The sequence below is a fragment of the Mycena indigotica genome, assembly GCF_014461135.1.
Source record: "Mycena indigotica strain 171206Taipei chromosome Unknown Mind.scaff0007, whole genome shotgun sequence".
NCBI lineage: Eukaryota > Fungi > Basidiomycota > Agaricomycetes > Agaricales > Mycenaceae > Mycena > Mycena indigotica.
The window spans coordinates 2,606,511-3,082,393 of record NW_023503006.1 but is presented as its reverse complement, the minus strand read 5'-3'; the positions used below and the strand labels follow the sequence as shown (position 1 = coordinate 3,082,393).

Below are 475,883 nucleotides of genomic sequence, written 5' to 3'. Positions count from 1 at the left end.
ATCATCCGTAGCATACAGGAATTTCGCTAGGAGAATTCTTCGTTGGAAGAAGTCGGTAGGTAGCTCTTCTTCGTGGCCCTTCTGACGGAAGAACATCGACTCGAAACGGCTTATTTCTTCACGCTCCCAGCGAGAGGACATGAACTGCGAGGTAATAGCTCTGAGCATATGAACCCATGAAGACTGGTGCACATCCTTCACGACGTCCGGGAGAACGTCCCACCATCCTTTCGCGGGCGCCTTCCCAGCGCTGCGGGGCAACTTGCGCCATTTGGTATTGAATCAGTGGCCCTTTTCTAGCCAGGTCCTTCATGCCGACCAAGTATTTGATCAATGAGTCTCCCTTTCCGTCCCAGGCGGGTACTTCGGACTGCTTCATCCGAGTGTCGATTTGAAACGGATGATAAGCCCCCCATCCGGCATCCGGTGGGTTGAAAGGCGGCCCCGTTCCCGGCGGTGGAGGCGGACCACCAGGTGGGCCCCCCGGGGTTAGGCGGCTGAGCTCCTCCGAACGGGAATCCGCCAGAGTAGCCGCCATACGGGGGCCCGCCACCGGGTGGGCCACCTGATCCTCCTCCCGGTCCGGGTGGACCGGGTGGACCGGGCGGTCCCGGCGGCCCGCCTCCTCCCGTCGGCCCGCGATATCCCCGCCCATTGTCTGAACGCTCTTTGCTTGACTCGTCCGAGGACGAATCCGAGGGCTGAGGGGCGCCGCGCGAGGGCGTAGGAGCCTGGAAGGGTTGAGTCTGAGGATACTGGAAGCCAGACGTAGAGGGTAAATGAGGCTGTTGCCCGGAAGCGAAAGTAGGATAGGGATTGTAGGCCCCCCCGTTCCGTGTACGTGCGAGTGTTCGACTCGCGCCCTGTCAGCGGCACATATGGCCCCCCAATCTCGTTGTCTCCTAGAGAAGCTATGTTGCCGAACACGTTCTGGATTCCAGCACGTGCAGCGGCCGAAGGAGCGGGGAAAGGTCGATGAGAAATGGGAGACGGTGCGCTGGCCAGATTAGCAAAACGGACCCCGGCTTGAGGGAGAATCGGGCGCAGTCGTAGGTATGATGGGTTTCATAGGTAGAAGCGGAGCTTGTGGATGCGTAGGCCAAGAGTCAGTGCGGTACGGTTGAGAGTAGACATCTTGAGCAGCTTGGTAGTGCGCTTTCACTCGCTGCCATACAGTAGGGTTTGCCTGCTCGAGGTATTCTTGGTAGTCCGGTCTGGAGACGTACAATCTCAAAGCTGGCTCTGGATCCAATGCCGCTGTGCGCGTTCGCAGCTCCGATCGAGTGGAAGCTAGTGAAGAAATCGAAGCTTCCGATTCCTGCCTTGCGACATTACCCCAGTGGGTCAGAGTACGGCGCACTCGGGTTTTGGCTCCAGCCAGGCGTAGCTGCACCGTTCCGAAAGCCAAAAGAACCTTGTCGGCTTCGCTAGCTCGATTCAGGACGGACAGAAGTTTGAACCCGTAGTCGACTTGGAAGTTGGATCTGCTGGTTTGCTTTTCCAACTGTTCCAGCCCTTCAAGGATCTGATGAAAAGCGAAGACGACATGGGCCACTCGTGCGAACGTTTTGACTTCAAGGCGGAAGTATCGCGGCTCCGTCTGAGGGAATACGGGCGCAACCAAGTTGTCCGCTGCTGGCAGAGAAGAAATGGCATCCACTTCTTCCTCCAGCGAGTCCCAAGTCATGTCCCGACGTGGCGAGTGGTAGCGTCTGAGTATCAGCCGTAGCAGATCCAATTTCTGTATGTCCAATATTTGCTCGACTCCTTCCAATCCGTACGTGATTAACGGATCGTAACGTTCTGTCTCCGGGTCCTCTTGATGATGTCTGAGAACGGCATCCTCCAAGGACTCATAGTACAAGCCCAGACTTTCCCCGAGGTATTCGAAGATTTGAGGTATGGCCAGTTGCAGGGATCCAGCAACGGTCCGAAGCGCCCGTAGTAATGGATTCGTCTCTGAAGTGGGGAGGGGGAGGTCGAAAGCTAACGGCAATAGGGCTAGCTGGTCGACGCTTAGGAGGAGACAACTCTTGCCAGCTTGAGGATTGGCCCGCGGATCGGCCTGAAGCTCGGGAAGATTCTTCCCCAGAGGAGTTTTGTCGTTCTGAATCTCGCTCTTCGTCAGAGGCGCGGACGGTTTTGACGGAAGCTCCGCTAGCGGCTCGGCCCCTGCCTTCCTCGTTTCTTATGGCGGCATCTGAAGCTGGACGGAAGACCGGAGCTTTTGCGCTCAACATTGGCGACGGAGACACAGGAGGGGCTGGCGCCGTTGGAGCCCGGTAGCCGGGGGCTGCCGGTGTTTGTAGCGGCGTCCAAGGGGAGTTGGAGTCAAAAGCACTGGATGTGGAGCCTCTAGTATCCGTTTCCTCGTCAAGCCCCAAGACCGGCGGCTGGAATCCAGCCGCCTCTGCAGAGTCCAAGCTAACCGGTGGACGAGACGTCTTGGGAGGGAGCTTGGGGGCTGACGTTGAGCTCGATACTTTTCGCAACACGATCTTTGGGGCGTTGGAGGACGACATACGGGACGAGAGGTCGAATTCGAGTCGAAAGACGACTTGGAAGTGGAAGGAAAAGAGTTTTCTTGCAGTCACAAGTGACGGCTTCGAATTTTAAGCGATGTCGGCAAGGAATTTCGTTAGGGAATCAGTCGGGTAGTCAGCCCAGTCAAGATGAAACGAGTAAGTCTGGCTGACCTCTCACGGCAGGAATCCGGCCGTGGGAAGAGCCACGTAGCAGCAACGAATCCTCTTCGTTTCGTAGAAAAACAACTCTTCGCCCCCCAGCCCATGTAGTAAGCCCTCGCGGTGGGCTCCATTTGTGACGCTGTCATTCGGGGAGCTTACGCGGGGTGGAAGCGAGGAGTTGTCGTGTCGATAAGGGGGTCGGACAGCCATTGGAATCCAATGGCTGCCCGACGGTTGACCCGTAACCTACGGCGGGAGGGAGCAGGGAAGCGTACTCAGGCAGTCGGGACGGGTCCACGAGAAGGAGGAAAGACGAGGCACAAGAGAGAAGAGGAACTTGGTTAAGATTGCTGCTGGCGTGACTTTGGTCACGCTTACTGTTACAATACTCGTGACTACTGTATGATCATATGACTACCCGTATCTGATAAGACTGATCTTCTAGCGTTTGAACGGTACTGAGTCGTCCAGGTTGAGGTCGTACCCGTCACACCCCTGACATCACCCCCCCCTTTGAATGCGGCGTCCCGACGCATAGTTCGGAAGGGCAAGGAGTCGAAGGTCGCTGAGGCGATGTGCCGTGGTTTACCTGGGTACCTCCGATAGAAGTCCGCAATTTTGTCTGGCGCGAAGACACGGTCGAACCGAACCCACGAGTCGTGCGAAGCATCGTAGCCTTTCCACCTGACGAAGTAGTTAAGACGCTTATACCTTATCCTGGCATCCAAGATTTCCTCGACTTCCCATTCGGGGACTCCGTCCTCTAGTTCGGGGCGGTTCGTCGTAGCCGGGTCGTCCATTGAAGGGGTCGTCCTGAGCGAGCTCGAGTTTAACAACGGGGAAGACGGGGTGGAGCTTGGAGTAACGCGGGGGAGGTCGAGCTTGTAGGCACCTTTGCTAACCTCTGCGAGCACCTTGAACGGTCCGAGGCGCTTGTGGGAGAACTTCTCGGAGGGCCGAGTTGTTCTGATGTCAGAGGCGTCTAACCAAACCTTATCACCAACTTGAATATTCGAGCGTCCGATCGTCTCCGATCGTAGTACCGTTTATACTCGTCTTTGGCTTTGACGAGCGCGGCCTTCGCCTCGGAGACGCCCGTTCGCTATCCGATCGCGAAACTCGTTCACTGACTCCAACTCTGAGCGGGTGCCCGGCTCGAAACCCATTCGGGGAGCCGGCCAGTGTCCGTCATAAAGGGTACCTGTTGAGTGGAGGAGTGAACGTGGTTGTTATAGGCGAACTCAGCGGCAGGGATAAGCTCGTCCCAGTCGTCTTGTTGGTAATGGTGAAGATTCGGATGTACTGCTCGAGCTCCTGGTTAACGCGTTCGGTTTGTCCGTCGGTCTGCGGGTGGTAAGCCGTAGAGGTAGCCGGCTTGACGCCAATTAAGCGCCAGAGTTCGCGCGTGAAGTCAGCGATGAACTGCGAACCACGGTCCGAAATGTACTTCTCGGGGTTCCGTGGTGTCTCCAGACGTTCCGATAGTACAAGCGGGCAGCTCCGACCGCGTCTATTGTCGTATGGCATTCGGTGAAGTGAGCGCGTTTCCCGAGGGCGTCAACCACTACCATAACCGCGTCATACCCATGGGCCTCGGGGAGCTCGACGATGAAGTCCACAGTGACAGTGTGCCAGCGCTCGGGGGACTTCGGTTGGATGTAGCTCCCCGTGCGGAAGCCTTCGGAGGGCCTTCGTGACGACAGCATAAGTCGCAGGTCGCGACGTAGGCGTCCGATATGGCGGGACATCTGTGGCCACCAGTAGTTGCGCCAAAACCAACTCCAGGGTCTTGAACCGCCCGGCGTGTCCGGCGACACGCGTGTCGTGGCAGAGCTCTATAATGCGCCTCCTCAGGTCTTTGTCTTTGGGGACTACGACCTTGCCGCGGAAGTACAGGAGGTCGCCTGAGACGGCCCACTCGTCCGAACGCGATGAGCGGGGGCCCCGAGCTTGACCTCGGACCTTCAAGAGTTGCCGAGCCGCAAGTGCGACGGGTTCCTCTAGGTCAGGCTCACCGGATAGCGCTTCCTTGATGTCGCGGACAAGTTCGGAGCCAGGCCCAGAGACAGTGACGGCCTCAAGCGCGAACGTGGAACAGTTCGGGCGTAAGAGGGTGACATCCGAGTTGTCGTCGGAGATACCGTGGTCAGGCCGGGCGGGAGAGAGCATCGGGACGGCCCATCTGGCGACCTGGGACGTGGTGCAGCGTAAAGTCAAACCTGGAAAGGTACAACGACCATCGGGCTTGCCGACGATTAAGGTGTTGCGCCTTTCGGAAGTATTCCAAGTTCTTATGGTCAGTCCAGATCTCAACCGGATGCGCGGCGCCCTCGAGGAAATGCCGATACTCCTCGAGTGCGCGGATGATCGCGAGCATCTCCTTGTCGTGAATCTCGTAGTTGCGCTGGACATCATTTAAGCTTTTGGAATAGAACGCTACAGGGTGCCACTTCCCGTCCGGGGCGGATTGTTGTGAAAGAACCGCCCCGTCGCATAATCTGAGCTGTCTGCTTCAAGTCGGAAAGGCCGAGAGTCGTCCGGGATCGCTAAGACAGGTTCTGATACGACCGCGTCCTTGATGGCTTGAAAGGCAGCGGCCAAGGCGTCTCCCCAGGTCCATTTCTGGTCTTTCTTGGTGAGCGCAGAAGAGAGGTTGCGCTAGGGCCGAGAAATCCCGAATGAACCTGCGGTAGAAATTAGCAAACTCCAGGAACTGCTGAACGTCCTTCTTGTTTTCGGGCGGAGGCCATGCGGAGACTCCGGCGACCTTAACGGGGTCCATTTCGACATGGCTGTGCGAGATAATGACCCCCAAGTACTCGATTGACGATTTCTCAAGTCGCACTTTTCCTTGCGAAGGTACAACTTGTGCATTCGGAGCCGCCGAAGGACCTCCCGGACGATCTCGCGGTGCTTGCGGAGGTCCGAATGTGCGATAAGGATGTCGTCGAGGTAGATCATAACGTCGCCTGAAAGAATGAGATCCTGGAAAATGTCATTCATCATCGTTTGGAACGTCGCGGGGAGTTTGTCAGGCCGAAATACATCACCAAAGGTTCGAACAACCCTCGGTTAGTCCGAAAGGCCGCCTTCCACTCGTCTCCTTCTTTAATCCGGACGTTATTAAAACCCCAGCGAACGTCGAGTTTGGTGAAGTAACGAGCGCCCTTGAGCCTGTTGATAAGGTCGTTAATCAACGGAAGGGGGTACCGGTTCTTAATCGTCATTGCGTTGAGGGCGCGGTAGTCCTGGACAAACCGAAGCCCTCCGTCCTTCTTCTTAACGAAGAAGACGGGGAGGCCATCGGAGATTTCGAAGGGCGAATACGGCCTGTGGCAAGTCCTTCCTCGATGAACTCGTCAAGTTCGCGCTGTTCGAGGGGGGGGATCGGATACACCTTGCAGTTAGCGGGCTTCACGTCGGGGACGAGTTCGATAGCGTGGTCCCAAGCCCTTCGTTCTGGTAACGTGTCAAAGGACTCCTTGTCGAAGACGTCTTGGAACTCCTTGGCCCAGTCCGGGATCTCCAAGGCGGAGGGGCCGAGTTACGGGCGCGAAGGCCTCTGCAAGGCGTTGGGACACTGTACTGCCAGCGCGGATCTCCTCAACTGGGCGAAAGGAGGTGTAGAAGATGCGGTCGCCGTCTTCAAGATGCTCGTCGCCGTCGAGATCTGGTGAGGGCTCCGGAGGGTCCGGAGCAGCTCCGAGCTCGTCGTCAGCATCATCTGGGCCAGCGATATCGATAGCGCAAACAGTGGGGAAGGCGCCCGCAAGTAGTCGTGATTTAAGGAGTCGGAGCCGCCGAACCTCGGCGCGTTCGGTCCGCTCTTCGTCACGGCAGGTAGAGCAGCTGCGGGGGGCAACGACTCATTTTCACCTCCTTTGTTTCCCAGTTGATCTCGGGGTTATGCTTTTTGAGCCAGGAGTATCCGAGTATCAGGTCCTGTTTCCCAAGGTGGGTTACAGCCAGCTGAACGCGTTCGGAGTGTCCGTTGTACCGTAGAACGAGGTCCGCGATTTGGCGAATAGACCCAGCATCATTGGGGGTGCCGTCGACGTTGTAGACCGGGATGGGTACTGAGAGATTTCGGACTGGCACATTATTCCGGTTGACATATTCTGTGTCGATAAAGTCCGGGTAGCTCCGCAGTCGACCAGACCCGAGAGGGAGAGCTTGAGCGCGTTCGCAGTGGACTCAAGTTCAAGGGGGAGGTGCAGCGAGTTAACGCCAGGAGCGGCAGAGATGGTATAACTGCCGGGTAGCTTTTTCTCCCAGGCAAGTCGGCGAATCCGAACGGGGGCTTCGGAGGGGGCAGAGGGTGCGTCTTTCGTTTCGGGCTCGTTGTAGGGCAAGGGAGTTGATTCATCATACAAACAAGTGAAACGATTTATGGACGTGAACGAGGGCACACCAGTCACTTGTCGCGGGGACAAAATCCTCTGCCGGAGCCTCCGAATGCGCCTCCGCTAAGGCCGCAGTATCGGACAACCGCGCAAGCAGCGCTCTCCCAGCATCTCATCGCCAAGTTGCTGGATTACCTCGTCGAGGATGTCCACATGGCGGACGTCGGCGGGGAGCGGACAGTCCCGAGCCAAATGGTTGGGGTCGCCGCATCTGAAGCAGGCTCGACGAGGGGCACCCCGAGCCCTAGTACGATCCAGCTCCATAGGGACGGGAGCCGGAGGTATCGGGACGGGGCGCGGGCCGCGGGTGGCACAGGCGGGGCCACCGGGCGGATGGGGAACGGAGTTGCCGAACGAGTGATGGGGAAGGCGCCGCGGGGGCTCCCGGCGGTCCAGGGGTAGCCGTTCCCTTAATGAGCTTCGCCGCACCAGGGCTTCATATTGTCGGAAAGCCCGAGTGCGCCAGCCCAGATAGTCACGGAGGTCTGGGGGGTCGTTCAAGAGGTGATGCCGTTGTTGATCAAGGGGTCAAGTCCGTGGCGGTACTTGGTTACCTTAACCAACGCGTCTTGAAGCCAGCGAGGTCCATCAAGTCCTCGAAGTCGTCGGTGTATCCGTGAGGCATCCCGCGTTCCCATGTGATAACCCGCGCTTTCCAACTTAGCGAGCGAGGTCCTGTTCGTTCTCCTCGACGAACCGGCGGCGAAACTCGGAGAGGAAACTGGCTCCACCAAGGGAAGGGGAAGGGGTTTTTGCTCCCATGACGCTCTGCCCATTGCTGAGCCGGTCCCTCCGCCATATAGGACATGGCGTAGCGGACGGCCTTTTCTTCGCTCGGCTCTCCGTTAACTACGAAGGCCTCCGGGCAAGCCGAGCGTAGGTTTTGACCGCGTATAGGAAGGCGCGGCCGCGTTTGCGATCTCCGTTAAACGCAAACGGGGGGTTTGGTCGTAAGACCAGTTTTGAGGCGACAGTAATGTCACCAAATAACGCATCCGCGTCGGGGGCATTCGGAGATGCCGGCGGGCGGTTCGGGAGCTGCCGGAGGTGGTGCGGCAGCGGAAGCCTGGGAAGCAAGGTGGGTGAGGAGATTGGTGAGGTTGTCTAGTTTCGCCTCAAGTGCGTCCATCTGCGCGTCAGCGTCCCGGAGCAGCTCCGGTAGACATAGCGGGCGTAAAGACGACAAGAGCAGAGGAGGAGGGGTCAAGTGGCAGGGGCGGTGACGAGGGGGGTACGGACTCGTACTCCGAGCCTGAGTCAGCACCAAACCTGGCAATTTTGACCGGTTAATCCCGTAGAGAGTTTCTTCTGCTGTAAGGGCAACCCTGGAGACCCCGACGAAAGCCTAGCAGGGGAGGATCCAAAGCGTGAATAAGACTACAGGAAATACACGGAGGGACCGACCTAGCAGGGAGAGGATCCAAAGAGAAGAAACTCTAAGGGTCCGCCTGCTAGGGCGCCAACTATATACTGGTCGTCCGTAACTGCCGACGTAGAGCGCAGAAGGCCTGAGCGGCGTCGCAGGCTCTGTCCCAAGGTGATCGTTGGGAGGGTCTTGACGGATCGGTGATTGTGCGGGCGAAGGAGGCCGTGGACGATGGTTGGGGTGGGTCGGAGCGTCCGAGGGGGCGCCGGTCGGATGCGCCTCGGATGCGTTCGGAGGGTCCGAAGGAGGCCGAAGCGGGGGTTCCCCTGACACCCGTCCAAGTTTTTGCAAGACTGTATACGCTTCGACGTGGTGTTCTTCCCATCTATGAGATATCCCTCTATTGTCGCAGTAAGTTGGCAGAACTGGCTTGATAATTTTCTACGATTGACTACGCTCAAGGCTGCAATACACGCTATCATCACGCCTATTCGGTGAAGAATGCAGAACGACCTGATGCACAGCGAGAGTATTATACCCCCTACCCAAACTATATCCAAGCCCAAGCGACAACATTTCTTGAGGACCGTCTCTGTCAATACTTTGAGTTTCATCTTTGCATGTCTCAGTACGTTTTTTCTATATAAATTTCATGTCTTATGAATATTATCAGCACATCCACCACAAATCTTGCACGGCTCTATAATGCCAATTTAGGGCTTACTGAGATCATGAATACCGACTCTATGCTGCAAGTTGAACTGGCGCAGAGTGCTATCTTGGATGGGTTTTTTATGTATAGTCTCTTGCAACGTCACACATGGCAAACTAAATGGACGTTGTTTTTACCACACGGTGGGCTTCAAGAGCATCGGTTTGACAATGCGTTGGACCAATGCAACGCTGAAATGGCGGGAACAGGCCAGCCTCAACGTCTACATGCCTGTCATAACTGCTTGAAGTTTTGCGTTCATGAGGACCAGCTACGTGAGTCATATGAGGCATTGCTACAAATAACTCACCCAAGTATTTAGGCTGCCTTCGTGCTGGAGTAACAGATGGAGTGACTTTGGGTCATCCGTGTTGCTCGCAAAGCCAACTGCCAAAACCGTCTAGCATCGATGAAGGATCGTTACTGTCATGAACACCGTCTACAGGCATCACAATGTCATGTTGTGGGATGCTCTGCGCCTATCTCTGGCGAATTTATTACCTGCGAGCAGGACACTCATCGTCAATTGGAGAATGACATGCTGAAACGTGCTGAGTCTGCATTTTCTGACCTAAGCCGACGTCTCGAAAAGGATAATATGCCGCGCACAAGTACGGGTAAACGACGTAAGAAAGCAACACTGGCCGCATTCATGGCGAGTCCAAACTTTGACCCCAGTCGTATCGACGATGAGGGGTTGGCGAACAGCTCTAAAAAGCCCAGGTTACGTCTTACGCGCCGGTGGACCCATAACGAGCAGTTATTTGTTCTGTGTTGTGGTGTTGTCGTAGCTCGTGCTACGTTTTTTTCAGCGGAAGGCCCTCAATCCGTTGCGGTGAGATAATTATCTTTGGGTTACTTGATTAATGATCAATATTCCCAGACCTTCCTACATCGCATCTTTCCTGAGCCCTGGCTTCTCCCGACTCATATTTTTTTACGACAAGGCGTGCCAACTGCTTCGACATCTACAAACTCAATTTGACAACTTCTTCAAGAATGTACGGCTGGTCGTTGATGTTTTTCACGCGCACAATCACCACGATGAAGAGTTCTGTAACCAGAATAATAATCCGGGGATTTTCTCTGAGCTACGCACCTCAAATGCCGATGGCAAGGCTGTATGGACTTTTAATTCCTCGGTAGCTGAACAAACAAACGTTTGGTTTGGCGCATTTCAGGCTATAACACGGGAAATGTCCGTGCCACGGTATGCAAGTCCAATTCTCAATTATTTGTCACTGAGTAAATTGCCAGATATAATTTTTTCCTTGACGAAATGATTGTTTTGCGGAACGAGTGGCTGGTAGGGGAGTTGGAGAAGAACAAAAAGCAACCCTTCTTACAAAATGAAGTCGCAATGAAAAAACAATGGCAAGAAATGCGTGTTCAAGAGTAGCATAAATTATATTATTATTCATCTTCCGACTCGGCACTTTGTTTTTCGTAAGCACTTGCCTCATCTGAGTCTGAATCTTCATCAGCACTAGCAGGCTCTTCATCTCCAACATCTTTACTAGAGGCGTCACTGTCGAAGTACATTGACTGTGTGCCGGATGGAATGGGCCAATAATGGCGTTTAATAGCTCTTGCAAATTTGCAGAGAGAATGTTCGACCATAACGAGGTCAAAGCCCATCTCGGCTTTCTCTTCCTCGCTAAAAGTGGAGGTCAATTGCTTGGTAGACAATTTGCAAACCCTTGACACAGTCGGAGGCTCGGGGGGCAACTGGCCTCTTCTTCGTCTTGCCTTTGCGCTGCCGAAATGGAATAAGACCGAGAAGTTCAAGGCCACGTGCCGCTCCCTTGTGCATGGTAGCCACAGCCGCTCCCATCTCCTCGAATGTTGGCGGTTCGACAAGCCGAGGAGTTGTGTAAGTATAGTCTGCAGCCACCAAATAGCTTGTTAGCAATCCCAAACCAGGAAACATTTTTTGACGACGGCCGCCATCACGACTTCTTCGTGTTTCTTGGAGCCAATCCCAGAAAGATTGGAACGATAAACTCTGTCCTCCCTTTCGCTCCACATTACGCAACTCTGCATCGATATTGAAAAGAGGGACATTCTTCCAATACACTTCAGCAAGCTCAATATTCCGGCGCCAGTTATGCACTCCATACGCCGAGCTGTTGCAATAAAACTTCTTGTCGGGCTCGTTTCCCGTTATGGCCAGCTGCTGTAGGCGAACTTCATTCTTGGCATTTTGAAAGTCGGTATGGCTAGTATGCAACAGCCGTCCATAATGGCCAAAACCACAGTTGAACAGCACTCCGCGAAAGTTAAGTGCGCTATAGAACCCGGTATTCGTTCGGGCATGGGCTGGGGCATAGGGCCCATCGTGCTGATATGCACGCGAGAGTGATGGTCCAAGGTGCCGGAATGGATATAGGGAATCAGGGAACCTTGGGAGTGCTGACTTCCACTTGCTTTTCTTGCCATCGTCGCGGGAAAAGATGACTTGCGCTGCTTCCTCGAGAAACCGTAGAAAACCTTGCAAATCTATGAGCTCGTGAATGTTGAGATGACGGGTAGATATATCTGTGAGACGGGGATGAAGGTTCACTCCGCCCACAGTATTGGCCAATGATGATGTAGTATCTACGTCTTCCGAGTCTTGTTCCATGTCGACGTTGAGATTGTCTATCGCTAGCTGACTTTGCGAAAAGCGTGAGGGGTCAACTGACATAGCAAGCCGGAGCAGAGCCGCCCGCTCCTCTGAGGCAGGGTCAGCAAGAGGATGCTGCTTCAATTGTTCCTCCAGCAGTCGGAAACAATGTCGGACATGCTCTTGTTCTCGAGATGGACCTAGTACTAGTCCCTGAACTTGCCGATAGCCACGCCAAACAACATCGAGTAGGAGACCCTCACTTCCAATCGTCGAGAGTATTGAAGCGACAAATGCGGCTTGGAATCGTGACGTGGGGTTGGTTGGATATTGGAACCAATGTGCAATAATACGCAATGTCCAGTATGAAACACCGTCGGTCAACTCTTGTCCCGGCAAATAGATCCTTCGTTTGAGATTACTATACTCAAAGGTGCGTTCGACCATTTCGAGTTGATAGGTGTCCGTGGCAAAGGATGCTTGTGGCTTTGTCTGCTCGAGAGTTGTTTTAACATCTGCCGCCAAGCGAAGAATCCATGTATCTCGAGGGCCATCTGTTGTCAGCCAATTGATGATTTGACCGTGACAAAAGTCGTAGAGCCAATTCCAAGCAAGAAAGTTGGAAGTCATAAGACATTCACGATCTAGCGTCACGGTCAGGGTATCGACCGTTGTAACCAATTCTAGCTGCTCGATCGTCGGCCATATACTCTCCAGTGCATTTGTGGTGCTGACGGAGCCAGGAGCGTTGTCGATGGTAGAGAATGTTTGTGTCACTCGGTCAAATAGGTCAATTGGGCGACCTTTGGGCATTGATTGGATCGACAGGGCTGCTCGAGCCTGCTGTGCATCAGCCACATCCTTGTTGACTTCACTTGTGGTAAGGAGTTTGAGAAATGGGATAGTATCTAATATGTATGTTAATATACAATTCGAATATGTCGAGATCTAAGAATTTTCCAACCTGTGATCTTCGATGACTGGTTTTTGCCTCGTTGCTTCGCCGTGGATTTTGTTCTCCTATCTACTACCCCAACATTTACGAGCTCTCCAGTCCATTGATTTGCTGTGCGCACTCGACGGTTTGCTGCCGCGGTCAGATTTGCACCGGTGAACGCATCGGTAGACCATGTTCGATTATCTATATGATACTATAAGTTATCTGGGGAACACATTGGGAAAGGCTATACCATATAAAGCAACGCGAGATTCTTTACGTGGACGTTTAGGATATCGATGTTGCTTAGACGGCCCTGGTTACCTTTGGATCAGCAAATCTCCGGATTCTATAGCGTGGAGACATACCGGCTTCTCCTGTGAGTTCATCTAAGCTTAAATCATAACTGCCATTATGCATATCCTCCCAGTCTGGATCGGCATCATCATTGGTGATTCGTGCTCGTTTTTTGCCCTTGGAAGCCGTTGTGGTATGTTGCGCTTGTGGGGACTGTTGGCGAGTTCGAGCCTTTCCCTGTTTCTCTGGTCTCTTCTCTTGCCGTTTATTGGACTTAGCTGGGCTTGAAGCCCTCCGACGGGACTTGCTTTGTTGCTTGCGTGGACGTTTGGATCCATTATCCTCTGCGTCTGCTGCATCATCGCTGTCAGCTGCAATCAATTAGTCAAAGCCTTTTTATATAGAGCCCAGCTACTGACCATCGTTCTGTGTCTTGCGTTTTGGTGGCCGTTTTGCTTTGGGCTTACTAAGCTTTGCGCCACGGATGGGCATTGGGCCAGCGCTACCAAGTAGAGGCGTGACATTCCACATCTGCTCTGCATGCTCCTCCCATGCCTTGGCTGCTGCAGACCGACGTTCATCCATATCGATCATTTTCCCTCGTACTTCTGGATCAATTAGAGAAAACAGAGGCAAGTCGAAGTCGGCAGGGTTGCGAAAGCCTGGAGCATATTCCCAACGGTCGACAGTGCGTCGAACACCATCATCGAGCTCAAAGCTGATACATTGTTCAAAAACCGTTGGATAGAATTCGACTTTGCAGTCAAGTTGTAGGAGGAAGTAGTAGACCAGGAGCATAAGGCAACGAATGAAGAAGGTGATTGTCGATATTGTCGTCATAAGATAAAGTCCCTCCCGAGAGAAGGATGCTCGATTGGTTTCTGCCTGTTGTGGGACGCCGCGTTTGTTATAATACGATATTCTAGAGAGAAATTGAACAACAAGGAAATGTGTAAAGTTATCGTACTTACCCAGCATTTATGGCCTCTGGAGGAATATAAAAGGGTTCACCATTGGGCCAAGCTGCCAGACGCAGCCTCCCAAGCCCATTCATCAGCGCAAAAGGAGGATAGTAGATTAAGCCCAAGCGAACAGCATCTTCAGCCACAGAGACACCTGCCGGTGCCAAGGGCGGAGTTCCGGCATGTCGACGAAGTCCAGAGAAGTAAACAGCTGAGCCAGGAATAGTTGCCACAAAGACGCCAATACCTAAAAGGAAAAAATACCCAGGGTCGTAGCTAGCCGGAATATCTGATGAGACGAGCATGCACGATAGGTGTCCGACACTGTCTTTGTCATCGACATGACCACCTCCAAAGAATAAAAGTTCATTGAGTAGAGTATCTGTTCGGTAGATGTCATTTTACAGCTGGATGGTGTGAACAGAATGCATACTAATCTGGGTTCCGGAGGCTGGTGACTGAGGAGAAGCCAAATTGACCTGACTTGTGCCGAATGCATAGTTGCCGTCGATTCCATACGAAGGGACATTGCGTAAAGAGGCTCCCAACTTCAGCATTTCTCGGAACTTGGGCGGAGCATAGCGCATGCCATCAAGTACAATTTCAGCTCCGGCCTAGAGAATACAGCATTTTAACAGATACAACAACAAAGGACATTATATAACACCTCATTCAAGCGCCCAGCAGCCCTCTACGCTTCCCTCTCCCAATATCCCGCCTCAGTCCAACGCATTCAACTTGAGTGATATCGTGGCGCTCCATCAACAACCGCATACCGCCAGTGCCAAAGCGTCAACACCGGACCTCAGTGCGTTGGTTTACATATATGTGCATATCAATATGCTCAACTATGACTCAGTTACAGACAACTTTGGTGGCTCCTGTAGTGTCTGTCTTCAAGAAGGCATTCCGACCACTAACCCTTGGTCTGCGTACAGTCTAAACTTTCAACACGCTTACTTATCCTTCTATATAGTGGGTCTTGCACTGGCTCACCGATTTGCATTGACTGCATGGTCGCCATACTACAAACCCAAAAGACGCAACTTTTCCAGATGCTACATCCGTCCCACAGTATTCCATGTAGCCACTGCCGCACTCCGTTAGATGCCCGTGGTGGTTACGAGTTCTCGAACTTACACTATCATCTTTGGGCTAAGGCCGCTGGCAAGACACCATCTACCGCACAATTTGAAGAGTTACGAAAGCCTCTTGTGCGGGCTCGAAAAGAATTTATTGAAGCGGTGGATGCATTGTCTCTCGACACATGGGTGTATCCGACAGCATTTTGAGTATTTAATAACTATTGTGCTAAAGAATAGTAATGTTGTTTTCGGTTTCGTTGTACAAAACGCATAAATGCTTGAGCAGAGTCTTGGGACTCACCTGCGGATGGAGAGGTTTACCCTGAGGCGAATAGCCGTCCATATGCATTTGGAGAGAATGACTATGCACGTTCCAGACGGTATCCAGTCCACCTTTGTGGTGGAAAATCCAGCCGCATTTCATCAGCGGAAGGATCCAGCCGTCGCCTTGAAAGCCAATGGCGTCGTGCCATGCACTTCGTCCAAGTGGTTTGCCTATTGCTAGTTATGAGTTTATAGACTTTTGACGGTGGAGCATGTTACTACCGTCAGCGCCAGTAGTGGTGCGATTGGCGTTGTAAATCCAGACAGCCCACTCACAAACGGTATACAAGCGATAGTCGACTGTCTTGTCATTGCGAGCAGCACGCATATCGTTGAAGATGGTGTCCTCGGCCCACTTAGCGATAATCAAACCCGATTTGTCCAACCGTCTCTGCTTCACTTTCTCCGATTGAGGTTGATCACTACGCTTGCGCGGTACGCTTTTCTTTTGGTGCGGGAACTGAATCCACAGGGGAATCCATAATCGGAGCCTCAGGCTGGGTCAAATTGGGAATTTGGTGATTGACACGGCGAATGAGTGTGAGTTTTAGTTCGACGGTGTTGTTGTCGACAACCTGGACAATAAATTGTCCAAGGTCCGGTGACGTATACCAAGGCTGCTGGATCTCGTCTCCCGCAGGACTCAAGTCCAACAGAGTAAACTCCATGCCGTCAAAATTGTTGATTCGATGATGATGATGCCGAGGACAGTTAGGCCCACAGCGCTCGAGAGGCCCAGATAGAATAGAAAAGGGCAGTGGTTGGAGTGCGCTATAGTCCTGCTCATTGCTGAGCACACACACAGTATGGGAGGTATCTTATAAGATCGGTAATCTCAGATTGAAGAACCGGTAATAGTAAAAATGCGCACCAGTAAAGAGCAGAGAATTATTTTTAATGACTCTCTCCACCGCATACGCCACGATTTCTGGCATGAGAACAGCCACATTGGCTGGTCCTGCCTTCACATTTGGGATCACTAGCTGTGCGGCAAGCATAACTCCTAGCACATAGTTGTTTTGTTCGTCACGGAGAAGTGCTCGCACCGATACTATGCGAATGAGTTCGGATTTCAGACGGTAAAAGACAACTCACATTGTGCCACAAGTGGTGGCTCTGCGCCTTCATCCTCACTCTTCTTGTCAAGTTTCTCGCCCCCCTTCTTTTGGCCTCCAGGTTCAACATCGCTTTCGCTTTCGCTGTCGCTGTTGCTGTCGCTTTTACTTTCATTTGCATTTGCGTTTGTGTTGATATTTGTGCTGTGGTTTTCTGGGCTGCTATCTGAGCTTGAGTCGCTGTCTGAGGTGCTGTCGGAGTTGCTGTCAGAGCTGTTGTCCGACCTGCTGTCAGAGTCGCCATCAGAGTCGCCGTCGGAGTCACGGTCGGAATCACTGTCGGAGTCGCTGTCAGAGCTGTGCTTCTGCGAGAAGCTCTCAATGTCGCTTTTTCTCTGGCCCTCGCTGCCCACTAACTCTGAGTCGCTCTCGATGTCATCCTTTTTGTTTTGCTGCTTGTCCTCCAACTCGTAGCTATCGATCTCGCTCTCGTTGTGGTCCCGGCCGTTCTCTGCCCTAGGTGTTTTCTTCTGTTTGCTTCTGTTTTGAGTAGCCTTCGCTTTTTTGTTGACCTTCTGTGTGCCGGCACCGGTCTTCTATAAGATTTCGTCAGCATCGGCAAGAAATTTAAAGTTTAACGTTTATGACATTGACAGCTACTAAGCCTGTGAGTTGTCAATCTATATATGCGAATTCATCACGTACGAGCTGCGGGGACTGCCCAGTACTGGTGCTGAATAAGTTTGAAGAGAATACGTTCGGTGTCGGTGAAATTGCTGTCCCAAGTTCCTGGTGCCAAACGCTTATAGTTGTACAAAACTCCCTTGGACTTCACAATAACACCAATCATTGCAGGTGGGGGCAAGCCGACAAGAGCCAGATCACGTCCCACGCCGCTGGGCTGAGCCATCTTCTTCTTCGCGGACTCGCATATTTGCGAGAGTTTTAATATCATTGGCGGTAATAGCCCCGTTGCTGAGGGCATTCTCCAGGGTGGCTGCATCTAGTGCGGCGAGCTTGTCTGAAGTCATCGTTAGACCAAAGAGTTGGGTAGTTGTGACAGTCCATTGTGCCGCAGTGTTTTTTTTTCAATGACCACTGAGGTAACACTTAGAAAGATCCCCCAGTGACTTATATGATCGACATTCTGAAGCATACTATAAGATTTTATTATACAGTGCTCCACGCCTTATAGTTACGCTTCCAGGTATTTTTATGAGGCGAAAAACCTGCCGCTTGGGTACGAGCGTCACCCTTTTTGACTCCCATTGCAACTAACCGGTCATACTCCCGGAATATAGCGTCAGTTAGCGGAGGATTGCGTGAAGCAACAGAGTTCTGAGCTTTTGGAGGTTCAGCCTTGCTACTAGTATGAGTTTAGTTATATACCGTCAATGAATAGAGCCATACCTGGTAGCCTCTGGCGACAATGTCAGATCGATAATGCTCTCGCTGATTGAGATCAATACGTGAGACGAGAGGTATGGGAGTTGACTTACACGATCTTGTGTTTTTTTAGTTGGCGATGAATTGACAGAATCTGGGGTAATTGCTCGTTTTTCTGCTCGAGCGACAGAGGCGATACGAGAAAATGGCTTGCCCGCAAGTTCAAATGGCGCCAAGTAGAGTACTTGTTCCACCTTCACATTTGTCAGAGGAACAGCACGCGCGCCATCCAGATATCGTCTTCAGCAATGCAGAACTGCTCAAGAAAAGCAGCCGATAATCCAGACAACCGGTGTAAAGCCGCACAAGACGCTGGCTCGAAATGTGGAAGGTTCGGCGCTGGAACAAGAATTGGTGGCTTTGACGTATTGACAGTCTAATATAGAGTTGAGATATCGAGACAAGTGAGTAATTGATGCCATACCTCGTACCAGACCACGGTCACAACAAGCGAAGTAACTCGTGCCATAGTTGAACGCGTGGGTGAAGCCCGTACTGGAACACCTTGGAGCGCAGCATCGACAAAGTTAGCCGGAAGTGTGTTAAGGTAGTATTGAGAAACGTTCTGCCCATGACTATGGCTCACATGTGGCTGAAAAGTGCCCGGAGGTGCCCAATTTGAGCCAACAAGTGATGTTTCCGCAACAACTTTTTTGGGGCCGGTCGGCGCTTTTGATTTGGTGGCTAAATAACTGAATAAGCACAGAGATAACGCTTCCGGACAAAAAATATACGGCTGGTCTCCGATATAACCTTCTGTACGGTGTTCGTTGTTTTAGTGTTTGATTTTGTGGCTGAAAGATGTTTTTGTTGGTCGAGAAAAATGTGTGAGGCAAGGAACATACGCGTTTTATTTGACCCAGACACCATATGTGGCCCAAGCTTGCAGACGTGAGACGCGTCATCGAGAAAAGCCGCATAGCAGCAAGATTGGCATTTGAAATGAGTGCAACCAGAGTTTCGCTTGTTCACACCGCCACATGTCGCCTCTTTCGCACAGAGAAACTGAGAGTTTCTAGGCTATGCAAGAGTATTCAACCTGTGTAGACCGAGAGTGGAGTATAGCCAGCTCACCTTGAGATTAATAGACTGGGTATCAAGCCAAAGCCCATCGCAAATGTCTTCGAGTGCCGCATCCGTCATCCAGTTGTTCTTCGAGCGTCGATCATAAGCGCGAGAACACTATAGCGATGAAGGGCAAAGTATACAGTAGGCGGAATAAAAAATAACCTTGGTTATGTATTGGCCCTTGAACTCGTTTGAATAGGTCCCATGAACAAGAAAGGAGAAGAGGATTGTGCCTGGCTGCTTGCGTTGCTTGAGAAGACACCGGGGGCATTGTGTTAATGCCTTTGGAACGTCGCCACCTCGGAAGAGGCTCATGATGACAGAAGGAAGGAAATGGTCGTGTCACAGACCTGAGTAGTTTTCTCGAGAGAAAATGACTGAAGGAGCATAGTGGGTCCTCGAGGAACAAGTTGAGTCGCGTTGTGATGGCTGATCATAAAGATCCCCGGAGGCGACCGGCATATGTGCCTGCAGTCTCATCGCTTTATAACCTGAAGGTACAACTATACTCACCTTCGGGCAAGTATGCATAGTGCCCTCAGGGATCATATAATGACCCCGGAGGCAAAATCATATTTTGTTCCCGAAGTGAGGATAATTATTGCCCGAGGGCACGAATATCTCACTCAAGGTACTTAAAATTAGTTGCCTGGAGGTACACCCCAAACATACCTGAGGGCAAATTTCTTTATGCCTTTAGGCACTTTTTGCAATGGCCTTCAGGCGCAATTATAGGTCCCTGAGGGTGTAAAATTTAATTGCCTTCAGTCACAGATCTCATGTTCCCGCAGGCACAAGTGCGGATTGCCTGCGGGTACAAATTTTGCGCCTTCAGGTGCGAATATAGGTCCCTTCAGTGACAAATCAAATGTCCCTTCAGGCAAAATCAAAAAAAGGGGCCGTTTTGGGGCCATTCGCCCGATTTGGACGGCCGTTTGTACAGGACTGGGTTTGGTCTCTATACGGAGTTCAAACCACATAGATTGTCCAAATTCAACTCAAGTACTGGCAAAACTGCGTAGTAATGCTCATGTTGTTGAGATCAGCATTCCTTCATTCATCAAATCGTCAGACAACACTGGCAATCAAGACATCGACGACCAAGACTACTCGAAGAAACTTTGAGCAACCTTCGCATCGACAACTAGCGACAACTTGTATAATGCAAGGAATAATGTCTTATTCAAACCACACTGTGCCTTATCTTCACGGTCCTCCATCCCGTTTGTCCCAGCCGCCTTAAGCTTGCTCATGACTTTCTATCAGTTACTCCCTCAATTGCCAGCGCAATGCCACTGACACTGCGGTCAAAGAGGCGTCTTTGAATCTTCTTTGGCGCTGGGCGTTGAAAGCACATATTGAAGTTGGATGAGAAAATGTTCACTACAACGCGCCAATGAACGAAAACGAGTTGCTGTGTTCTCGTTTCTTTGGCCTGCGATCTGCCTTGTGGATCTCAGCCAAACGCCGCTACATCAATCTCGAGTCAGTGTTGCAACAGATTCTCCGAATTCGAATTCCTCCGGGAAAGCTTCAACGAGCCGGGGTCCCGGCTTTCCTTGTTCTCAACGACTACTCCGCTGCCCTTCTCCCCGTCGGCACAGATACGAGAGGTTTCGGCAGACATCGGCAATGGGTCCTCACATGGACAGATAGCAGCCGCTGGTTTGACCACTGAGCGATACTTAGCAGGCATGTCGTATGAGTAAAGGACTTGTCTTGGGGGTCGAAAGTTCATTGGCCATCCGCTTTTGTAGGTCTAGCCTTCAGACTCGATTCAACGCGCCATTTTTCGTGGTTTCGCTTTTAGGTGTTGTCTGCGCAGAAGAAGTAAGCAACCTGGACAATAAACACGTAAGTATATTGTGATAATACAAGGGTAAGTGAGTGTGAAGAGATCCGTGAGTCCAGAGACAAGGTACGAGGTGGAAAGAGCGCTGTGGGATATGGTGACCATGGGCTATGAGTTTAACGAATAACAAGAGACGGTAGGGAGAAGCTATGAGATACAGTTGTCCGCTGGAGTTGTTGGTGGAGTGGAGAAAGTTGCCTATGTTGGGACGGAGACTGTTTCTGGGGGTGGGTGTGGTACAGGAACGAGAGTTTCTTGAGAGACTGTTACAATATCAGCGACAGGCAACGGCGGAGTTGTTGCTCGTGTCGTTTCGGAGTGGGTGCCGTCGTTGGCAGTGAACGGCTTCTCGGCGACATTTTGAGGCTCGTCGTCAAAAGGGGCGCCATGCTCTGCAAACCACTTTCTTAGCCAAGCGTTGGCTATCTTGTACGCGTCTTTCGTCCCGTCCAACAAACCCCGAATGACATCCTTGTCAGCATCCTCCTCTTCTGCGGCCTGTTTGATTTGGGTGCATGCCTGAGCGACACGAGAAATGCCAATTGTGGCGGAGGATCCGGCAATAAAGTGTGCCCTGTCAGCGACAGTCTTCAGGTCAGAATTTGACCTATAATTATTTTGGTTAGCCATGATTTACGGCGAGAACGTCATCGACGACGCACAATGCAGCGCTCATTAGCTCAAATGCCTCCGGGCCTTGTATGAAGTAGAGTGCGACCATGTCTTTCGAAAAGCTTCGAGTCTCATCGTCCTCGTCCAACTCTAGAATCTGTGTAAAGGCCTCGGGGTCAATGGGTGCATCTGGCTCCAAGTCCAGAAGCTGTGAAATAAGCATTAGGAGGGTCAGAAGTGGAAGGACAAAGTCTTGCCATCAGGTCGTGGGGGGATGAGAACAAGAAGGTAAGCCGTGACTCGCGCCGACAAGGTCGATGCCAATGGCAACTTTATATCTCTGATTGCCAGCCGCGTTATCATGCCGTAAGGACTCCCTACTAGTTTTCAAACCGACGAAAACACCCTCGTTTTGCTTCGCCAGTGTGCGACTTGCCTTCCGTCGACGCCACCAAATTGCTCTATTCAACAAGATCGATTTCATCGATGCTCAGGGTTTCTATGTTCAAAACGTGTGTTAAATGCAGGAAACGAGAGGGAAACAGGTTAGAGATCCATGGAAAGCTTTTACAACAGGTATTGACCGGTCAAACAACACTGGGCTCCTTGTCGAGGTATAGTAGAGTGTGTTACAGCGCAATCAGCACAACGGCTAGATGCAGGCTCGGAGTCGGAATGACGGACCGGCGGGACATATCTTGAGAAAGTAGAGGGAGATTACGAAGCGGTGGCAGCAGTTGGGGGTGGGTCTCCACCGTCGTCATCAAACGGGGCCTTCTTCTCTTTGTAGAATTTCTTCAACCACCGCTCCGCCTCCGCGTATTCTGACTTGGTCTCGGGAAGTAACACTTGCATCCGCGAAAGCGCCTCCGCCTTATCAATAGCGGCGACCCCATCGTCGTCTCGGAGGTTGCCGTAGTGTTGCATCTTCTCGCATGCGTTCTGGACTCGACTAATTCCCAACGCGGCAGACGAGCCCTTCAGAAAATGTCCGAGTGATGAGAGTTCGGGAAGGTCCTTCGCTGCTCTGCATTAAGTGAGTGCAGATCGACTCAAGGGAATGCCTTTAACCCACAAGGCTTTGTCCATATTCTTGAATGTGGACGACGCCTGCGAGAAATAGGCTGTCACCATCTCCTTCGAAAACTCGTGTGAGTCCTCGTCGTCCAACTCCAGAATTTGCTCGAAGATTTCCATATTGACCGCCTTCACGACCAGCAAAGCAGGATGAGCTCCCGATCTCAACTACTCATGGAAACGGACCTCGGATTCAGTCGAGGACGATGATTCGCCGGGAACAGCGACAAGGGACTCAGAGGTGTTTGCGTTTGTGGATTTGCCATTGGTTTCTGTGACAGAAGTTGAAGTACGCTCAGGCGAGGGCGATTTGGCCTTGGTCTTTGCAGTAGTGGTCTCGACCATTCTTATGGCAGGAAACCAAAGACGAGTTCCGTGATGATGTCATCCCGCCATCACTACCTCGGGCCGGCCAGATTGGAGAGCTGATTTGAGTTGGGTTCAAGTCACTTTTTTAACATCTCAGAGTTCGGATACACTTCTTTCTGGACCCTCGAAAATACAGCATGCGTGATGAGGTCAAAATCAATGACCTTCTAATAATGCCGCCAATCGTTCCCTCGCCTTTTCGGTGTCCACGCGTCCTTTGCTCTCCCGTATGACCCATCCAAGAATTTTATTCAACACATTCTTGTTTGCTCCAGTTTGGAAGGCGGTAGCCTCAGAGGGAAGCGCTGTAATGGCTGCCAGACAGAGTTTATCGAGGTCGAGCGTGGGATCAGAGAGGAGTGAGAGTGACCGTGCGCGCTCAGCCACACTTATTGATGCAGACGGAGAAGCAAGCATGTCGCGAAGGAGCAACTTCCCTGAAGCACCTGAGAGAAGTTTCAGCAACCATCAACCCATAGAAAGGTATGCTCACCAGTAATCATTCCGCTTTGCACAAGATCGACCACCTCCCCGAGTTGACGCGACGTGATTGGGTTGTCTGAAAAGGCCAAGTTCGCCGAATGAAGTCGTCCAAGCAGTTCGTGAATCATCCTATCGCCAAAATCTCAGCATGAGAAAGCGCATCGCAGGAAACATACCAATTAAACACTAGCCGCGGGTTTCTCCCATCTACACAGACTTGATTAAAATATGCAAGAGCCATCTCTTCGGCGAGCAACACGTCCGCATCCTTCTCGGACAACCCATGAACCTCAATCAAACGGGCTCGTGTAGCCCAGGGCAGTTCCGGAAGGGTTCTGCGAATACGCTCGATTCGTTGCTAGAAAGCTCTTCAACGAAATATACTCGGCAAACGTGACCTTACAGGTGGTAGTAGAAGTACTCCGAGATTTGGATCAGGCATGTACCTGTAGTCTGGCGCGTCCTCTTTGGAGCGCATCGGGAATGTTTCAAACGTATCTTGATTGAATCCACGCGTTTCTTGTTGAACTGTCGCTCCTTGCACATATAGAGCACGATGGCGCTCGATTTCGTAGACTATAACTGGTAAGACTCGCCTCAAGAGTCATTTGCACTCACGAATTGCGGACTGCATGAATTTAACACTGTTAAGATTCTTAATCTCGCAGCGGGTGCCTAGTGGCTCTCCAGCGCGGTTGATCGAGACATTCACATCGCAGCGTAGAGAGCCCTGCCGAGGTTTAGTTAGTAGAAAGCCGAAGGAAGTAGAGGACTTACCGTCTCCATATTTCCATCGCTAGCTCCAACGGCACGAAGGATGGACTGTAGAGTGCGGACATACATCCCAGCTTCTTCTGGGGACCGTATATCGGGTTCCGTGACGATTTCCATGAGCGCGCTACCAGCTCTATTGAGATCTATACTGGAAGTACGCGTCCGCGGGTCAAAAGTTGTCTTCGCGGTATCCTAATGGGCTTATTGGATTGTACAATTGCATCGAGAAAAAAAGTAATCTCACCTGCTCTAGTTGAATTTGGTTGATTCGAATAGCAGAGTTTCGGTTTGTCAAAGCAACAGTCCCGCCTACTGCTATGGGTTCTATAGCGAAGGTGAAGAGCAATCGATGATAAGAACACAAAACCTACCATAGTGCTGCGTTATTTGATAACCCGCAGGCAGGTCGGGATAGAAATAGTGTTTTCTGTCGAACGAGGACCGCGGCTGGATGTCGGCATTGAGGGCTACGGCAGTTCTCAGCGCCAGGTCAACGCATTCTTGATTCAAACTCTGCATGAATCGTAAGAAAAGGGAGAAAGTTGGTATTGTTGGCGACAGACTGGGAGCGTGCCCGGAAAAGCGACATCGAAAGGAGTAACACTAGTGTTGGGCGCATCTTTCAATGCAGGCGTTGGAGAGTCTTTGAGCACCCGTCGACAATTTTTCCACGCGACTCGGGGAAGAACGCACTTACTGGAGAATAACTTGTGTTGTGATTTGATTTGCGCGTGGGTTTCGATGCCAATGACAACCTCCCAGCCAGGCCAACGTTCATCGTGAATTCCTCGGAGGAGGAGACGAACGGTGTTGTTTGTCCTCTGCGGCCATGACCGCAAGAGCATAGACTCGATTGCGGCGTGACATTTTTGTAACCTTGCTCCCACCACGGGATATCTTTTGCTTTCTGGACCAGGAGCGGCGCAATCTTATCGTGTCAGCGCAGCGTTAATGGAACTCCACCCTTCAACCGCTGCTTCAGGCGCTTAAGCCACAATGACTTGGTTAAAGAGGCTCAAGCTTCGAATCCTGCCCTTGGCCTCGTGTCGGAACCTGCGCTACTCCTCCCACCATGAACGAGATCCTCCCATTGAAGAATAAAGCTCTCCGCAACCTGAACATCCTAAGATATAAGGTGAGCAATCACTCAGTTTGAGGAGACATCGCCGGCATTTAATTTCGCCTAAAGAACCTCCAGTCTCCTGCTGAAGAGGCCCATCTTGATTTCCAGCGTCGACAAGCTGACTCGCAGGATCCAGTGCTGCAGAAAGCCTGGTTTCACTCTATGAACAACGCTTTTGAAGAAATCGACGACGTGCTCAAGGTCGTCCCACAGACATCCCGTATTCACTTCCTTGATCTCGGGTAAGCGCAAATCTCGACTCTCTACGAGCACTGAAGCTAGCTCAACTTCAAGCTGCTGTCCTGGCGGATTTACTTCTTATATCTTGAGTAAAAACTCAAAGGCCTACGGGACTGGGATCTCTTTACCAGTCGAAAACGGAGGCCATGCATGCTTACTCAATGAAGACCATCTCAAGCGGTTTAAACTCTACTGGGCTGATCTGACACGCTTTCAACTTGGCGCGGTACTTATCAACGATCCCAGCCTCCAGTCCCTCCCCATTGTGCCACAGTCATTCGATTTAGTCCTCATTGACGGACACCCATTACGCCCAAGCACGAACGGATCACACCATCACCTCCCGGCCTCCTTCTATCTCCTCAGCGACCGTCTCCTCATATCTCAGCTCATCATTGGCCTCGCTGCTGCGGCTTCTGGTAGTACCATCATCGTCAAAGCCTCCAAACCCGAACGAATCATCACATCACAACTGATGTTTCTATTTGACCTCCTCTGCGTGGATGTCCGTACTTGGAAGCCTGTTTGCATCCACGGCACGCGCTCAACATTTTACATTGTTGGCAAGGGGTTTGGATATGGCCGATTCGCTTATCGCAAGGAACAAATCTTGGCGGACTTGATGGATCTGTGGGTCCAGCTATCTTACTACGGCGGGAAAGGACGACGTCTATTCCCTGATGACCTTGACTTCATTGCTGATCGTGCTGTTCTTAAGGGGCCATATGCCCCACGACTCCAGCAATTGAGCCAGCATATATGGACAGCGCAGTCGCAATGTCTTGAGGGTTGGCAGAATGCGAAAGCGGAGGGATTTTAGCCCCAGGTCTCTGCCTTTGTTGATTGTAGTATTGGTTTTGTCATTTGTCGATCACTTTATCGTTGCCTACCCCGCGTATACCGTGTCATCTCCGTGAACACTACGCTGTGTACTGTACCCTTGGCGCATCTGGAGCCATTTATAAAGCGCTGCTGAATTTCCAGACTTTATTGTGTTTCGCCTCTTCTGATTCTTTATGACTATACCTCTCAAATCGTGTTTATTTTTGCTGCTATCAGCAGTTTCCACTGCCTCGGCAAAGACATTGCTCACAAACGTAACGGACAACAAGATCGTTTCCAGCGGGGACTTTAAAACACTCGGTGCGCTGAAATGGCAATCGAGCGGTAAATACACATTCTCCCGATAGTTTCCGGCTCACTTGTGCAATAGGGATCTTGTTCGACGGCTGCTCCGATTCCGTGACATTCCCAATTGCAATCGACAAGTGCTTCAGTCTCCAACTCTCGGCCTCCCCTAAAGAGAACCTTCAAGCACCAAACGCCGACTCGCCTCGCCAACGCATCGAATTCCTCACGGAGGGTGCTGCCGATGGAGCCACCTTCCGGTATTCGTGGAAATATTACCTTTCCTCGAAGACAGGCACCACCAAGAACTTCTTCCACCTCATGCAATTGCTCATGCGAGACGGCGGTCCCGTGATCGCGTTGGATGCAGTGAACGACAAGGTTGCGTTACGAGACTTTGTTCGCGACTGCCCAGCGAAGGGATGTCCGAGTATTGATCTGGACGACTTTACGGACCGGACGACTGCACACGACATGCTCGTCACCTTTGGGCCAAACGGAGCGGTCCAATACACAGTCAAAGACAGTGTGGGAGGGAAGACACTGCTAAGTTACTCGGCCACTGGCGAGATGGGGAAGTCCTCTACATCGTAAACTTGCGTCATCACTTGAGAGCAATGGTCTGATCTGTTCTAGGTTGAAGTTCGGAATGTATAGGCTTGCGGTGGATGGGATGACGGCCGCTCGGTGAGTATCGATTTGTTTCAGAATCCTTGAATTCATCTCAGTTCAGTGCGGCATTGGGAGACTTTACGGTGAAGAAACTCTGAGTCTTGCGTTGTAGTCCATTATATTAGGCAGTCCTGCTTCGCATCACCTTCAGCACCTAATTTGAAAGATAATATGAGTCGTCCTTCTACAAACGAGAGCGTATTCTCTGAGCCAAGATCAAAGCGTCGTCATCATCGAGCTCTGAGCGTGATTCGAATTCAAGTCGGTGCATTGCTCGCTGAGATGGTGGTTCAGTGTCTGTTTTGGTATGCGCCGCCTCTTTTGAGGAGAACGTCGGAGCAGGAATGACGTGGTAGTGTACCTGCATGCTCTAAGTAATACACGCTGAAGGCGGACAGATTACGAACATGGGGAACAGCTTGTGCGTATTCTTGGTTGCAGACGACATTCAAACCGGTGTTGTCGAGGGCTGAAAAGAGGGTAGTCTATCTATGTTTCCTTGCGGACGAATTAGAAGACACACCTTGAGTCAGAGCTTTGGCCACCACACCAACTGCCTCACCCACCGCTCTCGAATACTCGCTCGGCAGCTCAGATACGCGAGAATAGTGGGTTTTCGGAATGACGAGTGTGTGCCCCCGTCTCAGAGGAAGGATATCAAGAATTGCTATCACGAGCGGAGTTTCGTAGACGATTGTGGCTGGTAAAGAACGGTCGATAATCTGGCAGAATGTGCAATTCGGGTCGTGTGCTGTTTCAGTTGATTGTGACGAGGGTGTATCCCATGGGGACGTCGGCCGGTTCACGTGGGCATTGATGAGGAAGGAAGTCATTTACGGCTTGGAAGAGAGTGGTGGTTCTGACCAAGGTGTGTGTCGACAGGATGATGTTACGGTCACGCGATCTGTCAAAGACGCGCGTCGTCACGTTTAGTATGTCACCCTGGAAAAAAGTTTCAGACATTCTCAAGGCAGGGTAAGAATTAGATGTAAGTAGGTATGTAGATATAAAGCGTGTTTCCGAGATAAGAGCACACAACACGAGGCCTCTGCTCTAAATAGCCACTGCCGCCCACTAACACGAGGCTAATTAGTGTCTCGAGCCCTTGATTCTGAGTGACTGCAGCGGAGAAGCGGACGGAACAAGGGAAGTTCCATAGATATGAAGCTGTAGAGATGAATGAACTGAGCCATGAGCACGAATATATACCACCGAAACATGTCGTATATTTTCTGGCAGTGTCAGAGGCACACTAAAAAGGGTAGAGGATAGAGAGGTACGGAGGACCTTGAATAGGACTGGTCCCGAGTGCCGGAAACTCGTAGGGTTGTCGTGATGAAGACCCTCCTTTCGCAACCGTCGGTCACGACGGAATTTAGAATGGATTTCTATGCCGGTTGCATGACCTTCCCGCAGCGAAGACTTGCTTGCATCGTGAAGCCCCGCAAACATGGATGTTGATTGCACACTCTTCGTAAGGCGTTGTTGATGTCGCTTTAATACACACCAGCAACGGCGCGACGGGAAAAGAGGCCCTCGAACTCGTCCCAGGGTCAACACAGTAGCCCTCGCTCACTTGACCCACCTCAAGCCAAGTGCTGATACCCTCACGTTCGAATGAACGCTCGAGTCCCAAAAGAACGGCGTGTCCGTCTGGAGCATATTCTTTTGGAAGCTTGGCTAGAGTTGAACGAAGAACAGAGAAGGAAGCTAATTTGTCACCATCTAGACAAGGTGAGAGTTCTGTTGTGTTTAGTTGCGAGAACTTGCCGAATTCAAGAGACCAAGATTTATCGCCTTGAAAAATGTTGTATGTGATCTGAAAACACAAAACAGTCTGACCAAGAGTGCTGATGAGAGGCTCTTCTACCATCCACATTTTGTATGCGCGCATGCCGGTAGGAAAGCCAGGAAATAGGGTCAGAAGCTGATCCAATGGCCAGTCACGGTAGATTCCAAGTGTGCGAAGGATCTTTGTGAAGTTTTGCGAGGATGACATAAAGGTAGGTCGATGAAGAGACTCTTCTTTATATGTTGTTGCATCGCCGTATAGCTTTTTAAGGCATATCAGACGATCAATTCCGGATGGAACAAGACATATGAGATATGCCTCGGTTGACGATCAATTCCGGACATATGAGATATGCCAACTGAGAAAAATATGAATGCTGCTTGACTAATTATAGCGACCATCACAGCGCAGAGATTAGACATTCGGTTATTAGAGAAAGAGTACGTGCCCAAATAGGGAAATATCAGAACAATTGCCGCGCATTTGCTGCCAAACCATCAAGCTAGGCCATCCTGGGTGTCCAGCGTGTTTACCAGTAGCCATGCATGTGTGGCTCCGAGCATCAAGGAGCGGGGAGAAATCAGCTGCTGGCGAGATTGAAGAGTTCAACAGCCATGGATCACGCATAACGCTGCAGATCTAAAAATGTACCCAAAGGGATGCGGAACTAGCCTTGACGAGGTTGTCCAGCCAGTCGTATGTAGCGGTCCAAGTGACAGAACACGGTGTGACAACACGTGGGCTGTCACGTGCACGCCTTCCTAAACCTGAACCGCGAATTAACGGCCATGGACTCTCAAGAAATGCGTTCCGAACCAATTGATATCGATATTATTGGTAGCGGACCGTCAACACCTGCCTCCGCGGGCCCACTCACGATTCAAGACGCGTCCTTACCCATTGCTGGTTCCTCTGGCACCCCTGCAGCTTCAGAGCCAACTATCGATATCTTCGCTGGGCCTCCAATACCCACTTCCGACAAAACTGCTGGTGAACAGGAACTCAAGAAGAAACGTGAAAGAAAGGAGGCCGCTCCGAAACCTGTCGTGCGTCCACCGGGAAAAAGTCTACTGCCCATCTCAAAGGTGCAAAATATCATCAAAGCGGACAAGGTGTGTGTGTGCTGTAATGCAAAACTACCTGTGTTATACTCATTGACGAGCATAGGAAATTACGCTGGTCGCGAGAGAGGCCACATTCTTGATCGCTTGCGCAACAGAAGAGTTCATGAAGCGCTTTGCGGAAGCTGCAATGGCTCAAGCAGAAAAGGACAAGAGGACCACACTGCAGTATAAGGATATGGGTGCGTCTATGTCAGGAATTGGACGCTCACTAATCTCGTCCGCTAGCGACTGTTGTGCGCAAGGCAGACGAGTTCTTATTTCTGGAAGGTCGTAAATCGCGATGTCCGACGCTCTTACTGATCTCGAATTCTTAGAAATAATACCATGGACACTGCCCGATGCACCAGTGAAGCGTAAAGTGAAGCCATCGAATTTGGGCACAGGCAGCACCACTTCCACCATGCTGGATCAATTCGTCGTACGGCCGAACGTAAGCGGTATCGGAGACGGAGAAGAGTCTGAGTCGCAGATTGTTTTGAATGAAGATGGGACGATGGGTGGGGAGTAGAAATCTCGTAGTAATCTCCTGTACTAATCTTGTACTTTTACCATCACGTGAGCCTGTGAGGGCAGCCTTTGGTCAGCCTCGTTCACTTCCTCTTTGCGATCCAGTGGACCAGAGGACAAAGCCTGGACTGTGATGAAGCTTGTCTCCACGTTTCATCAGCCAACATCTGTTGTCTATTCTCTGAAGTGCAATCTCTCAAGCGAACCGGTGGAATACCTCGTCCAAGCCAAACTCAATTCGCTCGAAGTTGCTTCAATCCAGCCTCATGGACTACAACGCGAATGTAGATGGGAGAGTTCAGGGGGGAATATTTTGTCTGTGAAATCGGTGTCGACGAGGGTGCGTCTCGTTACTTGGCTTCCGGATGATAATGCTGAAACATCTCTCAAAGGATGGCTCCAGAAGTAATCTCATTGTTCTTATCGACCACCCAGAGCCAGAGTTGGTATTCCTCGAGCTCAAACCTACCGGACTGGCAGTCACTAAGCGCCTCGACCTCGCAGAGCAGAAGCCGCATGCCGAATTTTGTGACCACAACAACCTTGTTGTCCACCCCGACGGCAAATTAGCTGTGGTCCATTGCTACACCGGAAAATTGCGTTTAGTTCGATTGAAGCGAGGTCGCTATGATCGCGACTCGGACTCCAAGTGAGTTCATTTTATTCTCCCGCACGATGTGATCTAAACGACGAAGTATCATGGAGTATGTTGTTTTTGCGCTCACCTTCCTGCCACCTCGACCACGTGAGGATTACCCCCTTGCAATTCTCCATCTCGACCACGAAAAACGCAGACAGTTGCTCGTTCACGCTGTAGACATCAACGACTTGGATATTTCCCGCGATGTGTCTGACGTTCTTCACCCAACGTGTATCCCTTCGAAACTCCTACCATTCCCTGCTGTCGGCGCTCCACCACCTATACTGATCCCTGTACCACGTCCAAGCTCTTTCGAGAACATATCTGATGATAAAGAGGGAGATACGACCACATTCATTGGCGGGGTGTTGGTTGTGGGCGGTTCCAAGATAATGCTTTACGAGCTCGCGGGAGAAAATGGGCGGGTCAAGCAGAGTAATAAGAGGCGGAGACTTGATCAAGCTAAACAGTCTGAATATCGACGAGAGCAAGCAGAAGCGAAAGAGGCGGAACGACAGAAGCGAAAGAGGAAGCCTAAAGCTACGGTTGACTGGCCATGGAGCGAGGTCACTTGGTAAGTCTTGTGTTTTTGTGTTTCTGCGCGACTGACTTCAATGCAGTTTTTGTCCAATTGGAGAGGAACCTCTGAGATACCTACTCGGCGATGCGTTTGGCCGGGTCGCAATGCTGTCCTTGCATGATGTCCCCAACCACGGTCTCATTCTGATACCGCTCGGAGAGGCAAGCTGATACTTTAATATGTTTCCACGTCTCCATCTCAATCTTATAGACCTCTCCACCAAGCTCTCTGACCTATTTGACAAATGGTGTTATCTTCGTGGGCTCACATGCGGGCGATTCGCAACTGATTCGGATTCACGATGAACCCTTGCCGTCTTCCTCAAAGGCACCTGCTCTTCCCACACTTCCAATCCCGCATGATATTGAGACATTTCCTCCTGCACGACTGGTTCCCCCTGTGTCTAACAAGGACTCCGACATAGAAGCAGATGTGGAAGTGCGTGACTGCATCCTAGAAGAACAGGGCTCGTATCTCCAAGTAATTCAAACCTTCAAGAACATCGCACCAATCCGGGACGCTGTTATTGTGGACACCGACGAGAGTGGGCATGTCAGTATCATTTCAACGCCCCCACTTCGACTTGATCTGATCTATTCTTGTTGTAACTTAGTCGGAAATTGTCACCTGTTCTGGTGGACAAAACACAGGGTCAATCAACATCATTCGGAAAGGCGCAGACTTGCAGCAACTCGGTATGATTGCGGGAATGCCACATCTAGTGAACGTTTTCGCTTTGAAGAGGGTGCAAAGTGATCCGTATGTTCCTCTTGACCCCTCATATATGAGTTTGACAATCGCCCAGGAAGCAGTCTCACATCCTCTTGTCAACAATCAACACAGCGCAATTATTAGAGATTGAGAGTATTGATAACTTTGTTCGTGTGGATGTGCTCAATGGAGGCTTCGTCGCCGAACGCACGCTGGCGGCGAAGAATGTCCTCCAGAAAAACATCGGCAGTGCAATACGGCGTGGTGGGAAGGAAATCCAGGCCGCCACGGCAACATACGAGGCTACATCTTTTGTAGTCCAGGTCACCCCTAATGGTGTATACCTGCTGGACTTTGAGATCGACTCGACTTGGGAAAGGAAACATGAAGTTAAAGCCGACTCTCTTGGCGGTGGAGTCGCTACCGCATTAGAGATCGTCGCTGCTGACATCAACGCATCACAAATTGTGCTTGCGACTGGCAATGGCGTATTGACGTGCCTCGAAGTTTCTGGGAACACTTTGCAAACAAGTGCTCAAAAGCACTTGTCAGTTGAAATATCTGCCATTTGTTGCGCACCATTCGACCCGAAAGCGAATTCTTCAAACATTGCCGCGGTTGCTTATTGGCGGACCAATCAAATACAGCTTTTCGATCTCAGCAATCAGCGGCCATTCAACGAGATATGCATAACCCAGTCATTACCCAGTGTCGTCCGCAGCCTCCTTTTGTTCGATTTCCAAGCCAGTGGGGGCGCTCAGCCGCATCTTTTTGCCGGATTGGGCAACGGGTCGCTCGCGATCTTCACATGGGACTCGACATTACAAGTTCTCGGCAAACTGAAACTCGCATCTCTAGGTGCCCTTCCAGTTGCGCTGACGCCGTATACTCTACCAGACGGAAGGCGTGCTGTTCTTGCCACTGGAAGTCGCGCAGCGGTTTTGACTTGGGAGCACGAGCGACTGCAAGTCTCCCCGGTCATGTTGAAAGACGCAGTTGCGACCACTCAACTGCACGCTGAAGGCTACGAGTCCTCGCTCTTGATAGCTAATGATTCAGCTCTTTTCATCTCACAAGTGCGGGATGTTGACAGTATGCATATACGATCGGTTCCTTCTGGACCGGATGTTCCCCAGAAAATTGTCTATGCTCCATCATTGAAGGTCTTCGGGGTGACATATTCACGCAGTGCACCCACCAGAGTTGGAAGCGAGGAGCCCGCTGTCCAATCGTTCTTCCGCTTACTTGATGATTCGAGTCTTACCCGTTCGTTATCTACATTCCTTTGGCTACAACTAACATTTCGTAGAACTGAGTGAATTTGAACCCAAGGCGTCGGAAGAAATTACCTCTGTCGCCACCCTGATCAGCGGCGAGGATGAGACAGTGCTCTTCTGTGTTGGGTCATATAATGTTGATCTCCACGAAAGCGAGCCAAAATCAGGCTGTCTGCGAGTCTTTTCTGCACATCCCCTCGGTTCAGACGCACGTTCAAGTCTGGATCTTCAACTACTCGCCTCTTCCGACATTCCTGGCTGTGTCTATGATGTCAAGACGGTAAACGGACTCATCGCAGTTGGCGTAAATTCTTCCGTGCGTAGTTGCTGTTACTATTACTCTTCTAACCGCTCCCAGGTCCTTCTTTTCCGCCCAGACATTAATTCCGTCGCAAGCACTTTCTCGCTTCAACAGGTCTCGCGAATGAATTCAAACTACTTTGTAACATGTCTCTCCAGTTACGACAACCGACTTGTCTTGGGAGACCAAATTGCGTCCATCTCTCTTGTCGAAACAATGGAAGATCTGCGGCTGCGGACTCTCGGCAGGGATTTGGCTCCATTGTCGCCTGTTTGTGTCCAGGCAGTCAATGAAAGACACATTCTGGCTGCCAACGTCAGCTCACATACTGTATACGCTCTTGATCACTACTGACGCCAACGCAGGATACTCTCAATTTACTTTCCTTTTCGTTTGACGAGAAGACGAAGAAGCTCGACCGAGATGGGTACTATCAGCAGTCGGATTTAGTCAATAAGCTTGTGCCAGGTACTTTCATCTTACTTGGTGTATTCTCTACCAACTCCTTGCAAAGGGTCAATCGCTTCTGCAGAGACTGGGAGCCCACTCAATCCTATCCAGATGTTCTTCACATCGTCTGGCCGGATTGGAGTGATAGTTGATGTTCAGGACGATCAGCTCGCCCTTCACTTGACTGATCTGCAGCGAAATATGTATCGCGTGGTAGAGGACGGTGACCGACACAAGAGGTGCGCGCGCGCGTTATTTCCTAATTCATTACATCAGCTCATCAATCTAGGTTGCGAACACCACAATCCGGGGCGCGTCGTCGCGTTGGGGAGGAAGCTTACGGATTCCTCGATGGTGACTTCCTAGAGCGTTTGCTATCTATTCCAGACAGCCAGCTAGCAGAAATCGAAAAGGGATCGAATGAGCACGAACGGCTCAAGCGACCGATTGCTGACTTTGTGCAGCTGCTGAAAAATCTTCAATCTTTACACTGATCCTTTTTTCTGTAAACAAACATTCTGTCGCTTGCTTAGAAAGTTATCTGTGCATTGTATCATTGACATAAGTAGCATGTACTAAGACTTTTCACTTCCATTGACAGTGCGAATCACGTGATAAACACGGATCATTTAAAAAATTGACTACTTACAGTAGCTCCTCCGATGGCCCCGTCTTCCCTTCCTCCTCCTGCAAAAAAGCGCAAGATCCAGAAGCACTCAGACTTTGTCGAGTCTGTTAAAGCCATTGAAGATCAAATCGTAGCGGCAGCGACGGCAAACGGCTCGCTCAACCCACTAGCGGATTTGTTGGAACTAGCCCTCGAGGCAAAGGACGCTCAAGATGTTTCAAAAGCCATATACTCGTTATATCGAGTATTTGTGGTCGTTGTTTCTGGAGGGAAGCTCAACAGTGGAGGGGATGAAGCGGCGAAGATAGTCAGGGCATGGATATGGGAGCGTTTGAATGTCTATGTTGATTTCTTGTGTGGGTTGCTCAAAGACGAGGAGAAAACATTACGGGTGCGTTCTCCTTGCTCCCAGGCTGGTTGCTTCTCATCGAGACAGATATCTGCGCTCCAAATCTTGTTCTCCCTCCAAAAACATCTTTCAACAGCAGCCACCGCTTCTGAGGGCCAGCCTCAATTCCACATCAACCATTTCCGAAAAATTGTTTCCGCCGTGCTCCTCTGCCCACCATCTTCTCGGTTGGCTCAGAGTAGCACTGGGTTTTTGGATGCGGATGTTCTCCACTCGTTCCACGAAACATGGTTCAGTGTCCACGATGATGTAAGGTGGTTTTTCCTGCGTGAGGCAGGGTGAGCCTTATCTTTTGTTCTACGTCTCTATGCTGAAGACAACTCAGGACGATGTTGAGCTCATTAACAGCCGAGTTCGCACCGCAAAATTTACTCTCTGTTCTTGAAGGCTTGGCGACATTTCCTACTGAAAAGGCCGAAATCAATGCTTGGTGGGTAACCGAACTCGCAGCCAAGCCGCCCAAGCCAAAATCTTCAAAGAACGCCGAGTCTGATGATGACGACGAGGACGAGCCACTAGAACAGGATGATGACTGGCGCAAATTTTTCGATGAAGATTCTTCGGCGAAAGAAAAATTGTCTACTAAGAAGTCGGCAACCAGGTTACATAAACTGAGCACCCACCAGTCTCTTCATTCACTCCAGTCACACCGCGCCGTATTCACCCGCGCCTGGTTAACGCTCCTGCCCAGGCTTTCTGCGATACACGACAAAATGGCAAAGAAGGGGCTCTTACAAAGAGCACTGAATGTGATGCATCGGGGCGTTATGCCCCACCTCTCACGGCCGGTCTTGATCATGGACTGGGTCGGTGGAAGTGTTGACTACGGCGGCACTGTTGGGCTGCTTGCCCTCAATGCCCTATTCATGTTGATGAAAGACTACAATCTGTGTGTACCTTGCGTGCTGCATCAACAAACATTGACGTTCATCTCAGCGATTATCCTTCATTTTACACTAAACTTTATGCATTTTTGGATAGAGATGTCCTGCATTCAAAACATCGGGCACGATTCTTCCGCTTGACGGAACTGTTCCTCAGCTCAACGTAAGTTTACTCGACTGGTAGGTTGTTGTCTTTCTGACCCAGTGCTTAGACACCTTCCCGCAGCTCTTGTAGCATCTTTTATCAAACGACTCGCTCGCCTCTCGCTTGCTGCCCCGCCTGCAGCTATCGTTCTGATCCTCCCCTTCACATATAACGCCCTGAAGCGACACCCTGCCCTTATGCCTATGATCCATCGTCACGCCGATGCTGACTCAACCACGGACGTATTCGATGCAGCGGAACCCAATCCAAATCTCACTCATGCCATCGACAGCTCGCTTTGGGAGCTCTCATCTCACCGCTCACACTGGCTCGCTGGCGTATCGACTATGAGCAGGATCCTCGAAGAGGCATTCACAAAGCAAAGTTATGCCATGGAGGACTTTCTCGATCACACCTATGGCACAGTAAGCTAATAACATCTGGTGTCCTCAGAATCTACTCAACCTTGACCAGTTATTCGATGCCGACGCAAATAGGAAAATCAAGAAAGAGCCACCAGTGGCTATGGACATGACAAAGGGTTTATTTGGGAATGAGGGTGTAGAGGGTGACGTTGTGTCTGAGCTGTGGTCGTTCTAACAGGCTGAAGCTTGTAATTGCTGATCAGCCTGACAAACCTAATGGTACCTGATCACTGGCGCAGCTCCCGCGCCACCTTTTCCACCAATATGAATCCCATTCCCCCCAACACCCCCGACGCCTCCCATGATGACGTTGGCTTGCATCGTTCTCAGATCAACATTTGGTCCTTCTCCATCCCCTCCCTCTCCGCCGATATATCCGTGGCCACCGGCGCCGCCTACCCCACCTGTGATGACAATCCGTCTTTCTATATCCGTCTTTCAATATTGAGCAGAGTGAATCCGATTGAACCTACCGAATGCGACAGCGTCAACTTGCGAGGTCTGCCCAGTCTGCTGGAGAGAGGAGACTTGACTGACCCTGAGATTGTGGACCGTTTCCGAAAGCTGACTAACGTTTTCAAACTGGCACACGAGTTAAGATCAGGTCTACACTGAGCCGAAAACGCACCGTCGAGTCGATTATTATGGTGGTGAGAACGTCGTTGTGGCGTGAAATAGCTGAGGCATCATCGTTGCTATTGAAAAACTGGGCCACCTTGCCTTGAGCCATAGCTTGCTCAAGATCACGTTGGATGGAAGCGAGTTCACTGGGAAGAGGATGAATAGGGCGTGTGTGTGTGACGGCTTCAACACTCACCGCTGGAGGCGCTCAATAACGACTTGCCCGTTACTGGCCTCACTTCTCGCCACGATCATCCTGAGCGAATCAATGCGAGCGGCCAAGTCGGCGAGAGCCCGCTGGTTCCACATACTTTGCTAGGACGATGTTAGATACGCAGAAATATCAGTAGGTGGGAGTCATACATCCAGTCTATTTAATACATCGAGCAATGGCTCAATGACGCCGTTGAGTGCCGTACAGAAAGGGATGTTTCTCGAGACGGAGCCTAGCGTCTGCAGCGAAACAACAAAGATGTTTTTGGCTATCGACGGTGGTGTTGGTAGCGCTAATGCTGTTTCTTTTTTCCCAGCATCGTCGCTGGTGGCGTCATCACTGGTCGGGCTGCTGACAAGTGTCGTCTCCGAAATTTGTGAACTGTTTGTTCTTGACCTCCGCATGCGAGGAAGGGAGAGGGAGGGCATGCGGAACCGGCTTGGTGTGGACATGGCGTCTCTTGGAAGAAGACATCTACACAGCTGAAGCTGTTTTTAAGGCTGTCAGTTAGGCGCCGGTGACTGTGGGCGAACATTTGAGGTTGATCAGCGCTCAGCTGCCATCTCACAGCTTTACAGCTGATAAGATAGCCCCACGATTCCGATATTGCAATCGATGTGAACAAGACATCCTTCGACCTTCTGGACGGACTTAACCGGGTTATTCTGTGCCATATTTAGGATCTACTCGGAACTGCCAGTGGGAGTATATCCGCTGGCGCTGTTGGCACTGTGGTAATAGTAGGGTACCTCCGATTTTTGTTGTCACTGCCTCAGTCACAAAGCCGTATTACAGGACCTGATTTATGAGGGTTTGTCTATAAGGTGTACTACCTGAAAATATTTTGGTCATTGCTTATCTATGATAGTGTGTGAACTAGCTCCAGAGACTGATAACTCAGGTCTGGCAATTTGGGAATTTGAGATAGTAATAATATTAGAATCACCTGCTAAGCCCAATTATCTACTCTAATTAGAATGAAGACCCCACTGCTTAGCAGGTGGGATACCACTACTCGATGGGGACTTCATTCCACTACTTTTTCAGGGCGACGAGGGAACGTAAAATGGGCAAACGAGTAAGTTACACAACTATAATCCTGCCATTCAGGATATTCACGATGTATCTCGTTGTCTAAGGCATAATCTCGGCGGCGGCTGGTCGTACATGGGCTTTCCACACTCTGGGCAATCCCAATGATGCTCGAGATGCATGAAAATGCAAACGTAGCAAGTGCTGTGCTTACAGTTGGGGAACCTGCGGCGGCTTGTCAGGACAGGAACAACTTCACGTAGGCATTGGGCTCGTACCACACTGGCTGCGACTTCACAAGTTGGCAGCACGCACACTTGAAGATAGGACGAACTTCCGGCAGTGGAGGCGGGCGAGCTTGTGAGGAGTAGAGACTTTCGCGGGTCGGGAAGCCTTGTGGGAAATCACGCTGTCCCACAAGCTCCTCGGGCTTTGGTCGCTCCCTGCCTGATGGTCGCTCTTTCCCTTTGACAGCCTGGTCGAGGCGATATGCCAAGTCGTACAGGTCAGCCGCTACATTTAGTGGTGAGCGAATGACTCTCTGCTGATAATAACTCACCGTCAGGCTTGCGTCCTGGTGCAATCCATCAGGTCGGCATACCAAAGTGCAGGAGGGATGGACACTTACGCATTTTAATCGTATACGCGTCAAGCGTTGATTGCTTGCTTTTGGGCGCACGCGCGGTTCCGACTGGGTTGGCCATTGACGAGCGTGTGTAAGGGCAACCCTGGAGGCCTGAGGTCAAGGTCCTAGCAGGGGAGGATCCAAAGGAGTGAATAACAGTAAGCAAATACAAAGGAAGCTGACCTAGCAGGGGAGGATCCAAAGAGAAGAAACTCTAAGGGTCCGCCTGCTAGGTAGCTGAACTATATACTGCGCTCTTGACGCGCCAAGATTGATCGTTGCTCCATGCAGTATGCCTGCGCCATGTCGCAGGCCAGGTCCCAGGGGGATCGCCAGGCGGAGGCGGTGATGCGATTGATGGCGGTGATGCGATCACCGGAGTCGGAATCAGGGCGATTCCGGGCTGAAAGGGAGGTTCCCCTGACATCACCCCCCCCTTTGAATGCGGCGTCCCGACGCATAGATCGGAAAGGGATTGTGTCGAAGGTCGCAGAGGCGATGTGCCGTGGTTTGCCGGGATACCTACGATAGAACTCCGCGATTTTGTCTGGGGCGAAGACGCGGTCGAAGCGGACCCACTGGTCGTGCGAGGCGTCGTAGCCTTTCCACCTAACAAAGTAGTTCAGCCGCCTATACCTGATCCTAGCGTCCAAGATCTCCTCTACTTCCCATTCCGGGACTCCATCCTCAAGGTCTGGAGGGGGCTGGTCGTAGCCGGGGCGTCCATCGAAGGGGTCATCTTGAGCGAGCTCGAGCTTGACAACGGGGAAGACGGGGTGGAGCTTCGAGTAGCGGGGAGGGAGGTTGAGCTTGTAGGCACCTTTGCTGATCTCCGCGACTATCTTGAATGGTCCCAGACGGCGGTGGGAGAACTTTTCCGAAGGGCGAGTCGTCCTGATGTCAGAGGCATCCAGCCAAACACGGTCGCCAACCTTAAACTCCGGAGACGGAGTGCGTCTCCGGTCGTAGTAGCGCTTGTACTCCTCTTTGGCTTTGGTGAGCGCGGCCTTGGCTTCGGCGACACCAGTGGCGATCCGGTCGCGGAACTCGTTCACCGACTCCATGGCGGAACGGACTCCAGGTTCGAAGCCCATGCGCGGGAGCCGTCCCGTGTCCGTCATAAAGGGGACTTGTTGCGTGGAGGAGTGAACGTGGTTGTTGTAGGCAAACTCCGCGGCCGGAATCAGCTCGTCCCCAGTCGTCCTGCTGATAGTTGGTGAAGATCCGCAGATACTGCTCTAACTCCTGGTTGACGCGCTCTGTCTGACCGTCCGTCTGTGGATGATACGCGGTGGACGTGGCAGGCTTGATGCCGATTAGACGCCAAAGTTCTCGGGTGAAGTCCGCGATGAACTGTGAGCCGCGGTCGGAGATGTACTTTTCCGGAGTCCCATGATGGCGCCAGACGTTCCGGTAGTAGAGGCGGGCTGCTCCTACTGCGTCGACCGTGGTGTGGCACTCTGAGAAGTGGGCTCGCTTTCCAAGGGTGTCCACAACGACCATGATCGCGTCGTGTACCCATGCGCCTCAGGGAGCTCAACGATGAAGTCAACGGAGACGGTATGCCAGCGCTCCGGGGGTGTTTCCGTCGGGTGCAACTCTCCGTGGGGCAGTCTCCAGAGTGCCTTGGTGCGACAGCACAGGTCACAGGTTGCGACGTACCGGCCAATGTGGCGAGACATCTGAGGCCACCAGTAGTTCCGGGAGACCAACTCCAAGGTCTTGAAGCGACCAGCGTGTCCAGCGACTCGGGTGTCGTGGCAGAGCTCGATGATGCGTCTCCGCAGGTCTTTGTCCTTTGGTACGACAATCTTCCCACGAAAGTGGAGAAGGCCGCCGGAGACGGCCCACTCGTCGGAACGTGAGGAGCGGGGGCCTCGAGCTTGACCTTGGACCTTAAGGAGTTGCCGGGCCGCTAGTGCGACGGGCTCTTCCAGATCAGGCTCACCAGATAGGGCGTCACGAATGTCGCGAAGGAGTTCGGAACCGGGGCCAGAGACGGAGACGCCTTCGAGTGCGCGGACGTGGAAGAGTTCGGGTCGCAGGAGGACGACATCGGAGTTGTCGGAGTTGATTCCATGGTCAGGTCTCCGGGAGAGAGCGTCAGGTCGGCCCATGTCACGACCGGGTTTGTGGTGCAGCCTGAAGTCGAACCAGGAGAGGTAAAGGGACCAACGGGCTTGTCTCCGGTTGAGGTGCTGCGTCTTCCTGAAGTACTCCAAATTCTTATGGTCAGTCCAAATCTCGACAGGGTGCGCAGCGCCCTCGAGGAAGTGTCTATACTCCTCGAGTGCGCGGATGATCGCCAGCATCTCCTTGTCGTGGATTTCGTAGTTGCGCTGGACATCATTTAAGCTTTTGGAATAGAACGCTACAGGGTGCCACTTCCCGTCCGGGGCGGATTGTGAAAGAACCGCCCCCGTCGCATAATCAGAGCTGTCCGCCTCGAGTCGGAAAGGCCGTGTGTCGTCTGGAATCGCCAGAACCGGTTCCGAGGTGACCGCGTCCTTGATCGCCTGGAACGCGGAGGCCTCTGCGTCGCCCCAAGTCCACTTCTGGTCCTTCTTGGTAAGCGCAAAGAGCGGTCGCGCGAGGGCTGAGAAGTCCCGAATGAACCTGCGGTAGAAATTAGCAAACCCAAGGAACTGCTGAACATCCTTCTTGTTTTCTGGAGTCGGCCAGGCGGAAACGCCTGCAACCTTGACGGGGTCCATTTCGACGTGGTTGTGGGAGATGATGACTCCAAGGTACTCGATTGACGATTTTTCGGAAGTCGCACTTCTCCGCTCGGAGGTACAACTTGTGCTCTCGGAGTCGCCGTAAGACCTCCTGAACGATCTGCCGGTGTTTCCGAAGGTCCGAATGGGCGATTAAGATGTCGTCAAGGTAGATCGTGACGTCTCCGGAGAGGATGAGGTCCTGAAAAATGTCATTCATCATCGTTTGGAACGTCGCAGGGGAGTTTGTCAGGCCAAAATACATCACCAAGGGCTCGAACAGGCCTCGGTTAGTCCGGAAAGCCGCTTTCCACTCGTCACCTTCTTTGATCCGGACGTTGTTAAAGCCCCAACGAACGTCAAGTTTAGTAAAGTAACGAGCGCCTTTGAGCCGGTTGATGAGGTCGTTGATCAGCGGAAGGGGGTACCGGTTTTTGACGGTCATCGCGTTAAGGGCCCGGTAGTCCTGGACAAAGCGGAGTCCGCCATCCTTTTTTTTGACGAAGAAGACTGGAGACGCCATCGGAGACTTGGAGGGGCGAATCTGGCCCGTCGAAAGCCCTTCCTCAATGAACGCGTCGAGCTCGCGTTGCTCGAGGGGCGAGATGGGGTACACCTTGCAGTTGGTAGGCTTGGCGTCAGGGACGAGTTCGATGGCGTGGTCCCAGGCTCTCCGTTCCGGTAATGTGTCGAAGGACTCCTTGTTGAAGACATCTTCGAACTCCCTAGCCCAGTCTGGGATCTCAGAGGGCGGAGGCGCGGAGTTCCTGGCGAAGGCTTCGGCTAGGCGCTGCGAGACGGTGCTGCCAGCACGTATCTCCTCCGAGGGACGGAACGAGGTGTAGAAGATGCGGTCACCATCTTCGAGTTGGTCATCGTCGTCGTCGTCATCGGAGTCTGGCGTCAGATCAGGCAGACCGGAATCACCATCGGAAACAGATTCGCCTTCGTCGTCAGGACCAGACAGGTCCATGGCGCAGATCGAGGGGAACGGGCCGGAGCGGAGGCGCTTCTGGAGTAGCCGGAGTCGCCGTAACTCGGCCCGTTCAACACGTTCTTCCTCGCGGCAAGTGGAGCAGCCGCGGGGGCACCGTGTCATCTTGACCTCCTTGGTTTCCCAATTGATTTCCGGGTTATGCTTCTGCAGCCAGGAGTACCCCAGGATGAGGTCTTGTTTGCCAAGATGAGTGACAGCAAGTTGAACACGCTCGGAATGGCCTTTGTAGCGTAGGACCAAGTCCGCGATCTGATTGATGGAGCCAGCATCATTCGGAGTGCCGTTGACATTGAAGACCGGAATTGGTTGCGCCAGAGTGCGGACTGGAATGCCATTTCTAGTGACATAGTTTGTGTCGATGAAATCAGAGGTGGCACCACAGTCAACCAGACCAGAAAGCGAGAGCTTGAGTGTGCTGGTAGTGGATTCTAGCTCCAGCGGGAGGTGGAGGGAGTTCACTCCAGGGGCGGCAGCAACAGTATACTGCTTGGGTAATTTCTTTTCCCAGGCAGTGAGGCGACGGAGGTGGGTGACAGGCCTTATCGGAAATTGATGGGCCTTATCGGAAATTGATGCAGCCTTATCGGAAATTGATGGGGCCTTATCGGAAATTGATGGGGAGGGTATGTCTTTCGTTTCAGGCTCGTTGTAGGGCAAATGGTTGCATTCATCATACAAGGGGGCGAAACGATTTATGGACGCAAACGAGGGCACACCAGTCACTCGTCGCGGGGGACAAAATCCTCCCCAGCCATCAACTCCGCTGTTGATTCCGGCAGGGCAGCTGTGTCGGAGTAGCGGGCGATCAACTCCGCTAACATCTCATCACCGAGTTGTTGGATCACCTCGTCGAGGATGTCCATTGAGCGAACATCCGCGGGGAGGGGGCAATCCCGGGCGAGATGGTTTGGGTCACCGCACCTGAAGCAGGCGCGACGAGGGGCACCCCGAGCCCTGGTGCGGTCCAACTCCATAGGGACGGGAGCTGGAGGCGCCGGAGCGGGGGCGCGGGCCGCGGGTGGCACGACCGGAGCCACCGGGCGGAAAGGGGCCGGGGCCGGGACGCGGTTGACTGGGAACGGAGTCCGAATCATACCGCCTGACGTCTTGGGGGCGGCTGATTTAATCAGCTTGGCCCGGACCAGGGCCTCGTATTGACGGAAGGCCCGGGTGCGCCAGCTAAGGTAGTCCCGGAGGTCCGGGGGGTCGTTTGAAGACGATGATGAGTGCGGAGTGGGGACAAAGCAAATGAGCCTCTAACTAACCAAACTAACAAAAACAACCAAAACTCCACTTGAGATAGAGAGAAAGTTGTATAATGTCGAGTAGGGAAAGTCACAAAACCCAAAATATCGTCGACTCCTTGTGCGAGAACAGACCCCTGTGAACAGAGCCTTGGCACAAATGTGTAAGGTTGTAGGGGTTGATACGAGTTTCTTGCGAAAAACGTTGATTTGTTGTGCCCCAAAGCGTACTATCGACGAAACTCAGCAATAGAGAAGCGCCAATACGATGCCCGGAGAGTTTATACTCGTTGGATCAGGACTAACTGCCTTAAACCCTCTGAGTTGTCTCGAGTCAGGAACTAACTGCCTTAAACTCTCGAACAGCAACCGAAACCCAATAAACAGCAACCGGAACTCTCTTTTAAACGGCAACCGAAACCCTCAACCAATAATCCTTCTACGCGATGATACTATTTCGAAAGAGCTAGCAAGATAAATTGACGAGCTAGATCCCCAGATGCACCTAGTAGAGCGGGGCAATCCGTGAACCTGCCAAATACAAAACAGAGGTATAAATACTAAACAGAAATTGATAGAATCAGGGAAAATCTCGAGTAAGAAAAGTCGTCCATGTGCATAATTGTATAGGTATCGTTTCGCCATACGACCCGGAGTCGAAAATCCAGGTCCAGATGACTGGTATCGCGTGTGTTGGAGTCAATGACCTGTGTAAATCTTCCGTGTTCGCGACCATCTAGTTTTGCTTGTGAAGAATCCCTCGATCTTGAGTAGGATAAGTGGATAGCTCTGCTTCCCAGCTTTCGATTGACACCCATAACTCGTATCTTGTGCGTATGGCCTCAGCGGTAGTTGTCCCAACTCTCCTGGCGCATTTCCAATGTTCAGATGATCAGTTCCTCGACAGTGTTTTAGAGTCGCCGTTGATCACAGGTCCAGGCCCCAATCAATTGAGTAGGTTTTTCACCGTTTAACCGTCCCTTGGCACTCCCGATCCTCCAGCATGATCCGAAACCACGTTCCAATGATGTCAGTCGTCGATACCAACAGAGATAGGGGTGGCCCTAGTCTAGGAGTTGTCGATTTCGAGTCTCCACTGAGCGCCAAACCGAATATGCCTTTTAGAATACACTCCCTTTGGGTATTTTGCATAGAATTGGATGGATTCTAGCGAGAAGCGGGCTCTGCGAACTTTTCCTAGTCAAGACTTTGGAATCACTATGAGCGATTTGATAGGATTTGACTGGATTTTGATATGTTCTTGTGCAGGTAACTCCCTAGTTGACCATTCGGGACTCATGTCAACTCTGAGACGTGCGCTGAGCAACAAAATCGACAAAAATAGTCGTTTCCTGGTCTGTCCCAGACTGCGGCTTATCATCTCCCCCATTTTTAAATCTCGACTGTCCCCAGTCGTCTTTGGCAATACTCGAATTCAACAACATCAATGAATTCTCTCCATCTTTCACTTTTTGCCGTCAGCGAAGATCAAGGATCGACACTTCGGACTCAAATTTTTGACATTCTCTGTCGGATCTTTGGTTCTGCCAAGCAAAGGCGTTGCCGTGATCACTGATTTGCCCTCGGACAAAGGAATGCTTCCGTTCAGGCGCCCGGTCGGCCCTTTCCGTCTCGCAAGCTTCCCTTAATTCTACCGGGGTTTCCAGATTCACCCAATACACTTAAGCTGCTAACCAAATAGAGCGGTTCCGCGACTGCGCGAAGAGAAAGTTAATTCCCCGGAGCCGGTGCATGTGGTTTAAGCTTCAGAAGCGTCCTTGCTGTCACGTTTTGTTCTTCACTCTTCTTCACAGCCCTACGCTCGCGTATATAAAAGCTTGTCCGCCCCCTTTTTTCGTCCCATTCTTTCTTTCTTTCTTCCACCATGTCCACCAAAAGAGACCTCCCCTGTCGAAGAAACAGGCTCGGGCAGCCTCGCCCTCTCTGTCAGACGACTCTCTAACTCCTATCATCCCCTTGACCTCCAACCCCTGCTGGTCTTGCTTCGTTAACAAGGCCGGCCAATCCTTCTTCAACACCCTCCGTCGCGTCACCGCCGAAGACCCGTCTACTCCTGCCCTCAAGCCACACTGGAAAACTCCTCCTCTCGTGTCGCACCTCAACGGAGTACTCCCGTATTTCGTGAGTCTTCTCGTTTTCTTCTCGCACTTCCCCTTTCTGATCACCTCTTTCCAGCGCTATATCTTCCAATACACCGAATCCCTCTCGCGAGCCTCCACCGAATATGCATCCCTCGATATCGTGCTCCTCGTCGACTTGACCATCAAATTGCGGGACCTGCTCCCTTCCAAAGAGTTGGACAAGGACTGGGCGTTCCTGACTTGTAAATTTGCGCTCTTCACCGTGCGTATCTCCTTTTATTTCCTCCTTTCGATTGTCTGACTCGGTTTTTCAGGACCTTGGTTCATATTACTTGGACATTTCCGACGAAGCCTTCCCTAGCAATATGCCGGCGACGCTGAAGCTCAAGGAGCTCGAACTGCCCAGCCTCCACGCTCGTTGGCCAAACACCAAGCCGACGACAAGAAGCCAAAACCTCGGCCCAAACCCAAGGCCAAGCAACCCTCCCCGGTTGTCATTCCAGTCGAGTCCGAGGAAGAGAACGGTGAAGATGACGACAATGGTACGTCTTATTCATCTCCCTTTCCCCCAAACCGGATTGTACTGACACTCTTTTTCTTCAGAGTCCGTTGTTGCTGTCAAGAAAGAGAAGGGCAAGGCTCCCGTCCCATAAGCGTGTTCGTGAAGATTCTTCTGGAGAAGAGACTGTCTCTCCAGAGAAAGTCTCCAAGTCCACCCGTACGTTCTCAAGCCTTCCTTCACTTCTTGCTTCCACTAACTCTTCGTTCTTCAGGCAAGCCACCCGCCAAAAAGTCGAAATATGCCAAGGAGAAGGGCACGGTGCTGGAGTTTGACGATGCTGAGGAGCTAAACGATGAGTTGGTGCCAGGCGCTGATGGGTATTTCCGCTATCGTCCGGCAGACGAGACGCCCCCTTCGACGCGTCTGACCCCGCACACACCCATAAGCTCAACCAGCTTTTGGTTCGTCTCTTTCCAGCCGCGGGCTTCATGCGCGACATCCTTTCCTTCACCCCCAACAATCGCGTCCGGCTGGTCTTGTCCCGCATTACCCAAGCGTTGCCTCTCTCTTGACGGCCCTCGTGAAGACCTTCGACTCGCCCGTCTCAACTAACCCCGGCAAATCGACGATCCAGTCGAAGGGTTTCGAGCCCTACTACGTCGAGTCCGCACCCGTCCCAATTGCTTTCCTCAAGAGAGCGTTCCCGGACCAGCCCCCTCTTCCCGCTTGGCCATGCCTGATGTGCATGATGTTCCGCCGAGACTGCACCCCTTTGGGATACGGTGTTCCTTGCGACAACTGCAACCACGACAGCAAAAAGGGTCACCTCTGCGACCACCAACGCTCCTCAGACGAGATGCTCAAAGTCATCGAGCATCTCACGCCTCTCATCGCGTCTTCTAACCGCGAGACTCATCTGGAGTTGATCCACCTCAAGGAGGTCTTCGAGCTGGCAGCGCAGACTCGTGAAGCCCATCGCCTGGCGATGTCCTCGGTCAAACGGGCACTCGAATCCTTCCAGTGGCACCTGGAGTCGGTTGTCGAGATCCATTCTTCCGAAGGCCTCGAGCGACGCTTCCTTCTCGAGACTGGCGACGAGTCCGCGACCGCGGTCCTCAACCAGCTGCTCCTTGCCAATGCTCGCAAAGGTACTTCCACATCTCTCTCCTCAGCTTCCCATCGCTAACACTCTTTTCCTCTGTAGGATCCAACTATCCCAACGGTCCCAAGGACGAGAAGGACAAGAAGGACGAGGAGACGGAGGAGAACGACGAGTTGCTGGGCGACACGGAGATGCCCATCGCTCCACCCGATTCCAACGAGGCGGGTCCATCCACATCTGGGTGAGATCCCCTTGGTCTGGTTTCCGGTTGCATCTCGATGGTTGGGAGCTCGTCGGGGGGTCGAAAGTCTACGGACTATAAAATTTTTGTATATTTCACAGTGCGGCGGCGGCGTAAAGTACTTTGCTTGTACTTTACGACCGGCAAAATAATCAGTATTTTCACATTGCCTTCCTTTCTCGTCCGAACTTAAGTAAAATTCATCTGAGAAAAGTCCCCAATGCAAAGTCCTGAGTATTTTGACTCGATCTTGGACTTGGGTTCCCTCCCAATTCATCAACTCGACAATCTTTGTTCGAGATCTGCGGATTTCCCATCAATCCACAACTCCCCACATGTCTTCTTCTCAGCAATCCACCAGTAGCAACTCCGATCGGTCGCCTAGATAACGTCCTTGATGTTGTGTGGTCGAATTTGTAATGGTTTCGTCGAATAAAAGCTTTTCCATCTCTAAGAAAACAGCTCATATGGCTGCATCTATGCAAAAGATGTGGGTAGCATCCTAGGGGGGTAATGCAAAAGATGAGGGCAACTGCTTGGAAATTAAATTAAATAACACTGTTTTCTTGTTTGTGGCTGCTATATCAAGGTATCAGTGATGGGATCAATGGCAGCCAGGTATGTTGATCAATGTGGAACGATTTTTGATTGCCATCAGAGCTTTTGATGACTGCATCTTGCTACATCAACCTTACTTAATCGATTATTAATTTTTTTGGTCCCTGGGCTTATAGGTCCCAAATATAATATTACGAATATTCGGCCCAAAGAAAAGGTGATTTATCTTCCTATATGTATTTTTATATTAGTCATATCTCTTGATTCCAGTGAGAAATTCATGAAATACATCTGTCATAACATCTTTTGCATTACCCCCTTGGGATGGTACCCACATCTTTTGCATAGATGCAGCTATATGTACTGAAGAAAAGTCTGTCTTGACCCTCTACCATGACCGACAACGGTATTCCCAAGTACGTCAACGAGCCCATGATCCCTATCCTCTATAGCGGCATCTTCGTGGACGAAGTCTATCGATCCATCTTCAAAATGTGTGTGAGTCTTGAAGTATGTCACTTTTCCCACTCGAAATCTTGCAATTTCTTGACGGGAAACAGCTCATCGGCCCATGTAACTGTTGCAAAGTCCTCAATCGCGACTGTGTCCACCTCATGGCTGGTCTTCCTTGCATCCCCTGTGGTCTGAATCGCGACGACACCTGCGATTTCTCCATTCTCGAAGGTTTCCATGTCATTTATAGTCTCAATCGTGACTCTCATTTGGCATTTCTTGGTGCGTTTGGTATTTTCCTGACAGGAAAAAGGCATTTCTGACTTTCTCTTGTCAACAAAGATCATAAGAAGACGACCAACGAGCAGGAAGAGATGGCCAAGACCCTCGTCCTACTTCGCAAGTGGGAGGAACTCCGCACCAACGGCCATCTCAAAACGTTCCTCGACGCTATGCGGTGAAAACCCAAAAACTCCTCGAATGTGGCGTCCAAAGCTTGTTCTCCACACTCGGCCACGACGAACTCCATCAGGCCGAAGCCATTTTCGACAGGAACCCCAGTACCATGCGTCTCTCGAAGCTCGCTCATTACTCCCGCATCCAACTCGAAGACAAGGCCGAGATTCGTCGCGAGCAAATTCGTAAAAGGTCGAATCCCTCAAGAACGAGTACAAATACGCTTCAGAGCTACTCGCTCGACTCGAATCTGCTCACTCCAAGGTCATTTCCCTCTGCGAATCGTCCATTCTTGTCGATCTGACCTATTTCCCTCAGGCATCGCTCTGTGGTTATACCCAAGATAACGATTTCATGAACGAATATGGCCACACCATGATCATGAACGTCCCAATCGACTCTCCCCGTCCTCTGCATCCTCTCTCACTGATATGCCCGCACTGGAAACGATCCCTGAACATGGAGAACATTCCCCGGTGATCCATTCCGTCCCAATGGGCATTCCTGACGCTCCTGCTTGCTCCACCTGCCCATCCGCACAGGCTCACTCCTTCCACCCTTGCCCTGCTGATCATGTCGTTTGACAATCTCAACGGCGCAAACCCTTAATCCAACTTCTTATCTGTCGTTACCGTCGTTTACAATCATTCCTGTCGTTACAGTAGCGTTTTGAATCACAAAGGGCGTGTTGTTCCTTGATTTCCTCTGTTTCGGCACTTTTCCTACTTGAAGATTTGGTTGATACCGAAGATCTCGTTTCCAGAAACTGCGATCAGGCTGCCTTGGCAGTCCTGCATAAGATCCAGGTCCGGGTATATCCTTCTCCATGCTTGCATTTCATAAGAAAGTGGCAATCTCGACGGTAATAGCATATCTTTGAGGGTGGAAACATGATCCAGATCGCCAAAGTGTTTCGCTCTTTCGAGAGAACCATGCTTTGCGGTCCACAACCATGCTGCGCTCCATGTTCTCCATGTTATGCCAAAACGTGCACCACGTTGAGCCCATCTCCCCATTTTTAAGATCTTGCTGTCCCAGCAATAAGCCATCGCCTATAAAAGATGTCCTGGTTCGATAACCCATTCCAGTTTCTCTCGCATCTCTATCCAAAGACATTCGCTCCCTTCCAATCTCGACCAGTACGAGCACTTCCTCCACAGTCTCCTCCAAGCCTGAGTACTGACGATATGAACCCTCAGACGTCTCCAGTTGAACACAAAATGGCAGACTCGATGTATGCCCCTCGCGAACCTGAGGAAGGAGTTCCAGAAGAACTCGAAGCCGACGTTCACGAGTTCATAACCACCGTTTCCGACTTGCGATTCGTACCAACGACGAGAATGTCCGTAAAATTCACTTGTTGTATCGGTATTTGGTGCGTCGTCACTTTTCCTAGTCGGAATAATGGTACTCATCATCGTTCTTAGCTTCCTCAGCTCAAGGAGGAAGAGGTCCGCGACCGTTTGGCTGCAAGCCAGTTGATCTATCAAGACCTTCCCCATGCGCTTCAAAAACTCCATGCGATTCAGAACAATATTCGCAACGACGGCAAGTGGACCGCCAAAGTCGATCAACATCTTCGCGACACCAACACTTGTATCGCCCATATGCAGCATATCGACGCGTCTGCACGCACATTCGCGGCTCATCGCAACAAAGCGGATGAATCCAAGAAAAAGACCCCTGAGACCAAAAAGGTAATATCATTTCCCAAAACGGAAGCGACACTATCTTATCAGTGACAGACGTCTTCGTCCAAGAACACTCCGGTTTCACTTTTCTCCGTCGAAGATTTCCTCCGCAACTCATCATCGCGTCAGAATACTCGTTCTTCGACCGTTAACCAGTCGCACAAGGTATTTTCCCTGTTGAATATTCATTCGAACGTTGATTTACTCCAGCGACAGCGTTCCCCTGAACCCGAAGATGAAGAAGAAGAGGTTCGTTCTCTCTTCTTCGACTCTGAGTCGAACGTTTTCATCGTCAATCTCCCTGACTCGGTGCGTTCTTATCTAGGAAGGCTCTGGCGATACCGACAAGAGTCCTTCTAAGAAGAAACGCAACAAAGCCAGTTCTCCCGAGCTCATAGACGAGTCTGGCAAAACCCCTGCGCCGATCTCTTCTTTATCCTTCAAGAAGAAAGACCCCAAGGACCTCCCAACTGTCTGTAGACTCTATCCGATGTCCCTTCTATCGCTGATTCGCATATTCGCAGATCCCCGGCTGCCGTAGCCGGAATTGTAACTTTTCCTTGACCAGATTTGAAGTTTCTGACTTGAATTTCCCAGATTTTGACCAATCCTTATCCGGTTGACAATTCCGCTCCTGCTGATCTCGAGTACAAGACCATTCAAGAACTTCTCGATCACTCGCATAAGGAACCGAAGTCCGAATCACCAATAAGCAGCTGACCGCCTGCCTCGAACTCGCTCAGCAGCAAGTGCTCATCGCTGTCCAGCGTATGGCATATGCCCGTGACTCGTACGAAGTAGTCGCTCGTCGCTACCAAACACTCTTCGACCTCGCGAAGGACCGCAACATGAAAGTTGATAGTAAACTCCCGTCCGTCCCTCTCAGTCTCGTCATAGTGCTCGATTTCTGACTTCTCCTCGTCAGCGATCCGTCCCAGTACTTGGCTATCATCCGCGGAAATGCTCGTCTCGCAACTCCCAACGGTCCTTCCCATGGCCGCAAGTAAATCCCTTACTGCTCCATCGAAATCCCTTCTCCCATAGTACTATATACCCCCACACTCGTTTCCAAGGCTTTCCAGATCAGCCGTTCCGGTCGTTACTTGAACTGTACTATGTCTTCACACCTCGAACGAATGTATTCTTGCGTTGTGACACTTTTTCTCTTCGATTTTGAAGCAGTCTTCCTCCTTAAGCGTCGTCATCTGACTTTTCGCTCTCGGAATCTGACTCTTCCTCGTCAAGATCTATGTCTCCAAACTGCAAATCCGTTCCTTCCACATCCTCTCGGCCTTCTGCGAGCTCATCCAGTTCCTCCTTTGTCATGTCGATCATCTTTTCGATGTCCTTTGAGAAAGAAATCTTCTCCCTGGCTTCATAGGGTATTACTCGGAATGCGCCAATCTTTCCTGGTACCATGGCTCCATTTAGCTCACATACTAGATAAGATCCACCCATTGTCCGTCTCACAACCACCATTGGTCCCAGGTAACGAAGTTTTGCCTTCTTGTCCAGACTCTTCTCGATGCGAGTGTTACGAATCAAGACGATATCTCCAGGTTTGAAGTCATAATCCTTGATAGTAGCAGCGTGGATGCGCTCATATCGACGAACAGCTTCTAACTTCTCCTTTGAGACTCGATCTCTCATCTCCTGAATATGATTTCGATGTTTCACCAATGCTCTCGCTCGATATCCGACCAACTCAGCGGTACTGATGATTTTCCCTGGATATTCGACCAACCACGTCGATTCCACGATGTCGAATGGCAAAATCGGATGACAACCAGTCGCAGCGTAATAGGGTGAGCAGCCTAATCCTCTCCGAATGGTAATTCTATCCGCCCAAGTAACTTGAGGCAAGAAATAAAACCATTTGTTAGGGTTACCAGCGCACGCTTTTACAATCGACTGTCGAACATCTCGATGTCCACTCTCCACAGGTCCATTTGCCTTCGAATTATAGGGTGAAATCTTGATTCCAGTAATGCCATACTTGTTTCCGAGCCACTCAAGAGCCGCGAGAAACTGGGGCGCATTATCCGTCACCAATTCAGCAGGACAACCCCAACGACAGATAATATTCTCGAGTAAGAACATCCCACCGCCGACGCCGTGTCTGATCTCAAGCCCTTAGCTTCCAGCCATCTACTCAATGAATCCTCGCCGCAATGACCAACTTGTGTCCGTTTGAAGTCGCTCCCATGACCATCACATCGGTATGGATTTTCTGGAACAAGCTCGGAGTCTTCGTAGGTATAGGCGGTATTCGAATCATCGTACTCTGACGAACTTGACACATATGGCACGTTTTCACATACCAAGATACGTCTCGATCCATCTGAGGCCACCATAATCTGACTTCAATCAAGGATTTCGTTGCATACGCTCCTCGATGACCCAAACTATCGTGCGCAGAACGCATCGCATACATCCTATGCTCCTTCTTAACAACGATCTTGTGCATTCCATCCTTATCTCGACGGAAAAGCCTTCCTTTCTCACTCAGAAAGAACTTCCGAGCGTATTTTATCAACGCTTTCGAAGGCCCTATCTGTGAATCCAGTCGGTCTCTTCTTGGTATTTCGAAGCCACTTCTCAACCAACTCGAGCTTTTCATCCGCGCGTACTCCTTCTGTCGTCCGATGCTCTTCAGGATATGGTTCCCTCTTCTTAGCATCCCATTTGAACGCTGAATTCGGTAGGAGTTTCTCAGGCTCTCGCACGAACGATGAAATGTACTGTGGCATCTCAATTCCTTCTCTGCGATAAGTATCCCTGATAATTTCTGCCTCATCCATTGATTCCACATAGGTATCCAAGCAAAGTTGACCATGCTCCCTCCAGGCTTCGTTCTCCATTGTGTCGTGCTCATCGAGATCCAACGCTCCGAAGTAGAATCCACCTCTCGTGTCAATTTCCGACTTGAAATCATCATACTCCTTCGGTTGAGGAATCGAATAATCCCAATCTTTATGCACTCCTGGCTTCACCAACTCGGGTCCATCATCGGTATTCTCATACTCTTCATCTCCCGGTACTTTGTCTCGTCTCGAGAGTCCATCTGGCGTAAAGGTCTTGCTGATTACATGTTTCAACTCGAAATGGAACATGAGAATCTGTTCAATCCACCGATTTATCGTTGCATTCGGGCCCATGCCAGGATTATCCAGCATTCCCTTAATATACGACGCATCTGTTTCAAGTACCAGATTTCTACAGCCCAAAATCCAATATTGCATGTGCTCCAAGCCTCGCTTTATGCCAAACAACTCTCGTTTCGCCTGAGAAAAGTTCGCCTGTCTCTCGTCGAGCGGTATTGATGAAAATCTTGAGTAGTATCGTTTCTTTGGGTTGTTCTCATGATACTGGTAGATCACGATTCCGATTCCCTTGTACGAACTATCGATCTGAATCACTGTCGTCCATCCTTCTGAGTAGTTCAACGGTCGAATCGCTGGACACTCCGCCACTGCCTTCTTGATCAATGCCATAGAAGCCTCTTGAAGCTCTCCCCACTCGAATTCCACTCCTTTCTTCAGCATATCCGTCATCGGCTTGCTCATAATATGGAAATCTTGAATGAAGTGCTTGATATACGTCAAGACTCCTAAGAATTGTCTTATCTCAGAGACATTCTTCAAAGGAGGCCATCGTGTAATGACTCCTACTCGATCCGTCGACGGCCTTCTTCCTTCGTACGAGCACGTATGGCCTACGACCACAAATTCATCCGCACACAACACCGCTTTCATGCCAGAAACCGTCAAACCTGAGTATTTCAGCCTTTGAACTACTCGATTCACGTTCTGCATATGCTCCCAGAAGAATCTACGAATCCCCTTATTCTCAGGTATCGTTTCCTCTTCTCCGTTCTCATCCTCGTACCGCGTTGCTGGTCCTCGAATAGGTACATCATCGATATATGGCATCGAAACGTGGGGAACCTCTTCTCGCAAGACGAAATTGACATCGTCATGGAAAATTGGTACGGAATTCGTCCATCCTTGAGGAAGTTTCACTAATCTCAACGCTCCGAAGGGCGACTGAAACGTTGTGTAGTCCCGCGAGGTCTCCGCAAGGTCTCTATGATCATATCCCGAGTACAGATCCAAAACTCCTCCACACGCTCGACCCGAAAAGTGGTCTGCCAACTCTTCCGTCGCAGGTGGAATTCCTGAATGCGCAATCGTAACCGCGTTTAACGGCTCCAAGGCATGAACGAGTCGAATACTCTTTCCATCCTTCTTGAGAACGCCAAAGAACTTTGAGCGATATGAAGCGTTCGACGGTTCGTACACGCCCGCGTCGATTTTCTTCTTAATCACTTTACAAAACTCCTCTAGTTGTCCTCTCGGGATCGGAATACTCTTCTCTATCCACACTTTGTGCTCGACCGTCGGTATTTCGACAGGCGGAAAGAAATCATGTCGCAAAGTTCCTCGCTCCTCGTCATTCCAAGCGAACGCAGGCCAATGAAGCATCATGAAATTATGAATAACCTTCATTTCCTCGCTCCTCAAGAACCCAGTGTTGTGAACTTTATCGATAATTTTCATCCTCTCTTGTGTATATCTCTCGGTAGGTACGAATTCACTCGGATTTGGTGATAACTTAGGCATTTCAGCCAAAGGATCCCCGATGATTTCCCTCTTTATGCGATATTTCTCTGGAAGCTCACCATAAACTGGCCTCGTTTTCAACGCAACCGGTTTATACTTCTTTCCAGCGAATGTATCCATAATCTCGACTCCAGCCTCCACAGGTGAACCATTTCTCTCTCGATCGAACCCAAGGTCGGCACATTTCAGACACGGAATCGATGATTCATGCTGATGTACGTTCCCCAGATAAGATGCTTCTACCGCCGCTCTAACTTCCTCGTCTGGTCCTTGACGGACACCCAATTCAGACTCGAATTTTACCACTAGCCCACTTTTCCTACTCTGTGAAGAGTGGTCGACTCGCTGTTGGACAAACTCCTCGAGCAACTCTTTTGCCTTTCGGTCCTTGGACATGGTTTTCGACTCTTTACTGGCTGTTAGGTACGCCAATTGCAGTTCTTCATCCTCAAATCGACACCCGTCCTCAGGTTCGATGTATCCCTCCACTCGCAACTCGCCCTTTTCATCAATTCCCATACACACACACAGCTCTTCGCCTCCCCAGTCTCCCACTAGTTCCTCGACGAGTTCTGAAAATCCGATTCCACCTCGACTTTGGCCCTATGCTCTCGATTCTCCTTCTGAACAGGCGGATCTTTCCCAGGTTCTTCGACCCGTTTCGAGTTCGACACCACAGAATAAGTTCCCCTTGCCTGAGTCGGTATCACACACCTTCGCTCCCGGTTAGGATCGCGAATCGTGAGCATTTGGTTCCCATTCCCGAAGTTTTCTAACTTGGATTCCGTTACTAGATCGAAAGGTCGGTCGAGCAAAACTTCATAAGCCACTTGGTCGATGATATGCACTTGCAGATAGACGGGTATGTCTCCAAACAAGAAGCATACATTTCTTGCTAACCCAGCAGACTTCTTCAGTTGCCCATTCGCACTTTGCATGTAGATTTGCAAGTCAGGATCCCAAGGAATTCCCAATCTTTCCGCTACCGACAATGCCATCGACACAATTTGCAATCCACTGTCAATAACACACTCCACACGCTCTCGCGCAGCGATTAACGGCCACACAACCCTCAACGACGCCGAATCTTTCCCTGAGAAGACTTGCTTGGGCGGTTCTCCCGGTGGGAGAGAAGCCACATACTGGAGATATGGGTCGGTACTCACGTATGAGCCTTCCCTTATTCCGTATTGCTTATCCTCTTCAGTAGAAATGTAGAACGAGTCCACCATTGGCAATTCGTCGATGTCTACCGCGTCATTTTGGAGTCGAACTTCAACGTTCTCATCTTCCATGAACGGGTATTCCGATCCTTCATCCAATTTCCCATGTAACAAGACTGGCTTTATAGGTTGTCGAGTCCGATTCGTCGATTTCCGCATCGCGCTTTCGCGTACTCTGGAGAAAGAGAGATCAAATCGCCCACAGTAACATCGTGCACGACTGTATTTTCTGTCTTTTCCACAATTCGCTTAATTATATGCGGGTCGTCGAACTTCGTCGCCAACTTATACGCCCTCTCTTCTACATCTCGCTTCTTATTCGTCTCGCGCTTGGGCGATTCCAACTGGGTACCATCCTGGCAGCATATTCCAACTTTTCGTCCTCAGAATCTTCTCCTCTGAATCGAGCTTTGCGTTTCTTCTTCGGCACATCCTCTTTCTCCAGCACCTCCGGCTCAGATTCTTCCTCCTCACTTGAAGACTCGACAGGATCATCCTTTTTCCTTCGATCTTCCTTCTTTTCGACGATTCCTTTTCCTTATTCGCAACTTTCGATCGGTTCTCAGGAGATTTCGTTGCCTCAGGAGCTTTCTTTCGCCAGCTCCCTGTCTCCTTCCTCGAACTATCTAAAAATTTCGTCCCTCCCCAGCGTTAGAGTCTTTTCCCGAACGCGTATTCGCAAATTGGGACTCCATCGACTGATTCGCGGACTGCGAACTAGATCCAGATTAGTTCTGCATGGCCTGAACCATATTGTACATCGTCATGAACTGTTGAAAGTTCGGATCGACCGGGGGCAAGCCTGGTTGAACAGGCCCTTGAAGGTACACAGGGTACGCTTCACTCTTTTGCCCCGTCTCCCCCATTCTCTGCTGTTGTCTACCTCCTATCCCTTGCTGCGACGCTGAATCTCGTTGTAGGATTTGTGGAAACGATTGGATCGCCCCCGGCTGGTTCGAGAATCTTGTTGGTTCATGAGCTGAGACATTATTCGATTGATATTGCCTAATCATAGCAGCCATTTGCGCCCTCAATGAACGGATTTCGTCCCTCATTCGTGTCATACAGCAAATTATACTGCTCGCTGGGAGTATATTCGTTGTAGAACGACGACTGAAGGTTCGTCTGCGCATTTCCTGACACAATATTCCCTCCGCCTTTGCCATACCAGTCGAGAATTCGTTGATACCTCGAGACATTCTCAGGATACTTAGGAATATATTGACCTCCTGGTAGGCGCAAGCCTCCATTCTCCATAACGATCTTCCCTTGGTCCAACAACATCCTCTTCTTTGGGCAATCTCGCACCATGTGTCCAGTTTCTTCACAGAAATGACACTGGTCCCCTCCACTCTGTTGTCCTCCATACCCACGACTTCCTCCTTGTTGATAATCGCGTTGCGGCGGTCCCGATTGAGGGTGCGCATGCTCCTTGGACTTATTTTCTGTAGCCTGATGGAACTGCTTCATCGTCTCGATGAGTTGCTTATCCCTAACGGCCATAACGTCCTTCAACGCGTTTATCTCTAAGGCGAAACTCTCCATTTGATCACGAAACTCGTTTTTCACTCTAATATCGTTCGTAGAGTTTTCCGCTTTTCGAGCTCGAGAGCAAATTCGAGGGTTTCGAGTCGTTTCTCATCATCGCATCTGCCTCCCGTCCAGACCAATTGTTCGCCAACCATTCCACCACCTTCAAGACGTCCTTGTAGTTCCACTTATCGCCTCTTCGAGTATTTCCCGCGTTTTGGTTTCCCGCATTCGCGTTCGGACCCAAGATATTTGCCACATTCGGTTGGTTCAACACAACTTCGACTGCCGAAGCAAAATCATCGCTGAGCGTACCAAGAATCGACGATACCAACTCTTTGTTGGTGATTTGCGATGGTGGTCTGAGGAGTTTTTCGGATTCTGCCAAAAAGAATGCACAAAATCGAATCACTAGACCCAGATCTTCACGACTAGCACCCCGTGCCTCGGCGCAAATTTCCTTCAAGTGTCTCCTCGATCCTTCGTTGACCTCCTCCAACTCTGGATACATCTTCAGTATCTCCGCCTTCCACCCATCGAAGTCTCCTCCAGCAAACGCTGTCAGATTCCGCCACGCTTCCTTCACATGCTTAGTATCGAGATACCTCAGCACCGTCTCCTTCTTTTCCGCGTCGTTGTCGATGCCTCCCTGCACGATGATTCGCTCGCACTCCTCTAGGAACTTCTCCAACTTGGCAGGAGTCTTTCCATCGAAGCTAGGACGACCAGAATCCCATGTTTCAGGCACCTTGAACCGCACCGCTGCTCCTCCTTGAGCGTTTCTTCCTCCACCACCTCCGTTTCCACCTGCGCCACCCGCGCCACCTCCGTTCCCGCCATTTCCACCATTTCCATCGTCCATGTTTTCGTTGTTTTGTTGAATCGGAGGTTCGTTAAGCCGATTCGTGTTGATTTCGCTCTCTGATAAGTCGGTTAGAGGCGAAGATGGTGTCGGAGATTGTTGTTCTTCTTCGACAGTCGCTGAGTTTGTGTTGGTTTTGCGCTTTGTTGTAGATTTCGATTGAACGCGCTTTTGTGTTGATGCTTGAGTCGGTCTTTTCGACGAAGATGCTTGAGATTTTGTCGATTTTGTCGGGATTGTCCGATTTCGATCGCCTTGCGAGTTACGGGTAGTCCTCGGTTTCGCGTTCGCAGATAGTTTTGGTACGAATAACGGTGCCGGTCTCAGTTCTCCAACTCCGGTAGTAGATTCGGAAAATCGTTCGGTTGGGAATCAGTTAGATCTCGCTGTTTCCCTTTTGGTGGTATTTTGACGTTCGATCCAAGCGTGTGGGCGCTTGCTTTTCTTCTTGCTTGTCACAAATTGCACGAAACCAAGTTTCAGCAATACTCGATCACCCCTCGCGGTGGGCTCCAGATGATGAGTGCGGAGTGGGGACAAAGCAAATGAGCCTCTAACTAACCAAACTAACAAAAACAACCAAAACTCCACTTGAGATAGAGAGAAAGTTGTATAATGTCGAGTAGGGAAAGTCACAAAACCAAAAATATCGTCGACTCCTTGTGCGAGAACAGACCCCTGTGAACAGAGCCTTGGCACAAATGTGTAAGGTTGTAGGGTTGATACGAGTTTCTTGCGAAAAACGTTGATTTGTTGTGCCCCAAAGCGTACTATCGACGAAAACTCAGCAATAGAGAAGCGCCAATACGATGCCCGGAGAGTTTATACTCGTTGGATCAGGACTAACTGCCTTAAACCCTCTGAGTTGTCTCGAGTCAGGAACTAACTGCCTTAAACTCTCGACCAGCAACCGAAACCCAATAAACAGCAACCGGAACTCTCTTTTAAACGGCAACCGAAACCCTCAACCAATAATCCTTCGACGCGATGATACTATTTCGAAAGAGCTAGCAAGATAAATTGACGAGCTAGATCCCCAGATGCACCTAGTAGAGCGGGGCAATCCGTGAACCTGCCAAATACAAAACAGAGGTATAAATACTAAACAGAAATTGATAGAATCAGGGAAAATCTCGAGTAAGAAAAGTCGTCCATGTGCATAATTGTATAGGTATCGTTTCGCCATACGACCCGGAGTCGAAAATCCAGGTCCAGATGACTGGTATCGCGTGTGTTGGAGTCAATGACCTGTGTAAATCTTCCGTGTTCGCGACCATCTAGTTTTGCTTGTGAAGAATCCCTCGATCTTGAGTAGGATAAGTGGATAGCTCTGCTTCCCAGCTTTCGATTGACACCCATAACTCGTATCTTGTGCGTATGGCCTCAGCGGTAGTTGTCCCAACTCTCCTGGCGCATTTCCAATGTTCAGATGATCAGTTCCTCGACAGTGTTTTAGAGTCGCCGTTGATCACAGGTCCAGGCCCCAATCAATTGAGTAGGTTTTTCACCGTTTAACCGTCCCTTGGCACTCCCGATCCTCCAGCATGATCCGAAACCACGTTCCAATGATGTCAGTCGTCGATACCAACAGAGATAGGGGTGGCCCTAGTCTAGGAGTTGTCGATTTCGAGTCTCCACTGAGCGCCAAACCGAATATGCCTTTTAGAATACACTCCCTTTGGGTATTTTGCATAGAATTGGATGGATTCTAGCGAGAAGCGGGCTCTGCGAACTTTTCCTAGTCAAGACTTTGGAATCACTATGAGCGATTTGATAGGATTTGACTGGATTTTGATATGTTCTTGTGCAGGTAACTCCCTAGTTGACCATTCGGGACTCATGTCAACTCTGAGACGTGCGCTGAGCAACAAAATCGACAAAAATAGTCGTTTCCTGGTCTGTCCCAGACTGCGGCTTATCAACGTGATTCCATTGTTGATCAAGGGGTCAAGTCCGTGGCGGAACTTGGTCACCTTGACCAGTGCGTCTTCAAATCCGGCAAGGTCCATCAGGTCCTCGAAGTCGTCAGTGTACTGGTAGACGTCCCGCGTACCCATGTGATAGGCGGAAGTCTCCAGTTTGGAGAGGGCATGGTCTTGCTCGTTCTCCTCGACGAACCGGAGTCGAAACTCGGAGACAAACGAGCCCCAGGACGGAAACGGAAACGGGACTTTGTTTCCGTGGCGCTCTGCCCATTGCTGAGCAGGTCCTTCTGCCATGTACGACATGGCGTACCGGACGGCCTTTTTCCTCGCGCCTCTCTCCGACCACGAAGGCCTCGGGGGCGAGTCGCGTAGGGTTTTGACCGCGTATAGGAACGCGCGGCCGCGTTTCCGGTCGCCGTTGAAGACAAACGGTGGGTTTGGTCGCAGGACCAATTTTGAGGCGAGGTCGACGTCGCCAAAGAGGGCTTCGGAGTCGCCCTGGACCGGAGTCGAAGTCGGAATCGACGTCTCCGGAGGTGGTGTTGTTTGGGGTCCGCCAGCAGTATTAGCGGCGGCAGCGGCAGCGGAAGCCTGGGTGGTAAGAAGAGCAAGAGCCTCAGTTAGGCGGTCGATTTTCGCCTCAAGTGCATCCAGCCGAGTGCCAGCGTCAGGAGTAGCTCCGGAAGGCATGACAGGTGCGGGGATGACAGGGGTGACAGAGGAGGAGGGGACAAGTGGCAGGGGCGGTGGCGAGGGCGGAGTGGGCTCGGACTCTGAGCCTGAGTCAGCGCCGAACCTGGCAATCTTGTCCGGTTGATCCCGTAGAGAGTTTCTTCTGCTGTAAGGGCAACCCTGGAGGCCTGAGGTCAAGGTCCTAGCAGGGGAGGATCCAAAGAGAAGAAACTCTAAGGGTCCGCCTGCTAGGTAGCTGAACTATATACTGCGCTCTTGACGCGCCAAGATTGATCGTTGCTCCATGCAGTATGCCTGCGCCATGTCGCAGGCCAGGTCCCAGGGGGATCGCCAGGCGGAGGCGGTGATGCGATTGATGGCGGTGATGCGATCACCGGAGTCGGAATCAGGGCGATTCCGGGCTGAAAGGGAGGTTCCCCTGACAGCGTGCTTGTTTTTCGGAGGGTGCAGCTGGTGGGGAATCACGTCGCGTGAAAGCAGTAATCAGGTGCGCACCTTTATGCTCCACAAACTCTATCTCATCGTCTGACTCGTAAGACCTCTTCGGCGCTGGCAGAGAGAGATGTGTGAGTACAAACTAATCCCAACGAATGGATTCTACTCACCACGAGATAGGAGCTGCTCGATGTGGGCTTCCGTGAATGGCTTTTCCGCCGTTCGTCCCTTGGACAGCGACAAAGTGGGGGTTGACATGAGGGCTCAAAATCAATCAAGCTGGCTACGCGCTTGATAAAAGCATGCGGTGACCACACGCGTCACACCAGCAAGCATTTCTTCATGGACTCATGTTCGTTCCAGTCTTATCTTATGTCAAACTTGGTCTAACTGATGCCACAAGCAGCACCCCCGCCTCTTCTTCCTCCCTGGCCGCGGGCAACCACAGGCAACCCAAAATCCACGGCGGCCTATCGTCCAAAGACGCAACGTCCACCAACCCAACCAACATTCGTCCTAAACCGCGAGGGCATCGAAATCAGATGGACCTTCCATGTAGGCCGGAAAGGCCGAACTTTCGCGGCCATCCGCGCCAAGTTGTAGATCATCCGGTGTTGAGTATTGTAGATCATCCGGTGTTGAGTACCGACCCATGACAATTTGTAAATGTTATCGGATACTTCCACTGAACCATTAAAAGCAGCGGGTTTTGCCTCCCACTGGAACTGGAAGCCTTTTGACACCGATGAATTCGCAAGACGAAACTCGTGAACGCGGTCAACAAGACGACAGTCGCGAACACGGTACGCAACGTAGTCCTGGTGCTTTTTCAGCGTTCTTGAGCGAGCGAATAGGAGAAGTCGGGCTGGCATGCGGGGAGATCTACAGTAATATAGATTACGCAGTGATCCTCCAGTTAGGCGGTCGTATCCCTGTTTCATATGACATAGCTTGCCAATGGACTAGGAAGTACAGTTGCTCACCTAGCTACTGTAGAGGGCCTCTGACCACTCATAGTTCTTCTGGGCCAAAGACCCCAACACAGTCGGAGGAGAAGGGGCTGGGGGCTGCTGTTGCAACGAATGACACCGAGAATTAGCCAAGAATTATGTCGTTAGTGATATTGATCGTTGCCTGACACGTTTCGCCTCTTGGCAACCACGCTCAGCCAGCAATGTGCCAGCGAACAACACTGAGCGAGCCACAGTCGCTTGTTAGTCGCTTGCGTTCCAGGAGTAGTCTGGTCGGAGTGAGTTGCCATATTCTTTTTCTTCTGTCGTCTCATGGGCCGCAAAAAAAGGAACCCAGCGACCTTTGTCTACCACGACGCGGGGCCCAATCCGTCCGCCGACTTTAACTACCATCTCGCCCCCCGATGCTACCCTTGTCACCATCTCCAATGTCGCTCCCCAAAAGCGCGCGCGCCTTGAAGACGCTTGCTGCGATATGGACGAATATGCCCAGTTCCTTCCCCCAGAGCCGCTTGCCGGGGAGGAATTGACGGCTGTAGCCAACACGATTACCTCCTCCGAGGACTTCGAAGAGCAGGTCGTCCACGAGCACATCATTGGGGAGGATGAAGTGGCGGGCCACAAACGGGCACGATATGAGAGCTCGGTAAGACGACTCGTTTTCTTCTTCCAGGCGAGATCTGACTGTTGACCAGGACGAGCCTATGAAGGTCTGGCGCCGCGTTTCGCACTTATTCCTCGACAATCTGCTGCGGCATGACGGTCTTGGGCCAGAGCTCATCGCACCAGCCTGCCATTTCTGTGAAACACCTCTCAATAACGACTGTCCATCGACACGCTTCTTTCGATGTCGAGAATGTGGTCTTTTTTTGCAATGCCACTCATGTTTGACGGAGCAGGAGGTGCTCCACCCCTTGCATGTCGTCAAGGTGAGTAACCAGCTCCTCTTATTGTTCTTTCTTATTGAAGAGTCTTGTTTAGGAATGGAATGGCAGCCTTTTTGAAGCAGTCGCGTTGCATGGACTCCATTTGAAGGACGAGTCGCCACAGAGTTTACGAATGACCTACCAGCTCGGCCATCAAGGGGGCCCCTGCTCACTTCCCTGACCGCCTCAAGCTCTTGTGGTCATCGACACCACCGGGGTTTTTACATTGGATGTCAGGCAAGACTTTTCGTTCGATTACTTGCACAGGGTCTAACACACAATAACTTTCAGATTGTATGGATGCTCAAACTCGTTGCAGTACGACTTGGTCGCGCAAACTTATGGCCAATCGCTGGTATCCCGCCACCGTCAGCGAGCTCGGCACCTGTGCAACCTTTCGAGCGCTAGATCTTTTCCGAACGCTCAATGTCGTTGGCAACGTCAGCGCCAACGACTTTGTGGGAACACTGGAGCGGCTGACTGATCCCACCAAGCTAGGCAAGGTTCCAGTGGGTCCTTACGCTCTCGCACTCCAAACCGTGCTGACCTGATATAGGATCGATACAGATCTTTCAGTCGAATGGCCAGACAGTATGCCTTTCTTTTCTGTCTGAAGCGGGCGGGTGTCGGCCACGAAAAGAAACCATGGAACTCCCAGGCCGGGGGGGTCGTAGAACCAATGGAGCCTGGCCGACTGGCTGTTTGCTGCTGGGCTTGTCCTCGCCCTGGTGTCAATCTTCCTGAAGGATGGGAGAATTGTGGGCCAAACGACGAGTATGTGAATCACTCAACTGTGGAACAATCTTATTAACACGATGGCTAGATTTCTCTACAGTTTGATGCTGGCACTGGACACAAATTTTCGCTTAAAAAACCGCATTCGAGCAAACGAACGGCAGGATCCTTCTCTTGGATCGGGTTGGGGCTACTTTGTAGACGACGAACCTTACCGAGAACATCTCCGAGATTATGTCGCCGAAGAAGATGTGAGTCGTCTGCCGATTGCCTTCATCGTTGTCTCATTCCTTCTGAGATCAGTACCTGTATTGCTTTCGCGGCCTTGATGCAAAAAGAAACTCGTTTGACGACAGGCCTTTGAGTATCTGGCGTGGGCGGATGTGTATGCGCCAGGCACGGTGTTCTTCGCGCTGGGGGCTGGGCGATCTGCAGAAGGGTGAACGGTAAGCAGGTCCACGCTAGAATTGATGATATATGGCCTAATTAAGATGATAGTTATGCGAATATGGATTACATCTTTATGCATGCCCTGAACGACACTCGAGTCAAGTGTTTGGTAGTGTCGTACGACATCGCGTGTCAATGGAAGCAACGATTGCGTGAGCGAAGTTGTCAACATCCTTGCAAATTCCAATATCCCGCCTGACCTAGATGCCTTCAACATCGATTTCGCCCTTCCGGTCTGGCATGCAGCAGCACACGAAGAGAGTTGCCAAGTCACAAATTCGCTGTCCTACACGGTGGGCGTCGGTCGTACAGATGGCGAAGCTATCGAGCGGACTTGGTCCATCTTGAACCCGAGCAGTTTTGTGACGAAGGAGATGGGTCAAGGCAATCGACCAGCTCATTCACTCAGAATTGCTAGCAAAATCTGGGCTACTGGTCAAGGGTGTTACTCACAAAACCTGGGGGACTGCCCAAGGGTCACAAATGTCACACTTTTTGAAAACTTATTTTATTCATATTTAGGTGTTAGATCATGATATTAATGATGGAATGGATGGCATCTAGATAAAGTAATTGATGTGGAACGATTTTTGATTGACATCAGTGCTTTTGATGGCTCTGTCAAGATACATCAATTTCAACCCAATTAGGATGTATACCTTTGCCCTGCATCACAAGCCTACCTAGATGTTTATCCGGGTCTTCGGCCTGAAGAAATGGTGATTTGCCTTTCCATATCTGGTAATAGCTTAGTCATAGCTATCAAACTCATTGAGATATTCACAATTGATTGAATGTCACATTTTCCTGTCACAGCATCCCGTTTGGGCTTGCCCAGTTTTGCGGAGTAACACCCTTGACCAGTAGCCCAGGTTTTGCTAGCAAAACTGACTGCCTATCCTGAATCGACACGACAGCATTGAAGATCGAGTGGACCACATGAACTTTGAGAAGAACGTGGGGCAGGGTGAGTTTCTTTTGGGCACTTGATAGTCGCAAGATTGACGCCAATATAGCTCAAATTTTAGCGCGCAAGCTTATTGTCACGGATAAGACCCGGCCCGTCCGCTCCGGCGCTGGTGTCGGGCTATCGCGGGCCCGTAGCACGCAGCACGTGACGACGGGGAACATGCGCCCCAGTAGGAGGAACGCACACGTGGGAAGCACGTGACCGAGAACGACGCGTCGAGCCGTCGCCGAGCCCAACTCGACACAAGGGGACTGGGGAGGAGTGCTAGGAGGTTAGGAGTAGCGCCTGGCCCGCAAGGGACGTACGATCGTCCCCTCTGCGGCCAGGAACGGGAGCGAGGAGGAGGAGTAGAGGTCAGGGTGTCCGATCACCCCCTTTGCGGGCCCGCGTATATAAGGCGCGATAGTGTACCCTGTACTCTATCGCTTAGATCGTCTGAAGAACTACCTTACTCCGTGCAAGAAGGCGTTATCGACTCATCGGGCCTGACACGACCCGATTCGAACCTTCGACCACCGACCTCGGCAAGGGACCGAGTTCATGGGCCCTTTCGGTTTCGATCTACCCCGCCCGCCGTACTCGCGGGCCCGACTATCCGTCTGTTCTGTTCCGGGCGCGCATTCTTAGGAGAGGTTCTTGTACGGCCCGACCCGCAGTCTGACACTTATCATCTCAGTTGCTGAGCGTGACCAACAAATTTCGCAGTTTATGGAGGTCGATAGCAGCCTGGAACCCCATGTTCGACACGAGTGGATGCAGCTAGTGAAGGACTGGCAAGCTGATAAGACGAAACCAAACCCGTATATCGTCGCTGAAGGAAAGAATGGTACGATATCGCTTCAAATTCTTATGCTCAACTAACTATGCGTAGCTGGACCATCCGAAGCTCAGGTTGCGGCCAAGTTAAAGCGAGCAGAGCTGAAGGAAGCCCGGGAAGGTCGTGGTGATTTTCTGGAGGGGGCAACGACTGCGACGGCCTTCGTCAAGGCATTACTACATCTGGAGGATCTTAAGTATGTGCTTATTCCTTTGTTCCTTGCCAGTACTGACATCTTGTCAGACGACGCATTAAAAACGAAGTCCGTGGGACGACGAGCCCTAGTGCCGAACGCGAGGTTCAAATCGAAGAGCTTCGAGTATCCTTCTTCAAGAAATTGAAGACGCTGCGCAACCAACAGGAGGTCTTTATGCCTGGCGTCTCAGGGCTGCAACAAGCCGAAGAAGAATGTCGGGACACTGATCGTCCTCCCACCAAGGCTGAGGATGTCAAGCTATGGCTACCATCCGATTTGACCGAGGCCCAACGAGGGAGGGCAAGCCGGGCCGCTCTATCGACCTTGGAGGCTAAACTGCGGGAAGCTCAGTGTGGAGATGCGTTATCTCAGATGCGCGACCTGCTCTACACCAAGACACATATAATTCACTATCGGAATTCCACTTCAGTCGGCCAACGGGCATCAACTCGATCAAGCACACTGATATCGCGCGTAACGGACCAAATACGAAGGGAAGCGACCAAATACCGACAGGCGAGGGCGGCTCTGACGCGGCTTATGGGGGCTCAATATCGCCCAGACTTGGCGGAGCTCGAGGACCGCGATAATGTGCGAGGCGAGGGAGGAAAGCGATGCGGCGTCCAGACTGCAATTAGGACGAGTGGGTGCTTCCCGGCGAGGTGGGAACGAGCCTTCTACCTCTGCAAGCGGGGCTGTGTCATGGATATGGAAAACGGTTGGAGGGGCGGACGAACCAACACGGCTACATGCAGGTATTTCATCGAATAACAAATCAGAACAAGCTACTGATAAGCTCTTAGCTGTGCGAGTAAGGTGGGCCAAGTCAATGGCGCGACGCCGACCGTTGGGTTGAAGAAGTACGATTACTTCGGGAGGAGATGAAGCGCGTTCTGCGAAGCTTGCGGGCGGCACAGCGGACGTGGCAAGAACGCGTCGAGTGTGGTCGGGAGGTGGTACCGGAAGTAGCGGCTGGGTTGGCTGCTTATGCGAGGCGACAGGTGGCTTTGCACAAATGGATAGCAGAACGTTTCGTGGCCGAGTGGACGAAACCAGGAAAGGCTGCAGTGGAGACGGTACTGCAGCTTGATTTGGATACATACCGACAGCTGCTCATGGTAGAGGAGCGTGAATTGGGGCTGGAAGAACTGGAGCAAAGGGTTAGTCTACTTGGAGATAGTCGCTGAATAAAAATCCGAATCCTTTTTTGGCAATCTTGGTAGTGGCTGAATAAGCTTGCCTGAAATGGTTGCGCTGGCGGCTGGCGTTAATTGATCTAGGTGATGCTTGGATGATGCATCAGTTTTATTTATTTAGCATCAGGTTGCCGTCTGGCCGGGGGGCTCAGGCAACGGCAGGCAATGGAGAGGTGAGCAACCTAGGGCAGCAACTGCTAGCAGTTGCTAGGCCAGGAGTTCCTAGGATTGTAGGCTACATCTATTCTAGCAGTTGCTAGCAGATTAGCCTAAATGTTACACCTACGGGTGACCGACTTACCTGGGAGAAAAAGCTACCTGGCAGTTATACCATCTCCGCCGCCCCTGGGGTTAACTTGCTCCACCTCCCCCTCGAACTTGAGTCCACTGCGAATGCGCTCAAACTCTCCCTCTCAGGCCTGGTCGACTGCGGAGCGACTTCGGACTTCATTGACACAGAATACGTCAACCGAAACAATGTGCTAGTCTGAAATCTCTCAGTACCCATTCCGGTCTACAACGTTGACGGTACCCCCAATGACGCTGGATCTATTCCTCAAATCGCGGACCTCGTCCCTACGGTACAACGGGCATTCTGAACGCGTTCAGCTGGCTGTAACCCACCTTGGGAAACAGGATTTGATACTCGGATACTCCTGGCTCAAGAAACACAACCCCAAGATCAACTGGGAAACGAAAGAGGTGAAAATAAGTCGCTGCCCCCGAAGCTGCTCCACTTGCCGCGACGAGGAACGGACCGAGCACGCTGAGGTTCGGCGCCTCCGACTCCTCAAATTGTGCTTGCTCTCGGGCGCCTTCCCCACTGTTTGCGCTATCAATATCGCCGGCCCAGACGATGTTGACGACGAACTCGGAGCTACTTCGGACCCTCCGAGTCCCTCACCAGATCTCGACGACGACGAGCATCTTGAAGACGGCGACCGCATCTTCTACACCTCTTTTCGCCCAGCCGAGGAGATCCGCGCTGGGAGTACAGTGTCCCAACGCCTCGCAGAAGCCTTCGCCCGTAACTCGGCCCCCCCGCCTTCAGAGATTCCGGACTGGGCCAAGGAGTTCTAAGACGTCTTTGACAAGGAGTCCTTCGATACACTACCAGAACGAAGGGCTTGGGACCACGCTATCGAACTTGTCCCCGACGCAAAACCCGCTAACTGCAAGGTGTATCCGATCTCTCCCCTTGAACAGCGCGAACTCGACGCGTTCATCGAGGAAGGACTTGCCACAGGCCGTATTCGCCCTTCGAAATCCCCGATGGCTTCCCCCGTCTTCTGCGTCAAGAAAAAGGACGGAGGACTTCGGTTTGTCCAGGACTACCGCGCCCTCAACGCAATGATGATTAAGAACTGGTACCCCCTCCTATTGATTAATGACCTTATCAACAGGCTCAAGGGTGCCTGTTATTTCACTAAACTCGTTGTTCGTTGGGGCTTCAATAACGTCCGGATTAAAGAAGGAGACGAGTGGAAGGCGGCCTTTCGGACTAACCGAGGGTTGTTCGAACCTTTGGTGATGTATTTTGGCCTGACGAACTCCCCCATGACTTTCCAAACGATGATGAATGACATTTTCCAGGACCTCATCCTCTCAGGAGACATTATGATCTACCTTGACGACATCCTTATTACGCATTCGGACCTCCGTAAGCACCGTGAGATCGTCAGGGAGGTCCTTCGGCGACTCCGAATGCACAAGTTGTACCTTCGCAAGGAGAAGTGCGACTTCGAGAAATCGTCAATCGAGTACCTGGGGGTCATTATCTCTCACAACCACGTCGAAATGGACCCCGTTAAAGTCGCCGGAGTCTCCGCTTGGCCTCCGCCCGAAAATAAAAAGGACGTCCAGCAGTTCCTGGGGTTTGCTAACTTCTACCGCAGGTTCATTCAGGATTTCTCGGCCCTTGCGCAGCCTCTCTTTGCGCTCACCAAGAAAGACCAGAAGTGGACCTGGGGGGACGCCGAAGCCGCCGCCTTTCAAGCCATCAAGGACACGGTCTTCTCAGAACCCGTCCTAGCGATCCCGCACGACTCTCGGCCTTTCCGACTTGAAGCAGACAGCTCGGATTATGCAACGGGGGCGGTTCTTTTACAACAATCCGCCCTGGACAGGAAGTGGCACCCTGTAGCGTTCTATTCCAAGAGCTTAAATGATGTCCAGCGCAACTACGAGATTCACGACAAGGAGATGCTCGCGATAATCCGCGCCCTCAAGGAGTATCGGCATTTCCTTGAGGGTGCCGCGCACCCAGTTGAGATTTGGACTGACCATAAGAACTTGGAGTACTTCCGAAAGGCGCAGCACCTCAACCGCCCGGCAAGCCCGATGGTCGTTGTACCTCTCTCGGTTCGACTTCACGCTACACCACGTCCCCCGGTCGCCAGATGGGCCGCCCTGATGCCCTCTCCCGTCGGCCTGACCACGGCATCTCCGAAGACAACTCGGACGTCACCCTCTTGCACCCTGAGCTTTTCCACGTTCGCGCGCTTGAGACCGTCACTGTCTCTGGGCCTGGGTTCAAACTTGTCCGCGACATCAAGGAAGCGCTATCCGGTGAGCCTGACCTAGAAGAGCCCGTCGCGCTTGTGTCCCGGCAACTCTTGAAGGTCCGAGGTCAAGTTCGGGGCCCCCGCTCATCATGTTCGGACGAGTGGGTCGTCTCGGGCGATCTCTTGTACTTCCATGGCAAGGTCATAGTCCCCAAAGACAGGGACCTAAGGAGGCGCATCATCGAGCTCTGCCACGATACGCGAGTCGCCGGACATGCCGGGTGGTTCAAGACCCTAGAGCTGGTTTCGCGCAACTACTGGTGGCCACAGATGTCCCGCCATATCGGACGCTACATTGTGACCTGCGACTTGTGCCTGCCGCACGAAGGCCCTCTGAAGGCTCCCGCACGGAGAGCTACATCCGACTGAAGTCCCCCCGAACGCTGGCACACCATCACACCCTATATAGCCCTTTCTATGGAAAAGATGTGGGCTGAGGCCCAGGGCACCATTGCAAAAGATGTGGGCACCAGCCTAGGCATAATGTATTTCTTCAATTAAAGAGTCAATTTAAGAGATATGACTAATATTACATAATATATGAGAAGCTGAGTCACCTTTTCTTCAGGCCGATGATTCGTTATATAGTACTAGGGATTAAATAACACAGGGAAAGGAAATTGATGATTATTAATATTCCATTGATGCCAGATCACTGAAACATCAGATTCAGTGATCTCTATCAAAAATGGTTCCACATTGGTTCTTATATATAGAATGCATTGATCCCATCACCTATACCCTCCTAGGAAGCTTTAAAATAATTAAACAATGAATTAAAGAGTGTGACATAAGTGACTCTCAAGGCCTTGCCCACATCTTTTGCAATGGTGCCCTGGGCCTCAGCCCACATCTTTTGCATATAAGTAACTATATGAGCTGACCATCACGGTGGACTTCATCATCGAGCTCCCCGAGGCTCATGGGTACGACGCGGTCATGGTAGTTGTCGACACTCTTGGCAAACGCGCTCACTTCACTGAGTGCCATACGACGGTAGACGCAGTCGGAGCCGCCCGGTTGTACTATCGGAATGTCTGGAGGCACCACGGAACCCCCGAGAAGTACATCTCGGATCGTGGTTTGCAGTTCATCGCTGACTTCACGCGCGAACTCTGGCGCTTAATTGGTATCAAGCCTGCCACATCCACGGCTTACCACCCGCAGACCGACGGACAGACTGAACACGTTAACCAGGAGCTTGAGCAGTACATCCGGATCTTCACCAACTACCAACAAGACGACTGGGACAAGCTTATCCCTGCCGCTGAGTTTGCCTATAACAACCACGCTCACTCCTCCACTCAACAGGTACCTTTCATTATGGACACTGGTCGGCTCCCCCGAATGGGTTTCGAACCGGGTGCCCGCTCAGAGTTGGAGTCAGTGAACGAGTTTCGCGATCAGATAGCGAACAGTGTCTCCGAAGCAAAGGCCGCGCTCGTTAAAGCCAAGAACGAGTATAAACGGTACTATGATTGGAGACGTTCAGACGCTCCGAAAATCCAAGTTGGTGACAAGGTTTGGCTGGACGCCTCTGACATTAGGACGACTCAGCCATCCGAGAAGTTCTCCCACAAGTGCCTCGGACCGTTCAAGGTGCTCACAGAGGTCAGCAAGGGCGCCTACAAGCTAGACCTCCCCCCGCGCTACTCCAAGCTCTACCCGGTCTTCCCCGTTGTTAAGCTCGAACCTGCTAAGGACGACCCCTTCGATGGACGACCCAGTTACGACGAACCGCCCACCGAACTAAAGGACGGAGTCCCCGAATGGGAGGTCAAGGAAATCTTGGATGCCAGGATAAGGTATAAGCGTCTTAACTACTTCGTCAGGTGGAAAGGCTAAGGTAGTTGACATCCATGCTCGACGAACGCCACATGCCGTCAAACGCCACTGCCTAATTGGGAGGGTGCGCGTCGAAATGGTGGATTGAGGGAACGTGTCGATTGTTTGGGCCTAGATTTTTCAGACGTGTAGCCTCATATTCAAGCTGACTGTTTACCAAAGATCATAATATAATAATGTCTACAAGCAGAGATATTTGAGTTACAGCTTAGCCTTGAGTAGCAGGTCAAGAACTTCAGTCGGGAATGTCCTATGGCCATGATATTTCCGTGCAGCCCATGCAGCTTCAGGTCCCGAGAGATGTTTATTGAAATACCCATCCGCGAAGCGATGAGACCGGTTAACGAAGCTAAAAGAAGTCAGCATTCATAAATATGCAAATGACTAGGAAGCAACTTACCGGCGCATAAACAACAGTGGGACACCGTCAATAGCTTCAATTCCGTTCAAGGTCCTCCTGCTTACCTGACTCGGGATTCAACCGGTAAAGACGTTTAGCATACCCCCAAACCATCTCAATGGGGTTCAGCTCGCAATGGAATCGTGGTGTGAAGAGAACTTGAATCCCTCGTGCCTCGCACTCTACTTTGAGCATGGATTTGACATTGACAAAGTCGGGTTGGTTGAATAAAATACGACGACAGCAGCATGCCGCGCTGTCAGAGGTATCAGCACACTTGAATTTGGGGCATTGGGTGGGTAGCTTTGCAGCTGCGATCCCTCTCTCCTCCAAGACAATTTGCATGCCCTTGAATTTGCCTGCTTTTGCGTGTCCCACAGGGAAATACAGGTCTTGAGGCTCACCGCTTGGCAGCTTTGCTCCGATCATGGGAACGTCCTCGAGAATGACTTTTCCCTCGGAATTATAGACCAGCTTTCCATCGACATCACGCTTCTTGCGCTTACCCACGATATTGGCGTCGGGATGGCGAGCGCTGGAGCCGGACGGCGCTTTGGGCATCTTCAAGGCACTGAGGGCATCATCGGGACGTTTGCGATGGGTTGTCGCGTTGTCATACACAAAAATGTGTTCGTATTGCGGCCAGAGTTCGTTGACTATATCGACAGCAGTCTGGGCCTGCTCGCGGACATTGATGTTGGTAAAATAAGAGCCATAGCTGTAATATATATCAAACATGACCCGGCAGCTGTCAGGCCATTCAATTACAAAGCTTCTGCGAGCAGCCAGGCTCTGGCAGCTGCCAAATAGGTGATATATCACTCCGTCACCAGCGCAATCACACGGACCACGGGTGCCAGTCAGGCGATCACAGTTAATCAAATTGTGTTTGTTGGTCCCAATCTCTTACCCTTTAGGTCACTTCTGATGTTACAAACAATAGTCGAGCATGCCCAACGACTGCCATGATCATTCTTATTCTTCGTCTAAAAAATTGACTACCTTTGATTTGAATCGCGAATTCGACAGAGCAGAAACAATTTAAATCAGTCCCAGTAAAACATGACGAATTCTTTCAAAACAAACAAACTCGACATTCTTACTATTTACACACAACTACAGTTTACGACAGAGCAGAAACAATTTAAATCAGTCCCAGTAAAAAAAACAAGTTTGACGAATTCTTTCACAACTTGACTCGACATTCTCACTATTTACACAACCCTGACTACACTACAGTTTACGTTTTCCCTTCTTGCCTTGTCCATTAGCTTCCTGCTGCTGCCAGTCAGCACGGAGTCGGATAATCTCTGTTGGAGCATCTTTGACAAGATTTTCCAGCACCCAGGTCACCTCCGCAGTTGCCTCCTCCCACAACCGACAAGGGCAGCTTAGCTAAACTAAGCTCATGTCCCCACCACCCAAGGGTTGCAACGATGACTGACATTCCGCTCTTGCCTGGCAACGCAAGATCTCCCCCAACTTCGACCATCCGATGCCACCCGCAAAAAGTTCTCCGGCGGGTCCCTTGCGCCAGGTGGGCTGGCGTCGAGTCCACCACGCCGCCATTGGGTCGCAAAAGCAGCCACATCCTTAATACGAATGTCATCGTTGGCCGCCGTCCACTTCCGAGCTCGTTTGAACCAAGCCGCAACCTGGCTAGGTCGATCAACATTAGACAGTGATGCTTGTTTGTCTATCCAGCCATAGGCCCTTTCTAGTTGCCCCAGCAGTCGCAACATGTGGTGATATTGCGGGCCCGCTTCCATCCTAATCAACTCGTTGTGTAGATCGTGGAACCATGCCGGCGCATCAGTTGGGGGAAGAGGTTGATTTCCAACGGGAGGATGCGGTTGCGAGCCGACAGGAGGAATTGGAGGCGGCGGTTGCATGCCAATAGGAGGAGGAACAACAACGGGAGGAATTGGGGGCGGTTGCGAGCCGACAGGAGGACTTGGAGGCGGCGGTTGCATGCCAATAGGAGGAGGAACAACAACGGGAGGAATTGGAGGCGGTTGCGAGCCGACAGGAGGAATTGGAGGCGGCGGTTGCATGCCAATAGGAGGAGGAACAACAACGGGAGGAATTGGAGGCGGTTGCGAATCCGGCATCATAGATTTCCCCTTTTTCTTCTCCCTCCGAGCTCTATTAGCAGCCAACGATTGCGACGACTCGATGTCTGAACCTTCAGAGGTCTCGATATCACTACCTGACTGCTGTCGTTTCCTTTTCTTGGAAGTAGTGGCTGATTTGACCTGGGCCTCGCCCAGCGATGCCGCGCTTTTGTTGGCTTTCTTGACAGTTGGCGCCTTCCTCGAGGTTGAAGCTTTGGCTTTTGTCGAGGGTGTTGGCTTCTCTTGAGCCTTCTCCTTTGCCTTCTCCTTTGCCTTCTCCTTCCCCTTCCCCTCCTTTGCCTTCTCCTTCCCCTTCCCCTTCTCCTTTGCCTTGACATCACGCTTTTTACGAAGGCTGGACGTGACTTCGTCATCACCACTGTCAACGCTGCCCTCATCATCGCTGCTGCTACCGTCGCTGTCGCTGTCGGACCCGTCCAAGTCCGACTCGGTAACTTGGAGGAAGTCGACATGCTGGGTTTCGTCATTCATAGAGATCAACCCATCTAATCCGTCTGTCTTCTTCGGCAGAGCGGCATCGGCCTTTTGCTCTTCAGCTGCATTACAATTTTAACACTAACTCAACCACGATGAAGCCAAACTCACTGAAGGCTGTCTCCAGATACTCCATCCAAAAGTCGATCATTTTTTGGAATCGCTCCTTGTCCCAAGCAGGCCACGGCACTGGGGAAGGTGCCTGGTTCGCACCGGGTAGGTCCTGGTATAATCAGTCATAATTTTATCAGACCGATCACACAACTCACGACTTCGTCCATATACGGCCCCCGAGCGAGGGCCTGGGTCCACCGATCATGCAAAAGACATGACATCCAGTGAACTCGGCAAGTCGCATAGCAATCCCCCAAAAGAAGTTTTGGAATTCCTCAATACACCTGTCCTTCATTAGAACTAATAGACTCGCACGTATGAAAGGCTCACCGCTCGCGAACTCGGGCGTCGTGGGCACTCCGTCCTTCTTAAACTTGGCGAATTCTTTTTTCTTCTCTGCGACGTCTGCCTGGGCTCGATCCTTCAATGCTTGTATTGCTTCTTCAACCATTTCGGCAAGAATGGGTTTCACCACTTTCGCTCGAAACGGCGCGTCGATGGTCACCTTACGGCCAGTTGCCGCCTCTTCTTTGGCTTTCTCTTCTTCATATTTGGGCCGCAACTCTTCTTTGTTTTCGTGCATGTATTGCTGAGCAGCTGAGCGCTTTCGCTGGTTTCGGGGCGCAGTCCATCTTGTAAAAGAGCCGGGTATAAGGGCTATCAATGTCGGGATGTGAGTATTTGCCACGGAGATTCCTCGCGTGGTATTTTAGATACCGCGAGATACGCTATACAACAGCATCAACTAGACTGGACAAGCTGATAGAACGACGCGGCAAAACCTTGTTGTCAGATTTAATCTTCTCCTGCATTAACTGGGTGTCTTCGGTTGACAATTTCTCGACAGGATGTGGAGCAAGAGGATTGAAAGGCGGTAAGGGATCCGGAAGGTCAGGCTCTTCGTGGTCCTCCAGCCGCCAGTGGATGCGGGCGTGATACTCGTTGCAGACTTGCTGAATGAAGTCGCGATTTTTCCTCCAGTCTAGTGACAGTGCCAGCGCATAGCGCTGAACGTGAGGTTGTAGAATACGCGCTCGGACGCCCTCCGCCCAAAATTTCTTGTTTTTGCGGTCTTTCTTGTTCATGCGCTTAAACTTATTATTCGTCTTTGTGACGGTCATCTAACAAGCAGGTTAGGATACTCTCGTGAGCAAGTTGTTGGCATACCGCTCGCGCAGACAAGGACTGGAAGAAGCAAGCAAGGTTGTTGTTTTTTGCAAGATGCCGATTTCTGGCACCTGCCACTAGCAAACATCAACAAACATCTGCAAATAATGCAATCGTCGTCAAGATGACCAACTGGCTGCCGCTTGTTGTGAAAAGCGAATCAATCCTTGAGCCCTACGACTACTTCTCGGTATGTATTTGCGCAGTAGCTAGGGACGGTCGCCAGGAAAGCACGTCGTAAAGAATAAGAGCAAACGTTGATCAAGAACCTCGCCACGGCTGCCGGTAGAACGGCTGACCGAAACAGACGCGAACTAACAGTCAGAACACAAAGTAGTTGCGGGAAACCAACGACCAACTAGGGACGGTCGCCGGTAAACCTCGCCAAAGCTGCCGGTAGAACGGCTGGCCACCGCCGGTATCTATTTGCGACCACCGTCTAGCTGAGTCAACCTCGCCAGAGTCAACCTCGCTACGGCTGCCGGTACAACGGCTAGCCACTCATTGTGTAACGAATGCAAGAGGTGGTAACAGAATCGAATCGAAAGATCGAATCTGTGACCATGTTACAGTGTGACCATGTACCTCTGAGCAACCTTAAGTCGCTTTTGGGCCGTGGCAGCACCCACTGTCTGGCAGCTCCCACACCGTCCACCAAGTCAGCTGTTGCAACAGTGAAAACCCTGACAGCACCCACTGTATGGCAGCTCCCACACCGTCCAAGTCAGCTGTTGCAACAGCGACCGGCTAACCGTGACGGCACCCATAGCAGCTCCAACCTGACAGCACCCACAGTCTGGCAGCTCCCACGGCCTTGACAAAGTCAGCTGTAGCAACGGCGACAACCGTGAAAGCCCTGACAGCACCCACGGTCTGGCAGCTCCCACAGCCTTGACAAAGTCAGCTGTTGCAACAGTAGCGACAACCGTGGAAGTCCTGGCAGCCAATCAGCTGGAGGTGACAGCAGCCAGTCTCTGGCTCTGGTCATTGCACCAACGAACCAACGACGTTGCTCGTCTCTGTGATCCACAGCTATAACAGCGATCAAACATACGCTGACTCATGCCCTCCAAAACTTCCATCCCGCGTCCTCTTTCGACGATTCTGGCTCGCCGTCGAGCTAGCGCCAGGTACAGAACCAGGTGCGTAGGGCAACAAACATCTCCGCTTCAACTTAATGTCGAAAAGGAATCCTGAACTTGTTCGGCAGAGGACACGGGAGAGGATGGCTCGGTGGGTTCCTATCTCTAACCTTTTCGTGCACTCAGCATATGCAGTCGACGATCAGAGCGCACTGCTAGCGAACGTAGCAGACCGCGAAAGGGCCAAGCTCACTGGCCAAAATTACCGAGCCTTGTCCGTCTGACTCCGTCAAAAGCATCCAAGCGTGCAAATTCCTAACTATTCTAGACACCGAGAGAATATCACTAAAAAGCAGCGGGCTGCCAGGCTAAGGTGAACAACGAATCACAGATTGCTCCACACCAATACCTCTTCAGACGAGACGAGGCCAGATGCGGAGCGACATCGTGGAAAACCGAGCTGCGACTGAGACGGAGAATATCGCTTACAAGCAACAGACTGCAACTCTTCTTCAGACAACTCAGATAATGTATTTGTTTCTATCGATAGACTCTTTTTATAGGAACATATATTTGTATCGTATAATTGGCTAAACTCAATAGCTACTCTGCCAATGCCTCGATGGCCATGCTCAAAAACATCAACTCGAAGCCCTTCATTCCGTTGTCCCCGCCCAACAACCGCTTCAATGCATTATCGAGGCGCTTTGCGTCCTTCCAGCCCGCCATAACTCGGAAACCTTCCATGTTAGTGAGTCCCACCGCCCGGAGAAGCGGAATATGGTGGGTGAGATCGTAACCAACAATGTCAGCGACGAAGGATCGGACTTGAGCATCGACAGTGTCGGAACCGGATGTAGTATCGTTGCCTCGTGAAGCTGCCGGGGGTTGGGATGATGCAGACGGTGGCGAAACATGATTCGCTAATGGGTTGAACCGCTGAATGACATTCGGGAAATTCTGTTGACGTCTGACGTCTCTTTGCGTGTTGTCAGAACTGGTAGTATCGTTGCCTTGTGAAGCTGCCGGGGTTTGGGATAATGCAGACGGTGGCGAAACATGATTCGCTAATGGGTGGAACCGCTCAATGACATTCGGGAAATTCTGTTGATCTCTTTGCGTGTTGTCGGAACTGGTGGTCGCGAGAGCTTTCTCAGTGGTGACAACGTTGGCATCTCCGCGACTCTGCAGATCCCCCTGAGAGTTTTTCTGTTGGAATGGTTTGTTCTATTCTTTCAATTTCCTATGGCACTTACTGTTGGCGGAAATGCTGCCCTCCATGCGTCGCTGTTGTCCAAGCATCCATAATCTTCGTTCAGGTCATCAGCCGGCTTGTACTGATTCCTAACCGCCATGAGAATCTGAATGGGGTTCACACCCATGATGTGCGCAAGTCTGCGGTAAGGGTATGACCCGCGATCGCTGCCGTGAGACGATGCGGACGATTGCGCGGTTTTGGCGATCCAGCCATGGTAAGCTTTTAAGGACTTCAACGCGGTTTTTGTGTAGGCCCTCACTACTCACATCTTGCCGGTTTCACTTTTGCCATTTGGTCTGAGTAGCTTGCCCGTTTTGCGGGTTTGAACGTGGTTGACTGTCGGATGCCAGTCTGCTGGTGCCAATTTATTTTCTGGAATCTTCTGGCGGTGTGATTCCCTTTCCCGCCGTTCTCGCGTAGACTTTCCCCTCCCAGTCCCCTTGTCTTCGGCGTTGTCGTCCTTTCCTTCGTGCTTCACCTTAGCGGACTTATTCATCTGACGAATGGCGAACTCGATGAACTGTGCATACACGTGACTTTCGCAAAGAATTATACTCGTCGTATTTATACTTCAATATACATATTAAGCAAACTACGCACAATGATTTTCTTTCGCAAAAGAATGACATGACAGATGTTTATTGCGATGCATTTTGGTCTATTGGGCTGGTCGGGGTCCAGTTGTCCTCGTAATTGGCCCATTCGTCAATGTCGTTCGGCTGTGTCTCGCAATGAACGGTCTTGGCATCGGAATCGCCCACTCCGCGGCCGATGCTCCGATTTGGGCTGGGAGAACTGGTGCAGCATCTTCAAGTTTTACAGGGGTATGGCGCGTTGTCTCGGTGTCAGAATGGTCGTGAATGAGGTCAACGACAGCCTGCGTCGTTGGAGATTCGACAGTTTGGCCTTCCTGTTGCGGCTCGAGTGATAATTCTCGTGTGAGGTCAATGATCGGCGAAGATTGCACAGGACCATCGGGAATCAGAATGGCGGACGAGGAACTAGTGCCCGGCGCTGGCTAAAAAAACGTTGAGAATCCGGAACTACCTGTCCACAGAAATTGACCTTGCAGACTTGACAGAACCAGCGGAGGACATGATGACGATCTGACCGTTGTGCTTTTTATCCCAAGCCCTTAATAATTCACGGAATTCCGCCAGGTGTAACAGCTGGAACCGCACATACTAAGGCAGTCAATAAGTATTAAGTCGCGGAGAAGACGATGAACTTACGAGCATGACAGCGTCTAATGCAACCGTTGCATTGGAAAAGGAAATTGGTCATGAGAAAGTTGCTGCTCCCACAAACGTAGCACGACATGGTGCGAATGAGAAAGAAATGTCACGCCGTGACCGTTTGACCGTCGATCAATTCTGGCAACGACCTGGAGGCTCAAATAAGACTCCGAAGAGGAACTATTGCGGCCGTGTGGGCGCTGAAAACTCTTATGATTATTTTGTAGTCTATGTAAACGAAGAAACAAAAAAAAGACATCACGTGTCCCTTCTACCTCGTCAACATGCAGCCACTGTCAAGGAACGTCTGCCACCCACATTTCTTTGCTCCTCAAGAGCTCCAGCATCTCACGCGTAATCGCCAGACCTCTGTCCAATTCTGGGTAGTTTTGGATGGACAATGGTCTGGCGCATACGCCTCTCGGTATGTGAGCATCCTTGGATGGGTCCACTCTAACCCATTGCTTCCAGTGCACTTGTCAGCGACCGACACGAAGGACAGCCAATATTCTACCATCAGTTAACTGCAGGAGATAGGACTTTCCGCCTACCCCACGAGTGAGTCAACTTGCATCAAAGGTATTCGAGCTCACTCGACTTCAGAACACCTATTGCTTTGGGAATGACAACGCCGTATATCCCCTGCTACGAAATAGTCAGCTGGCAGGAGGTCCTGCGCCTATGGGCTGCCAATTGCGTCTTTCACCACGAACATCGAGACAACAATCAGCACTGGGCCGACAGTTTCATGCAGATAACGATTCGCAAACCAATTCCACACCCATTGCATGCAGCGGAAGACTGTCCGGGCTGCAATACACCCTCTAGTCCAATGGAAGGCGATTATGGGCCATCGATTGAGCGATTCTACCATTCCCTACCTCCAAAATCGTCTTCTAATCAACCACCATCCCTGTGTAACTTAGAAACTGCATCCTTTGAAGCACTGTCCCACACCACATTCTCTCCGTTACCATCTCCCTTACCCCAGCTCATATGGCTGCATCTATGCAAAAGATGTGGATACCATCCTAGGGGGGGTAATGCAAAAGATGGGGGCAACTGCTTGTAAACTAAATAACACTGTTTTCTTGTTTGTAGCTGCAATTTCAAGGTATCCATGATGGGATCAATGGCATATAGGTATGTTGATCAATGTGGAACGATTTTTGATTGCCATCAGAGCTTTTGATGACTGCATCTTGCTACATCAACCTTACTTAATCGATTATTAATTTTTTGGTCCCTGGGCTTATAAGTCCCAAATATAATATTACGAATATTCGGCCCAAAGAAAAGGTGATTTCTCTTCCTATATGTATTTTTATATTAGTCATATCTCTTGATTCCAGTGAGAAATTCATGAAATACATCTGTCACAACATCTTTTGCATTACCCCCTTGGGATGGTACCCACATCTTTTGCATAGATGCAGCTATATGTACTGCTTACCCTCTCCGCGCTCGCCACCAATATGGGAGGACTTGTCACCTATCGTTCAGATGGACAGAACGACGACAGCAGGGGCAACTACTTCGTCGTCTCACGCCTTTCCTAACGCTTCAACGACGTTTATTGATGGGCCGAGAGCAATGGATTCACCGTGCAATACGCCTGAAGAGACTGTGTACGAAGTGAAAACACGCCAGATGTTGGGTACATGGTATGTCTCCCAGTTCTATTTGATTTGATATTGAAGGAAGCACCAGGGACGCCGTTGTAGAATATCTCGGCGCGATGAAGAACTTGGCCCAGGAAATAACTCTACGAAAGATTGTAGTAGATGAACGATGAATGCTCGTCTAAAGTGAAATTTCCTAAGTATGCCAAGCGCTGCAGGAAAACTCGCGCTTTAACAACACCGACTGATATCTTCGCCTCGAATACGACAATCAGGATGAACAATTCTGCCCTCAAGACATGCAGAATCTGAGAACGGCAAGGGCTTGGAGGGCACAACACCAGACGGAGCAATAAAATTTTCGAGACGCCGGTGAAACGGCTGCCTGCGACATCCAGAGCCTAAAACGCTTTGGGCACGGCGACGCTCGCTGGTTCCTGTTGAGGCATTGACTTCGAGCTCGAAGGGGGAAAACTATGTCAGGCAGGTGCTTCAACGAAGAGGAATCACCGATTTAATTAGCTGAATTCAGGGAGCTGGGAGACCGAGAAGCGGCTGGCTGGCCTAGCTTTTGCTGTTGCGTCGACTTCAGGCGCTGGTGTAACGGCTGGCTGAATTCAGGGAGCTGGGAGACCGAGAAGCGGCTGGCCTGGCTTTTGCTGTTGCGTCGACTTCAGGCGCTGGTGTAACGGCTGCCTTCTCATAAGAGTCAAGGTTCCTGTGGAGGCATTGACTTTGAGCGGGGCAAAAACTATGTCAGGCAGGTGGTACTTTGCTTCAACAAAAGGAATCACCGATTCAATTAGCTGAATTCAGAAAGCTGGCTTTTGCTGTTGCGTTGAATTCAGGCGCTGGTGTGACGGCTACCTGCTAATAAGAGTCAAGGACATCTTTTTGGGACGAACTTCAAGAGAAGGAGCACGAATGATGTGTGACGTCGACGAGTGACTGGCTGTTGCTGCAGACTGTTCATCGAACCGGCCATAAAGCTTGTATTTTTTCCCTCACATACACACCAAAGTAAAAAAAAACGTGCAAATCGCACTTTCTAAGTTTTTTGTAGACTACTCTGACTCAGTCATAGGGTATAATACATCATGTCTCCAATTTTCGATGACTTTGATCTTGACTTCGCTGAGATACTTTCCAGACAGTATGGGATGTCTATTCCATCGCTCCATGTCGCGAGTCGTTGGCGGTGTCCCTGTAATCCATACATTGTTCAATACCCAGACCCGCATTTGACCATATTGTACTGGAGAAACTGAAAGTTCTCCGAGCTTTGCCCACTGCTGCTGCTGCTGTGTCGTGAGTGGTGCAACACCCGGGGGAAATCGGCTGAACGCTCTCATTAGGTCGTCCATAACGTTCGGGGTAAAGAATTTAGCCCAGTGAGCTCGGGATGAGGCTTTGAAGTTACGCCAGCGACGCCGCCACCCTATAGCTGCACAGGTCGTCAGTAAGCATACAACCAGCGACAAGAACCATCCTACTCTTCTGCGATGACAGTTCTGTGCACAGGAACAATATCCAAGCCAACCCCGTCTCCGCAGCAACGACCATACTCCACACGCATCCCCAGCCCACCAAAAAGACTCAATCGTCGTTGCCGATTGATTCGACTCGGACGCGAGTCTGTCTTTGAGTGTTTCCTATTCGACTTGAAGATAGTAACATCATCATAACATTCAGAATCGGCAAAGGGCACGACCTCCTGGTAACTGAAAATCGAAACAGTGCGATATCCCAGTCTGCAAAACATTAGTACACGTCCAGCAGGATCATCAGGTCTTGGTACCGCGGCTTGCTAGTGGGATTTTGACTCGGATGGTCCACTGAAGGTAGAAGTTGAACTGGTTGCGACTCGGAGTCTGAGATACTAGTAGGAGTCGATTGAGGTGCATTGTATGCTACAGATTTTCGTGCAGCCAGTGGTAATGTGTGAGAGGCACTCGCCGGGGCTTCCGATATCGGAGGTAATGGGTCTAGCAAATCAGACATGTTGTCCGCTAGTTGTGAGGGATCGAAGTTGTTTGCAGCTTTTAGACTCGGAGCAACAGGAAGTTGAACTTGAAGTTCAAAATGCGGGGCACTGGGATTATGCAACTTGAACGTCCTGAGCTACTAGTCGGCCACAATCGGCCTCCGATGTAGTAGGTTCAACCGATGAGTCTGGCAGGTCAGAGATTGGCGAGTCGGGAAGCAACTCGCTAGGCCATGTCGCTGCCAGTGGGACGGTCTCCGTCGAAGTCGTAGTTTGAAGAATTTGTGGCGGGCATTGACTCGGACGTCGGCCCAGCGGAAGTTTGCGCTCGTTACGCAGTGCCTTTGCCTTCGCTGATGGGAGTGAGTGAACAGTGGTCGCTTTATTTCCAAGCAATATTACCGGGCATTTGCCTTGCGAATTCTATCCCGTTCACGAATCGCATCCCCGTGACTAGAGGCCGTCGTTAGTTGTCAGGTTTGCAGCGTTAGTTGGATCCGTACATCAAAAACGATAGTTTTTGTGTTTACTACTAGGACTACTTGTCTTCACTGGTGGTGGTTCCCACTCCAAATCGTCAGACGCTAATAAAGTCAAGTGGTTGGAGGCATAACATGGAAGCCCACCGTCACGCTGTTTAGCTCGTTTCTTCAAGTTCCTGCCAGTGGCCAATGGGTGTGACATGGAAGTCAAAACGAACGTTGGTTCAGTCATCATGATCAGTAGTATGCTTGTTCGAGTCAGCAATAAGGAAACGCAGTAATTAACACGGTTCTGTTGCGCTTGGAAATCACAGTCTGTCGTCGTGTTCCCGGAGGCTTGTGAAGCTGTTAGACGATCCGGGTGAGGAATTCATTTTGTCCGCGACCCACAGAACCGTCCTCCCTACCGCTTTTTAAACAATTGTTATTTACCCAAGGGCATGCTGCGCTTGGAAATCCAAACCTGTCTTCGTGTTCCCGGCGGCTTGTGAAGCTGTTAGACGATCCGAGTAAGGAATTTGTTTTGTCCGCGACCCACGAGATCGTCCTCCCTACCGCCTTTTGAACAGTTGTTATTTACCCAAGGGCATGTCGGTACCCAGTAAATGTCCCCCCGGTATTCTCTCTGGTAGGGACGCCCGACCCTCTAAAGTTAGTACACCCAGATAGGCAATTTCTCATTAGTGCCTTCGCGCCATTTTGGTTATCGTCGTAAAATTTGACTACACATCCACACACTAGTCTTTATTAGACAAAGGCCGTATGCCGCCGAGATCCTTAAAGACGAAATTCGGTTTCTGCAGCCTTAGTAGATAAGTAACAACCTTCAAATTTGCATAGATATTCAAGGTCATCGCTGGTGAATGAACAGCTGGTGACCGCATGCTAGCTACAGAGAGTTCGTGCAGGTTTTGATATAATGATATTCGAGGTCATCGCCGGGTGAACAGCCTGAGCTGGTGACCACATGCTAGCTAGACAGAATGGCCTTCGGGTATAGTAGGTTTCGATATTTGAGGTCATCGCTGGTGAACAGCTGGTGAAATAGCTTTCAGGTAGGTTTCGATATTCATCGCTGGTGAACAGCTGGTGAAATAGCCTTTGGGTAGGTTTAGATATGACAAAGTGAGTCATCGCTGTAATCACACGAAAGTAATGTGACTGTCACGGCCGTCCCTTTCATCTGTCCAACATGCCGGATCCTCAAGGGAAAAGAGTGCAAAGGTAAGCTGTTTTTGCCTATTCCAACATCGCTCACAGCTGCTAGTGGCATTGAGCCTGAGGCGTTATTGGACCCAACGGACATCTACCGCGCTGATATCCTTTCGCCAGCTACAGCACCAAGGCGACGAAGCAACACGGACTCGCTCTACAGTGGCAATCGTGGACCAATGTAAACCGTATTCCCCATGTTCCCGAAATAGAATCGCTCACAGCAAGTAGCATCAGTAAACCGTCCAGTCGTAGCGAGAGTCCAACCAAGGCCCAGAGGCTCATGCACAACCTGGAACCGAGCACTAGTGGGGGGCAAAAGAGGTCCCGTTCTCAGAGTACTGACTCTATGCCTCCTCCCGCAGTTCCCCAGATCGCGACTAGCGGCAGGTGCGCGAGGTTTTTTCCCCTTCCTCAGCCATTGACTCCATTTACAAGTGCAACGGGGAGTAGTACGGTTGCGGCTAATAGTCCTTGGACCTCAATGACGACCGTCGTGTCGGGACACAACCAGTGCACCTCCACATAAACGTCAAAAGGTCGTACCCCAAGTCCCTCAGGTGCACACAAGCAATGCTCCAGGAACGCCATGGTCAGTCGGTGGGCCTGCCGAAGATTCTAAGTCGCAACCTGTCGGCGAATCCCGCGCACCAGAAAACACAGGACACCCTTCGAAGCGTGCAGCCTGGAAGGTCCCCAATTATACCCACTCTCCGGCTTCTCCATCTCCATCTGCGGAATCCGGGCAAATCAATTTTGCAGTATCAGCAACTGACCCTTCCGAAGCCGAATCGAGTCTCACCCAGCAACCACCAATCGGCATCGAGTCAATGCGCTTCGATAATCTCGCCACGGCTCGGGATGTGCTTTCGGCTCCGGGGGTCTGCAATCTCTGCATGGGCCCTGCTCATCATAGAGTTGCCAATCCGTCTGGACAAATGGCCCATTGTCTTCCTGCCGCTGCCAAGGTCGCATACAAACTTGAGCCGTGCTGTCAGCGATCGTCTTATTGAGAGTGATAGCGAACTGTGCATAAAGGATGCCACGAAGAACGGCATGTGGTGTAGGTTTCACTTACTTAGGACGAATTCAATGTTGCTGAACTCAATCTTACAGTTTGTGGCACCTGTCATAACTCCTTCGACCAAGGCGATATGTCGCTCATACCCGCGGAGCCGGTTCTTTGGCTTTTATATCAATATTGGGACCCGGAAACAGACACAGCGAAGGAGTTCATGGAGAGGGTCTTTGTCACCTCCCCTTTCCTCCGACACCTGTACCAACTCATTCACATTGGTCCAAAGCCCATCTCCCTTTCTGTCCGTGCCGGACGTGTTGTGAAAGTGGACCATTCAATTTTAACCTTCCCCGCTTGTCGATACATCGTGCACAGTTACCGCGATCGTATTTGTGCACTTCCAACCTCGGAGCATACAAAGGACGTTCCAGCTGTGGAGATAATGGCCAAGCAGGATCGGATGGTGACCGACTACAATTTCGAAACCGCCTTTCACACGAGCACAATCCAGGTCCTCCATTTTCAAGGGACTGAATCCAACCTGCAGAAGCACGCCTGGTACTTAGACTATGTGCAGCCCATCAATGCGCTCACTTATGCTCTCTATTCTACCGACTTCGACCGCACGGTCGGCGATTTCTCCTACGAGATGTTGTTCCTCCTTCAGGGCATTCGCCAGAAGATCGTGTGCTCCTTGCAATTTGCTCGCGCGAAGCAGTATTTCGACGAGATATATAGCGATCGGCTGGCCCAAAAAAGTCGCACGCGATTATACGTATCCGATGGAACGGCTGGTTTGGCAGAAAGAAGAAGATGAGAGGGCAAGGGCAAACCAGTCTCGTTAGTGGCATCATCCGTTCAAATGTACAATTTACATACTAGTTGATATGCAGACTTTTCGTCGACGAATGACTCTCTGGACTGCGACAGCGAAATGCGACAAAGAATCCACCAGTGGCGGGCAGACATTGTCTGAATTACGAATAACGGCATTTTTTTATTTGGGACATTTACAATTAGGTAAAATTAACGCAACTCTTAAGAGTTGAAAACAAGTCGTGGTCACAATAAATATTTCTTGGAATTTTATGACAACTTTTTGGGCGACAATCTGCTGACTAAGTACTGCGATGATAGTCTACACTACACTGCGCGTCGTGCGCGTATGTCACCGGGCCATCCAACGTTTGTACAACAATTCGATTATGAGCGTTGATCCTAGTGTTGGCTTTGTCCAACGTGTGTGCCAATCGACCCTCGTGGATGTATCGCGTACCCTCGTCGTCGACCAGAGTGTACAACTCCTCAAAAACCGAGCGACGAAGTAGGGATGAGGCATTTTGTGATCCGAGGTAATAATACTCGAGATGGGCCAGAGAAGGGTTCGAGGGCATGTTGAGAGTCCGCAGTTGGCGACGGCCGCGAGATGCAGGGCTTGAAGCCCATGCTGTCTCGATAGCTTCCCCTTCGACAAGGCGTTGACGCTCGGATTGCATGTGAGGCACGAGTTCAGCCGGTACATTCGGGACAAAACGATCCACGTTGAAACGAGGAGGGCCACTGCGAGTAGGGGAAATGGCTGGCGGGCCGTGGCGAGGGAGACGGCCAGCAGCCCGAGCCCGTTGCTCGGCGAGCTCAACCTCGGCGTCTACTGCAATAAGTTGTCGATAATGTCGGAATCGCGAAGGGCGTAGTAAGCACCGCCAGCTTTGAAACGATTTAGCCAGCTTCGAGGGACAAAACGAGGCCTTACACTGGTGGGCATTGTCCTCAGACGCACGGCTTGAATCGTCTTCAAGTTCATCGTCCATACAGTCGTCTGTGCCTCAATTTAGTCAATTTAAGGACTTGAAGTAGTAGGAGATAGACCTGAATCGAAACTTATGGGAGAAGAGGAGGATGGCGGGGGGTTGGAGGTGTGGAGGAACGGTGTTAGTCTCGAAGGAGAGACGAGAATCGTCCAAGTTTTCAGCAGGGGGATCCGAGTCCATGGTGGTGGAACGAAATTTTTTTTTTGTGACTGGGAAAGTTACGGGCCCAATTCTCATTTGGAATAGCGGGGGGTTTGGATCTATCAGCGTAGCCGGTGTCGGTCGCGTCAGCATCAAATGTTATGCTTCACTCATTTCAAGTCCGTCTTTTTTTCACTTCCTCAACCTATTTCTTCCATGCGAGAGCAGTCCTACGACGCGCCCCCGTGGAGAAGATGAGGGACATATAACCGTTCCTTCGACTCCTCGCAAGATATCCTCACACTTCCAGCCTCCATCAAAACCGCAAAAGCCTCCGTCGTCTGGTCGTAAGGACATCCAGCAGTCGTCTTAAAAGTCTTGGTCGTTGACTTGTCTAGGCTTCGCTTCTCCAGCAATCATTCGAAGTAAAAAAACCTACGCACGGCCAAGTCCCAGACCTTTGACTGGTCAAGGTACGCTCTGCTTGACGTCGACGCATCTCTGACTCTCTTTCAGACAAAGCGGAGATTCGCCAAAGGCAGCGAGAGCGACGAGAACGATTGAATACTCGACGCAAAGCACTTCAAACCCTTATTAGCCAGATACAAGCCTTAGCTGGAGATTTTGACCTCGTCAAACAGAAACGAGATTTGAGTGGTCAATATCATGGCATGGTTATTCGAGCCAACCAAAGCGTGGCGGACTGGTGCGAAGAAGTCGGGCATCATGTGAAGGCGAATCAACACCATCGAGAAATCGCGTACCACCTAGCTCGAGCTAAGATGGCCAAGAAGGAGGAGAAGGATGCGTTCAATGCATACTGGGCCTTGTTTCACGTTGAAGTTCGCATGCGCCGCGAAAGCGACATTCTCAAAGACGAAATTGAGTCCTTGTTGCCTTGGTAGATAGTATATATTGCCATGAATGATGAGCACAATCGACGAGACCTATTCAAGATCATCGCTGGTGAACAGCTGGTGATATTCATGAAAGAGCAAGAGTAGGAAACGAGGTCATCGCTGGCGAGCAGCACAATCGACGAGACCTATTCAAGATCATCGCTGGTGAACAGCTGGTGATATTCATGAAAGAGCAAGAGTAGGAAACGAGGTCATCGCTGGCGAGCAGCTGGTGACAGTGCATCAGACAAGTCATCGTTGTGACACTCATGACTTGTCACATTGTTGGCTGCGCGAGAGGCACGAGCGGGTCAGTAGGAAATAAGTCGGCGACCGAGTGGGTAGCACTGGCAGCTCTGTAGTACTGCATTACACATTTCTGCTTTCGATGTATTAATTACTGAATAAGGCGTTGTCCATCAATATCTGAATCGAAATCGGAACCAAATTCGCCAGCTGCAGCTATCTTTGCTTCTAGTTGCGGATTGCACCAGAGCCAATCATGCACGACTTCCAGCATATCGTCCAAGTCCCCTGCTTCGCCCCAGCCGTAGTGTACGCTCCATTGAGACTCCGCCAACCCGACCGCACGGAGGTGTCCCCATCCCTCGTTAACAGCCCTGCTTCGGGCATGAGATTGTGAGATCATCGCATTCCAGCATGCTTTCTCCCATGGCAGGCTATCCCGATCTTCGGAAGGATTAAACCAGGACGGGGGGAGGATTTTTGCGCAATCTGCTTCGCTTTTCTCATTGATATTTTCTTGTCGGATATAGTCCTACCCATTATTCGAATCCGCTGTTGGTCCGCGCCGGAGAAAACTTGCTCGGCTTTTACTATCGCATTGCGAGCAAAGTGCTCGTCGATCCCATAATTAGTCGGCTCGAACCACATCAGCGTATGCGGAGGAGGAGGGTGCGAGGACAATTCCTCTATCGCGACTGCCATAGATTCGCTGGCAACCACCAAATTCTGCAAACGGCCATAGACGATATGATGGAAGAGCGATCGGATGTTTTCAGGCTCTGAGCAGCAGCATAAGAGGAACAGTGTGTCGAGAGCGGGCAAATGAACCTGGGTGGCTTCAAGGTCGGATTGACTGCGGCACACAGCCCATTTCAGGTGCCGAAGGTTTGGTAGAAAATTCAACATCGCGACAAGGTCGGCCTCAAGCTCGTTGGGACGATGAGTATCGTTGATGCACAGCACCGTAAGATTGGAAGGAGCCAGTGTTGGTTGATGAGCGAAAAAACGGGAGTGAGTCAGTTGGCTGGGCGAGTCGAGATTAAGGACGCCTTCCCCAGAACAGTCAACTCCTTCAACCTTGGGGCGGGTCCGTCGAATCGAGAGAGCAGCTCGGCAGGCAATTCCAAGCAGAGAGATTTCCATCGCATTCGGACGGCGCAAATTGCGTTTATTGCATCGATGAAGTGGTCGTGAATTGGAACGAGAGGCCGAGGGCGGATAACGTATGTGAGGAGTTGTTGGCCAGAACGGTCGGCCCAAAGCCTAACTAGCTGAGGTAAACCTGGGTTATCCACCCGCTGGAAGCGCAAGGAGGCCCATAGCCGAGAGTTGTGGAGGACAATTTCCCTCCAACGTCTACAGACCGACGCTAAGAGCGTAGGTGTTCCTTCTCCTTCGAAACCCGCAGGGTTGGTAACGTAGTGCTCAAAAATGATATTGAGAACTTCCACGGGAGCAGAGTTTGTGTCGAATACGATACCACCCAATCGGTCGCTGACTCCTTTGTTGGTCGCAACCTGGAATTGCAGTAGACGTCTCCATTTATTGGCGTGGGCTTCAATTGCTTGCAACTTGGAGCGGATTATGGCTTCGGTAGCTTGCCCACTGGAGAACTCAGCGCGCAGGGCCTGGTTTGCGATGGAGGCGTGCATCAAGAGTCAAATACATAAGCGCTTATTCTCTTCCTTTGTGACCAATGTTGCTTTTTTGTTTTCTTTACTTGTAATCAATGACTGTGGCTTGTGGGAGAATGTCGGCATATGAGAGACAAACGGTAGCTAGCTGGGCATCGATCTTGGAAGAAACAGAGAAGAAACAAAGGACAAAAAAATATATTAAGATGAATTGCTGCCGTTGAATACAGCGGACACTAGCCAGGACAACGAATAGGCAAGGGCGCCCATCACTACTGCCGGTGAATACGGCGGGCAGTCGCAAACCAGCTGGCAGACTCTCGTTCGTGACTCACAACCAATCTGGAAGCGGGTCAGAGCAGGACAACGATTACTGAGATAAGACTGACCCATCGTCCCTGACAAGTCGTTTTACGGCCATTCGGGAAGCGGGTCAGAACCGGCAGGACAAGGCATAGGACAAGGCGCCCATCGCTGCTGCCGGTGAATACGGCGGACAGTCGCAAACCAGCTGGCACAGACTCTCACAACCAATCTGGAAGCGGGTCAGAGCAGGACAACGATTACTGAAATAAGACTGACCCATCGTCCCTGTCGTTTTACGGCCATTCGGGAAGCGGGTCAGAACCGGCAGGACAAGGCGCCCATCGCTGCTGCCGGTGAATATGGCGGACAGTCGCAAACCAAAGCTGGCAAGTCATCAAGTCCCATCGACCACTGCTGCCGGTGAACACGGCGGACAGTCGCAAACCAAAGCTGGCAAGTCATCAAGTCCCATCGACCACTGCTGCCGGTGAACACGGCGGACAGTCGCAAACCAAAGCCCCAACGCGCCGCAGAAGCGTGGGTCATTGGTTGAAAGGAGGATGAGAGTGACGTGACCCGTGACATCAGAATCATCAGCATCATCAGAATAACGCTGTTTGAATGATTGGAAGAATTCTTAAGATTTATAAGCCTGTACATACAAAGCAGTGGTTTACAATCGAGATGAAAGGTATTCTTGGCATAACAGATCCTGATGTTCGTAAATGTGGTGGGCCTTCTGAAAGTATTTAATATTTCGTCGCCATTTTGGTGAGTCCACATCCGGCCACCACCCGACTCCATCTCATTCAATATCTTCCGGAAGAAGTGCTCGCAATTAGGCGTCCACCATCCAACATTAAGACCTGATTTGAAGAATGCTGCGGGCTGAGGCCACCATGATAATCTGGCTGTGGATGTTTGCTGACCGCCCACTCGGACGTGACGACTATGTTCCAGGTGGTCTAATAACATACTGAATGGATGATAGTCATGGAAATAATCTGGATACACCCACTTATTTCGACCAAGTACACACCACAAATGAGGTCCTCTTCCTGCGGGGTGAGGCGATGGTAATAGTACGCGTGGTCGGCGAACTTTGGATCCACAATCTCCGCGTCAGCCCGCAAGATGTCGACTGAGTTCCAACGTATTCTGTGTAGAGGATCATCGAGAACATGACGTGCGATACGGCTGATGATGCCACCGGAATATAGCGCAAGCACACCTCGTGGAGAGTGAAGGAATCGGTCTCGGTGGGCCACATAGGACAAGAAATCGAGTCGAGATGGCCGATAACCCTCTTGACGAACCCCAAGACCAACCCATCTCATGTATCTAGGAGCATATGAGATTCTGGAATTCGCCAGTATGATATGGAATGGGCAACCGAGATGAACAAGTTCCGACAATAGATCTTCCCAGTCTTGAAATCTCAGTCGAATGAGGTGCAAAACAGTGGTCGCACTGAAAAGCAGAATCTTTTCGCCATGGTCGCTGTTCCTTCCACGGGGGGTTATCACGAAAACGCGGCTCTTTCGTGGACCGGAGCGTCTTGTTGTCGGAAATAAACAACGTTAATCCCCCGATCTTTCCAGAGGTGCGTCTCTTCTTCCGCCTGGGCCAAATCAAGCAACACTGCTGGGATTTCGGCTAGGGGTTTTGCATTTGCAATCTCCTGGAATAGAACTCGAGTCGAATTTGACACTAGGTACGATGAACGGAGGTCTCCGAGCACATTTAAACAGTTCTCGGATGAGATAACCTCAGGTCCTGGAGCGTCGAAGGATTGATTTTCTATATGACCAAAGCGCTCTGCTAAGACGACACCGCAATCATCCCAATTTGTCAGAGACTCCAGTTGCGTTGTCTCAAAGTCCATTCTTTCAGACTCGTAGAAAGCGACGACATTGGCGGAGGCTCCACCTCCATCGTTCAGCAACAACGACATGTTATCCGGAAGATTTACGGGAAGATTTGGGAAGGCAGGTCGACCACTGGCATCCGAGTCGTCGGCAACATCACTGACACTGGCTATCCCAACCGTGTTCGACTCGAAGTCGCTCACTTGAGACTCGATGTCGTCAGGCTCCAGCTTGTCGTCAGGCTCCAGCTTGTCGTCAGGCTCCAGCTGAACATCATCCCCGACACCATTCGCTACAGACTCGCTGTCGAAAGTCACCGGATGGGATTCAAGTTGAGAGTTTGGAATTTCCAGCTGGCCCGAATTAGACTCGAGTCATCGGACTGATCATCAGAACTTTGACCCGATTCGAGAGTTTTTGCTTGGCCCGGAGCAGAGTTCTGACTGGTTCTCGTCCTCGCCGGATCATCTGCGATTGTCGTCAAAGCCGTGCTCTCTTCCCAAGTCCTGATTCCAGGACAGAGGTCCCATTGATTCGAGCCCACATCATAGACACGTTGATAGGGCTCATAATCTTTCCACACACTGACAGCAAATGAATGTGTTATCGGTCTGCGTATCAAAAAGCCGTCATAAGCATTCCACATGAAAACCTGTGTGTTCTTCGAACTCGGACCCAGTCCTTGCATCTTCGTGACACGCTCTTGTCGTTTTTTAAGCTGTGCCTTCTCCTCCGCGGAATTGATCGCCGTGTTGTGTCTGGTGCGCCGCAGGAAAAAATCTTGATAACTCTCGCCGAATCTTTGGCCGCTATTCGGATCAACCGGCGGCATTTCCCGGCGCGGCGGCTTCTTTGGCAGTTCCTCAGCTTGAGCGCACGTTGCATAGAAATCAGCATTGCGGAATACTCCAAATCGGCGCCTAGCGTTGTCGATGAATGTCCATTCCATGATTGCATCTTGGCCACTAAGATTGCGAACTTTCTGTATGTGCTCTGATTGGACAGAAAGGTGGTAACATCGCATGGAGGGAAGAGCATTGAACAACGGGGATCGGTGCTGTTCAAGAAGAAATACAAGGGTACACGAATGTCATTCTTCAATATCATGGAGAATAGCCAATCCAGAGACCGAGCTTTCTCGATTGCTGCTGGGCTTGAAAAGTCTAAGATACCTCCAATGGGTCCCGGGCAATCTGGAAAACGACTTCTTCTAGTTCGTCCCACAGTGCCGCATCCACTTGACTCTCCTTGATATAGCGTTCGCGCCATCCTGGCATTTTAATGTCATCGAGAACTAGAGTCAATAATGTGATAGCCCCAAGCAGCGGGCGAAAAGCATGGAGAGATTGCAAGACAGCTTTGTGTAGATCTTGTGGGGATTCAAGGTCAAAGTGTTGTGTATACCCGAATGTTGATGGTAGAGAGTGCCACGGACGAACGTTAGATTTGAGTTCCGTCGGAGCCTTTGGCGCTTTCATAACATTTTGATCTAACCAAGTCAAGGTCGTTCGCAAAAAAACCCTCGAGTCGGAGCCATTGATCACGCAAGTCACCTTTCATACCCCCTAACTCGAACGTGCTGCGCACCACGAAAATGCGGGACAACAAGCTCCTCTTGCGGGGTTGCACCGATCTGAAAGTCCAGCGGCTTCAATAGAGTATTGTGCAAGATGTGGAAACGAGGCATAAATAACAAGTGAGGTAGGTCCATATTAAGCCAGGCCGTTTTGGCCATCTCGCCGTTAAGCGTTTTGTTCGAGGAAGTGGGAGGGGCTTGCCGCTGACTGGGGATGGAGTAAATGACAGCCCGATCGCCGTTGAACACGAAAAAAATTGCGGGCTTATTTCGCACAAGACCAGTATAATGTTTGGGGAGGTCTTGATAACAGAGGTTAACGTCGAGTACCGGTTTGGTGGGAGCTAAGTTACCTTTGGTCGCTCCTCCTCATCAAGCGCTGAGAGGTAGCAGCCGCACAAATGAATTTCCGGACGTCGACATTTCGCATGACGCCATGAATGGTTGTTACCCGACGTCTTAGCGTCTGAGCTAGTCTTGAGATCTGAGAAACGGCCCGACCCGGCGTCTTAGCGTCTAAGCCAGCAACAAGAGAGGAAGGAAGAGAGTATCCAGCAACAAGGAAGAGAGTGTTCAATGTCGTCGTCGCCGCCGCTCGCACAACTTGAGCACGGTGAGAATGTGCTTGCAGCCAACTGTCAGACATGAGAAACGAACAGTGTTCAGCGTGTACCTTCGCAACACGATCCAGACTGAGAAAATGGCAGAATCGTGACCTTGGTGCGATGAAGTCTGATGAGGTGTGACGATAGGTGACGATGTGACGACTCGGAAGCGGTCCCTTCCGATTGTTAGTTCGTTCCTTGACACTGCGAGCTGTTGGCGAGCTGTATCCACCAGCCGTGACGGTTTACACACTTTAAAGCCCTTTCGCGAAACTTTCGGACGTTGCGAGCTGTATCCACCAGCCGTGACGGTTTACACAGTACTTTAAAGCCCTTTCGCGAAACTCTCGGACGTTGCGAGCTGTATCCACCAGCCGTGACGGTTTACACTGTACTTCAGACGCCGCGAGGTGCCCCCTTCCGACCAACTTCTTTGAAACGATGCGAATCTACCAGCCGCAGTCGCATGTCCTGCACAAGATCCACGAAACACCAAGAAACCTTCAACTTGGAGAGCGGCAAGTTCTTGGCTTATGGGAGCAATGCGATCCTCATTTTTGGACAGTTATGAAAATGTGGATTGGACTGGGGATGGGCCTTGTCCGATGAGACGGGCAGTCTCTATGACTGCCATTATCTTCACATAGCGCCCGACGGGAGGTCAAGGAATCAACCCGACCTGAACTTCCCCCAACTTCGCCAGCCAAGGTTGACGCAGAGTAGCCTGTAATTACTTATGGACCAAAAGAAATAATTGTCGTGAAATAAATGGACAGCGCATCAAGTTGATGCCTCCATCTTTTCGCATGCCTCGACTCCCCAACGTTGTGCGACACACATATTTTGACGACGCCGCTGAGGGAGGAATTCAACCACCTACAAGTTCATTATTCTCTGGATGGACAGCGCGTGCTGAGCCAGCAGACAAATCCATCGCCTAAAAAAAAGGCTCGCCTTAATCAAGAGGTCATTGAAACTCAACCTGAACTCGCTGACTGGATGCCATTCCCAGATGCGCAACTGGAGGACGTAAGAGAGCTGGTGGATACTGTGTCGTCGTTGGAGATTCAACTGGAAGAAGAATCGACATTGAAGAGAAAACGTTATGCATCGGTCGGTTGATACTACGACTTTATACAGAAGCTCATTCCCTTAGGACGATCCTATGGCAATGTGGCAACCACTGACGGCTCTCTTTCTGGAGGAAATGCTACGAAGAGACGGTCTCGGAAACCCTAACGCATGCCAAGAATGTGTGAATTGTCAAGCCAATCATATGGAGGAGACGGGGCTCCGTTTTTTTCGCTGCAAGCAATGTGGGGACGGACTCCATTGTGAGACCTGTGTGGAAGCCGCTCATCAGAAATTGCCGCTCCATGAATTGCAGGTATTTATTTCTTCACCGATTTTGTTACTTGTTTACCTAGCTTGTTTAGGAATGGACGGGTCACTTCTGGACGAAGGCCTCCTTGTTTTATGCCGGACCCATCCAGCATGGAGCTCGTGGTTTGGCGGGCTGTTATCAACTTGGTCATGACGGTGCCCCATGCCCATTCCCCAGTAACCGTCGACCGTTGGTGGTCATCGATGTCAATGGCATTTTTACTTTGGACGTGCAGTACTGTGGCTGCGTGAATCCGTTCGGATTCGACCCCGTCAGACAATTGCTTCAAATGCGTGGTATCCGGCCACGACAACAAACCCTGCGACCTGTGCAACCTTCAACGTTTTGGAGACATTTCGCTTCCTGCGCTCCATCGCAAAAATCAATGTCCAAGACTATGTGCGCACGTTGGAGAAGTTGACGGATTCAACCGGACTGGAAAAGGTCCCAGATCGTCGCGTTGCTTTCGGTCGAATGGCTCGACAATACAGCTATCTTAAAATGATGAAGCGTGGAGGTCGCGGGGCATGAAGCCAATGGAATTGTAACTACGCCGCCAGGGGCGTTGGCTGTGCGTTGCTGGGCATGCCCAGATGCTTCTCGTAACTTGCCTTCCGGATGGGACAAGGTTCCGGAGTCGAAGGCGTGAGTAGCTATTTAATCAAACTATTCTTGACCAACAAATGTGCAGATACTTGTATAAGCTCATGTTGGCATTCGATGCCAATTTCCGCCTGAAGAACAAGCTTCGTGCTGGAGAACGCATGGATCCGGCGTTGACCGATGGCTTGGGATACTTCATGCGATCTGGACCATATAAAGAACATATCAAAACGCTCGTTGACGAAAAAGATGTCAGTGCGCTCTAGTCGAATCTATTCCATGTTAATGCGATACTTCAGGTCCAGGCTTGTGCTGCGTTTGCTGCTCTTTTGCAGAAGGAGACCAAATTGACCACTGGCCTGAGAGTTTCTGGCGTAGTTGGTTGTGTCTGTGCACGGCACGGCCTCGTGCGTCGTCGAGGGATGGGAGACCTTCAACGTGGAGAACGGCAAGTTGCTTGATGCCAGGAACAACTTGGATACTAACTCTTTGTGCCAGCTATGGAAACGTGGATTGGACCGTGCTATCAACTCTGTCAGACGAGGAAGTTCTGTGGGTCTTGCTTGCATACGACATCGTATGTCACTGGCAAGTATACTTTCCTGAGCGCGTCGCACGAATGAAGACAACGGGCGTGGATATCGAAGAGATATTCACCGAATTGGACCGTATTCGCCTGCAATACGGACTGCCGGTCTGGCATGCTGAAGCTCATGACCCCAAATGTCGAATTCAGTTTGCGCTTAGGTACTTGTTGGGTGTTGGAAAGACGGATGGGGAAAGCACCGAGCGTTTGTGGAGCCTACTCAATCCCGCAAGTTGGTCGACAAAGGAAATGGGAGAAGGCGCCCGTCATGATGTCCTGGAGGACAAGATCAACCTGATTAATTTTGAGAAAAACAGGAGCATGGGTCAGTTAAGGTTTCTTTGAGAGTTTAAGCTCACTATTTGCAAGGGCGGACACTTGCAAGACGTTTGATTGTCGCTGTAGCAGAGCGTCAAAGGCAGGGCATTGAATTCCAGGAGCTGGACGACAGCGTTCCTAAAAAAAAGACGTGAATGGGCCAAGATGATGGATGCCTGGTATAAGGATAACACCCAGACGAATCCATTTGAAGTCCAGGGTGGGAAGCTCGGTATGCATGACGTTGAATACCTGTTGTAGCATTGATGACCTGTCTCGACAGCCGGTGATGAGTGCGGAGTGGGGACAAAGCAAATGAGCCTCTAACTAACCAAACTAACAAAAACAACCAAAACTCCACTTGAGATAGAGAGAAAGTTGTATAATGTCGAGTAGGGAAAGTCACAAAACCCAAAATATCGTCGACTCCTTGTGCGAGAACAGACCCCTGTGAACAGAGCCTTGGCACAAATGTGTAAGGTTGTAGGGTTGATACGAGTTTCTTGCGAAAAACGTTGATTTGTTGTGCCCCAAAGCGTACTATCGACGAAACTCAGCAATAGAGAAGCGCCAATACGATGCCCGGAGAGTTTATACTCGTTGGATCAGGACTAACTGCCTTAAACCCTCTGAGTTGTCTCGAGTCAGGAACTAACTGCCTTAAACTCTCGACCAGCAACCGAAACCCAATAAACAGCAACCAGAACTCTCTTTTAAACGGCAACCGAAACCCTCAACCAATAATCCTTCGACGCTGATGATACTATTTCGAAAGAGCTAGCAAGATAAATTGACGAGCTAGATCCCCAGATGCACCTAGTAGAGCGGGGCAATCCGTGAACCTGCCAAATACAAAACAGAGGTATAAATACTAAACAGAAATTGATAGAATCAGGGAAAATCTCGAGTAAGAAAAGTCGTCCATGTGCATAATTGTATAGGTATCGTTTCGCCATACGACCCGGAGTCGAAAATCCAGGTCCAGATGACTGGTATCGCGTGTGTTGGAGTCAATGACCTGTGTAAATCTTCCGTGTTCGCGACCATCTAGTTTTGCTTGTGAAGAATCCCTCGATCTTGAGTAGGATAAGTGGATAGCTCTGCTTCCCAGCTTTCGATTGACACCCATAACTCGTATCTTGTGCGTATGGCCTCAGCGGTAGTTGTCCCAACTCTCCTGGCGCATTTCCAATGTTCAGATGATCAGTTCCTCGACAGTGTTTTAGAGTCGCCGTTGATCACAGGTCCAGGCCCCAATCAATTGAGTAGGTTTTTCACCGTTTAACCGTCCCTTGGCACTCCCGATCCTCCAGCATGATCCGAAACCACGTTCCAATGATGTCAGTCGTCGATACCAACAGAGATAGGGGTGGCCCTAGTCTAGGAGTTGTCGATTTCGAGTCTCCACTGAGCGCCAAACCGAATATGCCTTTTAGAATACACTCCCTTTGGGTATTTTGCATAGAATTGGATGGATTCTAGCGAGAAGCGGGCTCTGCGAACTTTTCCTAGTCAAGACTTTGGAATCACTATGAGCGATTTGATAGGATTTGACTGGATTTTGATATGTTCTTGTGCAGGTAACTCCCTAGTTGACCATTCGGGACTCATGTCAACTCTGAGACGTGCGCTGAGCAACAAAATCGACAAAAATAGTCGTTTCCTGGTCTGTCCCAGACTGCGGCTTATCATCTCCCCATTTTTAAATCTCGACTGTCCCCAGTCGTCTTTTGGCAATACTCGAATTCAACAACATCAATGAATTCTCTCCATCTTTCACTTTTTGCCGTCAGCGAAGATCAAGGATCGACACTTCGGACTCAAATTTTTGACATTCTCTGTCGGATCTTTGGTTCTGCCAAGCAAAGGCGTTGCCGTGATCACTGATTTGCCCTCGGACAAAGGAATGCTTCCGTTCAGGCGCCCGGTCGGCCCTTTCCGTCTCGCAAGCTTCCCTTAATTCTACCGCGGGTTTCCAGATTCACCCAATACACTTAAGCTGCTAACCAAATAGAGCGGTTCCGCGACTGCGCGCAAGAGAAAGTTAATTCCCCGGAGCCGGTGCATGTGGTTTAAGCTTCAGAAGCGTCCTTGCTGTCACGTTTTGTTCTTCACTCTTCTTCACAGCCCTACGCTCGCGTATAAAGCTTGTCCGCCCCCCTTTTTTCGTCCCATTCTTTCTTTCTTTCTTCCACCATATCCACCAAAAAGACCTCCCCGTCGAAGAAACAGGCTCGGGCAGCCTCGCCCTCTCTGTCAGACGACTCTCTAACTCCTATCATCCCCTTGACCTCCAACCCCTGCTGGTCTTGCTTCGTTAACAAGGCCGGCCAATCCTTCTTCAACACCCTCCGTCGCGTCACCGCCGAAGACCCGTCTACTCCTGCCCTCAAGCCACACTGGAAAACTCCTCCTCTCGTGTCGCACCTCAACGGAGTACTCCCGTATTTCGTGAGTCTTCTCGTTTTCTTCTCTGCACTTCCCCTTTCTGATCACCCCTTTCCAGCGCTATATCTTCCAATACACCGAATCCCTCTCGAGCCTCCACCGAATATGCATCCCTCGATATCGTGCTCCTCGTCGACTTGACCATCAAATTGCGGGACCTGCTCCCTTCCAAAGAGTTGGACAAGGACTGGGCGTTCCTGACTTGTAAATTTGCGCTCTTCACCGTGCGTATCTCCTTTTATTTCCTCCTTTCGATTATCTGACTCGGTTTTTCAGGACCTTGGTTCATATTACTTGGACATTTCCGGCGAAGCCTTCCCTAGCAATATGCCGGCGACGCTGAAGCTCAAGGAGCTCGAACTGCCCAGCCTCCACGCTCGTTGGCCAAACACCAAGCCGACGACAAGAAGCCAAAACCTCGGCCCAAACCCAAGGCCAAGCAACCCTCCCCGGTTGTCATTCCAGTCGAGTCCGAGGAAGAGAACGGTGAAGATGACGACAATGGTACGTCTTATTCATCTCCCTTTCCCCCAAACCGGATTGTACTGACACTCTTTTTCTTCAGAGTCCGTTGTTGCTGTCAAGAAAGAGAAGGGCAAGGCTCCCGTCCATAAGCGTGTTCGTGAAGATTCTTCTGGAGAAGAGACTGTCTCTCCAGAGAAAGTCTCCAAGTCCACCCGTGACGTTCTCAAGCCTTCCTTCACTTCTTGCTTCCACTAACTCTTCGTTCTTCAGGCAAGCCACCCGCCAAAAAGTCGAAATATGCCAAGGAGAAGGGCACGGTGCTGGAGTTTGACGATGCTGAGGAGCTAAACGATGAGTTGGTGCCAGGCGCTGATGGGTATTTCCGCTATCGTCCGGCAGACGAACGCCCCCCTCGACGCGTCTGACCCCGCACACACCCATAAGCTCAACCAGCTTTTGGTTCGTCTCTTCCAACCGCGCGGCTTCATCTGCGACATCCCTTTCCTTCACCCCCAACAATCGCGTCCGGCTGGTCTTGTCCCCGCATTACCCAAGCGTTGCCTCTCTCTTGACGGCCCTCGTGAAGACCTTCGACTCGCCCGTCTCAACTAACCCCGGCAAATCGACGATCCAGTCGAAGGGTTTCGAGCCCTACTACGTCGAGTCCGCACCCGTCCCAATTGCTTTCCTCAAGAGAGCGTTCCCGGACCAGCCCCCTCTTCCCGCTTGGCCATGCCTGATGTGCATGATGTTCCGCCGAGACTGCACTCCTTTGGGATACGGTGTTCCTTGCGACAACTGCAACCACGACAGCAAAAAGGGTCACCTCTGCGACCACCAACGCTCCTCAGACGAGATGCTCAAAGTCATCGAGCATCTCACGCCTCTCATCGCGTCTTCTAACCGCGAGACTCATCTGGAGTTGATCCACCTCAAGGAGGTCTTCGAGCTGGCAGCGCAGACTCGTGAAGCCCATCGCCTGGCGATGTCCTCGGTCAAACGACACTCGAATCCTTCCAGTGGCACCTGGAGTCGGTTGTCGAGATCCATTCTTCCGAAGGCCTCGAGCGACGCTTCCTTCTCGAGACTGGCGACGAGTCCGCGACCGCGGTCCTCAACCAGCTGCTCCTTGCCAATGCTCGCAAAGGTACTTCCACATCTCTCTCCTCAGCTTCCCATCGCTAACACTCTTTTCCTCTGTAGGATCCAACTATCCCAACGGTCCCAAGGACGAGAAGGACAAGAAGGACGAGGAGACGGAGGAGAACGACGAGTTGCTGGGCGACACGGAGATGCCCATCGCTCCACCCGATTCCAACGAGGCGGGCCCATCCACATCTGGGTGAGATCCCCTTGGTCTGGTTTCCGGTTGCATCTCGATGGTTGGGAGCTCGTCGGCGGGTCGAAAGTCTACGGACTATAAAATTTTTGTATATTTCACAGTGCGCGGCCGGCGTAAAAGTACTTTGCTTGTACTTTACGACCGGCAAAATAATCAGTATTTTCACATTGCCTTCCTTTCTCGTCCGAACTTAAGTAAAATTCATCTGAGAAAAGTCCCCAATGCAAAGTCCTGAGTATTTTGACTCGATCTTGGACTTGGGTTCCCTCCCAATTCATCAACTCGACAATCTTTGTTCGAGATCTGCGGATTTCCCATCAATCCACAACTCCCCACATGTCTTCTTCTCAGCAATCCACCAGTAGCAACTCCGATCGGTCGCCTAGATAACGTCCTTGATGTTGTGTGGTCGAATTTGTAATGGTTTCGTCGAATAAAAGCTTTTCCATCTCTAAGAAAAGTCTGTCTTGACCCTCTACCATGACCGACAACGGTATTCCCAAATCGTCAACGAGCCCATGATCCCTATCCTCTATAGCGGCATCTTCGTGGGACGAAGTCTATCGATCCATCTTCAAAATGTGTGCGAGTCTTGAAGTATGTCACTTTTCCCACTCGAAATCTTGCAATTTCTTGACGGGAAACAGCTCATCGGCCCATGTAACTGTTGCAAAGTCCTCAATCGCGACTGTGTCCACCTCATGGCTGGTCTTCCTTGCATCCCCTGTGGTCTGAATCGCGACGACACCTGCGATTTCTCCACTCTCGAAGGTTTCCATGTCATTTATAGTCTCAATCGTGACTCTCATTTGGCATTTCTTGGTGCGTTTGGTATTTTCCTGACAGGAAAAAGGCATTTCTGACTTTCTCTTGTCAACAAAGATCATAAGAAGACGACCAACGAGCAGGAAGAGATGGCCAAGACCCTCGTCCTACTTCGCAAGTGGGAGGAACTCCGCACCAACGGCCATCTCAAAACGTTCCTCGACGCTATGCGCGTGAAAACCCAAAAACTCCTCGAATGTGGCGCCCAAAGCTTGTTCTCCACACTCGGCCACGACGAACTCCATCAGGCCGAAGCCATTTTCGACGGGAACCCCAGTACCATGCGTCTCTCGAAGCTCGCTCATTACTCCCGCATCCAACTCGAAGACAAGGCCGAGATTCGTCGCGAGCAAATTCGTAAAAAAGGTCGAATCCCTCAAGAACGAGTACAAATACGCTTCAGAGCTACTCGCTCGACTCGAATCTGCTCACTCCAAGGTCATTTCCCTCTGCGAATCGTCCATTCTTGTCGATCTGACCTATTTCCCTCAGGCATCGCTCTTTGGTTATACCCAAGATAACGATTTCATGAACGAATATGGCCACACCATGATCATGAACGTCCCCAATCGACTCTCCCGTGTCCTCTGCATCCTCTCTCACTGATATGCCCGCACTGGAAACGATCCCTGAACATGGAGAACATTCCCCGGTGATCCATTCCGTCCCAATGGGCATTCCTGACGCTCCTGCTTGCTCCACCTGCCCATCCGCACAGGCTCACTCCTTCCACCCTTGCCCTGCTGATCATGTCGTTTGACAATCTCAACGGCGCAAACCCTTAATCCAACTTCTTATCTGTCGTTACCGTCGTTTACAATCATTCCTGTCGTTACAGTAGCGTTTTGAATCACAAAGGGCGTGTTGTTCCTTGATTTCCTCTGTTTCGGCACTTTTCCTACTCGAAGATTTGGTTGATACCGAAGATCTCGTTTCCAGAAACTGCGATCAGGCTGCCTTGGCAGTCCTGCATAAGATCCAGGTCCGGGTATATCCTTCTCCATGCTTGCATTTCATAAGAAAGTGGCAATCTCGACGGTAATAGCATATCTTTGAGGGTGGAAACATGATCCAGATCGCCAAAGTGTTTCGCTCTTTCGAGAGAACCATGCTTTGCGGTCCACAACCATGCTGCGCTCCATGTTCTCCATGTTATGCCAAAACGTGCACCACGTTGAGCCCATCTCCCCATTTTCAAGATCTTGCTGTCCCAGCAATAAGCCATCGCCTATAAAAGATGTCCTGGTTCGATAACCCATTCCAGTTTCTCTCGCATCTCTATCCAAAGACATTCGCTCCCTTCCAATCTCGACCAGTACGAGCACTTCCTCCACAGTCTCCTCCAAGCCTGAGTACTGACGATATGAACCCTCAGACGTCTCCAGTTGAACACAAAATGGCAGACTCGATGTATGCCCCTCGCGAACCCGAGGAAGGAGTTCCAGAAGAACTCGAAGCCGACGTTCACGAGTTCATAACCACCGTTTCCGACTTGCGCATTCGTACCAACGACCAGTACATATAGCTGCATCTATGCAAAAGATGTGGGTACCATCCCAAGGGGGTAATGCAAAAGATGTTGTGACAGATGTATTTCATGAATTTCTCACTGGAATCAAGAGATATGACTAATATAAAAATGCATATAGGAAGATAAATCACCTTTTCTTTGGGCCGAATATTCGTAATATTATATTTGGGACTTATAAGCCCAGGGACCAAAAAATTAATAATCGATTAAGTAAGGTTGATGTAGCAAGATGCAGTCATCAAAAGCTCTGATGGCAATCAAAAATCGTTCCACATTGATCAACATACCTATATGTCATTGATCCCATCACTGATACCTTGATATAGCAGCCACAAACAAGAAAACAGTGTTATTTAATTTAATTTTCAAGCAGTTGCCCTCATCTTTTGCATTACCCCCCTAGGATGCCACCCACATCTTTTGCATAGATGCAGCCATATGAGCTGCAACGACGAGAATGTCCGTAAAATTCACTTGTTGTATCGGTATTTGGTGCGTCGTCACTTTTCCTAGTCGGAATAATGGTACTCATCATCGTTCTTAGCTTCCTCAGCTCAAGGAGGAAGAGGTCCGCGACCGTTTGGCTGCAAGCCAGTTGATCTATCAAGACCTTCCCCATGCGCTTCAAAAACTCCATGCGATTCAGAACAATATTCGCAACGACGGCAAGTGGACCGCCAAAGTCGATCAACATCTTCGCGACACCAACACTTGTATCGCCCATATGCAGCATATCGACGCGTCTGCACGCACATTCGCGGCTCATCGCAACAAAGCGGATGAATCCAAGAAAAAGACCCCTGAGACCAAAAAGGTAATATCATTTCCCAAAACGGAAGCGACACTATCTTATCAGTGACAGACGTCTTCGTCCAAGAACACTCCGGTTTCACTTTTCTCCGTCGAAGATTTCCTCCGCAACTCATCATCGCGTCAGAATACTCGTTCTTCGACCGTTAACCAGTCGCACAAGGTATTTTCCCTGTTGAATATTCATTCGAACGTTGATTTACTCCAGCGACAGCGTTCCCCTGAACCCGAAGATGAAGAAGAAGAGGTTCGTTCTCTCTTCTTCGACTCTGAGTCGAACGTTTTCATCGTCAATCTCCCTGACTCGGTCGGTTCTTATCTAGGAAGGCTCTGGCGATACCGACAAGAGTCCTTCTAAGAAGAAAGCAACAAAGCCAGTTCTCCCGAGCTCATAGACGAGTCTGGCAAAACCCCTGCGCCGATCTCTTCTTTATCCTTCAAGAAGAAAGACCCCAAGGACCTCCCAACTGTCTGTAGACTCTATCCGATGTCCCTTCTATCGCTGATTCGCATATTCGCAGATCCCCGGCGGCTGCCGTAGCCGGAATTGTAACTTTTCCTTGACCAGATTTGAAGTTTCTGACTTGAATTTCCCAGATTTTGACCAATCCTTATCCGGTTGACGATTCCGCTCCTGCTGATCTCGAGTACAAGACCATTCAAGAACTTCTCGATCAATTCGCACAAGGAACCAGTCCGAATCACCAATAAGCAGCTGACCGCCTGCCTCGAACTCGCTCAGCAGCAAGTGCTCATCGCTGTCCAGTGTATGGCATATGCCCGTGACTCGTGACGAGTAGTCGCTCGTCGCTACCAAACACTCTTCGACCTCGCAAGGACCGCAACATGAAAGTTGATAGTAAACTCCCGTCCGTCCCTCTCAGTCTCGTCATAGTGCTCGATTTCTGACTTCTCCTCGTCAGCGATCCGTCCCAGTACTTGGCTATCATCCGCGGAAATGCTCGTCTCGCAACTCCCAACGGTCCTTCCCATGGCCGCAAGTAAATCCCTTACTGCTCCATCGAAATCCCTTCTCCCATAGTACTATATACCCCCACACTCGTTTCCAAGGCTTTCCAGATCAGCCGTTCCGGTCGTTACTTGAACTGTACTATGTCTTCACACCTCGAACGAATGTATTCTTGCGTTGTGACACTTTTTCTCTTCGATTTTGAAGCAGTCTTCCTCCTTAAGCGTCGTCATCTGACTTTTCGCTCTCGGAATCTGACTCTTCCTCGTCAAGATCTATGTCTCCAAACTGCAAATCCGTTCCTTCCACATCCTCTCGGCCTTCTGCGAGCTCATCCAGTTCCTCTTTTGTCATGTCGATCATCTTTTCGATGTCCTTTGAGAAAGAAATCTTCTCCCTGGCTTCATAGGGTATTACTCGGAATGCGCCAATCTTTCCTGGTACCATGGCTCCATTTAGCTCACATACTAGATAAGATCCACCCATTGTCCGTCTCACAACCACCATTGGTCCCAGGTAACGAAGTTTTGCCTTCTTGTCCAGACTCTTCTCGATGCGAGTGTTACGAATCAAGACGATATCTCCAGGTTTGAAGTCATAATCCTTGATAGTAGCAGCGTGGATGCGCTCATATCGACGAACAGCTTCTAACTTCTCCTTTGAGACTCGATCTCTCATCTCCTGAATATGATTTCGATGTTTCACCAATGCTCTCGCTCGATATCCGACCAACTCAGCGTACTGATGATTTTCCCTGGATATTCGACCAACCACGTCGATTCCACGATGTCGAATGGCAAAATCGGATGACAACCAGTCGCAGCGTAATAGGGTGAGCAGCCTAATCCTCTCCGAATGGTAATTCTATCCGCCCAAGTAACTTGAGGCAAGAAATAAAACCATTTGTTAGGGTTACCAGCGCACGCTTTTACAATCGACTGTCGAACATCTCGATGTCCACTCTCCACAGGTCCATTTGCCTTGAATTATAGGGTGAAATCTTGATTCCAGTAATGCCATACTTGTTTCCGAGCCACTCAAGAGCCGAGAGAAACTGGGGCGCATTATCCGTCACCAATTCAGCAGGACAACCCCAACGACAGATAATATTCTCGAGTAAGAACATCCCACCGCCGACGCCGTGTCTGATCTCAAGCCCTTAGCTTCCAGCCATCTACTCAATGAATCCTCGCCGCAATGACCAACCTTGTGTCCGTTTGAAGTCGCTCCCATGACCATCACATCGGTATGGATTTTCTGGAACAAGCTCGGAGTCTTCGTAGGTATAGGCGGTATTCGAATCATCGTACTCTGACAAACTTGACACATATGGCACGTTTTCACATACCAAGATACGTCTCGATCCATCTGAGGCCACCATAATCTGACTTCAATCAAGGATTTCGTTGCATACGCTCCTCGATGACCCAAACTATCGTGCGCAGAACGCATCGCATACATCCTATGCTCCTTCTTAACAACGATCTTGTGCATTCCATCCTTATCTCGACGGAAAAGCCTTCCTTTCTCACTCAGAAAGAACTTCCGAGCGTATTTTATCAACGCTTCGAAGGCCCTATCTGTGAATCCAGTCGGTCTCTTCTTGGTATTTGAAGCCACTTCTCAACCAACTCGAGCTTTTCATCCTGGCGTACTCCTTCTGTCGTCCGATGCTCTTCAGGATATGGTTCCCTCTTCTTAGCATCCCATTTGAACGCTGAATTCGGTAGGAGTTTCTCAGGCTCTCACCCGAACGATGAAGTGTACTGTGGCATCTCAATTCCTTCTCTGCGATAAGTATCCCTGATAATTTCTGCCTCATCCATTGATTCCACATAGGTATCCAAGCAAAGTTGACCATGCTCCCTCCAGGCTTCGTTCTCCATTGTGTCGTGCTCATCGAGATCCAACGCTCCGAAGTAGAATCCACCTCTCGTGTCAATTTCCGACTTGAAATCATCATACTCCTTCGGTTGAGGAATCGAATAATCCCAATCTTTATGCACTCCTGGCTTCACCAACTCGGGTCCATCATCGGTATTCTCATACTCTTCATCTCCCGGTACTTTGTCTCGTCTCGAGAGTCCATCTGGCGTAAAGGTCTTGCCGATTACATGTTTCAACTCGAAATGGAACATGAGAATCTGTTCAATCCACCGATTTATCGTTGCATTCGGGCCCATGCCAGGATTATCCAGCATTCCCTTAATATACGACGCATCTGTTTCAAGTACCAGATTTCTACAGCCCAAAATCCAATATTGCATGTGCTCCAAGCCTCGCTTTATGCCAAACAACTCTCGTTTCGCCTGAGAAAAGTTCGCCTGTCTCTCGTCGAGCGGTATTGATGAAAATCTTGAGTAGTATCGTTTCTTTGGGTTGTTCTCCATGATACTGGTAGATCACGATTCCGATTCCCTTGTACGAACTATCGATCTGAATCACTGTCGTCCATCCTTCTGAGTAGTTCAACGGTCGAATCGCTGGACACTCCGCCACTGCCTTCTTGATCAATGCCATAGAAGCCTCTTGAAGCTCTCCCCACTCGAATTCCACTCCTTTCTTCAGCATATCCGTCATCGGCTTGCTCATAATATGGAAATCTTGAATGAAGTGCTTGATATACGTCAAGACTCCTAAGAATTGTCTTATCTCAGAGACATTCTTCAAAGGAGGCCATCGTGTAATGACTCCTACTCGATCCGTCGACGGCCTTCTTCCTTCGTGATGAGCACGTATGGCCTACGACCACAAATTCATCCGCACACAACACCGCTTTCATGCCAGAAACCGTCAAACCTGAGTATTTCAGCCTTTGAACTACTCGATTCACGTTCTGCATATGCTCCCAGAAGAATCTACGAATCCCCTTATTCTCAGGTATCGTTTCCTCTTCTCCGTTCTCATCCTCGTACCGCGTTGCTGGTCCTCGAATAGGTACATCATCGATATATGGCATCGAAACGTGGGGAACCTCTTCTCGCAAGACGAAATTGACATCGTCATGGAAAATTGGTACGGAATTCGTCCATCCTTGAGGAAGTTTCACTAATCTCAACGCTCCGAAGGGCGACTGAAACGTTGTGTAGTCCCTGGAGGTCTCCGCAAGGTCTCTATGATCATATCCCAGTACAGATCCAAAACTCCTCCACACGCTCGACCCGAAAAGTGGTCTGCCAACTCTTCCGTCGCAGGTGGAATTCCTGAATGCTTGAATCGTAACCGCGTTTAACGGCTCCAAGGCATGAACGAGTCGAATACTCTTTCCATCCTTCTTGAGAACGCCAAAGAACTTTGAGCGATATGAAGCGTTCGACGGTTCATGCACGCCCGCGTCGATTTTCTTCTTAATCACTTTACAAAACTCCTCTAGTTGTCCTCTCGGGATCGGAATACTCTTCTCTATCCACACTTTGTGCTCGACCGTCGGTATTTCGACAGGCGGAAAGAAATCATGTCGCAAAGTTCCTCGCTCCCCGTCATTCCAAGCGAACGCAGGCCAATGAAGCATCATGAAATTATGAATAACCTTCATTTCCTCGCTCCTCAAGAACCCAGTGTTGTGAACTTTATCGATAATTTCCATCCTCTCTTGTGTATATCTCTCGGTAGGTACGAATTCACTCGGTTTGGTGATAACTTAGGCATTTCAGCCAAAGGATCCCCGATGATTTCCCTCTTTATGCGATATTTCTCTGGAAGCTCACCATAAACTGGCCTCGTTTTCAACGCAACCGGTTTATACTTCTTTCCAGCGAATGTATCCATAATCTCGACTCCAGCCTCCACAGGTGAACCATTTCTCTCTCGATCGAACCCAAGGTCGGCACATTTCAGACACGGAATCGATGATTCATGCTGATGTACGTTCCCCAGATAAGATGCTTCTACCGCCGCTCTAACTTCCTCGTCTGGTCCTTGACGGACACCCAATTCAGACTCGAATTTTACCACTAGCCCACTTTTCCTCTACTCTGTGAAGAGTGGTCGACTCGCTGTTGGACAAACTCCTCGAGCAACTCTTTTGCCTTTCGGTCCTTGGACATGGTTTTCGACTCTTTACTGGCTGTTAGGTACGCCAATTGCAGTTCTTCATCCTCAAATCGACACCCGTCCTCAGGTTCGATGTATCCCTCCACTCGCAACTCGCCCTTTTCATCAATTCCCATACACACACACAGCTCTTCGCCTCCCCAGTCTCCCACTAGTTCCTCGACGAGTTCTGAAAATCCGATTCCACCTCGACTTTGGCCCTATGCTCTCGATTCTCCTTCTGAACAGGCGGATCTTTCCCAGGTTCTTCGACCCGTTTCGAGTTCGACACCACAGAATAAGTTCCCCTTGCCTGAGTCGGTATCACACACCTTCGCTCCCGGTTAGGATCGCGAATCGTGAGCATTTGGTTCCCATTCCCGAAGTTTTCTAACTTGGATTCCGTTACTAGATCGAAAGGTCGTCCGAGCAAAACTTCATAAGCCACTTGGTCGATGATATGCACTTGCAGATAGACGGGTATGTCTCCAAACAAGAAGCATACATTTCTTGCTAACCCAGCAGACTTCTTCAGTTGCCCATTCGCACTTTGCATGTAGATTTGCAAGTCAGGATCCCAAGGAATTCCCAATCTTTCCGCTACCGACAATGCCATCGACACAATTTGCAATCCACTGTCAATAACACACTCCACACGCTCTCGCGCAGCGATTAACGGCCACACAACCCTCAACGACGCCGAATCTTTCCCTGAGAAGACTTGCTTGGGCGGTTCTCCCGGTGGGAGAGAAGCCACATACTGGAGATATGGGTCGGTACTCACGTATGAGCCTTCCCTTATTCCGTATTGCTTATCCTCTTCAGTAGAAATGTAGAACGAGTCCACCATTGGCAATTCGTCGATGTCTACCCGCGTCATTTTGGAGTCGAACTTCAACGTTCTCATCTTCCATGAACGGGTATTCCGATCCTTCATCCAATTTCCCATGTAACAAGACTGGCTTTATAGGTTGTCGAGTCCGATTCGTCGATTTCCGATCGCTTTCGCGTACTCTGGAGAAAGAGAGATCAAATCGCCCACAGTAACATCGTGCACGACTGTATTTTCTGTCTTTTCCACAATTCGCTTAATTATATGCGGGTCGTCGAACTTCGTCGCCAACTTATACGCCCTCTCTTCTACATCTCGCTTCTCATTCGTCTCGCGCTTGGGCGATTCCGAACTGGGTACCATCCTGGCAGCATATTCCAACTTTTCGTCCTCAGAATCTTCTCCTCTGAATCGAGCTTTGCGTTTCTTCTTCGGCACATCCTCTTTCTCCAGCACCTCCGGCTCAGATTCTTCCTCCTCACTTGAAGACTCGACAGGATCATCCTTTTTCCTTCGATCTTCCTTCTTTTTCGACGATTCCTTTTCCTTATTCGCAACTTTCGATCGGTTCTCAGGAGATTTCGTTGCCTCAGGAGCTTTCTTTCGCCAGCTCCCTGTCTCCTTCCTCGAACTATCTAAAAATTTCGTCCCTCCCCAGCGTTAGAGTCTTTTCCCGAACGCGTATTCGCAAATTGGGACTCCATCGACTGATTCGCGGACTGCGAACTGGATCCAGATTGGTTCTGCATGGCCTGAACCATATTGTACATCGTCATGAACTGTTGAAAGTTCGGATCGACCGGGGGCAAGCCTGGTTGAACAGGCCCTTGAAGGTACACAGGGTACGCTTCACTCTTTTGCCCCGTCTCCCCCATTCTCTGCTGTTGTCTACCTCCTATCCCCTTGCTGCGACGCTGAATCTCGTTGTAGGATTTGTGGAAACGATTGGATCGCCCCGGCTGGTTCGAGAATCTTGCTGGTTCATGAGCTGAGACATTATTCGATTGATATTGCCTAGTCATAGCAGCCATTTGCGCCCTCAATGAACGGATTTCGTCCTCATTCGTGTCATACAGCAAATTATACTGCTCGCTGGGAGTATATTCGTTGTAGAACGACGACTGAAGGTTCGTCTGCGCATTTCCTGACACAATATTCCCTCCGCCTTTGCCATACCAGTCGAGAATTCGTTGATACCTCGAGACATTCTCAGGATACTTAGGAATATATTGACCTCCTGGTAGGCGCAAGCCTCCATTCTCCATAACGATCTTCCCTTGGTCCAACAACATCCTCTTCTTTGGGCAATCTCGCACCATGTGTCCAGTTTCTTCACAGAAATGACACTGGTCCCCTCCACTCTGTTGTCCTCCATACCCACGACTTCCTCCTTGTTGATAATCGCGTTGCGGCGGTCCCGATTGAGGGTGCGCATGCTCCTTGGACTTATTTTCTGTAGCCTGATGGAACTGCTTCATCGTCTCGATGAGTTGCTTATCCCTAACGGCCATAACGTCCTTCAACGCGTTTATCTCTAAGGCGAACCTCTCCATTTGATCACGAAACTCGTTTTTCACTCTAATATCGTTCGTAGAGTTTCCGCTTTTCGAGCTCGAGAGCAAATTCGAGGGTTTCGAGTCGTTTCTCATCATCGCATCTGCCTCCCGTCCAGACCAATTGTTCGCCAACCATTCCACCACCTTCAAGACGTCCTTGTAGTTCCACTTATCGCCTCTTCGAGTATTTCCCGCGTTTTGGTTTCCCGCATTCGCGTTCGGACCCAAGATATTTGCCACATTCGGTTGGTTCAACACAACTTCGACTGCCGAAGCAAAATCATCGCTGAGCGTACCAAGAATCGACGATACCAACTCTTTGTTGGTGATTTGCGATGGTGGTCTGAGGAGTTTTTCGGATTCTGCCAAAAAGAATGCACAAAATCGAATCACTAGACCCAGATCTTCACGACTAGCACCCCGTGCCTCGGCGCAAAATTTCCTTCAAGCGTCTCCTCGATCCTTCGTTGACCTCCTCCAACTCTGGATACATCTTCAGTATCTCCGCCTTCCACCCATCGAAGTCTCCTCCAGCAAACGCTGTCAGATTCCGCCACGCTTCCTTCACATGCTTAGTATCGAGATACCTCAGCACCGTCTCCTTCTTTTCCGCGTCGTTGTCGATGCCTCCCTGCACGATGATTCGCTCGCACTCCTCTAGGAACTTCTCCAACTTGGCAGGAGTCTTTCCATCGAAGCTAGGACGACCAGAATCCCATGTTTCAGGCACCTTGAACCGCACCGCTGCTCCTCCTTGAGCGTTTCTTCCTCCACCACCTCCGTTTCCACCTGCGCCACCCGCGCCACCTCCGTTCCCGCCATTTCCACCATTTCCATCGTCCATGTTTTCGTTGTTTTGTTGAATCGGAGGTTCGTTAAGCCGATTCGTGTTGATTTCGCTCTCTGATAAGTCGGTTAGAGGCGAAGATGGTGTCGGAGATTGTTGTTCTTCTTCGACAGTCGCTGAGTTTGTGTTGGTTTTGCGCTTTGTTGTAGATTTCGATTGAACGCGCTTTTGTGTTGATGCTTGAGTCGGTCTTTTCGACGAAGACGCTTGAGATTTTGTCGATTTTGTCGGGATTGTCCGATTTCGATCGCCTTGCGAGTTACGGGTAGTCCTCGGTTTCGGCGTTCGCAGATAGTTTTGGTACTAATAACGGTGTCGGTCTCAGTTCTCCAACTCCGTAGTAGATTCGGAAAATCGTTCGGTTGGGAATCAGTTAGATCTCGCTGTTTCCCTTTTGGTGGTATTTTGACGTTCGATCCAAGCGTGTGGGCGCTTGCTTTTCTTCTTGCTTGTCACAAATTGCACGAAACCAAGTTTCAGCAATACTCGATCACCCCTCGCGGTGGGCTCCAGATGATGAGTGCGGAGTGGGGACAAAGCAAATGAGCCTCTAACTAACCAAACTAACAAAAACAACCAAAACTCCACTTGAGATAGAGAGAAAGTTGTATAATGTCGAGTAGGGAAAGTCACAAAACCCAAAATATCGTCGACTCCTTGTGCGAGAACAGACCCCTGTGAACAGAGCCTTGGCACAAATGTGTAAGGTTGTAGGGTTGATACGAGTTTCTTGCGAAAAACGTTGATTTGTTGTGCCCCAAAGCGTACTATCGACGAAACTCAGCAATAGAGAAGCGCCAATACGATGCCCGGAGAGTTTATACTCGTTGGATCAGGACTAACTGCCTTAAACCCTCTGAGTTGTCTCGAGTCAGGAACTAACTGCCTTAAACTCTCGACCAGCAACCGAAACCCAATAAACAGCAACCAGAACTCTCTTTTAAACGGCAACCGAAACCCTCAACCAATAATCCTTCGACGATGATACTATTTCGAAAGAGCTAGCAAGATAAATTGACGAGCTAGATCCCCAGATGCACCTAGTAGAGCGGGGCAATCCGTGAACCTGCCAAATACAAAACAGAGGTATAAATACTAAACAGAAATTGATAGAATCAGGGAAAATCTCGAGTAAGAAAAGTCGTCCATGTGCATAATTGTATAGGTATCGTTTCGCCATACGACCCGGAGTCGAAAATCCAGGTCCAGATGACTGGTATCGCGTGTGTTGGAGTCAATGACCTGTGTAAATCTTCCGTGTTCGCGACCATCTAGTTTTGCTTGTGAAGAATCCCTCGATCTTGAGTAGGATAAGTGGATAGCTCTGCTTCCCAGCTTTCGATTGACACCCATAACTCGTATCTTGTGCGTATGGCCTCAGCGGTAGTTGTCCCAACTCTCCTGGCGCATTTCCAATGTTCAGATGATCAGTTCCTCGACAGTGTTTTAGAGTCGCCGTTGATCACAGGTCCAGGCCCCAATCAATTGAGTAGGTTTTTCACCGTTTAACCGTCCCTTGGCACTCCCGATCCTCCAGCATGATCCGAAACCACGTTCCAATGATGTCAGTCGTCGATACCAACAGAGATAGGGGTGGCCCTAGTCTAGGAGTTGTCGATTTCGAGTCTCCACTGAGCGCCAAACCGAATATGCCTTTTAGAATACACTCCCTTTGGGTATTTTGCATAGAATTGGATGGATTCTAGCGAGAAGCGGGCTCTGCGAACTTTTCCTAGTCAAGACTTTGGAATCACTATGAGCGATTTGATAGGATTTGACTGGATTTTGATATGTTCTTGTGCAGGTAACTCCCTAGTTGACCATTCGGGACTCATGTCAACTCTGAGACGTGCGCTGAGCAACAAAATCGACAAAAATAGTCGTTTCCTGGTCTGTCCCAGACTGCGGCTTATCACCGGGCCTAGTGAACGCGAAATAAGTGAAGAGTTGAAACGAGCTGAGGTGGAAGATGCACGAGCCGGAATCAAACCTTTGCTGGAAGGTAAAATGACCATAACAGCGTTCATCAGAGCGGGTATGCAGCTTCAGGCCATCCAGTATGTCAAAGTCTTCATTCCACACACTCTATTCACTATCCCCAGGCGTCGTATACGGACTGCTCTGAAGGCAAAAAAGTCAGCAGATCAAGCGAGCCAGATACAAGAATTACGTCTATCTCTGATCAAACAAATGCGCACCTTCAAAAAACTTCAACTAACTTACATGCCTGGGGTTCAGGGTCTTCGCGACGCAGCGGTATAAATTGGACGCGGAGGACGCGCAACCGGAAAACGCAAAAAGCTTTATCTTCCGTCACAGTTAACCGCGGAAGAGTGTCGACAAGTCAGCATGGCGGACTTGATTGAGACCAGCGAAATTGCGTCGGGGACAGTGTGCAGATGCACTGGCTGCCTTATACGGGAGGCTTCATTCAGGGCAACACATGATTTGGTTTCGCGGGGAAAACATGGTGGGGCAACGTGCAAGAAGCGCTCCGTCACTCTAATGGCTCGGATGGAAGAAGGTGTAACGAAGGCCGCTGCCAAATATACTGAAGGCTACGAGGCTCTCGTTCACCTCAAAGGCAAACGTTACGCTCCCGAAGTTTCAAAAATTGGACAAGGCCCATTTGAACACTCGTATCGAAATCGAGAGTGACGAAGATGCAGCAAGAAGCTTACGAACAGCAGACGGATCGCGACCTACGAGAGAGGAGACTGCTGCAAAAAAGAGGGAAAACCAAGACGGCACCAATTTCCTGGATTTGGGCAGCAGGCGGGCAGGCCGACGGGGTTGAACTTCATGACTGTGAGTAACTATGGCTTGTTGACCATTTGCTTTCGGTTGAACGTGGTATCATAGCTATGCGTGTCGAGTGGGCAAAAGCACGTGCACGGAAGGAACGCTGGAACGAGGAGGTTGAATTGTTGCGAGAGGAGATGAAGCGGGTCATGCGATCATTGAAGTGGGAGGCTTCAGAATGGCAAAAACGAGCCGACGAAGTTCGTTCAGACGTTGATGGAACGACGGCGGCTGGAATCCGAGCTTATGCGCTGCGTAACGTGTACCTGCATACTGAATTTATAGTGCGCTTTCGAGAGGAGTGGGACAAAACAATGGGAGCTGCTGTCCGTCATTGGGCAGCAGAGGAGGAGCGGGAAATATTAGAGGGAACATTTATGGCAGAGGGAATGTAGAGAACAATGTTAAAATTGTATGATTCGGACCAAATCAGTCATAATGATGATATCAAAGCTGCAGGATAAAGCGGAGTTCGGAGATCAGCGGCAAGGAAGCACGGAAACGGGTGGGGTTCGAGTGTTGTCAGAGACCTGGCAACACACAGGGATGATGGAATCGGATTTTCTGGCAGTTCCCGGGGATGATTGAAACAGGCTACAGCCACGGGTGAAAATAACCATCTCTATTGACACCCGGCTTGATGCAGATGCGTGCAGACTTGCCGGTCCATGGATTTCGCAGCCACCCGAAGTCAGCCGAGAAGAAGTCAGCGGCCATGTAAGAGTAGCCCTCCCCCTTCTTGTATGGCTTGGCACTACTGTTTTTATGAATCCAGGTTTTGCGGCGTCGATCATGAGCATAGAATATACTCTCGTCATGGTACCAAAAGATAACACGGCGTCCCTCGGGAGTTGGCTGTACCTGTTCTCTATCGTTGTTATAGACCCAAACACGTTCTTGCAGCTTGAAATACATTGGCAGATACACTTTCTCGCGGTAGTCAACAACGTCAGGCCGTTCGTGCCCGTCCCACATACTGCCCAGTCTTTGGTGATGAAAATCTGCCATTGATTAGTCCGCTCATGGTTTCTGGATTGAAAACATGTTGTACCGATATCCAAGTTCCTTCAGATAACGACATACAGTCTTGAGACTGATATCGCGCTCGATGCCGTGTTTGCGCTTGACCTCGGGATCGTGAAGATATTTTTGCAGTTTGTAAGCATTGATTTCGTCTCCAAGCGATTGTAGAAATAGCTTGACGTCGCTGGCAAGATCTTCATCAACAAGCACGCTTTCAGTCCATTTTCCATATGGATTCAGTTCCAGGAGCTCGCGGTTGAGAATGTATTGCCGTGTGAGCAGGATGTGCACTCAGTTTTACTAATAAAACTGTGGCTACTGGTGAAGGGCTGTACTCATAAAACCTGGGGGAGCTCATGCCAGCCATGGCCGGAGTACTGTGACAAAAAATGTGACATTCAATCAATTGTGAATATCTCAATGAGTTTGACAGCTATGACTAAGATATTACCAGATATGGAAAGGCAAATCACCATTTTTTCAGGCCGAAGACCCGGATAAACATCTAGGTAGGACTGTGATCTAGGGCAAAGGTATACACCCTAATTAGGCTAAAATTGATGTATCCTGACATAGCCATCAATGATACTGATGTCCATCAAAAATCGTTCCACATTGATCACTTTATCTTGATGTCATCAATCCCATCATCAATACTATGATCTAACACCCAAAAATGAATAAAATAGTTTTTTAAAAAGTGTGACATTTGTGACCCTTGAGACCTTCCCCAGGTCTTATGAGTACAGCCCTTCACCAGTAGCCACGTTTTTATTAGTATTCCTGAGTGAATGAGCTGGTGTGAGTGAAGCCAGGATTCGTGCACAGTGTTTTCCTTGATGCATCGAGATGGCAGCTTGTAGCATGGAATCACCCCAGTGGTTGTAGGTAATTGATTCCTCGTCCGTATATAAACTCAATAGAGCCCGTATACCCCAGAGCCATGAACGTGTGAATGCATCAAGTGTTGGTGGCTCATACCCAACGCCATTGCGGCCAAAAACACCATCCTTGTTTCCCCCGAAGCTTTCCTCGAAGTGTCTCGTCAACAGCTTTTAATGCCTCACGAGCGTCTGTAAGGGCAACCCTGGAGACTCCGACGAAAGCCTAGCAGGGGAGGATCCAAAGAGAAGAAACTCTAAGGGTCCGCCTGCTAGGGCGCCAACTATATACTGGTCGTCCGTAACTGCCGACGTAGAGCGCAGAAGGCCTGAGCGGCGTTGCAGGCTCTGTCCCAAGGTGATCGTTGGGAGGGTCTTGACGGATCGGTGATTGTGCGGGCGAAGGAGGCCGTGGACGATGGTCGGGGTGGGTCGGAGCGTCCGAGGGGGCGCCGGTCGGATGCGCCTCGGATGCGTTCGGAGGGTCCGAAGGAGGCCGAAGCGGGGGTTCCCCTGACAGCGTCTGCGATCTGAGGGGCCCGTTGATGTATGCCATCAGCATCAGCACCGAATTGCTGCCTGTCGAGGATGGTCGTGTCTGTACAATTGGGCCGTTGATAGTGGTCAATCGGTTCAGCTTGCCGAGCCCGAAGTTCTGCCTCAAATTCTGCCAGGTCATACCAGTCCATCTCCTCATCCACATAGTCTAGCTCTTCGGATGGAGCTGGACTAGGACTATGACTAGTGGGTGGGCTTTCTTCTCCGAAAGAGCTGTAGTCAGAGTCACCAGCTTCAGAGCCGTAAACACGAGGGTCAAAGTCAATCTCTTCATGAGAAAATGGGCCAAAAGAGCGGCGTGACGTGAGAAGGTCTTGGCGAAGAGGATCGTCGAACGGAAATGTTGCTGTGGAAAGTGCATCGTCGTTGTCCTCCAGGCCCTCTGTATCAACAACATTCCATTGAAAGGAAGTGGATAGAGTGGCTGCTGTTGCCTTCATGCTATCGACACGAAAGACCCCACTTGTATCTAAGAATGGGTCGGAGGCATGCCATTCGAAGGTGACATGTTCAGGGGCTTCTGTCGGTTCTTCGGATGCGGGGTTATCGAGGGCGAATGAGGTTGTGTAGGGGCTTAATAGCACTTCTTCGGACGCGTCTGACGCGTCATTATTACTTGATGGACTAGACGTGTTACTTGAGATTGCCTCTGGTGACTGAATGATCTTTAGTCTCACTAGGCCAGATAGCAGCAAGCACGCACTGTATTCCCCTCTTCAATCTGCCGATGACGCGTCTTCTTTCTTGGCGGACTTCCCTGTGTGAAGGCTCGAATCAGCTTCTTTGGGCTGTCGCGTACAGCATCGTAAGTCCGTTTGACAGCGGTGGATATGTTTCTTTGGAGGTTTACAGCTCGTCGCCTGCGTGCCTCAGTCTTTGAGTTTGCCATTGAAGTCGAAGAGGAGCAAAAAAACAGCGCTGATCCGCTAAAAAGGACAAAAATGTATATTTTGCCACATTCTAATGAAATTTATCGGATTCTTTTACATACCCGTTCTTTTGCTACGATGAGCTATATATGTGCAAAATCTGGGCCCAAACAATCGACACGTTCCCTCAATCCACCATTTCGACGCCGCACCCTCCCAATTAGGCAGTGGTGTTTGATGGCATGTGGCGTTCGTCGAGCATGGATGTCAACTACCTTACGATGCTTCACACGACTCGTGGGTTCGGTTCGACCGTATCTTTGCGCCAGACAAGATTGCGGACTTCTATCAGAGATACCCAGGTAAACCACGGCATATCGCCTCAGCAACCTTCGACTCGCTGCCCTTTCGGACTATGCGTCGGGACGCCACATTCAAAGGGGGGGTGATGTCAGGGGAACCCCTGCTTCGGCCTCCTTCGGACCGTCGGAGCGCATCCGAGGCACATCCGACCGGCGCCCCCTCGGACGCTCCGGCCCACCCCGACCATCGTCCACGGCCTCCTTCACCTGCACAATCACCGATCCGTCAAGACCCTCCCAACGATCACCTTGGGACAGAGCCTGCGACACTGCTCAGGCCTTCTGCGCTCTACGTCGGCAGTTACGGACGACCAGTATATAGTTGGCGCCCTAGCAGGCGGACCCTTAGAGTTTCTTCTCTTTGGATCCTCCCCTGCTAGGTCGGTCCCTCCGTGTATTTCCGTAGCTTTTATTCACGCTTTGGATCCTCCCCTGCCAGGCTTTTGTCGGAGTCTCCAGGGTTGCCCTTACAACAACTTTGTAAATCACTGTCAGGGGAAATCCTGATGCCATCACTTGATCCCATCAAGTTACATCTCCGCCACGTCTCCGTGTCTCCACTCGTGTCTTCATGTCTCCACCTGTATCTCTGTATCTCTGGGCCCTGGTGGTCCCCTCTACTGCCCCCACTACATCCCACATCCAGTAGTTCCCAGTCTCTGACTCCTATGGCTACCCCTTTCCAGGAGTCTCTCCAGAGTTACCATCAGGAATCACTAAAACTATCAGACCTCTCTAGATGTGGATGCACCACTTTCCTCCAAGACCTCGAGCCTATGGCTTTATAGCTTCTCCGGGCCATCACTCATCGAGGTCTCCCTGCAAACTCTACCTGTGGGACCTCTTGGGTGTCTCCAATCTCCATCAGCATTCAAGTTTATATTCAGATGGCCGAGCCTTGCCATGGCTCTGCTCTCCACTCCGCTACCATGGCCCTGTCATTAGGTCTTTGTAAGGGCAACCCCGGAGGCCTGAGATCAAGGTCCTAGCAGGGGAGGATCCGAAGAGTGAACATTGGTAAGCGAATACAAATGAAGCTGACCTAGCAGGGGAGGATCCGAAGAGAAGAAACTCTAAGGGTCCGCCTGCTAGGTAGCTGACTATATACTGCTTGTCCGTAGCTGCCGCTGTCGGGCACAGAAGGCTTGGGCGGCGTCGCAGGCGAGGTCCCAGGGCGACCGTCGGGAGGGCGTTGACGGATCGGTGATTGTGCGGGCGAGATGGAGGGCCGGACCGGAGACGGAACCGGAGTCGGACCGGAATCGGAGGCGTCTCCGAGGGGCCGAAAGGGAGGTTCCCCTGACATCACCCCCCCCTTTGAATGCGGCGTCCCGACGCATAGACCGGAACGGAATTGTGTCGAAGGTCGCGGAGGCGATGTGCCGTGGTTTGCCGGGGTACCTACGATAGAACTCCGCGATTTTGTCTGGGGCGAAGACGCGGTCGAAGCGGACCCACTGGTCGTACGACGCGTCGTAGCCTTTCCATCTGACAAGGTAGTTCAGCCGCTTATACCTCACCCTTGCGTCCAGGATTTCCTCTACTTCCCACTCCGGGACTCCGTCCTCGAGGTCCGGAGGGGGCTGGTCGTAGCCGGGGCGTCCGTCGAAGGGGTCGTCCTGAGCGAGCTCGAGCTTGACGACGGGGAAGACCGGGTGGAGCTTCGAGTAGCGCGGAGGGAGGTCGAGCTTGTAGGCACCTTTGCTGATCTCCGCGACTATCTTGAACGGTCCAAGGCGGCGATGGGAGAACTTTTCCGAGGGGCGAGTCGTCCTGATGTCAGAGGCATCCAGCCAAACACGGTCGCCAACCTTAAACTCCGGAGACGGAGTCCGTCTCCGGTCGTAGTAGCGCTTGTACTCCTCTTTGGCCTTAGTGAGCGCGGCCTTGGCTTCAGCAACACCAGTGGCGATCCGGTCGCGGAACTCGTTCACTGACTCCATGGCGGAACGGACTCCGGGTTCGAAGCCCATGCGGGAGCCGTCCCGTGTCCGTCATGAAGGGGACCTGCTGCGTGGAGGAGTGAACGTGGTTGTTGTAGGCGAACTCCGCGGCCGGAATCAGCTCATCCCAGTCGTCCTGCTGGTAGTTGGTGAAGATCCGCAAGTACTGCTCCAGCTCCTGGTTGACGCGCTCTGTCTGACCGTCTGTCTGCGGGTGGTACGCGGTGGACGTGGCGGGCTTGATGCCGATTAGACGCCAAAGTTCTCGGGTGAAGTCCGCGATGAACTGCGAGCCGCGGTCGGAGACGTACTTCTCCGGAGTCCCATGGTGCCGCCAGACATTCCGGTAGTAGAGGCGGGCTGCCCCTACTGCATCGACCGTCGTATGACACTCCGAGAAGTGGGCGCGCTTTCCGAGGGTGTCAACGACGACCACCATGATCGCGTCGTACCCATGGGCTTCGGGAAGCTCTACGATGAAGTCGACGGAGACGGTATGCCAGCGTTCCGGAGGCGTTTCCGTGGGGTGCAGTTCTCCGTGGGGCAGTCTCCGGAGTGCCTTGGTGCGACAGCACAAGTCACAGGTCGCAACATACCGGCCGATATGGCGAGACATCTGAGGCCACCAGTAGTTCCGGGAGACCAACTCCAGGGTCTTGAAACGACCTGCGTGTCCGGCGACTCGGGTGTCATGGCAGAGCTCGATGATGCGTCTCCGGAGGTCCTTGTCTTTTGGTACGACGATCTTTCCTCGGAAATGGAGAAGACCGCCGGAGACGGCCCACTCGTCAGAACGTGAGGAGCGGGGGCCTCGAGCTTGACTTTGAACCTTAAGAAGTTGCCGGGCCGCTAGTGCGACGGGCTCCTCCAGGTCAGGCTCACCGGAGAGGGCATCACGGATGTCACGGAGGAGTTCAGAGCCGGGACCGGAAACGGAAACACCCTCGAGTGCGCGGACGTGGAAGAGTTCAGGCCGCAGAAGGACGACGTCGGAGTTGTCGGAATCGACTCCGTGGTCGGGTCTCCGGGAGAGGGCGTCAGGCCGACCCATATCGCGGCCAGGCTTGTGGTGCAGCGTGAAGTCGAACCGGGAGAGGTAGAGGGACCAGCGGGCCTGTCTCCGGTTGAGGTGCTGCGTCTTCCTGAAGTACTCCAGATTCTTATGGTCAGTCCAAATCTCGACGGGATGCGGCGCCCTCGAGGAAGTGTCTATACTCCTCGAGTGCGGGATGATCGCCAGCATCTCCTTGTCGTGGATTTCGTAGTTGCGCTGGACATCATTTAAGCTTTTGGAATAGAATGCTACAGGGTGCCACTTCCCGTCCGGGGCGGATTGTGAAAGAACCGCCCCCGTCGCATAATCAGAGCTGTCCGCCTCGAGTCGGAAAGGCCGTGGCGTCGTCCGGAATCGCCAGGACCGGTTCCGAGGTGACCGCGTCCTTGATCGCTTGGAACGCGGAGGCCTCCGCGTCGCCCCAAGTCCATTGCTGGTCCTTCTTGGTGAGCACGAAAAGAGGGCGCGCAAGGGTCGAGAAGTCCCGAATGAACCTGCGGTAGAAGTTAGCGAACCCGAGGAACTGCTGAATGTCCTTCTTGTTTTCCGGAGTCGGCCAAGCGGAGACGCCTGCGACCTTGACGGGGTCCATTTCGACGTGGTTGTGGGAGATGATGACTCCGAGGTACTCGATTGACGATTTTTCAAAGTCGCACTTCTCCGCTCGAAGGTACAACTTGTGCTCCCGGAGTCGCCGTAAGACCTCCTGGACAATCTGCCGGTGTTTCCGGAGGTCGGAATGGGCGATCAAGATGTCGTCAAGGTAGATCATGACGTCTCCGGAGAGGATGAGGTCCTGAAAAATGTCATTCATCATCGTTTGGAACGTCGCGGGAGAGTTTGTCAGGCCGAAATACATCACCAAGGGCTCGAACAGGCCTCGGTTAGTCCGGAAAGCCGCTTTCCACTCGTCACCTTCCTTGATCCGGACATTGTTGAAGCCCCAACGGACGTCGAGTTTGGTGAAGTAACGAGCGCCTTTGAGCCGGTTGATGAGGTCGTTGATCAGCGGAAGGGGGTACCGGTTTTTGACAGTCATTGCGTTGAGAGCACGGTAGTCCTGGACGAAGCGGAGTCCGCCGTCCTTCTTCTTGACAAAGAAGACCGGAGACGCCATCGGAGACTTGGAGGGGCGAATCCGGCCCGTCGAAAGCCCTTCCTCGATAAACGCGTCGAGCTCGCGTTGCTCGAGGGGCGAGATGGGGTACACCTTGCAGTTGGTGGGCTTAGCGTCGGGGACGAGTTCAATGGCGTGGTCCCAGGCTCTCCGCTCCGGTAGCGTGTCGAAGGACTCCTTGTTGAAGACGTCCTGGAACTCCTTAGCCCAGTCCGGGATCTCGGAGGGCGGAGGGGCGGAGTTCCTGGCGAAGGCTTCGGCCAGGCGTTGCGAGACAGTACTGCCAGCGTATCTCTCCTCCGAGGGGCGGAACGAGGTGTAGAAGATGCGGTCACCATCTTCAAGCTGACCATCGTCATCGTCGTCGTCGGAGTCCGGCGTCCAGATCAGGCAGGCCGGAGTCGTCACCGGAGACGGAATCGTCTCCGTCATCAGACCCAGAAAGGTCCATGGCGCAGACCGAGGGGAACGGGCCGGAGCGGAGACGCTTCTGAAGCGACCGGAGTCGCCGCAACTCGGTCCGTTCGACCCGCTCTTCCTCACGGCAGGTTGAGCAATTGCGGGGGGCACCGTGTCATCTTGACCTCCTTGGTTTCCCAATTGATCTCTGGGTTATGTTTCCGCAACCAGGAATACCCCAGGATGAGGTCTTGCTTGCCAAGATGGGTGACGGCCAGCTGAACTCGTTCGGCATGGCCCTTGTAGCGCAGGACCAAGTCCGATCTCTGTTTGATGGAGCCAGCGTCATTGGGGGTGCCATCGACATTGAAAACCGGAATCGGCTGATCGAGGGTGCGGACCGGAATGCCATTCCGAGCAACATAGTTCGTGTCAATGAAGTCGGAGGTGGCACCACAGTCGACAAGCCCAGAGAGTGAGAGCTTCAACGCCTGGTGGTGGACTCGAGCTCTAACGGGAGGTGGAGGGAGTTCGCCCCAGGGGCAGCGGCAACGGTGTACTGCTTGGGCAGTTTCTTTTCCCAGGCAGTGAGGCGGCGGAGGACGATGACCGGAGTCGCGGGCGGAGTCGGAGACGGAGTCGAGGCGGGGGCAGGAGAGGGTGTGTCTTTCGTTTCGGGCTCATTGTAGGGCAAGGAACTGCATTCATCATACAAAGAGGCAAAACGATTTATAGACGCGAACGAGGGCACACCAGTCACTCGTCGCGGGGACAAAATCCTCTCCGGCCATCGACTCTGCTGCCGTCTCCGGCAGGGCAGCTGTGTCCGTGTAGCGGGCGATCAACTCCGCTAACATCTCATCACCGAGTTGTTGGATCACCTCGTCGAGGATGTCCATTGAGCGGACATCGGCGGGGAGGGGGCAATCCCGGCGAGATGGTTTGGGTCGCCGCACCTGAAGCAGGCGCGACGAGGGGCACCCCGAGCCCTGGTGCGATCCAACTCCATAGGGACGGGAGCTGGAGGCGCCGGAGCGGGGCGCGGGCCGCGGGTGGCACGACCGGAGCCGCCGGGCGGAAAGGGGCCGGAGCCGGGATGCGGTTGACCGGAAACGGAGTCCGAATCAAACCGCCAGGCGTCTTGGGGGCGGCTGACTTGATCAGCTTGGCCCGGACCAGGGCCTCGTATTGACGGAAGGCCCGGGTGCGCCAGCTAAGGTAATCCCGGAGGTCCGGGGGTCGTTCGAGGACGTGATTCCGTTGTTGATCAGGGGATCAAGTCCGTGGCGGAACTTGGTCACCTTGACCAGCGCGTCTTCAATCCGGCGAGGTCCATCAGGTCCTCGAAGTCGTCGGTGTACTGGTAGACATCCTTTGTACCCATGTGATAGGCGGAAGTCTCCAGCTTGGAGAGAGCGTGATCTTGCTCATTCTCCTCGACGAACCGGAGTCGAAACTCGAAACGAACGAGCCCCAGGACGGAAACGGAAACGGGGCTTTGCTTCCGTGGCGCTCCGCCCATTGCTGAGCGGGTCCTTCTGCCATAAACGACATGGCATAGCGGACAGCCTTTTCCTCGCCGCCTCTCCGTTGACCACGAAGGCCTCAGGGGCAAGGCGGGCGTAGGTGCGGACCGCGTAGAGGAAAGGCGGCCGGCGTTTCCGGGTCGCCGTTGAAGGTGAACGGGGGGTTTGGTCGCAAGACCAATTTTGAGGCGAGGTTGATGTCGCCAAAAAGGGCTTCGAGTCGCCCTGGACCGGAGTCGGAGTCGGAATCGACGTCTCCGGCGATGGTGTTTGGGGTCCGCCAGCATTATTAGCGGCGGCAGCGGCAGCGGAAGCCTGGTTGGTGAGTAAAGCAAGGGCCTCAGTTAGGCTATCGATTTTCGCCTCGAGTGAGTCCAGCCGGGCGTCTGCGGTAGGAGTGACTCCGGACGGCATGACGGGTGCGGGGACCACAGGAGTAGAGGAGGAGGGGACAAGTGGCAGGGGCGGTGACGAGGGCGGAACGGACTCGTACTCGAGCCTGAGTCAGCGCCGAACCTGGCAATCTTGTCCGGTTGATCCCGTAGAGAGTTTCTTCTGCTGTAAGGGCAACCCCGGAGGCCTGAGATCAAGGTCCTAGCAGGGGAGGATCCGAAGAGTGAACATTGGTAAGCGAATACAAATGAAGCTGACCTAGCAGGGGAGGATCCGAAGAGAAGAAACTCTAAGGGTCCGCCTGCTAGGTAGCTGACTATATACTGCTTGTCCGTAGCTGCCGCTGTCGGGCACAGAAGGCTTGGGCGGCGTCGCAGGCGAGGTCCCAGGGCGACCGTCGGGAGGGCGTTGACGGATCGGTGATTGTGCGGGCGAGATGGAGGGCCGGACCGGAGACGGAACCGGAGTCGGACCGGAATCGGAGGCGTCTCCGAGGGGCCGAAAGGGAGGTTCCCCTGACAGTCTTCCCTTGGGTGAGGCCTACTGCCGTTAAGGCTTGTGCCTACTGCAGCACCCCAGGCTGCACACCCTCACACCTCCACCTCTCCGTAGACATCCGGGGACATCTCCGACCCTCTGTCGCTACCCTCCAGTGGTCATGGCTGGCCGCCATTCCCATTGGTCCTCTCCGAGACTCCCCGGCCCTTGGACCAGACCAGACTCCTTCTCTCTCCGCTCCATGCCTCTCCCTCTCTGTTTCCAGCTGTCACGTCATGGTCCCAAGCAGAGATGCCCAGAGGCAGTCTGGACCCCAAAGCCCTTTCTGGGCCTTCTAAGGATGCCTGGGCTTCTCCCTTGGCATCACGGTCCCAGACCTGCTTCTCCAGAGCTTCGAGGGCTACTCAGCATTCACTAAGGGTCTATTAGCAATACCTGACCTCTTGTCAAAACCTGGGTTCAAAAACCCTTTTTCTTTACCCTTTAAACCTTTTATTTTGGCCCTGGTTGATAAGATAAGACAAGGAGGAGATAAGATGGACGATAAGATGGTGATTGGATCATCAGATGTCGATGTTGATATTGATTGACAGCGTGGAGTTGGACATGAGGCAAACAGTATATAAAGGCATGACTAAAGTATAATGTCATTGCCTCTCGTATTAGACATAGTAAACATATGGTAGTAGTGTATATAAGTAGAGTAGATTTTGTCTTGTACCCCAGTCTTCGAATTGCATCATCTTTACGATATCTTTTCACAGTGCTTCTTGCTTGCCTTCACTGGCCAACTGGCATCCTCTGATTTGATGTTGTTTGTGACATGTACTCATTGAATACATCTGAGTCCTTCCTTGTATCTCCCGCCCCAGCAGCCCCACCCCTGCATCAATATCTGTCCCGAGCGACTCCCAGACTGACCCGTGTTGATTTCCAACACATTTATTATTAACAAACCATGGTCATAAAAAGCTAGTCTTAATATATTCTAAATGTTATGCTCTAATACAGAACTTTATTTCTCCTTGACCGGATTATGTGTTCTTTTCTTGATTATCAATTAAAGCTACTAAATATTAGAATTATGTTTTGCTTTGGGAACAATCTTTAGCAGAAGCCCTGGTGTGATTTAATACTTTGAAGGAATATTACTCTCACCAGTCTCAGACCCAATTGCTACTACAATGCTGTATATGTAGGACACTTTTTATTTACAGCTAATCAGTTTGTGCTATACTGCTTATTGGCCCTACCTTAAATCATACTGACCCATTTCATTTAATTCTGTCAGTCACAATCACATTAGACTTCTTGGCTGAAAAGGACCTGTGAAAGTCCCTACTGAGGTAGGATACTGAAATCCGGACAAAATTTTGAATTTTTTTTGACAGAGGTTTGACCAGAATTCAGACAGAAATCGAGCCCGAAGCAGACATCTTTGATCTGAAATCTGGACAAGAGAATCAGGGCTTGGACAGGTCGAATCTGAGTCTAGATAAAACTGCCAGGCTGGGCAGGAAAATCATCTGAAAGTAGGCAAAAATGTGATATTTACTGCAAAATCAGGCTCAGAAGAGGGGCAATTGGAGGCTTGTGAAAATATTGTCCTTTCCATCAAATTTCAATAGAAATAGCTTTTTCAGCAATTTTTCAGCTACTTTTTGTACTGTGAGACTTTTTGGAGGTTAGAATGGAATCTGGACAAAAAATTAGCATTTTGGCTATGTCTGATCCAAATCCGGACAAACTGAGTCAAGTACATATGATGTCTAAAAAATCCGGACAAATTTCAGCCGCAATCATTTTCAGAATCCTACCTTAGTAGGGACTTTTACTGGTCCTGGGCAAAATATTTCAGTAGGGCACAGGTCACAGTCAAATTTTTCAGTCCCAAAGCATCCCAATTGGGAAGATTTTCAAATTTTCCATGCCTGTGGCACACGAAATTTCCTAATCGGATAATAGGTCATACCAAATTCAGCAATTAAACATTTCAGCCAAATGGTCATGGGTCACAGGCCCTGCTGAATTGATTGAAATGGGTCAGTAACATAGTTTAGCAAAAACAAGTAAATTTACATCAGGATAAACAGACGATATGACAGAATTTGAACAAGGAGCTGGCAGAGAGTGTGACATGACAACCACTTAATTATCTCCTTGTCGCTCAGTCATAATACCTAACAACCAGCTACACCGACGCCCGCAAGCTCCCATGAAAGCGGCTGCTGGTCTAGAGGTATGATTCCTGCTTTGGGCTTTATCCGCTCTTGCAGGAGGTCGCCGGTTCAATCCCGGCGTAGCCCCTTTTTGGTGATCTTCCCTGTTCTATATTTATTCGCTAGAATCATTTGAACTGCGAACCATCTGTCATAAGTTGCGGGTGGTGAACTCACTTCTCCCCCCATTAAGCCCAGTTAATCTGCTTATCAGCCTTTTTCTATTTTGTTGCCTGCTCATTGAACATTCTCAATGCTTCATTCTGCTTCATTAAAGTTGGAGACACAAAAATATGCTGACAGTAGTCGTCTAAGCAAACTGCTTTCCTTTTCATCCATATATATTTTGGCAGCTGTCATTTCATGCCTCCAATGTTTTTCTTTACACTATGTACTGTATCAAATTTTTCGGAATGGTGAAATCAAAAATGACGTAGTATCTCCTGGGTCCGTCTATTTTCCCACCATAACCTTCATGCGATAATCCAAAGCAAATGCCGAACACACAAGGGTCATCGAGCTCACCTCCCTCCGCATACGTGTACCCGGCCAGGTCGTTGCTAAGCAGCTCTATCCAACCTGCTTCGCAACCAACGACTGATGATGTAGCGACTCGGACGATGGTGGATATCCGATCTCGCCAGACCTCAGCCCCAACTGACAGTCGCCCACCCCATAAGCGAACTTCCACCACCCTCACAGCAGCCGCCATAACACCTCGCCGTCCTCGATCCGTTTCTGACTCGTCAGTTTCACCAACACCTGCTGAATCGCCAAAAAAGAACCGCAGGAAACGTCGGCAGGGCTCAAACAACACTCCCAACTTTCGCCACTTCCCAGGTGAAGCTGGACCCTCCACTCTCCCCCGAAAATTTTCAGCCACCAACTCCGCCGGTCCCGCAGAACTTACCCCTGACAGTCTCGCGGTTTTATCGACGTCGACATCTATTGCATATGTTGCTTCTCCGTCTGAAAGCCCCTCAACAACCATAACAACTCCACCTGAACCACGCGCACGTCCAAAACAGGTTCCTGTGAGCGACGACCCACTCCCTCCAGAAGAAGTCCCCGACGCGCCTGACGCTTCCTTCTTGGCCCCATGGAATACCGATATCGTTCATTTACCCCCTCTCCCCACTTCCTCCGGCGCGGCGTCTCACAGCGAACGCTCTGTGGCTATCTATCCTCGCCTACCAAGTAGTTTGGGCAGTCGAGAACGTTCTGCCAGTCGATCCTCAACATCACAGCTGCGACAAGATAGCGAGCCTCCGGAGAACCAAGGGAACAAACAGAACAAACTCTCTAACTCTTCCCAAACATCTCTTTCAAACGGTATATCAGGCTCCGTTTCTGGTTCAGCTTCTGGCTCAGACGCTAGCGACTTATTCCAATTCATGACTGTCCGTTTTCAACACTCTCAAGACGATCACGGTCACCATGTTATCATTGGACGGGAGGGGAAACTGTCGCGCTGTGAAGACGAGGCGAGTTTCGTTTGTCCGTTGCATTTCCCCTTATCTGAATGCTATTGTAGCCAATACGCACGCCTGGCGCGGTACAGGGGTTCGGCGTTTTGATAGCTGTGGAAGAGTTGGATGATACGCTATTAGTCCGTCAAGTCTCTGAAGTGCGTCAACCTTTAGTTGTACGACCCCTTGCTAAAGCTAGACACGCAGAATGCCGAAGAACTCCTCGGACTTCCTCCGCACTTCCTTTTCTCTCTCGAATGCTTCACAGACACGCTACCAGAGTCTCAAATAGGTGTTATCTGGGACAACCTTCAGTTCTTATCAGAAACTGACCTCAACGCTCAAGACGAAGAAGGTTCGCCGCACGTGTTTCTCCTGACTGGCTGGGGTGCACCAGGAAGCGCCAAAAATGGCGACCTCACTGCAAACGGCGATCGCCGTGTTTGGACCTGTTGGTGTGCAGTTCATAGACCCTCAGATCCTAGTGGCAATGCCGACACAAGTATCATCATTATGGAATTTGAGCTGGAGCGAGACACATTAAACCCACTTTACCCGCCAATATCAGAAGACACAGGTGCAACTCTAGGCACCCCGGGATCTGTTGGAAGTGGAAGTGGAGGTGGAACAGATGGAACGGGCACTGAGAGAGGCGCTTCTACGGATGGTTCAGCGACATTAATGCCATCCCGGAATGGATCATCGAACGACCTGGGCCCAACATTGTTCGTTCCCAGCGCTGAAGATATTCTTGAAAGTACAACCTCTCGGGCGAAACCGTTACCTGCCCTTGAACGACTCCGACGAATCGCTCGAGGGGAACGACCGCCGACGTCACCCTCAAGTACTCCTTCGGATCCATTAGGAGCACCACAGGGCCTGCCTTTGCGGTCACGTCGTACACGTCGTGGGACTGGCCCTAGTATGAGCGGTGGGGTTGGAATGATGGATGTTTTTGCGGTCATGGCGCAAATCAACGAACAATTGGGAGACGCTCCGGACCTGAACGCGTTCTTGCAGGTCGTGGTTGGGGTGATTAAAGACTTGTCCCAGTTTCATCGCGTTCTGGTTTACCAATTCGACGAAAGTTGGAATGGCCAAGTTGTTGCGGAGTTGATGGAGTGGTCAAAGACACACGATCTGTATCGAGGGTTGCATTTTCCCGCCGCGGATATTCCGGCGCAAGCGAGGCAGCTTTATGGAATCAGTGCGTGCAACACTTATACTTTTACTCTCTAACCATCGCGAAGATAAGGTTCGGTTGTTATACGATCGGTCACAGGCTACTGCTCGAATCGTCGTAAGAAATCGAGAGGACCTCAAGACACCATTAGTGCGTTCAGTCTTCTCCTTTACATCGACAACAACTCTCAATCATTCTAGAACATGACTCATTGCTATCTTCGAGCCATGAGTCCCATACATGTCAAGTGTGCGCATACTTTTAGTAAGTTTTACAACTTAAATGTTGAACCTTCTCTAGATCTAGAAAATATGGGCGTGAGAGCGTCCATGTCTGTGGTGGGTTGTTCGAGTTTTCTATTCGACGCCCAGTTATCAACACTCTTCGCAGTCAATAATGGCGTTTGGGGCCCTCTGGGGCCTTGTTTCTTGTCATTCATATGGCTCTCATGGCATGCGTGTCTCATTTCCTGTTCGGCAAATGCTACGTTTATTGAGTCAATCGATATCAAGAAATATTGAGAGGCTCAGTTACGCGCAACGGCTGACGACACGAAAGTTGGTAAGTGTTTTCTGGTATTTTTGCTCCTTCCAATGACTCTATGGTGGTTAGATCAACACAATGGCAACAGATAACCATCCGGTATGTCAAGACTCTACCGCAGAATATCTCCTGAATGCGGTCAGACCGGCTACATTGTCAGCAACGCGGATGATCTCCTGGGGTTATTTGATGCAGATTTTGGTGTCCTTGTTGTACGTGCGAGCCTTTCGACAAGAATTGGATCACAACGTTTTCAGATCGGTCAAGCTGCCAAAATGCTCGGACCGAACGACCATGGGCAAGAGATCCTGGTAATGACTGAATATTTGCGCCTTAAGCAATTTACGTGCGACACTCCCGTTCTGACTATTGTCTGCACATTCCGACCATTTTACTAGGACGATTCAAGTATCCCAGGGTGTTACCATTGATTTTGAGGACCTTGCGCTTTTGGACGGGCTCGATGTTCTGGCTGGCATGCTCTATGTTCCGCTTTCCAGTGAAGGCAAGGATTTCATATGCTTCCTTCGCAAAGGTCAACCGCGACATGTTCATTGGGCGGGCAATCCAAACTTGAAGAGCGATGCTCCGCCAGATGCGGTATTACAACCCCGGAAAAGTTTTGCGATTTGGTCAGAAACTTTGGCAGGAAGGTGCCGGGCATGGACAGACGAGCAACTGGAGACAGCGGGTGTGTTAGCACTCGTCTATGGCAAGGTCAGGCTAAATCAACTTTATTCATGTGCGTCCTCATTCGCATGCAGTTCATCGAAGTGTGGCGACAGAAAGAGAATGCCCTGCAAACCACGCGGCTTACGAATCTGTTGCTTTCCAATGCCTCGCATGAGGTCCGGACACCATTAAATCATATCATCAAGTATGAATGCTCCTGGCCGATTTCTATTATCCTACTGACGAATCATATAGCTATCTTGAGCTTGCTCTCAATGGTCAGCTGGACGATGAAACTCGTGACAACTTGAACCGTTCTCATGCTGCTTCCAAGGTAGATTCTCTTGCTCATTACCTAACTTTCATTGACCACATTTTTAAGAGCTTGTTGTTTACTATCAATGATCTTCTAGATCTAACAAGACTTGAAAGCGGAAATGAAACCTCCTTCAACGAGCCATTCGATTTGCAGTTCACAATTGAAGATGCAACCCATCTGTATCGTAAAGAAGCTCAACGGAGGAACCTCGATTTCAGGTTAGATCTTGATCAGTCGCCCAAAACAGTCGTGGGGGACGCCAAAAAGATTCGGACAGTGGTTCAAAATCTGACTGCCAATTCTTGTATTTTACAACGCCTCTGCTTTGTGAACTTCACTGACGGACCCACAGTGAAATATACGACTGAGGGCTATATCATGGTCGGGTGTATGCCATACGACGAGCCCGAAGGGCTTCGCAGTTCCAATCAGACGGCTGTCGAGATTGTTGTGGCGGACACTGGCTGCGGCATTCCTCCAGAACGACTGAGTAGCATATTCAGGGACTTTGAGCAGGTAGAATGGGCGGAAACCAAAACTAATACCAATAGCAGTACTGCGGGTGTTGGGCTTGGGCTTGCGGTGGTTGCGAGAATTGTAGAACAGTCGGTCTTTTCCGGTGCTCGACACCGTTGTGTGCTGACGCCTCTGCACAGACTGGGAGGCCAACTGAGAGTTGAATCAAAGGTCAACGAGGGTAGCCGCTTCTCATTTCTAATACCGCTCTCTCTGTCAGCCGACGGCGATGGTTTGATGAAACCCAGAACTCCACCCCGAACGTCTTCGAATAACTCCTCCAAATCGTTGCAAGTCCGGTCACGTCAAGGGAGCCTGGATTCATCTGGAGAAATTGATTCTCTCGTCGAAGCACTTGCCTCAAACCATATGCTTAGCCCCTCCCCAACTGGCAGCAGTTCACATCGAAGGACGCGATCATCCTCTCCAGAGTCTTTGCCTCTGGTTCCCCCTCATAACAATTTACGACCGGGAATATTTGGCGTCTCAGACTCCAGCACACCTTTGCGGCCCATCAAAGTCGACGGTTTCACCTTAGACACCGCTGCTCCAGAAAGCAATCGTTTCTCGCACACCAACTCCATTACCGCATCACCTGATCAACATATATTGGCCGATATTCTTCCACCATCACCCAAGTCGTCCAAGCAGAAGAAACAGATCGTCTCAGATACAGATTCTGAGTCCAAGTTGCGCGTTTTAATTGTCGAGGTAAGAGCTGTCTATCAAAGCTGTAGGACCGGCTTCACTATGGACCATAGGACGATGAAATAAACCGCATGATTCTGGCCAAACGACTACGTCTCGATGGACATGACGTTGTTACTACGACCAATGGCCAGGAGGGTCTCGATAAAGTCACCGGAGACCGTGAATACGACGCCATTCTCATGGACATACAGTCCGTCTATTCATCTACCGTATTGTTTGGAACTTGCTGAACCTGCTTGTAGAATGCCTATTTTGGATGGCTACCAAGCTACAGAGCGTATTCGGACGTTGGAGAAGGAAGACACTGGCCCCAATTCCCGAGTCACGAGTCAGCTCAACGGTGGACACATACCGATATTTGCCGTCTCCGCCAGTCTTCAAGAGAAGCGTCGTGACGAGCTTGCCAACTACGGGGTTGATGGCTGGATACTGAAGCCCATAGATTTCAAAAGACTCAAGGTTTTACTGAACGGAGTTACTGATCCAGATGCCCGTAGTTTGGCAGTATATACTCCCGGCTGCAGCTGGGAAGCCGGAGGCTGGCTTGGACATCCGCCGCCCTCTTGACGGCTCATTTTTCTTGCTCTTCAAGTTGTACAACATCATTGGATTGCAATTTGCAATGGACAGATAGTTTATATTCACGCTACAAACGTTGTCTGTATCAATACCAGGAGATCGCTGTGTATTGTCATTTCAGAGTGTACTCAAGTATAATGTAGAACTAGATGTTTTGGGTCACATGGGCGTGTTTTCTCATCACTAGTGCACGTGCTATGTTTTTTTTTTTTTTTTTTTGAATCACATTTATATTCCGCGGGCAAGTACGCTACTGCTACTAAGGCGCGGTGCTCGTAAAAGCAGCCATCGTGGGTGCGTCGGACAACAGGGCAGAGCCGTTCCACTTTGGGGGTTTATGGTGTAGGTGTCGTTGTGGGCACGTGCTATGTTGTCAGTTTTCTTCGACGCATATGATGTGGCAAGCTCTTGCTCACCTTTTGGCTGCCTGTCCGATATCCAACCGTCGAATTATCGTGCGGGCTCGTTGGGTCCCTTGAGGCTCGAATCTGGACTTTGGCGCCTACTTCCAAAAGGGTCCTACTCAGTCCAAGATCCTTCCAGCCAAATTTCGTGCGTTCTCCATGAGGCGTACTTGCACTTTTGTTAGTCTTCGAGGATAAGTTATGCCTGCATCGCACGCTTCCAACCGATCTTACAAGGTGCATTCTCAGTATCAAGATGCAACTCAAAATGGCTATTGTCTCTTTCTTTCGGGATATATAACATCGCGCTTTCTAGCTGAGCCTGCCTTTTCTTTCAAGTCAACTTGGACTACTACTTCACACTGCGACAATGCCTGCTCAAAATACGCCGAAAATCGAAGGTGGGTGGGTTCTCCTCGGCTGCGAACCATTAACTGACGGATATTCGTCCGCCAAGGTGGTCATGGCGGTAAAGGAGGCGACGGGCATACAGGCGGAGACGGAGGAGTTGGACGCGGCGTTCATATGAACATGACTGACGTCCACCGCTTCGCTCATATCAGAGGTGGGCCCAATCGTCTATTTCATTATAGCGTTCTTAATCCCCAATTTCATAGGCGGAGACGGAGGCGATGGTGGAAAAGGTGTCGGCAAGGGCAAAACGAAAGGCGGCAACGGCGGCGAAGGGGAGGCGCCCCGTTTGTTTAACGGGCTTATCGAGCTGCCGGCCCACACCAAAGTCCCCCGCGTTTCGATCGACACATTCTGCGACGAATACCATCTCGCCACGCTGAAGAAGGGCCTGAAGAAGCACAAGTTCAACTCCGTCGGCGGACTGCTGCTGGTATCGGAAACTGATTTGCAAAAGCTGAAGTTTGGGCCAGGGGAGATAGCAGAGATGAAAGGAGCGTTGCGACAGTTTTGCCGGGCCAACAAGATCAAGACGCTTGATTAGTGTGCAGTGCTCGTAGTGTACGTGGGCGAATTTTCATACATTTTACGCAATTTTGGTTGAGTGAGTCGTTAAATGGTTGCATTAACTTGGGCTTCATTGGGCAGACCCAAGCCATTAAATCGTGATTTGAGATAACGAAAAATTCCCGAACGTAATCAAACGTGAGCCTGGCATGGGTTCTATAAAACCATAGAAGCTCGCCTTTCTATGGGTCTCCACAGGGTATTTCCTGGCCATTGCGATGTTGTCCTTCAAGTTCTGGACCTGGCGTCCTACGACGAGCTTTTTCCGTTTCTTGCCAATCCTCATCCACAGGAGAAACTCAAAGCCGGACCCATCCATGCAAGAGCGGCGCTCCTCGCTTGATTCGTTTGATATGCCGATAACTAGCAGTCCAATACATGACAACGACGAGCCCCAGAGCGATGCACCGTCAACAGCGATGAACGTATTTTTGTTCTCGCTAAGGACCTTGGGCTCGATTTCAAGCAATGTGCCGTTTGGGGGTATACTCAACAGTGCTATTGACCCACTGCTCGATATTCTGAATCGGGTCGATGTAGGTCAATGCCTTTTCATTTTTTGAGTCGCTTGATCTGGTTATAGCAAAAATCCCTGAACGAACGTGGGCTGGTCCAGCTTGCGTCTCGTATCGACATGCTCTCTCCAATCGTTTCCGAGAGCAAGGCCCGTGACGGACAAACATTCATGAAAGCCCTCCAAGGGTGTGTTACTCTTCCGGACGCATGCTGAGAGCGCCGGTTCATGACCTTTGACAGCGAATTCGTTTCGATACAAAGTGATCTGAAGCAAGCCCAGGCGCAAGGCAAGTTGGCGCAGTTTTTCAACAGCGACGACAATGCATCCGCGATCTCGCGGCACAACGCCGCTTTGGCACAGCTCATAGCCGATTCCACGGTCAGCATTGGTTGTCTCCGTCCCGGAAATTGTACTGAGGACTTCTTCTTCAAGTTCGCGAATGTCAATGAAATCTTGAAATCGATCCATGAGCTTGAGGTTCGTCGAGTTCCCCGCTGACAGTGAGAAGACAAGCCTCAAACTGGCTGAACAGGCAGCAAAACTCGAGGCTGTCGCACCAGGTATGGGAAAGCCATTCCGCTTTGCCAGCAGCAGCTGATATAGGTGGTAGGCCGATATGATATTGATGCAATCCGAGGTACTTGGCGCCATTCTCTCGTAGCAGCCGGAATGTTATTTTGAATGCACGCATAGGTGGCACGGGAGGCACGGGCGGCAAGGGAAACATAGGTGGCGCTGGAGGGGCAGGAGAAGGACCGGATGTCGAACTGGACACCGATCCTGGTTTGGATGTCCGGGTCAACAGTATCTCGGGGGGGTATGGGCGGCACTGGGGGAGAAGGAGTTGAGGTTGGCGGAGAGGGGGGCATTGGAAAGGCGCCTATTGTTAGATTCCTGCGTGGACGGAAGAAGTGAAGTTAGTGAACCACTAGTGACCCTCAGGCGAATGTTAATGGAATCATGAACAACGAGGAGTAATGTAGCTGTAGCTTACTTTGCACATTAAGAGATATATATTCAAGTTCAGACAAAGCCTGAAGATATTCGTTTGTCCTTGTCAACCGCCTCTGGCTTGTGTGTGTGTGGGAAACAGACTGCAGAAAAATGGCTCTTTCTTTGCATCCGGCCACATATAGAAAGCTGGTAGCTGTTTAGATTAGATACGAAGAGCGGGTATTTGTCGTCGGGCGAAGAGTGTTGCAATTTTCGCTTCAGTCACGTGACGGGACGTTTTTTTTTTTTTTTTTTTTTTGTATCTGCATTTATATACCGCTACAAGCACACTAACTGCTAAGACGCGGTGGCCAGGACAATAGAGCTGTCTGGCCGCTCGATAGGGTGTTGCGCCGGGTTTGGATTCAGGCCGGTTGTGGTGTAGCGAATGGTGACGGGACGACCAACCGAAGCAAAACTTGGAAGGTTTGCAGTTGGGATGAGTGTGTCAACATCTCATATGTGCTTCACAAGTTCCCGTATGGGCGTCAACTAGCTTGGAACCTCGTCTCAAGTTGGAAAGTCGAATCTTTGTCATCGGATGACAGCGGCCGCGCGACTGCCGGGCCTGTTGACCCGCATCCGAGTCGTTGTTGTCGTCCTCCATGAAGGTAGAAGACATCTTCCACCAGGTATGCTTTCCCCGACTACCAATCCTTTTGCTGAATCGAAACGGCAGCAACCGCCACCAACCAGCAACCCATACCTCTCTGATCCTGCGTTACCCGGGCTACTCAAACGCCTCTTGCCGCCAGAGTTTGCTCCGTTTGCTGCGTGGTGAAGACGTTGAGAAACAAACTCTTAGTGTTCTGGCCACGGTTGAACCAGACCTCATCCGACTGGGGGATGAATTAATCAACGGTGATTGAAACCGCGAGTGCATCGTTTGACCGTCGTTGATTGTTACCTCCTAGTCATTCGCCCAATTGCTCCCCTTGTGAAAGAGCCTACTCTGACCCAATACGACTCATGGGGGAACCGAGTCGACAACCTGCAAGTATCTGAAGGCTGGAAGATCCTCAAAGCGTTCACTTGCAAAGAAGGACTCATAAGCATCGCCTACGAACGCAGATTCCGCGACAAGAGCCGTGTCTGGCAATTTGCCAAAAGCCTGCTCATGGTCGGCGACTGCCATGTGGTACATATATCGCTTGAAATCTCTGCTAAGTATACTCAAGTCCACAGATCATGTGTCCATATGCTATGACGGACGGTGCTGCGAGAGGTGCTTGACACGAGACGACGAGGAAACGGCGTCTGAACTTTATGCAGTCATGGAGCTTGCTGGTTCGACTGAAATGAAGGCACAAGTCCTGCCTCGACTGATCAGGTACAGCAAATTACTACTCATGTTCAGGCTAATTCATTGGAGTAGCTCAGATCCCGATAATGCCTACATTTCCGGACAGTGGATGACTGAGGTAAGATTTGTCTCTCGATTTTGCCGCTCAAACGTCAATTAGTCGACTGGTGGGTCTGACGTATCTCGCACGGAGACAGTTGCACGACCAACCCCCGCCCAGCCGGGCGATCTTGGCCCTGCATACCTCCTCGGTGAGCTATTTTCCTTTCCTTGGAAAATGGTGGGCTGAAATGCAGTAGACGGTTTTAAATGGTTTTCGAGTGCTGCAGAAGGAAACATGTCCGTTGCCCTCGCCCGTTCAGAGTCCAGCCACGGGACTGGCGGACTATCTCTTTTCCTCGTTCCCGTCAGACTACCGCCATTTCCCACTCCTTTATCCAACAACATTCTTCTCCATCGTCTCAAAGACAAAGTGGGCACGAAGGCGGTTCCCACAGCAGAACTTTCTCTCAATGGCGCCCGCGCTTGGCTAATTGGAACCCCTGGGGCGGGTATTCGGACAATTGCGCCGGTTCTGAACATCACCCGCATCCATTCATCGATATCGTCCGTTGGCTCGCTGATGCGATGTCTTTCTCTGGCTCGCGCCTATGCTGGCGTCCGCGAAGTCGATGGTGGCAAGCTCTTAACGACCGTTCCCGCCCACATGGAGACACTCGCGCGTGTGAGCATCTTATATCGCGCGCTAGTTCACCTTCTCTTCGGCGTTATTGGGCTGCTGGGGAGAACCGAGTGTGGATTGGCGAGCGAGGAGGAACAGGTCCGGCTTCGGATGTTGACACCCACAGTCAAGGCCTTTGCGGCATTGCATGCAGTATCAGCGATGGAAGAGTGCATGGCGGCCATGGGTGGCCAGGGCTACATGGAAGAAACGGGAATGGGAAGGTGAGTGTTCTGTTTACCGTCTAGTCCAACTAACCGAGAACAGGCTGATCCGTGATGCCCTTGTGGAGAAGATATGGGAGGGAACGATCGAGGTGCTCGCTCACGATTTAATTCGCGCGAGCCGAGGGAAGGGCGTCGAAATGTTCTGCCGTGTATGCCCAATCTCTTTTCGTTTTCGTAGGTTCCAACCTGTCTTCTAGTGGGGCCAGAGTATCCTCGATGCCGCTCCAAGGAGAACTCCATCGACTGCCTTGTTGCAGAAGACGGTCACAAATCTCCCCAGCATCTTTCTCAAGACACGGAATCCGCTTCTGGGCCGGACGATTCTCACTCTGTTTGGGCACATCTCCAGCGCGCTATTCCTTTTGGAGCATGCCAACTGGTCACGACGCTCGGAGGACACCAGTTTCATCGCAGATGCCGCGGTGTTTGAGAGGTGGGTTGAAGAAGGCGGGCTGAAGGATGCGCTTCAGGAACTCGAGGTCTTGGACTCGGATAATCTGGTGCAAGACCGGATTCGGGATAATTTGTTGCTCGTTGGTTTGGTCAAGGCGAAGCTATGAAGTCACTTCGTGCTTCCGGACTCTTCATTATGCCACATCTGCCATTCAAGTTGGGCTTAATACCATCGATCGGCGCGGATTATTTCCACTTATACCCGGATGCTCTTTCCAAATAGTGAATTCAAAATCGAGGAACTTTCAAGCTTGACCGGTACCGTTGATAGACACTACTTGACCAGAATTTTCGACAATTCCGAGTCCATGTATGTGTATAGATGTCAGACCAGTGTGGTGGTTAAGTTGCCGTGAACTTGAGGCTGTTACCATTCGAGTTCTTTGTTTCCAAATGATTCTTCATAGAAGTCGAAACAAACTGGATTGGATTGACGAAGCTCGTAGAGGAGCAAGTTATCGAAACACTGCTATGAATTGAAGTCGTCGCAAATTCAGAGACAAGGCGCGGCTATGCAACAACTTGCAACAAACGAGACATTAAAAGATGCGAAGAGCCTCCATCTTCTGCAAGAACCTGTGTAGTTTCCAAATCGTGCAGAATTTGATCTGCTTGTTCTGCGGCACCAGACAAATGAGCTACCCGACAGCACGCTGCGTGGATAGCCAGAAGTGTTGGAGATGGAAGTGACGGGACAGGGATACCTTGGGTTGCGCAATCGGCCAATGCATGAGGATCGACAGTGAATGTGACTCGGGCAGGTAAGAAAGCGATCGGATACGGGTCCATTGTCACGACGTTATATGTATTAGGCTGAAGGGCGTTCAGAAAATCGGTGCAAACTTCCGAATGATGTGGATACCTCGGCGTTCACGTCTTCTTCAAACCAAAAGTGCAAGGTATCAAACAACCCATGCAGGGCTGCGCTCATCGATATAGTGTTGAACGTTCGATGCACGTTCGTCCCAAGGAGCATCTCAGAGTTCATACCAAACTTCTCCAGGATTGCGAGTGCACTTGCAGCATAATTTGTCTGGGACAAGAATTAGTTTTTTGAGCAAAGAAATGAATTACATGCTGACTTTGTCTTGTGTTTGAGTACTTTCCTGAGCGGATTCCGAGAAGATGTGGGCACATTGAACCAACCCGGTCTGCCCTCCGACTGCCATGATGTGGGGGCCCAGCCACTGAATCTTCGGGATCGAGCTCAAGTTGAATATGCCAGTGAGTGTACAAGCATAGCCGTCACGAAAGAGAGCCTGGTCGAGATCGTCGAAAAGAATGGCAACAAGGCAGAGGAAGCAAACCTGCTTTCGCGCATCAACATTTGTGACTGGCGCGTTTCGCATTGCCGCCATCAAGTCTTGTCGCATCCTTTCGAAGGAGGAACGTGAAGGGTGTTCCGATTCAGTTGGCGCTGGGACGGTATCGGAGCGAAAGACAGAGGTATAAGATGGTAAATGTGAGTTGTAGGCAAGGATTACAGTACACACAAACTCGGAAGAGATGGTTACGATAGAGCAAACCAAGCTCCCACAATTTCTCGTAGGCACGTTCGAGTTGTGCTTCTGCGCGACACGACGTAATTTCATTGTAGAATGACGAATAAGCCGTCAGGTAGCATGGCCGTTGTTGGTGAGTCCAAAGGTCAAGCAGGAAAAAGCCGACCACTCGAGTCGCAACAAGTCGATCGCCGGATTTGGGCTCGTTGCGCCTGTGGCTTGCTTTTGCCAGTGCTTCTGCCTCTAATATAAATTCCCAGTTGCGTATCGCAGTGGCGGTGAAGTCTTGAGGAAGGTCGGCTACCTTAGGGAGGTCGTGCATGGGTCGTTGGGGGCAAAGGGGTTGTGACAATATGGTGTCACCACCTTTCTGTTGTAAGACTGGAATTTGTTGCTCGTTGGTTTAGTTGCATGAAATATTCAACATTTTTATCTTTATTTTCCCAGTCACGTGGACGTGTTCTTCGCCGTTCGCTAGTCTCGTACCCAGACGTTCTTTCGAGAATCGCTCGCTGCGCGAGCAGAGTCCTGCGGACCGGTCCACGTGACTGATTGGAGATTTTGATGCAGGGATTCTCTCTAGAACGTCTGGGGCAGTTCGTATCAGAAATAGCAGATCCTTGGCAAAGCGATTTCTCATGCCCCCATGCAACTTTTGGGCCCAAAAAAGCGCAGAGCCAGGAGTTTCAAAGACGAGCTTTGCGCTCCAATTTTTTCTGGATCCAACGGAGGTGTCGTTGGATGGCAAGAGGACTCAAAAAAGACCCAATTTTGGTGAAAGAATAAATTTTGGCTGGCTGACAGTTGCCATCAGCTTGAGGATCTGTCAATCCCTATACGAACTGCCCCAGACGTTCCGGTCGCCATTCCTGCACATCAACCTCCAAAACTCACGTGCAGGATCGGCGAAAACCGGAACGGCGGGAACGAGACTAGCCGTTCGCCAGAATTAGCAGAGTACCGCTTGATCTGGTGATGGGCCATCGGCCATGAGACAGGCCTGTCGCATGCACCCGAAACACCATTGCACGGGGTAACTGGGGGTCGTCACCTGGTGTATGCATGGCATTCCCTGGGGGGAGCCATAGGATTCCATGGGGGTATATTTGCTATCTGCCCCTGTTACACATAGTGTTCTACCTCGAGGGCATATAACATTTCACTGACAAGACAAGACAATCATAAACATTACTTAGATCTCAAAGCAATTTAACAGAATGCACAATTTGCTTTGAAAAGTAAATGATTACATTGTAGCTACTCCTACACTATGTCTTACAAAATTACAAACAAACAAAGTCTGTACATAGTACAGATGACGTCTACCTACCCCTCAGTGCAACTTGAAGTACACCAGTGACGGGTGAACCACCAAGGGCCCAGGGAGAATCCACCCCGCCACAGACAAACGAGAGCCCAGGGGGACCCAAGCTGTCCCCCCCGGGCGCTCCCTTGCGTCTGCCCGGGCACAACCAAACAAGCGGCCCGGGCGGTTTCTCACCCGCCGCCCCGGGTACAACCAAACAAGTGCCCGGGTGCTACCAAACAAGTGACCCCGGGCGGATGCCGGCCGGTACCCAGGGTGGCGGGCGAGACTCCACCGGCCCAAAAAGCAAGGGGGGGACAGAGCCACAGCCCGCCCTTACCCGCCGGCCATGCAAACGAGCGGCACAGGAATCCGCCCCAGCGCGGACTCAAGTCGAGCACGCAGCAAGCGGGGAGTTGGTTGGGAGAAGAAGGTGAGCTGGGAGGTTGGGTTGGCGGAGAAGATGGGAGGCAGAGTGGTGGTCATGCTGGGGTTTATGGCCGCGCTGTAGCTAGTACACAGCCCAGCCTGCTGCGAGCGTAGGTGGAAGGAAGAGGTAGGTGGCGTGGAAAGTGCCCGTGTCAGCGGCTCGGTCCAGCCATTTATTTGCAGCTGGGATTCGTTAGGCGGGAGGGATGCTTGAGGAGGGGAAGATGGAAGGAAAGCGGGAGGGAGGAGGGGAAAAAGAAGGAAAAGATGGCGGTGGGCAAAGTTCCCACGTGCTCCGGCGAGCCGGCCGGTTGTGTCCGAATACAGGGGGCAATGGTTATCTTCCCTGGGCATTTGCACAGTCCTCCCCGGGCGTTAGCATCCTTACGCCCACGTGGATAATAGCTAATCCCCAGTGCAAACACATTGACCACCTGGTGTGAACCCTGCTCGACCCCCCGGGCACAACCAGTCGTGTGCATGCGACAGGCCGATGGCCGATGGCCCATCACCAGATCAAGCGTCGGTCTCAGAATTAGAGTCCACATAACAACTTGAACCTCTCGCTGTACATTATTGGTTTAGATGATATTTGTAGCACATAAAAGATAGTTTCATGCGTCAGCTGGAGTTTCCACAAACATCTGGGCCCATATGGCCTCTGGAGCTCGCAATCCTGCTGTTTGACCTGCAGCATTCGCCTTGACCGCTAATTCACGGATTTCCGCCACGTGTTGTACTGTGAGGGTTATATCAGCAGAAGCGGCATTCTCTTCGATGTACTAGGCGTCACCGGTGAGCAAAACAAAGAGGGAAGAAGAGGAGCAAATATACTTTGATTTTCTTCGTTCCCGGAATGGGGATAATGTCATCACCCTGAGCAAGCATCCACGCGAGCGCGATCTGGCCAGCTGTTGCAGGCTTGCCAGAGAGCGTCGTATATTGCGCGCCAATGGCCTTGAGGGAGTCGGCAATGTGCAGGATGTTGGGAAAATTCGCGTCGCTGTAGCGGGGGATCTTACGCCGGAAGTCGTCAGGCGCAAAGTCGTCGGGAGAGCGCTAAGGCTTTATAAGCAAACATGGAAACGGGAATGAAGATGCAAGCGTTACTATTTGGCCAGTCAGCAAACCGCGACCGAGAGGCGAGTAAGCGATGATTTTGATGCCCAGTTCACGGGCTGTCCGGAGTAGGTCGATCTTGGGGTCCTCGATGTCGAGTGTGAATGGGGCGTATTCTACTTGCAGCGCAGCGATGGGGTGGACAGCATGGGCGCGGCGGAGAGTCGAGGCAGACACCTCAGAAAGGTCCAGGTGCCGGACCTTGCCCTCTTTCACGAGCTCTGCCATTGCACGGACGCTGACCTCAATCGGTGTGTTGGAATCAGCGCGCTGGAGGAGCGACAGTGAGACTGAGGAATAAATGAATTGAATAAAGGGCACCTACATGCATATAGTAAAGGTCGATATAGTCGACGCCGAGCCGCTTTAGACTCGACTCGACGCACTGGCGAACATAGTCTGGGGACCCCTTGACCGTCCAGTCATCAGGATTGACGCCAAACTTAGTCCCAAGAAAGATGTCGGCCCGTTTGCCTGTGCGCTTGAACCTGGACCAAATCATCATCATCAGCCAATCAGGTCGAGAAAAAGGATTCACCATTTGCCAAGCAGTTCTTCCGAGTCGAGATATATGTTAGCTGTGTCCCAGAACGTGCTCCCAGCGGCATGCGCGGGCGTCCAGCACCTGTTCAAGTATTGTCAGCACAAAATCGTCGTCAATAGCAGCAAAGTATGACTTTGAAACGCTCTTCATCAGACTCTACACTGCCGTAGAAGCCTGAGATGACCATGGCACCGAAGCCGATGCCAGAAAAGGTGGAGGAGCCGATGTTACGAGTCGCAGGCATTGGATGAGAGAAGATGTCGATGGGATGTTGATAAAAACTGCTTTGCCATTTATACCGGAGGAGTGTGGGGTCGTCATTTTTTGTGTGGAGATGTTAGGCGGTTCCGCTGTCGCGTGGAGTGTGGGCGTCGTTTTCAGCAAAGGAGTTCGGAGCAACAACGGATGTGTCTGATCGCATCACTCACGGATGCCCGCGATGTTGCAGCGATAAGATATTATGTAATGACAACATGTAGACGCGTCCTCCCAAAATGCTACAAGTTCGAGCTTCAATAATGGAACTCATTGCAGGTAACAGAACCTGACCGTGACTCAGACATGTGTGACTTGTCTCAGTCCTTTTTGACGGCCTCCTTCCCAGTTGAATAGCAGTTCGTCGTCTCCCTGAACTCTGGTAGTGGTGTCCTGAATTGATACTTTCCAGTGAATGACTTTACTCTCAGCCATCTTGCCCACACCGACATAACTGCCAGCAATAGTGGCTCGGATGACATACCATCCGACCTTGAGACTGAAATGTGGTATTACGGGATTGGCCAACCAGTACCTCGATGTATTGCTCGTTCTCGTCGCGCGGACCGACCATTTCGGGTCCCTCAAGGCCCCCTGGAATATCTTGTCCGAAAACAGATACTTCCCGCCAAACCACATTCCATAATGACGCCCCTGATGTGGGAAGTAGGGCTTGGTTTTTAAAGATTTTGAAGGTTATCAAACAGTTGGATAAAAATGGCCTCTGAAACCCTGTTTATAAACCGGTTTTTAGGTTTTATAAACCAACTGAGCTGATATGACCAGAGCGACCATTTTTTTTTTTTTTTTGGAAATTTCTGATATAAATTTTGGCCTTTTGACTTGATGTCTGAAAGTTTCATAGGCTGTAGGGGGTTTGAGAGAGAGCTAGAGCCCATCAAGTCTCACTTGTAAGTTAGTATAATATGTTTAAGTTATATATACCAGATGCAATTTACTTGAAGGTATTAGAAGATTTAAGATAAACCCCTTATCAGGAATCCTCTATATGACCTAAAAATCATAATGACAGCAATACTTAATAAGAAATGTGCATAGTTAGTACTTATAGTCACAACCCAGCCCTCAGTACTAGTACTAATCATAGCTACTAGTACTAATCATAGCTAATGTCAGCCAAAGTAGGTAAAGATTCTACTTGATAAGAGACTAGATGTTATAATAGACCTATAAGATATGGTCAAGCCTACTAGTAGTATATAAAAGCAATATTAGTGTGAAGTAAGTCTAGTTTACCAGCTTCTTTCCTTTTTGGGTGCTTATTAATATAAAACCATAAAACAGGGTGTTTCCAGCCAGGCTGTTTATAAACATATAAAACAGGGGTGTTTATAAACCGGTTTACAAACACCCCTATATAAACCAAGCCCTAGTGGGAAGACACCGTCGTTCCAGCACTCATCCAGATACTCAATGACAAACTGCTCTGGACGTCTATAGATTGTGTTCAACTCACCCCCTGGGAAGAAGAAGAAGGCGAAACTGCAGTCACTGCCAAAAACATCGTTTGGATTGCTGTTGTACCTGACACAGTGGAGCGAACACTTGGACTTGTTGTGGTCACGAAGTACGTCTTGCGCTGACTTGTTATTCGTTATATTCAACACAAGCTCCAGTTGCATCCGTGTGCTAGAAAGCCATGGAATCAATAATATCGAGGTTGAAATTCGAGAGAGCGAGGTCTCCCTGCTTGCGGGCCAGCCGGGCCAACCTTTGCTTACTCCGCTATCCAATGACATGGTGGGTGACTTTCGTCATCCATTGACTTTTGCGTTAGGTATTCCCCTTTCGGCTTCCTCGAGTCCTCACATCTTCGGCACTGGCTCATTCTTTCTCAAAAACAACGAAGATCTACTTCTCATTGTTCCGCGTCACATTGTACTTCCCTCTGACATCGACAATTCTGGAAATGTGGTTTTCGATATCGACAACGAAGGCACACCAACGGTCGACATCCTGGTGCCTAGCGAAACAATTCTCTCCAATACAGAGGCCCGGCTTCTAGCAGAAATACCGCGTCAAACATCACAAGATCGTTTACTCGAGCTACAAAGCTTGCTTCGGGATGTGCAGAGCAGGGCCGGGCAGGGTCAAGTCCTGGGTCAGCTTGTATACTCTCCGCCATTTGAATATGGTGGAGACGCCCTCTGTGAATGTCCCTCCTTCACACAAGACATTGCGGTCATCAGGGTTGACAAGGCTTGTCTCCCCGACGACAATGTGCCGAATATTGTTCATTTGGGCACACATATCAACGAAGATTTCTACGATGGCAAACTCAAGCGCTACCGCTACCATGACGGGTTTCCGAAGCCCACATTGCTGCCGATAGACGGGATCGTCGCACTAGATGAGTTGCGCGGATTGGTGGACAACTGCGAGGATAGCCTAGTGGTCCTAAAAAATGGAGCCACCACCGGAACAACAATGGGGCAGAGTCAAGTGTGTCGTTACATGTCCTTCACACGACGGTACATGCCTGATGGCAAAACCCCCCACTCTGTCTCCAAACAGGTCCCCGTTCACTATCTGTGGTCAGATACAAAAGGGGAGATGTTCTCAGACAAGGGGGATTCTGGCGCTGCAGTGGTCGACAGGCAAGGACGGTTAGTTGGCATCATCAATGGCGGACCTAAAGTGCAAGGTCCCGACATCACCTACGTCACCCCCATAACCGTGGTGCTTAACGCGATCCAAGAAAAATACCCTGCAGTCTGTTTCCCAGGTGAGTCTGTACCTCTTCAACCCGACTGGTATTTACATTTCCTAAGATCTGGAGTAAGCTACATCATCCGACAACGTTGCATTGGGGAATAGCGATACAAATACTGAACGACTGATTCGACCTACTACAACTCTCTGAGTGAGATCTTGACGAAAAGCGATGAAAACATGTATTGAGATAGCTGGGAGTCATGAAGAGGCAGATGACGGTAGCCTATTAATAGATAATAAGAGTAAACATTCATTCTTCTTGAAACGAACAAAGCGACATACCTTGCTGCAAGCAAGCCACGGGGGCGCAATAAACGGCCAAGATTGGCTCGTCGTCACCACTGCTGGCCTCCTGCCTGACCGCGAACCGGACAAACACAAGATCTAGCATGTTGCCCACACAGGTGAACGGCAGGCGCATCTTCTCCTCATAGACGGGGTTAAAGCCGTTGTTCTTGACAACGGAGGTGCGGTATATTGCACTCGTGCTTGACAAGGCCGGTGGGGAAGAGGGCGTGCGGCCAAAGCCGGCACGGCTGGCGTGGAAGCCAGTCCAGTCGGGCACGTGCAAGGAGACTTCGACAAAGGTGTCGAGCGTGACACCCTCCTTGGGCGAGGGAAGTTGTTGAGCAGATATAATACCAAGCTCGAGAACGTGCTCTGTCTGTTTAGACAATAAATCCTTGTGGCTGGCTGATCGCAGGGCAGGCGGCTTGAGCACATAGCCCGCTCCACCATTTCGTTGGAACATCGCGTAGTTCATGACGGAGCCCAAGTCTAGGCGGACAATAAGGTCACAATAAATGGGGAAAAAAATTTAACCTACCAACAGTCTGCCAATTAATTGCCACTAGCTGGGCGCCAGCACACCAATAACTGTGAGGCAGATAGTTGGACGAGTTCAGTCTTGTTCCTTTGGGATATATTCGAATGAGGTGGCTCCTGTTGTGCTTGATGAGGTCGACAACGGCGCCAGACCGGATCAGCTTGTTCGCCGAGTTTTCCGACAGCGAAAACATATGCTCAGGCGCGTATTCCTCCTTCTTGTTGATCCCGCGATACTTGACGCCAACAGTGTAAACGAGGAGGGAAACAAGGCCCATTGACATCTTTGGTTTGATACTCTCTGAAGAGCTCGTGGTTGACATCGGAGGAAGAGGGATGAATGCAGAGGGGGGTGATTCAGACGACTGGGCAGAGTGGCCTCGACTGCGACTGCGAACATGCTTAATCGCTGCGCTAGCCTTTTGAAGAATTCGTGAACGACGAGAATCTTTGATAACGTTGAGAGGACATAACTCAAGAGTAAACGAAACCGTACCGGGGACAGCGAGACTGTTGAATTCGGATTCCTCTGCTGTCGAGTCCGCCGAGGTATACGAAATTTCTATTGATGTGGGCGAGACAGTTCCATCGCTTGAAGAGAGATATAGGTTCTTCGTCTTGACCAAAATCATGCCTCGTAAATCCTCGGGACTGGGCAGCTCCGCAAGCGGCGGGCGCCCGTCAATCGGAGCTCGCATTAGCTTTTCACCGAAGACACTGGACATGATTTCTACGATCATGTCCTGCTGGACTGGAGAACAGTGAACCTCAGCAGAAATAATGAGTGGGTATGGAGACGCGACAAATGCGTATTGGTCAATGGCCTCGCAGATGGCACGTAGTGGGACTTTGGACGTAAGGGTGTTTCCGTGGGTAACGAGTGGTGTATGGCTTCCCGGGTGAATGTCGACTAGTGTCAAGTTCAGATGTGAAAATAAAAAAATCGACAACATACTTTCCACACAGCGACATCCAGCTTGTAATGCACGAACATAGCCTTCGATCGTGCTCTCTCCAACCAGCTGATGGCCCGAAAGGTAAGTGTTATGAGATGAGGAAATGAAATATTCGGACAGTGGCCGCTTCATGTCTTGCACAATTTCGCCAGCTTGAGGAGGCTTGGAGATTCCGTCTCTTCCCTTCAAGTGACGAGGATGATGATGTGGGTGGTGATTATAAATTAGGTTCTCCTCAGGGTCCGCGAAGGCAGGGTTGTCGGCTGAGAACAGAAATGCTGTAAATCCTTCCAGAGATAAGGTTGTAGATGAGTTGGAGTCGTCCTCGGCGTAAAAGTCGTAAATGGCCTTTAATTGGTGGGTACCAACAGAAGACTTGGTGGCGTAAGGAGATGAAGGTGCAAGGAGGAACGGCGCACGCACCCGTTGCGTATCTTTCATGAAAGTCTGAAAAACGACGGAATCTAGTGGGCCGTGCTTCTTGACGATGTGTTTGTATATGCGTTCGATGTCTGGACGAGCTTTGAGCATTTTGGCGAATTTTCGAAAGTCTTCAAAGTCAAGAGTGCCTCGTTTGCCAGAATCAGCTTGCTGCGAAGAAGTTAGCTATGCGCGGGACATAGAATTTACTCGCCAGAAAAAGTCGCTGGATCTCTAACCCATCGTAACCGACCTTGAGACGGCGACAAAGTCTCTCTATATCGTCGAGGGTGAAGCCACGCCCATTCCAATAATGGCGCTCCCAGGCGGCATCCAGACGTTCTCCTTGACTCAAACCGTCCAGCAGCTCGCTCCGCCTAGAGTACATCTGCTTGAGTGCGATAAACAGCATCTGTATGATTTCCTTGGATGGCCCAAGGAGATGCATTGTCTTGTAAGACGAGTCGACGATGTAGATGAGGGTGAGCCATCGTTCTTCGTAGTCTTGTCCAAATATTTGAAACTGATCACGATAATTTTTGGTCTCAGCGCCGACCCTGAGTTCGCGGATGGCATCGACCGGAACTAAGAGGAAATCAAAAACAGAAAAAGAATCGATAAGAAACCACGACGACGGACTGTACTTTGGAGTTTTTGACTCCCATGAGAGTTGGCCACGTTCGGGATCGAGTCTGAACAGAAGTGTGCGCTGCTTCTTGAGAGAGACTTTGGTCAGCTGAATGCCATCTTGGAGGACGTTTGGTATGTCATCGTTGTCAAGTCGATTGGGAGCAGGTGACTTTGAGCGCGCTGTAATCCGCCCCAGCCGTCGTCGTATGGAATTTCCGAGCCGCCTTCGAGCTGAAGGCGGTGACTGGTCGCCCATTTCGCATGTTAGGATCAGTGATGGGTGGTGGCAGAAGGAAGGCCGAGATCAGGTCATGTGCTGTCGCGCTTACACCCTTTCGCTCGCTTGTAGAGTCGGAACCAAAGTCCACAGTGGGAAAATGCACTCAATACCCCTCTCTCCCGGTCCACCATCATGCCTGAAATCCGGCCCACCGCTGCTGCAGGAGAATTGCCTCCCGTTCCAGACCATTTGACCATACCCCAGTTCATGCTGGATTCTGGTTATGTGGACACTTTACGTCCTAAACGACCGGGTCACGGTCCGTTCCTCATCGACGACGCGTCAGGTCGCAAGGTCTCGTTAGACGAGGTGCAGTTACTCAATGCTCATTGTGAATGGCTAACTTATTATCTGATATCAAGTTACGAGACCGTACACAAGCCCTTGCCAACGTGCTTTCGTCTGTGTACTCTATAGGCGAGGAGGACGTAGGTTAGCCTTTTCCATGTCTCTCAAGTCGAATTGGCGCTGAGTTGTGACCAGTGCTGGTTTTCAGCAGGAATCATCTCGGTAAGTGCGCCGAATTTCAGTTCAAACGCGAACTGAAGTTGATATTTAGACTACCCTGTGGTTTTGTGGGCAACTCACCGGTAATACTTATTACCCACATCAACCCTCAACCAACCTTCATTCAGGTTGGGCGGCATTGTCTCTCCCGCGAATCCGGATTTCAACCACAGCGAGTTGGAATATCAGGTAAGTGAAACTAAAGGCTGAGGACTGGAACTCACCTGTAGATAGCTCAAGGCAACACAAGCCAAGCTTCTGATCATTCACCCTGAGGCGGTCGAAGCCGCGACGACTGCCGCAAAGACATTCGGGCTTCCCACAGACCGCATCTTAGTGTTGGATGTCGACAATGTCAAGCCGCCAAAATCTTTGGTCAACATCAACTCGTTGATCAAGAAGGGATCAGAAATGAAGCCCGTACCCGAGCGTATCCTCAAGCCAGGAGAAGGCAAGACCAAACTTGCCCTATTGAGCTTTTCCTCTGGTGAGCATTGCAATATGAGGTGTGCTGAAGCTCACACTGCAACTCAGGCACGACTGGACGACCTAAGGTTGCGGATTCTGCTTCTACACTCTCCCATTAACACTACCTTAGGCCGTTGCTATACCCCACACGTCTTTAATCGCCAATGTCTTACAAGTCGCTACTCATTCCAGACTCCAAGACGAATCCATCAAATGGGAAGACCGCCGTTATCGCCCCGGCGATGTCTGCATTGGAGGTGTGTTTAATAGAAACGTTGGGACCGAACTAATTGCATGATAGTACTTCCACTTTACCGTGCGTCTAATCCTTGAACCATTGCGGTTAATTGAACAGATATGCAGACATCTATGGTCTGGTCTTCAATGTAGGTTTCCAACTTCCACTAATAGCATTAGATCTAATTCCTTGTAGCTTCACTTCATGCTTTATTGCTCGATCGACCTGGTGATCGTCCCCAAGTTCAACTTCGAAGCGATGCTCAAAAGCGTCGTCCGTCATAGAATCACCCACTTAATGTGAACTCAATTTCTTCACTGTATGTATGACCTGTTTATTTGGCATAGCATCGTCCCGCCCCAAGCGATCCTCCTTTGCAAGGCAGGTTATCAGCCTTGTTTGCTCGCACATCTTTGACCATGCCAAAGCATCCAGCTATGAAGAAATACAAGCTAGACACTGTTCGAACGATCATGACAGGTAACCTTGGCTATCTTGAACCAATCAGCGTGAACCAACTATCTTAATAGGTGCAGCTCCACTTTCCGACGAAGTTAACCAGATGCTCTTCAAGCTATTCCCGTATGTGAAGCATGAATCTGCCAACTCCGAGTCTTACTTGTTCCCGAAAGTGATGCCCATATTGGCCAAGGATATGGCATGACGGAGACGTGCACGGTCGTCAGTCTCTGGCCAATTACAAGAAAACGCGGGCAATCTGGCAGTGAGTCAAGTGTCTAGATGTTCGCCTTCGTTGCTAAAAATTACCAGGTGCGGGTGAACTCATCCCCGGCGTTATTGCTCGCGTGCTAAAACCGGACGGGACGCTGGGTGGCTACAATGAGATTGGGGAGTTGATGGTCAAAGTGCCATCTGCTGCTCTGGCATATTACAATAACCCACAAGCGTGAGTGCATCGCTTTGTAACGACTGCATGCTGATTACGTCCAAGTACGAAGGAAACTTTCATCGACGGATGGGTCCGAACTGGGGACGAAGTCCGCATTACCCCTGACGGGGAGTTGTGGATTGTGGATAGGTTAAAAGAGATCATGAAGGTCAGATCAGCTTGGTTAATGAAAACCGGTGTTCATTTCCAGCAGGTTCGTGGCTTCCAAGTCGCGCCATCTGAATTGGAAGGCACTCTACTGTAAGTGCCTGCCGCTTGATTTAGAGGTATGTAAGCTAAGACGGCTTCAGTGACCATCCAGACGTGTCAGACGTTTGTGTTGTTGGTATTCCTGACGACTACAGTATGTGTGTCTCGGAGGTTTGGGGGATTCCTGTTGACCATGATTGTTAGGCGGTGAAGTGCCTCTTGCTTTCGTTGTGCTTAGCGCGGACGCTGCGGCTCGTGTCAAGAAAACACCAGCCGCGTTGGAAGATGCCAGAGCTTCGATTATTAATGTAAGACTCTCCTTTCTCGTCTTGCGCTGGACTTGACTGTTCGGTAGCACATCCGGGACAACAAGATCGCATATAAACATCTGGCCGGTGGGGTTGAGTTTATGGAGAGCATTCCTAAGACTGCAAGTGGCAAGCTGTTGCGGCGCGTATTGCGGGACAAGGCGAAGGAGCTGAGGAAGGGCTCGACAACCACGAGGGCCAAGTTGTAGATGAGATGAACTTCCAGACGAATATTACTACGACCAGTACAAATGCAGTCTAAACTGTGGTCAATATATCTGGGACAGGTCATTAGAATAAGTTGGCGGGACTAGTTGGGTGGACATACCTCATCAAATGGTCGAGTATCCTTGAAGCAGCTCTCGAAAACCTCATTGACCACCTTTTCTGCGGTCGCTTGGTCCGGACACATGACGTTTCGGGAAACAGATGTTATGGCGCGTCGTCGCACACAGTCCTGCGAAGGGAGTTAGAAAAACGCAGCAGTAATAATAGGGCACGCACTTGGTGGTGCTTCGTAAACGCCAACGAGCCTATCCTCAACTCCCGCGAAAACCTGCAATCGCCACTCAAACTATTCGCACGAATCTGTACAGATTGTCAGTTTTTTGCTGACGACTTGAGCTGGTTGTCAACGCGCCTCACTGCACGCGTGATGCCTGAGATTCATCCAGTCGACTTTGAAGCGGCATTGGTCGAACATGTGTATCATTTCGTGGACCATAGTATTCTCCATATGTGCGTCACCGAAAAAGACACCTTGGCAGAGGACGATGGCGCCTTGCTCGGGGTTGAAGCCACCCGCCGAGCGCTTGTCGCAGGGGGCGCAAATGATATTTGAAGGTGGCAGTTCGCAGCCGGCAGCCCTGAGGTGTTGGAGCATGAACACAACAGAGGGACTGCGTTCCATAAAGCGAAGTTTCTTTTCTTCACAAGAGAGGCGGGATTGCTCCATGAGATACTCCAGCCGCTCGTCCTCCGTAACGCCAAGACCGGTGATGAGCATGGCCTTTCGTCGCCATCGCTCGAAGGAGGACGCTGGAGAGGAAGAAGACATCTGGCAATGATTCTGAGTTACGCGAGCGATCACGTGCGCGACGCGACTTTAGACGCGCTGCTGTTTGTTTACGGAATCATCACAGCTTGTTTCTCTTCTCCACCACCATGCACACTACAACCCAGTCCCCCCACACCCCTACCAGGAAACGCACACGGTCCAACTCTACTGCAGGCCCTTCACGCAAGAAGCAGTGCTCCAATGAGCGACAAGCTTGCCCATCTCGTCGGTTCTTCGTTGTCGTCGTGGCGTATAGCGGCTGAATCCCCTCCAACAGTGCAGGAAAGTCCTATCAAGGCCTCAGCGCCTGTGTGTAACCTCGAGAAGATACTTCGCCGGCTCGCCCAGGGCGTCGATGTCGCCACTGTCCAAAATCTGAAGAAGGTGGTGGCCGGTATGTCGCTGCTCGTTTGAGGCCAGTAAACATGTCTCAATTACCACGCCAGCCGATGTAGGGGATGATATGCCGGTTCTCGTCCAGTCTATCATCGAGCACGCACAAGAACTCGTTGCCGAGCGTTGCTGCAATTACAAAGGCAAAAACAAACTACTCGAAGGCGAGCTCTACGTAGAATGGCTGATTGAAATAGAGTACATCCTCGATGCCGTCGAGGTGTGTAAATGCGCTACGACGAAGGCATTATCTTAACCCTTCTCACAGAACATGCTCGCTGCCAAACTCCACATTACGCTCGGTCGTGTACTCTTCACTCTGCTCTTCCACCTCATTGAAGAGTACATCTCCGCTGTCGACAGCTACCAGGACGGCTGGTCGCACGATAGGTTCCCTTGGGTCATGACCCTTGTGGAGGAAGCCAACGCTGCAAACCGCGCAATCGACCATCGTTCCAGCGAGGCAGTAGAAACAGCAGAGAGCGTGCTAGACCGGCTGGACAAGATTTTCGTGCGTGTTATACGACAGTTTAAGGCGGAGTCGATGGACTACCGGCGGCTAGCGGGGCTTGTTGGGATGAAGGAGGATGCGATTGCCCGGTCTTGTTGTCTGTTGAGTGAACAGACTGGATTCGGTGACGCGGATGAGATGGGCTTCGAGTTGCTTTCTGAGAGCCGCGAAGCCATGACGAAGTGGAGAGACCAGGGAAAGTCAAAGGCTAAGCGACGGTCATCGGGGGAGACGGAGGAAGATGATGACTGAAGTTGGACGCATTAGCCCTTGTCATCAATGCACGTGACGTGGCTACATCCATCTTGTATAAATACCCTCACTCGCAATTGTAACTACACCAATCATGAAGGTTCTGTTCAACGATACCGTTCTCGCGGACAGCAACGACACCATCGTCGTTGAAGGAAACCACTACTTTCCACCCGCGTCTATCAATAAGGATGTGTTCACCGACTCTAGCTCTTCGTAAGTGTTTCACAAAGCATAGTTGCTGGTCATTCAGATCCACAGGACTGTGTGTGCATGGAAAGGGTAAGCATGCGACAGACTCTCTCGCTCACTTCTGAGTGAATCTAGGACTGCATCATACTACAACGTGAACGTCGACGGCAATGTTTCAAAGGACGTAGCTTGGTTGGTCCTCGATTGCAAGTGCAAACTAGCCCCTCATTCCTTTAGGTATTACCCAGAGCCGTCAGCCAAGGCCGAGAACATTCGCGGATACGTTGCATTCTACAAGGTTGGTTCATTCACACATCATCATCCCTCACTCACTGCTTACACAGAATAAGGTTACTTTTGCGTGAATAAGTTTCAAGAAAGTGTACATTAGCATGTCAAACACGAAATTCTTCTCGCCCACTTTCTACCAACTTCAGTCAGACTCATCCGAATCGACGTCCATCGCGTCGTCACCCGCATCGTTAGTCATTCTGATTTCATCGACGCTGTTATACGGAATCCGGTCCGCGAGCCAACGCCCCCACACAAAATCGACACGACAGAGAGCTGATGCAGTCGACGATGCCAAAAGGCCGGCCCCTCCCAGACCACCCCCAGAATTCCAAACGACGCGCTGGACACCCACTTCGCGTGGCCATGAACCGCTGCCCGCAGGCGTAACAAACCGCGTATCCTTTTTCTTTGCCTTCTCAGCACGCATCGCTTTCGTCTGTGTTGGCCGGTCAGAAGCTTCGAGTGGTAAAAATTGATCCAGCATTCGGAACTGCTTGGTCGTGCGGCTATAGTCAAGTTGATATATCTTGTGCACGAAGAATGGCTAAGAAAAAAAAGAAATGTGAGACTAAGTCGTGGCACAGAAGGGTCACGGACAACGGAACTGCCGCGACGGGTTGACCGCAGGGTATTTGTCGTGCTGCAAACACCATCAGCCGAACCAACAGCAAGTGATGGGTGGTAGTCAGAGGCGCTAAGGCTCTGGATGCTCATCAACCCAATTATCATAGATATAGCCTTCTCTACACACCCAAATCGGACCACCTGGCTCCATTAGAATATGCCCCCGTCCCAGCATACTTGGGGACAGTGAAAACACCTTGATGATATTTTCGTGGTCAATCGTGATAGGCCCGCTTCCGTACTGCGAAAAAGTCATCGAGTGAACGACATCTACCTGCAGTTAAGCCTCAACGCAAAAGATCACCTGCTAGCATACCTCTCGTCCGATTCATGATCGATCCATGACCATCCCGAATGTCTGTAAGGCACTCCAACCCATCGTAGCCCCCACTGCAAATGATCGTGGGGTCAGCATTTGTGCGAGGTTCTCCATTCGGCCAGCTCGGTGGTGACCGGGCCCAACAAAGGGCGCGAATCGCCGATTGATGGACAGTGATGTAGTGCGAAGGCAGGAGTTCGTCTGCTTCCTCAGAAGCTGATAACTATTGGTTTCATCTTCCAGTTTGTGAATGAGTGTATCTTACTTGGCTGGAAAGATGCTTTTATTGCAGGACCTAAATCGAAGACGGCAATGATGCCTGTCCACATTGTAATGAGACCGAGAGACAGCAGCAACAGAATATGCACCATGTGTGGTCCCAATAGCGACTATTTCGCTGTTGCCCCAGTCAAAAGACAAGCATGCGGTCTCTTCGAGCTCGATACGGATCAAAGGTTCAGGCAGCTTAACTGGAGAGATATGAAAACTAAATTACGAGGCAAGAGAATGCTAACTGTAAACGGGCAGCGCGGGATCGTGTCCGGGCGGGGTCACATCGAGTGGCTCGGGGACAACGAAAACGGAAAATGATCCATCTTCAAATGTCCCAGCAAGTAAGCCCAGCTTCCGTGGCTGCTGCCCTTGCTTGCTGGCGATCTTGAAGAGTTATTTTGATGAAATGCTAGAAATAAATAGCACTCACGGGATCGTGACAAGGTAATGGGCACCACTTGAGATCAAAGGCAGGTCCGCTGTCAATGCAAAGAACCATGACGCATTTCATGATCCCTGGGTCGTCTTCGCTGAGCACTGCAGGGTTTGTTGGGCTCAAAGTCCATATTTGTACGCATGCTGAGACAGGGCGGGCTGCCTTCACTCCAACTTCAGGGGCGTGCGAAGCGGTTGGAAGAGGCGCGACAGCCAGATACTGCGTATAAAAGCGTCCTGAGTGTTCTAGTCAGCAAAGTTTATTTGGTGCTATTTTATCAACCTTCGCGATCATCAGGATGAATGGGACACCAATCAAGTCCCCAGGCTGGTGCACCAGGATTGAAGATATGGGACTTGCTTTCAGGAAAGAACTGGTCTGAACAAACGACTTTTGTCAATAAAACGGCATGATTGTGTTCTAACCCCACCATTTTTCAGACTCTGGAACATCTGAATCTCGAATAAATTCTGGTTCTCGAACGGTCCAAAGAAACAAGGCACAGGGGGAGGTGGATTGAGATTTCCCTCTTCTGTGGTAATGCTGTCAGTCGGGAGATACTGCGTAGCTTCTCTGAAGGGCGCTCAGAGGACAGAGGAAACACGGAATCCAAACCGCATACTGGCGACTAAGAGCTTTCCATCCCGACTGCATTTGAAGGTCGCGATAGACAACGGGTCGACGAGTCTCTTCGGTTTCGTAGTCCGATTCTGCCGGTAGGGCCTCCTTGTACCATGCGCGGTCTTCAGTCATCTCCCATAACGGTCCAGTACCGACATTGAAGCCCCATGCCTTGCTGGCGCGGTTTGTGATGCCAAGAGAGTGAGTAAAATTATATGTTGGACTTGTAGACTGGGGTCCAAAAAGAGATGGTGCTTTTGCAAGGCGTTCGACGCGTCCTTTGTGGGAGTAAAGAGGAACAGCTCGATGTCGATGGTGAACACTTGGCGTTGGGAGAATGAAAATTTGCCGCTTGGAAGTACGCGCGATTCCTGCAGCCCCACCAACAGAAGGCATGCTCACAGATTTTACTGTTGACTTTGCGGTCGCCTTTTCTTTCTCTTTCCCCTTGGTCTTCCTGGACCGCTTGCCGTCTTCGTCAAGGACACCATCTTCTGGGTCAAAATCGTCTTCGACTTCCATATCCTGATCGTCTGACTCGTCGTCGTCGTCGTCGTCGTTGACTTCATTTGGGTTCGCGTCGCCTCCGGCATCCTTTTCAGGTGCAAAATCGCTTCCACTGTCGGCTTCTTCATATTTAGATGGGCCAGCCTCACCATCTTCCCCATCTAATTCAAGGTTCACGGAGTAACTTGGTTGAGATTTTCTAGGACGCAGTGTACGAGCCATCGAATTCCAACGAAGAGTAAGTGTGTCACGCCAGTCACAGTCAGCCTCGATCGATTGCAGCGCCAACACAAGACTTGAGACTTGCTTCTGAAACTCGCAAGAATGCTTCAAGAAAAACGGGGAAATCGTATGTCGAGACTACTACTACTACTGGTACACTTTCAAGCCAGTTCCACAATCTTCAAACTCGCCAAATATTCGCGCAAAGCCCGCTTGATCTCAGCAATCTGTCCCCGCTTGCAGCCCATATCGAGCAGGTCATGCTCAGACAACTCCAATAATCCACCCACTGAATCGTAGCCTTCGTCCTCCAGTCTCTTCTCGATAGCTTGGTTCAAGCGATACTTCTTGCAGAACTCCTGGGTGGAAAGTGATGGAATGTGGACTGTCGCAGGAAGTTTGAGAATGCGATGGTTGAGCTTTGGCGCCTCTCCCAAACCGCCGTCGCCTCCGCGGTTAATACCCTCCCCTCCAGTTCCACCGTGTCCGCCTGTGATACTCTGATCAAACGGCCAAAACGAGCACGTTTAAAACCGCCTCACCCCGGATGTCGGAAAACTCGTGGATGTCAGTCATATTGAGACGAACTCCTTGGCCAACTCCTCCTCCGCCTCCATCCTTTCCCTTACCGCCGGTACCACCCGTTCCACCTGCAAAGAGACATGAGCGGCGATTACTAGAACTCTATGGGGACTCATGGCATACCAGCAATATGGCGGACGACTGGTGGCGGCGCTGGCGCAGACTGTTGCTGGGGCTTGCTTTGAGTCCAGGGCCACATCGTAGAGAAAGAAAGAGCAGCGGGTGGGTTTCCGTCCTCCCAATTCTGGAGCTAGACTTAAATACTACTGTCAGAGGTACAGGTACATCGATGTTATCGCAAGCAATCCAATCGTACTCGAGAATAGTACCGAGCCCGAGTTGTTGGCGTACAGCAGGAATCCGTCCCTCTAACACGACTCTTCAGTCATGCTAGCGGTGCTGAAGCCTTACGTTTGTGTGAGACCTTGATCACCGGCGCCAGACCTATCCCACCGTTTCCACCAACCTTTGTTCCATCACCACCTCTACCACCGGTGCCTCCTGAGATGATCCCAAATTCAAGCTCTGTTTTCGAATTGATCGTTGGCCCTTGTCCTATACCTCCATTGCCACCTATCGGTCCATCACCACCCTTGCCCCCCACCCCGCCTGTAGTGTCATTCTCGATGTCACTGTAGGTTCAGACGGAGAAGGACGTGGAGCTTACCCGTGATCGCTGGTCCGATATCATATTCACCTGCTCACTCAGATGTGAACTTGATATAGCCAAGTGCATGGATTTTTTGTCGCACCTAACCCAATAACCTGTTCGTCCATTGTCAGATTGTTGTTGCTATTTAGGTAAGAACCGCCTGACCTTGAGCTCGTGTATCGATCTCAAGACCTTTTCGATATCGATGTGCTTGAGAGGTCTGTCAGTACAACATTCAGCAGATCAAGCAAGTCAATGCTGACAGCCGAATCAACTGCGGCTCGCAGCGCAAGAATGGCCTGGAGCTGTGGATGAATCTGACTGTCGTCTTCTCCGTCAAGCTCGCCTTGCGATATAGCTCCTTCTGATTCACTTTTAGGGAGTGAATCAGGCTTGATCATAGAACGGCCGCTGGTGATAACCCACGCGAAAGTCTGCTCTCTGGCTGCTTCATCTGGTCCTCCGCTATTCTCAACTATTGGTGGAAGCTTTTCGATAGGAGCAGCCGTCTGGGCGTGTCCATGGTTAACCTAGCTGTATGTCAGCCTTTCGAGTGACTCGACGCCGTCAACCACTCACTGGCTGGACAGCACCCTCGAGTGAGCTCTCGAGTGGCCTTGCAGCAACAGATCCTAGAACCAGCAACGAGAAATGCAAAACCACACTAGCCGTTGCCGTTGGCCACATCTGGGTTTGGTGGTAGGGTGAAAGGCACTGCTTTCATCCTCTCAGTCGAAATGAGCGCTCGCCTCTGGCATGTGGCTGTTGATCGCGACGAGCGCTCCTCAAAAATAGGATTACTATTGTTGCCACGGCTTTCTTCTTTGTTGCCTACTGTACCTCTATCCAAGCTTTGCAATGCCTCAGCCAAAAATAACTTGATCTGTGAGGAAAGCGCGCATCGTCCAAAGCGCCTAAATACTTGCCAATTTTGACATGCACCTGGTGAGTATTGGAGCCAGCCAACATACGACTCTCTACCCTTCTTGTCGCGAATCACGAAACTGCCTCAGCTCAGCCAAAAAATTCTCTAATGTCCCGCGTCTCTAATCATCGTAGCTATAACGTACACATTCGCTGCGAATATTATCAACCATATCGCACACCCAACAAGCGTCGTGATTTTCCCACTACTGTAGTCGATGCTGCCCTCCCACCCCACCGCATCAGCCTCCGGTTCAGAAACAGTGCTTGGCGGACTCGGCTTCTTCACCTGCATGATAGTCTTCGAGGACGTGAAGAAAATCAAGGGGATGATGATGAACGGGAGGACGATGGAGAGTATAACCTGAGAGGCGACGAGGAGTGTGTCGATTCCTGGTCGCCCTAAGGCAACTGCCACGATCATGGACGGTATAACTGCGATAAGCCGGGTCATCAGTCGACGCAGGATCGGCTGTTAAAACGTCAATTATTACCAAAGCGCAGATCCTGAAGGGACATACCGAAAGCCGCCAGTTCAAGAATCCCTCAGCAACCGCCTGTCCTGCAACGGTGGCGATGATGGAAGAGCTCTGACAATTGGTGAGTTGCAACAAACAAATTAATGCTGAATATATACTTGACCAGCAGCAAGAAGCGCCACTGCAAACAAGGTTGCCGCTCCTTTGCTCACGACACGTTCAATGACGTTGTACACATCAAACAGACTCGCAGATTCGCTGTTCGACGTAGAGATGTCGTGTCCATAGTAGAAAACCATGGCAGCCACAATTAGGATCCTGACGGGATAAGCAAACGACAAATGTCGAGAAGAAACCATACATTGAATTGATCAGGACCGCAAAACCCAACAAACTGCCTATGACATCGAGTCGCGCGTGGTTGAGATGGGCCCGGATGAAGACGATGCTATTGTTTTCTCGATCGCTGTGTCGTTTCACGCGGGTAGAGTGAGGGCTTGCGGCGGGGGTCCGGAACACGGAATAAATGAACTCCAGCCACGGAGGACGTTTTGATTCGAGTTGCAGTGGTGGGGGCGATGGTTGGTCGACTGAGGTGTTTGATAACAGTCTGTTCTGGGTAGCAAGAGCAGACCCCAAGAACAGACTGTGAGGCATTATGGTGGCCCCGAGTATGCCGACCGCTGCAGTGAATGCGATAAGAAATCAAGTCAAGTAGTTAGTTAGAACATAACTTACAGGTATACAAGGCGTTCGACTTGAAGATGGTCTTGGACGGGAGAAACCCTTCAAATGCATCTGCCCACTGGACGTGGACTTTGGAAACGACGATGATCATGCAGACAAATACGGCGAGCACCTAAATTTGGTCAACAACAGGTTAAAAAAGGCACGAGGCACCCACCAATCCGGCAATGAGAAGCTCAAAGGCGCGCACGGGGGTTGATCTAAGTGGGTCGCGGAGTGCAAGCAGGAATATTACGTCGAAGGCTGTAAGAAGAACGCCATGCCATACTTCGAGTTTTGGGAAGAGTAATACCAGGGCGATAGCTGACCTGTAGATAGACAATAAGAATAGAAGGAAGTCATCAGCAAGATGTGTACCCAAGGAGTTCTGCGAGGTCCGTTGCAATTATGGCGACTTCAGAGAGAAGGTAGAGCGGGTAAAGTAGGAGGTGACGGTATAGAAGTTTGTGTTTTGGACGGTCGTGGAGAAGAACACGACAATGGGACGCGAGATCTATACTTGTTTATCTGGTGGCCAGCTTCGTCGACACGTCAGGCGCACCTAGACCAGTTACACAGCCCAGACGCGTCGCTAGCGATTGTAAAAAAGCAGCAAACAGTCCTGCGAGCAAGACGATGAACAGCAATCGAAACCCATGGTCCGATCCTGCAAGAGGGCTTCAGTTTTGCTTACAGAGAATAATGGCGAGATAATCTACCTGCTTGAAGGTCTGTCGCCCAATTCCCAGGATCGAAATACGCTACTGCACAGACGATTCCAACCTAAGCGAGTGCATCAACATCGGGGGGACGTCCAAGTTGTGAAAAGGGGACTGACGCCAGCGTGTTTGCTGAGATGGAGGGTGACTGTTGAAGAAAATAGTCTGAGACGGTCGTAGATGGTGGGCATCCGGGTTGACATGCGCCCTGACTCTCCTCCGGCCATATATACGTGGTGGGCCACCGGTACCCAAAGAAGTGGAACATGAGCAACCCAACAGAACGGGAATCAACGTGCTCACTCGATTCCTCCTTTCAACAACGTGTTGCCGCCACTTCCGCCATTCTTTTAGCTCATAATGCTGGCAGGAACCTCTATTTTGCGCTGTGTAACACTCAAGCAGGGATGAAAGTGAAGAGACAACTATTTTGGGATTCGATCAATCAAAACTTGGCGAAGGCTTTTCTTTGGCTTTTCTTTCTCTACTCTCATATTCGCCCACAAATCGACCATCCTCGCCGGAATGACTCTCAAACGCTCAACATTGCGCCCTCCTTCAACTTAGCTTTCTAACACCCCTCATGAAATACACGCCCGGCCCCTACCCAAGCCAGATGGCCCAACCCAGCGGAACTTGACGCCCTTCGGTCGTTCATCGCCCGTTTAGTTTCGTAACATCCCGCGTTTCGGTGCCCGCATCGCCTTCAAATACCAAGCCCCACTGGCAGCACACACACCAGCTCACTGCGTGAAACATAGAAATAAACCTCTGGTCGATCAGGTTGTTGTTGTTCATGTCGCCCAAAACTCAGGAACTGCTATGACGACCCACAGAAAAAAACCCTTGCCAAGTGGGAGCATTTGATGCCCAGCACAGATCACTCTGAAAGTTCCCTTATCCCAGAATACCTTCCCGGTTACAACTTTCTGAGTCGCACCGATCTGTGGCGCCTGCAACAACTCCTGCTGTTCCAAGCCTCTAGTCTTGAGCACCAAACTGGGCAGACTACCACTACCTTAGCTGTTTGGCCACCGCTGCGCTGCGTGGGTATACTTTCCGACAACAATGGATCTAGTCGCGTTAGAACCTAGTAGCTTTCTCTATTATATTTTATCCTCCAACCACCGTCTTGAAAAATCGCTCAACGACTGCTTTTCCCTTCCTCAAGTTATCCAGCGATATGCGCTCGTTCGGCAGATGCGCCTGGTCGGAGCTCTGGCCCATGGGAAGGTGTAACGCATGACAGCCAAACTCCTTCTCCAAGAAAGGCACCGAAGGAATGGACTGCAGAGGATGAACAATACTGTGACGAAAATCAACATCAACTTACTCCGCCTTCTCGGATACGTAGCGGCTTTATGCCCCATTCCGCCGCGACAGCGTTCTCGAGAGCATCAAACCAGAAGCCCTCGAGCTCGCCTAGCCACCAGTCAGCTGTATGCTTCACGGCCAGCTGAGATTCAACGTCAGATGTTGACTTGACATATATGCGACGGACAAACCTTCAGCTTGTTGGGCGAGTTGAGCGCCTTGAAAGAGGTCTCCAGGTAATGGCTCAAGGACTGGGAAATAGTGCATAAATCTTGATCTGGTACGATCCGTATCGAAACTTGAGACTTGATGGTGCCAGGAATAACCGTTGCGTCTAAGGTGTTCTATGAGCTTGTCGTTGATTGTCAAGAAAATCATTGATACTTCTAGGCCCAGAAATGTCTATCGAGTGAACCGTCAAAGAGGGTTCGCACCAACGAGAAGACAATATTGATGTCGTGGTTGAGCCTTCAGCAATTTGTGCGATGCGTTCTTTTTCAGCGGCGTCCTGCTTCCGTACTTGAGCATCTAGGCAAAATGAGCTACGAAGCAAAACTTAGGAAATGCAAACAAAAGCTCGGTATCTTCACTCGATGCTCTGGGTCCGTCAGGGTGGCCAGTAAATGGACCCTGACATGGTTCAGAAAGGGCCAGACATAGTTGGCATATACCACACATATCCAGAAGCGGTTCGACGACAGCACCACCCTCGATACCGGAATGCAGGTCAGGACGGTCGTTGGATATTTCCAATGAACAATGGACAACGCCACGCAACCCGTAGGTGATACATGGAGTATCCTCTCCAAACCAGGTCGAGTTACTTTGAGCGGAATCAGTACAAGAACGAGTCAAATCTTGTGGCGTCAAACCTGACGAGGATTGCGTCGATATGGCCAATTATGTCCTTGTGTTTTTGCACAGCTTCGTCAAACCCTGCACTTCCACATTCTTCCTCGCCTTCAATCAGGAATACAACATCGAGACCGAGTTTCCGTGCTGCGAGGAGCTCCGCTACTGCAAAAGCAACAGCAAGAATTGGCCCTTTGTTGTCGGTACACCCTCGGCCGTATAGGTACCCATTTCGTCCATTGAGATGAAAGGGGTCAGAGTCCCAGCCCTCTGACGGCGCCGGTATGACATCGTAGTGCCTGTGTCTCGTGGTAAGACGAAAAAGAAATCTGACACGAAATAAATTACCCGTAAAATAGTACCCGGGGCTTATCTGTCTTATTCCTCGGTGTTACACCAGTAAAAGTCCCAAGAACAAGCGGATTCTTCCCATTCTCCGTCGGCAGCTATACGGGTTTATAAAATCAACTCTCAACTGAAAAAAATGCCTACAAGCTGCGCAGTAGCGCCGAGCTGGGCTAGGCATTTCTTTAACCATATCGCTGCCTGGCGACAGTCCTCTCGGTGTGACGGATTGGAGCTCACGCTCGGAATGGATATGAACTTGGACAGTGCATATGTGAGAGTGTCTGGCAAAACTTTAAAAGACGCCCATCAGTGACATTTGGCGAACCTGGGATTTGAGAGCTGCCAAAGCTCGGGGACGCGATCGGGTCTTCAGAAGATGTTGACAGCTCCCACATCTATTCCGTTTATTTAAACCGCGTGAAATAACCTTCTGGTGGGAACCGAACCTTGATATGGTCATCGTTCCCCCCGGTAATTAAGGTCGCGTGGGTCTTGTCCGTCGTGATGATCGAGGAAAGCACGATTCCATTGTGGGCTTTCCATGCAGCGGTGCAATCGAAAGACGCGGAAAAGCGTTGGACATTACCATCGGCAGAGCAAGCATATAGATCTGAGCCAGTTATTGACAAAGAAAGTACATCAACTCCCTGTTGCAACCGTTGTCAGAGGGACATCGGAATTATGGGCTGCACGAACCTCTTGCACGATGAGGCTTCTCACTAGAGTCTTGGTACCCAGGTCTAGGACTTTCACAGAGCCATCTTGGCACCCAGCGAAGAGGGTAGAATCGTCTTTAACGACAAGAGAGAAGATTGCGCCGCTGTTAGTACACTCAAAAGCATGTACTTCTGTTGGTGTCCCATCCGAGCAATTCCAAATCTAGTTGAATATGTGAAAAAAAAATGGCCCCAGAGAACGATGAACCCACTTTGACGAATTCATCACCACTTCCGGTCGCGAGACGCACCTGCGACGAGCCCCCCTCTTCTTGCAGCAACGCCATGCAGTATATATACCCGAAATGGGCGAAATCCATGACATTCCCTTCTGAAATGTTCAAGAACGCTCGAGGGGACTTGCCTCCGCGCTCGGAATGAGGAGAAATGTCGCGACTCTGCGGCTGCGCGCCTGGCCCATTGTTGGCGTATATATCTGCTGGCCGGCGTTCGTATTGGGGGTAACTGTCGAAGAATTTATGTACTTCGCGTCGGCGGGGAGTGGAAGTGCCAGACTCTCCTTGGGGAGATGGCACCTGCAGGTCTTTGTTACAGTCGAACCATTGAATGGATGTGTTTTGGCAGCCGACATAGAGTGTTCGAGATGACGGAACCCATGTCAAAGAGAACAAATCGCCTGCACCGGTTTCAAGGTAAGGCGAAATAACGTAGAGTGGTGTTAGTGAGGCCGTGCACCAAACCTAACGAGCGTTTCGTCGAGGGAAAGAACAAGACGCGTAATGGACACTCACGCGAATTGTGCTATCTCCAGACGCGCTGAACAGCCATTTCTCCTCTTCCGCGTATTCGAGGGCAAGCACAGATCCTGTGTGGCCGCGTAGACTATCTTTAAACCGAAGAGACTTTCGGTCCCAGACCTGCTTTCGCGTCAAAGATGATCAAGTTGGCAAAGGCAGCATACCGGAATATCCTGGCTTTGGCTCCCACAAAAGATGTATAACTCACTCGCAGCCAAGCTCAAAACTGAGCGGCGTTCGAGCAGGGAATGAGCCAAACGAGGAGTGGTTGTTGTAGGCCCCTGGGTGTCGTCGGAGTCAATCTGCTGCCACAGATTGCGGCTCAAGGATGCTACAGCACGAGCCTTGTTGTCTAAACGCATAACAAGTGGGTGATAAGCGTACGATGAGGAGCCATTGAGTAAAAAAGGTCTTGACTTGTTCACTTCTTGCCGACCCTTACGGCCTTTGATTTCGGGGGCCTCGACGGCCGAGTGTCAACGGGGAATAGGAGTGACGTGCGCGTTGCGTAGAATGGCGTTCGCTATCCCCCCATGAAGGAGGTGGTCAAGACGATCAAGATTCTCAACGTCATCGGTGCTCACCGAGTTTGCTTCCGCTTTCCTTTTTTACCCAAGCTTCGAGATTTCTAGCAGTGCGCAATTCAAAATGCATGATGACCAGCGATAAGAATTTCTTGCTTTCTCAAGGACCAAATGATTCTGTTAAGCAGGAATATGGAGGTCTCCGGCGATCATTTCGACTTGATCCGATCTGTGTCACCGCGTGACAACTCCTTCCCCTTCCACCATGTTATCCACTCGTGCAGTCGGCCTCAGCTCTCCTTTGCGTCAAGCCATACTAGGACGCGCGCTGGGTGCGCTGAGAGCTTTTGACATTTTCGGCTTCTCCTAATAACTTTCTATTATCGTGCAGTCCGCTCGCCGGTCGCACTTGCAAAACGGTACGCAGGACCATCACTTGAGGCATTCCGTTTGATTGAACAACTCACAGCTCTGTACAAACCGAATCCCTACCTCCCTCGGCCGCCGTCGATATTCTGAATCAGCAACGTCTTCGTCGACCAAGCAGCCCCCACTTCACCATCTACCAACCGCAAATGACATGGATTCCGTCAATCTTCCATCGTGCAACCGGTGGTGCCCTTAGCGCATGTGTGTATCTGTTCCGAATACTATATACTTTCCCCCGTTCACAATGTCGCTTATCATGTGATAGTGCTTTACGCATTTTCTCTGGCCTACGTTGTTGCCCCGGGCACCTTTGACTCGGCTCATGTCGTTGAATTCGTGGCTGGCATGCCTGATGCGGTCAAATATGCAGGAAAAACTCTCCTTGCCGCTCCTCTTCTCTTCCATTCGTTCAACGGTGTTCGTCATCTGGGCTGGGATATGCTCAAGTGTGCGTGCCTGCCCTCTCTCTCATTTGACCATTGCTGATTTGAACATAAGTCATGAATGTCAAAGGAATGTATCAGACAGGCTATACCGTCCTTGCAGCTACCGCCATTGGCACGGTTGGCCTAGTTCTGATGTAAACTAGACAGCTACAAATACTGGAATGAAAAATTGAAAAACTCTGCTTCTGTCCCAGATTCATTCTTGGGCCCGCAAACCATGCAGCCCACGCGCCACACATCACCTGGACTGGCTCTGGCTTTTCCTGCTTCATTCAGGTCGAAACCGTGTACCTCCCGGTATTTCACGAGCTCTGTTTCATTCGGAACAGAATCTGAAGGCCCACTAGAAGAGAGATACTTCTTCACTGTTAGATGTGGGCCTTGACGAGAGATCTGGATATATATCGCGCCTGCAGATGAGGAGCCAGAGGTACTGGTGGAGATCGTAGCTGGTTCAATAGACCAATCCGACCAAGGAGTAGTCACAACCGCACTTCATTGCCGTAGGTAAGCTGAGAACACTCGGATTGAGAAACCCCCCACGCACGAGACGAATTCTTTACCATCTTCCAGCTCTACCCCAGCCTTGACCCAATTCCCAGTTGTTCCCGTCGCACTGGTTATTATCATTAAACATCCTTGATCATACTGGACCCCCCAAGCTCCACGGATCCAAACACCAGCCACGAAGTCTCGTGTAGCATCGATTGGGCGGGCGAACAGAGCCCCATCGCGATTTTCAACACCGTTGGGCTGCTCTGCGGTGCCTGGAATTCGCCACCAATCGGTTGATGGAAGCGCCTTCAACGAAAGTTGTTTTCCGGAGGAAGATATGGTATGCGACGAGGCGGGCGGGTCAAGCAAGAAGTTGAGCGATGCATCGTTGAACAAGTCGATGGGCATGGTGGTGGCAAAGCGGTGGTGAGCGATCAGCTGATTCGGACTCCGAGATTAACCCGGCAGCCAGAGACGCTGGCCGCGGCTAAGGGTTGTACCTTAATGCGTCTTGCAGCATATAAGAGAGCATAAAGCAGCACTAATTCGTGCATAGGTAGCTTCTTCGACCCAATATGCTTCCCATCTCGACGCGAAGTATCAGACGAGGTTGACAAGTTTTATTCTCTCAACTATCTTGACAGCCAGGCAAGTTCAGAGGAAAATAGATCTCAAGCTGCGTCCTTGTTAGGTTCAACGTACTTTCCACTGCCACGCGCAAAGATATCCTGCCCAATCAGGTCAACTCGCCATCAAATAACTCAAAGCTCATTGAGACTAACCTTGACCACTCCTCGAGAGATCAGCTTCAGGGCATCGCGGCTCTCCCACAACGGATACAACACCACGCTAAACGCCGACAAGAAGGTCCATATAATTCCGATCACCACCCAGGCTGTATACCCACCCTTGCCATAAATCGTCGACGCGAAAAAGAGTGGCAGCGGAATTAGGATGATGAGAACGAGCAGCTGGAGGAAGCATTGAGCCGCTCGGTGGGTTACTGTAGCCTAACTCGACTTACCAAAGCCAGCGATGACCATGCAGCAAAACGGAAAGCTTTATTGAGGGCGACAGGGTCTAGCTCGTCCGCGATCTCAGCAGCGTTGAACGAGTCAGCTACGGAAGGAGTCTTTTCCTTCTCGATACTCGGTCGATCTGCGGCGTTAGCTTCCTTCTCTTCCGGTTTGGAAATCGGACCTGGCGCATTGATAGCCCGAGTCGATTCGAAATCGTAGTTTTCTGGCCACTGCAAAGGTTTACTTCGAGAAATACTATGACCGTAAATATCACGCACGACATAAGAACTTGCGGTTGCAATAATACCTCCGACACCGATGGACGCCAAGTTCCCCGCAAGCATCTCGAAGTCACCTCCACTGGTCTAGAGATCCAAAATATTAACCGCCAAGACCACATCAAGTGCGGTAGGTACTCACGACGACGTTGATAACCCCTCCATTCAGTGTGCTTGTCGTCACCAGCCAAGCGATAATTCCTGCCGCAAAACCAGCGACAGCCCCCACAATGCACCCCGTCTTGTTCGCTTTACTCCAGGTGATGCAAAGGGCGATCGGTGCGACACCGGACCCGAGGATAACGCCCATGAATGTCTTCATGGAGTTGAATATCGCAGAGACCATAAGGTAGAAGAACATCACGAACGTAGAGCCAACCCATCGACACGCCGATGTAAAAGAAAATCAGGCCGGCAAGTCCAATTACTAAAGCATAAAATGCAACCTATAGGTGGAATCAATGAACTGGTCGCATCGAAAGATTAGGCAGAAAATGTACCATAAGATGGCTGACTCGCATAATCTGCGCCTCGTTCGCTTGCGGATTAATATAGCGCTACACAAACACTTCGTTTAGGAGCTATCATCGGTGGATCAACCACTAACCTTGTACACATCGTAGGTGAGTAGCGACGAAACTGCAATTAGTTCGGCCGAAGTTGCCGATGTGACGGCAAGGAAAAGTAACACCAGTAATGCAGCAGCGCCAGCCTTCCCTAGTAAAGCGCTGGCTGCAGCTGCAGCAGGTAAACCCGCTGAGACATCAGCAGCCGACAAAGGACGCATTTCAGGATCTCCTCTCAATGCGACTGCTGCCAGACCCAGGGTGGTCGCTAACGTGAAAGGAATAGCGAACCACGCCAACCCTCCAAGCAAATATGCCTTGACTGTTGTCGACGGCCTACTGGCAATGGCGCGTTGAAAGTAGGCTTGGTCTTGGAAGACGGTGGCGAAATTTCCTAGAAACAGTCATGACCAATAATATCCCAGGCTCCAACGCATACCAATGATATTTATGACTCCAAAAATTAGTCCATTTTTGCTGCGCATGGTGACATAGGATCCATGAGCATTCCCTGGGACCGGAGAAGTTTTGGCAGCGGCGGTGAGGAGGTCATACATCTTGGAAGGGCTGCCTATCTTGTCACTGGTTGCATAAACGCTGAACACGAAGACCTGGGTGAGAATATTCAAGTTAGGTGGTATGCCCAACATTTGTGGTCGAATGCCGTACCAAGATAATGGCGAAAAGTACGGTCGTATGCGTGTAGTCGCATAGAAGCGTAGATCGCATTCCACCCACAACGACATAGATAGACACGCCGAGGGGAATCAGAAAGCACGCCGCAATAGTGCTCATTCCAGTTAGATCAGTTACCGTGGCGCTGCCACCAAGGATAAGCATTGAGCTGACGATAATGTTCGTGGCAAGTCTTATCAAGACTTAGGCAAACGGCGCGTATCAAAGACCCGGGAGTGCACTTACCCAAAAAACATGAAGACGAGATGGGCTGTTTTACCCCATCGCGCCCCGACAACTTCGAGCCAAGTATGCGCAAACGGTGCATTGAGCTTTAACTTTGCCGCTATCTGTCGAGTCTGAGAAAATGTTTGCGTTTGACATATTGATCTCACCATCGCGAAAAGCAAAACTTGTATCGTTGCTCCCGCTCCATACCACCATGGCCCACTGATACCTGACCAATGGGTCAGACGAGCACTCGATTGGAGGTATTACTTACCATATTTGTACGCAACAGCACTACTCTGAAGTAATGTTGCTGCCCATGTCCATGCTGAGACGATTCCCGCCGCAATAAGACCCGGTTTCACGCTGCGAGACGCGCTGCTGAATTCTTCCGATGAACGAGGAGAGAATGGCGTGTAGCGTGCTTGAATCGCAGTCAACCCGATCATAAACACGCTGAAGAACAGGCCAATTCCTATAAGATGTTCGGTGCATATTCTGACCCGTTATATCTGGAGACTGACCGACAACTGAAATAAAATGGTCAGAAAAGATCCATACCACAATGGCGGTGACTCACCAACCCCATACCCGGCACCCTGAGGAAGCACAGTCGAGCTGGAGGACATAATATGTCGTGTAGAGAAGGGAACTTCTCAGCTTGCTTCAGGAAGCTAGCGGCATGGCTGACTTTGTGTGGAGTCTTTATCTATACGACAGGCGATAAGCCATTCGAAGTCCTGCCAACCAGCGCCGCCGAGTGGCATGGAACCTTCTTTTAGTCGATACGCGTCGTAAAAGGGCCCGTTTTCTTGTCACATAGCAAAACGAAAAAAAGAAAGCCGAATCAGCAACAAAAGTCAGGTTATATAAGCCTTTGATCGTATGATGCACAATTACTTTTACGACTAACCAGTCAAAGTCAGATGGAACTCTCCGTTATCGCGATATTCGAGTCCACCAAAAAGAGTGTTCCCCCTGAGAAAGTCGATTCGTCCCATTTTTATCTCATCCCTAACCCCATGTGCACGTGCAACCGCAACTCGACTGTGGAAATCGTTTTCAGCTTGAATCCACTCCTCACGCGACATGGCCATAAGCTCTCGATGCGTGAGGTTCTTTTGCAAGATGAAGATATATGGCATAGAGAACGTCACCAACGAGCACTATACCATCGTCTTTGCGCTGGATGTGAATTAAGTCCCAAGGCCAGTCCAGGTCTGGAGACTTCAGTGGAACCGGAGGAAATGCCATATATGTTGTTGAAACAGCAACCATCATAGAGGATAGAGGGGGGGTTGTAGCAGGTTGAAAAAGATCGTAGTTCTCAATGGGACGACTGGTGCGATTCACTCGTATCATGGCGTGATTCGGAGGCCTTGACGCATCCCAATCGAGGTATGAGTTCTCATATCGTTGGTTCGCAAGCTGTGCATTGACAGTTACCGGGGGAGCACTCCAGGATTGTGGAGGGGGTGCCTGAGGCCACGACCAAGGTGACTGCATTGCTGGCACATACGGAGACAGAGGCTGCGATGCAGGCACTTGAGTCACTGATCGCGACATGAGAAGAGAGACCATGAGAGATCAAGAAGCGAACTCAGAGGGTAACCAGGTATAAAACTCTGTGGGTATTGTGGAATGTATGGCGTCGATCGATGAACAGCAGCAAATGGATTTGGTCGCCGCTTGCGCTGAGTATTGGGGTAAGCCATTGTGCTCCCTTGAACAAGGCAGACGTGCCTTAAAAGGTGAGGACCAGCTGGAGCACTGACCCATATTAGTTGGGAAGAGTCAAGTCGTGTTTTGTGGGTCCAGATTTATCATGCACGAGGCGCCGAATCTGTTGATTCCCTCAACAGCAGTCCCAAACTGGTCCAAGAGATGCCTTCTGAGCCAGGGACGTGCCAGTCATGAGCTTGCAGTAGTCACACAATGTCTTGATAAGGTCCACGTCGCAAAGCTAGTTGACGATGTTGATAGAGTTAAATGTTGGTGGGAGACCAAAAAAGAATCAGATCAGTGAAGCTGACCAATGCTGTGACACGTTTGTGTGTCCCAAATGTTTTCCCTTGCCTCGAATGACCATGAACGATCTTCCCGTCCTCAACCCGTCCTGCAAACTTTTCCACTGAGGGAAGGCGCCATTGGACGTGTATTTCGAACGCAGAAGCTGAGGCCAAACTCGAACACAAATAAAGAGGAGCCAAATATAATGACCGACTCATTGCCACTCGAGTGACCTTCGGAGCCACAAACACCAAGCATGCTGCCTTATACGGCACTCTTCAATGAAATTGCCGAGCGTCGTACAGAAGAAAACCCTTCATATGAGCAACTTGGGTTGTAACCATATCTTCCGAGTCTGTACTAGTATGTGATCTGAATCAACTCATCGTATGCCTTTCCAGTTCGGGCTAATGGCGGCCAGAGTCAGAACACCCTTCCCATCCTTCGAGAGGAGACAGGAACTGATCTTGGCAATGCCAACCACATATATTGGTGCGCGAGAGCAGGTTCGCTAGCGCTTTCTTTACCTCATTGCTTCGAAAGCCTTGACTAGGCTTTGTTTCATGACGGCTATGCTTGTCAACCTGCTGGAATATATGGCTTTACCGCAATCCAGCACGATATTTGGCTAATATAAACCCCACATCGCGGCCGTCGGAGAGCAGATTGGGTTTGTTGACTGAGCCCACATCTTTCCGGACTCAGCTCAGGAAAGTGGCGATAAAGTCAGCGCGGAATTCATTTCCTTGACCAAAAAGATAATTCTTATCTCAGAGAAGTCGTGCTGCAAGTGTAACCGCCCGCAGTCTTTGGTGTGGACGCTGAGATGCTTATTGGGACGAACGTCCATCGCCCGTTCAACACTATATCCATGTTCATCTCCTGCATGGGGTCTTTGATACGGTGCGTCCTTTGGTTTGGAGAAGTCGTGAACGAGGTATTCGATCATTCAGCAGTCTGCACTGATTTTCTGAACGCCATCCAGCTGTCGAGGAGCTCATTTGGCTGGTGACGATCCGAGAATTTCCCGCCAGTCGGGCCGGTGTCGCGGCCCGGCGTAGGCGGCCCGCACGTGGCCCTCGCGACGCTTCTTTCTTTCGCCGCCACATATAAAGGCGTCCGCTGGTCCCCAAACCATCCGCTCGCCCCAAGTTTAAATGCCCGTTATCACTGGCTTCGACATTCACGGTACTCCCCCCCTTTTTGTTGTTCCGCCCGCTGACCCTGACGGCAGATGTGCGCTTCCCGACGTCGCTCACGGGTGATGGCACGGACGCGATGAACACGGACTGCGACTACTCTTCGGCATATGTCACGCTCCTCACCGACTCTGCCCTGGTGGGCCATGGGATGACGTTCACCATAGGTCGCGGGAACGACATTGTGTGTGCTGCGATTGGCGCGGTCGCACAGCGCCTGGTGGGCAAGGAGAGCGAGGAGTTGTTCAAGGATATGGGGAAGACATGGGAGTACATGATGGCGGACCCACAGCTGCGCTGGTGTGTCCCCTTCCCTTTTTTACTTCTGGGTAAGCTGACGACAAAACCCTGGCAGGATCGGCCCGGAGAAGGGTGTGATTCATATTGCCTCAGGTGCTGTGAATAACGCGCTATGGGACATGTATGCGCGGGCGAGGGATAAGCCATTGTGGAAGCTTGTGGTGGACTTCACACCAGAAGAGCTGGTTAGCGCGGCTGCGTGGCGGTATGTGTCCGATGCCATTACAAAGGAGGAGGCGCTCGCAATGCTTAAAGCGAAGGAAGCGGGAAAGAAGGAGAGGGAGGCGATTGTTAGGGAGCAAGGGTGAGTTCATTGTGATTTACTATGCGAACAAGAGGCTAATGACTGAAGATACCCCGCATATGTGACGTCCGCCGGCTGGTTAGGTCCGCCTTCTCTCTTCCCCGCTCACAAGACTAACGCTGTTCCCAGGATACACCGACGAGAAAGTTGCGCGACTGGTGAAAGAGGCACTCTCTCAGGGCTTCAACCATTTCAAGATGAAGGTCGGGGCCGACCCAGCTGACGACCTTCGCCGTGGAAAACTCATCCGCTCGCTCATCGACGACCCCACGCTGCTGCCTCCAAGCCATGCGCCGCCACCCCCAGAGAGCATCGCGGGGAAGAATGCCGGGCCGACCGGCGCGGTGCTCATGATCGACGCGAACCAGGTCTGGGATGTCTCACAGGCAATCGACTATGTCACAGGCCTGAAAGAGATCAAGCCATGGTTCATTGAGGAGCCCACAGCCCCGGACGACATTCTCGGCCACGCAGCCATCAGGAAGGGGTTAAAGGAGCGCGGGACGGGGATTGGTGTTGCGACGGGCGAGCACGCCCATAATCGGATGGTGTTCAAGCAACTGCTGCAGGCTGATGCAATCGACGTGTGTCAGATCGATTCCTGCCGCCTCGCAGGCGTCAGCGAGGTCCTTAGTGTGCTCTTCATGGCGGCCAAGTGCGGCCCATCGTTTCTTTCTCATCTTATCTGATTACTCGACAGATATGGCGTCCCCGTCTGTCCACACGCCGGCGGCGTAGGGCTGTGCGAGTACGTCATCCACCTCTCGCTGATCGACTACGTTGCCGTTTCTGGCAGCATGGACCGCAACGTGCTCGAGTTTGTTGACCATCTCCACGAGCACTTCGTCACCCCCTGCTCTATCAACACTCGCGGCCGCTACAACGTACCCGACAGTCCGGGCGAGGGGTACAGCATTGAGATCAAGACCACCAGTATTGCCGAGTACGAGTGGCCTGGGGGGAGCTATTGGGTTGGGCGGAGAACAGAGGGCAAGGAATGAATGTACAACAAACAAACTGTATTTAGGTTGCCGAATGAAGCCCAAGTTAATGCAACCATTTAACGACTCACTGAACATGAATGAAGATTAGCCCACATAGCAATGTCTTATACTTGAGTTTGATTTGTCAGCGTTGGCGCGGCATCCTCACTGCCGATGAATGAACAATCGGACAGTATATCCAGGGGGTCCTGTCCGCAATCACTTTCATTGGCCTGAAATGCTATACGGTGAGTTCTCAAGATATGGTTACAATGCTTACCTCCTTTCTCCAAGTTTGAGATTCCCCGATGAGCTGACTAAGCTGCACCACCTCTGGTGCAAACGCGGCGACCCTCCACAATTTCCCTCTCGCGAGCATGGCAAGGTCCACCGCAGGTCGCCCTGCGAGAACCCAATATTTGCCTAGTTCGCACATCGGTTCAAACCATTCCACAGCTCCGGTCGTGAAAACACCTCGAACGCCCAGGACGTTGAACAGGTCGGACAGAGAGATGTTATTCGCTGCTCTGAATTCGTCCAGAAAATCACAGCGCGTGAGGCATGACCGTTCCAGCCAGCGCCAATAAACGCCGTCTCGCGGTACTTCACCGGTTTGAGGGTCCAGCAAGAGGTCAGTGAGGGGTGTACCAAAGACATAGCGTGCGATAACATAGACGGTCATAAACACATTGAGACGATGGGTAAATATATACCCCAGTCGATTGACGTCCTCCAGGGTGTGAATCCGATAAAGCCGCATTGGGGGGCAGAGCTCGTTGCTAGGCACGATTCGGATTTGACGTGTGGAATAGAGAAGGTAAGTGGGAGGATGCTCCAGTTTGGAGGGTTCCACAGAGTGAAACAAAGTTATGAGTTTCCTGACGAGCATCTCGGCGGATGCGAGATCCCCTTCGGAGTACTGGAAATATTGTGCTGGTGCCTCATCAGTAAGCTTTGGCACAAGGAAGGATGCTATGTGCAATGGATTGCGTTGCAAAGGATTGGAAAGGCAGCTCTTGCGGCCAAGAACGGTCCACGGTAGTCCAGGTTGCGACCAGCACGCGTCGTCGCATTCGGGCATCCACAAAATGACATTCGAGGAGGTTGGAAGTACCGAAGCTAATTCTTCGACAGTAATCCCTACCCCTTGTCCAAGGTCAACGGTGCCCTCTTTGAAAGAAGCAAGAAGGGGAAGAAACAGAGTGTCATATGTCTGCAAGAATTTCGTTGTCTTTCGAACATATGCTAGGTAACGGGCCTTCAAGCATTCGGAAGAGGGACGGATTCTGATGTGTTTCTGGTCGAAAGCGGCAAGCATGACAAGGTCGGAAGTATAGCTGCCTATAACCAAAGATCTGTAGTTGTGTTTATAGAGAGGCAACTCTGACATCGGTCGGTTGAGGTAGACGACGAAATGGTTGATGGGGCGCCTGGGTCTGCCACAAAACACGAAAGCACTTGCAGCGTAGATCACCGACGAGGGGGTTGACGCTGTCAACAGAACGAGTGTGTGCAACATGAGAGTCAGACTGCAAGACGGATTAGGGGCACCGCGTATGATTGAGGCTTCAATCCGATCACAATTATTAGACACCTTTCCCGATCATCGCCGTCCAATCGAATTTGTCAAACTTCTTTCTGAGTTCTCCGACCCGTTCCTTGTTGCTCCGGAAATCCACTCGTTTCGGTCGCCGCCATTTCCTAGGTTCCAGCTCCAAAACATTGCCAATGATTTCCCCCGCAAAATATCTTGCAGACATCAACAAGTTGATACATTGCGGAGAAAACGAGAAATCGCACCTCGGAAACTCACCACCGCCTTTCTCCCCCTCTTCGAATCCCGCGGCATCTTCTTCTTCCGCCCCACCGTCACCAGTACCTTCGATGACATGGCCGTAACCCTTCTCGCCTTTGTAGTCGAACTGCACCATAAAATAAGGCAAATTAGGCACCATGGCCCGCCTAAATCCACCCGGACGACTTGAAAAGTCGATGAGTTTTTTGTGCTGTGACCACTCCGCCTCAGAAGCGAGGATAGATTCCTTGAAATATTGTGGGATGTCTTCAAATTGTTCCCAGGGCAGCGGAATGCATTCGATGAACGTGTGTTTTTGTCCTTTCAGAGAGATGACAGTCTCGTAGAAGATCACGCCTTGGTCGTCCTCTGCAAACATGCGCATGAGGCATTTCATAAAGTTCTGGCGTTAGTGTCAAGGGGTTTGGGCCAGAACGATGGATAAAGACCCACCCGAACTTCGTCCCAGACGTCATCATCTGCTTCAAGCATGTTGAGGTGGTGTTGGATAGGCACAATAAGGCAATGCCCCTTAACAAGTTCTTCGTTCGTTGTGCATGACAAATATGCCCGAGTGCCCATCGCAACAACCGGAGCTTTGGGTGGCGTCTCCCCATCTTCGCCATAGCAAAAGTGGCATTCTGCCAACACCTTTTGTGTCCGCTTGTAATCTATGGAAGTGTTGGGCTGGTTATCAGATGTGCGACGTGGTTACACACCATTGATAGCGAATTGTCGCTTCATCGCGTCCGAACGCATCTTTTGACGACCGAGCTTCTCGGCGTTGTCGTCGATGTAGTCCAGATCGTTCTAAGCGTGGTTTGGGTAAGGAATATTCCAAACATGAGCTCATCATACCTGAAACTTGCCGTCGCTCATGATGGAACGCGCGAATTCGGCATCCAGATTCTTCTGGTCTGCCATTCCGCCACCGAATCTTTCTTGCCTCAGCATTTCGCCCAAAGTGGTCGTGTCGTCGTTTGCGTTATACCGGAGGATCTCGCCAGTTTTGGGATCGTGGGTTTCAAACTAAGAACCTGATAAATGAATTGAGGATATTGAATACTCGTCGACTTCACCTTTTCTTCTTTCTTTCTCCGATTACCTGGACGAACTCGATCGTCCTCGGCGCCATGCCCAACATCATATAAGCGACCATGTCCATCGAGGGTGGGGAGAACTTCAACACGAGTCCGCACTCCACCTTCGTCACCGCCACCGTTTGCTTTGCGTGCCTCCGCCTCATACTCTCGTTCAAGCGCGTCTGCATCTGGTGCTCCCATCAGTTTTGCTCGTATTACTTTCGCTTGCAATCGGTTGAGTGACGAAGGTGAAAGCGCGCGTGACTTGGAGGTGCCAGCAGATGGGGTCATAACCGAGGGTATTGGCGTTCGCGCTTGAGCAAGCGGTGAACTGGCTGCTGATGGAAGACGGAGAGCATCAAGTCGTCGGTTTGTTGGTGCAGTAGCAGCAGGCGTAGATGGCCCACTACCACCACTTGGCCCGCCAGGCCGGCGAAATGACGAGCTTCGGCTAGATCCACCACTAGCATTGACATCGTTGAACATGAATCGTCGTTCTCCCTCAGGCCGCCCACGATCAGCATCTCTACGACCAGATCGCTTTTCTTCTCGCTCATCAAGTATTCGCCTTTCTTCCTTCGCTTCCTCAAATGCTTCCAATGAACCAAAACGGTCAACAGCAACCTGTTCGATGGAAAGTCCCTCTTCCTCTGCTGTTTCGTACACTTTTCGTAGTCGCATCATCCGCCATGAGGAGCCGGGACCACCAGGAGTATTTGTTTTGGGAGGCGGAGCAGTAGCATTAGGCGTCATTCCTAGTTTGACTTCTGGATTGAGCTCTTTAGCATGGACCACGGGCTTGACAATTGTCAAAAACGGAATTGAGCATCAAGAAATAGTACCTTGGTCGGGTCAGGGCGGTCGTCTTTGCCTCTCCGCTTCACTTCCGTGCCCAAGCTCGAGAAGAAGTCGACCCCACCAGCCAGCGTCCGCTGATTTTGCGAAGGTTCACCATAGTCTTCCGTGAATGATTCGTCACCAGACAGACCCTCAATGCGTTTCCGAGCAGGCTGTGGTGTTTCCGACGCGGGAGCGAGCATCCAGTCATCGCGTTGTAATGGCGGTTCTGACCTGCTTGGAATTGCGGCAGACGTGAGTTTGAGGCTTTTTGCAGTCGGAATGTCCGTTGTAAGAAGCTGGAAAGTCGGCAATGAGAGATGACTTGAAATAATTTACGCGTACAACGCACGCGTTCGCCGTCCATGTCAATATTCTTCTCGACCCACATATCCTCCTCGTTCGGGTCCTCGTCAACAATCGTTACTTTTTTGGACTTTTTGTGTTTCCGTTCCCCATCTTCGTCATCGTGTTTGCTCCGCTTCTTGTGTTTCTTATCTGAGTCATGTTTTGACCGTTTGCGTTTGGAGGAAGTGTCGTCCATAACGCGTGACCGTGATGATCACCGTGTTGAAACTTGCAACAAACTACAAATAAAAGGTCTTACAAGTCCGCGACTAGTCTACCCAAAACAAAACAAAACAAAACAAGTACCACAACTCAATAAAATCTCGTCGCCTTGGTCTGCTTGCCATCAAGATTTGTCGACCGACAAAGACTCTGCAAGTGGAACTGTGCCTGCGACACTGGCTCGAACCACTCTCTCTCGAATTGAACCAAAACTACATCCCCAGGTCCCGCACCAGTAATATTTGCGTACTGGCCCAACTGGGAGACACTCCCCCGGACATCCGGCCCGATGATGACAACCCTGCCTTTGGCTGCCTGCGCAATCGAAACATCCTGGGTGGGTTGAACCGGCTGGGGTAATGCGCTTCGCATAGGTGCAAGCCACTTGGGGGCTAGTCTGATTCGCTTCTGGAGGCCATCTACATAGACGTTTATTGGAACTTTGAGCAACGCCTCGGTTAGAGGCTGATCAAGTTCGATAAACCCACTCCTGCCAACCGCATCTGCTTGGACGTTGGTGACCCGGCCGTGTCGTATTGGCATGATGATAACATCGATACGCTTTCCGGAAAGTGTGGGTATGCAAAGCCAGCGTCCCTCATCGTTTCCAATTTGGTGAACATCAGGCTGTGGTGATGAGTTGACGAGAGGGGAAAGATGTTCCGGGGTACCGGATGCACTTGAAGGCGAGTAGGAAGATGGTGAGTTGACATTGTCGTCCCAAAATGCCACACGCTGAGCCAACACACGCGAATAGCCAGACGAGGATCGACAAGCGTTGTCTGGTTCTGGTTCTGGTTTTCTCGGCTGCTCCAAAGGCTCTTCCCTATGCCAGAACACGACGTGTTGGGTAAGAACACGACACTAGATGAAATGTCAGCATTGTCCCATTACCCATGTCATCGGACTTACAACTTTATAGCCTTTTGGGCCGGGACTCTCTGGTCCATTCTGCGCCAATGAATTAGATCAAATCATGGTATTGCTATGTGCTCACCAATGGAAATACCTCAATCGCGCTGTCGAGGACACCTTTGCGGGCACTTTCAATCAAAGGGAAGGTCCTAATCACCGTACCAACTTCGCCAGCATGATAGCCATGGACGATTTTGACGAGATCCCGCTCGACGAAGTGCCGGACCATGCAAGACATCGGCACTTGTTCCCTCGTGTGATACTGTTCTGTTTCAACTATGACCAAAGGGTCTTGGCCAGAGTCGATGGAAATAACGCGTCCCAGCATTCCTCGTTCTCTACCACGGACGACATAAATGCGATCTCCGACCAGCGGCGCGGGGATTCCCGAGAATAAATGTCGGCGAAGACACGACATGTCGAACGTAACAACATCATCTTCATGCATTGGGGTTTGCAGTCGTTGGACAAAATTTGGGTCGAGGGCGCTGAATGGTGCGTTGTTCACAGCCACCCGGACTTGAGCTGTGCCGTCTGGCGAAAGCTGCATGATAAAGCCACTCCCACCGAATGGAAGGACCACTCGACAACCCGGGAGGAAAGCCGCCCCTTGTTGTCGACAGTAGGCCGTCTGGAACCATTTTGCATCGGTCGCCAGTTGCTCCCAGAGATGTAGATCGGAGGGAGAAGGTTGTGGGGCGATATTTACCATACTTGGAAGATGCGTTCCGTCGTCAAGTTGCAACTCTGCGAGTGTGTTGGATTGTATGGTTCGTGTTGATGATGAGCTGCTTCCGTGTAACCGTTCTCGAGGGACGACAGTAATCAGAGTGTCTTGTGCAACGACGAGGGCTAGTTGGCCGGCTCGGATCCCCGTCTCGGGGTCGCTTGCCTTGAGATGGACCCATTGGTACATTGGAAGAGACCCCGAGCTCGAGTTATTCGAAATTTGTGGACGTTTATGATTGTTTGGTGAAACTGGCGGTGTGCAAGATCGCTTCAAAGGCCGATTAGGTGTCTCTTCTTCATATTTTGGACGGTTTGTTGTTGCCTGCAGTTCTGTAGAGCATTCTCCAGAAACTAGCTAAGGGGGTGGGCTCAATCCTTGATAACTCGTTTCGATGATCTTATTTTGAATACCCACTTGATTGAGTTGTGGACGGCGTCGGCTCATGAGGGAAGAAAATATAGAGGGAAGAGCGTTGGATGGGAGAGGGGAAGAGGCTGACGCAGACCGCGGCCGAACGACCGCCATTCGCCAGGCTGGATGCCATCCTGGGCTAGAGAAGGATTCGAAATTGACGCTAACATTGATAGGTGGTTGATGTGATTCTATTCGGTGGGAGCCGACCAATGTGCCATATGTCGCGTGGGAATTCCCGAGAACATGCGGTTCGGCGCTTGCAGTCCCGCCTACCATTTTCAACAACAGCTGTATCTGAAGTGAACATCGGACTGCATCTCGAAACTCCCACAACTTATGTTTGTCTTAGACGTCTCATACCTCTTCGCTCCCTTTTCGCTCGCTGGTTTTTTTTGGTGGACCGGCGGAAGTGAATCAACGGGACGCCTTCACGAGCAGATGGCTTCGACGTTCAAGCTTCAGGAATACCGGCAGCCATTCACTCTTTCTGATTTCCCCTGTATAGTGCATGTTACCAAGCATCTTGAGCGGCGATATCAGAGCGCGGACGATGTCAAAGTTTTCCCGTTGACGCAGACAAGCACAACTCTCTGTGTGTAGACTTGAACGGCTTGTCCAATCGTTTCACCCGTCAACTGTTTGTTTTATAGCTCTGACCTCAGTTTGTTTCAGTGGCTACAACGCGCGAACTGTCCCTTAAATTCTATTCTTGATGAGCTTGAGAAGAGAAGCAAGTCGAATTGATCACCTCTTGACTGGAGAGTGTTTCTGACCCAGCAGGAGTTGGTTTACCGCCCGTTGCCTGCCAATTTCCTCTTGCCGATAGAAGTGTAGTATCGATGGATTGCAATTTGTGCCGGGACCAGGAGTATTACCATCGGTCCAAATACTAGTAGGACACTAGTTTATTGGTAACGAAAGAGTCCGGCATGGTCAGGGACTCAGGGACTCGGGAGCGTGGTGGGATCTATCTGGAAGAAGTGGCACCACTGAGAAATGTTCGGGATTGCATCCAGCTCTAGTAGCTGCTCTACTAGCACATATAAATACTTTCTTCGCTGTGGCACAACCCGGCTGTTGCCCGTGTCAATATAAAATTAGGCCAAAAGAGCAGATCAGCGCTCCAAATATACTTAGCTACTAGGCCTATCGCCGCCAGTTCAAGAGCGCCCATGGTCGATCAAGGATACAGTTTTGCGCCACTAACTTAAACGTGCCACAAAAAAAAAGGGATACAGTTTTGATTGCGTGACTGTGCGAGTCTTATCTGATTGATACGATTATCTGATGATTGACACCTATTTCAGACAGTCATGTGCGAGGAAAAACTATCTAGCTAGTTGCAGAAAATGTAGATGAGGGTCGTATGTACTTGTCGTGGCAGATAAAATAAGGAATAGAGGTAGTAAAAACACAGTAACTCAGCTACATCATCGTTTACAATTCTGCTTGTTCGTCGTTTTGTCATTCCTTTCCTACTCACCTCTACCTACACATCGGCCCATGTTGCGACCCAGGAGAATCCAGCAAACTCCTGCTGGTCCCGCGATGATAGTTGCCCATGCACCGGTGTCAGCGTAGGCTGCTCTTTGGTGAATTCTTCGTCAAAGTTGCTCGTGTCGGCGCTGCCATTCTGCATAATCTGTGCTCAGAAACCATCTTATCAAGATCAAGTCAACACGCACGATGGTGGGGAAGTAAGGGGGCGGTATTCGTTTGTGGAGTACATCGTCCCAATTGACGTCCTTGAAGAAAGGTTGCCGCTTAATCTCCTCGGCGTCTTCCTCGCCAGCACCTAATCTACGCTGAGGGTCACGGTTCAGAAGCTGCAATACGTGTGAATGATCAAAACAAACACCGAAGATGAGTATTCAAAAATACCTTTTGTAAGATCGAGACAGCATCTCTGGGCATGGTGATTGGATAAAGCGGTTCGTCCTCCAAGATTGCGTCGAAAATTTCATCTTCATCGTCGCCACGGAACGGAGACTGCCCTAACAGCATTTCGTAGGTGAGCACACCAAAAGCCCACCAGTCGACCGCCCGTCCATAGCGTTGTTCCAATAAAATCTGATTAAAAATCAGCCAATGCGAGGCATGGAAGTAGATGCGCGAACTTCGGGAGCCATGAATTCTGGAGTACCACAGAAGGTACTCGTTGTCTTGCCGTACCACATTTCCTCCTTGCACAACCCATAGTCCGCAACCTTGACGTGGCCGTCAAGCGTCAACAGAATGTTATCGAGTTTTAGATCACTGCACGATGAGGAGATTCAGGAAAACTATACCGAGGTGAAATGAAGACGGACCGGTAGATGATGCCATTTTTATGGAAATACTCCAGCGCCAGCAACACTTCCGATGCATAGAATTTGGCCTGTCGCAGAGAGAATTGCTTCCGCTGAATGTGAAGCATGAGATCACCTCCGCTTACATACTCCATCACGAAGTAAACGCGGGTCTCAGTCTGGAAACACGAATGGAGTCCGAGGAGGAAGGGATGTCGTTCTCGGGCAGCTGCGAGGAAAACACGTTTCTCGGAGCGGGTGCTGGGTCAAACGTTAGCAAGCTTGGTTAACTGGGCAGCGGTGACATACCTCTCAACTTCATCGTTATCAATGATGAATTCCTTCTTCAAAACCTTGATAGCATAGAGACCGTTTGTCTTCTTCTCCTCCGCCAACATAACCTTCCCGAAATTACCCTTACCGAGGACGGCCAAGAAGTTGAAGTCATCGAGCCCGACTTTCCTTTTTGGTCGCGTCTGCTGGCGAACAGGCGCTTGTACTGGAACCTGTTGTTGTTGAGGAGGCGGTGGAAGACGCGATTGGGGTGGTTGCATGGATGGTGGCCGTGGGGCTATCGGCGACATGGGCAAACCTTGGCTACCTTGTTTTCGTGGACCTGGTGGTCCCGCACCGGGTTGAGGACTTCGTGGAGGACCCTGCATTGATTAACTAAGTAGAAGATTCGATAAGCGCAAATCGACTGACTGGATAAGAAAGCGGGTAGCCATCTGGTCCTAGGGCGGCTGCTGATGGGTCATAAGCTCCAGGAGGTGGACGAGGTTGAGGTGGTGGTGGCTGGTCATAGCCTGGTCTTGGGCCAGCTGGCCCGGTAGGTGGACGAGGACCAGGAGGTGCATATGGTGACTGTGCTGGGGGCTGCACGTGGCCTGGCAATGCATGCTGGTAGTAATGCGGGGCTTCAGGAGTTGATGTTGCGACGATAGGATCGTATTGGGCTGGAGGCGGCGGAGGCCGGCCGTATTCAGGTGGCGGTGCCATGTCAGAACCTGTAAGACGCAAGTTGGCCATGCCAGTGGTAGGCGAATCCCCAGGGGTCAATTGTTTTCGAGGTGCATTTTGGCTCTGTGTGCTGCGAATGTCGCGGAGACCACGTAGGATTCTGTTGGCAGTTTCCATGGACATTCCACAGAAATCAGGAACAAGGTGGGCGCAATTGGCATGGCAGGTGATGTTGCATTCAGAACACTTGCGCGAGTTTTTCCTGCCAAACGGAAGCATGTACCCGCAATGACAGCACCAATTAGCGCCCATGTTAGTGAGGGGCTCAAATCGATGTGGGATACGGTGGTTGATTTTTTCTTCATCGCCCTCCTTGGAGATGATCAGCGGACGGACAATAAAGAAAGTGCTGCACACTCACTCCAGTGTTAGACTTGGAGATACATTTCGTGACCACTTTTTCATAGCACTTCTTGTGACAGGTATATCGACAGTCTTCGCATTGGTAGCCTGCTGCGTTGAGAAGAAACTCGCTGCAGAATGCACAGAGCATAAGTTGGTAGAACTGTCGCTGGACAAATTTATGGCCATTCATTTCGTGGACTTCATCTTTGCGCTTGCGGACAGCGCCTTGACGCCCGAGACCACCGAGAGGAGCATCTAAAGGCCGCTTGCGAACATTCTCCTTGACTAAAAGGTATTAAGGAAAACAAGTCAGCTAGAAAAAGATGAAGACGCACTAAAGTTGAGGTGCAACAGTATAGCTCCCGCGGGTTCGACAGCGAACCATGCATCAATACCTTCTGCAGTCGGGGCCATCCCAAGGAGTTGGCCAGTCCCACCATCTCGATAGCCTAGAGGAGCATTGAAGTCGCCCCCATTGGAGGCTGGTTGACCGGGCATAGCGCCAGCCGTGACCCAACCTTGACCACTATCCATACCAACCTTCTGTCGGCGCAAAGCTTCAACAAGATCGCTGATGCGGATCCAGAGAAGGCCAATAGGAACCCCTTGAGTGTCTCCAACATGTTTGTCAGTCAGGACAATTTCGACTTCATTGGCTTTGTCAACGGAAATTGTGAAGTCTTCGTTCCATCGGTCCGTCCGAGAGGGATGTGACCGGGCAAGCTGAGTGCCTTCAACCTTTAGCGACACGACGGTCTCGATCTGTTGTTTGGATGAAGATTTAGAGCGGCCGGTGATAACCGGAGCATGTTCTATTTCACGGGCACCGTGGACCGTAACATGGAGGGTACCGGAAAGTGGTTTGGCGCGAAGGTTGTCCTTACGTTCGCCGTCAATCCCGGGGACATCTAGAGGTTGTTAAAATTGAAAACTTATGACGACAACCAAAACTGACTTGCTGTCGCGTCCTCCTCATCGACAACATCCAGCACATGTAAGTTCTTGTACCGCTTTAGAGCGGTGTTGAGAAGTTGGATCTTCTTTTCACTTTCGATCTTCTTTTGGTCGGCGTCGGTACGAGAGCGCTTGTCGCCGTCCGCAGAGTAAAGCTTCGCCATCTTCTCTATGCCCTCCTTGTATTGCTGCTCCACACGGAGTTTGAACTCGAGTTGATGAAGCATCCGTGATATCTTTTCTGGCGTATGCGGTGTTTCGGCCTTGATGAGGTCGAGGTTGGAGTACTTCTGACTGGGACTAGGACCTTGACCACCAGGCATTGGACCACGGCCACCCTTGGGAGGTACCTGATGCGTGTTAATCGAATGGAATCGGATGGGAAGCTTTACTCACCTGGGGTGCATCATAATCGGGCTGGGGGTTGTTCTTGCGAGCGAGGAGCTCACGAAGAGTTTGTTCAAAATAAGCGAGAGACCGCTCGGTTTCCCTTATCTTTGAGTCATTGCGACGTAGCACATCGGGATTAGTTGTCGCTTGTCGAAGAAGTTGGGACGCCTCCAAGATCTTGCGTTCTGTCGCAATGTGTTTGTAGACATCCTGGATCTTCTGGTCGAGTTCGTCCTTCATCATCGTTAGTGGGTTTCACATAAAACGATTCCGCTTGTTTCACCATGAGCTCGAGACCAGAAATCCCGCCGTCGATGGGAGTGGAGGTAGAAAGAAGAGACACAGCCCAAGCACCGTGTGACACCTAAACGTAACGCTAATGTAACTTTCACCCAATGGTCATTCGCGCATCCGATGCACACTGCCGTTTAGCACTCACTGCTGCGCATTATTTCTCCAATAAGCTTCTCGATGACAATACGGATGTCTACTCCTCTTCTAGAGTCCTCATCTCTCTATCTGGCATTCTCAATAACTCTCCTGTTTCTCCACCCGATCTCCTTGGATCTCAACTTGCCCAACACTTTGTGGATTACCTTCAAGCGGTAACTTACATCCATCACCACGATTATTTAAGCAACATGAGTGCAGAACGCAACTCAACTTGGCATCGCTCTCTTGTCTGGCTTATATCTCGATACTGACGGTCATGTCAAATGTCGGCTTCTCCGTGAAGCCCCTCCAATACTGATTATCCACCATAGTAATAGTTACACCTGCTGTCTATTCCCCTGCTGGCCCACATCTTCAACGTGCTCATGTTTATCTTACCGCAATCAACCTCAAATACGTTTGGACGACAACCAACCAGTTTTCTGACGCGCGTATTCATCCATTCGCTTCAAGCTTAGCATTGCCTTTTCGACTCCTACTCGATAACGTAATCGAACGCTTTTGCGTCTGGCAACTCGTAAAGTTTGTGGAGTCCTGCCCTTCCATTTTGCCTCTGCTGACTGGTTGTCCAAGACGCTACCCACTTATATTCGGCCATTGGAAGCAGGTAAGTCCAAACCGGATCCGCATGTTGTAAGTAGTCTGATGCAGTACACGAAGCAACTGGATGTCGAACGATCATTTTTCAAGAAAATTTTCCGCTCTGTGTCCCGCATCGCAACGAGATCAAACAACTCTCAGTTTCGCAATAAATGTGCTCGCCGGTTCAAGGTTTGCCTCAATTTGTGGTCACCTCAATGCTTCATCATAATTCATTTCTTCCAGTCCATTCAAGACCAGCATGATGCAAACTTCGCAGCCGCAAGCTTAGAAGACGAACCAGTGCTCGATGACGAAGAATCACTCAGCTTATCCCTGGAACTTTGTTATCGAACCCATTTGCGCCGCCCCCGCTTCAAGGTTCCTTTACTTCCGCTTTCCATCTCTCTTAGTTTGATTTTGGTCAGGGAGCTAACCATTCAACGACAGCAAACCCCAATTTAGCTGACGACAGCGAGTTTTCTCAAGACTTACTTACGCCTCAATCTTCCCAACAGTTTGACGAAGAGTATCTTTGGTCCGATGCAACGGCGGTGCCTATTACAGCCAATCCTGACTTGCTACTTGGGTGCGACAGCGATATCAAACCAGTCCCCATCGAGTATCAAGACCTATCCGATTTCTGGGACGATAGCGACAACGAAATCGAAGATATGCTGGACCAAGCTTCACCTTCGGATGACGACATACGTCCCTCTACCAACGATGAAAGCTTGTTGGACCCCGTCGGCATCGACCGAGACGTTAGTGAGGACGACCAATTTGCATTGGAATGGGAAGAAGAAGAAGACGTGGATAGGTCAGCAGACGAGCTTGCGCTATCCCCAAGTGCCTTGCCTGCCGACTACGGCTTCGAGCCAGATTTGGTTTGCCAAGCGGCTTTCTCAGGCTTGTCGAGCAAGTATTGCGATCATGACCTAGAGCTGGCTTTCGACTCGGACGACCCAGATGGACTGTGCCATGGAAAGGCAGACTCGCCAGAGGCCAGGAACGAGCTGGAGCATCACGATGTTATAATGAGTGTCGATGGAGAAACAATAGGCGCCGGTGAATTCTGTGGAGTGGCTGGATTGTTGGAAGAGGATGAATGGATGTAAATTTGTGGTGCTCCTGTTGTGTATTTTCAGGGCTGCGGATTCCCATACCAACGCGTCGGAGATCGAAATGCTAAAATCGGTGACGGCCGAGCGGTCACACTTCGTAAAGTCTTCTTGCCCTCCGCCTCCACCTTTCCCGCTTATAACCTCTTTCTTCTCTCGCCTTCCTTTACGACCCAACACCATAATGCTTCCCGCCCAACGCAACAAGGTCGATATGAGTGTTCGTTGTTTCAGTTGTCGCATGTCTAGGTGGTTAACGGAACTCATTGCAGAAGCTCAATGAGCAAGAGCAACTCTTGTTCGCCAAGTATGGAAAGCTACCGACACACAAGAATGTCCTCATGAAGATGCAGAAGGTTTGAGATTTTGTGTAGCGGTCACCCGCTCATCATCGTCCAGGATCGCAAGTATTTTGACTCGGGTGACTACGCACTCTCCAAGGCTGGCGTGGCTCCGCAAAACGCTGTTGGTACTGCGATTCCCAATCCCGAAAAGTGCGTGGCCTAGATGAATTCCCTATCTCAAAATGCTCATTATAACTTATAACCAGCATTCCCCATGCCTCCTCCCCGCCCATCAACGGCCACGCTGGTCTCTCCACATCGCCTACGAATCCCACCAGTCCGGTCAATAAAGAGAGTGGACTTGCTCATGACGACGAGTCCTCAACCATTGCCACCGTCACTGAGGCGGCCCCAATAACTGCCGAGTCGTGAATTGGCTCCACCTACTTTCGATCTCTCTCGATGCACCCTTAAGTATATTCCGCATATTATCCGCTGCCCCACCCAAAAATTACTCCTTTTTTGTGGCGGGACACCGAGTTTACTTCGATTCGAAATTCGGCCTCTGGATCTGCTTGTATGTATATTACGGATACTGGCGTAGAAAGCAGAAGTCCTTGTACGAGTGTCTCTAATAAATCGTGGCGAAACGTTTTACATAGACGGAGCTTGGGCTTCTTGAGGAACTTCTTGCCTGCCATTGCATGTGACATTCGCGTGACCTCCTTCTTTCGACGCGACAATGGCTGACGATGCCCTTGCCCAAGAAATCTGTTCACGGTTCCCCGAGGTCGCTTCTGACGCGTCTCTCGTCGCCGAATGCTAGTTATTTGTCGCCTTTTACTCCTAAACTGAGCTAACAATGCTTTAGGCGTGACTGTGTGCAAAAACTACGCTCTTAGTCCTGAAGACCTACAATATAAATGGGAAGCTCATAATTTCCGTCCATCCGCGACGCGTTCCGAGATCTCCCCTTACACCCTCGAATCGCTCATCTCTCTCAAACAACAAATCCAACGCGACCGCACAATCAACGCGATCCCCAAACCAGCCCCAAGACCGACAGCCCTTGTCGCTGCGCTGAATAGGACAGGGTTTCGTGGACGGGGTGCTGGCAGTAATGTGGCCAAGTCTTCACAAGTGAAAGTGGAGCCAGATGCAGAGGGTTTTGCTATGATCGCTGGGCCCAGTAAAGTGGCATTTCGCGGGCCGCCTGCAGCCCCTGCTGCACGCAAGAAACGGGCTTGTGCGTGATTTGATTCTCCCTTTTCTTATCTCAGGACTTCTTTCTAGATAGGTACATGCTGGACAAGCCGTCAGAACGCGGACATGGCGCGTGTTCTTTCGTTTGCCTTTTGGCTTGGCTGCTGAGACGGACTTGTAGTGATGGATCAACGGATTGAAGAGTATGCTGAGCGGATACGCGAGCAGTATGAGTTGAATGATATAGGCGACCCGTCTGCTTCTACAGCGGTAGGCATTACCGTGACCTTGCAACGCGTCTCATTTCAGTTTAGGATGAAATAACCGTTGTGGGTCGGATAATACACGACGACGATGCAGCGGAGGACACATCCAAACTTGGAGACACCGCCATCGCCATCGAATGCGCTTGTTCTATTGGCGGGCCACGAGCCCCGATTAGATTCGAGTGGGACCTTAAAATTCGCGGTGGACCTAAAGGAAATGGCGCAGCTACTTTCTTTCCCGGTGCACTTGCGGCATTCCGTGGAAAAAACGGCGGGGCAGACCATTTCCAGGTATCAGAAGTTTTATATGTGAGGCTTTCCTTTGTGGACTATCTTCCTTCTTGATCAAGAGCTAGCTACCACCCCCACCTCTGCAAACAGAATTCAAGCCAGAACCGCACGATCCCTTCTCCGTTCTTGTCGCATGTGGTCCGTTCACCCCCGACACTGATCTGGGGTTCAAATCCTGGCGCGCGTTATTACAGAAGCTGCAAGAAATCAAACCGGATGTTGTAGTGCTTGTGCGTGTTTCTTCCATGTTAGACTATCCTAAACGTGAATCAGACTGGGCCATTTATCGACGCCCAACACCCGCATATCAAATCTGGGGAAGTCGACAGCACGCCAGCCAGCCTCTTTAGAACACGATTCGTGGATCCTTTACGATCATACCTTGATTCCGCACCGGGAAGCATTGCAGTGGTCGTTCCTAGTGTTCGCGATCTAGTCAGCAGTCACGCGGTGTTCCCGCAAGCTGAGCTGGAGAGGGAACTGGTCAAGTCAGATCCAGTGAGTGGCATCCTATTCAACAAATTGACGCTTATATTACCTAGCGAATACACACTGTGCCAAACCCGGCCTGGTTCACTCTCAACGGCCTCAGTTTCTCTGTCACCAGCGCTGACATACTTTTCCACCTCAAGCGCGGCGAGTTTACCAAACGGGGGGCTGAAATTGATCCAGTAGAGGTATCTCCTGACGACGCTTGTGGAGACGCGATTGTTGGGTTGTGCAAGCATGTATTACAACAGCGGTCGTGCGTGTTTTCTTGTCCTCTGTTCCAGGAAGCTTACCAGAGAGAAGAATATACCCTGTCTTCCCTGTTCCTGCAGATCTTACAAATGAACTGGTCTTGGACATAACGCACTCCGGAGGGCTGCGTCTTGGACCAGGAATGGATGGCAGCAGCGATGTACCACCGCCGGACTGCTCGCCTGATGTGCTTATTGTCGCCAGTCGGTTCAAGCAGTTCGCGAAGCCAGTATATGAGACGACTGCGATCAATCCTGGGTTCGTATATAAAGGGTCATATGTCGTGTTGGAAGTGGGTGCGCGGACTGGGGAGGAGAGACCAGTGTTGGCGCCACGAGTGTTGAAGCTTGAGTGATGTTACAAGTTATCGTTGTTGTTGTAGATCTGCTGCTCGATGTTACCCTCTCCTCATTGTCCACCCCTCGTGGAAGACTTCAACCGTGACCCTGACGCAACCATCGCTTGTTGTTCTTCGGCTACCAACTCTTCGTCGACATCCGTCTCGCCCGTGCCCGTTTCGCGCATAAGCTGGTAGAAGCTGCTCCACAAATCCGCGATCGTAGAGTACTCCTTTGTCATCCCAATCACCTCTTCCAGTTTGCGGTTCAGCATGTTCGTGGATGTGAGCACCGTTTCAAAATCCTGTTCAATGGTTATCACGATCGAAAGAAGTTGAAAAGAGTGAACACAGTTTTGATTTCTCTGGTGAGCCGCTCGCGTTCACGCTCGAAGAAGGAGGGCTCGGGGGAACTTTCAACGCGCTCTCGGTCGCGGTCAAGTTGAGACATGACGCGTCAGTCACGTCACGTCGTCACACACATTCCTTTTCCTAGAAACCACAACCTACCAGTTAACAACTGGAGACGGTTCTGCTCAATAAACATGTCAACATTCTACAATATTGTCCCCGCAACTCTTTAATGACCCTTGTTATCTGCCCTTGGCCAAATTCGATCTGTTCTTCGAGTAATCCTGAATCTCCGATAGACCGATGCCTCGTCGGCCGAGAGTAGCACCTATAAAGCTGCAACAAACATACCCAGCTCCTCTACTATGGCTTCGGACGACAAGTATGACGCGCAAGGCTGGTCTGCCAAACTTTATAGTCAATCTGCTGCATTTGTCTACTCCCCTGCATACACGGCTCCGGTCCTAGACCTCTTACAAGCGCAGCCTGGCGAAAAAATCATCGATTTCGGTTGTGGCAGCGGCCAAGTCACGTTCGAGATCGAGCAAATCGTGAAACAGGCCCCGGGTGGCTTTGTTGTCGGTGTGGATTCCAGTGAGAGCATGGTAACAAAAAGGTCTACCAGTGAAGCTCGGATCAAGCTGACGATTGGATAGATCGCTAAATGCAAGGAGGCTGAAATGGAGCACGCTTTTGTGTCCGACATCCAGAGGCTTGATATTCCCATGAACAGATTCAATAATGGGGAAGAGAATTTCAAGTTCGATGCTGTGTTCAGCAATGCGACGCTGCATTGGTGCAAACGCGACCCTGCTGGTGTTCTCGAAAGCGTGAAGACGGTTCTAAAGCCACGTGGTAGACTACTGGTCGAGATGGGCGGGATGCACAATTGTGGGGGCTTGTAAATCTATTGATTCTGGCTGCTAACTGCAACTCCAGGTATCGGTCTGTTTGACCCTTGTTTTTCCAAGTGTTGTTCATTCCCTACAAGGTATTCGCAGTCACCTTCATCGCTCTTTACAAGCTCGCCGCTACGACCCTGTTGCGCTTGACCCCTGGTTCTTCCCATCGGTCGAAGAGTACTCCAAGGTCTGTTCCTCTTGCCTGACTTCCGTCCTTACCTCGCTAAACCGCTCATCAGCTCCTGACAACCGCAGGTTTTGTTATTAAAACCATTACTCTTGTTCCCCGTGTCACTCCACTATCTGATGGTGTCCGTGGCTGGCTCGAAGTGTTTGCTCGAACCTCGATTTTGAAGCAATGTTCTGAGCAAGAAGCGAATGAGATCATTGACGAAGTGGTCGATGCGATGAAGGTGGATTGTTTAGACAACGAAGGCAACTGGTCCATGATGTACACCAGGTTGAGGTTTGTCGCGATATGGTCCAAAACTTGAGTTTGTACTAGTATTCCTGCTCGATGAAAAAAACGGGTTTTGAGATGTTCTTCTGTTGAGTCTCTTCTAGTCATGCATGATATAAACAACCAGCTGTTCGGAGTAATCCACTCTCGTTCTCGCGGAGCAGTTCAGAGTTTGTCATTCTGCTGGACGTGGTCAGAATCAAATCGAATCAACTCACGTGTCTCGGCTCTGTGTCCGGCATGTTTTTAACTCGCGTTGCTCGAGCTCGACCACTTATTTCTCGTTCAGCCAGCACTTACTACAGACCCAAAATGGGCAAAAAGTCGAAAACCATCCCAGAGACTCTCTTCAAACTCACCCACCCTGCCGTCTCCCCTACTTCCCCCATTGTCGATACCCATACACATCTCGCGTCGACCTTCGAAGCATATCGGCACAAATATCCAGACGGGAAATATGCCGACGTGTTTGACTTTGTGAGGGGACTCTACTCTCCCGGAGGTGTCCAAGAAATCATCGATGTTTGGTGTGAGGCGCCAGTTCGCCCGATATGGCGGGAATTCGCAGACGCCGCCCTGACAGAGCAAGATCGGCAAGAGAAATGGGGCGGGATGGGGTACTGGTTCGTCATGGGCGTACATCCCCATGAGGCGAAGCACTATAATGATGCTGTCGAGGCCGATATGTGCGCGACTTTATTCTCTCTCCCGTCAAATGGATGGGCTGATGCTGCACTCAAGACTAGAGGCCATGAAGCATCCGAGATGCGTGGGCTGGGGGGAAATGGGCCTCGATTATCACTACGACAATTCCCCGCGTGAAATCCAACAAGAAGTATTTGCACGACAACTCCGACAGGCCGTTCGACTAAACAAGCCTCTGACTATTCACACACGCGAAGCAGACGAAGATACGGAGCGAATATTGAAGGAAGAGGTGCCTAAAGAGCACAAGGTATATCACGATCATTTCTAGTCTCAGCATCTCTTACTTCTTGATTAGATCCACATCCACTGCTTCACCGACTCGCCTGCATTCGCACAACGACTTCTAGACTGGTTCCCCAACTTATACATCGGAGTCACAGGCGTTATCACCTTTGCGACCAACGCCGATACCTCGACCACCGTTCGCAACATGTTCTCTTCAGAAGCACCTCAACCGTCAAATATAGAATCTAGACTCCGTATCCTACTAGAAACAGACGCACCGTATATGGTACCCGCGCCGATATATACCTCACCAGCATTCACCTCGCCTGAAGCCAAGGGGAAGCGACTTGCATTCTGTCATTCGGCAATGGTGCCTTGGACAGCGAGTTTCGTGGCAGATCTCCTTCCAAAGGAAGAATCGGAAGCTTGGGACACTTCACGTGTGCTGAGCGTTGCACGTAGCAATGCCAAGGCTGTTTATGGTGTATGAGGCGCTCATTGATGGCGCATCAGGCGCATCACGTCCATCACATCAACTTTCTTCGCGATTTGCCGAGCTGTAGATTTACATACATCAACAGGCACGTTCCCAAGACATCGTGTAAACGCAACAGGACTTTGCAAGCATCTTTCTTCATTAGCTCGAGCTCGACCCACAACAACTGCTATAGAGCTACTCAAGGGCAGATATATTGAAATTTGCTTCCGTCATTTTTTCAAAATGCCTCCCGCATTGTACAGCTTTTTATAGATTCATTTCCACGTATCAAATACGGACGGATCTCAAGCTGCGCATGTTTTTGACTTGAGGAAGCTGACCGACCGATCATGCTCGCCAATTGAACGCGTCGACCAAGGCTAGATTCGACTTGGGCACTCATCTTTCCCGCTCTTTCCTCTGCTACGATGTCCCCGACAAAGCCACCACTAGATATAGTCGAGGGTATCATCAACGAAGTCTACCTGAGCTGTTCCTCTTTCCTAGTTGACACTCGACACTATTGCTCGCTCTCGACACCATGCCCAGCTGCTCTTGAAGAAATCGCGCCGTTTGTTAATCTCCGACTGGTCTCTTCGACCTGGAATGCTTCTGTCACCAAAATACAACACAGCATCCGCGGGAAGTTCTTCACGGATGTTGAAGCGGGGGTATACTACCCACACGCCTGGCATATCAACACCCGCGTGAGGAAATCGGTGCTGCTCGGGCGATATCGCGTTTTTCAAACTATTAGCGCTGAAGAAGGTTCGTCATTATTTTTCATTCAAAGACCACGATGCATTGAATTCCAGGAAGTCGTGGGGTGTATCTCGCGTATGATCTAGCTGATGGGTGTTCTAACTCGTCGGAGGTTGTCCTGAAATGTTGGGTGTCTGAAGCCGACTTTGAGTTGCATCAAGAGACTGCTGCCTACCAAATGCTCGAAGGATGCCCTGGCATACCTCAACCTCTGCATTTGTCTTGTCATGACCCCCACAGCGACGTCAATATTCTGGCGCTGCCGAAACTAGGCCCTTCGCTGGAAGAATTCATCCGGGTACTTCCCAAACAACGTATGGATCGCCGGATGGTACTAACTGTCGCGGTTCAAATGGTACTTATCCCACTCTTCCAGTTCAGGTTTTACGTGTTTTGACCGATCTCAAGCTTCGCCGGTACAGGGAAATTCACGAACGCGGTGTGATCCACATTGGGATGAAGCCGGGAAACATTTGCTTGCCGCCAAAGCACAGTCGAGATGCAAAGGACATGCTCTACATAATCGACTTTGGCTTCTCGTTTCCACTTGCTGAGAACTTGCCTCTGCCGAGCGCGCGTCGGACGGATACCGTCGGTAATCGGCGGTTCATGAGCGTATTTGCGCATCATGGGATTAGTGAGTGCTTTTGCATTAGGTGGTTGTATGGTCTTGACCTATATACATATGTAGGTCAGAGCCAAAGAGACGATCTCGAGTCGCTCGCATACCTCTTGTCCTACTTGTACCACGGAGAGCTCCCATGGGACCGTCCAGGTACCTCACATTCAAATCATCAACCGCAGATGTGGCGACTAAAGACGGCCACAACTGCAACGGAGCTATTCAGCGGCATGGACACGTGCTTTGTTGACTTTTGGCGCGATGTCAAAGGACTGGCATATGGAGAGGTACCGGATTACGATGGATTGGTAGGGCGATTCGAGACATGTTTCGTTCAGGAGTGCTCTCAGCCTGGCAACCACCAGGAGACCACTTGCGATTGGTGGAACATCTGGGAACAATCTCAGTTATGAGGCTGAGAGGATATATAGCGTTGGGCGTACACTAAGGGTTATTTTGTTTCTCTGGGTCTCATGGATACATAGAATGGAGTGTTCAAGTTGTTTGGTTTGAATATGTCGACTTGTGGTCGCAAGCTGTTCTGAACAGAAAGACGCATGACGGTGAGAAAAAGATTTTGATGGTGGAGTGATAAGCGATCTTGGTCTCTTTCGATCACAGATTGACTGTCGCGTTCACGAGGACACGCAAATCGGACGATGTACAAACGCCGAGGAAAGGTTTGTGGGTTGAGACGAGACCCGGCTGCTTGTGCACCCAGCGGCCATGTCATTGGGAGTCAGAACTAATGCGACGTAGTAAGCGATGCTAAAATCCTGACAGTGAGAGAAACTTGAGCGCTCATGGTCGTTGCTGCCGACATGTCCCGTTTCATCAAACACCAAGCTTATAGAAAATTGAGGATCTGTCACGATTTGCCTTTGCCTTTGGTGTTCCTCCATCGTCGCAACAAATGGCCACAGAGGGCCCACCGCCTCTCCCGCCTCATCTTGGCACAATGTTGGGCGTTTGTTTCCCTTTTCGTTTGCTCTCACCGCCCTATATAGCACGAGCTCTCAGCTGATAGGAACGCTGCTCAACTTCTGGTTGTTTGGCACTCTGTTCATTCAAGTCTGTGCGTTTGTTTTCATGTTCTACTTTGGATTGGCGCCTAATTAACTATTCTTACAGACGTGTATAAGGTTCGCTTCCTGCGTTAGCGATCTCCTCAGTCCAACATTGGCGCACCAGATATGTTTCCCTAAAGATCGACCCGCTATCAAAGCACTCGGTGCGTGGAGTACTGCCACACCCTTCGACTAATGTTGATGTCTGTTCCAAGTATATTTTGTGTTCTTTACGATGCTTGTGTGCTCCTGCCTCAACGCTGCGGACGCTAACCGCTGGTATGTCAACAGTCCTCTCCTCGGTACAGCGTTCACCTTTCCCCAGGTTTGGAGACGGATTTGGCAACCTTCTTGAGTTCTCCAAAGCTGGATTCTCCCCATTCTATACACCGTTAATGGGCTCCGTCATCGCGCTCTCCGTTCAGCTCTTCTACTGTTATCGCATCAGCGTATTCCGCGAGTACAAGTGGACAGTCTGGTGGGCAGGGGCCATCGCGGTAGTGTCCTTGCTTCAAGCTGCCGGTGGCATGGGAGGAGGTATCAAGGCATTCATTGAGTCGAACGAACAACATGACCAGACTAGAACCGTCCTTGTCTACGTGTGTCATTTTGCTACTTCATCCGTTGACTCGTCTAAACGCAAGATAGATGTGGCTAGTCGGTGCCGCTGTTGCAGATATGTACGCCCGCGGCCCTCCTTGTTTCTCATTTGCCCTCGATGACGAGTTCCTAGCATGATTGCTGGCACCATGACGTATCTCGTAAGCTGACAGAGCCTTTCATCTTTCGCGTCTGTTCAACTTACTTATCCTGTAGCTCTCACAAGCGTCGGAACCGCACACGAGGGACGTTGTTCAGGGAGTCATTCGACTTATCATCGAGACAAACTCATTTTCCGCGTCCGTTGCTATCATTGGGCTCGCTCTATTCGCTGGAATGCCGGTATGTGGTCCAACCCCTGTTTCTTCTTCTTTTTCATCTTCCGAATCCTAGACAAGCGATTACTTCATTTGCCCCACAATGATTTTACCCGGCATATATTCCAACACGCTCCTCGTTCTCCTCAATAACCGCGCAGCCCCTTCCCGTGCTCGTGGTCGACCTGACTACGGCTCCACTGACCCCGACGCAATGTACAGTTCTGAAGTCACGACAACGGCAAACGGTACCAGCGTTGGCCATATGTGGAAGGCGATGCCAACAAGTCCTGGTGTTCAACTCCAGAGACTCGACTACAACTCCGCAACGAAAAAGGCACCTGTCTCAGCAGCCCAAATTGTCGACATCTCCTCGGCCGGGGCATTTGTTGCTGCACCAAATCCTGCCTTTGGGATCACGTCCGAAGATTATGATTTGGAGAGTGTCCATAAACGAAATTATAGCATCGACGCGTACCGAAGCACTGCCCCCTCACCCAAACCGATCCAAGAACAGCCCATCCAACCTCGACGACAAGCCTCAAAGAGACTTGTCAGCGAGTGGGATGATGCCAGTTACAAGACAGGGGACAGGAATCCAAGAGAGGGCAGTAGCCTGGATCTGACTGAGGTAGAGGTGTGTGGTGGCCCTTTACCCTTTTTAATTGCCTGCTCATAACTTGTAGACGACGCATCCGTATGGAAGTGCGGGCACATATACCACATGGGCACGATAGCAATGCTTTGGACTGCTTACTTCACAACCTATACTCTATTTGTTGTACTACCTGTTGCATTGATGTTGTTTGTTGACCAAGTCAGACACATCTAATCAGATAGAGCGGCAGGCGAGTATGATAGAGATTTTTTGAAAGACGTGAAGGTTAACCTCGGTGATAAGACTCTCTGACTAACTCCTACACCAACCAAGTACTCGACCAGCAATGCTTGCGACGGGGGAGTTGGTTTTGGTAGATCCGGTGGACTGCGCCGAGTTGTCAGCGAAAACTGTGACGTACCACAGCTTACCCCAAACTTTAACTTTCCTTACCTCTCACCTTCACTTCATCGTCACCTCGCCTGGAGGCACGCTGTAAAACCCCTTCGTATACCATGTCTTCCTCCTCTCCACCAGCAGAGAAGGTTGCCAATGGCGACGACAAATCTGGCTCCTCGCAACAGGTTCAGAAGGCAGGCACTGACGCAAAACCCACCGAGCGCGCTTCAAGGGCCGCCTTCGCCAGTGTAATGATGTTTTTCCGATTCGTCACCGGGATATTCTTCAGAGAAATCCGAACCAGAGGCTCGTTCAACATCCCTCAAGATGGGGCTGTTATTTTTGTCGGGGCCCCACACAACAACCAGGTGTGTTATCCATTCATCCTGCAGTTCTGGCTGGCTCTAATGTTGCCCTAGTTTCTCGACATGATACTCGGCCTTGAGGCATATAAAGAAAGCGGTCGTCGCGTACAATTCCTCGTTGCCGCATCGAGCATGAAACGTGCCGCTGTCGGTTTCTTTGCGCGCTTAGTCGATTCCAGTATGTGGCCACGTCTATTTCCACCACTTATCCACAGCTACTTCTAGTTCCTGTCGCCCGTGCTTCGGACAATGTCAAGCCAGGCACTGGTCGAATTCACTTGTCTCCCGACGACCCATGTCTTGTGCTAGGCGAAGGCACTTGCTTCAAATCGGAATTTACGGCCCGCATGCAAATAATGCTTCCCAAGAGCCTTGGCAGCGTTACTGCTGAAATCACGGATGTTATATCCGACACTGAGCTCAGGATCAAGAAAGAGTTTTCCAACGACCAAGGCAAATGCACAGACGAAGTCCGCGAGGCGACAGAGAGCGGGAGTCTGTCCTTCCGTCGTCTGCCCTATGTCGACCAGCAACAGATGTATCACCATGTTTACAACGCACTCAGCAGTAATGGTAGCATTGGGATCTTCCCAGAGGGTGGAAGTCACGACCGGACAGACCTACTCCCTCTCAAGGCTGGTGTTTCTATCATGGCCCTCGGTGCTATGGCAAATAATCCGGGACTCAATGTCCAAATTGTCCCCGTGGGCTTGTCGTATTTCCACGCCCACAAGTTCAGATCGCGGGCTGTTGTCGAGTTTGGTCGGGCTCTCCAAGTTCCAGCGGAGCTCGTGGAGCTTTTCAAGAAGGGCGGCGCGCAGAAACGTGAAGCAGTTGCCAACCTTCTCGACCTCATCTTCAACGCTCTTAAGACTGTCACTGTTCTTGCACCAGACTACGACACCTTGATGGTATGTGCATTCCACGAGATTTTGATGTCGCTCAATCGGAGACTAGCTTATCCAAGCTACTCGCCGATTGTACAAGACGCCGAGTCAACATTTAACTCTTGGTCAAGTCGTCGAGCTCAATAGGCGGCTGCTGGAAGGGTATGAGTTCCACAAAGACGAACCAAGGGTACAGAAATTGCGCGCTGAAGTGCTTCGCTACAATCGTATGGTTCGGGATATGGGCTTGCGTGATCATCAGGTTGGTCAAATCGGCTTTATATATCCCCACGCTCATCTTGCGACAGGTTCCTCGTGCAGAGCGTTTGAGGTGGAAAACGCTAGCGCTTCTGGTGTACCGCATGGGGCTTCTCTCGGTGTGGAGTGTGTTGTAAGCGTGACATCCGACCGATTATACTCGCTGCTCACTCAGGCATATAGTGCTCTGCCTGGACTGATCCTCAACGGGCCAATATTCATTCTGGCGTCGATTATTTCCAGGAAAAAAGCCAGAGAAGCTTTGGCTGCTTCGCGGGTCAAAATCGCCGCTCGAGATGTCCTGGCAAGCTGGAAAGTCCTCATTTCCTTGGGTGTCGCGCCAGTACTCTACCTTTTCTACGCCATCATCGGGACCATAGTCGCGATCCGTACCAATGCGCCTTTGAAATGGCGGCTGATGACCCCCTTGATCGTTCTGTTTGGCGTACCAGCAATGAGCTACGCCGCACTCAAGTTCGGTGAAGCTGGGATGGACGTGCTCAAATCACTTCCTCCCCTCATTGTTGCGCTCATTCCAGGTCAGCAACGCTCGCTGGACCAACTCAAGGCGATGCGGGTGGAGCTGGCCAACGAGGTGTCGAGCCTGATCAATGACTTTGGACCCCAGCAATACCCTGATTTCGACCAGTGGCGCATTCTCGTGCCCTCTGCAAGCGTGCCTCCGTCTGGTGGTACCCCTGGTCTGTGGAGGCGGAAGAGCGGAAACGGGGGTGTGGATGCGCCAGGACTAGGATTAACTCATCCTATGACTTGGTTGGACGAAAGACTGTTTGGGTTCCGCGCTGCAGCGACGGCACCCAACTCGGACGATGAAGGCGACAATGGGGACTATGACAACGTTATAGGGTTCATTCCTGGTGCTTCGACGTTGTTGTCTGCTGCTGCTGGGGTAGTTTCGAAGAGCCGGAACAGTTCATATGCTGATTTGCAGAAGTTGAGAAGCGCTCAAAAGTAAACGGGTTCACTATCTGGTATCTTTACGGTTTGTATAGTCGTCGTATATTGCTTGTAATCCATTCAGGGTGTTTCTATAGGTTTGTAGGTTGGACCGTTCACAAATTGTCTTGCCCCTCATACTTTTCAAGATTTGCAAGCAGCTTCGCCCACCGCCCGTCATTCCATTCAGCCCATTCCTTCCACTCGTCGCTATCAGCGCCTAATGCAATCCTGACCCAGTGCATCTCGCCTGCGACTACGAAATCGGCCAGCGAGACAATGTCGCCCATCATAAACGGCCCCCCACTTGCCTGAATCCACCCATCGATCTTCGCGAATGCAGCCTTGGTTTCTGCCCATTTCGCAGTGTGCTCCTCACCTTTCGGCAAAACCTCCGCCAACGGCTTACCAAAGCTGACCTCCCGTGTCCGCAGAAAATACTCCCGCGAGCGCGGGTTCAGCACCGCTGGTATCCGCGGGATAATAATGGGGACCATCGGCGTCGAGATGTGGTCATACGCGACTTGGAATGTCTGCTGCAACACACGCGTGCCCGCCGGGATAATCGGGCCGGCACCCGAACTGGGGTAGGTTTTGTCAAGGTACTCGGCAATGCGCATCGAGTCGGAGACCGTCTCGCCCGTGTTGGGGTCGTGGATGACCGGTAAGGAGTAATATGGCTTGCCGCTCTTGAGCGTAGTGCTGGGTGGAATCCTCAGTGTTTCCGTGTAGAGAGCGGCGATATCAGGGTATTCGACCCAGATCGTGGTGTAAGGCAGGTTTTTGTAGTTGAGCGAGTACCTCGTCCGCCAGGTGTTGGGCGACCATGTCTCACCAACCACTTGGAAGGGAATGTCATAGAAGAGAATGGGTTGCATGAGGGTAATGAGCAAGCCTTGTTTCGCCGTCGATCCATTTCCTACGGGCGCCGCTCGCTGCGGCGAAACGGGTCATGGGAAACCGATGAAGAGATAAAACACACTCACGTGACGTATGGAGTTCCTCTGGGTATGCTCTAGCTGAGTTGATGTAGTCTCATTTTAGGACTACGCGGTCTTGGAAATGCCTCTATTTAGGGCTGAATACACCAAAGAAACAAACAACACATATATGTACCTATTGAATAATTTACCGAGCCTTTTCCAACCTCACAGCTTCGACTTCGACTTGACTCGCGCCCGCACCTCCTCCGTCAGAATCCGACGCAGTATTTTCCCGCTCGCATTTTTGGGAATCACAGCAACGAACTCGACGTCAGCGAGGTGCTTGTAGCGGATTTTGTTATCCGAGACGAGCTGATGCCGCGTCAGAAAGAGAGAGAGGGCAAGTGGGTGAAAAGGTACCTTTTTGATCGAGGTTTTGATGGCCTCTGCGTCTGTCTTGGCTCGCTTCTCCGCATCGGCAGTTAAAACAACAAATGCAAGAGGAACTTCGCCCACTGTGGGATGCTTTCAGTATTGACAAGTAATGCCGGAGGAAGGAACGCACGTCGGTCATCTGGAGCGCCAACGACGCATGTGTCAGAAACATCAGGGTGGTCTCTGGTCACCAGAAATGAGTCTTATGGGATGACCGATAGTGAGCTGAGAGCTCTTACAAGATCAAGCCCTCTAGCTCGGCGGGAGACACCTTGAAAGGACATCTATATCGGCGAGCATGGGATGAAACAGTCACAAACCTGGAATCCTTGGACCTTGATCAACTCCTACGAGATGGGTTTGAGCGCTGAGGAAAATAGAGTTGCCAGAAGGAGCACCTTGAGCCTGTCCGTTACCCAAACCTCGCCATTGTCCTTAATCACCACCTGATCTCCAGTCCGGAACCAGCTAGTACACACCCCATTAGAGAAACGGTTAGCAATCGCTTATGAGACGCACCCATCCGCGCTAAACGACTCTTCCGTCCTATAGTATTGTCAGTTTTGATGGATCATTGAATCCTCAACTCACGCTTTCTTATTCTTGTGGTACCCCAAAGATAGTGATGGCGTTTTGACCACAAGCTCACCTGGCTCGTTGGGCCCCGCTAGCGAGCCATCCGGTTTGACTAGTCGGACACGAACTCCAGGAATCAAACGACCAACAGCTAGAAGCCCTTCATCAGAAAGCGCTCCTCCAAAAAAGGTGATGCTTACAGCCAAATGAGCTTGGTACGTGGAAAGGCGTCATGGACAAAATCGTCGCAGTTTCGGTCAGCCCTTGGTTTCCCATCTATATCAGCCCATACTTCCGGAGCGCAACACTTAGCATACCATAAGCTTGTCCCGTCTTCACCTGAGGGAATAACTGCACAAGTTGTTCCTGCAGCTCGCTGGTTAACGGGGCGGCACCGCACTGACAAAAAAGCTATCAGTCATGAGATGGGTTTTGTAAGGAAAAATTACCCCGATGAACTTCAATCCGCTGAGATCGTATTTCCGGACAACCGGATGCTTGAAGGGAAAACGTCAGTAAGCGCATGTTGTAAAGTTAGCTCACCTACTTTGGCGAGCGCAACAGCAATCGGCGGGACCAACCTAGAGAAGGTCAGCATATCCTCAGAAATGCCGGTATACAGAAACTTGCATCAGGTGTTGGATACTACGAACTCGAGTTAGTCCTCAAAGAATGGTTGCCGGAAGCCTGCCTACCGATATCGGACAATGCTTTCAAGCATAGCGAGGAAGTCGAATTTGGGAATAACAACGAGGGTTGTCTGTGTTCGGGTGAGCATCTTCGTTAGATAAGAGAAGCAAACCCACGGCACTAAAGATCATGAAATGCAGCTATGGAAGAATTTGAGAAAACGCCATTGATCCAAAGAAGTAACAGACGTTGAAAACGAGTCCAGCGACATGGAAGAAGGGCAAGACGCCAAGCACGACATCGCCTTTGTCGAGCCAGGGATTGTCGGTGAGACATGCGACGCGCATTTGGACCATGTTCGCGACAATTGCAGCGTGTGTGATAGCGACGGCCTGGAGTACGGCCCGATGTTGGCTCAGGGATAGAGAATGGAGAATGACGCACCTTTGGAGGACCTGTGGTGCCAGAAGACATGCACAACATGGCAACCCTGGTCGCGCCTTCTCCAGGCTTTAGCTTGATACCGACGTGTGAGAAGCTGGGTGCGCCACGGGCCAACACTGGGGAAACCAGGGAGGATAGTGTCACAACCGGAGCTTTGGCTGGGGCGTCAATGAGTGCTATGCGATCCAGAGGCAGTCCAGTGCGCTTGGCAGCATCGAGGACAGCGGTAAGAGTGCTTGAGTGGGCGACAATGAAGGTTGCCTCGGTGACCTTGAGTTGGTATTCAATCTCAGAAGCCGTGTAGGATGGATTGGCGCCACTATTGACTTGTTCAGCGAGAAAAACGCGTGAAAGAAAATAACCCATGCCTGAATATTCCACCGATGGTGGTGATAGCCCACAACACGATGGGGTAGTCTAGCAGTTTGGGTCAAGCGCATGCATGTCCTACTGACTAGCAACACTCACCGATATGATTGGGGCTGCACACGAGTACTTGTTTGCGTCAATAACCAACTGGTCGTTCTTCGGATCGAGTCGCTCACCCACTTGGCCATCTCCTAAAACAACCGTTCATAAACGGTACAGATAACAACTCGCAACTTACCAATCTTGTACTTCTCCTTCAATACCGTCGCCACCGCGGTCGTGCGGTCTCTGACCTATATATTTGAGGAAATAGTTTCACAAAACAATACCACACACCTCGCCTAGAGAGACACGTCTTCCTGTCGCATCCTCGATGAAGCAAGGAATGTCGCCTTGTGGCGGACGCAATGGATGGGTATAGGCGGGGTCAAGCATGAACTGGGGAATGGTGACATCGGTAGGGAGAGGCGCATTCGGGCCCAGTTCGCCACCGTAGAATTCAGACATCGTGAAGACGAAGGAACAGGAGAAAAGGTGTGAAATCAAGACAAAAAAGTTAGGTCTTGTCAAAATACCAACTTTCGAGCCTTTTCGGGCAGGGCGGGCGGGAGCGGCGCTCTTTAAATGCTCCCTTTTCGGGATAGGGCGGAAGACGAGAGAAAGTGCTGCTACATATCAAAACCGGTTTACCGTCGTCGGAGGAGTGAAGAATCCGACATCACAGTTGTCATGCTGACAAAGCAGCTATTCGAGAGTACTTAGCTTGTTGTCCTAGCTCATTCAAAACTGGAGGCAGGTTTGGCGGGGAATGTTTAGTAATTAAGACAAAACCCATTTCTCTCTTTCAGAAAGTTTGGGATTGATTCAGCATCCTCTCTATGACTTACAAAGCAGCTATTTGAGAGTCTCTCCGCTGATCCAGACCCAATCCATACCACCATTTCATTGCAACCGGCTTTTGGACATCCCCGATCCGCTCAGAAATTTCGACAAACGTCGCGTCGTGCAGTTCCTTCTTCCTGATCTCGTCACCACCGGCTTTGAGGAGGATTTGGCCGACCCGCTCTAAAATGCGTGGGAGCAGTTTTAACGGCACTGCAGGCACAATTGAGATAAGGGTCAGATGCAACCGGTGGACTCTGTCGCTGGCATATGAATCAACACTTGTTCCGGACAGTTCTTGGATCATTCTATCCAAGACTTCAATGCAGTATAACGCGATCGTGTCATCCTTGGCGGTTGCACATCGAACCAGCGACGAGTAGGCTAGCCGCAACTGGGCAGTACTCAGTCGGCCATCAACTGAATTCTAGGCCGCATCAGGATCAAAGAATCCCGGTTGAAAAAGAAAGCTTGCCTCCAGTAAACATTGAGCATAGAACGGAATCATCCGCACGACAAATCCTTGTCCATCGCCGTCGGAGGGTTGAGTCTGAGCATGATCCGCGTGGGCGGCAAAGACGGCGAGTATAAGTGAGTGCGCGGACTCGTAACTCTCGCGGTGAGTCGAGACCGAAAGAAACCTATCAAGCAGATGAGCATAAAGCAAAAGAGCAATCTATTAGACCATACGGAAGTGCAAGCGGGATAGCATCAGACCGAATGCAGTCATCAGTTAGAACGGGGACGAGCTGCTCAATACACGTTAACTCGTAGGCCGTCTTTGCAAGATCGCCGCTAGTATGCCCCACCAACTCCTTTACGAATGTGTCGGAGGCAGTTCCTGCCGCGATTAAGTCCAACGCGAGGTAAAATGTCTTCCGAAGTTCCGCAAAACCTGGCTGAGCTGCTGTCGAAAGGCCGCCAAACTGGGATACCACAAAAGATAGATGATGCAGAGTGTGTAGGACGGTGAGAGGTATCGAAGAAGGTGGCTCGGGTATATAGACGAGCGCAGACAACGTTGCTTCCGCTATCATGATGTGTGCAAATAGGAAAGTTTTGAGGTTGTTCCAAACCAAGGTTAGGTCATCACCGACAAGACTTGTATGTTGCCAATCCGTTTCAATGGTCTTGGACATGGCGAGAAATACTTGGAGAGTTGCAAGTGAGCTCACAACGCTTTCATTGGACAGTGATTCACAGAGCACTGATGTGACGAGGGCCGTGAGTTTTGCGAGTGGAGCAATCGACTGCATGAGAGGAGATCCATTAATCTTGCGGAGAGTCGATGCGTTCACGAAGGTTCCAGATGCGAAGGCCGACGCGATGGTAAAGGTGAGGAGATCTAGAAGGACTGCCAGCGGTAAGGCTTTTAGCCTTTTGCGAGCGACAAGAACCAGGGAATGGGATGCAAATATCAACGCCAATGAAATTGGATCAACTGAACTTGGTTTCCGTTAATGACAAGAGCAAGTTGACAACACGCACTGTCTCCTGCAGACTGGAATTCAGCTTCCCAACTCGATGTTGAGCTGTCCATAACCTCAGCAACAGATATGACAACTTCGTCTTCAATCTGTGAGCGGTCAACTTCGATTTTCTCGGCCGCTTTCAGATCCTCAAGTCCTGCCAGTAGACCTCCACAGCAGGCCAGTCGCAATAGCGGTTGTCCTCCTTTAATTCCTTTTAAAACCGCGTTCGACCATAACGCGATTCGGGTTCTTAGCGCTCTCGCAAAAGTTGCGTCAACAAATGATCGCTTCTCGTCGATTTTCTGTGCGTCGCGAAAGCGAATATGAGTTGCATGGCGGAATGCGGTAAACAGAGTTTGGAGCTTCTCGTTGGTGAGAGGTTGGGCAGTAAAAAGAGGGGAGGACAAGATTATTGCGGCAAGCGGAGTTGGGAGAGGTGACAGCGTGGCCAAGTGGTGGGCAGTCGCAGCTTGAATTGTACTAAGCGGCAGGGTTTTTTTGTCCTTGCGCTGGTGCAGGTGGGCAAGCAGATGGGCGTAACCAGGAGTCGACATCTCCACGATGAAGTGACATCATTACAAAAAAAACAGAAACACGCCGGGAAATAGCTACTTACCTAGGAACACAACAAGAGAATAAAGAGTGAAATACGAGTTGGATGCTGTACAGCTTGTCGTGAGTTCCAAGCGGTTGACGACAGAGTCCGCCCTGGACTGCGTGAAACGGATGTGACGCGTGTGACGTCTGCTTGCTTTCTCTTGCCGGTGATGTTGTAGAATGGCCGCCTCTCGTTCCCAAAACGCGCGCTGGCCAGCTCAGACGAGCTCCCCTGGGCTCAACAAGCGACGACGAACAGACCATTCCGGCTCTACCTCCAAAATGGCCCGTCAAATCGTGGCTGACAAGAACTCGGTCGAGTCTGCCAAACAGACTTGCGAGTTCGCAGCTGGAAACGACGTCGTCTCATGCTATCCTACCAAGAACACTGTTATTCCCCAACACCAATGGGCCACCTTTGTTTGTGCGTCGCTGGACCTCTATCTATCATTTTTCCCTGCTTACATTTTCGTCGCAGGGAACTCTAATCTCCCCGAATTCACCCAGACGGACCGTGTCAACATATACCTCTTCCATGGCGACTCCCAGCAGCAGATACTTTTCTTCCCGAACGTTGTCAACCCCAAGGGTCGGGCGGGCTCCGTCACTGCACAAGTCAACGACTCGTGGTGGGGAGACCGTGGTGCCAACTGGGATAATGCCAATATCTCGTATCCTTTCTTCTGGATAATGTCTCGCTCAGACAAGTCGCTTGACGATGGGACACAGCAGCCTCAAGCCACCTTCTCTGCCGTTCGTGCGTGGACCCATCATGTCGTTCTCTTGCCATCGCTCATGTCAACTTCCCACAGAAACAACATTCGCTGATTCGGTGCTTGCGGCCATGTCAACTTCAGCGCTGGCAGCCAGTGCGACTCATCCGACCACTGCTTCTACAACAGGCTCGTCACTGTCGCTTAGGTCGACAAGTACTGGCGGGGTCCAATCTGGTGCATCAAGTTCGAGCAACTTTCCTCATTGGGCCATCGCTGTCATCGTTGTTCTGGGCTTCCTTGCTGTTGCCACGACTTGCATTCTCACCTTCTTCATAATCCGACGGATACGCAGACGAAATGCCATCGAGTCCAATCGCAATTCGATGGGTTCCAGTTCTCCCATGATGGCCAACACTGGCCATTCTGCCGCATCACCTCTTCTCGCCGCGGCTGCCATTCCAGGTCGGCATGCCAGTACGACTTCCCACGTCCATGGGGCTCCAAGCGTAGTCTCTCCAGATGGCGCTTCAACAATATCCCGGGCCGGGAGTGCCGGCGACCCAGGTCCTTTCTCTGGCGCTGATGCGGCAATTATGGCCGATGCATTCCGGAAAGCACTTCGCAAACCAGACTTTGCAGACCGACCAGTAGAAGAAGGCGAGAGCCCAGAGAATCCAGAAGTGACTGAAGAACAACTGATCAACCGCGAACTCGCGGACGAAGGGAAAGACATCCGAAGTGTCGGTTCATCTCGAGGAGTCAAAGTTGAAACGATGAGCGATGCTGGTACACACGACACTGCTCATTGAGTGTGCCCTCGCTTTTGTTTATTCTTTTCCCTTCGGTCGGTTTGCTGGTCTGTATCTTCTCTCGCCCTTGACATTATATACTCTTTCTCTCTTCGTGTCTACTTATTCCTCCTCTCTCCTCCACATCAACCTTGGACATGTTCAGCTTCCAATATTACCCACTACTGCCCCCCTTGTCCGTCCGCGCTGCAGGCTGCAACGAATGCTCTGCATCCATTCTCTTTCTGTTACTTTTACAGTACGTCCAAGCCTCTTTTTCATCTCCTACCTCACGCCTACCCACCTCTTTGGATCCATTTTTTTCTTGCCAGCCAGCATCTCTTTTATCGCGGTCTAACATGTATCCCAACTCGAGCGTCAGTGCGCACCTCGCCCTTCCCTTCCTTTCTACATTTGTTCTGCGCGATGTTGGACTATGACGTACCTTGCGTCTGGAAGACGTCTGAATGCAATGCTATGAATGCGATAGGCACCACAATAACAAACGAAATGGATGATGGCGAGCAACGATGAGGCTACAAGCGGATCACATCAACAATTTGCCACCAAAAAGCACTGGAAAGGACAGGACACAGAATGAACTTGCGCGTATTGGGTTTTTCCTATATATTTGTTCAAAATAACTCAACAGTTGCCTTCTGGGCAGGGTTACGAATCGCCTCAATCAGCGGTCCCGTATCTGCGTCTGCGTCTCCAGGCCAGCTTGTCGATAACGTGAAGCGGACATCCTCGAGTATTGTTGCAATGGCACCAAGCCACCATGGATCGTTGACCAACTGGTGCAGCTCTTTGTTCCGTGCCTCAATCAGGCAAAGCACCTCTTCCGACCTCGGAGTAACTTTCAATGTTTGTGCCAGATTGGCTGCGAGAGACTCAAGTTCGTCTTCCATATTGTTTGGCCCACCGGGTACAAGTAACTGTAGGCTTCCAAAGCCTAGATGCATCGCACATGTCACGAAGGTCGGTCGCAAAGCAGGGTTCATCGTTTTCCAGATTTTTGTCGACTGGAGTGCTTCTTCCCAGAGCTGTGGACGAAGGAAATCTGTCGCAGTCTGGAGGCTGAGTTGTTGAAATTTGTCCCTTTTCTCTTCGTCGTAGTTCTTGAAGAACTCCGGCTCGCTTTGGAAATCAAGATGCTCGAATGAGTTGACATCTGGCACACAATACGTGAACCATTTATAACGTGTTACGCAGGTGAGCGGGCGGCACTGAAAGGGAAGATAACCAAGCTCCGTCGAGTGGTGGAAGAGTTCGCCATAGATGACCCAGGTGAGCAGGGTGGTCTCGGGGTCGTTGCACACGGTCCATTCTTCATCCGAGCTGGGCCCCACGGACAAGTCCAACTGCCGATTGAGTGGGTTAAGCACTGTGTATTTGAAATCCAATAAACGCCTGATGTCATCCATAGTGAGTCCAACGACGGAGACCGCCAATTCCGCAAGTTTGTCCACACCGCCACGGATAGCTTCCTCTAGTTGAACTCGTCGATCGTGCTGCTGGATGGCCCAGTTAGCGAGTTGCCTTGCTGTCGCAGCAATGATCATGTGAGGATGAGGACGAAAGAAAATTCGCCCGGATTCTGCCACAAGTCGCGACAGCAGTTTTGGACTGGGATTGGCGCATGTGTGATATAGCGCACGACACGTCGATGAGAGAGACAAAATGTCTTCAATGGAGTCCACAAAGTAGGGTAGCCTTTGAAGTAGTTCAGCGGGAAGTGTATCAAGCGACATGGACTCGGACAATCCAACTCTGATCAAGTCACATTGAGCGCCGAGTGCGGATGGTACATTAACACCAAAAGTGTTCGGCGCTGGGGGCTGTCTACTAGTATTGAGCATGCTGCATGGTAATCAACCGCAATTCGACCTTCTTATAGTTAAGTTCAACAACGAATTCGAATGGGTCGCGAGCTGTCACTATCACGTGGTCACATTCAAGTTTTCTGCCGCCTCCTGCCAATGCCATTGGCTTCGTCCTCTTTCTTCCCTGGCTAAAAATGCACAATACTGCAATTTAGCCTGGGATAACGACCATGATCCACCTCTCCCACCCTATAACTACTCCCCGCGAACACACTGCCTTCAGCTAGCTGTCTCTTTCGCCCTACTCGGGCAACGTCGAAGTGAGAAGCCGGCGGCGGTCCGAACTCACCGACTGAGTACATACTTCCCCGCTCTATTTACATCTACGCCGACCACCAGGTGACTGCTCACTGTCAGAGAAGTCCTATTTTCCCGCACGCTGGCTCTCTGGAGCCACCTACCATCATGTGTCGCAAGCTTCGATATATTTCTTCGACTCCAGACAGCGGTGTAAGGTCAACCCACCATGTTCCTCTCAGCCCTCTTCGTCATCTCCCTTTCCGCTTCGTTTGGCTCAGTTCAGCCGCAAACAGTGTCTGTTTCAGTCCCTTCAGCAGCGCCTTCTGCAGCACAAACTCTTAGCCCAACTTTGTTCTCGCTGTCCATTGAACAGGTCAGCTTATCCTTTCCTTGAGGTTGAACCAGACCCAATATTCTCTAGGATGCTTGGACCGACTGGGCTGGCACATCCGCCCCAAACTCCTTCTTGAGCAATACCCTCAACAATCTCAAGCAGCGCACTGGGGAACCTCCGTGGTTCAGAATTGGTGCAGACTCAGAGGATCGAACCGACTTCAATCCCTCTATAAAGGTCACTCGTCAGTTTCATCGGCGCTGAACCATTCTCACACTTCTACAGTTCTCTCAGACTGTGCCTGTCGCCCCCAGCGTTGCAACCCCATACCCTGAGGTCATTCTCGCGAATTTCTAGCTTCTCATTCTCATGATATAGCCAGGCTTCGCAGGTCATTGTTGGTGATGGATTTTACCAGATCGCCGACCACCTTCCTACTGGTTTGCCTCCGTACTAGCGATTGCCTCCGCTCAATACTTACATACATAGGCACCAAGGTGGTCTGGGGCGTCAACCTCTTGCATAACAACGTCACTGCTGCGTTCCTTGAAGCGAATTCCATCCGGAAGGCTTTCGATTCGCCTGCCATGGCGGCAGCTGGGGTCACATTGGAGTTTATTGAGATAGGAAATGAGCCTGATCTATATTCTGGGAAGGTGACTGCGCCACATTATGCATTGATCTTTCCCTCATTTTGGACTGTAGCTCAATTACACGTCTGCGAACTGGAATATATCGGCCTATATCTCACAATGGACCAAGTTGGCAACAAACTTGACCAACGCGGGTCTTGTAACCTCGGCCAGCGGGCCGAAGTACTTCGGGCCTTCGTGGGCCGGTGTTTCGAATGCGGCGACAGGCTTCACACCCTCTGGAGTGATCAACGGGGGCATGCTGAACAGTGCAGCTGGATCGTTGCTGAAAACGTATTCGACCCATCATTACCAATGTCAGCATTCCCTCTCTTTGGGTTCCGCAGAGCTGATACAAAGCAGGTGGAGGAGGAGAACTCTTGACTGACATCGTCATCAAGGCAAACATCCAGTCCAACCTCACCCAGTTGTCACCTGCAATTTCTCTGGTGCGCTCTCATGGCCTCGACTACGTACTTGGGTTTGTCATTCGCCTTGACATGTCGTTGTTTTCATTCAATGCAGAGAGACAAACTCTTGCTTTAATCACGGAGCCGTCAACACGAGTAATGTGGGCGGTATTGCGATCTGGACGCTTGATTACACTCTGTTGGCGGGCACACTAGGAGTAAGCCGGCTCTTCTTCCACGAGGGTGTGGGTTACAAGTACAATCTGGTGAGGATGGCTCCAAATTCACTTCTATTGACTAACAGTCGATAGATCCAACCGGTTGAGCTAACCCGTTCAACGATTGACGCATCTCCCCTAAGCACCCCGCTTCCTCCGCATGTCCAACCAGCGTACCACGCAGCAATCGTAACTGCTGAAGCTATTGGAACTTCGGGAGCTACCACAGCAGTTGAGCTTGATATCAACGACAAGGCGGTCTCAGGTTACGCGTTTTATGAGAAAGGGGTGCTCAAGCGCGCAGTTCTCATTAACCACACCATGTTCTTTGCCGGGAGCGGTAAGAAACGCGGCGTTAAGACCATTTCGTTGTCGATTGGTGGTCAGGTGACCCTGAAGCGGCTCTCCATCCCGTATGTCTCCGACACTCGTGCATTTGTTCTACTGAATGACATCATCACAGCTCTGCCGATGCAACGACTGGACTTTTGTGGGCTGGACAGTCTTTTGATACGGCGAGCGGGCTGCCGAGTGGGTCAGTGGTTGTAGAGTCAGTCGATGCGGGGTCTATTCCATTGAGCGATACGGAGATTGTGCTGGTGTCTTTCTGAAAGTAGGGAATGGGTTGACTGAATGGATATTGTGTTATTCTGCAGACAATGCGAGAGTGAACACTTGGCAGAGATGTCCGATGTAACTAAAGTGGAACCAAGATGCGAGGGTTTCGATGATGATGGTAAGAGGAGAAGCAAACAAAATGGAGCCTGATTTTGATTTGTGTTTCCTTTGGTTCCTTCCGTCATTCCCGAGTCCTGACGCGCGACAACGACGCCGAAGATTGCCAGCCTGGTCGTCAGCCCCCCGTGCGCCTTGCCGGGGTAATGCAGCAGTCAAGGCCATGGTCCGCTGCGAATAGCATGATAGGTCACTCAGTTGCTAAGCTCGAAGCAAGTTCATATCTGATTCGGAGCAGCCGGCGCAAGCAGTGGCTTCATTGCCAGCGTCGCTACTTGTCCTTTAGACGTTGTCAAAACGAAGTTACAGGCCCAAAGGGCCGTTGCTGGGCATCATGGGTATGAAGGGATCTTAGGCAAGCCATCCAATTCCGTCCCTCTTTACCTTTTCTTACTGAACTTGTACTCCTGTTTAGAAACAGTCAGGTCCATCTGGAAACATGACGGAATTCGCGGATACTACAGAGGACTGGGCCCGACGATTCTGGGCTATCTACCAACATGGGCCATTTACTTTTCAGTCTATGACACCATCAAGACTCATTTTGGCGAACCTCCTCTTGGTGTAACGCCCCAGCAAGAACGCCTATACCCAGCTGCGCAGGTCAAAGGCTACCAACCCACAATACGCGAGCACCCCTGGTCTCTCCACATTCTTTCCGCGATGGGAGCTGGCGCGACAAGCACAATATGTACAAACCCGTTGTGGGTAATTAAGACACGATTCATGGTGCGCTCTACTTGTTATCGAGAACGGAGTTCAGCTGACTTGGTCCTCCAGACACAATCCCGTCAGGAAGTTAGATATAAACACACCTTAGACGCCGCCCTGACCATCTATCGCACCGAAGGCGTTAGCGCATTTTACCGCGGTCTGGTTCCCAGTCTCCTCGGCATATCACACGTTGTCGTACAGTTTCCGCTCTATGAACAACTGAAGATATGGGCGCGTGAGTTGTTGTGGTTTCTCCACGACAAATAGACAAGCTTACTCATTATGGTTAGAGGGCGACTCCCAAGTTCCTCTCCCCACGAGCCGTATTCTCCTCTGCTCAGCAGTGGCTAAGATGACCGCCTCTCTTGTGACCTATCCACACGAGGTCGTTCGGACGCGACTCCAAACCCAACGTCGACCATTAGCAGAATCATCAGACGGGCTGCTGACTCAGCTGGAGCGGGGCGGTATTGTGCACACAACCAAACGACTCATAAGGACAGAGGGCTGGAAAAGTTTATACAAAGGCCTGTCTGTGAACCTCATTCGCACGGTTCCCAACAGTGCTGTCACCATGTTATCGTATGTGACTCTGCCTTCGTCCTCTCGAGTGCTGATTGCTTGCAGGTATGAGCTGCTGATGCGGCAGCTCTCTCCCCGCCCCCCCTAATCCGCATCCCTCTTAGAGCAGCGCTAGTTGTTGTATCATCTTTCACTTGCCAGCATTCAAGTTTTTTTTTTGTCCAAATAGTCCCAGAAATGAAGGTGTGAACGGAAGTACTGGGTGTTCGAGTCAGAATCCTAGCAAGAAACTCGCGAAAAGAGAGAAAATGCAAGCAGTGAGTCTGAGGTAAGGACAACGAAGACACGATATGAAAATCGGGTACTTGACATTGTAGAATGGGAGCTTTTTAGCGTACATTGTGTTTCATTGGGACGAAAGAAAAATCATCATGTGCTAGGAGGAAAATAATTGCTATGGAGCGCGGGAGGCGGAAGGTCTTTTTCAGCTGCAGCTTGCTTCCAGAAGCAGTCAGGATCATGAATACCATCTTGCCAGATGTTGTGCTCCTTCCACCGTCTCCGACGATGCATGATCATAATGCGGTGGTCGATAGTGGATGCCTGGGTAACAAGACTCGAATGTTCATCACTATGGAGGTGCGATGTGACAACCACTTGTTGGAGCTTTGGTGACTCGAGGAGATTCACCAATGCCTCAGGCCGCAGTTGAGGATCTGATCCTATGGCAATCGATATGCGTTTGACCTTGTCGAGCTTTGGCACAATGGAATTGGGGGACCAGTGATTTTGTTCCAATGCGCCGATGAAATATAGGTGCTCAAGCTGATTCATAAAAGCTTTGAATGCGGTATCGGTCATCGATCCGGCCCAGTAAGCGCGGTATTGGAACAAGGTGAGGGAGACACATTCTTTGTGTTTTAGCGTTCGTCCGCTTAGAAGTCTCTGCAAGATATAGGGAGGGCAGGCGAGAGAGCGAATGTGGATACAGCGCTGGATGATGGAAACACCGAGTGTGCTTATATCATGACCAGAACCAGGACAGATCGTCCAAAGAGCACGAATGCGTGGGATGACTTGAGCGCCGCGTTTGTCGAGATAGTAGTCAAACGCCTGTAGTTGTTCCTTGGACTTGAGAACGACGGCGACCTTCTGCAAGTTTTCACAATAAGCTCGATATTTGGCGGGGACAGGGAAATCACAAACCGGCAGCATTTCGAGGCGGATCCAGTCATAGATTTGGCGATTCGTCAAGAGGAGTGCGCGGTATGTTGATTGCCCGGTAGTGACGGCATACCCTAGTATCTGCATGACCAGCTCTACAGCGAGCGAGGTGAAAGGAAATGGCTGGAAAGTAGGCTGGAGCATATGCTGGAATTTCCGACGGACAACATGGTCGTCAACCCGAGTCATCTGGATCTATAGCTGCTAATTAGTATATCTATCGCGAGAAGAAAGCTAGGATCTTAACCGATATTCTACAGTGTGGCGATTTGTGAAAGTAACCGAGAAGAACAAGATGGTTCCAAGTCAAAGAAAGCTTTGAGAGATCAGCGCTCCCGATCAACGCCTGATGGCCGCGATGAGCTCACCAGCGACACTCATCTCGTAGTCCTTATTTTGTTTCCACCGTGGCGCTGTGGAAGTCAATTACTGGGCAGAAGGGCCCTGCCCTGGCCCCGGAACCACTTGCCTCCCCCGCCTATAACATCTCTCTCAACTTCACCAGCCTCATCTCCTTCCCCTCAAGAATTCTTGCCCGGATTCGCAAAGCAGACTCTTTGTTCGATGAATTTCTCCTGGACAGCAAGCCAGCCACCCCGCGCTCGCCATCGCTGTCGGGGAGAGGCTCGGACTTGGGCCCTTATAGCTTTGCTGCTTTCTTCTTGTCGGGGTATATGTTGGGGTTGTTCCTATTGGTGAGTTTTTACCTGGATTCTGTGCTCAACAAGCCAACGCTCCTCAGGCAGTTGTTATGCATCGGATTCAGAACATAGTCGTCCCTCCACGTTCAGCCAGCCGGTCGCATGATCACAGCCGAAGCCATAACCTGGTTCAACGTGTCTGGAATGCCGTTCTTCCACTCGACCTTACCCGCACATCCACGCGCTTGGCCTTCCAGCTCCCGACGCTCTACTTTCTTTCCAAACAGCTGCTCATTTGGGCCGCTATACTACTCCAGGTCTCTGATCTCTATCCTGTAAACCGGCCTGGCGGGTACATCGCGTCTTTCGGCCAATGGACACAACGGTTGGAGATGGATGAAGTCTGCTTTCGCACCTTTATGGCCATCTGTGCCGCGTTTGCTATGGAGTCCTTTGTCCGAGGTTTAGACGGGGGGTTCGGTCTGGTCCAAATTAATGCCAATTCGACACCTTTTAACTTGGTTCGTCTCTCTTTGGCTCATACTTCGCCACTCTCACATCACCGCTCAGATCGGCTACTCGTTTCTTTTGCATATCTACTCTTCTCCCATCACCCACGTCTATAAGCCTTCGGGACTTCCTTCTCGTCCCGACAAGCATGTGATCGTCTCAATCACTATTCCTCTGCTTCAAGTAAACCTCAGAGCTGTGACCGATATATGAATCACTAACCTTTGTAACAGTTAACTATATTCCATATCTTATCCATCAGGAAACGCTGGTCTAACCATCGTCTCTTACCAACAGCACTCTCGTCGGCCTTGGCCTTGATTCACTTCCACTCAACCCTATACTCGCATTATATGGCTTCACCAGCACCTCTCCCTCTGTCCGTGGCACGACTTCCTGATGTCTCTGTTGCAACTACCGCCGAAAAGTTCCCGGCTCCGACTCCCCCTCCTTCCCCTCCATCTGCAGGCCCACTTTACTCACGGCCCACGGGCTCCGGGTCCTTCCCACTTCTCAATTACGTGCCCAACACGTTCGAGACCCTCTTGATATTGACGATCACCCTAACCATTGTGCTTAACGCCCTCACTCAACTAATTCTAACTGGACGGGTCTCTCGGCCCCTTCTCGGACTCGGTTTAACGGGAGGTAGCGCAAATGGAATCTGGGACTGGGCGCCATCGTATGATGAGGACTGGGGCGTTGTCCTGCTTCGGGTCGGAACTGCTTCGCTTGAAGCCACTGGTCTCCGTGGCTGGGGAAACGAACTGCCCAGTATCAACGCGAGTGCAATGCAGCGTTTCCCTCAATATGGTGTCGCCAAGTTGGGAGCGAGCGGATTGGTGGAGGTTTCAAGTGGCTTCGGGTCCACAGATACTGGTCGAAAGTTCAGGAAGCGTGGGCTGACGAACGAAATCAAAGAGGTCGACGTTGGAGTGCGTACTGGAGGCACATTTGGTGCTAGATTGATCAACTGGCGATGGATGCAAGAGGCGTGGATATTCTTGGGAACGATGGCAGGGGTCGCTCGTGGGCTTGTTCGTGCATCATGGCGCTATGCTTTGACTGGCGGGAAGTCTTGGGACACCCAAAAGAGCGTCGCAGGCTCCCGAGAGCCCTCAAGAAGAAGTGCCAAGATTAGAGGCGGACGAAAGCCAAGACCGGGCACTCTATATGCGCTTCTTGAGGCAAGAGGAGATCAGCGACGATGAGAATGACGGTGCAGAACACTGGGGTCTCGAGGAGAGTTCGGAGGAAGAGCCGGAGAACGAAGATACACTGCAGGATAATGAAGCAACTCAAATGTACTCTGATCTGGCAACAACAATGGAGGGCCCATTGCTTCTGGCCCATCTGACCCGTAGTGATGAAGTGCCGCTAACGAGGAGCCGTTACGGGGCGCTCGTCCAACCAGTGCCTCCAGAAGCGTCGGTTGTTTGTGAGTCTCGTTACTTTGGGTATTGTCCATTAGACCTTTTCCTCCTATAGCTATTCCACCTCCGAATGCACAATTGGAAGATGATAGTCGACGGAATTGTGTTATTTGCACCGTTGAAGCTCGCGATGTCATATGCTGGCCTTGTCGGTAAATGGTCAGCACTTCCGTCATCCATTGCTCAATGTTTTGCAGTTGTCTGTCAATGTGCGATGGATGCCGCGAGGTTCTTGCGTCCAGGGCTTCTGCTTCTAAGCATCGCTGCCCATGCTGCAGAGAAATGTGAGTTTTTCTACCGCATAGCTCCGAACTTATATTGATCTGAACGGGTAGCGTCAAAGGCTACTCACGCATTTTCATTCCTTGAATGTAGAGCCTCCTGTACTTACTGTTTGGTCTGTTTGTGTATCATTATTAGTCCAAATTTGAGATGCAAAAATTTTGGCATCAAACCCGGCTCCGAGTGTCGTGACTTGCTACTTGACTGCGACTACGATGGCAGCACCAGATCCTGCCAACATTCGAATACTTACGACCCTCGGCCATGTCGATCATGGCAAGACGACACTTATGGATGCTCTTCTCGCCGCAAACAATATCATCTCGTCACGAATGGCCGGCAAGATGCGGTATATGGACAGTCGGGAAGATGAACAAGAGCGGGGAATCACTATGGAGAGTAGCGCGGTGTCACTGCGATTCCAAGTTATGGATAAGGATGGTGAGTTATTCCCCGCTATTTGTCGTCCTTTATCATGAAAACCAGGCAAAAGCCCAAAGGTTTATGTGGTGAATATGATCGACACGCCGGGACATGTTGACTTTTCGAGCGAAGTATCCACTGCGGCACGGCTATGCGATGGAGCTTTGGTTCTCGTTGACGTCGTTGAGGGTGTTTGCACACAAACCATCGCTGTTCTGCGACAAGCTTGGCTCGATCGGCTCCGACCTATCCTAGTTATCAACAAATTCGACCGTCTCATTACGGAGCTCAAGCTGGCTCCGGTTGAAGCATATCATCACCTAGCGCGGTTGATTGAACAGGTTAACGCGGTCATGGGCAAATTCTTTGAAGGAGATCGGATGGAAGACGACCTGCGGTGGCGTGAAGAACACGAAAGGCGACTGGCAGAGAAGAAGGAGCGAAATGCTGACGCTGCCGATGCTGATACCGACGCCCCAGAAGAAGAATTCCAAGAGAAAGACGACCAAGATATTTACTTCGCACCTGAACGCGGAAACGTCATCTTCGCGTCTGCCATCGATGGCTGGGGCTTTCGAATTGCCAAATTCGCCCAACTATTTGCTATCAAGCTGGGGATGAAGGAGGCTAATCTAAGACGCGTGCTTTGGGGAGACTTCTACATTGATCCAAAGACCAAGAAAGTCATCAGTTATAAACACCTTCGCGGACGTGCTCTCAAGCCTCTTTTCGTGCAATTTGTGCTGGAAAATATCTGGGCCGTCTATGATGCTGTTATACTGAACCCGTTTGTCGTCGATTTCTCTCCTCGTAGATGCTAATTACGTGATCAGAAACACCGAAAAGGTGACCAAGATTGTTGGCGCTTTGAACCTCAAAATTCCGCCCCGAGATCTCAAATCGAAGGACTCTAAACATCTCCTATCGCTTATATTCTCGCAATGGCTGTCGCTTTCGACGTGTATCATCCAGGCTGCAATAGACGTGGTGCCTGCTCCTGCTGTCTCTCAAGCAACCCGAATTCCTAAAATGCTGTACCCTGAGATCTACGAGACCACTATACGGCCGAAAAATAAGATTGAGCAAGACTTGTTTGCGTCCAAGGACGATGCTGATGCTGCCGTCGTCGCATTCGTCAGCAAAATGTTCTCGGTCTCAAGCAAAGACCTACCAGAGAATAAAAAACGATCGATGACCGCGGAGGAAATGAGGGCGAAGGCGAAAGAGGCCAAGGAAGCGAGGCAGGCGGCTGCGGCTAAAGAAAGTGCGGCCGAAGTCGAGAAAGAAGAAGCCCCGTCAAATGAAGATACAGAGCTGACACAAGAGGATGGCGAGATCAACTTGGGTTTTGCTAGACTCTACTCTGGAGCTCTCAAAACCGGCATTGCTGTCTGGGGTGTTTTACCCAAATACAATCCAGCTTTGGCGCCGAATCACCCATATAATGTAAAGCATCTCGTCAAGGCCACCGTCGAAGGGCTATATGTCATGATGGGCAGGGAATTGGTTGCAGTCGACACCGTTCGCCCTGGAAATATATTCGCTATCAAGGGACTGGAAGGCAAAGTCTGGCGGAGCGCAACATTGTTTGCACCGTCTTCGCATGGTGCTGGAGGCGACTCAGAGGATTCTATGCTGAATCTTGGCAGCGTTAACCGGATTGCGCCGCCGATATTACGAGTGGCCTTAGAACCGGCACGGCCAGCAGACATGCCGAAGTTGATTGCCGGACTCAAATTATTGAGTCAATCAGATCCGTGTGTCGAAACTTTCCAACAGCAAACCGGAGAGTATGTTATATTAACGGCTGGAGAGCTACACTTTGAGGTGGGCCCACTTCCAAAGCAGTGCTTCCTGATCAACTTCGTTGCAGCGATGCCTGAAGGATTTGCGTGAACGCTTCGCTAAAGTGGAGATCCAAGCATCCAAACCCATCGTCCCATTCCGGGAAACTGCGGTCAAGGCTACAGGTATTCCTACTTAGCGAAACTTTTGATCTTGTAGATTGAATGGATGCTCTAGATATGGCCCCACCGAAGACTCCGAATGCAACTCGAGGAACTATGCTGGGTACGAGCTCTCAAGGAGTGGTTAGCTTTACCATCAGGGCTAGTCCCATACCCCGCCCGATCCTCGATTTCATACTGCAAAACCTTGCTATATTGAAAACCCTACAGCAAACAGGCAAAGGCTCCACAGAAGAACAAGATGGGGATGATGAACAAGCGAATATCATCGATGGTACTGTGATGCGGAAACCAAGTGTCCAACCCGAGAAATTTTGGACCACGCTACATGAGAAATGCACACAAGTCGGTGGGGAGTGGATTGATGTAGTGGAGCGCATTTGGTCGTTTGGACCACAGAATGCTGGTGGGTGCATTTTGATCGACTCGCGGAAATCTAGCGCCGGGCATTCATCGTATGTCCGCTTTATTTTCTCTGATTGGCTCCGTTCAATGATGTTTAGATTGAAACGCCGATTGGACAAAACTGCAGAAAAGGTACTGGCGGGAGAAGCGGACGAGGAGAAGGTGATCCGGGATTTGGATATCCACATTGAGACTGGTTTTCGACTGGCGACCTTCCAAGGGCCACTGTGTAATGAGCCCGTCGAGGGCATGGCCTATTTCGTGGAGAGCGTAGAGATTGACAGAGAAAGTCTCACGAAGGAAATCGGTGGGTTGATTGACGTCTGTAACAGCCCGCTGATAATTGGGTCAAGAGCAAAACCGGATCGCACAAGTGACTGGGTCGGTCATATCCGCTGTTAGAGATGCCTGTAGAAACGGGTTGTTGGACTGGTCGCCGCGTCTGATGCTCGCGATGTATTCATGCGACATTCAAGCATCGAGTGAGTCGTTTTGCCCGTATCATGACCGGTGATGGGTTGATATGCCCTTGAATAGCGGAAGTGTTGGGCAAAGTATATGGCGTTGTTGCTCGGCGGAGAGGTCGTATTGTGGCTGAAGAGATGAAGGAGGGCACATCCTTTTTCATGGTTTCCGCTGTGATACCGGTCGTCGAGAGCTTTGGCATTGCAGATGGTTCGTGTTATTTTTCATTAATTCATAAAATTGATGCGTACTACTCCCCAAGACATTCGAAAGCGCACCTCTGGAGCTGCCAGCCCCCAGCTGATATTTGCGGGTTATGAATTACTTGATCAAGATCCATTCTGGGTGCCAACTACTGAGGAAGAGTTGGAGGACCTCGGAGAGAAAGCAGACCGTTCAAATATTGCCAAGGGCTATATGGATGCAGTGCGGGAGCGTAAAGGGTTATTTGTGGATAGGAAGATTGTGGAATTCGCAGAGAAGCAGCGGACATTGAAGCGGTAGAGATAGACTGACGTTAGGATAAGGTTACTAGCGGTGAATGTCGTGCCATGACTGCACAACGTGTAGTGGATTGATCTGGAGGACCTCAAGAAGAACGAAAACGGCGTCAAGAATCGAGATTGCAGGGGGGGCTGTGTTGATCGCAAACCACCACCATCTTGGTGGTGGAAACGTCAACGCTGTCTCCCCCGTGGCAGTACTGCACGAGGTGAACAGTACGCTCACCTGCCGAGTCAGAAGGCCCTCCGTACCAAGGAGAAGAGACCTGTAGGGTCTGTAGTCAGTGTACACCTGACAATGCAATGTACCAATGCATAACGCGATCCGCTAGGCGCGAAATTATAATGTGCGGCCAAGGCCACGACTTAGAACAGGTGGCCCATCCAAGCGATGGCACCCCGAAGGTCCAAGACCTTCCGCAAGCCCACTAAAACAAACCTCAAAAATTTTAAATGAGTGACAACACGTGGTCCTCCTCTTCCTCCTCCATCAACTGGTCGCTTTGCAAAGGCGAACGTATGTCTGCAGACAAGGTACCAGTGGGACCAACGCTAACCCAGCCCACTCCGCCAGAACACGACAGCCCAGAAAAAGTCGGAAAGCCAGACGACGGCATCTTCAGACACCCAGACCGCGACAGCCGCGAGAGGAAAACCCCGCAGAGCCGCAAACAGTACGCCTACCCAACCACCACCAGGCCAGCAATCCCACCCCTTCGCTTCCCCAGAGCAGGCACAGACGGTGAAAGAACCCCCCACAGTGGAGGCAGTCAAAATATCTTCGACGAAGACATCCGAATGGACCCCGCTCCACCCCTCGAAAACCGGGCGCAACCACCGGACACGCTCAACCCGGCAAACACGGCCCCAACCGTACCAACAGGAGCCGCCCCGCCCAACACCAACAATGCGGGCCAAGAAGGTGGAGCACTAGACCGCCCAAGACCACCCCAGCCGCAACCCCCGTTCACCCTACCCACCCCCGGGACGTTCGCTGGAGCGGAACCAATCGGCACAAGTACCAATCCCCACTTTGCCACTCAACCCGCTCAACAAGCCCCCCCAAACAAAAAAGACGGCAAACCGGCATGCCAACGCAACCCCGGCTCCTGGCCGGAGGTCATCTTGGACCTCGAGAACCTCATGGCCCACATCGACCCGGTCCAACGCGAGGCAATCGAACGCGATGAAACAGGCCAAAATATGCTCGTTGTAACAAGCCTCGGCGGGGACATGTACAACCGCCTGATGGAGAGTGCCGCAAATGCAGCTCTGGTGATCGACGCAGGCGACAGAGACGCCACACTCACCGACAAAATTGCCAACGTCCTCCAAGCAGTATCGGAAGCCGACAACCCTATTCGCGTATGGCTACCGCAAAGCAACGGAACACCGGCCAGAGGCGACAAATACCACGGGGCGAGCATTCTGGTCGCCGAAGTACCGACAGCGAGCCAACGCAACAAGATAAAGAAACAACGCACGTTTGCATGCACCAGCACCCTCGCATTCCACGTCGTCCAAGCATCTGAGTGCAGAGAGTCATGGGTAGTTGGAGAATGGCAAACTGGCCGCCAAGAAGAGCCGGAACACCAGAAAGCATGCATCCGAGGCGGCCTTTTCAGAGAAATCACGCAGAGCAAAGACCTCATGCAAGACATCGACGCGATGACCCAGGCGAGAGAAGGCTCACTCCCACTCCGAGCGACATACTTCCTTGGATCGCTACATGCCGTCGTTACGCCGCACGTCAAAGACCCCCTCATCACGGTGTACCTCAGCCCGTTTGGAGGAGGAACAAGCCAGCAACGAGCGGCATTCCTCTCTAAACTCCGTGCGGTCAAGTTCTCATTCGACGTCTATCACTTCAAACCTATGCGGAAGAGCGGAGAAGTCCCCAATTGCCCCATCTGCAAACTGTACGGACACCTGGCGTACATCTGCCCATTCACACGTGAGAACAGCGCAACATTCTGGTGGGGCCCGACCCAGACCCTCGGCGAACACACCGAAGGCCCGCTCGCCCTAAACAAGAGAGGCAGATCGGAACGGGGAAGGGGTGGACGAGGTGGCGCCCCACGCGGCCGTTACGTAAACAGAGGCAGCCGAGGAGGGTACAATAGTCGCAGATAATCGAGCTCATGTACTAAACACAATCCCAACTCAGTATATATTGAATGAACACATTTACATTGTTGAAACACAGAATGCCTAGGAACGGGACTAGAAGAAGACGTGGGATGTACCGACTCACGCAACCCAACCCTGCCAAATCTACTGACCAGTGTAAAACTGGGACAGGAAACAGGGGAGGGGACCGCGTTGGGAAAATGCACCCTTGACAATTCAGAAATGGGTTGTGAAGGGGGCATGAGTACCAACGCCGCAACAGCGGGGCCTATTTAGGCCGGGGTCCGCTGGCCAGCAGTCCTGGCATGACGGCGGGCGGAAGCTGCATACCCGATTTATGCAACGGAAGCCCAATGTCAACCCCGAACGGTAGGCGCTAACGTCGCGGGCCATGGCGCGGCCCGCGGCGTGCCTTTTCTTTTGCTACCACAAATTCAACACCATCTAACACAACCACAGGACATACCAGAATGCAACCCGGCACACGACTTGCGGCTCTCGGAGGGTCGGCGAGCTCCGCCACCGGCTTGCCAACACCCAATGATGGGAGCCACATTGGAGGGGAAACAGCGGCGGGTCAACCAGAGGTGAACTGGGATGGCCCAACCGATGACCATCCCCTTAACACCGATGAAGGTCAACCAACTGCGACTCTGCCCACAGTACCGGGAGCAGGGGGCATCCGAGAGGATGCTGTTATGGTGCAGTACGCACCAGGAACCCAGTACGAGGTTCCCCGGCCAGGCAACGAGTCAGTTGCCAGGGATGACACCGGAGACGCACAGTACGTGCATGTAGGCGACACCGCGGGAGTGATCCCAGTCGCAACTCTGCCCGCAGTACAGGGAGCAGGGGGCATCGCAGACGATGCTACGGTGCAAGATGCACCAGGAACTCAGTACGAAGTCCCACGGCTAGTAGAAAGGCCGCCCACACAAGGAGATGTGGAGAATTCACAAGCAGATGCACCTGCTATCCAAAACGAAACCGCGCAAGCACCGCGAGTGAACACACAGAGAGTCTTCCCGGGTCCTGACACCAGCGATAGCAGACTAGGGAAAAAGAACACCAAGGCGTCGACAATGGTTGCTTCGCTAAACATAAGAGGCAATGGGCATGTTAACCCAAGCCACGAAGACAGCAAATGGCCAGAGGTATGGCAGATGATGCGAGAGGAAAAGATTGGAGTCCTCATCGTCTGCGAATCACATCTGAGCGACGAACGAAAACAGCGCATTGACCGCCTGTTTGGAAGACGAATGAGACTCGAGTTCTCACGTGACGAAAGATCGCCAAATGCGAAAGGCGTCGCTTTTGTCCTTAACAAATTCCTTGTGAATGCTAAAGAAATAAACAAGCGTGAAATAGTCGCTGGCCGGGCCCTACTCCTAGAGATGAAACACGGAGACGGCTCAAAACTCTCCATTCTCGGCGTCTACGCGCCAAACGACCCGACTGAGAACGCTGAATTCTGGGACACAATCAACCAATGGTTTGCGAACAACCCACACGTGAGACGCCCGGACATAATGGGGGGCGACATAAATATGGTTGAGTCGGCAATTGACCGCCTCCCCCCACAGTGACCCTGTCATCTGCGTGGATGCCCTCGACCGACTGAAAACTGCACTCGGCCTGGTGGACTACTGGAGGGAGACACACCCGACGACGCTGAAATATACATATGCCCAGTCCGAAGACCAAGGTGGAGCGGAATCGCGAATCGACAGATTCTATGTCCGCGCAAGCATTGCAGACGATACGTTCGAATGGACCTTCAAAACACCAGGCATCCGGACAGACCATAAGCTAATCAGCTTCCGAATAACAACCGTGGACTCGCCAACGATGGGTAGCGGCCGATGGACACTCCCCGAACACATAACGAGCGAGAAAACATTCAAAAAATATACCTCAGAGCGTGGCAAACTCCTCGAAGATAGTCTCGGCCTACTGAAGTCCCACCCAGAAATGCGCAGCCCCTCCAACAACCCACAAATACTCTGGAAAGAGTTCAAGGACGATATCACACACAAAGCAAGGGAACGAGCCAAAATAGTAACCCCCAAGATGACGAAAGAAATCAAAGATCTGGAGAAAAAACTGGATATGATAGTCAAAGACGCAAACATGACTGACGAAGAAAAAACCCTCTCGGCGGCAGTGATGACCGAGAAGCTTGTGCAACTGCAACGAACCAGATTTAAATCCAACAGACAAACCGTCAAGATGCAGCATGTCGTACATGCAGAGCTCGTTGGAAGATACTGGTCCAAACTAAACAGGCCTGCGAAGCCAAAGGATATCATCCCACGCCTGCAAAAGAACGTCGGCTCGAACGAACAACCAAGATACGAGACTAACTCGAGAAAAATGGCATCCATGGCCCGTGATTACCATAACAAACTGCAGAACGAGCGAAACGACGTCCCACCAGAAGAACGGGAGACCAAGATTGACACAGTGCTAAACCGGGTAAAAGCGACCACGTCTCAAGACCAACAAACACGCCTTGGGGGCAAAGTCACCCGGGACGAAGTACTGAACGCACTGAAAATGTCAGCCAACTTCAAAGCACCTGGCCTAGACGGCATACCTTTTGAGCTTTGGAAAACACTGAACGATCGATACGAGTCAGCAAAGGAGAAAGCGGCGGAGGAAGAGAGAGTAGCAGAATTTGACGTGATTACCGCAATGCAAACGGTCTTCAACGACATCGAGGAGCATGGTATGGCGGAGAACACAGACTTCTCGGAGAGCTGGATGTGCCCACTGTACAAGAAAAATGACAAATCTGATATTGCGAACTATCGTCCAATCTCCCTCCTAAACACCGACTACAAAATATTCACGAAAGCTCTCACCATTAAACTCGCGCAAGAAGCCCCATCTCTTATACACACCGACCAAGCAGGCTTTGTCCCAAAACGGCAAATTCGGGACCAAGTATGGTTGACGAAAAGATTAATCGAATACGCTGAAGTGTCAGAACACGACGGGGTAATAGTCGCACTCGACCAAGAGAAAGCTTATGACAAAATAGAACATGACTACCTATGGCGGACTCTGCAGAAATTTGGAATACCAGAGCAATTTATTAAAACCGTACGGGCACTGTACAGCAACGCGAAAACATATGTCATGATCAACGGAGAGCGGAGTGAGCACCCCTTCAAGGTGACGCGGGGAGTGCGGCAAGGGGACCCACTCTCATGCCTTCTGTTCGACCTGGCCATAGAACCACTCGCAGAAGCACTACGATCCTCCCACCTGAAAGGGATCAAAATCGAAGGTAGAGTGGAAAGAATTATCACCTCCCTCTTCGCCGACGACACAATGGTGTACCTCGACAAGGAAGACGACTGGGGTGAATTATGGAAAATTCTAGATGAATGGTGCATTGCAGCGGGGGCTAAATTTAATGTTAGCAAGACGGAAATCATCCCTGTCGGGAGACAACAGCACCGTGAGGCAGTCGTTGAGTCGAGATGCATTAACGGACTAGACGGCACCAAAGTGGCTGACAACATCAAAATCGCAATGGACGGAGAACCAGTTCGCACCCTTGGAGCCTGGGTAGGGAACAACGTCGAAGATGCAGACACATGGGCAAGAACCCTTGAAAAAATTGACGGCGCTCTGGCGCATTGGGAACTGAGTAACCCTACAATGGAGGGACGCAGGCTCATTGTTCAAATGGTGGTGGGAGGTATGACACAATACCTTACCACAGTGCAAGGCATGCCCAAGGAGGTGGAGAACCGAATCGAGCGCAGGATACGCAACTTCCTATGGGCAGGTAAAAAGAGCGTGACGATAAACAAGGAAACAGTGTACGCACCGAAAGAAATTGGCGGCAGAGGCCTCCTTGACATCCGGGCCCGGAACGAAGCCATAACCATAACGTGGCTCCAGAGATACCTAAATTTCGGCCCCGACAGACCCTCATGGGCATACGTCACAGACCAAATACTGATAAGGAATAAATCTGACGACCAAAAATATGGAAGTATGGAAACACGCACCAGCCCGTACCTACAACACTGGGAGCCCAAAGTATCATCGGCCAAAGTCGGAAACGACCTCGCACGCCTGATCAAGGCAGGAAAAGACCACGATGTCGGCATCGAGGCAATAGCTGTGTCCCGAAACATACAACGCAGTATGCCAATATGGCACCACATCAAGTCCAGCGAGGATGACTGGAGGGTCTTCCGCTACCCAAAGGCAACAATCGAATGCCTACACAAGAACCACAAAGTCAAGTCAGTCCGAGACGCGGAAGAACTGGCGAACAAAATGCAAACACGAAGACATACGTCACGAGTCGACTGTAAATGTACATCGTGCCAAATAACGAGGGTGGCGTCTAAATGTAAGCACCCGAATAAGTGCTACGAGAAGGCGAGAGACATGCTACATACCATCCAAGACAAATGGGACCCCAGATTGGCCCAGCCGGAGACGATGGAGGAACTCCTTGAAGACACACCGGTCGCACTCGATGAGAATATTGTCCCATTCAACCGGAAAGTCACCACACGAGGGTCCATAGCCGACACATTCCGCGTCTTCAGAAATGGAGCGCGAAATAAAACAAAAAGCGGCCCCGGACACTTCACCGCTACCCGCAAGCGGCCCAGCCGTCACAGTCTACACAGATGGGTCAGCACTTAAAAACGGAACCCCCCAGGTGCAGGCTGGAGCCGGCATCTTCTTTGGGGAAAATGACCCTAGGAACAGGTCACTGAGAATCCCCGCCCACCTCTCGCCATCCAACCAGGTTGGAGAGCTGGCGGCAGTAAAAGAAGCCGCAGAAATGTGCCCCATCGACCGCCCACTGCACATAATCAGTGACTCAAGGTACACAATCGACGGCCTCACGAAGAACCTACAGAACTGGGAAGATGTCGGATTCTTCCTCGTGGAAAATGGTGAGCTGGCGCGCGCAACGGTGTCGAGGATCAGAGAACGCAGGGCGGAGACGACCTTCCAATGGGTCAAAGGCCACGCTGGCAACGAAGGGAACGAAGGGGCCGACGAACTGGCTGGCCTTGGTGCAACACAAACCCCCGAAGACGAAATTCGTATGGATTTGAGACCAGACTTAGTCCTCCCCGGGGCCAAACTACAGGCGATCAAACAGTCGACGGCCTACAAAATAATCAGACAAATAAATATGGCGAAACCGGACTACGAGGAAGCCCTCAATAGACGGGCCACAAGGGACAACATGTCCAAAGCACAAAACGCGATTGAGTCGCGAGAGGACACGACCGCTACCGAGAAAACAATCTGGAAAGCGACGAGACACAAAGATGTGTCACGCATAATCCGAATCTTCATGTGGAAACTGCTGCATGGAGGCTTCAAAGTGGGCAACCACTGGAAGGACATCCCACAGTACACAGACTGGGTAGATTGCAGGAAATGCGGACTCACCGAATCCATGGAGCATATTCTGACAAAATGCGAATGTCAGGGACAGGAAGAGATCTGGAAATTGGTGAGCAACACATGGGAAAAGAAAACAGGCAACGAAATTAAACCCACAATCGGCCAGATAATGGCCTCTGGTGCACCCGGCGCGAGTCAGGGAAAGAGTAGTGGCGAAGAGCGACTATACCGAGTACTAATATCAGAGTCAGCATATCTCATTTGGAAGCTTAGATGCGAACGCGTCATAGGAGATAAACCAGAGGCGTCGCTTGAAGAGATCAGGAACCGCTGGCGCAAAACAATCAACAACAGGATAGAGATAGATCGTGCACTCACCGATAAGAAAAAGTGGGGCAAGAAGGCCATTCGCCGCTCGGTTGTACAGGCCACCTGGGGCAAAACACTGAGGGACGAGGACCAACTGCCGTCGAACTGGACGTCGACGACTATCGGGGTTTTAGTGGGTATCGGATGAGCTGGTGATGATGGCAAGCTGTGACTGATGAAGCCGCAAGGCAGAAGTTGCAGCGCTGCCTGAACTAGCAAGGCCGAAGCCCCACACAAGGCGTGTACACACGCCAGTGCTATGGAGCATTTCCTCGAGTGGACCAAAATCAGGCTTGGTTTAAATCCCAAGGCCGCCAAACCACGGGTAGCGAGTGACCGACATAGGTCGGCCCGGATGCGATGCGGAATCTCGAAAGAGATAAACGCGGAGATACGGGGAAGCGTTAATTCGCCCTTACGTGCTACTATCCCAAACGTGCCACAAAAAAAAAAAAAAAAAAAAAAAAAAAAAAAAATCGAGATTGCAGCTAGAAGAAGTGGGCGTCACACTATGGTCACACGCCTGTGTCCGCCCCTCGTCGTAATTCTCCATGGCTGCTGCAGTCGCCAGCTATAATAGCCTCTCAAATTCTTTCCTTTCTTCATCCACGGCGGTCGAGGTAGATGACGCCGACGAGCAGTTCACTACACTGTTTTGCCGTGCCATCTACGACTATACCGCTCAAGATGGTTCCGCACTCTCATTCCGCCAGAACGACATTATTGAGGCATGTGGTCAACCTTGTTACTCAACAGCAGGCTGATCTAAACAGGTTCTTACCCAACAACCTTCTGGGTGGTGGGATGGCTTACTGGGGGATGAACGCGGCTGGTTTCCCTCGAACTATGTTACAATCATTTCGGACGAGGAGGCAGAACTAGCATTTTCGTCGTCAGAGGCCTCTGTGCCGACGGAACAAACTCCAGCCTTGGAGGCGAATGGCGACAACGCTTCAGTCCTCGATATGTCTCACGCCATGATGCGAGGTACCCAGGCGGAGAACGAGCAATGGCTGGACGCTGAGTTGGGAGGGGTCCAGGCCGGACTTGACGACCTTGCCAATGCTACGTTCACCAATGGGCCGGTTGAATCCAACGACTTTTGGATGCCGGAGGTCACAACAGATGGCCAGGTGCGTCTTCTAAAACGACTATGAAATGCTCGAAGGAATACCACTAACTTGCAAATGTAGATCTTCTACGTCAATACCAAGACGGGACAGAGAGCTCGGGATTTGCCCAGCGAAACTGACGGCGAAACATCAGACAGTGATTATACCGGTCTGGCATCGCAATCCAGCTCCCGGTCAGGTACCAGTGCTGGTCTTACCAATAGTCTACCTCCAGGAAACCGAGATGGCGGAAGCTCGGCCGGATTTGGTCTCCCTCGTCGAACGACCACTCCCGAGCCTTGGGTGAAGAAACTTGCGGACGATGGCATGTCCTATTATTATTTCAATAAGGTGGACAACACTTCTCAATGGACTCGACCGGAGCCCGACATCAGTAGCAACAACAACAGATCTCACACTCGCGATCGGAGTACAACACGTCCTCTCCCTCCCACTACTGCCTCAACCTCCTTCCAACCAGCCATTCGTCCTCTCCCCCCAACTTCCCGTGCCACACAGAAAGCATCGCGACTTAGCGTTTACTCTGACAGCTCAGACATTCACCCCCTCGAGCCTTCAGGGTCCAGGACAAATGGCTATCGCCCAGCCGTCGATGTCAAGATGGAGCTCACATCGGCAGAACGGATAGCTCAATCCTTACAACATGCACTGACCCCCCCACCAGCAGAACTTGTGACCGACTTGTCTGCCGTTGCACGTAGTGCTATCCAAGCGGTCATCGAGAATGTTGATGCTACTGCGATCGGACGGCGACCGCCTGGGGAAGAATATCGTATGGATGAGTTAGTCTCTGGTGTTGTCTTCTCCGTCCGAAATCTGCTCTATGTCGCTGCCGCATCAACTGGCCAAATACCACCAAACGTCCTACCCCGTAACATGCGATATACTATCCCAACTACCAACCCTTCTCCACTCAAACCAGCCCAGCGTAAAGTTACAGCTACGCTTTCAAGACTTGTCCTCTCTGCTAGAGCTCTTCAATATGATGCAGGCTCGACTGTCTCTGACACTCTTGATCGAATCCAAGTGGACGCCGAGGAACTCGACCGTGCTGTCCATTCTTTCGTTCTCGAAGTTCAGCGAGTGCAGCATTCAACACCAGAGGCCAACAAGAATGTGAAGCGATTACATGGTGTTTTTGTTACAGCCAATATCGGTTTGGGCCTCTTTGGTGCAGGAGCAGCGGCCAGTTGGAAGGGCTTTGGCTGGGTCTCCTTACCTGAAGAGGACTCGCCCCAAGATCCTCTCAGCGTCAATGCGCTCAGCGATCTGTCTACTCAAGTGCAGGAGCTGGATCGCTATTTCGGTTCACTGGAAGACGCAGTTCGGGCGCCTGACGATAGCTCAAGTGTGTCATCAAACATTGATCAAATTGTCCCTATTAACATTTGACAGTGGAAGTCATTCACCACCGCTCACGGCTTCTCGTTGCTCAGCTTTCTTTGTATCTCAAGTTTGCCTCCAACATACATATCGCCCGTCATGTTGACATCGACGGTATACGTCAAGAAGCAGGCGCTGGTCCCAACGAAATGTACCTCCAAACGGTTGATCGAGCGCGTTCCTTGATACGGACGCTGGAACACGGCATGCAGTCCGTCTATGACGAAAGCATGTCTCTCCTTCTTGCAGCTCAGTCTTTGCGGCGGATCGAACCTGGTCAATCCTTTCAAGCACAGGACCTGACTCTTGATTATTTGCAAACACTCTCAGTTTCACTGAGAGCCAATCTCCAATTAGTCAACAATACGTTTGATGGGCTGTTGTCGATTGGACATGAGCAAGCAGACCTTGCACAAGGCGATTATAACGGCTCTATCGACTGGCGAATGTCGCGATTAAGTGTGATCGACCCAGCTCTTGGCGGCGCTCTTCGTCCAGAGTCAACATTGTTGGAGGGTAACGGGGACATGATTGACATTGGTTCTGTTTTGGAACAGAGGAAGCGCCGGCTTGCTCCCGAGACATTTGCCTCGCAATCCAGTCAACATCATCCCAACGCAAGCAGCGTTAGTTCGACCCTCAACGGAGACTTCGAGGACGACACCATGGTACCCGACTCTCCAGATAAGGGAGACTTCGATGGTGGTCTGGATGAGGACCGTGCGATTATTCTCTTTCTTAAAAAACACTGTTTGCCTGACGTATCTTCCCATAGCCACCCCTAACAATCCGCGATCACCTCCTCGTCCGTCCGGCAGCAGCAAATTAGCCAAGATTCTCGGAGCCGACTATGCGAAAAGTGTTCCCCCACCACCAGAACCAGAAGCTCCTCCGAAACCTTGGTATCTCCAGCCATCATATAGTCCCACTGAGATTATGATGGATGCTGATGGTGGTGTTCGAGCTGGAACTGTACCCGCCCTTGTTGAAAGGTTGACGGCACACGAACAGGGAGGTACGGACAAGCCTTCTTTCTTTGGTGTTGTCCCTTCTAAGCCCTGCGTAGATCCGACCTTCATCAAGTCTTTTTTAATGACATTCAAGTCCTTTACCTCGGTGGACGATTTATTCGACTTGCTTGTACAACGATTCTGGATACAACCTCCACCCAAATTGACGCCTGCGGAACGCGAAGAATGGGGTCGACTGAAGCAACACATCATCCAGGCTCGGTGCGTGTGATCAGCTTCGTTAAGCCAACATTCATCAGCTTCAACACAGAGTGTTGAATACTTTCAAGTCTATGATTGTGGATGATGACGTCCTTGAGAAGGATGACCTGTTTATCCTGGAAAGGATAAAAGAGTTCATCACGACAGACGAGGTTGTGAGATTCCCAGCGGCTAAGCAACTGTTGATACTTATTGAGCGAGCGGTAAGATGGTTCCTGTTCTTCGACATCCCTCTCATTTCCATTTTAGCAAAAGGGTGGCGATAGCATGATCAAAATGATTACTGCACCTCAGGGACTACCTCCGCCGCCATTGGTGCCGAAATCGAGCAAGAAACTCAAACTATTAGACATCGAACCCCTGGAGCTTGCACGTCAGCTGACCATAATGGAAAGCCAGCTCTATCAACGCATTCGACCCATGGAGTGTTTACAGCGGGCAAGAGAACAGCGGACAGAGAATATCGACAACATCACCGTCGTCATCCAAACGAGCAACAAGGTACAAATTCACATGATATATCAGCAATCCTCTTATCTGCTGCTAGATCGCTCTTTGGGTTGCGGAATCGATTCTCTCTAAAGAGGATTCAAGACGGAGAGCTAATGTCGTCAAACACCTGATAGCTGTTGCCGACGTGAGTCAAACTAATTGTACTCTCGTCGTACTCATGGATCCCCAGCGGTGCCGAACGTTGAACAACTTCTCTACTATGGCAGCTATCACTGCTGGTTTGAACACCCCACCAATTCGTCGTCTCAAGCGGACCTGGGAACAAGTCAATCAACGCTATATGGCCCAGTTTGGTGCTTGCGAATTAACGATAGATTCTGAGAAGAACTTTGCCAAGTACCGAGCTATGATGACGTCAGTGATTCCGCCCTGTGTACCTTTCATTGGTGAGCATTTTTCTAATGCTGGCCTTGGAGATAGTCCTAATAACGCCTAGGTGTCTTTCTAACCACATTACAATTCATCCATGACGGGAACAAGGACAATCTACAAGGTCCGCCACCCGCTGGCGCGAAAGAGGGAACACTTGGAATGTCGCTCGTCAATTTCCGGAAACGGCAAATGGCATCCGAGGTTATCAATGACATTAAACGGTGGCAAGTGCCGTTTAACTTCCATGTGATACCCAGCGTCCAAGCCTACATCGAGGAGTCGCTCAATTCAGTGAGCGACACCAAGGAGTCTAGTGAGCGCTTCTGGAACATGTCTCTGGAGCGTGAACCGCGAGAACGGGAAGACGAGAAAATGGCACGGTTGCTACAAGAAAGCGGGTTCTTGTAGTGGTGAGCTGCTAACTTGGCATTGCTTTTGTATCACTGGTAATTATTACTGTAAAACTAGGCTTGACTTACTTACTTACCTGCGGATTTCTGTATCTCTCTCTTTTAACATGGTGCTTAAACTCCAATCGACAACGCCCTCGCAGAGTCACGTGTCCGCGTTGCGTTGGACTACACATGATATCATTCATTTCCGACTGACATCTAATTACGGAGTTTTGCTACTTAGCTGAATCGTACTTGGAAAGTTTGGTTTCGTCCCGATCGGAGTTGTTGGGAAGGTGAGGCGGCTTGGTTGTTTGACGGAAGCATTTTTTTATTGATGATGCGAGTTCAGCCCTTGGCACTGCTCAATGAATGCCTCAATTCCCAAAACTCCAGTACATTCTCTCCTCACACCTTATTGGATTGCTCACAACTGTTAGCGCACTGAGACCTTCACCCACAAAGGCTTCCGGGCCGCGGGTGATGCAACCGCTTCCCGTCGCCGACCAGGCGCCTCTTTCGTGAATGCTCTGTTGGCAACGGCTCTTTTTGTGCGTCTTCCGTTTGCTCCAATTGCCAGCCAGCTCATATCGCTGCTTAGCGGTGCTGGCATATCCTGCTCTTTTTCGCAGCGTGGTCGACATGCATTACGGTGCTTGACGATCACCACTTCAAAGTCCGGATTCCTCTCACCCTACTAACAGTGCAAGTGTCGAGCTCGACTGTTTCTGAACCTTCTAATCGGATACTAGTGTTGGTACCGTGTTGGGTTTCGTTATCTCATACCGGACGACTGCCTCTTTTGAACGCTATAATGAGGGCAGACGTTTGTGGTCACAAATTATCCTTGCGTCTAGGACGTTTGCTCGAACCACATGGTTCCATATACCGGGTAACTACACTTGAACTCTTTTCAAATTCTACCTCATATGTTCCAGACCAAGCCCCAGTGGGTGGACTCGATGCAGCAACCATGAAATCGCGAGGAATGGTGGAAAAGAAGACTGTGATCAATCTGGTCGAGGCTTTTGCAGTGGCTGTAAAGCACTATCTGCGGGGTGAGGATGGCATTTACTACCAGTGAGTTGCACTGCGTTGTTTCGCTCACCAGTTGTTCACCTTGAATTTCTCAAGGGATTTATATTACCTGGTCAAATTCTTACCGGCCTATGCGTTACCGCCAGGGATACCCTCAAACGCGGACTTGACCAATATGGATGGTGATGGCAACCTTTCCCCGCGTTCTCGCCCCTCCAATGCCTCTGGACCCCCTCCGCAGTCAAGCTCTCTGCTGTATCAGAGAAATGGACCTGCCTCTTCAATGTCCGCTCCACATCTTCCTCTGCCAGTTTCCACTCCGGAACGCGGAACTCGTCGCATCAGCTTCTCTCATGGAAATGCTCAAACGCCTAATAGTGTCCTCCAAGGCCGTCCTGGTCTGCCACCGCCACTTACTATATCGCCTCCCACACGCAGGAACTCCCTCGACGAAAAACGCAGTACCGAGCTTCGGAGCGTGACCAGTATTCGCTCTATGCGATCTCCAGTGCCTGGAGAGCCCCAAAAAATCATCCTTGCGCGTGCGGATGAGTCATACCTCCTTCCAGCATCGATGCCCCCGAAATACCACATTTTCGACCTGTTTCCGTTCTCTCTCCTCGTTCGCAGTTTAACGAAGCGAGGCAAGGAACTCAAAGGAAAGAAAGCAGCCCGTCTTCGAGCCAAAATCATGCGGGAGAAGGAGAAGGGAAGCCACAATTTACCATTAGAAATCAGTTTGTATCTGGTGTGTCTCCTCCATCTAGACAGACAGGTAGCTGATTCCGGGCATAGAGTTCGTATATCTCTGCTTTGCAGGTCAGGAAACAGATGGATGTGCCAACCACTAGTGCGCTTTTCCCATCGAAATATTGCGTGTTCTCAATGGAGTTTTAGACACATTGTTGGCGGCGCTCAACCAGCTGGTCGACGCACTTACAGGGCTTGAACGTATTCTGACAACTCCAGTGCCGTATTCGTACTCTATCCATCTGTGGCTCGTCGCAACGCTATATTGTCTGGCCCTTGTGAGTTTTATGTGTCCCGTTGAACCATTATCTTACTGTGTTTCAATCAAGCCTTCACAAATCGTCTCCGCCATGGGCTGGATCACGATCCCAGCTACAAGTCTTCTAGCTTTCGTCTTCTTTGGATTCCTAGTTGCCGGCGAAGAGATTGAGAACCCCTTCGGGTATGACAAAAACGACCTCAACCTGGACCATTTCACCAACAACATCATACGGACCGAGTTGCGGGCGATCACCAGTGCTGCTGCGCCAGACCCGGACCGTTGGATATTTGCGGCCGAGAACGACATGCTGTTTTCTACGGATGTCCACCATGATGAACGGGTTGGGCCAGAGACGTGGGTCAGGCGAGGGACTCCAGCAATCTTAGGCGCGTTGAGCATGGTCTAGTGGATTTCTTTTCATGTAGGGGTAACGAGACACGATTTTTTACAGTATAGAACCTATGAATTAGACACAGAACCAGTGATAAAGCAATGAGTACCATCATCGCAGAATCGCGAGAACCAGTTCGGATCACCTGATGCGACCAGCTTAACCACTTACTTGATGTCACTCCAAAGGCCCTCCTCCGGACCGTATTCTTTGCATCGGCGCGTCAGCTGTTCGAACTTCTCCGTCATAGAAGCACATTCCTCTGACCAACATACTTAAACGCTGGATTTTTTTCGGCTGATGAGAGAACGACCGAAAACATGTTGCTCAAGAACGTTTCGGTCTTCTGGCTGCTGCTTGGCCTGGGCGCAACGCGGGGGGCGGCGTTCGTAGGGGAGCTCGCGCGAAGGAACTCGACAGGCCTTACTTCAGTCGTTGAATGGGATTCCAAGTCGCTGTTCATTCAGGGTCAACGCGTTTTCATCTTGTCCGCCGAGTTCCATCCATGGAGGCTACCCGGCGATCCAGCGCTCTGGGCGGATGTGTTCCAGAAAATCAAGGCGAATGGGTTCAACACGGTGTGCAAACAGGTGTTGAGAGGTACTACTGTGTTGCTCACCTAGTCGTAGGTCTCTTTCTACGTCAATTGGGCTCTTCATTTCCCTACACCCGATACGAGCAATGGTCAAGGTGCGCTTCCTGCTACAGGGTTGCACTGTCCGACCTTTTTTCAGGCGATTTTGAAACGGGCACCTATCGTGATATTGAGCTCTTTATTCAAGAAGCGCAGAAGGCGGGGTTGTGGTTGATCGCCCGGCCAGGTCCATATATCAGTGCGTTCAGTTTAATTCGCTTCGAGCTATTTACTCAGCGCAAGCGCAGACGGGGAGACTACAGGTGGAGGGTTTCCTGGATGGGTCGGAAACATAGCGGGCTCTCTGAGGACCAATAATGCGAACTACACTCAAGGTGGGCAGCTTATCTTGTGTCTTGTCTGACAACTCCTCTCATCGTGCTATTGTCAGCATGGACACCATACCTGACCACTATGTCGAAGATGATCGCAAAGTATCAAATCACAAATGGCGGTCCAAGTACTACCCCCAATATTTTATTATTAACACTACTTTTGACTTTTTCTTCAAGTTATTCTCGTTCAAGCGGAGGTGTGTCATAACCTTCAAATTCTTGACGGGGGGATTTAAGCTGCGTTTAGAATGAGTTCAGCCAAGGCACCACACAAAGCCCATATATGCAAGTGCGTTTGTGAACAACTCTTTCTGGTATCATCACTGAGTTACTGATCAGGCCATCATCGATACTTACAGAGCCAATGGAAGTGCGTAGTCAATCTGCTTTTGTTGGAATATTCTCAGCGGTGAACTAGTTGTCATTCGTGAGGGCTGCCCTGCTTTCAGCCGTCGTTTACCAACACTCGTCAGCAACAATCCACAACGATCAACATGCCGGCCAGGCAGGGTATGACATCATCTCTTGTCTCTGAATCCGCGCCAACTAGATCGTTTTTTAGCAATTTTTCCCCTGACAAAACAACGCAAGGAGCTGTAAACATCTACTGGTGCGGATTATATTACTGGTCACGTTTAATCTCAACCTATACCAGTGGCGACTCTTACCCCCCAAGGAGCAAACAGCTGGGCTCAGGTTCAAGCTATTTATTACTCTGCTCATAAGGCTGTCGCACCATCCAATCCGTTATGCTTGGCAGAAGTTGGGTCTTTGTGGCCACAGTCTCTTCGATGTTGATCATGATAGTTCGGAGGTGGATTTTTACTACAATGGGGTGCCACTCCGTTTGGCGGGACCGGGTACGAAAAATACAGTGCGTTGACCGTTTTTTGCCTCGACGAAACTCCAACGCTTGCTTAGCTGTCAGTCCGGGGTTAACCAACGCAGATTTTGAAAACGTGTTCTATAAAGAAAACTAGTGTGTTCTTTCTAGACGCTTTGTTCTTCTTCTACTTATAGACTCCGAGTGCGCAAACAGCCACGATTCTTAGTGAATATTCCCCTTTTATCCTTGCCTGATTGCTGACGTATCCAGACATCTACATGCTGTTTGGTGGAACAAACTGGGGTGGGACTGCTGCTCCCGTCAGTTATACCAGTTATGACTATGGTGGAGGTACGATAAGTTATCCCTTGCATTTGCGGTGCGTATTTATGGAGCGCAGGAATCAACGAAAACCGTATTGCCAATGCCAAAATGAACGAAATGAGGTTGCAAGGTCTCTTCTTGCGCGTTTCTCGTGACTTGCTTGGGGCCACTCTTCTGGCGAATGGCACCAACTACACTACGACGCCGCTCATGCATACCGCTGAGTTGATCAACCTCGAAACCGGCGCGGGATTCTACGTTTTGCGCCATAACGACTCTACGTATGTGGACTGGTGATTCACTGAGAGCCTAAAAGTGTTCAACTTGTGATGATATAGCTCTACGGCACTCACGACAACACAAGTCACTGTCCAGACATCGCTTGGATCCCTAGTCATTCCCAGAACTGGTGTTCTGACCTTTAATGGTCGCGAAAGCAAGGTTGGTCTACATAGTCCAAAGCATGCTCGTTGTCTAACTATTTCAGATCATAGTTACCAACTACGTGTTCGGCCAAAGCCAGTCGACAATATTGTATTCAACTGCCGAGTATGTTCTGTGCGAGTAATGCTACATGACTTATCATTCGACCACAGGATCATGACCTGGGCCACGCAAGCATTGTTTCCTCGTCTTCATCAACATTTCTCATTCTAGTGCAGGATTGATGGGATCGACTACGTCATCTTATACGCACCAACAGGACAAAGTGGCGAAACAGCATTCCGCCTTCCCTCTGCTCCGACTGTTATTCCATCCATTCCTGCTGCAGGAATCGCGTCTTCCTTCGTGAACGGGACTCTTACCCTCAACTATGTGTTGAATGGCTCGTCCTTCGTATCAATTACCGAGGGACAGACAAAGATTGTTGCCATCATCCTCGATAAAGCCTCTGCGAATCGATGGCATGCTCCGATAATCGCTACTCCCGGCGCGTTTGGCAATTATTTCTCCATTGGCACAAACGAGACGTATGTGGGCCTACTTAAACGGGATTCCCTCGCTTCCCTTGTTGTAGTGTTCTTGTTTCTGGGCCATACGTTCTCCGTACCGCCGAAATTGCTGGTAATACACTGTCCATGGTATGTTGCTTATACCATCATAGTTGTTTATGCTTACATCACCCGTCAGACTGGGGATGTGAACGGAACCACTTCGCTCGAAATTGTTGCCCCCGGCACTATTTCCACCGTCGTTTGGAATGGTCTTCCTACAGTGACGACTCAAACATCTTGGGGAACCTTGAAGAGCCAACTTGACGGTGCACCCGCCATCACACTCCCTGTATTGACCAACTGGAAAGTCGCGGGCAGGTATGAAGCACCCTGAAGTTTTTTTCACGATCTTTGATGATTTTGGTGATAGTCTGCCTGAAATTGACCCTGATTTCGACGATTCAAGCTTTACTGCGGCTCATCTGACTACCACCAACGTACGTGTTGCATTCGTGAACGTGTTCGTGAATGATTTGCTTTAGTACACTAATCTCCCTCCTTTGGCCGGCAACGTTGTGCTTTATTCCCAGCAATACGGGTGGGTGCCTTTTTTGCTTCGTTGATTTGAACCAAGACAGACCAGGTTCTACGGCAATCATCTGATATTCCGCGGTCGTTTTACAGCAACTGGGAAAGAAACCGGCGTGAATTTGACTGTCCAGTACGGTTTTGCGGGAGGATATTCTGTGTGGTTGAACGGCGTGTTTTTGGGATCTGCTCAAGGTTCGCAAACAGTGAGCGTGTCGACGAGCACCTGGGCCTTCCCTGCCGGTGCGTTGAGGGTTAACGCAACAAATGTGCTTGTTGTTTTCCAAGGTTTGTACACAACTCCTTTGCGAAGGCTTTGACTGGCGCTGATCCATCACATCAGATCACACTGGGTAAATTGATTCTTCTGGAATCTGTAGCTATTGCGCTAACTTGCTATTTCTCAGAATTGTCGAAACTAATTGTGGGTCATCCTCGTCGTCCGACTGCGGTCATTGATTCTTTGCAGCCAATGGTGGTAAAGAGCCCCGAGGAATCAGAGGTTATGCCTTGCTTGGAGCCACTACGCCATTCACGTCGTGGACTGTACAAGGAAATCTAGTGTGTTTACTCTCCATTCATGTTCACTGTCTCATTGCCTTCTAGGGCGGTGCGGGTCATGCCCCAGATACCTATCGAGGCTATCTGAACGAAGGGGCGTTATATGCTGAGCGAATTGGTGCCCATCTCCCGGGCTTCCCTGACGACGGCTGGGCTAGTGCGACTCCTTTGTCTGGTGTTTCTCGAGCAGGAATCAACTTTTATCGTACCACCTTTGACTTCCCGGTCCCTGATGGGATAGATGCACCAATTCGCCTGTCCATAACGCGCAACAGCACGGCCGCTTCGCCCAACTTCCGTTTGCAGATCTATTTGAACGGTTGGCAAGTTGGAAAGTACGCCAACTCTATCGGACCGCAGACGATCTTCGTCCTGCCGGCAGGGTCTGTAACCGTTCTTCCAAACTACTCCTTGCTTAACCGGTTCTCAGTATCTTGCGTCGGCGCTCTCCCAACACGCTGGGGCTGATGGTTTGGGCGATGGATGCGACAGGAGCTGTCATCCAGAACATTGAGCTGGTTTCTGATGGGTTTTACACAACTTCACTCCAGTTCACCGACTATGTGACGCCGGACTACGCAGAGCAGAAGGCCCTGCGGCCTGAGCCGGGGTTTTATAATCCTATGTAGTTAGTGGGGTCGATTTCATGTGATCAATATTTTGGTGACCCACGCATGTAACCGGCCCAGCCGGATCACATATTCATGTGATCCGCACGTCTAGTAGTATGAGTGGGGATTTTCCATTCTTTTTGTGGTATTGATACATTTTTACACAGTCATTCTCTTCACCCTCCCGACCCCTATCACTCCATTCAACGGAGCCGACTTGGCTGATGCGCCATTTGTCCGCCATTGCGCGACCATCGCCTTTGCTTCAACTGGAGGAACGTTCGGATCCCGTGTCCCGACCGTAACGTGCAAACGTTGTTTGAGTTCGTCTTCCAGTCCAGCAACAAATTCAGCTCCGTGGTGGCCCTCTCCCCCTTCCTCGACCAGCTCGATGTCGTCGACGGTCACGGCCATAACACGGTCATTCCAAACAACATGTCCCAGTTTAAATTGGAAAAGTGGAGGTTGTTCCATTTCAGAAAGACGTTTGCATCGCTCCCAAAGAGCCTGCGCATCCCCGCTTGACTGGCTGCCGATAGAATTTTGGTGGACGATCGTGATATGTGGCCGCGCTGCAATGCGTTTCTCCTGGCGGATTCTCGTCCAAAATTTGACCTGAGCAAGCGCCTCCACATTCTTCAACGTCGTCTCCACCGAAACTTCCGGCAGAAGCGCAAAATACCGTGGCTTTTTCGCGTCTTTGTCCTTCTTGCTTGGCAATAGGTCAGGCTTTTTGACCGCAGGGGTATATGACCGCGCGTATTCAATTGCCTCATGGACCGCCGCTTGGTCTGGTGGCGCCACGCCGAGTACTCTGACGCATGCCTCGACAGCACGAGCAACAGCTTCCTCCAATCCGTCCTCCAGATTCATCTCGACGACCTCGTCTACCTCCGCTGGCGCAAGTGGTTCGGCCTTGGTGATGAACATCCACAAAATGTCTTCATGACTTTTCGCACTGTCTGGTCGGAGAGTCTGGTGATTGCTGCCTCGCCCTTGCACACGGTCTGAGCAAATACGGTGGACCGTTGCCGGTGCATATTTATCCATAGCCCAGTTCAAGGCGAGAAGCCGAACGGGCGGGTCAAATTCCGCGGTGGCTTCGCGGAGCGCCTGCCGGTGCTGGACCAAATGGTTGTTTCTGGTAAAAATTAGCTTACGATCGGAGAAACCATGGTTGTTTACTTGTCAGCGATGACCACATCGTTGGTGTTCAAAAGGTCGACTACGTTTTTGAGGAAGATAGGGGCGGCCTTCTTCACATGAACATCGTCACTTTGCGTATGGCCGAATCCGAAAAGGCGGGAAAGCGCGAGGGAGAGCATGGTTTTTCCTGAACAAATCATGAGATATTGTTTAAGGCCAAAGGGTCACAAACCGCATCCAGGTATGGCTACCGGCAAAATCACAGTCTTTCCAAAGTCTTTGACCGGTTTGACAACCTCCTGTACACTCTTCTTCCCATCGTCGGTTTGAGCAAAAGCAAGAAACCGTTCCCGAATGGCGATGATGCCCTTGTTATTCGCGTACTCAGCGAATGCTTCGGGATCACGGCGTATCTCCTCAATAACCCATTTTGCGTATGCCTGAGTTTCTTCCCGACGCAACTTCTGCTTGGGCAGTTTCTCGAGGCTCATACCGTCGTTTGTCTGGTTGGCGTTCCCCTGCCGCATACTGAGTAGCATCTTTGTAATCTCACGCCAGTCGCGATACTTGAGATAGGGCTCCTCGTATTTGATCTTGAAGAAGAAATTGGAGCCAGGCGGGTAAGGTGGAGTTGAGCGAGGGGACGATTCTGGCGGTGCTGGCGCCACTTGAGTTCGCACTACGAAGCCTTCCACCGGCTGTCCGTTCCACGAGCCTGTCTTGCTACACTCGTCCGCAAACTCGCGGACTTGAGCAACACTCGACAGTTCCACTGAAGCAGTCTTGATGAACCCCCACTCATCCGCAAAGGCATCGACATCCGCTTGCGGTAGCGTTTTGAACGCCCGGGTATTTTCGTTTAGACCATGAAGGTGAAGTCCCGTGAGCTCGGGTGGATATGCAAGAACGTGCTCCTCAAACGAGTCATCACAAAGCTATGGGAATAAGCTCAGCAAGGCTTTTCGAGTTGATCCAACAACACTAACCTCAGAAATAGCAGTCCAGTTATTCTTCCAGAGTACCGCAGCAAGATCCGCCTCTGAGCGGCCCTTCTGTTCAAGATATTTGCGCAACCACCGCTCCCCCGTGACCGCATGTGTGTTGGTTGGACCCAGCGAGTGCTTGGACGTGACAAGGAGCTTGTCAGGGGACAACGCGGCGATGAATATAATGCAGCCATTGCTCTTGAGACTGAGAGTATATGGCGCAGCAGTGTGGGCCTCAATGGCCGGCCATGTGCACCAACCCACCTCACCAATGTTGAAAAACTTGTCATACCCACGCGCCACAATCCGATGCTCCCCATTCTGCTCGGTGGAAAAGATCCCACGCGCGTATGTGGGAAACGGGGAGGGCACAGTGTAGTATTTGACCTCGTTCATCTTCCAGCTTGTTATCGAGATGGCCGGGTCAGCTGGTGCAGCATATTTACTCGACCGCACAAGTTTGCGTTGCTTGCTGGAAAGCTCAACAAGTTCTTTGATAAGAGAAGAAGCAGAAGTGTCCGTGACCATCCTCGACAGTCGCCGGATGGCGCTGCTAGGGCTAAAGCCCGCGAGCATAAATGGTGGAAAAGGCAACAGTGTTCATCTGCTCTACGCGTCACAGGTGGGTCACGACCACAAATTTAGGCCAGATTTGGAAGGCGGTGACGGATTTTGGCCGGAAGCTGAACAGATTTAGGCTAAAATTGGATACAATAAGGTTATTGATACAACTATGATTCGAGATCCATAGGACCTTCGCCTTCCATGGGAAAGCAGCAATTGCTCTCCTCAATACACGCTTCATCATCGTCTTCATTCCAGTCACTCGTCGTCTCCCAGTCGTTCTCAAACTCAACATCGATTGCGAGCACTTCGTCGTCGTTGTCTTGCGAGAGCGGCATGAAAGCAAGGAGATTGATTTGACCGGGGGCACGATGTGAAGTGGGCTGAACCCAACGGCGTTCTCGTAGTCGCTTATGCCGCTCGCGGTCTTCCTCAATTCTCTTGAAGACTTCGTTGCGCGAAAGGGAGGAGTGGGAAGATTTACGGTGGGAAGAGGAGGATGTAGTCGTAGGAACGGTCCGGGTTTCCAGTGAAGTAAGGACATCGTCGACCGTCTGTGGGTCCACTACACGCTTATTTCTCCAATTCTCTAGAATCTTCGGTTCGTGAGCAGCGAGTCACAAAGTCAGGATGATTCTCACTTGCTTGGTGCTGGTTAGATTGGGCAGACCTTCCCTGCCCGCTGGAACGACACACTGAACAATTTTACCAATGTCTCGACTGACAAAGTCGACATATTGGTTGGTTCCTTGACTGGTTCCTATTGCACTAGAGTGTGATTTGACGAGCAAGCACGTATCACAAAGCGAATCAAGGAAGTAGAGGATATTTATGCGCGCGTTCAACGAGCCCTTGGAAAATCAGTATGAAGACATGACAGAATAGTTGGGTCACCTTCTGGCATTCTTCGACGATGCAATCCCAAATATCTTCACCGCAAGGCGGGAAATATTTTATCGCAAAAGTCACGACCTTTTGAATGGATTGTTGCGAGCTGATTGAGCAGGTTCAGATGGCAAACACGAGGTTGTAGTCAAATCTGACGCGTTGAGACGTTTGAGGAGGTTTAAAAACTGGATTCTGACTTCAAATGGGTCCATAACTGCTTGAAGTCAGGAGCTGAGAGGTGCGATCAGTAGACATCAATGGAACCAGAACAGCGGCTCGCCCAAGGGAGCGGATGCGGGGCAAACTTGACTTATAAACTTGCTCGTAACTTTCACAACGCTCTCGTCTGCATCGCCAGCCTCGACGATGTTCGCCCATCTTTTCTCGTCGACCAGCCAAGGGTAGACGGATCACGTTGTCCACCACAGCTTGGCTCTTACCATGTCCACCGCCCGCCTCCCTCCAGCAATCGTCAGTGGCCCCACAACAACGCCAATCACGCCTATACCACTGGAGGACATCAACTCTCCAAGCGCCACAGCTACCTCCTCGGATAATAGCAGTCGCATGTCCTCCAACGACCAAGACCCATTACTTCTCGCCACTCGTTTGCAGTCTGAAGACCACATTAACAGTCTCCGCCAACGCAAAAAGCGTCGGAAGCAAGGAAAGGCCGCTGGAGACTTTTACGATAAACAAAATAAGCAGGTTCGTCTTTTTCATCCTTACTGTTGGGCCGATTTAAAAGCGCCAATATAGATAGCTTCGCTGCTCATGACAATGGACCAGCATATCGAGAGCGCGCAAGAAGAGGAAGACTCTAATAGGCTTGCTGTTCGTCTTTTCATTAGATGTGGACCTTACCTTGACTCTGACCAGATCAAAATTGCAATACGAGCCTCGTTGATTGCCAACATGTAGCTCGTTTCTTCTCGGTTTATCAGCGAATGCTCAGACTCATGACAGTGTTTTGGCTATTCTCCAAATATACGCGGCAGCATCGTCACTATCATTGTCGTTTTTTGCTACGGCAATGGATGCTGTCTTTGACCCCCTCGCAAATATGGTTCTATACTACTGCCATCGTCTGGCAGTGAGGGCGGACCCAAGAAGATATCCATCTGTAGGTTTCCTCCCCATCCCCGTCTCAGCAGTAACAGACTCACTCTTTTTCAGGGTGGGAGCCGTCTTGAAACTATTGGGGACATCGTGTATGCGACTTCTATGGGCTCCGTCTCAGTCCTCCTGATAGTCCGCCATCTCCTCATTTGTCTGACTTGAAGCTCACGATTTATAGGCATTTTCCATCCAGGATCTTACACGGGGCAATGCACAAGACTTAGCGCTGCACATCCCTGCTGTCGTTGTTGTGGGAATTGCATTTCGTGGGTAGCTTTACCTCCAATACAACACTCGCTGACGTCAATTCAGTCGTCAAGTTGGCACTTTTCCTCTACTGCTACTCCATTCGATCAAAAAATTCACAAGTCCGAGTTTTATGGGAAGATCAGTTAGTATTGCACATCTTCTATCTCGCACTGTTTTTAACCTAGTCTGACAGTCGGAACGACCTGTTCATTAATGGTTTCGGAATACTGACCTCTTCTGCCGGAGCTCAGCTGCTTTGGTGGATTGACCCTCTTGGTGCTTTATTGATATCTCGTATGTCACCTGTTTTTCTTGCTTGATACCACATTGAGCAAATCAGTTGCCCTCGTTCTCGTTTGGGGCCGCACGATTTATAAGCAGTTCTTACTACTTGCTGGAATTGCTGCGCCACTTGAGTTCCAGCAACTGGTCATTTATAAAGCTATGATGTTTGCCGATGACATCAGGAAGATAGACTCTTGCACCGTCTATCACGCAGGCCCCGTAAGTCATTGTCTCGCAAGCGCTTCATCCATGAACAACAAACTAGGACTACGTGGTCGAACTTGACATTGTCATGGACGGTGGGGCTATATCTCCCAAAGTCCTTCCCTATCACTTAGCTTTTTCCAGCGGATACTCCATTGTGGAAGGCGCATGACCTTTCTCAAGCCCTCCAGGACAAGATCGAACAACTTCCCAACGTCGGCCGTGGCACGTCTCTAATTTTCTCATTAGACTCCCAGCTTATCAGATACCCTAGCCTATGTCCACGTTGACCATGAAATCGATCACAAACCGGTAAGCTCGGCTTTTCGACCACCCATTTCTTCCGCTGACAAGGCGTAGGAACACCGTAAACTCAAGTAGAATACAGAATCTAAAGCTTGGTTTCAGTTCAGAAAACCGCTTGATCTGGTGATGGGACATGAGACATGAGACAGGCCTGTCTCATGGCGACCTGGCCAAATCACACCGGGCGAAAGCACCAAGTCCCCTGGGTGTTGTGTTATGATACCCATGGTTGCATGTGTAGTAGTACCCAGGGGCCATTCAATAGGGGCCCAGGGTGATATGCTCAAAGGCCCAGGGTGACAATTAGAGTTAACACTATGTACTTTTACATTAGCACCCCATGCTTATTCTAATATGCACCCTGGGTGAATAGTGATAACTACCTAGACCACTCTTGCTTACTTGACTTTAGTCATACTCATCACAAGGTCTCTTATCGCTGATTATGACCTCTGCACTACTCAACGTTGCAAACTGGGTCTCTTCCCTTCAGAAAGAACTACACTCTACTCTACTCTTTATCTCAATTCTCCACCGGCTTTGGGATGTTGTTGATGATGCAGTTCAGAATGCTAGGGCAGGAGAAATACCGTTCTTGCCCCCACCCATTGCTGATCTGTTACTTTCTGCCTTGCATCACCATGAGCCTACCATATCTGAGGCAGATATCTCACAACTCTGGGCAATGCTGCATATGTCCATCAAGAGCTGGAAAGGGCCACTACTAGTACAAGAGACGGACAATCTGTTATGTCAGCTAGGAGAGACGTTCAAGCTTGGTAAGTTTTGGTCAAGCTTATCAAGCCTGATAATAATATACAGGGGCTGAAATGCTATATCCACCCCATCGGACATGTCCTCAGTGCTCAACCAAACTTGGCAATCCAGGTTCTACCTTTGTAAGGGTCTACACTCTCCACAGAGGTATTCTACCAGCATATGACATTTCTTTATACTGTGGAGGTAAAATTTGTATTCTACTTGGGTACAACATAGCTGAATAGTATTATTCAGGCTGTCAAACCCGTTACTACCCCACGTACTATGTCCGCCATGCTTCAAGTGCCAATGCTACCCGGGAATATTATCTTGAGAGGCTGCCCTTTATCCAGGCAACTCAAACTGCATATCTAGAGGATCAACTCTGTGAGTTCTTTGAATATAATATGTGTCATGCCCAGTATGCCTTTCTTTCTATTGGCCTAAATATCCTTTAATATATCATAGTGTTTCAACCACCAACTTGGCCCGCATCTATAATGATCGTCTTGCTGTTACCCAAGCCTCCACTGGCATTGGCCCAAATTCTGCCTTGCTTCCAGAAATATCTCCAGAGGCAATTCTTGAAGGTTTTTTTTCTATATGGGTTACAACGCCGACTTGCTCGTGCTGTTCCACATCCAACTCCACTTCAAGTTCCTCATGGAGGTGTTCAGGAGCAAAGACTAGATCAAGCCTTGCATCAGAGTAATCAGCAGATAGCTGGCATTGGTCAGCCCTACTATTTGCATGGATGTCAAAATTGTGTCCAGTTTCTGACTAAAGATGATGGATCAACCAGTGAGTTTTTAATTTTTTTTTTAAATTTTTTTTTTTTAAATTTTTTAAATTAAATTTTTATTTTAGTCTATATCCGTGCAGGAACAACAGATGGTGTTACTCTTGGACATCCTTGTTGTTCAGTCACTAATTGTCAAAACCGTTTAATCTCGGTCAAGGACAAATTCTGCTGGGAGCATAGAGCTCAAGAAGGCATCTGTGCGATCAAAGACTGTTTTGCTCAAGCCAGTCCAGATCATATGACTTGTAGTCAGCCACTTCATCGTGCAGAAGAAAACGCTTTACGCCAGAAACAAGACTCTGCCTTTCGTGATTTGTCACGCCGATCAGCTAAAGGAGATATTCCAACAACACAACGCAGATCAGATCCGTTTCCTTTGTCCTATCTTGATGCTGATGATACATCATCAGCACCATCTACTTCAGCTACAGCAAAGCCTTTGCGCTTAGTCAGCACCCGCCGATGGACGCACAATGAGCAACTGTTTGTTCTTTGCTGTGGGGTTATTGTAGCTAGAGCTACATTTTTCTCTCATGAAGGTCCTGCCTCAGTCAAGGTTTTTTGCTCTATGTTTGCTCTTCTCATAGGCTAATCTCATACAGGACTTTCTTAAAAAAATATTTCCATCTCCCTGGCTTCTTCCTACCCACATTTTTTTTGACAAGGCCTGTCTTTTGCTCAAGCATATTCGGACACAACAGGACCAGTTCTTTGACTTTGTGCGAATTATCGTTGACGTTTTCCATGCATTCAAGAAGCATGATGATGACTTTTGCAACAATAATACTATTCCTTCTCTTTGCCCTGAACTTCGCACTATACGGGATAACAAACCTGTCTGGACATTCAACTCCTCCAATGCAGAGCAAGCCAATGTTTGGTTTGGAGCATTTCAGGCAATCACTAGAGAAATGACAGCACCACGGTATTTTATTTTATTTTTTATTATTTTTATTAATTTATTATCAATAGATATAATTTCTTTCTGGATGAAATGATTCTTATACGCAATGACTGGATGGTGCGCCATTTAGAGAAAAAAGGGTAAACAACCCTTTTTCCATAATGTTGAGAGAATGGAGGCTGACTGGAAGAGTACTTTCAATAATGTGGATTAAACTCTCAAGTTACAATTTCATGTGCTACTGCTACTTCAAAAGCTTCACGGGCTTGATGACATCTGCGTGCACGTCTTGTATTGCGTGAGGTGTCAGAACCATGTCCGCCCTCCGATGTGGCTCCAGCATTGATAGAGGAAGCACTAGGTAGCACAACAGCATGTTCTTCATTGCCATCAAACATACTAAGAAGAGTTGAATGCAGAGAAATAAAAAAAAAAAAAAAACGCACAAGAAAACGTTAACTTCAGTGTGGATCCCTACCCCATATAAGATGAACATGAAGTCAAAATCTCCCTTCTGACATTTGTCTTTAATCAGCTGGAAGCAAGGATGCAGACAATGTCCCTTGACATCATTGTCGCAGTGGACACAACTAATGAAGTTGCAGCAATGATAGCCTGTTAGTCCATACTTTCCGAAAAGGCCGAGTTCTGCGTCGTCTGTAAGCTGCCGATATTGTCTTGGAGCTCCAGAATAAATAGAACGGGCAGCCTCGACAAACAAGTCAATTGTCTAACACCAATCAGCTCAAGCACCAACTTGATTCAAGAACGCACCAAGGCCTGTCGCATCAAAGCTAAAATATCATGAGACGTAGCACCACTGTGACGCGGGCCAGCATTGTAAATTGACCCAGGAGCACCACCATTGGGTTGGCTGGTACCAAGAGATGTCATAGTCCCAAGATGAGACCATCGCGCCATGGTAGCTCTGCGTCTGATACCGTGAATGACGACGAGTCGATGATTATGGAGAAGAATTTGCAGAATTTCATCCGAGAAGGTATTAAAGCGTGCACCACCAATCTGTAAATGCTATAAGCATTCTACACTATTGGCCACAGTAAGCTTACCAAGCGCCGCTGTCGACCTTCACGCACATAGAAGCGAATGATGTCACGACCACAGCGAGAATACACGTGAGGACGGGCGCCATAAAATTTCTTGATTCCCAGTGCCTCTGGGGTGATATAGCATTGCTCTTCTGATTCCTGGTCGTCATCTTGAGTCTGGTAATATCCATGAGATGGGATAGCAAATGAAAATTATAGTCACCTTCCGTATACGTGGCTTCAACCGATCTCCTTCAGCAGCCCAAGTGACAGCATAGCCTGTGTATTTGCCAGCATTCTCGTTGACGAATACCTCCACAAGATGAACACACTTCTCGCCCACATCTTCCGACTCGCATTTTCCGCACGCATCATCAGTCCACCAGGTTGGCTTGATCTCCTCGTTGTCATCGAACATTATACTAGCCAGTTTTGCTTCCCGATCTGCCTTGGCCAGCTTCTTTGCCTGGACGCGTTTTCGGTTGTTGGACTTTGCATTTTTTCCAGGGGCAGTGTGTGCTGTAGCAGTAGAGCTGGGTGAGATATTGGCGATGTTCCGACGGGGGGTCAGAGGCGGAAAGAGCTGGGCATTGGCCTTCTCCACCAGATCACTCTGCCAGACAGTTTCCGTAATAATGGTTCGGACTCTCTCGTCAAGCCGTCCGAGCAACTGACAGGCTTCATCGCGAAGAGAGCTAAAGGTAGACTTCATAGGCACGATTGTTTGAATTCGATCCTTGCGTGGAATAACCAGATATCGGAATAGACCTCGATATAAGCTTCTCGGCATCCCATGTCTCCGACTTTGCCCATATAGACGACAGAGAGCTCTGGTCAAATATTAGTGTGAAACGGAAATCAAAATTGTGGCCTACCTTCTGTGCAATAGCTTGCATGCAAGGCTGGATCCACCGTTTCCAATGAAGCTTGAATGCTGATTGCGTGTATAAAGCAAAGACCGCCATTGGATCAAATGCCCAAGGTTGCATCTCCCGATTGTCACTCATGAACTCCAGGAACCGCAGTGCAAATTGAGGGTCAACAGTCGGGTCTACAAGATTTACCTAAACGCAAGTTAACAGCAATATTTGACTTCAATGAAGCTACCGACTGCTGTTGTTGGTGTGGGCTCAAAATCAACACTTAGCCAGTCGTATAGTAGAAGCTGATATGCCATCTTCCACCGGTACTTCCGGAAAGATGGCACCAAACAGGCCATTAAACGAATGTTCGAGAAGATTTCCAGAGTCGCAGATTTGGAACATGAGACGACGCAGCCCGGAGGACTGAGAGATGAGCTTGGATATTCAACTCACAAAAGCATTACATACCAAGAATTCCTTCTGAAACGTATTGGACTGGAACCTAGGTGCCTTAATGAGTCGCATGTATCGAAGATCACCAACACATTGCTCTACAGCATCTTCGAGGTGACGAATGCGGGGTACAAGTTGACCATGCTCCAGAACGTTGGAGTCCCAATGTATCATCTATTTCAGCTAAGTTACGCGGCAATGTACCACAAAATTTGTACTGGACTCACAGGAAAAAACAGATCTTGTAGATGTTGAGCGATTATTGAGAGTGTACGATGGGGTATGGTGTCTGGTTTCACTTTCTCGTCAACATCCATCCTCTGAGTTGCTGGAATTTGAGTTGTGATAGTCAGAATCATCATCATTGCCGCCGTCGTCGTGTTCGCCGTCGTCGTGTTCACAGTCTTCATCATAGCCCATTTCGTCCTCCATTTCGTCCTCCTCCTCCTGGCCTCCAAACCCATAATCATACCCATACGGTGCAAGAACACTCTCTAGGATTGAGTACTGCTTTGGTGGCTTGGGCTACAGCAGATTGTTTCAATGACGACAGGTAAGCCATAGTATTACGCACGAGTGGAGGTATAAAGTTCAGATATTTTGCCCGGATAGCCGTGAGGAGACTCTGGGCATCAGCCTTGGACTGCTTAGAGTCTCCCAAAGACCCCTGCGCAAAAAGCGAAGAACGTGATAATCCAAGAAATCTTCGACTAATCGTGCAATATAGACAAGGTCAAGAGAGGCGACATCGATTCCAAGGACATGAGAAAGATAATCGAGCACAAAAAACCACCTATTGAAAAGTCATGAAGGCTACCAAGACCAATATGATTTACTTGCCTGCTCTGCGGAAGCCGCCATCTCACGCAATACCAGTTCTCGTTGTTGGTGAGTGGTTTTGCTACGCTTCAGGAATGGCACTAGGCTTGAATGGAAAAGAGTGTTATCCCAAATATATCTCCGTTCGTCTTCTATCGGGGGAACCAATGGGTCGAGGAGCCATACGATGCGCGGAGCCATGAAGGCAGGGTTTATCAACCAATTCTTAACAGTCACACTTTACAAATAACATCTTCACATTGAGTTGGCAACTCAGAGTCAAGTCAAGCTACGTAGTTGAGTAGTGTAGTAGGAACTAATAACAAACAGGCAGCCAACGACATCCACCACAGATTATTGCCCGGTTGGTGAAAAGCCTAACCCCTCCCAGGGTGACACGCGATAATCGCCCTGGTTGGCGCGTCGCGTGTCACGCCAACCGGGGCTACACAGACTCTACGCTGGGAGCAAAGAAAAGTCTTTGCCCCCAGCAACCAGCCATATCAACCGGGGCGAGCGATGTCTGCCCGGGGTGACCGTATCATGTCGCCCGGGTAGAAACAAGTTTAGGCTGGGGGCGAGGACTATTCCTCGCCCCCAGCTACTAGCCAGATCGACCCGGGCGACCGCAACACCGACCCGGGGCGATGGCACGGTCGCCCCGAGTAGCATCCATTCCTCTCGCCCCCAGCAGCGTGCCAGGTCAACCCAGGGTGAGAGCAACTTCGCCCTGGTTGCCGCCAAATGCTGCAACTGGGGCGAGAAAAAGTCTCGCCCCCGGGTTGACCGAGACATCGCCCCGGTTTCACAGCGTCTGTTGCTGGGGGCGGCAGAAAGCTCTCGCCCCGGGTGGTGTCAACTCTCGGGAGAGGGCGAAAGCTTCTACGACCCGGGGCAACTGTAACAGTCGCCCCGGGTGGCACGAACTCGTTGCTGGGGGCGAGAGAAGTGTCCCGCCCCGGGCAAACAAGGAAGTCCACCCGGGGCGACTGCAACATCACCCCCGGTTGGTACGAACTCGTTGCTGGGGGCGAGAGAAGTGTCCCGCCTCGGGGCGACTGTAACATCACCCCCCGGGTGGCACCAACTCGTTGCTGGGGCGAGACACGCCTCTTTCCCACTTCCTGCTGGGTTGACATGGCTTTTTTCGTTGCTGAGAAGAGTGGCGAAATGGAGGGCGAAACGAGGGAGATGGGGAGGAGGGATTGGCGACACCTGGAGGAACTCAAGTCCACCTAGAAGCACCAGGGGCTGTAAGCGCAGCACTTGGTGGGAAGAGGTTTGGAGCGGGAGGTGGTGCGTGAAGGCTGTCGAGTGGCTGTGCCGGACAAGTATCGGATTCACGCTATGGCGGGAGTATGGTGGATAGTAGTCCCGAGAGCCACATGTGTGGTGGCATTCGCGCAAGCCATGGCGGGCGGGTGGTGAAGGACAAGAGACACGAGAGACACGTGGTCTCCGGTCTCGTATCCGATCCGATTGGCCGGGGCACGTGCTGTACGCTCGGGCGCTGGGCGGAATTTCGTCGGTGGCCCCTGCCGGCGCTGGGCCAGGCCTCGCGCCTCAGGCGGGTACCACATGAGAGCCTAGCTGGAGGTGGAGTCGCGGGGGGATAATGAGGCCGCGAGAGACGCGTACGTGAAGCGATGTGGAGGTGTGGTGGTGGTTCTTGGGCCTGGGAAGAGCTTGGTCGCGGCTTGTAGCCGACGCGACTGGCCTTCTTTGCTCGCGGGACATGGCCGACAGCGGGGGCGTGTGCGGCGAAGCGAACGGGGACGCTGGGGTGTCCAGTGAGATTTTGGCGAAGTTCGGCGAGGTGGCGGGAGAGGAAAGAAACGAGTGGCGCCATGTCACTGACGGCGTTCCCACGTCGAACGCCTCGGTGGGTTCGTCGGTGATGGCGCCACTCAAATTAGGGCAGCGAGGAATGTCGCCCGGGGGCAACCGCGACTCCGCTTTGGGTTGACCTTGCTCGCTGCTGGGGGCGAGACACTTCTCTCGCCCGGGTAACAAGCGAGATGAGATCGCCCCGGGGTAACGTGCCGCGTGCCGCAATTCGCGCTGGCGATGGCGGGCGATGGCGGGCGAGTGGTTGAAGGACAAGAGGCAAGACGGCGCTCGAGTCTTGGGTCTTGTCTGTGCTGCGGGTCGTGCATGCCCTGCCTGGCGTGCTGGTGGCCCTCCCCGCGCTGGGCCAGACCACTCGATCAGGTGGCATTTCGAAGGGGAGTGTGGGACGTGGTCGGGTAAAAGCTGTAGTAGGATTAGCAAGGTAAACCAAGTTGGCCGAGTTATAATACGCACTTCCAGACCCTCCCGCGGTCTCTCGCCGGTGCGTACTAGCTCAAGAATGAGAACAGTGGAGGTGAAGGAGATGGTAGAGTAGAGTGGGCCCAGCATTCCCAAAGCCCTATTCCGAAGAACAGGTCCCGCGAAAATCACTGCAAGATTGGGTTAATACCGGCAAATGCAAGGGAAGAGGGTAGGAAGAGAAGAGACACAAGAGCACTCACCTTATATAGTGCCAGTCAACAAACGCGTCAACAAACGCGTTCGCGTGAAGAGGGTATGAGCACGTGATCGGTCACTGTGAGAATGTCGCTCGCAAAAAATCGATTCCATTGACCATTGACCATTGACCAACGACGGAGCAATTCTACTTGGGCACAATGGTGGCAGGCTTTATAGAGCTACTGTCCACCGCATAAAGCTCACAGAGTCTCTTGAATAGGGAGTCCGGATTGACTTGTCGCATTTTTCCAAGCGATTTATCAAGTGCTTCCCCGCGAGCATCCATAACCTTTTCCAATCCGCCATTTTTCTGGATAACATACCCAGCCTTCATCAAGCCAGACACCCAACCATCAGGCTTGAATCCAAGTGCGCCCGCCCAGACCTTGAAAGATGCGTACTGTTTTTGACCTTCAAGACAACGTCAAATTTCACTCTGACAAAAAAGCAACACACACACCATGGTCTTCAACAAACGTCTGCAAATAGCGAGTATACCCCCATGCGCACCAACTCATAACTGTGTCCCACTTGTAGTCGTTTTTGCGGGGTGGTGGCTTGCCTGTGCGCTTTTCAGCCAAGTGTTCGTCTACCAACTTCTGCTGTTCCGCTGCCTCAATAATCTGCTTAAAAGACAGATCTGACTCATAACGCTGAATCATGTTGGTGAACCTCTGATTCCGAGCACGGGCGGCAGGGTCGTTAGGCTCTTCCTTGCGGCCAATCTTGCGGGGTAGAGTCCATTTATGTTCGAATTTGCGACTGACCACAACCCTCAGATGGTAATAGGGAGCAGTGTCTTCATCTGCGTATCCAGAATAGAGTGAGGCATGAAAGCTGGTTAAGTCTTCAGTTTGGTGGCCCCACAGCAATTCGTTTTCATCCTCCTCATCAGTGCGCTCCATAACTTCCAGTTTATCAAGGTACACACAGTCCTTGCTTGATTCGTGACAAGCAGCTGAACATCTCTCCAGAGCCGGTGTAATCTTTTCGAAGCGTGCCCAGGCCAGAGTTGAGTAGTCCACATCTGTTGGGTAGACGGATAATGACAGCTGTTGTGGATTAACTGCAGAACACGGTCAATACACTATGCCAGCAAATGTGCGTCAACATACCGTCAAAAAGTTCTGGCTTCTTCGCGCACAGCTTCTTCTATGGCAGCTCGTATTTTTATAAGCGACACATTTATCTTCGGAGGCAAAGGTAAGGGAGCCAACACATGGTGCTTCACACTTGACCGAGGAGCTGAAAGTTCAAAGTCACTCTCTGAATCACGAAAAGCCGACTTCGACCCGACACCATACTACCACCTTTGTCAGGCTTCAATAGTGAGACCATCCGAGATATTCTGACCTTGCACAGTGTCTTGTTCAATGGTATCTGGCTCTTCATTTCTTGCCTTTTTATTGCTGGATTGCTCTAAGAAAGGTGGGATGCATTTGACATCATCATAAGAGCTGACGAACCATTGCTGGGAGGCTCATCCTCCTCTACATTCTTGCGTCGCTTCTTCTTCTTATTTCCTGTGGCATCGGGCGGTGAAATGTTCTATACCCTGTGAGTTGAGAGCAAAATAAATGAAAAATTACGCACCTCTTCAGGAAGCTCAGTGAGTACATTAGAGAGATTCCACAGAATATGTTCATGTGCAGCAGCAACAGGTGGAAGTTCGTCCGCTGTAACATATTCGGGTCGGCCCTCAAAGGAGCACTCCTTGAGCAACTCAAGCAAGGCTTCCCTTTGGCTGTCGTTGACAAAGTTTTTGGCTGCGGGCAGACGACGTTTTGAAGTATCGAGATAGTGGGCACCAGCATGTAGTGAGCGTAGCTCTGTGAAGTTGAGCTTTTCAAGCTCCTCTTCTGGTATGCGGTACCGCATAAGAGGGATAGTTGGTGACTTTCACGTGTTGTACATATAACCGGAACAGCACAATTTTTTTTAAAAAAAAGATGATCTAATCTAATCTAAAGTATTGATGGAGGTCAAACGCATGACCAAGTTATGCACGGATAGTCTTCTTTGCTGCAACTACTCTCTTGACCACAGACACCTGGTTGCGCTGCTTACACCAGTTCTTGTAATGCCTGTTCCAAGTCCTACGCACAGGAAATGGGTGGCCAAATGCGACTTCAGCACATATCAGTACATTCTGGCCACTTGTGCCATTACTATACAGCCGTTCGAACTCTTTGAACTTTCTGGTAGCCTCAGCAGGGTCTGTTGGGGGGAAAACCTTGTTGTTTGTTGGCTTAATAGTAGATGTGGATGGCTGGGGCGCCTCTCCGTCGGACTCAGACTCGGACTCGGACTCGGAATCGGACTCGGAATCTGAGACGATTTCAATAACGTGGTTGGTTGGCCTGGCCATAGGTAAATAACGGTTGTTGGGAAATAAGAAAGTGCCTCATACTTGGGGCGTTTAGCGTGTTTGAGATTCGCCGGGTTTTCCAGTCCAGAATCGGAGACCGTTCTTTTCTTGCCTGCTTTTGCTTGTTTCTCCCCAACATTCTGACCAACTTTGGTGGTTAGAGTCAGGCCGCCGCGTCATGGCGTCAAGAATAAGAGATGCAGGTCCTAGAAAAATCTTAGCGCCAGGACCAAGGCCATCTAGTGGTGCACTCCGCAAGGTCCACTGCCCTCCATCATACAGTGCGTACGTGCTGAGCGTCAGATCACTGTCTGGCAGCGCTCTGATGGACTTTGAAAAGCTTAGTGCTGTTTTGACGGTATCAGATTTGGCTGGCTCAAAGAAGCGTACATCTGGTGCTGACGCCTGGAGGGGAAGTGGTGCTTGGTCAATAGACTGAAATGACTTAGCAGAGTTGACGCATAGTAAAACAATCATGTACCGTGTACCATTCAATATTAATAAAGCGGAGAGCCGCTTGAGCAAGTTTTTGTCGGTTGGCGTAAGCAGAAAGCGGTGTATGTGTATTATTCAGAGAATTTTTGATAAAATTAGGAGGGTAGTTGTCCGCGTAATAGCCAGAGACGTTCAAGCCATGGACATGGAACTTTCCAGTTGAGTTTGGACTTTGAACCGTAAAAGGATATGGAGCTGGAGTTGGAACTGTGGAAGAACTTGAAGAAGTTTGTGTTATATTCGGTGGTGCGGGTGTCGGTGGTACGGGTGTCGGAGGATGAGAGAAGAAAGGAGATGGCTGGCCCATTGGGGGGAATGGAGTGGTTAATAGCTATTGGAGCATTAGTTAAAGCCAGAAAAATATAAGAAACACACAAGAAGGCCTATGATTGGCCTGGTTGCAGACATGAGTGGCGTCTTGAAGTCCATTCTTGACACAACACTCTTTACACATCCAGTGCTCACAAGAAGCATTCCTCCTCCCATTACCCTTACAGGGAGCAGTCTTAGGACATTGAACCTTTCCCTGATACAACAGCTCAGAAGAAAATCAGGTTATGAGGCAGGAATGCTTACAGGAAGCTCATGAGGATCATCAGGTCCAAGAAACCGAAAATAGGTACAACGATCAGCACGCGCAGCTTCAGTGAGCCAAGAGGCAGAAGAACCACTGTCATATGCACGGGAACACTAATATAGGCCCTGAGTTTGAGTTGGAAAGAAGGTTGATTGCCCACCTTCTGATACGGTTTATTTAAACTGCTGCTGTTCCGTGTCCCAGATGAATATCTGGTGTACATGATGGTACCCTTACCACATTGGAGACATGTAGTTCCAGCTGTGGGTCTGGTCGTAGATTGGAGGGTTGAATTGCTTGGGATAGAGACAGGCAATGGAGTGAGGCCATGAGCAAACATTGAAAATTGCGGTCACATTACGTGGTTGTCCACATATAAGTGGACCAAGAGTATGAGCCCAGGGTGAAATGCTTAAAAGACCCAGGGAGAAAATCATTTCCTATTCGGGGCGAAGGTGTTTGTTATCTTTGGTGTGACTGCCAGGTTCACCCGGGGGTGTGACTGATGGGTGCCCGTGGTGCTGATCACCTTGACACCGGGTGATTTGTAGCGCGAACCCCGGGAGATTTCCTGTTCACACATATGGGGCTCTGCATAGTTGACACGGGGGATCTAGAGAGTACACAGTGGGTAAAGATAAAGTAGGCCTGGTTGAAAGTATAAGTCACATGGGGGGAGAGTCGAGATCGCCCTGGTGGAGATCGACCTTTACCCCATGGGCCAGTTCAATGTCGCCCCGGGCGACTCCGTACCTCCCCATGAGACAGCTGTCTCATGTCTCATGTCCCATCACCAGTAATAGCGGTGGTCTCTTTCAGTTGGACATTATTGATATCTGTTCGAGTAATCGTTTGCTACCTTCCTCGCTAATGTCATGATACTGGTCCTGAGCCACAATCTTATCTCATCAAGACGCACAGCCACGATCGCACAACTTACCTTCTTCACATCATGTCAACCGAACACGACCCTGGCAGGCAGAAATATACACGAACAGAGCGGAGTTGCGACTGTTAGTGAGCCCCTCTCGGAACAGAGAGACTCGACCACTAAATACGCATATGACAGTATGTCGTCGACGCAAAGGTGCGGACATAGGTTTAAACAGGGCCGCGTCCTAACGCGACAAACAGTGCGATGTAAATACCATTCTCTTTCTCACTTGAATGCCTTATAACTTACCCTATAGGTGACGGGCTCAAGAAACCAGGCGGTCGTTGCACCAATTGCGCGGATTTCGGTCGTGAATGCACATATGAAAGTGAGCAAACTGCGGCCCAGCCTCAACATTGATTGTTACACCAGGGCCGCAGTGCAGCCTCAAAAGCGAGGACCAAGAGAGAAAGTGGTAGACCAACTGCGGAAACAGGTGGCTTTCTTGGAAAGCAAGTTACGCACATTGTCCGTGTGCAGTCTGTGTTCGCAGCCTCTGAAAGGAGAAGCACTTGAAGCGGGGACACACTACTCGAGCTCCGTGTTTCCAACAAGTGCCCCAAACTCAGCCTCCCCGGACTCAGAGCAAGACGGCGAACCTGATAGCTCGGATGATGACGACCCGACAGCAAGTATTTCTCGGCGCTTCAACCGCCTCTCCATCGACTCTCGCTACTTCGGCTCCGTTAGCCATTATTCACTCGCGAATCAAGCGATCATAGTGTGTTGGTCGCACTCTTCCAACTTTCTGATTTGACCAACAATGTTTAGGCCAAGGAACAAGCCACTGGTCAACGGGGTCTGCCTCCCCGCTCTGACCATTGGCCCATGGCTTCTGTACGTGAGCATATGTGCAATTTCCCCGACCTAATTGTAGACAAACTTAGTGGGAAGAGGGTTTATACCGGCAAGAAAAGACAACATACGTCTTCCCTGATTCCGACTTGATATCCTCCTTGGTCGCTCTTTACTTCGAGCAGTTTCACGCAACGTTACCTATTCTCCATCGCCCTTCCTTCGAGGTTCGCCAGCAATGATGTATCAGGGGGGCTCACCATTTCAATAGCGATCTGTAGCCAACGGTTTACATTTGGAAAATCCACAATTTGCGCAACTTCTGCTCGTGGTGTTGGCTACAGGTTCCCGTGTGCGTATGCCACGGTCAGCTGATTGTTTGTGTGAGCACTAACGTATGACAGTTTTCCAATGATCCTCGAGTATTAATTGACGGGGAAACGACACAATCTGCTGGATGGGATTTTGTTGCCCAAATCCCTACCGCTCGTCGGTGGTTCGACCCTGATCTATATGAAGTGCAGATGTACTTCCTGATGACATTCTACTTCATCGGGACCTCGAGGCCTCAAGCGTGTTGGACTTTTCTCGTCCGTTATGCACTGGTGCATGAATCATGTCTGACACTTGTCTTAGGGTCTTGGTTTGAGGTTCCTTTTGCAACGAGGGGAGCAACGGCGCAAGCGAGAGCAGAATACGACCGAAGAACTCGAGCTCTGGAACCGAGCTTTTTGGTGAGGGACGCTGCCTCATTGCCATAAATATACTCTCAATGCTCAGCCAGGGCATATATTTGCATGGATCGTCTTGTCTGCGGTACCATTGGTCGGCCAGTTGGAATTAGTCCCGAGGAGTACGTTATATTTCCCGAAAACAACTGCACGAAATGACTGCTTTTGAGTATTGACGCTTCGCCTTTACTCGAAGTTGATGATCAATACTGGGACACTTTTGTTCAACCACCAAACAAGCCTTCACTCTATGCTTATCTCAAGTGCTATCTCGAGCTTTGCGAGGTATAAGCTGCACACACTGTCCATTCCCTTGCTTATTTGGCCTAGATTTTGGCGACCACCATGCGGTTATATGGCTCCAAAAGGGCCAAGGCATTATATGGATGGGATGGACGAGATGGAGAGAAGCGAGGAGTGGCCGCTCTGGACTCGTCTCTCAACAAGTGCTTCGACTCGTTTCCTCTTCACCTTCGTTGGGATCCCGACAGGAAGACTAGTGATGCTTTTTACGACCAATCGTTCGTTCTATATCTGACGTATCACTGGAATAGAATTGTGGCAAGTAGGTCATCTTTCAACGAGATATCGACTCAGGTGCTGCAGATTCATCGTCCCCATATCAACAAAACAAACGAAATGGCAGCGGCTTCACTTGCAACGTGTACTACTGCCGCACGAGCTGTGATTCGTGCGACTGACAAATGGGTTCGAGCTCGGCACAATCTCCTTTCTCAAGCTGCTGTATCAGCGCTGTTTGTTTCTGTTCTCGTCCTCCTCATGAGGACATTTTCAAGTAGAAATAGCACATCAGCGGACGACAAGGCCTTGATTAATCGTGGTATTGAGATCATCAAAGTCTCTGGGGGAATGTTAGTTGTTCTGGTTCTTCCTTTTCCGTTGATTCTGATTGTATGGTCTCAGACGGCAGTCAGAAGCTCGCTTGTACAAAGTCCTCACTCAACTTGTAGCTTCGAATACGTTATCGCGCCGCGACAACGATACTGCACAGCACCCGCCCTTTACAAACACTTGGGATTATTCTCAGTCGACCGTTCATGGCAATAGCCCTCTAGGCTTACCGCCAAACACATATATTCCTCACGAGCAATCGTCGTCCAGCCTATCTCTATCCCAAGGTGTTTCAATCGAGCAACTGCTCGCCGAAACCGAGGATTTGTCGTCTTACTCTAATGTCAACCCCGGCATGAGAATGGAAGAAGATTTCACCGAGCTATGGATGTCTGTTCCGGCGGATTTCAAGTCAGTGTCAATGCAGTGCTGTTTCCCTTACTCATTCATTCTGCAGCGATCTTACACAGTGGGGCTCTTATATCCAACAGCAAAACCCGTATGCCGGATACGGGCCGTCATATTAATTGCTAATTTTCTGTAATCTTGGCTGGAGGCCGGAGTCGGATAATGTACCAGTAGTACTTTTTCCACGAGGAGAAGCTTATGGTTGACTTGAAGTCCTATTACAAGTGCTCTAACTTGTACTCTGTCCATGCTAAGAGCTTGAATGGGATGTCGAGGGTACCACTATATGGTTCAAATATCGCTAATAAGAGCTCATACTAAACTAGAGCCTGTCAAGCTTAAGAAGGTGAAGATTGATCAAGACCTCGACGCTCAATAACAACTTTAGCAACTATGGTAGCTGGCTGGTTAAGCGTTCCTAGGATAGATAAGAACATGGAGTGTGGTTAGGCATAAACCCATCTCGCGGCCTCGATTCGTTGTCCAAACTTGGATATTATTGTCAACAATAGTGTATTGATCAGGTGTGACGAGATCAGGCGGCTGTCACACGCTTCTCCTTCTTTCCCTTTGCTGTCATCTTCCCCATCCTTACTTAAATGCAGAACAGGCGTGCCAGCGCGTAGCTGGGCGCTGCTACTCAGACATATGGCACCCACTGGCTCAATTCACAACGGCCGCCTGGCGAAATGGCATCGCGTCTGACTACGAATCTGATGACTCATCAAGTCACGTGATCGGGATCAGGAGATTGCAGGTTCGACCCCTGCGGTGGTCATTTTATAGCCTTTTTAGAACGTTTCCAGTCATTTTTCTCTTGTTGGGCAGCTTTACCAATTTTTTAAAGCGATTTTCTACGATTTTATAGAGTTTTCTCAACATTTCTCGCGGATTGTTCCATGCTTGCGCGAAATTTCTTCTTTAGGACATTCCTCAGTGTCTTCCAAGCTGCCTGGCACCAAATCCATCCTTGAACCGTGGTTTACGTGTGCATAGGGCGCGATTCCTGCCGCATCATTCCACATCAGTCCCATCAGCGCTAGTTGTTAAACGGCCGAATTGGTTTACAACTAACTGGCTCTCAGAACGGATACTTACCGGGAGTATTATTCTCCATCCAATTGCATCAAGATATCTGCTTTTGAGGGCAGGGTTTTTACAGAGTTGACCAACATCAGGGTTTGAGCTTTCCGCCTTGGTTTCGACGAGAAATAGCCTAAGAACCAGATACTAACTAAATTCTCCTCCAATATTCCTCGCATCCTCTTCTCGTTCTCTCCGACTCTTTGCGAGTTTCTCGATCTCACAGCCAAGCGCCCAACACCACGTGTCTCTCTCCAGCCTGTTGCGACACCGAAACATCACGGCCTTGCGCTTCGCCGCCAACGGAGGCGGACGCGGCACCTCGGACTTGTGTGGATGATACCAAATCATGAATAGGGTGGCCTCGTCCGAGTCGTCCGTTTCCAAGCCGTCTTGGTAGCGTCGCGGAAGAGGGGGACTGTTTGCGTTGTATTGCCCATTAGGAAGCGACAAGGCGGCAAGAAAGCCGGAGCAGACATATGCGTCAGCGAGGTTGATCTGTTTGTGCATGGCAAGATGCAATGATGATTGGGACTCGATGTGAAATTGGACAAGATGTCCTGGGAGTAGGAATAGATGGACATATCTTAGATTGTGCGTGAGAAACTTCCAGGTAGATTAGAGTAACATACTTGTACTGTCCATAAAAGCCTTCCCGCATAAACAGCCTCCCAGAACGAGCAACGGGTTTGCACGCCTCCAGAGAACATCTTGCAAAGAATGAGTACCAATTCTGATTCCCCACCAGCTACTCACAGGGTATATAGGTTGCTTAATGTTGGGAGGGGAGCAGTGATATCGATAGGTGCTTCTGGAGGTAGTTGACTGTCATTGTGCATGATATGTCGACGAGGTGTTAATCTGGGCCGGTAAGCTTGTGCTAGGTCCATTTCCTCCGCCGCATCCATTCGATGTCGTTGCTTCCAATACGCCATCAATGCACGTAGACGCTCCACCCACTCTATTGCGACTTTCCGAGAATGCGCCTACAAAAGTAAGCAAGAGAAAGAATGGTATGCCCCGTTTCTCGCCCACCTCGAAGCGTATAACATGGCCATTCTTCAGCAACAGTTCAAACGAACGCCTCATCTTGAGATTAGGCTTGTCGGCGGCTGACCGCAGAACTTCCTCGCCCCCTTCGTCCTCGTCATCACTGAGTGAGCGCTCCACAGGAGTCCCAAGCGCGACGAAACCCTCCTCTTCATTATGTGGCTTAACGTCGTGAGTCGATGGCAGGACTGGCTGGAAGGCCCTCCGCACGGCAATGATACTGCGTACATCAACAACTCCTGTCGCGTCCATAATTTGTTGCGTTCCGCGTTTAACCTCACTCGACCGAAGGGATTCAGCATTTTGGACGCCTGGGTCGATTCCAAGCGGGCTGGGTGGATTGGCGTTATTTGAAGGAACCGAGAAGAGGCAGCCTTCATGGGAGACTAGGTACACTAAGACTTTCGTCTGCGTATTGGGTCGAATGCGCTCAAGATAGCCCTCAATAGAAGGTGGCTCGGATATACGGGTCCCGTTCTTGAGAGAGGTAAATTGAGGTACGTGTTGCGCGAGGCGAAGTTCGAGTTGTGGGAATGGGCGGCTCTGGAAAATTAAAATTAAAATGACTACCAGTGCAGTAGTGAATGTTACTTGTTGCATTGATAGTCCATAAAGAACAGCAGAGCTCCGCGGATCCCCTCGTACATCGAACTCATCGCAAACCCAGTCGAGCTGCGTACCTGCTCTCCAGGCAAGCATTAATGTTTTGCCGAGGGCCAACTGCCTTTCAATAAGTTCCTCCCAATCTTTGACACGACGAAGTTCCCGCATACAAAGCCTCATGATATTGGTGAGCGAAAACATCTCAGGAGCATCTTGACCAGGAAGCCGTGGCTCTGGAGTTTCAATTTTGACATGGAGATCGAGGGCTGGGTTGCGGACATCAATCGTAGGTGGTAAGACGCCCCCAAGTCTTCGCCTGTGTGACGGTTTGGAGACAACACACATATTGAGAGTAGACTGTACCAAATCTAAGTGGATTGAGATATAGAAGACTGAGCCACGACGACAATGACGCACCGACCACATCCAATCGGCTGCTCGAGAACGACTCTTGACTTTGCAAATGAAGATATTAGTGCCTTCTTTAACACGTCGAAACAACGCCCGGGAGCGTGTTTTCTTGTTGCGGGAGCGGAAGGTTGCTGGCGGACACGTCAAGGAGAAGGTAAGGTCTGTGAATGAATATAAGGAGAGTTTAACGTTGCTTGATTTCAAGGGAACGATATAGGCGAGACGGTATTTTGTTCCAGAAAACCATTTTGTGCCGGGTATATTCTGTGTTTGAGTTAAAAGTGTACTTGAATAGAAAAAAAGGACAATTACGTGTGGTTCATAGAAATGAATGATATTATTGTGCCATTGGACGATAAACTCTGCCCATTCTTCGTAGCGGACTCCACGCGTAGTCCGGCTTGCTTCTTCGTCGAAAGCCGGCCCTAACGACTCGCTTTTCGTGTAGCCAACTCTGACCAGCATACGATCTTGGCGCTCATGAAATCCATCTCAACCGAAAAAAGCAAAAAGTATACCTCGGATTGTAAAGTCCTCCCAGTGGGCCAATGGGGCGGGAGAAGGCGATTCGATGGTGGCGGCTGCACTTGTGTCTGGTATTTCTGCTGGGTTTCTCTCCAAAACTTCGGAAGGGGACGCCGGAGTGCCTGAACTAGATGCATCCCTGTCGGGTAATTGAGCATAGTGAACCGTCCGTTTAGCCACGACAGGAATTTCGCTGTCGCTCTTCACAACAGGGCTGGAAGGCTGCAAACTTGGTCTCGGTGGCGTGGCAAAGTCAGATTGTGTTCGCCGTAGCTCTTCATCTCCACCGTTCGGTAGTAAAGACGGAACATGCAAATTCGATGAAGAAGGAGCACCTTGTTGAGGTGCGGTAACGAAGGAGGATGGTGCGTGTGTTATCGACGTCGCATGCTCGTCCAGAGAAAACGGGAGGTGCGATGAAGAAGCACCAAAGCGTGTGGAACGGTTAGAGGTTCTGATACTTTCTGCTTGATCATGAAGAACGTTGACGCCGAGGATATTGCCGACTTCGAAGCTACCGCCGATCCACTTCGGTTGTTTCCAATCGGTTTTCTCTTTTCGACGTCGTAGAAGGCCCCACTCGCTTTCCCGCCACCGTCGGAGCATTTCCTCGCTAACAAAACGTTATTCCAGCGAAACATCAGTGGGAGATGATCAAGACTCACCGAATACCCTCCTCATTGTTCTCCCAGTCCTCTTCTTGGCCACCTTCTTGAAGGAAAAAAGCAAAGGCGTGGTCCTTGACAAACTCTGAGATAGTCGCGTCTCCATCGTCTACCGAGCCGAGCCGAGCCAACAGGCGCTTCTTGCCCTTGGACTGCCCGGTAACAGCCTCAAGCTGCTTCTCGAGAATCGGTCCAACAAACATTCGCTTCTGCAGGGGATGGCCATGTTCCAAATTGAATGAGCGGGATACTGAATGCTGAGTAGTCGCGCTCGGAAACCGGGTCAAGGTAGCAGGGGGCTCGACGATGGTGGGTATCATAGGTCAGGGAGCAAGCCAAGTGCATTGACGGTGATGGCACTGATGTCATTTGATGACCAGTTGAACGCGATCACGTGCGCGTCCGGTTCTTCAATTAAAGGCGATTGTCCACATATCATTATGAGATACCTTACCTCGATGAGGAGCATTGCCAGAGTCTGCTTTCTATCTAGCTTAACGCGAAGGCCATGGTCAAGACTCACTTGTGGACACAGAACCTTGTATTGACTCTATATACCTGTGACTGCACTAGACACTTGGAGTGCACATGCAGCTTCACTGGTATCATAGAAAGCCTGAACAGCAGAGACCATCCTTGAATCTGGACATCAATGCGCTGTAAAATGGCTTCATGTTGTGCAACAAAAATTAGCCTTAACCCTAGATTAGGTTTAGGTTATAGAAATAGAAATACTCATAACACCACAGGTCCACAACCATAAAGCTGAGAAAAAGATTGCATAAAGAGCAAAGTCTTAATCGTCCTCGTGGTATGTTACACTTTCCCTCGGAGAACAGTACTACAGTAGTGTGCTCTCAAATGCGGCAATTGCCGGGCCGCCAGTATCGGCAAATTTGGCATGTCCAGGGTCGATGGATACGTTTTCTAGTAAATCTGCGTCGCGTCATCGACGCTATTCATTCCAGATATTGGATATACTGAGCAAATGGTAGCAGGCACGGACAAACCGCCGGGCCGCCACCGTTGATTGGCCGCAAAAGGAAATATCGATAGTGTTGGTGTTGGTCTGCGGAAAGCTGTGTGCCCTGGAAAGATATTCCGGAGAGAATCGCTGACGAAGTTGCATACATTTCGTAAGGAATAACTGTCACCGGACTGGGGTAGTAAATAGAGGGGTGATAGGAAGAGATTGCGCAGGTATAGAAACACTATGAAAGACCATGGAATACCGGGTGATGAACCTAGGGTATACCTCCCCCTCAAACCGTGTGGTTCAGGGACGATAACAAGAACATAAGGGTGGGATAGTAATATGTCATTCAAAAGCAGCCGTTCACTCCAACAAAGATCTTGTCGTCGGGGTGTTACACGAGGAAATTCCGGTTGTCGTTGGACATCACTGGAATGAACAAGATTTTAAACGCATTCCCGACTATCTCCATCGACCACACTTTCATCCAGCATTCAGGCTCTCCCGTCGACAACCCCATGAATCTGTATTGTTGCGTAAGATTCGTAGGGTAGATGAAAACCTTGAGGAAGTAAGGACTTACCGGCAAAGTTACAAGTGTGCGGAGATCAAGTGGCCTAGGCTTTATACATTCCGAAAAGCCATCTTAGTCCATGCTTGCTGCTGTCTCTGTCTTGATTTTGCGATCGGAATTGGGTACACATCACGTAGGAAGAGGCATAAATGAGAGCTCTGGATCTCGCTATAAGCTGATTTACTATTGAACTGTTTAGTGCCACTTCCTTGCTTGCGGATGATGTAAACAACAGACCCACAACAAGCTCGAGGGCGGATTAAGGTCGGAGGAGGTTATCCAACGCAAGGTGGACAAAGAAAGTTTAAGGTTTTTTTGGATTACGAATGAACCAGACGGAAAGCATGTGGAAAGACAGCGACGGAGACTCGTAGCAGGCGCGACATTGCAGTGGTGGTTGCCTCGTGGCTGATTTGAAAGAGACCGGGGTGATGGGTCGTGGTGAGACTAGGAGGCTTGGCCGGCTGACGGAGGACATGAGGGGCTTGTATTTCTGAACGAGGTAATTATTCAAAAGCGGGACAAGATGAACGTAAACGAGAACAAGAGCTAGTCCACCCGGTCACTCGGTGTCACAGCAGGAAACTGCCTTTTCCTCAGCATGCAGCTTTAAGAGTTGCAACGTGGAGTGGCTTTTCACAATGCAGCCTTCCGGATTCTACCACCAACAGGACTGGGGCTATCCCACTCCCAACCCGAGCCCACAGGTTGAGCCTCGAACTGGGCCCATCCGTAACAGTGGCCCTCTCACTCGACGACAACGCGCTGCGCTCCAACACGAGGTATTTTTCATTCAGCAAGTTATCCGAGCCTGTCTGTAATTCTTCATTCTAGCCTTCACGACCAGCGACGCCTGGGCAGTCGCCTCATCATGACCAGTTTGCCCATTCCCTGGCTGATACCACTACGCCTACATACCATTCTCCACTTACCCCGACCTCTTCCACGTCGTCATTCTCACCGTATAGGGCCAGCTTCTTCGCCGCCCACTCGAGGTCTAATTCCATATCGACAAATCCACGCTCTGCATCACCCGCCCTTAGCACAATCTCGGCGCTAACGTCTATCTCGTCACATTCTGTCCCAAAGTCGTTCGGAAGCACAACAGCAGCTCATTCAGAATCGGAGCGCCCCAAAAAGCAGCGTCTGTTCAACACTCAGCGACGGGAAATCTGCGAGTTTCATCTTTCCCATCCCAACGCGCGCCAAGAAGATATTGCGCGACAATTTGGCGTCGAACGCAGCACTGTCAGCAAAATTCTCAAGAATAAAACAAAGTGGCTCAATATTGACGTGAATGAAACCCTGAAGATCGCCAAACATCGGTATGACACACGCACAAAGAAAAACTCTAAAGCCACGTATCTGACACTCGCTTAGGCCATCCAAATTCCCCGAGATCGAAGTGGACATGGTCAAATGGCTACTTGAATGTCGTGACAACAACGTCATTCTGAGCGACGCCCAAATCCGCAACAAAGCCAAAGAGATCGCCCTCAGCCTTGGTGTTGGTGAAGACCGTTTCAAAGCGAGCTCTGGATGGATTGAGAACTTCAAGCACCGTCATGGTGTCAAGGCGGGCATCTGGCAGGGTGAAGGCAAAAACGTGCGAGCTGCCCGAGCACTTGGCCTCGGACCACCGGCAGATGCGCCGCCACCCATACTATCCCAGTCTGACCTCATTGCCTTCGATAACGATGCCACAATGGAAGAGCTCGAACATGTCGGTCTCCTTCCTCCTCCCAGTAGCAGTGCTCGCCCACCACACATCGATGAAGCAACTGACCAGCCAGCGTGGCTCTCCAATCCCGTTGAGCCACCTACCACTCACCCTGTCCGACAGTCCGCGCAAATCGAAACGGCATCAGAAACTCCATCGTGGCTTTCGCAACCTGCCGATACACAGCCTTTAACGACTCAGCAACCACTAGCCCCAGCCTGGCTTCCCCAGTCAACAGACTCGATTCCGTCCCCACACCAACACCAACATCAACCGCCTCCACTTGTCCAACGCACTTTGTCTGACCCTGGGCCGAGCACGGTTCAATATAGTCCAACGGTTGAAATGAACGATCAGGGACATGTCTTTGAGGCGTTATATGAGCGTGCGCCACAACGGCCGGCATCGCTCTCTGAAGCAGAGGTTGCGCTCACAACTGTCATCAACTTTTTCGACACGGCTGGGCAGAATATGGTCCAGCCACACGAGCGTGACGTGCTCGCCACGTTGAAATACACGCTATTCCAGGCAACAAGTAGCTTGCCCTACGACCGAACGACGATCGCATACGAACAGGGCCAACAGGTTGTGCGTTGAACGTTGAAACCAAACGCCCTGCTCGGCCCATATGGACTATTTATTTCCACCACCATCAAAAAAAAGCTTTCAGCTAACGTTCTTTACCATGCATCTCATTTTGGCATTGCCGCTCATGCATCTCACTTCACGTCTGCTTATCTCATCTCATCCTGCTTACGTATATCGTTGCATCTTACCCCACTGTCTTTCTTTCTCGACGTACGACGCTCACGCAACCTATATTCGACACTCGCTTTGCTTTTCTGTACATATTAAAAATTTTGTACATATAGGGCAAGGACCAGCATGTTGTACCGTCTGTCTACTGACACATTTTGCTGTTTCCACGTCTCCGCTTTCTGGCTCCGACATTGATGACTAATAAGATACCCTGACAAATCATCTTGAATACATGCTGTACTCCGTAGACGGTCCATATTCCGACGGCTTCAACATAGGTCAATTCATTGCCAAAACCCTGGAATACAAGATAGCTTACACTCTGCATTCCGTTGGACATCAACGACGGATCGTCAATGATCATTTGTTGCCCTTGTTGAGGGTCTGATCCATCATAAGACATTCGAGGAGCAACACCGGCCATGTGCTGCAACTCTAGCTCTCCTGCGCGAACCTGGTTGTAGATTTTTCTGATATCTGACGCCTGCTCCCCTGCCTCTTCGTAAGAATAGCTGTATTGCTCAAGACCAGCAACACAGTTCGATACTTCTGGACGGCCAAGGCGAGCGAGAAGGTTTCCGGATTGGACAACACTGACGAGCATGACGGCTGGATCGAGTCGCTATCGAGGAGAGTGAGCTGCACGGTCGGAAGACTCGATGGCAACATACGAGGTAGCCATTTGATGTCAGAACGCCGGCCTGCAAAAAGCTTCAACAAAAAGAAAGATGAACGATAAGAGATCTCACCAAACCAGCTATTCGAAGAGCGCCATGTAATGCCTCGTCAGCCACTTTTCGCATGACCTAGAAGATGAGGACTTTAGTCTCCGAGAGACTAGCAACTTACCAAGTCTATTTGGGAATAGTTCGGGACCATGCTAATAGGTTGGTTCATCCGAATGACCTCGTTGACTTCCTTGACTCCAAAATCTAAACATCTAGTTAGGCACAATGAATCATGGAGTAATTGGACGAGACTACCATCGAGAGCAGAGAACAGCACAACCCACATGACGTGATAAGTCGCATCGCTGGCACAAGAGGAGACGGCCTAGAGACGCGAGATCAACTTCATAGCTCGTAGCGGTCATCAGAGAGAGAAGCTCGGACTGACCGACACAAAGTCCCACTCGCCCTCGAAGTTGCTGGGTACTCCAACAAGGGTAAGAAATTCGTCGCGCCATGAACTCAGCTGGGATGTCAGCCCATAGAGAACATCGAAGGGAATGCCATCTGAGTCTGTTGATGGCCGCCATAAATGTCTTGACATTGACCGGGCAACGCGGGCGAGAGCATGGGCAGCGCGATAATAACCCTATTCATCCCTGTCAGCCAGATAAAATAGAGTTGGATCAATGCGCACTAGAAACTAAAAGGAGAGGAGTTGAGTTGGAGTTGCATGTTGACTCGAGAGATAGACCATTACCTCTAGTTGTTCCCTAGGGTTCGGCGCAGGCGTATGTGAGTCAACTTCTGGAGGAGTCGGATCCACAGTATAGAAATCAATGTCATAATCATCATCGTCGAGAACGGGTTTGTGACGATAATAGACAGAGCCATATGCATCCGCGATGCAGGCCATCCAAAATGCAAATATCATGGTCCCTCGCGCGTCAGGCCTACCAGTAAGAAGTAAGCTAAAGCACTACATATAAGGAACCAGGCACGCACGCGGATATGGTCGTGAGCACCGATTTGTGATTTACCTGAAGTTTGGGCTTTAATGAATGAAGGAAGGTGAGAAAAGATCGCCCTACTTGCAGGTCAAGAAGATGTCGAGTAGCTGCGCTGACCCAGAAACAGTGGAATCCTGGCAATGTGCGTTAGCAGCCGATTGGCTACCAAATTATCGACCCACTGTTTGGATCATCCGGGTTTTCTTGGAAGAACACACGTCAAAAGGAGAGCGCTGGGAATAATTGATACCGTACGACTTTGGAGTGGTTCAAGGAGAAGACCGATGACAACGTGATCTGGTGACGGAATACGATGGACCTTGAGCGCTTCTGCAAGGTCTCGCGCACGGTCAATTAGTGTCTTGGCCAATAAACTCTGTCCGCCAGGTCGTTGACGATCAGCGACGAGCAAAGGGTGCTCAGAGAATTTGGTTCCCCATGCTATTACGGTGGCGACCAACGCAGGATGCAATGTGTCATCTGAAACACTGTTATCTCCCGGTTGGAGCCGTAGTTGACTGCGGAATTGTTCGGGGTTGAGAAGGGGGATGCGTGTGTGGACGATTTGGAAAAATACTTCAACAAGATCTAGTGCGAACCTGGAGGCAAAATGAGGAATTATGAAGCACGTAGATTCGCACGGCAAACCCACTCGGCGCGAAATACGTCAGAGTCAAGTTTGTGAGCCAGTTCTCCCCACTGCGAAAACGATCCAGGAGGACTAAGCAAAATAAGAACAAGATACAAAGAAAGGGAAAAGGCGAACTTTGCATTCTCTGGGGCTGCAAACACATAGGAAAGGACTTCTCGCGTCGGCGTTTTGAGCGTGATTGGTGGGTAGAATCCATACTTGACTAACAGCGGAAGAGCGTGAGGTGCTACGGAGAGCTGATTGGTTGGTGAAGACACGCCGTCAGACGGAGCGATGCTGCATTTAGGGTGAGTGGATGTTTGCTCAGCATAGGGAAGGTCATTACATCTTGGACGGACCGGGCCCTGGGGGGCTAGACCACGGTCAAGACGGAACGACGACAATGAAAGATGCAATATACCTAGGTTTATTATAAGCAGGGTTGGCTACAATGACAAGTCGAAGACATACCTGGCAGCAGAAAGATTCCTCGGCCTTCGAGTGAGGGTAGTTGACTTCTTCTTCTCGCTTGTGGCTTGTTGTACATAATGGCTGCTCGTGGATCAACGAGGAAATACTAGATCGTAATGCTGATGAACGGACGTGCAGGGATAGTTCTTCGACAGACAGTGCTAGTCAAGTAGGTTATTTGTGGCGACAAAGGAAAGAGATAAATGCCCACTTGGCACTGTGGGATGATATTGAGACGCGTTGACAAAGCTCGAGTGACCACATACCTTGGACTCAGTTGGTAACTTGACGCATTTCACTTTCCGAGATCGGCAAGCGTCACAGGCAGTATTCTGTTTCCTTGGTGGTGGAAGGGTCTTTGCGAGCTCATGTATTTGACTTTGCATCGAATGACTCGGAAGATTCAGACCTAGTCGTTGAATGAAGCGAATCAAGCAGAGAGAGAGATAATAGGTTGGCCTGCCTGGCTGCGATACGGACGACTCGTGGTATTGCTGCATGGCTGCTTGCTTCCTAACGGTTGAACACGCAACACTGAAAACAAGTTGTGATATGGAGAAAGTATTTGGTTGGTGGGCGGGAACAAGATTGAATTCCAGGATGCGATCTGTCACGTTCGGTACCGCTACGCACATTTTCGTTTGTCACCCACCACTTCACTCTCAGCCATGGTCAAAGTCGAAATTGTAGAGGAGAACAGTCCGTATGGATCAGAAGCGGGCTCACGGGCATCATCCACGACCTCCCTCTCCTCTGTAGAGTCCGACATTGACAACGACGAGTCTTTCATTGACCGTATTGCTGCCCTTGTCGACATTGTCCCGCCAACAACACGTCATGCCATATCGGAGCGTGTTTCCAAGTCGGCATCCCTCATAAAACGTGGTGGAAAATTCGCGGGCAACCTTGTTTGGATATTGACCACGTCCGCCCTTCTCGTTGCTCTCCCATTGGCCTTGGTGCTGGAAGACGAAGCCAAGATTGTTGCACAGGAAAGAGAGCTCTTAGAACAACAACAAGGTCAACAGCAGGTACGTTTGGTGTCTTTTCGCCTTTTTCTACCTGCAAAGCTGACACTTTTTGAGATGCTGGGCCCTTCAATGTACCCGCCAAATCCTAACCAGCCCAAAGCTGTTGTACCGCCAGGGTTCTGAACTACTCGACACCACTTTTATTCCCCCCCCCCCCCCTCACAAAAAAATAAAACACGTTTTATTGCCACCACTACACTATGCTGTTGTCTATTTGTGAAAAAAAAAAAAAATTAGCCGTTGGCAAGGTCGGATACAGGTTATGGACTGACAAGAGAAGGCCGAGCTGGGAATTCGACGGGTTCCGTGTATGTCTCCGCACTACGGTAGCGTCTTAGGTATTTGAGGGCAAGAGGCTCTATTTCGCTGGGCGTAATTCCCAGCTCCTCCCAGTCGCCGACGGTTTCGCTGTCATTCAGATACCTTCTCGTGACTTCGTCTGGACTCATCAGAGGCCACCACACAGACTGTGAGAGTTTGGCAACTGCAGTGGCGACTCCTTGTGGCATTGCTGGCACGTATGAGTGGGTAGAACGCAGTGTGACCGCAGAAACAAGGTCAAGCAGGTAGTCGTATGTGAGTGTTGAGGGTCCGGGGAGAGACAAAGTCCGAGAGCTCAAACTGGACTCCGGTACCAGGTTTGCGAGCGCTTGAGCAACGTCAAGGACCTGCAAGTTGTCAAACCGGTGTTGGGTTTACCCAAGGGAAATAATCATACATGGACTGGCCGGATTTGTGTCTTGCCGGAGTTCAATTTCCACCACCACGGAGACACTGTGGGATATGAGACGATGATTTGGGTTTGAGTTGTATGACGCACTAGCAAGGCTATTCAAAAGCTTGTCTTCATAGCCAAACATACTCCCAGGTCTAACAATCGTGGCATTCGGGAATGCAGCTTTAACGCGCTCCTCGCCAAGGGCCTTAGTTTGATAAAATTTGGATTCGGAGGTTGCGGAAGCATTGAGATGGGAGACGTGGACGAAACGCGACACCCCAGATCTTGCAGCAACGGAAGCAATCCGTTCAGCACCAGAAACATGGACAGACTCGAAATCAAAGTTTCTAGCAGTATTTTCTCAGGTTCACGTATCAGTGTAATAATATAGCCACGTACTTGGTCTCAAAGTCACGGCCAGCAAGGTTGAAAACGATATCAGAATGTCTGAGGCACTCCGCTATCTGTTCCTCATTTCTAATGTCCCATTCCTGATGCTATTGGTTAGAAGCAGGCAATGTGCGACAGTTGACGCGTACCATGCGGACTATCTGACCCAAATCACCCATAGGTTTGAATATGCGTGCCTCATCTTCGTCTCGGTACGGGATGATGACTTGCGTTCCCATTTTAGCTGACCAAGTAGTTGAGGATGGGTGGTCAACCGTGAGTGAGGTGGTAACCCACCGATTTTCGAGGCGAGATATCGTCCAAGGAAGCCGGTACAGCCGAATATCGTTACGGTGTGGCCGGACACCGCGCTGTAGCCCGGGGGGCCATAAGAAACGACGGGCTTATTGGTGGAAGGAAGAGTTTGAAGGTCGTGGTATGCTCGCTGGGAGGTATAAACGCATGAGCCAGTGAAAATTGAGCATTCCGACCTTTCCCGAAGACACAAGGGAGCGCTGAACGCGCAACAGCAACATTGGAGAGAAAGTGTGACAAATGTGACGGCAATCTTTACAACTTCTTCAAGCCTTCAACTCATGGCACAAGGCAAGACGAAGGGTCTTCAAGCCAAACAGACCAATGCTCGCCACGCGCACAAGGCTGCTACCGCCACGAAGAAGGGCAAGCGATTCATTGCGCCGAAGGTTTGTAGCGTCGCCCTCATTTGTTTCCAAAACTTTAGACCCGGTACAGAAAACTGCGCTAGTCAAACAAGCGGCTGTCCAAAAGGTAATTCTCTATGGTATTGACTTTTGACGACATTCAAACCATGCAGTCCCTCACCGCGAAAATCAACAAATCGATTGAAAATCAAATGGTTGCGGCTGCATCCGGAGGAAAGCTCACCATCATGAGGAATACACATGAAGGGTGAGCTCCATACTATACTTTAAATTCTAGTGTACTTATCCTTTTTAGATCGTCCGCGAAAGGGAAATAGGCTATTAACATCGCGCTGGGGTAATATGGGATCGTGGGACATTGTTTTTCGCGCATCCGGGAGAAATCAGACCACGAAAAGACAGGCACTTAGGTTCTTCATATGTTGACTTGCTATGTCGAAGGTCTCAACACGAAGGTCTTTTGGACCATTATGATTCCGCTCTGCTAGCCAAGTCTCCGTTCCGACGTCAGATGTTGTGTTAAATTCAATTTGGCAATCCTTTCTTTGTAATTATGATCTGCTGACTGTCCAGTATATAGAGGACCAGCCATCTTTCTGCCTCTCAGCAACATGGTTTTCCTCTCCACCCAGCAAACCGCCAAGATAGATGCGATCCTGGTGCTTACTTCGTCTTCTCAAGGTGTTTGGGGCTATAAAATACCTTGTTAGAGAGATGCAGTGACTGCGCAGAAGACTCCAGCCCTGTCCCTCGGTTTCGTAACTGCAAATTCTCCAATCTATATGCGTCACTATGGCACAAAACTCTTCGACGATCCATCGAGTGAGGCCATAACTGAAGACACTGTCTACTGGATGTGCAGTCAAACCAAATTAATCACGTCTGCAAGTGTGGGCTCTTTCGACGGCTAGCGCTCTGACGCATCCCCAGCTTGCTGGTCTCAAACTCATTGAGCAGGGCAAGATCCAGCTCGACACGCCCGTCGAAACCATCCTACCCGAACTGGCCAACCCAGTCGTAGCAACAGCCCATGATGCCACCGGCGCGATAACTGCATCCAGACCAGCGGTGGGAAAAATCACTTTTGGCCAGCTTCTCAATCATTCGAGCGGATTGGACTACTTCGTAGATGGACGCACATTTGCTAGCGGCATCAGTATGCCTCCCGATCATTCTTTGTGGCCTGGCTTTGACTCTAATTGTAGTGATGCATGATTCCTATTCCCACAGCTACAAGGATCAAGATGTGTCGGAATTCTTCAAGATTCTCCAGGTCCTTGTCATGCAACCATCCATCCTACATAATGTTGATGACTATTGGTAGGGTCCATTGGCCGGTGTTCCCCTTAGATTCGATCCCGGGACTAGCTGTAGGATCCTGACAAGATACCGCTGCTATTTCTTATTCTCTCTTCAGTTGCTTACGGGTTCTCGAGTGACTGCATCGGATTTATCGTGGAGAGACTGTCTGGTCAATCCCTTGAACAATATTTGTATGCTTTCCTTCCTCCTCCTGGCAACTGCTTACCATGCCCAGCAAGGAGTACATATTTTCGCCATTGGGAGTCACTTCAGCCTCGTTTTATCTGACTCCGGAGCTTAAGGAGAGGTTGTTACCATTGTCTTTCCGTCGCCCGGATGGAACAATCGAAAGATGGCCACGCCCTCCTGTGATCGAAGCAGAACCAGCCCATAGTATAGAAAACCGCCTCTCGTTTCATTTCGGTCTAAATTGTTGTTTAGTCAAAGTTCATCTTGGAGGAGTCGGCCTGTATGCAACCCAGAAAGATTATTTGAAGATCCTGCAACACCTCCTCGAGATACTGGGTAAGAAATGACTGCACGCATAAAATGGCAAAGGCAAACTGACGGCAATGCAGCTGGTACTGCCTCCCATCCAATCCTCTCAGTGTCTTCTGTTGCCTCTCTATTCGCAGAGACACTTACTCCTGCTGGTGCGGAGCAAGCTGCTCTAATCACCAGTCCTGTATTTTCCTCTATTGGCGTTCCTACCGGAAATTCGCAGTTTGGAAACGGTCTGGCTGTTTTAACTGCTGATGCACCAGGTCATCGGAAGAAAGGATCGGGTCTCTGGGGAGGTTGGGCATCAACAAGCTACTTCATCGACCCAGCGAGCGGAGTCGCCATGGTGTTTGGAACGCAGTTGGCTCCCACCGGTGACGAGATAGTCCAGAGGGTGTGGGCTGAGCTTGAAGGGGTTGTCTATACCGCTGTCCCTAAATAGCATGTAGTAATTACCTTTTTTGAGCGGAAGCGTAGTTCTGTGCTTCGGCCGATGGCTTTGTGATCCGAATTGCAAAACTTTTGGCCCAAAGCACGAGTCATTTCTGCACCACCATGGCGTCGTCATCCCAGGTATCTTTGCGACTTACAATATCGATAGGCGCTCATTGTTCAGCTGGCTCTTGGGTTGTCTGTGCCCCCATATACGGCGCACGCGATCAGTGTTTCGCTTCCGTTATGGAGTGATGTTATTGGCTATGAAGAGCAAGAAAAACGCGTTTTGGAAAGCATGACCACAGGATACCCTCGCTTCTTTATTCACCGCAGCATACAAAAGGTTGGCTCTGCTCTTGTCGCGCTTCACAACTCAAAGGAACACAAATAGTTGGCGAAGATATGCGAACAGAAGTTTGGCACGCGAAACGAAAAATGCTTGCTCTTTCCAACCGTCAGAGTAGCAAGCCAATGCCGCACCTTCATCCAGACCCGCTCGGCAGAACCTGTTACACCGCGATTGATCCACTTCTCTATCTGCCCGGAGGATAAGCACCCCTATGAGGACAGCGCCTTGATTTCTTCGGCCCCAGCAAACCTCCACATCGTTCTTTTCCCGGCTGAAATATTCCCGATTGCAAAACAATTCTGGCAACACGCTGGACTCGGCATCTCAAGTCGTCTCGCCGAACATTGTCTCTCCCTTCTCCCAGACGACCCTGCTTCCCCCACCAACGGTATCCACACCCCCCGAAAAGGGTACCACAAGCATTATTCAGCACGGAAAGGCAGCCCGCCATCGGCTTCCCCTGTGGAAACAATTGCTCCTGCTCTGGATAACCTCAGCTTAGATCATTCTGTCTATCTCGAAGAGCGCTACGGGCGAAATCTTCCCTTCAGTTTGGCTGCATCCGCAAAACGAGCTCTGCGGAGACGTATTGCTGGTGTTCTTTTGCGTGACAATTACAGTGACGGTTCTGACGAACCAGGTGCTGGCGACGACAACGCCATTCTCGGGCCGAGCTCCCGTGGAGTCAGCAACTTCTCAGAGAACGATGTATTCCTTTATCCGACTGGGATGGCGGCGATTTGGAGCTCGCACCAGCTCATCCTGGGGGCTCTGCCTGCTCAGAAATCTGTTTGCCTTGGGTATTACAATCCAGTGTTGTTTGATTGGCGCTCAACACTTTTCTGGTAGATTCCCCTACACAGACACCCTCAAGGTCCTCCAAAAGTGGGGTCCCGGTTGCCATTTCATCGGTGATGCGAATATCGACAGCCTGGAGGAGCTTCTGGAGGAAGAATCAGCTCGTAACCCGACTCGGCCACCCATCCTTGCACTGTACACCGAATTCCCCTCTAATCCATTGCTGCGTTCAACTGACCTTTCCCGGCTCCGTCTTCTGGCTGACAAATACAACTTCCTCCTCGTTGTCGACGAGACTGTCGGCAATTTCTTGAATGTGGAGGTGTTCCCGTTCGCCGACATTGTAGTCAGCAGCTTGACGAAGGTGTTTAGTGGGTATTCAAATGTGATGGGCGGAGCGTAAGAATTATCCTCTCCTCTTGATATGTTTATAGCTTCCCTTAGCCTGTGTCTGAACCCACAAGGCACACGATATAACCTGCTCAAGGCACATCTTGAAACAACCTTCGAAGAGGACGCCTATTTCGGCCAAGACGTGATTTACATGGAGCGCAACTCACGCGACTTTCACCGGCGCGTCAAGGTCATCAACGACAACGCACTAGCCGTCTGCCAGTTCCTGCAATCCAAAACCACAGAGTCGAATCCAGTTGTCAAGCAGGTCTTTTATCCCAAGTTCGTCACGCCAGAGAACTACGAGAAGTGTCGCATCAAGCGAGACAACGGGCAGGAGAGTGGTGGCTACGGCGGACTGTTTTCAGTGACATTCACGTCTCTCCCAGCAGCACGGGCTTTCTTCGATGCACTTCCTTTCTTTAAAGGACCCAGTTTGGGGACAAGCTTTACCTTGGCTTGCCCCTACGCAGTCCTTGTTCATTACACGGAGATGGACTGGGCAGCACGATTCGGTGTGGAGGAAACAATGGTGAGGGTCAGCGTCGGGCAAGAAGAGACAGCAGCCCTAGTAGAGGGCTTCAGGGCAGCAGTGGAGGCAGCTGAAAATGCATGATCAGGCCAACTCTCATTTCTTCAACAGGACTCACCACATCATTGCGCATTTAGAACTGACTGTATCCAACTACACGCAAACTTGTATCTATATAGCTTACTTCTTAGGTTTCTTGACACTGTAAAACAGGCCACGTTAGTAGAGCAACAAGATGGAGGACAGAGAGAGACGAACCCGTAACGACTCCGAGCACGAGCACGATTGACCACTCCTCCTAGATCTAAGGCGCCACGAACAACTTTGTACCTAGGAAAAGTGGGACTATAAGCTTTCAAAACCACAATCACAACAAAAAAAACATACTGGACACCAGGCAAATCTTGCGCCTTCCCTCCTCTGACCAGTACGACGCTGTGCTCTTGCAAGTTATGCCCTTCGCCAGAGATATACGCCTGGCATGTTTTCCCTGTCGAAAGCTTTACTCGAGCAACTTTACGCTTGCCCGAGTTTGGCTTTTTGGGCTTGGCGGTAAACACCTGAATGCAGACGCCTTTTCGCTGAGGCGAGTTATTGAGAAGAGGCGACTTGGACTTGGCGACACGACGCGCGTTGCGTTTGCGTTTCGAGGACTGGTTGAGAGTCACAAATGCAGGCGGGGTCGCGTGGAAAGAGCGGGCAAGGGTGAGTTGTGATTGAAATAGTATTCTGGAGGGCCCAGCTGTGAACGAGGGCCTCGGAGGTGCTCTCAGAGCCAACTGGCGTCCGAGACGAAGGGCGGCAAACATAGACGGAAGCAAGAAAAAAGGTGTGCACGTGACATAGAATTTATAGGCTACCTATACATTTGCTACATTTACTCGTCGTACCGTTTCCCAGTCACTCTATCGAGTCCTCCACGGTTCCCTGGGACCTGAAATTAAGGGTAATTAAGTAGAACGAGTTAGAAAAGGCCTCACATTTCGATTCCGACAATGATTTGCGTAATGCCCTTTCTCCCCACACTTGAAGCACATTACCTCGTCCAAGTTTCTGCGGACGGGACCCGTGAAACCGCCTCCAAAAGGTTCAAATCTGGCCATGCCAGGAGGTGGAGGTCCCTCGAGAGTTGGTGGAGCAGGGGTCTCATACGCTTCTGGAGGTGGGATATTTGGTTTGGGACTATAAGATCGCGTAAGGATGAGTAGCACACAATACGACGGCCTGCTCACTGGCCACGCGGGCAATCTGGTCCTAGGGGACAGAAGCCAGTCAGATAGTTTTGGCAAGCAACTCGCCGGACATGCTTTCGCGGACATGATGGGCCTGTAACTCGGTGCTGAGTAATAAAACACAGTGCACATTACAACTCACCCAGTCTGCAGAAGCCCCGATTATAGTCAGGACATTCAACGCGTCGCTCTTTAGGATGAGCGTAAAGACATTCTTCTCCAGTCGAACAGTAGCCGTACTTGGCATACCACCAACATTCCGGCATCCGTCTTAGATTGTATTCGTGAAGGAACTCGCAGGCATCACCCTTCTTGCAAAGACCACGCAGCCAATGCTTGCAGACGGTAGTCAGCCGGTCGCGGGTGTGGGTCGCTTGTTGCTTTGGTGGCTGGAAATTTTGTACAGAAGGGAGGGTGTGGCGTAGTGGACAATGAAGAGGACCAAGAGGACAGCCAGCCGGAGTGAGAGCAAGTCTACATATTTGGTCGTCTGGTGGGGTAAGCCCTAAGCGGACTCATAGAAAGCACGAAACACACCTTTGTCAAGTTTGATGCCTAGGTCAGACTTGATATAGTTTTCTAAATGGCAGGTCAGGACTAGCAGGCATTAAAAAATACTGTGTACCTGCAGGGAAATTATTCTGGTGGAATTGAGGATTGACGACGTCCCGCAGAGCTGACGGTCCACTGAGAGCCATTGGTGTGACCATCAAATGTGACGAGCGCGTCTTGACTCTACGACCAGTATGCCCGTCGCCACCACCACTCGTCGCAAGAGACAGCACGGCCGGCAGCCCTCATCTGATATCGAGGAAGACAATGGGACCCAACGCACCAAAGGCCGCGAAGATGTTGATTCTGACGAAGAGGAACCCGCTCATCGCGTAAAACAGGAAAAGACAAAAGGGAAAAAGAAAGCAAAACAAGAAGCCCAAGCCCAGCCTATGGAGGAAGACGACGAAGATGATGTTATCGACATTGCCAACTTCCCAGCCCAGCCCCTTACTCGCGCTGATTGCACCAAGCTCAACGGCCTTTCTGAGGACTGGAAAAACGCGTCGTCCGTGGTTCAAAGGGTTGCTGAGATGATGGGATCTACTGCGAGCGCCATGGTTGACTCTCAATCGGACGCTTTGGACGAAGTTTGTCTTTCATAATAAGTGGACGCGTCTCCTTCTCACATGTTCCCCTAGAGTCTGGCACAGCTCGACCATCTTATGAGAGATTTCATCGACGTAGAGGCTTTAGTCGGCTTCCATAGCCATGCGTTAACCGACATTGCCCAAGCTATCTTCCGCGGAGAGGCCATTGTCAGTCGATACCCCATATATGCAAACGCCGTCTAAACATCCTGCAGAGCGATGTGAAAAATCAATATCTTGAAGCTATAGATGCGGCCAACGCAAAATACGACACCAAGACGTCCCGGCAGAAGTACGCCAATCATGAGGAATATACTGGCTTCAGACAGTCAGTATGGGTATGTGGGATCATCTCTTGTTGGTGCGTCCTACTTACCCTGAATAGAATGCTCAAAATACTGAGGATGCGATGCCTCCAATGACTGACTTCATCCCGCGTGGTGAGTAGGCCTTTCGATTTCGCAGTTGTTTTTGGTGATGTACCCACAGAGGACGGTGATGAGAGCGACGACGACGACGAGATTATCATTGGCGGTGTCAGCCAAGACTACAAGTGTCCTCTCCTTATGACTACCCTCTCAGACCCATATACCTCGTGCGTCGTTCTCATTGAATTGCTAGTTGCGTTGCAGCTATTATGCAGGACCGTCTGCAAACATTCCTACTCTGGCAGTGCCATCAAGGAGTACTTTTCTAAAAAGCAGAAAGAGAAATGCCCAGCAGCCGGTTGCAGCAAGCAGCTTACCCTCGCTCAGTGCAAGCCCAATCCACAGCTTGCGAAACTGATCAAAGACCGGGAGCGACGGAGACAGGCTAATCAACGGGACGATAGCGACGACGGTGAGGTCATTGAGTAGGAAGCGATTTATTCTATACGTACTCGACGTGCTAATGTACTATATGATTGGGATGTTCTTGTTATTTTCAGTGCAACGACTTGGATTCTCACAGCCGACGAAAGTCGGAACGTGGGACCCATTTGATGCATGACATCATCGCAGCTGAGTCTTTCAACGCTCTTTCAACACCTTGCTTTTCTTTCGCTCAACCAGACAAACAAACAACCAAGCAGTTTTTTTGCGCCGAGAAGAATGTCCTTTTATGGGTTGCTCTAACGCGATCGCGGCAGTGACGATCGAATCTATACTTACTTGCCGGACACACGGAACGTCACGTGCCTTCCCCAGGCTTGCCTCTGCTCCTCTAACTCCCCACTCGTTCTTCACGACTAATAACGACCTTCGTCAGTAATATGCTTGCCTTTGGTAAAAAGAAGCCAACTTTGCCCCCCGCTGAGCATGACGGAAGGTCCGTATAATCCTATAATACCCACTTACACTCGTGCTTAATCCTTTCACCACCAGTCCTGCTGACGTCGCCAACGATGTGGCAGCCGACGCGGCGGCGGAAGCCCTTGTAGCCAGTCAACGCGCTGCACAGGACGCGGCAGATCAAGAGAAGTTGGCTGCTGAGGCTCTTTCCAAGTGAGAACGATTAATTTTTTCGGATTTAAATAACATCATGTCATCAAGGCATTATTGAACCTGGCACAGGTGGGGGGTGAATGCAGTCGGTGGAAATAACAACCAGACGCAACTGCAAGCGGGCGGGACTCAGGCGGGTGGAACTCAGCCAGGTGGTAAACTGTTATGCCCAAAAAACCCGAGATGGAGCACGAGCAGCCGCCCAAGAAGGCCGAGATGGAGAGGTTGGACGGGTGTCGAGAAAAGTGTAGGTATAAACATTTACCTCACATGGCACCTCACAAGGCATAACGATATATATCGCCACCCCTGAATCAGACGAGCGCATCGGCCCAACTGTCTATATATATACACAGCACCACCATAATTTCATAACTTTCATCCCACCATCGGCCCGGTCCAGGCCGGACAACCTGTACCACTTATAGTCTTTCACGTGTTATTGAGGTTTTATCAGGTACTATCTCGTATTACATGTCGAAGTACGCTGCACAGTTGTTACGGTGCGGTGGTAACTAGTAGCTGTCTGTCTGACTCTCATTCTAGGACGATAGAGGAAGAATGAGGGTTGATGTACTGGGAAGACGAGGCGAACGGGACTTCTGCATGATTGGAAGACGAGGCGAAGGGAGTGATCAGCCGTCCATTGGAGTTGTTGTCCGCAGGTGCCAAGGCCGTTGCGAAGGCGGTCTGCGCACCTTCTCCGGCTAGTCCTGGTCTACCGAAAAGGTCGTGCTCTCCCCAATCCACCCAATCGATCTTGTTACTGGATGGCGCTGCAGGTCCAACTTCTTTTGCGTCCGGGTAAGCAAGACTTGTCCTGGGAAACTTTGAAACTTACCTGACACGCGTTGTTTTTTGTCGTGCGGCTCCACAATTTCGCCTTCGTCATCATCGTCGTCGAGCAGATACGTGGCTGTGACCGCAAGAGTCAGTTTACAAGATCGTCAGAGTTTCTAGCCACTTACCGATCTTGCGTTTGGGAGCAACGGATGTGGTGAACTCGGTCTCCCCCTCAGTCCTCTCAGTCAGCTTCTTCATTTTTTCGGCCTTGAGGTCGTCTTTCTCTATAATTGCTGTGGCATCGCATCAGTTTGCGACAGCCCAAACCCTTGCAGGCTTATAAGCCAGTGGACTGAATAAGAGACTGCGGTGGAAGTCTGGAAGTGTGGAAGTCAGAGACCATTCAAAGCTTGAGTTAATGCTCAATACGCACGTGCTCAAGCGAGACGTGTTTCTTGGGGACGTTGCTGCCGTGAAACGGCTAACAGCGAGGAAAGCCATGAGTGGGTGATAGTGAGTTGAGAGCTGGTGAGTGATAGTGAGTTGAGAGCTGTCTTGCACGTGCCATTAGTGTCACTTTTTTTTTTTGACTGTCACTACCAGACAGGGGGCATCGACGAGCTCGTCCACCTAAAGCCGCCCTGAAGATCGAACAGGCTACAAAGGTGGCTGCTCGGAAGCGGGACGATGCCTTGGCAAAGGCCGAGGCTGACAAGATAAAGAAACAAGCCCAGGCAACACTTACTCGCCGGAAACAGGCCCTCCTGATCAAGGAGGACGAGAGTAAGGCCATCACCAAGGCAGTCAAGGCTCGTCTGGCTGCTGAACGAACGGCTTGGAAAGAGCGTCAACAAGTCGAGAAGGAGGCGGTCGATGCGAGAGTCAAGGCCACCAAGCTCGCCGAGAAAGACCGTATCGAAAAGGAGAAAGAAATCGAGGCCAAGCGTCAAGTTAGTCATTCTATATCGTCTTGTCTGCACTGACGATTCTTCAAGGCCGCTATAAAGATCATCGAGGCTAAACGCGACGCTGCCATCGCCAAAGCTGAGAAGGACAAAGCGGCTGCTGAACTCAAGAAGGAGAAGGCCAGTCGGATTGCCAACTCTCGTCAAGCCGACGACAACATTGCTGCCATTCCGGTGCAACCCACGTTGTGGCAACGTATCTGGGTAGGCTTCATTTTCGCCTCTGGTCTTGGTCTCATCCACATATGAAGGGCGACACAGAAACGCATCTCGCTGCTGAGCCCACTCCAGCACCAGCCCCACCTGCTACCAAGGCTTGAGTTCATGAACATTTCGTATACCCCTGCACGTTCCTGTCTTTTTATGCTTATTATGACCCTAACGCTAATGACTGTAATGATTGAATGCATTGCCTACGTTGTCTTATATGTATCATCGTCGTTTGGCCATTTGAACAGTGAGATTATCTAAGGTTGTTAGAGAGAGGACACTTGGGAGAGAGTTATGTCCTTACCTATGTACATCTGGAGGGTCTCATTGTCCGAGGTCAGCTTCTGGACCTCTTTCTGAACTGTCTCAACCCTTCCCAAGATCGCTATAGCCCGTTGTGAGGTGGAATGGTAGTCAAATATCAAGCGACAAACTGCGCAAGTCCTGTTGCGACGCCTCTATCTCTCTATTACCAGTCAGACTTCACCACACAGCACATCAAGTCGACGAACTTGAGCAGTTTCTCTTTCTTGAGGGCGTCCTTGACCAGATCTCCCACTGCCGGTGCTGTGCTGTCAGCGCCCCAAGCCTGCTCCTCGAAGTCAGACATTACAGTAAAATTCGGGTGATCGGATTACGTGAGGAACACGCGTTCTCGTTCTACAGTCATGGCAGATATTCTCCTCGCATTCAAAGCTGGGCGCGCCTTCCGCCAGGGCAACTCCAACACTGTTGATCCAAGCCCCACGAAAGGCGCCATCGTGCTCACTGTCGACGATGGGCTTCTGCATTTTGCCTGGAAGAATCGCACAACTGATACAACAGAAGAGGTATGTGGCTTTCAGCCAGCAATCGGACACAGCTAATCAGTCCAGGACCTGATTCTCTTCCCCGGAGATGCCTCTTTCGTCAAAATACCATCGGCGTCGGGACGCGTTTATGTCCTCAAGTTCGCTTCGTCAGACCAACGTCACTTTGTGTGTTGTTAATCCTAAATCTATACTTACAATGGGACTGACCCGAGCTTAGTTCTGGCTTCAGGTAAATCCCCGTTCGTGTTTTCGCGTGTGTAGCCAATATTCATGCAGGAAGAATCCACTGCTCGAGACGAGGAGTTCATCGCCAATGTCCAGAAATTGTTGGACGATCCCGAGGCCCAGCTCACCTGGGGTGCTAGTGCAGGCCCTTCCCAACCCCAAGCATCTACGTCTACTGCTGCTTCGTCGTCCGCGTTGGTGCCCACCATTATTTCTATTTTGCTCGTTTGACTTCATGCAGGGCGACCGCACCTCTAATTCCTCCAGAACAACTAGCACAGCTCCAGGCATTGCTGGCGGGTGGTCGTAGCGCCCCTGCTGCCCCAGGCATGTCGATGTGCTGTGTATTTGCTTGCCTAACATGCCCTAAGAGTACTCGTTGACGGATATCTTGACCCCCGCCAACCTCAACCCGTTGTTCACGTCCCATCCAGAGCTGATACCCACCCTCTTCCCCCACCTCCCGCCCGATCTTCCAGTTCCGCCTTCACAAGACGCCTTGCAGCGTATCATCAAGTATGTTTCTCTGTCGGTTATGCGGCAAGTGCTGACCTTTCCTCCAGCTCTCCCCAGTTCCGCGCTGCTGTGTCCAACTTTGACCAGGCACTCCGCACTGGGCTCTTGGGTGGACTGGTCAGAACGCTGGGACTTCCGGAGGAAGCAGGACTGGGAATCGAGCCATTCTTGAGGGCTATACAAGAGCAGGCAGACAAGCCAACTGATGACCGCATGGATACAGATTGAAGGTAAAATAGTAGTTCTGTTCTCAAGCTAGAGTATAGGAAAATGTTAGGCAGTCGCGACGAATTTATCAAGACGCTTTCGGAGGGCATGGTCCGTGCGTATTCCAACCAAACGAAGAGCGGTAGCGAGGTCCTTAGCCAGCCTAGCCCTCTCTTCCTCATCACCACCCTTTGACTCGAGCAACTCCTTCACAGATCGAGCAAGACGGCCTTTGGGGATGGGCGGGGGTGCACCATTCGCTTTGGGGATTTTCTTTTTCGGTTTCGGGCCCTTGATGACGGGGACTGCCAGCAAGGGCTCGAATACTTCCGTTCGAAAGCGGCGATGGGCAAGTGAAGCAACCGAAATGATTCTGTCTGGTGCACTGGCAGCCTCAGCGGAAGCCTCCGCAGCAGCAAGGGTCTCTCCACTCCCGTCAGCTTTGTACCCCCACTTCTTCAATTCATCGACACGCTTCTCCTTAAGCAGCTCAGATATCTTGTCGCGCGAGTCTTCGGCCGAAAGCGATTTGGCGACGGACTCGACAATATCATTGAGACGAAGCCAACCGCGGTCTTCGTCAACTGCCCTCCGGACATAATGACGGTTGACATAGTTCAAAAGGCGGTTGACAGAAAGTGCCCCGGCAGAGTAGCGGTTGAAACAGGGAACGATGTAGTCCACCAGCGCAGTATCGTCTTGGGGCACTCCGAGCATAATTTCCCTCGCAGTCTCCAGGAAATACTTGTCCAGCTGCTCGTAGAGGTCGTTCCCGCTGGCCACCTCGCCGTTCGCACGCGCCGCAGGCGTGTTGGCCTTGTTCTCGCTCTGGGAGGTAAAGCTGGATGGGCTTGATGAATACACGGGAAGGGTCGGCAGAAAAACGACACCCGCTAATTGTAACACGCCGTGTGGATGCCCGAGTAAAACACCATGTCAATAGAGGGTGCCTTCTTACAGTGGGGGTCATTCGTCGGGCTCTTCACGATGTGGTTTAGCGCGGGGAGGAGATATGCCCAGAGGCTGGAGAGTGAGGCAGCAGGGTTCGCGCTAGTGAATCAAGTTCAGCAAAACAGTTCTATGTAAAAAATATGCACTCACCTACCACTGCTGGGCCCAGGAAGCGGCTCGACCTCCTTGCCCTTGCCTTTGGCATTGGACATCGTCAGGTTCGGCTCAAGAAATCGAAGAAATCTCAAATTAGGTAATGCGTGTGACACGACACGTCATATGCTTATGTAGTACTCTGTTTTTGATGCCTCTAACTGTCTCCCAAACAACATCCTTTGCGGCAAAGCGCATCGTTCTCGGTCCAGACACGTTAAAATCAGCCAAAATAAACACCGGAGATGTTGTTGCCGTATGCGCGGAGAACTCTGAAGTATGTTCCTCGTCCATTTCTTCCAATCGCGCTCTCAGCTGTTAGAACTTCGCCATTGGCATCGCCTGGGCCTCTATAGACGCGTCAGCCCAACGTTCACATCCATCTCCCCGCGAAGACGCCCAGAATAACGCGTCATGTAGATGTTGGACTCTCGCAGTCCCTACTCCTTGCTACTGGGCTTCATTTAGGACAACAAGCACAAGTGATCCCGCTACGAAAAGAAACATCGACCCACCGATTACCCTCCCTTCATCAAATTCAGGAAGCTACCGAAGTCCGATTGTATGCTAGCACTTCAGCAGCATCGCTTCCGTCCGGCAAACGCAGCGATTGGCTGAAACTGGTAATCAGGGAATGCTTGGGTATGTGTTCCGCCCTCTGAACAAAAGAATATCGACTCAAAGGCCGTCAAGTTGACCTGAAATACATTGTATCCGGCCAGCTAATTGAAATAACATTCGAGCAACAAACACAACGCTTTGTAGTGGTCACACAATCGACAGCATCCGAGCTAGATTCGGACCTGGCAGCGTTATCGCTGGAAAGAAAACGACGTGTGTGCATTGTGGGCTGGGAAACGGCTATCATACTCGAAGATTCTCGCCCAGAGTCACCGGCGAGTCATATTACGCCTTTCTAGTCTATTTTCCTGACGGTTTGGACAGAAAGCAGTCGAGACACTGGAGCAGGGCTCAACTGAAACCGGATATGAAAGTGTTGGTGGGCTTGGGAAGCAAATATCCGAAATTCGAGATCTTCTGGAGATACCTTTGACGCGTCCTGAGTTATTTCGACATTTTGGTGAGTGTTTGTGTCAGACGGGGCCACAATATTCATTCATTGTAAGGACTCAAGCCTCCACGCGGCATCCTTCTCCATGGCCCACCAGGAACGGGGAAAACACACCTAGCCCGTGCCATCGCTGCATCAACGAAGTCTTCTGTCCTAGTAGTCAACGGGCCAGAACTCTCGTCTGCATATCACGGCGAAACAGAGGCCAAACTCAGAGACATATTCAAGGAAGCGTATGAGAAGAGTCCATGCATCGTTGTTTTGGATGAAGTTGATGCCCTCGTTCCTAAACGAGAGGACGGCGCTGGTGGCGAAGTCGAGAAACGCGTTGTAGCGACGCTGTTGACGCTCCTCGATGGAATGGCTGATACGCCCGATGACCGGAGTCGTGTTGTGGTCATTGGCACAACAAACAGACCGAATGCAATTGACCCAGCGTTACGAAGACCCGGAAGGTTTGACAGGGAGATAGAAATTGGTGGGTTGAGTTTACTGAACAATATGAAACTGCTGATACTTCGAAGGCGTGCCAGATGCTGCAGGCCGTCTATCGATCCTCCAAGTTTTACTATCAAAAACGCCACATGCGATCTCCGATGCAGAACTACTTCAATTGGCATCGAAAGCTCACGGCTATGTTGGGGCTGATCTCAGCGCTGTTGTGCGTGAAGCAGGGACTCTGGCCATCAAGCGATGGGTCGCCTCCCCGTCACCAGTACCACAAAGTCAATTAACCCTCTCCCTCTCTGACTTGGAGACTGCATTACCCACTATCCGACCGTCTGGAATGCGCTCCGTATTTGTGGACACCCTTCCCGTTCGGTATTCTGAGATTGGCGGGCAAGCGTCTGTGATCCAGAAGCTGCGTGAGGCCGTCGAATGGCCGTTGCTCCATCCAGATGCTTTTACTAGGCTCGGCGTCAAGCCTCCAAAGGGTGTTTTGCTCTATGGACCCCCAGGCTGCAGTAAAACAGTGCTCGCCCGCGCCTGTGCTTTTGAATCGGGTGTCAACTTTATCGCGGTGAAAGGTCCGGAAGTACTCAACAAATTTGTTGGTGAATCGGAGCGTACCGTGCGTGAGATATTCCGCAAAGCGCGTGCAGCAGCACCGTCCATCGTGTTCTTTGTAGGGCAGTTTTTCTTTCCGAGAGTTAAGCTGATAAAATATGATAGGACGAAATCGATGCCCTGGCCACCTCTCGTACCTCGTCGGATACTGATTCCGGCTCGTCACATGAGGGCGTTTTGACGAGCTTGCTCAACGAAATGGATGGTGTCCAAGAGCTTCTTGGTGTGACCGTCCTCGCAGCCACCAACCGACCCGATTCCATCGTATGATTCTTTTTCTGCGAGCGTATAGCCAGTTGAAGCCATTTCAGGACTCTGCATTAATGCGACCTGGTCGATTAGATCGCATTATCTACGTCGGGCCGCCAGACCAGCTTGGCAGAGAAGAGATTCTTCGCATAAGGACACGAACCATGACAGTCGGGCCAGATGTAAATATCACAGAAATTGCTCAGCTTGTAAGAAACCGACTTGATTCTATGCTCTGAATGCTCACGCATTGCCAGACCGACGGGTGTTCCGGTGCCGAAATTTCTGCTCTTTGCCAGGAGGCAGCACTGTTGACGATGCAGAAGGATATGAATGCGCCATTTGTGAGAACTTGTCGTCGTGGGTAGGTATGCAGTGGCTGATAAAACACAGGTCCCACACGATGCCTTTGTTGCTGCAAGTAGATCTATGAAAAGGCAGATTACACCAGCCTTACTGGAAAAGTTCACAAAGTGGAAATCGTAGGTATTAAACATGACCGAATTTGTCCCAATCTCCTGAATTTCACACCAAAAACGACGCCAGATGTGGACATAAATCATATTGTATTATGCATTAGGGTTAGGGTTAGCGCTAGAAAAAGTCATAAAAAAAGAGGCCCGCCTAGCCGAGTGGCCGTGGCAGGACTGGGAAATATTAAGACGGTGCATGAGCCGAAGCCCATACAAACCACGGGCGCTCTCTGTATGGACAGGGTCGCCGTGCTATGGAGAGTTCCCGCAGCCCACAGCTCCAGGTATGTGAAGGGAACTGTGCCATCAAGGTAAGTATGAAGATTCAGATCAGACACCATGTCTTTTTGAGCGGACAGCGCGGCGCACGGACCAACTCACTATCACGTGCAACATATCCCATCAAAATTCCTGATGAAGTGGTTTTCGAAGTTGATAACTCTGGTCCCTTGCAGACAACGAATGACTGTTTGCTTCATGGTTCTACATTCATGCGATTAAATAATTACATTTTTAATCAACGCCATCCTCAAACCAGTCTGCTCTCGATGGACTCCGACACTCCGACAACGCTCTCCTTCATGCCCAGTCCAAACTCTTCCATGCCCGCCAGCACGGGTTTGTAAACGCTCGCATCAGTGGGCCCGGCAACACCCCGGACTGTGACCTTACCATCCAGGACATTCAATGCTGCGATGGCGACGGGAAGGCCCACAGTCTGGGCCATAGCTGTCGCGCGATCGTTTCCAAAGGCAATCAACGAGGAACGATGGACCTCGTCCGAGTTTGCTCTGCCCGGCGTATGGGCCACTACCTGATGCTCCAAAATCACCATGTCGCGCTCGCCGGGAAGATAATTCAACGTCGAGGAGAGGAGGTGGGCGAAGAGGTCAAGCGGCGCGTGGTCCCCAGACAAGACCTTGGGCAATGGGCGGGAGTGGGCTGAAGGAAGCAAACATAGCCATTCGAGAGCGTCACGTAGTGCGGCTTGCTCTTCTTCATTCGGGATTGCTTGTTGTACCGCAGTCCATGCATCGCGGCCAACGGGAAATTGTAAAGAAAGACATTGCGGAAGGAACGAAGACCACGATTTGAGTCGAATGGTTTTGTTCATCTCGAGGAATCCAAGGACGCGGAATGACTCCATCAATTTTGAAAAACCAGCATATCTGATAGGAGAAGCAGTCAACATATGCTGACGCTGAGCTTGGTCACAAACCTCAAGGTTCCTCGCAGTACGGTTTGAATTCCGTTAGGTTTTCCAGTTTGTCCGAGATTGTACGTATCGAGATAAGACAACGAGTCTCGATTGGGTAGCCCCTCCAGCGCGAACTCATTAGTGATTGGGAGCGAAGGGAAGTAGTTCGGCAGTAGCTCTTTCTCTTTGATCGTTGTGATCTTGATAGAATTAGCGCGACATCAGGCGCGAGAGTATAAACTCACCTTATTTTGCAACACATACCGGGCTCCGTTAAGCGCAGCAGTCAAGACACCACGCGGACTCCAGCTGAACTTGTACCGTAAGGGAACGATGGGGACGTCTGGCGCGGGTAACCCTCCACAGAAGGAAATGAAGGACCTGATCTGTTTTCCTTGGCTTTGGAGTTGCGAAACTAATGAGATAGCAGAGCAATGGTCGATTCCGGGATCAAGGCCGATCTCGTTGAGGAGAAGCACGTCCGCGTCAAGCGCTCTAAACGCTATGAGTCGCTGACAATTTTGGACTAAAAAACTCTACTTCTGATGCAGAGACTGCATGGCGGGCGAGATGTAGGAAGCTGTTACCAAATGTTTTCGGTGCTCAACACACATCTCGGCAATTTCAGCATGCAGACCGGCTGGTAATAAACTGATTCAACGGTAAGAATACGTCAATCCGCGTCATATGAACCCACAAACCTAATGACAAGGTCGGCCTCTGCAATTAACCTTCCGAACAGAGCCTTATTTTCTGTGTCACAAAGTTCAGTCTTGATATGTGTATGATTGCCAACTAAGGAGTGCATTTGTTGAGCAGAGTTGCTTGCTGGGGCTGGTGAGACTTGATGGCTACGCTAATCTGGTCGAAAACCTACCGATTACCAACTCGATATCCCGCCTCTGCGACAAGGTTTCTACGACAGGACCGGCAACCATCCCACTCCCGAGCAAAAGAACCTTTTGTTTCCGTATAATGGTCTCTGGCACAGCAGATGATGACGAGGCCTCGTTTCTCTGCGCGCGGTATGGCGAGAGGTTGGCTTCCCATAGCCATTCATGCTGCGGCGCAAGACGACCATTGGATGCGATTGTGGCTCGCTGCAGTTCCAGACTAAGCGGCGCACCGGTTTGATAGTGGGTAATCAGGGCGTCCAGATATGGTGACAATGCCTTGGAAAAATGTTGCGAGGCATCATAAGGGATAGAGGCGGGAAGGATATCCACGGCCATCATCTGGACTGAAGGAAGGTCATTAGGCAGCGTGTTGGGTCGTGTCTTGTAGAAGGGCTCAGAGAGAGTGCTGTGTCATCAAGACCGATAATTAGACAGCGACATAAGACATATGTCGAAGCCATACCTGGAACGGGTGAGGAATTCGAGACCACCCTAAATGGAATCAGACTCATACTTGCGCTAGCAACAATAATCTCACCTCTGGGTCGCAACTGATATCGCCAACATTAGTGAAGCGCGCGCCTCCTATGGCCTGTGCTCGGGAGAGAGCATCAACAAGGTCGGTATTGCTCATGAGACGAGGATATGATGGCGCCCAACCAACGCCATTGAGGAAGAGAGTAAGATATGGGGCAACGTTTGTGGCGAATGTTGAACGGTACTTTTCAGGATTCTGGTAGTAGTGTGAACGGTCGTAAGATTGACCGTCCAGAGATTGCAAGTAATCTTGCGGTTTGGCATGAACAAGATAAATCTATAAATGGTCGACATCGCAGTGGACCTTGGAAGTTCGGACCGACCTTCCGTAAGTCTGCATCTAAACATAGATTAGATTAGAATTATATGCGAGGCAAGGTGCTGACCCTGTTGGTTCACAAGAGGAGCGAGATTCTTGACAGAGATGAGCTCGATTGGTAGTTCCTCGAGGATGGATAAGCATCCTTGTGTTACATTGCCGGTGCTAATAACAATCAGGCCAATGTCATGGCTTTTCAAAGGAACACACCCAGTCAGTCCGATGATGAAGGGTCCCAGTTGTTTGGGAGTCCCTTCGGTAGCAATCCGTTTGCCGATTTCGTGAAGAGCGGCGCGTAGGCGGTCAAGAGAGGGTAGAGTGTGAGGTCGCGGAGTATACTGCTCGTATTCAGTTTGTAACCCGCGTTGGCGCAATGAAACCAACCAAGAAAGGAGAAGCAACTCCAATCTCAAGATGCGAATGGGCCATGGCTGATAACGACTCGAGAACACCAGCCACTGGAAAGCGTCTCTAAGTTGCGGTTGGCTGCTAAGCGTCACGAAAACTTACCTCCTGCAAACCAGCCAAAGCCAACCGTCCGTTTCCCTTCCTCGTCCGTTAGATATTCATAATCAATTAACCGTGCTAGGTTTGAGTTTGAAGCATTAGGATAGTCCTTCGAGATGTACTTTTCCAATAAGGGAGTATTATAACTCTGGCCTTTGGCTGTGTGGCTAAACATCAAATGGGTCTTGGGTACATTGTTGACTGCGGATGCGATGACTTCAGGTAGAGGTGTCTCTTTGATGCCGAGGTGAATATGTGCTTGAGAAATATCGGTTGCGATTGTCGCTCCCGCCTAGTGTCTCGTCTATTAGCACAAGGAGCAAGAAAGAATGGGTGTCTCGCGGTTACGGCTGAGAACCTGGTGTGAAGTAAGCTGCACTAATGGCCACGAACCTGTGCGTATTCATAGTCTCTGAAGACTCTTCTGTCGCATGGCTGGACCAGCACTTGTACGCCTTGCTCAGATACAAGTCTTTGAACAGCGTCAGGAGTTAACGGGGTCCGTCTTTCCCAAATACGAGCGGGGTCTTCCCGTCGTAATGCAAGTGTTAAGGGACGTCCGGCGCGTGAAAACATAGTCGGTGGGCGGCCAAGAGTGGCCCTAGTTAAATAAGAATCGTTTAGATCCGCCCGTGAACAGTGGAGGCGCGTCCAAGGCAAGAGGTCACGGATCAGCCGACGTGACAGTTGTGTCACGCGACACCGGTAATGCCAATCATTAACAGCGTCATCGAAGACCCACGCCGCTCAACTGCCGTTTGACTACTTCTCGGCCTGCTTCTGTACCACCATGGGTGACGCCCAGCCCGCACCTCGTTACTCAATACGCTGTCCTCCAAGAATCTCAGCTAATTTCTCTCTGATCGTTGTTGTGTTGGCTTTTCTGCTTCTTCTTCCTGTCGATGCCTCGCTTGCCGGGACATTCGCAGATGGAGGCACGCCAAAACATTTTTGACAGCATCTAATGCTAACATTGCTCAGGCAACACGCAAGTTTCTGCAATGATGGTGCGTGGTTTTGGTCATTTGTGCTATTTAATTCATCGGCGTTGCCAGATGTTCGTCGGAAACGACGAAAAAGTTTATATTCTGGACAAAGCAGAAGGCAATGAAGCTCAGATCAATGGTCACCCTGCGTGGGCGTCAGTCTACGACATAAACACCCACAAGGTTGTTTTGCAAGATGTTCCAACCAACACGTTCTGTGCTTCAGGGATGCATTTGCCCGTTCGTCAACCTAATTACCGTCCCGCAATGGAAAAGTCAGCTTTCGTTAGAATGGCAGTTTCGTCACATTTGGCGGCAATGGAGCCATTGGTCCAGGAGGTGGTATAGGCTCGGTCAAGAATCCTGGGGGAGCATCTGGCTCATGGGACGCTGTTCGCTCTCCACCTTCCTTAACCTTCCAGATCACGCTGACGCGCCAAATCCAGATCTACCAAGATTTCGACGGTGCCAAAGCTATCCGTATTGTCAACCCTTGCACCAGCTCCGACGATTTCTCTTCCCCCAAATGCCAATGGTATGACCAGCCTGATGTACTCTGTGCGTGATTTGTCTCTTCTCCATCTTACTCTATAAGCCAACCGCTTGGAAGCCATGCAGAGGAAACGTTGGTACTCCGCTGCCGAACCTTTGGCGAATGGGACCATCGTCATCATCGGTGGCTTTGTGAACGGTGGATGTAAGCTTCCTCGGCTCTCTGTGGCCAGAGACGCTGAGCTCGGCAGATATTAATCGAAACTACCCCAACAATGATCCCACTTACTCTGGTGGAGCTGCTGAACCGACCTACGAATTCTTCCCTTCCAATGGACAAACGCCACAACTCATGAACTTCATGACTAAAACGTCTGGACTCAACTCCTACGCGCATACTTTTCTGCTCGCCTCTGGGAATGTGTTCGTGCAGGCTAACTACTCAACCAGTGCGCGTGTCAAGATCTATTTTTGCTCACCTTTTGATTGTTTGTTTCTATTTTAGTGATTTGGAACCCAGACACAAACACAGAGACGGCCCTACCAGATATGCCCAACCAGGTCATCAGAGTCTACCCTGTATGCTCCAAACTCTTGCTCTTTTCGAACATTTTTGACGATGAGCTCTGTAGGCATCGGGCGGTGTAGCCATGCTTCCGTTAACCGTGGCCAACAACTATACCCAGACCATTTTGTTTTGCGGAGGCTCTGATATGGTTCGTCTTCGTGAACTTGTTCGCTTCTTGGTGTAGCTTCAACTTCTTCGTAGCCTGATGCGGACTGGGGTAACTACGCGAACCCTGCAATCAACACCTGGGACTACCCCGCTTCGAAGGACTGCCAACGGATCTCTCCCGAAACGACAGGGACATACCAGCAGGATGACCCTATGCTGGAGGGTCGTACTATGGGGCAATTCATTATCTTGCCGACGGGTAAACTCCTTATGATCAACGGGTAAGTCTGTGCTCGTAAGTTGGCTTCCATTCTCAAGTCAGTAGCGGATTGAACGGAACGGCTGGTTATGCAACTGCAACAGGACAAACGAGCAGTTATGCCGCTATGCCATTTGGAATGTCTCTTGCGTCAGGCCCAGTCGGAACACCCGCTATCTATGATCCGAACGCACCCGCTGGGAGTCGATGGTCGAACGCAGGTCTCTCAGCATCAAAAATCGCCAGGCTCTACCATTCAACTGCGATCTTGCTTCCCGATGCTAGTGTGCTGGTTGCTGGCTCGAATCCGAATGTCGATGTCAACTTGACGACGGTATACCCGACGGAATACCGCGCAGAGATATTTTACCCGCCATATTTCTCAGCAACCACGCGGCCTGTACCTACAGGCATTCCATCCACAATTTCTTATGGCGGAAACTCGTTCGACATCACCATTCCTGCTTCCAGTTACTCTGGTTCGGCTGACTCCGCGGCCGACAACACCACGGTGGCATTGATACGTCCAGGGTGGACGACGCATGCCATGAATATGGGACAGGTATGTGGCTGTCTCCGCCTTTCTTCTTTGGCTAACTCCCTTCCAGCGATATTTGCAACTGAACAATACCTACACTGTCAACAACGATTCCAGTATCACTCTGCACGTGTCACAAGCGCCATCTAATGCAAACCTCTTCCAACCTGGCCCCGCATTCGTATTTGTCGTTGTTAACGGCATTCCAAGCAACGGAACCGCAGTCATTGTTGGTAGCGGGACTATCGAAACACAGCCGACAAACCCCCAAGCTATACTTCCCAACAATATCCAGTTGGCCTCGGCTACTGGCTCTGCTGATAAATCGTCGACAAGTTCTGGCAGCAATAGCTCCACTGCCCCCAATTCTCCGTCTTCCGACTCGTCCAACTCGCATGTTGGTGCGATTGCAGGAGGCGTGGTGGGGGCGGTAGCCGTTCTCGCGCTACTTGGTGCGGCTTTGCTTTGGTACACCCGACGAAAACGGTCAGGCGCACGTGTCCCTTCTCCGACGCGACCCTATCAATACACGGCTACTCTGGGAGGGCCAGAATCTGGGCTGGGAGCGATGGGAGCGTTGCATTCCGAGGCGGCGTCGACAGCAGCACTGCCCACACTCAGTGGTGGTTATAAGGACATGCCTTCGGACTACGAACCACCTTCAATGCAACGCTTTGCGGAGGGCTCGACATCGAAAGACAGTACCGGAATGAGCGGCCACTTTGACCCATATAACACACCACCGATGGCAGAGAGGCATTGAACTTAGCATCATACGACTTGCCACAGACATTTACGCATTCATAACGGCTTTCCCATTGCATCCATACTTTACGAACATAGATTGTGCTTATATTGATGTACTAAATAACTACTGTGACCCTTTTCTTTCGATTTCAGTGTTGTCGTCGAATCAAAGATAGTGCCTAGTTCGTGTTGAACTATATTTGTGGGCATTCAAGTCTGCACATTGACTTTCCATCTTCACTAGAACTAATTCTACACGTTCAAGTACTTTTCAAGATACTTATCCAACAGGTTGGACAAATGTACTTCGACTTTTAGCTTTTTTGATCCGCTCTTTCTTCGTTCCCACCACCAACGCATGTACCAACTCAGACGCTTTCTACGGCAAACCGGGTCGACCTACACACGCGTCGATAATGACCCGGAATCGTCGCTCTCAGGCCGCTATTCATCTCGCCGCCCTCTATGGAGTCGGCTGGTGATGCCCGTCATCTTCGTTGTCGCTCTCTTCGCGGTGCTCGCTGGACTTGCATCGTTTATGGGCTCCCCCATTACCCCTCCCAAATCGAAACCAGCGAATACTGGAATTCCCGCTCCACCGCCCATTCCACCACCGTCTCCACCTGAGCCTCCAAAAGAAGCAGACAAGGAATCGGGCCCACCATTGGCAACGAACCCCGCCGCTGCAGCCTTATACGCTCTCCGCTCTCGACAATCTGCGACTCTTGCCCAGGCTTCCTCGCGCTACACCCTCAAGACCGGCCGTATACCTCCCCCAAACTTCGACAAGTGGTTTTCAATGGCCCAGAAGAAACATTGCTTGATTGACGACTACGACCAAATACAACGCGATTTCGAGCCGTGGTATCAACTGGCTGCGCAAGACCCTGAGCATTTCAACGGTATGGTGGACCGGGGTCGGCAGCTGGTCAGTGTTTTTGCCACCTTTGCTCACTCACGATTGAGACTGTTCTCGTAGATGAAGATAAACTCGATGGGAATGACTATTATCAAGATTCAAGATGGGAAGGTGCATATGCCAACATTTCAAGGGACTTCGTTCGACGGCGACTGGCCACGAACGCTGGGCAGGGTAAGTACTTGCTTGTGAGAATGCCCCATGTTATCCAACTTGTTCTGCAGTTTGCCTCTGTTCTCCCCGACATGGAATTCCTTTTGAATGGTCGAGACGAGCCACGAATCGTATTCGACGTCCGAGCGCCCGATGCTATCCAAGAGGCGATGAAGTTAAAGGACCCAAAACCATTCCACATCGCACCGAAGCCGACTGCAGATTGGTTCAAGGAAAGAAGTGGCTGCAATCCCTCGAGCTCTCCCAAAGGCTTCGGAATGGATGGCAGCGCAGACATTGCTTTTCTGCGTTCTTCATCGAGCTCCGACTTCACCACAGATTTATGGCCATTGTTAAGCATGACCAAGCTCAGTCCTTGTGCGTACATTGACTCCCGCCACTCATCACTCTGGAAATATATATAGGCTTCTCTGATATTCTATTCCCTGGGCAGTACTTTTACGACGAGTCATGGTGGTCCGGAAGCTTCAGCCATCCCAATGATGTCAAGTGGGAGGATAAGAAAGCCAAAATATGTAGGTGGTCATTGGTGGACCATCTATAAGCTAATCTTGCTCGTAGATTGGCGAGGAATGTCCAACGGCGGTCATATCATTGGGCAAAACTACCACAGGTTCCCTCGTTTCCGACTGATCACCATCGCGCGCAACCATTCGGACCTCATCGACGCCAAGATGACGCAGTTCGCGGAGACACACTGCACAGACAACTGTGAACGCAACAAGATCATTGAAGAATACGACATCACGGGACCGAAGTCTTCAAAAGAAGAAGTCTACAAGTTCAAATACCTTCTCGATGTGGATGGCAATACCTTCTCGGGACGCTACCTGAGCTTGCTGCGGTCTGGGTCTCTGGTATTCAAGTCGACCGTCTACGACGAGTATTTTAACGACTGGCTGCTGCCCTACGAACACTATGTTCCCGTGTCGCCCGACCTCTCTGATCTTGTCGACAAAGTGCAGTGGGCAATCGACAACGAGGCCGAGGCACGTAGGATTCAAGAGACGGGTCAATTGTTTGCGGAGAAGGTCATGACGGACGACCAAAATGATTGCTATTTTGCCATGGTTCTTCTTGAGTGGGCAAGACTACAGAACAAGGCCAAAATTCACTAGACTTTGCATGGATTGGATGTATTTTATTGGCATGACAGTACCTAGTGTAGAACCACGCATAATCGACAATATGGAAGGGGGTAAGAAAAAAAGTAGAATTACGTAAGGGAGCTGCAGCTACTCGAGTCTGCGTCGTTTCCGCTCCTGGTCCTCCAAAATGAGTTGTTCGGCCACTGAAAGACCTGCTGGCCGCTTCTTGTCATTACTGCTCTCCGACGGAGTTGTTCCGGCTTTGAATACGTTGGGTCGTTTCAACGGATTCGGCTTCAGCGGGTTGGCTTTCAGGGGATTTGCCTTGAACGAAAGCGTTGGAGCAACAGCTACAGGTGCGGGTGCCGCTTTGGCCGAAAACGAAAGCACAAGTTTTTCGCCTTCGTCACGCTTCAATTCTTTGTCTTCAACGGGGGTTGTAGAAGAAGAGGAGGAAGCCGTCGATGGGCCAGCAGTTTCCGTCTCTTCTGCTTTGGCTCGGGTGATTTGCTCCGCAATGAGAATGCGCTCTCGCTGCTCATCAGACATGGCTGCCCGGTCTTTCTTCAGCGAAGCCTCCTAAAGTGGTGGATGAGCAAACCAAGTTTGCGAGGATAAGATATAGCACGCACCTGCTTAGCCAAGGCCTTTGGGCTGTTGTCTACCCATGCAATGAACCATCCTTTCTCCGTTTCATCAACTCTTGCGATACCCGCCCGCCCAAGGTGCTTGATAAACTCGGTGAGAGTGACCCAACGGGTTGCGTTCATGTGTAGATGGTTTTTATCTGAAATATACTCCTGATACACCTGATTTGCTCGAACGCGTTTGGTTCCAAAGCTAAACAAGGATGTCTCAGATGGATGAACTAATGGCACAATGTAAAGCACCGCACCGACGTGAGAGGAGACGAACAAACTCCGACTGGAACTCTTGCGAGAAATTATTGATGTGTCTGCCCGCATTTTCGCCAACGACGAGCATTTGGCGCAGGTGGGATTCGGATTGCGCATGACATTTGAAACCATTCTCGTCCCGACATTGCTTCTCGCAGACTTGGCAGTACCATCGCAGGCGCTGCAAGCCTTTTGACTTCATCTTGTTGGCCACATATTTGGGGGTTCCAACTAGCGATTGTCAGCAGAGGTTGATTGCAAAGCACTGAAGGACGTACCTTCGGCGCGGGGCATGGTGGTGGAGACTGATTAAGCTGTGTCGTCACGGTCACGGACTGTGACATCGCAACTTAAGCTCGACGCGTCGCGTCCATTTTCCTGTTATACCCCACTTTCTCTGCTTTTGCTGGTTGCACAATTGAAACCCATGGATCTATCTCTACCAACTCCTAGCGACTTTCCAGCATTTCCGTTTGCCACTCCATATCCTATCCAAGTGCAACTTATGCAGCACCTCTATTCGTCAATCGAAAACAAAAAGGTTACCATCGTCGAAAGCCCCACCGGGACGGTCAGTTGTACTTGCCATGATATACTGCGGCCTGAACATGTACAGGGAAAAACGCTTAGTTTACTGTGTGCAAGTCTTACTTGGCTAACGGACGAGCGTAATCGCGCCAAGAAAGGCATATTGGATGCTCTTGGGACTGAGACGGAAGGTGAGTCTCCAGTTTTACGCGTTCAGCTGGTGTTTGATTGGGAATGCAGCGGGGCGGGATTGGGTTCTTGCTCAGACACGTACCCGTCGCGCTCGTGAGCTGGAAGATGAGGAGCGCGACTATGAAACACGCCTTCAGGAGGCGAGAAAGCGAGAGCAGGCCATGAAGAAACGAGCCCATGGAAGAGTTACAAAACGACCCGTGCGAACTGTTTGCTGATGTTGTTTAAAGCTGACCGTTTGGCAGAAAGTTGCTGAAGACCAGCAAAGTGACGACCCTGATGATGCTTTCCTTCCTGATACTGCGCCTGAAGATAATATCTCGCCTGAGGTTCGCGTGTTAATGAAGCAGTTGCGTTGTTTGACCATACCTGAATGCAATCTCAATATGCCAATAGAATGGAGAAGGGGATAACCAAAAACTCTTTCTTTGACCAGGAAGAAGAGCCCACGTGTACTAAAATCTACTACGCCTCACGAACGCACTCCCAACTGTCGCAGATCCTACCGGAATTGAGAAGGCTAAAGCTCTCTCCTATGAACGAGTCGTCTGATCGTACCAGCGATTGCGCACCTGGAACTAGCCGAAAACGTTCTGCGCCAGAAGATAACGAAGAAACACCAGTCGCGTACACTCGGACAGTCGCACTTGCATCTCGAAAACAACTCTGCATCAACGACAAAGTTCGAACGAAAAACAAGGATATTGATGAAGGCTGTCGTGAACTTCTAGAAGGTATGCGAGTGTTCACTACAGCCAAGTTCATCTAATTTCCTTGCAGAAAAGGGAGATAAACGATGTCAGTACCTGCCTCCCCTCGGAGAAGAGGAGCGAATGTTAGACTTCCGAGACCAAATTTTGGTTCGTTACGACTCGGAGGCGTCGCTGGAGCTGATTCAGTGTAGTCAGCCCCAAAGGATATCGAAGACCTTGCGTCGGTTGGTCGGCTAGCGAATACATGCCCTTATTTTGGCTCTAGAAGGGCGATACCCCAAGCTGAAGTCCGTTTTCTCAACCTTCCGACTGATCCACTGAATTCGATGCAGCTGGTTACCCTCCCTTACAATCTTCTCATTCAAAAAACTGCAAGAGAAGCTCTCGGTATTGATCTAACAAATCAAGTTGTTATCGTGGACGAGGCCCACAATCTTATTCCGACCTTACTATCGCTGTCGACCTGCCGTCTCTCATCATCCCTGCTCGCTCTTTCCCTCTCACAAGTCTCGGTTTACGTCAACAAGTTTCGAGCAAGACTGTCGGGGCATAACCTTGTTCGTCTCAAGTGGTTGATCCTGTATCTGGAGGCACTGAAAAAGTTCGCGGAAGACTGGCAACTCAAAAAAGCCAAGGAGCAAGTCATCACTGTAGCAGAGCTTCAAGAAAAGCTGGGTCGACAGGCAGCAAGCATCAATTTACTCGAAGTCGAGCGCTACCTAAGGGATAGCAAGGTAATTAACTACACTCGTATTCAGTCCTCAGCCTCAAACTCCTCAGATCGCAAGAAAGATAGCTGGATATGCTATTAAGGAAGCGGAGAATGAAACGGGTCAGATGAATTTCCATGTCGCAACCCTATTGCTCATTTCATGTTAGACCCAAAGCTACGTCCGCGTCGCGGAGCTGTCCCACCCCTACATACGGTGGAAGCATTCTTGCTCTCATTAACGGCGGCCAACGAAGGTGCGCCGAAGTATTTTCTAGTGTCATTTTTTTTGTTGAGTCGAGCCCCAGATGGACGGCTAACACTCTCCCTGTCGCGCACCACTTCTGGTAAAGAAGAGGTCGAGATGAAATACCAGCTGTTAAATCCTGCTCCTCCGTTTCTGGAAGTCATCGAATCTGCTCGTTCCGTCATTTTGGCTGGCGGAACGATGTCTCCGGTGAGTGAGTGCCTCGCCTCCCATTCTTGCTGGATTAATCGTGTCGGAGATCCCCGATGTGATCAACCAACTCTTTTCTTACCTTCCTTCCGATCGGATAACTAGTTTCTCTTGCGGACATATCATCCCTGAAAACAATCTGCAAGCAGTTGTGGTGGGTAAAAGCCCCCGAGGAGGAGAGCTTGAGTTCAAAGCAGACAAGCAGAAAGATGAAGGAGTCGTGCGTCATCAAGCTTCGTATTCGAACCACCACACTCATTTATTGTAGATTGCAGAGCTTGGCCAAATCTTGCTCAACTTCGCAGCCCTCATTCCCAAGGGCATGGTTGTATTCTTCCCATCTTACAGCTTTCTCAACACGGCAAAAGCAGTATGGCAAAAGAGTGGCGCCATTGCTCGATTCGAAGCTAAGAAAAAGGTAGGGTGCTTACTTGTCTTCTCGTTCCAAGCTGACTTGCTACAACTTGAAAACTTTAACTAGGTTTTCTTTGAACCAGAACAAGCCAGCCAAGTGGAGCAAATCCTGCAAGAATATGCCTCAGTGATCCAACAGTCAGACTTAACGGTCAGTCGTTTGTTGCCTGTTTGAGTGAACTCACAACCCTATAGGATAAACCGAAAGGTGCACTGTTGTTTGCAGTGATTGGAGCAAAGTTATCGGAGGTAATGCTGACCGAAAAGGACAGTATCGTTCACACTGACTGGTATGAAAGGGAATCAATTTTGCGGATGATCTTGCCCGAGCTGTCGTGGTTGTCGGGCTTCCTTTTGCAAACCTGGGCTCTGCTGAACTACGGGAGCGCATGAAATACGTCAATCAGCTTGAGAAACAGCGAGGCTCGCAACGACCTGCAGGCCAAAAAGATGCAGCTGGTGAACTCTACGAGAACATGTGCATGAACGCAGTCAATCAGAGTATTGGTGCGTCAATGAATTTCACCAGTTCAGTCAATTAACTGAGCCGGCAGGCCGAGCGATCCGCCACCAGAATGATTGGGCATCACTGATCCTCCTCGACAAACGCTATGGCTCGCCCTCCATTCGGAAAAAGCTGCCCCAGTGGATTGGCGGACGGCTTTTAGTTAGCGATGGATTTGGCAAGGCGATCAGGGAGCTCGCATTATTTTACAAGAATAAAAAGATTTTATGACGTAAGGTAGCCGAACATCCGTCAACCATCAACGGATTTGCCGTCTCGCCATGTCAATCCACTCCGAGCAGTACCTCGACAACTCACGACAACCGGCTCGAGAGAAGCGGACAAACCGTGTCGAGCGAAGCTGCGATCGTATGCGTGTATTTTCTGGGTTGCCAATTACTGAGTAGGGTGACATAGTATGTCGAAAGCGGAAAGGTGAGTGGTCCTCCAGAAATTCAGAGCGGCCCACTCATTATAGACCGTAGTTCGCTGTGAGGATGATTTAAAAGTCGCGAACAATGCTCACACAGCTGCTGTAGGTGACGGCTTCAACAAGGCGGACAATAGTTGCACCAACTGCGCGAACACAGGACGCGAATGCACTTACGAAGGTGAGGCTGACAAATTCCAGAGTTAACTCTTTGTTTCCCTCGCGTAGAGCCCGCCAGGAAAAGGGGACCCAGATTCAAGGAGCTCGAGGCTTTGAAGAAACAAGTCGCAACTTTGGAAGCTCAGCTTCGCACGGTGCAAACTGTGTGTTCGCGATGCTCTCGGCCTCTGCCGAGGTCAGATGAGGGTACCACCAGCGTCACTTCCGACTCGCCATTATCCTCAGAAGAAGAAGAAGACAACGACAATGACGACGGCCAGGTCGCTCAAAAGCTCGGACGGCTCTCCATAGACCCATGCTATTATGGCTCAGTTAGCAATTATTCCCTCGCGAATAAAGCCATCGCAGTGCGTCCTTTTGTCCCACATCCTATCCTATCAACATCTGCTGCTAAGGTCAAAGAGCTTGTTACCGGTCAACATTCTACACATCCCCCTCGTAGCTTAAATCTGGCTCCCGTGAGTCACCCTGCACACCTACGATCCCAATGATAATTGACTGGACGCAGTGGGAAACCGCAGCATACCCACTACAATGGATAGACTACGCGTTTCCCGAACCCGACTTGTTATCGTCTTTAGTAACCCTCTACTTCGAGGAGTTCCATCCCACTCTGCCTTTTTTACATCGACCTTCTTTCGAGGTATGCATATCTGGCATCTAGGCATTGCAAGCTCAAACTGGAATTTAGCGCTTGGTGGACGATGGACTGCACTTGAAGGATCAGCAATTTGCGCAACTCTTGCTGGCTGTGTTAGCAACTGCTTCTTTTGTATGTGCTTCGTTATCTGTTCACTGGCTCAAGATTACTGATCATGCCACAGTATTCGAATGACCCTCGAGTCTTAGTCGATGACCACCCTCAATCGTCTGGTTGGAAGTTCTTTTCTCAAATTCCTTCGGGTGGCGGGTCCGTCGACCCTGTCCTCTACGAGACACAAAGATACTTGCTAATGACGTTCTACTCTATTGCAACCTCAAAGCCTCAAGCGATTTGGACGCATCTTGTTTGTCAGCATAAGAATCCCCGTGAACGCCGCTGACATTGTTTCATGTAGGGTCTTGGTATGCGCTGTCTCTTGCAGCGTGGAGAGCATGAGCGCAAACGAGAGCAGAGACCCACTCCAGAGCTAGAGCTTTGGAACAGAGTCTTCTGGTGAATCAATGCTCTACTCTGCCGCTGATAGGTTCTGATTCTAGCAAGGTCGTATATGTGCATGGATCGCCTTCTCTGTGGTTCCCTCGGACGACCAGTTGGTATTCACTCGGAAGAGTATGTGCCTTTCATTGTAGAACCGTCCAAAGGATGAACTAGCTCTCTAGTATTGATGCTTCTTTACCTCTCGAAGTCGATGACCAGTTTTGGGACGACTTTGTCCAACCCCCGACTATACCCCCATTGCATGCGTATCTAAAATGCTACTCCGAGTTGTGTGAGGTCAATGCAATATCCATGCCTACCATCAAATTCGTTGCTCATGCATCCATAGATATTGGCGAATACCACTCGTTTATACGGAGCCAAAAAGTCAAAACCACGCTGGGAAGGCCGAGAAGGAGTGCAGCAGGCTGTTGCCAGGCTCGACTCCTCACTCAACAAGTGCTTTAATTCATGTCCATCTTACCTCCACTGGGAGCCAGATGGAGCTCTCAACATCGATTTATTTGACTCGAGGACCCTGGCGTTCTTCGACCAGTCCTTCGTCTTATATGTGACATATCACTGGAATTCCGTTGCAGTAAGTTATAGGCAGTGCATTTGTGTTGGTGAACAACTTGGTAGATCCATCGCCCCCACATCAACAAGCTGAGCTCATTGGCCGCAGCCTCACTCGCAGCATGCACTACTGCGGCCCGGGCAATTATTCGCGCTGCAGACCGCTGGGTCCGCTTCCGGCAAAGGCTATTTCCACCTCCGGTCCTCTCGCCACTCTTTGTCGCGGTCGTTGTTCTCGTGATGGGAACATTCTCCAACAGAAATACAAGTCCTGTGAAAGACAAGGCACTCGCAGAGCGCGGAATGGATATGATCAAGGACTCGGCTACGCGGTAAGCTCGTCTGACCAAAAGATGCTTCTAGTTCTTACAAAATAAGGCGACAGTCGGAGGGGCGCCTCACAAAGATACTCGATCAGCTTAGAATCACTACAGTGGATTCATTACCACGGCGAGATGACTCTTATAATGCTCAACACGCGACGAGCGCACCAGAGTCCAGCGCAAATGCAACAACCCATATGTTTCCGACAACGATACCCCTGCAATCGCCCGCCCCTGTCTCATTCATACCAGCACCCTCCGATTTGGCCGGTGGCGTATCCATCGAGCAGCTATTAGCCGAGACCGCTGATTTGTCTTCATTCGAGATGCATTATGACTATATGGACATTTGGGAGTCAGTGCCAACCGACATCTCGTGAGTCGCCCTCTTCACTAGCCTGTTTGTCTCATCGACTCTGTTAGCGACCTCGCACAGTGGAATATATATTTGCAGCAAGGATTCCCATCTACAGCATAATATCAATGTTTTATTCCCACGGAAGCAAGGGCTCGTTGTCTGTCCCTTTGTCAGCAACAAGTTCAAGGCAGCGAGCAGGAAGCGAGGACTGACTAAGATGGTCAACAGGGAGGTTGTGTTCGATAAATGAATCCCATTCCATGACGTTTCTGCTCAACAGAATCAATCAGTGCAGATACTAGAGAGTTGCAATTGCGCACGAGAAGTTGATGGGGGCAGCCGTCCAGTAGGATAGGTCGAGCTCGTCTGGCTTTGGGACTGGAGGAAGCATCGACGGAGGTTCCATCCCGGAGAGTAATTCCTCAATGGTGACTCCTGGTCGCAATTCGTAGGAGTCCGAATGTGACAAGAAGTGGTCTGCATCCGAGGTGGAATTGATGTTTTCACCAGTGGCTCTTCCCCCACTGGTTGGTTCAGGACAATCCGAGTATGCCCAGGGACACCCCACGTATCGTAGCCTTACTAGGAGCCGCTTGAGTCTTCCATCAGGCGAGCGTCTGTCACACTTAGAACAACATTTCACAAGAACACTGTAACAAAGCTTTACCGCGACTCTCCATATTCCAATATGGACATCGTTTGGGCGATCAGCTCCTTGCCTTTTGAGAGTGACGGGACGATATTCGATGTTTTTGTCCCAAACATACTCAATATCAAGGTCGTTCCGGCGATAAACACGGGGCACTTGTCAAGTTGAGTCAGCAGGATGCGGAGAAGTGCATGCAGAACATACGACGACGAGAGTGGGTAGAAGACGTTGACGGACTTTGATCCACGCATCGGCGGCCTGAATAATGGAGCTTGCTGCATTGACGGCTATTGAGAGCGACGGAGCGGCGAGAATATTGCTCTTTTCAATGTATGGTCGATGTATCTAGGCCTTTTGCTCCATCACGTGCAGCAAATGTCAAGATTTAGGACGCACCACAATGCGAACGTAGTGATAGATAACGTATAACATGAAAGCCTGATCGTAGGATTGAGGTGACCTATTGTCAATGGAAGCCCCAGAATTCCATGATACTAGGTAGAGTCATCAGTTCAACGGGGGCATCACTTTCAAAAGTGACTTGCAGTGCACGGGTATCGAGTTGAAGCAGTCATTCATGTCCGAATCCAATTCAGATACGATATGCCGTTGCAGATCACGCGTGCTTGGGTCGTCACGTGTGCGCGTATTGCTCCCATAAACCCTGTGCATCGCATCATCGAGAATCTTTCGGGTAGCATTTAAAGGAGCGGTTAGCGGGACAAGCGTGAACTTACACAGCACAGACGATTATAGATGCTTGCGTAAGTTTGCACCTCTTGTCTGCGTGGAAAAGCCAGACTATAAGTTGGGGTCAGGTTTCGTTGACTCGTGAAGCATTATATCACGGACAGCTCGACATCTAGCCCGATGTTGGTAGTAGGGCGTCCAAATAGCGCAGATAGCATTCGGTCCATCACCACGAAGGACCTGCCGATCTTCAACTTTCCAAAAAACAAACTAGCATCGCTTTATCTCACCAAAACGCACGTCCCCACATATCATTCAGGGTATTGCTCTCTTCCTCGGACCCAATTTTAACTCTTCGATCCCCGCGTTGTTGTAGAAAGCGTATCCCGATGCCCTGAACCCGGTTAGAGGAGGTAATGTGATGTGTGAAACCAGCTACAAGATATATCCAGCTGTCCTGTGCCTTGGAAGTGGCCAGAGTATAAACCGTGAGAAGCTGACCAAGAAAGTTGGCCGGCAGCACCAGAATTGCATCTCACATACCAGATAATATGTGACGTCCCAGATGTTGGCCTCGCATCCTTTGTGGAGAACAGTGACTTGGTTGATGAAACTCCAGCCGGAAGAGTGGGCCGAGTACCCGTCAAGGAAAATGCGAGGGTCATCTGAATACTATGGAACAAATCAACGGACACTGCAACCTGAACGCAATGATACTTCAAGTTCACCAGGCAGGCCACTGATAAAACTGCAAGAAGAGCAGCAGCGAAGTGATCATCTGTGAGATGCAATCCTTCTGACAGCGCAGACTAATCAAGGCAAAAGGGTCATTCAGAAACACGACTTGAACAATGGACAAACCTCAAAATACTTTCGATGTAAGATGGGTAATGTTGGGTGGACATTTTCAAAGTAGAGGCCCACAAGTTCGTGCATCAGGTCGCTTTCAGGGAAGATGTAGAGTGGTCGGCGTTCATAAAGTTGTTGTTCCCACTGAGGCGGATTCAAAACCAGGATTAGCAAAAGGATGGACCGTACGAGTGGGATTTGATTGCAATCTAGGTCCTTGAATGCCTCTTTTACTACTTTCTTCCCGGGGGGAGTGTCGTCAGGCTGTAAAACCATCAGACACTGCCAATTCGTGTCAAGCTGATGCTTACGGTGACAGCTTTCGCAGCGAGAACGAAGTTGAAACCCGCACCAAAGCTGAAATTGGGTCCAAGGGACAGGCAGCCGAACTGCGACACGAATATCTCATCCTCGTCGCTATCGGAAGAAGAGCTTGAGGAGTCCGCTGGTTGCCTGTTTAGAGCAGCTCCAGCGCCTGAGCGTACCAAATCTTGCGACACGCGGCTCGAAAGAGAAAGGGGTTGAGAGCAGACTGCACAGACCGAAAGTTGCCGCAATTTTTCCTCAAGAGCCACGATTTGCTGTTGCAATTGTTCTATGCGGCTTTCTTTCTTCTTCGGTCCGCGGCGCTTTGCTGGCTCAAGGTAGGTGCATTGAAGTCCAAAATGTGTACAGTGAGAACAAACTCCGTCTTTGGACTGCGAGCCGTCGCATTTAACTTGGGGTTTGTCTGGGCAAGGGATGATGACAATTGAAGATACACACTCTTGTGCCTCCTGCAAACTGTTCGCTCGATTCAACACCGCTCTCTCCACCAGATGTGCATCCTACCATCACAGCTTCGCTTCGTCGTTGGGCCGCCATCTTTCTCGTTCAACACGATGGTGGACATGCTGACGCATTATAGCGTGGGAATTGCTGTGACCGTGACAATCGGCGTAGTCCACTCAACGCCCAAGTCCTAAAAAGGCAATTTTCTATGGTGATGGACTAGTGCAGATTAAGAACTATGGTACGGCTTGTATTGGATTTAAAAGTTTAGATTCCAGTTGCTATTCTTGTGAAAAATTGCACCCCATTGGCTGATATCAGACAGGTCAAGGGGAACATCATTCCACAGCGAAAGATCAACCATCATATCGTCATTAGTAATGGATGGGTCGGGGTCAAGAGGCGGTAGCGCGTTGAGATCTGCGGTTTCCGCGAGAAGCTGTTCTATGGAAAGGCCTGGCTTGGAAACGGAGGCCGATGAACTAGGGATATGACTGCTAGCGCTGACGCTGGTCCAAGGAGTGTTGGGATTTGGCAGCGACGAGCCGGATGAGAGTCTCAGAGCATCATTGACCATACTGGACTGGAGTGCTGTAATCGGACCAAAACAACCTAAGTGGGAACATGAGAGATAAAACAAGAACATGCTACTACATACCGTCGTTTAAGGGATCGTGGGTTTGTCCGTCTCGAACATCATCCTTGCGTGAGAAAGGACTCTCGTCAGATTGAAGCTGGTGTAGCATTTCCCATAATCGGCCCTCGGAACGTCGACTGGAGAAGCATCGATGTCAATGCCATTGAATGGACATGAAGGCAACACACCGCGTTGCGCATGTTTTGAAAAGATCCAAGCCCGACCTCACGAGTGCCTTGTCCTTCTCCACCACAGCGCTAATTGCCCGACTTGAGAAAGTCGACATTATAATCAAGACGATTGCAACGAAAATAGGTGACTAGTCGACGTTCAATGAAGCAAGTAGCATAGTCTCATAAAAACACGCACAATGGTCATCTGCGGCAGGAGACATCGGCGAGCCTTAATCCATGATTCTGAAGCGTGAATGATTGCGCGAGCTGCGCTGGCACATATCAGCAAAGAAGGAGCAGCCAGAGCATTTGATCCGTGAATATAGGGCCTATGAATCTTTAAAGAGTAAGCCATTAACCCGGTCATATCGTCACTAACTGACCACTATGCGGTTATAATGATAATTGGCATACAAAACAAACGCCTGGTCATAAAATGCGACGCAGTCGATGCTATCTGGGTTCCAGCGAAGATGATCAGGAAACGAGTCGAAGCATCGATTCATTGTTGAGTCCAAGTCCGCAACAACTTTTTGCTCCCAGTCTCGGCCGTCTGACCCTTGCATTGCCTTCGATTTCTTGGAGCTATACAGACGGCGCGTTGCGTTTCCCAGAATCTACGATGGTTATACCTAAGAAACGCCCTGTGAGCCGATAATACATCACTAAGTTGCACATAGTATGTCATATATGCATTATAAGCAGGTTGACCAGATGGTTGAACAAAGTTTGCATCCCAATACTTGTCGTCTACTTCGAGGGGGGGATCGGCTTCGACACTAGAACACGTCAGATCGATGGCAGCGACCGAGAAAGTTGATACTCTTCAGGATGCAGTCCCGTCGGACGGCCTGTCAAGTGTTTGTGGGTCCAAGAAGTAAAGAAAAGGGAGAGAACTTACCTATAAATGCGCATACGGACTTATCCAAGCAAAAGAAGTTCCTAGGGAGGAACAGCATCAGGACACAACAAGGAATCAGACGAGTACACACCAAAATACTCGATTCCAGAGCTCGGATTCATATGTCGGAGGATGCCCTCTTCGATAACGGTGCTCCCCGCGCTGTTGGAGGAACCGTGTGCCAAGGCCAAGATACGTCCAACATCCTTGGGGTCTCGAAGTCCCAATGTAATAGAAAGTCATAAGCTGTGCGGAGTTGGATGGGTACTATTATGGGCAGGAAGACTGACGAAGTAGAATTGTATCTCGTCCACTGTAGGTTCAAACCACTGTTGATGTTAGAACACCCCTTATTCTCCCATGGCGCCAAACCTTCCGGACAACTGGTAGCTGCTTGATAAAGCGCCAACCGGACGACAACGTCGATTTGCCGTCGACGAATACACGAGGGTCATCTGAATACTAAAACGGGTTCACAACATGAGTCCACTCAGTGAAAAACGCACACGGGATCCAATAGCGAGAACGACCAGGAGCGTTCCTCCGAACTGCGGGTCTCGAAGATATAAGTTCTCCTTAACGGAACGCTACTGGCAGTATGAGCAAACGCGAGAAGCAATAAATCTGTTCTGGCGCACCTCGAACGAAGGCTGGTGAAGGACAGGGATGGTTGGGTGAACATTTTCGAAGTAGAGAAATAAAAGGGATGATATCAAGTCGGAATCGGGATAGACGTAGTTAGTTTGCTGTTCATATGCATCCCGTTCCCACTATGAGGCGTTGACTTGGGCACTAAGGTGCAGAATAACCACAATGGCTTACCGGAAGCACGTCCCATATCTCAGTACGCCGTCGAGTCACCGATAGTTGGCCAGTAAACCTCTCTTTTGCCTGAACGCGCGTTATTGGTGTTTTTGACTTGGGATTCGTGCTCACGACGATAGCAGAACTGGCGAGCGCAAAGTTACTGACGGCCCCGAAGTATTTAGAGCCGATTGTAATCTTGTCGAATTGAGTGGATAACTCGTGGCCTAAATGTTTAAGTGTTTTGCAGCTCTCGAGTAGTAAGAGACGTAAGCTGACCAGTCGAGTCCTCTGCGTTTTGTTCGTCTTCGTATTCATCTGAGGGAGGAGAGTCGGAATTTGACTGCTGGAACATAGATGCTGAGGAGGATTCCAATAGGCCATTTGGATCTTTCTGAAGTGGCTGTGCGCATAGGGAGCAAACCGACAAGGCGCGTAGCTTAGCTTGCAGTAACAAATTCTCCCTTTTGAGGTCTTCCACCACTCTACTCTTGGGACCTCGTTTCTTGGCGGGCTCAAGATAGGTGCAATCCACCCCGAAGAAGCTACAATTAGAACATGTGTTGTTTGGCTTCTTCGACCCATCACACCGAACTGTGAGTAGTGATATTAACGAGGATAGAGTAGGTGCGAGAAGGGTAACACACTCTTTCTCCTCCTACATAGATCGCAACTCCGGTCGGGTCGTCTCACTTTCACTTTAACCTCTTCTGCTTCAACGCTCATGGCGGTGACGGTTGCGGACAACAATCAAAAGAAAAGGCAGTCGCGTGTTCGCTGCGCTGCGCAATCACGCGACAGCGTTAATTTGGCCAGGTGGTGGGTGGAACCGCTCAGTGGCAAATGTGGGGCGACGACGAGCACTCGTTGAGGCTGAGTGAGCAAACTGACGTGGATTACAAGGCAACCTTTTGTTGCTGACGCAATGCTCAAACTAATGGCATGCCGGGCTTGATGCCGGGCCGGACATAGAGGCGTCTTCTGATCCCGCCACTGCAAGCGAGCGCGTAGCGTTGACGATACGGGGCCCGCTTGTCAATGTTATTGCCTCCGAGGGCTTTAAAATGGCATGACTCGTGGTGTCGGCTCTTCAGCTTGACCTCAGTCCATCTTTTTTCGCCCTTTCCCTCGTCTTGACGGCGAATTTTCACTTTCTTTTCTACGGTCCCCAGCACCCTTTACTCTCGTCATACTTCGTTGCTTCTCTGCCATGGGCCGCTTCCAACTGCTCGCACTCCTCGTCCCTGCGCTCACCGCCGTCGCGGCCCCTCTCCCTGCCAAACGTGCATTCTCTTTCGGACTGAAAAAGTATGTTTCTTCTTTCACTCTCATTTCGCATTACTCAGACCGTTCATTACAGCTACAACGCCTTCCAAATCTCGGTTCGTGGGATTTTACAACTGCATACAATTTTTGTCAACGCAATGACAATAGGATAGCGTTGCTGGTAATGCCCAGGCACATGCTAACGCAGTTTTTGTGGACCCCTTCAAGTCTGTCGACCTGGCCACAGTTGACGCGACTTCGCTCAAAAACTTGGGTACCATGCGTCAAGCCGCCGAATCAGCCGAAACGGAACTGTTCAACCCTCAGATCAAAGCAGCATCCGGTGCTGCGGCCGATGCACTTTCTGTCGGGAAGATCCAGAACAAGGTTCTGAAGTTGACCGGAGAAGTTCAACAGATCAAGATCAAGCTGGCTCAGGCGAAGGCCAAAGGCTCTGACACCTCTAAGCTCCAGGCGTCTCTGACAGAAGAGCAGTGCGTTGCTCCAGCTCCTTCTACGATTGGGCTAAAATATTTTGTAGGACTAAGCTCAGCAAGAACATCGCTACGGATGTGAAGAACAAGGGCAAGAAGTCCAAGGTATACCATTGACTAATCCTGCATCGGTGATCTAAATGAAATGGACCAGGGTGTCGCCAGCAAGTCCAAGCGGGCGGCCTTTAAAGGTTTCGCGCTCAAGAACTACGCCCAATTCCAAATCTCCGTAAGTGTCGATGTTGTTGTAGGTTTCTACGGAGCTTGAACCCGAACATAGGATGGCACGGCTGGCAATGCTCAGGCCAAAGCCGCAGCAGTCTTCGTAGACCCCTTCAAGTTGGTCGATTTGGCCACAGTCGACGCGACATCAATCAAGAACCTAGGCACGATGCGTGAAGCTGCTGAGTCAGCGGAGACAGAGCTCTTCAACCCGCAAATCAAGGCTGCATCTGGTGCCGCCGCGGATGCACTCTCTGTTGGAAAAATCCAGAACAAAGTGTTGAAGCTTACGGGCGAGGTCCAGCAGCTCAAAATCAAGCTCGCGCAAGCCAAGGCTAAGGGCTCGGACACATCTAAGATCCAGTCGAAACTGACGGAGGAACAGTAAGTGGTCGCTTATCATCGCAATCATGCCTTCTGAACAGTTAATAGGACGAAGCTTTCGAAGAACATCGCACTCGATGTGAAGAGCAAAGGCGACGCTTCCAAGGGGGTTGCTTGATCTTGCTCCCCGCAAAGATCGTTCATCTTGCGCTGTGTTAAGTAGTGAACTTTCAATCAATCTACCATTTGCCGTTATTGAAGATGGGTTCGTGTGAGCAACGCAGATAAGACCATCCCTGCCGATTCGGACATGGCTCGGTTTTTGCACTCTTTAACACCCAAATTCGGACCCTTGACCATGAGCCAACTGAGAGAGGGCTTAACCTCCCGAGACTCGGCGCTTGCTTTGTAGCGACAGCAGCCGTGGCATCTTGTGTCGTACATCACGTTTTCAGTATCCACGGGGCTTGTGGATCCAGGTAGGTTGTTCGCACTTCGCGGGTCCTAGTAAGACCGGAGCGTCTATATAAAGGACCGAACGAGTCAACTTGCCCTCATTCAGCACCATGTCTTCAGACTCTTCTCCGCCCCCAAATCTCCCAATCCCTTGGCCAGAAGGAGTAGAGATATCAACCCACACCGGTGGTTGTCATTGCAAGAAGATTCGGTTCGAGTTTGAATACCCAGCGGACATATATTCGCTGCCTGTTCCCGAATGCAACTGTTCTATTTGCGAGGACCGCGGGTCAATGAATGTGTAAGTGTTGGGGTTATAAGTTTTGGATCTAAGCATAATCTCCATCAGGTACACTTGGGAAAACAAGTTCAGACTGACCAGTGGATCGGAAGGGGACTTGTCAATCTACAAGTTCCACGCCAAAAGAGTAAACCACAGATCCTGCAAAGTTTGTGGGTCGTATATTGGTGCTCTTGTCCCGGTTCCTACGCCAGGACATCCGGGCATCATCGTTGTCAACACCAGAACCATCGACAACATCGAGCTCAAGAAGTTTCAGCGCACGCCGGTTAATGGGAGAGCATGGTAACTGGGAGAACGTGGTCCAATATTCCATCCTGGTAAATAGTAATACATGTGCCAGAAAGAGACGGTGACGGGTCATTTCTTCTTTCCTTTGGCTCGCTTTTGCGGTGCTGTAATACCCTCGGGTAACCATTCATTCGCTGGTTCTGCAGGTGGTGGCTTTGGCTTTATCTTGGTCTCGGATTTTTGAGGTTTAGAAGAAGTAGAGGGTGGTGGGTTTCCCTTCTCCTCGGCTTCCATCCGCGCCATGGCAGCAGTGACTTCTTCCGCACTGACATCTTCGCCGCGCCGAATGCGTTCCATGATTTCAGGCGGAACGCGAACTTTCCTCACGCTGGTTTGAAAGCCAGGAGCTTTGGCAAGGTTTAGAGCACAAGAGTCGCTCGTTTCCAATACGCGCACCTCCTTTCCCAATTCCATGGACCTTCAGACGGCGAGCCAAATACCATTTGCGTGCATACCAACCTGACAAAAGCAGAAGAGAAGGGATCCTAGGCTATCATTTGAGCCGTATGCAGCATATTGAAGATGGAAATTCACGCTATCCAGTACAGCGACGGATAGTCGTCGACGTCAGCCATCGAAAAGTTTGAGGAACCCGTGACCTCGCCCCATTCATCTTCTTACCGCACTCTCATGCTTCGGACATGGAGAAATTCGCCACCTTAGAGCCTGTTCGATTGTATAACAACACAACAGGGCTACTCTCGCGGACACCGCAAAAACCGCAAACCCCCCCAGTTATTGGCCGACTGCCCTCCGATCTTCACCTACTCATTCTTTCCTACCTTCCTGTCCCAGACTTTCCGGCCTATGCTAGATGCAACCATGCGACTTCTGGTCTCAGCCGCTCTGAAAGCATCTGGGAGTCACGGTGGAAAGCACTAGGAGTTGAAGAGCATCAACTTGATTCCGTATTGGACTCGTTAGAGTCGCGTACTCGCAGCAAAGCGGCGGCATCGAGGGCTGCAGCACCGCCAACAATTACCGTCGATGACGAGTTTGGCGACTTCGCTTCCGGAGATGTTCTCTCTGGACCATCTGCCGACGAAATGGGCGACTTCGTTGGTTCATTCGGGCCTATCACGCCGGTTTCCGTCCGTCTACCCACACTCACCCCATCTCTCCCGACAAAGCCGACATTCAGAACCATGTTCATCCGCGCACACGGCCTGCTGAAACCGCTAACGACTGCGCTGGCTTCACCACCTCACGTGATCCTCACTGAATTATCATCCCTGCTGCCCGAACCCTCCCTTCGCCAGGAGTCACTCACGCTTCATCTCCTTTCACTCTTCCTTTCCCCGAAAATTAAGCCATTACGTAAATGGGAGTCTATGTACGCCGCTCTCCGATCCGCAATGGATCGTTTCGATGCCAATGCGCTTGCTGGATTCGATGCTGCCGATAGTCGTGGTGATGAAGAAGGTATGAGAGAAGCTGCCGAATCTAGCTGGCAAGTCTGGGATGGCACTGGGGAGTGGGAAATGGGCAAAGTGTGGGCTGAGAAGCGTGAAATATTCTACCAACAAGGACAGTGGAGACCACTCGACAATGTCACCAACGAAGGATATCTCAACTTTGACTCCATGCACGAGTTCATGGACTCCATTCTCGCTGCAGTAGTAGAGCACGGCTCACGTGCCGTTCGAGTTTTCCCTCCAGCATCTGGGACCCTGATCGCATTCTGTGACCGGATTGCGACCGAAGTCGTCGCGGAATATATCACCTCTCTCCTTACCCGTGCTCGAGAAATCTCAAACGCGACATTTCTCAAAGCAACAGCCGCCACGTTTCGCGAATCATGGCGGATGGCAGACGTGATTATGCAGGCAGCTGCAGAACGAGAAGACTCTAATGTACAGAGGACACGCGCGGAGGATGTGGTGTGAGTAGGCTTTCATCAATGCTGGTATCAACTCATCGTTGAGAAGCTTAATCCAGATATCGAATGTTCGAAATCAACATGGACGAGTATCTTGATGAGGAAGTCGAGTCCGTCAAGCAAGCCTTTGAAGTGACTTGCAAAAACTGGGATCGACAGATGGCCGAACAAGCGACTGCAGGAGCGTCTTCGACACGTTTCTTGTCATCGCACAATCCAGCTCAAGTCAAGCGGAATGTCCTTGCCTCATTCACATCTGCTCTGCTTGTGCCAGTCACGATTGTGCCCCGTGCCGTCGGTGGTGCCTTGATAACCGGCGGAACAGCTGCGGTACAGGGAATTGCCATGCTCAATCCACAGCGATGGGCGACCAGCAACGGCCCTGTTGGCAATGGCTATTCTCGCAATCTTGAGCTGGAAAAGGGCATGTTTGAAGCTGACGATGATGACGAGAAATCCAACAGGCAGTCGATACCTCGTTCTCTATGTGAGCATTCTTCATTGGTGGCTGGGCCTTCTTTGTTGAGCAATAATTAGCATCAACCTCTGCCTCGTCCTCCTCATCAAGGCTTGACCTGCCCTCATCCTCTTCATCAATACGGAGTTCTACATCTATTGCAACTTCTGGCGCCAGCACCCCTCTTCCTGGCGCTAGCAACAAGTTCGACTTGCTCTTGTCTCTGGATGTCGCACTTGAACTCATACATGCTGACCACGAGGCTCTGAAAAGAGTCGAAACATTTGCGGACTATCCGGGGCATTATGGACACCGTGTACGGGATACCATCGAGGAGCTCTTCATTTTGATGCTTCAAGCTTTGGGAGAGCGGCATATAACTGCTGGCTTTAGCATGTGGGTTCCTTTCATCACCTTGATTAGAATATCACTCAATATGTGTGTAGTGCTAACGAGCAAATGAACTCCTACAAGCCCGAGGAACATTCAGAGACCACGAGTGTCGCGCCGCTGTTGCAATTCTTCGAACTTGTCCATATCGGTGACACTATGCAATCCATGGTCCAAGTCTTTTTCGACAAAGAATTGGTCTATACTTTCGTTCAACGAGTAAAGTCTGCAACTGATACTTGACCAGGCACCGCACATCGATCGCACGGATTTTCTGAATCCTGTTGTCCGGGAGAAGAAGCGGTTCGAGAACGCACTCGATGATTCTGTGGCGACTGGGCTGAATGCGGGAACGCAAGTCTTGATGAACCAAGTCGAACACATCATCTTGACGCTTACACAACCTCGAGAGTACTATCCTCCTGACGACACACCGCTTGATTTGGGCTCAACCAAAGGGTGCACAGAAGCAATCAAGTGTCTCGATATGCACTGCAAACTGTTGAAAGGAAGCACAAGTAAAGAAGTGCTTGAGGTGTTTTATCAAGAAGTCGGCATTCGGCTGATTGCGTGAGCCACGGTCCTACTTATGTTGACGTCCACTAAATGTCTGCCACAGCATCTTGCAAAAGCATATCAAGCGCCAAATTATTTCTCTTGCGGGTGGCTTCCACCTGATCGCTGACTTGAACACGTACCATACCTTCATTTCTTCGTTGAAGGTCCCCTCGATCACTGCGGATTTCTCGCACCTGAAGATGCTGGGCCATGTCTACGTGGTGGACGACGCAAAGGATCTAGCGCAGATTGTGCGAGATGTGTCACGATATGGTGGGGCATATCGGCCCGAGGTATGCATCATTTAATTTGATTGCATCAATCAAGGTGATAAGATAATCTTAATCAGGATATCTACGAATTCATCCAACGGCGCTCGGACTGGAAAAAGATCGAGAAAACGGTGGACAAGACAATGTATAATCTAAGCTTCAAAGAGGACTGTATTATCTCTTGAATGTAACGACTAATACCGCGCTTGTTCGGTCAATTTGAAGTGGTGACCACGTGACAGGAAGGTGTCGTTGGGAGTCCGTGAGGTGGAGAATGTTTCCGGATATAATTTACAGTCCAAAGATGCTCTGATTGAATACAAGTGCTAGATGGCTAGCATTTTGTACCCCAGGAGACACCCTGTCTGTCCGCCAATACCGGGAACAGTGTCGAGTTCGGAGTATGAACTCGGTTTTAAATTGTTTTCGGTCAACGAAGTGGGTTGGGAAGATCTTGGGGTGGAGAGTTGGCGAGTTGAGGCGGAGATGTGTCGGCGTCTTTTTAATGTGCTTGCCAGGATTGAAATTTACAGAATGCAAGTCCAAATATAACCAATGGTAGTGCTTTCTTCCAAACCGGCCAGCTGCACATCTATTCGTATATGGATGGATCATGGGTTGCATACATAGTCTTCGGGACTGCTCGCGCAGAGGTCCAGCCAGCCTCATAGTCTCGACAATTCCCCATTGCCCGCCACTGACCCTTCGCATGTCTGATCCAGGTTTGCAATGCTTGGTCACCGTCAGGAAGCGTCACCTGCTGCAAATTGGGCAGCAACCTCCACATTTCCTCGATCTTGGCGGGGCTTACACGGCGCAATCCTTCTTCAACTACTAACGCGAAGCTGGGAGTCGCTGGTTCCTCCAGCGCGCGGAGGGGGAACTGAAACGAATCGTAGAGCGAAGCCGGGAAAGGGTGGATGCACAGTGTGGTCAGGTGAGGGAGCTTGCTTAGGTGCCTTCCTGTCATCGTCGCGAAAAAGGCCTGTGAAACTAGATCAATGAACGGAACAATTGAAATGAAGATAGGCAAACTTTCGATGGCTGCGGCTGGAAGTCATCTATTCCACCCTCACCATCGACTTGGTAGAGGATTTCCAGCCGTTCCAATCGCGGCAACGCTTCAGAGGCACGTGTAGCAACCAATTCGTCCCAGGAAACCAGTGTCAGGGCCAGCGACCTGACATGATGACGATATTGTTGGAGTTCGTCAATCAGACGAGTGGCGAGATGGGTATGCCAAATGGCACCCTGGACAGCGACATGTTGGAGCCCTGCCGTGACTCTTATTAGAGCGTTGATGATCGCGAGTGGCGCCGTCACAGAGTGGAGGCACGGGAACCGCAACTTAGTGTCCCAGAAATCGAGTTCTGGGCAAGAAGGCCGTGTTGGACTGTAGCAGAAAGTGTCAATGACTGTCAACGTGCATAGATTTTCCGAGGGGATTTCGCGCAGTATATTGGCGTAGTCCTGTGTTGGAAGCATGAGCGAGGGGAAACTGAAAGCTAGTACGATGTTAGTTGGAGAGCATATCATCGGAAAGCTGTGGGGTGCTGGAAATGTTGCGATCCCGAGGTGGTCAATTGCAAGACGAGTAACGGTGGGGAAAAGATGGATGAAATAGGGACTGTAAGTTGGGACTCTTTGTCGACGAGGCCGTAGATGTACAAGTGTAAGTACTTCTAGTGACGGTGGACACGAGAGGCGTGGAGGGGGATCGGGAATGACACACTGTCGGATTGTCAAGTCGCGAAGGTGAGGAAGGGAGTCGAGCAATGCGTAGAAGTTGGCTGGAATGGCTAGGCCACACAGTACTAATTGGAAGAGGCTGTAATGGAAACGGCTGATTTTGCTCAAGACGTCCTGGTGGAAATCTGGGAGATTTTAACACAGTACAAATGCTAATTTCGCATCATACCAAAGTCAAATTCTGACCCGTCGGGCTCTGGGTCTGAACTCAAGTCTTTACGCAGTGCTGGGGTGAATTTGAGGCTCAACGAGCGCACAAAGCGCTCCCTGTCAGGATATTTCTGCCAGAAAGTGTGCAGATGTTCTTCTGCTCGGCGATGACTTCGCCATACAAGATGGCGGAGGAGAGCACTTGCGCTTGCTGCATGAAGAAGACGAGATGTGATTGAGACAACGGAGAGAGTCTGAGAATCGACATAACCGAAGATGAGGGCCCGAATTTCATTGGGGAGTTGGAGCATGATGATCCTTGTCAAGTCCGTCGGCATCTTATTGCACCCGTGCACCTCGTAATGCTGCTGATTCATCAGTCACGATCAGGTGATAGGTGGCCTCTCTTGAGCTGTCTGAATGATTACTCATTGTGTTGCCTGCGAGCTCCGAGGGCAAACCGTCTCTGTACTTTGTCAAAGTGCAGAAGTAGGAGTCAGGCTGTTGTAGTATCTGTTCAAGAGATTCTAAGAATTTATTGCGTCAGCCAAGGCGTCAGCTTTGTTTTTCTCTGCTATCTCCAACTTCAAGTTTGAAAGACAGCCCTGCCACGAGCTCAAGATACAACAACGGCGAAACCTGTACTTTTCGCGATCATTTCGCTTACATTTGTGGGTCGTCAACAACGATTGTACGAATCGGCCTGAAGTATGTCTTGATAAGAAAATGTTCAAGTTTTGTGCTATATCTTGACTGCAACGACTAATACGGCGCTCGTTCCGTCAAGGCAACCTCTTTGTCAATTGGGTTGAAAGTGGTGACCACGTTGTGCAGGAAGGTGTCGCCACTAGAGAGCCCGTGAGGTCTCTGGGAAATGATTTTGGATAGAGCTTACAGGATAAAGATGCTCTGTTCAAATGCAAGCGCTGGATGACTGGCATTTTGTACTCCCAGGAGACACACGATGTCCCCCTGTTTGTCCGCCAAAACCGGGAATAAAAGGTCCTTCTGGTCCATGGTGAAATTCTTCCTGCCTATGGTGACAGAAAACTCTGGAACCGTTGCGTTACAGTCTGCTGTCCAAAGACTAAGTCCAGTTGCAGCAGCCGTGAGAGTTGCAGGGGGGTTGAACTTGGACGCGTAGCCAGCAGCGACGGGCTCGGGTACTACAACGAGCTGGGTGCCACTATCAATAATCGTAGGACCTGGCGTTGAGCTTCCGTTGGCGGCTGCTGGTATCGACTCGCTACCGGGGAAGTTGTACGAGTCAATTGTCACTGCATACCAGAGAAACTCGGCCGAAGTATTGGATGAAAGAGCGACAGTTTGGATGGGAACCGTAGTTGACGTGTGAGGCAACATTGCTACTGGAACGTCGCCGCCAAATGCGATATAACCGAGGTTTGGATCCAAAGTCGAGTTTAGCTCGTTGGCAACGCTGCCACGGTTGAGCGCTAAAGAGAAGTCTGAAAAAGTTATTTTTCGGGAGGATATCCTGGACTAAATGGGCTCACAGGGACGGTTGACTTTATTCTGTTTGTATGCACTGAGAAAGAAAGAATCGTAGGGATTACGGGTACTGCTTGAAGCTTTCGTTGGATCGCTGACATTGAACAAATGGGTATCATCAGGAAAGGCCAGGCCCTTGGAACAGTGAGCAAACTAAGGACATCATAAAACCTTCCACACCAGTATTCCCGATCTCTCGCCATTCCCTTCGAGGAACGCAATATCGGGTACGGCCACAACCTGTTTCTTGACCTCGATGCCAGCGATAGTAACGGTGTCGAGACCCATTGGCCCCGCTACAAATTCACCAGTTCCATATGTGTTGTTGAAGCTTACATTGTCGAGGAGCTGGAACGTTTTGGAGGCAGTGGGGTCAAATCCAGCGCTCCCCAGAGCGCAAGTAGATTGTGGGACCGTGTTTCCAGTTGCATTAACGCAGGTGAAGTTGATGTTGGGAATATATAGATCCGCACTGTGGAAAAGAGTGAGATTTGGCTGTACGAGTTTCCGATATTCGAGAGAGCACATACCTTCCAGTATCAACTAGGAGCCTGAAGTTCTGTCCTCCGACGGTTACGTTCACAAGGTATTCGGAGTCGGTATTCGCGCCAGCCAACGAAGTGATTCCGTTGCTACCCAACGCATTGGCCTTGTCCCTTCGACGAGATGCTCTGCCAGATATTGGTGCGGAAAAACTCGAAGGAGTGTAAGCAGCATCGGTGAACGCTGTAAATATTAGAGGAAGTAGAGCGAGTGAGGTAAAGGGCATGTTTGGATGGTCATCTCTCTTTGTTAAAGAAAGTTATATACCAGTTCAGAGTGCTGCGCAATGCGCGTCGTCTCAGGTCGTCTCGACCAGCGATGCGATTGAGGCTGTTGAATGTGAGGGACCAGGGTAGCAAAAAACACCCTGGGCCCGGTATTTTCTTCGTTTTCCTCGGGGGGCATTACATCGTGTCGAGCATTCCTACACAATTGAAAGGCGAGCGTTTGTGTGAGACTGAAGCATGGAAGAGTAAGTCAATCAGTGAAGTTACGTCATCAACTCGTCTCAATCGCAGCAACCATGTCTCTCGTGCGTTTCAGTCTCTCTGCCCTCTGACGTCGTCCATATGTCAGTAGATTCACGCTCTGGTCGCCCGTGGCTCCACTATTCTTGCTGAGCATCAGGCTGGCAAGCGCAACTTCTCTCAAGGTCAATTGTTTTGGTGAAAGAAACCTGCGAAAGCGACTGACGCGATTTGCCCAGCAACGGAGAAGATCCTGTCCAAGATCCCCCCGAACGACAGCAAGCTGACCTATGTCTGGGAGGAATACTTGTTCCACTATATCAAGGAGGGCGGGTTGACGTATTTGGTCATGGCGGACGATTCGGCAGGACGGTGAGTGGTCATGCAATCAGTGCTGGATTCAAAATTGAGCCATGTTATCAGACGGATGCCTTTCGCATTTCTTGCCGACCTTCAGCGAAAGGTAGTATCGTCATAAGCAGCATTAAATCCGCTTTCTGACCTAGACCTAGTTCCTCGGTGCCCCCTCCTCTTCCGGGTCCTCCGAATTGCCCGCGCACGGTTTGCAAGGCTCCTTTGGGCCTACGATTGCCGCGTTAATGAATACATACAACACTGCACCACCAGAAGATGCCCTCGCCCAAGCCCAGAACCAGCTTAACCAAGTCAAGGACATCATGGTGCAGAATGTTGAACAAATCCTTAGCCGTGGCGAACGTATTGAGCTTTTGGTCGACAAAACTGATGTCATGGCTGGTCAAGCGACTGCTTTCCGTCGTGGCGCTCGCACTGTTCGTCGCCAAATGTGGTGGCGGAATTCCAAGATCACTGCATTGTGCTTCTTAGTGGGTCTGGTACGTGACCTCCGCCAGGATTACATAAGCTTTGCTGACTTGAATAGGTCTTTCTCTGGATCCTTGTTGCGCAATTCTGTGGCGCTGGTCTGAATCAATGCTCATCAAAAAGCAAGCCTGCAGACCTTGCCCCATAGATATTTGCTTACTTAATTTATCGAGACACACACGGTATGGCTCCCTCTTCATTGTATCTTAGACACCTCTGTTATAAACCGGTTGCTGAACGATTTATTGGCTTGCAAGCGATCCGGCTAGTTCAACTCCCTCCGGATCGGCCTCGAGGTCTTTGCACTTCGCTCCCAGAAAGGATGTTTGCCTTTTAGAGGTGTGTGTCCCAGTACCCAGTTCGTAGGAACCCTTGCTCCGTGACACATCGTGGGCGTCGAACGCATCGATAACAATATAACGCACGTTGGCTTTCTTTCATGTGGCCCCATTATCCCGAAGATCACTAATTAGAGAAAGAAAAAACGCGGACTCTGTTGGCGTCAGTACCCTAATTTCCTTTTGCCAAGTTGCAGTTCACCCAGTTGGCCGCCGAGGAGAGCGCATTATGCCGCTTGTCCACCCACTGGAAACATCGTCCAGGGCAGATTCCACGGCCAGAAGCAGAGCGCGCGAATTCGCAACTTCAACCCAATCGGCGCCAACCTGCGCGAATTTCATTTCATAGTCCCCCACGAACAGTTAAAAATTTAGAGTTTCCAGCCGCACGCCGGTCGCGTGCACAAAACGAACCAGCTCGTCGCTAGCAATTCGTTGATTATTTCAACGCCGTCAACTAGCTGCAAAAACGCCACTATCGGTCTTGTTTGGGCTTTGCGCCAGTCGGATTAGAGCGGGGGGAAAATGAGACCTCGTGACCGCAGTTGGAGATTGCTCCGCCTCGGATCTACCGTGTCAATGAACATTGGCGCGATAACGTCCGAATCGAGCAAAGTTGTCCCTGGGGGCTGCCGTTGATGCGGGGCCGGGATTGAACTAAGTTTACTGGGCACTGGCATCTAGCACGCTTCTAATGGATCAGCCTGGGAGTATTGGCAGCCAAAGTTCGTTCGTTCGTTTGCTAGACTAGGTAGGTAGGTACCGGTAACACGGAGAGTACGGCGGAGGTTAAAATTACAACAAAGCGAAGCAGAGCAAAATAAAGATAGAATGAATACTGGGGGGAGATTCTAACGAGAACGGGTGTAGCGCCGGGGGGAAAAGAATGACGAGTTACTAGGCGTAGAGGGCGCTAGCTGCAGCCATTTGCATGGTGCTCATGGGAGGGGGAATGCGTTTATTAGGTTTGGCATGGTGCTGTGGTCGGGGATTGCCCGCGTGATCATAAGCAGCAATAACATCGCGTTCTGTTTGCTTGATGTGTTGGTCAAGCACGGTGAACGCATTGTTGTTGTTGCTATTGTTGGTAGTTGGATTTGCAGCAGACGGGGGATTCGCGTGGGCCTGCGCGCGAGGTTGTTGTGAGGCTGAAACTTGGCCTTGTAAATATGCCTGAGCGGAGGCAGCATGTACGACAGGCGGGGCTGGCACTCGGCCATCGCCATTCCCAGAAGAAAAAGACCCAGAAGCAGGAGACGGCAGTCGCAAACCAGAGACAGTCGGGGCAGTCAGTCGAGAGGGCGAAGGAGGTAGCATCATAGGTGGGTGAGGAGCAATTCGAGCAGCCGCTTTCTCAGCTCTACGTCGTTCTTTGTCTGTCAGAGTTCGACTGGAGTCTGTTGACGAACTACCGCTGGATGATCTATACAGCGGTGGCTTTGCTGACTCTGCAGGCATCGAAGTTGTGGCTGAGGGGCTCCCATATACCATAGGGGGGTGCGTGCGAGATTTGGTGACTGTGGGACGCTCGCGACTTAGACCACTCGCGTAGAGCATTGGAGGGTGAATCTCCTTGACTTTGCTGGAGCTCGCAGCAGGATAGGGTGGGGTACGTGACGAATCTTTAGCCTTGCCAGAAGAAGCGCGTTCTGGCTCCGCAGTGGGTGGTGATATGGGCAACGGGTTTTCATGGGAGATCGGAGCACCTGAAACTCGTTGAGAGGAGCTTGGAGCGTGCTTGAATTCACGAGAAAGTGGCGAGGGTGATGATGGAGCATGCATTGTCGGCATATTCGGAAGTGACGATGAGACTACTGGGTCGCTTAACAAGTCTTGTAATCGTCCACGCAGAACCTGGGCATGAGGATTGCTCGTTGGGATGTTGATCGACATTGACATGCCTTCGGGTGGACTGGGGTGAGAAGTGCTGACAGTGGTCGGGGATGATCGCAACGGAGACGACGCTCGAGACAATGACCGGCTTCGAGGACGAGAACGTGACCGTGAATGTGACCGCGAACGACGGTGATGTTCTTGAAAGCTAAGAGAAATGCCGCTGTGAAATGAAGAAGTCCCAAAACGCGCCATATTGACTGCGGCAGCTCGTGCTTGGGCGCCAGGCGAGAAGAGGAGAAACGGCATACAGTCGCACGAATGCGGGCAACCAGCGGCGCCACACAGTTTGGGGACTGCATTGTCGTCTGGAGGAGGCATCGGATCTTGACCATCTGGTAATTTCGTCTTCATAACGTTCTCCCAGGGCGTAAGAAATGGAGCAGACGGGTCTGCTGCGATCTGCGGCCAATTGGCCTGCGACACATCCGGAGGGTAGTCGGGAATGTCAGCAGGGCTGTCACCTTCAGGAGAAGAGAACTCATTCTCCTGGCGCAGTCGATGTAGCTCTTCATTGAGTAAAACGAGTTGGTTCTGAGAGGTCTCGTTCTGAAGGGAAAGAATTGGGTTAGCGGGTTCAGGAAGCCGTAGAAGAATGTAACTTGCCTGCCTATGAGCAGTTGAGTGGTCAAGACAGATGATATGGAAGAAATACGCACTCAGTCATCAACACCAGTTGACCTTCCACATTTGTGAGCTGCTCGTGAATCCTGTTATATTCAGCAGAGATCCCATCACGCTCTGAAGACACAGTCTGGAGGTTCTGCTCAATTCGGCGCTTCTCAATCTTGAGCGCCTCAAAAGATGCTTTCAGTCGATCGATATCTTGGGTAAGCGCCTCGTTGGTGTGGGCTAGACCAGCAACATGAGCGCGTTGGTCGTTCAAGAGCTTTCTCACATGCGCGATGTAATTAAGCATGTTGACAGAAGCACGCAAATCAGCATACTAACACGTATCAACATCGGAATGTCGGTCCGGACTTGGAGCCACTCACCATTGTCTTGGGCACCCCGGCCAAGAAGGCTTTGGAGCTACTGGTGAGCTCATTGGTTTGCTCCTCGGTGGCGCCATAGGATGCTATATGCACAATACGCTCTTGCAAATATCGCGCTTGTTCGTCAGGACTTGAATGCGACGCGGTTGGAGGTGACGCTGAAGGCCGGCGAAGACTGTCGAGGTCGACATGGAGCTTGGTAACGTGGCGGGCTTGGAAAGGTAGTCGACATAGGGGGGCAAGTCGGCCGTTCCACCTGGTTCAAGCAACTGAAAGAGCCATTAACAAGAACTGAAAGAGGATGAAAGGGGGTAGACTAACGAGGCGCAGAATACATGGCCACACGGGATTGAACATGGCACCTTGTGGTTCTCCGCAAATGGTTCGAGACAGACATCACAAGAGCTCCCCGAGCCAAGGCTGAGCATTGAGCGCAAATACGCGTGGCGAGACGCTGAGGGGGTAAGAGAAAGAGGCGGGAGACGGGGGTATAGGGCCTAATCACGAAGAAGGCCAGGATAAGAACGGAATATATCGCGTTGGGAATACGACACGTGCCAACGGTCGTGTCGAAGGTGAGAGGAGGACAATGAAAGGGCCCAAATGCACGGGAACATCAGAAATAGTAGTGTTATAACTTACGGCCACATGAGGCAGGTAGCCGAGCGGAAGCAAGCAGGCAGCGAACTAACCCAGACTTCTTTCATCAGCTGTCACAACGACTTGGCCCAAGAGAGAGTCCTCTGGTAGTCTCTGCTCCGGCGCTCTTTCTCGTGGTAGTGGCGATCTTCGTTGCGCAATGCTAGCAAGAGAATATTTTGCAGAATATTGGTGCTTGTTAGGGTTTGTTGGCTTGAAACACCGAGTGTGACAGAGCCGTGTCACGGCAAACTACGGGGAGTCCGGCTCGGAGTGACACCTCGTGTCCCATGCATGTTTTCGGGGGGAGTAAGGGAAACGAATACTTGTCAGAGCAAAGTCTCAGGAAGATACAGTCTGGACGCGCACACAGACAGTCCGTGAGAGGTTGAATTTTCGATTTTCTCGAAGCTATAACGGTCGCCCCTTCATCTGAGACGGAGATGAGACTCTAGTTTAAAAGACTACTAATGACGCGTCTATGGATATTGTAGGAAACGTACTCCAAGGTCCGTTGAAGAGCTCCAAGGGTGAGCGCATCGATGAGCTCAAATCGCGGTCGAAAAAAGAAATTTCAACAAATTCCAAATCTCAGGTACTCCAATGCAGCACCGCTGAGCTACCCGGAATTGAACAGGTCCACGGTGTTTCCTTCCCCCGAGAAACGAGGAAGCCTTTCTCACTGCCGGCCAAAAACGAATCTGGCAGCTCTAAATCTGCAACCTCTTCTTCCGCATTGTGACCCAACAACGCCTCTGGAACAGTAGTGAAACTGAACGTGCCCCGCGAGAGGGTGGCGGCGACTTCGGCGGTCGTAGTTTTGGGGCGATAAAAGAACTAGAACAAAAATACTGAGATACGCCAAATCACATTAAGTTGCACCTACTTGCACTCGCGAACCAGAGGGGGGAGACGAATTTGACTGTAGCGCTATCGTGCCTCGCGAAGGGTCGCCCGATAAGATACTGAACATCTGTTTTGGCTTATAACAGCAATAGTTAAGCTTTGCCTTTCGACACGAGAAAAAGAGCTTACTTCGTGGTCATGGATGCTGGCGAGACAAAATTCTTCGTAATCTGGGGTCTGTAGGTTGATTCCCTTTTGTTTAATGGCAGAAAGCAGGAGCTGTGTAGGAGTTTTGTTGTCGAGTAAAATGACAAGGTTTCCTTCCGACCTTTTACACTGTCAACAGTATTTTTGGTGTGGGAGAGATGGAACACACTGAGATACGATCATGGGCTCGGCCAGAGGTTCCATTCCATGGAATCGCAGTCCACAGCTGGCTTCTTGCTTCAAAGCAAGGCCGACCGCACCTGAATCGCAAATCTCGTCGTTCAGAAACAGAGTTACTGATCGGCCGGTAACAAAAGGTGTCGAAGCAGCGAAAAGCCCAAGCTAACGAGGAGTCAGCCTTGTGTAGACTGTGTGGACTCGGTGCAACAACCTTGTGTGAACCTGAGAATTGAGAAAGAGAGTTAGAGAGTCCTTCTGGGGCGCCATCCGTGAGATATATTATCGATTTGACGTCTTCTGGGCTTCACGAATGAACTCGGAAAATTAAACTTAGCCAATAAAGAACGCACTTCACACCACGGAGTTCAGGCGGCGGCTCGCTACCCACGATACTCTGATCCCAGACACTGTTCCAATCCACCTCGTCCGACATTCCGATATGTTCACCAAGAGAATCGCGTTGGGGGACTTCTCGACGCCTGAATGAATGGTATCGCCCAACTTGGGCGACTTCACGGCCTGGAATCTGTGAGCGGAACGGTGTACATGTTTTCGAGTCGAAAAATGCGAATGAGCAGCTGAAAATGTTCCTGGAATGGTGATGCGGGAGGGGGGCGGACAAACAACCAAGAGTCCGTGGTGAAAATGTAGTCAACTGGCGGACAAGTTTTGCAAGGTCGTCTGGAGGGAGATTAAGGGACAGAGAAAATAGTAGTGTTTGATCTCTGTTTTTTAAACGCGAAATGTAGGACGCGAGACGCGCCGGAGAGGATGTGAGGAAAGTGCTGAGTTGCATAAGCACGTGCTCCAAAACTTGGCATCGACTCTCGAGGCTGGTTGGCAATAATGTGTTCGCCTCCGAGTCTTCCTTCTCCTCTCCCCTCCTCGAAGGCTTGGCAGAAAATATCTAGGCACCGAAATGGCTTGGACTCCTAACTCCCCTCATATAACTGCTCGTCCGGAAGTTGTTCCCCTATGGCTGTTCATCGCGGTCGACGATTTGGGTTCTACGTGGTTGGTGTTACGGTGAGTATTCCTATCCAGCTTTCCCCCACCGGAATTGAACCCTGGTAGTTCATTCTGTTCTTGTCATATTGTAACCCCATCCCATGGCAAAAACTCGGTCATTTCCGCCATCCTCTGCAAGCATCGCTGCATTCATATTCCTCGAAACGTCCAAGCAAACACAGTCCGGCTTATGAGGACCTGGAGGTGTACAAATGGCCCGAGCCTAATACAGCAACTTTCCCGGATCAAATGGTCGGCGCAGAAGAATTCGACGATGCACTCGACAACACCATAACCAACCCTGCAATGCCCCCAGAGTCTTCCGACGCACCATTCAGACATGTCACGAGTGGAAACACCGTTAAGCTAACATCTGATCTCCGTCTTAAAGACAAGTTGGCTGCTGTCGACGAACTGCTGCAGTCTAAGGGAGGCCCTCCCATAGGACACAATCGTAACGCCCTTCGCGAGTTAACACACTGCATATATGAGGAGAAATGTGTCCACAAACCACAGCGTATGTTTTCCCAAGGTCCGCGAAGTACTCTGACCATTCTCCCAGTTGTGATCGTTGTCTCTGACGTCTACTACAAAGCCTACCTCCTCAAACCTTCGGGCCTGCCCTCTCCTCCACACACCGTTCTTGCCGCTTTCGACCGTCTCAATGTTTCGTACGTCTTCAGTCCCAAAGACATCGGCTGGGCCCGAAACGTACATATGGCTTTCCCGGATCAAGTAAAACTTGTACTCTTTGACCGTTCCGACCTACGCTCCTGCCTGGATGTTACCAGCAGTTGTGTGCGGACTGTCCAGAATCCCACCGGCATTCCCGCTTTCAAAATGTTCACCTGGGAAAATGAGGCGACGGAAGAAGCGGTGTCGCCCTTCGGGTACCCTTGGACACTCACCGCTCGACAAGCGTACGCTGGTGAATCCTTCGTTGGATTCAGCATACCTGACTCTTGTCGAAAAGAGGTCCCATATGTTCCTCCTGCCGATAGGTTTGATCGCGTCTGGATTTTGGCAACCGTCGAGACATTCTTCTGGAAAACTCATAATGTCTTCCCTCCTGAATATTTTGAGAAATTGGGAGATGAAACTAAAGTGCGGTTTTTTACTCAGCTGCATCCGACGGAAGGACGCCTCAAGGACTACCCCCAATTATCTGACACTCACACTGTCCCAAAAAATCTCGTCGATGTCGGCCAGCAGACGCATCTTGACTCCGTTGACGAAGGAGAAAACGACTTTGAGGCGAGGGCATTAGAGTACATGAGCAAGTCGCGACTGCTTCTTGGACTGTGGGATCCGCGCTTGTGAGTCTACAATTGCTCCTGACCTTGTACACAGCTCAGAACCGTATAGCGAATTGACTGTGCTCCAAGCGCTATGCGTCGGCGTGCCCTTCTTGAACCCCATACACCAGGTATATATCCGATTGGCTTCAAAATTCGCTGTGCTGTCGGCTAATCCTTTTTTAGTGGGATGCCAGCAATGCCACGAATCGAGAACTATGGGTAACGCAAAACCCAGAGCTCAATGTCCTTGACCCGCCTTATGTATACCACGTTTTCCCCCACGACTACGCAGCCTTCAAGAAGGCAATCTTGGACGCAATGGAGACACCAATAGCAAGCTACATCCCTCCCCATCTAACAGAAGCTGCCCTGACCAAACGTCTCTCTGAACTTTTGGAACGAGATTGGAAGGCAGAGGCAGAGAAGGTTGCGACGACCGAAGCCAGCCAAGACTTCTTATTTTAATCTTCTGGATACTCCTATGTTCAGTGTCCTTCGTGTACCTAACTGTAATTGTTGCTGTACTATGACTGGTGAATGTAGTTCGCTTGATCTAGGTCTGGATACTGGTAATGGCGTAGATAAACGTCCCATTGTGCAAGGTCACTGAAAACAACATTGATGTCAAGTCCGACTGTCGAAAGAAAGGCTCACTTGAAATCAGTTGGAGCAGCCTTCCAAACCCCCGCCCCAGACTCGTGCAGAAATGGTGCAGGTGAAAGAACAGGGAGATCCTCCGTTTGGGCCAACAATTGCTCTATTGATATCCCCTGATCATAATCTTGGATTGGGGAGAGGGAGGGGAGGGGGGAGTAACCGGTCGTTGTCCTGGGTGGATGGATTTCGGAACCGTGGGGGTCACGTTGTTGAAGTGGGTCTATGATGATTCGGATTTGATCGAGTATGCCGCTGAACCGCACCTCTGAATGTCGTCTGTTCCACGCAAGTATCAGGACAGTATCATTTGAGAAGTCTCAGCCACAATACCTTGCAGCGCAAACTTTGATTATATTCATGCCATCCTCGACTAGCGCCCGGTCTTTCGCATAGCTTGGCACACTTCTATTTGAGCAGATCTCGAGGGCGAGGACGATTGTAGCAACGAAGAGCGGAGAGACGACGGCTGCCGGAACAAGACTATGACGAGATCTTACCCAGCTGTTCGTAGCCCTAATCACTGCTCGCGCAGCGGTGATACAGGTAGCAAGGGAGGGTTCAGCCAAGACCGTATCTTTATGGATGAATGGTCGGTGAATCTATGGAAAAGTCAGGTGAAGGGGCGTTGAAATTTGATTCGGAGGTACTGCGATGCGGGTCCAGTGGTGAGTTATATAAAGAACAAGCGCCTGGTCAAAGAATGCCGAGTTTACTGAGGAAGCATTGTCTGGAGCCCATTGCAAATGAGATGGCAACGAGTCAAAACATTGGTTGAGCGACGAGTCCAGTTCTGCAATAGCTCGTTGACCGGGCTCCGGACCTAGCCAGGTTCGCCTCAACTTCTTCGAACTATAGAGACGTGTTGCTGTCACCGTGATCTACCTTGATCAGCTGAGAGTTGCCATGAAAGATGGTTGCACACCTCAAGAAGTTTAACATAGCAAGTGAGGAACGTATATAATGATGGAGTGGTGGGAGGTTGGACAAAATCATCCCAACTCTCATCATCAACTTCGAGTGGAAGGGAAGCATCGATGCTGACCAAATGCATTCAGACACGCCAGGTCGCTCGGGAAAGCCTATCATACTCTTCAATTGGGATGCTGACTGGACGCCCAGTAGAGCCGCAGATAATGCGGTCCAAGTACATGTACGACCTGTGTAAAGATTGGGTGAATATGATGGCATTTCTTTGGTCAAACATTGACTTGCCAGAATGTTCTGTTCCATGATTCGAATTCTGGTGTTGTAGGTTGCTCTCGTTGTCTATCATGTTCTCCTCGTTGTAAGAGAGATGCGATACCGAGGGCCTGAGAAAAATCAAAACCAGTCAACAAACGAGCTAGTTCACGGACAAAATATGTCCAAGAAATTTGGGGTGGTCGCGAAGTCCCGACAGAGTACACAGTCATCAGGAAATACTTTTGAGTCTCGTATAGTCCTGGCGCGGATAGCCAGTCAAGAGAAATTCGAGAGAAAAAGGGCCATCCTGAAGATAACGTCGTTTGACCATCAACGAATACTCGTGGATCGTCAGAATACTGCGTTAAATTAGTCGTCAGTATAGCTCGATGAAGCGGGTGCATACACGGGATGCAGTCGCTAAAACAGCTAGTAGAAGCTGACCAAATTGCAGATTTTTGAAGTGAAGTCCTTCTTCTACCGAGCGCTGATGACATCAGTTAGCATTACTGTCTGAGTAATAGGCAATCATATGCACCTCAAAAGAAGGTCGATGTAAGATGGGCATAGTGGGATGGAACTCTGCAAAATAGAGAGCCACCAAAGACGATATCAGGTCAGGTTCGGGAAAACCACTACTGCCGTCCGTTCCTGGGTGCTGTTGTTGAGATTCCCACCACTTTGAAAGAATCAGGTTTTGCAACTCCCAGTCTACCGAGACTCACAGATATCGCATCCCACGTGCGTGTGGAGTCCCGTGGTTGACCGGTCACCTGCTCATGAACCTCAAAAACATAGTCAATTTTGGAGATTGACCACAAAGATATACCTTCATGGCTGTATTTATGACAGAATAGTTGCTCGCGGAGCCATAAAAAGATTCATCCATCGAAAGGTGGCTGAAATTGTCGGCGAGATGCCCGTCGTCCTCGTCCTCTGGAGCGTCAGAGCTATTAGATGAGCTCTCTGTCTTCTGAAACATCGAGGCAGCCGAATCGGTTGGTAGAGGCTGCGAGCACAACGAGCAGACTGACAGTGTCCGCAATTTCAACTCCAACTTGGCTACTTGCTTCTTCAAGGCGTCCAGCTCCTTGAACCGCGGCCCCCTCTTATGCGCAGGTTCTAGCTTTGGCGTTAGTTAAAGCTAATGTTATCAAAGGTAACGAGCCTTCGTATGTGCACTGTTGTCCAGCGTTGGCACAGTTTTTACAGCTGCCATCATCCGTCTTCGTGAAACCGTCGCCTGGAAAGACGCTTAGATTATCGTTGTCAGATTCAAGGCGCTTACATCTAACTAGACCCCAAATTTCAGTCTTCGACTTGCTCAGAAAAATACTCACCTTTGCGCCTGCGACACACTAAAAGTGACGGTCTCTGAGTCAGTCGAATGCTCCACGTTGAGATGTTCACGAACGATCACAACTCCGGTCGATCCGCTCGCGCTTCTCTTTCGTGGCTGAACGTGGGTTGTGTTCTGTGGACCTCGACATGATGGCTTGCAACAAAGTTGAACGGACCAAATTTACCACGACACCGTGAACAATTGATGGATGATCGCCGATGTCATGACAAGATACAGTACGCTAAGATTTAGTTTTTCTCCTCTTGGGTCCCCTCCCCTCCTCTGCATCTGTCTCCCGCTTACTCTTCTTCCCAATCGCACGCATGACCTCTTTCTTTTTCTCCTTGTCTTTCTCGCTCCTCCTCTCTTCCGACTTTTCTGCCTTCTTTTGTCTCTCGGCCCGTTTTTCGCCCTTCTTTTCTCTCCTTCTAGCTACCTGATCTTTCCTCAACGCCCGCATCTGTTGTAATAGAGCAACAGCCTTGCGCTCTTCCGGCTCCATCACGACAGCCCTTTTGGACATATATGTTTCCTTTCGTTGCGGCTTCATTATCCGAGGCTTGGACGCGTAGGGTAAAGCAGCCTGCAGCTTTTTGGGCACGATAAGTGGGTTGAACCGCCTCTCGGGGCGTTCAATCCGCTTGTAGGTCGAGTTCACATTGAGCGGTGTCTTGATGCCTTCATCACGACGAACTTGGCCTGTCAAACGCATGCCTGACCACGACGACTTGTTCGAAAGGAGGAGCGACGTGACCGGGTTGTAAAATTTACGCGGTTGAATGGAGTACCAGGCGCGGAGGAATATGATGTCTGTTTCGCGTTAGTGATATAGCCAAACAGATGAATGCTGTCCTACCACTCATGAGCACCTTGTCCTCGAATGTCGCCCTGAATGCTCCATCTGGCTTCGCCAGCCCCTTCTTCACCTGACCGCGGATACCTGAGACGGTCCGGATGTTCGCACCCTCGAACTTTGCCACCTCTAATGCCGAGGTAAACATATCCTTCACGAACGCAGTGTTCTTGAATATTTTGTAGGGCACACCAGTCAGCTTGATCTTCTTGACTATCTTGACAGACCGATCAATGTCCAGTACAACACCTGTCGCAGAGACCCTGAATCCAGGCGCCTCTGACCCAAGCGAGTTGAATGCGCAGAACCCGGTATTGGGAAGTGCCACCGGCCCGTAAAACGTTGCAAAGCAATGCATGTGCTCAGGCGTATACTTGAGCATTCGCATCCGAATCGAGTGGTCATCCAAAGAGTATATTGGCACAGTTTGGAAACGCCGCCAGCCAAGGGAGAAAATGAGCGGGTCGTTAGTTTTGAGCGTCTTGACAAACCACCGATGTCGTTTCAGCCGCACTTGGACATAGCCGAATCGCTCTTCGGTGGCTAAAAGCCCTCCGACAACGATAGGATATGTCGGGTCAAAGTTCTCAATCATCTCACATGGTACATCAACCAGCTCGATGCGCACATAAGCCCCGGGTCGATATCCTTCCACAAGAGCACGTGCTTCAGCCGTCACATCCTTGAACTCGTCGAGATTGAGTTGGAGCTGACGAGATATTTCCTCCTTCTTTTCGGTGTAAAAATCCATCTTGGAGGACTCTGGATCATCATATTGTTCATCGAACTTGCGCTTTAGCTCTTCTTTCTTTGCTGCAAGGGCCGCGGCACGAGTTGCTTCTGGGTCCGTGTTTATGGGTACCGACTGCGATGGGGCTTCGAGGTCTTCAAAATCACCACCAGTTTCTTCGTAGTCATCCTCTTGCTCGGCTGATTCTGGGACATCGGAAGCACCAGTGATGAATAGTCTGCGCAAAGAGTCGAGCATTTCATCGTCCTCTAACCTCTTCAGCTCCTCTGAATCGACCAACTCTTTACTGCGATCAACGTCCTCATCTTCTTCCCGCCTAGAGACGGTCTTGACTCTGAAGAAATCGTCGTCGTCGGCGTTATCGTCCTCGCTTGTATGGACAGTGTCATTCCCGGCCAATATTTGTTCTGGCGTTAGATCGCTTGAATAGATGAGTTTCATCCAGTCCTTGTTTCGCTTTGAGCTTGTACCCAAGGCTTGTGCTCTCTCCGTGAGATTTCTTTTCCATTTTGGGACCGCTTCAGTGTCGCTGGATTCTTCTGCATCCTCGTCGTCGTCAGGTATATCTAGTTGGTCTTCATCATCCATCTCAAATCGCCCACCCAAGTCATCCTCATCACCAAGATCAGAATCGCTGTCCGCATAATCAATTTCTGTCCGTTGGAGCTTTGATGTGCTGGCGACGGGAAGCGTCCGCGCTGGGTTCCGTCTTTGTAGACGTCCAGTGTTCTCGCCTTGAGAAATGGGCTCCATATCTTCATCTTCGTCTTCACTCTCCGTTTCAAACCCAGAGTCGTCTCCATCCTCTTCTCCATTCATACCCTCTTCTTCATCAGAGTTGCCACTTTCATCGTCTTCCTCCGTGCTCTCCTCTTCAACGGTCAAGTGCCTCGAAGATGACTCAAAAAGCTTGATGTGGCTCTGCGCAACACCATCCTCCAAAGTCACGCCAGCTTCTTGCAGGTCCATCACCATCTGTTCTCCTTCGCCTTGCGGAACTGAGACGAGAAAATCAGCACAAATCTTTCAATATGTTAATTTAACTCGCCCTCGTTATTGCCTCTTGTGAAGCTGCCAGGAACATTGATATAGACTGCATCCTTGTCGTATACCACACCGCCGACATCGCTCATAGGGGCGTGGATCAGCAGTTTTTTCTTCTCGCTCAGCTTCCTCCGCTTCTCCGAGTCCGCATCAGGCAGTGGACATGGGTCACCCAGCATCTCCACACTCTTTATATCGAGATCTCCTACTCCTGGGATGTGAACCTTGTTACCCATGCGTAGATTTGTCCCGCGCACATAACCATACACGGTCACAGTCCTGTCGCATTTGCCCTTGCTCACCCGCACATTTTCTCTGGGCGTCAGATCCTCAATACGGTCAGCCAAAAGGTATGGGTGGGAGTTGCGGAAGACTAGCGGGCGGAACTTCATAACGCTGATGAAGCGGGAGAGGTTGAGAATTTCGGTGTCAGGGTATCGACCGTTGAGGACGCCGGAAAGGTAGAATAGTTTTGCGCCTTGATAAATCTCGGTCCAAAAACGTTTCTTAAGCGTCTTCTTAGTCGTCTTGAGCGTTGCAGCCTTTTTGATGAGGTCCAGGTGAGTAAGAATGCCGATGACCTTGGGGAACCCATGGGATTGGAGAATGTTAAGAAATTCGAATGTTTCCTAGACCAATGTAAACATAGAGAAAAAACTTGGGCAGGATTCTTGCGCACCATCTCAAACCCGAAGGACCCGTCTATCATGAGCAGGACGAGGTCTGCAACTTTGCCAATGTCAATCATGCTGTTCAGGTCGTTGTTGCATTCAATGAACGTCAGCCGCCGCTTTTTCCCGCTCACCACCGTCACTGGCCCCTTGACATCGTTCAACGTCTGCTTCGTGAACCTCCGCACCAAACTCTTCAGTAGTGTTGTCTTTCCAACCCCAGGCGGCCCAACGATTGCGACAATGACAGGTGGGGGCTCTGAATCGGGGGTGCGATTGACAAGGGGGACATGGAGACGTGCTTGGTCTCGTTCAACGTTGCGTCGGCCTTGGCGGTCCGCTCGGCGGCCAGATTTTGGCGCAAAAGCCTGCTTAGTTTTTAGTGAAAATCGGTGGAGGGCGATATAAATGACCTTCTCGTTGAATCCATGTTGCTTTTCTTTGCCCTTACCCTTGTCGGTTTTGGATGGTCGGTGGGCCTTGTGAGGCCTGTCCTCCATAGTCGTGAACAACAAAAAAAATCAAGCCGATCAATCTTATGTCATTGTTCAAGTTGCTCCTCTCCACTGCACCCAACATGGTCACTCCTGCAAGCTCTTTTGGTCAGCTTAAACGCGACATTGAGGCTCAGATAACAGCTTTAGACGGGACAATTACCGAGACTCGGTCCAGACTGAGCAGTTTACAGCTTCAGCGCGCTGCCCTTGTGTCTGAACTCGACCAACTGAGAGATCCGTCAACGCCGATCCACACACTTCCACCGGAAATCCTCAGTGAAATATTTCGATACTTCCAGCCTTACTTTCCAGCGTCACCGGTAGACGAAGAATCGAAAGAGTCAGCACATATCCCATGGTTCCTTGGTCTGGTCTGTCGCTCGTGGAGGGAAGTCGCGATAGGTCTTCAGGAATTATGGTCTGTGCTCGACATCGACGATACTCCAAGGGCCATGCGTAGCCCAATTTGGACGGGATATGACGATGAGGTGGGGTACAGTTACTCTCGACCACAAGACCGTTTGACATATGTCCTGGATAATGAATTCGAAGATGAGTTCGAAGCTGAACTACAACGATTGCCTGAATCCCCAACGCCGGAGGATGTTGAAGGGTTCTTCATTGAGTATAGGCTCGAGATCGTCAAAACGTGTCTTGAACGCGCCAGGACCCATGGTCTCTCGCTCCGCTTACAAAGTATCACTACCCTTGCCTCAACGTTCGTTCTGGATCTACTTTTGCAACATAGCCGTCACTGGGAGCAAGTTTCCCTGGTGAATCCTTCAGATTCCATATGCGACCAGATCCAAAGTCCTGAGCAGCGTTTCCCCCGACTAAGACGCTTGACTGTTGAGGGCCAGCAGTGGCATAACACGTATAACCAGTCCCGATTATCAGCTCTAGGTCCATTGCTGCATGGCTCTAGGGCACCGCGTTTCACCGAAATAGGTCTTATAAACCTTACAATGGCAGAAAACTTTGCTTCAATTCGCTGGTCAGGCCTCGAAAAATACAGCGAAGTTGACTGTAATATTGCACCACGGCATCGAGTCGACATCCTCCGCCAGCTCGCGAATTTAGTCTCTCTGACCATCAAGACAGACTCGACCTTCATGTGGACCGAACACGTCTTCTTTCCTCACCTTCGCCATGCATCGTTCGCCTTGGTTCAGTACAGTCAACACAGTACCATTGAAGGCCCTTTCACTCTGGAGATGCCAAATCTTGAAGACTTTTCGCTCCATGCATCGCGAATACGTTCCTTCGGTGGTTGTGTACCACAGAGCTCGAGACAGTTGCGCAAATTATCTGTTTCCTTGATGTCCGTTGATGTCTATCAAGGGGATGCAGAGCAAGTGTTTGCTCTCTTCCCCAAGCTGGAGGATCTCTCTTTATGGGGATCTAATTACCTGACTGACGGCACTCTCGAAAGCTTGACCCCAGGCCCCCAGCGTCCATATCTCTTGCCGTGCCTAGAGACGTTGCGCCTGTCAAGCACTGCCTTTGCCCACGGAGAATGCAAGTGGACGACATTACTCAATATGGTGCAAGGTCGATTGGGACCCCTTGCAACAACCACAGCTCTCATCCGGCTTCGAAGTTTGGAATACGTGTGCGATGCTAGAGGGCATGACGATGAGGTTGCCAAAGGGTTGCAGACGCTTCAGCGGCAGCGAGGTTGGGATATTCGCGTAAGAACCAGCAATCATCGAAGTGTCTGGACCGAGTCTGGGATACAGTGGCTACATACCTGGGGGACTGGAAACGGGGGTTGGTAAGCATTGGCAGCCGAAGGAAGAGCAGCAGCCTGCGATATGTGACTCCGCCGATTTGATCTTTCATTATTCAACGTTGCGTCGGCCTTGGAAGTCTGCTCGACGGCCAGATTTTGGCACAAAACCTTTAATTCTATTCGAGATATATAATCCTCACGTTGAAGCCTCGTTGAATTCACGCTGCTTTTCTTGGATCTGTCGGATTTGTATGATTAGTCATGTGAGAAGCGGATCAATCCTGGGTAGCTCATTCGAGTCATGTTGACGCCCGTCCCCAATCGAAGAGCAAGTTCGCCAACTCGTCTCAGACGCGACATTGAGGCTCAAATCATGGCCTTAGATGTCTCAATAAAGGAGATCCAGCTCAAACTGAGTGATCTGCAGCTTCAGCGGGCTGCATTGGTGTCTGAAGTCGACCAACTTGCAATTGATTTCTCGACGCCTATTCATCTTCTCCCCCCAGAAATCATTGGGGAGATATTTCAATACTTCCAGCCATACTTTTCGTCATCACTACTAACGGACGCAGAATCAAAACAGACAGCTCGCATTCCATGGTTCTTAGGCTCTGTTTGTCATTCGTGGAGGCAAGTTGCTATGAGTCTCCCCGCACTATGGTCTGTGCTCAACATCAACGATACTCCTCGATACGTGGATAGCCCCGTGTGGACGGGACACGAAGATGGGGTAGCACGCCACACGCCACAGCACTGGCTGACATATCTTCCGAGTGATGATTTTGAAGTTGAATTGCAGCAATCGCCCCGAGACACAACACAAGAAGATTTTGAAGGATTTTACACCGAGAATAGGCTCGAGATCGTCAAAGCATGCCTTGAACGCTCGGGAACCCACGGGTTATCCCTCCGTTTACGAAACATGAACGTCTTCGCCTCGAAATTTATTCTGGACCTGCTGTTGCAACATGCCCGCCGCTGGGAGCAGATTTTCCTGGTGGACCCTCCCCTTGCCGTATGTCTTCAGATACGAAACCGTCGAAGACTATTTCCTCGCCTAAGACACTTGACTGTCGAGGGTCCCCAGTGGTGGAGTGAGCAAACCACATCAATCCTATCCGCCCTCGACTCGCTATTGCCAGGTTCTGCGTCACCGCTGGCACGTGTAACCGAAATCAAGCTTTTCAACATTGTCCTGAAAGAAGGCTCCGTTCCCATTCAGTGGTCTGGGATAAAAAAATACAGCGAAGTTGCATGTTATATCGATCCCAGTTATCGGACCATCATTTTCCAGCAGCTCGTAAATCTAGTGTCTCTGTCAATCCAGACAATCTCCGACTTTATGTGGACTGAACACATCCTCTTCCCCAATCTTCGCTATGCCTCGTTCGCCTACAAACAACATGGTGAATTCGCAGTGGAAGGCCCGATCCTCTTTGAAATGCCAAATCTAGAAGACTTTTCGATTTCTGCCTGGCGAATGCGTTCACTGAGTGACTGTGTACCACGTCGCTCGTCCCATCTCCGCAGGCTATCTGTCTTGTTGATGTGCGTGGATGTTTGCCAGGGGGACACTGAACAAGTGTTTGCTCTTTTTCCCGAGCTGGAAGACGTCTCTCTATGGGGATCTAACTACCTCACAGATAGCACGCTGGAAAGCTTGACTCCGAGCCCTCGACGTCCATATCTCCTCCCGCGGTTGGAGACTTTATGCCTGTCCAGCACTGCCTTCGCCCACGGAGAATGCAAATGGACCACATTACTCGATATGATCCATGGACGATTTGGACCCCTTGCAACGACCGCAGCGCTGAGCCGGCTTCGAAGTTTGGAATATGTCTATGACCCCGCGGGGTACGATGATGAGGTTGGCAAGGCGTTACGGACACTCCAGCGGCAGCAAGGTTGGGATATACGTGTAAGAACCAATCATCATCGGATTCTGTGGACCGAGTTGGGAATACAGTGGCTACCGTCACTGACATCTGAACCAACAGTTTGGTACTGATACAAAAGGAGGTTTGGAGGCAGGAATATCACATTGATATTCTGTTGGGAGACATCGTTAGATGAGCCTGCAAAGCCCTCCAATAATAAAAGACGTTGCGTGTTCTAATTCCAGATTATCACGTGAGTCTGGAATACAGATTGGATGACGACTGAAATAGGGGGTTCAAAGGTAGGTTCGTTGCTTCCCAGTCGATAACATCCCGTGACCCACTGGTAAAACATTGCTCTATGTACATTGTACAAGTCTAGCCGACCAGGCTGGCGACATCTGTGATTAGCCCTTGGACTTCCTTCTTATTCACGACTGCTGCTTTCCCAGAAACGACCGCCTTCACATCGAGCACTTCGACTAGTGACCAGACCTGTCCGTCATTGGGTGCGAATCGTAGCAAACACGCCAAGGCACCCGCGAGTCGGTGGATAACTTCTTCGCCAGATTCCTCTTTGAGCGCCTCGGTCAGTGCGCTCACGAGTTCCACCTGCCAGTCCTCATCAGCGGCAGACGCAACATCCGACGGGTCGACATTGGTTGTTGGCGGGAGACCACCCAAACCTGCACCAGTATTCACCCGCACGCGTTGAACGGGAACAGAGGCATTGAAGGCCAAACTAGCTGCTGCCGTCCTCACAGCGCTATCAGCGTGTAATAAAGCCGGAACAAGGGTGCTCATAGCTGAACCATCGGTGCCAGCGAGCAACACGCGTGATAATGCGCTGTTTCCAAACGCATTCGTCAACAACCGTAGGGCTGTCAATACAAAGTTGCGCGCGCCCTTGTCTTCTGCTCCGCTTTCCAGAGTTTCTTGCGCCAGCTTGATGATAGAGCCAACTGGACCGGCTCCTGGAGACCCAGCAAGCCAAGTAGCTGTAGCTGGGTCAAGCACCGCCAGACGCCACATATCAACCAGTGGAAAGAGGGATTCCTTAGGCAGTGCACCCACGAGAGTCATCGTAACGGCACCCCATGCAGTCAAGAATGCGACGTTTGTAGGCGGAGGGGCTTTGGGTTTGTCGGGGCCAAACTTGCTCTTCAAGAAAGGTACGACCTGGGACCGCAGGATTTCTTTGGCTTGCGTCGAATGAGGAGATTGTGGGGCAGCGTCGATGAATGAGACCAGTTTGGTGAGGACAGCATCAAGCGCAGGTACTTGTGTAAAGAGAATCGGCGAGAGCGATAAGGTTTTCATGCCAGGGAGAGGTAGGGAAGCATGGGGATGTGCTAAAAGACATTTGAGATGCAGAGTTTATTCAAGAGACAACTCACGCGGATAAGCCTCGAAGAGAAGCAAATCGACCTGTGCGCGTAGTTCCCCAGGATCAGCGCCTCTGAGCTCTGACGTCTACGCAAACTCAATGTTAACTCGCTGAAAAGACAATATGCGCACCTTCTTTCCATTCAAAAAGAACATAAATGTCGGATATGCGCGGATGCCCCATTCAGAACATAGCGCTTGGCCACTGCCAACACTTGGGTCGATCTTGGTGAATGTTGCACCACGACTAGTGGCTGAGCGAAGCCCCTTCTCAATCGCGAGGTCCTCGTAATATGGCGCTATCATTCTACATGGGGCACAGCCCGCTGGGTCAGTAAATAGGGCTACAACAGCACGATGGCTTTGCAATAGCGTTCGGAAAGATGCCGAATTTGTTGTGGTATGCATTGGTCCGGCGAGGCTTTCGGTTGCAGCCAGTGGAGGGGGTTGAATTGAGGTGGTTGCTGGCTGCTGGGCTTGCGAAGCAACAGCTTGTAAAAGCGACGATGCGATGGGTTGGTTGGGGGTTGGTGGCGGTACCTCAGGAGCACCAGGTGATGGGCGGCGGTACATTGCGTCTATTGTTGGTCGTAGGGCAGCACCGAAAGGCGTGGACAAAAAGTCCGTTGGGAGATCTAATGCGGTTGAGATTAAGCAATGGGAATAGAAAATTTCGCACCTCTAACGAATGCAGGTATAGATCCACCAGTCAAGAAACCAGCACAATCATTTGTGAATGAGTTGCAATTGAAGTCTCGCACCAAAGTTAGAAAACACCAATGCAGTCACGAAGGCTTCACCTAGTAAATGGTACTTGAGGACGCCGTCAGCCGCGGACAGATCGAAAGCAAGTTGAATATTACGCACCTTGTCAGCCGTATAATGTGTTCTCATCTCTTCTAAATATTCCTGCCATGTCTCTTCGTCGAGCATCGTCTCCCCCAAGTCAACGACCTGCAACGGCTGACCATGGTGCGACCTCCCAGGAAGCGTAACACTGATTCCTTGACCGTAAAATGTTTCCTTGCCGAAGACAACGATCGAGGTGTGCCATATGCCGTCAATTTGGCGGCCAGTGAGCTGCTGTGAGAGCGACTTTGCGAGTCCGTTGGATAGATCGTATATATAGAGCTTCACAGAAGACATCGCAGCCTACGATGAGGGTTGAGAGAAAGTAATGACGCGTCGAGATTCGTGTCTGATGTGTCAATGCGAGTGACACATCGATAGAGAATGCTAGAAGGGTTGCAAAGACGCACAACGACGCGCCCATTGAAGAGAAGAAGTAAAGAAGACCTAAGTTCAGACCGATCATCCAAACGCGTTGACGCGTTACTGTAAACCTTCGAGGCTGTCAATGATGATGCAACAAGGTTTTGTCTTTGCACCACCATGAGCGATTCTCGGCCGTCCCTTCGCGTCAACAGTGCTCTCTTACCAAAGTATGCCAACCAGGCAATTAGACTGCCCTGTAAGCCTGTCCAGGCGCGTGTTCTTGAAGCAATCTTGACGCGTCGAAATGACTAATTTCGCGTCACTGGCAGTTTCGTGGCACAACGGCTTCGGTTGCTACAGCTGACGGCGGGCAAGTGACGATCACCCTTCTTCCTGTGTGTCTGCAAGGTTTTCCATGTGGTGGCGGTTATTGACAAGCTCATTAGGACACACATTTGACGACAGACTCTTACTTCGAAATACTGGGGACCGTGGTGAATCCTACCACCGTCAGGATGCTTGCGGTGACGAAGCTTGGCAAAAATATCGGTGCGGAATCTAGTTTTCTAAAACATGGCTGGATAGTCAGACTCTCATAGACATGTCTTTGGTCAACGACGCGATAAATCTGATGCACGACGGGCGGTTCTACCACACAATCTTCACCGAACAGGTATAAGGGCGTGGGCGAAGTTTGAAACAATGTACTTTTATTCCCAAGGCCTTGTTTGCCCGTTGCAAGGCCTTTTGTTCTTTAAGTTAGCTTTGTGTAGACACCATCAAGGATTCCTAACAAAGCTATTAGAGTCACCCAGTCACTTTTAACTTCTCATACCCTTTCCCAATCACAATGGCCATGCAGACTGCCTCCTCTGCCTCCTACACGGACGACCAGATACGGAACATCATCCAAGGCCCAGGAGATGTCGAATGGCGATATGAGATGCGGCGAGAGTGCCAGGAAATTATACCCGGCCTCCTCCTTGGACCTTTCGTTGCCTCCAAATCACTCGAAACGCTCCAGAAGCACAATATCACTCATATGTCCGTTCCCTTACTCGCTCTACACATATGGTGGTGGTGACGCTTGCCATAGTGTGTGCATCCGTGATGCCAAGGAGGCATTCTCAGTCCGACCCCGGTTTCCAGAGCACTTCACATACCTGACGCTGGACGTGGAGGACAATGAGGAGCAAAACTTGATTCGTCTCTTCCCTGGGTCCGCGACGCGTGTCTTGTCAAATCAGTCCAGCTAACTGAGTGGCTAGGGCAAAGCAGTTCATCGACCAAGCAATCCACCAGGGCGGACAAGTCCTAGTTCATTGCAACGGTGCGTGGACTCGCCTTGAGGCTATTTGGTATCTCACTCCGTGTTTCAGGTGGAATCAGTCTCTCGCCGACGTTTGTCGTCATGTTCGTTATGCAGCACTATCAACTTTCATGGGAGGACGCCTTGCATCTGGTCCAGAACCGGCGTTACTGCATCTCTCCGAATGGCGGCTTCCTTACTCAGCTTAAGGTTCACACCTTCATTGTTCGTTGGCGAGTTCCTAATGCGGTGCAGGAATACGAGGCAATCTATAGGGCCAATGTCGCTGTCTCGTCATTCCCGCGACAAATCCCCACTGTCGCCCGACGGAAGCGTGAAGACGATGATGAGGACGAAGCTGAGCTTGACCGGTGTGTTGAACCTGGGACTATTTGTTGGCCACTGACGGATCTTTAGCTTCGACGACCGAAAACGCATACTCATAGACCCCACCAACCAGCCACCACCACTCCCAACGTCTATTCTATATGACCCCGACGCGATGGAGATATCCTAGTCATCTCTCATTAGTCTTTCCTGCTTTCAGTTCCTTCCCTCTCTGGCTATGTATGTAAACAGCGTTCCCTATTAAACCGACTTAAGTTTCGCCACCTCCTTCTCCTGGACGACCTTCTTGACGTGTACGCCTGCGAAATGTCAGTCCTCACTGCAGAGTGCTACAGTAGGACCAAGCACCAACCTTTGGGTGTCTTGACAAATGCCTCGACCGAGATGCCCGCAAAAACTACTCCAGCACCAATCCATTGTGCAGGCGACAACTTGTGACCGTACCAGACGACAGACAGCAGCATCGTGAATACCTTGCGCGTCAACGTTATTGTTCTGCACTGATTTTAGATTTGATTCGGTTGATAAAGAATCAGCTTACACAAGAGTGAGCGAGCCAAAGTGCTGGAGTGTTTCGAAAATGAACAGCTGGCCAAGTGCACCCGTAATCGCAAACTGCAACAGCGGAAGCTTGATGGATGGGTGCTCGCGAATGAACGTCAGGGCCGTGTTCCATTCTGTGCCAGTTTCGGAAGGATGAATGACGGGAATATAAGGAAGTGGCAGCATTTCGAGCACAACAGTCACGGCTGTACTGAACAAATTTATCCACAGCATCATCTGCTGGCCCGTGACCTTGTGTCGCGCGAAAATCTCGTCTTGTGTTGAGTTGGTCGCGCCGTCGATAGCAAGGTTGATGAGGAGGTAGGTCAGCCCGATGAGATTCCCATTCGGGGTGACAGAGGCTTTGGCTTTTGCAGGCTTTGAAGGGGCGAGGCCCATGAAAATGGTGATTCCGGTGGTGACCATGGCCACGACAAGGTATTTGTGTGGGGCAAACTTGCGGCGGTACAAGAGAACATTCATAATCATCACTGGGACGAGTTTACAGGATTTGCCTAGGACCATCGCGGGGTAAGAGATATACGACAGAGAGGCAAAGCCAAACGGCGCGGCGGAAGTGATGAATATGGAACATTGGAGGTAGCGAAGGAGGAGATTTGTGCGCGAATAGCGAGTGTCGGGTTTGGAGGGGTGCTTGTCGCTGGTTTGGTGGCCAGGGGTTGGGGTATGCTCAAGTCCAAGGAGGTCGGTGAAGGTTTGCGATGGTTTGCGGCGTAATAACATGTAGAGAAACGCGGAGACAACACTCAACGCGCTCTGACACGTCCCCAGAAACATGACAGACTTGAATTTTTGAGAGCTTGACCCATCAATGGAGGCAAAAGGAACGGAAACTATGGAGCATTAAAGATGGGTGCGACAGCTAAGTTGACCACACACGTCGTTCTTGGGCTATGGCCCATAACTTGACAAAAATTAACGTTAATTAGAGCCAAACAGCACTGAATCTCACCAGAAAGCACGAATACACGCCGGTTACGCATAGCACCAGCCTATTTCATGTTAGAGGCGCGTATTCCACGAAGACGGACTCCAACCGAAGGATGGCCATGATCGAGGAAAGCAGGAAATAAAATTCCGAAAACGGACCGGGTCTGATGTAACGTGGCACTACGTCACCCGCTCTTTGACATGAACGACGACGACGAAATACCAACTCTTATCGAGCATCCCGCTGACGACGCACAAGACTCTTCTTCTTCTTCAGCTAAAAAAGTCCCTCTTACGATTATCTGCGGCTTTCTTGGTGCTGGGAAATCGACTCTGTTGCGACGAATCCTGACTGAGCAACATGGTTTTCGGATTGCAGTGATAATGAACGAATTTGGAGACACTGCAGTACGTACCCGTTACCTCTACTGCAGTTCGTCTTGATTCATTCCAGGACATTGAAGGTTTTACCTCCCTCCATCAAATGATGTATCTAATCCGACCCAGCAAAAACCATCAATCTTGCCTCTGAAGGTCAAGAAAGCGAAGAATTTCTCGAGCTCGCAAATGGGTGTCTTTGTTGTAGCATCAAAGATACTGGCATCGCTGCGATTGAGAAGCTGATGCAACGCAAAGGCGGATTTGACCATATTCTGCTGGAGACTACCGGCCTGGCAGACCCCGGGCCGATAGCGTCGCTTTTCTGGCACAATGAAGAGTTCTCGACTGGACTAGGAAGAGACATCGCCCTCGATGGTGTGATTTGTGTGGTTGATGCAGTCTTTGGCCCACAGGTGTGTTCACTTGAGTCCCCGTTCCTGATCTGAATCTGTGAAGCAAATGAGGGAAGATAGCGCCACTTCAACAGCTGGAGAGAGTCTTCGGTATTACTAACTGCTTGATGATGACTTGTCTAACGACATCTCACAGTCAAATTGCTGGCGCGGATATTTTATTATTGAACAAAGTTGATCTTGCAAAACCAGAATCGGTAGAAGAAACAGTCGATGTTCTGCGGGGTTTGAATCCCGCCGCGCCAGTATACCGCACGATTCGAGGTGAGGTAGAGATCAAGAAGCTTCTTGGAGTTCACGCGTATGCCGCGGCGCCCACCGTTATTTCCGGCCATGACCATGACCATCACGGAGACCACGTTCACGCACCAGAGCCAACCCACTACGAGTTGCGAGGCATTTCCAGTCTGCTTGTCACAGTGCCAACTCTTTCTCAAACACAACTTGATGGGTTGGATGAATGGGTCCGGACTGTGCTTTGGGAGCAACGCTTACCGGAAGTCACAACTTCAGAGAATACCGAACTATCGATACTCCGCTGCAAAGGGCTTTTTGTGACGGAATTTGGCTCACAATATGTGTTGCAAGGCGTGCGAAGTCTGTATGAAATGACGGTGGCCACTGATGGCCTTGGTCTGCCTGACGCCGGCAAGTTGGTATTGATTGGGACAGGACTTAACGCCCGTGTTCGGGAGAGTCTTGTGAAAATCTGGAGCCGATAGAAGCACGTAAACTACTTGCTGTACCTGTAGTTTATCGGAATCAGGCGGAATCAAATGACACATCGACGCGAAACTTCCTTTTCGATGGCTCACCATCACGGTCATCCTCAGCTTGTTTCTTACCATGTCGGATGACGAGGACCAGCATTATTATGCGTCCTCCCAACATTCTTCACCACCCGTAAAGCAGAAGAAGGTTGACAGAAGCTGTGATTGTGGGTGCTTGCTTGTGGAACAAGCACAAACTCTAACAATATACCACAGTGTGTCGCAAGAGAAAGAGTGAGTGTCCGTTGATCTGTTCGTTTATTGACTGACTTGGAGTGTAGTCCGATGTAAGAAACTCTTATTCGTATACGATTTAACGCGTTAAAAGCCCCGAATAGGCGACGGGCCCAAGACCGAAGGTGTACCGAACGCCAGTTGTGCCCATTGTGTTTCTTTCGGCTCCCCATGCACCTATCTACTCCCAACGAAGAAACGTGGACCCAAGAACAAACAAGTTGAGGAACTCAAGCGCCAGGTTGCGGTTCTTGAATCCAAACTGCGCACTTTGTCAATATGCTCTTTATGCTCTCAACCACTCCGAAATGATGGATCGGTCTTCCAACACGGAACCCCGAGCAGTGACTCTACTGCGTCAGATGATGTGAAGGAAGAGGCAGACGATGAGGAAGCTGAGGAGCTAGCGTCCGAGCTAAATCGAATAGCGGTCGACTCAAAATTCTTTGGAGCAAACAGTGGTTTCGCGTTGGCGAATGAGGCAATTGCAGTGTGTTATCGTATTTTAACATCGTCCTCAAACTCTCATCAGTGTCTCGTAGGCCAAGGAACGAGTCACTGGGCAGGTGAGCCCCGATACAGCACGACGGCTATTGTTTTGGCAAGTTCTCCCAGTAAGCGTCCGTTTCTATCATACATGACAACCTCATCCTCTTTAGTGGGAAAAAGAAGTCTACGAACAGCAAATTCAGTTCGTGTATCCTGAACCCAATCTACTCTACGACCTACTCCAACTATACTTTGCCTACGTCCACCCTACTCTTCCTATACTTCACCGCCCATCATTTGAAGTATAGTCGACTCCGTCCATGCATCTTACTTGCTGAACTATTCTCCAGAGATCCGTGTCTGAGGGTTTGCATCACAAGGATCCACAATTTGGGGCGATGCTCTTAGCAGTATTAGCAGTTGCCTCGCGAGTGAGTCTTCTTGTCCGGAAGTTTCAACACATTTACTGACTTTACATCTAGTTCTCTGACGATCCACGAGTCTTCGTTGATGGCCAGTCCACGCTTTCATCGGGCTGGCGATTCATAGCGCAAATACCTGTGGTATGAAGACGATATATCGGGAACGGCATTATCGCGGCTAACTGTGGGATTAGGTCAGAAAGTTCTTCGAACCCAACATCTATGAAGTCATCTTCTACTTCGTATGTTGGCCAGATCCCGCCATCTCCACACTAAAATTTGACAGCTAATGAGTCTCTATTCAATTGGAACATCGAGGCCCCAGGTGAGGTCGGCAGCGACGGGCTTTTGAGTTTTGCTGATCGGGTGTTCAATGGCAGGCGTCGTGGATCTACCTTGGCAACGGCATCCGTTTCCTACAACAACGGGGTGAACATCGTCGCAAACGTGAAGCAGAAACCGACAAGGACAAGGAGATCTGGTGTCGCGCATTCTGGTACATCTTATTTCGCGCTCCGCTCTATTTACGCTGATTGTGACCATCAGGTCATTTGTACTGCTTGATAGGATGATATGCGCCTACATCGGAAGACCTGCAGGTTCGTAGCCATCGTTTTCCCCTCGACCGCTTCTAATTAAACTCCCAGGTTTACATGTCGAAGAGTAAGTGAATTCGCCTGTTTGAGCTCGGGCTGCTCACAAAGACGAAGTTATGATGCCGATCCCATGCTCCAAGTTGACGATGAGTATTGGGACACCGGCTTCAAACAGCCACCAGATCGTCCCGCATATAGCGCCTTTTTTATCTGCTATGTTCAGTTGTCCGAAGTAGGCATCGTTTTGTGCCTCGTTATTGACGTGATTGACATTGACGACTGTAGATTCTCGGCGACGCCATGCGACAATTATACGGATCTAAAAAGTCGAAAACGCTCCAAGGTTGGAATGGTAAAGATTGGGAAGCGCGGGCCGTGTCCAATCTTGATTCCCGCATGAATTCAATATTTGACTCACTACCCCCACATCGTGCGTTCAATGATTCTTTCCAAATACTTGTCCAACTGTTTTTGTAGTCCGTTGGGATCCCGATAGGAAACCGCGGGATGCCTTTTTCGACCAGTCGTTCGTGCTCTATGTCACTTACTACTACACTCAAATAGTGGTAAGTGTTCTATTTTTTACTACACGTTCCGGCATCGAATGTTAACCTAGGTACATCGACCGTATATTCAAAAAATGAGCGCGGTCGCTGCCCCTTCACTTTCAATTTGCGCTCGTGCAGCCCGGTCAATTTTACATGCCACAGACGCATGGTTCAAAATCCAGAGACGACTTCCAATGCAATTCTGCGTGGTTTGCCTGCTCCTATGAAAGGCCTTTTATTTCGCTCATTTGCCTGCAGTCTCCGGTATTCGTATCCTCTGTTATTTTGATCATGAACACTTTCGGGAAGCGTCCTGGACCGTCAGTGGACAAGGACAAGGCACTGGTCGCAAAGGCCATGGAGCTGATCAAGTTTGCAGAGGCCCGGTGAGAATTTGTTTCAAACTTGAAATACTATGTTGTTGAACTACTGAATCAGACTACACCCTCAAGGACGCTTATGGGAACTGCTCAACCGGTTACAGTCTGTTGACGGGCCTCTATCAAAGCAACGAGTCAACATTGCTGGTGCCGCTCCTTCTCCATCTTACAAGGTCCCCCCACGCCCTTCTCCTTCGCATTCCCCACCATATATCCACGCGCACGCCAACTATGGGGAGATGGCTCAGCATATACCAGCAGCACCATTAGCTACTGTGTCCAGCGAGATGTACCCATCTCCACTTGCCAGTGAAGGCCAGCCTTCTCAAGCTGCGAAGGTATCACGACCAACGCCGCCGCCACCACCACCACCACCTCAGAGATGGCATGAAAGCGCGAACCCAAGCTTGAATGCGGGAAGCCATTTATCATATCCTCTCGCTGATTCGCCCCCGAACCCCAGCATGGTCGATTTTCATCAGTCGTACTCGTATCATCACCTCCAACCAGGCATGTCCATTGAAGAGTTGCTCGCGCAGACAGCGCAAATGGACAACGTTGTGGCGCCAGTTGGGAACCCCTATATCCAACAAATGCATGCTGTCTATGTCCAGGAGGACGATATGGCCATCGAGGAGGCTGATTTCCATATGTGGCAAAGTATACCCGACAACGTCGCTGACGTTGCCCAGTGGGGGATGTACATGCAGCGGAATTCCAGTGCGAGTCCCCCTAGCTTTGTCCGATCTTATTAGCATTAGATTTGTTGTAAGTAGCTGCTATACTCTTGTTGTACTGGAGGTTCATTTCTCAGGACACGACTCGGTGCGGTAGCCACTGAATTCCAGACTCAGTCCAGTAAGCCTCATTGGCACCAGTTCGTACGCGAATATCCCAACCCCGCTGCCGCTGAAGTGTCTGCAACCCTTTGCCAACCTCATTGTCGTAACCTTTGGGGTCATAGACGTATTCCAGACTGCGAAGGCGGCTAAGAGCAGCAGTCGTTGCTAAAGGTCCAAATCGTCCAACAACCATCTCGAGCAGCGTCGTCCACTTGCACTGTCCGTGAGCAAAGGCGGTGCTGGAAAGACGTAAAGTCTCTAGTCGGGGTAGGAGATATGGACGTTGAGGGCTCGGAGTCAAGCTTTCAAGGGTGCTGTCCATTAGGTAATTGGACCCCCATAGGGAGAGATCCTCCAACCTGGGGAAGAGAGCAAACACTTGCTCAGAATCCCCCTGGCAGACTTTGACAGAGATCAAGGAAACAGATAGTTTACGCAAACGCCGCGAACTCTGTGGCACACAGCTACCCAAGGAATACATTCGCAATGCATCGAGCGAAAAGTCTTCAAGATTGGGCATTTCAAAAGTCAAAGGGGTGTTCATGGTCTCGTATTCATTTTGTTGGTTGAAAGCAAACGACGCGTAGCGAAGATTGGGAAAGAAGATGTGTTCGGTCCACATGAAAGGAGACTCTGTTCTGATTGACAAGGAGACCAAATTCACGAGCTGCTGAAAGATGGTAGTCCTATAAGCGGGGTGAATATGACAGTTGACTTCGCTGTACTTTTCGAGATCTGAGAAGCGAATCGGAACCAAGTCCGCTAGTGACATTGTAAGACCAGTAAGACTCATTTCAGTCAAACGAGGTGTCGCAGGAGCATGGAGAAACGATCCTAGAGAAGACAAGTCTGAGGTGTCACCCCAACGGCGCTTGTCGAAAATCAAGCGCCGCAGTCGAGGGAAGTGTCGTCCTCGGATCTGCGAAAATGCGGCGGCGGACACAGTGAAGAGGATAAGTTCAACCCAGTGACGTGAATATTGAAGAAGTAGCTCCAGAGTGAATTTGGAGGCGGTGTTTATACCCCGTAACCGGAGGGATAGACCATGGGTCTTGGAGCGCTGCAGGCATGTTTTCACAAAATCGACTTGGCTTTCCAGGTCAAACCCCTCATCATCCTCTGTCGTTGGCTCCTGAGGCGGTCGCTGGAGTTCGTCTTCGAAATTCTCGTAGAGATATATTAGCTTGTCACCAACCGGTTGGTCGTAGCCCATATCGTCCCATGGGTCCATCGTGCGTTTTGGGGCATCGTAGATGTCAAGCACAGACCATAACTCGGGGAGACCCATCGCGACTTGCCTCCATGACTGACAGACCAGGCCCAAGAACCATGGAATATGGGTGGTCTCCTTTGGTCCTGATTCTATCCGTAGCGACGAGTGGCAAGGTCGAAAGTATTGGAATATTTCACTGAGGACTTCTGGTGGAAGTGTTTGGATCGGCGCTGACACCGGCGAAACCTGCAGTTGTTCAAGTTCAGACACCAGCCCACTGCGCTCAAGCTGTAGAGCACTCAGTGTGGCCTGGATCTCGGTTATTGTTACATCTAGAGCCGTTATTCGAGCCTCAATGTCGCTTCTGGGTTGACCAGGAGAGCCTGCATGGGTGATCATTTAGGTGCAGTTGAGAGTCTTTGAGAGTGAGGAGTGATAACATAAAATTGATCCGCATCATTTTTCCGTTGACCAGAAATGACAAAAAAGCAGTAGACAAGGTCCTCCCACCGAGTTCCACTAGAAATACACATTCATACCATAATTAATACAGAGATGGCTGGTTATAGTCCAAAATCGATTCTGTTACATTTTCCAATCAAAATACCTAGTGATGCAGTCAATTTTCATTGATCCGGTATCAATACAGCTAATTGATTTCTAGTCCCAAGGTTCGGGTCCTTCAGATAATTGCAGCCACTCTATTCCAGACTCGGTCCACACGCTCATATTATCGCCGGTTCTTACGCGGATGTCCCAACCACGCTGCCGCTGAAGTACCTGCAACCCTTTACCAACCTCGTTGTCGTACCCTCGAACATCACGCACGTATTCCAGACTTCGCAGCCGGGACACAGCGCCGGTCGTTACGAGCGGTCCGAACCGTCCATGGAGCATATCGAGTAATGTCGTCCATTTGCATTCTCCATGGGCGAAGGCAGTGCTGGAAAGACGCAAAGTTTCTAGTCGCGGCAGGAGACATGGACCTTGAGGGCTCGGAGTCAAGCTCTCGAGAGCGCTGTCGGTCAGGTAATTTGATCCCCACAAAGAAACATCCTCCAATTTTGGGAAAAGAGCAACACTTCCTCTGCAGCCCCCTGGTGAGAATCAACGCTCATCAAGGAAACGGAGAGCTTGCGCAGATGCGGCGAGCTACGCGGTAGGCAGCCGCTCAACGTGCCCAGACACATAGCCAGAATCGAGAAGTCTTCCAAGTTGGGCATCTCTAAAGTGAAAGGGCCTTTGACGGCACGGTATCCACTGCACCTCTCCAAGGCGAACGAGGCGTGGCGAAGATTGGGAAATAGTATATGTTCGGTCCACATGAAGGTCGAAGTTGTCTTAACGGACAAGGAAACAAGATTGACGAGCTGCTGTAAGACGACGGTCCGGTAACTGGGTGAAACAAGGCAACTGACTTCGCTATATTTTTTAAGAGCTGACCACCGAATTGGAACTACGCCTTTTTCTAGCGGTATGTGGAGATTGGCAAGACGAAGTTCAGTCAAACGAGGCGACGCTTGAGCATGCAAGAATGAATCCATAATGGGAGAATATAATTCGGTACTGTGCCACTGATTTTCGAATGTCAAGTATCGTAGTCGGGGAAAGTGTTGTCCTGAGCTTTCTATCTGGTAACAAATGGCGGGACAAGTTTCAACGAGAATAACTTGCTCCCAATGACGGGAGCGCTGAAGAAGTAGCTGCAGAATGAGATCCGAGGCGACGGTCTGTATGGTGTGTAAGCGGAGGGAGAGACCATGGGTTCTGGCGCGTTCGAGACACGTCTTCACACGCTCAACCTTCCATTCAATGTCGAATCCTTCAACATCCTCCTCCGTCAGGACTGCGTCTTGGGGTAATCGCTGAAGTTCAACCTCCAAATCATCATTCGGGAGATACGCTAGGTCGTAATGGTAGTAGCCCCCATTCGTCATGCGTCGAGGCAAGTCGTCAATGCAGAGCACAGACCATAGCCCACGAAGATTTATCGCAACTTGTCTCCACGAGCGACAGATTAGGCCCAAGAACCATGGGATGTGGGCTGTCTGTGCTGGTTCTGTATCTATCAGTAGTGACGCCGAAAAGTAAGGCTGAAAGTACTGAAAAATCTCTCCAAGAACTTCTGGGGGGAGGGTATGGATGGGTGCCCAGGAACCCCGCAGTTGGTCAAGTTCAGACACCAACGCAACGCGCTGAAGCTGTAGAGCACTCAGTGTGGACTGTGTCTCGGTTATTGTCACATCAAGGGCCGCTATTCGAGCCTCAATGTCGCGTTTTAGGTGAGCTGAAGCGCCTGCGGCTGAGTTGCGGTACGGGACGGTGACCATGATGAGGGTAAGACAGAAAAAAACAACAATGACATAAGATTGATCCGCTTCATTTGCTCCTTGCTGTTCACTACTACGCAATCCTGCAATCCTGGCAGGTCATCGGCATCCACCCAGACCTCATCGAGCCCGTGAAAACGCCCAAGACAAAGAAGAAAGGCTTCTGAGTGGAGATTCACCAAAAATATATTATTTGATTACGTGCTCGGTTAGGTCACGGGATCGTACCACTGTTCTGCTTCACTCCGTCGACGATTATAACATGGACGCCGAAGAGCTAGCACGCGCCGCCAAGGAGGTAGTATTCGACGCCCGGCGCAAAGACGAGCTCCAGTCAGTCGTATTGCCACTTGTTTCGCTCACTCACCTTCCCGGCAGCAAACTGACGCCGCGTCTCATCCGGCAGCGGCTCGAGACGCAGTTTGGGCTGGCAGAGGGAACGTTGGAGGGGTCAGAGTACAAAAAGGCGCTCAAGGCGGTCATTGGCGAAGCAACGGTGCGTTGCATTGTGGCCCTTTTTTGTTTTGCACCGCTGATCGAGAAATGCGCAGTCAGCACCAATACCCCCACTCAGCAAGCCAGTCTCTGAATCAAAGAAACGCAAGACTCCGGACGGCGACGACGCGGAGGCAGAGGAGGTGAAGAAGGATAAGGAACCTGCCAAACCGCGTAAACGGCCAAGCACGAGCAAGAAAGTGGTAGAATCAGACGGTGACAGTGACGAGTCTGACGCGCCGAAACCGCGTAAACGGCAGAAAACGACCAAGAAACCCGCGGTCGCGTCCGACGACTCTGATGAGGAAAAGCCTAATAACAAATCCAAATCCAAACCGAAACCGAAGGAACCTAAATCGCGTAGTAGCGCCAAAAGCGCGCCAAAGAAAGCGTTCAAATCATCCGTTTCGTTGCTTGTGCTTTTTGGTTTCCGCTGGTTTTTTTGACACCCGTACAGGAAACGGTGCTGTCATCTGACGCTGAACCAACGCCGGACGATGACGATAATGACAAAATGGAGGGCTCTTCCAAGCCGACTGAGAAACCCAAGGCTTCAGCAACAGCTGCCACGGCGGACAAATCATTGGCAGCGCATCAGAGTGACTCTGAACTTTCCGTGCTAGAAGACGACCCACCCAAAAAGTCGAACAAGAGGACAACGGAAAAGAAGAAAGAAAAGACAACAGGAAGTTCAGACGACAAACACGACGCGCAGATCAAGAAGCTCAAGGTATCTACGCGTCAGTTTTGGGTGCCCCAGGCTTATTGCCTTGACAGAGTTTTGTTTCAGCATGTGGTGTCAGGAAGGTGTGGTCCAAGGTGTTTGCAGATATCGACAAACCGACACGGCAAATCCAAAAATTAAAAGAGATCTTGGCGGAGCTGGGCATGGAGGGGCAGCCCAGTTTGGCGAAGGCGAAAGCGATCAAACAACGACGCGAATTGGCACAGGAACTGGGTATGTTACAAGATTTGCGGTGGTCATGTGGCGTTGACGCGCTGAACAGAGGATGTCCAAAACTTTGCGGCATCTCGGGGAATGAAAGCCAAGGCGGGTGATAAGAAGAAAGAACAGACACAAGACACATCTGAAGACGAGGCTGTACCAGAGAAGCGCAAGGTCTGTAGATTTTACCGTTCCTGGTTCTCAGACAATTGAACACGACTTGTCAGCCTAATGCGCGACAAAGTATCATGGCATTCCTCGAAGACCAAAGTAGCGATGGCGATGACTGAAGACGGGTGAGTCAGGTAGCGTACATGTGATGGGGTACTATCGGCTGTGAACGAGTTGTTCCGAATCAGTGTGTGCCTGACCGCAGATCATTACCACCACGAGACATAGAGGGGCCGTCGAACTCCACAACTCGAAGACTTCACGCAAAACTTACCCTCGAAACACCCTCCTTTGCCTCTGAATCGCAAACAGCCAGATCACCCCCCCCCGGATTTCCAACGGCAACATGACATAACCCGGTTCGCTTGACCGGACCAACCGAGTTGGACATAAATTGCTTTTTGACGCGACGCGTTTCTCCGCCACCATCGATTTCATAAAATACAAATGGCAATGACACTCGTGCTTCCACCTTTGGCGGTGTGGCTCGCGAAACAATCCCGTGCTTGTTGCTTGGCTGTTTAAGTATAGAGTTGACTTTCCAACTCCGCATTCTACCGGTCTTGTCTTCCCCCCGTTGCACCCAGACAATGCCAGCCTTACGCTCTGCCTCTACCTCTGGGTCCCATGCTTGTACCTTCTCTGGCTGCACGAAGCGATTTTCGACCAGTGGCCATCTGGCCCGCCACGTCCGTGTGCATACCGGAGAAATGGCCTTTGCCTGCTCCTTTCCCGGGTGCAAGACGCGTTGTTCACGACAAGACAACCTCAGACAACAGTCCGTGCCCATTCTTTTGTTGTAAACTAAAAAGTTGAATTTTGACCCGCCAGCTACCGTCTCCACTTTGATATCCGCGACCCTGAGGCGCTCCGGCGGCAAGCCCCACACAAGAAGCGGCGCAAGACGCGTGTTCAGCGCGTGTTGAGTTACAGTGACATTCCGCTTGTCGACAACCTCCCCAGTCCCCTGTCGATATCAGAGCAGTCCTCTTCCGCGAGTTCAAGCAGCTCTCGCTCGTCACCCTACCAAGTCCATTTAGATTTGGACGAGTCGATATACTGCCACTCTCCGCCATCGCAGCCGCTGTTATATGCACCAGATGCTGACCCACCAGCAACACTCTTCCTCTCGCCCCCCCCCCCCATCCACCAACTATTTCCCCGCCTACTCACCCACCTACTCGTACGGGTACGACCACTATTCTCCACCATCGCCAGACCACTATCCGCCGCAATCGCCCCCACACTGGTATTCTGGAAATTCGCAGTCTGGCGTGTACATTTGTTAATCGTCACCCCGGTGATGTGTTCAGCGAAAGCATGTTGCTATGATTACACGAGAACTATATCAATACATGTGTTTTTTGTAAGTAGTACTATACCAAAAAGAGATCAAGCAAAGCTGTTTTCCACGTCGGCGCTGTCGTCCCCTTGCTCGAGGTTCGCAAACGTAAGGAAGGCTGCTGGTCTATGCTCCTCCGCCCAGAACAACAATGGCGTGTCGAGCACCATCGAGTACCCGATATTCGGCGCCCACAATTGCGTTAGGCCAATACCGTAGTTCCACACTTTGCCTTCTGGGACCAGGGTCATACCCAGAATACGGTCGGATAGCAGCAGTTGAACTCGTTCAGACATATTCGGGTTGAAGCCGGCAGGATTCGCCCCGTTGTCCACGTTCTTCCTGCCCCAGTCAAACCCAGCGACAGTCAGCGAGTGTGCAGATAAGGATACTGATCCCGGTGTGAACGAAGTCGTCAGGCAGATCGACGATGGTGCCCATTCGGGGTGGTCAGCCATGATTTTCGCCTGGGTCGTCACGTCAGTGGGCGACAGATGATTAATTTCCAGCGCTTGGGTCTTGATCCACCCCAGCGGCTCCAGATCTTTCAACAGGAAATCTTCCTTGGGAAGTTTCGCGGGAAGCTCGACACTATTGTTGCTCCCTCGTTGGGGAACCCAGACGACCGCCTGATGATGTCATTCAGCCACAAAGAAACCCACACTGAACAGCAACTAACCTTGATCTCCTTCACTTGGGCGTTGTCGGGAGGAGACGAGCCGTACAGATATGCAGCAACTTGCGTCCGTAGGTCTGACGCAGTAATGAATGCTCGCAAGATGTTTTTGGGAAGCACATAAGTGTATGACGCCGCGTCGTCCTTGACATCGTCGTTGGAAACATAGATATGCTGCAAACGAAGAGGAAGATGTGTCGCAGAAATGGCGCGGACACGCCAGTCTGACTTGCTGCTGAACACAGACTGCTCGTAGTTCGTTGCTAAAGAGGAAATCAGTTATAAACTAGTGAGAACGATGCACATACTCGTGACGGTCTGGATTGCATCACCATGAACGTTGGTGGTCATCCTAGAATACTCCGTTAGCCCAAGCAACACAACCTCGAAGATCAGGAAAAACTTGCGTTTGAACAGCTGTGACCTGACTCTGTGCCTCCGTGCTCTTCTCTAGTTCAGCCATTTGCTGTCGCTGAACTGATGGCGCAGCAATCTCCTGTCCAAGAATGATATCTCGAACTTCACTGACAGTCAAGGAGGCGATGTTGACACTGTTGCGTTTGCCGAAATCCTATAGAAAAATTAACGAAAGTCAACAAGTAGAAAGAGCATGCTCACAGCAAGAATGAGCTCCTTCATGGCGACTTCCACCTTGATCCAGTCCTCATCGGTGAGCGATGGCCAGACAAAGTGGGGCTCGGTGATGGTGTTTTTGTCGGGATGCAGAATGATTTTAGCCTTCTCATTGTTGACGTGGAGAGCACGGAGAAGCAGGATAAGGCGGGAGAAAGCAGTGTAGCTCGAGATCGACTTGAGCCAGTCGTCGTACAGACTGAACAACACCATCTGCGGTTGTGTGGCGCGCTGAAAATAGCATTAGCCAATGGTGAAAGAACATTGGCATTCAAGCTTACAAGGATCAAATCACCGAACTTCTCCATCTTCATGCATGCTTGGAAGGGCAATTGTAGCTCGCTGCCCTTGATGACAATATTCGGGAAATCGAGCAGGTGAACCTCGAGTGGATCTACAAGGTAAATGAGAATCAAAGCCGAGAGTGAATGAGAGGGACAAACCTAACATGCCCTTGCGGGTGACAATGACCTGCTTGGGCTGTTCTTCAACGGGCAGCGACCGTACCAAGGCCGCAACTTCCTCGGCGGTTTTCCATTTTGCAAGCTGTCCGAGACGCTTCTGACCGGCCCATACACTGGTATGGATAATTTTGAGGAACAATTGGCCCGACCGAGGGTTAAAGATGAAGATGGCGCCGTCTAGATGTCTGAGGTCAACCGTGACTCTTTTTGTGATCAAGGGGACTTACTGATAGGCTTGGTGGTCAAATTACCCTCAAATGTCTTGTGGATCGTGACACGGTAGACGTTGGTGTCATCCACAAACCCTGCATTGGGTGAGCACAGAAAATGAAGCGTTATGATGGGCTTACAGATGATTTGGTTCGAGAAGAGCTCGGAATAGTTCTAGCAGTATCGTGAGTTGTTTTCTGAGAAGAGTAGCGCTAATCCTGACCTGGCTGTTCAAGTATGGTTCTGTTGGTTCAGACGAATATAGTTGAAGACCCTTCCTAATTCGTTCGCGAAGCACGTGACATGCCGGATTTGCTTTCATAATCTTCGCCATTGCTTGCTGAATGAGGGGTTTCATTCCAGGGAACCAGTTTCCGTAGGCAGACCAAAGATTATAGGCGAGGTCCATGCCAATCATGACACCGGTGGGGGACGGGTAGATGCTCATCGAATCAGATACGTAATCGAGGAATTTGGCGCGAGTATAACGTTCTATGTCGTGTGTGTCGAAGTCACCCCAACGAAGTTGGACATCAATCCAGAACTTATTGCTTGTTGTCCCATCGAGAACATCCTTGACCTAGACAACATGTGAGATGTACCAACTTGAGAAAACGAATATCTACATCAGTAACCAGAGAGGGCCGAGAGATGTTCCATTTGTACGCCGAAAAGAGCAAGATGTCCGCGCAAGAAGAATTCATCTTGTAACTCTTACGTGGATGGATTGTTTCCTTCTGGACAGTCTCGATCTGCAGTGGTTCAAGCTCTTGATCGAATACTTGACACTAGGGAAATGTTAGAACCAGGTTGCTGAAAGAGGCAAAAGCGTACCAAATCCATGACCACGCTCTCGTGAACTACACAACGAGATTAGCTTGTTAGTCCTTATGCAAAGGAAAAACATACTCTTCTGCCACAAATGGGCTCGGAATATCTGAATCAAACTGATCTTGAGCGTGGGAATCTTGCCATGCCTGATTGCCAAGGTCATCCGCGAAAAACAGCAAAAGGAAGGGACACACATGAAAATACCAGTCAAGTCTAGTTGTACTTGGAAACCGACATAGACATTGGCGCGATTGATCGTCGGACTCCACCAGAGAGTGAAACGACGATTCGGAATCTGATTGAGACCGGACCGTTGAGCATTGGTCAGTTTCTTGTATCTCATTGACTCCTCGAATCCAGAGGCCTTCTCCCAGAACAAACCTGAGCATAGATGAGTGAAATTTGGATGGATGCATTGGGCCCGTACCTTCCCAAGTTGGGAAATAAGTTCCCTTAAACAGCGTATGTTCGAGGATTCCCTCGACACCACCCAGAGCAGCAATGACATCAACTCGATAGTTGTTCAATTGCCATAGCTTGCCGTCATGTCGCTGAGACGTCCACCAGAAGGGATTGCTGTCGATGTGTTAGGTAGAATCAGACAAAGGAGGTAGCAGGACGGACTGCTTGAGGAGCTGATACTGTTTCCAGTCGGTTCGGACACGCCAACCACGATCATAGGCCAGCCTAACACACGTTGGAACGAGCAAAGAGATAAAAGGAGCGCACTCACGTATGTCGGTCCTTTTGGAAGAGCGTGTTGATTCGCGGGATACCTCGATCCCAGCTGTCCTCCAAATCTTCCAGGGTCAGACGACGGTTCTGAGCGTTGGCTTCCTTCCGCTTCATCGAGTATTCAGACCAGACACGCGCAGAGTCGAGGAACTCCGCCTCCCACGGTTGCAGGTAGCGATACAAGTTGGGAATGAGCTGGTCTTCTTCATGCGACATACCGGCGCGGAAATGTGTGACTAGAAGGTGTGAGAACGAGGGAAAGGTGTAGTGAAAGACACCTACCTGCTACATCGGTTTGTTTTGACCAACGAAGGTCGCTTTGCGGGATGAGAACATGGCCCATAGAAAGCATTCCAAGACCACCCAATTCCTAGCAACGAATAAGCTTACGAGTTGACTTGGCAGAGTTGAAACGCACCTTAGGAGTATAGAACACGACAGGAGGGAAACGGGAAGGCATTTTACTGTTCAGACCAATCTTGACACGAGTTTGAATCTTGTTCTCAGCTTTCACAAGCGAGTCAAGCAGCTCGTTGGTGTGGATAACAGCTTCTCGATAGTAGGTCATTAGTCCGATGAGCGCCGTGTTCCATTTATTAACAATCTTGGAGAACGTCGTCGAACCAGAGCTCATCAACACTTGTCGAATACGGTTATTGAAGGCTTGGACGCCTGATAAATAGATCAGGAAAAGTTGAAGACGAGAAGAAAACAAACCATCATCGGAGACCCGGAGGAAGGCTTGGGCAGTTCGCTCCTTCGTTTGCTCGTTGGTCAAGTTCCAGACAGCATCCTTCAACGAGAATTGTTCTCCGCTCATTGTTCGAATCTTAGGTAGAATACGGACTTCGAAGCCGCACATGGAGAACAGCAGTTGTGGGTTATTCTGCGAGTAAACACTAACGAAAGTGTCTTCCCATTCAATTGTCGTTAATGAACGCGGTAGACTCTGCTTGACGTTCCAGAATACTGCACGACCCAAGTTGACGTCGTGTTTGATGAGTCGCATGCGACAGTCTCGCGGCCAGCAACGCTTGTTATTGTAGCCGATGACATTGTTATTCGTGGGGTCGGGGTTGGCAGAAAGGTATCGTTGTATAAGATCACGGGATTCTTCGGCAGTGAAGCGGAAGAGAATGTGCAAACGATCGACGTATCTCGAGTAGAGACGAATTGGATGGTGCGTCTCTGTTTCCGAGTCGCGGTATTGCAAGAAGTTGTTGGGCATTGATGGAGGCCCGGCCATTTCGCTGGCGCGTTTGAGGCCCAAGATGAGAAGATCGAGTACGAGGCCGTAGTACTGGAAGACGAAAGCCGAGAATTGGAGACCGCGAATAAGACCAAAAGCGTTTGTGTGAGCCATGTCTTTGTAAGTGAGAACTAGCAAGGAGATTTAATCGAGGTTGAGACGGCAATTATGGGACGAACCGGTGTTGTTCTTAGCTGTGATGTAGTCTGCCAAGTTGTGGTCGAGGATCAGACGGAGGAGACGATTCAGCAAAGTCAGGTCGATCTTCTCGTAGACCTTGGAGAGGACCGTCTCCATGAGCACGTTACATTCGCCTTCGCTCGTCTCCCAGATGTCGGTCAGGTTGTTAATGCCTTGGCACCACTTGTAGACGAGAAGCGGTGGTGGCTCCGTATCCTGATAAAGTAGTTAGCGATGTGTTTGGAAAAAAAGCGTTCAGCTGTACAGCAGGTTTGATCCACGAAGGGAATAAACCTCGTTTGTCGGCCCTGGAAGATTATCAGCCTTGACAGCACTTGGAAACTGGGAATACTGACTCGAAGAAAAGGAATTGGTCAAGGTACTGGAGGTAATCGTGAGCATGAAAGGAATCAGTACCAGAGCATACGCACAGCATCCGTAATCTTTTCAACCGGCTCTATATCGTAGCAAGGGATCAGCTTGTCGTATGTATCGAAGAACTCGATTCCAGATTCTTTAAAGGCCCGCTGGGTGAGGAGGAGACGCTTGATACGTGATAGACCTGTAGCGTGATCAGTTGGAAGAAACAAGTAAAATGTAGACTAACATTCGTGAGGGTTATCGTAAGCCTGTTCAATGAGCGCGAGTTCTTCTCGTTGAGACTGGTTCAGACGACCCTTGACGGAGTACGCTTCCTTCAACTTTTCGAGTGCCAATACCAGCAACTTTGTGTCGTGCTTGTATGAGAGTGGTCTAGGTTGGTATCAGCCACTAAAATGACAAGAAATTTAGAACCACTAACGGGAAAGGAATGGGGGCGAATTTGCGACTCTCCAACCAATGTACTGTTGCGGTGTAGATGGCAACGGCCTCTTCTGCGCTGATGTAGGGTCCATCTTTAAGGTATCCGTGTTGACGTTCTTGCTCAGCCTTCAGGTACAAACCTAAGGCGATGAATTAGTGCTGGTCATCAACGTTGACAATTCTGGGTTGCACTCACGGGTAAGACGTCCCAAGTTCTTCTTCACGACCGCCTTGTCAACAGTCGCACCTCGACGGATACGCTCGCGGTTGTAGTGGGCAACAGAGCACCACCAATCCGCTTTGCTCTTGATGTAGCGCAAGATGATGTTTTCGATAGCAGTCGGCATACCCGGGACTTTCCATGGAACTAAAGAGAGTGAGAAAGGAGTGCCAGAGGGGTTAAGGACGTACTATTGGCTTTCCAGCAACGCCATGCTTCAGACAAGTGCTGCAAGATAGTTTTCGTCTTGTTCTGCTTGATCGACTCTGGCATCATGTCCATTATATCGTGCATGACGGCGGCGCGAAGTTCGAGGTCGTACTGAGACTCGACTCTCTGTTTGGTAACCGTCTTGGCGATACCTTTGCTGTTTCGCCCCTCGAATTGACGAGCAAGCAAATTACCGAGCCTAATATCCTGTCAAAAATATATATGACGAACAAAAGAAAGTAACGTGCCAGCGTTCAAGGAGAGGTACGATTCCACGCATGAAGAAGAGCCAGACACGCCACCCTGGAGCCCAGAATCCACAACCGGGGCCCTTACCAACAGGGCCTGTGTTGAAGCGGTAGTAGATCAAGTGCTTCAAGTCCTTTGTCATGCGGACTTGCCTCATGAGCTGGAAAACCGATGAGCGCCGGTGAGGAATGTACGATGGGGAATGTTACCTTGTACTTGTAACGATACATGCCCGTCAACGCGCCAATATGAGCAAAGATATACTGTAAAGCGTCGGCAAGCTGGAAGGCATCGACATTGCCCAATCGGAATTGAACGTTGGCATCGACAACAAGCTTCGTGAGGCGGAGGATTTCACGACAAAGATGGAAAGCGTTTCCAAAACGTGACTTCTTCCGTTCCTTAGTCGTCAAAGTCCTAAAGACAATTAGAAAAAAATGAGGCAGTAGAAAAAGGAGACGTGCTTGACGGGCTTTAAGTTCATGTTGTAGTCCAAATGAAGGTAGTTCAAGTTCTGCAAAAGACATCAGCAGAGAAAACTTGGATGAACACAGCCAAATAATACCTTGCGATGAATCAACAGATTTAACATGTTGTACCCTTGTCGGCACACTTGCAGCCCGGCCTCGACCCAGTCAAGCTTTGTTGTCTGGAAGAATTTGGTCGACTTGAGCTGTCTGAACAGGTTCTTCTTCGTCATCGGTTTCTCCGGCCGCGTTCTCAGCTCGTTCAACACGTAGCATTTCAAGAGTTTCTGGTAAGAGACTCGGACTTTGACGGCTTGGTTTGGCGGGCAATGTTCAAGGTACCAGTTCTTGACGAGAGGTATATCTTGCGCTCGCCGCATGCGGCCTGAACGACGGCCGTAAGGGTCCGGCGCCCACCATAGCGAAATAGCATCAGCAGTCAAATCATTTTCGAGGTCCTTTTCTTGTAGGAAAGGCTCGACGGTGTCAGGGAGCTCAAAATCGTCGTCGTCGGCGCCGTTGGGTCCGAATATCGAGTCTTCATGTGAGACGAGAGGGGCGTTCTTCGGAATGTGGCCGCGAAGTGAGACGGGGTTGATAAGTGGGTCGAAGTAGAAGGCCGGTAGGTCGGGATCATCCGTGCGAATATACACACTCTTTGGGGAGTGGTAAGGGGAGATGCGGACTGAACGTGGAAGAGAGTTGTACAGGTGCGGGAAGGCAACTTTGTATTCGGTCCGAATTTGCTGGCGGATGATAACCTTGTTGATGTCGTTGAACTCATTCCAATCATCGTCGAAGTTGTCCATGTCACGATACAAGGGCTCGAATTTGGGGCCGCCGGGAATGGCCATGTTGAGTGCCTTTGCAGTGAAGAAGGCTTTCTTGTCGAAGAGGTAGGTGGAATTCTTGTCGCCTTGGTCAGATAAGAGTGTCCTTCCCATGCGATACAAGTTCGCCATCACGGGAAGGGAAAGAGACCAATACTTGTATGAGGAGCCATTGACAGACGGCGTGTCGACGAGTGGCTTGGGGTCGTAAAACCAGTCGATGATTGCCTGGTCTTCATGGGGGTCCAGGTCAAACTGGATAGACTCTAGGGGCTCTACGTCGAGTACATTGTCGCCGTAGTCCAAAGGAGGTTCTTCGTCATCAAATGGCGGGAAGCGCATTCGTTTGAAATGCCTGCGGTCCCGCTTTTCGCGTCTCATCGCCAACCACATTGTGCTCCACTGCGCATGGTAGACCGGCTCAATAACGCGAGGTATCTCATTGACGAAGGTGATGGCGCCAGTAATGTGGTAGAGGACGGGCACCTCCCGAACCTGCTCCCACGGGAAAGGAAGATTTTCAAGCAGCTTCATGACGGCGTGAGGGACGTATTTGAGGGCACCTAGATGAACACGCTTGTCGTTGCGGAATTTTCGATTGCTCATGTCTCCATGGTCCTTGATAATTTTGCGAACGTGCTCGGGGGGAAGATCCTACGCGCCATAAGTAAAAAGACAACGCAAGCCAAAGTCGCGCACCTGCTTGCCCATATCGACATAACCACCCTTGCGCTTCTCTCCGTACCGCTTCCTTTGCATTTGCACCCATTTCATTGACTTTTGGGCCAATACTATTGCAAATGAGTCGCGGTTGTGTTTTTTCAAAGACGTGTCAACAGACCTTCTGGGGGAAGCTTGGATGAGGACGCGCCGCCAATGGGCATGCCTGGGGGAGGTGCAGGTACATAGCCTCCTGGCGGGGGCCGGAAACCAGGTGGGGGAGGAGGAAAACCGCTCATGCCTGCGAGCTGATGAGCGTCGAGGATGAGAGTGACGGGTCACGTCAGCCGTGACCTGGTCTGACTAAGCGATATTCCTCCTCCTCCGAGTCAAACTTCAACAAAGGACCATTCCATTCAAGTCCATGCATATCATAGTCCATGTCTACTACTACAGTCCATTAGGTTTAATCGTAAATTGGTAGAGGTAATAATCGGTCCGCGTTGAACAAGAAATTGTTGGCGACATCTTCCCCCTCAAGGAAACGGTTCGGATACAGCACTGGCAGACCGAATATTAGTTGCGGGTCGAATGCAGAATAAATCTTACCCAGATGCCCATTCAGTTGTCCCAGCAGCTTCTCCATCTCGTCTCGCTCCCATCTTTCAAAAGGCTCGGTGCCGGTATTCTTGGTAGTCTTACGCCGCTCTGGAGGGGTTGAATTGGACGTTGATTCTACTGGAGGAGAACTGCGACCATCTGATTCTTCCTCTTCAGTCTTATCGTCCGAGTGGGAGTGTGGATTAGGCTTCGGCCCAGGAATATTTGCTGGATGCCCAGCCGGATTGCCAGGAGCTGTGGAATTAGGCCCAATGGCGTCTTCGTCTCCAGTCTCGGACGGAACACGAGCGACAGCTTCAGGTGGGTTAGGATCATCGCGAGGCTGAGAACACACAGTCAGTGCTACCTTATTCTGGTATTGAAGCACCTACAGGTTTATTCAACCGCTCATGGTGAACGACAAACTCCTTGTACTGCTTCCAGGTCGTGATCAGGTCGTCAGGGATGGCATGGAAGACTTTGCGATAAATTTCGGTCTGTGGAACTGAGTGAGAGGTAAATAAAGATTCAAGAGTAAACGACAGACATTATGCGTGGCAGAAGCCACCCACACATTCTTCCAGAATTCATCACAGATAGGATCTTCAAAACCGCCAGCATCCACCTTGGGCCTTGGAGTCGGCAATGTCCATGTTTTACTTCCCAATTTGGCGCCGAGATGCCGTCTGAGTATTGATCGTGCCCTGGGAGCCGCCTTTTCTTCCTCTGTAGCATCGTCGGCTCCAGAGGGACCGGAACGAGCATGAGGCGGTTCATCGTCTGTTTTAGCATCACGAGAAGCATCCGCAGGAGCACCATACAGGTCGCCATCGGGTGTTCTAGGTTGAGGACTATCTTCAACATCCTCCGAGGTGCCGTTGATGCCAACAGTGTTCGGTGAATGATCGGCCGATGTCTCTTCAGCACCATTTTCAAGCTTGTCCGCAATGGGCAAGTCGTCGGCTTGGCTTTTCGGTGGCCTGTGCTCCAAGACAGTTTTCTCTTCTAGTGTGGGGACGAGAGCACTGGCGAAGCCTTCCTCGAGATTGCCCTCTCGATCATAGGTCATGCGCTCAGCCTCCAGCGAGTTCTCCCCTCCGGTATTGGCAGAGTTATGAACCAACCCAACCTTTCGCAAGAGTTTTGAAGCTGTGTGATCGCCCACCTCCGCGCTCCCGTGTAAAGCTATGACAGTAAGTGCTTGTTTAATTTAGCAGGTTCTTTCGCACCTTGATTGACTCCATCGAGGACCGTTTGGGCCAGAACCTTTGCAGCCGGTTTTGACTTGGACTCCTTCACATAGCCCTCCCCTTCGTCAGCATCAGGCACCCACTTTTCCTGCTCATGTTCGGGTTTTACAGGCTGTCGTGACATAAGGTCCTCTTCTTCGATGGTGTCCACATCGACGCCAAGATGCTCTCGCATCAGTCGCACCCTCAAACTGTGGGCGAACTGTCCAACCTGGAACGGCTTTCCCGCCATTTTCCTGCGACATTCTTGGGTTAACGACGCGTGATTAGAGAAGAAGGCATTTCCAATCACCCTGGAATCATCTCGGTGTCGCGAATAATCGCTGCCAACTCTGAATCGCGGTCTCCTCTTTGCGAGCGCTCATTGATGTTTGCACTTCCAATAATGGCAAGTCTATCGTCGACGATACACACTTTGCCATGGATGTACAGCTGGACGAGGGTCAATCATGTGACAGGCACGGAACCGTTACTCACTTGTTCCGTGGTTAAGACATCTCCCTTGAGCTTCCCCCAGTTTCGCAGGGAGAATACCGAAATATACTCGTCAGGCTGTACGGAGTTGAGAAGAAAACTTATCGACACTAAGAAGACTTACGTCAATGCCTTCCTTTCTCAGTCGCGAAAAAATAGAGTTCGGGCCCCTCGCTATCGTGCGGTTTTGGCACTCGAGGATAATACGGATCTGACGTGTCCGCATTGAATATTTCGAGACGGGAAATGGTCAGCTTACAGCACTCGCGTCGCCATGGTCAACAGGAAAAGTAAAGCCTGGTAGAAGAGGGATGACGATGCAGCACTTCCACGGCATTTTATCGTTATGAGCGCGGATAATGCGCTTCACAATAGCATCTCCAATCTTGTTCTCGATTTTCACGTCGTTGACAACGGTTCTGAGAAGACGTGAGCGAGAGAATCTTCAGGGTCGATGGACTGACGAAGTGATGAAGAACTGGTTCTCGATGTAGACGAAGTGTTCCGAAAGCTGAATGGCTAGAAATACCATGAGCCAGATGTCAAGTCAAGTTCCACAGCTGTAGTACCCTTGAGATACGCATTTTGAATAGAGTGTTCAACTTTCTTCGTTCCGAGCGACCATGGACCAGCAGAGCGACAAATCTGCATTTCACAAGTGCCTGTCAGCTGCATCTTGGTGAGTTCACTGGGTCTGAATTCTGGGGGCGGCAATAGGAACGGCATGGTTCGTGAGTGGTTCTATATTTAATTAGTCGTCAGGCAAATTTTGAGCAAGATTATCGACTTTGATTCGCAGAAGATAGTTCCACCTGAATCGGATTGAGATCATACTGCATTATGTTGGATGAAAGCGCACCGTTGGATGAAATGGCCTAAACCAAGTCTGAGGAAAAAGACATCAGTCTTAGAGAGGGAGACTTACGACACAGATCTCTTGCAGGCTGGCCTACAACCTGCATTCCGACGTCGTGCCTATGTCATGTTCAGAGAGGGAGGAAATCCGGAAGAAGCGGTCCTCACCAAGGCATTCTCGGAATTTTGCCTCTGTCGTACATATCCTCTTCCGGTTTGTTCAGCGTATGGAAGTCGGTGACCCGAGGATTGCTATAGTCCTTGCCTAGAGTAATTTAATGTGGAAACCAACGAATCAAACCTCCTTACCATGCCAGATTTTCGGTTGATCCTCTCCTTCGCCATCATCGATCACGATGTGTTGCGCGGTGTCCCAGCTAATAGAGCGTCACGTGATGACTCCAGATATTCTAACGACGCACCGTCCAAAACATAAATCCAATCCACCCATGAATGCGATAGTCGAATCAATAACGCACAGCTTCTCGTGCTATATATGGCACATGAGCTCGATGATTTCCGGGACGAGTATGGATGCTTTACATGAGCCCAATAGAAGGTCCCCGTTTGGAAGTGAGATGGTGAGCGCTGAACGAGAATGTTAGGATGAAGACCGGTGAGCCGCTGTTTCGCATAGCTTAAAGAAGAATGATTGAGTGCAAGACATGAGATGTGTCCAATGCCTACTTGCTATCCGTTGGAGTTGTGCGGCTTGAGACCTCCTGACTGAAAAGTGCTAAGAAAGAAGGAAACCAACGGCAGCGCGCTCACTAGAGGATGACATAAATCTTCACACCCTCCTTTGCCTTTCGTTCGAGCAAATGGTCCAATCGATAGCGATCCTTGTTCGGTCGACGGAGTTGCAGCTCTGGAATGATGAATCAGTTGAAACCAGAAAGGGAAAAGAGACTCATACCGGGGGATAACCACCAATCATGAATATAGATTGTTTCCCTCGCTAGCAGAAGCGCGCGCGACAGATTCCAGAAGTAGTCGCGCTATTAGCATCAGCTAGGTCATCATGTTAAACTGGAAAACGTACCCCATCAACCAACCACTGCGCGGCAACATTCAGACGAATGGGTGCAAAACTATCAAACCGATTGGGTTGGCAATAAGGTGAAGCCTTCACTTTTTCCAATGCTGTTATCCATTGCAGCATTTGACGCTGACATACTATGGGTCAGTTTCTAGGGCACGAATTCTAACAACGAACCTGATTGCGGGCAAAAAGTTTGAGGCGCATCTGTGAGTTGACGATATAAAACGTATGCTGCGACACGTCTTCCCCCGTTCTCTTCTTCTTTTTCTCGCTAGGATGCCAATTGCGCTCAGCGTTAGCCTCATCCGGCTTGTCGGCGAGTGGATTTGGGTTTGTTGACGGGTCAAGCATGGGGGTCGGAGGGCGGGAGATGGAAGATATGGACGAGCCAGAGCTCAGAGACATGTTATCGTCTCCATGAGTTCCATGATGACTCCTTCGAGACGAATGGACGATCCTCGAAAAAGAGCTTCGTATGGAGCCCATGATAGACCTGTTGTCATGCTCCGTTCCAGGAGGTTTAAGAAGGCCATTGGGGTGTTCCGCATGATCCTCAGCTTCGTCATCAGAGGCTTGGTGCAGGAGCTTCAAGCCCTGGCGATAATAACGCTTTGGTCGTTCGATGTCAAAGTCTGCATCGAGCATGAAAACATCCCAAACGGTCAGCTGATATGAGAGATGAGAAGTATGAGAACGGTGAAGGATGCACTCGCCTCGCCGGGTTCTCGTAGGACGACAATGTAGCTGTCCCTAACTGCACACCATCGACTTTCTTTGCGCTCCGACCAGCTCGCTGACTTCCGACCGAATCCACCGCCACCTTTTGTTGCCTCAATTTGTAGGTACCCAGCTTTGAGCTGGTGCCCGCCAGAGTGAGCCAGGTTCACAAACAAGGCGCTGATCTCGAGGAAGCTGGCAAGCCGATTAACTGATGGGTGGAACATCTGCAACGCGTCTTATTGAAAACCATGGGGTAGAGCACGAATTTACCACTGCACGGATTAAATTGATCAAATAAGTTTCTAGTTTTTCGCGCTGGAGTCGCGCGAAGTCCTTGTGGCCGATTTCCTTGTCTTCCTTCTGCAAGAATTTGAGGTAAGGAATGCTGGTCCTGGGGAATTCTGGTAGGTCATCGATATTACGGTTATATGCGTTAGAGAATGTGTAATGGGCATGAAGAGACAAGAAGTCTCGAAGCTGCCGGTAGACGACCCAACGAACGGCGCCATTTGCGTACTCGCATTCGATTCGGAAAACAGATTTTTTGCCCTCCAATGGATTCAAGCTGTCTGTGACGCGTATCCGAAGACGATGGAAGAGGGCGGGAATACGGCGGTGATTTTTCTCGTCGCGTTCGAACCACATTCGAAGCATTAGAGTCGATAGACCACCAGCGATGAGTTCGTCGGTGATGTTGACTGCGGTGGGAGTGACTGCAGATGCTCCTGGGGTCTCTGGCTTCGCTTGGCTGGCAATATGGGGGATAAGGGAGCGTAAACGACCCCATTTCGGTGTCGCCTTCTTTTCGCTCGGGGAATATGGCATCGAGGATGAGCGTCTGACATCGTTGCGGCCAGACGACCGGCTGTCATCGGTGTCTTGCCTTCCCTCACGCACTGCTGTGCTAGCAGTCTGTTCAGGCTCTGTGGTGAATGGCCCAGGTTTGTCGTCTTGTGGCGAGTCTTGAAACCATCGCAAGGGATTCCAGCCTTCTTCTAGGATGCGACTCTCCCGCTTCTTCCCTTTCCTATCGCTCCCTGGCATATCCAGCGGAGTTCGAAAGCCGTCATCGGTTCGAAAGCCGTCATCGATGTTTCTGGAGAAAGAGGATGGTAACATTCCATCTTCATACGCGTCTGCTTCCTCACAATCATCTTTGTCACCTGGAGTAGTAGGAAGTGTAGTGCCATAAGAAAGACTGCGAGGCGGTCCTGTGCGAGTGGATGGCGTTGACTGTCGAGGCCCATCTGGCCCAGACAAACGGGGTCGTTGGGGCGAGTCGGTAGGCGGCACTGACGGTGATGAGGAAGCGTGTTCTTTCGCGGCGTCTATCAACGCAGAGAGGCCCTCTATACTGGCCATGTTTCGTTGCAGCCGTTGGATAAAGGTAAAAGGAAAGTGGAGACGAAAAGCCAAGAACTTCAGGTTCGTCTGCCGACGTCATACCACGATCACATGTTTTGTCTTGATCACGCAACACGCGTCTCGTTGTTTCATTTTGCTCTACCTTGAAGTAGCTAGGTATCTGCTCGACGTTTGACCAGCTCTTCGTCCAAATACAGCTCCTGCAATAAGCCCGCTTCCACCTGGGTAGTTTCCGTGAAACAGCCCAACCATCTCCCCCGCGCAAAACAAACCTGGAATCGGCCGACCCGTCGAATCAGATATCACTTCCGCCGTTGTAGGTTCGATAGCCAGTCCACCAAATGTGAAAGTAATACCACAAGAGACCTTTACCGCTAGGAATGGCGGCTGGTCAATCGTCAATGCCCAGTTGGATTTAGGAGGAGAGAGCTGGCTCCCCGTTGAGCAACCGTCCTTGATGGCCGGATTCCATGCCGTGGGTTTCGACGATCGGTATGATTCCACCGCTGCGTTGAACTCCTTAATGGTACGCACAAATTCACTCTTCCTCTTCAGGCCTCTCTCTTGCAGCTTCTGAGCCAGGTCTTCCAAACTATCAGCAAAGGTTTTGGTGACCACTCCATCCCCGTATTCCTCTTTTCTTAGCATTGCAATGACCTTAGAGTCCCACACTTGGAAAACGTACGAGCCTGGCTGTTCGAGAATAGCTCTACCGAACTTGGCATAAGTATAATTTCGATAATCTGACCCAAGTAAGTCTTGATTTACGCAGAAATCGACACTCACCTTCTCCTTCATCCACAAACCTCTTTCCCTCGGCATTGAGCATCAGTCCGATTGGATAACCTGGATAAGTAGTTATATAGTATTGTACGCTATGAGAGTTTACTCGCCTGATTTAGTGTACTGATTTGTGAGTTCTCGGTTTCCTCCGTTGAGCGGTGCATCAGCATCCCCTGGAGTATATTTGTCATCGCACAAGGCGACGGGCAAGCACCGCTTACAGCAAGTACTATGACATCCAGCCCAGTGGCCTGTTCTTTGATGGTTGAGAAGTCGACTCAAAAACCTTTGGGGGAAATGTTTGTACCTGCGGGCGCCGAGGGTGGCAGCTAGAACAAACCCATCACCTGTATGCGGAATAAGGGCATCATAAAACGCTCATGGGTTTACTTATTGATTGTACGGTGTGCCTCTAAGCTGGTACTTGATATCAGTAATTCACAAGCAACAGCAAAAAAAAAACGTACGATGGCTCTCTCCCAGCCGGCTCCTAAGTGCCTGGCTCGGAGTTCGGAATTTGCCTCGAAGCCGCCTGCAGCTAGAACCACCGTGTGCGTCGCAATGCACACGCGTTTGCCATCTTTCTCCAAAATCAAACCACTGATAGTGCCATTCTCGTTTGTTTGAATATCCACAGCCCGAGAATTGAACCACATTTCGACCCCAATGCGCGCAAGGGCGGAGTGGTGGGCCGCGATAAGACCCTTTCCGCCATCTTCCGTGCATAGGGCCAGTCCACCCCAGAACTTCTGGCGTCCGCCCACATCATACGCCTGGCGATGGAATGAAATCCAGAACGGGATTCCCACGGTCTGCTTTAACCAAGTGATGGTGTCACGCGACGCGTCGACAACATTGCTCGCCAGAACCGCGTCCGGCCGCCCGCCACCCATGCGCATAATATCTTGAAGGAATTCTTCGCGCGTGTATGGCGCCAGGTCGATTTTCTCTGCTTGTTTAGCAGAAACATTACTTATAACCGACAGCAGGTCTTGCAATCCTCCGTGAGCAGTTCGGAATGCCCCTGCAGTGAAGTAACCATTCCCTCCAGCCCATTCTGGTGGGCAAGAGTCCACTAGGAGGACTAGTTGGAGTTCAGAGCGGGGTAACCGCCTCATATTGATTATCCAATTTCACCTTTCCTACTTCCTGATTCAGCGGCGGAGTACGCCGCGCAAGACCCCGCGTTTCCGGAGCCGACTACGATGCAGTCTGTCAAGTTTAAACACGGGACCGACGGCCTTTGACTACCAACCATATTGAGGCTCCATGAAGCTTGTTGAGGTCAAGACTAAGTGCCTTTCCATCGCATGACCTATTTGGTGAGATCAGGAACCCATGTGGGGAATTGAATCGCAACAGAAGCTTCTCTCGACCCCTCCAATCGAATCTGCGATATAGAGCTGATTTGTTTTCCCAGCGTCAGCTCGTGGAGTTCAAAGCCGAGCGTCGCAAGCATTCATGAAATCAGACTGGTAGTTTAGCGAGCAAATGGGGTATCGTGGGGTAGCACAAGTTCTTTCCGCGAATCGCAAACTCTAAAACGTCCGGAACAACGCTTCATTAGCCATAACGAGAAAACCTTATAAGTTTCTTACATCATCTAGGCGTGGATGATGTTCGGAGTTAAGGGTAACAGTTGAAGATTGTCATTGTCAAGGCATGGACATACGACAAACAGTTCCTGCGCCAGTATTGCCATCAAATGTGAAGAAGTTGGCGATGGGAGGATCGCGAGCCGCAAGCGTTTTGAGAATGTCTTGAGCAAGCATACCACCCACAATGGCGCACACAGGAGAAAACTCGGCCGTTGCAGTATCAGACAGCGATCTTGAGCGTCGCCGTCAAACAAAGAAGCTTGTAGGCGAGCTAAGGGGACTCACTGTATAAGCTCCGACGGTACCGACTCGAGCACCTGTTTTCTCACATCTGCTGCAGAAAGCAAGGAATCAGACAGTGATTGGAGCTCAGTGGCAGCCGCGGCACCGGCCGGTAGTCTTCCATGTCGTTTTTGGTACTCCCATAGACCTGGAAACGATCATTATTTCATTTTGGTCAAGCGAGGAAAGAAGGACTGACCAAGAATAGTAAACACAGCAGCAGGATTCACCTCTTTCGTTTGTCGTTTGGTCAGCTGTGTCCACTTGTGAGTCAATGCCTCAGTCAATGTTGGGTATGCAACAGTATATTTGATGTTCTTTTGCGCATCTTTTGGGACGGATCGGTCGTGACTAGCGAAACCATGTTGAGAAAACGGGGCGCTAGCAAATAAAAAAATAACCAACGGTGCAACGTATTCATGGGCAAGCAAATCACAAAATATATAGCCCAGAATGCCGTATGTGCCGCCGGCATAGAGTGGTTTCGCCAACCGCCGACAAGTCGCGTTAAATTTTAGCTGAATTGAGCGCGTCGGGCGTCAGCTCTAGCCAGAGTTGGACGGATGGTCGACTTACTAGGCCCTCCTTGTCCCAATCGGTCACGCAAACCAAGTCTACGGTTTGTACGATCGCATCGAGCTCTTCTCCTGCGGGAAAAGTGGCGATTGTCTCAATGGTCACAGACGGATTAAGGCTCTCTATGCGTTCCCGTGCTGCGAGGACCCGCTAAGCCGAAGTTACACCAGTGAATGTCCGTTGGCTGTTCCGAAATCGAGAAGAACTCACCTTTTTGCCGACATCCTCATCTCTGAAAAAGAAGCCGGAGCCAAGATCTTCCTCGACAACGTCTTCGGAATCCATGATGACAAGTTTTCCAATTCCGGCCAGCACAATATTCTTGATTACTTCAGTTGCAGTACCCTTCAAGCGCACAACCAGAATCGTCGCATTTCTCATCCTACCGCGTCTATCAGTATAGAATAACACTGATGTTTATGACTGGCCGTTGCTGAGCCTCAAAGCCCCATACCCGGATCTGTCGGTCGAGTCTTCCAACCTCTTCTTCAGTCAGTGTGGCCATGCTAATGCAATGCCACTTGTCACGTCGTTTCACGTTGATACTGGTCCTCTCTTAGGGCGTTATGTGATGTGAGCTAGTTGGCAGAGGCTAACTGGACTCGGGGCTGGACTGAGCAAGTGTACGTCGTCGCGGTTAATGGTCAAAAGAAAGTTGATCATGTGACCCCGTAACGTCATTAAGGCCTTGTACATTCTGTTTCGTCAATACAGCAGGATATAGCACACTTAATATACAATAAAGGGTATTCGTCGAGAGCAACAACAATAATAAGACCAGAAAAGCGAATCACGTCATCATAGCCATGCCCTGAACAGGAAGGTTAGTTGTACTGCCTTGGACAACAAGTTCAACAACATACGTCGCCTGATGAAGTCCCGTCCCTGTCGTCATCGAGCAAATAGTTCCGCTCAATTTCCGACAGGATGCTTAAAAAGTCCCCTACGAGACGTCAATTCATTGAAGACCTGGGAAGGATCAAGCAGCTTACAGAGATAGGCATGAGCTCGCGCGGCTGACGCAGGCGCTGTCTCTGCTTTTCGAACAGCATCCAATAAGGTGGACGCCACGAAGCGGACTTTGTGAACTAAACTCGGCCCATTCGTTGCGATTGATTGGATGGGAATGCTGTTAACAGGTTAAACGAGTCCGAAAGTCTTGGAAGCGTCATACCTGTGTAAGATGTTCAAGAGGTCACTAGCAACTGCCTCGCGATCCTCTGCGACCTTGTGTTCGTCGATGGCGCCGTTTATTTGCAGCATCAACTCATCACGGTACTGCTCGATGACGAACCGAACCAGTTGCTGGACGAAAGATGTCAGTATTGAGACATGATCTTAGGATGCTTATACCCACCTGAGTGACATAGATATTGCCCTGAACAACAAGGAACGGATTGAGAGCATTTTCCCTTGATGCATTGGGGTTGTCAAAGAAGTCTTTGACCTCCGCAAAAGTAGCTTGTCGGAATCCGGCCCCTCCATATTCGGGTGGTACATTGGTCGAGAATGATCGCTTGAGACGCAAAGGTTCGGGGCAATGCGACAGTGCTGCACAGATGCGACTATGGAGTGATTGGACTTCTTCAAGACGAGCAGTTGCAAATTGCCCTTGCGGCGGAGACCGCTTGTCGACCCTAATCCGCACAAGGATTTCGCCGAGGAGAGCGAATATTCTCGACGTATAGTTGAGTCCGGAAACAATAGCTAACGGAAAGTTAAAGACATCAAAAGCAGTTAGATGTCTGCGAACCCGTTTTGCCTTGCGGTTGAGGAAGATATGCGCTGGGAGTGATGCTGGGAACCGTCAGACCAAAAGGAACCACGGAAGAAAAATCGACCCACTATTCATCATCCAGTTCTTTGGGGAAGTGCAGAGTGCAGTCCTCATCACGCAAGCAGATGGGCCGACCAAGAAGAATCGACATGGACTTGTCCGCTACGCGACGCTCATCAGTCGAACACAATAATGCCCGTTAATTTACACACCTCCAAAAAGAAGCCAGAATACCCGACGTCGCACCTCGCACTCAATGGGATCGATGCCTTCGTAGGCGGCTTCCTCATGAAGTCTCAACGTGACCGCAATATGGGCAGCTTCCCCAAAGGCTGCGTGTTGTGTGGCATCATGACCCTCACAGAAATGGTAGATGCAATCGCTGAGACGCGTCAGATCAAAGAATTTGACAACGAGTGAACCAACAAGTATCGAATGACCACGTGCATCGACGTTGGTGGGTCGTACGAGGCAATCGTTATATGACGACTGGCTTCGTGGCAAGTCTGCGAAAGTTAGACTTATTTGGGGATAACGGGAGCAAGATTAGAAACATACCTGTGCCAACTTGCGGACTACGGGCCGCTCCATTGGAACGTAAGACCTTGGGACTTGGACCAGAGTCGACGCAACAGTCGACATGACAAGAGCGAAAAATAGGGGGTCCCGTTCTTCTCGGCGGGCATGTAGATCAGCCATGAAGGAAGGTTTGTGAATGCAGGGAGTGAGAGGGTAAACAAAGTCGAAGAATAACGCGATGATTAACGAGATGGTATCTCGTGGGGCAATCTCGTCCAATCGTCGTGGTCGATAGTAGTAGGAGAGTGGGGGGACAATGTTTGGCGGATGCGGAGGGAGGGCTTGATGTTGTTTATACGACCAGTTGTGTAAGGGATAAGTGCTGAATGACTCGGACGGTGAGTGAAACTCCTCAAGTTTCATGTTGGCCATTTCAGCGGGACGAATGAAGTTGGTTGGTGGCGAGCTGAACTGAGGATGGAAGGTGTCGGCGGCGATTTGGTAGCGGGAGGGAGGAACGGCGATGCTTGTAACTGAGGGTTTGAGAGTTGGCTCAAGATAGCCTGGTGGTGGACTCTTCGAGCCAACGGACAAATTTTTCTGGATTGGGCTGGATACCGGTGAAGTTGAAGGCTCATGGTCGGTTGTAGGGGTTTCGCTGGTTGGCGAAGTTACAGCAGCAGCCGCGGCAGCGGCCTCTTGTAATCTCCGCAAATACCTTCCAAGACTTGTTTGAGGCAATCGACAGCGGAGACAACAACACTCACAGGTTTGGAGGGCCGCGTTTTTTTGGTTGGTAGTCATAGGTGCAAGGAATACCAAGCGTTATGCAGTGTTTGCACGACTGTTTCTGGTCTTCGGGATTTTCTCTGGCGCAGCGGACTTTTCTGGCTCGACACGCATCGCAACCTAAAGGGAGTTGAAAATCGCGTTTGGTGGGGAAGGGGCAGTAGTAGACATACTCTGAGACTGGCGCCTACGGAAATCGTCAGCATACATCGAAGTTGAAGCAGAAAAAGTAAAGGACGTGGTAGACATTGTGGGGGTAGAATGCGGGGTTGGGAAGAGTTGAGGAAGAATGTCGGAAAAACCTACTTTCGTTTGACCTTGCTGTTATGGACATCGTCCTCTGACGGCGGAGTGGCTGAACTTGAATCTTTCTTTCGCGACGGCATTATCGTTTGGTGGGGGCAAGGGCGTTCAAGTCAGAGCCCCCACAGAGTGATTCTCTTTATGCAACCCGTCTGGCATTGGAGATCACTCGACCAACTCCTCGTTCAGACCATGTGAGCTAGCCACGGTCAATCTCCGGCCAAGATGAATCTCACCCAACAAGTTCCGCATCTCCGGGACTTTTTTCACGTGAGGAAATCATTTTTTTCCCTTCTGGAATCTTCAATCTATGTAAAATTCTATTATTCCCTCCTCGACAACTGCCTAATCATTCCTCGAACAGCTCGATCACTAACGCTCAACCAACCTGCCTTGTTGTGTCGCATCAAGCTCTTTATCAATCGACTTCGCAGTTGCTTCTGCTCCAAGTCTGCCCACAACGCCTTCTCCTTCAATATGTACTCCCAGAACTGGAACGCCAGCACTGGGCTTTCCGATTGTAAGGAAGCATAAACCAAATACTTCCCAAGATGAGGCGACGTGACTACGGTCGAGTGGTCGATGGCCTGCATCATCCGCCACACACTGTGCAGCTTTGCCCTCTGGTTGTGTCGTCCACCAGTTAGACTGCCGCGAACAAGCGATACGATTGACTTGGGGCTGAGGTGACCTTGCTTCAGTTCCCGGATGCGATTGACCATCTCATTTGCTAGTTCACGGTCGCCCTCTGCCAATGCCTGGTGCATAACAGTGCCATACGTGACGTGGTTGGGCTCGAGTCCTCGCTGTATCATGCGTTCGATTACTTTGGCCGCTTCTCTTGGGTCATGGGCAGCAACGGCCGTCAAGATAATATTAACATCTCGCAAATCGGGCATGTCACGTCGATGCAGCAGGAGGCGAAAGGTTTCGAAACCGTCCATATATCGGCCGACGATGAAATATGCTCGCGCCAGCGAAGAAAGTACCTCATGACGTGCATCTTGAATCGGCTGGTGTACTCGGATATATTCGTTGAGAACGAAAGTCGAGAATTCTTGTTCATCTTCCAGCTGTTCCCGAAGAACTTCGTTTTCGGGATTATCTGGCTGGTTGGAAAGAATGACTTGTCCCCGCCGAAAGAGATGTTGGTATAAGCTGAGAAACCGAATTAGCATCGCCGGGTCACCAACGAATACGCTGCGATCTTTGCCAGACGCAAATTTGGTCCAAAGCATCCTTGCTAGAATCGCGTGGCCATGACTGGCTAACTGAGCAACAATGGGGGCACGATGTTCGATGGGGAGAGGAATATTGCTGGTGAGAATTTCTTGACCCAAATCCTTGGCAAGGTGGGAGTGATAATCCAACAAATAGGACATCAGGAATGGTAGCGCCCTCCCGCGCGGACAAGGGTATTCATGGACTTCCATTACTTCCGGCGACCTCGAGAAAGAGTAGAGTGCATAAGCTTCAGACCCTGCGTCCAGGTCTGTCGCTGCGTCATAGAGCTGTTGAATCAAGACGTTTGGGACAGGCTCGACCTGGTGCACTTTTGTGATGAGGATTCGGCAGGCTTGGAGATCTGCCTCTCTTGGGTCGATGAGAAATACATGAACTGTGTCGATTGTAAGTCTGATGACAGACTCAGTGGGATTTTGGTCAATCAAACGCGAAAGTATCCGCTCCGCAAGTGGCCGCCAGTGCCAATACGCACTGGCTCGCACTAGCGACGCGCGAATAATGGAGACGAAGTCATCAACTTCAGGCATAGTTTGGACTGCTTCTGAGGGAATGTTTGCTGAATTGACGAGGAATTGGAATAGCTGTAGCGCCTGGGACTGCTCAGAGATGATGAGAAGTTTGTCAATGAAGGCAAAGGTGGCTTCGACGATGGGCGGAGGTGTGTAGCCCAAAATGTCGTCATTCTCAGGTGAGGATAGGCTTTCGAGGCGAGAAAGCAGCTCATGCGACAATATCCCCACAATGGACGCGTCAACTTGGCTAGGCGTTGCTTCCGTGAAAGCATCAGCAAGTCTTGTTATTTCCTTGACAGAGAACTTTTCAAAATGTCGAGGAATTGCTTCGAGGAGTAGAAGTAGGGTCTCGGGGTATAATAACATGAGAGCCGGCATGGATACTAACTGTTGCACCGAGGCAACAAGTTGCGCCGGGTGACAGAAGTGAAGGAGGTCCTTGACGAGGTCATTCATAGCCCTAGCCAGTTTGTACGACGCCGCTTGGTTGATTAGATAGAATCGTTCCTTTGTCGTTACACGCGCCAAAGCAGCACGGTCGACGAGACGAAGGTGACGATATGCATTGACTGGTTTAAAGCTATCCTGCGTTATTATGGCCTTGGAGGAAGGCCTCCAAGGGCTCTTGACGGCTTGTAATAGTTCTGCAGTAGAATAGGTTGTAAGCGGGTCGGGGCCAGTTCTGAAAAGACGTCTCGTTTGATGAAGCACTCTGGGTCCATTGTGGAACTGCAACCAGAGACGTCGACATGATATTAACATGAGTTAGCTGTTTACTGTTCCATTAGTACAACCCTGGGGCGAGAATGACGCGCACCTCATGCCGCCCTCCCGCCAACGAAAAATTTGGATGAGGGCTGTGACTTGAGGCGATTTGATGGCATGGTCACGCCGCATTCATAAACCTGAACACCGACGGACCGCCAGACTGCGCCAGTCAGTCTCCCTTTTCCATCATAAGGTCTCTTCGCTGGAGAGTGCGGACAATTTTCCCGGAAAGATGTCTGTGATGTCGAGATCCAGAATTGCTTACCCGGAACGGAGCTAGCCATGCTTAAAGTGAAGTAGAAGGATATCTACGAGGAAGGACAACTGAAAGAAGACTGTTCACGGTGTCTATAGCACATCTGCATAGCATAATAGTTGTGGCAGACGTGCATAATGAAGAATGAAGTAGCGGCACTTTTCTTCTACTTTTATACTTTGCTCGCGAGTGCCTGTACTATCGAACTCCTTCCAGCTCCCCAGCTGCAACTTCCACTTCCATTGTCAGATGAGACCCATATCTTTGCTGCTCAACGCGCCAACAATCGGTTCACGTGTCAACTCTAACTTTGTCCCTGACCGCGATGGGAGCCGGCCAATCGAGTCAGGCGTTGGATCCCTCAGGTGCGTATCGGTCTTCTCTTCAGTCTCCACTTTTCAATTCAGCCAGGCACCCCGCCCTCCACCGCTCTCCACGTTCTTCGTGTTACGCCTGACTCCCCGGCCTCTAAAACATCCATCGAAGTCTGTCCCGAGTTTCTGTGTTGGCCACCAGTTTGAACCCCGTCTAGCCACTATTTGACTTCGTCGTTGGATTCGAAGACGAGTCCTTGACGTCTACTATTGACGTAGCTGTTTTAGAACGGATTGTTGAGGGACATGAAGGCCGAACGTTAAACCTCCTTGTCTGGAATGCGAAAAATAGAGAAACCCGAGGTGTGTGGAGCAAACATAGCTGCTCAACGGTCTTTAACCATTCTACGCATAGTCGTTCAAATCGTTCCGTCGCGAAAATGGTCACTTCCAAGCGGCCCTTCTTCACCAGACGCGCAACCATCTCTTCTTGGACTCAGCATGCGAATGTGTGAGGTATAATTTCATCTTTCCCGCTTTGTGTAACCCTCAGGACCGTATTTAGCCTGAAGTCGCGCTTGACACTGTTTGGCACGTTCTCGATGTGTTCGTTGTGTATTTGACCTGGTATCCTGGCTCAATTGCTCGCAGGTTAGAAGGCTCGCCTGCGGAAAGTGCTGGTCTCGTTCCCTATGGAGGTGTGGCAGATTATGTTGCTCTCTTGCAGTCATAACATGTCGCAGACTACATCACTGGCTGGTCTGGTGGAGTCTTGAGCTCAGAAAATGACTTTTATGACCTTGTTGAAGCGGTAAGGAGTTCATGTCGTGTCAAGGGGCTAACTGGACCTTCTCGCAGCATATTGACAAACCATTGCAAGTCTATGTTTATTCTCATGTAGGTGCTTTCGCTCCTCGCTGTAGGTCTCTCACGTTTGAGTAGGATTTCGAGTTAGTGGCTAGTTCAATCATCTTGCTTCTCTGGATATTAACCTACATTAAGTGCATTGCGGGAAGTTGTACTGGTGCCGAATCGACACTGGGGCGGAGAGGGATTGTTAGGTTGCGTATTTGGGTCAGTCTTATGGTCATTTCTGCCTCACCAAACCTCATAATTTAAGCGTAGATATGGACTACTGCATCGTATTCCGCCTCAACCAGCCGACCGCATCGCAGGCGCATCGACGCCTCCAGAGCTTCACGAGCCGGATGATGAATTCGAGGAACAAGAACTCTTCGTTCCTGCCGACGTACATTACCCACAACCAAGATTACCCATGAACCTTCAACGACAAGAGGAGGATTGGCATTCGACCCAGGTGGATACAATACAGGAGGAGGAGTCAGTAACCCCACCAAACGAGCTTCAACATGACCACGGACATCTATATGGTCATAGCCACGACCATGCTCATCATGATCACGGACATGACCACCATGAACATGAACATGACCACCATGACCACCATACTCACGAGCATGACCATCCTCGGGAAGCGACACCAAGGCCTGAACCGCCCAAACGAACAGCCTCACTCAACGCTGCTTCTTCATTCCGGCGTGGTACGACAGAACTTTAGATTTACTTCAATGTACTCAACACTATTAGTGTCAACAGGCAGTCCCACACCTGTATTCTCATCACCCAGCAGAGTCCCAAGTCTCAATCATTCGGCTATTCATAGGCACACAGAGGATGGAAGTGACGATATGGATGATCGAGCAAGCCTTACCAGTGTCGACTGATGTTCTCCTTTTTCTATCTATAAACTGGAGTCCCACTCGTTATTGGAACGCATTCAACTTCGGAACATGTGTGAGGAGAGCATATGAGTGGGTGTTGGCCCTTCTCATCCCAGCCTCGCGTCTTGTGCCCATTGTTTGCAATATGAAGTTTATCCATAAAAACCAGGTTGGATCTTAGCACCGAACTAACAATACTTGCGGCATTGCTTGTTGAACACAACTAGATCAACGTCGTACTCGCGACGGATCCTCAGTCCGTCTATCGACAAGAGCATGTGATCGCGAAATGCTCAATCAAACGAAAGATCAAAGACCGCTAGCATGCAGCATAGTTGGGCATAGGACACTACATGACACCAGAGATCTACTCTTCGTCCTCCTCGTCGTTTTGCCTGGCATACACGTTAGCATAACCGTGGCATCCGAGATGCAGGAACTTACACAGCGTTGTAGCGCAGTTGATAGACGTCCTTGGACGGCGCAACGACACGGACCCAATCGCGGATCGATTGCTTTTTGAGGAACTTCTTCGTCAAGTACTTGAGGTAGCGCTTGGAGAATTGAATCGAGGTCGTGATAACGAGTTTCGAGCCAGCATCTGAAATGAAAAACAAGAAGTTAGCCCACAAACCTAGTGAATGCGTATAGACGTACTGTCCCGAACAATCTTGACATTATCACCAAGTTGTCCCGCTTTGCCCTCAACCTTTATGCGGTCGTGGAGGAATTTTTTCAAACTCGCCACCATCGAAGATGCCGTCTGCAGCTGGTTTTGAGTAGTCGATGATGAACTTGTGCTTGGAGACGGTCTTGGTGGGGGCGGCCTTGGGCTATTGCGAAAGTGTGAGGAACGGCTGCCTACTGAGAAGGTAACTCAGCAAAGCGCACCATGGTGGCTTGAGGAAAAAGTCGTTACATGTGACCATCAGTATCATGCTAGGTGTGACGCTCGCCGGAACAAACGGTCCGAGCTCAGCCAAGAAAAGGTGTCTAATTATACATTTCAAGTCGCTGGGTTGACGGCGACGTAGCCGCCATCTATGACAATCTCCTGGCCATTGGTATAGCACCCAGCTGGACTGGCAAGATAGATAACCGTCCCAGCCATTTCCTCCGCCGTTCCGGCCCGCTGAGCCGGAACTGGCATCACACCCTTCCCAATCTTGTCTACTTCCGCGGGTGGAATCTCGTCAAATGTCATTTCAGACGCGTATACTCCTGGCGCAATCGCATTCACGCGCACTTTCGCTCCCTTAAGAGCAAACTCGGTCGCCATCATCTTGGTGAGGTGGGATGCTGCTGCCTTAGCGCTGTTGTAGGCGAACTAATGCATGGAACATTCATTAGCAGTCTTCAGACACAGAGCAGACAACATACATGCTCTTGGGCGAGCTTGATAACGCCAGATATGCTTGTGATGTTGATAATGCTCGACGTAAAACCCGGCCACTTGCTCCCCTCTTGTGAGCCCTTGTCCAGCAAACCGAGAAACGCAGTTGACACGAAGAAGATCGAAAAGGTGTTAATCGTGTATAGATCGGACCACTGGCTGAAGGTTTGCTTCTCAAACAACGATTGACCAAGCGTTTCGATATCTTTCCGCTCTGGCGCCTGAGGGTCGTTGAAGAAAGGCGACGTGGGCCCCACTTGGCCGGCACTTGAAAATCGAGTATAAGTTGCAATGGGCAGTGGTCGGAAAAGAAAGTCACTTGTTGACAAGAATATGCAGCTTGCCCTCCTTCTCCTGGATGAGCTTCTTTGCTCCCAATATGCTCTCCTGGCTAGTCACGTCCATCTGCACCCTGAACAATTTAAAGCGTCATTATGAATCCTACAATCAAAAGATAGCAGCCAAGACACACGCAACCATGCCGGCCTTCCTTTCCCCTTCAGGTTTGCTATTCCATGCGTTGACGACCTTATCCAACACGTCTTTGCGTCGGCCTGTAATATATACCTTTGCTCCATTCGCAGCCAGGCCAGTCGAGATCATATAACCGATCCCCGTCCCACCACCCGTGACGAGCGCGACAAGTCCTGTGAGGTCGTAGATACTCTGCAGGTCGAGGGACATGGATGCGGAAGCCAAGTCAAGTTACAACCCGCGTGACCGCGGCCCGAGAAAGCATCTTCGGACCGGGGGCACCTTTTGAGCGACTAATCTCCGGCTTCTTTTCTTTGTTGCTTTATTCGTTCACGTGATCGCGTTTCACAAAACGGGAGTCAAAAGTCGTCATGGTTTCTAGTCTCGGATCCTTGACGTTAAGAGAGGCCTTGTCCCACCCATCCTAGTAGGTAGAACCAGTGTAGTGGTAAATCACTGAAATCTGTCAAAATTCTGTGATATCAAAAATTGTTGGTAAAAAGTGATGCGGGACAGGCCTCTATAACGTCTGGGGCATTTCGTCGAGCGAGGGTCCTCCAAATAAGGAAACCCCGCTGTGACACAACGCGTCTTGCTACCACTGGCAAACCCCAACCCCGTTCCTCCCACCAGCTCTCACGAGCGCATTCGTGCGCCGCTCGTACGCCAACCTTCAGGCTGCTCGTGACGCTGCCGCCAAAAAGCCGCGGGTACGACTCGACTGCGTTGTCAAGCCTGAAAAGTGTTTGGCATAAAGAGGAAAAACATAATCAGTTGCAATTTCCTTTCAAAAGAAAAAGAACAGCCAAGCTGGCCGCTGGAAGTCATGTGATGTGACATTGTGACAGATGACATCATTATGACATCATTGGGAACGCTCCGCAATGATGTCATACCTTGAAAACAGCATAAAAGGAGCTCAGTTTTGGATGCTAGAGGAGACAACCCCACTATACTTTCCCTCCCACTCATCCTCACATTTGAGTAGACACTACTGTGTGTACACTTGAATACATCTTACCTCTTTTGGACGATTTTGATCTGACATTTGATCCCATCAAACGATAAGGATTAAATAAGCTAGAACCCCACAAGAATATTTAGGAGTACTCACTGGCAGTCCTCTAGTATTTTTGATCTTCACAAGTCTTTGGTAGACTTATACGTACGATATACGAATTGATTGGTTTCCGATAGCTAAGGCAGTTATCTGGAATTAATCCCCGCAAGCCACGTTTACCTGGAATTCGCTTTGCCCGGTGCGCATAAAGGTTTTCTTCGAACAAGAATAATTGTTAGATCGCAAGCACCTAGTCAGCCCAACTTGATCACTCATTAAATTGACTCATCATTTGGAACTGCTGTGTTTGGATTAGCATAATTTTCTACTTTGCACGTTACGATTGAGAACTTGTTTTGCCCTGGTGCATTAGGTTTTCTACCCAGTTGTTTTTTTAGTTCAGTAAGCCAGAATTAGTCATTTACAGAATTGACTTTATCTTGGTTTATTATATCCCCAAATAACCATTTCTCAAATAATCCATTCAGAGTAAAATCTGAATAACCTACCATCACCTTTCCCACGAACTTATACGTGAAGTTCTTGGACAAAGTCGCTCCCAGAGCTTTACGTTGGAAAACAAATTTCCACTCGACATCATTGGAGCCCACCGCGAGGGGGATTAATTGGTGATAAACTTAATTAACCCTCTAAATTCCACAACAAATCCATTTCACCTACAACAATTCATCCCACCCTATATAAATTCTCATTTCACTATAAGAAATTCAACATGAGAATCAATGAAATACCCGAGTCATCTGGTATGGCAGCAGATGAGGCATTTGCTGCTAATCTTCAACAAGAGGAGTATGATCAACCCCAGGCAACTACTAGCAGGCATAAACCTATGCCTAAAAAGTCAAGAAAGGGTAAAGAAAGAGAAAGAGGAACAATCAGTGACTTTCTAGAAGACTTCAGTGAGGAGTCTGAGCCGGAGTATGTTAAACCATGGCCTAGAACTCCACCCTCCTCTCCTGAACCCCAACTAAGGATGCCTGCCTTACATTCATTTAATGCTCCCCTGAGGACTTCACTAGATATGCCTATTCCTGGTACCAAAGGTGCTCCCAAGACCTTCAAGGGAAAACATTCTGAGGTTGAGCAATTTGTCCGGACTTTTGATAGTCTTCTCTCTAAAAATAGAGTTACTGATGAGAAGGAGAAATGTCATTTTGTTCTGGACTACTGTTCTTCTAATATCAAAAATGTTATTAGAACCATGGACAATTTCCGACGACCCAGTTGGCTTGGGCTAAGAAAGGAAATTCTTAAAGTATTTGATGCTGAACGAGCCCTGCATAAATATCGGTTATCAGATATTGTCAGCTTTGCTAAGGAAATGACTAAGCAGAGTATAACATCTATGGCTCAGTGGCGAAAATATATTATAAGGTATAACACCGTAGCAGGGGGATTGTATACTCAGGGAAGAATTACTGAGGAGACATATCTCTGCTATTTTTGGGTTGGAATCTCCAAGGACTTACGTTCAGCGTTTGAATCATACATTTTACTGAACAGACGTCGCTTAAGTCAATCCCAATATTCTATGCAGGAAATTAATGCTGCAGCAGAATGGCACTTTAGAAGATCAAGAGTTGAAGAATTGTTACAGGACACTGCAGAATTTGGACTTGATGATTATGATCATGATGATGATTCAGAATCTGATTCTGATCAATCTGACAGTGACTCAGAATGGGATTATCGGCGATCAAAGCGAAAAAGGAGATCTGCCAAGAAATCTAAAGATAAAAAGTCCAGACCATCAACACCTAAATCCAAAGTTAAATTCAGTGGAAATGAGGAAGAGATAGCTGGGATGATTAAACAGCTAAATGGCATGAGACTGGAGGACCCAGAATATGCACCTACTTATTACAAGGTACTAGCTATGGACCAAACAGGAAATGCAGTACATTGTGTCAAGGCCCCAGCTCAAAGTCAGTCCACTTCCCAACCAACATATACACGGAGACCTAGCTTCTCATCATCAAATCAATATCCATCACGATCATCTGATGGATCATCGTCATCACCACCTACAACATCACAAAAAATTGCCTCTGCTGCCACTTATCCAAATAATATTCCAGTTGATCCTAATTGTTTTGGATGTAAAAAGCCTGGACATAGAATGTCTGAATGTCCAGAAATTAATGATTTGATTAGCAAGGGAATAATCAGCCAGCATCCCCAAACAAGGAGGTTGGAACTCAAATCAGGTGCTCCAATTAGAAGAATAGCTGGAGAATCCATAGTACAAGCAGTGGAAAGGTTGACCCAAGGACAAGTGGGTTCTGCTGTTATGTTGGCCTTTGTAGAGCCACTGTCTGGGACAAAAAGAGCAGTAGAGAATTTTTACCAATCCACAGCAAGGGTACAAGAGATTTACTCTGATCAATCTGATGATGATGAGGGTGATGAAAGTGCAGGTTATACAACAGATGAAGATCAGGATGAGATTGTATATCTGACAGTACCCAGGACTGTTCAGTTCATAGATGAGGAGAAAGCAGATGTATTTGAGGTTGATCGACGACAGAGTTCTATTCGCAGCGCCCGCAAGGAAGTATTTGATGGTGTCCATGTTCCGCCAAGGCCCAGAGCTAATACAAAGAGTCCATCACCAAAATCAAACCCGCCACCTGTTCATTCAACCCCAGCAGCAGCGCCACCCCACCCCCCCATGCTACCCCGCGTCCACCAACCCCGCCCGGATCCCGATCAGTACCTAAGAAGGAATTAAGTACGGACAGCAATATCAAACCTGTCGACGCACGGAAAACTCGCACCATTTCTGAGGGAGACATCGAGATGGTGGACAGGCCAGTCCGTGCTCATGAAGTCCCAGTACCACGAGATCCAGTGGATCCAGTGCGGCTGGGGCGAAATCGAGACAAGGAAAGCGGAGCACGAATACCTAACAGGCAATCAGCCATTTCCGCGACTGTAAATAGAAGTGACGTTACTAACCGCGCGCTCGATTCAAAGATTGAAGTCAGCTTGCGAGAACTAATGGAAGTCTCGAAAGATGTGCGATCAGAATTTACTGACCTGATACGGGTGCGCAACCCCAAAGCCGTCCTCATTGGTGCGCGGAAGACAGCCATGATTGGGAGCTTTGCGTGGCCCAGAATGGACGGTGTGTTGATTAAAGTGGAGATGGTGTCCGGAAATTCGATTATTACCGCCATTGTCGATACGGGGTCACAATTGAATGTCGCGCGAGGCGAAATTGCACGAAGGAAGATCCCGCAAGTAGTTGACACTACTTGTGTCATTAACATGAATGATGCTAATGGCGGATCGGGTCAGTTGCGAGGGATGATACGAAACGCGGAACTTGCCTGTGGAGGATTGAAGACCAAGGCGGATCTGTGGGTCTCGGAGCAAGCCCCATTCGACTTGCTGCTCGGTCGTCCCTGGCAGCGACAGAACAAGGTGAGTATTGACGAGCGAAGGGAAGGGACCTACCTGGTCTTCAAGGACCCCATTACGGACCGCCCACGATTTGAGCTGCTGGCGGCAGTCGCAGAAGACGATGCTGATGAGCCCGCCATACACTACCAGTCGCTGGCGTGGCTCCGCGCAAGCGACAAACAGGAACCCATTGAGCTGGCATCAGGGGATTCGGCTGAAGGTCATGCTGAAGGAAATAGTGGCGTCGGGAAAGAAGGGCAACGGTTGGGAGTCGCCGCCTTGCGACTTGCTCGACTGGTCATCAGTGCGACGGCGTTGGTGTTCTGTATTGTAATATTGAATTGTTTTCGAGCCACTAGATGGATGACAACGTCAGAAAACAACGAGAAGAACGAGCCAGAATACATACTGAGTGAATTTAACCAACCCCGTTGGCTTCAGCATTCAATCCCGCCTGTTCTCCGTCTTGAGGCTGCCGCGACCCGACAGTCAGCCGACGCATGGTGGCGTTTTGTCACCACACCCGTCGACAGGTTCTGGAGGTGGATGAATAGCCAAAGAGCAGCTGGGACCGAGACTGGGAATTTAAATGACGACTTACCAGTAGAGATTATTGGAAAACCATCTTTGAAACCGCATGCGACCACTACTTCCGTCGTTATCGAACCCCTGGTTACTTTGCTGCACATCGAGTTGATTGGTGGGGAGCACCACGAACAGTCTACGAGACTAACGAAGTCAATAGGACGGACAAGGGAGAACGCAATACTTACCGTTCTCCCAGATGGCCATGAAAATGATGATGATAGAACAGCTGGTGACGAAAATCGTCTACCAGACCAGAGACGATGGGCGGGAGCAAAAGGAGAACACTATAAAGAGGTGAGTGTCGATGAAGAACGGTCAGAACCAACAAATCACTCACCAGAACCAACCACCTCGCTCTCGAATTCAAGCTGGCCTCAGTCTCTATCCATATCATCATCACTCACCAAGATGCCACAGTTTCACTTACCCAGCCTCCAGCAGACACGATCCCCCAGCCTCCAACACCTCCAGCAGGTCCGCGAACCCCTCCCAACACGCCCAATGCGCCCCCTCTTGCAGCGAATGAACGCCATCACGGAGGACGACCAGGCAGCGCCTGGCGCGCCAACGGGCAACGCGGACGCGGAAATGTTCACGCGGGACGAGGTCGTGGCGGTGCACACCTTGGCCACCATGCACCAGCTGGACAACGGGGTAAGTAACCATCCATCTGTCTGTAAACACACTTACCGAAATTGCAAGGCCCGAACCCATATCCCCGCGGCCCATCTCAGCCAGCTCGAGGGCGATGGGACCACAGCTCAACCCCACGAGGCCCCCGCGCGAGTATCACCAGCTCTTCAGTTCGCGGCCCCACGACAGAGCGAGCTGCGACTGGAAGTAGCAGCCCGCCCGCCAACACCATTCCCGTTCCACAGTACGATGGACCGCGAGGCTGCGATGCAGGCTCAGCACGCGTTGCTTCTCCATCGTGGTCTGGTGGAGGCCATGGACCAACTCCGGATAAGCGAGGGTGGCTTAACGGCCAGCAGTCTGGTGGAGACACCAGACAACACAACCGAGTTGTCACCCCGGCCCACGCCAATGGTCCTTTGGTTTGGCCCCGCTCCTCTTCTCCCGTCAACCGCTTCCGCGCCACTAACCACTGACGTTGCCAACGAAGACCGTGCCGCGGTAAACTTCATCCGTCGTGGCATTGAGGAGAGTGACGCGTTCGGGAAAGCGCGGGCCGCCGCGTGGGACTGCCAGCTGACTACCATGCAGGCTATGCACGTACTGCATGCCCAGGAGCACGCTCATGCTCTCCAGGAACTGCTGAAAACCTTTTATCAGCAAGCCATCGACAACGGTAACCAAGGGCACGCTAACCTTTGGGCTGCCGCTGGATGGGCAGGGGAGAATGGCTGTGAGCGCATCGACGATTTTGCTTGTCGAAGGGTGATGTCCATGCTGCAAGCGGATGACCGATACGAAGAGATCTGGAAGGGTGTTGTCATCAGCGCTTGCGAATGGAGTCTGCAGTACAGCGAGTTGTACGCACCTTCTGTGCTTCAGTATTTTGGTGCTGACTTGACTTGCAGAGAGCGCTTGTTTGGCGTTGGGGAGGCCCAGCACATGGCGGAAGAAGAGACTAAGGCGTTCGGTGCGGTGACCGGTGACACGAGACCACACGTGGCTGTCACACCGGAGTCACTGCCCGAAAACCTCACTTCGCCGCCACCTTTCGATGCTTGGCCGACCCTCCTGCCCGACTACCCCTACGCGCAAGCGCTGCTCGCAGACCGGAAGAAGTATATGGTTGAAGAGGAGGACGGCACTGAAGGTCAGAACAAGCTTGAAATTGCAAAGAACACAACTAAACAAGTGAACTTACCAGGTGCTGAGTCCGACGAGAGTTTACCTGGAGCCCGCGATTTCATTATTCGCTGGCAGATGAATCGCATATCGGAGCTCTATGAAGCTGGTCAGCTGGAAGAAGCACGCAGGGTCTGGGTTAGCGCCATGCAATCCTTGTACAAACGCGCCAAATACCCTTTTCCTTCCCATTCCGACCTTCACCCCGAAGACGCGTCCGCCGAAAATGAGGGAGACGGTGATGACGACGAGTGGTATCAGAGCCTGGGCGGAGACAGCGAAAGCTCTTATGATGCGGATAGCGAAGAGGACGTGCTAGAAGACGGGTATGTGCGCTTACAGCTTACAACTTGTGTTAATTTGGTTGACAGGGAAATACGGGACAACATGCGCGCGGGCATGGACATTGACATGCCCTCGCTGCTTCCCCCGGACTCACCAGCCTATACTCTCTCTGACGAACCGGTGCTTGTTCGCAGTTCCATCCAACACCCGCCAATTGCTGCTTATCTTGTCCTGCCTTCTGTGCCGCAAGCCGCAACCAACCTCGCCACCACTACAGCTACTGCCGCGCCGCGCGTTCAGCTCGACAGCGCGCTCGGCCTCACTGTCGTCACCAACGAAGAAGAAACTCAATATAGCCTTCTTCACCCAGAACTGTCTTGGGAACGAACGGACCGACGTTTCGAGATGCACAACCTCTGGCGACATGTCTACCACCCACATGGCTCTTTTGTTCATCAACCACACATTCCGATGCGACTGTACGAGCAAGCAGGCGCATTCCGCGTGCTACCCTTTTCTGGCGACCTTGATCCACCCAACATCGAAATTTCACCTGATTCATCGGCAACCTCGAATTATCCTGACTCACCTTTAGCCGCATGGGACCCCGCGTATGAGTTCTCAACCTTGGAGTCTCATTTCGAAGAGGCGGTGGCCACTATCGAGAAACGGGAAGGTTTGCTGGGGGTAGCTTCGGTTATGAAGCGAATTTTGGAGCCTTATAAACTGGCGTACTCACTTTCCAGTGCGAACACGTTTGCGCCGCTCCGCCATGCTCACAACCTGGTTTATGGACGGACTGGTCTAGGCACTGTCTACGATCCCGACATGTGCCGAGAACCTGACGGGCAGCGCATGGAGTTCGTTATCGGAAACGAATTCCGGTTAGAGCTTGATGGAGAAGTAAATCCTGAAAAGCGGAGACCCTTTTGTAAGACTATCAGTTCAGAAACGCAGGATGGTACTGACATTGTGTCAGCGGGAACTCATTTCAATCTCCTCGCAACAGCGCAGGAGTTTCTTGGCACTTGGGATACCGCAGTGCATCGCATGCTTTTGATGGCTGCGCGAGCGGGGCTCAACCCGACCCAAGCAGCCTACCAACACCTTGTTCATCATAACCACGACAACGCGCGGGCCTTCAATTACCTCCATCCCATCCTCTCGCGTGACCAACATGCTCTCGGCGAAATCGCTTACCAACAGGTTTACTATCTTGGCTTTGTGGAGCAGGCCGAGCTCATGCGGCGCATTTTACGAATTCGATTTTATCCTCTAATTGAAGCCAAGCTTCAACAGCTCCGCAATGACGGCTTCCTCGACATCAACCATCTCGCTGGCGACCAAGAAGTCTGGACTCGTCACATCCCTGGGTTTCGGAGCATCCTCGACACCTTTGATAGTGACTCTGATCCCGGTTCAAGTGATATCGAATTTATCGACCCAATGGATGACCGACTTTTTGGTGAGCCACCATCCCCAGTATTCTCTGACTTCTTTCGAGATACTGATGACTATTCAGCAGCATCCCCATCCCCTCCCTTTCTTCAGCCTGATGACGAAACGGGCAATAACTTTCTCGCCAACTACACCGAGGCCCAACTTCGTGAAATTGCTGATGAGCTCATCGACTTTGGGCAGGAATTTCTTGGTGATGGTGATAATTTCTGGACTGGTGATCGCAACGACGAGACGATCCTGGTCGAGAGCCCTACTCAGGCCATCAATTATAGCAACGAGATCTTCTGGGCCAAGGCATAGGTCGGTGTTCGATATATACCAGGTACTCATCACATCTGTTCGCCGCGGGTCGCCACTGATTAGCACTGCAGAACCTGGAGATCGACAGCCTCATCCTGCTTCGCCGCCACAACTAACTGCAACACTGTATGTATATTATCTAAACTGGATAATACCCTTCCTTTTCTTCCTGTCACTTCAACTCCCTGCCTCTCTAGTCTTTCCTTCTCCTGTTGTTATCCACTTACCATATGACTCTATGAACCATCTACCTAATTTCCCTTTCACTCAATGGACATTTTATGCCTGTATATGGACATTACTTTTCCCTATCCTCCCCCTTGTTTCTATGGACTTAACTCTTGTTTGTCTTGTACTTATACTCAGAGTATTGGTGATCCTACTCAACAAATTTACTATTTGTCTTGGGTATCTCTGTGTGCTGCTAAGTGACTGGAGCTTAGTAAGACTCAAAATTGGATCTCAGACCAAAGTATCTTATTCAAATTTCTTCTTCTCAGCTTCTAACTTGGAGTTGAGTAATGAATCAACTCTGATGCCAGACACTGAGACTTGTGAAAATCTACTCAACTCAAGTTCAAACTGGACAAACAAAACTTGTGAAACTCAATCCTTGGGTTTCACACCAGAAGGTGACTCTGATATTTGGGAAGAAGATGATGACCTTATCTTCTATCCAGTAGAGATGGAGGACTCCAGTGGGAAAGCATATCAGGCTTTTACAATGTATAAAAGGGTGGATAAAAAGATCAGACCAGTATCTACTACCTTTTCCCCTGAGTATGAAGTCAAAAGACAAATTCCAGAAGACCCACTCAAGTCTCTCCCTTCACTCCCAACCAACCCACCAGTGTTTGTACCTACTGAAAGGATCACTACAGAAAGACTTTCTTTATTAGAGGTGAATTCTGACAAATTCCTTTCTTCAGAGGAAGAAAAGTTGATCTTACATCTTCTCAGGCTCAATGAAGAAGCATTAGCATTTGAAGATAGAGAAAGAGGCTCATTCAAGGATGAGTATTTCTCGCCATATAAGATAGCAACTATTCCTCATGTTCCCTGGGAATATAAGAATATTCCAATTCCCCCAGGTATACTAGACAAAGTTATTGATGTGCTGAAGTTAAAAATGGAGGCAGGAGTATATGAACTCTGTCAGTCATCTTATAGATCAAGATGGTTCTGTGTTATGAAAAAGAACGGAAAATTGCGAATAGTCCATGATCTCCAGCCACTTAACAAGGTCTCAATTCGGGATGCAGGAATGCTTCCAATTGTAGATGACTTTGTGGAAGGATTTGCAGGCCGCCAGTGTTATACAGTCTTTGACTTATACTGGGGCTTTGATGCCCGCAAAATGGAGCCAGAGAGCAGAGACATGACAGCCTTCATGACACCATTAGGACTTCTTAGAATCACTTCAATGCCAACAGGGTATACAAACTCTCCAGCAGAATTTCAAAAGTGTATGGTCTTTATACTACATGATGAGATTCCACACATAGCCAACGTGTTTATAGATGACCTTCCTATCAAAGGACCAGTATCTGCATATCTAGATAAAAATGGGCAGCCAGAGACCTTGCCAGAGAACCCTGGGATACGTCGTTTTATCTGGGAACATGCTAATGATGTTCACAGAATTATGCACAAAGTCAAACTAGCAGGAGGTACCTTCTCAGGGACTAAAGTACAAATATGCCGACGAGAAGCACTAATTGTTGGGCAATTATGTTCACCAGAGGGCCGTATACCTGATCGTAAGAAAGTGTCATCTATCTTAGATTGGCCACCCTTGAAGTCCCCCAAAGAAGTCCGACAATTTCTCGGACTCTGTGGGACTGTACGTATATGGATACCTCAATACTCCACTATAATTCGGCCGCTTACTGAATTGTATCGTAAAACTGTCGATTTTGCCTGGGATGAACGGAGATCACAAGCATTTGAGAAAATCAAACAGTTAGTAGCATCAGCCCCAGCCCTCACACCTATAGACTACAAGTCAGGCAGGCAAATAATATTGTCAATTGACTCTAGTAAGTATGGCACTGGTATGGTACTGTCCCAAATAGATGAAGAAGGACGCCGGCGACCTGCCCGGTATGGTTCTTTACCTATGAGTGAACGTGAATCCCGATATTCCCAGCCAAAACTTGAACTGTTTGGTGTATACAGAGCTCTCAGGCATTGGCGTTTATATTTGGTAGGGGCTCAAAATCTTCGTCTAGAAGTTGATGCCAAGTTTATTCAGGGGCTACTCAATAGTCCTGACTTGCAACCCGATGCAGCTGTCAATAGGTGGATACAAGGAATCCTTATGTTTCACTTTGAACTAGTCCATGTTCCAGCAGAAAAATTTCATGGGCCAGACGCATTATCCCGAGAGGGTTAGCACCTGGAGAAACCGCCAAAGATGATGATGATACCTGGCTAGATGAAATTGCTCTTCTTGTCAGAAAAGTAGACCCAACTACCCTCCCAGATAAAGCATTGAGCCTTCCATCCTGTCATCTTGCTAGAAGTACTCAGGAAATGGACTTGCGCAACATTGAACATTTTTTGAAAACACTTGAAGCCCCAAGTTTCTTGACACCACAAAAGCATCAGCGATTTCTGCGACAGGCAACACAGTTTATGGTTAACGAAGACAAACTATATAAACGAAATTCACATGGGCCTCCATTGCAAGTTATTACTGATCCCACTATACGCCTACGAATTCTCACACAGTCACATGAGGACTTAGGGCACAAAGGAGTCCGCGCCCTCTGGGAGCTATTACGTAACCGATTTTGGTGGCCAAAAATACATAATGACATCTCCCACCATGTGGCATCATGTCATACCTGCCAAGTTAGAAACACTCGGAAGATGGAAAAACCTCTCTCCGTATCAACACCAGTGACAATCTTTCAGAAAGTCTACATAGACATTATGAATATGCCTAAAGCAGGCAGTTTTACGAAAATTGTTGCAGCCCGAGATGACTTGACAGGTACATGCGAGGCTATGGCAATTGAAGACGCCACTGCGAATACTCTTGCACGTTTCTTCTGGACACATATCTACTGCCGCTATGGATGCCCACGCCGTGTAGTTACTGACAATGGACCCGAAGTCAAAGCAGGTTTTGAGGAACTCATGCAACGTCTGCGTGTTCCCCATGTCCGGGTTTCTGGCTATAATAAGCATGCTAACGGAGTTGTAGAACGCGCCACTTTACGTTGAGAGAAGCCATCGTGACGAGCCTGTGGGAAAAATCTTGATGACTGGCCTAACAAATTGCCTCTGGGAATCTTCGCCGATAGAGTCACTGTCAGCCGCGTGACAGGCTTTTCCCCTTACCAACTACTCCATGGCACAGACCCCATATTACCTTTTGACCTCTTTGAGGCCACCTTTCTAGTCACAGGATTTAAGCCCAATATGAGCACTACTGACTTGCTTGCTCTCCGAATTCGACAATTGGCCAAACTCAATACTGATGTGAAACGTGCTGCGAACATGCTTGCTCAGTCCCGATTTAGATCGAAAGCGCATTTTGAGCGGCGTTTCCACCACCGGCTGCTGAAGAGTGACTACCAGCCAGGCGAGCTTGTATTGTTACGAAATGTGGGCATTGAAAATCAAATGAGCATCAAGCGGAAAACAGAGGACCGATACTTAGGACCATACCAAGTGGTGCGAAAGAATGCAGGAGGAGCCTATATCATTAGTGAACTAGACGGAGCCGTTTTTTACTCAGAATCCAGTAGCCGCTTTTCGTCTTTACCCATATATCACCCGACGACACCCATTCATGCAATCTGACAGTGGCGAAAGTTCTTCGGATGACACCGACGGCTCCAGTGAGGAGGAAATTGACTCGGATAACGAGTAATCGGCGATTCCATGCCGAGAAGGAGGATGCTCGGCTGACTCTGTAAAACCATAACCATTAAAAGGAAGTCAGCCTTGAAGCGCACCTAACATGCAACTACCCACTCCGCCTTCCTCTCTCAAAGTCACCATGATCCCACCAACCCCAATCACTCGCCACAAGTCCACAGACTCTCTGGCCTCCCTCTCTTCTTCTGGAAGTACCATTGTTGTGCCATCCAACAGTGCTCGTAACTCGTTTTCGTCCTTCACCACTGAGGACCTCCTGGAGCTGGAAGCGGCCCGAGCTTCTAGTCACAATGCCTATCGCATCTGTCTTGATGATAACTCGATCAGCGAGGTAGCGCCCGAGGAGGATAGCGTATGTCGCCTGTGTAGAAAACATATACAGACGTGACTCATCAAAATTATCAGGGCTTGAACTTTTATATCAGGCAATCAACGACCACGAATACCAGGCTTGCGATATAAAGGAACCACCCTTCAGCCCAGCGTCCCTAACACTCCCATTCAAATCCACATTCACAAAACGATTACTCAGACTTGGAACCACTGTCTAAGTTCTTCATCGAAAAACCTGGAGATCTCCAATTGGGTAGGACCTCGGAAACCATTGAACGAGCCAACACTCCTGTACGCATACAGCCTTACTTGCTGTAGTGCTCCACTCCGCTATGACCACTCTCTTACCATTATTCTCACAGGTCCACCGCAACCGCTACAATGAACGAGAGGTCAAGCCTAAACCATCAGTCTGCAAACCCGAACCTGATGAAGTTGTAACCCCATCTATGCGACAACAGATTTTTCAAGAGCGTGCGGTTAATAACAAGCTCATTTCCGCCGCCTTGAACCCAGTCATGTGTGGCAACGCGCGTACCAGGTGGCCATCTCTGTTTATACCGACAGCCAGACTGGGGAGAAGTACTTTTGTATTTCGTCAGGTCTGCCATACCTACTCAAGAGAGGCGACACACTTGTCACCCACAAGGTTTGGAGGGGACTTGGAAGGTAAAAGACATCTGGACATCTGATTTTTGGTGGGCGCACGTCAAGCTCTACAATTCAGAGCGGAAGGAAGAGGCACTAGTCCGCATCAGCTATGAATACGCCAATGCTCGTTTGGTGTCTGGCACTATGGTGGGCAACTGGCTGGCCGAAGAAAATCTCTCAAGCAATTACTAAGCTTTGTCGTGCAGGTCAGGCTTTCCAACGAAACATTTATAGCCTTGTGAAACATGTGGTTCAAGTGCTCTTCGAGAGCGGAAATACAAACGCGCAATCCTTTTGACATTTTAGCTATACGTACGATACATATATGTTTTGTGTAGATGAACAATCCCTCGACTGATGCTCCTTCTTTTTGAATTTGAAAGGATTTAGCCTAGCTTATGTTTTTCCTCTATCAACTGAGGGCAGTTGAAAAATCTGTTCGCCGCGGATGTCAAGCCTGAAAAGTGTTTGGCATAAAGAGGAAAAACATAATCAGTTGCAATTTCCTTTCAAAAGAAAAAAGAACAGCCAAGCTGGCCGCTGGAAGTCATGTGATGTGACATTGTGACAGATGACATCATTATGACATCATTGGGAACGCTCCGCAATGATGTCATACCTTGAAAACAGCATAAAAGGAGCTCAGTTTTGGATGCTAGAGAGACAACCCCCACTATACTTTCCCTCCCACTCATCCTCACATTTGAGTAGACACTACTGTGTGTACACTTGAATACATCTTACCTCTTTTGGACGATTTTGATCTGACATTTGATCCCATCAAACGATAAGGATTAAATAAGCTAGAACCCCCACAAGAATATTAGGAGTACTCACTGGCAGTCCTCTAGTATTTTTGATCTTCACAAGTCTTTGGTAGACTTATACGTGCGATATACGAATTGATTGGTTTCCGATAGCTAAGGCAGTTATCTGGAATTAATCCCCAAAGCCACGTTTACCTGGAATTCGCTTTGCCCCGGTGCGCATAAGGTTTTCTTCGAACAAGAATAATTGTTAGATCGCAAGCACCTAGTCAGCCCAACTTGATCACTCATTAAATTGACTCATCATTTGGAACTGCTGTGTTTGGATTAGCATAATTTTCTACTTTGCACGTTACGATTGAGAACTTGTTTTGCCCTGGTGCGCATTAGGTTTTCTACCCAGTTGTTTTTTTAGTTCAGTAAGCCAGAATTAGTCATTTACAGAATTGACTTTATCTTGGTTTATTATATCCCCAAATAACCATTTCTCAAATAATCCATTCAGAGTAAAATCTGAATAACCTACCATCACCTTTCCCACGAACTTATACGTGAAGTTCTTGGACAAAGTCGCTCCCAGAGCTTTACGTTGGAAAACAAATTTCCACTCGACAGCGTGGCGCGATGACACTCAAGCCAAATTCGAGGCTGCATTCAAGCACCCCGCCCATGACTGGCAGTTGGACATCTCGGAAGCAGTGACACTGGGGAAGGATACTGTGCTGTTGGCTGGGACGGGGATGGGGAAAACAGCCCCATTCATGTTATTGCTACTTGGCAATGACAAAATGGGCCTGTTTATCTCGCCATTGAAGCTCTTACAGGTAGAGCAGGTGAGTGTTTCTATACCATATATTCGCGCTCTGACCACTCTACCTAGGCCGCAAAATTTAACGCGATGGGGATACCAGCGGTAGCGGTAAACGGAGACACTTGGGATGCAGACAGCGAGATGGCCAAGGTGCGTCGTCTTTTCATGCAATTTCTAGCACCTACTAACGTCTACAACTAGAAACTCAAGTCTGGCGCTTACCGCGCGATCTTCGCGGGGCCAGAGATGTGTCGCAAGCACGAACCTTTTCGTGCTTGCATTCGCGAACTCTCAAAACGGTTCTGTGTGCTGGGAATCGACGAAGGCCACTGTGTTTACCAGTGGGGAGGCAAATTTCGACCCGACTACTCCCTGCTTGCCGAACTCCTCGCTCTCTTACCCATCCGCATTCCCATTCTCGTTGTCTCTGCAACGATGAATCGTAAATGCCTCAAGACGGTCACCGAAAAGCTTACTATTTCCCTCAACACCTCTTTCTTTCTCAACCTCGGCAACGACCGTCCCAACATCTCAACTTCTGTTGTCCATATGAACAGTTCAGAAGACTACGCAGCCCTCGAACCCTTTCTTGTCCTCAACGCCAAACGAGCGAGCGACGTTACATCATCACCCTTTTTCGACACAAAAATATAGGCCAGACTCTCAAGTTCTTCTGACAGTATCTGGTTGTATGCCTCGGTGAAGAGTTGCTTCATGGCTATGCGTGCGGGTCGCTCCTCAAGTCTCGATATGGGTGGCTTCCAAAGGCGGCGCAGAATACCAGAAAGCTTATTGCCATTGACTAGCGTTGTCCGTGCACCCCGAATTCTCGCATCTTTGGTACACTGCTTGTCTCCCCACAACACAGCATTGACTACAGTCTCGAAGCTGAGGCCTATCATGTCCATCGTGTTTACAGCTGTTTCAATAAACCTTGAGACTAACAAGTTTTTTTCTGGCCAAAGGTCTTGCTCGGAGATATTTTTGATGGCTGATAGCGCGCACCTTATTTGGGTTATTTGACTGCGGCTAATGGCCAAGGCATTGAAGGCAAGCCAATGACCAAGTGTTTCTATTCCCCTTCTGCCACAGGGAGCAGTGGTTCATACTGCACAAATCTTGTTTCATGCACTGCTGCACGACGACGCAAACTGTGCTGACTGAAGCCAACGCGTTGGCACTTGGCAGTAGGACTGCCAGTGACGGCGCCGTCCATAGCCGCCTATAGCCGCGGTCGAAGGGCCAAAAAAGGTGTGTCTTATCATTCCATCAAAGGTAAATCTGAATAAAACCAGCGCGAAAGAAAAACAACAAGTCTCAAGGTTTATTGAAACAGCTGTAAGACTGTCAAGACTTTATCGCGAAGCTCTGTCGAGTCTGAGAGGTCATCGACAGCCGTGGGAGGCGTGGAAGCAGGTGGTGTCGTAACTGAGATGTCGGGCCCACTAGATTCCGAGGCCGAGTCATCGTGGTCAGAGTCGCTGGATGGCGGCTCGTCGTCGGGCATTGTAGTGAGGAAAGCAAAGCTCTGAGATTAGGAGCACTAGGCAGCAAATTGATCTATTATGATGAAGCCGCTACCGCCAAGATGTGACAGCGTGATGGATCTACAGTCTACGGTACGAAATGCCCCAGACGTTCCAGTGGACTTCCCGTCGCCCGATCTTACCCGAAATTTTTGATATCATTGATGCTTGTTCCGAAATTTCCCTGCGGAGATTTTCGAAGTCCACTGGAATGTCTGGGGACGAGACTACATGGTTTCATTATCGTCATGAAGAGTCCGAAGAGTTGTAATCATTTTTTATCATGCTCTGCGACTTTCGCTCCGACCGCTTTCCACCCTGCCGTGGGGCTTCCTCATCACTGGCGCGAAATGCACCAACCGTTTCTCTGGGTAGTTGACGAAATGTCGACCGTTCTCCGCAAATCCATACTGCCCCGTGATGCGCATGACTTCATATGAACAAGGGCAGACGCGCTGGAAGGCCCTGAGGTTGGGGAACGGCTTGCGGTGTCGTGCCAAGTCGACGAGTTCGAGTGTCCGCAAAGCAGGCATCCTTAACGAGCTCAACAGATGGAGCATGGCGCGGGGAATTTCAGAGCCATCCACAAGGAGGTGAAGGGACGAAAGGCGGCGGAGAATTGCAGGTAATGGGCGAGCAAGGGTCTTGATTTTGGAGGAAGGAGGAAGAAGAGCAGGACGATCGGGAAAAAGGACGCGCAATTCTCGCAAGGCTGGACATGCTCTGAGAGCATGGAGAAGTTCCGCAGCGGCCTTTTCTCCATCTGAAAACGCGTGGTGTCGGTAGTCTAAGAAAGTCAGCATGCCCACAAATGTCGGAAGCCAGGCAATGCGTATGCCGTCCAACACAAGTCGATTCAAACGAGGAGCAAAGCCAGAGAAGAGGTAAAACTCGGTCGCATCTTCGTTGTCGCGAAAGACTAGCTTCATTGACTCCAGCCATAGGGCTCTAGGAGCCCAACGTAAACTCGACAATGCAGCACTTGCCATTCTTGGCTCAGCGTTGGTACTGAAGATTTCGATCTCGAACGAGCGCCAACGATGAGCCTGGACTGCGAGGTTCTTCATAAGCCTGTCTACATTCTGGCCATCCAAACGCTGTGACACTGGCCTGACCCAGCCCCACACGCGCATCGCACGGTTTGGCCGCAAGCAAACATCCAACGGAGAGGATCTGGCACGGAGAACTCGGGCATGAATCAGGTTTTGCTGGCCGTCCATGTTCGAGTGAACCACGACAATTGGAATTCGCCGCCAGAGGGCCGGCGTATGTAGCGCTATGAGGCGCCATATTCGACAAACTTGGGACAGAGTGAATGGAATGAGGTCGGTTGTCGCGTCTGATGGGTCGGATTCGGCAGCAGCCACAAAGATCCTCGACAGAATCTCAGGAGGCAGTCTATGGATTGGTTGTAGACGCTGCTGGCGTGAACGTCGCGGTGTGGGAGGAAAGGTGCTATGTAGAGGAGGTGGAAAGCTGGAAAAGTCGTTAGTGTCGGGTGTTAGGGGCGAATGAACGCACAATTTGTGGAACATGGAGACTAGCTTGTAGCAAAAGGATGGCATGGTCGCAGGACGAGAGAGTGAAGCCGGGACTTCATTCTACGAACAATAGTATATATCATGAACGGCTGCTTACTTTGTCCGTGTTGGCGGTGCAGAGACGGCGCGAGTCCCGAAGCAGCCATATGGATACCGAGAAGGTGAGACAAAGGACTCACGTCGACAGTTGGCGGCAACACTGAGAACAAGACAAGAGGAAATGCAGATCCGAGAGACTGGGTTGGGCAGCTCGGCCTTAGAGGCGTTAATGGTGGCGCCTGCTTCCCTTCATTTGTTCGTGGGAGCCTACTTTAGGAGTTCAAGATACGCATTGGTGGCGGTAAAACCCAAGTTGGGCTTTCATGCGACCAAGTACTAGTGACATCACTCTTTTTCAAGACAACAAAATTGTGTTCACGATGCTACTTACGGTATACGACAACATTATAAGTACGACGGGTCTACTAAAACTAACTACGGATCAATACACAGTAAAAGCAACAGAATACACGAAGAATAACAAGCATTAAAGTGTTGAGTGGGGAGCGTGATTGGCGTGATATGGGGACATTATGAATGGAGTGAGGCGGGGAGAGATAAGCGTACAAAAGTAAGGGCAGAATTATAAGGCCATAAGGTGGAACGACGATGCGTTCTTTTTTCAGAAAGCGGTCATGTCGCTATCTCTATGAAGCTTCGCCAGCTCCAGCGTGAGTTAGAGTCGTCATCATTGCGGAAGTCCATGAAAGACTGCAGGCCGAGAACAGTCTTGCGACGAGCGCGCTTGGGAGGTTCGGCGGAGGCAGGCGGGGTGGGAACATAATAAGGGTTGTCGATAAGCATGGCCAGTTGGTCGTTCGTCAATGAGAGGTCGATTTCCTCATCCGCAGGGAGGATTTGGTCCTCGTCTTCATCTTCGCTCAGACTGATGAAGTTGCCCGTGACCTCAAATTTCGGTTTTACGGGCCTCTTTCCTTCCAGACGCTCCAATGCGCGATCTCTACGCGTGCGACGGTAGTGCGTAGACACCGTTGAAGATGTCGCAGAAGCCCGGGTCGCCTGTGAGGCAACAGAAGGTTTGCGCTGAACAGGGGTGGGACTTCGTGAAAGAGAAGGGTTGAGGACATCGAGATTGTTGTTATCGGGAAGACTCGGAAGAGAGGTCATCGGAGCAGGTTTAGCAGACGGCAAAATACGCGGAGATGGTGGTACAGTTGGTGAGTCTGGAACCATCACGCTGCAGCAAACCGAGTTAGGTTCGACGGTGGGGAGAAGAGGGGTCTAACTCACGAGTCAAAAGAGAATGGACCAATGGACCGTCGGTGGGCTAGATCCAGTGAGAGGAATGAACGGTAATCGTCGCGTGTTGGCGTAAAGTAGAAGTGCGACACTTCTGACGGTGTTCTCGAGTGACCGGATACTGGTAAAGACGACCTTCTTTCCGATGTTGGGGCTGAGGACGCTGGGGAGAGAAGTCCTGAGATGAAAAACGACGAGTAGGACATGGTGGCCAGGAACAAAAAAAAACAATAAAGAGTTCGTATGATTTAGTGCCGCGTTTTATGCGCGATGACGGTTTCAGCCGGACAGCGCATCATTGTGACTCTGTCCCGGTTGTTCACCAACCACATAGCAACCGCCACGTTGCTACCACCTGGCTGTGAAATTTTCGTTCATTTTCTCCTGTTGAGTCAATCTTGAGTGGGTCTCTGCATTTTCCGCTTTCTGGCTCCAGCTCGGCTCCAGCTTTGCTCCAGTTGCTATGCAAGACCGGATGTTTCTCTCGAGAATGCACACCGAGTATAAATTCTGGGTTCTAAGATTGCCCCTCAAAATCCCTCTTCAACGACCTTAACGACCCCAAGAAGATCATGCTCTCCCCCATACGCCTTGCTGTTGTGGCTAGCATTGTCTCCTCGTCCTATGCTATGCCTGCAATTATCTATGTCCCCGACTTTGGTATCAATGCGAACGTGAATGCTCAGGCATCCGTTACATTAGGTCCTTCCCCCTCTTTGGTCGATGTTTCGCCTGCGGTTTCTTCCGCTGCTGCTGCGATTGCCAAAGCTCCAGCCGCAGCCATCTCGCAGCTGTCGAGCGCTTTCTCGTCCCTATTTGTCCCATCCCCGAGTATTCCGGCTCTCCCAACTGGCTCCGCAGTCGCGACAATCCAGTCCCTTGCGTCAGGCTTTGAGAGCGCTGTTGCCCAACTGCTGGCCTTGCTGAACAGCTCAGTCACCCCTGACACCAAGACTCAGGTGGCGATAATCGTCCAACAACTCAGTCAAATGATATCGCAGTTGGTACGACGATTTGCCATTGTGTAGGCCAGTGATACTGACTGTGTTGCGATGTGTCTAGTCCAGTCAGGCATCGGGACTGAGTCAAGTAGACCAGAAAACCATTCAGGATGCTGTCAACACTTTGTGGAGCCAAGTAACCAAGCAAGGATTTCCAACAGTGTACCAATCGTCCCTCTGCTCGTTGTCTGGCCCATTGTTGGTGCGTATAATCCAAAATAATTGATGCCCTGTTAACCTCATCTCAAGGCCTCCGGCACTACCCTGGGTTTCCGAAACACCGCAGTAAGCCTGGGTGCAACCTTCGGCACCTGTTAGTTGATCTTATCTGACTACCCTGTTGTACAAAGATTATGGACTTAGCCTAGAAATGTGTACTGACATATTTTTTGTGACATTTTGGCGTGACCAGCTTGAAGCCGACAAATCCTCTAAGAATCACTTTCCCCAACTGTGCACAGCGGCTCGGGATCCATTATTCGCGAATTGATGCTGATGCTGAAATGTTGAACTGATGTCTATGGCGCTTATCGCGGATTGCGCCATCTTGTTCTCAGATTGTCATCGAAGTCTTGTCGAGGGCTCAAGAACTCCCAAATTCCTTCCTTCTCGCCAACTTCTCGCACTCAAGCAGCTTCTTCCATCGCCTACGTCGGGTAATGGCCCTGGAATGTCGCCATACCGCCATTCTCCGGTCAGAATCGAGGACAATTGGCAGCGCAAACGTTCGGCGAGTGCTGAGAGCGGTTTGACACCACGCGAAGAGAGATCAATCCATTCAAATACGTCCATATGTACGTGACGTATAAAAGCCAGGTCCCTTGAGTCCGTTGTACTTACCACCATGGCTCTCCTCCGCCTTCTGGCGCTTTCCCTTTTCCTGGCCTCCACGTCTGCCAACTCCGACGCGCGTGGAAAACACGGGGCCGTCGTCAGCGAGGTCAAAGAATGCTCTGACCATGGTGTCGAGATTCTCAAAATTGGGGGGAGTGCCGCGGACGCGGTGAGCCATTCCTCTGACGCGTCATTTGGATTTCTAAGCTGTTATAGATCATCGCTACGGGTCTCTGTGTCGGCGTTATCGGCGCGTTTCACTCAGGAATCGGGGGAGGAGGGTTCATGATTGTGCGTTCCCAAAATGGACGCAGAACTGCCTACGAAACGGTGTGTATCAACGCGTAACAACTTTGTCCTACTAAGTGATCATGAGATCGACTTTAGGGAGGAAATGCCAGCTCTCGGCAATGTCACCATGTACTCGCAAAACTCGAACCCCACTGCTTCGACCATTGGTGGTCTTTCGGTTGGTATTCCTGGAGAGCTGCGAGGTTGGCAATTGCTTCACCAGCGACATGGCAAACTCCCATGGCCTGTGCTCTTCATCCCTGCTATCAAAGTCGCACGCGGCGGGTTCAAGGTCAATGTCGATTTGGCTGCAGCACTCAACCGTAAGGCTTTCCATGGATTAAGATCAGATTCTGATGCCATATATTAATAGCAACGACTTATCCTTTCTTGCTCAGTGACCCATTATGGGCTGAAGTCTACGCACCAAACGGCAAAGTTGCTACCTTTAACCAGACAATCTACCGGAAGCGATACGCCAAAACCCTTGAGACGATCGCAGCACTGGGTGCCGATGCGTTTTACCGTGGACCCATTGCGGAAAACACCAGCAAAGCGGCTCGTAAGACCGGTGGAATTCTGACAACGCAAGATCTCGCCAAATACAAAGCGATCCTGCGCCAGCCAAGAAACATCACCTATCGCGGCCGCTACCGCATCTTCTCGACTGTTGCCCCATCGTCTGGCACTGTCGTCCTCTCTGCCCTCAAAATATTTGACGCTTATGCCAAAGACATCGAAACTGACCAGACGACCCATGCGCTAATTCAGAGCACCAAGTTTGGTTACGGTCAACGCACGACGTTCGGTGATCCGGCGTTCACCAAGAACGTGACCCAGTTGGAGGGATTGTATCTCCAGGACTCTACGGTTGCGTCCATCCGCGCCCGATTGCCTCTCAACACGACTTTCACGGCCCCATACTACATCCCGTCGAACTACTCTGTTCTTGATGACCATGGAACGAGCCACATGGCTGCGGTGGACAAGTGGGGGAATGCAGTTTCGTTGACCAGCACCGTCAACCTCTACTGGGGCAGTCGGGTGATGACTGAAGACGGATTCGTGCTAAACGATGAGATGGACGACTTTTCGTCTCCCAACTCGACCAACTCGTTTGGGTTCCCGGCCTCACCAATCAATTTTATTGCACCTTTTAAGCGACCACAGTCGTCTATATCGTCGTCCATCGCCGAGGACCTGAAGACAGGCGAGTTTATAATGGCGACTGGCTCTGCAGGCGGTTCACGCATCATCACTGCAACTCTCCAAAACTTGCACCACCATCTTGATCTTGGTTTGACTGCAGTTCAGTCAGCGTTCACACCACGCTGGCACGACCAATTGGGTGTCTCGACGCTTTTCGAAGGTTATGGCACTGTCAATGCCGCGGCAGGTGCTGCACTGGGAATCGCGCCGTTCTCCAACGCGACAATCGGGTACCTTGTTGGACTGGGGTACAACGTTTCGACGCAGGACTACACTGGGAGCACCAGTCACGTTATCGTCAAAAAAGACTCGACATTCGAGGCGTCCAACGACCCGCGCAAGTCTGCGGGCGGGGGAAGTGCGTATTAGAGCAATGTATACCCTCATTCTAATACGACAGTCTGCGTTTAATTTTCAGCGTGAGCATTCATGAGCAGCCAAACTAACCCAAAGCGGGTGTTGGACCAGGTCAGGCACTCTTCAGCGGCGAGGGGGCGCTTGGGGACATCTGGTTCGCCGAGCAGATGGCGAGGGGAGTAGGAGGAAGATGGCGTTTATCCTCGTCCTTCCCTGGTCGTGATCGTGCCAGGTAATCAGAAGACAGTCAACGAGTTGGATAAAGGAATTCATGAAACCAAGAGCAAATAGGATGGGAGTACCAGCCGTTTTAATGGCTAGCTGGTTCCGTGGCCCTCTGAACGCTCTATGGTGTCCCATGAACATTTCTGATCTTCTGAGACTTTTGAATTTTCTTTCTTTCTGCCGTTTTTGATGACGGAAAATATTTTTGTCGAAGCTGCCAGAGCAAGGTTTTACACCGGCCAGAAACCATTGTAGCACAAGCGGGAGGAGAGAAAGGCGATCGGCGTGACAGCTGTCAATACATCACCGAGTTGAGTCAAGTTGCACTCGACCAACTCGGACACTAATTATGATGATTTCCTTCGCCCACACACGTAACACTCCTCAGAAAGCCACCTTTTCCCCACATCCATCGCAATAAGACACTCGCTTCCACGAGGAATGTCATCCCCGCCTTCAAGCTCTTCCGAACTTGAAAATGAGGAATTTGGAAGACTACTGGACATCAAGCCCGACGACCTCGTTGCGCTAAGCTGGAGAATTTATAGCGGGCTCCAAGAAGAGCCGATCCCATCCTCCTCCGCACCGATTGCCCATCTTGTCGACACTTTCTATGGCTCATTCAATATTGTCCACATCCTAGAGCTCAACGGAGACCGCAAAATAGTTATTCGGATACCCATTACTGGCAAGTCTGGCAGCCTTGAGGGCGCAGCGGGCCAGGCTATCGAGTCGCAGGTCCAGACTATGCGACATATCCGCGCGACTACGACCATCCCCATCCCAGAAGTCTACCACTTCGACGTTACCGACAACAACGAACTATCCGCCCCGTACATTGCCATGGCGTATATTCCTGGTGTCAGTGTTGCAAAAATGTGGTTCAACGATGACGAGTCCATTGAAGAGAAACGCTTGAAAATACTTTCGCAACTTGCCGGGTTTTCCTGTCAGCTTCGCGAGTTGCGCTTTGAAGCAATTGGGTCGCTGCTGCCTCCACTTCCCTCTGATAGCAGAATGAGCAGCATTGGACCGTGCTTCAGCTGGGAAGAACCAGAAGAGGACCCGGACAACGTTGGTGTCATATCCTACGGGCCATTCTCGACAAGCGATTCCTGGCTAGAGCATATCTGGGCCCCGATACTCCGCAATCCCAAAAGCCACTATGATAGAGCCTGCGTCAAAATTATTGAAACAATGCTCCCTCACCTCCCCCAAACCGCGCCGCACTACACGCTAACCATGCCCGACTTCGATTCACAAAACGTAATGGTAGACGGCGAGGGCAATATCACAGGACTCATCGACTGGGACAACGCAAGAACCAAGCCTGACTATCTCGGCTTTGCACGCTTCCCGGGCTGGATCACGCGGGACTGGGACCCCCTCATGTATGGCTGGCCTCATTCAGACAACGAGAATTCGCCGGAAGAATTGAACAAGTATCGTCAGTATTACTTTGACGAAATGAAGACCATCCTCGCCGCGATTGGCTCCACAGACTACTATCTGACTGAAAAGGCGCATGTATTCGAGGCCCTTGTCATCGCGATGGCGAATGAGCACCACACGATCCCGATTTGCGCAAAGTTCGTTGCAGAGGTGATGCGTGCTCTGCCAGAGGAAAACGCGTTTAAAGAGGCGGGCTGGAAAGTCGGGCAGGAGATCGCTGTGCTTGTCTGTCTCGGGGATGGAGAGCTAGAGGAGGAGGCCTGGTTGCAACTGCAAGATGGACTGAAGACGTTGATGGAGCTTAGTGTCAGTTAGGACAGTGACTGAATTGTGTGTGTAGTTTTTCTGCCTTGAGCGTCGGTCTTGGCAATGCAAAACAGGCGAATGCCAAGTCAATTCGAATCAGGACAGTCTAGTGTACACTCACGGGCTTGAAATTGAGCTTGTTGAGCGGTATAAACTGGTTGGGATGGGGGTCTGTTTGGTGGATTCAGACACCACCAGTATGCGCTTGCAATGACAGATATTTGCGCAGTTGGATGAGATGACATGCGAAATGTGTCTGACCAGTGGTTGACGTCCACTTTATCTAACGTGAGCCCTCAACCAGCTCTAAAACTTGGAGAACAGCATAATAAGCCGAGAAGCACCGGAAAGTATCGTCCAAGTCTGGTCATGTGTGCTCAAAAACGACTTTTCTTCTCCCTCCCAACTCGTTTGAATTCCTGGCATCGTAGCGTAATCACGATCAACTTTATGGGGGGAGCTTGCGACCCCCATTTCTGATATAGGGTACCGTTTCCCGTTGATGTCGTAACCTGCGCGAATAACCTCCTTGGATATATTAGTCAGCGCTTGGTAAGCAGCCCGCGCGCGCAGCCAAACGCGCGAGCGTTTGTCACCTGTGTGTGACCTCTGTCATCCGGGTGATTTCGGCTGATCTCCCGTGTCACCTTTGACACGTTGACAGCACATGCTGTTTGCAACGCTTTTCAGGCAGATTGGCTTGATATAGTTAGCTCAGATGAATGATAATGCTCGCAGCTGGCCACTTAAGACTGTTTCTTGTGCTTGCTTCTTCCCTTTCCCTTCTCCCTCTCTGTTCTGGGTATTGTCCTTAGAATCCCTTATAAATTTTTGTTTAGACTAAAATAATAGTCAGGGCTGATGCAACTTCCAAGTGTCTATAGTATTCTGCTAGTGATATTCATTTGGCTCCTGATGTATCTTTTACTTTAAAGTTTCTATTCAGACAATAATAACTATATAGGACTACTCCTCCAAATACTCCTCAGCGCCAAAGAATAGCTGCTCAACATGCAGAAAGACAGGGTCGTGTTCTTGATAGCCCACATATATACGGCAACCTCAAGCTGGCCCTAGCAGACCAAATTTAGTACAGGTTCCCTATCATGGCAGAAATCTTAGCCTCTCTCAAGAGGTAGCTGGACAGCTAGCTGCTCTAGGTCTTCAAAATAATCAAGTTGCTGCTGATGTCTTTCAGCAAGGTCATGCAGATAATCAATACATGGGCCTTCCTGTCAATCAACTGCAACAATTGGCTCAACAGTTACAGCCAGGTTTGGTTTTTAAAAATAAAAAAGAATAAAATTAAAATTAAATATGTTTAGTTCCACAAGCAGATGATGATGATATTGAAATGCAAAGTCCACCACAATCTCCTACTTTAGGACTTCAACAACTACCACAGGCCCAGCTACAGCCACAGGCTCAACCACAGGCTCAACCACAGGTGCAACCACAGGTTCAGCTACAAGACCAACCTCAACCACAGGTTCAACCACAGGCTCAGCTACAAGACCAACCACAGGTCCAACCACAGGCTCAGCTACAAGACCAACCACAGGTCCAGCCACAGGCTCAGAATCAAGTACAACCTCAAATTCTTGCTGCACCTGATGAAACTACTAGAAGAGCTAGAGATCCACATCCAGATAATGAAAATTTGCTCTATTGTACCACAGGAAAGCATTATCAGCCCTCTGCTGATTTTGGGAATTTCCAAACTTGTGCACTGTTGTCGTGCCCGTCAGCGTGCATATAGAAAACAGAGAAGAGGAGTACAACAGATGCAAGCAGCACAACAGGAACTTGCTCAGCAGGTAAATCCACAGATAGCAGACCCAGTTGCTGTGAATCAGAATCAAGATATAGATCCTCTAGATCAACTTGCTATATCTGCTGAAGATTGTGCTTTGCTTAAAAATGTCCGTAAAAAATTAATGGATATTCAACTGGAGTCTTGTAACTCCTGCCATGAGAAGTGGTTTGATCTACAGGTTAAAGATGGAAAATGCAAACAATGTCAAAAGTCTGACAAACTCTGTGATGGTAACAAGATGGATCCTGGAATTGCTCCTCTTTTTACCTCCTTTAACCCAGATGGAGGAAATTTTGATTTCACCTGTACATGCCCTTACCCAAGTATGGCAGATTCATGGAGGCCAATATGCTTATCGTGGGCATATCTGTAACTTTCCACGAGATACTGCAGTATTTCACAATAAAGTTCCTCTTCTACCAGAGGAATGTGAAATTGTTATTTTTCGTCGTCAATCTGCAGCTAACCAGGAAACTGTCAATGAGGACTTTCGTGTCCGAAAGGCAGTTTTACATCAGTGGTTGTCTTTTTTGGAACAGCATCATCCAACCTTTCGATCACGGCAGGTTGAAATAGATTGGAACCGGCTAAACACCTTTGCTGCTGATGCAAATGTTATGAATCAGCTTCAAAATGTGACAGTAGAAAATCTACAGCCAAATTTGGATCAAGGCCCTCCTCAACAGAATGCAGAAAATCCAGGTGTACCACTGTTTTCTGGAGGTTTTGCACCAAATATTCGTTCTGGCTTAACAGAGTTTGAGCAACTTGCTGCAGCTGCTACTGGGAATAATCCTGAGATTATTTTGACTTTACCTCCCATGCGTGGTACTCCAATAAATGAGAACAGTGCACATCCTATAGCTATTGATGCATTTCCTACTCTTTTCCCCTTTGGACAAGCAGATTTCAAAGAAACTCGTCATAAGAATGTAACAATGGAAGAATGGGCAGCACATCTACTTCGCTATCAAGATGGAAGATTTGCAAGGCATCCCAGGTTTCGTTACTGGGCATTAAATACAATTTTTCGACAAAGAGCAAAGAGAGCATCAAAGTGGTATGCTCGTAGTCATGCAGAAGATGGCTCATTATCTGTTGAAGAAATCAGAGAATTGATTGAGGGGAATAATGCAGATCATCTAGCTCAGCGTGTTTCTAGGTCAGCTGCACCAATTGAAGGGTCTCGACCATTCTGGTCAAGTAAACGTAAAGATTTAACTGCTCAAATACGGGATATTGGCTGTCCTAGTGTTTTTTTCACCTGCTCAGCTGCAGATATTCAATGGCCAGATTTACATCAACATATGCCTGGATGGAATCCCAATATAAATGATCCTGATATGTATAGGACCAGATGGAAGGACTTAAATGAGAATCCAGGTATGGTGTATTAATTATTCTGGATTACATAAACATACTAATCTTCTCTATAGCTATTGCAGCATATTATTTCCAGAAACGTTGGGAGGTTTACTTTGAGTATTTTATGAAAGTCAAGTTTCAGATCAATTTGCACTTTCTATTCCAGTCACAAAAGATAGTAATTTTTCAGAATTAGCTCCTGCCTCTCTTCAGAAAATGCAGCAACGCTGGCATAGTATGCGTATTTTTATCATTGATGAAAAGTCAATGATTGGAAGGGCAATCTTAGGGAAAGTGGACCGTAGGCTCAGACAGATTTTTCCAGCTAAAGCTGAGGAAACTTTAGGAGGTCAATCAGCTATAATCTTTGGAGATTTTTTCCAGCTCCCACCTGTGGGTGATAGTGCTTTGTTTTCTACTAAGCAAGCAGATGGGCCAAGAGGCCAACTTGCTGCTGAAGGAAGAATGGTATATGAAACCTTCAAACAGTCTCTTACTCTTACTCGGGTTTTCCGTCAAGAAGGTGATGATCCCCGTCAAACAGCCTTCAGAGAGGCATTGTATCATTTACGAGAGTATGCTGTGACTGAAGAAGACTATACTCTGCTTTCAGAGCGTTTCTGGGATAAACTGTCTGCTGAAGAGCGTGCTACTTTCAGTGATGTTATTCACTTGCTGCCAACTCATAAACTTGTTGAAGATGCCAATCTTCAAATTTGGCAAAACTCAATAAACCTATAGTTCGGTGTAAAGCTACACACCATCGGATAAACAAGGCTTTGTCAAAGAAAGGATCTCCTGAAGATGCAGAAGGGTTACATCCTATGATTCTCCTCTCAGAGGGTGCAAAGGTTATGATCACTAGAAATATGTGGACTTCTAAGGGATTAGTGAATGGTGCACAAGGCACTGTCCAGAAGATTTGTTATGCCTCTAATGCAGATCCTCAAAAGGACCTTCCAGCAGTGGTATTTATTTCTTGTCCTGATTACTCAGGTATATTGCACAGTAATATTCTTGTAAACTCTTTCTTAATGTGATTATAGGCCCTCAAACTCCAGGTTGGACAGGCATTGATCCTTCTTGGGTGCCTATTACTCCTGTAACAACAAATTGGGAAACCAATGGTACTCCCTGTTCTAGAACCCAGTTTCCTTTAGCTTTAGCTTGGGCTATCACAATTCACAAAAGCCAGGGCCTGACACTTTTGAAAGCTGTCATTGAACTTGGTCCTAAAGACTTTTCCCCAGGATTATCATTTGTTGCCATATCACGAGTCAAGACCTTGGATGGAATAGCTTTCAAGTCTAGGTTCCCTTTGTCTAGGTTACAACGGCCAGAAGATACAGATACTTCACGTATGTTGAAGGCTGATATAGAAAGAAGAGCAGCCCTTGGATTCACCCTCAATGATTATGGTATGAATTTGGATGAATATGTATTTAATGATTAGTAATTCAGTTGTATTAACATATATATTTTTGCTTTTACTTGGATTTGGCGAGCTCCCCCCTCTCATGTGAACCATTGTTCACATAAACATATTTGCGTCGCTCAAGCGACCGCAGTCGTCTATAACACCATCTTGATCTCGGTTTGACTGCGGTTCAATCAGCGTTCGCACCCATTTGGCGAGACCAATTGGGCGCTTCGCCACTTTTCGAAGGCTTCGACACTGTCATCGCACCGTTCTCCAACTCGATCATCGGTTATCTTGTTGGACTGGGACCCAAGACTACCTTGTTGTAGGCGCCCAACGACCCGCGCAAGTCGGGAGCGCGAATTAATAGAGTAATGCATACCCGCGTTCTAAATAATACAGTCTATACGTTAGATTGATAAGTCCAAGTTCATGAGGTGATGGTGTGTATGGGCGGCTCCCAATCTGGGCCAAAGCGGTGTTTGAGCAGGTCGGTCATGGTCGACAGTCTTGTCAGACGGCATTTCTCGCGCTTTTTCCACCAGGACCAGGACCAGCGGGCATTGCTTTCCCAGATGTCGTGCATTCCGCTCCGCTCAGCGGGAGAGGCGAGCCAGAACTGGTAGTAGAACCATTCCGGGCCACAGTTGCCAAGTGGGCCTTGATCGACGAGCGGGAGAAGGCCATTGTGGGCGGGGGCGTCTGGATCGCCAAGCCATACGGCGAAGATGCGGGAGGGGAATAGGAGGAAGATGGCGTTTATCAGCGTCTGGTCTTTCCCCACGAAAAGGCCAAGTTGGAGGTAATAGTCGTGATAGTTGTAGAACGTCTGGCGCCACCATGAAACAGTGCTTGGCGACCCGCCAAAAAAGGATCCTGATGGTATCAGGACAAGGAAAAGTAGCGATAAATAAGCTGAACACACCCTCGCTGACCTCGTTGTCAATTGGCCCGTGATCTTGCGTCCAATGGCGCATGCTGGGGTGGGGGACACCCGTGAGCGGGAAGAAAAGGAGATCCGCTGGTGGTTGATGGGAAAGCAAACTGGCTTGCTGCCACAAGTGTTGCACGCGCGCCGGATCGGGCCAATGCGTGTAGTCGTGTCTGGCCCTGAAGCTGCCAGCGTCGTTCCAAAACGCATAGTCGTATTTTTGGCTGTGTGAGACCCGATTTAGGGCGTCATCGAGGAAGAATGGTTTGGCATTCCAAACCGCGTATAGCTCTGGGGAGTGGCGAAACTTTTCGCGGTCCTGGCTGTGCATTTCTTCGTAGCGTTGTCGTCGCCCAGCGAGTGGGGGTATGTCGAATGGTGAGGCATATGTAGTGTCGATGGTTATTGGCAGGTCGCCACGGCACTTGCGAACAAGCGGCTCTATTTCTGGCGGGGCGTAGAAGTAGACGTCGGTGGTGATGGGCTGTAGAAAGCGAGAAAGCCACTGCTCGTACTCCTGCATGGTGTGTTTCGACTTGGAGAAGGGGAAGAAAGCGGATACGAGGAGAATTTTTGGAAGAGGGCCCTCTGCTATAGTACTAGCCTCTGGCGACGACAAGGTCGCTGGGAACGAGGCGGCTGTGATTTGGTCTCGGTCATGGCGGAGGGAGAGTAGGAAGAGCAGAAAAACAGAGCAGGCGAGGAGAATTAAGAGTCGAATGAGGTGTTGGGATGAAGGGAAGGGCATGAAAGAACAGATCGGCTGGACGGCTTGTTCGCCTCATTTCTTTTACGATTCGGATTCTGAATCAGGGTATTATTTATTTTAGTAGTTGCCTCTTTCGAAATCATCAAAGCCGTTGTTCGCCGATCAACGGATGACTGTTGCTGCGCAGTTTCTTGCTTGTTTGGCTACTTGAAATTGAGACTCCAGCTCGCAAGCCCCACAAGACTCAACCGTGAACCAGAGAGCAACGGAAACCCAGAATCGTAGAAAGTTTGACGTAGAAAGCTTGACGTCATCCCGACAGAGTACTTCTCGATAAGGAAATTGCGGGTTGACTTAACATTGACAAGTGTTTTGTGGGAATCCATCGGATTGTCGTGGGCGCAGACGAACTTGCTTTGCGCGCTTATATATAGTTTGGAGAACAAAGGGACACAGCGCGCAACCCCGCAGAACAACTTCACAACGGCGCTGCCAGTGGTTGGCATCACCAGTATCAACCACTAATAGTATGTAAGATGCTGACAAACTAAAGAAAGCATTGCTTCCAAAGCGCTCTATTGACATTGGGACACATCATGCAAGAGGTGCGCCTGGAGAACCATTTGTTGGCAATCGTTGCTCCGACTCACGATTACGTTCGCAAAAGTCAATGTCACATGACAAATTATTTTTCCCCATGTTCGGCTTTTCGGACCACTGCGTCCGAAGTCTCGACTCTGACGTCGACAACTGTAGTAGTGGAGGTGGGTGGACCCGGCGAACATGCGATGTGTGAGTGGTGTTGTCCCGAGATAGCATATGTGCGGTAGTCAGGAATGAGCAAGGATCAAGTTTGACGCGACTTTTTCTCTTTCCCGAACCACCATCATGTTCACCAGGCAGGTCCTTCGCCGGTGGCCTGCAGTGGCCCCCAGATCGACTGGCCCGCTTACTCGTTCCCTGCCCATTTCTCTTCTCCGTCGTGAGCTGGCGACTGCCGCCCCGCCCTCATCAAACGACCCGTTTGCGAATGGCACAAATGCCTACTACGCTGAGGAAATGTATAGACACTGGAGGCAGGACCCCAAGTCCGTCCATGTTTCATGGGATGTTTACTTTTCTGGGCTCGACAAGGGCCTCACCAGTCCCCAAGCATTCCAGCCGCCACCGTTGGTTCCGGCTGATGGAGCGCCAGCATTACACGCTGGTGGTGGGGGCGAGCTCGATGACCATCTCAAAGTAACTTTTCTGTCTTTCTTTTACTATCAACAGTACTGAAAAACAGTTTAGGCTCAACTACTTGTACGGGCTTACCAAGTCAGAGGTCATCACGTCGCCGAGTTGGACCCGCTCGGCCTGCTCGATGCTGACCTCGTAGATGGACGACCCCCAGAGCTCGAACTCAGCCATTATGGTTTTACAGAGCGCGATCTCGACAAACAAATAACCCTCGGTCCTGGTATCCTTCCCCATTTCGCCAGCGAAGACAGAAAATCGATGTCATTGAGGGAAATCATCAAATTATGCAGACGCATTTACTGTCCGTCCTCACATTGTTTCTGTCCTCCAACTGATATCATTTAGGTGGCGCGGTTGGTATCCAATATGTCCACATTCCCGACAAAGAGCAATGCGACTGGATCCGAGAACGTGTTGAAATCCCCAAGCCATGGAATTACACGGTTGACGAGAAGCGCATGATCCTCGACCGAATCATCTGGTCTGAGTCATTTGAGAAGTTCATTGCCAGCAAATTCCCCAATGAGAAGCGCTTTGGTCTTGAAGGCGGAGAATCACTTATTCCGGGCATGAAAGCCCTCATCGACCGTTCCGTCGAAAATGGTGTCAAACACGTCACGATTGGTATGCCCCATCGTGGACGGCTCAATGTCCTGGCAAATGTGATTCGCAAACCACTCGAGGCTATTTTGAACGAGTTTTCTGGGAATGTGGCCGACGATTCTCCCGCTGGCGATGTCAAGTACCATCTTGGCGCCAACTACGTCCGACCTACTCCCTCCGGCAAAAAAGTATCACTTTCCTTGGTTGCCAACCCCTCACATTTGGAGGCTGAGGACCCCGTTGTTCTCGGAAAAACTCGCGCCATCCAACATTTCGAGAACGATGAGGCCGCACACAATACTGCGCTCGGTATTCTGTTGCATGGAGATGCTGCTTTTGCCGGCCAGGGTATTGTCTACGAGACGATGGGATTCCACAACCTTCCAAGTTACGGAACGGGAGGCACAATCCACCTGATCGTGAACAACCAAATTGGTTTCACAACTGATCCCCGTTTTGCGCGTTCGACGCCATACCCCTCTGACATCGCAAAATCTATCGACGCCCCCATCTTCCACGTCAACGGCGACAACGTCGAGGCTGTCAACTTTGTTTGCCAACTCGCTGCTGACTATCGCGCCAAGTTCAAGAAGGATGTGGTTATCGACATTGTCTGCTACCGCCGTTATGGCCACAACGAAACTGACCAGCCGATGTTCACCCAGCCCAGAATGTACAACGCAATCGCCAAACAGCCTACTCCTCTCACTCAATATGCCAAATTCCTCGTTGGTCGCGGTACCTTCACTGAGAAGGATATCGAGGACCACAAAAAATGGGTCTGGGGTATGCTGGAGAAGTCGGCAAATGCAGCAAAGGACTATGTTCCCACCAGTCGCGAGTGGTTGTCGTCGTCATGGCAGGGCTTCCCGTCCCCGAAACAGCTTGCGCAAGAAACTCTCCCCACCCGCCCGACTGGTAGTGATGAAGCAACCCTGCAACGAATTGGCAAGGCCATCTCTTCATACCCGAACGGCTTCCAACCGCACCGTAACTTGGCTCGTATCCTGTCTACCCGCGGCAAATCGGTCGAGGAGGGGACAAATATCGACTGGTCTACTGCCGAAGCCCTTGCATTTGGCTCGCTTGCGTTGGAGAAAATCCACGTCCGGGTTTCTGGTCAAGATGTTGAGCGTGGAACTTTCTCGCAGCGTCACGCCGTTATTCACGACCAAGTCAATGAGCAGCAGTATGTCCCACTCAATGACCTGGGCTCAAGCCAGGCTCGCTTCGTCATCTGCAACTCCTCCTTGTCCGAATATGGCACTCTTGGCTTCGAGCTCGGCTACTCTCTCGTCTCTCCTGATTCGCTGACGATGTGGGAGGCGCAATTCGGTGATTTCGCTAACAATGCGCAGTGCATCATCGATCAGTTCATTGCTGCTGGTGAGCGTAAATGGCTCCAGCGAACTGGTTTGGTTATGAGCTTGCCGCATGGATATGATGGACAAGGCCCGGAGCATTCGAGTGGACGGATCGAGCGATTCTTGCAGCTTTGCGATGACCATCCTAATGTTTTCCCGACACCGGAAAAGATTGAGCGTCAACACCAGGACTGCAACATGCAGGTTGTCTACCCGACGTGAGTTTAAAAATCTTCTAAAACTCCATCCACCCTTCTAACGAAAACCTCACTTCAGGACCCCCGCCAACTACGTATGCTCCTTCAAACAATTTAGAATGGATCTTGACTGATTTGGCTATAGTTCCATGTTCTCCGTCGTCAAATTCACCGCGACTTCCGCAAGCCATTGATCCTCTTCTTCTCCAAGAGTCTGCTCCGCCACCCCAACGCGCGTTCGGATCTTTCCGAGATGATTGGCGACACGTCTTTCCAGCGATACATTCCTGAGCCGCACCCCGAAGAGTCCCTGGTTGCCCCAGAAGAGATCACGCGTCACATTCTTTGCACGGGCCAGGTGTACCAGACCCTCCTTCAAGCACGTGAAGAGCGTGGTCGCAAAGATGTCGCCATCAGCCGCATTGAGCAGATTTCGCCCTTCCCATATGACCTGGTGTGTATTATTTTATCACTCGAGGAATTTGTTTTCTGACTAGATGCTGTAGATTCACCCGCATTTGGACAAGTATCCCAACGCCAGCCTTCTCTGGTGCCAAGAAGAGCCTCTTAACAACGGTGCTTGGAGCTACGTCGGCCCTCGCATCTACACCGCTGCCAACAAAACAGAGCACCACAAGGGCAAGTATCCTTTCTATGCCGGCCGTGGCCCTACCAGCTCTGTCGCCACTGGCAGCAAAGTATGTTCTTCTCTCCTGTGTTCACAACTCCCCGTTCATTGTCTTTCGCAGTCGCAACACAAGAAAGAAATTGAGGCATTCTTACAATCTGCATTCGAGGATGGCTTCGAATCTTAGATTCCCATAAGATACCTCTACTTACTTAATTTCCTGTTGTCAATATTGGATTCACGCTATTTTATTCATTATTGGGACCGTGACAACATCACATACAAGTAGGACCATAATCCTGGCTGTTCGAGTACTGCTAAATGCTACAATCTATTGTGTGCAAGCCAAGAAACAGGAAATGCGCCAAATGTACTAGGTAGTTGACTAGATATACGAGTAATCGATTTGTTTGCCTAACGCAAGAAGAGAAAACACAAGTCCAGCTATTGTGTACCAGCCGTCCGTCTGATGGGCTTGTCTTTGAAGCTCAAGCAGCTATACAGCGCAGCGATTTGGTCGCCCTGGAGGACATCAGTACCGCGTGCGAAATTTTGTGATACGATCACGCTAACCTTTTGTTCAAGAATGTCGACAACCTCGCGAAGATGTTTTGCGAGTAAGTTCCGCTTGGGGACGTCAGAAACGGCATCCATTTCCTTGTACTGGTCCGCGAGCTCGACATAGACACTGGACACGAGTGAGAAAGCGGCCAACAAGTCGCAAGCCAAAGTATTACCTTTTGTAGTGCACAAAATCGTCTTCAAGGTCGCGTATAACGCGTGTGACGAGCGTTTGTGGCGGGACCCCAGCTTTTCGTGCCGCGTAAGCGAAGTTGATGTCGTCCGGCTGACGCTGTTTGCCGTCTCTTTTCTCTTGCCTTGCCCGCTCCACGTCAACATCCTCGTCGCCATCGACAAAACCCTCGTCTTCCTCAGAATCGCTCTCATGCAGATGCTCTTGTGGCCGAGAGGTCAACCAAGAGCTAGGTGCTCGTTGGCCGCGACAGCAGACTGTGCAGGTGCGTGCATTATGCTCTGGCGCTGAGAAGAACAGTTTTTCGAGACGTGCGCCACGTATTTGAGGGAAAGGCGCTTCCGCGTCAGGATTGCCATTGCGGGCACGTGACGGTGTAGGGACAGGGGGACGTGCAGGATGAGAGATTCGACTTTTGGAGGGGCCAGCACGAGCAACAGGAGTTGGCGCGCGAAGATGTTCACTTCCTTCATCCGATACTTCCTCCACTGTTGCTCGTCTGTTTCGTTCTCGTGGTGGTGAAGGTGAAGGTGAGACGGGTCTTTCTCGACTGGCGTTGCTTGAAAGTTCGGAGCGACGTTCTTCAACATCCGCAATAATACGAACAAGCTCATCGTTTCCAATGAAGCGTGAAGAGCCAAGAGTGGCGTGGTCTGTGCGGCCAGCGGCGTTTTCTCTTGAAGACCCCATAATTGACATTGGATCAAAAGGTTCAGCCTCTGACTCTTCTTCTTCTTCAATCGAGCTGCCTTCATCGAGACCATCTTCTTCGTCTTCTTGCTCATCGGGAACATGGCGACGCGAGACAGTTTCGTCAAGATCTGCAGACATTCCGGTGTCCCCGGCTGACTGCATCCCTGATGTCTGGGCCTCTTCTCTTGCCCCCCGACGTTCTCGAAGCCCGTCTTCAACAACACCACGCAACACCTCCACTTCTCCAGCGAGTCTTTCAACCTCTTGCCTTAAACGGTCAACCTCAGCACTCTTCTCCTTCAGCAAACGACTGTCTCGTTCGCGCAACTTTCGCAGCTCCATCAAAAGGTCTTGGTGTGACGAAAGTTCAGAAGTGAGGCGGGTGAGATGGCTTCTGAGGGAAGAGATGAGAGCCTCGAGAGCTGCCACCATATATGAGTGAGGAAGAAAAAAAAACTAGAAAATGAGTACGCACATTTCTTTTCTTCTACAGCCTGCCGGTACCGCTCCTCGAGTTGAGCATCGATTTCCGTGTCAACGTCACGAGCTTTACCCTTTCCTTTCCCTTTGGAGGACTCTACCGCCTCGAGCCTAGCGCTCAGTTCGCTGCGTTCTAGTATCCGCGTCCGCTCCTTGACCACTTCACGCTTGCAGACCTCCAACTCGAGCTCAAGTTCCCGCACTCGTCGTCGAGATATTGCATTTTCATCTTCCAAGTCATGGAGCCTCTCTTGAACAGCAGCCAAGGTTGATAAAAGTCGAGCTAATACGACTTAATAAAGGACGAAATAAAAGTGCACAAACTTATCACACACCTTCGCTGTCCCTCGGACGATCAAAATCGGGGTTGTAGGTAGTATAGCCTCCAGGTTTAGCAGGGGATTCCACAGCGTTGGTGAGACCAGTGACGTCAGGAAGGTAGATACGAGACTTGGTGTTGTTGAGAGACCTTGAGGTGGCATCACGATTGACGATGTCAGCAAACGGATTGCGCTCTTTTTGTTGCTCTTCGGCGAGATCTCTAGCAACTCCTCTAGCCGCCTTGGTAAAATGTGATGCCGTAGAGCCACGCCGTTGAGGACGAGGAGTAGCGTCGTCAAGCGGTTTGGATAGCGGTGAGGGTGGAATTTGTGCATGGCGATGGTTGGGTTGGTGTAGTTGGGGACTGCGTGGTCGCTTTGGAGAGACACGCTGTAAGGCCTCAGCCAGACGGGGTCGGGGACTCTCGGAATCTGAACTCGATGAAGTGGCAGACGAATGGGGTGAACGTATTCGCACTGAGCGAGAATGCCCGGACTGGAGAGCTCGATCAAGCCTGCCAGGGCTATTCAGGGGAAGCTGAGTTGATGTTAGCCTGACGAACGAGAGAATGAGCACGGCAACACACGTTGTATCGCGAGCGAGACGGGTCCATGTCAAACATGCTGAGCTTGGGGTCTACAGCAGCCATCATGTCCTTCAATGGCCGCTCTGGGTCGAATTCGGCCCCGCTCAGGCTAATATCACGTCTGTTTCCTCGACCAGCGAGCCCGGCATTGAGGGTGAGCACACTGGCGTGGTGGGCAGCAGTCGAAATTGTCTCGCCACCACCATAAGGCGAGTGTGTTAAGCCCTCCTCGTATGACCAGGGACTTTCTTCGTGTCGGTCAAAGTCAATAAAATCGTTGCGGAAGGGGGTTGGCGCATGGCGTGGATACTCAACGGAGTTGTCGTTGGAGGAGAGGTGGAGGGAGGGTTCCGTGTGTTGTAGGTTGTGTTCTAGTTGAATGCGGTTCTGCTCCAGCTGGTCGTTGCGAATACCCTTTACTGAATGTCTCTTCATCGGGGTCAAGAAGGAAGCTGGGAGGCCGATCAATAAACAACGCGCTGAAATCAGTCACGAGACGCAGGTGACATGTGACATCTCATCTCTGTGACGACTCGCGCCGCAACAATGGACGACATTGACGATGACCAGCTGCGACCGCGTATCTCAATCGACGCAATGCGAGCCTGGATCAGGATCAAAACTGACATTCAACGTGAGATAGAGCAGGAGGCGAGAGAGTACGCCACTCAGCACAACCTACCACCCGACAGTTTCCTTCAGAGTGCAACGATAGTGCGTCCTGTTAAGCTTACTTTGGGACCGCTCTAACAAGCACTCCTTAGTATGCGAATGAGGTTTTTAAGATCGCACAAAGTAACATAAGGGTTGGTGGACGTGACTACGATACTCTGCAACCTCACGAGCAAGGTCGGCATAATACTCCTCTAATTACTGACTTGAAACTTGACTCATCTAGATGCCGAACCATTCGACGAAGTATTAGACCGACAGATATGGGCTCTTGCTGGTACACGATTGGAATGGCTTTACAAAATTTCTTCCGACCGGCGCGAGGAGCCTGGCAAACTTGCAGACAGGCTTTTAGCTCACTTTCGAGAAGCGGATGCCATTGAAGCACAGTGGGAGGCTGAGATGCCTTCATTTATGGACGAAGATGAGGACATGGATACCGGTCCAGTGCTCAATATCGACGGTTGGTCAAGATATTCGACTTGCTTCCTTAAGCTCACCTTCCCGTAGCTTCGCTTGGTCAGGAAATCATGTCCGTGAGCAATGAACTTGGGCAAACACTACCAGCTCAGCAAGAACGAGCGAAGCGAGCGAGGCGGGTGGAAGCAGACATCAAGGCAATCCAACCATAACTTATACTTGTATCATGTACTCGATTTATCTCTCTTTGGGTCAGGGATTTATGTAAACTTTTGATCAAAAAAGCTCGTGACCGCGGCGGCACCAACCAACCCTCGTGCTTCCTTCGGACCGACAGTGCCTCTTGCAAGCTTTCGCATCGCTTGCCGCCCCCAATGCCGCCCCAATACCATCGTTGCGCGTCGTCGGAGTCAATTTAACCGTTTGACACGGTCGCCATGACCTCAGCAATGTCCACTGTCCACTCAGTGTTGTCCATCGCGCCTGACGTTTGCGCCAGTTTAACCGCCATATACACAGTCCTCCCACTGCGTCTAAAAACTCCTCGATGCGTCAGCCATGCCTATAAAGCCTATAAAGCCATGTCGCCAGACGCAGCGTACCCACCAGTGGTTCCAACATGAAGTTCTCATTCAGCGCATTCATCAAGGGTCAGCGGTCCAGAAGGGCCCCAGTGACCACGGCAGATCTCTCTGGAAAGACAATTCTTGTAGTTGGGGCAAATGCTGGACTGGGTTTTGAAGCGACCAAACATTTCGCCACGATGAAGCCAGGTCGTCTTATCCTCGCATGTCGAAGCGAAACTCGTGGTCAAGAAGCGTTAGAAAGTAAGTAACCCCGATACCACCATGGGATATATCCACATTCCTCTCAGAACTGCGAGCGGAAATTAACTGTACAACTGCCGAATTGTGGATTTTGGATTTAGCAGATTTCGGTTCTGTCCAGTCCTTCGCTGACAAATTCGAGCGGGAGGGCGGGAGACTTGACATTATTCTTGCCAATGCTGCTACAATTTTGCCAAAGTACCAACCAACCAGGCAAGGCTGGGAGACCTGGTGAGTTGAACATTTTTTCAATGCGATGGGGTTCTAATCCAGACGCAGTCTCCAAGTCAACTGTCTTTCTATGCCGTTGCTTGCCCTCCTCCTCCTTCCACACATGGTCAAAACAGCTGAGCAGTACGGAACTGTCCCTCGCATCGTGGTTGTCGCGAGCGAAGTGCACCACTGGGCTTCCATCGAACGGCGGGTCGTTGAGGGTCCAAACATTCTCGGCACGTTGGGAAGCAAAGAATACTGCACATCCAAGTAAACCGTGCCTTTTGTGCACTTTCTTATCTGATCAGACAACAGGGCGATGGGAACCCGATATTTCCTAACTAAATGTGCCAATTTTGCTGTTACTCTTCGCTCTCGTTGACATTATTCCTAGTGTTGAACATCATGTTCGTCCGGGCCATGAACAAACATCTCTCGACGACTGCCCCAATAGTCGTCAACGCCGTCAATCCGGGATACTGCTATTCCAACATTAGAACCACATTCAGCGGCTTTCAAGCCCTCATTGACAGCCTAATGGAACGTGCAATCGCGTTGCCGACTGAAATTGGGAGCCGACAACTTGTGTGGGCTGCATTGGGAATGGAGAATAAGCCACTGGGCCTGAAGGGCGAGTACATTTCCCTCGAAAAGGTGGAGGAGGTCAGCGATTATATCCTCAGTCCAGAAGGGGCAACAGTGCAGGAGCGAATTTGGGTCCGTCGCCTTGCAACTCCGAATCCTTTGACTAATGTCCTTAGACCGAGCTTGTGCAAATTTTGACCAAGGCAGAACGTGTATCTGAAGTCGTGAACGTGCATCTGTAGCTGCCGCTTATGTCATCAGACATGATGAACCCCTAATAACATTCTTCACAAATGCTGCCACCTGAACTCGAACACCTTATCCTCGAGCACATAGCGGAAGACAAAAGCACCCTCCTGTCATGCACTCTTGTCAGCAAATCGCTTTGCTTCTGGGCCCAGTCCCGGCTGTTCAGCACTATCAGGATTGGTGATATATGGAGAGGGCTTATTAGCCGGCATCGCGACGCAGCATGGTGGTTAAGCTGTGTCGAACGTCTTGTTGCAGTCCTCACCACCTCCCCCCATCTCATCTCCCATATTCGCCATCTCGTCGTCCAATGTGAATTCAGTGACCCATCACTACTGGCGGTCTTGGCATCAATGCACTGGTCTGCGCTGGAGTCCTTACACCTGTTCGATATATCATCAAACGGAGTTGAGAGCATACAAAGACTCGTTTCTACCACTTCGTAACTCCGTTCCCTCCATGTACGGTTCCTCCACAACGAATGGCACATCAACTATTTGTGGGACATATTATCGCGTTGCCCATCGTCCCTCCAACACTTGAGCCTTGCTAACTGTCGCAGCACTGCCGAGAGTCAAGTCCTCCTTTCATCCCGCCATTCTAGTCACAGTTTCAAGTTCCGTATCGCCAGCCTCAGTCTCAACGGGGCGTTAGCAGCCGTGACTCCGGGCACCAACCCCGTCCAGCTCGATTTGAGCGGGGTCCATCATCTGGAGCTAGCGTCATTTAGAGAGTCTTGGGAGGATCTCGAGCCCATTCTGCATCGCATTAAACATGGGATACGTTTCTTGAATATCAAGACGGTAGACAGTGAGTCGAGCAGATGTTACAAGTAAGTTAAGCGCCTGCTGATCAGAACACAGGCGACACACTCAGGACCCTCCGCTCCGGATTCCCCATCCTCACGCACCTCCAATTTGCCTTCAAAGAGCTTGTTATGTGCGGCCTGATGTTTGAGCTCCCCGGCGCCATTCCCACTCTTACGACTCTTACCCTCGACACAGTGCCCACGCATTGGCAAAGCGAACGAGATGCCATAGAAAAGTTACTCGGTCCGCACCTCGACACGACTGCGCTTGACGCATTCCCCCGCCTCCGAAAATTGGTGGTCCAAGTACGGGTGATGTCACGCCAGTTTGATAGTACAGCCGTCGTCCGTGAAATAAAGCGGTCCATGCCCCGGCTCGCAAAGTTGGGAATAATCGAGGTCCTAGCCTTTTGTCCGTAGTGCTTAATTTTCAATTGGAGTAACTTAGCTTGGAAACTGACTCGAGTTCACATGTACAAACAAGATACTGCTAATCGATACAACACAAAATCCTGGCCCGTCCGCCTACCGCGCCCAATACACTCGAGGAGTTCTCTTAGCACATTGCTGCACCAGAGTCTTTCCGTCCCGACTACGTCATCGCGAAAAACGCATACGTCTGCAGAGAGCTTGTTTGTGTGCAATGGCCCAGCCAAACCCTGGAAGATTCCTAAATCCACGAGCTGCTAGTGGCAGGTCGGGAAGTTCAATCGCCCCAGCTGGACTGGCCATTGCTCTCCCACGAGGATGTACGGCGACCACGCTGGCATTGGGGGGATGCGGACGGAAAGTTTTGGCCATCACGAGACAAGATAAACTACTAGTCGAGAATCAGCAAGTCGTACTTCTAGATGTGCGATGGTGGCATTCATACCAATGGAAATATGGTGATGTGGCAGTTACAGTATCAACGGTGGATGAAACCTGTGGCCGATAGGGGACAGTTTCTTGTCTATTAAACAGAGTAAGAGGTTAGGACCGAACGATGGCAGACAATGACGATAGACTGGCCCAGGTCAGGTGGTCAAGCACTAATTCACTGTGGTCACTGTTGACTGATACACCTGAAACCATAGTAAGGACAACGTCGGCAAGTTCTATCCAGTAGTACACAACGAGTCAAGCATCGATATCAAGCAGAGAAGGCCCGGGGGAGAGTAAGCTCGAGACAGCTGGCACCGTGGGGCATTGGACCAGGCCTCAGATGGTGGGAGTTCAAGAAAGAAAGCGAAATGGTCGTGACTGGGGGTCACGGTCTCAAGTTATAGTTCGGAATGAGACACTAGTATGTACAATGTGGACTGCTAAGAGATAGTTTGTGGGGGAAATACTCTAGATCATGACTCTCCTCGGAGTATCGGCATTCGTTTTGTTTACTATGTGATACGATAAAGCACTTCACGCAAAGCAGTCGAATAGACTAACCTGTGGTGGATCGATTGTGGTATCAGCCATTTGCAGGGTTCTCTTCTTGCGAGTGTCATTGCGCATTTTAATGGAACTTGCTTTCTTGTGGGCTTTGGCTCGGCGCTGACCTATGTCTCTTGTGTTAGTATTGGCGCATTGAAGGAGGATTGGGTAGCATACGAGAGTCTGTCCCCTTTACGCAATCAGTGTCTGTTTGCCTGCGATCGATACGTGTGGAGCGACGAGTAGAAGGTGCAGATGGAGACGGAGATGCCACAGCAGAAGAAGCTTGCATAAAGGCTGAACCAAGATTCTCCTTCTCTGTGATGACAGGTGGAAGTTGGCTAACGACACGAGTTTGACGACAAGTATGGCGGAGTGTAGGTGATGTAGGTTGTTGCGCAAATAACAGAGGGGGAGTAGTGGAGAAATGATGAGACTGTTGCATCTGAGCATAGTGTTCGCGGGGACTGTATATGAACCAAGCGTCGAATTTCACGGGCCGAACAGGGGTTAGAACCAGTGCATTGGCAGACGGCTTGGATTGCCAGTCTTGCTGGACAGTAGAAATCGAGTCGTTGGTGGCGACGAGCGAGTCATTGTCGGCGAGAAGGTCATCAGACTCATCTGGACCAGCGAGGTCCCAGTTGATAAAGTATTCTATAGGCCACGTCGAAGGGTGAGCAGCAGAAGGGACCTCGAACGGGCGATCAGGCACTGCGAGTGGTGTAGCGCTCCCAAGCGATTCTTGGTTTGCTATCGAGAAGGGAGGGGACATTACGTGCGGGTGCTGGGCGTCTTTGATATCGCGCGAGAGGGAAGTCATGGTGGGCGGAAGGAGAAGGAAAGATACAGAAATATGTCACCGTCACACGAAAGTGTCTGCACGCCGACAAACAGTCCTTAGATAGGATACAGAATCACAAACATGACAGAAAAACAGTCCAAAAAGTCAAGATAAGCTTTTGGCCATTCGTCCACAATCTACCCCTCGTCTACCAATCAATGGATGATGAACATGGCTCGAAGTGGTTTTATGTCGCCATTCCAGAGGTGTATGAGGTCGTAACCAAGAAGCACGCGATTATGGCGAACAGCATTACGATAGCATTCAAGTAGATATTACAATGCTGGGGAGCGCGTCAGCTCGCAGTTTAGCACACAAAAAAGTCACCACACATTTTATACAAAACTAGAGGTGGCACTACTATTCTGCGTTTCGGACCAAGATACGGGCATTGTTGACAAAAGCACGAATAAGCTCGTCGAAGGCGCTTCGCTCCAATTCTGGTAAATTGGGGTCACCGCGTCGATGTGCAGCCGCGACGAGCACGTCGGGTCTGGCGAATTCGATTTCAAGCTCATGCAGCAGTTCTGGCTGTAGCAATGGCTAATTAAACCCAGAACGAGAGGTGGGAGGAAACACTTACTGCGCCAGTGGGCGATGACGAAGAGGTCACTTGAGTGAGGTCAATACTGAACTCTTCGTGCGAGTAGCTCAGACGGTCCTTTTTGCGAGAATGCGTCGCGGACCCGATAGGGTGGGTGACTGCGAACTGATGAAGTGGGCGCAACTGAAAATATGCATAGAAGCGTACCAGGAACTTCAAGGCTGACACTAATTCGCCAATCCGCTGCTCTTTTCGGGCTGTACACGTTGAGATCGCCCAGCCGAATTTTCCGCATGCACTCAACGACCTCGCCAGTTTTCTCATTTCGCGTCACGCGGATTTTGTTCTTGTTGTCGTCAGAAGGATAGAATGAGTCCACTAGATGCAGATGGCTGTATCCCAGTGGCGAGGCGGGGAAGGACGGCTGAGATGACGATAATTTGAGCTCGTTTAAGCGGGTGTTGAAATGTTTGTGCTGTTGCTACAAGGCCATTCGGTTAAGTCATTCAGCATGAAAAAGCAATCACGAACCATGCTCATATTCGACTCGAACCGTATCTCACTCCAGTCTGGCTTCAAAACTGGGACACGGCACACGATAAGAAAAAGAATCGCAGAATAACGCAGGGACTCACTGCTTTCTACGAGTATTGGCAGCATCAACCGCTGGTTGGATCGGTCGCGCAAGATCCCCACCTTTGCCTCAACCTCGATCTTTCCCTGGACGTCTGGCGGTGCGTTCTGGATTTGATAGTGGACCCAGTCTGCGATTTCTTTTATGAATTCATCGAGTGGCTCCACACCGAGTATAGACAGAGAAAGGGGAGGCATGGAGCCACCGTTTTCGACGGAACCTGTGCGCGCGCGTTTTCGAGGTGGTGATTCTGTGTGGTGAGGCATGGGAATTTCGTGACGTGTGACATTCAATGATCCGTTGATGAGCTCTTGGCCACGGCAACACCGGGCCGGCCCCGCGGCTTATCTCTTCTGCGATCGCGTGTATAAGTAAAAGTCAAGAACAAGCAAGCTTGTCCGAGTTGCACCATGTCGGCCACTATCCACCAACCTATCCATCCTTCCATGCTCCCTCGGCTCGATGCGGAATACATCGAGTTTCACAACACTGCCCTTGCAACAATTGTCCCGCCCCACACTCTTCCATGGGATCCGGCTTTGCGGAATTCACCAGCAGTTCCTGGGGGCTCTCAACCCTTGCCAGTTGGAAGCACTCAAGATATAGACCTGACTCACACTAAGTTCCGTGCGTTTACTCCGGAAGGTAGCGCACCAGCGAATGGATGGCCGTGCTTCATATTCTTCCATGGCGGTAAGTCAGCTGTCCAATCTCGCCTTTCGCTCTCTATGGCTCTCCCTCAGGCGGATGGACATTCGGGAATATCAGCTCAGAGAATTCATTCTCAACCAACATGTGTGTCCGTGCGTAGCTTATTACACTCCTTTGGTTGACCTGTACGAGGACTTATTAGGCGCCAAGTGTGTTGTCATTTCAGTCGACTACCGACTTGCACCCGAGCACAAGTACCCTACCGCTGTGGATGATGCCGTAGAATCGCTGGATTGGGTCATCAAGAATGGCAAGACAGTCCTGAATATCGACACGTCCAAGATTGCCGTCGGCGGTTCTTCCAGGTGTGTGTGTCTGAAGTCTGATTGACTCTATGACTGCTAACCTGACGGATCAGCGGTGGGAATCTCGCAGCAATATTGGCCATGAAAGCCGCTGAAGCATCCCCACCGATCCCACTTATTTTCCAGCTGCTCATAGTGCCAGTGACTGATAACACCGCAACCGTAGAAAATCGCTGGGCCAAGAATGAGCTCACTCCATGGCTCAGCCCAGCACGCATGCTTTGGTTCCGCGACAATTACTTGCCCAACAAGCAGGACTACACGAAATGGGATGCATCACCTATTTTCGCACCAGACGCGTTGTTGGCCAAGGTTCCTAAAACATGGATTGCGGTTTGCGAATGTGACATTCTGGCTGACGAAGGGATTGCGTTTGGAGAGAAGCTCACTGCGGCTGGTGTTCACGTCGAAGTCGAGGTTTACAAAGGAGCACCACATCCGATCATGGCTATGGATGGTGAGTCGTCGATTGGAAAAATTAGACCTTATGTTGACTTTGAATAGGGTAAGGGCTTCTTGACCTGCTGTTCTCTGCTAACCGTCATGAAGTGTACTCAAGATCGGTGTAAAGATGGTTTCGGAGGCAGCGAGTGCCCTGAAGAAAGCCTTTGAAATATAGGCTGTCGTATATTCAGCTCGCGCTACTCTATGTCCTCCTTCCTCTCTTTCCATGGGGCAGAGACTTGAGCAGGGCAGCTTTGCTACGGCTCTTATTCTTGACGTTGGCCCCAGAATAGAAGTTGGTTGCTTTTTTCTACGAGAATTTTGAGTACTGTGAATAGATCAAACGGAAGAAAAATACCTTGTTCGTCGTCATTCGAGCTTCTTTCTTTGGTGCGGAATGCTCTTCATCATCATCATCGTCGACGGATGCTTGTTTTGCATCGTCTTCCGGGGGAATTCCACCCCAGACATCATTCCATGTCAACTCCTCATCTTCCTCACCACCAGAAGCATTTTCGGCAGCTTCTTCTGGCTCGGGTTGCTCTTCATCCTCTGCTTTCTCCTCATCGCCGTCCGCTGGGCCCACGAAGACGTCTTGTAATGGCCGAATATCCTCTGCGACAAAGGTATTCTTCTGCATCATCGTTCCCAAGTTCTGCCTCACACCAACAACCTCTTGCCTCTCCGTCTCCTTGCCTTTTCCTTTGCTCTTCGCCGCCTCCTTTTCGCGTTTGGCTCGTTCTTTGGCCTCCCGCTCATTCAATTCATCTGATCTCTCTGGCGGTGGAACGAAGAAGGGTATTCGACCCCGGACCCAGTCACTCAACACAATCTTGGCGACTGCATCCATGTCGGGCTCTCCTTGTTTTCGTAACCGGCCCTTCATGCGAGCAAGAGCCTCCAAGAAGACTTCTGGCTCCCACTTGTCCTGGCCTTCAGGTAACGAGATGCCATATGTTCGCGCGAGGTAAACTGGCTTCACCCGTTGCATCAACTCTGGCACGTGATCCGAAGGGGTGCTCAGTGCTTCCACGCGAACGACACCTTTGAGCACTGTTGCTGTCTCGGAGTCATTGGCAGACGTGGGGACGATGCCAGGGCAGTCGATGAGGTATATCCGCCGTGTGAGGGTGATGTATTGCCAGACTTTCGTTTCTCCTGGCACTGGGGCGACACGACAGACTTTGCCGCTCTTGAGCGTGTTGATTACGCTACTCTTCCCGACATTGGGATAGCCCATAAAGCCAACTGATATTTGCTTCTTGTCCGAATGAAGCTGTGCGAACTGGCGGAGGAGTTGGATGAGCGCGCCTTTCCCAAATGAGTGGTTAGGCGAGGCATGGAAAGCGATAGTAGGATAGCGAGGAGTAAGGTGCTTGATATATCGTTCCTTGAGACCTTATTCAGAAGAACTACGAAAAAGAGAGGGAGAAAATATGCGCACTGTAACCCAGTTGGGAACCAAGTCGCACTTGTTGATGACCAAGACAACTTGCTTGTGCGATTTTTCTTTCTTGATGAACTCCAGGACCGACTCACACATCGTACCTAGCGGGTCTCTGGCGTCGAGAACATGGAGAATGACATCGGAAGAGTCGATGACCTTGTATAGTTCTCCATATATTCGGCGTGAAGTTCCCTTGGCATAGATGGGCTCGTGGTAGTCAGCATGTGTTGGCGCTTCAACGACGGATGACGCCAAACGTTCTGGGGAATGATAAGTTTTGGTCCTAAGATTGTAGGACGAATACGCACCGACAGTGCCAGTACCGTTCTCCATTGCAGCCTCCTCAGCTTTCTCGGCTGCTGCTGATCCTAATTTACTGAGCTCATCGAATGAGTTGGCTTCAATTCGGGGTCGTTTTCGTTGCGCCTTTGGACCAAACGTTTCGCTGAATGGCTCTACTTCAACGATATGCGGACGCTAAGAGGTGGATAAATAACAAGACTGAACATCTCTCGTCGGTAATATACCTTGCGCAAACTTGAGTTGGCAGCATCGTCTAACAGCGCCATAGGCAGTTTGTTCCGTCGCAGAAGAACAGAGTAAGGATCGTCTTTCTTCGTCGATAAGCTTGTCCGGAAGTGGTCCAGCGCAGTTTGCGAAATGACCCTGGTATTTCCTGTCCATTTGCGTTCAGGCGACTAGAAAGTAAAAAAAGACAAATAAACCACACACCAAACCATCGCCGGTCAGGCTGCACTCTCCCTGGCTTTGTCTCGTCCTCCCCCTTCTGGAATGCAGCGGCTTGTATGATCTTCCCATCCTTATCCCGCACTGGCTTGCCTCCACTCAACATCTTGACTCGGGCTGCTTTTTTTGCATCGCGATAGAAGTTCTCGCCCTTGACTTTCTTGAGCGTTATTTTAGAGGACGACCCAGATGAACGGGTTTTCGACGGCGACGCCGAAGCTTTTCTTGTCGGCGCCATCGTGTGTGGAGGTGAGGAAATTTACAATCAAAAATTTTCTGATTCTGCTTCTGCTTAGTCAGTCTCTTGTACATAGGTAAGTTAGATATATTCAAGTTTTGGCCTGTGATTTTTTGTTGTTCTCCTCTATAACCTTGCCGATAAACTCGAACAGAAGACGCAGCAGCGTGTACGAAGTACACGAGACGTGAGTAATTGAACGTGTTATAGTGCATGTCGATCTCAACAAGAAGGCCTGCAAGCGACCTTTGCCTGTCGTATCGATGTCGCACGCCCTTAGGAAAATCCTTGTCAGAGCAGAGTCAACCCTAACACTGCAAGTCGAGTCTGGCTGTGGAATGTAGTTGAACCCGAAATAGCGATCGACAAAGAGGATGAGCATGAGCGTCATGAAGAAGAGGAAGATCAAGAATCGCTGGATGAAGTTTGAAAGGTTCTGGTCGGTCTCGGCCAGCGACAAAATGTCGGCTCGAATGAATGCCTTTCTATGTTCATGCTTGCGGGGGAGGGACTAATAAGATTGTGAGTAACGAGAACGCCAACGCAAGGAAAAGTAGTTGCTTACATTGCACCATGAAATTAGGTTATTTCGCCGGCCTGTTGGGTTGTACGACGGTCGAATATGCATCTTCCCCATCAGTAACTTGACGTCCTCAGAGATGGTGTGAAACGTTGTAGACATATCGCCCTCTGCCCCACATCGTTGCAGTAATTTCGAGTCCAACAAGTTCGACACGATTCCCTCCATTTCAGATGTTTCTGCGACCATGCCAATCCGATATCGCGGCGAAGTTCGGGCTTGGTCAGCAAGCGTATGGAGGTCGTCTTTTAATCGTTCAACAATTGCGGAGCAGGTCGCGTGCATTTCCACATCTGTGCTTGGCTTCGGTTGGGAGGCGAAAAGGTCCAGTGTGTTCTCTTGCAACCCACTGAGCAGCCAGGAAACTGAGTCATCGACTTGTTTTGTGTATGTGCACTCCCATCTACAGTCGCTCAAATTCAACGCGACCCAACTTTCAAGGTGTCGTCGCTCCTTTTCGTCCATTGAAAGTTGCATGTCGAAGGACTGTATGACATTGGAGAAGCGCTCTGCGATACTGGGTTTGATGCCCAACTCCTAATGGACGGTTATCAACGTATCATTGCACCATAAAACGATGCTCACCTCTCGCTTCAACCACGTGGTAACAATCGTGAAAGAACGAAAGATTAAAGGCCAATGACCCCGCGCTTCTTGCGCACTCCAGAATGAGACGCTATGAGATCCAGGGTTGGAAATGACAGCATTGAGTAGATGAAGCAGGTTGATAGACTCGAGCGCTTCAAGCAACCTCAAGTTTGGCTCGTCCACAGTGCAACAGAACTGTGCCCATTTCGAGAGAAGAGTTGCCTGAGTTGAATCGAAACTGGGGCCTGAGTTAGCAAAGCTTCATGTGAATGTGAACAACCAACCTTGTAACGGGGGGCCTGCAGAAGCGAGAAAGCACCTTCAGCCATCGTAGCGCAAGATTATTTCGTTGTTCCATGCTGTCGATGTAGAACTCGTGCGAACGAGACTTGTCGGTGAGGTAACTTGCAAACGAGTTTTGCTGAACTCGAATAGGATCGCTAGCTTTGGTGCCAACGGCGAAGACCGAATGCATCGATGACAATGTCAGCGACACATTTCCGGGAGGTAGTTCTAGTAGCAATTCGATGAATTCCGGGGTGGTTGGAGCATGGTTGGGCAGAAGGAGGATAGCACTGAAGATAGAGAGCAGCTTATCCCTTTCCGCCTCGGCCTCGCTAGGCTCCACCGGTAGGCCAGAGACAATGATTTGTCGGTAAACTTGGTCAATCTGACCGAAAAATGACTCGCGAGAGGGATCTGTGGATGAGTTTGCTAGAATTAGCTTTAGCTGCTCCATAGGGTCTGCGTTTCCCGTTTGCACGAAGTGGGTGACGGTTGTTGCATAGCTGAACTGCCCCGAGGCGTTCATGATCAGTTTTTTCATATCGTCCTCGGCCGGCCATGTAGAAGGAAACTTGATTTGAGAATATCGAGGGTTGGCCCGGATAGCGGTAAATTCATGGGTGAAGTATTTCTCCATATCTTTATCCGGAAGGTACTCGCCGTTGAAGCTAATGGAACGCGTCAAAGACTTGACCTCCGAGAGGTTAAAGGTATTTTGAATCCAAGATTCAGGACGACTGAATATCAAGAGTCGCAAAGGAAAATCGCGAGATCGTTGGTAGGCGGAAACGAAAGTTTTGACAAGCCGCTCTTGTACGGTACTGTCGCCACATTCGTCAAGACCATCGATGACGATGACACATGGATGTTTGCGAGACACCCAGGGAATGATATGTCGCTTTTCCTTCCCTTCGAGCACAGGTGAGACAACCAATTCTTGAAACTGATCCTCCAAAGACCCCTCCAAAATGTTGGGATTATTCGAGATTCTTCGATCAATGAGAGAGTCCAGTGGTGGCATCAGGGTCAGAAGGCCATAGGCGAGCGATAGTGCGAGGAAAGATGGATTATTTCGCTTCGGGTCTGATTTGAGGAAGAAAAAAGACGCGGCAAGGTCTTCATCTTTGGCGCATTCCTTGGCAATTGTCAGAGCAACAGCAGACTTGCCGACGCCTGCAGGCCCCGATACCCAGCATATCGGAGGCGAGTCGCGGTCAGAGGCGATCCACTTCTTAATATCGCCTAGAAGCGATTCGCGCGTACCGGGAAGACAAACTCCTCGAGAAAACTGGGCGTCCGAATTGTAGGAAGCCCTGACGCCTGCGATTTCTTCCCATATGATCTTCGCTGGGCAAAAGGTCAGCTTAGAAGCTGAGAATCATCCGGCTAGTGTCGACTCACCCCCAGCAGCTGCGTAGTAAAACCTTTGCACGAGATCGTGTCCAATGTTGTTAAATTGCCCGCTGATGTGTTCGGCATCCAAGTGTAGAGTTGCGCCGTATCCTGCCCCGCCTGATCCACCGTGTTGACCACCCTGACCACCACCACCACCCGTTCCTCCTGCATCCGATGAAATCAGCTGTGATGGCTTCACGCTGCCATATGCCCACCGTAAATGTTGTATTGAGACATGGAAAGTTCTGAAAGAGTCTCAGAACGGATACGGAGCTCTGAAGGGAACTAACCAAAAAGAAGCGCGATGCAAGTATCGGATTGGACAAAAGACGCAAGTGATTCTGGATTATATACGCAACTGAAGGCCTCATGGAGGCCATGAACATGCAGGCCGAGTGTTGCGCGCCGACTATGATTAGACAGAAAGCTAGGATCGACTGTTGGCCTTTGAAACGGAGCTAACAGTCCGTATGAAAGGTAAAATGATGCTGCAGGTGGCCAGTAAGACGCATGGCAGCTATGCCGCCCAATGCGTCATGGAAGGCCACGCATAGATGTTGAGGTGGCAGATTTGCACTGAGTATACTCGAGTGATTCTGTGGTGTTGGCCCAGCGATTTGTTGAGGATCCGGAGCGACGATGGACTCTTTGCTCGTCGAAGGCGAAGAACCGGATGGCAAGACAAGCAGTACAACTCTATCATATCAGCAACGGTGGTTTACTGCGCAGAGCCGCACCATGCATTGTCAGACAAACTCTGCCGTGCTACCGAAGTACCGTTCATGTTGTTCAAGTTGGTAAAGCTGGAGGTCTGACTAAGCGGCTTGTCATTTTCCCCATAATCAGTCCTGGAGCAGAAAAATATATGAAAAGTCTGTGCTACATCTCTAACGGCTGTCTCAAGTGACTGGGTTGTTGTTGCCCGACTTGCCGCCGGGATGGCGTGTGGTGTGAACCGTTGGCTTGGGGTGGTAATGTCGAACTCAACATTTGCCGCAGCTCCTCATTCTCTTTCTCCAATCTGGACAGTTCAATCTCTCGTTCCATCGCGTAGTCCGCGCCAGTTGCATCGAGCGAGGTCCACGGTTCTCGTGCTGCCAAGGTTGTCCAAGGCTCGCGCTCCTCTACACTGAGCTGTCTTGACTGACCAGCCTCTGTTTCGAGAGTTGGAGGGTCTGGTTCAAGCGGCTCTCCGCCATGAGCACGAAGTAGTTGGCGCAAAACGTGAGATATTCTCATAAGTGATGTGTAAACGACTGTGCTGGAGTTGAGGTCTTCAGTGTCGCATTCCTCTTGTCTCGCAAGTAACTGTGATTCGTATTCTCGTGATAGCGCCAGTTCACGTTCTTGGACATCTTTCTTCGGCGATTCGTCAGACTCCGGAACCAGAATGACAACTGAAAAGAACCCACAGCGCGATTCCGGAATGTGTCTAGTCAGAAGAAGCATTAGAATCGCTCATGCAACAAAAAGTAACGCGCACTCATAAGAGTCTCCAAGGTCTGCTCATACTCCCGAATAAGGGCATTGAGTTGTTTGTTATCGTGTTGTAGCGCAATGTTTTCTGCAGTCATCGACGCGTTCATACGCTCGAGTTCAGCATCATACAGCTCTAGTTCGAGTCTAGTCAACAGTTGCAGGAAGCTTCACTGAATGCTAACCTTTGGGTTTGTCCAGATTAAACCTTAACGACACATTAGTTCAATTCTGGTCGTAGCGCCAGACACACCGTCGCAGCACAAAGCCTGTCTGAGCATGGATGGCTTGAGTCTTCTCGGGAAATAAGACCTCCTTTCAGCGCTAAACACGTTGGATAGACCTTTATTCCTCCGGCTTGCTGGTATATGGATGCAGACACGTCTCGGTTTTGATTTAGCTAAACAAAGTCGTTGGCGCAGGAAAGGTAAGTTGTTGCTTTAGCTTTCTTCAACAATAGCACCTGGTCGCTGAGCTCTTGTATGAGGGCCCATAGTTTTGCAAGGCTGTCTTCAGGATTTTCAAGGATGGTCATGGCTGCAGAACAAGATTGCCGGCGCACGTGAAGCCGCCACAACTTCTCCAAAACCAAGTTGTGAATCATACACAGTCGCACAACTCTTTCGATATGTCTGCCAACGCGAATTCAACGAGATCTCCCAATTGCGGTCACAGCCAACCAGCGGACTTCCCACAACAATGGTGACTGTTTCCCGGGAACAGCAGGATGCTATTCGCAACCTAATGGTACGCTCACTCGCTATGAGTGCTTTATTCAAGTGTTAATGAGCCCAAGCACGACTCTGTGAGCAGCGGAAACTTGCCTCCGCTATACGTGGCTGTTTCCGACCGTAATGGAGAAATCTTCATGCACCAAGAAAGCTCCACCAGCTATTCTCTACCCGAAGACACTGTATTCTGGATCTGTAGCCAGACCAAACTCATTACCTCCGTGAGTTTGGCATTCAACCCAGTTTTCTCACTCATCGCGGAATAGATTGCTGCTCTTCAACTGATTGAGCGAGGAATGATTCAACTCGACACCAGAGTATCGGATATTCTCCCAGAGCTAGCTGAACCATCCGTCCAAGGCTCTCCTGCCAAGCATGAAATAACGTTTGGTCAGCTTCTCAACCATACGAGCGGTCTGAAATACACGACCTCTGGGCCTTCATATGGAGCGCAGGTGTACCAATCGAACTCTGAATTCTTGGCTAAAATCAGAGGATCGGGCCTGCACCAATCTTTGAAGTTCGAGCCAGGAACGGACTGTGAGATTATGTTCGCAACGCACAACTATGTATTGCTCACTCAGTTCCAGTTGCATATGGTTATTCAACTGATTGTATGGGCTTCATCATTGAAAAGCTATCTGGTCAAACGTTGGAACGCTATTTGTGCGCTCTCTTTGTCTGCGGCTTCCATTGACTTATGCCTTGAAGTGAAGATAACATTTTCTCGCCTTTGGGAATCTCATCTGCCTCCTTCTACTTGACACCGGCTCTGAAAGCGCGCTCTTTGCCTTTGCATTTCCGTGATGGAAACAACGAGATTATTCTCTGGGACCACCAGACCGAAATCATCAACCAAGACCCAGAAACGTGTGCGTAGCTCACTCACCGTACATCTCCCACCATTATATCTTCTCAGTGAAGGTTCATCTCGGAGGAGTCGGCTTGTATGCTTCGTTGCAGGACTACCTCGCTCTTCTACGACACCTGCTACAAATCCAAGGTTCGCTCCTTTACCTAGCTATGAAAATCTAAAGCTCATTTTTTATAGCAAACAAGGCAACTCAACCAATCATGAGCAAAACATCGTGCGACGCCTTGTTTGACCCCACGCTCAACGAAAAAGCGGCAAATTCACTGGCTAAGATGCTTGGTCTTGCCACAGGTCAAGTACAGTTCAGCTGTGGCTTAATGATAGAAATGGAGGATAAGACTGGTCGACGCAAGAAAGGCAGTGGCTCATGTATGCTCTACTCCATTTAATATGTCCTCTTGACCCGGTTTTAGGGGCGGGTTATGCTTGCACCTCTCATTTCGTAGACCCAACGACTGGAATTGCGGTTGTCTTTGGTACACAACTTCTGCCATCAGGTGACTATGATTTAGCATATGAACGTCTTTGGATGGAAATCGAGGCTGCCTTGTACAAGGGATTGACGGCGTAGTCTACTCACAAGCAACTCCCCAATTGTCGCATTGTAAAAGTTTCATCCACACTTGCCCGACACCTTCCTCCTCCGTCCCCACTTGCATTCCGTTGTCACGGAGAATATAGTATTCTCGTCCCGGCGTTTGCACAACGGCCAACGCTCCATGCAGAGGTTGACCCTTGCGACGACCGCTTGCTGTGAAATGTAGACTTTCGACGTTGTGATGGCTGAAGAGATCATAAGAATACGATATGCACTAAGAAACTAGGACACATGCGGAGGAAGATACAAGTTGACCCTCGGTTTTGCCGAAGTCCGGGAGGCATGTACCTCGGGAAGCCCTTGAAACTCTTGATCCATCTGGTTTGAAGACATCCACCGGCCGCTCAGACTAGAGATAGCCGTTGGAAAGAAGCTGGAAAGCTGAGCGGGCTCACCTATTGCCCACAACACAAGCTAGCACGTAACGTTCAGCGGTCGATCGCTTGATGCAACCCATTTCGCCCCCTTCTTCCATTCGTTTCAGCCAAATCCGACTGATGCCATGGTCGTATTCTTCGTGGTTCGTCCAGCTCAGGCGTTGGAGAAGCAAGTCAGTCGCGGATCCTTTCTCTTGGGCAGTTTGACTAATGTAAGCAGCCCAGTCAATACGAACCGGGATTCCACTCATTCCTGAGGAGTCTTCTGCTGCCGTGAGTGGCTCGCATGTTTGTTCAAGAACATAGAAAGATTCAGTCTCCTTCCCTGTATGACGGATAGTGATCTTCCACACTTCATCCGAGACCACAGGTTGCGCATCGACAATCTGGCCTTCCCTCCAACCCAATCCGCCTGTTGCTTGATTGTCGCCAACAGAAACTTTGAAAAAATGTCTAGTCAGAATGAAGCTAGAGGGTAACATTTAGAGAGAACGCAGGATGGAAACAAAGCCGAACCGGAGAGCCACAACCAATTGTCGTTCATGATCTGGTGATGTCCACAAGTGTTGTGAGACAATGTTACTTGGGAATAGTCGTCCTAGAAAGCACTGCTCGAAGAGCCTTCTCCGCGTATGGACCTCGGTCAACCGCTCAGACAGATATGGCCACATGTTGATTGTTCGCGCTGCATCAGGGTAGCGAGAGAGGACTTGGGAAAGACGCAGTCCCTTGAAGTGTCGACAAAGATACTGATAAGAGGAGAGATACACTGTAAGTGTGGTTGGAATGATTGATTATTTGCGGGACCACACACATACCTGCGTAACGAAACATGCGGGACACGAGCACGCAACGCCTGAGATCTTGGTCGTCGAGGTAATCAATCGCAAAGGAGAGCAACAGAGCTAATCGAGGAACGCGTTTTCTTTGCGCAATTGAAGGCGGGAAAGAGGTGGATGTTAACTGCTTTTGGAATTCAGCTGAGGCTGGAAAATCCAGATAGAATGGGACATCGTGCGGAGGGCTAGAATTGGTGATCACAGCAGATGCGTCTGAGACAGATGTGCGGGGTTTGGGATTGACTATGAGTGGGATAAATCGTTTACGCGGTGGGTTGACTAGTTTGGTGCTCTCTTGCGTAAAGGGCGATCGTTCAACTTGGGCGACAGGTTTTATTGTCACCTTCGGTAGTCCAGTCTTGGAAACCATTGTGAGTGGCAAGACAGCAGACTTGGCTTTCTTTGCTGGCGCGTCAATCAGTGAAGTCGAAGGTCTTTTCGAAGGGTTGAAAGGTTGAGGGATCTGGTTATTTAGAAGCGAGAGCGCAGAGTTGGAAACGATGTCGGCAATTGGCGCAGAACTCGAGGCGACAACCTTGGACAAAGGCTTCAGTTTTTTCTTCTTGGCCGGGTGCTCGGAGGTTGCGATATTTGGAGTGAGTGTTTGAGTGCCTAACGCTAGAGGATCGTGATTGGTTGGACTGTCCAAAATCGCAACAGATTCAGCGGCATTGCTTGGCTTCCGCTTTCGTTTCTTGGAGGAGTTGGTTGTCGTAGACGATGCACCTTCCGCTGACACTCCACTGGCCGCGTTTCGGTTCTTGTTGGATTTGGCACTGGGGACCAAGTCGCTTGCATCTGTTGATGGGATTGTTTGTGTGGTTTGAGGAGGATCGATGGAATTGGATTCAACAGTTACTGCCTTTGGGGTAGAGATCCTCTGATTCTGGTTCTTCTTGACTTGAATATCGCTCCTTATTGATTCTGTCAGATTAGCGGCCTTGTTCACAGGCTCGACTGTTGACGTGGATGCATTTGCAATTGTCTGGGGACGCGAAGGCGCTGGTACCGGAGTCATTGCAGAAGACGACGACAACGAAGAGACTTGATTCTGCAATACTTTGTCGGGCAATTCGGGAATCTTGAACACAGAATCACCACTGGTCCGATTGATCGACGTGTCATTGGAGGAATGGGAAGAGGATACGGCAGTGGGAGATACGTCTGTAGATAAAACATTCTGGCCCACCAGCTTTTGGATGAGCGCGTTTTTAGGGAGTTTAGAATAGCCTATGATTATTGATTTAAGGGGAGTAGCCTCCGTGGATACAGACTACGCACCTTGCAATTTTTTCTCCTTACAAAGGGCTCTAAGCTGAGACACAGTGAGCTTCTTCAAGTCAGCTTCACTACTGTTTGCCGCCATCGTCGTCTTGAAGCGTTCTCAGTGTGACTGTCGCGTTACCGTGACGGTCAGGATAATTGCCATCACATGATCCCATCAAACCGCAAGATTGCTGAAGACCACCCTGCAAACACGACGAGGGGGCTTATGCGCAGGACTGGACCACAACAATTTCGATTGCGAGTCAGCTTTTGGTCGGGACCGCCATCATCGGTAGCGTTTCGCGTCGAGTCATGTGTCTGCTTGATATAGTCGGACGATTACGGGCTGCTTTTGTCAGCGAAAACCGCTCATTCAACCCAATTTCTCTCCCATTCTGCTCCTCTTCCTATGCGTGAAATAGTCCATCTGCAGATTGGCCAAGTGGGTCCCAGTCTCTTAACCGTGCTCATCTTACATTCCAACCATTCGGTAGTGTGGTAATCAAATTGGTGCGCGCCTACAGTGCGATTGGGACATCAACTGACTACTTGTTAGGATCCCGGTTCTGGGAGACTGTCTCAGACGAGCACGGTCTCGATAAGTCGGGCCACTACATTGGCGCTAGGTAGGTTCATGGCCACATGTTATCCATTTTCACCTCACTTTAAGCAGTGATCAACATACTAGTGATCTACAGTTGGACCGAATTTCCGTGTACTTCAACGAGGTTGGAGCCGCGAAATATGTTCCACGGGCTGTTTTAGTCGACCTTGAGCCTGGCACAATGGGTGTGATCCGGAGTGGCTCTCTTGGCCAGCTATTTCGCCCTGATAATTATGTTTTCGGACAAAACGGAGCTGCCAACAACTGGGCCAAGGGCTGTAAGGACCCATTTAGCTCGCCTATTATATCTCTTATCCCTTTCCAGACTACACAGAAGGCGCAGAATTAGTCGATTCAGTTCTCGATGTTGTCCGCCGCGAAGCCGAAGGCGCTGATTCTTTGCAAGGTTTGTTGCTCTTTTCATCTTTCAGATCTGATTATGCCAACATTTGTCCAGGTTTTCAAGTGACACATTCGCTCGGGGGAGGCACTGGTGCTGGTCTAGGAACACTGATGCTAAGCAAGATTCGAGAAGAGTACCCTGACCGCATGATGTGCACCTTCTCTGTTGTTCCGTCTCCCAAGGTGTCGGATACCGTGGTTGAGGTAAGCTCAAACTCTCTCTGGCAGCGGCACTGATGATCCAAGCCCTACAATGCCACACTTTCGGTACACCAACTTGTTGAAAACTCAGACGAGACTTTCTGCATCGACAACGAGGCCCTGTATGACATCTGCTTCCGTACTCTCAAGTTGGCAAGCCCCAGTCATGATGATCTTAATGCCCTGGTTTCAAACGTTATGTCTGGAGTAACCACCTGCCTACGCTTTCCTGGTCAACTCAACTCTGATCTCCGCAAATTGGCCGTAAATCTTGGTGCGTCGCATAGATCACTCATCACCGCTTTCATTGCTTAACAACCGAAGTTCCGTTCCCTCGTCTTCACTTTTTTATGACGGGGGTTGCCCCTTTGACGGCCACTGGTAGTGCCCAATTCCGTGCTGTCAGTGTGCACGAACTCGCAGCTCAAATGTTCGATGCGAAAAACATGATGACTGCAGTATGTATCTTCCTGTTTGGCAGATCCCAGTTCGGTTATATTTCGTAGGCCGATCCCCGCCAAGGACGATTCCTTACTGCACGTCTTTCATCGGTGTGGCTCTCCTTGAATTTATCGTTTCGTTAGGTCGCCGCACTTTTCCGTGGCAAAGTTTCCATGAAGGACGTCGACGATGAGATGCAGAAGGTTCAGCGCAACAACTCGACATTCTTCATTGAATGGATTCCCAACAACGTTCTCTCAGCCCATTGTGACATCGCACCCCGCGGTAGAAAAATGTCTGTTACTTTCATCGCTAACTCCACTGCAATTCAACAACTCTTCCAACGAGTTAATGAGCAGTTCAAAGCAATGTTCAAACGTAAGGCATTCTTACATTGGTACACCGGAGAAGGCATGGATGAAATGGAGGTGTGCTACATACGTGGTCTTCAGATCAGGCTTGGATCTCAACTTTGCCCTATAGTTCACTGAGGCCGAATCGAACATGCAAGACCTGGTCGCTGAGTATCAGCAATATCAAGATGCTACGTTCGTTTTTCTCGGAGTTGCACTGTGTCTTTTGTGCTGACCTATTGACAGCGTTGATGGCGACGAAGTCGAGAATGATGGCGAGGAGTCTGCTGCGTAGATCTAATTATGGTAATTTATGGACACCAGGATATGCTACTATCGTTGTTTCTCTCAAAGTCTAAACTGAGTGGACAATGCGTGTTTGTTTGGGTCCCGATGCCCGTCATTGCCATACTTGTCGCGAACTCGCTTGGGTTACAGGCTTTACAGCTCGAAGAGCTGATCGTTGCATGTGACCGTAGACGTGACAACTTTAGACGTGACAACTTTCGCAGTCGCAGTTCGACTGCTCTTGGACTGCTCGCAAACCTTTTCTTCGTACCCCGGGACGGCCTTTGCTGTGGCGTGGACACATCACAAGTTGAACTTGATGCTGATTTGATTGTTTTGAAGATGGTCCCGCCCTCCGGTACCCATTGACAATTATGCCTGAGTACTGCAAAACTCTCTCAGAAGCTGTGTCCACAACAGATCAGAATCATGGATAGTGCCGTTTCTAGTCGACTTCGTGTAGGCACTCTCCAAGCTCCCACGTTCTATTCGTGGCCTTCGCAACATAACACCAAGCCGTGGTCAATGAGAGCAGCGTCCTCGACTAGCTCCTCTCATCGCATTGTGGGGGCATCTAATCCTCATCGAATACCCACTCTTTCGAATCATACGTTATCCAACCCTGGATTGGCAATTGACGCTCAGCTGCCGGGACTCCAAATATATCGCATGGGCTATAAAACAGACTCGCCCTCGGGGACTTTTATTTCCTGACTCCCGCCCGACTCACCCATCATGTCTTCGGCAATCCCTGCGACGGTAGAAAACCCCGTAGTGCTCGATCTCTCCGCCTCCTACGGCGCTCTTATCATTGCCGCTTATATTTCATGCGCTTTGTGGGGAATCAATGTCATGCAGTCGTAGGTGGCACTACGCACGAAAATCTATTTACTAATCGAGTACAGTTACATGTACTATTGGAAGTCCGTTATTCGTCGAATTGCAGTTTCTCGATATTCATTTATTCAGCTATCCGGAGGATTCATGGCAGAAGAAGACTTTGGCAGGTTTGCTGTTCATTCCCGGTACTCATGGCTTACTCCGCCCAGGTTGCTTTCCTTCTGTACCGGTCACACTTGCCTTAAAAATGTTCCAACGTTGTCAACAGACTAGTAGACACGGCTCATAAGGTCCTAATCACCAAAGTTCGTGAGTGCATATTCACCAAGCTGCTTATAACAAAGCTCACTTAACGTTCAGCGTTTTTCACCTTGATTCAAAATTGGGGTCGGGTGTCCGCCGTCCTTGCATCGCCAGTGTCAGTGACGTTTCCATGTATGTAATGTTTGTTTGTTCATGGGGAGGTTATTCCAGAGAAGCTCTAGTAAGTTTGGAACCCTGCCTCACACTCCATTTCTGAACATAAAACAGCACGAGGCGTGGGTTGGCGTGAGTTTTTATTTGAGCTGGTCATCCGTTCTGACTGAAATGCAGTCCATTATCGTTCTTTGCGTACAACTCTACTATCTTCATCGCATCGCACGATGTCGGGCTTCGTTCCCTCCTTTTCCTAGCCTTGTTCTCAACGAGCGGCAGTTGCATCAACTACTCGACATGCCCACACTTGGTATTATTGGCTGGCGTTGATTGTGCTGGTAAAAGATTCCCCCCTCGTCAACGATCTTTGACTCGGTCACTCCAGGTAGCTCTCTCGATCCTACAAGTTCGTAAGTGAGGATGCTTTGAGCCAATTAACATATTGAACTTGTTGTGTAGCGTTGACTGCTGGTGGGTGTTTAATCTTGATCGTGTGTTTCGCCCAACCTTACCGTTCCAGCCTATTGCGCCTTCTCCATCAACAAGTCCAACATTTTTATCCCCATCAACCTTGCAAGTTTGCTTGCTCCCATAGAAATGGAATTGAAGGATCTGATGACATTCCAGCGCATCAAACGGACGGGATTGGTGGCTGCAGCTATCGTCGATGTGGTCATCACGATAGCGATGTCTTTCCTCTTGAAGGATTCGCATGCGATTGACGGCGTGTACAGGTCTAAGAGGTCAAGAAACCATCAAGTTCACCTTTACCTCCAGCTGATCAAAGATTTCCAGAACTTCACGCACCATCCGACGGTTGACCATTATCATCATCAACACCGGCTTGGTCACTGCTGTTGTTGCTGTCGCATCGCTTATTCTGGTGAGTCTTTAACTTCCCTTCAGTCTATCCAGTACAAACCAGTTAGGACGAAACTGCGAGTGGAACCGACTTCTATACCGCAATCGCGCAGTACCCACAATGCTCGATCTACTTCTCCACTCTTCTTGCGAATCTTAACGCCAGACATTATGTTGGCGGTACGCTTGAAGTTTCCAACATCGAAGACCTGCAATTTGCGACGACTACTCGGAGTCGGCGGGATACTGAAAGTGCCGGAGATAGAATTGTGTTGGGCCAGCTCAAGTCAGTTGGTAACTCCAGTGGTTCAGAGACCACACAGGCCGCGAGTAAGAGGCAGGATGAGAAGGATGGCGTCGTTGTCATCGAGTGATCAAGCGTGGGAATATTATGTATCATTCTTCCCAGTTTGCGACCAACGCCCTCGACTGGAAATTCTGTCCATAAACTCTCACCTATTTATAATCCGCCATCATGTTCGTTGACGCATAAAGGCCGTTTGAAACTAGAACCTGACCCCCATGGCGAAACAACCCCCCACGCGTATCGGTTCCTTCAGCGAGAAGTGGCCGCCGAAGCCTACATGGCACGTCGAAGATGTCCCTGACCTTTCGGGAAAGACTCTACTTGTTACTGGTGGTTCAGCTGGGATCGGAAAAGAGACTTGTCGGGTGTGTCTTTCGTTGCATTGCGGCGACTATCTCTCACACAGTCGAAGGTCCTGGTTGAGCGCAATGCCAAAGTCTACCTTGCAACACGGTCAAAAGACAAGGCAGAATCTGCGATCGCAGACATTTGCAAGACGACTGGCAAGAATAACATCCACTTTTTACACTTGGACCTCGCAGACCTCGATTCTGTGCGAAGATGTGCAGAGGAATTCAATTCCAAAGAAAAGGAACTCCACGCTCTTGTCCACAATGCGTATGTCTCTTGTGTCGTGCTCTCGAATCAGCTCAACCATTACTATAGTGGTGTTCTATACGCTCCCGCAATAGGCCCCTTGACGAAGCAACAATGGGACATTCAATTCGGAGTACATGTTCTTGGACCCTTCTTGCTCACTCAACTTCTGCTTCCCACTCTCCTGCGGACTGCAAAAGGCGAAATTTCTGGGACTCCGTGTCGAGTCCGTGTCGTGGCAGTCTCCTCAGACGCACATGAAATGACGGCGCCAAAAGAGGGCATAGTTTGGGACTCGCTTCAGAAAGGCGATGCTTCCTTGCGCGCTCGGAAGAAGCTGACTGGAACGAGATTATATGGTCAGAGCAAACTGGCGAGTTGGTTTATGACCAACGTACTCCATTTGATAACACAGCCGTTTCAGGGCATGGTGCTGGTATCGTCAGAGCTAGCGCGACGATACGGTGACCAAGGCATAGTGGCCATATCTTTGCATCCAGGTATGCCTTCATACGAAGCTGGTACTGCTAACTCCTTTATATCAGGTGGCGTCAAATCTGAACTAATGCGTAATGTCAATCCAGTGGTGGCTTGGATTGTGGAGAAAATTCGAATATACCCAGTGTCGCTCGGCGTCTTGACCTCGCTGTATGCTACAACTTCGGAGGAGGCGTTAGACTTGAATGGAGAGTATCTGACTGCTTGGGCACGCCGTCAAGTGCCCAGTAAGCATGCTCAGAATCCAGAGCTGGCGGCCAAGTTATGGAAGTGGTGTGAGGACCAAGTAGTAGTCTAATTTCTGCGCATGTATTAATAGACATAATCAGCACGTGATCTCGACGGGCGCTCCGAGTGTTTTGTGCTCAATTTGTGCTCCACCATAATGGTCTTTTGCGCCAACGTCGGGCTACTCGACCTTCATGAAGCCTGCATGCGCAGCGTCTGGGCTGCAATCACTCCCTCAGCAATCGTGGTGGTTTTTTGTGCCGTCAGATTTTCTCCACGGCTTCCAGAGTTCGTAATTCATCGATTACACACATCCCAAACCCTGTTCCAGCAATTTTTAACACTGCAGGAAGCAGAACAGCTAATTACCTCGGAAACAGACGATGAAGTTGCGCCGCAGCTTAACCTACCTGTCTGGCGCCCCCTCCTCACAGTTGTTGGGCTCGCCCAATGTGTCGTCTGGGTTGCCGTTGCAGCCTACTCATTTGCCATCGAAGACTCAGCGCTGTCGGGACTACTTCAGCTACTTCTTAGCGCATCCTGGTTTTACACCGTCATGCGGGCCATAACACATCCCGCCGCAACTCCTCCATATGACCTCTTTACGCTCTACTGTCTATTCACTATAACAAGCCTTCTACAGCTAGGGGGATACGTGTTTGAGCATGCGGTAGATCTTGTCCCGCTCCCTAGCTCCGCAATTCTCGTCGGTTTAGCGTTGAACCTGGCGAGCACTCTGGCCGTTTTGACTGCGGTGTTGACGATGCCGCTTGGTGTCCCGAGCCAAAGGGTTGACGTTCGACAAATTGTGCGTACCTCCTGTCTCTCGCCGATACCTGCCTGAGAGTAAACTTAGGGTATAACTCTGACAACGGAGGACTACGCTCCTCTTTGGCAATGGATCATATTCAGCTGGATATACCCACTTGTTCGCAAGGTATTCGGGGAATTGAATGCTCTTCTTCTACTCAATCTATTCAGGGCACATATTCCACGCTGGATTATCAAGATGTGTGGCAACTCAGTCCGACTCTTCAGTCACGACCCGTCTTTTCGAAATTTTCGACCTTCAAGTAAGTGACTCATTTGAGCACTTTCACGTAGTCTTATCTGTCAGACTTCCGACGCTTCTGCAACGCCTTTGGAAAGCGAACTCTTTCGATATAATGTACGTCGGCCGCTGGCACGAGCAATCAACACCTTGTAACTCATCAAAGAAAGATTAGACTTCGTGCTTACCCTCGTTGCTGTTATATTCAGCTATGCTGGTCCATTTTGCCTCAAGTGAGCAGATTTTTTTGGTGCTTCTGGACACCAACGCCTTTTTGTTGTCAGACGAATTCTCGATTCTATTGACAAAGAAGTGCCGACACGACGCGACAAAGGTACTGCCTACATCTATGCGTTCCTAATGCTGGTGTTTGTTGTTCTGAAGGTCTGTTCACGATATTCTCATTTCGCTTTCTCTAATTCGCTCATAGGCACAAGTTGACCTACAACATCTGTACCTCAGCCGCCGGGCGGCGACCCGCATCCGTGTCGAGCTTATAGCAGCGATCTACGACAAAGCCCTCAAACGCAAGGACTATGCTGGCTTGATCGACAAAGATAAGGCTCGGGCTGCGGCGGAAGCCAAAGTTCGCAGCGAAACCAAGCAGAAACGGGCGCGACATGACGAAAAGGCGGATGACCCCAAGAGCGGGGCCGATGTCGGGAAAATTGTCAATCTCATGGCCGGGGATCAGACTCGAGTGTCTACCATCGTTAGTGGCGCGTTCAACATCTACGGTGCGGTAAACTTGAGATGCATGAGACAACATTTGACTTGTTTATAGGCGCACCCATGGAAATTCTTGTCGGGAGCTGGTTTCTGTACGTTCTGCTGGGGTAAGGAGAATCTCAAAGTTGGTGATTATATGCTGATGTCACTACAGCTGGAGTGCATTTGCTGGATTCATTGTGCTCCTTGTTGGCTGGCCTCTCAATAGCTATGTAGCACGAAGACGTGTTCGAATGCACAAAGGTGAATTAAAGGCGCGGGATGGGCGGATGAGTGTGATCAATGAACTGATTGGTGCTGTGAGAAATTTGGAAGATCTCTCCGCATCCATTTTAACCAACTTCCAGGTTAAATTCATCAAGTTTTTTGCATGGGAAGAGCGTTGGATCCAACGTAGCCTTGACGCTCGAGAAATCGAGATGAAGTGGATGATCAAATGTGGACTTCATGACCTTTTTTCACGAATCGTCGACTTACACCTCTCAGCTAGACTCAATTCGATGTTGTTCAACTTGATCTGGCTACTCGCCCCAATAGCAATGTCCACCATCTCTTTTCTCACATTTGTTTTGCTTGGAAACAAATTGACTGTTGGAACGGCGTTCACGGTGAGCTCTTGAACCATGCATTCCTCTCCAGCTCATCTCTGATAGTCAATTACTCTGTTCTCTATGATCCGCTCACCCATGAATATAATTCCTGCCTGGGTGGTACGCTTTTTGCAGGTAATTCCACGCTTCAGTTCTTTTTCTTTTTCTTGACTACCGGATAGACTCGTGTTGCCCTCAATCGCATCGCTGTGTATCTAGATGAGGAAGAAGTTTCCGCTCAAGTGTCTTCCCTTAAACAGGATGCTATCGTTCCCCATCTTCATGGTGTTGAAAATGAAGGACTGGGTCTTGAAAACGCGTCCCTGCGCTGGAATGAACTGCCGGAAGAAGAAGTTTTACCTCTCAAAGGTACCCCCCCTTCATCGACGAGCGGCAACACGACTGCACTAGGAGATGAAGTGAATAGGTTTGAACTGCGTGATATTTCTGTTATCTTCCCTGAGGGGCAACTATCGATGATAACTGGACCTACTGCAAGGTGCGTATTCTTTTCGCGGAAACGCACGGTGTCAAGTCCCGAATAACATTCTCACAGTGGTAAAACTGCTTTGCTCGTATGTGCTGATTATAAAACTTTGACTATTCCCTAATTGACTGGTGCTAGATGGCGTTGCTTGGCGAAATGACCCTTCTTCCTGGTGGGCGCATCGTCATGTCAAAGAATCGCTCTCGCGTCGATGAACACGGCAATATTTATGGTATATCCTATGCCGCTCAGACTCCTTGGCTCCGTCATCAATCCATACGCGAAAACATCTTGTTCGGGTACCCATACGACGAAGCCCGCTATAACCAAGTGTTAGAGTGTTGCGCTCTGCAACCGGATCTGGATGTACTTGAGGATGGTGATGCAACTGAGATCGGAGCAAGAGGAGTTGTCTTGTCTGGAGGCCAAAAAGCAAGGTGAGAATGTAGTGCCGTTATCTATAGCTTATCTGACTTGGCTTTCAGGGTCGCATTGGCTCGTGCAGTATATGTTCGCAGCAAATATGTCCTTCTCGACGACCCACTCAGTGCTGTTGTGCGTTGTATTTGCATTTCTACTCATCCTACTTATTCTTATTCCTGAAATTAGGACAGCCATACTGCGCGCTTTCTATTCGAACATTTGTTGTGCGGTCCTCTGCTCGCAAATCGCACAGTTGTTTGTCCCTTATCTTATCGTTAGATCAGATCACTTTGATGATCATCAACAGATCCTCGTGACACACCATGTCGACCTAGTGCTGCCTGGTGCGCGTTACCTCGTTCGAATGTTGGATGGACGAATCGACATACAAGGGGCTGTAGAGGACCTCAGAGCGCTTAACGTCCTAGAGAATATTGCCCAAGACGCTCACACCAAGGCCGAAGTTTTGGATTCCGTCATCACTGAACCGGTTGTCAGCATAGATCGTCTAGACACACTCAAGACAGCAGGGAAACCACGCAAGCTAGTCAAAGAGGAACACAGGGCAGTTGGAAGTGTCAAGTGGAATATTTATAACTCTTACCTGAAAGCGTCCTCTTATTGGACATGGGGATTCCTCCTCTTTGCAGTTATCGTCAGCCAACTTTTGAGTGTTGGCGAAAAGCTGTGGATCAAGGTTTGGTGCATTACATGACTTTTTCGACTACTAACAAACAAATTTCTCAGACATGGGGCTCAGCATATGAACACAACAGCACTGTCCCTCAAGTTAACGAAAACTTTCCATACCTTGTCATGCATCATTTTGATCGGGCACCTACCTTCTCTCATGTGGCTGTCAAGACTGGGTTTGAAGACGTCAAATGGCCCAATGCTGCTAATCACCCGCTTTTCTATGTCGGAATATATGCTGCAATCTGCCTAGCCACTGCCTTTATGACGCTGTGTTCAATTGCTACCCAATTTACGGGAGCGTTGAGGGCCTCGCGCATTCTATTCAAGTAAGCATTTTCCAGTGAGATTGATTTGCTGGTTTCTCACGCGGCCGCAGACAACTTTTGTTCTCTGTCGTGCGCGCAACCTTCCGGTACACTTTCTCTTACCGAGGCTCTGGTTTTCCACCTGATCGCGAACTTAGATTCCATGACACCACCCCAGTCGGGAGAATGCTCAATAGGTTTGGACTTGACATGGAGAAAATCGATCAAGATCTTGCCGCGTCGCTTCAAACCGTGAATACATCTCTTGCAGGATTTTTCGCTTCTGTGATCACGATCACGTGAGTATCAACATTTTCTTGGTACTATCCTTGACGCGCGTTTTAGGGTTGTTTTTCCCGCATTCCTTTTTCCTGCTATTGCTTTAGGCTATGTTTACTACCGTCTTGCGCTTGGATATTTGAACACGGGACGTGATCTCCGTCGGATGGAGTCCAACAGCCGCTCTCCCATTTATTCGGATTTTGGTGAACTACTGGAGGGAATAGTGACCGTTCGAGGTGAATTTCCGCTCTTTCAATGACGATACCTACTCAGCTACGTGTAGCATTCTCCGTAGAACCGCGGTTCTTGGAAGGCCTACACAATCGTATCGACACAGCGACCAAGATGTGGTATACATTTTGGTAGGTGTTTGCAAGAGGTGTCGAAGTTTCAACCATCTAATTCACACAGGATGACCAACAGATGGCTTCTTCTCAATTTCGACTGTCTTGGTGGGCCTGTTTCCATCGGCATGACATGACTTATGAGCTTATGATCTTGTCAGGCGGTATCGTTAGTTACAGTGTTCCAGAACTGGGTTTACGACAAGCTTAAGCGCGTCTTTAGGCAGTATTCATCACAGCTGTTCTCTCAATCTCGCTGCTGGAGAATGATGCTGGTATAGCAGGACTAGCACTAACGGTCAGTCCACTTCAGTCATATCAGATTAAACTCACCTCGTCTTTAAGAGTGCTGTTAATTTCACTAATGCAATCTACTGGGCCTGTAGAAACTGGACGACTCTGGAAGTGAGTCCAACTTGTCATCTGCAGGTCGTGCACCCTCAAATCCGACATCTAGGTTGACCTCAAGTACATAAATCTCGTTGAACCTGCCCACAACGTTGCTCATTTTATGCAGTTCTGTGGAACGAGTGGTGGAATATCTCCAACTGCCTCAAGAGCCTCCTGCCGTGATAGAATCCAATCGGCCTCCGGCTTACTGGCCATCCTCTAGCACTGAACAATTGGTGCAAGTTGAAAATCTGGCCGTCAAATATTCACCCGAGCTTCCGTCTGTGTTGCATGACGTGACATTCACGTTAAGAGCCGGTGAAAGAGTTGGGCTTATCGGGCGGACGGGCAGCGGGAAGAGCACGCTTGCTATGAGTTTACTCCGTTTCGTGCGTGGACCACAACCCGGCTATGATTTGCCCTTAAACGATCACAGATCGATCCAGTTAGTGGTCGTGTTGTCATTGACGGAATCGATATAAGCACCATCGGCGTCAATGGTATGAGGCTTGTTTTGGTCTTTGCTATGTTTGCTAATGTTACAAAGATCTGCGTTCGAGGATCGTCAGTTCACCACACAAAGTAGAGAGTGACTGATTGCTCACCACATTGCAGACATTTATTCCTCAAGACGCTACCTTGTTCTCTGGTACACTGAGGGACAATTTAGATCCCTTTGGAGAACATGATGACGTCAGCTGTATAGACGTTTTATATCGCGTCCATCTTCTCAGCGACAGCCCTCGAACCTCTCGAGGTGCATCCCGTGGTCAGTCTGCGACAGCGACACCTCATTCATCACGACCGCCATCAATATTAGAAAGCGCGACGGACGTTTCCCTGCTCAGCAGCGAGACAGAAGCAAAACCAAGTATTACCCTGAACACGCAGGTTTCTGCTGGGGGAAGCAACTTCTCTCAGGGCCAGCGACAGCTTATTGCTATGGCGCGGGCACTGTTGCGCCGCAGTTCTGTGGTTGTAATGGACGAAGCAACATCCAGTGTCGATTTCGAGACTGACGCAAAGATTCAGAACACAATCAGACAGGAATTTACTGGCTCGCTTTTGATCACTGGTGTGTTTGATCAACGGACGCTTCACAAGATGGATAAACTCACTTCTTTGCAGTGGCGCATCGTCTCAGAACTATCATCGACTATGACCGGCTTGTGGTGCTTGACCATGGCAAGGTTGTAGAGCTAGATACACCCTTTAAACTCATACAGAAGGAAGACGGTGTCTTTCGTAGTATGTGTCTCAACAGCGGCTCATTCGCAGAGTTAGAGACTGCAGCACGCCTGAAGGCTGAGGTAACCGGACGAATGTAGTTGTTCAGTCTATGTAACACGAAGCAATATATCACCAAATGGTTCCCGCAGTGTTTCTTTCACCCAGTTTACGTCTGACTTGTGCACCAGAGAAATTGACACCTTCAAAGAACTTGAAGTCAGTGTCGAAGCTAAAACTGCAATTTCGCTAGTCTCGGGACGATAGTTCTGAATAGAAAGTTGTCGTAAGGCAGGGATAAAGGGTGCATTCGATGCCATTTGCACAAACAGCAAAGCAAGGGAGCCCAGTGGCCAGTCTATGTGGACGATTTCGAGGCTTGGGTTAATGCTGAGCATTTGCAGGATTGCGTCAGTATTCATGTGTCGCAGACAGATAGAACGGATGGTCCACGACGAGCGCTCTCCTAAGCTGACGCCTCTAAGTATGGCTGCATTGGAGTTGAGGCCATTGAGTTCCAGCGAATCAAGCTTCGGGAGAACAAGGAATGGGAATAGTGTGCGATCGGCACTGGTGACCAGGCGAAGTGTATGAAGGTGGGCAAGAGTTAACAGAGCTGGGGGATGGAGAAGGTCGCGATCCCATTCTAGCTCTGCTATGAGCTCCTCAAGTCTGGATGCGCGTCGCAGTATTTCGAGGCACGAATAGGCCGAGCTCGATGATGCCCGAAACTCCAAATGTGTAATTAGCTCGATGGGAATATATTCTACAGAGCTAAGAGTTGCATTGGATAGTGTGAGATGCCGCAGCAAGGTTGCGGAGACGAAGACACTCGGGGGTGTTACAACTCTCCGTTGGGGCAAGAACTCGAGAATCAGACTTTCTAGGCTGCTGCACTGGAATTCGGACGGAAAGGATGCAGACTCTTGGATGGGAATGTCCAGGGCACGTATTCTCGGCGAGAAGGGTGCGAGAAGGGCAAATATCGTGTCGATTTGGTGTCGGTGGAAAGCGTTGCTGACGTAGATGTCAAGAAGTGTGTTTCCAGAGCGTGAAAGCCATAGAGGGAGGAGTTGGAAAAGGTCCCGGATTCTCTGGTTGCTTATATTGGCGCCAACGGGTGGGTAGATACGAATGACACCCCAGAGCTCTGGCAGACGGAGGGCCAGCGCCCGCCAGCTGGAACAGACACTTGCAAGAACAAGTGGTCCAGTTCTGAGTCTGCTACTCGAGCCAATCCGAGGCGGTTCAAGCGCTACGAAATGGACGAATACAAGGCTCGCAAGTTCTGGAGGAAGTGATTGCATTGTAGTAGTGGGTGACATCACGGCCCTCAAGTTCCTTCAGGCTCTCATAGCCAAGTAGCTAAGTCACCCCCAAACCTGTGATAAATCTACTCTACTTTTAACACGAAGCAATCTCGATCCCGGGGACTGAACACTTGTGTTAATATCAATGTTTTCACCAAACTTCAGTATTTCATTGACCCAGTCAACATCCAACTTGTTCACGAAAGTCAACGAGACGTCCTTCAGAGAACTTGTAGGACTCGATTCGAGAGCGTTGAGGGTCGAGGATAGAACGGCGATTTCGTCTCTCGCGGGGCGGTAGTTCTGGATAGAAAGCAATCTCAAGGCTGGGATAAATAGCTGGGGTGAAGCCATCTGCTCAAACAAGCGAGCAAGCGAGTCGAGTGGCCAGTCGAGCTCTATCGCTTCAAGACCCGTATTTGCGACAAGGACATGAAGAATGGATATGCAATTCATGTGCCGCAAACGGACGGACCTCAGAGTCCATGAAGAGCGTTCGCCAAGAGCGTCAACTCTGATGAGGGCCAACTCCTTGTTGCTGCCATTGATTTCTATTCGCTTTAGTTTCGGCAAGACGAGATATGGAAGTAGACTGCGGCCGACTGGGGTGACGAGACAGAGCGTGTGGAGATGGGAAAGAGTCAAGAGTGGCGGTAGGTGTAAGGGCAACCCCGGAGGCCTGAGATCAAGGTCCTAGCAGGGGAGGATCCAAAGCGTGAACATTGGTAAGCGAATACAAATGAAGCTGACCTAGCAGGGGAGGATCCAAAGAGAAGAAACTCTGAGGGTCCGCCTGCTAGGTAGCTGACTATATACTGCTTGTCCATAGCTGCCGCTGTCGGGCACAGAAGGCCTGGGCGGCGTCGCAGGCGAGGTCCCAGGGCGACCGTCGGGAGGGCGTTGACGGATCGGTGATTGTGCGGGCGAGATGGAGGGCCAGACCGGAGTCGGAACCGGAATCGGGCGCGTCTCCGGGCCGAAAGGGAGGTTCCCCTGACATCACCCCCCCCTTTGAATGCGGCGTCTCGACGCATAGACCGGAACAGAATCGAGTCGAAGGTCGCGGAGGTGATGTGTCGTGGCTTGCCAGGGTACTTACAATAGAACTCCGCAATTTTCTCCGGGGCGAAGACACAGTCGAAGCAGACCCACTGGTCGTGCGATGCGTCATAGCCTTTCCATCTGATGAAGTAGTTCAGCCGTTTATACCTCACCCTTGCGTCCAAGATTTCCTCTACTTCCCACTCCAGGACTCCGTCCTCGAGGTCCAGAGGGGGCTGGTCGTAGCCGGGGCGTCCGTCGAAGGGGTCGTCCTGGGCGAGCTCGAGCTTGACGACGGGAAGACCGGGTGGAGCTTCGAGTAGCGCGGAGGGAGGTCGAGCTTGTAGGCACCTTTGCTGATCTCCACGACTATCTTGAATGGTCCAAGGTGGCGGTGGGAGAACTTTTCCGAGGGGCGAGTCGTCCTGATGTCAGAGGCATCCAGCCAAACACAGCTCATTCACTCAGGAATACTAATAAAAACGTGGCTACTGGTGAAGGGCTGTACTCATAAAACCTGGGGAAGGGCTCAAGGGTCACAAATGTCACACTTTTTAAAAAACCATTTTATTCATTTTTGGGTGTTAGATCATAGTATTGATGATGGGATTGATGGCATCAAGATAAAGTGATCAATGTGGAACGATTTTTGATGGACATCAGTATAATTGATGGCTATGTCAGGATACATCAATTTTAGCCTAATTAGGGTGTATACCTTTGCCCTAGATCACAGGCCTACCTAGATGTTTATCCGGGTCTTCGGCCTGAAAAAATGGTGATTTGCCTTTCCATATCTGGTAATATCTTAGTCATAGCTGTCAAACTCATTGAGATATTCACAATTGATTGAATGTCACATTTTTTGTCACAGTACTCCGGCCATGGCTGGCATGAGCTCCCCCAGGTTTTATGAGTACAGCCCTTCACCAGTAGCCACAGTTTTATTAGTAAAACTGAGTGCACATCCTGCCTATGGAGTTGGATCGCACCAGGGCTCGGGGTGCCCCTCGTCGTGCCTGCTTCAGGTGCGGCGACCCAAACCATCTCGCCCGGGATTGCCCCCTCCCCGCCGATGTCCGCTCGATGGACATCCTCGACGAGGTGATCCAACAACTCGGTGACGAGATGTTAGCGGAGTTGATCGCCCGCTACGCGGACACAGCTGCCCTGCCGGAGACGCCAGCGGAGTCGATGGCCGGAGAGGATTTTGTCTCCCGCAATGAGTGACTGGTGTGCCCTCGTTCGCATCTATAAATCGTTTTGCCTCCTTGTATGATGAATGCAGTTCCTTGCCCTACAATGAGCCTGAAACGAAAGACACACCCTCTCCTGCCCCCGCCTCGACTCTGTCTCCGACTCCGCCCGCGACTCCGGTCATCGTCCTTCGCCGCCTCACTGCCTGGGAAAAGAAACTGCCCAAGCAGTACACTGTTGCCGCTGCCCCTGGGGCGAACTCCCTCCACCTCCCGTTGGAGCTCGAGTCCACCACCAGCGTGCTGAAGCTCTCGCTCTCTGGGCTTGTTGACTGCGGTGCCACCTCCGACTTCATTGACACGAACTATGTCGCTCGGAATGGCATTCCGGTCCGCACTCTTGATCAGCCGATTCCGGTCTTCAATGTCGACGGCACCCCTAATGATGCCGGCTCCATCAAACAGATCACGGACTTGGTCCTGCACTACAGAGGCCATGCCGAACAAGTTCAACTGGCCGTCACCCACCTTGGCAAGCAAGACCTCATCCTGGGGTACTCCTGGTTGCGGAAACACAACCCAGAGATCAATTGGGAAACCAAGGAGGTCAAGATGACACGGTGTCCCCGCAATTGCTCGACCTGCCGCGAGGAGGAACATGTCGAACAGACCGAGTTGCGGCGACTCCGGTCGCTTCAGAAACGTCTCCGCTCCGGCCCGTTCCCCTCGGTTTGCACTATGGACCTCTCTGGCCCTGAGGACGGAGACGATTCCGACTCCGGTCTCGATTCCGACCTGCCTGATCTGACACCGGACTCGGACTCGGACGACGAGGATGACCAGCTTGAAGATGGTGACCGCATCTTCTACACCTCGTTTCGTCCCTCGGAGGAGATACGTGCAGGTAGCACCGTCTCACAGCGCCTGGCCGAAGCCTTTGCCAGGAATTCTGCCCCTCCGCCCTCTGAGATCCCGGACTGGGCTAAGGAGTTCCAGGACGTCTTCAATAAGGAGTCCTTCGATACGCTACCGGAACGGAGAGCCTGGGACCACGCCATTGAACTCGTCCCCGACGCTAAGCCCACCAACTGCAAGGTGTACCCCATCTCGCCCCTCGAGCAACGCGAGCTCGACGCGTTCATCGAGGAAGGGCTGTCGACGGGCCGGATTCGCCCATCCAAGTCTCCGATAGCGTCTCCGGTCTTCTTCATCAAGAAGAAGGATGGCGGACTCCGCTTCGTCCAGGACTACCGTGCTCTTAATGCGATGACTGTCAAAAACCGGTACCCCCTTCCGCTGATCAACGACCTCATCAACCGGCTCAAAGGCGCTCGTTACTTCACCAAACTCGATGTCCGTTGGGGCTTCAACAATGTCCGGATCAAGGAAGGTGATGAGTGGAAAGCGGCTTTCCGGACTAACCGAGGCCTGTTCGAGCCCTTGGTGATGTATTTCGGCCTGACAAACTCTCCCGCGACGTTCCAAACGATGATGAATGACATTTTCCAGGACCTCATCCTCTCCGGAGACGTCATGATCTACCTTGACGACATCCTGATCGCCCATTCCGACCTCCGGAAACACCGGCAGATTGTCCAGGAGGTCTTGCGGCGACTCCGAGAGCACAAGTTGTACCTCCGAGCGGAGAAGTGCGACTTTGAAAACTCGTCAATTGAGTACCTCGGAGTCATCATCTCCCACAACCATGTCGAAATGGACCCTGTCAAGGTCGCAGGCGTCTCCGCTTGGCCGACTCCGGAAAACAAGAAGGACATTCAGCAGTTCCTTGGGTTCGCTAATTTCTACCGCAGGTTCATTCGGGACTTCTCGACCCTTGCGCACCCTCTTTTCGTGCTCACCAAGAAGGACCAGCAGTGGACTTGGGGCGACGCGGAGGCCTCCGCGTTCCAAGCGATCAAGGATGCGGTCACCTTGGAACCGGTCCTGGCGATTCCGGACAACGCACGGCCTTTCCGACTCGAGGCGGACAGCTCCGATTATGCGACGGGGGCGGTTCTTTCACAATCCGCCCCAGACAGGAAGTGGCACCCTGTAGCATTCTATTCCAAAAGCTTAAATGATGTCCAGCGCAACTACGAAATCCACGACAAGGAGATGCTCGTGATCATCCGCGCACTCGAGGAGTATAGACACTTCCTCGAGGGCGCCGCGCACCCTGTCGAGATTTGGACTGACCATAAGAATTTGGAGTACTTCAGGAAGACGCAGCACCTCAACCGGAGACAGGCCCGGTGGTCCCTGTACCTCTCCCGGTTTGACTTCATGCTGCACCACAAGCCTGGCCGCGATATGGGTCGACCTGACGCCCTCTCTCGGAGACCCGACCACAGAGTCGATTCCGACAACTCCGATGTCGTCCTTCTGCGGCCTGAACTCTTCCACGTCCGTGCACTCGAGGGCGTTTCCGTTTCCGGTCCCGGCTCTGAACTCCTCCGCGACATCCGTGATGCCCTCTCTGGTGAGCCTGACCTGGAGGAGCCCGTCAGGATGTGCACTCAGTTTTACTAATAAAACTGTGGCTATGTAAGGGCAACCCTGGAGACTCCGACGAAAGCCTAGCAGGGGAGGATCCAAAGCGTGAATAAAAGCTACGGAAATACACGGAGGGACCGACCTAGCAGGGGAGGATCCAAAGAGAAGAAACTCTAAGGGTCCGCCTGCTAGGGTGCCAACTATATACTGGCCGTCCGTAACTGCCGACGTAGAGCGCAGAAGGCCTGAGCGGCGTCGCAGGCTCTGTCCCAAGGTGATCGTTGGGAGGGTCTTGACGGATCGGTGATTGTGCGGGCGAAGGAGGCCGTGGACGATGGTCGGGGTGGGTCGGAGCGTCCGAGGGGACGCCGGTCGGATGCGCCTCGGATGCGTTCAGAGGGTCCGAAGGAGGCCGAAGCGGGGGTTCCCCTGACATCACCCCCCCCTTTGAATGCGGCGTCCCGACGCATAGTTCGAAAGGGCAAGGAGTCGAAGGTCGCTGAGGCGATGTGCCGTGGTTTACCCGGGTACCTCCGATAGAAGTCCGCAATCTTGTCTGGCGCAAAGACACGGTCGAACCGAACCCACAAGTCGTGTGAAGCATCGTAGCCTTTCCACCTGACGAAATAGTTAAGACGCTTATACCTTATCCTGGCATCCAAGATTTCCTCGACTTCCCATTCGGGGACTCCGTCCTCTAGCTCGGGGGGCGGTTCGTCGTAGCCGGGTCGTCCATTGAAGGGGTCGTCCTGAGCGGGCTCGAGCTTAACAACGGGGAAGACGGGGTGGAGCTTGGAGTAACGCGGGGGGAGGTCGAGCTTGTAGGCACCTTTGCTAACCTCCGCGAGCACCTTGAACGGTCCGAGGCGCTTGTGGGAGAACTTCTCGGAGGGCCGAGTCGTTCTAATGTCAGAAGCGTCCAACCAAACCTTATCACCAACTTGAATCTTCGGAGCGTCCGAACGTTTCCTATCGTAGTACCGTTTATACTCGTCTTTGGCTTTAACGAGCGCGGCCTTTGCCTCGGAGACGCCGTTAGCTATCCGATCGCGAAACTCGTTCACCGACTCCAACTCTGAGCGGGCGCCTGGCTCGAAACCCATTCGGGGAAGCCGACCAGTGTCCGTCATAAAGGGTACCTGTTGAGTGGAGGAGTGAACGTGGTTGTTATAGGCGAACTCAGCGGCAGGGATAAGCTCGTTCCAGTCGTCTTGTTGGTAGTTGGTGAAGATCCGGATGTACTGCTCGAGCTCTTGGTTAACGCGTTTGGTTTGTCCGTCGGTTTGCGGGTGGTAAGCCGTGGAGGTAGCCGGTTTGACGCCAATTAAGCGCCAGAGTTCGCGCGTGAAGTCAGCGATGAACTGCGAGCCACGGTCCGAAATGTACTTCTCGGGGGTTCCGTGGTGCCTCCAGACGTTCCGATAGTACAAGCGGGCAGCTCCGACCGCGTCTATGGTCGTATGGCACTCGGTGAAGTGAGCGCGCTTCCCGAGGGCATCAACCACTACCATAACCGCGTCATACCCATGGGCCTCGGGCAGCTCGACAATGAAGTCCACAGTGACAGTGTGCCAACGTTCGGGCGGGACTTCGGTCGGATGCAGCTCTCCATGCGGAAGCCTTCGGAGGGCCTTCGTGCGGCAGCATAAGTCGCAGGTCGCGACGTAGCGCCCGATATGGCGAGACATCTGCGGCCAGCAGTAGTTGCGCGAAACCAACTCTAAGGTCTTGAACCGCCCGGCATGTCCGGCGACTCGCGTATCATGGCAGAGCTCGATGATGCGCCTCCTTAGGTCTTTGTCTTTGGGGACTACGACCTTGCCGCGGAAGTATAAGAGATCACCCGAGACGGCCCACTTGTCTGAACGTTGATAAGCCGCATTCTGGAACACACATAGGAAACCACTATTTTTGTTCGTTTCATGGTTACAGCGCACGTCTAGGAACTGGCATGAGTCCCGAATGGCCAGTTAGGGAGATATCTGCGAAGAGGCGTTTCGATTCGACCGTTGTTGATAGCAACTGGCCGTTCAGAACGACTTTTACAACAACCAAAAACAACAGCAGAGCCCAACCAACATAGAGGATCCATCCAATCCTTTATATATACCAAAAGGGAGTGTAAACTAAAAGGCATATTCGGTCTGGCACGCGCTGGGACTCGAACTCAGAACGCTCCGACGAAGGTTCAACCAGGCTTGAACGGATCAGTCCCTGACAGCATTGGAACGCGGTTTGGAACTTACGCAAGGATAAGGACATGTGGAGGTGCGGTTA

General features: G+C 50.4%; 134 protein-coding genes across 134 annotated transcripts; 70 read left to right on the top strand and 64 right to left on the bottom strand.

The window, feature by feature from the left end:
- Window positions 1-20,997: 20,997 nt before the first annotated feature.
- MIND_00873800 (Histidine-phosphotransfer domain HPT-domain-containing protein) lies at window positions 20,998-21,671 on the bottom strand (the record flags this gene model as incomplete). The annotated part of the gene is made up of 3 exons (XM_037365397.1): window positions 20,998-21,406; window positions 21,462-21,619; window positions 21,669-21,671. The coding sequence occupies 3 exons, from the start codon at window positions 21,669-21,671 to the stop codon at window positions 20,998-21,000; spliced, it is 570 nt and encodes a 189-aa protein (XP_037218639.1).
- Window positions 21,672-22,128: 457 nt separating this feature from the next.
- MIND_00873700 (Histidine-phosphotransfer domain HPT-domain-containing protein) lies at window positions 22,129-22,845 on the bottom strand (the record flags this gene model as incomplete). Its single annotated transcript, XM_037365396.1, has 3 exons — window positions 22,675-22,845; window positions 22,487-22,617; window positions 22,129-22,438 (listed from the first exon to the last, which is right to left on the bottom strand). Exons 1-3 carry the CDS (start codon window positions 22,831-22,833, stop codon window positions 22,129-22,131), a joined length of 600 nt encoding a protein of 199 aa, XP_037218638.1. The 5' UTR covers window positions 22,834-22,845.
- A 168-nt stretch (window positions 22,846-23,013) lies between these two features.
- On the bottom strand, window positions 23,014-24,959 carry MIND_00873600 (Glutamyl-tRNA(Gln) amidotransferase subunit B, mitochondrial; the record flags this gene model as incomplete). Its single annotated transcript, XM_037365395.1, has 10 exons — window positions 23,014-23,303; window positions 23,351-23,469; window positions 23,517-23,698; window positions 23,744-23,916; window positions 23,959-24,070; window positions 24,118-24,306; window positions 24,359-24,438; window positions 24,486-24,627; window positions 24,678-24,757; window positions 24,812-24,959. 10 exons carry the CDS (start codon window positions 24,957-24,959, stop codon window positions 23,014-23,016), a joined length of 1,515 nt encoding a protein of 504 aa, XP_037218637.1.
- A 227-nt stretch (window positions 24,960-25,186) lies between these two features.
- On the top strand, window positions 25,187-26,297 carry MIND_00873500 (FtsJ domain-containing protein; the record flags this gene model as incomplete). The annotated part of the gene is made up of 3 exons (XM_037365394.1): window positions 25,187-25,249; window positions 25,304-25,479; window positions 25,532-26,297. The coding sequence occupies 3 exons, from the start codon at window positions 25,187-25,189 to the stop codon at window positions 26,295-26,297; spliced, it is 1,005 nt and encodes a 334-aa protein (XP_037218636.1).
- Window positions 26,298-26,493: 196 nt separating this feature from the next.
- On the top strand, window positions 26,494-27,375 carry MIND_00873400 (uncharacterized protein; the record flags this gene model as incomplete). Its single annotated transcript, XM_037365393.1, has 4 exons — window positions 26,494-26,644; window positions 26,691-27,195; window positions 27,242-27,292; window positions 27,339-27,375. 4 exons carry the CDS (start codon window positions 26,494-26,496, stop codon window positions 27,373-27,375), a joined length of 744 nt encoding a protein of 247 aa, XP_037218635.1.
- An 86-nt stretch (window positions 27,376-27,461) lies between these two features.
- MIND_00873300 (HIT-like protein) lies at window positions 27,462-28,110 on the bottom strand (the record flags this gene model as incomplete). The annotated part of the gene is made up of 3 exons (XM_037365392.1): window positions 27,462-27,638; window positions 27,685-27,746; window positions 27,801-28,110. 3 exons carry the CDS (start codon window positions 28,108-28,110, stop codon window positions 27,462-27,464), a joined length of 549 nt encoding a protein of 182 aa, XP_037218634.1.
- A 2,723-nt stretch (window positions 28,111-30,833) lies between these two features.
- MIND_00873200 (CPSF-A domain-containing protein) lies at window positions 30,834-35,153 on the top strand (the record flags this gene model as incomplete). Its single annotated transcript, XM_037365391.1, has 12 exons — window positions 30,834-31,040; window positions 31,093-31,349; window positions 31,396-31,914; window positions 31,961-32,081; window positions 32,131-32,472; window positions 32,534-32,679; window positions 32,726-33,897; window positions 33,941-34,224; window positions 34,267-34,524; window positions 34,575-34,677; window positions 34,724-34,898; window positions 34,949-35,153. The coding sequence occupies 12 exons, from the start codon at window positions 30,834-30,836 to the stop codon at window positions 35,151-35,153; spliced, it is 3,789 nt and encodes a 1,262-aa protein (XP_037218633.1).
- Window positions 35,154-35,321: 168 nt separating this feature from the next.
- On the top strand, window positions 35,322-37,325 carry MIND_00873100 (Ribosome biogenesis protein Noc4; the record flags this gene model as incomplete). Its single annotated transcript, XM_037365390.1, has 6 exons — window positions 35,322-35,678; window positions 35,724-35,974; window positions 36,022-36,585; window positions 36,633-36,743; window positions 36,793-37,150; window positions 37,200-37,325. The coding sequence occupies 6 exons, from the start codon at window positions 35,322-35,324 to the stop codon at window positions 37,323-37,325; spliced, it is 1,767 nt and encodes a 588-aa protein (XP_037218632.1).
- Window positions 37,326-37,363: 38 nt separating this feature from the next.
- MIND_00873000 (uncharacterized protein) lies at window positions 37,364-38,437 on the bottom strand (the record flags this gene model as incomplete). The annotated part of the gene is made up of 5 exons (XM_037365389.1): window positions 37,364-37,575; window positions 37,624-37,732; window positions 37,779-37,917; window positions 37,968-38,086; window positions 38,135-38,437. 5 exons carry the CDS (start codon window positions 38,435-38,437, stop codon window positions 37,364-37,366), a joined length of 882 nt encoding a protein of 293 aa, XP_037218631.1.
- A 25,732-nt stretch (window positions 38,438-64,169) lies between these two features.
- MIND_00872900 (CxC2 domain-containing protein) lies at window positions 64,170-65,991 on the top strand (the record flags this gene model as incomplete). Its single annotated transcript, XM_037365388.1, has 7 exons — window positions 64,170-64,244; window positions 64,304-64,612; window positions 64,662-64,918; window positions 65,212-65,401; window positions 65,449-65,666; window positions 65,716-65,878; window positions 65,926-65,991. The coding sequence occupies 7 exons, from the start codon at window positions 64,170-64,172 to the stop codon at window positions 65,989-65,991; spliced, it is 1,278 nt and encodes a 425-aa protein (XP_037218630.1).
- Window positions 65,992-67,800: 1,809 nt separating this feature from the next.
- Window positions 67,801-68,875, top strand: MIND_00872800 (CxC2 domain-containing protein; the record flags this gene model as incomplete). Its single annotated transcript, XM_037365387.1, has 5 exons — window positions 67,801-67,873; window positions 67,919-68,060; window positions 68,108-68,651; window positions 68,699-68,815; window positions 68,864-68,875. 5 exons carry the CDS (start codon window positions 67,801-67,803, stop codon window positions 68,873-68,875), a joined length of 888 nt encoding a protein of 295 aa, XP_037218629.1.
- A 4,991-nt stretch (window positions 68,876-73,866) lies between these two features.
- Window positions 73,867-74,803, bottom strand: MIND_00872700 (uncharacterized protein; the record flags this gene model as incomplete). Its single annotated transcript, XM_037365386.1, has 3 exons — window positions 73,867-74,014; window positions 74,066-74,130; window positions 74,177-74,803. 3 exons carry the CDS (start codon window positions 74,801-74,803, stop codon window positions 73,867-73,869), a joined length of 840 nt encoding a protein of 279 aa, XP_037218628.1.
- A 23,625-nt stretch (window positions 74,804-98,428) lies between these two features.
- On the top strand, window positions 98,429-99,187 carry MIND_00872600 (CxC2 domain-containing protein; the record flags this gene model as incomplete). The annotated part of the gene is made up of 4 exons (XM_037365385.1): window positions 98,429-98,507; window positions 98,554-98,835; window positions 98,879-98,963; window positions 99,010-99,187. 4 exons carry the CDS (start codon window positions 98,429-98,431, stop codon window positions 99,185-99,187), a joined length of 624 nt encoding a protein of 207 aa, XP_037218627.1.
- Window positions 99,188-99,540: 353 nt separating this feature from the next.
- Window positions 99,541-99,980, top strand: MIND_00872500 (CxC2 domain-containing protein; the record flags this gene model as incomplete). Its single annotated transcript, XM_037365384.1, has 2 exons — window positions 99,541-99,832; window positions 99,877-99,980. The coding sequence occupies 2 exons, from the start codon at window positions 99,541-99,543 to the stop codon at window positions 99,978-99,980; spliced, it is 396 nt and encodes a 131-aa protein (XP_037218626.1).
- Window positions 99,981-131,621: 31,641 nt separating this feature from the next.
- Window positions 131,622-137,107, top strand: MIND_00872400 (ATP-binding cassette transporter; the record flags this gene model as incomplete). The annotated part of the gene is made up of 18 exons (XM_037365383.1): window positions 131,622-132,620; window positions 132,662-132,754; window positions 132,804-133,803; window positions 133,847-133,929; window positions 133,980-134,028; window positions 134,080-134,117; window positions 134,170-134,340; window positions 134,392-134,421; window positions 134,466-134,534; window positions 134,580-134,668; window positions 134,721-135,039; window positions 135,087-135,199; window positions 135,250-135,328; window positions 135,377-135,617; window positions 135,666-135,918; window positions 135,970-136,540; window positions 136,591-136,730; window positions 136,783-137,107. 18 exons carry the CDS (start codon window positions 131,622-131,624, stop codon window positions 137,105-137,107), a joined length of 4,662 nt encoding a protein of 1,553 aa, XP_037218625.1.
- Window positions 137,108-137,893: 786 nt separating this feature from the next.
- Window positions 137,894-138,478, top strand: MIND_00872300 (uncharacterized protein; the record flags this gene model as incomplete). Its single annotated transcript, XM_037365382.1, has 3 exons — window positions 137,894-137,924; window positions 137,981-138,088; window positions 138,141-138,478. The coding sequence occupies 3 exons, from the start codon at window positions 137,894-137,896 to the stop codon at window positions 138,476-138,478; spliced, it is 477 nt and encodes a 158-aa protein (XP_037218624.1).
- A 2,120-nt stretch (window positions 138,479-140,598) lies between these two features.
- On the top strand, window positions 140,599-142,822 carry MIND_00872200 (Acyl-CoA dehydrogenase NM domain-like protein; the record flags this gene model as incomplete). Its single annotated transcript, XM_037365381.1, has 11 exons — window positions 140,599-140,643; window positions 140,691-140,767; window positions 140,817-140,872; window positions 140,926-141,149; window positions 141,197-141,236; window positions 141,284-141,341; window positions 141,387-141,432; window positions 141,475-141,565; window positions 141,614-142,259; window positions 142,303-142,411; window positions 142,460-142,822. Exons 1-11 carry the CDS (start codon window positions 140,617-140,619, stop codon window positions 142,820-142,822), a joined length of 1,737 nt encoding a protein of 578 aa, XP_037218623.1. The 5' UTR covers window positions 140,599-140,616.
- Window positions 142,823-143,225: 403 nt separating this feature from the next.
- Window positions 143,226-144,548, bottom strand: MIND_00872100 (uncharacterized protein; the record flags this gene model as incomplete). Its single annotated transcript, XM_037365380.1, has 5 exons — window positions 144,209-144,548; window positions 144,023-144,132; window positions 143,798-143,974; window positions 143,578-143,748; window positions 143,226-143,528 (listed from the first exon to the last, which is right to left on the bottom strand). The coding sequence occupies exons 1-5, from the start codon at window positions 144,537-144,539 to the stop codon at window positions 143,226-143,228; spliced, it is 1,092 nt and encodes a 363-aa protein (XP_037218622.1). The 5' UTR covers window positions 144,540-144,548.
- A 2,018-nt stretch (window positions 144,549-146,566) lies between these two features.
- Window positions 146,567-147,859, bottom strand: MIND_00872000 (Aldo-ket-red domain-containing protein; the record flags this gene model as incomplete). The annotated part of the gene is made up of 6 exons (XM_037365379.1): window positions 146,567-146,734; window positions 146,787-147,011; window positions 147,063-147,341; window positions 147,397-147,559; window positions 147,610-147,696; window positions 147,771-147,859. 6 exons carry the CDS (start codon window positions 147,857-147,859, stop codon window positions 146,567-146,569), a joined length of 1,011 nt encoding a protein of 336 aa, XP_037218621.1.
- A 1,141-nt stretch (window positions 147,860-149,000) lies between these two features.
- Window positions 149,001-150,673, top strand: MIND_00871900 (uncharacterized protein; the record flags this gene model as incomplete). Its single annotated transcript, XM_037365378.1, has 4 exons — window positions 149,001-149,012; window positions 149,265-149,458; window positions 149,508-150,616; window positions 150,663-150,673. The coding sequence occupies 4 exons, from the start codon at window positions 149,001-149,003 to the stop codon at window positions 150,671-150,673; spliced, it is 1,326 nt and encodes a 441-aa protein (XP_037218620.1).
- Window positions 150,674-150,740: 67 nt separating this feature from the next.
- MIND_00871800 (Phosphoinositide phospholipase C) lies at window positions 150,741-153,732 on the bottom strand (the record flags this gene model as incomplete). Its single annotated transcript, XM_037365377.1, has 6 exons — window positions 153,447-153,732; window positions 153,007-153,392; window positions 152,387-152,978; window positions 151,433-152,341; window positions 150,889-151,383; window positions 150,741-150,829 (listed from the first exon to the last, which is right to left on the bottom strand). Exons 1-6 carry the CDS (start codon window positions 153,691-153,693, stop codon window positions 150,741-150,743), a joined length of 2,718 nt encoding a protein of 905 aa, XP_037218619.1. The 5' UTR covers window positions 153,694-153,732.
- Window positions 153,733-153,849: 117 nt separating this feature from the next.
- MIND_00871700 (Phenylacetyl-CoA ligase) lies at window positions 153,850-156,546 on the top strand (the record flags this gene model as incomplete). Its single annotated transcript, XM_037365376.1, has 21 exons — window positions 153,850-154,026; window positions 154,080-154,149; window positions 154,201-154,227; window positions 154,277-154,307; window positions 154,353-154,413; window positions 154,459-154,711; window positions 154,759-154,778; window positions 154,823-154,949; window positions 154,994-155,008; window positions 155,056-155,078; window positions 155,126-155,229; window positions 155,278-155,311; window positions 155,359-155,410; window positions 155,461-155,512; window positions 155,563-155,654; window positions 155,702-155,837; window positions 155,883-155,988; window positions 156,034-156,080; window positions 156,131-156,183; window positions 156,234-156,337; window positions 156,385-156,546. 21 exons carry the CDS (start codon window positions 153,850-153,852, stop codon window positions 156,544-156,546), a joined length of 1,746 nt encoding a protein of 581 aa, XP_037218618.1.
- Window positions 156,547-156,606: 60 nt separating this feature from the next.
- Window positions 156,607-157,394, bottom strand: MIND_00871600 (Mitochondrial inner membrane protease ATP23; the record flags this gene model as incomplete). Its single annotated transcript, XM_037365375.1, has 4 exons — window positions 156,607-156,615; window positions 156,666-156,794; window positions 156,842-156,925; window positions 156,978-157,394. 4 exons carry the CDS (start codon window positions 157,392-157,394, stop codon window positions 156,607-156,609), a joined length of 639 nt encoding a protein of 212 aa, XP_037218617.1.
- A 107-nt stretch (window positions 157,395-157,501) lies between these two features.
- Window positions 157,502-158,550, top strand: MIND_00871500 (uncharacterized protein; the record flags this gene model as incomplete). The annotated part of the gene is made up of 4 exons (XM_037365374.1): window positions 157,502-157,619; window positions 157,672-157,788; window positions 157,841-158,007; window positions 158,056-158,550. The coding sequence occupies 4 exons, from the start codon at window positions 157,502-157,504 to the stop codon at window positions 158,548-158,550; spliced, it is 897 nt and encodes a 298-aa protein (XP_037218616.1).
- Window positions 158,551-158,644: 94 nt separating this feature from the next.
- Window positions 158,645-159,107, top strand: MIND_00871400 (NTP-transf-9 domain-containing protein; the record flags this gene model as incomplete). Its single annotated transcript, XM_037365373.1, has 5 exons — window positions 158,645-158,766; window positions 158,812-158,832; window positions 158,878-158,934; window positions 158,980-159,040; window positions 159,087-159,107. 5 exons carry the CDS (start codon window positions 158,645-158,647, stop codon window positions 159,105-159,107), a joined length of 282 nt encoding a protein of 93 aa, XP_037218615.1.
- Window positions 159,108-159,175: 68 nt separating this feature from the next.
- Window positions 159,176-162,059, bottom strand: MIND_00871300 (Pre-mRNA splicing factor; the record flags this gene model as incomplete). The annotated part of the gene is made up of 11 exons (XM_037365372.1): window positions 161,311-162,059; window positions 161,119-161,261; window positions 160,971-161,066; window positions 160,683-160,924; window positions 160,495-160,636; window positions 160,348-160,449; window positions 160,245-160,298; window positions 159,977-160,195; window positions 159,788-159,930; window positions 159,634-159,738; window positions 159,176-159,580 (listed from the first exon to the last, which is right to left on the bottom strand). Exons 1-11 carry the CDS (start codon window positions 162,036-162,038, stop codon window positions 159,176-159,178), a joined length of 2,379 nt encoding a protein of 792 aa, XP_037218614.1. The 5' UTR covers window positions 162,039-162,059.
- Window positions 162,060-162,199: 140 nt separating this feature from the next.
- On the bottom strand, window positions 162,200-163,971 carry MIND_00871200 (uncharacterized protein; the record flags this gene model as incomplete). The annotated part of the gene is made up of 11 exons (XM_037365371.1): window positions 163,852-163,971; window positions 163,699-163,802; window positions 163,536-163,644; window positions 163,438-163,482; window positions 163,373-163,385; window positions 163,288-163,317; window positions 163,032-163,229; window positions 162,906-162,988; window positions 162,744-162,864; window positions 162,581-162,688; window positions 162,200-162,528 (listed from the first exon to the last, which is right to left on the bottom strand). Exons 1-11 carry the CDS (start codon window positions 163,957-163,959, stop codon window positions 162,200-162,202), a joined length of 1,248 nt encoding a protein of 415 aa, XP_037218613.1. The 5' UTR covers window positions 163,960-163,971.
- A 331-nt stretch (window positions 163,972-164,302) lies between these two features.
- Window positions 164,303-166,537, bottom strand: MIND_00871100 (uncharacterized protein; the record flags this gene model as incomplete). Its single annotated transcript, XM_037365370.1, has 10 exons — window positions 166,240-166,537; window positions 166,121-166,184; window positions 165,964-166,068; window positions 165,780-165,915; window positions 165,580-165,730; window positions 165,414-165,534; window positions 165,037-165,358; window positions 164,834-164,993; window positions 164,718-164,786; window positions 164,303-164,668 (listed from the first exon to the last, which is right to left on the bottom strand). Exons 1-10 carry the CDS (start codon window positions 166,345-166,347, stop codon window positions 164,303-164,305), a joined length of 1,602 nt encoding a protein of 533 aa, XP_037218612.1. The 5' UTR covers window positions 166,348-166,537.
- Window positions 166,538-167,233: 696 nt separating this feature from the next.
- MIND_00871000 (Beta-Ala-His dipeptidase) lies at window positions 167,234-170,505 on the bottom strand (the record flags this gene model as incomplete). Its single annotated transcript, XM_037365369.1, has 16 exons — window positions 167,234-167,407; window positions 167,454-167,576; window positions 167,626-167,768; window positions 167,819-167,962; window positions 168,006-168,064; window positions 168,111-168,257; window positions 168,307-168,585; window positions 168,635-168,732; window positions 168,779-168,915; window positions 168,960-169,029; window positions 169,081-169,281; window positions 169,331-169,513; window positions 169,563-170,051; window positions 170,103-170,228; window positions 170,273-170,439; window positions 170,493-170,505. 16 exons carry the CDS (start codon window positions 170,503-170,505, stop codon window positions 167,234-167,236), a joined length of 2,553 nt encoding a protein of 850 aa, XP_037218611.1.
- A 392-nt stretch (window positions 170,506-170,897) lies between these two features.
- On the top strand, window positions 170,898-171,645 carry MIND_00870900 (Cytochrome B subunit of succinate dehydrogenase; the record flags this gene model as incomplete). The annotated part of the gene is made up of 5 exons (XM_037365368.1): window positions 170,898-170,964; window positions 171,024-171,051; window positions 171,102-171,262; window positions 171,327-171,509; window positions 171,560-171,645. 5 exons carry the CDS (start codon window positions 170,898-170,900, stop codon window positions 171,643-171,645), a joined length of 525 nt encoding a protein of 174 aa, XP_037218610.1.
- A 9-nt stretch (window positions 171,646-171,654) lies between these two features.
- MIND_00870800 (uncharacterized protein) lies at window positions 171,655-172,410 on the bottom strand (the record flags this gene model as incomplete). Its single annotated transcript, XM_037365367.1, has 2 exons — window positions 171,655-172,000; window positions 172,055-172,410. 2 exons carry the CDS (start codon window positions 172,408-172,410, stop codon window positions 171,655-171,657), a joined length of 702 nt encoding a protein of 233 aa, XP_037218609.1.
- Window positions 172,411-172,673: 263 nt separating this feature from the next.
- On the bottom strand, window positions 172,674-175,397 carry MIND_00870700 (Urea transporter; the record flags this gene model as incomplete). Its single annotated transcript, XM_037365366.1, has 15 exons — window positions 172,674-172,730; window positions 172,785-172,973; window positions 173,027-173,251; window positions 173,300-173,386; window positions 173,442-173,615; window positions 173,668-173,745; window positions 173,800-173,856; window positions 173,907-174,259; window positions 174,305-174,476; window positions 174,535-174,733; window positions 174,787-174,890; window positions 174,936-174,997; window positions 175,043-175,243; window positions 175,293-175,298; window positions 175,349-175,397. The coding sequence occupies 15 exons, from the start codon at window positions 175,395-175,397 to the stop codon at window positions 172,674-172,676; spliced, it is 2,013 nt and encodes a 670-aa protein (XP_037218608.1).
- A 2,538-nt stretch (window positions 175,398-177,935) lies between these two features.
- On the top strand, window positions 177,936-179,582 carry MIND_00870600 (MR-MLE domain-containing protein; the record flags this gene model as incomplete). Its single annotated transcript, XM_037365365.1, has 6 exons — window positions 177,936-177,966; window positions 178,013-178,277; window positions 178,333-178,581; window positions 178,630-178,664; window positions 178,711-179,236; window positions 179,282-179,582. The coding sequence occupies 6 exons, from the start codon at window positions 177,936-177,938 to the stop codon at window positions 179,580-179,582; spliced, it is 1,407 nt and encodes a 468-aa protein (XP_037218607.1).
- A 107-nt stretch (window positions 179,583-179,689) lies between these two features.
- Window positions 179,690-183,822, bottom strand: MIND_00870500 (Complexed with Cdc5 protein cwf19; the record flags this gene model as incomplete). Its single annotated transcript, XM_037365364.1, has 10 exons — window positions 179,690-179,797; window positions 179,845-181,130; window positions 181,159-181,313; window positions 181,365-181,762; window positions 181,813-182,030; window positions 182,079-182,169; window positions 182,218-182,388; window positions 182,439-183,239; window positions 183,284-183,577; window positions 183,631-183,822. 10 exons carry the CDS (start codon window positions 183,820-183,822, stop codon window positions 179,690-179,692), a joined length of 3,714 nt encoding a protein of 1,237 aa, XP_037218606.1.
- A 116-nt stretch (window positions 183,823-183,938) lies between these two features.
- On the bottom strand, window positions 183,939-185,937 carry MIND_00870400 (uncharacterized protein; the record flags this gene model as incomplete). The annotated part of the gene is made up of 4 exons (XM_037365363.1): window positions 183,939-184,712; window positions 184,761-184,799; window positions 184,846-185,847; window positions 185,908-185,937. The coding sequence occupies 4 exons, from the start codon at window positions 185,935-185,937 to the stop codon at window positions 183,939-183,941; spliced, it is 1,845 nt and encodes a 614-aa protein (XP_037218605.1).
- A 1,459-nt stretch (window positions 185,938-187,396) lies between these two features.
- MIND_00870300 (Protein kinase C) lies at window positions 187,397-191,247 on the bottom strand (the record flags this gene model as incomplete). Its single annotated transcript, XM_037365362.1, has 13 exons — window positions 191,188-191,247; window positions 190,911-191,138; window positions 190,516-190,864; window positions 189,896-190,468; window positions 189,577-189,845; window positions 188,901-189,527; window positions 188,505-188,851; window positions 188,342-188,456; window positions 188,217-188,284; window positions 188,025-188,163; window positions 187,789-187,977; window positions 187,593-187,733; window positions 187,397-187,540 (listed from the first exon to the last, which is right to left on the bottom strand). The coding sequence occupies exons 1-13, from the start codon at window positions 191,188-191,190 to the stop codon at window positions 187,397-187,399; spliced, it is 3,192 nt and encodes a 1,063-aa protein (XP_037218604.1). The 5' UTR covers window positions 191,191-191,247.
- Window positions 191,248-191,299: 52 nt separating this feature from the next.
- On the top strand, window positions 191,300-193,773 carry MIND_00870200 (uncharacterized protein; the record flags this gene model as incomplete). The annotated part of the gene is made up of 11 exons (XM_037365361.1): window positions 191,300-191,509; window positions 191,556-191,622; window positions 191,669-191,879; window positions 191,931-191,964; window positions 192,018-192,128; window positions 192,183-192,317; window positions 192,365-193,050; window positions 193,085-193,277; window positions 193,330-193,413; window positions 193,457-193,551; window positions 193,608-193,773. 11 exons carry the CDS (start codon window positions 191,300-191,302, stop codon window positions 193,771-193,773), a joined length of 1,992 nt encoding a protein of 663 aa, XP_037218603.1.
- A 295-nt stretch (window positions 193,774-194,068) lies between these two features.
- MIND_00870100 (DNA polymerase alpha subunit B) lies at window positions 194,069-196,197 on the top strand (the record flags this gene model as incomplete). Its single annotated transcript, XM_037365360.1, has 9 exons — window positions 194,069-194,162; window positions 194,213-194,587; window positions 194,635-194,673; window positions 194,726-194,814; window positions 194,859-195,119; window positions 195,167-195,331; window positions 195,375-195,599; window positions 195,644-195,846; window positions 195,894-196,197. The coding sequence occupies exons 1-9, from the start codon at window positions 194,084-194,086 to the stop codon at window positions 196,195-196,197; spliced, it is 1,740 nt and encodes a 579-aa protein (XP_037218602.1). The 5' UTR covers window positions 194,069-194,083.
- A 53-nt stretch (window positions 196,198-196,250) lies between these two features.
- On the bottom strand, window positions 196,251-196,630 carry MIND_00870000 (F-box domain-containing protein; the record flags this gene model as incomplete). Its single annotated transcript, XM_037365359.1, has 2 exons — window positions 196,251-196,484; window positions 196,532-196,630. The coding sequence occupies 2 exons, from the start codon at window positions 196,628-196,630 to the stop codon at window positions 196,251-196,253; spliced, it is 333 nt and encodes a 110-aa protein (XP_037218601.1).
- A 265-nt stretch (window positions 196,631-196,895) lies between these two features.
- On the top strand, window positions 196,896-199,315 carry MIND_00869900 (uncharacterized protein; the record flags this gene model as incomplete). The annotated part of the gene is made up of 8 exons (XM_037365358.1): window positions 196,896-197,135; window positions 197,187-197,421; window positions 197,470-197,475; window positions 197,522-197,619; window positions 197,672-197,898; window positions 198,057-198,578; window positions 198,634-198,847; window positions 198,896-199,315. 8 exons carry the CDS (start codon window positions 196,896-196,898, stop codon window positions 199,313-199,315), a joined length of 1,962 nt encoding a protein of 653 aa, XP_037218600.1.
- Window positions 199,316-199,731: 416 nt separating this feature from the next.
- On the top strand, window positions 199,732-201,100 carry MIND_00869800 (Protein kinase domain-containing protein; the record flags this gene model as incomplete). The annotated part of the gene is made up of 4 exons (XM_037365357.1): window positions 199,732-200,071; window positions 200,119-200,420; window positions 200,474-200,702; window positions 200,757-201,100. The coding sequence occupies 4 exons, from the start codon at window positions 199,732-199,734 to the stop codon at window positions 201,098-201,100; spliced, it is 1,215 nt and encodes a 404-aa protein (XP_037218599.1).
- Window positions 201,101-201,600: 500 nt separating this feature from the next.
- On the top strand, window positions 201,601-203,408 carry MIND_00869700 (uncharacterized protein; the record flags this gene model as incomplete). The annotated part of the gene is made up of 11 exons (XM_037365356.1): window positions 201,601-201,647; window positions 201,695-201,762; window positions 201,819-201,829; window positions 201,879-201,918; window positions 201,970-202,033; window positions 202,080-202,353; window positions 202,403-202,434; window positions 202,488-202,515; window positions 202,571-202,696; window positions 202,748-203,308; window positions 203,358-203,408. The coding sequence occupies 11 exons, from the start codon at window positions 201,601-201,603 to the stop codon at window positions 203,406-203,408; spliced, it is 1,302 nt and encodes a 433-aa protein (XP_037218598.1).
- Window positions 203,409-203,784: 376 nt separating this feature from the next.
- On the top strand, window positions 203,785-206,154 carry MIND_00869600 (Protein kinase domain-containing protein; the record flags this gene model as incomplete). The annotated part of the gene is made up of 6 exons (XM_037365355.1): window positions 203,785-204,036; window positions 204,088-204,211; window positions 204,259-204,944; window positions 204,991-205,182; window positions 205,229-205,311; window positions 205,362-206,154. 6 exons carry the CDS (start codon window positions 203,785-203,787, stop codon window positions 206,152-206,154), a joined length of 2,130 nt encoding a protein of 709 aa, XP_037218597.1.
- Window positions 206,155-206,251: 97 nt separating this feature from the next.
- MIND_00869500 (GST N-terminal domain-containing protein) lies at window positions 206,252-207,013 on the bottom strand (the record flags this gene model as incomplete). The annotated part of the gene is made up of 1 exon (XM_037365354.1): window positions 206,252-207,013. The coding sequence occupies one exon, from the start codon at window positions 207,011-207,013 to the stop codon at window positions 206,252-206,254; it is 762 nt and encodes a 253-aa protein (XP_037218596.1).
- Window positions 207,014-207,283: 270 nt separating this feature from the next.
- MIND_00869400 (uncharacterized protein) lies at window positions 207,284-210,019 on the bottom strand (the record flags this gene model as incomplete). Its single annotated transcript, XM_037365353.1, has 19 exons — window positions 207,284-207,430; window positions 207,479-207,573; window positions 207,624-207,676; window positions 207,733-207,764; window positions 207,814-207,840; window positions 207,892-207,961; window positions 208,013-208,039; window positions 208,085-208,220; window positions 208,270-208,332; window positions 208,387-208,468; window positions 208,519-208,566; window positions 208,617-208,650; window positions 208,765-208,829; window positions 208,876-208,899; window positions 208,948-209,091; window positions 209,144-209,560; window positions 209,612-209,703; window positions 209,751-209,805; window positions 209,849-210,019. The coding sequence occupies 19 exons, from the start codon at window positions 210,017-210,019 to the stop codon at window positions 207,284-207,286; spliced, it is 1,782 nt and encodes a 593-aa protein (XP_037218595.1).
- Window positions 210,020-210,395: 376 nt separating this feature from the next.
- MIND_00869300 (uncharacterized protein) lies at window positions 210,396-212,420 on the bottom strand (the record flags this gene model as incomplete). Its single annotated transcript, XM_037365352.1, has 4 exons — window positions 210,396-210,821; window positions 210,870-211,035; window positions 211,085-211,835; window positions 211,883-212,420. 4 exons carry the CDS (start codon window positions 212,418-212,420, stop codon window positions 210,396-210,398), a joined length of 1,881 nt encoding a protein of 626 aa, XP_037218594.1.
- A 223-nt stretch (window positions 212,421-212,643) lies between these two features.
- Window positions 212,644-213,988, top strand: MIND_00869200 (uncharacterized protein; the record flags this gene model as incomplete). The annotated part of the gene is made up of 3 exons (XM_037365351.1): window positions 212,644-212,887; window positions 212,942-213,220; window positions 213,276-213,988. The coding sequence occupies 3 exons, from the start codon at window positions 212,644-212,646 to the stop codon at window positions 213,986-213,988; spliced, it is 1,236 nt and encodes a 411-aa protein (XP_037218593.1).
- Window positions 213,989-216,319: 2,331 nt separating this feature from the next.
- On the top strand, window positions 216,320-219,806 carry MIND_00869100 (uncharacterized protein; the record flags this gene model as incomplete). Its single annotated transcript, XM_037365350.1, has 14 exons — window positions 216,320-216,466; window positions 216,515-216,664; window positions 216,713-216,763; window positions 216,810-216,867; window positions 216,917-217,083; window positions 217,133-217,376; window positions 217,423-217,540; window positions 217,585-217,735; window positions 217,781-218,218; window positions 218,533-218,611; window positions 218,661-219,151; window positions 219,203-219,371; window positions 219,427-219,718; window positions 219,764-219,806. The coding sequence occupies 14 exons, from the start codon at window positions 216,320-216,322 to the stop codon at window positions 219,804-219,806; spliced, it is 2,598 nt and encodes an 865-aa protein (XP_037218592.1).
- Window positions 219,807-220,087: 281 nt separating this feature from the next.
- MIND_00869000 (uncharacterized protein) lies at window positions 220,088-221,263 on the bottom strand (the record flags this gene model as incomplete). Its single annotated transcript, XM_037365349.1, has 4 exons — window positions 220,088-220,810; window positions 220,865-221,077; window positions 221,130-221,198; window positions 221,258-221,263. The coding sequence occupies 4 exons, from the start codon at window positions 221,261-221,263 to the stop codon at window positions 220,088-220,090; spliced, it is 1,011 nt and encodes a 336-aa protein (XP_037218591.1).
- Window positions 221,178-223,788, top strand: MIND_00868900 (uncharacterized protein; the record flags this gene model as incomplete). Its single annotated transcript, XM_037365348.1, has 8 exons — window positions 221,178-221,187; window positions 221,246-221,577; window positions 221,625-222,044; window positions 222,094-222,216; window positions 222,267-223,070; window positions 223,138-223,471; window positions 223,522-223,614; window positions 223,664-223,788. 8 exons carry the CDS (start codon window positions 221,178-221,180, stop codon window positions 223,786-223,788), a joined length of 2,241 nt encoding a protein of 746 aa, XP_037218590.1.
- A 175-nt stretch (window positions 223,789-223,963) lies between these two features.
- MIND_00868800 (uncharacterized protein) lies at window positions 223,964-227,512 on the top strand (the record flags this gene model as incomplete). The annotated part of the gene is made up of 9 exons (XM_037365347.1): window positions 223,964-224,189; window positions 224,235-224,958; window positions 225,005-225,998; window positions 226,045-226,141; window positions 226,194-226,593; window positions 226,642-226,850; window positions 226,897-227,025; window positions 227,081-227,218; window positions 227,271-227,512. 9 exons carry the CDS (start codon window positions 223,964-223,966, stop codon window positions 227,510-227,512), a joined length of 3,159 nt encoding a protein of 1,052 aa, XP_037218589.1.
- Window positions 227,513-227,964: 452 nt separating this feature from the next.
- On the top strand, window positions 227,965-229,644 carry MIND_00868700 (uncharacterized protein; the record flags this gene model as incomplete). Its single annotated transcript, XM_037365346.1, has 4 exons — window positions 227,965-228,028; window positions 228,086-228,185; window positions 228,240-229,430; window positions 229,476-229,644. The coding sequence occupies 4 exons, from the start codon at window positions 227,965-227,967 to the stop codon at window positions 229,642-229,644; spliced, it is 1,524 nt and encodes a 507-aa protein (XP_037218588.1).
- Window positions 229,645-235,958: 6,314 nt separating this feature from the next.
- Window positions 235,959-240,448, top strand: MIND_00868600 (uncharacterized protein; the record flags this gene model as incomplete). The annotated part of the gene is made up of 11 exons (XM_037365345.1): window positions 235,959-236,135; window positions 236,181-236,540; window positions 236,601-237,888; window positions 237,936-238,643; window positions 238,699-238,938; window positions 238,990-239,155; window positions 239,205-239,358; window positions 239,405-239,656; window positions 239,703-239,792; window positions 239,838-240,054; window positions 240,105-240,448. 11 exons carry the CDS (start codon window positions 235,959-235,961, stop codon window positions 240,446-240,448), a joined length of 3,996 nt encoding a protein of 1,331 aa, XP_037218587.1.
- A 352-nt stretch (window positions 240,449-240,800) lies between these two features.
- On the top strand, window positions 240,801-242,888 carry MIND_00868500 (uncharacterized protein; the record flags this gene model as incomplete). Its single annotated transcript, XM_037365344.1, has 7 exons — window positions 240,801-240,827; window positions 240,873-240,983; window positions 241,034-241,512; window positions 241,567-242,218; window positions 242,266-242,320; window positions 242,368-242,498; window positions 242,550-242,888. The coding sequence occupies 7 exons, from the start codon at window positions 240,801-240,803 to the stop codon at window positions 242,886-242,888; spliced, it is 1,794 nt and encodes a 597-aa protein (XP_037218586.1).
- Window positions 242,889-243,193: 305 nt separating this feature from the next.
- Window positions 243,194-247,705, top strand: MIND_00868400 (Beta-galactosidase; the record flags this gene model as incomplete). Its single annotated transcript, XM_037365343.1, has 27 exons — window positions 243,194-243,451; window positions 243,503-243,563; window positions 243,608-243,706; window positions 243,756-243,842; window positions 243,899-243,967; window positions 244,020-244,039; window positions 244,090-244,131; window positions 244,182-244,212; window positions 244,261-244,352; window positions 244,650-244,716; window positions 244,764-244,821; window positions 244,871-244,893; window positions 244,939-245,019; window positions 245,069-245,273; window positions 245,331-245,433; window positions 245,480-245,541; window positions 245,655-245,963; window positions 246,011-246,074; window positions 246,124-246,305; window positions 246,358-246,424; window positions 246,470-246,525; window positions 246,571-246,803; window positions 246,859-246,868; window positions 246,923-246,939; window positions 246,985-247,076; window positions 247,122-247,459; window positions 247,507-247,705. 27 exons carry the CDS (start codon window positions 243,194-243,196, stop codon window positions 247,703-247,705), a joined length of 2,925 nt encoding a protein of 974 aa, XP_037218585.1.
- A 141-nt stretch (window positions 247,706-247,846) lies between these two features.
- MIND_00868300 (tRNA ligase) lies at window positions 247,847-250,401 on the bottom strand (the record flags this gene model as incomplete). Its single annotated transcript, XM_037365342.1, has 4 exons — window positions 249,820-250,401; window positions 249,066-249,768; window positions 248,873-249,020; window positions 247,847-248,828 (listed from the first exon to the last, which is right to left on the bottom strand). Exons 1-4 carry the CDS (start codon window positions 250,393-250,395, stop codon window positions 247,847-247,849), a joined length of 2,409 nt encoding a protein of 802 aa, XP_037218584.1. The 5' UTR covers window positions 250,396-250,401.
- A 149-nt stretch (window positions 250,402-250,550) lies between these two features.
- On the bottom strand, window positions 250,551-251,483 carry MIND_00868200 (CID domain-containing protein; the record flags this gene model as incomplete). The annotated part of the gene is made up of 4 exons (XM_037365341.1): window positions 250,551-250,979; window positions 251,025-251,234; window positions 251,278-251,377; window positions 251,428-251,483. 4 exons carry the CDS (start codon window positions 251,481-251,483, stop codon window positions 250,551-250,553), a joined length of 795 nt encoding a protein of 264 aa, XP_037218583.1.
- A 229-nt stretch (window positions 251,484-251,712) lies between these two features.
- On the top strand, window positions 251,713-253,509 carry MIND_00868100 (Cation diffusion facilitator; the record flags this gene model as incomplete). Its single annotated transcript, XM_037365340.1, has 13 exons — window positions 251,713-251,979; window positions 252,031-252,105; window positions 252,151-252,188; window positions 252,238-252,394; window positions 252,448-252,522; window positions 252,569-252,656; window positions 252,703-252,781; window positions 252,833-252,933; window positions 252,980-253,143; window positions 253,190-253,223; window positions 253,273-253,357; window positions 253,386-253,440; window positions 253,489-253,509. 13 exons carry the CDS (start codon window positions 251,713-251,715, stop codon window positions 253,507-253,509), a joined length of 1,239 nt encoding a protein of 412 aa, XP_037218582.1.
- A 12,477-nt stretch (window positions 253,510-265,986) lies between these two features.
- On the top strand, window positions 265,987-268,873 carry MIND_00868000 (Zn(2)-C6 fungal-type domain-containing protein; the record flags this gene model as incomplete). Its single annotated transcript, XM_037365339.1, has 15 exons — window positions 265,987-266,047; window positions 266,104-266,121; window positions 266,169-266,174; window positions 266,225-266,296; window positions 266,349-266,689; window positions 266,740-266,805; window positions 266,856-266,990; window positions 267,035-267,115; window positions 267,168-267,353; window positions 267,400-267,497; window positions 267,548-267,616; window positions 267,665-267,779; window positions 267,825-268,366; window positions 268,419-268,757; window positions 268,804-268,873. The coding sequence occupies 15 exons, from the start codon at window positions 265,987-265,989 to the stop codon at window positions 268,871-268,873; spliced, it is 2,199 nt and encodes a 732-aa protein (XP_037218581.1).
- Window positions 268,874-269,984: 1,111 nt separating this feature from the next.
- On the bottom strand, window positions 269,985-273,411 carry MIND_00867900 (uncharacterized protein; the record flags this gene model as incomplete). Its single annotated transcript, XM_037365338.1, has 9 exons — window positions 269,985-270,423; window positions 270,470-270,547; window positions 270,594-270,823; window positions 270,873-271,430; window positions 271,479-271,847; window positions 271,908-272,165; window positions 272,214-272,371; window positions 272,420-273,039; window positions 273,092-273,411. 9 exons carry the CDS (start codon window positions 273,409-273,411, stop codon window positions 269,985-269,987), a joined length of 3,030 nt encoding a protein of 1,009 aa, XP_037218580.1.
- Window positions 273,412-275,198: 1,787 nt separating this feature from the next.
- On the top strand, window positions 275,199-276,955 carry MIND_00867800 (HTH CENPB-type domain-containing protein; the record flags this gene model as incomplete). Its single annotated transcript, XM_037365337.1, has 3 exons — window positions 275,199-275,420; window positions 275,473-275,963; window positions 276,019-276,955. The coding sequence occupies exons 1-3, from the start codon at window positions 275,280-275,282 to the stop codon at window positions 276,953-276,955; spliced, it is 1,569 nt and encodes a 522-aa protein (XP_037218579.1). The 5' UTR covers window positions 275,199-275,279.
- Window positions 276,956-277,336: 381 nt separating this feature from the next.
- MIND_00867700 (uncharacterized protein) lies at window positions 277,337-280,397 on the bottom strand (the record flags this gene model as incomplete). The annotated part of the gene is made up of 16 exons (XM_037365336.1): window positions 279,898-280,397; window positions 279,562-279,847; window positions 279,448-279,516; window positions 279,051-279,394; window positions 278,978-278,998; window positions 278,877-278,929; window positions 278,791-278,825; window positions 278,546-278,738; window positions 278,483-278,488; window positions 278,234-278,434; window positions 278,101-278,170; window positions 277,967-278,049; window positions 277,867-277,923; window positions 277,789-277,818; window positions 277,437-277,739; window positions 277,337-277,384 (listed from the first exon to the last, which is right to left on the bottom strand). Exons 1-16 carry the CDS (start codon window positions 279,971-279,973, stop codon window positions 277,337-277,339), a joined length of 1,875 nt encoding a protein of 624 aa, XP_037218578.1. The 5' UTR covers window positions 279,974-280,397.
- A 168-nt stretch (window positions 280,398-280,565) lies between these two features.
- On the top strand, window positions 280,566-281,051 carry MIND_00867600 (Mitochondrial import receptor subunit TOM22; the record flags this gene model as incomplete). The annotated part of the gene is made up of 2 exons (XM_037365335.1): window positions 280,566-280,928; window positions 280,983-281,051. The coding sequence occupies 2 exons, from the start codon at window positions 280,566-280,568 to the stop codon at window positions 281,049-281,051; spliced, it is 432 nt and encodes a 143-aa protein (XP_037218577.1).
- Window positions 281,052-281,126: 75 nt separating this feature from the next.
- On the bottom strand, window positions 281,127-282,584 carry MIND_00867500 (NAD(P)-bd-dom domain-containing protein; the record flags this gene model as incomplete). Its single annotated transcript, XM_037365334.1, has 8 exons — window positions 282,528-282,584; window positions 282,334-282,481; window positions 282,186-282,280; window positions 282,046-282,137; window positions 281,749-281,993; window positions 281,647-281,702; window positions 281,201-281,596; window positions 281,127-281,138 (listed from the first exon to the last, which is right to left on the bottom strand). The coding sequence occupies exons 1-8, from the start codon at window positions 282,570-282,572 to the stop codon at window positions 281,127-281,129; spliced, it is 1,089 nt and encodes a 362-aa protein (XP_037218576.1). The 5' UTR covers window positions 282,573-282,584.
- On the top strand, window positions 282,528-283,036 carry MIND_00867400 (uncharacterized protein; the record flags this gene model as incomplete). Its single annotated transcript, XM_037365333.1, has 4 exons — window positions 282,528-282,740; window positions 282,790-282,825; window positions 282,872-282,966; window positions 283,015-283,036. Exons 1-4 carry the CDS (start codon window positions 282,633-282,635, stop codon window positions 283,034-283,036), a joined length of 261 nt encoding a protein of 86 aa, XP_037218575.1. The 5' UTR covers window positions 282,528-282,632.
- Window positions 283,037-283,330: 294 nt separating this feature from the next.
- MIND_00867300 (uncharacterized protein) lies at window positions 283,331-284,964 on the top strand (the record flags this gene model as incomplete). The annotated part of the gene is made up of 9 exons (XM_037365332.1): window positions 283,331-283,378; window positions 283,430-283,603; window positions 283,650-283,875; window positions 283,925-283,992; window positions 284,044-284,089; window positions 284,137-284,212; window positions 284,257-284,414; window positions 284,463-284,546; window positions 284,600-284,964. 9 exons carry the CDS (start codon window positions 283,331-283,333, stop codon window positions 284,962-284,964), a joined length of 1,245 nt encoding a protein of 414 aa, XP_037218574.1.
- A 113-nt stretch (window positions 284,965-285,077) lies between these two features.
- MIND_00867200 (uncharacterized protein) lies at window positions 285,078-287,113 on the top strand (the record flags this gene model as incomplete). The annotated part of the gene is made up of 5 exons (XM_037365331.1): window positions 285,078-285,095; window positions 285,139-285,300; window positions 285,349-286,106; window positions 286,156-286,503; window positions 286,549-287,113. The coding sequence occupies 5 exons, from the start codon at window positions 285,078-285,080 to the stop codon at window positions 287,111-287,113; spliced, it is 1,851 nt and encodes a 616-aa protein (XP_037218573.1).
- A 96-nt stretch (window positions 287,114-287,209) lies between these two features.
- MIND_00867100 (uncharacterized protein) lies at window positions 287,210-289,142 on the bottom strand (the record flags this gene model as incomplete). The annotated part of the gene is made up of 10 exons (XM_037365330.1): window positions 287,210-287,231; window positions 287,288-287,359; window positions 287,417-287,889; window positions 287,934-287,963; window positions 288,010-288,211; window positions 288,262-288,355; window positions 288,404-288,751; window positions 288,799-288,840; window positions 288,887-289,057; window positions 289,097-289,142. 10 exons carry the CDS (start codon window positions 289,140-289,142, stop codon window positions 287,210-287,212), a joined length of 1,500 nt encoding a protein of 499 aa, XP_037218572.1.
- MIND_00867000 (SP-RING-type domain-containing protein) lies at window positions 289,008-290,260 on the top strand (the record flags this gene model as incomplete). Its single annotated transcript, XM_037365329.1, has 6 exons — window positions 289,008-289,403; window positions 289,455-289,571; window positions 289,619-289,741; window positions 289,789-289,843; window positions 289,893-289,998; window positions 290,047-290,260. 6 exons carry the CDS (start codon window positions 289,008-289,010, stop codon window positions 290,258-290,260), a joined length of 1,011 nt encoding a protein of 336 aa, XP_037218571.1.
- A 1,164-nt stretch (window positions 290,261-291,424) lies between these two features.
- Window positions 291,425-291,928, bottom strand: MIND_00866900 (uncharacterized protein; the record flags this gene model as incomplete). Its single annotated transcript, XM_037365328.1, has 3 exons — window positions 291,425-291,678; window positions 291,729-291,803; window positions 291,856-291,928. The coding sequence occupies 3 exons, from the start codon at window positions 291,926-291,928 to the stop codon at window positions 291,425-291,427; spliced, it is 402 nt and encodes a 133-aa protein (XP_037218570.1).
- A 160-nt stretch (window positions 291,929-292,088) lies between these two features.
- On the top strand, window positions 292,089-292,955 carry MIND_00866800 (uncharacterized protein; the record flags this gene model as incomplete). Its single annotated transcript, XM_037365327.1, has 4 exons — window positions 292,089-292,173; window positions 292,274-292,620; window positions 292,666-292,839; window positions 292,887-292,955. 4 exons carry the CDS (start codon window positions 292,089-292,091, stop codon window positions 292,953-292,955), a joined length of 675 nt encoding a protein of 224 aa, XP_037218569.1.
- Window positions 292,956-293,067: 112 nt separating this feature from the next.
- Window positions 293,068-293,455, bottom strand: MIND_00866700 (uncharacterized protein; the record flags this gene model as incomplete). Its single annotated transcript, XM_037365326.1, has 4 exons — window positions 293,068-293,102; window positions 293,150-293,230; window positions 293,280-293,311; window positions 293,358-293,455. The coding sequence occupies 4 exons, from the start codon at window positions 293,453-293,455 to the stop codon at window positions 293,068-293,070; spliced, it is 246 nt and encodes an 81-aa protein (XP_037218568.1).
- Window positions 293,456-293,513: 58 nt separating this feature from the next.
- MIND_00866600 (Adhesion regulating molecule) lies at window positions 293,514-294,626 on the top strand (the record flags this gene model as incomplete). The annotated part of the gene is made up of 6 exons (XM_037365325.1): window positions 293,514-293,675; window positions 293,721-293,822; window positions 293,875-293,886; window positions 293,934-294,076; window positions 294,124-294,213; window positions 294,254-294,626. 6 exons carry the CDS (start codon window positions 293,514-293,516, stop codon window positions 294,624-294,626), a joined length of 882 nt encoding a protein of 293 aa, XP_037218567.1.
- Window positions 294,627-294,671: 45 nt separating this feature from the next.
- On the bottom strand, window positions 294,672-295,768 carry MIND_00866500 (uncharacterized protein; the record flags this gene model as incomplete). The annotated part of the gene is made up of 3 exons (XM_037365324.1): window positions 294,672-295,446; window positions 295,500-295,655; window positions 295,707-295,768. 3 exons carry the CDS (start codon window positions 295,766-295,768, stop codon window positions 294,672-294,674), a joined length of 993 nt encoding a protein of 330 aa, XP_037218566.1.
- Window positions 295,769-295,812: 44 nt separating this feature from the next.
- MIND_00866400 (AAA family ATPase) lies at window positions 295,813-298,584 on the top strand (the record flags this gene model as incomplete). The annotated part of the gene is made up of 11 exons (XM_037365323.1): window positions 295,813-295,986; window positions 296,032-296,080; window positions 296,130-296,351; window positions 296,403-296,605; window positions 296,655-296,790; window positions 296,837-297,259; window positions 297,306-297,907; window positions 297,955-298,113; window positions 298,161-298,307; window positions 298,356-298,442; window positions 298,492-298,584. 11 exons carry the CDS (start codon window positions 295,813-295,815, stop codon window positions 298,582-298,584), a joined length of 2,295 nt encoding a protein of 764 aa, XP_037218565.1.
- Window positions 298,585-299,100: 516 nt separating this feature from the next.
- MIND_00866300 (uncharacterized protein) lies at window positions 299,101-302,604 on the bottom strand (the record flags this gene model as incomplete). The annotated part of the gene is made up of 14 exons (XM_037365322.1): window positions 299,101-299,740; window positions 299,791-299,969; window positions 300,015-300,264; window positions 300,310-300,420; window positions 300,471-300,597; window positions 300,647-301,071; window positions 301,129-301,157; window positions 301,204-301,479; window positions 301,526-301,542; window positions 301,589-301,686; window positions 301,732-301,859; window positions 301,906-301,979; window positions 302,032-302,320; window positions 302,422-302,604. 14 exons carry the CDS (start codon window positions 302,602-302,604, stop codon window positions 299,101-299,103), a joined length of 2,826 nt encoding a protein of 941 aa, XP_037218564.1.
- Window positions 302,605-302,800: 196 nt separating this feature from the next.
- Window positions 302,801-305,742, top strand: MIND_00866200 (CAP10 domain-containing protein; the record flags this gene model as incomplete). Its single annotated transcript, XM_037365321.1, has 11 exons — window positions 302,801-302,963; window positions 303,010-303,035; window positions 303,084-303,254; window positions 303,305-303,572; window positions 303,625-303,711; window positions 303,758-303,955; window positions 304,012-304,085; window positions 304,139-304,222; window positions 304,276-304,463; window positions 304,508-305,003; window positions 305,050-305,742. The coding sequence occupies exons 1-11, from the start codon at window positions 302,819-302,821 to the stop codon at window positions 305,740-305,742; spliced, it is 2,430 nt and encodes an 809-aa protein (XP_037218563.1). The 5' UTR covers window positions 302,801-302,818.
- A 342-nt stretch (window positions 305,743-306,084) lies between these two features.
- On the top strand, window positions 306,085-307,937 carry MIND_00866100 (CAP10 domain-containing protein; the record flags this gene model as incomplete). The annotated part of the gene is made up of 5 exons (XM_037365320.1): window positions 306,085-306,654; window positions 306,706-306,819; window positions 306,870-307,176; window positions 307,224-307,334; window positions 307,381-307,937. The coding sequence occupies 5 exons, from the start codon at window positions 306,085-306,087 to the stop codon at window positions 307,935-307,937; spliced, it is 1,659 nt and encodes a 552-aa protein (XP_037218562.1).
- A 117-nt stretch (window positions 307,938-308,054) lies between these two features.
- On the bottom strand, window positions 308,055-309,097 carry MIND_00866000 (Kin17-mid domain-containing protein; the record flags this gene model as incomplete). Its single annotated transcript, XM_037365319.1, has 4 exons — window positions 308,055-308,486; window positions 308,540-308,747; window positions 308,803-309,034; window positions 309,082-309,097. The coding sequence occupies 4 exons, from the start codon at window positions 309,095-309,097 to the stop codon at window positions 308,055-308,057; spliced, it is 888 nt and encodes a 295-aa protein (XP_037218561.1).
- Window positions 309,098-309,224: 127 nt separating this feature from the next.
- Window positions 309,225-312,552, top strand: MIND_00865900 (Chl1 helicase; the record flags this gene model as incomplete). Its single annotated transcript, XM_037365318.1, has 16 exons — window positions 309,225-309,374; window positions 309,420-309,522; window positions 309,572-309,723; window positions 309,769-309,860; window positions 309,920-310,257; window positions 310,304-310,383; window positions 310,428-310,970; window positions 311,017-311,068; window positions 311,116-311,202; window positions 311,254-311,402; window positions 311,452-311,622; window positions 311,671-311,820; window positions 311,884-311,967; window positions 312,012-312,065; window positions 312,116-312,323; window positions 312,371-312,552. The coding sequence occupies exons 1-16, from the start codon at window positions 309,231-309,233 to the stop codon at window positions 312,550-312,552; spliced, it is 2,589 nt and encodes an 862-aa protein (XP_037218560.1). The 5' UTR covers window positions 309,225-309,230.
- A 32-nt stretch (window positions 312,553-312,584) lies between these two features.
- Window positions 312,585-315,449, top strand: MIND_00865800 (Zn(2)-C6 fungal-type domain-containing protein; the record flags this gene model as incomplete). Its single annotated transcript, XM_037365317.1, has 15 exons — window positions 312,585-312,690; window positions 312,739-312,756; window positions 312,807-312,932; window positions 312,980-313,278; window positions 313,327-313,389; window positions 313,440-313,574; window positions 313,623-313,703; window positions 313,756-313,938; window positions 313,990-314,087; window positions 314,136-314,204; window positions 314,255-314,369; window positions 314,422-314,670; window positions 314,715-314,980; window positions 315,027-315,347; window positions 315,395-315,449. Exons 1-15 carry the CDS (start codon window positions 312,603-312,605, stop codon window positions 315,447-315,449), a joined length of 2,166 nt encoding a protein of 721 aa, XP_037218559.1. The 5' UTR covers window positions 312,585-312,602.
- Window positions 315,450-315,459: 10 nt separating this feature from the next.
- Window positions 315,460-318,409, bottom strand: MIND_00865700 (Fungal-trans domain-containing protein; the record flags this gene model as incomplete). Its single annotated transcript, XM_037365316.1, has 18 exons — window positions 315,460-315,488; window positions 315,543-315,598; window positions 315,650-315,946; window positions 315,997-316,133; window positions 316,183-316,323; window positions 316,375-316,472; window positions 316,524-316,665; window positions 316,716-316,779; window positions 316,831-316,908; window positions 316,959-317,062; window positions 317,108-317,164; window positions 317,212-317,340; window positions 317,397-317,477; window positions 317,530-317,661; window positions 317,707-317,781; window positions 317,829-318,235; window positions 318,283-318,300; window positions 318,349-318,409. The coding sequence occupies 18 exons, from the start codon at window positions 318,407-318,409 to the stop codon at window positions 315,460-315,462; spliced, it is 2,106 nt and encodes a 701-aa protein (XP_037218558.1).
- A 138-nt stretch (window positions 318,410-318,547) lies between these two features.
- MIND_00865600 (Zn(2)-C6 fungal-type domain-containing protein) lies at window positions 318,548-321,529 on the bottom strand (the record flags this gene model as incomplete). The annotated part of the gene is made up of 16 exons (XM_037365315.1): window positions 318,548-318,900; window positions 318,947-319,062; window positions 319,114-319,244; window positions 319,295-319,435; window positions 319,482-319,715; window positions 319,760-319,877; window positions 319,922-319,949; window positions 320,000-320,040; window positions 320,091-320,245; window positions 320,290-320,328; window positions 320,372-320,461; window positions 320,506-320,586; window positions 320,638-320,769; window positions 320,822-321,030; window positions 321,083-321,397; window positions 321,451-321,529. 16 exons carry the CDS (start codon window positions 321,527-321,529, stop codon window positions 318,548-318,550), a joined length of 2,262 nt encoding a protein of 753 aa, XP_037218557.1.
- Window positions 321,530-322,013: 484 nt separating this feature from the next.
- On the top strand, window positions 322,014-323,287 carry MIND_00865500 (NAD(P)-binding protein; the record flags this gene model as incomplete). Its single annotated transcript, XM_037365314.1, has 7 exons — window positions 322,014-322,111; window positions 322,164-322,185; window positions 322,238-322,563; window positions 322,611-322,668; window positions 322,718-322,792; window positions 322,844-323,169; window positions 323,218-323,287. 7 exons carry the CDS (start codon window positions 322,014-322,016, stop codon window positions 323,285-323,287), a joined length of 975 nt encoding a protein of 324 aa, XP_037218556.1.
- Window positions 323,288-323,538: 251 nt separating this feature from the next.
- On the top strand, window positions 323,539-324,155 carry MIND_00865400 (GFA domain-containing protein; the record flags this gene model as incomplete). The annotated part of the gene is made up of 2 exons (XM_037365313.1): window positions 323,539-323,866; window positions 323,915-324,155. Exons 1-2 carry the CDS (start codon window positions 323,676-323,678, stop codon window positions 324,153-324,155), a joined length of 432 nt encoding a protein of 143 aa, XP_037218555.1. The 5' UTR covers window positions 323,539-323,675.
- A 71-nt stretch (window positions 324,156-324,226) lies between these two features.
- MIND_00865300 (uncharacterized protein) lies at window positions 324,227-324,732 on the bottom strand (the record flags this gene model as incomplete). The annotated part of the gene is made up of 3 exons (XM_037365312.1): window positions 324,227-324,504; window positions 324,554-324,642; window positions 324,692-324,732. The coding sequence occupies 3 exons, from the start codon at window positions 324,730-324,732 to the stop codon at window positions 324,227-324,229; spliced, it is 408 nt and encodes a 135-aa protein (XP_037218554.1).
- Window positions 324,733-328,305: 3,573 nt separating this feature from the next.
- MIND_00865100 (uncharacterized protein) lies at window positions 328,306-329,935 on the bottom strand (the record flags this gene model as incomplete). Its single annotated transcript, XM_037365311.1, has 3 exons — window positions 329,632-329,935; window positions 328,749-329,587; window positions 328,306-328,698 (listed from the first exon to the last, which is right to left on the bottom strand). The coding sequence occupies exons 1-3, from the start codon at window positions 329,921-329,923 to the stop codon at window positions 328,306-328,308; spliced, it is 1,524 nt and encodes a 507-aa protein (XP_037218553.1). The 5' UTR covers window positions 329,924-329,935.
- A 439-nt stretch (window positions 329,936-330,374) lies between these two features.
- MIND_00865000 (Acid protease) lies at window positions 330,375-331,890 on the bottom strand (the record flags this gene model as incomplete). The annotated part of the gene is made up of 5 exons (XM_037365310.1): window positions 330,375-330,459; window positions 330,508-331,078; window positions 331,127-331,256; window positions 331,302-331,593; window positions 331,652-331,890. 5 exons carry the CDS (start codon window positions 331,888-331,890, stop codon window positions 330,375-330,377), a joined length of 1,317 nt encoding a protein of 438 aa, XP_037218552.1.
- A 282-nt stretch (window positions 331,891-332,172) lies between these two features.
- MIND_00864900 (Vesicle-associated membrane protein) lies at window positions 332,173-333,122 on the top strand (the record flags this gene model as incomplete). The annotated part of the gene is made up of 6 exons (XM_037365309.1): window positions 332,173-332,196; window positions 332,244-332,316; window positions 332,371-332,503; window positions 332,555-332,594; window positions 332,644-332,985; window positions 333,033-333,122. The coding sequence occupies exons 1-6, from the start codon at window positions 332,188-332,190 to the stop codon at window positions 333,120-333,122; spliced, it is 687 nt and encodes a 228-aa protein (XP_037218551.1). The 5' UTR covers window positions 332,173-332,187.
- A 1,087-nt stretch (window positions 333,123-334,209) lies between these two features.
- Window positions 334,210-336,557, bottom strand: MIND_00864800 (RING-type domain-containing protein; the record flags this gene model as incomplete). Its single annotated transcript, XM_037365308.1, has 5 exons — window positions 334,210-335,815; window positions 335,865-336,151; window positions 336,201-336,240; window positions 336,294-336,469; window positions 336,522-336,557. 5 exons carry the CDS (start codon window positions 336,555-336,557, stop codon window positions 334,210-334,212), a joined length of 2,145 nt encoding a protein of 714 aa, XP_037218550.1.
- An 873-nt stretch (window positions 336,558-337,430) lies between these two features.
- On the bottom strand, window positions 337,431-338,862 carry MIND_00864700 (FIST domain-containing protein; the record flags this gene model as incomplete). The annotated part of the gene is made up of 6 exons (XM_037365307.1): window positions 338,423-338,862; window positions 338,284-338,374; window positions 338,062-338,234; window positions 337,875-338,013; window positions 337,726-337,821; window positions 337,431-337,676 (listed from the first exon to the last, which is right to left on the bottom strand). The coding sequence occupies exons 1-6, from the start codon at window positions 338,503-338,505 to the stop codon at window positions 337,431-337,433; spliced, it is 828 nt and encodes a 275-aa protein (XP_037218549.1). The 5' UTR covers window positions 338,506-338,862.
- Window positions 338,863-339,047: 185 nt separating this feature from the next.
- Window positions 339,048-340,843, top strand: MIND_00864600 (uncharacterized protein; the record flags this gene model as incomplete). Its single annotated transcript, XM_037365306.1, has 5 exons — window positions 339,048-339,098; window positions 339,147-339,597; window positions 339,643-340,396; window positions 340,446-340,506; window positions 340,562-340,843. The coding sequence occupies 5 exons, from the start codon at window positions 339,048-339,050 to the stop codon at window positions 340,841-340,843; spliced, it is 1,599 nt and encodes a 532-aa protein (XP_037218548.1).
- Window positions 340,844-340,902: 59 nt separating this feature from the next.
- On the bottom strand, window positions 340,903-347,378 carry MIND_00864500 (DUF663-domain-containing protein; the record flags this gene model as incomplete). The annotated part of the gene is made up of 20 exons (XM_037365305.1): window positions 340,903-340,984; window positions 341,033-341,311; window positions 341,366-341,634; window positions 341,683-341,913; window positions 341,958-342,072; window positions 342,124-342,192; window positions 342,244-342,345; window positions 342,458-342,576; window positions 342,624-342,704; window positions 342,756-342,896; window positions 342,943-343,002; window positions 343,047-343,339; window positions 343,400-343,460; window positions 343,506-343,511; window positions 343,558-343,565; window positions 343,863-344,369; window positions 344,416-346,186; window positions 346,246-346,836; window positions 346,887-347,246; window positions 347,292-347,378. The coding sequence occupies 20 exons, from the start codon at window positions 347,376-347,378 to the stop codon at window positions 340,903-340,905; spliced, it is 5,232 nt and encodes a 1,743-aa protein (XP_037218547.1).
- Window positions 347,379-349,408: 2,030 nt separating this feature from the next.
- On the top strand, window positions 349,409-351,115 carry MIND_00864400 (uncharacterized protein; the record flags this gene model as incomplete). Its single annotated transcript, XM_037365304.1, has 1 exon — window positions 349,409-351,115. One exon carries the CDS (start codon window positions 349,409-349,411, stop codon window positions 351,113-351,115), a length of 1,707 nt encoding a protein of 568 aa, XP_037218546.1.
- Window positions 351,116-351,362: 247 nt separating this feature from the next.
- On the bottom strand, window positions 351,363-353,516 carry MIND_00864300 (uncharacterized protein; the record flags this gene model as incomplete). Its single annotated transcript, XM_037365303.1, has 6 exons — window positions 351,363-352,336; window positions 352,382-352,457; window positions 352,503-353,005; window positions 353,050-353,124; window positions 353,171-353,183; window positions 353,238-353,516. The coding sequence occupies 6 exons, from the start codon at window positions 353,514-353,516 to the stop codon at window positions 351,363-351,365; spliced, it is 1,920 nt and encodes a 639-aa protein (XP_037218545.1).
- A 484-nt stretch (window positions 353,517-354,000) lies between these two features.
- MIND_00864200 (uncharacterized protein) lies at window positions 354,001-355,411 on the top strand (the record flags this gene model as incomplete). Its single annotated transcript, XM_037365302.1, has 8 exons — window positions 354,001-354,134; window positions 354,171-354,258; window positions 354,391-354,629; window positions 354,682-354,804; window positions 354,854-354,915; window positions 354,965-355,104; window positions 355,150-355,265; window positions 355,312-355,411. The coding sequence occupies 8 exons, from the start codon at window positions 354,001-354,003 to the stop codon at window positions 355,409-355,411; spliced, it is 1,002 nt and encodes a 333-aa protein (XP_037218544.1).
- Window positions 355,412-355,482: 71 nt separating this feature from the next.
- On the bottom strand, window positions 355,483-356,863 carry MIND_00864100 (uncharacterized protein; the record flags this gene model as incomplete). Its single annotated transcript, XM_037365301.1, has 6 exons — window positions 356,844-356,863; window positions 356,759-356,798; window positions 356,686-356,710; window positions 355,784-356,639; window positions 355,595-355,737; window positions 355,483-355,541 (listed from the first exon to the last, which is right to left on the bottom strand). Exons 1-6 carry the CDS (start codon window positions 356,855-356,857, stop codon window positions 355,483-355,485), a joined length of 1,137 nt encoding a protein of 378 aa, XP_037218543.1. The 5' UTR covers window positions 356,858-356,863.
- Window positions 356,864-356,937: 74 nt separating this feature from the next.
- On the top strand, window positions 356,938-358,252 carry MIND_00864000 (uncharacterized protein; the record flags this gene model as incomplete). The annotated part of the gene is made up of 5 exons (XM_037365300.1): window positions 356,938-357,144; window positions 357,191-357,200; window positions 357,244-357,530; window positions 357,574-357,620; window positions 357,667-358,252. 5 exons carry the CDS (start codon window positions 356,938-356,940, stop codon window positions 358,250-358,252), a joined length of 1,137 nt encoding a protein of 378 aa, XP_037218542.1.
- A 124-nt stretch (window positions 358,253-358,376) lies between these two features.
- On the top strand, window positions 358,377-361,724 carry MIND_00863900 (Fungal-trans domain-containing protein; the record flags this gene model as incomplete). Its single annotated transcript, XM_037365299.1, has 18 exons — window positions 358,377-358,467; window positions 358,517-358,540; window positions 358,639-359,024; window positions 359,077-359,148; window positions 359,194-359,325; window positions 359,374-359,454; window positions 359,506-359,586; window positions 359,640-359,687; window positions 359,732-359,770; window positions 359,826-359,941; window positions 359,992-360,044; window positions 360,093-360,108; window positions 360,156-360,273; window positions 360,327-360,471; window positions 360,519-360,607; window positions 360,658-360,798; window positions 360,848-360,975; window positions 361,028-361,724. The coding sequence occupies 18 exons, from the start codon at window positions 358,377-358,379 to the stop codon at window positions 361,722-361,724; spliced, it is 2,457 nt and encodes an 818-aa protein (XP_037218541.1).
- Window positions 361,725-361,779: 55 nt separating this feature from the next.
- On the bottom strand, window positions 361,780-363,423 carry MIND_00863800 (uncharacterized protein; the record flags this gene model as incomplete). Its single annotated transcript, XM_037365298.1, has 1 exon — window positions 361,780-363,423. The coding sequence occupies one exon, from the start codon at window positions 363,421-363,423 to the stop codon at window positions 361,780-361,782; it is 1,644 nt and encodes a 547-aa protein (XP_037218540.1).
- A 626-nt stretch (window positions 363,424-364,049) lies between these two features.
- Window positions 364,050-365,360, bottom strand: MIND_00863700 (uncharacterized protein; the record flags this gene model as incomplete). Its single annotated transcript, XM_037365297.1, has 1 exon — window positions 364,050-365,360. Exon 1 carries the CDS (start codon window positions 365,352-365,354, stop codon window positions 364,050-364,052), a length of 1,305 nt encoding a protein of 434 aa, XP_037218539.1. The 5' UTR covers window positions 365,355-365,360.
- A 232-nt stretch (window positions 365,361-365,592) lies between these two features.
- On the top strand, window positions 365,593-367,085 carry MIND_00863600 (HNHc domain-containing protein; the record flags this gene model as incomplete). The annotated part of the gene is made up of 7 exons (XM_037365296.1): window positions 365,593-365,687; window positions 365,733-365,850; window positions 365,906-366,253; window positions 366,307-366,579; window positions 366,627-366,807; window positions 366,857-366,969; window positions 367,023-367,085. The coding sequence occupies exons 1-7, from the start codon at window positions 365,617-365,619 to the stop codon at window positions 367,083-367,085; spliced, it is 1,167 nt and encodes a 388-aa protein (XP_037218538.1). The 5' UTR covers window positions 365,593-365,616.
- Window positions 367,086-367,556: 471 nt separating this feature from the next.
- On the top strand, window positions 367,557-368,527 carry MIND_00863500 (uncharacterized protein; the record flags this gene model as incomplete). Its single annotated transcript, XM_037365295.1, has 2 exons — window positions 367,557-367,744; window positions 367,798-368,527. 2 exons carry the CDS (start codon window positions 367,557-367,559, stop codon window positions 368,525-368,527), a joined length of 918 nt encoding a protein of 305 aa, XP_037218537.1.
- MIND_00863400 (Pre-mrna-processing-splicing factor 8) lies at window positions 368,359-382,492 on the bottom strand (the record flags this gene model as incomplete). The annotated part of the gene is made up of 59 exons (XM_037365294.1): window positions 368,359-368,937; window positions 368,988-369,247; window positions 369,293-369,368; window positions 369,409-369,555; window positions 369,603-369,848; window positions 369,899-370,011; window positions 370,061-370,258; window positions 370,309-370,386; window positions 370,432-370,465; window positions 370,515-370,871; window positions 370,918-371,079; window positions 371,126-371,151; window positions 371,201-371,268; window positions 371,317-371,503; window positions 371,550-371,698; window positions 371,747-371,809; window positions 371,856-372,093; window positions 372,140-372,227; window positions 372,276-372,529; window positions 372,575-373,237; window positions 373,286-373,502; window positions 373,552-373,594; window positions 373,643-373,668; window positions 373,718-373,848; window positions 373,894-374,039; window positions 374,089-374,230; window positions 374,287-374,457; window positions 374,502-374,727; window positions 374,789-374,929; window positions 374,979-375,170; window positions 375,230-375,283; window positions 375,335-376,720; window positions 376,766-376,857; window positions 376,908-377,027; window positions 377,081-377,176; window positions 377,336-377,669; window positions 377,719-377,823; window positions 377,874-378,511; window positions 378,556-378,812; window positions 378,869-379,008; window positions 379,054-379,128; window positions 379,175-379,261; window positions 379,310-379,469; window positions 379,515-379,569; window positions 379,620-379,791; window positions 379,838-379,862; window positions 379,910-379,925; window positions 379,976-380,025; window positions 380,074-380,170; window positions 380,215-380,282; window positions 380,328-380,395; window positions 380,449-380,542; window positions 380,593-380,631; window positions 380,677-380,773; window positions 380,822-380,903; window positions 380,948-381,073; window positions 381,122-381,613; window positions 381,661-381,891; window positions 381,938-382,492. The coding sequence occupies 59 exons, from the start codon at window positions 382,490-382,492 to the stop codon at window positions 368,359-368,361; spliced, it is 11,232 nt and encodes a 3,743-aa protein (XP_037218536.1).
- Window positions 382,493-383,170: 678 nt separating this feature from the next.
- On the bottom strand, window positions 383,171-384,159 carry MIND_00863300 (Fumarate reductase flavoprotein subunit; the record flags this gene model as incomplete). Its single annotated transcript, XM_037365293.1, has 5 exons — window positions 383,171-383,775; window positions 383,819-383,878; window positions 383,922-383,988; window positions 384,037-384,071; window positions 384,156-384,159. The coding sequence occupies 5 exons, from the start codon at window positions 384,157-384,159 to the stop codon at window positions 383,171-383,173; spliced, it is 771 nt and encodes a 256-aa protein (XP_037218535.1).
- Window positions 384,160-385,470: 1,311 nt separating this feature from the next.
- Window positions 385,471-389,605, bottom strand: MIND_00863100 (Quinate utilization pathway activator; the record flags this gene model as incomplete). The annotated part of the gene is made up of 17 exons (XM_037365292.1): window positions 385,471-385,645; window positions 385,699-385,843; window positions 385,895-386,213; window positions 386,272-386,421; window positions 386,482-386,653; window positions 387,010-387,082; window positions 387,131-387,214; window positions 387,264-387,400; window positions 387,446-387,576; window positions 387,629-387,978; window positions 388,025-388,068; window positions 388,117-388,210; window positions 388,261-388,430; window positions 388,475-388,554; window positions 388,607-389,285; window positions 389,335-389,476; window positions 389,530-389,605. 17 exons carry the CDS (start codon window positions 389,603-389,605, stop codon window positions 385,471-385,473), a joined length of 3,021 nt encoding a protein of 1,006 aa, XP_037218534.1.
- Window positions 389,606-389,982: 377 nt separating this feature from the next.
- On the bottom strand, window positions 389,983-392,178 carry MIND_00863000 (Golgi reassembly stacking protein 2; the record flags this gene model as incomplete). Its single annotated transcript, XM_037365291.1, has 1 exon — window positions 389,983-392,178. One exon carries the CDS (start codon window positions 392,176-392,178, stop codon window positions 389,983-389,985), a length of 2,196 nt encoding a protein of 731 aa, XP_037218533.1.
- A 578-nt stretch (window positions 392,179-392,756) lies between these two features.
- Window positions 392,757-394,438, top strand: MIND_00862900 (Golgi reassembly stacking protein 2; the record flags this gene model as incomplete). Its single annotated transcript, XM_037365290.1, has 13 exons — window positions 392,757-392,805; window positions 392,852-392,925; window positions 392,973-393,117; window positions 393,170-393,270; window positions 393,320-393,360; window positions 393,406-393,452; window positions 393,498-393,565; window positions 393,613-393,651; window positions 393,697-393,704; window positions 393,757-393,828; window positions 393,880-394,095; window positions 394,284-394,316; window positions 394,363-394,438. Exons 1-13 carry the CDS (start codon window positions 392,766-392,768, stop codon window positions 394,436-394,438), a joined length of 960 nt encoding a protein of 319 aa, XP_037218532.1. The 5' UTR covers window positions 392,757-392,765.
- Window positions 394,439-394,863: 425 nt separating this feature from the next.
- MIND_00862800 (60S ribosomal protein) lies at window positions 394,864-395,390 on the bottom strand (the record flags this gene model as incomplete). Its single annotated transcript, XM_037365289.1, has 4 exons — window positions 394,864-394,891; window positions 394,941-395,130; window positions 395,206-395,329; window positions 395,388-395,390. 4 exons carry the CDS (start codon window positions 395,388-395,390, stop codon window positions 394,864-394,866), a joined length of 345 nt encoding a protein of 114 aa, XP_037218531.1.
- A 112-nt stretch (window positions 395,391-395,502) lies between these two features.
- MIND_00862700 (NAD(P)-binding protein) lies at window positions 395,503-396,585 on the bottom strand (the record flags this gene model as incomplete). Its single annotated transcript, XM_037365288.1, has 4 exons — window positions 396,362-396,585; window positions 396,209-396,301; window positions 395,877-396,156; window positions 395,503-395,823 (listed from the first exon to the last, which is right to left on the bottom strand). Exons 1-4 carry the CDS (start codon window positions 396,571-396,573, stop codon window positions 395,503-395,505), a joined length of 906 nt encoding a protein of 301 aa, XP_037218530.1. The 5' UTR covers window positions 396,574-396,585.
- A 3,859-nt stretch (window positions 396,586-400,444) lies between these two features.
- Window positions 400,445-401,067, top strand: MIND_00862600 (CCHC-type domain-containing protein; the record flags this gene model as incomplete). Its single annotated transcript, XM_037365287.1, has 2 exons — window positions 400,445-401,007; window positions 401,055-401,067. The coding sequence occupies 2 exons, from the start codon at window positions 400,445-400,447 to the stop codon at window positions 401,065-401,067; spliced, it is 576 nt and encodes a 191-aa protein (XP_037218529.1).
- Window positions 401,068-403,102: 2,035 nt separating this feature from the next.
- MIND_00862500 (uncharacterized protein) lies at window positions 403,103-405,414 on the top strand (the record flags this gene model as incomplete). The annotated part of the gene is made up of 7 exons (XM_037365286.1): window positions 403,103-403,220; window positions 403,275-403,578; window positions 403,624-404,468; window positions 404,517-405,002; window positions 405,060-405,212; window positions 405,271-405,320; window positions 405,370-405,414. The coding sequence occupies exons 1-7, from the start codon at window positions 403,193-403,195 to the stop codon at window positions 405,412-405,414; spliced, it is 1,911 nt and encodes a 636-aa protein (XP_037218528.1). The 5' UTR covers window positions 403,103-403,192.
- Window positions 405,415-411,728: 6,314 nt separating this feature from the next.
- On the top strand, window positions 411,729-412,405 carry MIND_00862400 (Bloom syndrome; the record flags this gene model as incomplete). The annotated part of the gene is made up of 3 exons (XM_037365285.1): window positions 411,729-411,773; window positions 411,821-411,901; window positions 411,953-412,405. The coding sequence occupies 3 exons, from the start codon at window positions 411,729-411,731 to the stop codon at window positions 412,403-412,405; spliced, it is 579 nt and encodes a 192-aa protein (XP_037218527.1).
- A 1,153-nt stretch (window positions 412,406-413,558) lies between these two features.
- MIND_00862300 (NAD(P)-binding protein) lies at window positions 413,559-414,842 on the bottom strand (the record flags this gene model as incomplete). The annotated part of the gene is made up of 2 exons (XM_037365284.1): window positions 413,559-414,753; window positions 414,799-414,842. The coding sequence occupies 2 exons, from the start codon at window positions 414,840-414,842 to the stop codon at window positions 413,559-413,561; spliced, it is 1,239 nt and encodes a 412-aa protein (XP_037218526.1).
- A 648-nt stretch (window positions 414,843-415,490) lies between these two features.
- MIND_00862200 (uncharacterized protein) lies at window positions 415,491-416,323 on the bottom strand (the record flags this gene model as incomplete). The annotated part of the gene is made up of 2 exons (XM_037365283.1): window positions 415,491-416,055; window positions 416,109-416,323. The coding sequence occupies 2 exons, from the start codon at window positions 416,321-416,323 to the stop codon at window positions 415,491-415,493; spliced, it is 780 nt and encodes a 259-aa protein (XP_037218525.1).
- Window positions 416,324-416,689: 366 nt separating this feature from the next.
- MIND_00862100 (uncharacterized protein) lies at window positions 416,690-417,436 on the top strand (the record flags this gene model as incomplete). Its single annotated transcript, XM_037365282.1, has 3 exons — window positions 416,690-417,121; window positions 417,180-417,320; window positions 417,368-417,436. 3 exons carry the CDS (start codon window positions 416,690-416,692, stop codon window positions 417,434-417,436), a joined length of 642 nt encoding a protein of 213 aa, XP_037218524.1.
- A 526-nt stretch (window positions 417,437-417,962) lies between these two features.
- On the top strand, window positions 417,963-419,821 carry MIND_00862000 (Gamma-glutamyltranspeptidase; the record flags this gene model as incomplete). Its single annotated transcript, XM_037365281.1, has 4 exons — window positions 417,963-418,121; window positions 418,169-418,282; window positions 418,329-418,566; window positions 418,617-419,821. 4 exons carry the CDS (start codon window positions 417,963-417,965, stop codon window positions 419,819-419,821), a joined length of 1,716 nt encoding a protein of 571 aa, XP_037218523.1.
- A 654-nt stretch (window positions 419,822-420,475) lies between these two features.
- MIND_00861900 (APH domain-containing protein) lies at window positions 420,476-421,801 on the top strand (the record flags this gene model as incomplete). Its single annotated transcript, XM_037365280.1, has 1 exon — window positions 420,476-421,801. One exon carries the CDS (start codon window positions 420,476-420,478, stop codon window positions 421,799-421,801), a length of 1,326 nt encoding a protein of 441 aa, XP_037218522.1.
- Window positions 421,802-426,823: 5,022 nt separating this feature from the next.
- MIND_00861800 (uncharacterized protein) lies at window positions 426,824-428,072 on the bottom strand (the record flags this gene model as incomplete). The annotated part of the gene is made up of 2 exons (XM_037365279.1): window positions 426,824-427,269; window positions 427,319-428,072. The coding sequence occupies 2 exons, from the start codon at window positions 428,070-428,072 to the stop codon at window positions 426,824-426,826; spliced, it is 1,200 nt and encodes a 399-aa protein (XP_037218521.1).
- Window positions 428,073-428,909: 837 nt separating this feature from the next.
- MIND_00861700 (2-oxoglutarate dehydrogenase, mitochondrial) lies at window positions 428,910-432,251 on the top strand (the record flags this gene model as incomplete). The annotated part of the gene is made up of 7 exons (XM_037365278.1): window positions 428,910-429,272; window positions 429,324-429,573; window positions 429,618-431,457; window positions 431,516-431,531; window positions 431,582-431,890; window positions 431,943-432,134; window positions 432,186-432,251. Exons 1-7 carry the CDS (start codon window positions 428,922-428,924, stop codon window positions 432,249-432,251), a joined length of 3,024 nt encoding a protein of 1,007 aa, XP_037218520.1. The 5' UTR covers window positions 428,910-428,921.
- Window positions 432,252-432,508: 257 nt separating this feature from the next.
- On the bottom strand, window positions 432,509-435,345 carry MIND_00861600 (AAA family ATPase; the record flags this gene model as incomplete). The annotated part of the gene is made up of 6 exons (XM_037365277.1): window positions 434,899-435,345; window positions 434,327-434,849; window positions 433,987-434,274; window positions 432,802-433,933; window positions 432,638-432,752; window positions 432,509-432,586 (listed from the first exon to the last, which is right to left on the bottom strand). The coding sequence occupies exons 1-6, from the start codon at window positions 435,331-435,333 to the stop codon at window positions 432,509-432,511; spliced, it is 2,571 nt and encodes an 856-aa protein (XP_037218519.1). The 5' UTR covers window positions 435,334-435,345.
- A 99-nt stretch (window positions 435,346-435,444) lies between these two features.
- Window positions 435,445-436,202, top strand: MIND_00861500 (uncharacterized protein; the record flags this gene model as incomplete). The annotated part of the gene is made up of 4 exons (XM_037365276.1): window positions 435,445-435,612; window positions 435,663-435,747; window positions 435,797-436,033; window positions 436,081-436,202. 4 exons carry the CDS (start codon window positions 435,445-435,447, stop codon window positions 436,200-436,202), a joined length of 612 nt encoding a protein of 203 aa, XP_037218518.1.
- A 395-nt stretch (window positions 436,203-436,597) lies between these two features.
- On the top strand, window positions 436,598-437,857 carry MIND_00861400 (uncharacterized protein; the record flags this gene model as incomplete). The annotated part of the gene is made up of 6 exons (XM_037365275.1): window positions 436,598-436,817; window positions 436,865-437,048; window positions 437,097-437,300; window positions 437,346-437,377; window positions 437,425-437,747; window positions 437,792-437,857. Exons 1-6 carry the CDS (start codon window positions 436,610-436,612, stop codon window positions 437,855-437,857), a joined length of 1,017 nt encoding a protein of 338 aa, XP_037218517.1. The 5' UTR covers window positions 436,598-436,609.
- Window positions 437,858-439,269: 1,412 nt separating this feature from the next.
- MIND_00861200 (uncharacterized protein) lies at window positions 439,270-439,892 on the bottom strand (the record flags this gene model as incomplete). The annotated part of the gene is made up of 4 exons (XM_037365274.1): window positions 439,784-439,892; window positions 439,667-439,736; window positions 439,547-439,624; window positions 439,270-439,492 (listed from the first exon to the last, which is right to left on the bottom strand). The coding sequence occupies exons 1-4, from the start codon at window positions 439,797-439,799 to the stop codon at window positions 439,270-439,272; spliced, it is 387 nt and encodes a 128-aa protein (XP_037218516.1). The 5' UTR covers window positions 439,800-439,892.
- Window positions 439,893-440,070: 178 nt separating this feature from the next.
- On the bottom strand, window positions 440,071-440,905 carry MIND_00861100 (uncharacterized protein; the record flags this gene model as incomplete). The annotated part of the gene is made up of 2 exons (XM_037365273.1): window positions 440,071-440,207; window positions 440,260-440,905. 2 exons carry the CDS (start codon window positions 440,903-440,905, stop codon window positions 440,071-440,073), a joined length of 783 nt encoding a protein of 260 aa, XP_037218515.1.
- Window positions 440,906-441,286: 381 nt separating this feature from the next.
- MIND_00861000 (mRNA-triPase domain-containing protein) lies at window positions 441,287-442,370 on the bottom strand (the record flags this gene model as incomplete). Its single annotated transcript, XM_037365272.1, has 5 exons — window positions 441,287-441,457; window positions 441,510-441,628; window positions 441,678-441,951; window positions 442,002-442,051; window positions 442,106-442,370. The coding sequence occupies 5 exons, from the start codon at window positions 442,368-442,370 to the stop codon at window positions 441,287-441,289; spliced, it is 879 nt and encodes a 292-aa protein (XP_037218514.1).
- Window positions 442,371-442,514: 144 nt separating this feature from the next.
- MIND_00860900 (Abhydrolase-3 domain-containing protein) lies at window positions 442,515-443,629 on the top strand (the record flags this gene model as incomplete). The annotated part of the gene is made up of 5 exons (XM_037365271.1): window positions 442,515-442,797; window positions 442,848-442,907; window positions 442,958-443,120; window positions 443,174-443,577; window positions 443,625-443,629. 5 exons carry the CDS (start codon window positions 442,515-442,517, stop codon window positions 443,627-443,629), a joined length of 915 nt encoding a protein of 304 aa, XP_037218513.1.
- Window positions 443,630-443,766: 137 nt separating this feature from the next.
- On the bottom strand, window positions 443,767-445,996 carry MIND_00860800 (Nucleolar GTP-binding protein 2; the record flags this gene model as incomplete). The annotated part of the gene is made up of 6 exons (XM_037365270.1): window positions 443,767-443,874; window positions 443,923-444,954; window positions 445,009-445,271; window positions 445,320-445,488; window positions 445,539-445,687; window positions 445,744-445,996. The coding sequence occupies 6 exons, from the start codon at window positions 445,994-445,996 to the stop codon at window positions 443,767-443,769; spliced, it is 1,974 nt and encodes a 657-aa protein (XP_037218512.1).
- Window positions 445,997-446,087: 91 nt separating this feature from the next.
- On the bottom strand, window positions 446,088-449,081 carry MIND_00860700 (putative nwd2 protein; the record flags this gene model as incomplete). Its single annotated transcript, XM_037365269.1, has 6 exons — window positions 446,088-446,507; window positions 446,562-447,113; window positions 447,162-447,402; window positions 447,449-448,796; window positions 448,851-449,009; window positions 449,060-449,081. 6 exons carry the CDS (start codon window positions 449,079-449,081, stop codon window positions 446,088-446,090), a joined length of 2,742 nt encoding a protein of 913 aa, XP_037218511.1.
- A 642-nt stretch (window positions 449,082-449,723) lies between these two features.
- MIND_00860600 (uncharacterized protein) lies at window positions 449,724-450,855 on the bottom strand (the record flags this gene model as incomplete). The annotated part of the gene is made up of 7 exons (XM_037365268.1): window positions 449,724-450,203; window positions 450,257-450,276; window positions 450,328-450,456; window positions 450,506-450,528; window positions 450,574-450,617; window positions 450,664-450,720; window positions 450,784-450,855. The coding sequence occupies 7 exons, from the start codon at window positions 450,853-450,855 to the stop codon at window positions 449,724-449,726; spliced, it is 825 nt and encodes a 274-aa protein (XP_037218510.1).
- Window positions 450,856-450,917: 62 nt separating this feature from the next.
- MIND_00860500 (Acyltransferase mlcH) lies at window positions 450,918-452,496 on the top strand (the record flags this gene model as incomplete). Its single annotated transcript, XM_037365267.1, has 8 exons — window positions 450,918-451,067; window positions 451,117-451,272; window positions 451,318-451,591; window positions 451,642-451,717; window positions 451,763-451,923; window positions 451,971-452,054; window positions 452,103-452,294; window positions 452,339-452,496. The coding sequence occupies exons 1-8, from the start codon at window positions 451,020-451,022 to the stop codon at window positions 452,494-452,496; spliced, it is 1,149 nt and encodes a 382-aa protein (XP_037218509.1). The 5' UTR covers window positions 450,918-451,019.
- A 2,918-nt stretch (window positions 452,497-455,414) lies between these two features.
- On the top strand, window positions 455,415-457,301 carry MIND_00860300 (Tubulin beta chain; the record flags this gene model as incomplete). Its single annotated transcript, XM_037365266.1, has 12 exons — window positions 455,415-455,447; window positions 455,500-455,515; window positions 455,562-455,631; window positions 455,679-455,887; window positions 455,935-456,015; window positions 456,067-456,215; window positions 456,258-456,486; window positions 456,537-456,670; window positions 456,719-456,763; window positions 456,797-457,081; window positions 457,137-457,201; window positions 457,253-457,301. 12 exons carry the CDS (start codon window positions 455,415-455,417, stop codon window positions 457,299-457,301), a joined length of 1,365 nt encoding a protein of 454 aa, XP_037218508.1.
- A 2,633-nt stretch (window positions 457,302-459,934) lies between these two features.
- Window positions 459,935-467,667, top strand: MIND_00860200 (ABC bile acid; the record flags this gene model as incomplete). The annotated part of the gene is made up of 34 exons (XM_037365265.1): window positions 459,935-460,084; window positions 460,132-460,337; window positions 460,386-460,816; window positions 460,862-461,089; window positions 461,144-461,850; window positions 461,899-461,979; window positions 462,024-462,115; window positions 462,160-462,210; window positions 462,264-462,326; window positions 462,378-462,477; window positions 462,524-462,830; window positions 462,878-462,929; window positions 462,977-463,121; window positions 463,170-463,430; window positions 463,476-463,547; window positions 463,595-463,911; window positions 463,969-463,987; window positions 464,038-464,336; window positions 464,385-464,454; window positions 464,509-464,577; window positions 464,630-465,019; window positions 465,070-465,344; window positions 465,395-465,622; window positions 465,669-465,841; window positions 465,879-465,967; window positions 466,017-466,118; window positions 466,173-466,247; window positions 466,295-466,354; window positions 466,407-466,417; window positions 466,467-466,728; window positions 466,776-466,839; window positions 466,887-466,903; window positions 466,955-467,414; window positions 467,468-467,667. 34 exons carry the CDS (start codon window positions 459,935-459,937, stop codon window positions 467,665-467,667), a joined length of 6,126 nt encoding a protein of 2,041 aa, XP_037218507.1.
- Window positions 467,668-467,676: 9 nt separating this feature from the next.
- Window positions 467,677-468,873, bottom strand: MIND_00860100 (Beta-lactamase domain-containing protein; the record flags this gene model as incomplete). Its single annotated transcript, XM_037365264.1, has 1 exon — window positions 467,677-468,873. The coding sequence occupies one exon, from the start codon at window positions 468,871-468,873 to the stop codon at window positions 467,677-467,679; it is 1,197 nt and encodes a 398-aa protein (XP_037218506.1).
- Between the last annotated feature and the right edge of the window lie 7,010 nt (window positions 468,874-475,883).